Genomic DNA, 560,059 nt, shown 5'->3' with positions numbered 1-560,059 from the left:
GGGTAAGTGGATGCCATTGTGGCCATCAAAGTCTTTGCCTTCATATCTATGGAATATTTGAGCCAGATGAGGCAGAGAAGGAAGAAGACTTAGGATGACACGTTCAATGAGATCCTGCAAGCCCATGCTGCATCGGACTGTGAGCACAAGCCTGCAGAATGAACACTGTGGAGAGCCTCAGAAGGAAAGAGGGGAGGGGAGAAAGGTACAGGAGTCCCAGCAGGAAAAGGAGAGGGAGATGTACCAGGACATAATGGGGCTTCTCCAGCAGCAAACAGAGATGCTGCAGACTCTGGTTGGCCTGCAGTTTCAACAATCTTGGGCTTGCCTCCCTCTGCAGCCCATTGAGAACTCAATATCAGGACCTTGCTATACTTTTCCTTAACATTCCAGCTTGTTTTAGGGATCACTGCACTATCCTACCAGTCCACACCCAGGGACATTAAGGACAACCACAGCTTTGCATACCTATAAAAGCCACAGTTGGTGTCTGTAGATAAAATGGACATAAATGTTCTTTCCCCTTCCTAAGTTCTGTTCGATAAATTTATTAAGTTTTAAATGTATTTGTTTTAAAATTGCATTTTTTGCACTCATTTTGTTACAGAATAAAATTCTCTTGTTTGGAACTTAATTCATCTTTATTTGTGCACAACATATGCTGTCAAATGCTCAGCAGTTCTGAAAGCAACAAATTACTTGTTACTGCACAGTGTCACACAACTCACAGGATCAGTCACAAACAAAATTAATAGGTGCATTGACAATGTTGTATTCCTACATGTTGTTGTCAACAATCCCTTGAGGTCAAGGATGATTTCTTTCACAGGTCTTATTTTTCATGGGCCCTTTGGTGACTGAGGAGTCCGATCCTTGAGCTACAGGCTCATTGGCAGACATTGCAGGTGGTTTGGAAAGATGGGGTTGGGCCGCAATTGCTGATTGATAGTTGTCTTTCCTTTCTTTTCTGGTGTTTTTTTGTGAGCAGGGCAAGGCGATTTTCCTCAAAAGTGGACATTCCCTCTCTGACAAGTCTTCGCCAGTTATGCCTATCCTGGGCTGCTGTCTCCCAGTGTGTGGTGTCGATGCCACATCTTTTTATGTTTATCTTGACGGTGTCTTTCAAGCATTTGTTTTGGCCTCCCCGTTTCCTTTCTCCTTTGGTGAATTGGGCATACAGCAGTTGTAAGCGTAATCAGGCATGCGCACACAGTGCCCATTCCACCTCAGCTGGTGCTGGATAATCAGGGCCTCAACACTGAAGATGTTGGCCTCTGTGAGGACACTGATATTAGTGAGATGATCCTCCCCCTTTATGTTGAGGATCTTCTAAAGAAAGTGCGGGTGCTGGCATTCCAGGTTTTTCAGGTGTTTTCTGTAGGTCACCCAATTCTCACAGCTGTAGAGGAGAGTTAGGATTACCACCGCTTTATAAACTAGCAGTCTAGTATGTGTTGTGATTGCTGAATATCCGGCGAGACAGTCTGACAAAGGCAAGGCTGGCACAGCGCATTCTGTGCTGAATCTTGACATCTATGTCTGTCCTCTGTGAGAGATGGCTGCCAAGATAGGCAAAGTATTCTACATTTTCCAGTTCTTCTTTGTCAATGTAGATCTTCCTTGTTGGGTCTGATGATTGACCGGGGACTGGCTGGTGGAGAACTTTTGTTTTGCTGATGTTCAGAGTTAGACCTAGGCTTTCGTAAGCTTCAGAGAAGCAATTAAGGGTTGTTTGAAGATCCTCCTTTGAGTGTGCAACTGCAGCACAATCATCTGTGTACTGGAGTTCAGTTATTGTTGCTGATATTACTTTAGTTCTGGCATGGAGACGAGAAAGGTTGAAGAGGTTGTCGTCAATCTGATATTGGACGCCAATGCCCTGTGATAGACGATCTCGGGTTAGTGTTTTCATAGCTGCTAAGAATATAGAGAAAAGGGTGGGTGCCAGTACACAACAGTACAGTTTGGATGACAAAGGGCTCAGAGGTAGAGGATCCACTGCACAGGATGGAGGCAGTCATCTGGTCGTAGAGGAGACTTACAATGGGGATACATTTGCTTAGGCAGCCAAACTTCACATGATTTTCCACAGAGCCTCACGGTTGACAGAGTCAAAGGCTTTGGTCAGATCACTAAAGACCATATACAGCTCCTGGTGTTGTTCTTGTCATTTTTCCTGGATCTGCCTGGCAGCAAAAATCATGTCAGTTGTGCCTCATGATGGTCTGAAGCAACACTCAGACTCTGAAAGTACTTCCTCTACAAGAGGGAGCAGGCGATTCAGTAAGATTCTAGCAAGAATCTTCCCAACGATGGAGAGGAGGGCAATGTCTCAATAGTTGCCACAGTCGGCCCTGTCTCCCTTTTTGAAAATGGTGACGATGGTAGCATTATATAAGTCAGCAGGGATATCTTCGGTGTGCCAGATTTTGAGGAGCAGCAAGTGAAGCTTGTTAGTCAGTGTTTTTCCCCCCCCACTTTCAGTACTTCAGCTGGTATGCCGTCAGGACCTGGTGCTTTATTGTTCTTAATTTGTTTTAATTGTTTTGCAGACCTCTTCAGGTGTTGGTGGGTTGGCAAGAGTTTCCCAGATTGGGTGCTGAGGGATCGAGTTGATGGTGTGGTCAGTCACAATCGGTTCTTGATTTAGAAGCTTTTGGTAGCGTTCCAGACAAAGTGCAGCCCAGCACAACACAACACAGCCCAACCTCAATGGCAGAACAGGCGGATGAAGTAGGATCACCTCTCAATGGTTGCAAGTGCGGACGAAGGCTGCAATGGAGGAGAAATCCCAGTCATCCTGGACCTCCTTGCCACCAGACACAGGTGCCTCTTCTGCCAAGATTTGTGTGGGTGCTGGTGCGCATCAGCTCCCCACATTAAATTACTCACGCACAGGCTTCTTTCACAGGATGATTCCTACGTGTACAGCAATCACCACAAAATTTCTACCAGGCCACGAAAGAGCAGGTCCAGGTAGAACACACGACAATAACACACTTTACTCTGACTCACTGTTAAAATGGTCTTTCAAAGCCTCCCTGAGCTTTATAACTCTGCATTGAGCTCTTCTAATAGCCCTTGTGTCTGGCTGTTCAAATTCAGCAGATAGCCACTCCACTTCTGCCCTCCACCCAGGCAGAAACTTTTCCCCCTTTCCTTCACAGATATGCAGGACACAGCAGGCAGCTATAACCACGAGGATATTTTTCTCACTGAGGTCCAATCTTGTGAGTAGACAACGCCAGTGACCTTTCAAATGACCAAAAGCACATTCAACTGTCATTCTGTACCTGCTGAGCTAGTAGTTGAATCATTCTTTGGTGCTGTCGAGGTGGCTAGTGTATGTCTTCACTCAGTGGCAAAGTGGTCTGGTGCCACAATAGGAATGTGTGCGCCATCTATTGCTCCACCAAAGTTTGGGAACTCCATAACTGCAAATACATGCCCTATGTCCTGCACATTGCTGAGAGTCAAGCCCTGCGTAATAGGAGGCAATTAATGGCCCTGCACACTTGTATGACAGTGGCCCCACACAGTGGATTTCCCAACTCCAAATTGATTCCCAACAGACTGGTAGCAATCTGGCATTGGTAGTTTCTACAGTGTGATTACTACTTGCTTTTCCATTGTGAGTGCAGCTCTCATTTTGGTGTCCCTGGCTGGAAGGCCAGGGCAAGCTCAGCAAATAGATCTAGGAATGTGGCCTTGCACATCCGAAAGTTCTGCAGCCACTGCTTGTCATCCCAAATCTGCATTACAATGTGACCCCACCAGTCAGTGATTGTTTCTCAGGCCCAGAAGAAGCACTCCACCATCTGCGGCTGCTCTGTGAATGCCTCTCACAACCCTGAATTGGTTCTTGCTGTGTCCCACAGCAATCTGTCCTCCAAGGAATTGTCATGTTCCCCACTTATTCGGTTCTTCTTGCCACTCTAAATTCTCCATAATCATGTGCCCTGTGCTTGCAATGCTCATGATAACAATAGTGCAGAGCTGTAGAGGCACCATGCTTCTGTCAGAGAAGACGGATAGCGAGGAAGGCAGCACAAGTTTGTGGAATTTTGAAAAAAGGCATGAAAATTATGGGATACAGATACCATTATGGAATAGAGACAGTTGCAAGCTGGGAAGTTGACCCAATGCTCCCAGTCACCCATGTGTGACTTGGTTTGGGCCCAAAACTTCCCAAAAAATCAGTTCACCGAACAGTGGCAAGTTTCACAGTGGGATGCCTGCCCATGGTGCACTGCACTCTGCATCTATACAAACACTCCTAGTGAGTATGTGCACCACTGACATAAGGAGCCAAGTGTGCATACTCACAAGCAATGTACTAACTGTGGTGGCCGCATACTGACATAACTTGATTCAATGTTAAGTTTGTACTGTAGACAGGGCCCTATATGAGCAGTTTAGTTATGGCAACTTCTGTTTAAATACTTTACGCAGATAAGTCACCATCTCAAGGTGTGATCTAATTAGTTTAGGAATACTATGTGTTGATTGTCTCTTACAGCAGGTTACTTTAGGAACCACCTTAATTTAATTTATGAAAGCAATGGTTGCTAAGGCATGGCACTTGGTTACTAATGATCATACTGGTTTGTACATAGGGAAAATATGTAGGACAGGTACAGGAATGCAGATTAGGAAATTGGGTAGTGTCATGAATTAGGAAACATGACTGATTCTCCCAGGATGTTCATTTTCCAAATAAGTAAAACTCAAGAGTGGTGTTCTTACAAGGCACTATGGAGACCCTGGAATTTTTGTCTAACAGCTAAACAGAAGACATGGGGTATGTCTACATTACAGAGACAATACTAGCATAGCTCCATAGTGTAGCTACAGCCTACCCTGACAGGACCAACCTCCGTGAATGAAGTTAGCTATATCAGCAGATGCCCTCGTCTATCAACATAGCTGCATCTACAGTAGGGTTATGTTGGCAGAGCTATGTCGGTCAGGGGTGTGGTTTTTTCACTTTGAGTAATATAGCTATAACAATATAACTTTGCAGTATAGACCAGGCCTACAAGTGCTGATATATTCTGGGCATGGTTCTGTCATAATTTGTATTTAACTTAGTTTACCAATGTGTATAATGGGGATAATTATCTAGTGTAAGAATAAATAAATATTTTGAAAGGCCTTTGAGATCGTTAGGCAAGAGTATTATATAAGTACACAAAGATTGTTAAAGAAATTTAGAGTACATGCAGCTAAATAAATAAACTTTATTTTGCTGTTCCACAAAACCCTGTCTGGAAAGAAAATCCCCTTCAAAAGAATCCATTGACTAAAAAGAAAATTTTTCCTTTTTCAGTTGACCAGTTATTCAGAACCTGTAAAACTATATTTCAATTGACTAATGCCAACTTAATCAAAAACTTCTACACAACAGAATTAATAAAAGACAGAACTACATTTCCTCTGTCAGTATTAAATGTAAAAGAAAAAATATGCTACCCTATTACTGTGTTCCAAAGAAACAGAGACACCAAAACACTAATGAAGCCATTTATTTAAATATAAAATTTTAATTAAAAAGCCCTCCACAATTAGCAACTCAATTGTTTTTCACAAATAGGAATACATACAGGTAAAAGAACAGTAAATATGTAGGATGCTGAAATTAGAGTTCTCTTTATTCCGACAATATAAGTTATTTTCTTTTGGACTTATCAAGTCTCAAATGTTCTGTTCTTACAGATCTGTTCTGTTCTTACAATGTAGTTTGTCATCTAAATTGATCAATGGTGTTTCCTTTATACAAAAAAATCATGCATCAGACATCAGTTTGGGGGAACTGTACTCATCCTGAAATGGTGATATTTTTTAGTGCAGTAGTCTTTTTAGGCTTTGTTGACATCAGAAAGTTATGCCAGTATAAACAAAAGTATGAATTTAAAGCGGTATAGTTATTCCAGTATAACCCCCTGCCTGCATATTCTTATTCTGGTATAAGAATGGCTTGTTTCAGTTTAGAGCCAAATTTTTCATATATGCTACTTATTTTGGGTGCCTACCTTAGGGCTGATTTTCTGAAGTGCTGAGCAGCTCCAACACCTGTTGACTGAAACTAGGAAAATTAAACCTAAGTTTCTGAAGTTAAATACCAAAAAATCTGTAGCAATTTTTAAAAATTTTGGCCTGACATTTTCTATGGCAGGCTTCCGGGGGCAATACCTCATACCAGATGAACAAAGAATGAACTCAAGCTTAGCCTCCTCCCAAGACTTTGCACAGATGTTCAGGAAAAGGTCTACTAAGAAGGTAGGGTTTCAAAACCAGTGGTCATAGGACTGTTGAACACAAAGCTGAGTAGTTTTGCCTGTTTACTTATTGAATATTTTTTTTACTTCTTGTTATGAACCATAACACATGGGGGAAAAACCTTGGTGACTCTTTTCTACTGAGTCATTCCACCAATTGTCACATCTGTAAAAGCAAATGATAATCAAAATCAACTCTCCCATTGCTTCTGTCCTCAGAAAGTGTCAAAACTCATCTCTACTTCTCTCCCTAAAACCTTGTACGGATTTGTCTATAAAAAAGTTGCACCATTTATACATAAAATCAGTCTAATTAAAGTGGTGCATAGCGCTAATACAGATGCACTTAAACTGGTTTAACCCTTGTTTAATTCAATAATTTACCGATTTCAAAAATCCATAGGGTGAAAGGGAGCAGCCCAACTCTATGGAGCAGGAGCCCAGTGACAGGAGCCCAGCAAATCAGATGTTTGCATTTTGAATGTCTTCACAATCTGCTGCGAGAGGCATCTCAAGTGAATGGAGCTCATTTTGTGGTCAGAGCTTGGAAAAGTACTGCTGTCTGGGGGTTTTGTTGTTGTTGTTTTTTTCCTAGTTCAGCTCCTGGCTACAACCAACAAATTATTGCTAACCTGGTCCTGGCCTCACTTTGAGGAAGACTTCAGCAACAGCTAGTACACGTCCATATACCAGACTGGCACTGCTGTGAGCCCGCAGCTGTTTTGTCCCAGGGTTGCCAACCCTCCCAGTTTTGCTGGGAATCTCCTGGAATCAGGCTGTATCTCCCAGAGGCTACTGAAGCCAAATTGGGAGATTTTAGGCACTAAAAGTCCGGCTGCGTAGCAGGGCTAAGGCAGGCTCCCTGCCTGCCGTAGCTCTGCGCCGCTCCTGGAAGTGGCTGGCACGTCCCTGTGGCCCCTGGGTGGGGCGGAGGTCTCTGCGCACTGCCCCCGTCCCAAGCGCTGACTCCGCAGCTCCCATTGGCTGGGAACTGCGGCCAATGGGAGCTGCAGGGACCGTGCCTGCAGGCAGGGGCAGTGCATGCAGACCCTCTGGTCCCCCACCTAGAAGCAGCTGCCAGAGGGATGTGCCAGCCGCTTTTGAGAGCCTCCCGAGGTAAGCACTGCGCTACGCACCCCCTCCCATACCCCAATTCCCTGCCCCAGTTCTGAGTCTGCATCCCGCACCCAAACTCCCAGAGACTGCACCGCCTCCCACACCCAAACTCCCTCCCAGAGCCTGCAGCCCCTCCTGCACCCCAACCCCCTGCCCCAGGCTCAGTCTGGAGCCCCCTCCCACACTCCAAACCCCTCGGCCCCACCCTCCAGCTCAGAGCCTGCACTCCCTCCCGCACCCTAACCCCCTGCCCCAGCCCAGTGAAAGTGAGTGAGGATGCGGGAGAGCGAGCGATGGAGGAAGTGTTACGAATTATACCTGATAGGACACGCACACAACTGCTGCTAATTACACCTGGTAGGACACGCGCACAAATGCTACGAATTACACCTGGTAGGTCACGCACACAAATGCTGCGAATTATATCCGATAGGTCACGCACAGTTCGAATCTAGGCTGAGGCACATAAACAAAGTCCACAACTGCAGAGTTCCCAAAAAACACCAAGTTTATTACGCTCGAGAGTGGTGCCCCCCTGCTAGCCAAGAGGGGACCCCGAATACAGATTATACAAAGGTTATATACCTCTTAGCAAAGCATGTTGCCCTCGTGCATCAGAAACCTTAGCCAATAAACAAACCCTTTTCTTATCTACCACCTATCCCTGCTTGGTGCATTCCTCGTGCTAAACTAGTATGTTAATTACACAGCATGGTCCTAAAGCGATGCATCAGTAACTTTTATTATCAGGATGGGAGCCCTCACATCAAAGGCCAGGAGATAGGGACAGACAAAGAACAGATACCAGGAGTCAAGGCAGGCTGGAGACAAGGAGGAGGATTTTCACAGGAATGCAGTATCTAAGGAACACTCCTCCTGGTGCACGATGTGCTTGCTTTTAGACAATGGTGGGCCCCAAACCAAAATGGAGTCACATGTGCTAACTTTTCCTTACCAGAAGGGGGGCTGGAGTGAGCGGGGGCGGGGCCTCGGAGAAGGGCCAGGGCAGGGGCGGGCCAATGGTGTTTGGGTTTGTGCGATTAGACAGTTGGCAACCCTGTGTCCCACCTCTGTCAATTCCATTGGCCAGTCAGAGCTTCTCCACATGCTTGCTAAAAGACAGCTGGTCTCAACATGTGAACTGAGCAGCTAGTGCCTCCTCCCTTCTGGAAACACAGGGCTGGAACACCCAAGGTTGGGACCAGTGGCTCTAACTCCCTTCACTCCCCACCCACTCTCCCAATGTGGTTGTCCCCCTCAGGCCTGGGAGGTGGGTGAAGATTCCCTAATGTTGGTATGCCTACCCATGAGCTTGGGAAGGGGTACACATCAATTGTAGAAAAGGTCTGTGTGTGGGTTTTGAATCAATTATGAAGGGCTCTGTCATGTGGTCTTTCAGCTTTGGAAGGCCTTGTGGGCAGGGTCTTGTAATATACATGGAGGGTACATGGAGTCTATTATATATAGGGGGGAATTTGCATTAATTGTGTGTGTGGGGGGCTCTCTGTGTATATCGATAGTGGAAGATCTGCTATTGAGCAGGGAAGTTGTGCAGGGAGATCTTTATCGGTTGTCTGTATGGGAGGATCTCAATTCTTGGGGAGCAGAATTAAATGATCTGTGCTGTGGGAAGTGCCAGCATGAATTAGTATGGGGTGACACAATTGGTCTGTTTACCCCAGTGGGCAGAGCTTCAGTGGTGGGCAAGGCTTCGGGGATAGCACCACCATTTATTTTTTCTTTTCTGACCCCTGATGGAGAGGGCCTTAAATAAAAAGGATGGTATACTTACTTAAAAAACAAACCCTCCCCCACATTTTTTCTATACAATGCTGCTGCCTATTCTGGGGTGGACTGAGGTGAGGGAGATCAATGTGAAAAGACGTACTGCTTTCTATGCTCATGAATATTTAATTTTAACTATCAGCCTCTCCTGTTACTTACCCAAAATTGCCCAGTTTACAAAAAAGCCTTAAAAATCCCCAGGGATGGAAGGGTAGGGATATGAAAGCTTTCTTTTCCCCCAAGGATTTTTACTTCAGTCTAAACTTCTGAAAACCATGATAACCATACTCTAGAATGTTCACAATTATTTATCCTTCATAAATCTTCCACATAAAATGCTTGAAAGAAGCAGTCTGCCTGTTTGGCATTTTAAAGTTGCAGATAAACCACATTCATGGGGGAATAAATCTAATTTCAGAGAAATCAAAACAACCCTTCTCCCTTCTAATTGTACAGAATCTATATCCAAGTCTATAAAGTAAATCAGAGAATTTTTTAAAGTCTAAATAAAATGTCTGAAGTAATGAGGCAACTCCAGAAGAGAGTAGTTGTCAAATTATCACACCTTTTGTGCATGATACATTTTATTGGACATCATGACTTATAGCTTTGCAAGAATGTAATTATCTTCCTTTTGAAACTATTTTGCTTAACTATATAATGGTTTGCACAACCCATTTTACTATCTTTACAGCAGAGGCACTCTAAGCTTTGAGCAAAGTCCCCCTCTTGCTCCAAGGACTCATGCAAAAGGTTTACACCTCCCAGAAGTTACAACTAAGGGCTTGTCCACGATATAGCAGCACAACTGGGGTGCTGCAGCTGTGCCGCTGGAGCTATGTATAGGGTTGCCAGGTGTTCAGTTTTCAACCAGAACGCCCAGTTGAAAAGGGACCTTGGCGGCTCCAGCTGGCACTGACAACCAGGCTGTTAAAAATCCAGATGGTGGTGCAGTAGGGGCCCAGGGCAAAGGCAGGCTCCCTGCCTGCCCTGGCTCCACATGGCTCCTGGAAGCAGCCAAGTCCTTGCGGCCCCTAGGCACATGGGCAGCCAGGGAGATCCACGCGCTGCCCCTGCCCTGAGTGCTGGCTCCATAGCTCCCATTGGCCGGGAACCAATATGGGGGCAGCGCCTGTGGGTGCGAGGGCAGTGCGCAGAGCCACCCTGGCTGTCCATGCACCTAGGGGCTGCAGGGACCTAGCGGCCACTTCCTGGGAGCCATGGTAAGCACCACCAGGACCTTACACCCCAAAACCCCTTCAGTGCCCCAACCCCCTGCCACAGCCCTGAGCCCCCTCCCACACCCAAACTCCCTCCTGGAGCCCACACCCCACGCCCCCCAACACCATGCCCCAGCACTGAGCCCCCTCCTGCACCCCAAATGCCTCATCCCCAGCCCCACCCCCAAACCCACACACCCAGCTGGAGCCCCCATACCCTCCCGCACTCTGAACCCCTTGGCCCCATCCTGGAGCCCCTTCCAGCACCCCAAAACCCTCATCCCTGGCCCCACCCCAGAGCCTGCACCCCCTCCCCCCAGCTGGAGCCTCACCTCCCCCAGTGCCCCAACCTCCTGCCCCAGCCTGGAGCCCCTTCCAGCACTCCAAACCCCTCATCCCTGGCCCCACTCCCAAGCCCACACTCTCAGACAGAGCCCTCACCTCCCCCACCCTACCCCCCTGCCCTAGCCCAGAGCCCTCTCCTGCACCCTAAGCCCCTCATCCCTGGCCCCACTTCAGAGCTCCCACTCCCAGACGGATCCCTCACCCCCCCCCACCCCAAACCCCTGCCCCAGACTGGTGAAAGTGAGGGTGGGGAAGAGCAAGGGACGGAGAGAGTGGGGATGGAGCGAGCGGGGGGTAGGACCTCAGAGAAGGGGCATTTGGTTTTGTGTGATTAGAAAGTTGCCAACCCTAGCTATGTAGTGTAGACCCTTCCTATATCAACAGAGAAGGGGTTTTTCCATTAACGTAGTTAATCCATCTCTCCGAGAGGCAGTAGCTCGGTCAATGGAAAAAGTCTTCTGTCGACCTAGCCACATCTACATCAGGGGTTAGGCTAAGCTAACTGTGGCACTTGGGGGCTTGAACTTTATCATAGTCCTAAGCAAGATAGCTAGGGCAATCTAATTTTTAAATATAGACCAGGCATAGAACACAATACATTTCAGATGCATTCAGAAAGGCTGTCACTCATCCATCCCTTTATACCAGATCAAGTTTTTTACTCCACATCATTTATCCCTCTCCTCTTTCTTTACAATATTACTACACAAGAGGAAAGCAAGCAGTATCCATAGCACTGTGTAATCCTCATCAAGGACCTGATCCACTGAAGCCCATGCAAAAACTTATATTGATTTTAATAGATTGTAAATCAGATTCCAATTAGAGCTTTATTCTTTTAGGTTTTACTATGGCATATATACCCCATAAAGTAGGCAGACATCATGACAGTGCATAATAAATACTCTACAATCATCTGACAAATCGGTGATGCGGAGTCAGAATATTTTCATAGTGCCATTTGTTTATTTACAAGATGTACATAAGTCTTCTTTCCTTCAACAGAGATAGTTGGATAGCTTCACATAGGGAACCCTCCTTTTGCAGAAACCTCAGCTCAAGCACTGCTGCCTTACAACAAGAAACAGGTGTCTTGGGCCTCTCTCTCCCCAGGACTCTCATAAAACTCAAAAAGATTCAACTGCTTAAACACACTCTCTACCTATCCTTCTTCAACTTCTTCATTTTATTTTTGGGAAGCCTCCAGTCCAAGGTTTAAAGTGCATGCAAAGGACTCTGCAACAAAAGTCTGACAAAAGATTTGGCATAAAGTCTGTATAAAATAAACCACTAAAAAATCTGCCCATAAGGAAAACACAAACAGCTGTGGGAGAAGTGAGACAATTATTCACAATACTTTGGATAACCATTCAAGAGGCACAAAACACCAGGAAAATGAAAACTTCATAGAACATAATGAAATTAAAAGTGCTCTAAACTAGAGGATATAAATGTTGGCACAACACACCAAGAAACAGCTTTTCAGTAGTAATACAATATGAAAGGAATATAGAAATCCTAAGGTTAAAAAAAATCAAAACACAATTCCCACAAGTGATAGAATACAAAACAAGTACAGCTTGTGATTGAATTTTAAGGATAGTTAGTCACAGTAAAACATACTTCTCTCTAAGTAATCTGACAATTTTAATTGAAAATGGTGTGTAGAAGGGTTTAATGTCATAATGAGGTACTAATTTAACAGTATTACATATGTTGCTACATCAGCTATTGTCAAGTAATTGAATTAATTATATTCTAAATTTTAAACTAGATGAAATTCATTTATGACATCTGTTTTTTTTTCCTTTTTACTACAGTATTCCAATTTTACCATGTCTGAAGTGTCTCAGGTTTTGGCAGCTTGCTGTATTACAAATAGTTCATGAATACAATTAACCATCTCTGAGTACTAGTAGCCTGCAGCATCAAACCAACCATTCTCTGAATAGTCAGAAATATGATTATTCCTCAACTATAACACCAGAGAATTTTAAAGAGTGTGGGCCAGAGCTTCAGCTGGTGTCCATTGATTTCAGTGATTATGTGCCAGTTTATACCAGCTGGTGATTTGGCCACAGGTTTTAGAATACTATACCAATAGTCAGTCAGTATTTGTTAACATTTTCATATTAAAAAAATAAAATTCAACAGAAATGTTCTGTTTTTCTTAAGTAGCAGAATTTAAAATGTTATTAGTTTCATTTTGATGTATGCTCTACCAGAATGTTCTTAACATGATTCTTCTGTTGCGATCGTTAGCATTCTGAAGAGAAGATTGTTTGTATATTAATGTTTTATGGGCCTGGCACTTTGACATTCTGTCTTGGATAATCAAGAAGGCTTCCTTTTCTGTTTTTAGGGTGAAAAGTAAAAGTAGAGCTTGTTCACAGATAGTTTTTAAAATTAAATGCACATTTTTGAAAGCTGTGGCACTTAACTGACTCTGGATGTATGATTTATAGGCTGCACTAAACTTATGAGCCTGTCTGAGCTCTTATCTATAATTTTCTATCTGAATCAACTGTGCTGTTAGTGCTTATTCCCCATCCTTCCCTACATACTGTTGTTTACTGATAGACTTGGTAACTCAGACAGGAAAGAAATAAACATTTTAACATAGACTGGTCTCATACATGCTTGGTATCACTAAGGATGGATGATGGACATTAATGCAGGGATTTCTTAAAGAGAATGTTGTGTCAGTTGTAAGACAGAAGTTAACCAAAGTTGGTATTTGAAAAGGAGTGCAGACTCCTAACAAAGGAAGTTACCATTTGATCCAGTCTAAAACAGCATGCAATGATAAATAGTAACTGAGACCTAACAGTTGAATTTCCAAAACTATAGGATCTTCAGTTTCACTAAAAAGAAGCTTTTTAGACTGCAGTGTTGGCAGACAGAATTAAGTAGTGAAAAGACAAAGGATGGAGGTTATATTTCAGTATTTTCTAACCATTCTATTCTGTAGTAGTTATGTAGGTATATTTTTGTGCCTTTTCCTTTCTATTCCTGTAAAATTGCCAATAAATTAATCTTTAATTCCAACTGAATTGGATTTGGAGACCTTCATGGGCTCTGAAGATAGGACACTGGATCAGCCCCACTACAATGCTTTGACAGGGTGCAGCAGCATATGCTTGTCATCCCATGTTGGTCCAGCTCTGCTAATCAACATGAACAAGGAGAAGAGCTTCTGTACCTTTATATTTTCTTAAATTCACAGATTCTTCCCCTTTAAACTAGCTTTTAATGTCTTCCCTCTTTGGCCCCATTCAAATGATCAGACAAACTGCTTCAAGTATTTTACATGCAATGACCAAAGAACTACAATGCATTTCATTGAGCTGCAAATACTAATTAAGTCGCAGATATGCAGACATAAAAGAATCTGTCACTAATCCAGTAGAGCGCCACTTCTTGGCCACTCACCCCAGGCTTCTGTGAGGGGATCCAGCTGCTGGATCCCTGCGTATTTTAAGCCTCAGAGATCTGAACAGAGTCCAGGCACTGCTCCTGTCTTGGAGTCCTTAGATGGACACTCGGGGACAAGACCCTTTGTCTAGAAGCTCCCCACCAGGTACTTAGACTCCACAGCCAGAGGTGAAAGTAAGCCAGTACGGTCCGGCATACCAGCAAGAGCCGGTACACAGCCAACCGTACCAGCAGGGGGCAGTTTCCCCAGGCCGGCAATTTAAAAGGGCCCTGGGCTCCAGGCAGCAGCCAGAGCCCCTGGCCCTTTAAATCACCCCTAGAGCCCCACTGCTGGAGTGCTGAGGCAGCGGCGGCGGCTGGGAGCCCTGGGGCTCCAGCGGCGATTTAAAGGGCCGGGGCTCCCGGCCGCCGCTACTGCAGCCAAGCCTCAGGCCCTTTAAATTGCTGCCGGAGCCCCAGGGATAGTGGCAAGGATTTAAATACTTGCTCAGGATCCCGTTGCTGAGTACTGGTAAGTCCCTTAAGTTACTTTCACCCCTGCCCACAACCCAAATACCTGGGCCCTGGGCCCGGTTTCCCCTCTCCCTCCTCCCCTCATAGTTTAAATACACCCTTTTCTAGAACTCAACTCAAAGATGTGAGCCTCCAGGGGGGCATATAATAGCTCTAACACATGAAATGCACAGACTCTTTGCATGTGAGTCTAAAACTATTGCTTTTTCTTTAATAGCATGAAAATTACAGATGCATACAAAAATAATAAACCTTATACACATTTTTCTGTCTCAGTGTTCTCACAAGTCCAGAGCATTCTTTGGAGTGAGGTCAGAGCCATCTAAGGCCTGGTCTACACTAAAAATATAAAATTGACCTAGCTATGTTCCTCGGGGGTGTGAAAAATCCACGCCTCTGAGCGATGTAGTTACGCAGCACTAAGTTGATGGAAGAATTCTTCAGTCGATCTAGCTACTGCCTCTCAGGGAAGTGGATTAGATACATGGCTGGGAAAACTCCTCCTGTCCACATAGATATTGTCTGCACTGAAGCGCTGCATCTGTAGCGTTTCAAATGTAGACAAGCCCTGAGGCATCCACAGTTCTTCTGCTGCATCTCATGGCTGATGTTCTCAAACATGGAACCTTCCTCCCCCAAGTTTGCCTCTCTGACCTTGGCCAGTCTGTCCTTTTCCTTCTTCCTGCCCAACACTTCATGTGTATCTCAATGTCTCCTCCCTGTGAGTCCTTGTATACCTTTTATAACATCCTGCTTTGTCATCTTTGTCTGTTTGACCTGCTTGTGAAATTTCCACTCTCTCCACTTCCCTGTTCCCGTCAGAAAAGAGCTGCTCCCAGCTCCATCCAACCTCCTTTGCAAATCCATTGTCCCAAGGTGCTTCTCCCTGAATAAATGGTCACTGAGTTCTAGCAACCCACAATTGCCCTTGGTCTGGCAGAGACTTACAGAACCCTGCCATACCATGGTGGATACCGCTTATCAGAGTGGCATTCACGATCCAGCAATTTTCATAGCAACAACTTCATAATATCAACCAGAATTCATAAATCATACATAGATTCCCCAAATCATCACACGCTCAATCCCATGCAGTGGGCTATATCCCACTCCTGTTGAAGGCAATGGGAATAAGATGCACAGATTTCATGTAAGCAAGCTTGGGCCAGTGAAGAGGAAGGTCTGGGACATACAAATTTTGTACCAATTGAACTATGTCAATACACAGTGTGAATTTTTATTGAAGTACTTATATCGCTACAGCCCCTAGCATGGATGCAGTTATACCAATATTAAGGTGCATCATATTGGTATTGCTTATTTCCCTTCTCATACATGATAAACTATACTGGTATATGACACCTCTATACTGGTACAACTGCATCCGTTTAACTATACCGGTATACTTAGGGCATTACAACATTCTAGTGTAGACAAGACCGAAATCACAGAATTAAAAGCAGATTAAATAATTATCTTTACTTTCAAAAGGTTTAAGTCATGAAATGATGTTTGGAAAAATCTGAGTTTGCCCACAAAATGTGCGCAACAAGTACAACTAGTTGTATTTTAATATAATTTGTTACGTTAACAACCAGGTATTTCCTGTATTTTGACAGGTACTTCTTCTAATCTAAACCCCAGAGCCATTTAATTGGCTATCAAGAACTGTTGCAGGCATGCCTATGTAATTAACAAAATTATAGTACATATCATAACTTAGGTTTGGATTGCAGGTAATAAAATGTTGTCCATCCAGAACAGACATTTTGTATGCAATCAATTTACAAGATACAACAAGTCTCAAACATGCAAATGTTTACTTTCAGGCATAGCTTTTACAACTGTGAATAGTCCCACTGATTTCAAAGGGATTATGTCTGGTGGTAAGCATTCACAGGATCCAGGCCTTAATTAGCATGCTTAAATGTGCAACTTGGCTCTTTCTCCAAATGTTTGCACGGTGCTAAACTAGTTTCATGATGCTGTATATGAAGATAAGTACTTCCTTTGAAAATGCATTGAATGCCTAATTCATTTTGTACCAATTTAACAATGCACATGAACTGGCAAATGCCATTTTTATGTCACACAAAAGAAGTAAGACATTTTTAGCAGCTGACCATGATAACCCATGCCACTTTGGGTTAAAGTATCAGTACTTGCTGCCACGACAACGCTTTAACATTGCTAGTGAAGACATACCCTCAGGCTTTGTCTACACTGCCAATTGAATGACAAAAGTTTTGTCGTTCACAGGTGCTTAAATAAGCCCCTCCCCGAAAGACAAAAGTTTTGCAGCGGCAAGTGGCAGTGTATACGGCTCGTTGTTGGCAGGAGTGCTCTCCTGTCGACAACGCGAACCCCACTCGTTGGGGGTGGAAGTATTTTGTCAGCAAAAGTGCCGAAAAACAGCATTTACACTGCCCAACTTTCAGCGACATGGCTGTGTCGCTAAAATCTGTGTAGTGTAGACAAAGCCTTAGAGCCACAAAGAACACTTCTTCCGGTCTGGGAAAAGTACTCTGAAGGTATGTCTACACTACGACATTAGGTCGATATTATAGAAGTCGATTTTTAGAAATCGATTTTATACAGTCGCTTGCGTATGTCCACACTAAGTGCATTAAGTCAGTGCGTCCTCACTACTGTGACTAGCATCGACTTACAGAGAGGTGCACTGTGGTAGCTATCCCACAGTTTCCCGCAGTCTCCGCTGCCCATTGGAATTCTGGGTTAAGCTCCCAATGCCTGATGGGGCAAAAACATTGTCCCGGGTGGTTTTGGGTACATGTTGTCAGTTGCCCCTCCCTCCGTGAAAGCAATGGCAGACAATCATTTTGTGCCTTTTTTCCGTGCAGACGCCATACCACGGCAAGCGTGCAGCCCGCTCAGCTCACTGCCGCTGTTGTGTCCTGGGTGCTGCTGGCAACAGACGGTGCAGTAGGACTGCTAACCGTCGTCATACACCGCTTCCGTGGCAACTCTGCTCTGCTGCTATTGTCTCAATAGCGAATTTCTCCACATTGTCTGTCATGGCCTCCCGGGTATGTGTGTTCTTCCTCGGGAAATGTGTGCAGTGCTAACTGTCATCCTCCACTGCTTCCACTGCAACTCTGCTCTCCTGCTCTCTTGAATCTACCTCACAGGTCCTCTCGTCGTTCTCTATAAATATCTATTCTCGAGGCATCCGTCTTTAGCCACCGCTTCTGCTGCAACTCTGCTCTCCTGCAGATGCCATACGACGGCAAGCATGGAGCCCGCTCAGCTCACCGTGGCAGTTATGAGCATTGTAAACACCTCGCGCATTATCCTGCAGTATGTGCAGAACCAGAACCTGCAAAAGCAGGCGAGGAGGCGACGGCAGCGCGGTGACGAGAGTGATGAGGACATGGACACAGACTTCTTTCAAAGCACGGGCCCTGGCAATTTGGACATCCTGGTGGCAGTGGGGCAGGCTCATGCCATGGAACATCAATTCTGGGCCCGGGAAACAAGCACAGACCGGTGGAACCACATAGTGTTGCAGGTCTGGGATGATTCCCAGTGGCTGTGAAACTTTCGCATGCATAAGGGCACTTTCATGGAACTTTGTGACTTGCTTTTCCCTGCCCTGAAGCACAATACCAAGATGAGAGCAGCCCTCACAGTTGAGAAGCGAGTGGCAATAGCCCTGTGGAAGCTTGCAACGCCAGACAGCTACCGGTCAGTCGGGAATCAATTTGGAGTGGGCAAGTCTACTGTGGGGGCTGCTGTGATCCAAGTAGCCAACGCAATCACTGAGCTGCTGCTATCAAGGGTAGTGACTCTGGGAAATGTGCAGGTCATAGTGGATGGCTTTGCTGCAATGGGATTCCCTAACTGTGGTGGGGCGATAGATGGAACGCATATCCCTATCTTGGGACTGGACCACCTTGGCATCCAGTACATAAACTGCAAGGGGTACTTTTCAATGGTGCTGCAAGCACTGGTGGATCACAAGGGACATTTCACCGACATCAGCGTGGGATGGCCGGGAAAAGTACATGACGCTTGCATCTTCAGGAACTCTGGTCTGTTTGAACGGCTGCAGGAAGGGACTTACTTCCCAGACCAGAAAATAAACAGTGGGGATGTTGAAATGCCTATAGTTATCCTTGGGGACCCAGCCTACCCCTTAATGCCATGGCTCATGAAGCCATACACAGGCACCCTGGACAGTAGTAAGGAGCTGTTCAACTATAGGCTGAGCAAGTGCAGAATGGTGGTAGAATGTGCATTTGGATGTTTAAAAGTGCACTGGCGCATTTTACTGACTCAGTTAGACCTCAGCAAAACCAACATTCCCATTGTTATTGCTGCTTGCTGTGTGCTCCACAATATCTGTGAGAGTAAAGGGGAGATGTTTATGGTGGGGTGGGAGGTTGAGGCAAATCGCCTGGCCACTGATTACATGCAGCCAGACACCAGGGCGATTAGAAGAGCACAGTAGGGTGTGCTGCTCATCAGAGAAGCTTTGAAAACCAGTTTTGTGACTGGCCAAGCTACGGTGTGACAGTTCTGTTTGTTTCTCCTTGATGAAAACCCACCCCCTTGGTTCACTCTACTTCCCTGTAAGCCAACTGCCCTCCCCCCTTCGATCACCGCTTGCAGAAGTAATAAAGTCATTGTTGTTTCAAAATCATGCATTCTTTATTAATTCATTACACAAATAGGGGGATAACTGCCAAGGTAGCCCGGAAGGGGTGGTGCATGAGGGGAGGAGGGAAGGACAAGGCCACACTGCACTTCAAAACTTATTGAATGCCAGCCTTCTGTTGCTTGGGCAGTCCTCTGGGGTGGAGTGGTTGGGTGCCCAGAGTCCCCCCACCCCGCGTTCTTGGGCGTCTGGGTGAGGAGGCTATGGAACTTGGGGAGGAGGGCGGGCAGTTACACAGGGGCTGCAGCGGCGGTCTGTGCTCCAGCTGCCTTTCCTGTAGCTCCACCAGACGCCGGAGCATATCAGTTTGATCACCCAGTAGCCTCAGCATTGTATCCTGCCTCCTCTCATCATGCTGCTGCCACCTATCATCTTGATCCCGCCACCTCTCATCTTGCTCCCGCCACCTCTACTCTCGCGCATCCCTCCTGTCCTTGCGTTCATTTTGTGCTTTCCTGGACTCTGACATTGTTTGCCTCCACGCATTCTGCTGAGCTCTTTCAGTGTGGGAGGACTGCATGAGCTCAGAGAACATTTCATCGCAAATGCAGTTTTTTTGCCTTCTTATCTGCGCTAGCCTCTGGGAAGGAGATGATGGGGGAACGCTGAAACAGTTGCAGCTGTGGGAGGAAGAAAAGGGAGATTAGTATTTAAAAAGACACATTTTAGAGAACAATGGGTAGACTCTTTCATGGTGAAACAAGCTGTTAACATTACATAGCACATGTGCTTTTGGTACAAGGTCGCATTTTGCCTCTTATATTGAGGGCCTGCCGGTTTGGTGTGAGAGATCACACATGCAGGGCCGGGCAACAGAATTCGGCTTGCAGGCAGCCATGGTAAGCCACAGTCTTTTGGCTTCTTCAACCTTCATAACATGTGGGAATGGTTTCAAACAGCAGAGCCCTCCTTTCCCATACCAAGCATCCGTTGGGTTGGCCATTTAAAAGGAGGGGCTGTACTGGCCGTGAATGCATCCCAAGTCTTCAGGGCAAATTAATTATTAAACACACTTGCTTTTAAACCATGTATTATATTTACAAAGGTCCACTCACCAGAGGTGCTTTCTCCGGCTTCATGGTCCGGGACCCCACCTTGGGAGGGTATTGGCTCCAGGGTGATAAACAGTTCCTGGCTGTTGGGGAGAATGGTTTCTCCACTTGCCTGCTGTGCGCTATCCTCCTCCTCATCATCATCTTCCTCATCCCCAAAATCCTCATGCCTGTTGCATGAGACTCCTTCCTTGCAGGTGTCCACGGACGGGGTGGGGTAGTAGTAGGGGGACTCCCTAGAATTGCATGCAGCTCATCATAGAAGCAGCATGTCTGGGGCTCTGACCCAGAGGAGCCGTTTGCCTCTCTGGTTTTTTGGTAGGCTTGCCTGTGCTCCTTAATTTTCATGTGGCACCGCTGCAGGTCCCTGTTGTAGCCTCTGTCCATCAAGCCCTTGGAGATTTTGGCAAATATATTGGCATTTCGTCTTTTGGAATGGAGTTCTGACAGCACGGACTAGTCTCCCCATACAGCGATCAGATCCAGTACCTCCTGTTCGGTCCATGCTGGAGCTCCTTTGCGATTCTGGGACTGCATGGTCACCTGTGCTGATGAGCTTGCCATGCTGGCCAAACAGGAAATGAAATTCAAAAGTTCCCGGAGCTTTTCCTGTGTACCTGGCCGGTGTATCTGAGTTGAAAGTGCTGTCCAGAGCGGTCACAATGGAGCACTCTGGGATAGCTCCTGAAGGCCAATACCGTCAAATTGCATCCACACTACCCCAAATTCGACCTGGCAATGTCAATTTCAGCGCTAATCCCCTCATCGGGGGGGAGTACAGAAATAGATTTTAAGTGCCCTTTAAGTCGACAAAAATGGCTTTGTCGTGTGGACTGGTGCAGGGTTAAATTGGTCTTATGCTGCTAAATTTGACCGAAACTTGTAGTGTAGACCAGAGCTGAGAGTCACAGCTAAATGCAAGGTGGAACAGATTGTTTAGCATAAGTTAGCACACATTCTAAGGGACCTCTCAAGGTAGAGTGGCCCATTACACCTCTGCAGTCATAGGACAAAGACTGGGGAGAAGTGGATTACAGATTGTTGTAATAAAACATAAATCCAGTGTCTCTCAGAATCACAGAAGTGTAGGATAGAAAGGGGCCTCAATAGGTCATCTAATCCAGTCCCCTACACTCAAGGCAGGACTAACTCATAATTAGAGTATTCCTGACAAGAGTTTGTCTAACCTGTTCTTAAAAGCCTTCAAAGATGGAGACTCCACAACCTCCCTGGCAGCGATGAGCAGCCAAAATCTTAACAACCGGTTCCCTCCTCACCCCATGAGGGGGTCGTGGCCCACCCCCGCCCCCTGGGACTCCTGCCCCATCCAACACCCCTGCGTTCCTTGATGCCCCCCCGGAACTCCTGCCCCATCCACCCCCTCCCCTTTCCCCTGACTGCCCCCAGAACCGGGCAGGAGGGTCTCATGGGCCACCATAGTGGGTGCCCCACCCCGCCCCTAAGAGCCAGAGGGACCTGCCGGGGGGTGAGGTGGGGAGTCCTGGCGGTGCTTACCTGGGGCGGCTCCCAGGAAGCATCAGGCAGGTCCCTCTGGCTCCTAGGGGAGGGGGAGCATACCTACGGGGGGAGCAGGGGGAGCGGCCGCTCCCTCCACTGATCGCATCAAAAGTGGTGCATTAGGCACTGACTCCATGGGTGCTCCAGGGCTGGAGCACCCACAGGGAAAATTTGGTGAGTGCAGAGCACCCACTGGCAGGTCCGCGCCCCGCACCTGGCCCCAGCTCACCTCCGCTCCAGCCTCCGCCCCTGTACGCGCCGCCCTGCTCTGCTTCTCCGTCCCCTCCCCCGGCTTCCTGCGAATCAGCTGTTCACATGGGAAGCCTGGGAGGGCCGAGAAGCAGGCGGCAGCTTCACGCTCAGGCCCAGGGAAGCAGAGGTGAGCTGGGGTGGGGAGCGGTTCCCCGGCGTGGTTACCTGCTGCGGCGCGGGCGGCCCTCCTCGCGCCCCCCCACCCCCGGCCCAGCTCACCTCCGCCTCCGCCTCCTTGGGCCTGAGCGCGAAGCCGCCACTTGCTTCTCGGCCCTCCCAGGCTTCCTGCGCGAACAGCTGATTCGTGGGAAGCGGGAGGAGGAGGTGAGAAGCAGAGCGGGGCGGCGCGTAACTCAGGGGCGGAGGCGGAGCGGAGGGGAGCTGGGGCGGGGCAGGGAGGGGAGCTGCAGCAACCAAATTTTCCCCAGGGGTGCTCCAGCCTCGGAGCACCCATGGAGTTGGCGGCTAAGGTGCCACTTTTGGCCAGTTGTTAAATTTAGAAGCCCTTTTAGAACCGGTTGTCCCATGAATTAACAACTGGTTCCAGCGAACCGGCTCCAGCTCACCACTGCTCCCTGGGCAATTTGTTCCAGTGCTTAACCACCCTGACAGGAAGTTTTTCCTAATGCCCAGCCTAAACCTCCCATGCTGCAATTTAAGACCATTAAGAAGCAATCCTCAGAGATTGAGGAGAAAATTTTTTCACCCTGCTTATAACAACTTTTTATGTACTTGAAAACTGTTAAGGCCCTTCAATCTTATGTTCTCCAGATTAAACAAACCCAGTTTTTTCAATCTTTTCTCATAGGTCATGTTTTCTAGACCGTTAATCATTTTTGTTGCTCTTCTCCGATACTAAAATCATGGACTAAACAGAGAAACTGGAATTATGGTTTATTACAACATCAGTCACTCACTAACCCCCACTTTTTGTCCTATGCCTGCAGAGGTGTTAACAAGCCGCTCTACCTTGAATGGTCCCTTAGTATATGTGCTAACTACGATTTATTTCAATTGGAGTCAGGGGCCTAAATGCCTCTGAGGATCTGGGCCTAAAAGCCAAAACACTAGCCAAATGATGTGGTCTAGATCAGGGTTTCTCAACCTTTTCATACCTGGGGACTGCCTTGCTGCCTTCCTAAACCGTGTAAGGGAGATGTAAGGGACCGGCCCCGGTCCACGGACCAGTTGCTGAGAAACACTGGTTTAGATTCTATGGGTCATATTTACCACGGGAATGAACAGGCACTGTTCTACTGAAGTCAAGGGATGGTTCATAATGCAAATCTGTATTTGTCAAATACGTTAAATGCAAAAAAATTTTGTAGAAAATGGTCTTTTTTTAAAAAAAGGATTGTGAGGTTTTTATGGTTTTTTAATTTCCTTTGATTTTCTTCTATTCTATTTCACATCCTACTACTTCTCTTCTCTCTCCTTGTCTTCACTTTCACTATTTGCTCTTACTTACTCTGATGTGCTTAGTTATGTCTGTGGCAGTGTTAAGTCCAGGAAATGAGTTTTGTATCATGTTCCGAAGTCTGCAAGATTTGTGGGCACTCATCTCCTCCAGTAATCAGCTCCATAGCTGTGGCCCTTGTAGCTAAGAAAGCTTTGTCTCCTACTTTCATAAGCTTCCCCCTTGAGGAACTTAGTTCCAGGGGAACTTAGCTGTCAGGATGGTCATCTTTCTGAAGGGAAATAAATGTTCCTGGAGGTGTCTTGGGCCCCTTTCAAGGAGATCCTGGAATATTAACTTTGGGCTGCATGCACAGAAGAAATTAGGTATCTAAGTCTATGTTTTAAGCACTTAAATCCTGGTTTCGGGATCACTGGGATGCACAAAAACTCCCGACTAACTCTGTAAGCACCTAAACTGACTTAACGCCTTAGCCATTTTTAGGGTAAAAGTTCCCCAGGCACCTATCTTTCAGCCTGTGGCCATGTATACTGCTGCCTTCCTCTAGGTGTCGGTACACCTAAAGCTCACATGAGTTCCAGAGTGATTCACAGACCCCTGATCAGCAGAAAAATGCAGAGAGCAAAACCAACCATTGTACATCGCCTTTGTGGACCTAACCAAAGCATTCAACACAGTCAGCAGAGCATGTCTATTTGCAATACTAGAAAAGATAGGATGGCCACCAACCCTGTTAAGTCTTATATGTTCATTCCATGACAACATGAGAGCAACTGTCCAGTTTGACGGGTCCACTTTGGACAGCTTTGAGAAGAAAAGCGGAGTGAAGCAAGGATGTGTTCTTGCCCTTACACTCTTAGGAATCTTCTTCTCGGTATTCTTGAACTAAGCATTTAAGGACATGAAAGATGGAGTGTATCTCCACACAAGATTGGATGGGAAACTCTTCAACCTGTCATGACTTATGTCAAAGACCAAAGTCAGAGAGGTGCTAATCAGGGAACTTCTATTCGCTGATGATGTTGCCCTCATAGCCCTTGATGAAGATCTACTTCAAGAACTCCTGGACTGCCTTTCAAGTGCTTGTCAGGCATTTACTCTGACCATCAGCATTAAGAAAATGGTTGTATTAGGACAGGGTTCCCAATCACCTTAAATGCAAACCAGCTAGAAGTAGTCCAAGGGTTCAGATACTTAGGTTCTACAGTGACCACCAACTTCTCACTGGATGAAGACCTAAATGTTCACATTGGAAAGGCTGACACCATCTTTAGCAGACTAACTAAAAGAGCCTGGAACAACTCAAAGCTTACCAACAGGGTTCCCAATCACCTTAAATGCAAACCAGCTAGAAGTAGTCCAAAAGTTCAGCTACTTAGGTTCTACAGTGACCACCAACTTCTCACTGGATGAAGACCTAAATGTTCACATTGGAAAGGCTGACACCATCTTTAGCAGACTAACTAAAAGAGCCTGGAACAACTCAAAGCTTACCATCAAGACCAAAATGCTAGTGTACCAAGCTTGCATCCTCGGTACTCTCATGTATGGTGGGGAAACATGGACAACTTATGTTCATCAGGAGAAAAGGTGAAACAGTTTCCACTTATGCTGTTTACGCCGCATACTCAACACCAAATGGCAAGATAAAGTCACCAATTCAGAGGTTCTTCAAAGGGAAAATTTACCAAGTGTGACAGCCCTGCTCAAGCAAAGACGACTGCACCGGCTGAGCCATCTGAGTAGGTTGGAAGACGGACGCATACCCAAGGACATGCTATATGGGGAGCTATCAGAGGGAACAAGAACAACAGGACGTCCCAAGCTTGCAAGCGACACATGCAAGTGAGATATGAAGGAATTTGGAATTGATCCTGACCAATGGGAAATCTTGGCAAGTGATCATAACAAGTGGTGCCATCATCTCCATCAGGGTATCAAAGCCAATGACAGGAGCTGGCTCCTACCACTTGAAGAGAAAAGAGCCCGTAGGAAGCAAGCAGCTCCCAACCAAGACACACACATTTGCAATAACTGCCAAAGATCATGCAAATCTCGGATTGGACTATTCAGTCACATGAGACATTGCAAACCATCTACATCATAGGCTGCAACTCCCACCATCTCTCGTAGATGAAAGGATGCCAAGAACAACACAAAAGATTGGCATCTTCCATTGGCTAGCTTAGGTGGGAAGTCCCCTAGCATGCTGGATTTTATGAATCGCAGTCTAAGATGCGTATGTCTCCCCATTCATTATATAGGGAGCCTAGGCTCCTAACTCAGGCTTTGTGAACCACAGAGATTTTCTAGGCTCCTAAATGTTAGGTGCAGTGATGCTCAGTATCACAACACCTAACTTCTGGTGTGCACCCAGTCCTTCAAGGCATTTAATTTGAACGAGTACATTGGAAAATGTTGTTGCCAATCATTTAAAGTTATCCCAGGTCAATTGTAATATAATGAATGTTAGCACATAAAACTTTATCTTGACAATTATAATGGGCCCAATCTTGCTCCCAATAAAAAACAAAAAACCCACAATGGAAATATTGTCACCAACATATAATTAGCATTGCCATTGACATAAGTGAAAGGAAGAGAAGATCCAGTATTTACCAAAAGTTAATTAAGTTTATATATTATTTTGTAATGCTTCTTGGTGAAATTTACTATGGAAAACCTATTTACAGTACACATTTTGACAGAGCACAATATAGTGTAATCTTTGTAATTTTAACATGATTCAATTTTGTTACTTTTGTTTGTTTAACACAATACAACACAGAAATAAAGTTAAGAATAAATTCCAATCATTTGTATTTTGTAACTTGTTGGGTGACCTGTCTATACCTTTCTTAAGCTTTTGGCAGTCTGATAGAATCATAGAAATGTAGGGCTGGAAGGGCCCTCTAGAGATGAAACCTGTATCATTTATTTGTGTCTGTGTTTCAAGAGACTGACAGAGAATATTTGACCTTGAAAGATAATGGGGTGCAGTGAGTGGGGTAACAAGATTCTCTTTGCTTTAGATTGCAAAGCATTTTATGACAACCACCCTCATTGCCTTTAGTGCCCCCACTTGGGGAACCACCCACGGGTTGGGAAACACTGTTGATATCACATGAAATTGATATCACGTGGTCGGGGTGGTGTAATTTGTTTGTTTACACTATGCACATGTTCTTATCTTCACTATGTACGCAAGTCTTGTTACTCTCAAACTGAGATAGATCAAAATGCACACAGGCAACCGAGGAAACATCAGCTCAGGTCACCCTGAGCAGCTGCAAGGAACAGCTGAACTTGTCCCTCTAGGTCTCTGAATGCTATGGAACCTTCCTCTGACTGATCTATCCCCTCCAAGTAGGAGCCAGAAGAACAGTAGAAAGATTCACCCTTAGCAGATTCACCACTTTGCTTCTTCCGCTGATTTGTTACTGCTTTATTAATTTATTACAATGCTTTCCTCACGAACAAAGGAGATGGCAACAAACATATATTCACTTAAATTACACTTCATTAGAAACGTTTACACTCTTTAGACATAACAAGTTATTGTTAACATAGCAGTTTCCAATTTGTGTAACTGGGGATAGGGAATGAAGGTTTTCTTTGCCAAGAAATCTAAAAAAAAAAAAAAAAAAAAAAAAGCCAAAACACGTATTTGGTGCAATCTAGTCCATTTTAAATGGCAAACATATGCACTTGGGATGTAAAATACTAAACGGTGAAAAGGATAACTGGTAAGCATTAGTCTTACTGGTTAACTGTCCCTAACCATTAACCCCCAGCCCCGGGGCCAGCTAAAGCAGCCCCAGCCCCTCTACCTTTAATCAGTTAACCGATTAAATGACATACTTTTAATTGTTTAAATGATTGACTTTTTAAATGGATATTTACATCTCTAATATGCACCTCAAAAGTAGCTTTTTGAGACCCAGAACAAGTCATTCCTGAAGATGGTTTAGGTTAGAGGCAACAGGATGGACTAGTAGACAGGGCACTGCATTGGCAGTCAAGAGATTTTTGCTTCTAATCCCAGCTCTGTCGCTGGCCTGCTCTGTGACCTTGGGAGAGTCCTCTCTCCTTGCCTCTGTTTCCTATCTTGTGTCTGTCTTGTCCTTTTATATTTTAAGCTCTTTGGGGCTGTTTCCCTCTGTGTTTGTGGCATCTAGCACCAAGGGACCCTGATTTTTGTTGGAGTCTCTAGGCACTACTGTAATACAAAAATAAATTATTAATAATTTAGCCGTGCAGGGGTGAGCTTCCTCGTAAGCAGAATGTTCACAAGTAGCCCCTGGGAACTTCAAGAGCCTCCTCCAGCACATCATTCGATTCACAATGTGTTATACGTATACAGCAGAGAACTTTCCTTGGCTGGGATTACTGCAGCATAAACAGAGAGTTAGATTGGCAACAACAGCTGCCTGTAGTACAGGTTATGGTAAAGTATATCATATCTATGTCATCATTACATACCTTAGATTCCACGGTAAGCCTGAGGGCTGGGAGTGAAGAGAGCTCTACAGACCATAAATGTATTAACTTGGCTTGACAGATAAACAGACTTTGCAGTGCTGTCATTTGAATAGGAGAAATAAATACTTTATTCCATATGATCACTCACTGGGCAGCAAGAGAGTAAACGAGACATTTTCTTCCTGTACTACAGAAAACTTTGAGTCCTTACAGTAAAAGAAGAGTCCAGGATGCCACAGACATTACTAATGTTCTTAATCCACTCATAACACTTACAGAGTTGAGGTGTCAACACCAGATGTATGTTGAAATCTTGAACACAGTCCAATTTACCTAGTTCACTGGGGCGCTTAGATTTTGGAGTAAAATAAAATTGTTCATTAGCAACTCATCACCAAGCAGAGTGTTTGTAATTGTTGCTTAAAGCAGGTGGGGGGAGAATGGGCAGAGAGAAGAAAACCAGGATCTTGGGGAAATGGAGACCTATCGGTGATAGATGGAGACCCTGTGGGGGAAATGGCACAGAGGAATACGGAACTCTGGGAGAGAGGAAGATTGGTGCAATGCCTTAACAGGGATACAAAGAAAGAGAGAGAAGGTGATGTGACAAAGAACTTCATTTTCCAGTTCTCTCAGTCTTTCACAAGCACTAAATGCATGTCAGGAAAACACAAAATATGAAGTCAGGAGAAGCTCACCTGCTTGGAAATGGACCCAGAAGAATCTTTTTGATGAAGATTCAGTACCAAGATCCTGCTGATGATTTACAGTAATACTGTCTTGAAACTAATTGCACTTAGAACTACAAACAAGGAGCTAAGCAAGAACAGAGATAGTGCATTACCCTTCTTGATAAAGGAAATAGGACTGCACAGAGGTCTGTGATTGACACCATATAGGATCATGCACCATAGAACAAAGAAAGAAGAGAACAGGTTTAAATAGTTTTATTTGTGTTTATTTCCATTCACTGCACCCAACACTTGCAACTCTTCTGATGTCAATACCACTTAGGGTTGCCAATTTTGGTTGGACATATTCCTGGAGGTTTCCTCACATAACTTAATCTTTAATTCCTGGAGACTCCAGGACAATCCTGGAGCTTGGCAACCCTAATACCACTGGCTGCCAAGCCTTTGTGACACTAAGAGCCACACCAGCAGAAGAGTCTGTGGGTTTTACCTTGTACTGTACATAAATTTAATTTAAAAAAAGTTCATGTAATCAGAATATTTCCTTGTACTTGAATAGAATAGCTTGACCATCGCCCATTCCTACATTGGCCAGAGGAGTAGATCTGCAGAGCAATACAATAATCTCTCCCTCCATTCAGCATGCTGCTTCTGCATTGTTCCCAGTACCCGCTGATCCTAGATATAACAAATCAAACCCAGGTATCTTGCAGGGTGCTGCACGGCACTAAGCAAAGAGCCACTGAGAAGGCCTGGTACTGTAGCTTTTCACCCCTATTTACAGCTTTACAAACCATCCCAATTAAAGTAGTTGTAGATGGAAAATACCTATTTAGTTTGTAATTTTTCCTGATTAATAGGAGAGAATTTACCACCATGTGCAAAGTGTTTTGGAGAAAATGACAAGAGGTTTATAGGTTTAACCTGCATATTATCTGATCAGGGTAATCTCTGAAGGCTAATCACATTAGTTGAGTGAAAACCTCTGGCAGAGATTGTTTAAAAGGTCTATGCAGTGTTACTATAATTGGTGTGCTCTAAGTGGCTGTTATTGGAAAGTAATTTAACTTTATATTTAGGAGCCAAGTTTATATTTTAAAACCGGGATTATGAGTAGCAGAGGGAAACACTCTGCTGAGCTATGCATTTGTTTGGTTGCATTAAATGTGCTAAGTTAGACACTTTTCAAACAAGTATTTTATTGCGTTCCTCTTTAAATAAAATTAAAAATGTAACATAGCACAAGGAATTTTGGACTAATTTTTGTATAAGTGTTCATATTCATAGATTTTAAACACCTTAAAATAGCAAATTTTAATGAAAGAAGCTTCTTAACTTTTACTGTTGTAGTGATGCCCATTTGCGCTACTGTAGATATTCTCTCCAAGAATATTACTTGAATTTAGAAAAGGATGTTTTACTGAGTCACAACAAAGTCATTTTTTCCAGTTGGTTAAGCATCCAGGTCTCTCTTTCTCTCTCTCTCTTTTTAAATAAACAGTTGACTTTGGTACCCACTATAAAACATACCAAGTCATATCTGGCAGGGTCCTGAAAACTGTCCTCAATTTGACAACTGTGGCACTGATCCTGCTTTGAATCTGCTAGTATGGACCCCCAAATCTGCACAAGGATCTGTGCTAGCAGATTAGGGTTGCCAACCCTCCTGGATTGGCTGGGAGTCTACCAGAATCGGCATCAATCTCCCGGTAACTATTGAAAGTAATTCGAGAGACTTTAATAGGATATTTTAAGAAAATAAATTAACATAATGTGTGCACATAATTCATACAGAAGTTCATTCATTGTTAAAACATAACAGTGTCATCTGATTGCATTTTTCTTTTACATGGTAGCGTAATGACATAATACTTAATGTAAACCGGTAGTACTATCATAACTGATGTGTACATGGGCTCATGAACTTTGCCTGTTTTTTCACCGAATTTCCCAGCTGAGCGCTAGAAAAATTACATTAACTATTTAGCTAGCAGTTCAAAACAACCCACCCCCATACACAATAAAATGATGGCTTGATATTGTGAATGGGTTGAACAATACAATTAATAACATTACATCATGTTGGAGGGGAAAAAAATCTCCCGGAATAGCTTCAGTCAGAGTTGGCAACCCTATAAGATACTGATGCAGGATTTGGACCTACAGCAACAAAATGCTAACATATAGGTCTTCTCACCTTTACTTAAAAGTAATGTGAAGAATTAAATCTAGCTGGAACATATCAGATTCTTTGTAACATTGATAGATCTGGGTTGTTAAAGCTTCTGGGGGCAGGATGATCATGTGTCCCTGAAAACCTGAAATGCCCCTCTTTTTTAGGACATGTTCATATGTCCCTTTCAGGATTACAAAAACAGTATTTCGTCCTTTGTTATTATTAAAATTATTTTTATAAATCTCTACAGATTGGCTACTTCAAGAAACTGAAACTATTGGCCAATTGAGCTGGCAAGATTGACAACAGGCTGATTAAGCATACCTGTCCTTAATGACCAATGTTTGCCAGGCCAATCACATATTGCTACTTTGCCCTCCCTGCCCCAAGCAGTGAGGCCTTCCCCAGCAGTGAGCCTATTTGTATTATATGAGTCCTCAGACCAATTCTTCCTCTCACTGTCTATTATGAGAGTGTCATATAAGAATAAAACAGTCAACAGTTTATGCATTTTATGTGAAAATTACTTTTAAACAGTATTTTACCCTAAATATTTCCTTCTATTTTAGCTTCATTGTGAAGAATATGTTTTCAAATGATTAATGAACATTAACTCAAAATTGTTTCTACAAGTATGTAAAAACCTTTAATATGTAGTTGAGACTTTAGTCTGACCAGAACTGCAAAAAATTATGGAAACTTGGCTTATTTAGAACAGATAGAACTTCCATGATTTATTGTACTGTTACTTAAAACATAGTTGTTCATTTTGAAACTATGCGAGATTAGATGACATGACACATTAACCTACCTACAAAGAACAAAAACTTAGTGTTACAAGTACAAATACTGGATCATAATCTAGAATACAATTACCATTTCATCTATCTACAGAGATGAAAGGGGTAACTGTCAAGGAACCAGTGAATTCAAGGAATTCTGATTTTCTCTGCTCCACAATGATAAAGAATCACTGTATGTTGATTTTCTGGGTTGCTCATAACAATCAGGAAATTCTCAAAAAGAAAAGGAGTACTTGTGGCACCTTAGAGACTAACCAATTTATTTGAGCATGAGCTTTCGTGAGCTACAGCTCACTTCATCGGATGCAAGCTCATGCTCAAATAAATTGGTTAGTCTCTAAGGTGCCACAAGTACTCCTTTTCTTTTTGCGAATACAGACTAACACGGCTGTTACTCTGAAACAGGAAATTCTCAGTTTTTTCCCCTCAATTGTCTTTAGTAGTATGATTGGCCCTTATTATTGTCACAATCCTCCAGCACATTTGAATCGTAATCACTAGGTAATGGTAAAACAGATCTGTTACTGTAGTTCTGATTACTTCAGGTGGAATAGTTTATATTTAGGCAAAGTGCATTCTTTCTTGGTGTTACAAGACCTTTAATATTCTGGCTAAGATGCTGCCTTTCTTCCAATGACCTGTTGAGTTTCTGGACATCTTCCTGCTCAGCCTTTGGAATCGTTCCCAAAGATAATAGAATTGTTTTTAAAAATCAACTCAGAAAATAATTGCCTCTTTTTAATTGTTTCTTTCAAGACATCTACTTATTCCTGACAACAATTTGTGGCCTTAAGGCTTAGCTTCCTCTCTTGAAAGCATACAACTGAGCCAAGCAGATTTTATAAATTCATATTAGTCTTGTCTAAGTAAACATATCTAGTTACAGTCTCAAGGACACTAGCTGAGTTCATCGTTTTTTTAAAGAATCTCAGACCTCTTTGTAGGTAACTAGTAGACATTTATTCTAGTTATCACTTTATAGGCAAGGTAGTGGGCTAGATGGGTGACCACTAATGTGATGGGTTTTTTTTTTGTTAATGTATTGTAAGCAAAAGGGAGACTTAGAAAGGTGGTGACCTGTGCAATGGATTGGAGCATTGGCATTGTGATATTGCAGACTGCCTTAATACCTACTCCTGAGGGCATTCTGTGCCAAAAAATTAAAAATTCTGTGCACAATATTATAAAATTCTGCAAATTTTATTTGTCAAATAAATGAGGAGGCTCCAGCATAGCACTGGAGAGCACAGGCCACTGGCTACACAGAGGTGGGAGATCACTGTGCATCTCCCTCACCCCCACACCCCTGGGACACAGGCTCAGCGGTGAGGCTGCACCCAACCCTGACACAGCACAAGGACCGGGCCCACTCCAGAAACACCCCACAGGCCTTCCCCTCCGTGCCAGGTTCACCAGGTGTGGGAAGGCAGGCTCAACAAGGCAGGATCCAAGTGTGGAGGGGCTTAGTGTGGGGGATCCAGGTGTGGGTTGAGAGGGTTCTGTGTGGGCAATCTGGGTGCTGGTGGCTCAGTGGGGAATCTGGGTATGGGGGGGATCTGGATGCACAGGGGCTTGTTGGGGGGTTCTGGATGCAATGGTAATGGGACTTTGCAGGGGGGTCCAGGTGAAGATGGTTGGGGCTCAGCAGGGGGCGGGGTCTGGGGGATACAGCTTGACAGGGAGGTATGGGTATGGGGAGCTCAGTGCGGGGGTCAAGATGCTGGGGGAGTGGGGCTCAGTGAGGTAGTGATCCAGGTGCAGGTGGTTGGGGCTCAGTGGGGGGGATCCAGGTGTGGGTGGATCATTGGGGTGGTCCATGTGCAGGGAGAGTGGGGCTCATTGGGGGGGGGGGTTTCTGGGTGTGTGGGGGGGATGAGGCTTGGTGGGAGGTTTTGGTATGAGAGGGTCTGGATGCACAGGGGTTGGGTGGATGGTGGAGCAGCTCCCTGTACAGTGATCCCTCCCCCTGCAGCTGAAGAACAATGGGTGCAGAAAGCATGGGGGAGGGGAGGAGTTTGCAGAGCTTCCTGCAGCCAGGGGAGAAATCTAGGGGTGGGTCTGACATGGCCCCGGATGCCATGCAGGGAAAGAGGAAGTCCTGTCTTTCCCAGCCCAGCCGGGACTAGTAGCTGAGCCCAGTGCAGGGTAGGAGCCATCAATCAGGTCTTTCCCAGTCCTGCCCCCTGCCCCACAGTGATTTACCTCTCTGCTGGCTGCCCAGGGCATCTGAAACATACTGCTTGGGGAGGGTTGCATGACCGCTCTTATGGATTCCCTTTGTTTCCCTGTCAGAAAGTCATTTTTCTGCAGGGAAGCAAAGAAACCTGTAGGGGACATAAATTCTGCACATGCACAGTGGTGCAGAATTCCCCCAGAAGTAATATATCACACCCATCTATACATTAATAGGTCATTGGCTCCATTCAACCAAGGCATCACAAAAGGCTGGGTTCCTTCAACCACCTAAGAAGTGCACCAAGGCCCAGGTCTTTAAAGGTACTGAGACACAGCTCCACTCAGGACTGCAAGCCTCAAGTGATTTAGATAGCTAAGTCCCAGTTCCAAAAGCGAATTATGTACTTAGAAGCCTAACACCTGGTTTACACAAGTTAGGTCGACATTAGTCATCTTGCATTGACCTACGTATGCATGTGTCTACACTCAAAATTTGTCTCTGGCTGACAGAAGTGCCCTGTTATGGCAATGGAGTAAAACCAACTCCCCTAATGGCCTGTAGCCATGGTTGATCTACTGAAGCCAAACCAGTGCAAGTATAGAGGCAGCATGACCTGTGTTGACCCTAACTGTCCTCCAACTAATGTCCCACAATGCCCCAGTCAGTGAGCACTGTGCTCACAATTTGAAACTTTTCTGCCGTGGAGCCAAAGAGACCAGGAACTTCCTTCCCCCCTTTATAACTGCCACATGTTTTGAAATGCTCTTTCATGGTTGCCCACCTTGGCAAGCCCACCTAGCAGCTCATCTTTGTTGTTAGTGTCCAGCTGACCATGCTGGCTCCATGCACAAAGAAAGATAAGGTAAGGTTTCTATCTAGATTTCATATGGAATTTACACTGGATATTACTACATTTCTAAGCCGTAAACAAACAATCAATAATCAACATGACAGCTGAGAGAACAAGGTACCCGAAGAGCAGCTCCGTGTAAGCTCAAAAGCTTGTCTCTCTCACCAACAAAAGTTGGTCCAATAAAAAATATTACCTCACCCACCTTGTCTCTCTAATATCCTGGGATCAGCTACATCAAGACTGCATACAGCTGAGAGAACAGTTTAACAGAGATAAGCTCTCAATCTAAAACATTTCAGTACCACAATAGAGCAGGTAAAAAGCCCAGGTTTAGCAAGCACATATTTGCAATTGGGGAGGTCCTAAAACTTTCGCATTTGTTTGGAAAAATTGTAATAAATAAAATTATCATCCACACCCATTGTATAGACCCTTTACATTACTAGAGCAGTGCAATGGGGCCTGAAGGTTAATGAAAATGAGGCCTCAGCTACAAAGGGACCATGTGCAGAGTAAGATACCATTCACACAAGGGCCCAGTTGGCCCTTAATGTTTTTATTCAGTCATTTTTAATGACAAAATGTTACAATACATAATCCCTCCCAAGAGTTTGCTATGCATATACACACTCTTTTGAGTGACCCATAAAGTTCTCCCATAACTCCCCTCATTTATATCTCTGCTCATTATGCCCAAAGGCTCTGGGGTGGAATTTTCCAAAAGAGCTCAAGAGAGATAGGTGCCCAGATCCCATTTAATTTTAGTGGCAGTTGGGTGCCTAGATCCAAGCCCTGGTAAATTGAAGGGATTGGTGGTAGGATGCTTCCTTTGACAACCCACCTATCCAATGAAGGAAGGGGACCAGAGGCAGAGGGCAGTTTGAGCTGGAGAGAACTAGTGTGCCAGACACTGATGGGGTAGTTTGTCAGGGTGTCTGTCTGGAAGGAAGCATCACAATGTTATGGGCTGACTTGGCACTTGCCAATCCAGCTCCACCTGCTCCCTGCCCAGGCTTTTCTATTCCCTCCAAACAGAGTACTAAAAGGACAAAAGAAATCCACAGACATATATATATTCATATTCTTTAATAAAAAATCAGGGATTGTGGTGGCAGCAGACTTGAATTTTAGTACACCTGCTGTTAAAATGAAAGGCTCTTACAATTAAAAATCATTGATATGGTCCTGACTTTGGCCAGTTGCCTGCATGCAATGCTTGACAAGTTAAGTATACATTTAAAATGTGCCAGAAAGAGTTTTTGTTACCATTTGTCTTGCATCACCATATTTATGCAATTACTGAATCTCTTGGAATTTGCTTAGGTTTACTGCTCAATCAGTTCCCTTCCATGGTGTTGTCACGTTATTGACTTGAACTGGGACCATATAGAACATGGCTGCAACCAAGGTCCCGTAGTGGCACCAAATCTTGTACAAAGGTGGTCAAATAAGGTGTCTAAGACAAGGTTATGGTTTGCTGGTTATGATTATGTGATCTGTATGTATGTATCATTTTTGTGTTTAAAGTTATGAATATTGGCTCTATACTGTCTGTATTTCAAACGTATGCTATGCTTGTCTGGGTGACACCCCAGACAAGTTGGTGTCAGCTCTGCCTAGCCTGCTTGATGGCCCATTAAGGACCATCAGCTATACAACTGACCCATTGAGAGAAGGCAGACGCCTTGTAACTCAGCAAGGTATGTAGGGAAATGCCTGTGGACAGAACTCTGAGGTTTTTTCATGCCATGTGCTGGATAGCTTGTCTTTGAAACAAAGAAAGACCACATGGCAAGAGAATATAAAAAGCTGCTGGAGCTCCTCCATCTTGTTTTCATGCCTGCTTCTTACCTCTGGAGGAAGTTTGCTACACTGAAGCTTTGAACCAAGGACTGAAAGACCCATCCCAGCTGTGGATGTACTCCAGAGACTTGATTTGAACCTGCAGTTTATTCTATCACTGCTACAACCCTGAACCAAGAACTTTGCCATTACTGTAAGTAATTGATTCCATTTAACCAATTCTAGTTCTCATCTATATCTTTTTCCTTTTATGAATAAACCTTTAGATTCTAAAGATTGGCAACAGTGTGATTTGTGGGTAAGATCTGATTTGTATATTGACCTGGGTTTGGGGCTTGGTCCTTTGGGATTGGGAGAACCTTTTTTCTTTTACTGGGATATTGGTTTTCATAACCATCTGTCCCCATAATGAGTGGCACTGGCGGTGATACTGGGAAACTGGAGTGTCTAAGGGAATTGCTTGTGTGACTTGTGGTTAGCCAGTGGGGTAAAACCAAAGTCCTCTCTGTCTGGCTGGTTTGGTTTGCCTTAGAGGTGGAAATACTCCAGCTGTCAGGGTTCCTTCCCCACTCTGAACTCTTGGGTACAGACGTGGGGGGACACATGAAAGACCCCCTAAGCTTATTCTTACCAGCTTAGGTTAAAAACTTCCCCAAGGTACAAACTTGGCCTTGTCCTTGAACAGTATGCTGCCACCACCAAGTGTTTTAAACAAAGAACAGGGAAAGAGACCACTTGGAGATGTCTTCCCCCAAAATATACCCCCCAAGCCCTACACACCCCCTTTCCTGGGGAGGCTTGAGAATAATATCCTAACCAATTTGTTACAAAATCATCAAAGACCCAAACCCCTGGATCTTGGAACAATGGAAAAATCAGTCAGGTTCTTAAAAGAAGGATTTTATTTAAAAAAAAAAAAGGTAAAAATCATCTCTGTAAAATCAGGATGGAAAATACTTTACAGGGTATTCAGATTCAAAACACAGAGGATCCCCCTCTGGGCAAAACCTTAAAGTTACAGAAAACAGGAATAAACCTCCCTCTTAACGCAGGGAAAATTCACATAAAACAAAAGAAACTTATCCGCCTTGCCTGGCTTACCTATACTGGTTGCAATATTGGAGACTTGGATTAGGATGGTTTGGAGAAGATGGATTTCTGTCTGGCCTCTCTCAGTCCCAAGAGAGAACAAACAAACACAAAACAAAAGCCTTCCTTCCCCCTAGATTTGAAAGTACCTTGTCCCCTTATTGGTCCTTTGGGTCAGGTGCCAGCCAGGTTAGCTGACTTCTTAACCCTTCACAGGTAACAGGATGTTGTCTCTGGCCAGGAGGGATTTTATAGCACGGTATACAGAAAGGTGGTTACCCTTCCCTTTATATTTATGCCAGCCTTGGGCTGTAACTGCCCTACGTGAAGCAATTTGTCCTGAATTGGCACACTCAGTTGTGTCCCACCAGAATCAGCATCGTTACAGGTGTATTTTAAAAGAAACAGTGGTGATGACCTGGTCACAGAAATGACTGGGGGTGGGGGTTGGGGGTTGTGAGAGAAATGGAAGGTGTTTGTTACAAGAAACAGAGGAATTATGGATTCACCACTTGTCACGCTCACTGGAATGCACAAACAATGCTTTCCACTCTAGCTTTTGTTTTCAAAGAAACGTCTGGAAAGCAGACACAAAGCTATAATCAAATCACAGGGGACAAAGTAGATGCTGGTCATCCACCCATTCTTGTTAGCTTCATAGGAGTACTCGTAACCTTTCAGTTTAATGTGAGGAATGTTTTAATTTTTAAACCAGCAGAGAAGGGAATATATTTATCTTTTAAGGAAATGTATTGCTCATGGAAGTACTTGCTTGACAGCCCTGGCAATAGAAACCCTTTGTTACTCATAGAAAAAAAATACAGTAAAGTCATTTAGTTTACAAGCTCCTCGCTGCTCCATCAAAATGTGGAGTAATTCTGACCTATGCAGTATTTTATCATTAAATGGCACCAGATACCATGCATACGGGGATGAAATTATAAAACACAGACAGGGTTGAGTGGGTAATTTTATGTTCTACACATGCCTGACCTAGCTGTACCTGTGTTGAACTGTACAACATTAAATATATTTATTGGGGAAGTATGTTAACTTGGAAAGCCATCAAAACTTTGGAAAGTGATAATTAACATTTTTTTAAAGGGATTAACTGATCCTGGTGTGACTGCTCTGCAGTAAGTGGAGTCATACCAGGGGGCATTTAGACATTAATTTTTCTTATTTGCTATTAGTAGATTACCTTGTTTATTGAGCATTGTTATGAGCAGTTGCCTAGCAGGAATAATGAGAATGCAACACTTTACAATAGTATTTATTTACATATTTTTTATATATATATATATACACATATACATAAAAAGTAGTGATTTTTGTTCTGAGTCATTTTGTCAGTAGCATAGGCAGTTGAAGTTGCAGAGTTTTTTGTAACGAAGATGTACTGCCCATAAAGAATATGCCTCATATACTACACTCAGTCTCAGTTTTAGACACCCGGGAAAGAGTATTTCCAAATCACTGGATGCTATTGGCATAGGAGTAACATCTGGAGAGGCTGAGAGAGATATGTTCCCTCAGTGTTTTCTGTTCTTTTGATATGTGTGTCCGTGCAATAGCACTTGTCTCCTGAATTCTCACTCCTGTCCTGATTTCCCCCACCCCACATATTTTTCATTGGAGTTGCAGTTCTGCTGTGTGACTCAAGACCAGGTGTCTGTCTATGGAAATGCTTTTTTATTTTATTTTTTAAGTCTCAGTACACGGCTTCCAAACCAATGTGGTTGCTTCCAAAGCAGGTAGTTGGCCAGTGCTCTACTTCATGGCTCTAGAGAAAATATGCCTTAAAAAGACTCCTCTGTTTGTCCTTGTAAAAAAAATGCTGTAGGGCTTTAACTCCTACAGATTGAGAACAAGCATACTCAATTTGAACTCTTCATATGCCACACTCTACTAAAAGCACCAACATTCTTCCCCACTCCAGATTTCTCTTTCCCTTTACAGAATCACTCAACTGCTCACATCAGGGTCATTTCCCTCCCTTTACTCACTGCTATCAGCCCATTTACCTGATCTGGTCTACTGGTTTTGGTTCCTTTCCTGACACCAGCAACTAATCTGACTCAGCTCCATTAGTTTCCAGCTACAATGTTCGGTAACACTGACAAATGAAGGAGGTGGGTGTGACGAGATCCCCGGGGTGCATCCTGGAACTGGGGTACCACTGTGCCCCCTTAACTCTACAGCCTGGGCTGTCTCTCACAATGCTTTGCTAGTGACAAGCAGCAAACCCCTCCAGGGACTATTGTCCCACAGCACAACAGCATGTGGAGGCCCACACCCAGCTAAATTACATTAACGCTCCCTGAGCCACTCACAAATCACACAGATAAAGACACCAGCAAATCTCTCAAGCGCCCAGCCTTGCACCCCAGAACTGTACCATCTTGCCCTGGTCAGAACCTTGACCAGTATAAGTTTATTATCCAGTGCACCCCTCCCTCAATGTGGAGAGGACACACACTAGCCTTTGTAAACTGAACAGATTTCCTAAGTACTTCAACCAAAACACACTGTTTTAGGTAAAATATAAATCAGATTTATTAACTACAGAAAGATAGATTATAAGTGATTCACCTTTTGTGCCTACCACTTACAAATAGTTACCAAAGAAAACAAAATGTAAGTGCATAATCTAAATGTTAAACCTTTTAGATAGGCAGTATTTGGATCAAACAGTTCTCACCCCACAAGATGTTACTGTTCTTCATACACAGGCTTCCCCTTTTAGCCTGGGACCAGTCTCCTCAGTTCAAGTCTTTATCTTCCCAGAATTCTTGTTGCTTCCAGCATAGGTAGGGGAGGAGAAAGGTAAAAGCATAATTCCACTGTCCTCAGTCCATGTGCCTGGGAAACACTAGCCCAAACGTGTTCTGGTGGGCTTTGCTGACTCTTAGAGTTGAGCAATCCGTCATTGTGTGATGTTGTGCAACACTCTTACAGTATTGTAAATCCCTTGTTACAACTCCCTTGCTGATTAATGGTCGTTTAATACCCTCCAGGAAGTGGACCACCTCTTTTGTTGTTACTGGGGAACTAGCAGTAGAGACTCTCAAACTTAGAACATATTTCAATAACAACCATACAGCAAAAGCTCATAACTTCATACACACTAATAATATAAATATTTTGACAGAACAATGGGTTTCAGCAAATCTTGACCTTTCATATGATATCTTCCATGGCATGCTTTGTAAGAAATATACCATAATTATATGACGGGGTGAATAAGGGGGTTCCAGGGTGCTGCTTTGAGGTACAGTGCGCCACAGTGGTTAACACAGGGAACACATGAGGTTCTTCTGTCAGGGTGCTGTAGGTTTGGACTCACCCAACAGAGGAGTCTGGCTGTGTCTCCCTGAACTCTCACATGCATATGCTCTAACTTGTCCTCAAAAAACAAGAAGCAACCATTCCCCAGATGTCCTGGGGTGGGTTGTAGGGACATTGTGGTGAATCAGCCTTTGGTCTTGGTTAGGGTTCTTGGAGTACCGTGAGTCAGGCAAGAGCTGCAGATACTGCAGCTGCTGGGCCCCAAGACCCTAATCCCTGCTGGGTCCCAAATAGCACTCTGTCAACTGCTGCCATCTTTCTCCCTGGACACCCTGCCTCATGACCTACTCTCACATCAACCACCTGAGAGCCTTCCTTTCCTGCCTGACTTATCAAATCTCCAGTCAAGAGCCAGGAGAGCAACAGCAGATTTACCCACAGCAGATTCATCACACTACTCTCTGCTGGCTGATCACTTCCTCATCCAATTTATCGCATTGTTCACCTGGGTTAAAAATCTTGCCTTGCTCATTCATATTGTCTAGCAAGCAGTGTCTCTGAGACTTCCCTTCCCCTCACCTCTGAGTCCTATTTTGTAAAGGTCTAGGTGAATGGCACACATCATGGAGTAAGTGCCCTTGTTCATCCTTCAAAGACTGGTTCTGCCGTACTTGGTAGCATGATGTAACCATATCCTACTTAACTGGCCATTACAGAGTTATTGGACACTTTGATCACATATAGAATAGCCTCCTGCTGCAAGACAAGAATTCTCTTCCCTACATGTGGATATTCTAAGCTTATCATCTCATGCAGGAACCTCAGCTGCAAAGATCAAGTATGGGGCTACGATTGTTTTTTAGCTCACTCAAGTTGTACTTCCTTCTCTAAAATCAGGCAACAGCAGCTTCCTGTAGCCAGATAGAGCATATCTGAGGATTTTCTCAACTTCCTTTTCAACAAAGTGTCATCTGAGAATCTATAATCTAGGTGCTCTTTAAGGACAAGATTGTGACTGGCTGTTGCACAGGTTCTCGGGGTGTGCACGTGTGGCAAATAGTCTCATCCCACGTGTACCACTGCTTAAGGGTTAGTTGCACTGGTAGACCCTGTACTAAGGAGAGTACAAGAACTTCTTCCTTCTAGTCCCCATAGCATGGTAGGCATCCTAAAGAGAACAGGGTAGGGACATGAACATGCACACAAAAAGTAGCCATCCCATTTCAGAATTTGCCTGCAAGCTTCACTGTTCCTGCAGATCTAATTCCTGCTACCACAAACCTTACATGCAAAAAGAAAACTTCTTCCTTAGTGACCTTATGGCATAGCTCCCAAACCTCCTACTGAAGCAGAAGTGTCTAGCACTAGCTTTTAGTTGCTATAGTTTCCCTGCTCCTTTATCTCCTCAATGCAAATATACCTCACCGGCATTTTTTTCTGCCCCCAATTCTCCTGACTGCAGTTTCACTTGGAGCTGATGAATAGCACAAGGAAGAGACACTGCTCTGTTCCTCTCCCCTGACACAGGAGCACAGCTGATTACAAAATGAAGCCACCTAATATTTCCGCAGCTTCTCTTGCCCAAACTCATGCTGCTTATTAATCTTTACTGTTTGGCAATAAAACTATATATTTTAAAGGATTCTACCACTTGTCAATAGCTCTGCTGAGGACAGAAACACAGCAAGGTTAATGACATTCAGCTCAAGGGTTTAGATACTACAGTGATGGCACCCATAAGTAAGGCAGCTGAGGCACACTTTGCCCCACACCCTGAATCTACTATGCCTAGTTTCTAAAGGGAACCTACTAAGGAGGAAAGAATTGGATGTGTGCCTTTTTTCTTCCATTATGTTGGCATGAAAAGTGATTTAAAAATTTTGTATAGTTTAAAAAAGGTGTTAGAAATATGAAGAATGTCAAGTCTGGTCTCTTTGATTTTGCTAAAGGTCTCCTTGGCATAACCCGGTGAGTTGGGAATTTGTTTGCCCCTTTCTCTTGGCACTGAAGTTTGCCAGTACATGTAGGTTTGTAAAGAAGCTGGTTGCTTATTGATGGGTACCTTCTCTCCTCCATCCAAATGAGGTGGAGGGAAAGGACTGAGCCAGTGCAGGGGGCTATGTTACTCAGTTCAACATCCAGCTAGTAGATTATTCCATGATCTCTAGATTGCAAATTAAAGCCGGAGGCTACAGGTTTGAGAGAACATCAGAGGCCGCCTGTGAAGGGGAGCACCAGCCACCAGCTAGCTATAGGGAAAAGGCTGGGCCATAAAGTATCGGAGACGAGAACAGTTTTGACTTCAATGGACACAGGCAAAAAAACCAAAAACAAACAAAAATCACATCGTTAAAGAGGAGAATAAAGTAACTTCTTTGGGCCTTGTTTTGGGAGGTCCTCAGTGCTCAAAATGGGAATCTCTCTAGATAATTATTCCATATACCTATTCCTTCTGCTATCAGTCTGGAACTCAGGGGTGGGGGGAGAAGAGAGCAGGAAGTAAGAGTTGGAGTTAAAAAAGGTGAAGGGAAACATGAGAAAAAACTGGCGTCTCCCGTTACTTTTTAAGAGGCCATACTGTACAAAAAAGTTGGGGAATGGTGGGAAAGAAAGCAAAATATCCCCACTCTTTGTTAGGTGGGAGTAGAAAGCAGCAGATCAACCTTGAGGAATCTAGGTGGCCATGAAAGTATGATTACCAAAAGGGAAATTACCATTCCCCTCTTTAATTTTAATGTTCTGCTCTGAATATTAGAAGATACATTTGCAACAGATGTTTCACAGGGAGAAACCTCTTTAATCCCTTCCTTCAGGCTAAATAGCTTTACAAAATCCTCCCAAGGGCTTTGATAACCTAGTAAAAACAACAACTGAGCTACTGATAATCACTAATCTTGCAGAATGCATTAGATCACAAAATGGACCTCTAATAATTTCTCACATCAATCAGATTTTTGCTTGGTTATGATACTAATTGCACTCTTCATCTATTCTGATAAAAATTAAGGGCTTAGATTGACTAGATATTTCAGTTATCAAATGTACCACTTTGACTGAGAGTAAGGTGAAGTTGACTCAAATATGAAGTGTAGCAGATTAAAATAATTCAGGGTTAGATTCTGCCCTCAACTTGAATTAAGAGTAGCTGAATCTGACCTGATTAGGAAGAAAGCAGTTACTATACCTCAGATTCTATATTTAGAGAAATCTCAAAGACTCTATCACAGGATCCACTCACTACTAGTGCTGCCTCCTCCTGGCCATCCTGGGGATTAGCTCTGGCAGGCAGTTGTGCCTTCCTCCAGCTGCATCTCTCCTATTATCCTCTCACCCTGCATCCCCTCTCACTCCAAGAACTGCAGCCTCCTCTTCATGACTTAGCCCTCTGACTGGGTCATCCAACTTATTCCCCTTCCTGGGGTTGTGTAACAAAATCTTTCCAGGACAAACCATCTCAGGCCATCCACTGTCCTCTGCCTGATCCCCAGTGGCTGGTAGGGAACCAGGGCCCACCCTCTACTCCAAATTCCAGCTCAGGGGCCCTCTGATCAACAACCAAGGCCTGCACTGTCCTCCCTTGCTGCTTTCTCCCCAAGATTTTTCCTACCTTCACCAGCCTCTCAACTCCCTCCTCTCAGGGAGTAACTGTGGTTTACCCCATAGCCCCTAATACCCCTCCCTTCTCTCAGGGCATGACTGCAGCCTGCTTCCCTACAGCCCCCTTCTACTGTCTGCTCCCTGGCTTTATGGAAGTCCCACTTGTTCCTGCCCAGCTGAGCCTGTTCCCAATCAATCCTCTGCTCCCTGGCTCCTCCTCCAGGTGCAGCCTGTGGAGTTAATTGGCCCACCTGGCCACCTTTACCCCTTCCAGTCTTGTGTGGGGTAGACACCCCATCACCGAATCCTTGAAATCAATGGGAACAGAATTAAATCAACCCTGAGCACTTTTGAAAATCCCACTAAGTATATCTATTAAAACTCAACTGACAAAGTGTAATGATTATCATTGTTATTACTATTTGTTATTTGTCTTGCCATAGTGCCTAGAGGCCTCAGTCCCCCCATTGCACTAAGCATTCTGCACACACACCCCATCATAAGTTAGAAAAGAGTCTCTTAAATGAATAATGCTTCTTCCGTTTGGAAATTAATACACATTAAGAAATACTGGCTTCTGCAGGGCACTGCTTTGTGTGTCTGCTTCCTCACATCAAAGCCTACAAAAAGCTTTCAAAAATGGACCTTAGATGTGAAAATGACAGCAGCACAGGTGCTACCTAGCAGCCAGGTCCAGTTTAAGACATAGACTTAGGCTGCAAGCTCCTGGAGTCACAAGATTACCTCAGAATCTAAGTTTTCATTTAAAGAAAGTCCTTGTGATTCTGAAGCAAGACTTAAAAAAGTGACCCATGTATAACTGATGCAGTGGTGTCTGCCTGAGTCTGCAGACAGCCTGAAATAACAGCACTGCCTACTCAGCTCAAAGGATAGTAATTCCAAGATCTGCTGCTTTGAGGAGGGCTTACCAACACTGCCTCCCCAGGAGATGAATGTGGCAGGAGGGGAATATTGTAGCATCCCATCCACCCACCTAACGCACACACCACAGCTAATAAGATGCACACATCACAGCTAATAGGGTCGCCTCTTCCACTGGAGAGGCAGGGCTGACAGCCTGTTTGGTGGCGTGTGTGTCTGGCTCTGTGTGATTTTATGGGCTCCAACAAAAGGCAAACTGGTTGCAAAACTGGGTGCATCTCGGATTAGGAGATCAATTTATGAATGCATCTTTTTTCCTAGTGGAGCAGCTCATTTAGGAAGTCTGTGTCCTGCATTGAAGGGATGTGTCCAATACTTCCTTCATCATTCTGAATCCTTTCTTACAACCTAGAAATAAAACTATTTTTCTTTTGTTAATGCTGCTGCTTCAAATGAGTTGATTTCTTCTAGGGCTGTCCATTAATCGCGATTAACTCACGCGATTAACTCAAAAAAATTAATCGCAGTTTTATTGTTAAACAACAATAATGGAATACCAATTGAAATTTAAATATTTTTGGATATTTTTCTATATTTTCAAATATATTGATTTCAATTACAATGCAGAATACAAAGTGCACAGTGCTCACTATATATTTTTTTATTACACTGTATTTGCACTGTAAAAATGATAAACAAATAAATAGTATTTTTCAATTCACTTCATACAAGAACTGTAGTGCGCTCTCTTTATGTTTCCTGGTCTGTGTTTTACCCGCATTCTGCCATATATTTCATGTTATAGCAGTCTCGGATGATGACCCAGCACATGTCGTTCGTTTTAAGAACACTTTCATTGCAGATTTGACAAAATGCAAAGAAGGTACCAATGTGAGATTTCTAAGGACAGATACAGCATTCAAACCAAGATTTAAGAATATGATGTGCCTTCCAAAATCTGAGAGGGACAAGGTGCGGAACATGCTTTCAGAAGTCTTAAAAGAGCAAACACTCCGATGCGGAAACTACAGAACCTGAACCACCAAAAAAGAAAATCAACCATCTACTGGTGGCATCTGACTCAAGATGATGAAAATGAACATGCGTTGCTCTGCACTGCTTTTGGATTGTTGTTGAGCAGAACCCATTGTCAGCATGGACGCATGTCCTCTGGAATGGTGGTTGAAGCATGAAGGGAACATAGGAATCTTTAGTGCATCTGGCATGTAAATATCTTGCAACGCCAGCTACAACGTGCCATGCAAACACCTGTTCTCACTTTAAGGTGACATTGTAAACAAGAAATGGGCAGCATTACCACCTGCAAATGTAAACAAACTTGTTTGTCTGATTGATTGGCTGAACAAGTAGTAGGACTGAGTGGACCTGTAGGCTCTAAAGTTTTACATTGTTTTATTTTTGAATGCAGTTTTTTTTTGCACATAATTCTACATTGTAAGTTCAACTTTCATGATAAAGAGATTGCACCATAGTACTTGTATTAGGTGAATTGGAAAAATACTATTTATCTTGTTTTTTACAGGGCAAATATTTGTAATAAAAATAAATATAAAGTGAGCACTGTACACTTTGTATTCTGTTGTAATTGAAATCAATATATTTGAAAATGTAGAAAATATCCAAAAATATTTAAATAAATGGTATTCTATTATTGTTTAACAGAGTAATTAATCGAGATTAATTTTTAATCTGTGATTAATAGCGATTAATTTTTTAAATCGCTTGACGGCTCTAATTTCTTCCCTTCTTCTTCTTGTAAGCCCAATCAATATATTGTTCTCACTCAAGATCACTAGCTGATGACTTGCTTGCTTTCATTGTTAGCTATTAGTTTCTATTTCACTGCTATGTCCTATGTAAACAAAGGCGCTATATAAACACAGAACAAATGATGTCCTATAACAGAGCCTCTGTGATTCCTTTGGTGTATCACCATGGATCCTCTTGCACCAATTCATGCCGATGAATAGTTTTAAAACTGTTTGCTCTCTATTGGAATTGGGGGCCAATATGTTTTTCCTAATTGCTCTTATGACTGAAGCCCTGTTTACGCACACTACAAACTTCAGTCAACTCAAGTTACATTTCATACACCTTCTGAAGTTTATATTTTGCTTGGGTGCATAGATACTTGTCTGCTTTCTTTGGCACTATGCATACTCACCACGAGTGCTTGCATCGATATAAAGTGCATTGCACTACGGGTCAGTCCCAGTGTCCCATGCTCTGCTGCCAAGCACAATGTCTTTTGGGACATATTTGCAGCATTTTGTGGAATTGTAACAATTTGCCCAGAGATTTCTGGGACCTAGGGATGAAGTTCCCAGCATGCAACTTTCTCCATCACATAATACATTCCACATCCCATAGTTTCTACACTGTTTTTTTAAAAATTCCACATACCCATGGAGCACTTTTCAATCTCTGCCATCTCTGACGGAAGCTTGGAGCCCACAGAACTCAACACTATTCTCATGAATGTTGCAAATTCTCTGGTACTTGCAAACCTTCAGGAAGTACCACAACAACTGGGATCACAATGAGAAAGATGAGGCTATCTTCAAAGAGAATTTGTCAATGGATGTAGCAAAAAAATAAAAATAAAAATAAATTCCATGCTGCTGGCATTCAGGAAGCACCTACAGACCGTGGAGTAGCAAGAAATGAGCATTGGCTGATGGGATCACATCGCAATGCAGGTTTGGGATGATGAGCAGTGGCTGCAGAACTTTCAGATGCAAAAGGCCACATTCCAGGATCTGTGTGCTGAGCTCACTCCAGCCCTCCAGCACAGGGACCCCAAAATGAGAGCTGTATTGACAATGGAGAAGCTAGTGGAGATCATGCTCTGGAAACTTGCAATGCCAGATTACTTCTGGTCAGTGGAAAATCATTTTGGAGTTGGAAAATCAATTGTGGGGGCCGTTGTCCTCCAAATATATATGTCCATTAGTAATTTCCTGCTATGCAGGACTGTGACACTCAGCAACGTGCAGAAAATAGTCAATGGATTTGCACCAATGGTGTTCCCAAACCTGGGTGGGGCAGTAGACAGCACTCATATCCCTATTTTGGCTCCAGCTCACCTTGCTACTGAGTTCAATGGTGCTTTGTTCTGTTCTGTACTTGTTCTGTCTGTTATTACTTGAAACCACTTAAATCCTACTTTTTATACTCAATAAAATCACTTTTGTTTATTAATGAACCAAGAGTAAGTGATTAATACCTGGGGCAGCAAACAGCTGTGCATATCTCTCTATCAGTGTTATAGAGGGCAGACAATTTATGAGTTTACCCTGTATACGCTTTATACAGAGTAAAACGGATTTATTTGGGATTTGGATCCCGTTGGGAGCTGGGTGTCTGGTTGCTGGAGATAGGAATCCTGCTCAGCATTTTTGGGTTAAAGTCTGCAGCTTTGGGGGCGTGGACCAGACCTGGGTCTGTGTTGCAGCAGGCTAGCATGTCTGGCTCAAGAAGGCAGGGTTCTGGAGTCCCAAGCTGTCAGGGAAAACAGGCTCAGAGGTAATCTCAGCATGTCAGGTGACAGTCCGAAGGGGGTCTCTGTGACCAAAACCATCACACCCATCTTTAAAGAATTGTACAGAAAGATGCATGCAGGGAAATTCTTTCCTGAACAGCAGATTAGCATGGTTGATGTGAAAATGCCAGTAGTGATTCACTGGCCCTCTTGACAACACCAAGGAAAGATTCAGCTACCAGCTCAGTAGGTGCAGAATGGCTGTGGAATGTGTGCTGTTCATTGAAGGGTGGCTGGTGTTGTTTATTCCCTAGATTAGATCCCAGCACAAAAAACATCTCAATGGTTATATCTGCCTGTTATTTCCTGCCTAGTATCTATGAGGCAAAGAAGAAAAAGTTGCCACCAGGGGCTGTCTGCTGAATTTGAATAACCAGATACTATTACAAGAGCCCAACATAGAGCTATGCAGTTGAGAGAGGCTTTAAAGGTTCATGTTTCCAGTCAGACACACTGGTGTTCTGTCTTGAGATAAGGTCTGTCTTGTGTAATTTAAATCATGTATTTTTTGTTTTTTGCTGCTGGTATCTATTCTCTTTTGCCTGCTGCACATTGTAAATACTGCTGGGCCTGGGGCTTTGCTTCCTGCTACGAATCAGGTGGTGCTGACTGTACATTTATAAATTGGCTGGGTGTTTTCCTGAGGCTATTTATTCTGTGGTGCTTGGTGTGAATTTATAAAGTACTGTTTGATTTCTTGACTGTCTTTCTGAATTCTGTAATATGTGTTGTGATCTAATAAAGATACTTTGAGTGCAAAAATTCAGGGCACAAAATCGAAGTACAGACACACGTATACAATGTCATACAAACATCAAACATAATTTAATGGGGAAGCGGGGAGACTTAAAATTCCCATTGGAAAGCAAGTTAATATTTATGTCCATTTGTGTGAACAGAAAGGTAGTTCAGTGTATGCGTACACGTCTCTGTGGTTTTCACAGGCAGAGTATGTGAAGCTGTGGTTTTCCTTGCTGTCCTCTGGTGTTGAGTGGTAAGAATCAGGCCCATGCTGCCAAATGGTATGCTGGGGTGGGTGGGGAAGGGAGCAGTGACCCTGGAGTTCTTCAAGTTGTGCAAAGGCTGATGAGTCCAGGATATTTGGACCTGTGTATCTGCCAGGGCTTGCAGCATTTGGGTTTGCTGCCTTAGAAGACCCATTATGTCCTGGTGGATTTCCAGCTCTTTGTCGTGCTGGGGCTCCCAGGCCTTTTGCGGGTCCTCTGTTTTTCCTCCATGCTCTTGGTCAAAATGGGTCTCTAAGTCCTTTGTTCATGGTCTACTGCAGCACTGGCTTGCAAGATCTTGCAGAATGTGTCATCCCTAGTCCTCTTCATTCTCCTCCTCATCAGGGTGAAGTGTTCTGCAGGCATGGAGGGGCACCCCTCAAGGCCACCACGCCAGAAGCTGCTGACAAAAACAGACATGCACCATTAGATTTACTGTCACAACGGAAAGTGAAAAATAAGTTTCAGAACACCCTTCCCTTATTCCATAAACACTTTTAATAAGAAATGCTTTCCAACCCTTCAACTCTGGATCACCTCAGCACAGCACTGCTATCCACAATGACTACAGCCTGGCAGGAAGGGATGTGGATTTTCTGTTGCATGAAGCGATAAAGTTCTGGCCCCTATTCCATGGGTATGAGCATAGGGCATGGCAATGATTATCGGCACTCTTTTCCACAGGAAGTGGTGATTTTGGCTGATATCTCACTCCTGAGGGTCACAAAGAACCCAGCTGCTACTGGAGTCCTGAGGTTGCCTGTGCCTATATGCCATTAGCCTCTTTGTTGCAATGGTGCCAGCATAACTCATTGCAGAGTGGCATGGGAAGGTGTCCTATTTAGGGTGACCAGGTGTCCGGTTTTTGACTGGAACACCTGGTTGAAAAGGGACCCTGGCAGCTCCGGTCAGCACCGCCGAGCAGGCTGTTAAAAGTCCAGTGGGCAGTGCTGTGGTGCTAAGGCAGGCTAGTCCCTACCTGTCCTGGCTGGCACCACGCTGTGCCCCGGAAGTGGCCAGCAGGTCCAGCTCCTAGGCGGGGATGGGGGAAGGTGGACAACTGGGCTCCATGTGCTGCTCCCGCCCCAAGCACTGGCTCTGCCCGCCCATTGGCCAGTTCCCAGCTGGTGGGGGCATTGCCTGTGGGTGAGTGTCACACGGAGCCTCCTGGCCCCCCTACCTAGGATCCGGACCTGCTGACTGCTTCTGGAGCACGTGCAACGTGGTGCCAAGACAGGCCAGGAGCCTGCCCTAGCCCCCCCGCCGCTGTGCTGCTGACCGGGAGCCGCCCGAGATAAGCCCACACCCCAACCCTGAGCCCCAACCATCTGCCCCAGCCCTGAGACCCCTCCAAACCTGCAGCACCCTTCTGCACCCCAAACCCCTCATCCCCAGCCCCAAACCAGAGCCTGCACCCCCAGCTGGAACCCTCACCCCCCACTGCACCCCAACCCCCTACCCCAGCCCACAGCCTCCTCCCACACCCTGAACCCCTCATCCCTGGCCCCACCCCAGAGCCCTCACCCCCTCCTGCAACACGATCCCATGCCTCAACCCACAGCCCCCTCCCACACTCTGAATCCCTTAGCCCCACCCCCAAGCCTGGAGCCCCCTCCTGCACCCCAAATCCCTCATCCCCAGCCCCACCCCAGAGCCCGCACCCACAGCTGGAGCCCTCACCCTCTCCCACACCCCAACTCCCTGTCCCATCCTGCACCCTGAACCCCTCATTTCTGGCCCCACCTTGGAGCCCGAATCCCCAGTTACAACCCTCACCCCCAGCCCCACCCCAACCTCCTGCCCGAGCCCAGTTAAAGTGAGTGAGGGTGGGAGAGAACGAGCCACCGAGGGAGGGGGAATGTAGTGAGTGGGGGTGGAGCCTCAGGGAAGGGGCAGGGCTAGGGTGTTCCATTTTGTGTGACTAGAAGGTTGGCAACCCGAGTCCTACTGTGGTGGAAGAAATGAGGCAGCCGTCCCTAAAAACCTTTGGAAGAGGATTGTAGAACACCGCCATTGAAGTTTCATCAATATCTCTCAGGAGGAATAAAAGGACATCCCTGTTCACATAAACAAAGTGCTCTGCAACACTCCCCTCCCCCAGCCCCCTTGTCTAGGCCAAGCAGGGAATGAAAAGCAGATGCCAACTCTACTACCTCTGTTTATTCTACTTCTACACAAGCATAGGGCACCGAAATGATGTGGACTGCCATAGCACTGTTCAATAATTTGTGTTGAATTTACTTCCTAACTTCTTATTTTCTCACCTATACCAGTGAAGACAAGAGAAAAGCGCTATATCACCCGTGGGGGAACATTTTTCACAAAGTGACCATTCTACAGCTGACCTCCGAGTCCTCATTTTCAAAGGAAATCTGCACAACACCTTCAAAAGATGAGCCTGGAAGGCTTAAATTCATAACTTTGCTAGTGAGTAAAAATCATGGCCTGAATAGCCACACTGGATTTATGGCTTATTATAATAACCTATAACCAATTAACACCCCCCTCAGCTGCTTTTTCCCTCCCCTTCCTTCCTCCCTCCCACCCCCATGACTGGAGTGGGCCACTTCACCTTGAATGGTCTCTTGAAATATGTGTTACCTACTTATGCTAAACAGTCTGTTCCACCTTGTATTTAACTATGACACTCTGGGTACATTTCACAGATCTGAAGAAGTGCTCTGTGTAAACTTCAGTCTCTCACCAACAGAAGTTGGTCCAATAAAAGATATTACCTCACCCACCAACACACCAGTAAAGCAATGAAAAGTGAATACTTTGCCTTGTACGTTTGGGAACAGCCAGGGCGTTGGTGGGGTCTATGCCAAGTATAGCATGCAGTTTGTTGTAAATGCAGCAAGTCTGCAGTGCAGCACCAGATTTCCTGTTTCCCTCCCTTGCTATTCTTGGCAAAGTTCTTTCACTTTCACATAGCCTTGCTGCTGATCCTTGCATTTTATACTTCGTTGTGTCTGGGTCTTCTGCCAGATCAGATCTCACTCTGACACAGGGTTAATTAACAGACTCCAGATTTATTGTGGCTGCTTACAACATGGCTTCTTCAGCCTCATGACTTCTCAGACAGTTTCACAGGAGGTGTCACTTCCTAGCAGTTCCACCAGAAAACAGTATGTTGCCTGAAAATGTCTGCAAGTCCTTTCATATTGTTAGACCCTGTTAGCGCTTTGCCTGTGCAATCTGCTTGTAGATGTCCTCATTTCTATAGCTATTTCATAGCTGTCTTTGAACAGCCTCCTCTTCCCACAGGCCCAGGAGATCCAATACTTCTTGCCTGCTCCAGTCTAATACCTCTCAGTTCACATAGAGCAGGCACGGTTGGGTTGGATGCAAACAAAGGTGAGCTGCTAGGTGTGCTCACCAAGGTGGGAATCTAGGAAAGGGCATTTCAAAAACATTCAGGATTTTTAAAGTGGAGGGTTGCTTCCAGTCTCTGTAACCGCTGGGCAGTGGAGTTTAAAATTGTGAGCAGAGCAATCACTGTCATAGGGATCAGGGGATTGTGGGACAGTGGTTGGAGGGTTGTTAGGGTTGACACAGGCCATGCAGTGTCCACACGTGCACTGAGACCACCAAAATAGTTTGACTGTGGCTCTGCGCCATTTGGGGAAGTGGTTTTACTGTGTTGCTGTAACAGGCTGCTTACATCAGCCAAAGACAAATTTGAGTATAGACACATGCATAAATAGGTCAAAGCAAGGAGACCTATATCAATATAGATGTAAGCAGTGTCAGGATGAGCTCCACCCTGACATCTGGTGGTGAGGTGTGGCAAGTTGTGGAAAAGAACTTCAGGGGCTGATCTCATTTGCATAGGCACACCCACCCTGCCTAGAATGAGGCCATAGCTGCCCAAATGGTCACTTTGGCTGCTGTGGGATCCCCAGTGTCTCTGTTATTGGGGCAGGAAGAATAAATTGTTATTACCCTGATTATGGGAACTGTGCTTGGAACTGTACTTGGCCTTTTGTTATGATGGAGGGACTCACCATCAACTAAGTGGCACTCGCTAGGCAAGAGTCATGGGTTCCAAAACTGTGTGAATTGAGAGAGGCTGGGAATGAGTATTAATACTTGGTGGCATGGGCCCCTTGGTGAGGGCCTTACATGCTAATTGCACTTGCTCCTCTCTGTACTGTGGAATATCAGAGCTAATTTTGATTCCATTAGGAGTCTAGTTACAGGCTGCTGAGCTCACTTTGGGCTAACAGTGCACCAGCACTGAGGCAACCCTACTACAAGCTGAATTCACCTAAGAGCTGAAATCACTGAGCGTTGTGTTAAGTAGTGGGGGAGCCTGAAGATATATTGTGGAGCAGTTTGCGGGATGGCTGGAGTGCCTTGTAGACAGGCTGGTCGAGCAGTTCGTAGGATGGCGGGAGCTGCTGGTGGGACGCGGAGCAGTTTGTGGACCGGCTGGTGGAGCAGTTCGTGGGATGGCGGGAGCTGCTTGTGGGCCGCGGAGCGGAGTGGAGCTGAGCAAAGGAGTTTGTGGGGCGGCTGGCAGAGCGGAGCGGAGCGGAGCTGAGCAAAGGAGTTTGTGGGGCGGCTGGCAGAGCGGAGCGGAGCGAAGGCCTATGGAGCGGTCAGCTTCAGATCATGTAAAGTGCCTCTTACCCCCATCCCATCTCCACCCAGGTTGGGAGGTAAAGCTCCGCAGATAAACTTTCGAACTCTGGGGCTCCCCTGACCAGGGACATAGACTTTTGGGTCATTGGACTTTTGGTGATTTGGGGTTGCTGGACTCGAACCAAAGGGAAAGGGGCATGCCCCAATTTGCTTGGGGTGGGTTTTTTTTGCTCATGGGTTGTGTTATGAATCCTGTTGGTGGTGTTTCCCCAACATAATGCCACATTGTTTCTCTCTGTTATTAAAAGGCTTTTTACTACGCTCAGACTATGTGCTTGCGAGAGGGGAAGTATTGCCTCTTGGAGGCGCCCAGCGGGGGTGGTATATATTTGTCCCAGGTCACTGGGTGGGGGCTCGAGCCGGTTTGCATTGTGTTATTGGAATGGATCCCCTAGATATTGAACCCGGCCCTTGTTGCTGCCAACTCTGACGGGCAGAAGGGTTACATAACTTTGTAGCGTAGGCCAGGCCTGTGAGCATCTTTTTAGAAGATGTCTTCAAGAACTGTAATCCTCATGTCTACCAAGATCTATGTATTGTCTGATTGTCTATCCACATTCCTTCAGCTGCAGAGGTCTGTCTAGACAGAAGTCCACCCACTTTTGTCATCCTTAGTGTAAGTGACATTTAATACTGACAGACTAGATTACATTCTATTAGAAAACCAGATCTGTAGCCTTCCCACTTTTCTTCTTCTGGTCTCTTACAGAAGTAGGTAGCTATGACACTTCCAGGGGGGATCCAGGGTTATGAGGCACCTCACTACCACTTGCCCTTAGTGTGAGCAAGCCTTGTCTGTGCCCGCCGGGGGCCAGCTCCCCAACTCCACCAGCCACGGGCGACATAAGCTCTCGCCTCTAGGCATATGCAGGACCACCTGCTCTCCATAGGGTTAGCGACAGATATGCTCCCATGGCTTCTAAACATCCTGGAGTGTCCAGCCACTGTTCCTCTGGGCACTTGCAGTATTAACATTCATTGCTTCCAAAGAAGCCTACCAGCTCCATCTCAGCTCACCATTCTGCTAATTGGTTTTGAAGGAGCTGTTTTTGTGTCATTTTAATAAGCTGCCGTCACAAGTTCCTGGATGTAGAGGGCTTAAAGGTGCCAATGCACTTGGGCTTGTTATGTTAACATGGTTGTAAACATTGGGGCTGCAGCCCAGAGATCCAGCCTGCAAGTAGGATGGCATGATTCCACCCAGAAAAGAGGAAGGTAACAAAACCTGCCCCCAAAAGGGGTGCACTTAAGAGAGTCAAAAATGGGTCTAGAATATGGCTCACCTGGTAACTGCAACAAAAACCACACAAACATTATGAAAAGGGTGATTTTCCAGTGACTAAAACACCCTAAAGAATTCACAAACCCTTCAAAGAATACTTTCTACTTTATTGATAAAGCAATTCATTATTTTGATTCTAGAGAGATTTTAATGTCTTGTGAAAGACAAAAGCCTGAAGCATCCTTAACTCTGGAGTAACTAACAGTGCCATAATATGCACACACTTTGGCCCTGACCTTCAAATTAGTTCTAAGGGGCTGGACCCTGGTGCCATAGACTTTCCCTTAAACACTGAAATTCAGAAATTATAGTTCTAGATGGTTGACTGGCTAGTAAGTCAATATAGATTCATGTATTGAGTGCAGAATTATATTTATATTATATACTCACAAGATTTGATTGACTTTTGTATCCCCATTTCATCCATACAGTTTCTCTTTTTAAAGGCTGTGGCTATAAACCTATTGCTAGAGATGGATGGAAAATGTCTTTTTTTAACCCCATGAAAAATTTTTATGAAAACAACCACAACAACAATTTTAGTTGAATTTTTTTCCATCAGAAAATGCTGATTTTATTAAAAAACTGAAAACATTTTGGGTTTTGGCTGAAAAAGCAAAATTTTTTCACAGAAAGCAGATATTATCTGAAAGAAAAAAAAGTTTAGTAAACCCAATATTCTGTCAATAACAATAGACTGTCTTTCCCATTACCACTTAGAACTAGGTTAATGCCAGTGCTCAGTGCAATATTCTAGGCTCATGGGGCATTTTATGAGCACTTAACTGCCAACCCAAAGACTAAATTATTGTGTTTAGTTTATACTATTCTCTGGCATTCCACATCCAGAAGCCTAAGAATGTAAGAATTTACTTCTGGACTGGCGGTGTTAATATTATTACATGTAATGAAGACCCTTGACAACTTAACTTAAACGCCTACTTACATGGAGCAAAATAACCCTTATTACTTACTGTTTGATAAAAATGCTCCAGTTGGTGGCTTTGTTTGAATCAATAGGTAGACATCTTTTTTAGGGCTGTCAAGCAATTAAAAACATAGAATACCATTTAATTATTTTTGGATGTTTTCCACATTTTCAAATATACTGATTTGAATTACAACACAGAATACAAAGTGTACAGTGCTCACTTTATATTTATTTTTATTACAAATATTTGCACTTAAAATAAAAGAAATAGCATTTTTCAGTGCACTTAATACAAATGCTGTAGTGCAATCTCTATCATGAAAGTTGAACTTACAAATGTAGAATTATGTACAATAACTGTATTCAAAAATAAAATATAAAAATTTAGAGCCTACCAGTCCACTCAGTCCTACTTCTTGTTCAGCCAATCGCTCAGACAAACAAGTTTACATTTGCAGGAGATAACGCTGCCTGCTTCTTGTTTACAATGTCACCTGAAAGCAAGAACAGGCAATCTCATGGCACTGTTGTAACCGGCGTTGCAAGATATTTATGTGCCCGATGGACTAAAGACTCATATGTCCCTTCATTCTTTAGAGGACATGCATCCATGCTGATGATGGGTTCTGCTTGTTAATGATCCAAAACAGTGTGGACCGATGCATGTTCATTTTCACCATCTGAGTCAGATGCCAACAGCAGAAGGTTGATTTTCCTTTTTGGTGGTTCGGGTTCTTTTAAGACTTCATAGAATATCAGGGTTGGAAGGGACCTCAGGAGGTCATCTAGTCCAACCCCCTGCTCAAAGCAGGACCGATCCCCAATTAAATCATCCCAGCCAGGGCTTTGTCAAGCCTGATCTTAAAAACTTCTAAGGAAGGAGATTCCACCACCTCCCTAGGTAACGCATGCCAGTGTTTTACCACCCTCCTAATGAAAAAGTTTTTCCTAATATCCAGCCTAAATCTCCCCCACTGCAACTTGAGACCATTACTCCTTGTTCTGTCATCTGCTACCACTGAGAACAGTCTAGAGCCATCCTCTTTGGAACCCCCTTTCAGGTAGTTGAAAGCTATCAGATCCACCCCCATTCTTCTCTTCCGTAGACTAAACATCCCCAGTTCCCTCAGCCTCTCCTCATAAGTCATGTGTTCCAGTCCCCTAATCATTTTTGTTGCCCTCCGCTGGACTCTTTCCAATTTTTCCACATCCTTCTTGTAGTGTGGGGTCCAAAACTGGACACAGTACTCCAGATGAGGCCTCACCAGTGTCGAATAGATGGGGACGATCACGTCCCTCAATCTGCTGGCAATGCCCCTACTTATACATCCCAAAATGCCATTGGTCTTCTTGGCAACAAGGGCACACTGTTGACTCATATCCAGCTTCTTGTCCATTGTAACCCCTAGGTCCTTTTCTGCAGAATGGCTGCCTAGCCATTCGGTCCCTAGTCTGTAGCGGTGCATTGGATTCTTCCATCCTAAGTGCAGGACTCTGCATTTGTCCTTGTTGAACTTCATCAGATTTCTTTTGGCCCAATCCTCCAATTTGTCTAGGGCCCTCTGTATCCTATCCCTACCCTCCAGCGTATCTACCTCTGCTCCCAGTTTAGTGTCATCTGCAAACCTGTTGAGGGTGCAATCCACACCATTCTCCAGATCATTTATGAAGATATTGAACAAAACCGGCCCCAGGACCGACCCTTGGGGCACTCCGCTTGATACTGGCTGCCAACTAGACATGGAGCCATTGATCACTACCCGTTGAGCCCGACGATCTAGCCAGCTTTCTAACCACCTTATAGTCCATTCATCCAGCCCATACTTCTTCAACTTGCTGGCAAGAATACTGTGGGAGACCGTGTCAAAAGCTTTGCTAAAGTTAAGGAACAACATGTCCACCGCTTTCCCCTCATCCACAGAACCAGTTATCTCGTCATAGAAGGCAATTAGCTTAGTCAGGCATGACTTGCCCTTGGTGAATCCATGCTGACTGTTCCTGATCACTTTCCTCTCCTCTAAGTGCTTCAGAATTGATCCCTTGAGGACCTGCTCCATGATTTTTCCAGGGACTGAGGTGAGGCTGAATGGCCTGTAGTTCCCCGGATCCTCCTCCTTCCCTTTTTTAAAGATGGGCACTACATTAGCCTTTTTCCAGTCATCCGGGACTTCCCCCGATCGCCATGAGTTTTCAAAGATAATGGCCAATGGCTCTGCAATCACATCCGCCAACTCCTTTAGCACTCTCGGATGCAACACATCCGGCCCCATGGACTTGTGCACATCCAGCTTTTCTAAATAGCCTGAACCACTTCTTTCTCCACAGAGGGCTAGTCACCTCCTCCCCATGCTTCTGAAAGCATGCTCCACACTCCGTCCCTCTCAGATTTTGGAAGGCACTTCAGATTCTTAAATCTTGGGTCAAGTGCTGTAGCTATCTTTAGAAATCTCACATTGGTACCTTCTTTGCGTTTTGTCAAATCTGCAGTGAAAGTGTTCTTAAAACGAACAATATGTGCTGGGTCATCATCCGAGACTGCTATAATGTGAAATATATGGCAGAATGAGGGTAAAGAAACAGACCAGGAAATATACAATTCTCCCCCAAGTAGTTCAGTCACAAATTTAATTAATGCATTATTTTTAACGAGCATCATCAGTATGGAAGCATGTCATCTGGAATGGTGGCCAAAGCATGAAGGGGCATATAAATCTTTAGCATAGCTGGCATGTAAATACCTTGCAATGCTGGTTACAAAAGCGCCATGCGAATGTCTGTTCTCACTTTCAGGGGACATTGTAAACAAGAAGCGGGCAGCATTATCTCCTGCAAAGGTAAACAAACTTGTTTGTCTTAGCAATTGGCTGATCAAGAAGTAGGACTGAGTGGACTCGTAGGCTCTAAAGTTTTAGATTGTTTTGTTTTTGAGTGCAGTTATGTAACAAAAAAAAAATCTACATTTGTAAGTTGTGCTTTCATGAGAGAGAGATTGCACTACGGTACTTCTGAGGTGAATTGAAATTTCTTTTATCATTTTTACAGTGCACATACTTTATATTATTTTTATTACAAATAAGTACTGCACACTTTGTATTCTGTGTTGTAACTAAAACCAATATATTTGAAAATGTAGAAAAAATCCAAAATTTAATAAATTTCGATTGGTATTCTATTGTTTAACAGCGAGATTAAAACTGCGATCATGATTAATTTTTTTAATTACAATTAATTTTTTTAGTTAATTGCATGAGTTAGTGTGATTAATTGATAGCCCTACATATTTTGTTAATTAAATATAGAGCAATATTAGAAGTAATTCTGAAACTTGCCAAGTTGTAAATGGACAAATGAAAGTAATTGAGTCAAGATGTTTAATACCATGTAATTGCGGGTAGTTACAAGGCCTGAATATCTGTATACTTATTGTTTGCAAATGTTCCAAGGCCTTTGATCACTGCAGAGAGAGAGAGAGAGAGTGCGAGTGCATGCGCGCTAAGAAGTAACACTCATGTTTTGATGCCATTTTAAAGCAAGATATATCACTGTGCTTAAACATTCCTTTCCAAAGTGAAACACTGCTGAAGATAGAATACAGTTGTGATCTACATTGATCTGGGAGAAATAGTTCAAAGTAGCAGATGTATTTTTTTTTGTTCTTGAAAAATAAATACAACACTTAAGTCTACCATCAGGTACAAACCTACTGAAGCCAGTGGGGACTGACTACGTCATTTTGGTCACATCATTGTGACCAAAGGTCTTGTCTTCACAAGGAAAAAAGGCATGTTTTAATACATGCTAATACCCTAGTGCAGACAAGCCAAGTTGTAGTTTTAACATAGCATAGGGCTTACCTCAACCAGCTGACCTATGTCTTCACCGCCAAAAAGGGATTTATTGGTTTTGTTTTGCAGTGAGATGACCAATGTGATATTTATCTTGTTAAAATGCTAGTGGAGATAAGGGACTGTAGTTTTATTGCAAGGTAATTACATGAGGTTATTCACACATGGTGGGCATAGGGCTGACCATGCCTAGCTACCTTATGGTAAACACTACAGGAATCTTGTCTCCACTAGGATTTTCTCCACAGCAGGATAACTAATATGTGCTAGTAATCCAGTAGTATAGACACCTTTTTTTAAAGCAGTGAGCACAAAGGCCTAGAGGTGACCGACCAGCTACCCTGTTAAAATACGAATTGGCTTGTCTACATGAGGGTTTTAGTACTTATTGGAAAACACACCTTTTTTCCTAGTGAAGACAAGGCTTGAGAACAGGTTTAGGCCCCTTATATTGCATCAAATCAGAATGGTACATTTAAATAGGTGTAAGTTATGACACAAGGTAGAAAGCAATGCAAAAATCAAGCCCAAAATCTGTGTTTTCCTGCAGAGAATGAGACATGCTCCAAACAAAGTTGCTCTTGCACATAAAGCCTTGTTTTTTGTGATTTCTGATCTTGAAAAGGAGAATAGTTATAGGGGACTTAGCTGAAGTATTTAAGATCAATTTCTTTGTACACTACTCTATAATGTTAGAACAAAGGGACACTTGTTAAAATTAATGGTAGATTTAAAGCAAACAGAAGGAAATAATTTACACAGCATGTAATTAATTTGAAGAGTTTACTGCAATAGGAGGTAAAAGTAGTTGGATTATTTTAAAAGCCTAGATAATTTTATGAACATCTGTATTTACATGCTAAAATAAGGGTAATCAAATCTAATGTGTCAGGAAATAAACTGATCACTTTGGGGTCAAGCAGGAACTTTTTAGCCCTAGTCAACATTGTACAATTGTTTTTCAACTTTTGAAAGCATCACGTCCTGGCCACTGTGGGAAGCAGAATACCAGATTTGATACTGTGACATAAATCATGTTGCTTAATGCACTACCAAGGGTGTTTGAATACTACAGTGATGAGTGTGATATATGAATATATATATAAAATAGAACAGATAGTCTGTCTGACCCAGTATAACAAATCCTATGTTCCTAATCAAGTATTAAGGGAAACAACAAAAGAAAGAATGCACATAAGGTCTTTATGAGAATGAGCACATTGAGGCTTCCATTTGTAATATGCTGCCTCTCAAAATAGCAGGTTCCCCTGTAGACAGACCCTGAAGTTTAAAGGTGGAATACTCAGAAAACAAAATCATAACAGTTACTAAGGCTGCATCTACACTACAGCATTTATAGCGGCAATGATGCAGCTGTGCCGCAGTAGAGCTTGTGGTGGAGATGCTTTAAGTGGATGGGAGAGAGCTCTCCCATTGGCTTCATAACTTTTGCCTCCATGAGAGGTGGTAGCTATGTCAGCCAACATAGCACTGTCTACACTGGTGCTTGGGTCGGTATAACTTACATCACTCCAGGGTGTAGATTATTCACACCCCTGAGCAACGTAAATTTACCAAAGTAACCTGTAGTGTAGACAAGGTCATAGATACATACACAATAGGAGGGGAATTCTGCCTATGTTTATAGTTTGTGGAATAGAAGAAAAGAACTGATGTGACCAATACAGGGCCCCAGGAAACTTTTGATAGAAACACAACATTCTGTTGGGCAGAAACATGCCTCATACATGGGTATAGTGATAGTGGAGGGCGTGGGGCAGAAAGTCATTTATGAAGAAATCCAACTAAAGCACCTTCCCCATAGATGGGGCTAGGGAAGCCCTGTTGTGGAAGAGAGATTAAATCCACAAGTGAAACTGGCAAGGGATTGTGTGTGGGCTGCAAAGGCGAGTCACAGAAGCCCCAGAGTTATCTAGGAAAAAGCAACCACCACATCCATCACTGTAAAATGATCACTACACAGACATTTAAACGTGAGGTGCATGAACTAGCTCTTTGAAGCCTGAGGTCTCAGAAATAGCTCTCTCATTTTGGTTTTATTAACATTATGCTATTAAGAAACGGGTTGCTGGGGGTTAGATCTTCACCCAGCAGGATTATACTTCTGTAGACAGTGTCCCAAAGAAGAAAATAACCTGGTTTATCTTGTGTTTTTATTGCAGACCTCCTAGATTTACAGCAGCAATCAAGCCTTAAACAGAGCTTTGTTTTGTTTGACTGAGCCACGCAGCAAAATGGCCCACTAAAAAGGTAATTGGGCATAGCCCAAGCTTGGCTCACAAAAAACTGGAAGCAAACATGCTTACGCTCAGCTGCTGACATGTTCATTGTCTCTGGACTTTGAGCTTGAACAGCACAGCACTACAATGCTCATTGCACAGACAGGGTGCTCCACTGCAACTGACTACCAATTACCAGAAAAGGGGCCAAAACAGGAGTCTTCTGCTTCAGTTATAGGGGGCTGATCTTCCACTTCCCTTCTTGGGGACAGGAGAAAACTGTATTCACAAAACAAACTAGGTCCCCAGCCTCAGGTCCCCTTAGCCTAAAACAGAAAGGAAAGGGAAGGAGAAAATAGGTGAAGGAAGACAAAAAAGAATTGGGTGAGAAAAAGAAAAGGAAGCAAAACTAAAAACATAAGGCCAAATTCAGGTGGGGTGTACATGGCTGCAGCTCCCTTATTCCAGGTCTGATTTTGGCCTGAAGTACTAAATTTGCCTCATCTTCTCCTTTGAAGTAATTTTCTTCTGTATCTTCAGCCTGAAGAAATTAAATGTCCCTGAAGAGTCTGCTTGTGATTTCTCCTCCTCTTTAGAGAGCTTGTGCTGTTCCCTGGCAATACAAGTGCAGAGGTGCAGCTATGAGACTCACTCTGTGAAGCGCCCACTCGGGAATAGCAGGGCCTTACAGGGATAATACTTAATTCCTGCTAAAGCAGAAGAGATGACCTCCCATAACTGGGATTTGGAAGTGATGCTATGCTCAAGGTGTGGCTTCACTTCCAGCCCTGATCTCTTACTCTCAGCCAGTAGAGGCCAAGCTGTTTGGGAAGCAAAGGCAGCACTGTCTTGGGGCAAAGGGAAGGGAGGAATTTATTTCCTCACTCAAGACTGCCTACGCCTAAATGTGACACAGAAGAACAGTGCAGGGCACTTAGAATGATGTAGAAACAGTGTCTTTAGCGTATAACATTTTCTGTCACCTTTGTGACTCAGCATTTTGCATATTATTTACAATGACAAAAGTGAAATATTAATGAGTCTGTGGGGAACTAAGGTAGATCAGGGTCAACCCCGTTAACAAGGGATAATTGAGAAGTGCAATAGTGACACCTCCTTGCTGATTAAGGCATCAATAGACTCTAAAACAGTGGGTCTCAAACTTTTTTACTGGTGATCCCTCTCACATAGCAAGACTGAGTGCGACCCCCCTAATAAATTAAACACTTTTAAATATATTTAACACTATTATAAATGCTGGAGGCAAGCGGGGTTTGGGTGGAGGTTGAGAGCTCGCAACCTCCCATGTAATAACCTCATGACCTCCTGAGGGGTCCCGATCCCCAGTTTGAGAATCCCTGCTCTAAAAGCATTTTCATCTGATCCAATTTAGTCAGGATGGTAACTACATGTCAGTCACAGTAGGGGCCCTGAAATAAGGAACAATAGCAGGACCTTAACAGTTGCAATAAGGATCCAGGTGACTCTCTGAGAATTAAAGGAACAAGAAGGAAAGTTACTTTGTTACTGAAATGCTTCCAAAAGTCATATCTATCAAAAAGTGTGTAAGGTACGACCCCAGATTTAAACTATCTGCAAAATGAAGTCATTTTGCACAGCAAGGCTGAAACTATGCTGGCAGCAACTGCAAAAGCAACCTGGAGGTTATCAAGTGCTTGGCTCTCCTGGTGTTCAGTGGCCCTTACTGTGGTACTTCTGAAGAGGAATGTTGTAGTCATCTTGTGCTTCTGCCCAGGTGGATACCTAGTTATTTCTCTGCCTCCCTTTAGGAACCAGAGATATTTTGCTCTGTGTGTGTGCACCAGTCAGTTGCTGCCCTCAATTAACAATGCAGAGACCCCACTTCAGACTGTCTTAAAAAAAGAGAAAATGTTACTGGCAATTGCACCCAAATAGAAAGTTATAAAATAATGAAAAAAAAACAACCCACACTTTTAGGGATGCTATGGAAAGGGTCACTAGACAGACATTAAGCTTATTTACAGGCTATTCAATTATGTAGGCCTACAGCATATCGTTAGCTAGTTTCCTCTTTGAAGCTTGTCAGAGAGCTGTATGACATCCACCAAGAAATGAGGCTCTTAGAGAACAAGGGCTGGGTGCTTCTCAGACTTCAGACACTGGTTGCTAGCACAGCTCCAGCCCTAATGGAGGTGTGACCTCAGGTTTTTCATATTGGTGGAGGAGGAGCTGTGTTGAGTGGAAAAGGAAAATAGATGGTATAAGTCTAGGAAGGCAAGTGGAAACTTAGCCTGAAAGAGGATATTTAAGAAGGTAGTTACTAAATATTCTCCATAAATATTTTTTATCATTTTGCTTACAATAGTCCCTTGGAAGCACTGAAGCTGAAATCCTTACCAAAGATATTTTACTCTATTGGGTAAAACTTGTTTGTTAGTTTAGTCTTGCTGGAAATCTAACAACTTATTTTGTTTAGTAAACAGGGCAACCAAATAAAGCTCACCATAACTATAATTACTTGGTCTTGCAACACAGGCTTATGAAGAAGTTCAGTAGGTCATATCGGAGATCTACCAACCTTGACAATATCCCACTGAAGGTTTAAAACATCTACTGCAGCAGATAGGCAAAAGAGTAAAATTAAATTATTAGGATAATTAACTTCACTTCTAGTTGTAAGCTCTTTCAAAGAGTAGACAAGTAGTGAAATAAGCAGAAACATTTGGTTCATTGTCTAAAATAAAGACCATAAACTACTTTTCTTGACAAAACTATAGCTAAATAATGTCAGGTCTTTATTTTAGAGCTTTCCTACAACAGGACCCCTTCAAAAGAGAAGAAGTGGGAAGAAGGGCAAATCTTCAGAAGAAATAAGAGCCAGCCTAATCCCAGAACCAAACCCAATTTAAACATTTTATAGGGCATTGCAGGGTAACTATATCCCACCACAGGGCATCAATAGGGCAGCCCTCCAGTGATGGGCTGCACGAGTCAATAGAGTAGCCCTCCGGTGCCAGGCTACACAACCGAGTGGTCAGAGTCAATAGGGCAGGGCAGGCAGCCCTCATCATCACGAGCCCCAGAGCCCAGCAATAAGCTTGGGCCTTGCCGCCAGAAGGGAGCAGGCTGCCACCCAATAGTGGGGTTGACTGCCATGGGTACTCCACCAGGTCCCTGTCAGTGGCAAGTAGTCCCACCATTGGGTCAGGAGGGATCCCACCAAAACACACTGACTCTATATTCCCAGTACCACAACCGGTTCAATGTCTGGCTCCCCTGGGCTACTTCCTATCGTGTCTCCATGCTCTGTACTCTGCAGGTCCTCCATCTCCTTGGGAGTACTCAGAGGGCAAGACTTCCAGTAACTCCTACCCCTCTGTCATAAATATAAAGGGAAGGGTAAACCCCTTTAAAATCCCTCCTGGCCAGAGGAAATCTCCTCTCACCTGTAAAGGGTTAAGAAGCTAAAGGTAACCTCGCTGGCACCTGACCAAAATGACCAATGAGGAGACAAGATACTTTCAAAAGCTGGGAGGAGGGAGAGAAACAAAGGGTATGTGTGTCTGTCTATATTTTGTCTTTGCCGGGGATAGACCAGGAATGAAGCCTTAGAACTTTTAGTAAGTAATCTAGCTAGGTACGTGTTAGATTATGATTTCTTTAAATGGCTGAGAAAAGAACTGTGCTGAATAGAATAACTATTTCTGTCTGTGTATCTTTTTTGTAACTTAAGGTTTTGCCTAGAGGGGTTGGGTTCTCTATGTTTTGAATCTAATTACCCTGTAAGGTATTTACCATCCTGACTTTACAGGGGGGATTTTTTTTTATTTCTATTTACTTCTATTTCTATTAAAAGTCTTTTTGTAAGAAAACTGCATGCTTTTTCATTGTTCTCAGATCCAAGGGTTTGGGTCTGTGGTCACCTATGCAAATTGGTGAGGCTTTTTATCCAACATTTCCCTGGAAAGGGAGGGTGCAAGTGTTGGGAGGATTGTTCATTGTTCTTAAGATCCAAGGGTCTGGGTCTGTAGTCACCTAGGCAAATTGGTGAGGCTTTTTACCAAACCTTGCCCAGGAAGTGGGGTGCAAGGTTTTGGGAAGTATTTTGGGGGGGAAAGACGTGTCCAAACAGCTCTTCCCCAGTAACCAGTATTTGTTTGGTGGTGGTAGCGGCCAATCCAAGGACAAAAGGGTGGAATATTTTGTACCTTGGGGAAGTTTTGACCTAAGCTGGTAAAGATAAGCTTAGGAGGTTTTTCATGCAGGTCCCCACATCTGTACCCTAGAGTTCAGAGTGGGGGAGGAACCTTGACACCCTCATTGGCCTCAGTGGACAGCTGGGTGCTCTACAGGGCCTGGGGCTCCAGCAGCTTCTGCACAGAGACCTGCAACACACATGCATGCTCCTCTCCAATCAACCCAGACTGAGCTGGGCTGCCCTCTTTTATAGTCTGCCTCCTGTTGGAGCATGCCCAGTAAGGGCGAGGGGGTGTGGCCTCTTTGGCCTACAGGGTGTGGTTAACCCCTAAAGGGCCAGTGTGGGGTAAGTACACCCCATCCCACGGGGTGAAGTAAACTTCCCTCTACCTGATCAAAGTGATGTTCTGCTCCCTATTTGTGCAGCTACTTCACATATTCCCTGGTAGTGTCCTAGCAGGTCTGGTAATCTAATCTTAACACTCTGCTGCTTTGGCTATCACAGTCTCTGGGGCTTCTTCTGGGCAGGAAGCACAGAATGCATTCTGGTATAACTGTGGGTCCAAGTTGGGAGCTGATAGTACTGGGGAAGGCCCAGGGGTCAGGTGTATGGCGGGAGGTTAAAGTAACTTCATTGGAAACATTTTGGGGGTAAGAAGTACCTTGGGAAGGTAATTATATGGGGATGTGAGAATAGTATGTTAATTTTTCTTTATTCTTGGATCATTTCCTCTTTGGGCTCACTGAATGAGGAGCCATGAGTTGAATTTTCCATACTAAATTGAACTGAATATTTTGCACTGGGTTGCAGTTTTGCCCTATTACTTCCCCTTTCCCTGGTGTTGAGCATTCACATTTCCCAGTGACATGAGGCAGCTTTGTTGACTCTTCCCATATTACAGTGCAATGCCACAATGCTGAAAACACTTGTGTTTGTGTTTGATTTTACTACTGTGAGTAACCCCATTGAAATAATTGAATTACTCATGGTAATAAAGCTAAGTACATGCATAAGTGTTTGCAGGATGGGGACCCATGTCAGAATAAACAGTGTGCAGTAGTACTTAATTCATTTCAAAGCACATTTGAAGTGGCATGTAAAGGGATAGTTTGGATACTCTGCCATGGCTGTGAAAATATTGTAGCTTATCACAAGTCTGATAGTCTCTAGTAGATAGAGAACTAGTCTGGGACCTAGGAGACCTGGCTTCTATTCCCAACTCTGCCACTAGCCTGCTGGATGATGTTAGACAAGTCACTTTATCTGTCTGTACCTCACTTTTCCCAGCAGTAAAATGGGGATAATGATGCTTATCCTCCTTTCTAAAGCAATTTGAGATCTACTGATGAATACTTTAAGAGCTAGGTATTATTATTTAAACTGTTTTAAGTTCTTCCATTTTAAGGCTTTGGAAAAGGTTTATCTTTGTGCTGTTGTGGGCAGGGCTCATAAGACAAATCTCCTGGCTAAGGAGACGAGTGGTTTGTGTGTCAGCAATGTGTCCTGTGAAAGGTGAGTTGAAAATGGATGTCAATGAAGTTTAGAACCACACTACAGCACTCTTATGTAGTTCATTAATTGAGGCAGATATTTTAACCTAATGTCTGCCATTGGGCACCTAAATTCGGGCTGCTCCAGTTGGCTCAATAATGACACATTAAATTTTGAGCTTCTTGGGTAATAAAAAAGTTCCATTTAATGCCACTTATTGGTAAAAAGAAATTCATGATAACCACCAAATGCTACACTAAAACAAGGATAAAATACACTGAAATAAATTCAAGATAAATCAGTTGTATTTCAACAGCCACTATCTACTAGACTGCTGTAATTAATACATAATTTTCTATGTGTAATTTTGTTTTACCTATACTGGAGTAAGGACAATAGTGTTTTCTGGGTATGTGGATGTGTCAACAGGCTCCCCATGAAAGCGGTGTATAGTGTAGTAGGAAAGGATACAAGGATTTTATTGTACTAACAAGACATAAGAACCTGTGGGTAAGTCAACAGGAAGAGACATTTTAGTGTAAAACCTGAAAAGTATGGCTCAGACATCCTAAAAAGTTTGGAGCTGTCTAAGAAGGAGACAGGTCTGGAATCTGTGGATGGGTATGAATTTTGTACATTTTCATAATGCAGCAAAGCTTTCTTTGAGGAAATCAACCCCTTAGTTTAAAGCGGTTAACTGTTAATTCTACTTTAAGCGTGAGATTTGTTTGTGTGTTTGTTTTGTAGAGCTCTACAATACGTGGAGGCTTAACAAATTTATAGCCATGTAGGAACTTACCAATTATCTCAATGTTCTGCATTATGGTCACTTGCAGCTTCACATTGGTGGAAGGATAAAACTCAGTTCCTCCTGCTCTGAAAGAACAGGACTCTACTACTTGAGCTAAGTGAGAATTTTGATTTGTTCTTAGCAGTATAACACACAGTTGAGATGTGATTCCTTCCATTAGATGGCAGTGGAGCTGTGAGCGCTCTCTCCCAGCTCCCCGCTCAGTTCATGACAATAGTATTTCATTAGAATACGTGGGGAGGGATAGCTCAGTGGTTTGACATGGGCCTGCTAAACCCAGGGTTGTGAGTTCAATCCTTGAGGGGGCCATTTAGGGATTTGGGCCAAAAATTGGGGATTGGTCCTGCTTTGAGCAGGGGGTTGGACTAGATGACCCCCTGAGGTCCCTTCCAATCCTGAGATTCTATGAGTGATAGAAAAACAGCTTTAATGTATAATGCACACTAGGGGATCATTAATGTGCAGCAGCAAAGTCTACACAGACCACTTCATGTTCAATACGTTAGTGTGCTTTAGAAATCACCCACCCACCCCCATAGTGAGCATTGCTGCTAGGGTTGCCTTCTCAGACGTACAGAAAACCATGCCCCTGGCCTCTCTTCCCCACCTCATGCCAGCAGTGGTGCAGGTAGGGGGGTCTCTAACTTTCCCCACCTCCAACCGTACTGCAGGCCCCTGTGCCACAGGGGAGGAAGACAGCTCCACCTCCTGTCAAATCTACAAGCAGCCAGCCGGGAAGGCGGCCCCATAACAACAACCCCGCCCTGTCCCGCCCCAACCCCTTCCTCATCAAGATGGCAAGAGAGAATCCAGCTGGCCCTGGAGCTTGCTGGGAAGGAGTGGAAAACTCCAAGGGAGGCCTTTCTTTTAAAGGGAAGTCTCCGCTGAATATTTCTTCCCCTTTCACTCCTAGTGCTGGGTAGCAGGGAGAGAGCAAAAATAACCTGGCTCATCTTCACTGGCAACTGTCCAGGCAGAACAAAATCAGGCCAGGATGGTTAAAAACCCTAATTCCTTCACCATGTAGCCAAGCCCTAAGGTCGGTCTTGAAGGCAAAGTCAGCACTGCTTGAAGGGGAAGACGACGGCCAGGCAAAGGGAAGGATGTCAGACTTACAATGCAGCCAGAAAATAATTTTGTGTACCTACCCCTTTCTGCTCGTTTCCAAAGTTGATGCTTTGAGAGTTGCTATACAAATGTACATATCAAGCATTCAGCTTTTCTTCAGAACGGCTGTGGTTAGCACTGGTGTAATTAGTGCTGAAGTAGGATTTACTCAGGAAAGGTACACACTCAAGGACAGACAGTTCACCCTGTTAAAGCGCAGGCTTGGACTTATATGATTTGGGTCCTACTTCTGTGTCTGCCACTGACTTCCTGTGTGACCTTGGACCGGAGTTTCACAATAGTGCCTGGGCAAGTTTTTAGTTGCACTGTGCAGTCACAGCGATTCTACATACACAGTTCGGAAAATATGGCCCTAATCCCGCTGCACCTTAGTTTCCTCTTGTGTAAAATGGAGATAATACCTCACAGAAGAACTGAGAGGATAAATTCATTTTGTAACGTGCTTTGGATCCTCAGATGGAAGGACATTCAAAGTATTATTGTTCACCTGATACTTAGGCCTTGTTCAAATGAGAGAAGTTACACATGTTCTTTCCCACCCAATTGACTGAACAGCACTTTGGATCCATATACATAAGTCTTCGTCAATTGTTGGGGAGGCAACAGTCACAGTAATTTGGGTCTGGTCTACCCACAGTTTTTGTACCAATGCTATTATGCCATTCAGGGGGGTGGTTTTTTGTTTTTGTTTTTTCCATTTTTACTGACATATGTATACCATATCATCCCTAGTATGGATACATTTATACTGTCATAAAGGTGCCTTATACTGCTATAGCTTATTTCCCTTCCCAAATGGGAATAAGCTATCCTGGTAAAAGTACCTTTATACTGATATAACCACGTCCACATTAGGGAGGTTGTACCTCCTAGACCTTAACAATACTGATAGTGTTAAGGTGGTACATCTTGTGTGTGCAGATGAGCCCTTACCCTAAAATGTTGTAGGGGTAAGGCCTCAATAAATTGAGGCTCAGTGGATTATGGCACAACCAGTGCACCTCCAACAGCTGTTATCCTTAGGGGAGCTCTGGGATGAAATTCTCCATTAAGAATAAAATCAGAATTTTAAAAACAAAGGGGTGCAAACCACATTTTTTCCAGAGAGAGAGAGAGAGACCAATAAATATACGTAACGAGAATGCAAAACTAGCATTTTATTTGAAGGAGAAGAATCTTAACATGCAAGACAGGGAAGTAAACAGAGTATGATTAAACAGTATTTCAGTACATGGAGCAAATAAAGCGAGCAAAAACATTAGCATATGGAATACATCAAAAGACCAGCTTCTTATGAGCTGTTTTACATCATTTAGGTCCTTTCTGCTCAAAATATTTATGACAACAGCAAGTCATGGCTGCCACAAAGATGACAAATTCATTGAAGTCTACTTCAGAATCTCCATTTTCATCCAGACCCTTGAAGAGTTTGTCAACAGCTTCCTTATCTTTCACCGACTAAAAGAGAAAAGAAGCAGTCCATAGTGAGACATGGAATTTATTCTGAGGTCCTAAAAGCAGCAGCAAAATTGTAAGTTACTTGAACAATAGAAATGATGTGGTGTGGATCCAAACATCATAGTATCAGTGTCTGTAGGGTTTAGGGGCACTACCTGATCCCCGGTGAAGAAAGTGTTAACCTCAGCTCAGTTTCTTTGTACCTTTCCACAGGTGATTAAGGGACTAAATATAGATTCCTTGCTTGGGAGGCAGAGGGAGTAATATGTAGGGATGGGGGTGAAGAAAAGGGTTCCACCAACCAGATTGTTACAGAGCTGGGCTGAATCTAGAGCAGTGGTTCCCAAACTAGGGGCATTGCTTGTTCAGGGAAAGCCCCTGCTGGGCCGTGCCGGTTTGTTTACCTGCTGCATCTGCAGGTTTGGCCTATCGCAGCTCCCAGTGGCTGCGGTTCACCGTTCTTGGCCAATGGGGGCTGCGGAAAGCGGCGGCCAGCATGTCCCTTGGTCCGCGCCGCTTCCCACAGCCCCCATTTGTCTGGAGTGGGGAACTGCAGCCAGTGGGAGCCGCAATCGGCTGAACCTGCAGATGCGGCAGGTAAACAAACAGGCCCGGCCCGCCAGAGGCTTTCCCTGAACAAGCGGTGCCCCTAGTTTGGGAACCACTGATCTAGAGTCAACAGATTTCCTTTTCAGAGTAACAGCCGTGTTAGTCTGTATTCGCAAAAAGAAAAGGAGTACTTGTGGCACCTTAGAGACTAACCAATTTATTTGAGCATAAGCTTTCATGAGCTACAGCTCACTTCATCGGATGCTGTAGCTCACGAAAGCTTATGCTCAAATAAATTGGTTAGTCTCTAAGGTGCCACAAGTACTCCTTTTCTTTTAACAGATTTCCTGTTATTGTGTTTTGCTTCAGTTAACTTGTTTTGATTTCTGGTTAGGTTCCTTTAGGAAAAAAATCCTGGCTGACTTCCCCAGGGCTTTGTTTCTGCTGAATCATTCCACCAGCTCACAATAGGATATGCAGAACTTTGGAACTCCTGTTATGCTAATGCAGTGCTCTGTAATTTAATCAGGACAGTACTGTAACTTGTTGATCTTGTTGGAGAAAACAGAACAATACTTGGAAGACTATGGGGCCCAAATACTCCTCTCATTGAGGTCAATGCCAAAAGTTCCATTGGCTTCAAATGGAGCAGGTCCGTGGGTTCATAAAAGTTTTGTGTGTGTGCGTGCAAGCGCACGCACACTTAAAAGGTCTGTGACCCAAATCCTGTCATTAAATGTATACTTATATATATGGAATTAATAAATGCTGTAGCTATCAACAGATCTATAGGTGCATGAACTGTACCTGCTTTAAAAACATGTTTCATGGTCAAACTTGCATAATGCTAAAGATGCTAAACAAGATACTCCAACCCCAGCTAAAATCTTCACACCTGAATTTAAAAACATCCTTTTGCAGCCTGCTCTCCCCTGCCCTCGCCAAAAAAATCCTTAATAAAATACATGTGTTTGAACTATACTAGAAGGTCAACAAACAGGCTCCCAAGAGTGGGAGCATTAAAATAAGGCGTCTTCAGTGAGAACATCCTGTGTGCAGCCCCCACATGTGAATATTTTGGGATTGTCATCTTGAGTGTTCCAGCTGATCTAAGTGACTTGAACATGTTAGTCACGAGGAGCTGTGCACACACAAGGCAGACTCTGAAGCATTAGTAAAGTTAACTTTGCGTTATGGGATGAAAAAATAGTATCCTAGCCATGTCCTTTTGTTTTCAGCCTATCAGAATTTAAATTGACCAGCTTGTTTCAAACTGCCCACAACAATTCACCTCTGGCTGAGATTAAACATGACAATTTCCAGGCAAAAATAACTTATTTTGAGAGTGTTTTAAAGATTTTTTTGAAAAGGCTTACAACAGGTCTTGAAGCTTGAGTACAGCTGGGTGAATAATGGAGTTGGAGCCTTTGGTTCACTGGCCATTTCAAAAAGTCTCAAACAATGTGGTTAGGTTCAAACAAAATTGAAATGTTTTATTTTAATTTTGCCCATTTTAAAATGTTTTTGAATTTTTAAAATAAAATTCAAGAAAAAAATGTTTAGAAAAATGTTGAAATGAAATTTTTGATTTTTCAGATTTTTTAAAAATTAACAATGGAGCCAAATCAGCACAAATTCATGAAACATTTTGATTTTGAAAAATATGCATTTTTCACTTAAAAAAAAAAAAGTTTAGTTCTAATCTGAGCCCTGGCAATGATTTGTTACAATGAATTTAAGAGGATGCAGTTTTTATAATAAACAGAGGATGGCAATAGAGACCTATAAAATATAATTAACTAAAATAGTGTGGTTTTGTTGAAGCTAGATTTTATACATATATGAAATTATGTAAATATTGATCAGTTTTACTGTGAATTTTAAATACTTAGCTTCATTGAAATCTGAAGGGTTTGAAGAGTCAGAGTCTAATTAGTTCAATAGCCATTATTTTATTTTTCACTGATTTAATGTTAATTTTTTTTTTAATAAAATGAGGAATTATAACCTGAGATATGCCAAAAACTCAACCAGAAATTCAGGTTTGTGACTAGTCCTGGCTGAACAATATATGACACAAATTTTGTTCCTTTTTCTTTTTTCCAAATTATCCATAAACAGACTTAATTTTAAATTATTCAGTGAATTACTTGTGGACCCATGTCCATACCCAGGGTCCCCAGCGGGTTGTACTGGGGCAGCTAGCCTGCACTGAAGTCCATGCCACCTCATCCTCACTAGTATTATTACCCATGCTAGATTAAAGCTACCATGGATATGCCTACCTGTGCTACAGTTACACCTTAATTTGTTGTGTAGATGCACACAATAAAGCAGAGCTCTTGCAAATAACTGAAGCCCTGAGTGATGACTGAACATCACACATTGATCTTAGTGCTCTAAGAATGCATGCACAGTTATTTGGAAGTTCAGTGTTGGGTGTGCACAAAATGGAAGCCACTTTTTGAACATTTGGCCCTGGGCCGTGACAATTAATGGAAAAGAGTTTACATTTAGGCAAACAAATGTAACTCCTGTGAGGCACCAGAATGTGTGAAAGCAGAATTTGGCCCAACAGCTTTATGGAATTTTTAGTGATATAAAAGAAATGGAAACGATCAAGAATGAAAGTTATTATGACTTCGAACCAAGTAAAATTGTTATTGTACAAGTAAAGTGATGTGCAGTAAATAAGGAGAACCAATAATGGCAAGTGAAGTTAAACTTTTGCATTTACACCCTGGGAAGCTAACACACATTATGGGTTGTGATTTGAACATTTGTTAATTTGCAAGAAAGATTTTGTGAAATTTTTAAAATAAAAATATATTTTCTCTTCCAGAGTCTACCTCACTCATCTTTGCTGCTAAATATGAATCTTTCTTTTAAAAAAACCAAAACCAGTAAATCTGGAAAGTGAGTCTGAATACTGCAATAAGCAAGCCATAGTAGGGATTAAACTCAGCCCAGTTCAGCAAAACGTGCATTAGCCAACTTTATGCTACAGAGACTCGTGCAAGACTTCAACAGTCCCCAAATATGATATGACACTCGCCACAGCTACAGGCATGCAGTAGCTTGACCTAATGGGCCAAATTCTTCCCTTACATGTGCATGCCTTACTGTTTCAGCTCAGTGAGAACCAGGTGTCTAAATGTGAAGCCATGATTTCCCTTTACTGAATGAAGTTTGATAAAACAAGTCTGGATAATAGTCTAAAAATATATGAATGCAATTAAATGCAAGTCAAGTCACAAATTTTAGAAATGGATTATTGGTGGCGATGGCCAAGTTCAAACATATTATTTGGCGCTGCCTAGAAAATGATAGTACCGAGAGTGGAAATGTTTGTGTTTTCTGATTGAAAAGTCAAAAGACGTGAAATTTTTGGGAAGGGGAACTGAAGTGGAATTTTTCAGCTGCCAGGCTGGAAGGCTATTGTCAAGTTCAAAAAGTTGAAAAAAATGTGGCTACATTGGAACAAGAAGAGCCTTTCAGCCCAGCTGCTTGAGAACCAGAGAGCTGGGCCATTCAGCCTTTCTGGTCCTAGGGCAGGAGTGGGTGTGAGGGAGGTGGGGAGACAGAGTTTTCCAGCTCTCGGTCTCTCTGGACCCTAAACCAGGGGGGAGGTGGGGAGGCTGGGGGTCAGGGCTCTCTCTCTTTCCAGCCAGTGCTGGGACTGGGAGGCTGATAGCCGGAGGGCAGAGAGCCAGGGACCAGGTGCTCAGCCTCTGCAGCCCTTCTGAAAAGCATTTGTCAGACAGGAGCCTTCCAACAGGGAAGAAGGCAAGCTGTTATTTCGATTTTCCCAATGGAAAATTGAAATTTTTCATCAAAAGTGAAATTTTCCTCACAGGAAATTTCAGTTTTGTGGAAAAGGAGTTTTTAATTGGAAAATCATTCTGACAAAAATGTTCCAACCACCTCTAATGTTATCATTTTCTAGAAAATATCCTTTGAAACTTAATGTTTTTAAGAATGTCAAATATCTCATGATACCACATTGCAGAGCGTGCAATACTTGTCTACACTGGCACTTTACAGCGCTGCAACTTTCTTGCTCAGGGGTGTGAAACCCCTCCCCGCCGAGCGCTGCAAGTTTCAGCGCTGTAAAGCGCCAGTGTAGACATGCTACAGAGATAGATGAAAAATATTTAAGAGCACATTCTGATTATTTAACAATGCTGTTATCTGAAACATTTTCTTTAGTTCTTTCCCTTTATTTGTTATTAAGAAGGACACTTCACAGACAATTCTTCCAAGTTCATCTACTCTGTCCCACTGCTGCTTATATACCATACTTGTATACATGCTCAGATATCACAGTAAGAATTGTGGTATAAATGCCCAGACCAGGAGACTTCCCATTTGCTGTCATTATATTCAGTTGTTAGCATCACAATCCTTTTTCACAGCAGTTAATTGAGACATCATATGGGATTACGAATTCTGGTGGGGAATAAACAGCAGGAGCAGATGACTTCTGAAGAAGTAAATATTTTGTTTAAATGCCATTGCCCTGAAAACTAGAGAGTGAGGAATGAGAAATACAGAAAACCTGACAATTAGGATTTATTCTGACTACCACATTCAGTTCTGTGATCTGCCTTCACTTTCAAAGCCACATTGTCAGCATGATGCACAAGAAAAGGTCCCACACAACTTCTCTTAACAGTAATGATTTCTGTAGCCAATTCCCTGCACAAAGCACCAAAAATGTCTCTCTTCATATTGCTCTAAGTCTATTACAGAGAAACTATAGTGAACCATCACTTTACCGAGAGGAAGTTGGGTAGCTCTTTTTCCAGGAGGGTCTTTAGTTCTCCTTTGGTGAGGGTTTGCTTATTGCCTTCAGCCCTGGAATACTTGTCAAAGACAACAATGATCATTCCCATTGCAGTTTCCAGTTCAGACATCTTTGCTGCTGGCTTCTGGCTTCCTTCTTTGTGTGAATAGACTCTGCCCCTCCTTTAGAGAGTAGAGACTGAACAGGTTCTGGTGTGCTTTACATAGCTATCACATCTCATGATTACATCGGGAGTGGAGCCAGTTAGCAAATATCTACACCTTAAGCACCGCTTTTCATCATCTAGGTGCAGCTTGAAATCAAATTCCTTTGTAAAGAAATTCAGTTCAAAATTCAAGCTTTATCAGTAGGGCAGAGCTGGAACATTATACATTTATACATCACCATAAACCAGCCACTCCTTCAAGATTAAGTGTGAGTAAAAAGCTTAAATTGAATCTGTAAATGGCTAACAGCCCAACCCTTAAAAGAATGTATATTGGCCTGCAATGGTGAAAGAGCAGCAAATTACTTCCCATTCATTGCAATGGGTGGCTATAGAGACTCTGAGAGTTGCCATCTTTTTCAAACGACAACCAGCTGAGTTGCAGAGTTCTGATGTGTGCAAGGGCCTGGGCAGCAGGTTAATTGAACACAGACTGATATATTGCACTGATGATGCATAGACATCTGGGCCCTTGGACAGTGATGAGATTAATCTTTAAGTGTCATGAAACTGCTTAGTATTGGCTTACATCAGCATCAACAGAGAGTTTCTCTTTTGAACCTTACAGCAGCAGTATCACCCATTCTAAAAGACAAAATCACACCAAAACGTCATAGTCTTCAGTAAAAAGAAAAAGAGGACTTGTGGCACCTTAGAGACTAACACATTTATTTGAGCATAAGCTTTCATGAGCTACAGCTCACTTCATTGGATGCATGCAGTGGAAAATACAATAGGGAGATTTTATATACACAGAGAACATGAAACAATGGGTGTTACCATACACACTGTAACGAGAGTGATCAGGTAAGGTGAGCTATTACCAGCAGAAGAGAAAAAAAACAAAATAAAAACCTTTTGTAGTGATAATCAAGGTGGGCCATTTCCAGCAGTTGACAAGAACGTCTGAGGAACGGTAGGGGGGAAAAATAAACATGGGGAAATAGTTTTACTTTGTGTAATGACGCATCGACTCCCAGTCTTTATTCAAGCCTAATTTAATGGCGTCCAGTTTGCAAATTAATTCCAATTCAGCAGTTTCTCGCTGGAGTCTGTTTTTGAAGTTTTTTTGTTGTAATATTGCGACTTTTAGGTCTGTAATCGAGTGACCAGAGAGATTGAAGTGTTCTCCGACTGGTTTTTGAATGTTATAATTCTTGATGTCTTATTTGTGTCCATTTACACATTTGTGTCACAAACACCACCCTATACCGGAAACCTACTGACGGCTATACTTACCTACATGCCTCCAGCTTTCATCCAGACCACACCACACGATCCATTGTCTACAGCCAAGCTCTATGATACAACCGCATTTGCTCCAACCCCTCAGACAGAGACAAACACCTACAAGATCTCTATCAAGCGTTCTTACAACTACAATACCCACCTGCTGAAGTGAAGAAACAGATTGACAGAGCCAGAAGAGTACCCAGAAGTCACCTACTACAGGACAGGCCCAACAAAGAAAATAACAGAACGCCACTAGCCGTCACCTTCAGCCCCCAACTAAAACCTCTCCAACGCATCATCAAGGATCTACAACCTATCCTAAGGATGACCCATCACTCTCACAGATCTTGGGAGACAGGCCAATCCTTGCTTACAAACAGCCCCCCCAACCTGAAGCAAATACTCACCAGCAACCACACACCACACAACAGAACCACTAACCCAGGAACCTATCCTTGCAACAAAGCCCGTTGCCAACTGTGTCCACATATCTATTCAGGGGACACCATCATAGGGACTAATCACATCAGCCACACTATCAGAGGCTCGTTCACCTGCACATCTACCAATGTGATATATGCCATCATGTGCCAGCAATGCCCCTCTGCCATGTACATTGGTCAAACTGGACAGTCTCTATGTAAAAGAATAAATGGACACAAATCAGACGTCAAGTATTATAACATTCAAAAACCAGTTGGGGAACACTTCAATCTCTCTGGTCACTCGATTACAGACCTAAAAGTGGCAATTCTTCAACAAAAAAACTTCAAAAACAGACTCCAACGAGAGACTGCTGAATTGGAATTAATTTGCAAACTGGATACAATTAACTTAGGCTTGAATAAAGACTGGGAGTGGATGGGTCATTACACAAAGTACAACTATTTCCCCATGTTTATTCCCCTCCCTCCGCTGTTCCTCAGACATTCTTGTCAACTGCTGGAAATGGCCCACCTTGATTATCACTACAAAAGGTCCCCCCACCCCCACCCCTGCTCTCCTGCTGGTAATAGCTCATCTTAAGTGATCACTCTCGTTACAGTGTGTATGGTAACACCCATTGTTTCATGTTCTCTGTGTATATAAATCTCCCCACTGTATTTTCCACTGAATGCATCTGATGAAGTGAGCTGTAGCTCACGAATGCTTATGCTCAAATAAATTGGCTAGTCTCTAAGGTGCCACTAGTACTCCTTTTCTTTTTGTGAATACAGACTAACACGGCTGCTTCTCTGAAACCTGTCAAAGATAAGATAGATTTCCCAGTGCACTGGACTGTTTGCTGAAGTTATAGAATCTGTATGCATTGCTTATTAGAGGGTGAGGTTTATCTATATTTGCGTGTGAAAGACTCAATTCAGATCTGGTTAATGTCTAAAAGGTCATTCAGTTTCCATCGCCTGTGGTTAAATTCAGTTACCTCTTCTACTTAAATGCCAGCACCACCACGTGATTTTGTAACATGCAAACAGAAGTATTTAATTTAATGAAGTGAGCCTACTGAGGTACAGATAGAAAAACAGAGTTCTTAAGATCTTATTCTGATACTTGACAATGTACTTGTTCAGTTCCTATCAATTCTCTTCAGTGTTCCTCAAGTAAATGCTTATGCAATGACCTACTTACTGTTCTTCATTAACATTGGTTTCCAAAACTGGCTTAACCCAGGAAGGGAGGCAGGAAGGTTTGTGTTTTCCTTTTGTGTCAGTTTTTTTTTTCTTTGTGCTTGTCCTTTTCTTCATTTTTTTTGCTTCAAGACTTCGATCTAAATTCCACTGAAAAAGAGTCTTTCTGTCAACAGCAGGAAGGTATGGGTCATGCCCATAGTTATCAGTCTAATAAATGGCAAGCTGTTAAACCTTGTGGAGACCTGAGAAATTTCTGATTTTTTTTTAAATGGAAAAATAGGTCTGAGTCAGTTTCCGCTCACTTGTACTGTTACCCGCCAGGAGGAACAGGGTTAATTTCTTTCTTGCAACAACAAGTAATGAAATGACTATGGAGACATCACCTAAATCAAGAACAAACTATCAGGAATTAAAGCACTGGGGGATAATTATTGAAAATCCTTAGACAGGTAGCAAGTCTGCAGAAGTACTACTCCTTGGGGAAAAGTGCATATATTGGTTTTGTTCAAGACACCCTGCAAACAAAAAACTGAGATTAGTATGAAGTGGCCAGCCTGATATAGAGGGGGGGTCACTCTCACTGAATGCAAGCACTGATATGACACAGGGACCCAGAGGGACAGACCTTGCTGGAGGGGTTTGAAGGACCTTGAAACCTACTAGGGTCTCCATATGGAAAATGGGCGACACCTAGTAAGACAGGCCGGCATGTAAGCTATTTATTGTTTTCAAGATATGTTCTCTCTGTAATGCTTTTGTTCTAAATAAATACCTTGCTGGATGAAGGCAGGCTGGTCACTGGTATCTCTCTCATAGTTCCTGGGAGAGAGCAGGGTGCCAGGTGGTGAACTAAACTCAGGCTTGCTAAGGTGATCACAGTGAATTGCTGGAGGAAATTGCAGCCTGAATCCCTGATCTCTGGAGGGAGAGGAACAGAGGTTCCCACCCTGAGAAAGGTGGTGGTAAAAGCCTGATACCTGAGTGGGGTGCCCTCAAGGAGGCCATGAAGGGGTTAGAAGTACAGTTACTTTGGTAACTATGACAAACCTCAGGCAGTGGTGTTTCTCAGATTTAACAACATGCCTTAGCTGGTCCTGAATTTGGTCTTTGCCTGCATATCTGATTTCATTCCAAGTGATTCCTTGACACTGGAAGAGAGAAGGAAACTTCACCCAACAACTGAAACTTGACTCCTCGTCAGAGGTGAAATTCTGGCCCCGTGAAATCAATGGCAAAACTTCCATTGACTTCAGAGGGACCAGGATTTCATACCAGTCTTCCAGCCTGACCTCTGACAGACCAGTAACTCAGCTTGTACACGGAAAGTGCCACAGAGGTGGCCAGAAGCCAATTACCAGACCACAAAAAAAGAGCACCTTTTATTTCCCCTCTTTTCGTATGTTCTCTTGTCGGTAATGGGTTGGAAAAATAGATTTGACCAAGCTAACAGGTATGTGAGGAAGCTGACAATGTTTTGTTGTAACTCATTTCATAGACCAGCATTTTAAATTAAGTTTAAAATATCCAATTAGTTGTGAAAGTTACAATTTCACTTGAATGCTTAAGTTAATAAAGTAAAAGGTTTTCTCATTGCATGTGGCTTTTAAAAACATAAAGCCTCAAACCATAGGAAAAAACACATATGGTTAGCACTAGCATTGGGGTGTACAAATAACATCTAATTAACCCATAAACTAAGTGTCTGGAGAATAAGGTCCTTGTGTTCGATGACCTTCATTGCAAACAAATATTTGGTTTTCTAAAGATAATGTTATATTCAGACTTAATTTGTAATGAAAGAGATGCCGGGGCTCAAGCAATTAGGTGCTGAGGCTCAAGCAATTTTTTTACATTCACAACTGATGCAGCAAGTCCAGAGGTGCCGGGGCTATGAGCTGCCCAACTCAGATGTGCCAAGGCTCATCCCTGGCAAGCCCTGGCACAAATTAAGCCCTGGTTATATTATACGCTGTGGACATAATTTTTTTCTTCTTCCTTCCCTTCGTCCCCCCATCTGAGTCAGGCAAAAACCCGTCCAATAAATTATCTAGTAAAATAATTCTCAACTTACGAACCACTGGCTCCCTGTTGTTTGAAGAGCCCTTTTAGCTGGTCCCTAGAAAGAAATGTTTTGACAACCAAGCAGTGGAATACTAGGGTTTGAGCAGTGGAAATTGGTCCATGAATGGATATCTCCTACAGCAGAGGTGGGCAAATTATCTCCCGCGGGACCATCCCCCTGGCCCTTGAGCTCCCAGCCGGGGAGGCTAGCCCCTGGCCCCTCCCCTTCTCTCCCCCTCCAGTCCCTCCCCCTCAGCCTCAGCTTGCCGTGCTGCCAGTGCTCTGGGCGGCAGGGCTGCGAGCTCCTGCCGGGCAGAGTGGCTGGCTCCAGCCAGGCGGCGCGGCTGCCAGTCCTGCTGCTCTGAGTGGCATAGTAAGGGGGTGAGGAGTGGGGGGGGGGTGGATAAGGGGCAGGGAGTCCTGGGGGGCAGTCAGGGGACAGGGAGCAGGGGGGCGTTGGATGGGGCGGAGGTTCTGGGGAGGGGGCGGTAAGGGGACGGGGAATGGGGGGGGATTGGATAGGCGTGGGAATCCTGGGGGGCCTGTCAGAGGGCGGGCTTATGGATAGGGGTTGGGGCAATCAGGGGACAGGGAGCAGGGGGCTTGGATAGGAGGTGGGGTACTGGGGGGGTGGTTGGGGCGGGGAGGTCCCAGGATGGGGTGGTCAGGGGACAAGGAGTGGTGGGGGGGTTGGATGGGTTGGAGGTTCTGAGGGGGGCAGTAAAGGGGCGAGAAGTGAGAGGGGCAGATAGGGGGCCAGGCTGTTTGAGGAGGCACAGCCTTCCCTATCAGGCCCTCCATACAGTTTTGGGACCCTGATGTGGCCCTCAGGCCAAAAAGTTTGCCCATCCCTGTCCTACAGGGTAATCTGCAGAATGTGTTTAAGTACATTGTTGAATCAAGGCCTGGGAGAGTTGGAGAGCCATTGATCCAGTCCCCTTCCTTGATAGTATAAGATTATTTTCTGCATGTTATTCTCTAGTACTTTGTTGTAGTACAGTTCTAAGTGAACCAACAGGGAGACTACAAAGACTATTCCTGTTATTTACTTGCAATAAGCTTTCTGTGGAGAGAAACAGAAAAGAAGGCTACACCCAGAGAACTCACTTATGCAAAATAAAAGAGATAAAGACAAAGCTACCATACCTGCACATCTATAACTGGGGCAAGATAACAGAGTGGCTGATATGGGACTTGATTAATAAAGAATTAAAGCATGGGTAACATAATTCATGCCATTTGTGATGCTCTGTACCTCAGGGGAACACCCAGCACTCCCATGTTCATCCTTATAATATGATTGTGTGGTATCCAATGCAAAGTTTGTCATGTCGGTTGTCTTCGGAAGGCTCATGATGCACTGAGCATTGTTGTTATAGTGAAGTTATAGTAATTGTTGTTACAGTAATGTTATAGGTGGTAATTTCATGTATATAGCTATCAGGCTGAAAAGGTCCTTGCTGGCCTTGGAATTTATGAACTGAAGCTAGAAAACATGGTCATCAAATCTTATGCCTAGGTCACAAAAGCAGCCATTTAAACAAGCTACATGATATTTTAATGTCTGAGAATTTCTTAGCCAATTCTTCACAAGTAGTAAAAAGAAAGTACATGACCCAGTAATCAGTGAGGCTGACAATGGACAAAGTGAGGTACAATAAGATCTACTCAGAGGAGTTTCCAAACAGCCAGTGCTGGGAAAAAGCAGTGAGTGCTTTTAGTAATGAGATGGGCAGGCCCACTAAAGCTTCCAGGGAAATTACAAACACAATGGGGAATAGTTTGCTTCCCTTGGGCTCTCCCTAGGTAAATGATAATGTTTGTGTTCTGCTACACATCATCATTCTCTCGGGTGTCACATCACAGAGAAAACTGCCCACTGTCTGTGAGAGTGTGTGGGACCCAGAGGTGTCAAGCTAACATCTTTGCAAATATAATACAAAGACTTTTCTTTTGATTCAAAATATTCACTTATGAAGATGTTGAGGAAATGAGAAGTGTTTCAGCATTATCCGGTAACTTTCCATCTGTGAAAGTAGGTGTTTTCCATATGTGCCTCTTTCACCCTGTCTTTGTTCAGGTTATAGCTTGAGCAGATAAGAGCTCTCCAGAAGCAACATACATTTCACAGAGTAACAATTTCTCAGCTTGTTCATATGTAATCAGAGGGTGTAACATAACTGATAAGGACAGCTATTGCTTTTTCAGCCAGTAAATACTGACATTTTAATAACTGAAAAATTCAACCTACAGGTTAATAGAGGTACAATGTCTGAGCAAATCTGGAGTGTCTCCAGCAATAATGACAGGTTTCAGAGTAACAGCCGTGTTAGTCTGTATTCGCAAAAAGAAAAGGAGTCCTTGTGGCACCTTAGAGACTAACCAATTTATTTGAGCATAAGCTTTCGTGAGCTACAGCTCACTTCATCAGATGCATACTGTGGAAAGTGTAGAAGATCTTTTATACACACAAAGCATGAAAAAATAGCTCCCCCCACCCATTGTAAGGAGAGTGGTCACTTTAGATAAGCTATTACCAGCAGGAGAGTGGGTTTGTGTGGGGGGGTGGGGGTGTTGAGAAAACCTGGATTTGTGCTGGAAATGGCCCAACTTGATTATCATACACATTGTAGGGAGAGTGATCACTTTAGATAAGCTATTGCCAGCAGGAGAGTGGGGTGGGGGGAGGTATTTTTTCATGCTTTGTGTGTATAAAAGATCTTCTACACTTTCCACAGTATGCATCTGATGAAGTGAGCTGTAGCTCACGAAAGCTTATGCTCAAATAAATTGGTTAGTCTCTAAGGTGCCACAAGTACTCCTTTTCTTCCAGCAATAATGTCACTTGCTGAATGTGATAGCAGTAATTACTATCAGAAACAGAACATTAATTAAAAACATTTGTTTATTTTGCCACCTTAGGACAAAGGAGGAAAAGACTCAATAATCTAGGCCCTTGATGTTCAGCACTGGCTAAAAATTGAGACTAGAAAGGATCTATTTTCTTAGGTTTTAATACTGTGCTTACTTCTGTGGTATTATTATTAATTAATTATTACTATTATTATTTATATATAATTGCTAAACCTGCAGCAGATGTAGATAGCCATTAATTATCTATCATCTCTCTCTCAAATAATGTGCCTTTTCTTAACCGGACCCTAAATACACATGAAGAGGAATTATCTAACATTTAAGCACAACTTAAACTTATTTTAAGCTTCTAAGTTTGAGTTCTATTTTCCAGCTGAAATACCCCAATGATTTTAAAAATTAAATGCCACACATTGAAAACACATTACTTCTTTTATGATAGTAGTAACAACTTTCCACTTATATTTATAGTAAAATTCACTTGCTGGTTTTGATGCAGTAGCCCAGTGAGGGAGTGTGTGAGTTGTACACACTCATTTGTTTTAAAACAGTTGGAAGACATTTTTTTTCCCCATGGAAACAATTCTAGTGGTCTTAATATTTTCATTTCATTGGAGTTACTCCAGGGATGAATTTGGCCCAGTGTTATGACTATGGAAACACTATACCTATGTGGTTATTAGTGTATGAAGATGTTATGGTGGGTGTTTGTATAATGATTGTATAAGCCTGATTATAGTGGTTTCAACATTGTTTTTATGCTCTGGTTTGAAAACAGACGTTCTCAAGCAGATTAAAATAAAATGTCAAATACAATGTTCCTCCTTTTTGACCTGAGTGGCTAGTCAAAGTGCAGGGGCCCTACTCCAGGTGGGAGTAGAAATTGATGATTGAGTCTGGTATTTTCTATGATGAGTCTTGTTTATTTACAAGGAATGTACAAAGTCCTGAATGCAGAAGGAACCAAAGGCAAAAGGCAAGCTTAGCTTGCGTTGCATTTTGACATATCCATGTTCACTAATTTTATAACATAGTCATTGCACAATTATCGCAGACAGTCATAAATTTTACTCACCATTGTGTCTTCTATGTGTTTTCTAAGGGTTGTTTTTTGGATGGTCCATTTTTTTTGGATGTTATCTCCAAGCTTCTGACAAGCCATAATGTTTCTTTTCTATCTGTCATGAAGCTTGTATCCAGTGTGTGAATACAGAATCCATGTTCAGTTCATCATCGTTCTGAAAATTCTTATACAGCTGGCAAGTGTTCCCTTTCCGAAAAAAATCAATGGGCAGAAGCCAAGTATCCAAATATTCAGTGATTTTTTTTGTTTTTTTTACATTGTTGTTATTTAATTTAACTCAATTTTTCCATAACCAGATTCTTTTATACTATATAATTATGGAAGAGGGATTTTTTTCATACCAAATTTCTGCCTGCCACTCTTTCTGGAGATCTACTGTAATAACTAGCGTTCCTAGTACTACTAAAGGATCAGCTGATCAGGAATTTTCTTGCCTTGTAACCCTGTAATAAGCAATCCACTCCATTTACGACCCCCCAGAAAGGGTTTGCTTCAGGTTTGATTCTAAAAATAGGTGATTGTAAGTGTGGTAATGGGAGGGGAATCTTTAATCTATCTGAGCCAACTCCCACTAAAACACTTCTGCCATCACTATTCAATGTATTACAAACTCAAAAATATATCATGATTAGAGATGGTCTCAAGCTGTGGAGTTTGGAACCACATTCAGTCTGACTCTAATGAGGTGTACACCCTGCCAAGCCACTTCATGCGCAGAAACCGCACAGTTGTAGCGCTTTAAAAAAACCACCCCGACAAGAGGCGTACAGCTTTCTGTGCCCCGGCTACAGCGCTGCGGTGCCAGTGTGACACCATGGTGATTACAGCTCTGCGATTGGGCTCCAGGAGGTGTCCCACAATGCCTGTTCTCACCTCTCTGGTCATCAGTTTGAACTCTACTGCCCTGTCCTCAGGTGACCAACCATCATCCCCACCCCATAAATTCCTTTGGAAATTTGAAAGTCCCCTTCCTGTTTGCTTGGTGATGCGTGCAGTGGTCTCAGCACATCTTTCCAGGTGGCCATGCCTGCTCCATGCACCAGGCAATCCCCTGCTTGGAGCAATGCTGAGCTGCTGGACCTCATCAGCATTTGGGGAGAGGAGACTGTGCAGTCCCAGCTGTGCTTCAGCCATAGCAATTACGATACCTACGGACAGATTTCTCGATGCATGATAGAAAAGGGCCATGATTGGGACACACTGCGGTGCAGGGTCAAAGTGAAGGAGCTGCGGAACGCCTACCACAAGGTGTGGGAGGCAAACCGCCACTCCGGTGCTATGCCCACGAGCTGCCGGTTCTGCAAAGAGATGGACGTGATACTCAGTGGTGACCCCACCTCTACTGCGAAGGCCCCTGTGGATACTTCATTGGCTCGCGTGCCAGTCGAGAGTGGGCTGAGCCAAGAGGAGGAAATCTTGGAAGAGGATGTGGAGGGGAAGGGGGACCCAGAGGCAAAGATGCATGCAGCTAGGAGCTCTTTTCTACCCCGGAGGAGCCTAGCCAGTCACAGCAGTCAGATCTTGGCGAAGCACAAACAGGAGAGGAGGTCCCTGGTAAGTGGATCTGATTTTGGGAATTGCTGAAGCGAGTGGTTGGGGGCAGCAGGCTGGTCTCCCACCGCATGCCTAGTCTGAGCGGCAGAACAGGCTGTTGATTGACTCCCTCACTTCACAGGAATCTCCCTCGGAGATCTCCAGGAAACTCCCGTGGAGTGAAGGGCCAAAATCCATTTGCGGTGGATGTAAGATCTTAACTACCACAGTTTCTGCTAAGAACTTTTCATATAGGCCCAGATGAGGACTAGCTGACAAAGAACAATACGTGGCTAAGAGAAAGCTGCGGTAAACAGATAACCTTGTGTGTTTCTAGTCAGTGAGCAGAGTCAGCGTAACTCTGAATGTAACTGGGCATCCTTATCGTAAGTTATAGACACATGAAGTGCTGAGAAAGGCCTCATGGTTACTCCCTAATGCAGCGAGGAGATAGTGGTACAATACCCCTCAGATCCCAGACACAGTTCGGGCAGAGGCCTAATATGATTGACATGAGTTATGACACCCTCCCCTCACAGATGTATGCCAATCCTAGCCCACAAAAATGCAAAGGTAAACTTACAAACAATTGTTATTGTTAAATACTAATTACTGCTTTTTTGCTAACCAACTTAGAGCATAAGCTTTCGTGAGCTACAGCTCACTTCATCGGATGCTGTAGCTCACGAAAGCTTATGCTCAAATAAATTGGTTAGTCTCTAAGGTGCCACAAGTACTCCTTTTCTTTTTGCGAATACAGACTAACACGGCTGTTACTCTGAAACCTGCTTTTTTGCTTTAAATCTCCAGGAATGTACCTGTTGGTCAACCCGGAGAGCTGCTACCTCATTCCCCTGGACCCCAAAATTAGGATTTAACCTATATACTTTAATAGACATGGTTTGGGGGTAATTACCTGTGTGTCAGCAATATGTTAATTTGGGCGATGGGAGGAGCCATTACGTAATCTTTTAGACCATTGGCCTGTTGTGCTTGTCTTGTCTTGCTGCGAGAACCTATCCAGGGGTTTGGGAAAACCCATCCCTGTCGCTTCTCTCCACACAATGAGCACCCTATATAATCTATTGTAATTAATTGTTCTGCAGTGTCTCTGAGCCTGATAAGCACAGTGACTCCGCCAGCACCGTGTGTAATAAACTCCTGTGCTTTCCTCTACACAGTGTGGATTAATGTTCCTTCATTGAGATACTGGGCAATCCGCTGCCGCAGGTTCTTTGGCAGAGCTGCTTTGATTCTTGCCCCATTAATGGTAACTATCCCGCGCCACTGTCCCATCACGTGGGGGGCGGGAGGGGCCACTGCTGCACACAGGGGAGCTGTATAGAGGCCAGGGTGGAACCACAGGCTTGGAGAAGGCCCTCCTTTGATTCCATGCTCACCCTCAGCAGCGAGATATCTTCCATTATGATCACCTCCCGTGGAAAGTGTGGGGACAGGAATGATTATCAGGCCCCCCCTACAGTGCTGGCTCTCCCCAAGAGCCACATGCCCAGTGTACAGCAGGGTCCAGGAAGAGTGATTTACCCTGCCCCTGTGACTACTCACCATTTTGGGGGTCTTGTGGCTCATGTGTGCTTGCCTGGTTCAGCCAGTTAGTGACAGGTCTGTAAGTACTGGCTGTGTTTTAAAGCACTGAATCAGTCTTGTCTGTGTTGCAAACAATACTGCTTCTGTAAAATGTTGCATTTAAACTTAACAGAGATGACCTTGGGAGCACAGCCTCCCTTTTTGTTATCGGCGGCAGAACGGCTGCGCAGAATTAGAAAGCGGCCAAGAAGAATGAAGGAGGACTTTCTGCGCGACGTTATGATGCAGCCCACCGCCGAGAAACAGAAACTGAAGGAGTGGCGGGACAGCGAGAAGAGGGACCGAAAGGAGAATGCGGCACACCAGAAAGAAGCCATGGAGTGGATCTTAAATGTTATGGAGCGCCAAGGGGACACGCTCCAGGCGATACTAGCTCTTCAAACCGAGCAGCTCAGCGCCCACCCTCCCCTGCAGCTGCTGTGGCAAAACTCTTTCCCATGAGCCCCACAGACACCGCCAACACACTCTTATCAACCTCCTGGCTCCAGTCTCTACCCGCAGCTTTCCACTCCTCCCGCCTCACAGTCCAGCAGTGTGGACTCCCATTACCCACTGCACTCAACCCATCCCTCTGCAGTTTGGCCCTGCTGAAGTACAGTACCCACTGCATCGCACTCCAGAGGAGAAGGTTGGATATGATCCCTGGACATACACAAATCTTTAGCCGTCCCGGCTCCTCCTGGGACCTTCCCTTCCCCCATCCCCATCCCTGCTGATGTATTTTTTCATTTTACTCTCTCCTTCAGTTGTTGTCTTTTAATAAAAGAATTGTGTTGGTTTGAAAGCAATCTTTATTCTATTAAGTGAAAGCAAAAGGAGCACCGCAAAGCAACATACAATTATGTTAAACTCCCTTCTTGCATCATGTGCACCAATCACCTCCTAGCATTACAAGCACTGCAATCCGAGCATAGCAACAAATATTAGTGGCTTTCAGCTTCAAATTGCTGCCTCAAGGCATCCCTGATCCTTATGGCCCTGCGCAGTGCCCCTCTACTACCCCTGGTCTCTGAGTCTGGCTGTTCAAACTCAGCCTCCAGGCACTGAAACTCTGTGGTCCAGCCCTGAGTGAAGCTTTCACCCTTCCCTCCACAAATATTATGGAGCATACAACACGCGGCTATAAGCATAGGAATATTGTCATTGGCCAGATCCAGCTTCCCATACAGGCATTGCCAACAGGCTTTTAAACGGCCAAATGCACACTCAACGGGCATTCTGCACTTGCTCAGCCTGTTGTTGAACTGCTCCTTGCTGCTGTCAAGTTGCCCCATGTATGGCTTCATAAGCCATGGCATTAAGCGGTAGGCAGGGACTCCAAGGATCACAGTGGGCATTTCAACTTCCCCTACGGTGGTCTTCTGGTCCAGGAAGAAAGTCCCTGCTTGCAGCTTCCTGAACAGGCCAGCGTTCCGAAAGATGCGTTCATCATGCACCTTTCCGGACCAGCCTGTGTTAAGGTCTGTGAAACGCCCACAGTGATCCACAAGCGCTTTGAGAACCATTGAGAAATACCCCTTGCGATTAATGTACTCATTGGCTAGGTGGTCTGGTCCCAGAATTGGAATGTGCGTGCCATCTATTGCCCCTCCGCAGTTAGGGAAGCCATTTGTGCAAAGCCATCTACAATGTCATGCACGTTGCCCAGAGTCACCATCTTTTGGAGCAGTATGTGATTAATGGCCTGCACACTTTCATCAACACGAGTCCAATGGTGGACTTTCCCACTCCAAACTGGTTAGCGATGGATCAGTAGCAGTCTGGAATAGCCAGCTTCCACAGTGCAATTGCCACATGCTTCTCCGACGATAGGGCAGCTCTCATTCTCGTGTCCTTGCACCGCAGGGCTGGGGTGAGCTCATCAAAGAGTCTCATGAATGTGGCTTTCCTCATGCGAAAGGTCTGCAGCCACGGCTCATCATCCCAGATGTGCAGGACGATGTGATCCCACCACTCAGTGTTTGTTTCCCGAGTCCAAAAGCGGTGTTCCACTGTGGTCAGCACCTCTGTGAATGCCACAAGTAATCTCGTGTCATAGCTAGTACGTGTGGTGAGATCAACGTCGCACTCCTCTTGCCCTTGTAGTTTAAGGAATAACTCCCCTGCCACTCGTGACGTGTTAGTCAGAGTGAGCAGCATACTGGTCAGCAGTTCGGGATCCATTTCTGCAGCCCGAAGAGGCAGGGCGCACAGTACACAAACCGTTGAAAGATGGCGCCAAATGCGGACGGAAGCACAGGGATTGCTGGGATGTGAAGCAATGCATCATGGGGCATTGGGACAGGACCCAGGATGCTGCGCGACCCCATCCGCCTTCCCACAAGTCTTAGCGACAGAAGAGAAAGAGGTGCCCTGTGGGATAGCTGTCCAGAGTGCACCGCTCTGAATACCACTGCAAGTGCTGCAAGTGTGAACACGCTATTGTGCAGGCAGCTGACAGTGTGAACTCACAACAGCAGTTTCCCTTCAGCACTCTGAGAGGCGCTGTAACTGCCGGCGCTGTAACTTTGCCAGGGTAGACGTGCCCTAAATCAAAGACTAGTCAAATTCAGCAATCTGCTTCAGCTCATTATGCAGATAGGCCTATGCCATGAAGTTTGAATAAATATTTATATCCAAAATTCACCAAAGTTTGGAAGTGATTGGAGCTGGGGTTCTGATTCTGGACAATCCTTCTTAATGATATAGATTGCTTCAAACGCAACAATGAAACAACTTATTAGGATACAACTTGCCAAGGACACGGCTTTTAAATAACGTTACAGTTTTTTAGGGGGGAGGGATAGCTCAGTTGTGTGAGTATTGGCCTGCTTAAACCCAGGGTTGTGAGTTCAATCCTTGAGGGGGCCATTTAGGGCTCTGGGGCAAAAATTGGGGATTGGTCCTGCTTTGAGCAGAGGGTTGGACAAGATGGCCTCCTGAGGTCCCTTCCAACCCTGATATTCTAAGAACTTAGAGAACAAAGAATTCTTCAGTTCCAGATGAACATTCTACTTTCAGTTACACTCCATATTATGCATGGGTATAACTCTATTGTCATCAGAGGAGTATGTATAGAATGTGGTCTATAATCTCTTACAAACAATCTGCCTTTTTTAATGCTCCTCTTCACAGTGCTTTAGCCTCACTGTTCACTGCTCTAACAGCCTGCCCCACCACATCACAGCTCTCAAGGCAAGATAGGAAACCAGTTGCTCTTCTCTTTACCCAGAGGCGATCTTCTCATTTGGCCTGAAGAGTGTAGCCACTCTTTCCACTTCCTTTCTTTCTCAATATCAGCTGGTTGGTTTTAATCAGTATTTTCATGAAACTATAAAGAACAAAGTTTACCTAATGTAGTACAGGGGATAAACTGTCAACCCGAGAAGATACTACCTAATCTAATTAAAGCTAATGGCATTTAAAAAGTGCCTGTCACTACACTATCTAAAGCAGGGGTGGGCAAACTTTTTGCCACATCTGGGTATGGAAATTGTATGGCGGGTCATGAATGCTCACGAAATTGGGGGTTGGGGTGCAGGGGTGGTGGTGAGGGCTCCGGCTGGGGGTGTGAGCTCTGGGGTGGGGCTGGGGATGAGGGGTTGGAGGTGCAGGAGGGTGCTCCAGGCTGGGACTGAGGGGTTCAGGGGAATGGCTCAGGGGTGCAAGTTCTGGGCAGTGCTTACCTCAAGGTGCTCCCAGAAGCAGAGGCATGTTCCCCCTCTGGCTCCTACACAGAGGCGCGGCCAGGCAGCTCTGCACCCTGCCCTGTCCACAGGCACTGCTCCTGCAGCTCCCATAGGCTTTTGCTTTCAATAGCCAATAGGAGCTGCAGTGGTGAGCTTGGGGTGGGGGCAGCGTGCAGAGCCCCTTGGCTGCCCCTGCACATAGGAGCCAGAGGTGGGACATGCTGCTGCTTCCAGGAGCCGCGCAGAGCCATGGCACATGCAGAGTGGGGCAAGCCCCCAACCCTGCTCCCTGGCTGGAGCTCGAGGGCTGGATTAAAACATCTGAAGGGCCGGATGTGGCCCCCGGACCATAGTTTGCCCACACCTGATCTAAACACTCTCCCTTTTCTGCTGCATAGAGTCCATAAAGGAGACACATTCACTGTGTCTGTTTCCAGAACCAAAGAAGAGAAAAGGACACAATAGTTGTGTATGGGATTTTCATGAGCTGAAGCCACACAGTGAAGTATGGCTGGTGGGTCTAGACAACATGCTGCGGGTCTAACTGATCACCATATTTGGTGGCTGGGAAGGAATTTCCCTCCAGGTCAGCTTGGCAGAGATTCTGGCAGGGGTGTAGGGGGGGATTTCACCTGCCTCTACAGCATGGACTCGGGTCACTTGCTGGTTTAAACTAGAGTAAATAGTGGATTCTCTGTAACTTGACTTTTTAAAATCATGATTTGAGGGTTTCAGTAACTCAGCCAGAGGTTAGGGGCCTATTATAGGAGTGGGTGGGTGAGGTTCTTTGAGATGTGCATCTGACTAGATGATCATGATGGGCCCTTCTGGTCTTAAAGTCAATGAGTTTCATAGCAGATAAACACAACAGCTCACACTCCTCTTCCTTGTTTTCAAGGCCTTCCATTGCTCAATCCCACTTTCATATCTTTGACCTCACTTCCTGATGTGCCAATGATGCCAAATGTGCAATGATGCCCCCTTATTTCTTGTCCCGTTCCAGCCTCATGCCTTTGTCCATGCTGGGTCACCTGTGCGGAGTTTAAAACAACCAAACAACACTAATTTAAGGGAGCCCTCAAGATATGCCTTGTAGGTTACTGAGTAACCAAAGACCAAATCCAGAACCCACTGAAGTCAATGACCGACTTTCCAAGTCCCTTGGTGAGCTTATCAATGTAACCTTTGCTTTTCTCTCTGTTCCCCCGTTTTTTGTTTGTTTATGACTAAGGCCTTGTCTATCTTAGGGGTTTTTGCACCTATACAGCCACACTGATGTAGTGCAAACCCCTAACAGAGACACACTTCTCCAATGTAAAGAGTGCCTTGTACGTGGGCAGTTTACCCACTTTCCAGTTCTTCATAGAACGCTCACAGCCTATGCAGTGACAATTCAGGCTCCCTACTCTGCCCCAGGGACGTGTCTCACCCACCCCTCACTGCTTTTATTTATTCTGTAGCGTTTCTGCTGAAGCAGCCAAAAAGGGGTGCCAACGATGATGTGCATAGGGGACTTAGACCACTAATTTATTTATTTATTTTTTTTACACAAGTCACAGAATATCCATTGTATAAACACCACCTTTTAGATTGGCATTGAGCCCCATGGCATGCAGAGGAGAATCTTATTCCTTTTATGACTCATGTCCGCTTCCTCAGGAAACCTCAGCTCTCAGTAATAGTATATCTGTGAGATTTGCAGTGAAACTGTTAGCTTGCTGCACAGTCTTCTGTTGATTGCAGAAATAAATGCAGGGGCATTTGTCTTTTCTTTGCAAAACCAAGCTGGTACGTGTTCACTGAACGAAGGTTCAGGTTGGAGTCTGAAGTAAAGCCCTGCAAATCTGGGGGTATCCACTTTATATCCGTTGACCATTCTTGTGAATAGCAGCTCGGATGCCAGATACAAATTTTGTATCCGTGCAGGGCTCTGGAGCTGTAGCACAGACTCACCAAAGCAGGTGGAGGGACCCAGGTTCCCCAGGTGCTCTGCGACCCAGCTCCAGCTCCGGCTCCGGCTCGGAGGGCGGGCCTAGGAGTCCAGCCCAGCCATGATAAGAGCTAGGCAGGCAGCTGTGGGGAGCTGCAGTGGACCCTCCACCTGCCCTTGCCAGGGGAGCCCAAGCAGTCCCCGGCCCATGTCCCTACCTTCCAGACCCCCCACCCAGGACAGGTGGAGGGTCCATGCCACGGTTTCTCACAGCTGCCCGCCCAGCTCTTATGGTGGCTGGGCGGAGGCTTCGAGGCACCGCCCCCTCACCCATGCTGGAGCCAGGTCGGGGAGAGCCGCGCGGGCAGTTGGGACCTGGAGCAGAGTCACGGACCCTCCACCCGCCCTTGACCAGGCGGGAAGCCTGGGGGGCAGGGATATGGCTGGGGGCTGCTCTCAACTCCCCTCCCGCAGTGGGCAGGTGGAGGATCTGCTGCGGGTCCCCTGACTGCCCAGGCTCCCCGGCTGAGCTCCACGCTTGCCTGGTGGGGGCTTGGAGGGGAAGAAGAGGGAAAGGGGAAGGAGGCCGCCCCTGGGAAAAGCGGATAGGCGCCCCCCCGCCCCCATTCCGGCACCAGTGGCCAATGCTGTGCGGTGACCTGTGGAGCTGTTTAGAGCCCTGAAAATCCGCAGATATCCACATTGGCAGATGTGGACATCTGCAGACAACTTTTGCACATCGGATGCGGATACTGAAGTTCATTTTACAAATAGGAACTCACATGCAACCACCGCCCTGCTGGGCTGCCTGTATGAAATACACATAAACAAATGAAATATTACTAGGCCAAATTCAGAGCTGACATTAGTGGGCTCAACTTTTACTGAAGTCAATTGAGTAGCACTCACTTATTCCAGGCCCGTGTGTTTAAAACTATCATTTGTAGATACAAATTTTATATCCGCGCAGGGCTCTGGAGCTGTAGCACAGACTCACCAAAGCAGGTGGAGGGACCAATAAACAACTCTGCTCTGCTACAAAGCCAAGGAAATAATCATTGCCACATCCTATCTGCCAACAAAGTCCATTGGAGTATGGAGCCATGTCATAAATATAAAGGGAAGGGTAAACACCTTTAAAATCCCTCCTGGCCAGAGGAAAAACCCTTTCACCTGTAAAGGGTTAAGAAGCTAGGATAACCTCGCTGGCACCTGACCACAATGACCAATGAGGAGACAAGATACTTTCAAAGCTGGAGGGGGGGAAAAAAACAAAGGGTCTGTCTCTGTCTGGGTGATGCTTTTGCCGGGGACAGAACAGGAATGGAGTCTTAGAACTTAGTAAGTAATCTAGCTAGATATGCGTTGGATTATGATTTCTTTCAATGGCTGAGGAATTAAGCTGTGCTGAAAGGAATGGATATTCCTGTCTTTGTGTCTTTTTGTAACTTAAGGTTTTGCCTAGAGGGATTCTCTATGTTTTGAATCTAATTACCCTGTAAGGTACTTACCATCCTGATTTTACAGAGGTGATTATTTTTACTTCTATTAAAACTCTTCTTTTCAGAAACTGAATGCTTTTTCATTGTTCTTAAGATCCAAGGGTTTGGGTCTGTGGTCACCTATGCAAATTGGTGAAGATTTTTACCAAACCTTCCCCAGGAAGTGGGGTGGAAGGGTTGGGAGGATTTTGGGGGGAAAGACATTTCCAAACAACTCTTTCCCAGAAACCCGGTTAGACGTTTGGTGGTGGCAGCGAGAGTCCAAGGGCAAAGAGTAAAATAGTTTGTACCTTGGGGAAGTTTTAACCTAAGCTGGTAAAAGTAAGCTAAGGAGGTTTTCATGCAGGTCCCCACATCTGTACCCTAGATTTCAGAGTGGGGAAGGAACCTTGACAAGCCAGAATACAGTGGAGTCAGCCAATATCCCTTAAATTGGTTTATGGTGGATTTTTAAGGTTTTTAACACTTAATTTACTTGTTAATTTATTTCTCATCCTGGTTAGTGGGGACATTCAGCACATACTGGTGAAGTAAAATAGATTTGAAGCTCTTTACTTTGCAGTTCGCTTTTCACAGGCGATTGCTACGAGGCTTAATGAATTTCTTAAATCTTTAAAGACTGCCCCCCTCCCCCGCCTCTTGCTGTTATCAGCCCAGGGCACAGATGGGTACATAGAGTCATATCAGCTTCTTTGTTTCTCAATGACCGGTCCACGGACCAGTGCTGTTGCTGATCCCTGAGATCTCCCTGACACAGGTTAGTAAGGCAGGAAGCCTGTCCCTGGTATCAAAAAGGTTGAGAAACAGTGGTCTATAGTACCAGTCACCCCTGCCAATGCACCCAAACACCACAGAAGAAGGAAAATCTGCTTCAAACCTTCCTTCCACAAATGCCTTTGGAGAAAGGCCCCCCAGTGCTCATGTAGCTTTGGGTGAGGGGAGGGAGAACCCGCCTCCCCATGGAGGGTAAAAGATTTTTAAAAATTAGGAAAACAAATTTAAATGTGAGCCAAGGAGTATTGAAATCTGCAGTACTTAATTGCTGTGGCCAGTGCACCAACCCTCAGCAACAGCATCCTGTGGGTCCCATGACATCATAGCTGCCTTATTGTTTAATAAGGTTTTCACCTATGTGCAGAGAGGCGCTTTGAATCTAAAATCAAACCTTTTGAAATGTGGCTCTGGATACACCCTGCTCAGGAGGAAAGAGGCCAAAATGGTGGCTGAAATCAAATCTTCATAGGTTCTCTTGAAGTTTGAAATGTTTTACTATTAGGCATATGGGTTTGAATGATCACCAAATGGTCCAGGGGACTGTCTGACCAGCCAGTGTTAATATCATTCTGGGTGCCAGAATATGACATGAGATTTACTATAGCGTTCTGTCTGTTTTAAAACAAGTCCCTAGCGAACATGGCAGCAGTGGGAAAAATAAATCAACAAGCAAAATAAGCAGATGTGTGATTGTCGTGAGAAGTCCTCAACAGGGATTGCAAAGTCTTGTCTCATATAAGAACCCACAAGAGAAATGCAGCACATGTGTGAAATACTTCCTGACTGAGTAGGGCACAGGGAAAGGGTGTGAGCTCTGAAAATAAATCAGCTGGCTTCTAGCCAGTCAGCTCATGGATAAAAATAGGTCAGGACAACTGGGTGTAACCTTTAAGAGCCAGAACACAGAAATGCTGGTCATATACTGCAATACAGGCAGCTATTAGCAAGGGCAGATCCAGAAATCCTTACTGGGGAGGCCATCATGTAATTTAATATAGTACTTACTAATAATGTCCAGCAAAAACATGATTCACAGACATGCTTCTGACCTGCGGCTCAGAGCATGCCCCTTCGTTCTTAAGTATGTAGCCACATCTCCTCTTTGGCTTTCCTGGCTACAGTGCATCTCCTTGAAGTATTTTAAATGCAGGCCTAACCATTAGCAGATGGGAAAAACAGATTTGTTGCTAACCACTTATTACTTACCTCTGTTGCATTATTGAGAGCTTCTTGGATCAAGCGCTAAGACTTGCTATTAAAGTTACCTTCAGCTTTACCAATTGTATAAGTCTCCTAAATTCCTGTCCATCCAGGGACTGAGCCTGATATAAAACTTTCCTGGGGCCTTATGACTTCCAGACTACTGACACACTCACCCTGACTAGGCCAACAGGCATTTTCAACGATGATACTTCTCAAATACCGGTCAGGACATTTCAGCCCTGGAACTGCAGATCTGTGAGCAATGTAATTTCGTTTTACCCCTTCCCCTTTGTAAGGTATTGGTGCTCTTGCGCTCTCTCTCTCTCTGTGAGTGAGAGAGAGATTGATCATGGAAAGAATAAGAGATCTACCGTTACTAGCAGCTAAGGGAAATATATTTTAGCTCAACTGGTAGCGAACTGAAAAGGAGTACTTGTGGCACCCTAGAGACTAACAAATTTATTTTGTTAGCTTTTGGAGCTCATGAAATGTCAGATTTCTATTTCTAGCTCCCCAAATCTGTGTGATTTATGTAGCCAGTGTGTGTGTCATCAGCAATACACAGATGTGTTAAAATGTTCCTCCTTGCTCCCTTCTCTCCTCCTGCAACCTATGTACAATTTCCAGTGGATTCTGCAGCGTGACATTGTAAATACAGAGCTTCCACTAATCAGTTTTCCACAGCAAAGTAACAGTTATTTCAAACACTGAAAGAACACTGGAGAACAAAAAAATAAATATAAAATAATGAGCAAAAAAAAACAAAAGAGTGGCCTTTCCACTCATAGGACAAGCCCACAGAAATCTGTCCCACTCTGAAGCATCACCAGTCACAAAGATGCTTCATGGCACTTTTATGAGGGCTTTATCCTGCAGGGGAGGGAACAAGCCTGTAATAATTAATATCATGATGAGAGACACTGAGGCTTGTGGTTTAAATTATTTAAATTTAACAAAAAGAGAAGAGAAATAACTAAGAAAATCGGATTTTATTTACATATGAGTTAAATACAGATAATTTAGATTTACTGATAGACAGAGAGATGCTCTGTTGCCAGTTGACACTCTGTCTCTCACTCTACACATACAGCAACACACAGAAAATACTTGGAAACCATTCCATTTTCATTGAAAAGATACTGAATAACATTTAAAGTGTCAGAGTTGTTTCTGGGCAGTTTGGAAAAGCCAGTCTGTGTTTGCTGGCACCCTCCAGAACCGTCTGAATCAGCTCTCTCTTACATAATGATGAAGTCTACTTACCTGTGCCCACTGTTGGGAAAATAATCCACTGGCCACCTGTCCACAGAATGAATCTTAACAGCAGACAAAAAAGACTGCTACACAAACACACTGATGTTTCAGCTACTCTCTCTTTTTTTCAATAAGTCTAAAATACTAGCCACTGCATTTGTTTGCTGTTATGTTATCCCCCTACTGTTACTCACACCTTCTTTTCAACTTTCTGAAATGGGCCATCTTGATTATCACTACAAAAGTTTTTTTTCCTCCTGCTAATAGCTCATCTTAATTAATTAGCCTCTTAGAGTTGGTATGGCAACTTCCACCTTTTCATGTTCTCTGTATTTATATATATCTTCCTACTGAATGTTCCATTCTATGCATCTGATGAAGTGAGCTGTAGCCCACGAAAGCTTATGCTCAGATAAATTTGTTAGTCTCTAAGGTGCCAAAAGTATTCCTCGTTCTTTTTGTGGATACAGACTAACATGGCTGCTACTCTGAAACCTTTACTCAGAAAGGGTCTAGCTATCTTCTTTAATGCATTAACTGTCATATTCTATATAGGATGTAGTTAGTATGCAGGACAGCATACTGTCCTGCATACTAACTCATGCTAAGATAGGGTAATGAAATCTCATGCTTCAGTGCATCTGGTGATCCCCTCAGTGGTCAGGAAGGATTTCATTCTATGCACAGTATTGCTCAACTGTCTGGGTGATTATCAGTGTGGGTTTTTTCTCCATCTTCCTCTAAACCATCATGTAGTGTCCATTGCCTGAAGCAACACTTTTAATGGTTCGATGGTATTCAATTTGGCAAAAGCTCACAGTATGATTGCGCATTGTTATGTTTACTCCTGCACACTGGGAAGTGGGAACTGGGGGGAAGAGAAGCCACTGCATGACAATAAACCCCCAGGTAAATAGTGAGATATCAAACTTTTAAAACAGCAACAACAAAAGACTCCGGGAATTTTGCATGAAAGTCAATAACAAAAATACTTTTCTCCATTATTTTGAACCAACCTTACTTCTCGTACCATACTCGCTTCACTTTCACAATGGTGTTCCACGGACAGCAAACAGACTTCACTGCATTTCAGTTGCACACTGGGAGATCAAGAAGCAAATTACGCTATTGTACTCAGTGGCTTGCCAGTTTTATCTCTCTGTCTCATTAATTACATGAACTTTCAAATCTGGAATGTCAAAGTGGATGGAGGGTCCTTGCTGTTTTCCTCACATCTTCTAGATTTCCCAGCTGCTGCAGTTAGTCATGAGATTTACTAATCTTCTGCGCGTTTGATGCAAAAGCGACAGAGTGTTTGTTCTCCTGCTCTTTAACTTCATCTTGCTTCATTGCAAAATAATCAAGGGACTCATAAAGTGTGGAAATAGCCTTGAAAACCAAAGAAAACTCCCATCAAATTGACTTATACTATTCAAGTGTGTTTTAAGCTGAATAATTATCTAACACATCACCTAGAATAGGACCCAAGGAACCTGATTTGACCCATCTCAAAAGTCACAGAGTTCTACATTTAGAAATAAGCCCAAGCCACAATATTTGGATTCAAATGCAAAGTTTTCCCCATCTTTGGAACCAGGGGTTTCATTTATCCCATTATAGGAAGGGGCCAGATGCAAAGTTCTCATTTGGATCTAAATCCCACAAAATTTGCAGTGGTTGATCCTGACTTTAGTTCAGGTCCATTCCTATTTAAATGGCACCAGAACTGGGCTGGGTTTTCTACCACCATGACCTTTCAAGACCCGTAATGTCCCCACTATACATGGGTTTATGTACAAAACCATAGTGCTATTTCCTTTAGCTGCTATTTTCAATGTAATCTATCTAGCGTCCAATTGCTGTGCTACCTAGGTGCTATTCGGAGTCATACAAAATGACCCAATTTTCATTTCATGAGTATTTGTGGGTAAAATCTTTGCAGTCTTTAGATGAGATCTGCAGCAAAATCCTGGGGAGACCTAAACATCTCCCCGAAAACCCACATACATGTGCATGCACACAGCACAAGAGTCTGTTATGCCTGGGGTGTTTACCACAGAATCATCTCGTTAACTCTCCCAAAATCCTTAGCCTTGTGCAGTACACAATAGTGTGATAATGGACATCAAGAATTGGATGCTTTTTAATTTGTCCTCACAATAACTGTTTTGAGGAAAGTATTATCAGCCCCGTTTTTACAGAAGGGAAACTGAGGCCCAGATAGATGAAGTGGCTTGCAGCAGGAAATCTGTGACAGAGTCAATAATATGACCCAAGCCTGGATTCCCAGCCCTGTTCTTCAGCCACATGATCACCCTTTCTCCCCAAGAGGTAGAAAACAACGACAACTGCCTTGATACCTAAACAAGTAGAAACTGTGGTGCTCATAGCTACGTGGCATCCACTTTGTGAGAACGTAAATTAGAGATGGCAGATAGATTTGCACAGGATATAAGATGTGGATTCAGATATGAATAAACTTAGGTTGCAGCAGCATGACACTCGCTGTCTCCAGAAAAGGTACCTAATGCAACCCAGGCAAAAAATAGCAAAACCTCATTTAAAGCAAGCAAAAAACTTTCTAAACAATTGCTGCAAACTTTTGTGACACTTGTCGTCTGATCCAACTAACAACAAGGTAGTCTTGGAAATGAAAGATCACAATTCATATTAAAATGATCATATCTGTATTAGAATGTAAAAGGTACATGACAAGAGGGGACTGTGGCTAACAGCCATTTAGTTATAAAATAACAACAACAACAATAGATCTTTCATAATTATATTCACACATCTTCTGGATGACTCTCGTTGTCCATGGAAGTCCATTGCAGCTAATGGCTATCAGTGAACTGATTGCTTTGCACCCCAGCTTTGATGCTTGCCTTCTCATTCTCAACACAATTTTTCTCATGTCCTCATCAAATATTTACAAGTAACAGAGCTATCCACCATAATAAGAGGTCTACTTTTATATTTTAAATGAAATTAATAGATTTTTAAAAAAATATTTTGACTGAGGTAATATCTTTTACTGGGCCAACAGAAGTTGGTTCAGTGAAAACTCAGCCACCTTGTCTCACAAATATACTGGGATCAAGATGGCTACAACAGTGCAAAAATTATTTTGATATTTCCTGTAGTATTACAAAACAAACTCTTTAATCATCGAATCACCGAACTGGAAGGGACCTCGAGAGGTCAGGAAGGGACCCAGGGTGAATCAATGCATTCTGGTGAAGAAGCTCTCAATTATATATTTTTCCAAAAAAATTACTCTTGTCCTGACCATTTGTGCCCTCCACGGCAATTACCAGTGGATTTTCAGGAGTGGTAACAACAACGCTAATGTGAGACTGAGTATGAGGTGAGAAGCCAAGAACTTCTGTGTTTTAATATCAGCAGCTCTGTCTATAACAACCTCTGTGGCCTTTGGCACTTTGCCTAACCACTCTGGGCTTCATTTAGTGTAAGCCTGTGAAACTCCCACTGATTTCAATGGGAACTGTGTCTGCTAGGGTTGAATTTGGTCCTCTGTCTCTCAATATCCCGATCTGTTAACCTAGGTATTGTGAGAATTTATTATTTAAGGTTAAAACAGTGGTTTGATGATGTCAGGGGCTATATTTAAGGGCTAACCACCCCACACCCCCACCTGTTATCCTGCTACAGCTAGTGTGCTTAGGGTTTGGTGAATAACTTCCAAACAAATGGAAATCAGACACAGCTATGAATTTTTATGATGCCATGGACACCTTTACTGCTGATGGCAGTACAAAGACCCATAAAGATGGCTTAACCGGCTTCATGGGGTCTCCCCAGAACAGGGGAATCTGGAGGCAGGTGTAACTGGTTCTATGCCACCCCCAAGGTAGGGATGTCCTAGGCGTAGCCAGGGAAAAGGGGCATGGCTGAGAGCTACTGCATTCCAGTGATCTCCAGATGCTGGAATGGTACCTTGAGCTGAACCCGGACCAAAGGGAGGAGCAGAGAGACAGTGTAAAGCCAACTTTCCCAGTCCCTACCTACATTGCAGTGTTGCTCCAGCACCAGTGAGACGCTGAACCTCTTGAGTACAATATGGTATAGCCTCCTTACTCTTCTTGCTTACTTAATATATACATACTTGTGTTCTGTGCTTTCCCCACAATGTAAAGTACGCTGAAGCTGCTAACCATGGCTGCAGTAGCAATAGGGGACAATGCTGAGGCATGCTATAGCATTTCAGGGGGAAGAGTATGATACAGCCTTCCCAACATGCAGAGTTTTAAATAAAATTAAGCAAGTTTGCCTTGCTCTTATTGACAATGCATTTCATTTTATTTCACGGCTTTACATTGTGCAGTAGGATACTGTACTGTACTAAATAACAGCAACTTCCTGTTCTCCTGTTAAATTCTGTCTGCTCAATTGAACCTCCATGAGAACCTCACTTCGGAATCCACTTGTAGGCCGACCCCTGCTGTAAATCGCTTACCCATTCTGACGAGTTTGAAGAAGAAGAATTTATCTCATCTGCTTCATTTCTCTCATTTCCTTCCTCCAGTTCGGTAACCTGAAGTGTCTGTTCCTCATGGGTCCTTCTCTCTGGCACTGAAGGTGGATGGAACACATTTATGTGACATAAATACAAAGCAGAGCCATTATTTCATTTGTTACACATTTCAGGAGTCACACATCAATGCTTTGTGAGGGTAGATTGATGGGGACTGATCTTTCATTGGTCTCCATGGCATCCAAAGGGGAGTGTAGACCTACTGTGTGCTAGTGAAGGGTGCCCAGACACCAAACTTCTGCAGTCCCTTTTATACACCATACAGCTCACCTTTGCAGGGTCCATGTGTGGCAGCACATTGTAGAGACACATTTACTCTTTCCAGGACTGTGAGTAATCCAAGCAAGGGAGGGTGCATAGTGATTGCAGGTGCATAAGAAGGGTCCATGCAAACACACATGGACCATGCCTCATAATAAATGCCTGGAATGCCCCACCTACCGCTCATTGCTTGTAGTACCCATGAAGAGCCAGGACTGGAGGCACAATAGTTGTACCGTGCAATTCCCCTCCTAGTGCTTCTTTTTTAGGTGCACACATACTCTGAGACCAGCATTTGCTGGTAGGGACTATATGGAAAAATGCGGGGCCACTTACCAGTGTTTTTTGAGTTCTGCTGCTTTTTGTAACAGAGATAGAAACAGCCCCCTGATATTAGGAAAGGAAAGATGGCCAGAATTGCCATAAAATGATAGTTTTCCATTGATCCAGCTTCTGCAATCAAACATTTCAAATCAAGTTACTTATTACTTAAAAGCACAATATATAAGACCATGTTAGGTTTTTAGATATATGTGTGTCCTACTGCCTCAATGGCTAGGTTCAATCCTAGTAAATATTAGATCCCACAAGCACTTAAACATGTGTGTGATTTTGCTCATTTGAACAATCCCTTCAATAGGACAACTCATGTAAACAAAGTTACACACATGCTTAAGTGTTTGCAGGTTTGGGCCCTAAAATAAAAATGATTAATGTTTTGCAATTATACAATAAAATAATAAAATATTGCAGGTCTGTAGCATTTTTATCCTGTTTAAATCATTTGATGCCCACTGCAATGCTTGCCATAAGTGAATCAAAAATGCCTACTATTGTATCTCCTAATCTTGCTTGTTTTTATAAATTAATAAAACATAATAAATGATAAAAACTCTACCACTGGAGTGAGCTCATGACTAAACTGAGTAACGGTGTGACTTAGTGATGCAACCATTGCCTTTCCTCACTCTATCCCTCTCCCTAGCGTTTCTCATCCTCATTCACTGCCTCACATCTAAATTATAGACTGAAGCTCTTCCAGGCTTCACAGTGTCGTTCTATGTCTTCTTTGAAGCACGCAGAAGACCTAAGGGTGCTATAAATAATAATCTCATGAATCCTCTCAGCAATCATGTGATGTCAGTAAATGAGCATTTGACAGCTGAGGAAACTAAAGCAGAGAGGTTAAGTGAATTGCCCAAGGCAACAGAAGGAGTTAGTGTCAGAGCCAAAATAAGGACATGGGTGCTCCTAATGCCCTGGTTTTTTTTGTCAGATCATTGGCTTTATAACCCTTAAGGGAGAAAAAAGTAAGTAACACATTTCTGACTAAAAAATCTTCAGGGAGACAAATGAAGTGGCATCTCTATAGAACAATTCATGTCAACTGCTTGTTTACCTTGCTCTTCAACAATCAGAGTTGTTCCATTTCCCAGCCCTTTTTTCATGAAAGGTATTTCGGTAATTATCTCACAGAAGTAAGTTCCAGCGTCATTTCTTTTCACAACTTCGATCTTTAACACTGTCTTATCCTTGTGTGTGGCATTGGCTGTGTAGTAAAGTGTTGTTGATAGCTCTCTGCTGGTGCCCTCTTTAAAGGTGAGATGTTGTATTTTCCAGACTACTCTAAACCGCTCGACCATCTCATCGTTTTTCCAGGAACAGGTAATTTCAGCTGACATTCCAATGGATACCTTAATTTCTGATGGTGTCTGGCTGACTGTTAATTCATTGGTACCATTTGCTATTGACAAAAACCAAATAACTTTAAGTTTAGCGCAGGCATAATAAAACAGCACAATAATAATTTATGGCATTATGGAGCCTATTTTATGACAACACCCTCACTTTTTAAAAGTTAGTTACTCCTGTTTTCCCCTAAATAATTACAAACACCTTAATGTGACCTTAGAACACCTCAATGCCAACTGGCAAAGAGTTCACTGTTCTGTAACAGCAACCCTTGACAGGCCTGACAAACTCACTACACCCAACACACCGCTGTCATGGTAACCAAAGCCAAAAAGGGTCAAGTGAGGTATCTAAAAAAACCTTATTTTTGCAAGATGTAGGTATGGATGATATTTAAGGAATCGTGAATAGGTAATGAAAATATGTTTCTGAGTCTGTATCCCAGGCAGGGTTCACAAACAGGTTGTGTCAGACAAGGAGATATATCCTCACCTGTTTGCCTTGGTTCACATGTAAAATAAGCATTGTAAGCCAACATAGTAAAAGTCCATTTGTATAGGACAACAAGATGAGGCTGTGAAGACAATGTAGTGTCAGCACCCCAGGGAATAAACCACGGGCGGTCAGCCTGATTCTGGGGACCAACCGAAGAACTTTAGGGATATAAGAAGGCAAAAGGACAGTGCTTTTAGTATTCATGCAAGGTGGATCCGAGCCCTGTGGTTGATGACTCTGGGAGATTGCTCTAGGTGAGAAATACTTTAGACAAGGATTTTAGCCTGTAGAAGTTAAGTTTAGACTCTAAGAAGGGTGTTATACTTTTTGTTTTATATGTAACCATTTTGGTTTCCATTTGTTATCCTTAGTCACTATCTCTTAAATTTCAGCTTTTGATAATAAAGGTCTGATTGTTTTCACCATAACTATATGTCGGTGCTGTGATGTTATATTGGAGCTGACCTCTGTTGAACCAAAGATGTCTCATTCTGAGTGTGCCAGTGACAGGGTCTGGATAGGACAGGAGGTGTTTTCACAGGGGCTAGGGTGCATCTATTGTTAACCTGCCAGGCAAAGTAAGGGCTGGCCGAGCCCGGAGGAAATTGGTTGGGAGATTAACAGACTGATGGCGTCAGGGTGCTGACACCCAGTAAAGCAGCAGCAGCACCAGCTGAGGCAGGGAGGTAACAAAGTGGCTCATGGTCCTGGGCACCCCAAGAAGGATCACACTTTGATCATATTGAAACTAACTGTCCCTTTGAATGGTGACAGGTTTCAGAGTGGTAGCCGTGTTAGTCTGTATCACCAAAAACAACGAGGAGGACTTGTGGCACCTTAGAGACTAACAAATTTATTTGGGCATAAGCTTTCGTGGGCTAAAACCCACTTCATCAGATGCTTGGAGTGGAAAATACAAATAGGCAGGTAGTAGCAATGAGGCCAATGTAATCAGGGTGGACCATTTCAAAAAGTTGACAAGAAGGTGTGAGTAACAGTAGGGGGACAGTTGTTTTTTTTCACCATACTAATTTCCCCCTACTGTTACTCACACCTTCTTGTCAACTGTTTGAAATGGGCCACCCTGATTACATTGGCATCATTACTACTACAAAAGTGATTTTTCCTCCCTTGGTATTCTACTGTTGAGAATAGCCCACTTCCACTTTAATTGAATTGTCTCGTTACCACTGACCCCACGACTTGGTAAGGCAACTCCCATCTTTTCATGTACTGTGTATATATACCTGCCTATTGTATTTTCCACTCCAAGCATCTGATGAAGTGGGTTTTAGCCCACGAAAGCTTATGCCCAAATAAATTTGTTAGTCTCTAAGGTGCCACAAGTCCTCCTCGTTGTTTTTGGTCCTCTGAAGTTTACCTCCATTGCTGCTAATGGCGCAGTAATGGACCATTTCCAGAGTTTCATGCTCAATTTTCACTGAATTCTTAGGCCCTGTAAACCCTGTACAGCCACATCCCAAGTGAGGACACCAGGATTTGGCTCTATATTTCTCATAATCTTAAAGACATTGGTCAAGTTTTATCAGAGCTGTGCAATCCCTTTTGAAAGCATCAGCCTGGTTTTTCTTCTTCTTTTGAACTGATGAAGCTTTCTTCCCACATAGACAAGTTATAAGAAATCTTTCTCCTCCTTTCTTTTCACAATGTGGCTCACACGAGCTATTTATTTAATCCACCTTGATCATTTATAGTCCTACCGTGAAGGGTCCAATTCCAATCCTACCGAAATCAATGGCAACATTCCCATTTTTAATACAGTAACAGCAGTATCAGCCCCAAAAGTTGCAAAGTTCACTTGAAATTTTATTAAGATTTAAGAGCACACCCACAAGAAAACATTGATTTTTCCCCCCTTCCTACTTTACAATATATTCTTTTTCAGAAAAAGCAGCTCTTGCCTTTATTATTATTTAAAACTTGTACATCGTATCATTGGTTTGAATGGCACTTTAAATGCTGGGTAAAAATGCAGTATCCACCTGAAAGATATTAGAACTGAAATGCAGAATGACCAAGATAGAACATATTGCTGAATAAACATCAGAAAAAAGGGGGAGGGGAAAGAAAGGGAAGAATATTTAAATAGTAAGATTATTGGGTTGCTAAAGTGGCATGGTATATATCATATTAATTTCAAGGTTTTTGAGCTAATTCATTTTAGGGTTTTTTTAATATTATTTTTATTGTATTAGACACGTTTCCTGCATCCCCGCCTTATTGGTTTCCTCTCTCTTTGTTAAAAACACATCAGAAAACATCTTTTTTTCTCTTATCTAAATATCTTAATTTCTCTTTTCTTCTGCTTTACTATTTAGTGCTATTACTATAATATTTAACGCTGTTCAGCTTTTTGCAATACAGTTTGTATGAAAGCTGTGATACAAAAATCCAGCTGTATTGTATTTCACTAGCTATTTGTTCTGGAAGAAAGTCTTCACAATATTTTAAATTTTGCACTAAGAGTTAATCTCGATGAAGAACTTACTATAAAGATCTAATTTTAAATAAAGAAAATTGGTAATTATTAACCTGGTGACATCATTTTGGAATTAGTACAATGTAATTTTTTAATCTTTGGATTTCCTCTAAGACAAACATTTTTGGGCTAATGCTCTTTGAGCAACTTCTTCTAATCGCATGGTATTTTGCCAACAGTAGCTTGGATTCAGCACAAACAATAATTTTGCCTTCTGCACTATAAAAACCTGAGTAATGTTCTCCCAAACATGCACACATGGAAATCTATGTGAAGGACTTGCACAGCAGCTACATATGTTTTAATTGATCTATACATATTTGGGGCATTAGCTTTTAGGTTTTTAAAACCAAACTGATTTTTTTGATTAACCCTAGAGAATTACAGATATACCAACTGCACCAAATCCCATCCCCCTCAAAACTTCAAAGAACTTACCTAAGTAGCCAAAGCACTCTGTCAAAAGGATAAATTTCAGGATAATTGTGGTCATCACTCAGGATTATTAAAGCTCTCATCAGTGCCTCTCAATTGAAAGTCAGTAAGACAAGGAGTGAGAAAGAACGTGTCAGGATGTGAAGTTTAACTTCCTGTTCCCTCTGCTGTAGTTACTTCATAACATCTGAAAGCAAACAACTTTATTCTAACACATCTCTTGAATTACAATGACATTCTTCTCTTTCAAAACCCAGCCCAATCTGTCTGAATTGCTGAACATTGTTTTTTAAATTAAGCCGAACCGCTTGCTCCTTAATAATGAACATTATCAGTCTCTTGTTTTCTTCCTAGAGTATGAACACAGCGCTGAGTTTCCCCGCATATAAGTGTCCCATTTTCAAGTCAGTTTCTTGACTGTCACTCCTTTGGAAGCACTTGATAAAGATGAATTTCCCTCAGCTGCTTCGTCCCTCTCCTAGCACACTTCATCCATTTCATTAACCTTATGAATCTGTTTTTTCTAAAGAATTCTGTCTGAATCTGAGGATGAGATGAACATGCATATGGCTGACACTAACCATTCCCATTAATTTATCTACTACATATTCCAATGGCATCATACCGAACCAGTGCAGCTCCGCTGACAATAGCAACGGTGGACAGCCAGTATAAACAAAGAACCGTTTGTTTAAGAAACAATTAAGCAAAGTAAGCTGTCATGGGATAAGAGAGAAGATCCTTTTATGGACTGGTAACTGGTTAAAAGATAGGAAACACAGGGGAGGAATAAAAAGACAGTTACCTGTTCTGTAACTGGTGTTCTTTGAGATGTGTTGCTCATGTCTATTCCATGTGTGTGTTCACCACATGCACCGGTGCTGGCAGCTGTTCCTCAGTGGTATCCATAGGGGACTGGCTCTAGCACCCTCAGGAGTGGCGTGCACATGCCATGGTACAAGGGGCGCCCGCGGCTCCCTCAATTCTCAGTTCCTTCTTGCCGGAAACTCTGACAGTGGGGAAGGAGGGTGGGTTATGGAATGGACATGAGCAACATCTCTAAGAACACCAGTTATGAAAAAGGTAACTGTCTTTTCTTCTTTGAGTGCTTGCTCGTGTCTATTCCATGTTAGGTGACTCCCAAGCAGTACCAACGGAGGCAGGTAGGAGTTCATGGACGTGCAGATTGCAACACCGCTCTGCCGAACCCAGCGTCATCTCTGGCCTGCTGAGTGATGGTGTAATGCACTGTGAACGTGTCAACCGAAGACCACGTCGTGGCTCTGCAGATGTCCTGGATCATGGGAATGTGCACCAGGAAAGGAATCATGGGAATGTGCCGAGGACGCCTGGACTCTGGTCAAATGGACCCTCATGATTGGCGGCGGTGGGACCTGTGCCAGCTTGTAACAGGTCTGGATGCAGGTGATCCAGTTGGAAGTCCTCTGCAAGGACACTGGAAGGTCCTTCATCCTTTCTCTTAGCTCCGTCTCTAGCCAGGGGTGGTAGAGAAGGAGCTGAAGAAGAAATGCCTGTGCATGCTGTCTAACCTCATGGCTGGTGGGGAGCAGCAAATGCATGGGTGGGACAGACAGCTACTAAAGTTCTCCTATCAGCAGCACAGGGGCACAGACACACCTACAGTGGAGGACCCATAGGGACACTATTTGAAGAAGAGTAATTCTTCCACTCTGCTCAACATTTCATAAGGCCTCAACTGGAGTATTGTGTCCAGTTCTGGGCACCACATTTCAGGAAAGATGTGGGCAAATTGGAGAAAATCCGGAGGAGAGCAACAAAAATTATTAAAGGTCTAGAAAACATGACCTATGAGGGAAGATTGAAAAAATTGGGCTTGATTACTCTGGAGAAGAGAAGGCTGAGGGGGACATAAGTCTTCAAGTACATAAAAGGTTGTTGTAAAGACGAGGGTGATAAATGTTCTCCATAGCCACTGAGGACAGGACAAGAAATAATGGGTTTAAATTGCAATAAGGGAGTTTTAGGTTGGACATTAGGATAAACCTCCTAGCTGTCAGGGTAGTTAAGCACTGGAACAAATTACCTAGGAAAGTTGTAGAATCTCCATCATTGGAGGTTTTTATGAACAAATTAGGCAAACATCTGGCTGACTTCAGTTTCACTCAAGAAAGCAAATGGAGGAAGAGACTTTTGAATCATTTTTCACTAACCTAAAGACAAGAAATCTGGAAGTGTAATTTCCAGACTCTGTCTGAGTCAATGATAAGAGATCAAATTGTGATGGGTACAAAAGATCAGTGCGGAGGAGAGCAGGAAAGACTGTTAGAAGAGCCAGATCTAAATCTGGAAAAAGCAGTGAGAATTTGCCAATCTGCTGAACTTAATCGACAACTATTGTACATTTTAGAAAAAAAAACAACCCACAAAGATGTGAATATAGACTTAATAAGAAAAAGTGAAAAACAAGTCTATGAAGGGGAAACAGAGTGAAAGTATTAAAGTTAAAAAAATGAGCATATGAAAGAATGTTCCAGATGTGAAAGGAGGCACCAATCTAGACAAATGTCCAGCATATTGTCAAACCTGTCACATCTGCAAGAAACAGAATCATTTTGCAAAAGTTTGCAAACAGAGAAGTCTGGAAAAACTTAGAAATGCACACTGAGCTCAAAATTTGAAAGTCTCAAAGAAGATACCGAATAAGGATTACAGAGCTGACATTACACAGGAAGAAAATTTGTTTCTGGGTATTTTTCTAGTTGCATGAATAACTGGTTTCTTTGTTTCATTTAGCTCTATATTATACATTGTATCCAATTTACTAATGCCAGTGGATAACTTTGGAAATGGATGTGCTAATTCCAGAGCCAACATAATCAATTTATTGAAGATTTATCAGTAATTGAAGGAATTCTGTTTAAAGGTAATAGAATAGTAAATCCCTTAGGGTTAACAGCAGGCATGTTGAAATGCATACACAAGGGATATTTACACATAGAAAAATGTAAATGTAGAGCAAGAGAAGTTCTGTATTGGCCACAAATGAACTAAACATGGAGGATTATATAAAAGACTGTGACATATGTCAAAAATATAGAAATGCTGAGTTTAAACAACCTCTGACATTTATTCAAGAAAACAGAAGACCTTGGCCTAAAATAGGTTTAGAGCTATTTGAATATAAAGGACATGCATAATTTATAGTTACTGATTATTTTTGGCATTTTCCTGAAATATATAGACTAAAAAACAATGTGCTAAACAAGTAATTAATAAAATTACATCAATTTTTGCAAGGCATGGCATTCCCAATATAGTAATAACTGATAATGGGCCTTTATTTCAGTCAAGAGTTTAAAAGATTTGCCATAGTATATGATTTCAGATATATCACATCAAGTTCAGGTTACCCACAGTCTAATGGGCTAGTTGAAAATGGTGTTAAAATAGTAAAAAGATTACTAATAGAGGCTGAAGAAACAAATACTGATTTATATTTGGCATTATTAAATTATAGAACATTGCCATTACAACAAGTTTTATCCCCTGCACAATTGTTATTTACAGAAAGGTTAGAAACACATTACCTATGTTTTTTCAAGAAGGGTATAAGTATAAATATCAGTCAAGTTTGTAATCAAAAGAATTATTTTGATAGAAGATCACATAAACTACCTTATCTGAAACCAAATGAGAGAGTGTACATCTATAATGGTAGAAACTGGGCTCAGAAAGCCACTGTAACGAAAGAGGTAGTCCCTAAGTCTTAGGATGTCATGACTAATAGTGCTCAAGTGTATAGACAAAATTGGAGACCTTTGCAAATGTTACCTGCAAGATTAGATTTAGCTCACAGAAGAAATAATATAATACAGCAACAAGTACTGCAAGAAAATGAAAAGGACGTAATTCCTCTAAGTAATAAGAATAACGTCAATAATACAGGAGATGTGGTGTTACTGTGGCTTTAGGACGGGGGTGGGCAAACTTTTTGGCCTGAGGGCCACATCTGAATATGGAAATTGTATGGCGAGCCATGAATGCTCATGAAATTAACAATTCAGCGATATTCAAATAAAGATACATTTGAATGGAAATAAACATAAAACTTTGCTTACTATTATAAACATACCATCATAATTAAACCAAACTTACCCCCTTTCCACACCCTCTTTGATTAATGTGAACAATGCAGCTGGTCATCTTTCTTTACAATGGCATCAAAGTCCAGTGTCATTCTCATTGGGGAAATCCACATTCATTAAAAGTTTGTATATAGTAAGGGATGTTACTGAGGTGGGGTGGGAGGACTCATGGGGTGTGGCATGGGGGAGCTCTATAAGGGATGTTACCAAGGTGTGGGGAGGGGGTAGGGCTGTCCCTAGCTATTCTGGGCCCTATGCAGCCCCCCCACAGGGGTGGGGACTGGGGCACCAGGCCTCCATATGGGGGTGGGGCTGGCACCAGGCCTCCATGGGGGCGGGGGCTTGGGAGGCAGGAGGGAACCACCCCCCAGCACTCTCCGGTGGCGTGGCTGGGGCCTGGTTGCTGCACTTCGTGCTGCCGGTGAGTGCAGGCCTGGCCCTGCTGTGGTCCTCAGGGGCGGGAAGAGACGGGGCTGGGGCGGGGAAGGGGTGGAGTGGGGGAGGGGCTGGGGCGCAGCAGGGGTAGGGGTCATGGGGAAAAGGCAGGGCAGGGGCTGGAGCAGCACACAGCTTAATGTACACTTAAGCATGCGTACTTTGCGTATGGGTAAGGATGGATCTGGGAGCGGGACTCATGGAGTTTGGAGCGGTTGGCGGCGAGGGGGCTCTACAGGTATGGTACCGGGGACCCCAAGGGGCCTTGCCGGCAGTGACACCAAGGCAGCCATACCAGACACTGCCATGGGTGGAGGCACCCTAGCTGGGATGGATGCGGCCCCGGAGGGGTTTTGAGAGTCTCGAGGGTGGGTCCGCAGGAGAGCGGGAGGGTCCGGGCCGCAGTGATTGGCTGATGAGGAATGAAGCGAGTCTCTCGGAGGAGCGGTGCCTCAGGGATTAGTCGATCAAGGAGCTCACGGATCTAACTGGACTCGATTAGGGGCGGTATCCTGTGATGTGGCTGGCCTTGATCATTGGCTACTTTGTGCAGAGGTGGGAGATCACTCTGCAGCCCCCTTCCTCCCGCCTCCAGACACGGACTTGGCGGTGAGGCTGCACCCAACCCCGACACAGAGCAAGGGCCGAGCCTCCCCAGAAACATCCCAGGGTCCTGCCCATCCACACAATGCCCACCAAGAAAGCAAGCAAGAGGGACAGAGTCTCGCACACACGTCCAGCCTGGCCCCTGATCCAGGTGTAGACAGGAAGGCTCAGCCTGGCAGAATCCAAGTGTGGAGAGGCTTAGTGGTGGGGGGGTGGGGGAGGAGGGGATCCAGGTGTGGGGTGAGAGGGTTCTGTATGGGGCAATCTGGGTGCAGGCAGCTCAGTGGGGGTTCCGGGTGCATCGGGGATCTGGATGCAAAGGGTTTGTTGAGGGGTTCTGGGTGCAGGGGGAATGGGACTCTGCAGGGGGGTCCAGGTGAAGGTGGTTGTGGCTCTACAGGGGGAGGTCTGGGTGTGTGGGGCTCATTGGCGGTGTGTTAGGGTGCTGGGGGAGTGGGGCAGGAGTCCAGGTGCAGCTGGTTGCAGTTCAGTGGGGGGGGTCTGGGTACAGGGGGCTCCATTGGGGTGGTTCAGGTGCAGGCGGGAACCCACAGTGATTTTACCTCTCCACCAGCTGCTCGAGGTGCCCAAAATGACATGCCTTCACTGATGGGGAGGGGTATGTGACTGCTTTTGCGGCCTCCCTTTGCTTCCCTGTCAGAAGTCATTTTTCAGCGAGGAAGCAAAGAAATCTGCGGGGGACATGAATTCTACATGTGCGCAGTGGTGCAGAATTCCTCCAGGCGTAATTATACAGGAGGTCAGATTAGATGATCACAATGGTCCCTTCTGGCCTTAGAATCTATTAATCTATGAAAAATATAAAGTAAAATGCTATTTTCATTATTATCTAAGACCTCAGTGAGGTGTTACGTGAAAGCTAGCTGTGACTACTAGTACTATTAAGCAGAGGCAATACAAAGAAACTAAACATTCAACACAAACATTACTTTTGAAGCAATAGGCCACGTTAATCCATAGGTTTAAATGAAGTGGCCCCTATTTGCTCTATGTTCTTCTTTCCCTTTTTTCTCCCTCTAGGCAGGGAGACAGCACGCAATATTTTGCACCATGCTGCAGCAAGCAGAATTCACAGTTTCTGATGCAAATCAAAATAACTAAAAATGACAGACCTGTTTCTGATCTCAGTGTCATGGGTTTAAATTTGGAGTAACTCCATTTCATTCCGCTTATCTACACAGGTGTATATGACAGCACAATTAGGCACCAAAGCGCCACATTAATTAGAGTTGAGCAGAAAATAGGGAAACATATTTCATTTTGTTTTTAAAAAATCCAATTTTCTATAATGATGAGCATTTCTTTAGCTAATAAAGCACACCAGTGTGTGTTCTTTTAAAAAACAGGCTAACTTAAATAAATACAGTTCTTACTATTTGTAACTAACACTTCTATAACCCTAAATATAGTCCTTCACACGTAACTCCTTCCCAATCTAGTTATTAATGAACATTTCTCACAATCAGTGTACATGTTGTCTGAACTTGGCAGACAACTGTAGCTTTACATTCTTTATGAGAACAAGAGACTAAATAATCCAGGCTCTTTGTATTGTAATCTGTAGAGGCAAAGACCACCATTTAAAAATTTTAAAAATAGATAGAACTGAAATGGATTTAACAATGCAAAGAAATAGAGTCACAGCCTCCCAGTTTCATATCCTGGCTGATACATTTGTACTGCAGTATAGATCGGGTCCTAGCCAGTCAGATATTTTCCTCTTTTTTCTATTTTCAAGCTAAACATTTTTAATTTCTAGAAAAACATGTTTTAAATAGCTGACCTAAGAAAGTATGGGGTAATTTCCTTTAAAAAGAAGCAAATGAACCAGCAACTAATTCTGATGATTTAATCAAGTTTAACAGTTTATTACAGAATAATTATTCCTTCCATTTACCAGACTAGGAAAAAAGTTCTCAAAACAGTTGCTTCATTTCTTTAAAAAAAAAAAATACAGCCAGTTATTCAATAGTTGGCCCCGGAATAATCTGCAAACTTTCACTGATCTTGAAAGTATACAAAAAAGGTCCTAATTTCCTTTGGGTGAATAGTCACAGTAGAGTTTTCTGTGCTCTTCTTTCTATTACCGGAGAGGCCTATAAAACGCAAAAATGCAGGTGTTTATGATTTGTCATTTACTCTGAAAAGCGTTATTTCAGATCAACTGCACATAGTATTTTGCTGTCTCAACATTTTTGATCCACCTAGGTTTGAACAGATTTTCTTTTCTAATTTAAACAGCTGCACTTATAACTCTAAGGAACACACATTCATCATGTTAAAATATAAACTATCCACCTTTCACTCTGTGCCTCATGCTACTGATACTAGTCCTACCCTAATGATACACTCAGGCAGAAGAAAAGGTGCACATTTCCAGAGTGTCCATGGTAATGGAGAGAAAAATCCAACACTTAATATTCCAAAACTGCTGCTTTACTGAGGTGGCTCTGCAGAAAATTAAATCTGCTTCACTACGTCACTCAGAACTGTGAAAAATCCACATCCCTGAGTGGCCGACCTAATCCCCAGTGTAGACAGAACTAAATAGATGGAAGGATTCTTCTGTTGACCTAGCTACCACCTTTCTGGGAGATGGATTACCTATGCCAATAGGAGAATCCCTCCCGTCAGTCTAGGGAGAGTCTACACTGCACTACAGCAGCACAGCTGTGACATTGTCGTGTTTTAAGTGTAGATGAGCTCTTAGTATCTTACCTGTTTGCCTATGTTTCTCAAGGTCATGCAGTCAGTGGCTTGGCCAAGATTACAATTCAAGAAACTCTTTTTTTTATATTAACTTTCAATATTAACTACTGCAACTTCTGTGTATCTTAAAAATAACTCAAAACCCAGAACCATAAATAGAGTAAGATGCTTTTAAAAAGGAAAAACACGCAATAGGTGTCAGAAACAAAGTAAAATACCACCACCCCAGCCTCTGTGCAATACAACAAATACACAACCACAAATTGTTGGATCATATTAAAGAAGTTCTGTATTAAAATCACAAATGAGTTTGATTCCCCATAGTTTAAATTCCAGGGTATTACTAATTAAGAGGTCTCTTGGTTTTTGGTACTGTTTCTCTCCCTCTGTATGTGAAACTTGCAAGCTGCTAATTGCGTTAGTACATTCTAAGACAGAGTCTGTTCTCAAAGCAATTCACAGAGAGAGACTCAAAGCAATACTCTAACAACAGACACAGCACCCAGAGACTCCCCGCCCTTTTGTTGTATTAACAACTGTGATTAAAATAGAGATAGAGGATGGATGTGGATGGATGCTTGGTGTGGATAAGAACTGAATGATCAGGGAGGTGCCAGCCTAAGAATCCAGTGTCCATCGGCTGAAGAAGGCGTCAAGTGGAAATAACCAGAGGACCCCGGAGGGCAGACTGGAATCCACCCAACAGCCTCAAGAATGGGAGAACCAAAGAACAAGATAACATCTAGCAGCACGGAGCCGTCAGGAATGTGCTATCTGCTGATTGATTCAGCAACAGCATGATGAAGCAATTCCCATAGACTGGCATAGGAAGAAATTCCTATAAAAATAGACTCTAAAAAAGTGAGAACTTTGGGGTCTGATTCTGCAAACCAACTTCCAGGAGCATCAGATGAGCATCTGACAAGGCCCTGCTCCCTCCTCATGTCCAGGCCACCTGGCCAGTGGCTTGGCATGAGCAACTCTAAGGCTGGTAACTATGATAACAACCTTGCAGAACCTCTGTGTGTGTGTGTGTGTGTGATTAAATATGAGATTGAATGGAATGTTATAGCTGTAACTAACTGCTCACTATGATTCTTTCTGTATTCACAATAAATGTGGTATTTTGCCTTTTTCCCTTTAATAAGATCCTGCTGGTTTTTAATTTATTGGTACAACATTTTGGTGGAGAATTGCGAAAGGGGGAATATTGGTAAAAAAACCTCAGTTATTGTAAATATTGGTGTGCACACCGCCAGCTCTAGTGAGCTAGGCATTTCTATTAGGTTAACCAGACCTGCTGGCCTCCGAGAAGGTAGCAGGGGACCTGCTGGCCTCCGAGAAGGTAGCAGGAAAAACAGATTAAACCAGACCTGCTGGCCTCCGAGAAGGTAGCAGGGGACCTGTTGGCCTCCGAGAAGGTAACAGGAAAAACAGATTAAACCAGACCTGCTGGCCTCCGAGAAGGTAGCAGGGGACCTGCTGGCCTCCGAGAAGGTAGCAGGAAAAACAGATTAAACCAGACCTGCTGGCCTCCGAGAAGGTAGCAGGGAGAAACAGGTTAACCGGACCTGCTGGCCTCCGAGAAGGTAGCAGGGAGAAACAGGTTAACCAGACCTGCTGGCCTCCGAGAAGGTAGCAGGGAAGAAAAAGCATAGATTAAGCACTGAATAAAATCAGGAGTGATAGAAAAATTAAAAATTTGTTAGAATGTTAAAGAAAAAACAGGGTAAAGCAGGTATGGAGGGAGGAATGAAACCGGAGGGAGCTCCAGCCTCCGCTTTCATTAGAGAAATTACACCTTTCAAACAAGTCCTCCAAAGATATGGACATAATCCATGGACTGAACAAGTCCTTGTAGATGTCTGTACTATATCAGACCTAGAGGATAGATTGGCTCAATACATCCTCATATACAAACCCTTCTAGTGCTGCCAAAAGAGATGCAGCAGCAATTTGGTTGTTGTGGGAGGCATGTAAGGATTCTTCCCTCCACTTGTCTTCATGTAAAGAAGAAAAGGCACAAACGGAAAAGGGAGCAGACAATTGGAAGGTGCTGGCTACAAATACCCAAAGCCAGCTGAAAATAGTGAAAGAGGCACTCCAGGAATACAAAAAGAGTGAAAAAGTTAACTCTGCAGAGGCTGGAGGGAATTAAGCAGCTAAACTTTGTGAAAATGTTAAAAAGGAAAAGTGTTAGAGAAAGAGCATTCTTGGTTTCTTTGCAGCCATTCTGAAAGAAAAATGGGCCCTTTTCCAAAGGAATGTCTGTAAATTAGCCAGGCAAAAATAAACTATCTGATTAAAATCATTTGACTGGACAATTTAGTCAAATTTGCTAAAAGAACATAAGAGGATTCTATTGGAACTTAGCTGCCTCAAATGTATAAAGGGAATGTAAGATGTAAAAAAACCAGAGCAGTGTGGAAGGGATGTTAAAGAAAATGTGTATGTATCTATCTCTGTGTGTGTAAATATGTAAAGTTCTAAGGACCAGTTGGTTTTGTTTTTGTTTTAAATAATGCCACTAAAAATCCATTTGACTCTTTAATTCAAAGTTGCAAAACTGACAGACCTTTTTGCTAGACACAGGTAATTAGTGCTGTTTGGCTTTGGGATTTGGCATTCAACCCTTAAAAGGTAACTCAATGCTTTACAAAATTTAAAATGTTTTTAAGTTGTGGCTGCAGCTGGGCAGTCAAAATCAGGAGAATATAAAAAAAAAAAATTCTCGATTCTTTTTGTTTGTTTGTTTTTGTAACAAAATAACAGATGAGAGTTGTAGAAAAAAAATTAAAAAAACAGTGCCTCTCTGAAGCAACAGCAGGGGTGAGGTGCACAAAACAAAAAGAAGCAATGTGAGAAACACTGAGTCTTAAAATGGCTCTGAGTAATCAGACTGTCACTTTGATAAAGGTACATGAAACCTCTGCAAGCAAAAAAAAGGAATAGTGACACCTTATGTAAAAATGGATCTGGATAATGTTATAGAAGTTAAACTATGGAAGGAATGTGCATTTGCCCCAGAACATGTGCAGGGTATATTGTAGAAGGGGCAAAAGAAATGCAAACATACCATGCTACTTAATTAAAATGCTATTAGGGCTCCAAAGGGAGCCACAATAGGTTGGGTTTTCTTTTTCAGATTGCTGTGTGTTTTGGAAGCAGAAGTTCAAAGTAATCAAAACTCTGGTGAAAGCTGATTGTGTCCCTTTTAAGATAGAGTCTCTGAGCTGCTGATGGCTTTAAATCCAAAAGCAGGAAGCTTCTGTGAAAATGCAAATTACCTAAATGATAAAGGAAGGAAAGAACTAGCAGCACAAAGGAGCTGCAGATAAAGGACACACCTGGCCAGCAAACAAATTGTCTAAATAAAAGACATGGGATAACAAGATAATTTTAATAAATTTAATGATAATAAGTATCCCTGTAACAACATATAGTGTGTATGATTTTTGGAAAAACCCTTTAAGGTCGTATGGTAATGATGCTTCTCAGTTATTACCTGTAAATAAAACTTAAAGCTTAACACAGCAGGAAAAACATTATAAACTTGGTCTTCTGTATAAGAAGGAAAACTCAGGGATTTAATGACTAAACAGTGGGATAATTTCCCCATAACCCTTAAAAGATAAAAGCCATTGAAACCTGGCCTGCCTATAGAACAAAAACAGGAAAATACGGGGGCAATTCCTCTGTTTTGCCTGCAATCAGCAAGGGTATTTGTAAAAGAAATATTTTAAGCAATAATCTGCCACCCCAAAAAGGGGTAGAAACATGTTCTTTTTGTCTTTCAGAAAATCAGGAAAAGCTGATGCCAGCTGAAAAGCAACCCAATACCATGAATCTACTGTCACAATAGAAATTGTGTTTTGTGTTCTATGTTTTGTCTTGTTGCTAGCACTGTTGTGTGTTTAAAAAAAAAAAAAATACTAAAGACCTGCAGGTACTTAAAAATAAATTAAGCTCTCTGACCCAGCTACAGGACAGCCTGACACAAAAACAAGTACATGCCAATGTAGACTTGGTCCAAATTGGTCTGGGTAACCTAAAAGCCCGATGGAATCTTTGGCAATGGCTTAATACTACCACATGGCTTATGCATAAGAAAAAAAAAATATTAGAAATAGGAAACCACACAGCCATAGCTATGGGATGCACTGAAATGCAGATACTTGCACTAGCTACTTTGGAACACGAAATGTTCTGGGTCATATTGGGAAATATTAAGGGTTTGATGCATTTGTTAAAACAAAGAAAGAGATCATTGTTTGACACTTATCAATATGAATGGATGCAATATGTTTCCAGTATTGTAAAACCAGACTTGTTAATGGGAGAAATTGTTGTCAAAATTGCACACCAACAGTCCCTGGAGGCAAAGGTATTGAAGGTTAGCCCACTCCCCATATTACACGTGGGATCCTTCTGGCTACCCTGGACCTCGAGCCAGTGGGCTGGGGAGGGAGGGAAGCTATTGGACACTAGAGGTTGTACCGAATGGACTCCTCAAAAGTGGGTGTGCCTCACCTTGCCTGTTGCCCCAGAACCTTGTAGTAAAGATACATCACTAGGATCATGTATGTGGCATGAATTGGAATCACAAACTCAAATTGCCTCACAGTACCTTCTCTTGAATTGGCTACATAGAAAGTGACACTGACGATTATAAATCTTAGTGTCAAAAGGGGGATTATGTTGGATCATATTAAAGAAGTTCTGTATTAAAATCACAAATGAGTTTGATTCCCCATAGTTTAAATTCCAGGGTATTACTAATTAAGAGGTCTCTTGGTTTTTGGTACTGTTTCTCTCCCTCTGTATGTGAAACTTGCAAGCTGCTAATTGCGTTAGTACATTCTAAGACAGAGTCTGTTCTCAAAGCAATTCACAGAGAGAGACTCAAAGCAATACTCTAACAACAGACACAGCACCCAGAGACTCCCCGCCCTTTTGTTGTATTAACAACTGTGATTAAAATAGAGATAGAGGATGGATGTGGATGGATGCTTGGTGTGGATAAGAACTGAATGATCAGGGAGGTGCCAGCCTAAGAATCCAGTGTCCATCGGCTGAAGAAGGCGTCAAGTGGAAATAACCAGAGGACCCCGGAGGGCAGACTGGAATCCACCCAACAGCCTCAAGAATGGGAGAACCAAAGAACAAGATAACATCTAGCAGCACGGAGCCGTCAGGAATGTGCTATCTGCTGATTGATTCAGCAACAGCATGATGAAGCAATTCCCATAGACTGGCATAGGAAGAAATTCCTATAAAAATAGACTCTAAAAAAGTGAGAACTTTGGGGTCTGATTCTGCAAACCAACTTCCAGGAGCATCAGATGAGCATCTGACAAGGCCCTGCTCCCTCCTCATGTCCAGGCCACCTGGCCAGTGGCTTGGCATGAGCAACTCTAAGGCTGGTAACTATGATAACAACCTTGCAGAACCTCTGTGTGTGTGTGTGTGTGTGTGATTAAATATGAGATTGAATGGAATGTTATAGCTGTAACTAACTGCTCACTATGATTCTTTCTGTATTCACAATAAATGTGGTATTTTGCCTTTTTCCCTTTAATAAGATCCTGCTGGTTTTTAATTTATTGGTATAACAAAATGAACATGAAATTAGCCCAAACCACACAGTTTGGATAAGGAACTCAACTTCCGAACTTCTCAACTTGGAAAAACTTTTTCACTAGGAGGGTGGTGAAACACTGGAATGCGTTACCTAGGGAGGTGGTAGAATCTCCTTCCTTAGATGTTTTTAAGGTCAGGCTTGACAAAGCCCTGGCTGGGATGATTTAATTGGGGATTGGTCCTGCTTTGAGCAGGGGGTTGGACTAGATGACCTCCTGAGGTCCCTTCCAACCCTGATATTCTATGATTCTATGATTCCCCAAAGTCTGTGGATTTTCTGATCTGGGTTTCTAACCATCTCTTATATGAATTACAGTAAAAAGTAAATAAATGCACAAGCTAGGGTCTGAGCATTACTGTGATAGATGCCTCAGACACACTCCAATGAATATCCGGGGAAAGACATTCTAGAATCAAGGACACTCAGTGCAGAACACTGACAATCCAGTCCTCGGTCCAAGATTGCACCGACTGAGAGTCAGTACACAGAATGGACAGTGCTCACTCAATGAGCAACTACTCAATATTTTGTTTTATTTCCATTGTTCAGTATGTGGCTCCAGGCCTTATTTACTGCACTATACAAACCCTGCTCATTGGCTTTCCAATGTGGCACATCACTACAGTATCTAAGTGCTTCAAAAACATTAATTTATCTTCTCAACACCCCTTTGAGATAAGGGGGAGGGGTATTATCATCTCCATTTTACAGATGGGAAACTGAGAAACCCTGGGATTAAGGTCGAGTACCCCACGTTTGGATGCCTAATTTGAGACACCTGGACCTGATTTTTCAGAGCACTTAGCATTATATAGTATTTCTATGTTCAAAGTACAGCTCCAATTGACTTCAGCTACAGATGTAAATGCTTTACTTCTGGAAATCAGACCCCAGTCTCAAATCAGGCACCCGAAAAATGAGTAACATACCATTAGTGACTACTGCCGAGAAGTCTGATTTAAGTGACTTGTCTAGCATCACACAGGAACTCTGTGTCAGGGACTGAATCCAATTCTCTAGGGCAACATTCAACTGTCTTAATCATAAGACTATCCTTTCTCTTCCTGCAAGCCCCTGCCTCATTCACTACAAACCTTCCAACTCCTGCAACAAAGGAGGCAGGGGTCCTACAGAAAAGAGCCTTCTTTACTACAAAACCAAACTCACCCCAGAGCACACCCATCCTGTGCAACGAGTGAGGATGGGATCCTGTGGAAAAAAATAGTACGTGACCATGTAATTAAAGACTGTTTCATAATGCATCCTCATAGGGGGCTGAATTAGGATTCCATGGGCAACCTTATTTCCGCGTTTCCTAACTTTTGAATGCTTGACTTTGCAACCGTAATACTGATCTTTTAACATTTTTTTGGGGGGGGGGGCAGGTAAAATATCCTAGATTCTTAAAACAAACAAGTGAAAAAAAGAGAATTTCCTTCATGTGGTATCATATTGACACTGATATGGGTCACCACCACTACACAGACCTCTGCCACTTGAGCTAACAAAGTAGCTGACAGAAGTAGTAGGTTGTCATTTCCTCTATGGTGATCAACACTAGAGGGGGATGAGACACTTTGCCAGGGGGTTTCTCAGTCATCTGCTGACATCAGAGGAATGGTAAGACTCAAGAATCTTGAGTTCTATTCCAGGCTCTCAAGGGGGCTGTGCTCTTTTAGCCTTTCCCCAAAAAGTTTGATGCCTTCAGCACCATCTCTGTCCCAGTTCTGTCTCTTCCTCACCAGCTTCTTATCCCAATTCTAGTCTTGTGGGCTTCCAGTCTCCACAGGTTTCTCGTCCCAGTCTCCTTGCCCAACCATTTCCAGTTCCACTACAACTCCCCTAGCTCCTCCCGCCTCTTTTCCAGTTAGTCCCATTTCCCCCCCCCTCATTTCCTTGTCTGTACTATCTCTCCTGGCTTCCAGTCACTTGCCACCCTACCCACATTCCTTGTCCCCATTCGCTCCCAGCTTCCCTCCCAGGGCTCCTCCTCCAGTCTCAGCATCTGGCTTCCTTGGCTCCATGTCCCAGTCTCTTTGCCCAGCTAGTCCCAGTCCTTTTCCCACACCCTGGCTCCTCACACCCCATGGGCTCCCCACACCCCACTGGCTCCCTGTCACAGTTTCCTTGCCCAGCCAACCTCAATCTTGCCACTCTCCCATCCCGTAGTTTTCCTTTCCCTTACATCCTCCCCGGCCAGCCTCCAGTTCCAGTATCCCACCCCACCCTCAGAATCCTTGTCCCAATCTACTCCTCTATGCTTCCTCCAAGGTCTAGCTCTTGCCACCCTCTGCTTTTGAATCAGGCTGCTTCCTCCTCCTGGTGCCTGGGAGTCACTGAGAGCACAGGAGAGACAGTCTCGCTGCTCTCAGTACCAAAGCCTGGACCCAGCCTGGCTCACAGCAGCCCAGAGCCGCAATTGCAGAGAAAATCCTACTCCGCCCCAGAGAGGAGCATGCTCAGTACAGACAGAATGTATAGGAATTCAGCTGCCAAGTTTTGCATGTGCAATCTGCAATGTTTGGCCAAATTTGGGCAGAATTTCACAGGCATGGCAAAAAGGGATATTCCTTGCACAAAAGCCACCCATCTGTCAAATTTCAAGTTCCTGCTCTAAAGTAGGGGGCTGGTTGAACTTCTCAAAGAGGAGGTCACTAAAATTTTTTATTACATGTAAAACTACCTAGCCTCATTCTCAGAAATAGCTGAATCATTTTGACTGAAATTTATGAAGAACATTTAGCCTGAGGCAGACTCCCAATATATAAAGTTTCAGCACAGTGATAGTCTGGCAAAGTTTTAAGCAATGAAAACATGGTCTTATAATGGGAAGTGTTAGGCAAATTTAATAATAGGCTGTGTTACCAACCCCACCTATAACAACTCTTTTAGATCATTTGAATCTACTCAGTGAGACTGTTTCCTGAGCTGCAACATCCAATGAAAATACCATCAATACCCTGTCAACAGCCTGGGGCTTGAAAAAAGGAAACAAAATCTAATTTCCCACCCACCTTTGCTTAGATGTTGTGCTGATTTCCATTTCCATCGCTCCAAAGTGTTTATGTCCCAGGTTCCTGTGAGCGACCGCTCTTCCACCAACTCCACTGTTCCCAACCCTTTCAGCAGAGACTACATAAAAAGAAACCCGAAGATATCCAGTTAACGTTACTTAAGGAAATGCCTACTGCAGCTCTCATCTGCTCAGTAAGCAGCTGGGCAAGGGCAGAATTTTGATCTGTAATCTCAAAAGGTTTAACACTCTCAGCAATTACTATCAGAGCTGTGTATACTTTAAAACCACCATAGATGATTCAGCACAAATGGATCCCCTTTTTAAGTCACCAGAGCACTTATTAGCTACTGTGTTCTTGACCCAAAAGAGGAGCCCGCCCTCTTCAGTGTCAACTGCCACATTTGTAGTCAGCCAGGATGTGTGGTGTCACAATCACAATCTCCTATTTAAAAATAAAATAAAAAATATTGCTACCCAAACAATCAAAAGGGGAAACTGTCTCTACAAGAGATACAGTCAAAGTGATCAGACACATAGTGCTGTCAAATGCACAAAACACAACTGGGGAAAAAAAATAGAGAAAAAGTAATGTTTACCCTCTCTAAAGCTTTCACATTTCAGTAATCTCAGGTGCTACTTGCAGCAACATTTGATACAAAGAAATCACAGACCGGTATCTATAACATTTAAGTTATCACAGCAAATATTATATTAATATCTACACAATAGGCTCAATCCTACTGATGCTGGTGCACATTTTTCTACTGTCAATGCGCTGGCTGTTCAGCTAGGGTAAAAGCTAAGGCTGCGAATCATTCACGGACGTCACAGAAGTCATGGCTTCCGTGACTTTCTGTGACCTCTGTGAATTTTACAGCGCTAGTGCGGCTAACCCCAGGACCACCCCAGCGGCTGGGGAAGGCCAGGGCCAGCACACTGGCCGCTCCTCTGGCAGCCCCAGGCAGCTGGTCCCCGGTTCTGCCCTGGAGCGGTGGTGGGGCCCTGGGCCGCCTCCCACCCAGACCAGCGGTGGCCACGCCCAAATCAACAGCGGTGGGGCTACAGGCCACCCCCCACAGCCCAGACCAGCAGTGATGGTGGCGGCGGTGCCTCAGGCCGTCCCCCAGACCAGACCATTGGCACCTTGGGTTGCCCCCCCTGCCCGGACCGGTGGTGCCTTGGGCAGGGCACCCACCGCCCCAGACTGGCATCGGGGGGGCCATGGGCGGATCCCCCCCACTCAGAGCAGCAGCGTCAGTGGGGCCACAGGCCGCCCCCATCCCAGCAGTGGCAAGGGGCCCCAGGCCGACCCCGCTGCAGCAGGACCCTGGGTTGTTCCCCCACAGCAGAGGTGTCATCCCACACTGCCTCCCCGCCCCAGCAGCGGTTTTCAGGACCGCCCCCCTCCCAGCAGGTAAGATTTAGTCACAGGTATTTTAGTGAACAGGTCACAGGGCGGTGACTTTTTGTTTATTGCCCCTGACCTGTCCATGACTTTTACTAAAAATACCCGTGACTAAAACGTAGCCTTTGTAATGGCTATCGTGGTGAAGGGTAGGGGAAAAAATTAACTCTAACCTCAGCTAGAGGCAGAGTTTTGCCAGTAGTGTCAGTAGCAGCATTACTGGTCCATTTTTTGAGTAGTTTCCAATTAAAGGAAGAGGAAGGTTATGTTTTTGTAACAAGATTCCTCTTCAGCAGTCAAAGATAGGCTGAGGGCTTGTCTACAAGGTGGGGTAATGTGTTCTACAGAGGGTGATTTCTTAAGCATGCTAATGTGATGCACGCTATGGTCTGTGTATTAAAGGTTCCCTATTGCACTTTAACATAGCGTAGTTTGTAAAAGCTCTACTTTAAAGCACACTTTAGTGCATACCAGAAGGTTCTACATGGGCCAATTAATGCACAACACATTTGTGCATTTAGAAATCACACTTCTGTAGAGCGCATTACCCCACTGTTTAGACAACCCCTAAGCGGTGCTTTAGCAGGAGTGATTAATTTTACTTTCAGATTCACTGTTGCAGGCTGAGATAGCACAGGGTCCTCTCCCACTTCATACATATGCCTGATTCTTAGAAGTACACGCCTGAAGTCTGCCTCCTCTTGCTTTTGTATACCTAAAAAAACAAACCAAAACAGGTTTTATTATTTAATGCTAAAAACTCAACGTTTCTGTTGAAAGTTACTCACCTCATATGTCTTGTCTTAAAGTAAGATTTCAGGAAGAGATTTTCAAAGGTACAAAACACAGGGAAACTCCCATTGACTTATTTACATCAGTAGAATCTGAAGGCCTTAATCCAGCTGGAGCCCCATTGTGTAGGTGCTGCACAGACATCTAGTAAGAGACAGACTTTACCTCAAAGACCTCATGGGGGATATCTTCAAAGGGAGTTGGGTGCTTAAATGGCCCTTATACTCTTTGAGGCAGGGTCTGTCTTTATTATACGTCTGTGCAGCACAGAGTCCTCTGACCTAGTTCAGTGCTACTGTAATACAGATAATTAATAACGATAGTCACAAAATAAAGAAGGAAGAGAAAAACAGCCTTTGTAAGTGTTACACGCTGAGTAATCTCCATCTATAAATGACTTACTGCTAAAAGAGAACCTACCTTTGTAAATATTATGTAGCTGCTCAGTGTGGTTGGAGCTATATGTCCACCCAGGAATGCTTAGAGTCTGGAGATGCAGGTTAGCTGGGAGGGTTACAGGATCCCTCTGAACAGAATGAAGTTCTTGATGCAGCTTTGGTTTGTCTATATGTGAAATAAAAAACCAAAGCTATCATGTAAAACATGGTTATGTCAAGAAAGAGGACCCTGGCCAGTGGCACTGCACTGCCTTTGGAGGGGAAGAGTGTGCCCTCCCACTGTCTGAACTAGACCAGGAGTGGGTGAGGCACTCTCTCTTCAGACGTTCTGAGGCACTAAGCTGAAAGCAGCATGACTTGAACTGGCTGAAAAGTATATTAGTGCCCCAGTAAAGCATGCTTCATCAAGTCTTGCTACTGCTATTCTACTACATGTCTTTTTTATTTGAAAGATGTTTTAAACTTGGACTCAAAAGTTCTCTCAGTCAGCTACTGTGGACAAGTTTTTCAGCCAATGGATGCCTAGAGTTAGGCTCCTAAATCTATACAGCCAGGAATGTGAATAAGTAGCCCCATTTTCAAAGGTGCTGAGCATCCAGCACTTCCTCTTAAAAGGCAATGAGAAATCGTGGGCGCTTACCTTGGAAAAGGTGGGCCAGCTGTTTAGGTGCCTAAATATAGACTTAGGAGTCTGATTTTAGGCAAAACAAAGGAACAATTCTTAGTTTTAAAAAAGGTAAGTAGAACAGTTACCTGTTAGCTCTCCATACATAACAACTGGTCTGTGTTCTAAAGCCAGAGCACTTGTCTGATACAGACCATCAGCCACAGGCTTAGTTCCTAAGATGAGCCAGAACAGTGGACGAACCACTGAGGTGTCATTCAAAGTGAGATTGTAATTCAGGTCCCACTCAAGGTTATTCCACAGTCTCCTATGAAGCATCACCTGCATGATGAAGATAAATGCCGGAACAGTCATCAGCTATCATCCTTTATTCGGATCATCAGGAGCCATGAAATTACTGTTTTATTGTCAAATCATTTTCATTCATTACCTCCACTTGCCCATTTCCTTGACTTGAGACACCATGAGATCTTTCTGCAAGCAGCATCAGCCTCATGCTGTCATCCTCAAAGTAGGCAGTCTGGACCATAGGATAATAGTTCTGACGACACACAATAAATTAAACAACAAAAACATTAAGTTTGTGCAACGTAACAGAGCATGAACAGGATACACACTTGATTTTGGATTACAGTTTTATGCCTACCCGAGCCACTGTATTATTCACATAGGCCTTGTACTGTCTCTTCTGCATCTGATAGCCATTGTTGTCAGTGTAAAGTGTCTGCTTAGTGTTTAAATTTGTGCTTGTTCTGAGGATTGCCTCACGATTTAGTTCCAAAGGTCCAACTCTGTATTCTTGCTCTATCCTGTGACAAAGCAGCTTATCATCATAACCTCCTGGTATACTGTAGATTCTTGAATATGCCACATACATGTAATCCTGAGCGGTTATATTCCTACAAAACAAGAGGGTAAATAATGTAAAGTTTAGCAAGTTAAACTAATATTTGATTAGTTATGTCAGGTCACAGTTTGCATTATTAATGAACCTGCAGTATTTTGTCTGGATTTTACCTGCTTTGTGTAACTAGTGAAATGATTTTTAGTTTTTCAAATTTCAGAGATCCAATTTGTATAAATGGAAATTCTACAGTATTCCTTGGTGTCCCACATGTTGTGTGTGTGGGTGGATGGGTGGGTTTCATACATTTTACTACTTGTTCCTCTAATTTTGGATTGTTCAAAATTATAGCTATTTTTCTGTCATTTCTCCTTAATACACTCTTGAGTGGAAGGATATTATCTTGTTTTCACTCTCATAGTCATGTAAGTACAGACTACAGTAGACACTTCTATTACTATAGAGCAAAAAAAAAAAAAAAATCCTTACATACAAAATGAACATTATTCAAATGGAAAGTCTATCTAGAACATATTTACTTTCTAGTTGAATTGCTGCACAGACAAGTATTGAAAATAACAATGTAAACAACATGTTTACATTCAGGAAAAGATATAAATAAACCTGAGTTCAGTTTTCCCATCTAAAGAACATGAATTTTCATACACAAATTCCATTTTATATCTTCTATGTGTACAGTAATTCCTAATCTTTCTTGACACAATAACCGCCCTTGTGCATGGCAATTTCACTTAAAGTAACAGAAAACTTCAATAAAACAACCATCAGCTAATAAAAAAATTAAAAGGTAGTTGGCTGTAAATACTCTTAAACAGAGAAAAAGCAGCTAGCTCTTCAGAGTTCACAGGAAAGAGATCTGAATGCCTCATTGTCGGGGACTCAGTTCCCTCTTTTGTCTTTAATTAGCTCTTTTTCCAATACGCAGATTGCAGCCTGTACTCTAATTAGAGACTTGTCAAAATTCAACCAACATAGAAGATTCAGGATCTCAGCAGACTTGAATCTTGTTTTTGAATTGCACCATTACTCCATACGAAAAACAAACCAACTCACAACTGAACACACCACATTTCTAACTCTCCTCACCTCAACAGCAAAACCCACAGCTGCACCATTAAACTAGGTACTGAACCAGTGTCTTCTTCACCAGCCACATGTTAAACATAATCCACTAAGAGCTGTACAACACACACGTCACTGTTTAGAGATGACTGGACAGCAGTCCGATGAAGTGAGCTGTAGCTCATGAAAGCTTATGCTCAAATAAATTGGTTAGTCTCCTAGGTGCCACAAGTCCTCCTTTTCTTTGTACAGCAGTGGTCACCAACCGGTAGATTGCAATCAACTGGTCAATCCTAGAGGATCTCCCAGTCGATCGCGATCTCCGGTGGTGCAGCGGGGCTGCTGCTAAGGCAGACTCCCTGCCTACCCTGGCCCCACGTTGCTCCTGGAAGCGGCCAGAGCAGCTGCAGGTGGGCAGGTATCTCCATCCACGCGCTACTCCTGCCTGCAAGCACTGCCCCTGCAGCTCCCATTAGCCGGGAATGGGAAGCTGTGGCCCATGGGAACTGTGGGGGTGGTGCTTGCAGAGGGGGGTGGTGCGTGGAGCCACGTGCTCCCTCCCCCCTGGGGCCGCAGAGGCGTGTTGGCCCCTTCCGGGAGCGGTGTGGGGCCGGGGTAGGCAGAGAGCTGCCTTAGCCTTGCCGTGCCTGCCACCGACCGGGAGCCACCAGAGGTAAGTGCTGCTCGGCAGGAGGCCGCACCCCAGCCCCCTCCTGGAGCCAGAACCCCAAAACTCCTCCTGTACCCTGAACCCCCTCCTGCACCCCGAACCCCACCCTGAGCCCCCTTCCAGAGCCAGCACCCCAAACCCACTCCTACACCCCAACCCCCAGACCTGAGCGCCCTCCCGGACCTAGCACCCTATAGTCCCTTCTACACCCCAAACCCCTGCTCCAGGCCTGACCCCCATTCCAGAGCCAGCACCCTGTACCCCTTTCTGCACCCCAACACTCTGCCCCAGTCTGGAGCCCCCTCCTGCACCCAACTCCCTCCCAGAGCCCACACCCTGCCCCCCTCCTGCACCCCAATCCCCTGCCCCAGCCCGGAGACCCCTCCTGCACCCAAACTCCCGCCTAGAGCTTGCACCCCTCACTTCCTCTTGCACCCCAACCCCCTGCCCCAGGCTCAGCCCAGAGCCCCCTCCCACACTGTGAACCCCTCAGCCCCAGCCCAGAGCCTGAACCCCCTCCCAAACCCCAATGCACTACCTTAACCCAGTGAAACTGAGCGAGGGTGGGGGAGAGCGAGTGACGGAGAGAGGGGGGGGATGGAGTGAGCAGGGTAAGGCTTTTGGGAAGGGGCGGGGCCTCAGGGAAGGGACGGGGTAGATCCTGGGTTGCACTTAGATTCAAATAGTGATCTTGGGTGTAAAAAGGTTGGAGACCACTGCTGTACAGGATTACTCCCACATGTGTAAAGAGGATGAAAAATTCAAATGAGTATCTTTACCTGTAAAAATATTGCCTGATCTCTCTCATTAGGTTTCCAGAAACAACTTCCAGTCCCACTGCTTCTGATTCTTCAACAGCTGATCCATTTGGGGTAAATAAGTAGTTATCTGAAATGGGCCCCTTCCTCACATCTCCATTCACATGATATTCAAGAAACCCCTGAGTTACTTGGACAGTCCGGTTAGTCTTCCTGTAAATGTATAAAGGGGAAAATGTATTATATAGATATACATTGTGTAAGTATTATCTGCAACGCTTAATTGCAAGGGGAATGAGCATGGGAATCTTAGAAAATATCTGTTTCTTTAGCTAAAATGAATAATTAATTAAATAGGCAGCAGGAGATGAGGCCAGCAGGAAAAAATCATGGAGCAGATCCTCAAGGAATCAATTTTGAAGCACTTAGAGGAGAGGAAAGTGATCAGGAACAGTCAGCATGGATTCACCAAGGGCAAGTCATGCCTGACTAACTTCACTGCCTTCTATGACGAGATAACTGGCTCTGTGGATGAGGGGAAAGCAGTGGACGTGTTATTCCTTGACTTTAGCAAAGCTTTTGATATGGTCTCCCACAGTATTCTTGCCAGCAAGTTAAAGAAGTATGGGCTGGATGAATGGACGATAAGGTGGATAGAAAGCTGTCGGGCTCAACGGGTAGTGATCAATGGCTCCATGTCTTGTTGGCAGCCGGTATCAAGCAAAGTGCCCCAGGGATCAGTTCCTGGGGCTGGTTTTGTTCAATATCTTTATTAATGATCTGGATGATGGGTTGGATTGCACCCTCAGCAAGTTGGCAGATGACATGGAACTGGGGGAAGAGGTAGATATGCTAGAGGGTAGGGATAGGGTCCAGAGTGACCTAGACAAATTGGAGGATTGGGCCAAAAGAAATCTGATGAGGTTCAACAAGGACAAGTGCAGAGCCCTGCACTTAGGACGGAAGAATCCAATGCACCGCTACAGACTAGGGACCGAATGGCTCGGCAGCAGTTCTGCAGAAAAGGACCTAGGGGTTACAGTGGACGAGAAGCTGGATATGAGTCAACAGTGTGCCCTTGTTGCCAAGAAAGCCAATGGCATTTTGGGATGTATAAGTAGGGGCAAAGCCAGCAGACCGAGGGACGTGATCGTTCCCCTCTATTCGACATTGGTGAGGCCTCATCTGGAGTAGTGTGTCCAGTTTTGGGCCCCACACTACAAGAAGGATGTGGAAAAATTGGAAAGAGTCCAGTGGAGGGCAACAAAAATAATTAGGAGACTGGAACACATGACTTATGAGGAGAGGCTGGGGGAACTGGGATTATTTAGTCTGCAGAAGAGAAGAATGAGGGGGGATTTGATAGCTGCTTTCAACTTCCTGAAAGGGGGTTCCAAAGAGGATGGATCTAGACTGTTCTCAGTGGTAGCAGATGACAGAACAAGGAGTAATTGTCTCAAGTTGCAGTGCGGGAGGTTTAGGTTGGATATTAGGAAAAGCTTTTTCACTAGGAGGGTGGTGAAGCACTGGAATGGGTTACCTAGGGAGGTGGTGGAATCTCCTTCCTTTGAGGTTTTTAAGGTCAGGCCTGACAAAGCCCTGGCTGGGATGATTTAGTTGGGGATTGGTCCTGCTTTGAGCAGGGGGTTGGACTAGATGACATCCTGAGGTCCCTTCCAACCCTGATATTCTATGATTCTCAGGCAAGTGCCTCTTGCTAAATATTTGCCATCACAGAACCAACTGTAAATAATTATAAAATAGTCACTGGCCTCCCTAACAATTTCATGCAATTCCCAGTGTCGTTTTGTATTTTCAGCAAATCTAAATGTTGCTTAAGTTATTCCCATTAGCTCCATGATTTGAAGTCTTATAAGAGCAAGATTTGCTTATGAACCTGGGTTCAAAGGTTCTCTACTGAATAAAAATTTAGGTCAGATAATATAGGTCAAGCAGAATCTGGTCAGCTAAAGCAATTTTTATAGCTACATAAACTAACATAACCCAGGACCTGATACGCAGCCCTGGTAACAAAGGGGGTGGCCTTAGAGACCTGAGCACAGGATGTGGAATCAGGAACTCGCCAGTTTTAATACCAACTCTGCCTCTTCTTCTACTTGTGAAGTATGTAGAGATGTGCCACTTAGAGCTTGTACACACTACCACATATGTTGCTATACCTTATATCGCTCAGGGGTAACATCTCTAAGCAACCCCCTTGAGTGACCGAAGTTACACCAAGCTAAGCGCCTGTGTGGACAGTGCTATGTTGGTGGGAGAGCATCTCCCACTGACATAGCTACTGCCTCTCACTGAGGTGGTTTTATTGTGCTAACGGGAGAGCTCTCTCCTGTCAGCATAGAGCTTCTTCACCAGACACGCTACAGTTGTACAGCTGCGCTTCTTTAGCGCTTCTAGTGTAGACTAGCCCTTAGTCTTCCAACTTCCCTCCCACACTCACTTGCCGCTCCCTTGTAAAGCAGGGAAAATACTTATTGACAGCCTTTGCTGGGGAGTCATGAGGACTGAATTACTCAGTGATTATGAAGCTCTGTGTAAGTGTTAACATTATTAATGGGCCATTTGTGTGTAAAGCATTAATTTCCCACAAAACCATTAGCAGTTCTACCACAATCATTGACTCAGACACAGCAGGAATGAAGACTCCATGCAGTAAATTTGGTTCAACCGAAGGCTGGCACTTTATTGAATTTTTAAACCACCTCAAACACTAACTACCTGCCAGTGTGGACATCCAGCTAAATACCATGGGGGTTGGGGGGGGAGATGCGGGGTCAGGCAGGGCCACAGGGGATGACTACTTTTCCCCACCATTTCAAAACAAGCTTTAGGGTGTTCAAAACCCTTGCTGATACCCCCACCACCCTTCCCTCGTATGAGGGTTTATACAGGGATGGCGTGCCCCATCAGACACAAACTACCATACATCAGCAGGGGGTGGAGAAAAGTTATAGAGAGGGAAAGGGGAGAAGAAGAGCCTTCAGATATAGTGTTTATTTATGTATTCCTCAAGCTTTTCCCATACCAAGGGACCTGCCAAAACTTCAACAGTAAACTGTAACATTTCAATATCACACACCACAATAACAGGCCTGAGCCACACAAATGCAGATCTGGATTCACAGTTTCTATCCTCCAAATTTCTAAGGTTGGTGTTTGAATCCAGATTTGTAATTTATCTCCATTCTAGAGAGAGGGCCCAATTTTAAAATGTGGACATGGAATCTGATCTTTCTCAATGTTCAAATCCAGGGCTTTGGTTCAGGCCCATCTCTAATAATAATGCTTATCGCTTTCCATCTTCAAAGTACTGTACAAACATTAACTAGTAACTAGTTAATCCTCCAAATACCCCTGTGAGGGAGATGATTCTAAGCAAAAACACCTCTGTGAATGAGATCCAAGATCATTAGTAAGATGCATGTGCCAACTTGAAAACTATGGTCTGGATCCGTCTGCCGTTGTAAATCAGCATAACTCCACTGAAGTCAAAGGAGCTACGGCAATTTACACCATATGAGGATCTGGACCTGTAAACCGACAGATGTATTCAGTTAGCTTGCACTCTTGGTCAGTTTTTTGGTTTTATTTCCTTTTATTTAATATAAATAAATAAAAGGAACATCAAGTTCTCTTTAAGAAGTTCTCTATGTTTGCATCCTAGAGCTAGCAGTTTTAGAGAACACAGTAGGAATTACTGATGGGGAGGAGAGCACTTGGCTATCGTTACATCATGTGAGATCATATAAATTCACTGTAGATTTGTATTGTATCTGTAACAGGATGTACTAGTGTAAGAGGAAAGAGGGCCAGAGGACCCAATTTCTGGGGTAGTGGAATAAACAAAGACCGAGAAAATGGCCTGGTAGAACAAGTGAGGAAGCAGGACTGGGGTACTGGGAGTTGGATGAGGGGAGAAAAACCCCAGGACACTGTTCCTTTAAGGGCCCAGGATCAGGAGCCCTGTAGTGTGGGGTGGGGCAGGTTTCCCCTCTCTCCTAGCAATCAGGAGGACCATTCTGGAGGACAGCAGTATATAGACTGCCTTCTCTCCCAGAACAGGGAGACACTGAAGAAGGAGGAAGCCAGGGCCAGAGGGCTGAGCTCCAGACAGAAAGGGTTGGCACTGATGGCTTTGGGTGGTGCAGACTGGAAGAGGAAGAGCTCTCGGCGTGGCAGAAGAACTGGAGCTAAGTATGAACTGTTGAATTGTGATGATGGACTTTATGTTGGAGGCTCACTGGGAATTATTTTGTAATTAAGGACTCTGAGGACTGCGTGAACTTTATTTGATGTTAAACCAGCCCTGGGAAGGGGTGCTGTGAACCACATCAGAGACTGTGTGGAGTGTTTAAGGGCCCATCAGAGGGGGCTCATGAGCAGGGTGCCTGCAAAGCCACAAGGGGGCACTTGGGCACCCTGTTATAGTATCTATTTTAAATATACTTGATCTCCTAAAGTTAGCACATTATAAAATCTAAGTTAGTTAACCATAATATTTTGGGGAAGTTCTATGGCCTGTGCTATACAGGAGGTCAGACTAGATGATCACAGTGATACCTTCTGGCCTTGGAATTATGAATCAAATGAATATTTCACTGACTACACAGATTCAATACCACAGGGGAAAAAAGTAGTGTAGGAATAAGACCATTCATTAGCTCACTTCACAAAATGAGCAGAAGGGAGAAGTTTTCAAGTCCTTTGATTGTAAAGCACTCTTGTTAGTCGTTAATCCTCAGAGGATAATATGTGATCAAGTATCTGGATTTCCTTTTTAAAAAGAGTTTTGCTTATCATCAAAGGCTGTTTGACTAAAATGAAAAATGCTGGTAGCCTCACCTGTCAGTAATGCTGTGCATTAGATTAGTATTTTGGTCCAACATCACTGTGTAGCAATCGTTAAGCACAGGAATCAGCCGTCTACTCTGATGATCAGCATGCTTTATGACTTTTCGTCCATATTTAACTGATCTTGCAATGAATGCACTTTCCTTGTCAGCTGATAACTTAACGCTGTATCTTCGGTAACTGAGACCACTTAATGTGACAAGAATATACAGATCATAGGTAGAGGGGGATTCTGCTGAGTTTTGGATCTGCAAGTTAAGAGAGAGAATGATGTTGTATTTCAGACAGAGCTAATTGGTATATGTCTAACATGTGCATATTTGAAAAGTTTCACCTGGTATCTTCACATGAGAATTTCCAAGCATGTTCACCTTTAAAATTTAGAATTATGATGTTCTTTTTTTCTGTTTTGATAAGGGGGGAGTTATTTAGCAACCTCAATTTAAGATTCACAGTTTTGTTTGGGATTAAATATTAGTGTCAAACTATGAGATTATTTAATATTTTAACGAACTCCTTGCCAACATGAAATCAAAGCTGTCGATTTAAATGAGTGCAACAGTGCCTTCAAATCCATCTTAAAATACCAGTGTAATTGAAAAAACAAAAACAAAAGGAAACCTCGCTTGAAACTAACAAAAAAGATGTTTGACAGAAAAATGATTGGAACATCTCGGGGGTTCCTCGGAGGCTGCCTACACACTTCAAAATTGTGTTTTAAATGACTGTTTCCCAAACAGTGGATCCCAACCTACCAATGATCATGGAAAGGTTCTGGATCGGTCGCCACATCCAGGACTGGATTAACCCATCACTGGGCCCTGGCCTAGACAAACACAATTCTTCCAGTCTGGCGAGGATGGGGTGGGTGAAGAGCAAGCCTGTCGCACACCCATTCTCCAGTAGTGGTTCCTGTCCTGCAGGTCTGGACCTGCTCTCCTGCTCTGAGTATTGGGACCTGACACCCAGGGTTGCAGTGCCAAGGTTTGCAGGTTTAGCCCAAATGCTCCTCCACCATGGCGGAGGGGAGGCAGGGACAAACCTGACTGGTGCTGTGAACCCGCGTGCCAGGTTGCAACGCCACTCACTGAAATTTGATCTGGACGCCCCTCCAAACCTGAGTGATGTTGCAATCTTGTTCAGCAAGTCGACATGCCTGGAGGAGGGAGCTGGGCCCAGCCCCGCAGGACAGAAACTGCAACTGTGGGAGAGCGGGCCCGCCCTGCACTCATCCAATTCCACACACTCCTCCCTTGGGGCCTCTTTTGTTTCCTTAACGTGCCAAATAATTTCAAATCCTTGTAAAATATACAGGATCCTCCCCTTTGTCCTTAACATTATACATTTTGGTGATACTTTCTGTTTTGGGAAAGTAAATTGGACTGAATAACTGAGATTTATAGGCAGGGTGCTTAATTACATGAGCAACTGGGGAAAAAACAATATAATCATGTTGTTGTTTCTAATTTACAGGAGAAGCTATCATGTCTTGCTAAGATGGGAAAGAAAAAAAGGGAATTGGAAAAGAGTGTACTATAATGAAAGAGTCAGTTACAAAGAGAAAGGGAGTACTAGTGGCACCTTAGAGACTAACCAATTTATTTGAGCATAAGCTTTCGTGAGCTACGGCTCACTTCATTGGATGCATTCAGTGGAAAATACAGTGAGGAGATTTATATACACAGAGAACATGAAACAATGGGTGTTACCATACACACTGTAAGGAGAGCGATCACTTAAGATGAGCTATTACCAGCAGGAGAGCGGGGGTGGGGGGGGGTAGGGGGGAAGAAAACCTTTTGTAGTGATAATCAAGGTGGGCCATTTCCAGTTACAAAGAGAAATGCAATATATACATTAACATAACCACACAGTACCTGTGCTGGTACAGGATGTCCCAATTCATCATACACACTGACTGCTGAGTAGCTCATAGCAACAACGACAAAGGTAGTGATGTTCCACGCCAGGGGATTATAGACAATAATGTATTGTTCAACACTCCTTGTACCTTTTCACACACACAAAGTAAAAATACAGCTTTAAAATAAGAAACAGTAATGCACAGTCATTTTTCTTTTAAGGAACATACAGTACTACCCAGGTAGAATACGATCACTATCTTTCAGGTTTCAATCTAAAAAATATCCCTCAAAGAGTGTATCATGGTTACACATTCAGATCTACATTTATAATACTGCATAAAGCCAATGCCCCTTTGGTATATTATTCTTCTGTTTGAACCACACAAAGGCCCAGAATTCAAAGAAACACATTTGCCATTAATATTAATTACAACAGGCTAGCCACTAAGTCATGACAATAAAAAGTTCTCCTCTATTTACAATCATACAGCCTAAATACAGTAGTGTTATGCAGGAGATTCTATAGGGAAACCTAATTTCAGTATCCCATAAACAATGCAAAAGCTGCTGCCCAAAGCACGGTTTCCATTCAACAATAATAGAAGTCTCCAAAACAAACCAGCTTTTTTTAAAGGAATTCCATAATCTTCCTGGAATAAACAGATTCCTAGAACACAATAATAAATTCTTGCATATCCTGGAAGTAAATCATAAGGAAAATCTTCCATAAAGTTGACTACTGTATATCCTAGACTCCTTCCTCCAGTTAGGAAGACTAGTTAAGGAACTGTCTTCGTCATGCCAAATTCTCCTTTGGACACATGTCTGAAGGCAGAATTTGGGGTCCAGTCCTGAAGTCTTTATTCACACAAAGCTCTGGGTCCCTACTGTATGATCTTTGGTTTTGGGTGCCTGAGACTTGGTGGCTCAGCTGCCTTGCTTGAGGCTTGGTGGGTATCCTTGGTACTTGGCCTCTTCAAAATGATGGCTTACAATTAGAGCTGGGCATTCAGTTCCAGGTTTTAGAGTTCTTTAGAATTTTCAGTTAACTGGAGAAAAAAAAAATCAGTTTGGCATCTGTTCTACACAGGGTCTTCCAGGTCAAACCTGGGTCTTCCACATCCCAGATGAGCGTCCTAACTATTGGGCTAAAGGTTGGGTTGGGGGGGAGGGGGAGAGAGAACGGGACAGCAGCACTGGTGGCAGTGTCACCACCAGCTCCTCCTCTGGCCATTTTGCGAATGGTTCAAATTATTTTTGTCGAACAGTTGCAAATATTTTAATAGATTCATAGATTCCAAGGCCACAAGGGATGATTATGATCATTGAGTCTGATCTCCTATGTAACACAGACCACAGAGCTTCCCCAAAAATAATTCCTAGAGCATATCATTTAGAAAAACATCCAATCTTGATTTAAAAAATTGGCAGTGATGGAATTAAGTTGTCGGTCTCTGGATTAAGTTTAGAAGTGTGAGAAACAAGGGTGATGTTGCGGTGGGAGTCTGCTATAGACCACCAAACCAGGGGGATGAGGTGGACGAGGCTTTCTTCCGGCAACTAACGGAAGTTACTAGATTACAGGCCCCGATTCTCCTGGGAGACTTCAATCACACTGATATCTGCTGGGAGAGCAATACAGCAGTGCACAGACAATCCAGGAAGTTTTTGGAAAGTGTAGGGGACAATTTCCTGGTTCAAGTGCTAGAGGAACCAACTAGGGGCAGAGCTCTTCTTGACCTGTTGCTCACAAACCGGGAAGAATTAGTAGGGGAAGCAAAAGTGGATGGGAACCTGGGAGGCAGTGACCATGAGATGGTTGAGTTCAGGATCCTGACACAAGGAAGAAAGGAGAGCAACAGAATACGGACCCTGGACTTCAGAAAAGCAGACTTTGACTCTCTCAGGGAACTGATGGGCAGGATCCCCTGGGAGAATAACATGAGGGGGAAAGGAGTCCAAGGGAGCTGGCTGTATTTTAAAGAATCCTTATTGAGGTTACAGGGACAAACCATCCCGATGTGTCGAAAGAATACTAAATATGGCAGGCAACCAGCTTGGCTTAACAGTGAAAACCTTGCTGATCTTGAACACAAAAAAGAAGCTTACAAGAAGTGGAAGATTGGACAAATGACCAGGGAGGAGTATAAAAATATTGCTCAGGCATGCAGGAGTGAAATCAGGAAGGCCAAATCAGACCTGGAGTTGCAGCTAGCAAGAGATGTTAAGAGTAACAAGAAGGGTTTCTTCAGGTATGTTGGCAACAAGAAGAAAGTCAAGGGAAGTGTGGGCCCCTTACTGAATGAAGGAGGCAACCGAGTGACAGAGGATATGGAAAAAGCTAATGTACTCAATACTTTTTTTGCCTCTGTCTTCATGAACAAGATCAGCTCCCAGACTACTGCACTGGGCAGCACAGTATGGGGAGAAGTTGACCAACCCTCTGTGGAGAAAGAAGTGGTTCAGGACTATTTAGAAAAGCTGGACAAGCACAAGTCCATGGGGCCAGATGCGCTGCATCCGAGGGTGCTAAAGGAGTTGGTGGATGTGATTGCAGAGCCATTGGCCATTATCTTTGAAAACTCATGGCAATCCAGGAAGGTCCCGGACGACTGGGAAAAGGCTAATGCAGTGCCCATCTTTAAAAAAGGGAAGAAGGAGGATCCGGGGAACTACAGGCCAGTCAGCCTCACCTCAGTCCCTGGAAAAATCATGGAGCAGGTCCTCAAGGAATCAATTCTGAAGCACTTAGAGGAGAGGAAAGTGATCAGGAACAGTCAGCATGGATTCACCAAGGGCAAGTCATGCCTGACTAATCTAATTGCCTTCTATGAGAAGATAACTGGCTCTGTGGATGAGGGGAAAGCAGTGGACGTGTTATTCCTTGACTTTAGCAAAACTTTTGATACGGTCTCCCACAGTATTCTTGCCAGCAAGTTAAAAAAGTATGGGCTGGCTGAATGGACGATAAGGTGGATAGAAAGCTGGCTAGATTGTCGGGCTCAACGGGTAGTGATCAATGGCTCCATGTCTAGCTGGCAGCTGGTATCAAGCGGAGTGCCCCAAGGGTAAGTCCTGGGGCCAGTTTTGTTCAATATCTTCATTGATGATCTGGAGGATGGCGTGGACTGCACCCTCCGCAAGTTTGCAGATGACACCAAACTGGGAGGAGTGGTAGATATGCTGGTGGGTAGGGATAGGATACAGAGGGACCTAGACAAATTAGAGGATTGGGCCAAAAGAAATCTGATGAGGTTCAACAAGGAGAAGTGCAGAGACCTTCAGTTAGGAAGGAAGAATCCCATGCACTGCTACTGACTAGGGACCGAATGGCTAGACAGCAGTTCTGCAGAAAAGGACCTAGGGGTTACAGTCGATGAGAAGCTGGATATGAGTCAACAGTGTGCCCTTGTTGCCAAGAAGGCTAACAGCATTTTGGGCTGTATAAGTAGGGGCACTGCCAGCAGATCGAGGGACGTGATCGTTCCCCTCTATTCAACATTGGTGAGGCCTCATCTGGAGTAGTGTGTCCAGTTTTGGGCCCCACACTACAAGAAGGATGTGGAAAAACTGGAAAGAGTCCAGCGGAGGGCAACAAAAATGATTAGGGGACTGCAACACATGACTTACGAGGAGAGGCTGAGGGAACTGGGATTATTTAGTCTGCAGAAGAGAAGAATGAGGAGGGATTTGATAGCTGCTTTCAACTTCCTGAAAGGGGGTTCCAAAAGAGGATGGATCTAGACTGTTCTCAGTGGTAGCAGATGACAGAACAAGGAGTAATGGCCCCTAGTTGCAGTGGGGGAGGTTTGATATTAGGAAAAACTTTTTCACTAGGAGGGTGGTGAAGCACTGGAATGCATTACCTAGGGAGGTGGTGGAAACTCCTTCCTTTGAGGTTTTTAAGGTCCAGCTTGACAAAGCCCTGGCTGGGATTATTTAGTTGGGGATTGGTCCTGCTTTGAGCAGGGTGTTTGACTAGATGACCTCCTGAGGTCCCTACCAACCCTGGTATTCTATGATTCTCTTTGTTAAACTAAAAAGATTGAGCTCCTTGAGTCTATCACAGTAAGGCATGTTTTCTAATCCATTAATCAAGGATTTGGGTTGACCAAAACTGCATTTTTTGTTTCATAAACTATTTGTCCGAAAGCCTTTGCCCAGCTCTACTCACAATGATAACACTTTGGCCATTTAATTTGAGCAGGAGAATATGCTTCATACACCAATCTAGAAAAACAAAAAGAATTTAAGACATTACCTCGTTTTCCTGTGTCTTTATTGTAAACATAAGAATAGAGTTTTCCATTCTTCTTGGCATTGTCTGTGTCTAAGATTATGGATGCCATCAGTTTCTTCACATTAACTATTCCATCCACCAAGTGATTCATATACATGTCCTTCACCTTGGGGGATTCTGTCCCTGTTATACCATCATGGTGCTGAACCTTATATTTAAAAGAGATTTAAAAGTTACAATTCACTTGAATCCCAAATTTGGGTCTGCACAATTGAATTACAGTACTATGAATAAATCATCCCCACATGTGAGATAATTTAATGTACTGCTTCCCTACAACTGTAGTCCCAAATTTGTATTTTGATTATTCCTAAAGAGTAATAAATGAAGCAAGATAGTCAAAGACAAGACACACAAAGATTTCCATCTACCTTTTCCTTTCAGTGTGAGACTATTATGAATGCCTGCCTACATAATCAGCGATTGGGTCACAAAAAGTGAAATACATAAGGACAGATATTTTTTTTCTGGGTCTCAATTTAGCCTTTAATTTTACAGCACAATATTACCTCCACAGTTGATTGCACCCTGTGACTAGGTGCTGCAGCATATAAAGGGTTAACAGGTCCCAACAGGCTACATGGCTGCTGTGGTCAGAGTGTAAGAGGAAGGGGAAGCTGGGTCAAAAAGAGGAAGTGTGTGTCTCTTCTCTCGGGGTTGGTTGAAGTGGGGAAAGCCTCTGAGGCTATTACCCACTGTTTTCGCACTATGTTTGCTTTGTTTTATGACCATTTTGTGGATAATAAAACAAGTCCTGAGGAAAGGGCCTTAAAAGGGCTGAGGCTTGGAGCTTTATTTGACTTTCTAAGCTGGTGACGCCTACCACTAGCTCTCTCTCTCACACACACACTTAGATGCATAAGTGACAATACATAACCAAACAACTTGATTTGTGGGCACAATGACTGACTGACTCCTATTAGTTGTGCCCACCAACTAACCGCAGATGCAAATTATGGCACAATACTTGCACAACAATTATAATTTGTGAATTCGTCTTCAAAACTCGCAGAAGCTACTAGATTGCACACCCTGGTTTTCATGGGAGACTTCAATCACCCTGTATTGCTGGGAGAGCAATACAGCGGTGCACAGATAATCCAGGAAGTTTTTGGAAAGTGTAGGGGACAATTTCCTGGTGCAAGTGCTGGAGGAACCAACTAGGGGCAGAGCTCTTCTTGACCTGCTGCTCACAAACCGGGAAGAATTAGTAGGGGAAGCTAAAGTGGATGGGAACCTGGGAGGCAGTGACCATGAGATGGTCAAGTTCAGGACCCTGACACAAGGAGGAAAGGAAAGCAGCAGAATACAGACCCTGGACTTCAGAAAAGCAGACTTTGACTCTCTCAGGGAACTGATGGGCAAGATCCCCTGGGAGAATAACATGAGGGGGAAAGGAGTCCAGGAGAGCTGGCTTTATTTTAAAGAATCCTTATTGAGGTTACAGGGACAAACCATCCTGATGTGTAGAAAGAATAGTAAATATGGCAGGCGACCAGCTTGGCTTAACAGTGAAATCCTTGCTGATCTTCAACACAAAAAAGAAGCTTACAAGAAGTGGAAGATTGGACAAATGACCAGGGAGGAGTATAAAAATATTGCTCAGGCATGCAGGAGTGAAATCAGGAAGGCCAAATCAGACCTGGAGCTGCAGCTAGCAAGAGATGTTAAGAGTAACAAGAAGGGTTTCTTCAGGTATATTGGCAACAAGAAGAAAGTCAAGGAAAGTGTGGGCCCCTTACTGAATGAGGGAGGCAACCGAGTGACAGAGGATATGGAAAAAGCTAATGTACTCAATACTTTTTTTGCCTCTGTCTTCACGAACTAGATCAGCTCCCAGACTACTGCACTGGGCAGCACAGCATGGGGAGGAGGTGACCAGCACCCTGTGGAGAAAGAAGTGGTTAGGGACTATTTAGAAAAGCTGGACGTGAACAAGTCCATGGGGCTGGATGCGTTGCATCCGAGAGTGCTAAAGGAGTTGGTGGATGTGATTGCGGAGCCATTGTCCATTATCTTTGAAAACTCATGGCGATCCGGGGAAGTCCCGGACGACTGGGAAAAGGCTAATGTAGTGCCCATCTTTAAAAAAGGGAAGACGGAGGATCTGGGGAACTACAGGCCAGTCAGCCTCACCTCAGTCCCCGGAAAAATCATGGAGCAGGTCCTCAAGGAATCAATTCTGAAGCACTTAGAGGAGAGGAAAGTGATCAGGAACAGTCAGCATGGATTCACCAAGGGCAAGTCATGCCTGACTAACTTCATTGCCTTCTATGATGAGATAACTGGTTCTGTGGATGAAGGGAAAGAAGTGGACTTGTTGTTCCTTGACTTTAGCAAAGCTTTTGACACTGTCTCCCACAGTATTCTTGTCAGCAAGTTAAAGAAGTATGGGCTGGATGAATGCACTATAAGGTGGGTAGAAAGTTGGATAGATTGTCGGGCTCAACGGGTAGTGATCAATGGCTCCATGTCTAGTTGGCAGCCAGTAGCAAGCGGAGTGCCCCAAGGGTGAGTCCTGGGGCCGGTTTTGTTCAGTATCTTCATGAATGATCTGGAGGATGGTGTGGATTGCACCCTCAGCAAGTTTGCAGAGGACACTAAACTGGGAGGAGTGGTAAATACGCTGGTGGGTAGGGATAGGATACAGAAGGACCTAGACAAATTAGAGGATTGGGCCAAAAGAAATCTGATGAGGTTCAACAAGGAGAAGTGCAGAGTCCTGCACTTAGGATGGAAGAATCCAATGCACTGCTACAGACTAGGGACCGAATGGCTAGACAAGCAGTTCTGCAGAAAAGGACCTAGGGGTTACAGTGGATGAGAAGCTGGATATGAGTCAACAGTGTGCCCTTGTTGCCAAGAAGGCCAATGGCATTTTGGGATGTATAAGTAGGGGCATTGCCAGCAGACCGAGGGACGTGATCGTTCCCCTCTATTCGACATTGGTGAGGCCTCATCTGGAGTACTGTGTCCAGTTTTGGGCCCCACACTACAAGAAGGATGTGGAAACATTGGAGAGAGTCCAGCGGAGGGCAACAAAATTGATTAGGGGACTGGAACACATGACTTATGAGGAGAGGCTGAGGGAACTGGGATTGTTTAGTCTACAGAACAGAAGAATGAAGGGGGATTTGATAGCTGCTTTCAACTACCTGAAGGGGGGTTCCAAAGAGGATGGATCTAGACTATTCTCAGTGGTAGCGGATGACAGGACAAGGAGTAATGGTCTCAAGTTGCAGTGGGGGAGATTTAGGTTGGATATTAGGAAAAGCTTTTTCACTAGGAGGGTGGTGAAACACTGGAATGCGTTACCTAGGGAGGTGGTGGAATCTCCTTCCTTAGAAGTTTTTAAGGTCAGGCTTGACAAAGCCCTGGCTGGGATGATTTAATTGGGGATCGGTCCTGCTTTGAGCAGGGGGTTGGACTAGATGACCTCCTGAGGTCCCTTCCAACCCTGATATTCTGTGATTCTATGATTCTATGAAAAGTGACGTTTGGGTAACAGTGTATATAATTTTCCTAATCAAAAATGTGTAAGTTTACCTCAGAGACTGCCCATCGAAGACTACGGAGCTGCTGTAAGGCCCAGAATTTACAAAGAGAACCTGCTGGGTATTTCTGAACATACTGTGTGAAAAACGACTCTCCAGCGTAGAGAAGTGAACTTGCTCTCCGTGCAATTCCTTTTAAAACACTGCGGGAAGTATAAAACCCAGTCCACGCTTGAAATGGTTCTATGAAGAATTTGAGAGACACGACATACAGTAAAGTGCTGTACCTTGCTTACTCCATTTTTGACTACTTACACTCCTTGACTGTGCAACTTCTTATCTATAAAAAGCAACAGCTGCTGAGGGGAAAATAATGCTAAGCGTTACAAGTCACAGCACTCTCTCCCCACCCATTCACCGCGGAGCATTAAATAGACATGACCAGGAAGCTACAGTACTTTGTACTACAAACCTAGTAATCTGATTGCTGATTTGAGGCAATTATCTGTGAAAATAAGCCTCTTCTTACTGAAATTAAGTTCCCATGACTTGTACAAGACAAATTCAGTAGTGTCATTGGAGCACATTTATTTTTAATCAATAAAAGAAGGGCTTTATGATTGATAGTTATCATTTGTTATGAACCCTCCATATGCCTGACTAAAAGGAGGAGGGAAAACAGAATGAGCTTTAATTTCATTTCCTTGGCTGGAGTAGAATGGGTGATATGGCAACACGCATTCAGGACTACAGTGAGATTGCAAAATGTATCAACAGATGCCCTCAAGTGGTCAAAGAGGAGAATTTCAATTATTTATTTGTGAGGCTAAAAACAGAATATGTGGCCTTACAAAGCACACAAACATCTAAATATATACTGCAATAACGAGGCAGGGTAAACCGTTTGGGGACACTGTAATGGGGACTACAAACCCCCTATTGAGCATAGACAGAAGTGGGAGTAAAGCCTCTCCTGTCTACAGGCAAGCAGTTTGACAACACCTCCACGCAGTTGCCAGAGCTGCCAGTCACAGAGGCAGGCACCCACAGCTGCAGCCAATAGATGCTGCTATAAAGAAGAGAGTGCAGAGAAGGAAGGGAAGGCAGAAAGGTCTGGGACGGCACAGGGACAACACCCCTGCATCTGGCTGCTTCCACGAACACAGCCAAAAGTCTGAAGCAGACTGCTAGACTTAATTAGAGGTGAGGGTCCATGAACTGCCCTGACCAAGGGGAAACTAAGGAGGACAGTCAGGAGCACCAGAAACCGCTCAAAAGATCACACCAGGAGCTGGTGACAGGCACAAATTGCATGGAGATCTCCTAGCACATTGAGGGTGCTACCATAACACAAATAAGTAATGACAACCAACTGCAGCATGTAAAGTACATTGAACATACAGGCAGGTAAAACACACAAGAGGCGGGATTGTGGTGGTCTGCTCATGGCAATACTGATAGTACATTTATCAGTGCATTACCTGAAATGATGCGATCCCTAGATGGAGGTGCATGAGTCAGGGGATCATTCTGAAAAATTATCAGGGGAAGCAAAGATCCCTTTTCATCATTAATTAAAAAAATACGTTAACAGCAGAAGAGCCACAGAATATTGGGCAAGCAAATTAAATATAGTCCAGAATACTCATGTGTCTATCCAGAGTGCAAAGGAAAATGATGAAACAGCCATGGATCCACTTACATCAGAGACAGAAACAAAAAACGGTTACTGCCATATGTGAATGAAATTTGGCTAGCTTGACCCTTATCCATCGGTAGCCATATCTGCCTCTGAGTTGGAAGAATACTTTCATGGGGAACATTTTGTAGGCACCCTGAAGCAAATTCCCAGTATTAGGAACTGAGATGTCAGCCTAACTTCAATACCTTGAAAGATACGGCAACAAATTAAGCAATCAATTTGTAAGCACCCAGAAAATAATTAGGTTATAAAGAATAGCCAACATGAATTTATCAAAGCCAAATCATGTCAAACCACCCTAATTTCCTTCTTTGACAGGGTTACTGGCCCAGTGGATAGGGGAGAAACAACAGATGTGATATCTCTTGATTTTAGTAAGGCTTTTGACACAGTCCCACATGACCGTCTCATAAGCAAACTAGGGGAAAAGCAAACTCAATGACATCACTATAACTAGGCTTGCAAGGATCAGATTTTTATCGGTAAATATCAGTCTCACTGTACACTCACAAACCGACAAAAAAAAAGTTTCCCTCAATAATAACTGAAATTTACAGATAAGCAAAGTAAGAAAAATGCTACTTGAAAACTTATCAGACTTTGATCTAAGGATATTTACTTTGTACATTTTGACATGTGATGTTGAAAATGTGTTTTAACAGTTATAAAGCTTTATTTTAAAGGTAGTTAAGCACTGGAATAGACTTCCCAGGGAGATTGTGGAATCTCTGTCATTGGAGATTTTTAAGAACAGGTTGGCCAAACACCTGTCATGGATGGTCTAGGTTTACTTGGACTTGCCTTTGTGCAAGAGGCTGGACTAGATGACCTCTCAAGGTCCCTTCCAAGCCTATATTTCTATGATTCTATGATGCCTTCTCTGGTATAAATATTGCACTTTTGTACGTAAATTGTCCAGAATCACATGTATACTTTGAGCTCCCAGCAGCGCTGTGACAACCTGAGGGGCACCACATGGTGCAGCAAGTGCTGAGCAACTCAAATTAATGAAGATAATTTTAACAGGCTTCCCAGATTATCAAGCGCTCCAGAGGTATAGGAGGACAAAAGGATTATTTTCTCAGGCATTTAAACAAAATAGAATCTAACGCATATCTAACTAGATTGCTTACTGATTTTTTACAGGAGTTCCGACCTGCATTCCTGCTCTGGTCCCGGCAAAAGCAACACAGACAGAGAGAACCCTTTGTTTCCCCGCCTCCAGCTTTGAAAGTATCTTGTCTCCTGGTCATTTTGGTCAGGTGCCACTGAGGTTGTCTTAGCTTCTTAACCCTTTACAGGTGAAAGGGTTTTTCCTCTGGCCAGGAGGGATTTAAAGGTGTTTACCCTTCCCTTTATATTTATGACAGCTCCTTACACTCCTGTTACAATAAACTAACCCCAATGCCAGCTACTGATATCCATCGGTATATGCAGTGTATAAAAAACATATTGTTAAGTACCTGTTGAATATGGAAGAAAGTCTTGATAATTCTGAATATCCCATGTGAGGTTTCTGTTATACAATGCCTGGAAGTAATCACTGACGGTGGAATACTGGACGGTCACTCCAAATTGATCAGCATGCTTGTTAATATAATCTAATAATGGGTCCATGTTGGAGTACTGAACTGATGCATTGAAGAACTGTTTGTCACAGCCCTGCAATTTAGAAAATAACACATCTATATGAGTTAGTGTAAGTTATAGTTACAGTCAGAGTCCAAGAGCTGAAGGCCTGAAGGGTCCATCAGATCATCTAGTCTGATCTCTTTGTATATCACAGGCTACTAACTACCCTCCAGTCAACCCTTACACCAAGCCCAAGAATCAGAATTAGACCAAAATATTACAGACCTCAGGAGACTGAATCATTGTGTGCCACAGGGAAAGAACAGGAGGCGCTGAGGTGTACCAGTGCCTAAAACCCTTATAATGGCTGGGAATTGATTAAGCGGGACATCCCCGGAGGATCCTAGCAAGTGACCCACAGGTTATTAACTTCTATGATGAGGTAGTTTAACGATGTTCTTATATTACAATTCTTATCCACTGTAAAACATCCTTCTTCCTCCTGAGCTCATCTGCATAAACCAGTCAAAAGTTCAGGGCCTAAGTAGCAAGAATGGGTTTGGTTATTCAAATAGGACAACTGACAAGTCCAATAAAAATTATTACCTCACCCACCTTGCCTCTCTAATATCCTGGGACCAACATGGCTACAGCAACACTGACCAACTGCCATGATCGACAGGAATTAAGTTAGGCTACATTGCACAACTCACAAGAGCATGCATTTCCTTGGTAGGGAGGTTGCCCAGTGTGTCTATCTGATGTCTGGCAAGGGCAGTTTTCAGTCAATTCTCTCATTCCTTTGCTTGCTCTTGACAAAAAGAGAAGGAGTTTGTATGTATTTTTGTGAGCCGAGAATAAACAATCTTACGTCAGTGCTGAGTAAGTGGTGGAGAGGAAAGGAACAACAAAACACACTAACAATCTGGACAGAATAACCACATACGTTACACAATTTATTGACAACCTCCCGCCTAGAATATGATAAGCCCTAGTCTAATAAGTGGATAAATGAATAATTAAATGGGATAATGAATCCACAAAATATAGGCAGCCTGATTATCAAAAATGCATGTGCATAACTACACACTTAATTTGGATGCCCACTTGAACTGATTGCATCTGCATACTGAGCATCTGTGTGTACACACGTGTCTAATACAAAGCATAGCTATTTATTATTATTGTGTGTTCAATCATAGCAAATGCACAGGAAAATTAGGCACACAATTAAAATTACTCAGCCAGTGTATTATGAGTACACTCTTAAAATCAGTCTCATGATAGATTTGTATGATGCACAATGATATATTCTTGGAAATCTTCCTCTTGTGCAGAAAATCTTCTTTGAACACACTGCCTTTCAACAATGACCTCTGCAAGATTCCCACACCAGCCCCACCTCACATCTTCACATGATGTGTGAACCACAACATCTGTGTATGCATCATGGGGAATAAAGAGCGCCTTCATAAATGTTAGTATACAACGCCAAGTTCAGTCTGCACTCATAATACTACAGGGTTGGGTGGACAGTTTGCACAGAAACATGAACTCACCCCCAAATCAGGTTGAATTCAGGATTATTTTTTGGTCTGCAAAAGTCAGCTTAGCTTTGGAAAGGGCCCCAAAGTGGCCTGATGATGAACACATAGCCCCAGCTTTCACTCTAGCTCTTCTCTGAAGAACCTTCCTGCAGCTGACCCCAAACAGGCAATCCTCTGACAAAAACAAGAGGTATCCTGATCTCGAGGGAATACCATTTACTAGCACAGTTTGTCTGATCATAGAATCAAAGGACTGGAAGGGACCTCGAGAGGTCATCTAGTCCACTCTCCTGTAGTCATAGCAGGACTAAGTATTATGTAGACCAGTGGTTCCCAGACTTGTTCCGCCGCTTGTGCAGGGAAAGCCCCTGGCGGGCCGGGCTGGTTTGTTTACCTAGCGCGTCTGCACGTTCGGCCGATCGTGGCTCCCAGTGGCTGCGGTTCGCTGCTCCAGGCCAATGGGAGCTGCTGGAAGCGGCGCGGGCGGAGGGACGTACTGGCCGCTGCTTCCAGCGGCTCCCATTGGCCTGGAGCAGCGAACCGTGGCCACTGGGAGCCGCAATCGGCCTAACCTGCGGATGCGGCAGGTAAACAAACCAGCCTGGCCTGGAAACACTGATGTAGACCATTCCTGACAGGAGTTTGTCTAACCTGCTCTTAAAAATCGCCAATGATGGAGATTTCACAACCTCCCTAGGCAATTTATTCCAGTGCTTAACCACCCTGACACTTAAGAAGTTTTTCCTAATGTCCAAACTAAACCTCCCTTGCTGCAATTTAAGCCCATTGCTTCTTGTCCTATCCTTAGAGGTTAAGAACAATTCTTCTCCCTCCTCCTTGTAACAACCTTTTATGTACTTGAAAACGGTTATGTCCCCTCTCAGTCTTCTCTTTTCCACACTAAACAAACCCGATTTTTTTCAATCTTCCCTCATAGGTCATGTTTTCTACATCTTTAATCATTTTTGTTGCTCTTATCTGGACTCTCTCCAATTTGTCCACATCCTTCCTGAAATGTGGTGCCCAGATCTGGACACAATACTCCCGTTGAGGCCTAATCAGTGCAGAGTAGAGCGGAAGAATTACTTCTTGTGTCTTGCTCCCAACATCCCTGCTAATACATCCCAGAATTATGTTTGCCTTTTTTGCAACGGTATTGCACTGTTGACTCATACTTAGCTTGTGGATGTGTCGTTAAGTTCTAAAGTGATACACTTACCCATGGCCATAGGACATCAGTAGTTCGGAACCAGGCTGCCCTCTTTTTAATGTTTGCCACCATGGTCTGTGCATAAAGATGAATGGTGGCATCAGTAACAGGGACACTCATGTTGGGGTAAACACCATCTTTTGGTGGATCTGGGAAAACTGCAATTCCATTCCAATAGAACCCGGACCTAAGTGGAAAGAGAAAGCAACATACTACAAAAAGGACTTTTACAGCAAGTTGGGGAAAAAAATGGATGAAATCATGCAGGGGTACAAATCCAGTTTGGCACATAAGGATTCAGTAGCACAATTCTGGTTTACACTGGTTCTCAGTGTTTAGTTTCTATTACATCCATGTGACTTTATGGGCCCCCAATAGTGGCTAGTATAAACACGCTGAAAACTTAAGCTGTAGGAGAAGGTATATAGGTCTGATAAAAGAAGTATTTGGTTTGAGTTAAAATAGCCTGGAAATCTTCCTGCCCAGCCCCTACTTTTCCTTACAGAAATATAATTTGCTGGCTACGACAGAGTATCAAACAGACTGTAAGTTTAAGTCTACTAAGGTTTTGTTTTAATGCAAGAGTTCTTAAACATTTCCATAGCATGGTCCCCATAAGGCAGACTGTAAGCCACATCTATCAAGGTCCATTTCTTGATAAATGTGGCTTACAATGTATCATAGGGTTTTAGACTGCCACCATCACTGTGGGTACCTTCCACATAAAATCATTAGCAATAGCGAAATACCTGTCCGACTTCCTGGAGTCTCTAGCTCCTTCTACATTGCATTCTATGCTGAAGAGGATAAAAACAAAAACAAACCTCTGTCTGGGGTATTTTCTGTTTATGTTGGTTGATTTGTTCATTTTGGGTCATTTAGTTAGTCGTATTTCTTTTTTAATATTTTGGGTGGGAGGTGTCACAATAGATAGAGCTATAAGCGTTGTGCGTGTCACTATTGCTATGGTGGAAAGGCTTTTTTAAAGCCAATCCATTCTAACACTAACTTTTAAGATCAGGAATGGAGAATAAAGATTCAGTCCTGAGAGTTGCTGAGCACCCTCACCTCTCACTGAAGCCAGTGGTAGCTGAGGGTTCTTAACATCTTACAGAATTGAGTCTTAAGAGTCCAGACACCTTTTAAGCCTAATAGAAGCCTCTGACAAAAGAGAAAATGCAAAGTTCTCTTAAACAGAATAAGCTCAGCAGCCAGTCAGTCATTCTATACTTTGCCTAAAATTCTAAGGGCTCATCTTCACGTGCAGCACTGCACCTGTGCCACTGTAGTGCTTAAGTGAAGACGCTTCTCCTGTCAGTGTAGTTAATTCACTTCCCCGAGAGAAGCTCTCCTGTCGACATAGTGAAGGGTTAGGTCAGTACAACTACATTGCTCAGGGGTATAGATTTTTCACACCCCCGAGCAACGTAGTTATACCGGTATAGGTCTGTAGTGTAGACCTGGCCTAAGATTTGATACTACTGAAGTGACCAATATTTCTGCAGGGTTTGGAAGCATTCAAACCTGTCTGAAAAGGGTATTTGCGATGGGGTGCAGTAGCTGTACTGATCCATAACGTGAGTGAAGATCTCATGGTTTTCAGATAAAGAGGGAGAGCCCCTCCACACAAACTGAAGCTTCTAAAAAAAACAAAAAGAAATACTGCAGAAAAAGAAATCACCATAAGAAACCAAACCTGCAGATAACAGAGTATCATGATTAATAACACCTTGGGACTCAATTTTGAACTCCTTTACATGAACACAACTCCCACTGGCTTCAATGGAAGCTGTGTACATGTAACAGATTTGGGCTCGCAGGGTCCAATCCAACTCCCCCTGTAGTTAAGGAGAGTCTTCCATTGAGGAGGCACAAGGGGTAAAATCCTGGCCTACTGAAGTCAATGGGCATTTTGCCATTACCTTCAGTGAAGCCAGGATTTCACCCAAGGTTCATATAATCTCTGCCTAACGCCCAGCTTATTGGGCGAGATTCTTCCTTCAGTACACATGTACAACCCCCTATCTTCATTGGGGTTCATCATGTACAGCTGAGGGTAGACTATGGGCCATCATAATAAACAACAGATTTGGTATGCCTGGGAGATTTTGCTCAAGAACAGAACTGGAACAGATGGGTTTAATTCTGAGAGATATCTACTCACTTCCCACTCATATTTTGTCACAACTTTTGTCCATAATAACTATCCAACAGTTTTACAAGCATAAATAAATTTCACTGGGTTTAAAAAAAAATCTTTGTATCAGTATTCACTTAAATACAGAATCTAAAAAAAGGGAGCAAAAGAAAGATTTCTTGACTTGAAGCTTGAATTGCCATCTATGTTAACAGCATTATCTTACTTGCTATGTATTTAAGACCATTGTTCCAATCTCAAGGAGACTGTTCTCCTGTGACTTGCCCTATTGCCCACTATTTATTGTGTATGTTTTTAAGATTAGAATAAATTCCTTTGTCTTTGACAAGAGGTCATGACGAAGTTATCAACAGAGCAGAATCTGACAAATATTGTTTCACAAACAGTCTCACAAACATGTCACAAACAGTGCATTTTCTTCACATGAGAAAAATCTATACTTTTGTCTTGCTAAGCTCGGAGACATGCTTCTCTTGAAGTCAGAGTTTACATACATCAGGAAAAAGCTGCAAAAGGGAGCTTGCATGCCAAACATTGGTTCCATTCTCTTGTGTAGTTTTACCTTGGTTTTCTGCATGTCATCCTTCAGATCATAGTCAATGCGAGAGATAAGGTGGGCATTAAATCCAGCCAGAGCATAAAGAGTAGGTGTAGTAGCAGAAGCTCCAAAGGGATCTACATGCCAAGAAAATCGAGGCCTCATCCCAAAGGTTTCATACAAAAATCCATGACCCTCTGTAAAGTAAAATTTGTTTTTACTAGTAACACATTTGTTCATCTTACAAGTTGCATTGGCATATGGTACTACAGTGAAGATTTATTTTTATTTTCAAATACACCTGAAGGTTTGAGGAATTTAACAAAGTCAAAGAATTCACAGCAGCAAGGTGCACATTGGTGATATTTGCTTTGCTATCCCAAGTATAACTGCAGTAAAAAGTTAATGAAAAGAAATTATGACTAGATATAGACCAGGGAGACAAGTGGTGTGAGCCAGATTAAATTTAGGTTAAATCTCACACTGATGTCCAAATCAAGATGACAAGCTGAGTTTGGGGTAGACTCTGCTGAAATTATGCAAGCTGTTCTCATGAAATTTCAGCCACAGATCAGTGAGAAAATAAATCACATCTGGTTTTGGATCCACACATTAAATGTCTCCCTCCATCCCCCAACACAAATAAAAATACCCAAATTATTTCCACTGGAATTAAATTAATTTTAAAAACCCATAGTCATTTCTATTAGTTTTAGGTTTAGTACTTTCCTTTCCATTTATTAAAACATAAAAGCTAAATTATGGACTACATTCAAACTGAGTGCAACCCTTTAAATGGAGTACAAAAATAGCCAAGAAGTGAGTATAAAAAAAAAGTACAGTGCTTGGGACCTTCAGTGCTATAGAAATGCAAAATTGTCATTTTATAGTTTCCAAGTTTGGAAATGCTTTTAGAAATATTTGAAGATATAATAATTTCTGTTTTATTGTGGATAGAATCTTATTCTGGGCCTTCAGATCATGGCTAATTTAATTATGAAATTTAGGGACATCATTTTTTTATTTCATCTCTCCCAAGCCTTATGACTCTTACCATGTAAACAGTATTAGTAAAGGCTTTCATTTTCATTCTCTGACTGAAACACATTTCAGAGTGTAGTCTGTTTTCTCTTTAACAGGTGTTACCGAAGGGAATAGTGTATATAGTGTGAACAAGGTTGTTGTGATCCAATTAACTATACAGACAGGAGAGCATTTGGAACAGGCTCCAAGAGCCCAAGCACTACCTAATTCCAAGACGAACTCAGCAGACAGTAACACAGGAATGCACGTGTGATTCAGGTTTAGTCACATGGACAAAGACTGAACAGGCAACACTGAGGATCTGGGAGGGGAACATGTGATGCTAATCTCTTTTAGAAATCAAAATCTGTTAGTTTCATTTGCTCCCGTTAAATTAGCTACCAAATCTGCATTTCCCTTTAAAAAAAAAATTATATGCATTCACCTATGCACAGAATAAAATATGGATTTTAGAAACTTTTTAACCCCTCCCCCCAAAAAAGAAGTGGTGACTGAATATCTAGCACATCTTTATCTCAAGGCTGTTCTTGGGAACCAAGGACTGTGTAATCAGTAAAACTGCACCTGTTCTAAGAGAGTATATAATGGTGAGCAATTAAATTACAAGCCAATTTACAATGATTTTCCTGTATACTGCAGTTTGTTGGTTGGAGTTTTTTGTATTTTTTTTTAAGCAAAGAACTGTATGGTAAGTTTGCACTATACAGTAGATATTCATCTTCACAGACATTGAAGTCAGTTCTTAAAGATCTAGGAAATAAAAATGAATTCAGAAAAAAAACAAACAAACAATGAAAACTAAGAGTTAAACACCAAAGAAACATGCCTGTTAACTGTAAAATTTGGTCATCAATATGTGTCACAGCTTCATCATGCATCACCTGACCTCCAATTATGAATTCTAGTCGCCCTTCTTGAAGTAACTGATGTACCTACGATACAGAATATACAGAAGGCAAATGATAACACCATTACAATTTCAATCTTTACCACTAAGGCTATAAATACAGTCCAGGCCTTAACATGTTATCTAAGTGTGACATTTGTCAAATGTGGACCTACCTTGCATCCAGAGCGTATAGGGTGGTGGGGATATAAATAGAGAATTAAAATTGTTTCAGATCATCTTGGATAACAACCATTAATGGACCTATCCCTCCATGAACTTACCTAATTCTTTTCTGAACCCAGTTATACCTTTGGCCTTCACAGCATCCCCTAGTAATGAGTTCCACAGATTGACTGTGCATTGTGTGAAGAAGTACTTCCTTAGGTTTGTTTTAAGCTTGCTGCCTACTAATTTCATTGGGTGACTCCTAGTTCTTGTGTTATGTGAACGGGTAAACAACACTTCCTTATTAACTTTCTTCACACTATTGATGATTTTATAGACGTCTATCATATCCTCCCATTGTCGTCTCTTTTCTAAGATGAACAGTGCCAGTCGTTCTAATCACTTTTCAAATGGAAGCTGTTCCATACCCATAATCATTTTTGTAGAGTTTCTCTGTACCCTTTCCAATTCTCTCATATCTTTTTTGATCTGGGGCAACCTGAACTGCATGCAGTATTCAAGGTGTGGGCGTACCATAGATTTGTAATGGCATTGTAGTGGCATTGTAATATTTTCTGTCTGATTATCTATCCCTTTCCAAATGTTTTCTAACATTTTGTTAGTTTTTTTGGCTGCCGCTGAACATTAAGGGGATGTTTTCAGAGAACTATCGAAAAGACCCAAAGATCTCTTTCTTTAGTGACAACAGCTAATTCAGACCTGATCATTTTGTATTAATAGTTGGGATTACATTTTCCAATGTGCATTACTTTGCAGTTATCAACACTGAATTTCATCTATCATTTTGTTGCCCAGTCACCCAATTTTGTGAGAACTCTTTGTAATTCTTCTCAGGCTACTTTAGACTTAACTATCTTGGGTAATTTTGTATTATCTGCAAACTTTATCACCTGTTTACCCCTTTTTCCAGATTGTTTATGAATATGTTGAACAGCATTGGTCCCAGTACAGATCCCTGGGGGACATCACAATGTACTTCTCTCCACTGTGAAAACTGAGCATTTAGTCCTACCCTTTGTTTCCTATCTTTTAACCAGTTACTGATCCATGAGAGGACCTTCCCTTTGATCCCATGACTGCTTACTGGATCCCCCTGGCCTGCATGCTTGTTGACCCCCTCAGAGAATTCTAATAGATTGGTGAGGCATGATTTTCATTGACAAAAGCTGTACTAATTCTTCCCCAATATATCATGTTTATCTATGCTACTGCTAGCTCTTCCTCTGCTGCCACTTGTGGGAGCATCCTGTGGTCAGACATCCTGACCCTGGAGGCTTCTGCCCAGAGTCCTGTACTTGACTTGCTGGGAATGTGGCTTGCATGTCTTACAGATGAAAGCCAGGCTAGAGGAAATACCCAGTGTGAGAGGTGTTTGTTGGTGGAGACCCTAGGAAGCAGGTAAGACAGCTGCAGGGGGAGGTGGCTAATCTGTGTAGCATCTGGGAGCACGAAGACTTCATCAACAGGATGCATAGGGAGACACCTGGGATGGGGGATGCTAGCCAACTACAGAGGGACCAGAGGAGAAAGGACAAGCGGCTGCTCCGTGGGGAGGAGACTGGCTACTGGCCACCTAGGGCAGCAGACAGTGCTCCACCCCTACTAGCCAGGTCCCAGATCCATTGACGTCAAAAAACAGTATGCTGTACAGGGATCAGAAGGAGAGGAGCTGACCCCAATGGCTGAGGAGGAATCACCTTCCCCCAAGGCTAGGAGACTCACGACCACCAAATCTAATAGAAGGAGATGAGTGTGTGGGGGTGGTGGTGGTGGTGGTTGGGCCTCCTGTCTGAGGGGGACAGAGACATCCATCTGCCGACCTGACACCATGTCCTGAAGGCGTGCTGCCTGGCTGGAGCCCACATCTGAGACATTATGGAAAGGTTGCTGAGGCTCCTCTGTCCCCGTGACTACTACCCTATGCTTCTCATCCATGTGGGCACTAATGATACTACCAGGTATGATCCTAAGCAGATCAGCAGTGAATACATGGCTCTGGGAGCAAGGGTGAAGGAATCAGGGGCGCAGGTGGTATTCTTGTCCATTCTTCCGGTTGAGTGTAAGAGCCCAGACAGGGACACACACATTCTGGAGATGAATGCATGACTGCAGAGATGGTGTTGATAGGAAGGCTTTGGTTTCCTCGATCATAGGAAGCTGTTCCAGGAAGCAGGACTGCTGGGAAGAGATGGGGTCCATATGACCCAGAAGGGAAAGGGCATCTTTGGATATTGACTCACCAACCTATGGAGGAGGGCTTTAAACTAGGTTCAAAGAAGGCAAATGACAAAACCCACGGATAGATATAAAAAGGGTGATCTTAACAAAGGTCTACGTGTTGGGTGGTGGGAAATAAAAAATTACAGTAGGGTCATAGGAGCAAAGAAGAGAAGAAGAGGGGGAGTCCACTCAACATCTTAGAGGTCTATACACAAATTCAAGGAGTATAGGCAGGAAGAAACATGTTAATTATGACATAACTGGCATCACTGAGATCTGGTGGGATAAACAGCTTGCTCAGGAAGGACATGCAGAGAAAAAAGGAAGTTAGGGTTGCATTATATATCAAGACTATTTACACTTGTTCTGAGGTCTAGAAGGAGGTGAGAGGCAGACCAAATGAAAGTCGCTGGGTGAAGATAAAAGTGGAAAAAACAGGGGTGAAGTCATGGTACGGGTCTAATACAGATCACCAGATGAGAAGGAGGAGGTTGTTGAGGCATTTCTAGAACAAATAACAGAAATGTCGAAAACACAAGACTTGGTACTAATGGGGAACTTCAACCACCTAGACAAAAGTAATATGGCAAAACACAAAATGCCCAATAATTTCTTGGAATATATTGGGGATAACTTCTTGTTTCAGAAGGTGGAGGAAGTAATGAAGGGGGACAGCCATTTTAGACTTGATGCTGACTAATAGGGAGGTACTGGTTGTGAATCTGAAAGTTGAAGGCAATTTGGTGAAAGTGACCATGAAATAATAGATTTCCTTAGAAAGGAAGGAGCGCTGCAGAATGAGGACAATGGACTTCAAAGAAGCTGACTAACAAATTCAGAGAACGGGTAGGTAAGGTCCCATGGGAAGAAAATGTAAAGAGAAAAAGGTATTCAGGAAAGCTGGCAGTTTCTCAAGGAGACAATATTAAAGGCGCAACAGCAAACTATCCCTATGTGAAGGAATGATAGGAAGAACAGTGAGAGGCCAATATGGCTCCATCTGGAGCTCTTTAATGACCTGACAACCAAAAAAGAATTCTACAAAAAGTGGAAACGTGGACTAATTGCTAAGGAGAAGTACAAAAGAGTAGCACAAGCATATAGGGACAAAATCAGAAAAGTTAAGGCACAAAATGAGCTATACCTACCAAGGGACATAAAAGTCAATAAGAAGAGGTTCTATACATTAAGAGAAAGAAAAAGTTAAAGGCAAGTGTAGGTTACTTAGTGGGGGGGAAGAAGAGCCAATAACCGATGACATAGAGAAGGCTGAGGTGCGTAATGCCTATTTTGCTTCATTCTTCACTAAAAAGTTAAATTGTGACCAGATACCCAACATAATTAATACTAACAACAAGGATGAATGAACATAAGCCAAAATAGGGAAAAAACTGGTTAAAGAATATTCAGATAACTTAAATATGTTCAAGTCAGAAGGGCCAGATGAAATTCATCCAAAGATACTTAAGGTAGCTGGGGCAATCTTAGTATTGTTAGTGATTATTTTCCACAACTCATGCAGGATGAGTGAGATGCCAGAGGACTGGAGAAGGACAAATATAGTACCTATCTTTAAAAAGGGAACAAGGAGGATCCTGGGGAATTATAGACTTGGCTTAACTTCACCACTGGGAAAGATACTAAAACAAATTATTCAACAATCAGTTTGTAAACACAATAGGATTATAAGGAACAGCCAACATGGATTTGTCAAGAATAATGCCAAACAAACCTAATTTTCTTCCTTGGGGAGGTCCTTGGATGGGGGCAAGCAATAGATATGACATATCTTGATTTTAATGAGGCTTTTGACACTGTCCCACATAATACTCTCAGAAGCAAACTAGGGAAATAAGTATGCTTATAAAATATGTAGATGACTCCAAGCTCAGAAGGATTGCAAGCACATTGGAGGACAGGATGAGATTTCACAATGAGTTGACAAATTGGAGAATAGGTCTGAAATCAGCAAGATAAAATTTAATAAAGAGAAGTGCAAAGTACTATACTTAGGAAGGACAAATCAAATGTACAACTACAAAATAGGGAATAACTGGCTAGGTGATAGTACTGCTGATAAGGATATGGGGGTTAGAGTGGATCACAAATTGTATATGAGTCAACAATGTGATGCAGTTGTGGAAAAAGCTAATATATTTCTGGGGTGTATTAACAGGAGTGTTGTATGTAAGACAAGGGAGGTAATTGTCCTGCTCTACTCAGCACTGAGGAGTTCTCAGCTGGAATACTGTATCCAATGTTGAGCACCACTCTTTAGGAAAAGTGCGGACAAAGTGGAGAGAGTCTAGAGGAAAGCAACGGAAGTAGTAAAAGGCTGAGAAAACCTGACTTATGAGGAAAGGTTAAAAAAACCTGGGCACGTTTAGACTTCAGAAAAATGACAGAGAGGACCTCATAATAGTCTTCAAATACGTTAAGGGCTGTTATAAAGAGGACAGTGATCGATTATTCTCCATGACCACTGAAGATAGGACAAGACATGATCAGCTTAATTTGTAGCAAGGGAGATTTGGGTTACATATCAGGAAAAAACTAACTATAAGGATAGTTAGGCAGTGGAACAGGTTTTCAAGAGAAGTTGTGGAACCCCCATGATTGGAGGTTTTTAAGAACCAGTTAGACAAACACCTGTCAGGGATGATCTTGGTATACTTGATCCTGCCATCCCACAGGGGAATGGATTAAATGACCTTTCAAGGCCCCTTCCAACCCTACCTTTCTATGATTCTAACTCAGTTTTTGCATACTTTCCAACTTTTTGCTGCTTTTATTGAAGTGTCAGATATCAGCTTTGTCATGAAGATAAAAATAATAATGCAACATTGTTGAATCTTAATCCATGTTCCCTTTTGTTTCCTACACAATTACTATTCATCCTTTCTATAGCCCTGTAGATTTATATTCCCAAAGTACCACACAGATCTGATACAGTTTTCATAGGAGAGTAATTAGGTTTTTTTGGGTTTTTTAAAGATCTGACATACATATGGAGTTATTCCACATGTAGCAGTTTTGGATATCTTATCAGAAACAGAGGTGTTCCCTAATCTTTTTTCTCAAAATTCTAGTTTAAAAGTATATTTTAACACCTCCCCCAGAAAAATACATGTAAAAAGAATTCTATTGCTACTGGAAATTGGAAGCATCTGCCCCTTTAGTGAACCACAACTTGATTACAAATTTTAGCAAATGTGTTAGCTATGGAAAAAACCTGATAATAATCCTGTTCCATTCTACCAAAGGTAACGCCATAAGGCTGTTGTTATCTGCTTTTTTAGTAGTTTTCTGAAACATTACATTAGCTTTGAAGTCTCAAGTATTATCAAACACTGTCTGTCTGAACATATATTCTGCTATCAATTAATTTTAAAAATCTGGCATGTAGTATTCCAGTTCCACAGCCATGATGCTACTTTCCCCAGGATCTTTGAGTGAATGCCCCATCACTGTTCAGATATGACGCCAGATTGTCGATTTTGGTTATAATCATCCCTTCATTCATGATGTTGTAAAAGTGTTTTAGGGCTGGAGCATTCACAAATTAGTTCCAGCTGAATGTGGGAAACCAGATAACCGATATCTGGTGTAGGCACAGAACTGCCTCCTGATCTGCATGAAAAGCTTCTGAAGCTATTATTGCTCTTCTGGAGGGCATGTCCTGGAGAGAAACTTTTGACCCAGACTTCTGGGCTTGGAAGCCTTTTTTATTTAAGTTTTGTGGAACTACTCAGAGGTTGAAAATATTTTTTAAAATGTTATTAAGTTAAACGACAGACACTCCCCCCCCCCCCCCACCAAACCTGGGGACAAAGCCTGTACTGACGAACATTTTTTTCGTTGTGGGGGGAGGGGAGAAGACAGAAGCAAGGAGGGAAAGCTTTGAGTCCAGTTCTAAATCCAACATATACTTCTGAGCAATTTGGTTCACCTACTCCCCTTTGCTTATCTCCAGTTACAACCAGGCAAGAGTTGTTTTCTTCATCCCAAATGATTGCTGCATACTGGCCAGGATCAGTCACAAGGAGGTGGCCCCATGTCTCCCTCACCCCCACACTATAATGCACAGACTCAAACCTTGGAAGTATAGGCATGGTTCAGGTGTGAATGTGTAGTGTGGAAATTTGCACACAATGTGAGTTAAGAGGGTCTGTCTCTGAGTCCAATTGCTGTGGTACACATCATCCCATGTGCTCCTCCTTCCACACTGCAGGATCAGCTCCAATTATCTTGCTTTTATATATGTGTGTATATATATAAAAATTACACTCCAGTCAGAAGCAAATATTTCACAAATGGCTGGAGCTAGATTAATACTTTATATCATTTGAAAGTTGGGATTTAAGCCTTCAAATAATATAACTCTATTACTGTAGCAATTTTGTTATAGTAGCCACTAATGTTAGAATTCAAGTGAAAAAAGGAGGCCAGTAATTGGACTGATGTGATTTCAAAGTCCAATACCTGGCAACTTGGTAGTGTTAATAACAAATGTTATAATCACTGGAAAGTTAGTATCATAGCTCTCCAATGGTATATAATTAATTTAGTTTTAATAATATCTGTAACACTTAAAGATTAAAACTACATTTGTTTCTAACTGTGATGGCTATAAGATAACCAATCACAAAACTATCACTGCGTTTTTTAAATCAGCAGTACATTTTTTGGCACTGCTCTAAAAGTGAATCAAGCACATTCTGGGCTTTGGACCAGGATGATATTGTATTGAAATGGACTGGAAAATAGAATGAGAATATAAGGCTACTAAAAAGCAGCAGCTGTTCTGAGAAGCGAGGACACGACGTTTAATTTTTCTACTGATTTTGCACTATGGAGATCAGAACTGGTAAATGGAAGCTTTTCTTACTGCTTGGTTCTGTAAAATGCAGAGAGAGAAGCACAATTTCAGCTTCCCTGAAGGTACTGCACATGAATATTAAAAAGAGAAGCCTCTTCCTTGCAGTGTAGGTTAAAGGGACACCATAAACAATTTTAATTAGAAGTTCAAAACATTTTCAAACACTACACATGGAGGAGTACCCAGGCCAGTTTTTGTGGATTTGCAGTAACATTTTCTGATTTAGAAACAATTCTCTCTTTTCTGTTGAGGTGCAAAAGACCCACACAAACAACAGGAGAAGCAAAGAGAAGCTAACTGACTATCTACAGAATGCTGTCAAATGCACAAGACAAACTATTTTTTTCTACAATCTTTCTATTATAGAAATCTTAGGTGCAAATGGACAGAATAGTAGGTAAAAAAAAAAATTCAGACAAGAGGTGTAATTTTAAATTGACAATGTCCCTCAATTAAAATAAACAAAACTGAGATTTCCCCCCGCCCCCCGGACAATGGATCATATTCTACTGTTACATGGAACTTCACAATGAAACAAAGGGGGATCTCTGGCATATGTGGAATATATGGCATAATACAGCCCTTTGTTATCTTTGCAGCTCACCCAGTTTTCTGATGCCAGACTTAAACTTGGATCACATGTATCGCAGCACAATGTGTTGCCACTAGCCTAGCCACCCAAACTTTGAGACCAAATAACTGAACTAAAATCATAGTCACCGAGATATAAGAAACATGGAAACTCCACAATGCCATCACTACAGAATCACTTTTCTGAGTAGAACCACACTTTAAAGATCAACAGAGACGAGTCACTGTTCACAAACACAAGAAGTACACAAATGTATCATTGCTGATCCTTACATTTTCTTGTTACTACATCAACAGCAATAGCAATAAGTGTGTAATGCCAGAGTAAAAAGATAAGCGATTTTTCATTGCTATTGATGTTTTGGCTGCAGTTCAGAAATGTCAGATAATTAACAGATATTAATCCAGTATCTTCTAATACAGTTCAACTCCCCTAGCACAATCTGACCCTAAAACTGGTGCATCCTGCCCTAAAAAAATCACTCTGAAGAAATAAGTTCTTATGATACTTCCTCTATCTGTTGCTAACAAAGCAGGGGAAAGGGGTCGTGGCTGAGATGCTCCTAAATCACCCTGATTCCCAGTTGCGGTTGCACCCTCTTGGAGCTGTTAGCAGCTCGTGTACATTAGAGAAGCCCTCTGAGAAAGGGATCAGAGTTGCACATAGTGTCAGCAGGATCAGGGCAGTAGCATGGTCAGTTTTCAGCTGCCTTATGCCCCCCCGCCCGCCCCGCAACCCCACCCCTGCCCTCTGCAGTGTATGTACTTAGGCAAGAGCAGAGGGTCTGACTCTCAGCGTTAAAACAGTAACTATAGTTGCATTACCTGCTGTTTATGTATATCCGTGGCTGTGGTGTCCCACCAGAGGCGAAAGAATTCCTGCTCCACAGCAATAAATTTGCGTTGCTTTTCTTTCACTAGTTCTTCTACAACAGAAGTATAAACGTTGGCTGCATAGGCATGCATGCTTTCCTGCAAGGCAATTGAAAAAAAGATAATGTTGCACTTTTTAAAAGACATATTTCATGCCTATTGAATTAATCTGCCTGTTTAAAATACATTTGGCTATGCCAGCTAGAAGGCAATGTTGGTCCAGTGGTTAGAATGCTCATTTGGGATTTGGAAGATCTGAATTCAATTTTCTGCTCTGTCATAAGCTTCCCATGTGACCTTGGGTAAGTTAGTCTTAGGGCATGTCTACACAGCGCCAGCAAAGCCCACTATAGGGACGTGATTTAGCGAGCAACACGCTAGAACGCTTTACAATTACCCTATATAGAGCCTACTGGCGCGCTCTAAAAGGTACCTAGTTCGCTTTGATGTAGTCCCATCTCAAACAGGATGGCGTTAACATGAGTTAGGTCTCTTTAGAGTGTGGCCAGCAGGATCTCTATGGGGCAGTAAGAGTGCAACATGTTAGAATGCACTACATATCACACCCCTCTAGCGTTCTTTGCCGGTGCCATGTAGAAAATCTCTTTGTTTCTCTCTGCTTCAGATCCCCATCTGTCAAATGGGGATAACAGTGCTCACCCTGTATGTCTGTTGACTCTCATCTTATACGTAGATTGTAAGTTTTTCAGGGCAGGAACCATCTTTTTACTGTGTGTCTGTACAGCAGAGGTGGGAAAACTATGGCCCACGGGCCACATCTGGCCCATGGGACTGTCCTGCCCAGCTGCTGAGCTCCCGGCCGGGGAGGCTAGCCCCCGGCCCGGGAGGCTAGCCCCCGGCCCGGGAGGCTAGCCCCCGGCCCCTCTCCTGTCTACCCTCCCCCACAGCCTCAGTTCACCACACCCCCAGCGCTCTGGCCTGCCACTCCTGCCAGGCAGCGCAGCGATGTGGCTGGCTCCAGCCAGACAGCGTGGCTGCCTCTCCTGCCGCTCCGAGCAGCATGATAAGAGGGCGGGGATTGGGGCGGGGGGGTTGGATAAGGGGCAGAGGGTCCTGGGGGGCAGTCAGGGACGAGGGGGTGTTGGATGGGGCGCAGGTTCTGGGGGCAGGGCGATCACAGGACAGGGGGGTTGGATAGGTGTGGGAGTCCCGGGGGGCCTGTCAGGGGGCAGGGGTGTGGATAGGTGTTGGGGCAGTCAGGGGACAGGGAGCAGGGGGAGTTGATAGGGGATGGGGTCCCGGAGGGCGGTCAGAGGCGGGGGTCCTGGGAGGGAGTGGTCAGGGGTCAAGAAGCAGGGGGCGGTTGGATGGGTCGGGAGTTCTGAGGGGGGGCAGTCAGGGGGTGGGAAGTGGGAGGGGGCCAGGCTATTTGGGGAGGCACCGCTTTCCCTACCTGGCCCTCCATACAGCTGCGCAACTCCGATGTGGACCTCACGCCAAAAAGTTTGCCCACCTCTGCCTTAATGCTACACACACATACATATGCCCCACCCACATGCTCATATTAACCTTTCTTCATATCAGTGTGCATTTACTAAATAAGGAGCCAAGATTTGCTGTCCTTATTCAAGCAAAATTCTCACTGAAATCAAAGAGAATTTTGTGTGAATAAGGACTGCAGGATTGGATCCAAATGAGAAGTCTACACTCCAATAAAAATGCATATTTTCATTAGAGATCTATTGTAGTATTTTAACAATTAACTGAATAAAGGAAACATATCTGACCGTAGAAAAGGTGGCCCAAAACATTTTTTAGCACTTGCCTAAATAATTACTTGCTCATATGGTGATTTTTGAGAGTTCTCAACTTTTTACAAAGATTATGAATGGATGTTTTAATACCTGTTTACACAAATGAAATTCTAACTATACTAATATTCCTTAAAAAAACCCCTACTACCTAAATTTTAAAAGCTGAACAATGATCATTTCTAAAGAGGCTGTCACAGCCAGAGTTCTTACCTGCAAAATGCTTTGTTGGCTAAGAGACTATATGAGATGTTTAAGAACTTTAGGATCTAAGAGAATGTCTAGGATTGTCTTAATAATAAAAATCGGCCAAAGTAATCTTGGATTTAACAAAGATCTTGCCAGGGTGAAACCAGAAGCTAATCTACAACTTGATCCTGTTTCAGAGTAGCAGCCGTGTTAGTCTGTATTCGCAAAAAGAAAAGGAGTACTAGTGGCACCTTAGAAACTAACCAATTTATTTGAGCATAAGCTTTCGTGAGCTACAGCTCACTTCATCGGATGCATTCAGTGGAAAATACAGTGAGGAGATTTATATACACATACAGAACATGAAAAAATGGGTGTTATCAATGCACCTTGTAAGGAGAGTGATCACTAAAGATGAGTTATTACCAGCAGGAGAGCGGAGGGAGGGTGGGGGAGAAAACTTTTTGTAGTGATAATCAAAGGTGGGCCATTGCCAGCAGTTAACAGGAACGTCTGAGGAGCGGTGGGGGATGGGGGGGAAATAAACATGGGGAAATAGTTTTACTTTGTGTAATGACACATCCACTCCCAGTCTCTATTCAAGCCTAAGTTAATTGTATCCAGTTTGCAAATTAATTCCAATTCAGCAGTCTCTCGTTGGAGTCTGTTTTTGAAGTCTTTTTGTTGTAATATTGCGACCTTTAGGTCTGTAATCAAGTAAGATTGAAGTGTTCTCCGACTGGTTTATGAATGTTATAATTCTTGATGTCTGATTTGTGTCCATTTATTCTTTTACGTAGCGACTGTCCAGTTTGACCAATGTACATGGCAGAGGGGCATTGCTGGCACATGATGGCATATATCACATTGGTAGATGTGCAGGTGAACGAGCCTCTGATAGTGTGGCTGATGTGATTAGGCCCTATGACGGTGTCCCCTGAATAGATATGTGGACACAGTTGGCAACGGGCTTTGTTACAAGGATACGTTCCTGGGTTAGTGGTTCTGTTGTGTGGTGTGTGGTTGCTGGTGAGTATTTGCTTCAGGTTGGGGGGCTGTCTGTAGGCAAGGACTGGCCTGTCTCCCAAGATTTGTGAGAGTGATGCGTCGTCCTTCAGGATAGGTTGTAGATCCTTGATGATGCGTTGGAGAGGTTTTAGTTGGGGGCTGAAGGTGATGGCTAGTGGCTTTCTGTTATTATCTTTGTTGGGCCTGTCCTGTAGTAGGTGACTTCTGGGTACTCTTCTGGCTCTGTCAATTTGTTACTTCACTTCAGCAGGCGGGTATTGTAGTTGTAAGAATGCTTGATAGAGATCTTGTAGGTGTCTGTCTCTGTCTGAGGGGTTGGAGCAAATGCGGTTGTATCGTAGAGCTTGGCTGTAGATGATGGATCGTGTGGTGTGGTCTGGGTGAAAGCTGGAGGCATGTAGGTAGGAATAGCGGTCAGTAGGTTTCCAGTATAGGGTGGTGTTTACGTGACCATCGCTTATTAGCACCGTAGTGTCCAGCAAGTGGATCTCTTGTGTGGACTGGTGCAGGCTAAGGTTGATGGTGGGATGGAAACTGTTGAAACCATGGTGGAATTCCTCAAGGGCTTCTTTCCATGGATCCAGATGATGAAGATGTCATCAATATAGCGCAAGTAGAGTAGGGGCATTACGGGACGAGAGCTGAGGAAGCGTTGTTCTAAGTCAGCCATAAAAAGGTTGGCATACTGTGGGGCCATGCGGGTACCCATAGCAGTGCCGCTGATTTGAAGGTATACATTGTCCCCAAATGTGAAATAGTTATGGGTGAGGACAAAGTCACAAAGTTCAGCCACCAGGTTTGCCGTGACATTATCGGGGATACTGTTCCTGACGGCTTGTAGTCCATCTTTGTGTGGAATGTTGGTGTAAAGGGTTTCTACATCCATAGTGGCCAGGATGGTGTTTTCAGGAAGATCACCGATGGATTGTAGTTTCCGCAGGAAGTCAGTGGTGTCTCGAAGATAGCTGGGAGTGCTGGTAGCATAGGACCTGAGGAAGGAGTCTACACAGCCAGACAATCCTGCTGTCAGGGTGCCAATGCCTGAGATGATGGGGCGTCCAGGATTTCCAGGTTTATGGATCTTGGGTAGCAGATAGAACGCCCCAGGTCGGGGTTCCAGGGGTGTGTCTGTGCGGATTTGTTCTTGTGCTTTTTCAGGGAGTTTCTTGAGCAAATGCTGTAGTTTCTTTTGGTAACCCTCAGTGGGATCAGAGGGTAATGGCTTGTAGGAAGTGGTGTTGGAGAGCTGCCTAGCAGCCTCTTGTTCATATTCCGACCTATTCATGATGACAACAGCACCTCCTTTGTCAGCCTTTTTGATTATGATGTCAGAGTTGTTTCTGAGGCTGTGGATGGCATTGTGTTCTGCACGGCTGAGGTTATGGGGCAAGCGATGCTGCTTTTCCACAATTTCAGCCCGTGCACGTCGGTGGAAGCACTCTATGTAGAAGTCCAGTCTGTTGTTTTGACCCTCAGGAGGAGTCCACCTAGAAAACTCCCATTGTCTTCAAGAGGAATGGAAAGCAGTCGGTGTAACAGGATGTGAAACATACAAGTGATAAGAGAGTTGATTCTAATTCCTAACCTCAGTAAATTAACATAGGTCAGGGTTACAGAGATTAACTCCCCTGCCAAAAGACAGAGGTCAGTGTGCACTGACTTCAGTAGTTACTGTCACATATTGCATCTCTCAGGATCAGGCCCACGGAGACTGAAGATGAGAGATGGTCATTTCTGAGTGCCAGAAGTCACTCTGCTGAATTCTGGAACTAGGGTGACCAGACAGCAAGTGTGAAAAATCGGGACGGGGGTGGAGGGTAATAGGTGCCTATATAAGACAAAGCCCCAAATATCGGGACTGTCCCTATCAAATCGGGACATCTGGTCACCCTATCTGGAACAAATGAGTTTCTTCATGAAGCTAGAACAGATTACCAATCTTATTTAATCTTTTTATTACTGACCTTGGCACAAAAAGTGGGAATGTGCTAATAAAGTTTGTGGATGACACAAAGCTGGGAGGTATTGCCAATACAGAGAAGGACCGGGATATGATACAGGAAGATCTGGATGATCTTGTAAACTGGAATAATAGTAATAGGATGAAATTTAATAGTGAAAAGTGCAAGGTCATGCATTTAGGGATTAACAACAAGCATTTTTGTTATAAACTGGGGACGCATCAGTTGGAAGTAACAGAGGAGGAGGAGGACCTTGGAGTATTGGTTGATCACAGGATGATTATGAGCCGCCAATGTGTTGTGGCCGTGAAGAAAGCTAATGCGGTCTTGGGATGCATCAGGAGAGGTATTTCCAGTCGAGAAAAGGAGGTGTTAGTACCGTTATACAAGGCACTGGTGAGACCTCACCCGGAATATTGTGTGCAGTTCTGGTCTCCCGTGTTTAAGAAGGATGAATTCAAACTGGAACAGGTTCAGAGAAGGGCTACGAGGATGATCTGAGGAATGGAAAACCTGTCTTATGAAAGGAGACTCAAAGAGCTTGGCTTGTTTAGCCTAACCAAAAGAAGGCTGAGGGGAGATATGATTGCTCTCTATAAATATATCAGAGGGATAAATACCAGGGAGGGAGAGGAATTATTTAAGCTCAGTACCAATGTGGACACAAGAACAAATGGATATAAACTGGCCATCAGGAAGTTTAGACTTGAAATTAGACGAAGATTTCTAACTATCAGAGGAGTGAAGTTCTGGAACAGCCTTCCAAGGGGAGCAGTGGGGGCAAAAGAATATCTGACTTCAAGACTAAACTTGATAAGTTTATGGAGGGGATGGTATGATGGGATAGCCTAATTTTGGCAATTAATTGATCTTTGACTATTAGCGGTAAACATGCCCAATGGTCTGTGATGGGATATTAGATGGGGTGGGATCTGAGTTACCCAGGAAAGAATTCTCTGTAGTGTCTGGCTGGTGAGTCTCGCCCACATGCTCGGGGTGATTGCCATATTTGGGATTGGGAAGGAATTGTCCTCCAGGGCAGATTCACAGAGGCCCTGGGGGTTTTTCGCCTTCCTCTGCAGCGTGGGGCACGGGTCACTTGCTGGAGGATTCTCTGCACCCTGAAATCTTTAAACCATGATTTGAGGACTTCAATAGCTCAGACTTAGATTAGGAGTTTGTTACAGGAGTGGGTGGATGAGATTTTGTGGCCTGCGTTGTTCAGGAGGTCAGACTAGACGATTCTAATGGCCCCTTCTGACCTTAAAGTCTATGATTCTATGACCTTGAACATGTGAATATTTTTTCAGTATAAATTATATCCCAGGATGTAGACACCTTTACAGCAATTAAAAAAACCCTAGTTATCTTGACTTTGTTTTAAAGTATAACATATAGACTGCATGCAACTACAATTATGGAGTTTATTTAAAGACCTTAAATAGCTCAATGACAGGGATGGTATAAATACCTAGTCCTATATAGATAGCGTCAGTTGTGAAAAAGACTACTGTAAAATATTGTAAGGGGGTTGCTGTATACTACTGAAATCACACAGAGACATGGAACTCTATTCTGCACACTATATTTTCGCAAAACTCCCATAGTCTTCAATGTTGCTGTAAGGTGTACAGGACATAATCCATAATGTTATATTACGTAGACTGTGGATCAAATGCTATCCTCAGATAGACAGGCGTAATTCCCCTTAAAGTCAACTGCGATCTATGGGTGTATCCAAGGTCAGAATTCAGCATCAACGGCAAAATTTTCAGCACACAAAAAAGCTTCCTATTTTCATACAATAAATTATGTTGTTTTTCATGCTGTGAATGTGAACAATGAAAGGTCCAAAAGATATTGTTAATCAGAAGTGATATGTAATAACAAAGCAAACTTTGAAGAAAAAATACACAGAATTTAGGACATCGGTGTCCTACAGAGACTTACGTTTAGGTTTCACTTTATTAGAGAAGCACTTGAAAGGATCTACAGATATTCTTGGTGGTTTTTGACCAAAGGAATCATTGATGCTCATGATTTAATAATAGAGGAGCTGAAGCCTCAAGCAATTTTGTCTTCTTAGAAATTGATATTTAAAGTTTCATTTCTTTTGGAAGAATCGTCACCCATTGACAGATCCAAAATACAAAGTGCTTCTGTGTTCTTCCATGCGTTGTGATACTAAGGGAATAATTCAGTAACCCTGTTTAAAAAATAAAATAAAAGAACAGCAATGATTCCCTGTCATACTATCAGAAGAAAAGCTCCCAGAAAAAATTCTGATCCTTTGCCTATCTAGTATGTAAAGTGTCAGAAACATCATCCATATAACTAAAGGGATCTCTACAACTAACTGAGATAGTATTTAGAAACGAAGACATGAAAGCTATTAAGGAACTGTTTGATTTTGCTTAGTATCTCACTTATTTAGCTGAAACTATTTTGTTAACATCCTTCTACAATGCTAGGCTCCAACACCTCCTCAACCAAAATGTTAATTTTTTTGTTTTAAAATGTCTCTTTCTAGTATGCTTCTCCCATCCCACTTATAACGCCTCTAAAAGAATCCTACAAGAATATTAAAATAATAATAATCACAATTTCTCAGCAGACTGACCCATCAACAACAATTCTAGCACATGGAATCATTGAACGATGAAAGTGTAGCTCCAGATATACTCCAGAAGTGCTTTCTTCTTCTTAAAAATTGCATCAGGAGTGTCTTCTCAAATAAACAAACAAACAAAATCAAAGAGACACGTACACACATTTCTAAATTAACCATGTCCTCTCCATAACTTTCCTGACTCAAATATAATGTGAATGATCAAAGTGAATCAATATGAGCAGGGATTCATTATGGTTTTTGCAAATTACTTCTTGCACGTCTAGCTTGCAGGATGGAAAACCAACCAAACTCCAGAAAAAAAACAAACAAAACAACCACCCCTGTAAACATTATTTAAATCCTTGGCTTCACTCTGTAGGCCCTGAAACCTAAGCTTTACCTAAGGCCCTTTGTTTTCAGTTTTTACAGATAAAAAAATAAATAAATCCAGGGTTTTACAAAAGCTATTATTCATTATTTTTTACCCATTTCACCCCAATTTTAGATCATGAAAATATGATTATGTTAAGAAAATCCAATACATTAGATATATGTTTTTATGTTAATAAATTAGTCTCAGTGTTTATGTGAAGCTATCTTAAAATAAGGCAATGTAGTGGAAGATTGTACACAACATGTACATATGTGTACATACTGGTAATGTACAGTTCATTACATAAATCACCGCTGTTACATTCAACTCTTCCTTTTCTCTGTTGCATTTTTTCTGTCCTCCCATCTCCCAATATTAACTCTGATATTTACCCAAAAATGTTAATTTAGTCCACCTATTTTCACTCATTTTTAATTTCCTGGGAAATTTTAATTTAAACAAAATAAAAAATGAAAATGAAGGGCCTTGACTATACCCATTGTGAAATAACTTCCAAATGCTGTTATCATTAGGGTGTGTCTACAGACAGAAGTTGCTCCAATTTAACTGAAGGTTACTGAATGGAGATACTATAGTTGTTTAAACCCGACTAAATGGAAAATGTGGCCTTCCCCCGCTTCCCCCCTGAGCCTTATCTACTCTAGAGTTCCCACCGTTGCTATCACTGGTGGAAGTGCACAGCCACACTGCCATCATCTGGCTGGACCTGGAGCATTTACCCAAAGTGTGCTCTTTCCCTATACAAATCTCAGTCTACACAACAAGACGGAACTATTGTTGAAGCATGTGAAGGCATAAGGGGAGAATACTGTATCTCAGCTAAACTTCTGTTACATGGTTTGTTTTGTTCTGCAGACAGGACCTTAGAGAATGTAGAGCAGTGGTTCTCAAATTTTTATTCTCACGACCCCTTTCACATAGCAAGCCTCTGAGTGCGCCCCCCGGCCCTTATAAATTAAAACCACTTTTAAATATATTTAACACCATTATAAATGCTGGAAGCAAAGGGGGGTTTCGGGTGGCAGCTGACAGCTTATGACCCCCCATGTAATAACCTCATGAATCCCTGAGGGGTTCCAACCCCCAGTTTGAGAACCCCTGAATAGAGTTATGCTAGGGCCTAATTCTATGTCCACTGAGCACCCCAAATGCTCACTGAGGAAAAGATCAGGCCTGTAGCTTACAGCAGTGGGGAAAAAAGCAGAAGCGAAAGCCTGCCATCTGAGCCAGTTACAGAACTGATCTGCCTCAGGGTCACTGCCCTGCGTTGGAAACTACTTTGCCACTGGTGGGGAAGGCATGGGGAGAGGAAACACACCTCACATAAAATTAGTAAACGGATGGATGAGTGAATAAGCACACAGAGAGCCAGGACGGAAACCTCACGGGGCTCATGCAAACACGGGGGCACCAACCGGAGACTTATCTCCGGGTGGTTGGTCTGACCCCCCTGGGTTCCCGGCAGGCACTCCAGTACCTGCTGGGAGAAGCAGAAGAGGGGACCCAAAGCACAGACAATACTGGAGGGAGCTACCTGCACGGTGTAAACCCAGCCAACGTCCATGTGGCTGTGAGCGACCACAAAAGCCTTCAGCTCCCCCAGGCAAGCCGCCCGCGGGATCAGGCTGAGGAACGCCAGCAGGAGGCACATTGTGCGCCAGCACAGCCGGTGCAACGCCCAGCCGGGAACCGCTTGCAACATTGCTGCAGCCCGACTTCCCCCCTTCACTTCCGCACCCACCCTGCGCCGCAGCCCTACGGCCAGCTGCACGAGGCCACGTCCTCTGCTCCTCCCGCCCCCAACACGCCACCACGTCTCCTCCATGGTGCCGTGGTGGGGGGGCTCGTAAAAGCAAACCACGCAGGGGTGAGAAGAGTCAGGAGCTGGGTGGGGATCGCACCATTCAGAGCTGGACAATACCTACCCGCTCAGAAATATCAAGGAGATTTAAAAGAATGACGCAGATTTTTACGTGTTTCCCCGAAATACAGCAAGAGACTTTATCACCAGAGAGAGAGAGATGCTGTTTAAAAAGTGCCTTAAAATTAAACGAAAACAAGGCAGCCGCCTCCCTCCAAATGAGGAGGGTTTTGGCAAGTCTAGTAATATTTACGAGCGAGACAATGATGTCCCATATTTTGCATTGCGTGTACTTCTAGAGCTCCCTCCCTATGCCCTGCACATTGCAGACATGGAGTTTTGCAAGTATTAAACAATTTTCTAAATTGCAGGTCTGTGCAAGAAACTGCCCATCCAAAACTGCATGATTGAGTAGGTCTTATTATATATTGTTGGCAATATATTATATATTATATATTGTATGATATTAATTTTCAGAGACTTAAATATTCAGACAAACGTACTTTAATATTCTCAAACAATTTAAAAACTTTTCTTTTAAAAAACCTTTTTTGTGAAATTTCTTTGTGAATGGGCTGATGGTTCAAAAATGTTAAAGGGCTCTAAAGTCCAGACTCCATGAAGACTTGAAATTTTCTACATTTCCAATCAAAATTAAGTTTTATTTTACACTATGGACCTGTTCCTTTTCCATTAAAAACAATACTAGTTTTATATAAGCAAGATCACATTCTATGGTCCTAGGTTTGTGTTGTGAATCACATAGGCAGAGTCCTGATTCTGTGTGGTGCCCCACTGACACCAATGGGAAAGGTAGAGAACATCATCCAGAGATGCTGCATGGGAGTCACAGTATTATACCAGTTTTAAAGAAGCAGTGTGATACCAGTTTGGGGTGTGATATCATAAGCCCCTGATTAATCAATATACAGACAGAGCATTGAGGACCAAAATAATGCCCTATTTCTGATGAGGCTTCTGGTGATCAAAAAGCATAGGAGTGTTCCTGAGTATCCTGGTCAAATTCTGCTTTGGGCAAATTATGTCTACCTAAAATTCACCTTATAATTTCCGATGGACAAGCTAAAACATTTCAGACTGAATTCTCATCTCATTTATACCAATGCAAAAACTGAAATAACAGTTGAAATTGGTGCTTATATACCAAAGTCATAGGTACGTTATATGTACCTGCAAAAAGAAAAGGAGTACTTGTGGCACCTTAGAGACTAACCAATTTATTTGAGCATAAGCTTTCGTGAGCTACAGCTCACTTCTGAGCTGTAGCTCACGAAAGCTTATGCTCAAATAAATTGGTTAGTCTCTAAGGTGCCACAAGTACTCCTTTTCTTTTTGCAAATACAGACTAACACGGCTGTTACTCTGAAACCTGTCATTATATGTGCCTGAGGTCTTGTTTACATACAGTTTGCACACCCATTTAACAAAACTGGATTAGAAACCGATTTAGTTACATCAGTGCTATCATATGTTAGCCAAGCCCACCACCAAGAGGCCACACTGCAGAGCTGCATGCACACCATATCCAGTGTATCCGTGTCCATGCTGGCACTGCAGTTATATGTGTTTCATGCTAGCATTTCTAGGCGTGTATCCTTAGTGCCTCACTACCTGGAGCAGCTCTAGGAATTGGTTTGTGGTATATTGTGGGAGAACTTGTCTATCTTCCCCAGACCCCCGTAGGTCAAATGTTAATATAATGTAATATAATTACACGTCTTTTTAATGAGTTTGGTTAAAATCCTTTCCCTGAGAAACTGAGATATGTGAACTATTCCAAGTAATTTGTGTTTATATAGCATGTTCTGCACCAAACAGTCCCAAAGTGCTTTCAGACTATACCTATACACATATACCCACACAGAGAATTGCTCCAAAATAACAAAAGGCATGAATTAAAATTGAATTGTTATTTTGGTGGATGTTCATATGTAGATCAGCCTTAATCCAAGACATCTGTATGGACAGATTTACTCCACCACAACTGACATCAGGTTCTGTCCCTTCTTAAAAAAGAGAAAAAAAATTGTGCAGTGTAAAACCCCCGATGAAAAGCCAGTAAGTTATGTGTATACAGAGAGTTTGTAAAGTAGTTTGATGTCCTGAATGAAAAGCACCTATCAATGTTAGGCAATTTTATTGAGTTACACAGAGTGAGACTAATTTCTGCCGCATATCTGCTTAAATCCACTTTCGGATAAGTTCTCTCAGAGTAGGGCCATTAATTTGCCAGCTAATGTGGTGGACTGTGAAATGACTTCTCCCAAAACACTATGAGAAGATAAAACTGCTGAAGTGCCAAGGTTGATTTTATTGGCTGGAATATTTTGCATGAAGTACAATCAGGATCCACAGGTATTTTGTGGATGGAGTCAATAGTACTGAAAGTAGCTGGATGAAGTTTAGGCTTGAAAAAGCTGCAAAAAAGTTCTCTCTCCTCTTAATCATCAACATATCTTTCTTCATTAACCTTTTCAATTCCCAGAAAACAAGTGAATATCCAGCAAATGAGGCCCAGGGACATATACTGTCTAAATGCATTAATATTGCTGACTATACTTAAGAAGGCATTATAACCCTGGGTGATTTGGGTTAATGTCGCAGGAGGGGTTAAACACAGACATTTTGATTTATTTCTAAAAGTAGCTGAGGATTTCTGGAAAATACATTGCTTTCAGATGAAACCTACTACACATATTTATTTCTGAATGACTAAGTCCTTTCCCAACGTTTTCACAAGGGCTCAAATATTCCATTACCTTGTGTGGAACAGAAAAAGTGGGGAGAGAAATTTGACTGGAAAATAATTTGAGTGGGACAAGGGAATTAATCAAATTATGCAGTGGTCAGTGCAAGTGCACAAAAACCTCTACGTGCCAGAAGACCACGTAAAATGTGGATAGGAAAATGGGCATGGCTAGCTGGGTGAGACTAAGCATGTCAAGCAGAAAATGTACAGAAGAAAATGTTTATTCCAAACCACATAAACTGCTGCACAACTGGCAAAAACTAGAGGCGAGCCCAGTGTGATTATGCCACAACCAGGCAAGATTGATACTTTTTTCTGTGGCTGGCCTTCAGTTCCCCAGTATGGGCTGGTAATATTCTCTCTGTACTATATGTTGTGACTTTTATCATTTGCCCATGCAAGGAACTCTGGTCTCACCATACTTCCATACAAAATGAGGGCCTCTGACATAAGGTCACCTAGAAAGGTGAGTACTTCAGCAAGATGCTGCTGCCATCTGTACACTAAGAACTCAGAATCTTAGTACTAAATCATATGCCAAAACACCTCCTGGTGAACAGAACATTTTATGTACTTTTAATTTTTCCCCAGAAGTGTTTTTAGTGTATGTGTATGCAGGAATATAGAAATTTACAGTGTGTGGTTTACTGTAATCTGACAATGGTCTCAGTGTACAAAAACATTCCCATGCAACCAGCATGTGTGCATACATATATATGACAGTGACACATAACATAGAGAGGTCCCCATTATAACCTGACAATTACTGTGGTATTTGCGGCACTTACTCATCATATTTGCTGAATGGTCCAAGACTAGGAATACTTTGAATGCTGCAGTAAAGTCAATTTTACCTGCAAATGGTAATGGTCTTGTTTTTCATAGTGATCATACATCATGCATTCATGAAGCCAGATATGGGCTTGACCTGAAATCCCACATCCCTTCTCCTTGATACTTAAGGGAGGCCCAGATTCAAATCTGAACCTCACAGCTCAGGATTTTCTCTATGAAAACTGACAAGGTGGGCAGGGTAATATCTTTTAATTGGATTAACTTCTTCTGATGGAAGGGATATGTTTTTGAGCTTCACAGATAGATCTCTTCCTCAAGTCTGGGGAAGGTAACCAGAGTGCCCAAGCAAAATCCAAGGTGGGACAGTTTGCGAGCATCAGGGGTTCACATGTTGTAGGAGACCATTGAGAATGAAATGGGCAATTATCACCTCTGCAATCCTAGGACACAGGAAGGTAGCAGGCAGCAGGGTGTGAATGTAAGTTCCTAGGCTCCTCTTGTGCAGGTGTTGTGTGTCTATGAAAATTGCCTTGCCTACACTCATAGGCTGGAACTAGTGGTGCTATCGCACCCCCTGGCTTGAAGTGGTTCCCATCATATTCAGGGTTTACCATTTGGTTCAATAGCTCTCACTATACAAATTGTTCCAGAACCCCTGTCTACACTAGAGTAATTTGATTTGACTGGTCACCAGTTAACTCTAGATAGGTAACCCTTCTGCACCTGGTAGTCTGGATGCTTCTCAAGCCTTTGTGCTTTTTACCTGAGGGGTCCTAGGGCAGATGTTTGTGGCGTGCCCAGAATAACATATTACTTGGCAATCAATTACCTTCAATTAAAAAAACCCCTTAGTGAGGCCATACCCAGAAACGGGCTTGAGGTAACTCAGGATGTTGGCTTCATGCCTGGGGCTGACCCCCGGTAGCCTGGTGGATGCTCCGCGCTCTGACACGCCCACGTCCACACACCTTGACACGGCCCCGCCTCCCCCCAGTACATTCCTGCAGCCCCCTGGCCAGCATGCAGCCTCCACCCCCGGGTTCGGCCGCTCTGAGGTGCAGCCCCGTGCCCGGGCCAATCCCCCTTCCGGGCCCGGACTCCACTCACACCCGTTGGGGCTGCTTTCCAGCCTCTCCGTGCCCAGTGCCGTGGGGAGGCTGCGCCGGCGCCACCGCCTTCTCCGGGAGCTCCGGGCGGAGCCTCTTCTGGGCGCCCCAAGTCAGCCTGCGCTGGCGGCAAGCGCCACCCGCTCCGCCGGGAGAAGGAGGAGGTGCCCCGAGCGCTTGGCAGCGAGAGCAAAGCAAAGAGCAGTTCCGGGCGTCTCTCGGAGGGAGGGCAACACACATGTCCCAAAAGCAGGGTATTTAGAAACGTTCTCCCTTCCCTTAGGCACCTCTCAGCCATCTCTCCTCTTCCCCTCTCCCTCCTTCCTCCCCTCTCCTTGCTCTGCCCCACCTGCTCCCCTTTCTCTGTTCCCTCCCCCGCTTCACTCCTCTTTCCCTTTTCTTCTGGCCTCCTCCCCAGCCTTCCTCCCTCTTTCCTCTCCTCGGCCTGCTGTAGGGAGCACTAACGTGTGAGCTGCACAGTTATTGACTGTGGCTTTGCTTGTTTGACTAGTTGGCTGCCCCCCTGGGGAGGATGCAGTTGATTGGTGCCTGTATCAGCTCAATGGAACAGCACAGTTTGAGGTCTCCGAAGGTAAGCGATGCTTGAACAGATGATGTTTGGTCTCTGCAGAAGCCATGCCCTACAACAACAGAGCTCTTTGGGCATGTGTATCCTATCTAACTGACTTAAACTCAGCCATGTCTAGATGAGGGGAACCCTGCTGTAATGATAGAGAAAGAGGCAACCTAAGAGCTGTGGACTGGTTTGGAAAGATGTGAAGTATACATTTCTGAATGTGTCACACACAGAGATGGAGAAATGTTACTGTTTTTTGTTAGCCGTGGGTGGATTCTAACATTTTGCATCGTTGGAATACACAGAGGCCTTGGAAAATGTTTCAACTCTTTTTTTGTTTTGTTAGGGAGCATCTGGTTTGGTAACTAAGGGCCCAGCTTGTCATCCTTTGCTGACTGGATTAACCCTTGAAATCAATAGACTACTGATTTGAGTGAGGCCTTGTAATATCTGGTTGTAACATTTTAATTTTTCTTTTCAACACTGAAAGAGGAATGGGAGGTAATCTGGAATGTATGTGTTTATGGTATGAGAGACCAAATACAAAATAGCCTCTCTTTGTGTGTAAGAAGAAATAATTTTATTACATATGATTTTGAATATGCAACAGTGTAAAAAAACCCAAAACAAATGTCAGCCTGCATGCTACAAAGTGTTTTTAAATATGCTACCAAGGAGTATGTTTCAGTGGCGGCACTGATTTTTCAGTGGAATGTGAATAATATGGAATAAGGGCCTTAACATGATGATTTGTGGCATGGATTTCTTAGGATTCTGCATTTGCTGTCTGCATGACCGATCAGGAGTGGTTTTTGCCCTGTATTCTGCCATTTGGATTTGCAAAGTGGATATGCTTCCAGGTGGGATTTAGATTCAGCATTTTAGTAGTGAATAAAAAATTGGTAATGGCTGTGGGCTATGTGTACTTTTCTCTGCTAAACTTATACCACCATAGCTTAAGTTCCACGGTGTATTTTACAAGTTGGTTTTAGGTTTTTGTTTTTTCCTATCTCTTCTGCTAGAGGTTGGTTAATCAGAAGATGTTGTTGTTGTTCACAATATAGATAGAGGTTTTTTGTGAACAGCTCAGCAGCCCAGATCTGATGAAAATATTTGGAGATGGAAATGGTTGCTGGGAGAGAATGTGAACATAAGAGTGGACATATTGGGTCAGACAAATGGTCCATCTAGTCCAGTATCTTGTTTTCTGACAGTGATCAGTGCAGATCAAGCAGAGGGAAAGAATAGAACAGGACAATTATCAAGTGATCCATCCCCTGTCATCAAGTCCCAGCTTCTTGCAGTCAGAAGTTCAGGGACACTCAGAGCATGGGTTGCATCCTGACCATTTTCTCAGTAGCAATTGATGGACCTATCCTCCATTAACTTATCTAATTCTTTTTTAAACCCAGTGATACTTTTGGCATTCACAGTGTCCCCTGGCAATGAGTTCCACAATGACTGTGCATTGTCTATAGAAGTACCCTACTTCCTTTTGTTTTTTTTTTTGTTTGCAGCCTATTAATTTCATTAGGTGACCCTAGTTCTTGCCTTATGGAATGGGATAAATAACACTTCCTTATTCATTTTCTCCACACCATTCATGATTTTATAGGCCTCGATTATGTCCCCCCCTTAGTTGTCTCTTTTCTAAGCTGAACAGTCCCAGTCTTTCTAATCGCTTATTGTATGGAAGCTGTTCCATACTCCATAATCGTTTTTGTTGCCCTTCCATGTGCATTTTCCAATTTTAATGTATCTTTTTTTGAGATGGGGTGATCAGAACTGCATGCGGTATTTGATGTGTGTTGTGTACCATGGATTTATATAGAGGCATTAAGATATTTTTTGTCTTATTATCTATTTGTTTGATTCGGCCCCTACCAAATTCACGGCCATGAAAAATGTGTCGCAGACCACAAAATCTGGTCTTTTGTGTGCTTTTACCCTATACTATACTATACAGATTTCATGGGGGAGACCAGTGTATCTCAAATTGGGGGTCCTGATGCTAAAGTGAGTTGCAGGGGGGTTGCAAGGTTATTTTAGGGGGGGTCGCGGTATTGCCATTCTTTCTTCTGCACTGCCTTCAGAGCTGTGCAGCTGGGGAGTGGCATATGTTGGCTGGGCACTCAGCTCTGAAGGCAGCACCTTTCCAGCAGCAGCGCAGAAGTAAGGGTGGCAATGCCATACCATGCCAGCCTTACTTCTGCCCTGCTGCTGGCGGCGGCTCTGCCTTCAGTGCTGGGCTCCCGGCCAGCAGCCGCCATTCTCCAGCTGCCCGGCTCTGAAAGTAGTGCTGCCGCCAGCAGCGGCGCAGAAGTAAGGGTAGCTGTACCGCAGCTCCTCCTCCAGTAACCTGGCGACCCTCTCCACAACTCCTTTTTGGGTCAGGACCCCTAGAATACAACCCTGTGAAATTTCAGATTTAAACAGGTGAAATCATGAAATTGACTATTTTAAAAATCCTATGACCATGATATTGACCAAAATGGACCGGGAATTTGGTAGGGCCCTACTAATGATTCCTAACACTGTTAGATTTTTGACTGCCACTGCACATTGACCAGATGTTTTCAGAGAACTATCCACTATGACTCCAAGGTCTTTCCTGAGTGGTAACAGGTAATTTAGATCCCATCATTTTGTATATCCAGTTGGATTTTTTTTCCAATGTGCATGACTTTGCACTTACCAACACTGAATTTCATGAGCCATTTTGTCTTCCAGTCACCCAGTTTTGTGAGATCCCTTTATAACTCTTTGCAGTTAGTTAAATCCAAAGCTATCCTGAGTAATATAGTATCATCTGCAAATTTGGTTACCTTATTGTTTATTCCTTTTTCTAGATTATTTATGAATATGTTGAACAACACAGGTCCCAGAACAGATCCTTAGGGGATCCTACAGTTTACCCCTCTCCATTCTGAAAATGGACCATTTATTCTTATCTTTTGCTTCCTATCTTTAAACCAGTTACTGATCCATGAGAGGATCTTCCCTCTTCTTCCATGACTGCTTAGTTTTCTTAAGAGACTTTGATGTAGGAATTTGTCAAAGGCTTTCTGAAGGTCCAGGTATTCTATATCAACTGGATCACCCTTGTCCACTTGCTTGTTAACTCACTCAAATAATTCTAATACACTGGTGAGGTATGATTTCCCTTTACAAAAGCTGTGTTAACTCTTCCCCAACGAATCATCATGTTACTCTGTGTGTCTACTGATTTGCCTGGTCCTGAAGTTAGGTTTATCCTGGCAGTTATAGGCTGGTATCTTCTGAAGCTTTTTTTAAAAAAAAATTGGTTTCCATTAGTTATCCTCCAGTCATCTGGTACAGAGGCTGATTTAAGCCATAGGTTACATACCACAGTTAGTAGTTCTGCAATTTCATATTTGAGTTACTTCAGAACTCTTGAGTGAATACCATCTGCTCTTGATGACTTATTACTGTTTAATTTTTTAATTTGTTCCAAAACCTCTTCTATTGACACCTCAGTCTGGGACAGTTCCTTGGATTCGTCACCTAAAAAGAATGGCTGAAGTGTGGGAATCTCCCTCACATCCTCTGCAGTGAAGATGGATGCAAAGAATTCATTTAGTTTCTACCCAATGCTTTGTCCTCTTTGAGTGCTCGTTTAGCTCCTTGATTGTCCAGTGGCCCCACTGATTGTTTGGAAGCCTTTCTACTTCTGATGTACTTAAAAAAAAAAAAAAAAAAAAAGTTTTTTGCTAGTTGCTCTTCAGATTATTTTTTGGCCTATCTAATTATATTTTTACACTTGTCAGAGTTTATGCTCCTTTCTATTTTCCACGTCAAGATTTGACTTGCAGTTTTTAAAGGATGTCTTTTTGTCTCTAACCACCGCTTTAACTCTGTGGTTTAGCCATGGTGACATATTGTTGGTCCTTTTACTGTTTTTTTTTTTTAAATTTTTATTTATATGGGGTATGTATGTTGTTTTTTAAATAGTTTCCATGCAGCTTGCAGGCATTTCAGTCTTGTGACTGTTCCCTTTAACTTCAGTTTAATTGGTTTTCTCAACTTTTGTGTAGTTCCCCCTTTTTTTTTTTTTAAGCTAAATGCTACTGTGGTGGGTTTCTTTGATATTTTCTCCCCTACAAGAGTGGAAAATACCAAAGAAACCCACTACAATATTGTATGTGATTGAAAGCATTTATCATAATTCCTAGGCAGCATGTAACGTTGGAGACTTGTCATAACTTAGCATTTCCTTGATTAAAAAAAAAAAGTTTGGATGAGTAAGAACTGTATAAAGCAATCTTACGGGCCTGAAAATGAAGGTTTTGCATATTGTGTATCCATGTGTATCAAACCTACTTAGATTAATGTAATTCTGATTAGTGGGTTATCATACGCTGTACAGGACAGAACGAAATGTATGTTCAGTGCTGTGTATCAGGGGGTAGCCGTGTTAGTCTGTATCCACAAAAACAACAAGGAGTCTGGTGGCACTTTAAAGACTGACAGATTTATTTGGGCATAAGCTTTCATGGGTAAAACACCACTTCTTCAGATATCGTTCAGTGCTATTTTTTTCAATTAACTTGCTAACAAGGCCTATCTTGAGCTCAGTGTTAAAGAAAACATTTAAATTACCCAAAAGTAAATATTAAATAAATTAGATTCAAACAAGGCCAATTCACTGACCGGGAACTAGAACCAGACTTACTCATTCCTTAAGAATAAGAAGATCATAAATATTCAATATAGGAACAAAGAATCCCATGCTGCCATCAGTGATGATATCGTAAGTCCAGTTTTGACCAATGACTTAAAATGAAAGCTCTCTCGTACATCTTTCTGTGGTTCTTACTCATCATGGAGGCTAGATGAACTTCAGAGAGATGACTTGCTAGGACAAGAGCAGGAAACCAAGGAATACAAGTTTAATTTGACCAAACAAATTATACTTATAGGGCCAAATTAACACCTAGCATTGTAAATCTGTTCACTTCAGTGGGTTTACTTTTGAGATGAATTTGGCACATACTCTTTTCCATTTTTTAGATTACGTTTTTTCCACTAAACGGTACTCATATCTAGGGACACATACAGTAATCTAATCTGTATTCTTTGCAGAGGTGCATACAATCCTTACAAGGAGGCATCACTGTAACAGGTGGGATTCTATCCTTGATACAAGCAAAGTATAAGAACTCTGAATAAAGACCAAACTTTTCCCTTTCCTGAAGTGTGCCATGAATCGGAATTTAAATAACAACAACAACAGCAACAACAACCACAATATAAGCTTCTAGGCTGCTCCTAGAATTTTTCCTGCAGGACCTCACTGTTCCGATCCCTACTTCTTTCTGCCTCAGAGGGAGGCTGAAACACTTCTTATACTCATAGGTTGGAAATTCCTGCTTGAAACTGCACTGGTGGACATAGTGGCTTATCTGTGTGTACTAGGGTTTGCATCAATGTATCTACACCAGCTGATGATGATTTAGGCCTTATCTACAATACTAGACACCACAGTAAATGCACACGTATCTATCTCTATATTTATATTCTATCAATCAATGTGGTTTCTAGACACTACTTGCTTCAGGTACTTTTGAATGCATGCAAATTTCTTGTGGTGCTCCATCAATTAGATTCCAGAATTGTGTACAGTGACATTTCTTTTAGATTAGGGATGAAAATTATTCTTTACCAAAAATAGATGTAAATGAGATGAAAAACATTCATTTGCATAACAGAAAACAGAAGCGAATATTTAAAATACAGAGCACAGTAAGTTAAACATAACAATCAAAGCAAAGATAATCATGTTTGATTTAGTCTTGCTGTGTTGAAACAAAAATCCTATTTCAGATATTATTTCTACCTAGCATGAATAAAATGTATTTCACACTTACATTCTGTTTTTCTTCCAAGGATCCCAAAGCATTTTATGCATATTAAATTAATTTAATTTAAAGCCTCAAAAAGCTGTGTGGGGAGAGGTATGGTTATATCCTATTTACAAATGGATGAACTGAGACACAGAGATAAAGGGCCTGATTTTCAGAGGTGCTAAGCACCCCCAATTATTATTGACATAGTTGTAAGTACTCGGCACTTTCTGAAAATCAGGCTCTAAATCAGGGGTTCTCAACCTTTTTCTTTCTGAGGCCCCCCCAACATGCTATAAAAACTCCACGGCCCACCTGTGGCACAACAACTGGTATTCTGCATATAAAAGCCAGGGTCAACGTTAGGGGGTAGCAAGCAGGGCAATTGCCTGGGGCCCCATACCACAGGCGCTCCCATGAAGCTAAGTTGCTCAGGCTTTGGCTTCAGCCCCGGGTGGTGGGGCTCAGGACCCCAGGGTTCAGGCTCATGAGGTGGGGCTTCGGCTTTCTGACCTGGACCCCAGCGAGTCTAATGCCAGTCCTGCTTGGTGGACCCCCTGAAACCTGCTTGTGGACCCTTAGGGGGGCCCCGGATTCCTGGTTGAGAACCACTGCTCTAAATCACCTTCCCAAGATCACATAAGTTATTAGCAGAGTCAGGAACAGAACCTAGGACTCTACTCCAGTCTCTTGCTGTAAATTCTAGACCACCCTACCTCCATATAAAAATATAAGCTTTGCTTTATAATATTTCTAAACAATGAACTCTTAGTCTTTGATTTACAGTAAACTGTTAGCTTTCATATAAGTTGCATATGGCTTTAAATTCAATGTAGTAGTAATTTGCTTAAAGGAACTGTTAACTAAAATGTGTTTTTTTTGAAGTCATCAACATTAAAGTGAACACCTTAGGCACCTAGAACTTGAAATCTGCTTACAATGTGAATCTTCTGCTCCCCAGTTTTGAAACTTTATTTATTTAAGTAATTGGAAGCAGCACTATTGACATTGGTGCCACTTGATTTATAGACTAACTAGCATGTTAACTTCATGCATGCTCTTACAGCCTTTCCACTCCATCAATAAATAGTACTTGATAGACTAGAGTACTTTTCTATATTGTGAAATGTGCTACTATGTAGAATTTGGTTATAAGAATGTGTGTGGGAAATATGCCATCTGAGGGGATTAGAAGACATGAGGGAGTTAATTAACTTGAATTTCATCACCTTCAAGTATAGTTGCAAGACCCATTTCTTTGCCATAGCTTTCTCTCAAAAACAACAAAACAAGACTTAAATTAAATAACCTTGGGCTTGATTCACCACTCTAGTTTTATATCAGTGTCATTCCATGGAAATCAATGGAGTTCTATCAGCATAAAACTGCAGTAAAGCAGGGGTAAATCAAGCCCTGAATAACCAACATGAAAATAAATCAGAAATCTCTTCCCCATGTAGGTACTTTTAGACTCGTAATCTTCTCTTGAATAAACTAAATAGGTAGAGCATCTTTAGTCTCTCAGTATACTACATGTATTCCAGACCATAAATCATACTTGCATCTCATTTCTGAATCCTTTCCAATTTTTTAAACATAGTTTTTTGAAGTGTGGACATCAGAATTGGACACGGTATTCCAGTAATAGTCTCATTAATGCCATGCACAGAAGTAATATTACCTCCCCATACTCCTACTTCATATTTTCCAGCTTATACACACAAGGATCATGTTCACCCTCTTAGCTAAAGCATCACCCGGGCTTATCATCATCATGTTTAATTGGTTAACTACTGTGACCCCTATGGTCTTTTCAAGGTCATTGCTTTCCAGGATACAGGGCCCCCTTTCTTCCCTTTCCTAGATATGTGACCTTCCATTTGGCTGTGTTAGACCAGGGCCTTATATCTTTTTTTACATGATGACTTTGGATAATTGAATATATTCCTATTCGTTCTGTAGTATCAAATCTGAGGTTAATTTAAATATAGTTTGTTTTAATGTAACAGGCATAGTTTTATGATCTGAACTAAGTTATATTTAGTTTATAGTTATAGGATAGCTTTCTTAAATGATATGTCTATTAGGGCTGTATGGAACCATTTTTCTCAGTAAGAAAAGATTACTAGTTGGTTGTGTTTATATGTTGATGGGTTTTGAAAGAACTTTCATTTAAATCTTTATGGATTATGTGTGGTTGTATGAAAGACCAGAACTTTTACAATGTTTGTATGAATAAAAGTACGGTATTAAATAGTTTATATACCAGTCATGAGAGAAAGCTTAAGGATTAATGGATTATTTTGGCTTATTTACACTTGTAGTTATTGTGTTTTCTTGGAGTGAAAGAGTTAAGATTGTTTGGATGCTGATTGTTGAGAACTGTTAAGCTTAATGGTGGGTGCGCACGTGCGCAGGAATTGGGTGCTATGATTGGTATCAGAATGGTTTATAGAACCTTTTTTCTCAGTTTCTAACGGCAATTATTTAATGGATGAGTTTCATTATATATTTTCCTCTAAAATGGCACTTAAAATACTTTAAGTTACAATTGCTATTTTGTGATTTTCTTTTTGTTTTGTAAATCTCTGATTAAACATGTTGGGCTCTTGCTGCTTGACATAAAAAGCACTGTGCACTGTTCAGACAAGCTTGAGCAAACTTTTACCAGGCATGCAAAGAATTCCTGCCTCCCTGCCCAAGTAGCTATGGTTGTTTAGCTAGCTTCCAGGCTCTTGGACTACCCAAGTCCCCCAGCTTCTTGGGTTCTAGATGTGGTTCCTCAACTAGTCATTGCTTCTTGGCTCCAGCCTCTAGCTAGTCTTTGTTCCCTAGGCTCTGGCAGTACCATTCCATGGTTCAGTACCGGAAGTGTGGTTGTGGTTACCCAACCAGCCTCATTTCCAGGCTTCAGACTTAGGGCAGTGCCAACTCCCCAGCTCCAGCCTGCCCACTTCTTGCCTCTCCCAGTCAACTCTCTTCACTCTGCTAAGGTCTGCAGATCCTTACTCTGTTGATTCTTACAAGGTCTGCCAGAGTGGGACTTCCATCCCCATCTGCAGCAGGTGCCTGCACAGCAGTGCTTGGATCTTTCCCCCTCTCTCCTCCCTCCAGGTGTCCAAGGCTCAATGCTCCACGTGATCTACTCAGCTCTGCCCCCACAACTCCTGGGGGTTATGCTTTTATCTGTGCTTGGATAGTAAAACTTTCCTTGCATGCTCTTCCAGCTGCATCCTGCGGAGAAGCATCCTGCTGTAACTTTTCTGAAAATTGTGGGTCTGATTCTATGTATATTATTTGCAGTTTTGTAGCTGTGTTGGTCCCAAAATATTAGGGTGACAAGGTGAGTGAGGTAATATCTTTTATTGGAACAACTTCTGTTGGTGAAGGAGGCAAGCTTTTGAGCTACACAGTGCTGCTCTTTAGGTCCTGACAAAAAGCTCCACGTAACTTGAAAGCTTGCCTCTTTCACCAACAGAATTTGGTCCCATACAAGATATAACCTCACCCGCCTTGTTTCTCTAATATACATATATTAGTCAGCCAAAATCACAGCTTTTTGAGGCTTGCAAACTTTTGAATATCTAGCCCACAGTTTAATAGGGAGATCTGCTTCTGTGTGTATACATGTGTTATAACTAGCTACAAACACTGCTTTTGTTATAAGTAATACATTAATAAAATGAGAAATCAGTGACTTCAGTGGGGCCAAGTTTTAGTCCCATATGTTTAATGTAATCTTATTTAATCTTATTTTACTTCCCCTGAAGATAAATACTGGGAGCAGGAAAATTCCACGTCCTAGGAATAGGCACTCCGCCTGAGGATCGAGTTCTGTACTAATGAATCTTCCTCGTGGGCCATCGAGAGGCTGTGGGAGCTACTCCATGGCCACTAGAGCAAATATGAGGCCTGTACTCTTATCTAGGTGAGGGCTGTGGCCTGTGGATGCACCAACTGTAGCAGCAGAATCACCAACACTTGCCCAACCCCTCCCATCTCACGGTCCAACCGAAAGCCAGGTCTATGTAATCATCTAGGGCTCCCCAGGAGCTGGGGTCTGTATAGGGCAAGTGCACATTTGTTGTCCCCTCCAAATTCTGTTTTTTATGTGCTGAAAAATTGCCTGGAATCTGCTGCCTGAGACCCCCTCTGCATTGCTGAGAAGGGGATCAGAATTTTCCTCAGAGTGCGGTATCCCAGGATATCCTTTAAATGTGTGAGTATTGAATGAACTAACACAACTGAAAGGACCAGAGCATGTAGTACAGTTCTGCACTTCAGGACTTTAAATTTCCATTGAGTAATTCTGTAAATGGGAACTCAAGAAATCACAAGTTTAATGCAGTTTATATGGGTACAAATGGTAAAGCCACCTTCATATCTATTTATCAGTTGTTTTCTGGGGAGCAAATTGCACAGGGATTTAAAGCAGTTGTGATACTCCTGCTGTTTTTCAATATTTATACTGTATTATGAAAAAAACTCTTTCTGCAGTGGGAGTGAGTTATGCATGAGAGTCAAGCAGCTTCATCTTGTCTGTCTTAGTGTGCTACTCAGATATATTATACTTAAATCCCTTACATGAAATAATGATGAGCAGCTCTTATAATCCCAGTATGAGCACTTGATAGTACCTGACCAGAAATGGAGGAAAGATGTTACTTTCTATTTCAGCTCTGCATATTATATAATTCAAGTAACTGTGGTGTTCACCAAGTCATTAAATAATAAGCCAGAAGAGGGAGCTACCTTATAAATTACTAGCAATCTGAGCAAGAAGGTCATTTTCTAAACCCTTTCATGAGTTTATCTTCAGAGACTTATTCCTTTATTTGGGTGTTTTTGGTATCAATGTTCATCTTCCAATGGCAAATATATAAAGTCTTGGTCTGGTCTAGTGGCTGCTGTCCCTTGTGTTCATGCCATTGTAAACATGGATCTTGAGGACGAATGGGAACTTGGCCACATCCAGGCCAGCCTATATAGGAGTGATGTCAAGACCCTTTCTGTAGCATGCAGGGCATGTTTTGTGACATCTGATACTCATCCATGGAATCCAAATATGGGGCATAAGTGGCTTATTTAGCCTCGTGCTGGCTCCCCCCTCCCCTTGACATGCATAGAATTTTGTGGGTTGTTCCTTGCACCTGGGGTATATTTCACCTTAAGTAAACAAGGATAATGTATCTCACTGTGTACTTTATTCATCTGACAATTGTAGTTTAACTTTTTTTATTATAACTCTTCATAATATATTAGTAAAGGTGTTGCAAATATAGTAAAATTAAGGAAATCTTAATAGTAGGAAACCTCACTACAGCATCTGCTATTAAATCTTTGTCTAGTGGTGGAGAGAGACCAACAATTCTTATTCAGATTTCAAAAATTGTGGATAAGTTATGTTCTTGTGTATTTTGTTTACCTGAGTGCATGCTGTTTCTTAGTGAGATTATTATTATTATTATTATTTATTATTTATTAACCTATTGATCGAGAGCTGAATGCTATAGTGATAAATCCTATCAAAGTATTAGTACCTACCAGTGGGTTCTTCATTGTCAGACTTATCTTATTAACAGTTGATGCAGCAGTATGGCTGATCAGTTAATCTTTATAAAGTAATTACAGTCCTCACAAATCAGGTGGGTTTTGTTTCGTTTCTTTTCTTTTCTTTTTTTTTTTTTTGGTCTGGCAGAATGCTTTGTTTTCTGGAGCTTTCTTTTTATGGATATAAGTACAGGATAGTGTAAGTACTTGAATTGCAGCAGTACCATTAAAATGTGGGAATAAAATATTACAGTAGCTATCAACATTGACTGAGTACCACCGCATGTGGTAGATTCCTGCTGTTGAGTTACTTCAGATTTCCAATTAGTAAATCTCCAAGTAAGATTTTGCCTTTGTGGGGTGTACCAGTGGATTCTATTTCATGCCTGCATGTGATATCTTTATGTGGCCTCAAGGCATATCTTCAATCTGCCAGGCTGTTGTAAAGCTTTTCAATGTAAAATTTTTTAAGGTTAATTCACTTGCAACACTTCCCAGTTCCAATGTACCAAAGTGAAGAATTGTGTGTCTTATTTTTAATTACACACTCTAGCATTCTTTCATTTGAAAATTGTGTGTGTATCATACACGCTTGTGTACTTATGCTTGTCGGATTTTTCATTAAAGAAACTAAAATTAGATCATTTTCATAGAAATGTAGCACTGAAAGGGACCTCGAGAAATCATCAAGTCCAGCCCCCTGCGCTGGGGCAGGACCAAGTAAATCTAGACCATCCCTGACAGGTGTTTGTCCAGCTTGTTCTTAAAAACCTCCAGTGATGCAGTTTCCACTATTCAGGAGCTTAACTACCCTTATAGTTAAAAAACTTTTCCTAATATCTAACCTAAATTTTCTTTGCTGCAGATTAATCGGATTTACTTCTTGTCCTATCTTCAGTGGGCATGGAGAACCATTGATCAGTCTTCTTTATAACAGCCCTTAACATCTTTGAAGACTATTGGGTCCCTTCTGTTGTCTTTTCTCAAAATTTAAACCTGCCTAGTTATTTTAACCTTTCCTCATAGGTCAGGTTTTCTCAGTCTTTTATCATTTTTGTTGCTCTCCTCTGGACTCCTTCCAATTTGTCCACATTTTTCCCAAAGTGTGGTGCCTACTGCCCAGAATTCTCCAGCTGAGGCCTTGCCTGTGTTGAGTAGAGTGGGACAATGCCCATCCAAGTCTTATATTTAACACTCTGGTTATTACATCCCTGAATATTAGCCTTTTTCACAGCTGCATGACATTGTTGACTCTCATTCAGTCTGTGATCCACTGTCACCCCTTCCCCCCCAGATCCTTTTCAGCAGCATTACCACCTAGCCAGTTATTCCCCATTTTGTAGTTGTGCATTTGATTTTTCCTTCCTAAGTGAAGTATTTTGCATTTGTCTTTATTAAATTTTATCTTGTTGAATTCAGATCAGTTCTTCAATTTGTGAAGATCATTTTGAATTCTAATCATGTCCTTCAAAATGCTTGCTATCCCTCCCAGCTTGGAGTCATTCCCAGATTTGTTAAGCATATTCTTCACTCCACTGTCCACATCATTAATAAAAAATATTGAATAGTACCAGACCCAGGACTGTCCCCTGGGGGACCACACTAGATATGCCCTCCCAATTTCACAGCATACCATTGATGATTATTCTCTTAGTACAGTCTTTCAACCTCACCTTATAGTAACTTCATCTATCGCATTTCTCTGGTTTGCTTATGACAATGTCATGTAGGACTGCGTCAAAAGCCTTACTAAAATCAAGATAGTAACATATGTTTGATTATTTCTTCCTCCAGGAAGCCTATGTGTATCAGCATATGAAATAAAACGAGATCCTAGTTGGTGTGTGTACGTGCACACGCTAATTAGGATCTTGTTTGAGATATCTATTTAATGTATGTTTTAAATAGGCAAACCCGACACAAGATCTGTAAAGGCAATTTATATTTGAGGATCTCTTTATATGTTCTTGATTCTTCAGTTTAATACAATTTCTTTTCAGAATGCAATAAAATTATATCCAGCTATTTATTTTAGAATTTATGTGCAAGCACATTTTATATTGGCTCACATCACAGTGAACAGAAGTGACCATCGGAATGATTGCAGCAGATACTAACACCCTCAATGTTTCTCATTCTATTTCGTTTGTAACTTTCACAAGAATTTTTGGGAGTGTTATGTAAGACATTGTGCCACTACCTCAGTTGAAACCATGTTGGTGTTGCAGTTAAAGATGATCTATTCAGTTTGGAGGCCATTACATCTAGAGGCTAAAGGGGAATCAGTGATTTGAAGTTTTATTCCTATGGTGGGCACAAGTTTTTCAAAAGGGAGTTGTAAAAACTGTTTTTAGCATAATTGTGTTGTTAGTGAGGTGCTTTTTCCATTTCAAACAGCCATAACGAATTACCATATATTAATGCTATCTTCTAGAACACTTAGAGCTAAAATAATCCAAAATTCATTTGGGAGGTGTGAGGCATATTCAACTTCCTTCACTTAAAATTGAGAGTAATTTCTTCTGGAATGAGTGGGCTCAAATGACTCCTTGAAAGCAAGAAGAAAATTCTAATTACCTGAAACTCTACTGGCTGGAGTGTCATTCTGTTTGCTTGAAGGTTTCTTATTAAATATGGATGACTGAGTGACCTTCTGGATTTTTGTAAATTTTAATTTGGAGGCCAGGAGCATGGGGGAAGTTCCAGATTTGCTGCCCAGATGGCTCTGTTCAATTCCCAGGGTGCCCCAGCACATGTACCATTTGTTCAGACATTAGAAACCTCCCATTTGAAAACAGATTTTTGCTTTAAAAATACCATGTGATTGTTTTATCTGCAAGAAGCACTAGGCTGGATTCACTCATAATACTATGCAGAGAAGACACTGTAATCCATTTAAAATCCAAAGCCATCTCCAGTTTGAGCTAAATTTCCATTTTCATGTGCTTGTGTAACACCGACAGATCCCGGTCGGGATCAAACCTGGGACCTTTGGAAGCTAAATGCATGAGCCCCTACCACATGAGCTAAAAGCCAACTGTTTGTTAGCTAAGGCTGAAGAGCAGACTCATAATTTTCTCTAAGTGGTCTCAGTGCTACTAGATGGGACAGAACACAACACCCAGGAGATGTGTGGGTTACACTTACAGTTTGACACATTAAAAACTTGAACTCCTTTCTTTTTACATGATTCATAAAGAAAACTAATTGTTTTAAACTTTGAAATCTGGATTGCTTTCAACACGCAGGCTTAGTATCCGTGAGTTATGCTCCTAAGGTGTGTTTTCCTTTGTTCTTAATTTAAAAGCAACAGACATAAATCTGACTATGAGCTTCTTCCTGAGTTGCTGTTACTAAGGATTTTCTCTGCAAAACTTCTCTGCAAGATAGAAAGCTGGCTAGATTGTCGGGCTCAACGGGTAGTGATCAATGGCTCCATGTCTAGTTGGCAGCCGGTATCAAGTGGAGTGCCCCAAGGGTCGGTCCTCGGGCCGGTTTTGTCCAATGTCTTCATTAATGATCTGGAGGATGATGTGGATTGCACCCTCAGCAAGTTTGCTGATGACACTAAACTGGGAGGAGAGGTAGATACGCTGGAGGGTAGGGATAGGATACAGAGGGCCCTAGACAAATTAGAGGATTGGGCCAAAAGAAATCTGATGAGGTTCAACAAGGACAAGTGCAGAATCCTGCACTTACAAAGGAAGAATCCCATGCACCGCTACAGACTAGGGACCGAATGGCTAGACAGCAGTTCTGCAGAAACGGACCTAGGGGTTACAGTGGACGAGAAGCTGGATATGAATCAGCAGTGTGCCCTTGTTGCCAAGAAGGCCAACGGCATTTTGGGATGTATATGTAGGGGCATTGCCAGCAGATCGAGGGACGTGATCATTCCCTCCTATTTGACATTGGTGAGGCCTCATCTGGAGTACTGTGTCTAGTTTTGGGCCCCACACTACAAGAAGGATGTGGAGAAACTGGAGAGAGTCCAGCGAAGGGCAACAAAAGTGATTAGGGGACTGGAACACATGACTTATGAGGAGAGGCTGAGGGAATTGGGATTGTTTAGTCTGCGGAAGAGAAGAATGAGGAGGGATTTGATAGCTGCTTTCAACTACCTGAAAGGGGGTTCCAAAGAGGATGGATTTAGACTGTTCTTAGTGGTAGTGGATGACAGAACGAGGAGTAATGGTCTCAAGTTGCAGTGAGGGAGGTTTAGGTTGGATATTAGGAAAAACTTTTTCACTAGGAGGGTGGTGAAACACTGGAATGCGTTACCTAGGGAGGTGGAGGAATCTCCTTCCTTAGAAGTTTTTAAGGTCAGGCTTGACTAAGCCCTGGCTGGGATGATTTAGTTGGGGATTGGCCCTGCTTTGATCAGGGGGTTGGACTAGATGACCTCCTGAGGTCCCTTCCAACCCTGATATTCTATGATTCCTGTCTTGTCTGATTTAGCTTCTCTTGCCATAGAGTCTCTCCAACTTTTATCCTCTATTGGAGAATATGAGACCTTCCTGATCAGACCGTCAGGTATGTTGACAGAATAGTTCTGCATCTCCATGCAGGGTACTGGAATCTGACATTATGTCTCAGTAACGTTGCAGACCTGTGATTTGTTCAGATATAGAATGAAAATAATACTTTAAAAATGTGGTGCATAGATTGACAATTCTAGAGTCACCCACTTGTGTATCAAAACAATGCATTTTATTGTGTTTTAAATAGACTGTACTAATGGAGTTGGCATGTACAATGTTATCCGCTGATCCTCTCAGCATAATAGGTATGTAAGTGGTAAATCCAAAATATGCAGTTATCTGTATGCTGTGTGGTTAACATATGGTCAGAGGAACTCCCCTTTGACAAAAAACCATACAAGTTTGCAATGGAGTAACATATTGCCAAAAGCAATATGTTGGGATAGGGGACTGGAAACTGGCCCCAGAGGTTACCTTGGTCCTTGAGTCCACCATGAGGAAGGCCACCTCCCACCAGAGAAGATCCCCAGTAAAAGCATGAGCCCCCTCTTACTTAGATGAGGCTCCAGATTATCCCGTAACCTTCATTTATACTGAAGATTTCTGTTTTCTGTAGTCATTGGGGTATGTCTTCCTAGGTGTTCATATAGTGCAGAATCCTGAGACTGACTGGGGCCCTTTGGCTGTACTATGATACATATAAATAAGAATTATTAAAGAGTGTGTGTAACACAAACATACCCTCACATACAGAACACTAAAGAACAATTGGGAATAGAACGCTGAGGTTACAAAGCTGAACACTCAAAAGTCAGGAGGTGCCAAAGTTTAAGGTTGTCCATGTAATCTTACTTTTGCTGTATGCACATATGCCTGATATAGTTTTTGAATATATAATCTCCTGCTGTAATTTCTAGGGGACCCTGGACTCTTTCAGAGCACAGGTTATACAGGTCCTTGATTCTTCTCTCTCTTGCTTGTGTGCGTAGAAGAGAGTATTTGGAGCCCTGTATTCTGAAAGCCACAGTTTTAATTCAAGGGCTACATAGTTAAATAACTGCTTATAACCAGAAACATGCCAAGTCTTTCTTTTCCTTATTTTTTTCATAAAGAAGAGCTGCAAGCGCACACGCGTGCGCGTACACACACACACAACTATATTCATGTGACATTTCAGTTGAGATCTTAACACAAAAGTAAAAAATTCAAAGATTTGGTTCCCACAGCAACCATAATTCAGCTACATTTCTGTCATCTGTGAAAGCATAAAAGCTCATATCCAACACAGTTATACAAAATGTTTCATGTGCACCAGGGTGTGAGGTACCGTTGCTGGGAGAACCATAAATTGTAATTTCTAGAGTTGTGTGCATTTACATCTCATATCATATTTACTTTTTATGGATACAGTATACTGAAGAAGACTGCTTAATCCGAGTGGCCTTTCCCCAATCTCCTTGTAAATGGGAGAGATCCCCGCTCTGCTCTCATATTGTGCACAGCCACTAGGTTACAGATAAAATTCAGCCCCTTCCTAGAGTTTGCCTGGCATGTTCCTGTATCAGATATGAACTGGCTGCCAAACTTGCTTATACACATCAGATGTGTTCATCATAAGATCCTTTAATCTGCCAGCTATGGATGTTGTAAGTTTTTAAATAAGGTATTTTAACACGGTGCCTCCTAGTGGCCAAATGGTATAATACAGTTTAGCATTCCACTACATCTCCCCCTTTAAGTTCTACATTCCTACCATTTACAATATTTTCACTATCACACAGTTTTTGAAGTTCATTATGTATCAGTCTATTAAGTGTCTCTGAATCATGCTGGCTTTCTAATTACATGACCCGAGCGTATAACAACTTGGTCATCTGGTGGTCTGTTAGTTCCAATGACTAGCTGTGGTTGGTATGGAATCCTTAGTCACCATCTTGTTCTTCATCTGCCATCTGTTTGTTTTTTCTGAAGAACAAACTGCAGATGTTGATGGTTTCTGCTGAACTCTCCACTGTTAGTCTCGATCTATGATCTGGGTACTGAATTCCTTTTCTTTATGACAGCTGGAGTTATCCATTTTTCTCCATCCATTTTGACATGAGCACAGTCACCAGGTTCTAGAGCTGGCAGTTCTCTAACTGTGTGACATCTGCTGTAAGAGTGTTTTTGTAAGGTCTTAAAGCCTTTCTATCTGATTTTACTTCTCTCCTCAGGTCTGGCTACTTTAGAGATACAACTATTGTTCCAACTTTGGAAAAGAATCTGAGTTGTTTTCCCATCAGGAGTTGTGCTGGACTACATTTTTGTCTTTGCTGGTGCCCAACCAACACTCTGGCTGGTTGGACCATTCGTAGCATTTAGTTAATCCTTGATGTCCTTCGTGGATGAGGTTTAGGATTTCTTCTCTCATTTCATTTGGAATTATGATGCAATTGCCTTTAATCATGGGTCCATTTGACTCACTTAATTGTTTGTGCACTGCAACATCATGTCCCACAAATTTGTTTTGAGGTAGGCAGAAAATGCATTTTTCCTCATTTAGCTCCAGACTGACTGATAAGGCTTAGGACTTTGAGGGTTTTGTTGTGTTCTTCCATCAAAGATCCATATATCAGAATATCATCCATGAAAACTACACCTCCATTTGTGTTTAACAATTCTGCCATCTTTCTTTGGATAATTTTAGGTGCATTGGAAATCCCAAAAGGTAATTTACAAAAGCAAAATCTCCCAAAGCGTGTGATAAATGTAGTCATGTTAGCACCTCCTTTTGGCAAAAGGAATTTGCCAGAATCCACTCAAGGCATCCAGCTTGGAGAATACGTAGCTCCTTTCACTTTGGGGAGGAAGTCATGCAGTGTTGGGAGGATATATGTTTCTCTCACAACTGCCTCATTTAAGTCTTTTAAGATCCACACAGATTTGTATTTTTCCATTTTTCTTTATAACTGGTACTACTGGGGCACACCATGCTGTTGGCTCAGAGCTTTTTTTGATTATGCCATTCCACTCCATTCACTTTAATTCAGTGTCTACTTTATGAAGTAATGGGATAGGAATCCTGTGAGGTGCATGGACACTATATATGATTCAGTATTGTCTCTTAAGGTTACTTGTCCTGGATCTCCTTTCAAAAGTCCAGTATCACCAAATATTCCATTGACGACTTCCACCTTTCTCACTCGGCCCATCATGGCTGTCACACTGCAGCTGAAAGGGCTGTTGATCTGTGGTTCTTGGATCACTTACAGTCTGAATGCATAGCTTTTGTCTTTGTAAGTTGTTTCTGTGATGAACTGGCCCAGGCAGTTCAGAATACCTCCAGGGTTTGTCAGAGCTATGTCAGGTGACTTCAGCTTTGGGAGGGCTTAAAGGTGATCGTAAGCAGTGCCGGCCCTAGGGGTGAGTAGTGTGGGGGACTGCCCAGGCACTGTGGTCAGGGGGGCGCGATCTGAGTGCCACAAGCTGGTGGGCTGGGGCTGCCGGAATGGGAGTGAGTGCGGGAAGTGCTTAATTTGTAATGAAAGAGGTTCTGGGGCTCAAGCTGGAGAGCAGTGGCTGCTTGCCAGGCACCCAGCTCTGAAGGCAGTGCCACTGCCATCAGAAGCAAGGGTTGCGTGGAATGGTGTGTTGCCACCCTTACTTCTGGCGCTGCTTTCAGAGCTGGGTGGCCATAGAGTGGTGGCTGCTGGTCAGGAGCCCAGAGGTGCTGGGGTTATGAACTGCCAAGCCACTGAGTGCAGGCGAGCCCGGAGCTGGAGCCCCTGGCCAGCTGGGCAGGGAGTGGGTGATGCCACCTGGAGCTGCTAGCCTGGCGGGGAAGTGAAGGCAGCCTGGCTTGCCCCTAAGGAGCCAGCGGGCTAGTCCCTGAGTACCCCCCTTCCTGCAGGCATGGGAGGTAGCTGCCCACCCACTCTCCTTCTGCTCGGTGGTCAGGAGTGTATGGGCGGAGGAGCCCATGGGCTCAGAAACTCCTCCCTGTGCTGCTCAGCCAGGCTCCAAGGCCAGGAGCTGGTCCTTGAGCCCTGCACCCCAGGCTGCTGTTCTCGGACTCAAAGGGTACCAAAATACAAGTTTGCCCAGGGTGCCATTTTCCCTAAGGCCGGACCTGATTGTAAGTCCCCTCTAAAATGACTCTGACATCAGCTCCTGAGTCATTTTTAAAGCCAATAGTCTTGCCATGAATATTCAATTTCACTCTCCAGGCAGGCTCTGTATTATCGAAAGTGATAGATCCCAGAAACAATGCCTCTGGATTGTCTGTCTGTAATATGAATCAATTCCCTGACTGCTTTGGAGTGGCAAACAGCTGCAAAAGTCCATATTTCATGCATTTATTACACTGTTTGCTTCTGGCTGGATGTGTATCCTATCTTGGGATATGACTTTTTCCATACCCTTATGCATGTAGGCTGGAATTTGTCCCTCTTCACCTGAGCGTGTTCTCTTTCTCGCTCTCCCTTTTTTTTTTTTTTTTTGGCCTCGGGTTCAACGTAATGACTTTTAGCACTCATGCTGCATCTGTTAACAACTACTAAGCTAGTGTCTTGTCTTTCAAGTTTGGCAACTTGCTGTTGGTGTTGGTGTCTCACCAGCTCAGACTGCTTTGTTTTTTGAATAGCTCTTCAGTTGCAGCAGCTGTGACAGGGTTTTATCCGTTAACCCAATAAGCAGTGTGTATCTGATGTTTTCATAGTTTGCATTTCCCAAATGACAATTTTCAGCCAATGTACACAGAGCGAATTTAAAATATTCAACATTGCCTCTGGTTCTTGAATTCTCTGGTGAAAATATAAATCACATTTCTCTGAGTATGTATCAAACATATCCAGAACCCTTTCATAGTAATCTTTATGACTGTCTTCAGTCAAGTCAAAAGATTTGAAGATATGCTCTGGCTGATTTCCCCATAGCATATATTAAAGAAGCTATCTGTATATCTCCAGGTTTTGTGGAGTTTGTTCGCAATTTGAAATCTTGCAAAATATTGTTTCCAATCTGTTCTGAAGGTTTGTCAATGCTGAAGTTTTCTGGGGCACTGAAGAGTAGCATGTTGATGAGATCTTGTAACTTTTGTTGTTTTGTTCCTTCAGTCCACAAGCTTTGTTGCAGTTTTCCTTCTGTTTCTGTTCTTAGTTTACTCCTGACACCATGTCACGCTTCTGTTCCAGATATGGACTGACTACAGAGCTTGCTTATACACACGAGCTGTGTTCATCATAAGATTCTTTAATGCTCTGCAAGGTATGGCTGTTATGAACTTTTAAATAATGTATGTGACACATAATGCCACCAATGGCTGAACAGTATAATACAGTTTAGCATTCCAGTACATTGTCTTTTTTTCTTAACTGATCTAACACAGCCCTGAAGCAGGTCCGTACTCGAAAACCATAAACCTTAGCCTGTCTTTCTTGGATTTCTCCTGACTCTTTCTCTAGAAATCTTCTGCCTCAGAGACTCACTTTTTTTCTGCTCCTCAGTTGGAGCCAATGAGACCCATTTGGTCTGGCCATCTGGGTAAAGGAGCTAAACAGCTCTGCAGCTCCACATAGGATCTTAAACCCTAATAGACAGCCATGCTAATGCCTTAGGAACCCCAAAGTAACACTAAACATATAGGGTATGTTGCTGCTCTGTGCCTATTAGAAGGTTGATTAACAGATGACCGAGTTTACCAGTCCCTTTAATGGTTGGTGAAGGCAGGTTTTGCTGTCGATGCAGTAGGTGAAGAGGTGGAACTTGCTATGTTAGCCGTGTAAGTATTTCATATACGCCATTTGGCACAGAAAAAATATTAATTTTTCACTGGCTTTCCAGAACTCAGCCAGGTGGAATATACTTTTATAGTGGGATTTACTTTAAGCCTTCCAATCCAGAGGCTTTAAATTTGTCTATTACAGATCCTTCAGGAAAAATAAAGATTTATGCATTCCAGCCTGCTCGCATAGTTCTTATGATATCTGTAGCTTGTATTGGGGTGAATAGTCATGATTCACTATTGGATTGGGGCATATACTTCAGAGTTTATTTAAAAAAAAAAGTCCCAGTACAACAATATCCCACCAATATATTTTTTTTTTTTTTAAATGAGCAGTCAGCATTGTAAAAGTAAAGGTGAGTGGTGAAGGTTGTTCCTGTCTGATGGCTTTGGTGGCCTGCATGAAATGAGTTTGGTCTTAGACTAGTTTCTAGCAGACTGTTTTCACACCACTAAACCACTCCCACCACAGCTGGCTTTGTTGTTAGTAGTCTTAGCAGAGTCCAAAGACGACTGACTGTGGAAATGCCTTCCACTTGGATCCTTAAGTGCTCACCTTCCCAGACAGGGTTGAGGTACACTGGCAGGCTGCTGTAGGAAACTTCTCCTGCCTGTGCTATACTATTTCTGGCTGATAGGGAATTTTTTTCTGCAACCACTGCAAAATTGAGCCATCTCTGAAAAAGCAGATTACTTTAATGTTCAGGGCTTTCATATAAAGCACTAAGTTCACCTAAGTATTTAATTACAAATTATAGGTTAGAAGGGACCGCAAGGGTCATCTAGTCTAACCCCCTGCCAAGATGCAGGATTTGTTGTCTATACCATCCAAGACTGATGGCTATCCAGCCTCCTTTTGAAAACCTCCCAGGGAAGAAGCTTCCACAACTTCTCAAGATAGTCCATTACATTGTCCTACTATTCTTACAGTTAGGAAGTTTTTCCTGAGATTTAAGCTAAATCTGCTATGCTGTAGTTTTGAACCCATTGCCTCTTGTCCAGCCCTTTGTGGCAAAAGAGAACAACTTTTCTCCATCTTTCTTTTTTATGACAGCCTTTCAAGTATCTGAAGACTATGATATCCCCCTTAATCTCCTCTTTTCCAAACTAAACATACTCAGTTCCGTTAGTGTTTGCTCATGTGGCATGCATTTCACCCCTTTGATCATATTTGTCGCTCACCTCTTTATCCTTTCCAGTTTCTCTACATCCTTTTTATACACTGATGGCCAGAATTGGACACACGACTCCAGCTGAGGCCTAACCAGTGCCGAGTAGAGTGGTACTCTCTCCTCCTGTGACTTGCATGGTATGCCTCTGTTAAAGCAATCTAAAATTGCTTTTTCTTTTTCTTGCAATAGCATCGCATTGCTGACTCATGTTGAGTCTGTGATCCATCCCAATTCTCAGATCCTTCTTAGTAGTGCTATTGCAAAGCCAGTTTCCCCCCGTTCTGCATTTGTGCATTTGGTTTTTCTTCCCCAAGTGTAGCACCTTACATTTTGTCTTTGTTGAATTTCATTTTGTTGTCTATAGCCCAGTTCTTCAATTTATCAAGATCCACCTGAATGTTAGCTCCATCCTCTAAAGTATTGGCACCGTCCCACCCCAGGTTTGTGTCATCTGCCAACTTGATCAGTGTGCTCTCTACACCTACATCCAGGTCATTAATAAAGATGTTGAACAATGTTGGACCCAGAACAGATCCATATGGAACCCCACTTGAGACCTCCTTCCAATCGGACATCATTCCATTAAGTTACTCTTTTTGTTTGGTGGTTGTTTAACCAGTTATGTATCCACTTAATGGTAGTTGTGTCAAGCCCACATTTCTCCAGCTTACTTATCAGAATGTCATGTGGAACTGTGTCAAAAGCCTTGCTGATGTCCAGGTATTTTATAGAATCGTGGGATTGGAAGGGACCCTGAGAGGTTGTCCAGTCCTCTGCACTCATGGCAGGACTAAGTGTTATTTAGACCAGTGGCTCTCAACCTTTCTAGACTACTGTGCTCCTTTCAGGAGTTTGATTTTTCTTGTGCACCTCCAAGTTTCACCTCACTTAAAAACTACCTGCTTATAAAATCAGACCTAAAATACAAAAGTGTCAGAGAACACTGGTACTGCCATACAATTTCCATAACCAGATGTGGCCCTCAGGCAAAAAAGTTTGTCCACCTCTGCTCTAGTAGCTTCCCAGGTATCAAAGTCAGGCTGATTGGTATATAGTTTCCTGCCTCCTCCTTTTTCCCCCTTTTAAAAGATGGGCACTATTACCTCTCCTGTCATCCATGAGTTTGTAAATAATATTGCCAGTAGCTCTGAGATTTCTTCAGCTAATTCCTTTGGTACCCCCTGGTGAATAGCATCAGGCCCCGCTGATTTGAATTAATTCAAATTGGTCAGAAGATCTCTAATGTGTTCTTTACTTATCACAATCTGAATCCCTTCCTCTGTATTGTCTATGGTAATTTTGCTAGTTAGCCGATCACATGTTTTTTGGGAGAAGACTGAAGCAAAGTAGCAAAGCTCTGCCTTACTATCCTCTTCCATTACCAGCTCACCTTCTCCATTGAGCAACGGATTCACACCGTCCTTGATCTTTGACCTTTGCGGATGACTTAGTGCACTTACAGAATGGTATAGCCAAATCACGCCCTCTGGTTTTAGGTACAGGGGAGAAGAAATGCATGTTATGTGCTGGCCAGAATTATCTGCAGCCTTTGCCCCACTTCCACCAAACGCATAGGAGTTTGTCTGCCTCAACAGGGCAACAGCTTCTCTGTGCACTGGCAGAAATTCCTGATACTAAGAGTATTGGTGCAATAAAATCTACTGCTAGTGTGGGGATGGGTGGGTGGAGAGTAGGCTTGGATAGGAGTTCCATAGGTGCTGCCAGGGGAGAGGGAAAGCCAGTGGGATAGCAGGGATACATACTTTCTCCAAGCTAATACCCTGCTTTTGTGCAGATGGCCTAAGAGGTGCAGATTTCCCAGTGGAATTTAGGACATCCGTGGAGTTGGATGGTTAGATCACCTAAACCTTTCTCTGGACATGAAAATACAACTTAATGAGGTGAAAACTGAATCGTATACTTCATTTCAGCCCCTTCCTGAGTTGTTATGAATGAGGCAGGATTTGGCTTATACAGTAGTTAATCATCATCAATGCATATAATTTTTGTGTGCAGGATATTCTGGGATTTGTTTCATTTCTGTTTATTTGAATAACTTTTAGTTCTGTCAATTGTAGCTAATTAGAAAATCTAGATGAAAACTTTTTTGTATCGGTGTTTCAGTTTGAGCTTCCAGAAGTCAGTAGATTTTATTTCTTCCTGAGTTAGAGCTACATTAGTGAGGCTTGATTCTAGAATGAGTCAACTTAATAGCTTTGCAGCTCCCTACAGCGTCCTAAAGTCTATCATCCCAATCAGTTACCAAAACAGATGCTGAGTTTGAATTTTGCTTGTTGACCTTGATACAAGTATTGCAGTATTTAATATACAATTGCCTATTGTTAGCTTGCCTGATGCTGTAAGACCTTCTTTTCAGTTGCATGCATCTTTGCCAAACTTTAACCCTTCAGGCTGAAATTTTACATGCCAAGTGTCTGCCTCAGGTTGACGTTGGGGCCGGAGAAGGGGAAATACCTTGTTTTGCTCATGTTAAAAAAAACTTCTAGTGACCTTTCCTTTTGAGAAGAGCACACCCCATGCTTTGGAGCAGGAACTTAAAATTTAGCAGGGTGATAACCTTTGTGTCAAGGGTGTGCCTTTTGCCATCCCCATGAAAATCTATCCAGCTTTGGCCATGTGATGATAAGCCTTTGTGAAAATGCAGATTGCACATGCTCAGTAGAGACTTGCTAGAGCTCTGCAGCTAGATTCCCCGAAGATTTCACCAGCACTAAGCATGGTCCAGCTCAAGGCTGAGCAGGAATTTCCCTGCAGTTGCAGCTGTGGGCTTCCTTGGATCTTGTCCTGGCACCAGAACTGAAAGTAGGAAGACTTTGTTTGTTTGTTTGTTTCATCTGTGCTCTCAGTCTTGTAGCAGGTTATCGTTAAAGCAGTGGTCCCCAAACTTTTTACCTCATGCCCCCCCCCTTACCTCTGTGCATGCCTCCCCCCCATCCCTGCCGGGACCATGGACAAGAATAAGGGGTCAGAGACTGAGGCCACAGCTGTGGGAGGAGCCAGCAGCCAGGGCCCTGGGTGAGAGGCCAGGAGCAGAGCTGGGTGGCGCTCCCTCCCTGCCCGCTGTGGGGGCTGACCAGGACCCCAGCCGCACCCCTCCTAAACCGCACAGTTTGGGGACCTCTGAGTTAGAGGTTATAAACTTATAACAGTACATAAAAATAAGGCATTAATTAAAAAAAATCGTGGCTTGGGTCCATTTCTGGTTGAACGAGTCAAAGAGTTGAAATGAGATAAACACCTTGGAAGTTTAATCTCTTTTGATTTTACTGTAAAATAGAATCCTGCTAGTTAGCGCATGCCCTACCTCTCAAATCTCTCCTGAGGAACAGGAAGATTTTATGTTCAGCAAATATAGGACTGGGGTCTCGGATTCTTGGGACTTCATTATTTTTACAGAATACATTATAGTACATTTACTAATACTTAATGAAGTGGTATAAATAATTTAAACTAAACTTGTTAAATATGCCTTGCCTTTTCAGTGTTTGTTCACTTGCTTGCAAATTTACAGAACTGTCATTTTCCATAGATTTCCTACTCATTAGTGAGAGTATAGCAAGGCTCTACTGTAATCAGTTGTAATCAGCTTATGATAATGAACATTTTGAAAAAATGATAATACACACAGTTATTTTGGTAAAAGGTAAAGTTCTTTCAAAATTACATTCTAGTATATGGGGCCCAATCCTTCGTCTAGTGAAGGCTATAGTAAAACTTCCACAGACATCAGTGGGAGCAGCATCAGGCTTTTCGTGTCAGTACTTGCTGACAAGACAATAGCTGTTTTTCTATAGGAAGTAATTGTAAAGTAAAGCTCCAAATGGTCAAACTGCCACTGTTTCCCTATTTGATGTGGAATTATGGGAAATAAAACACAGCTGCATCTCTTTCTGGATGTCCTGAAATGCCTGTTAAATCAGAGCTTTTCAAAGCACCCAGAGGAGATGTTTACAGCTGGGGTATAGGACAAGTCATAAAATAAGAGAGGTTATTTGTTGCATTTTTTTGGTCAAGTCTGTCAGATCATATTTTCTGACCTGTCACTGGGTAGTCAGCATTGCCTGGAGTCACAAAGGTCAACATTTGAGCATTGTAGAATGATTGTTTATGATACCAGAGGTGCCTTAGGTCACATTTTGATGTTTTACATTTCCATGCGAGAATCGTGACTTGCTGCAGCAGAGCTAAAGCGTAGCCTGCAGGATAAATGCCGCACAGAGAGTTCAGTGGGGTACAAGGGTCACCGTCATCTTTAATATGTCAGAGTGGTTTGAAAGAAGTTGCAGGGAGGTCCCAGCATGATGATCCATCTTCATGCAAATAGCCAGCTGATGGGAGATGAAATCTTTTCCTTTATGGCTCCTGGAAAATTACCATTGTGTCCATTATTTAGCCAAAGTTTGGGTGCTACTAGATGAGAAAGCATGTAATGTCAGAAGGATTTATTTGAGCCGTGTATGCATATTACTTAACAATTTTAGATATGGGCATATTTTTACCTAATATGCTTAAGACAATAACAGATGTGCATGAGTTAAACCAATCCTTATTCTTGCATTATAAATATACACTGACTATTAAAATGTTCCATGTACAGCATCTTGACTGTCTCCTTCAATCACTTATGAAGAACTTTTCTTAATAGCTTAACTTTGCCTTCCTTGGCGGCTTGTTTTTACTGTCATCTTCTGAGACTCAGGTTATTTCCTTTCTTCATTTATGTTAAAATGTGGGTAACTAGAGTGTGTTCATCTCTTTTTTTAACTACATTAGTCTGCATGTTCAGTTTTTCCTCATATGTCTTAGTTTCCTCACTTTGTATCATTCTCCTTTGTGTTATCTAGTTTCTCTATACCATAGAACCTCAGAGTTAAGAGCATCAGAGTTACGAACTGACCGGTCAACCACACATTTCATTTGGAACCGGAAGTACGCAATCAGGCAGCAGCGCACACACACACACACACACACACACACACACACACACGCAAATACAGTACAGTACTGTTAAACGTAAACTACTAAAAAATAAAGAGGAAGTTTTAAAAATGTTTGACATGGTAGGGAAACGATTTTGCTTGTTTCATTTAAATTAAGATGGTTAAAAGCAGCATTTTTCTTTTGCATAGTAAAGTTTCAAAGCTGTATTAAGTCAATGTTCAGTTGTAAACTTTTGAAAGAACAACCATAATGTTTTTGTTCAGAATTACAAACAGCCTTCATTCCCTAGGTGTTCGTAACTCTGAGGTTCTACTGTATCTTTCCTAAGTGGTGAGGATAAGAACTGCATGCAGTTACTTTAGGTGAGGTTACATGAGGGAGATACTGAGGAGATAATACCATAATGACTTGATGTAGCCCTAGGCAGATTTGGTTTATCTCTCTGATGTACGCTTTGGGTGTTATGCCTAGTTTCCACCAGTCAGCTATTGCGCTCTTTATAGGTGAACTTTTTACTGCTCCTAGATCTAGTAGTACTACATGGCCGTCTATCCTTTAGAAACTGGCATAATTGCTTAAAATTAGTCAGCTCTAATATGGCTCATGTAATAACTTCTTTGTATTGTTTAGACAGAGGTACGAAACAAAGGCCTAGTTCTGAACAACTCCAAACTTTGGATCTTGATGAAAATGTTCTGGCTAGCCCATTTCTGTATAGTGAGTCAAAACAAAATCCTAAATCTGAATGCCCTCAGTCTTTGTTACATAGCCCTTTATCCTTTGGATACATCTGAGTGTCTCCCACTGACTTTCAATAAAAATTGTAGTTGCATATTCAATGATGTAATTTGGCCCTTTCACTTTAACTTTTGTGAACTTTAGTATTCATAAAAATCAGACAGTAGGGCGCATTAAAACCATGTGTAATGCACAGAGACCACTGTACAAAACTGTCTAGCTCTATCAAGGCCTCTTAGTCTCAGCGTGCAATCCCAGGTTTGTATCTCTTTAGCAGTCAGTGACAACTGTGCCAAATTGTCTGGGCTTTGTGCATGTAGGCCTCCAGAGGTGAGAAAACGTTGCTGAGTGCCCCCCCCCCACGCCATCGGTGGCGCTTTAATGTCTCTGCCCCTTTTGCCTCCCCTGTCAGCGGCCCTGCCGGTATGGACCTTGCCAGCAGGGCCGCCGACGGGGGGAAGGGGCAGTGACGTTAAAGCGCTGCCGCAGCAAAGGGCTGCTCTTAAAGTGCTGCCGTGGCAGCGCTTTAACATTGCTGCCCTCTCCCCAGCCTGTCGGTGGCCCTGCCGGTATGGACCCTACCAGCAGGGGAGGCAAAAGGGGCAACGCTTTAATGTGGGCTGGGTATGGGCTGGTGCCGGTTCTTACCGGTACGCCGTACTGGCCTATACTGGCTCCCTTTCACCCCTGACTCCATCCCCCCTCCCCCTGTCGCTCGCTCTCCCCCACCCTTGCTCACTCGCTCAGTTTCACCAGGCTGGGGCAGGGGCTTGGGGTGCAGGAGGAGGGTCTGGCCTGGGGCCAAGGGGTTCAGAGTGCAGAAGGGGGCTCAGGCCTGGGGCAGGGGGTTAGGATGTGGGAGGAGGTTCAGGCTCTGGGCTGGGAGTGCAGGCTCTGGGGCGGGGTTTGGGGTGCACGAGGGGGCTCTGGGCTGGGGCCAAGGGGCTTAGGGTGTAGGAGGTGGCTCTGGGCTGAGGCAAGGGGTTGGGGCATGGGAGGGGATTTGGGGTGCGGGAGGGGGTTTGGGGTGCAGGCTCCGGGAGGCGCTTACCTCAGGTGGCTCCCAGGAAGCTGCCGGCATCTCCCGCTGTCTCCTAGGTGGAGGCGCGGCCAGGCAGCTCTGCGCACTGCCCCCGCAGGCAGGTGCCACCCCCGCAGCTCCCATTGGCCCTGGTTCTGTGGCCACCCATATGGCTAAGAGCCAGAGGGAGATGTCGGCAGCTTTCTGGGAGTTGCGCGGAGCCAGGCAGGCACCGTGCCTGTCCTGCTGTGGGCGACCAACCGGACTTTTAACGGCCTGGTCAGCCGTGCTGACTGGAGTCCCCAGGGTCCCTTTTCAACTGGATGCCTGGCATCCCTATCTAGATACCAATGATAGGCTGGATGCTTTGAAGAATGTGGCAGTGATATCTTGAATATACTTAATCTCATCTAATGTTACTGTTTTAGGAAGTCCTAGCCACACATTAAATTGCAGTTGTCAGGGAATCTTCCTTCCTCCAACTCCAAAGAAATTCCTGAATACGAGTAGGGATTTAAACAGGCATACTTCTCAAAATCGTATGAATGATTTTGAGAATGCAAGGGCCTATGTTCTTGGTCTTCATAAGAAGCACCAAATAGCCGTATTTGGCACAGAGGCCTGGTAAGGTCTTGGAATGGAGAGTTTTAAGCGAAGAGCAATCTTTGGAACAAATGTATTTTGTTTTTATTTGCACCAGACTTGTATGTTAACTTGGGTGGGATTATTACTGACAGCAGCAGCAGAGTCTTTACTTTAGTAGTTAGTCTTTCTGCTTTTTTAAGCAGTCTCTGCTTGGATGGTTCTCTCTCAGAAATAAGGAGTATTCATTTGATTAAATAAAAACAAAACAAAAAAAATCTAATACAACCATTTCATTTTGACCATTCTCTTTGAAAGCAAAAAATATGAACATATAGCAGATAATCATTATTCTGTGTTCAAAATATTCAATTTTGAATTTTAGAAAACCACAAAACAATTGCATAAATGATGGACATACAAGTCAACATAAGAATGGCCATACTGGATCAGACCAAGGGTCCTTCTAGCCCCGTATCCTGTCTTCTGACAGTGGCTGGTGCCAGTGACAGATGCTTCCGTGAGAATGAACAGAACAGAGCAAATATCCTTCCCCTGTCATCCAGTCCCTGTTTTTGGCAGTCAGAGGTTTAGGGACACCCAGAGCTTGGGCTTTGGCAGTCAGAGGTTTAGGGACACCCAGAGCCAGAGATGGTCTCTCTGATCATCTTGGCTAATAGCCATTGATGGACCTATCCTCCATGAACTTATCTAATTCTTTTTTTGCACCCAGTTATATTTTTGCCCTTCTTAGCATCTCCTGGCAATGAGTTCCACAGGTTGACTGTGTGTTGTGTGAAGAAGTACTTCCTTTTGTTTGTTTAAACTTGCTGCCTATTAATTTAATTGGCTGACCCCTTGTCCTTGTCTCATGTGAAGGGGAAAATAATACTTCCCCATTCACTTTCTTCACACCATTCATGATTTTATAAGCTTTTATCATATTTCCCCCTTAGTTGTCCCTTTTGTAAGGTGAACATTCCCGGTCTTTTTAAGCTCTCATAGTATGGATGCTGTTCTGTACCTATAATAATTTTTTGTTTGCCCTTTTCTGTACTTTTTCCAATTCTAACTTTTTTTTTTATATAGGGTGACTAGAACTCGCACAGTATTCAAGGTATGGGTGTACCATGGATTTATATAGTGGCATTATGATATTTTCTGTCTTATTATCTATTCCTTTCCTAATGGTTCCTAATTTGTAACTTTTTTCACTGCTGCTGCACACTGAACAGATGTTTCCCAAGAACTATCCGCAATGACTTCAAAATCTTTTAGTGGTAACAGCTAATTTAGTTGTAACTTAGTGGTAACAGCTAATCGTATTGTATGTACAGTTGAGGTGTTTTTTCCAATGTGCATTACTTAGCATTTATCAACTTTGAATTTCATCTGCCATTTTGTTGCCCAGTCACCCAGTTTTGTGAGATCCCTTTGTAACTCTCTGCAGTGAGCTCTGGACTGAACTATCTTAAGCAATTTAGTATCATCCACAAACTTTGCCACCTCACAGTTCACACCTTTTTCTAGATCATTTATAAATTTTCAGTCTTCATGCTCATTCAGTCTTTGGCCTTTCTGCTGTTACTGCTACGAGGGGAACTGGCTGTTGTGATGTTTGCGGGATGTGAAAATCAGTTAAACAAATAATTGGGTTGAGACTACAAATTCGTTTCACTTAGGTTACCAAACAGCTTTCAGCTTTCACTTACTATTGATTTGGGATGAAGTCAGACTACAATCTACCGGAGAATGTCCTCATTTCACATTACCAATTTCCCAAGCTATCCAATCCCAGATTCTCTGTATTTAAGCTAAATTTTGTACTTGCTTTAATTCTATGGTTTTTTTTCAATTTTTTCTTTATTTCAAAATAAAACTTACTGTAACTCAACAGGTTTTCAATGAGCAGTACTTGAGTCCTTGGTTTTAGCAGCTTGAAGCTGATCATTTTGCCAGATTACATTTCAAATGTTTGAATGTGCTAGATGTTATCAGAAACTGATTAGGATTTTGCTTTGCAATGTCTGACAAATAATAAATGTTAATTTTTCTGCTGGAAGAAGAGGTTTGTCATTGGTTATTTTTAATTTGTAAGTATTAAAATGCAATTACCCAAAATGCGCTCATGGTTTTTCTGCTGGATCAGAATAATGATTCTTATTAAGGCTAGGCTGACATGCCTGAAAAGATGAATTGCCCAGTAATTTTGCTCTATAATTTGGGTACATAGAAATAGCACAACCAGTTAAGATGCTGGGAGTACTTACTAGAGTGAAATCTATTTCAGGGACATAAATTCCCCTTCTCTTTTTGCATAATTAATTTTGTACTCCTTGAGATATCTATATTTTCCTTTTACTTGTTTTCAAACAACAGAGATCTTTGATATGTGTCTATTATAGGTCATCTGTTCTATTATAAGCATTGCCCCAAGATCCCTAATGCTGATGTAAATGACATTTAACATATTTTCATGAGTTTACAAAATACAGTAGAACCTCAGAGTTATGAACACCTCTGGAATGGAAGTTGTTCATAACTCTGAAATGTTTGTAACTCTGAACAAAATGTTATGGTTGTTCTTTCAAAAGTTGATAACTGAACAGTGACAATACAGCTTTGAAATTGCTTTCCCCTTATTCTTGTAGTAGTTTACATTTAACACAGTACTGTACTGTATTCGCGCGTGTGGTGTGTGCTTTTTGTTGGGTTTTTTTTTTTGGGGGAGGTCTTCACTGTTGCCTGATTGCATACTTCCAGTTCCAAATGAGGTATGTGGTTGACTGGTCAGTTCGTAACTCTGGTGTTCGTAACTTTGAGGTGCTATAGTATAGTCAATTCACATATCATTCTGAGGCAAACATTTGAAATGCAACACTGAACTGGTTAGGCAAGAGAAGTAACTGAGAAAATAAACTGGGATGGGGATGAGTTCAAGAGTGGGGGAATCAGTTTAACTTTTAGGGGAAAATATCCTAGTTGGGTTTTTGTGCAGGAAGTGACCATTTGGCAGCTAGAGCCTTGAGTATTGAGAGGAGATAGGCCTTTGGCAGCTAGAGTGCTGAGAGGGGAGAACAGGACACATGACTGTTTTACAGCTCTGAGGCCTCATCCTACTCCCATTAGATAGGGTATTTTCCATTAACTTCAACTGGAGTTGGCTCAGTCCTCTTATGTGTGCTTGTATCTCTTCCTGTAACTAGGGAGTCTGGGACCTACTTTCTAGATATAGGCTTTCCTTTATGAGCTCCTGTTGAACAAATCCTTGCAATTATTAGCTAGCTTTACGCCCCTGCTATCCAAGCATTAAGAAAACTAAACATTAAGAATATGGTGTTAACTTCTTGCTTGCCAGACTCTGTTGGCACAGAGTCTAAATTTTCTATCATGAATATGTACTACTAAATGTATTTCAAAATCACACCTCCTCGTTGAAAAGCACAAGAGTTTTAGAAATCATAAGATAGGAGTGTTTAATATTAGAATGTAATCATTTGCGTCCTCAGCTATTTCAACTTTATTTTGGTGTACATAATAGGGCTGTCATGTGCCTTTCTTTCTAATTAGTGTACCTCATAGAGGAAGGTGAACATTTGGAGGAGGAAGTTGCGAGCGCCACCAAAAGCCTGCAAGATGAAGTGATTCCAGCTGACCCTGGAATTTTTGAGTTTAGCTGTACACCAGTACTAATTTACCAACTGTACGTGAGATGCAGACCTGGAGAAATCCATGGAACAAATGCATATTTGTGATCTTCATCCACTGCTGGTAGTTGATAGTTGGTCTAATCTATGCCTATTCTGTTCTACGCAGGTTATCATTGTAGTAGCTGAGCACCTTCCATTAGTGCATTAAGCGATGTGACAATTATTGTCATGTATTTGTTCTCTCATCTCCTCTCCATGAGGAGAAGTGCAGGGCAGTGTTTTGTTTAGGATTTTTTTTACAAATACATGTTTATATTAGAAAAGGCAAGATCAAAGAAATAAGGCTTGCACTTAGAACAGAAGGTGGTGATTTTTGTGGTGGTCCTTAGCTCCTACAGGAGTTTATTCCACAGACTTGAGCTAGCCCCCAAGACAGCTTGTGCGTAAATCTTTGCTGGATCAGGGCTGTAGATTATGTGCCGCTCATAAAGCTCCATTTTTAAGGTAATGTGACTACAGAGAGTTGCTCTGGGCTGGCACCTGACATCTAACTTTTTAGTCTGGTAACAAAAGTTAAATCTCTTGAGTAAGTTGGGTGACAATTTCTTAACATTAAAAAATAATTTGAGTATTGTAGTTGTAGACATATAAAAACTAGTTTACTGTTCTCTGATTTTTGAGATTGTGTCAAAAATTTTCAAATATAGGTGTGTGAAGTCAACCACCAAAATAAGTGGTCTGATAGAACACTTGCAGCTGATAACAGCACTTGTGTATGAAAATGTTGAACTTTGTTTTCCTTCATCTAAAAAGGTTATTTCGTTTCTTAAAAAAAGAATGTTGTACTGTTCTAATCCCTGTGCACTGTGTGCAAAAGAAGAATTTTTGCTGCAGATGAAGAGTAACTTTTCAATGTGTACTTAACTGATGTTGTACTTGGTACTGGTAGTCATAATACAGCTATGTCGTAGAAGAGGCCAGTTGATGAACAGATGTTGCAACACCATACAAACGCTGAAAAGAGACCATCCCTAAGGACAGGGGTGGGCAAACTACAGCCCCTGGGCTGCGTCCGGCCACTCAGACCTTTTAAATCTGGCCCTCAAGCTCCATGCCCTGCTGCGGTGCTCTGGTCGGAGAGTGGGGTGGGGGCTTGCCCCGCTGTGGCGCTCCTGCATGTTCAGGACCCGTCTGATGGGCGTGAGGGCATGTTACTCCAGTTGTGCAACCCAGACACGCTTCACGTGCCATCAGAGCCTGGAACGTGCAAGCCCATGTGCCTGCTACTTGTTGGCTTGGGTGACTCTGATGTTTTAGTAGCGTTAATTTTCCATTGTTAATTTCGTGAGCATTCATGGCCCGCCATACAATTTCCCTGCCCAGATGTGGCCTAGAGGCCAAAAAGTTTGCCCACCCTTGCCTTAGGATTTATAATCTAAGAGTACATCTACTGTGCACCCTCCTCATGGTGTGTAGAATACATACACTATATGGCCCCCTAGCACAGCTGTAAATAGCAGGGTAGATGGTGATGCACTGGTTAGATGAGTAAAGGCGTGCCTAAACTCTGTGGCTATGTACCCTACTTGGCTCTATATACGCCCAAGCAATGCCTCCCTTGCCTACACTGCTATTTTTAGCAGTGTAGCGTCCCGCTGCAGAACCTTCCCGCAATTCAGGGAGCTGCCAGAGCCTTTCCCCACCACTGGCAAAGACTCTCTGGCAGGGGAGAGGCAGGGAGGAAAGGCTACAGGTGCTCCCTGCTGTGGAGCCCCCTGCCGCAGGGAACTGCTGGAGCTGTTCGCCACTGCCTCCCTCTTAGAGCCAGAGCCTTTCACTGATGTGTAGCTACATCCCTTAGTGTGGATGCAGCCTGCTTTTCACTGCAGCAGGTAACTACCTATTCCCTTTATGCTGCCACCAGTGGTGTACAGTGTAAATGGTTAGTAAGGATATGTCTTCACAGCACAGTCAGCCCAAGTTATAGTACAAATGTTATCCCTAACTCCCCTCCATCCACACACATAAATATCTAGCTCGAGTTAAATGGTGCTTTAAGCTCGGGCCAGCTGGCCCATAGGGGCGATGAGTTGAAGCTCAAGTGTTGCTATTAATGCAGTAGGAATGCAGCAGCTATTTCCAATCACTTTGCTGATCCAGTCACTCTGTGCTGTTAATCAAATCACTCGGTGTAACTTTAGTGTTGCTCTGAAGTGTAGTTGCTCTCACTCAAGCTAAGCTAGCTCATGTACTTAACTCAAGCTTACTGTTGCAGAGAAGACAAGTGCTAAAAGACACAGATAAAGAATAGGTGATGGAAATATAACATACAAGCAAATGTGTGTGCTGAAGAATTGGCACAGCTCTGTTACATTTGTTTAAATTGGGACTAGAGGTAAACGGTAATTTTAATATTTATAAATAAAGGAAGTTTAGAGCTCTGTCTTCAGTTCTGCAGCATGTGTATGTAAGATGCTCAAATATCGTGTGTTCCTTCACACCATACTAAACATATTATAATAAGAGGGGAAATGGTGTGTGTTGAGAATGCGGTTGTAGGCTTAAATATGGTCTTCTTTGGCTTATTGGTTTAAGTCAGTGTAACGGGGTTGGATTTGCCTCTCGCGAGTGCCCCTTGGCCGAATGTGAGTGCCTGCACACACTCACACTCTCTCTCTCTCTCCCTGTTTGTGGTGGGTCTTTGCTGATTCAGCCCTCCGGCCAAGTCATACACAGTCTGTCTGTGAGATATAAGCAACACAACCCCCTTTCAGGGTACAAGTCCAACTGGGGTCTGAGTGCCCCCTGTAATGTCTCCCACAAGTTGTCCCTGTTCTGGGATAGAGCAGTGCCCCAGGGCTCCCTCCCTGGTGACAGCCTTTACCCTCTTAGGGCCATTCCAGCCACAACTCTCCAGCTGGGTTGCTGCAGTTCAGTTCCCCGCTCTGAGGGTGCTTCAATGTCCAGGCCACTTCCCTGTGGCTGGTGGGGAGGGACCTCCCCTCTACTCCAACCCTCTAGATAGCAGCAATTCACAATGTCCCTTTAAATAAACTGCATTCCCTGGGCCACTTCCCCATTGCTCACGCACATTCTTCACCCTTACCTCAGGGCCTTGTCCTCATGGAGTCCCAGTTGCCAGCCTGGAGCACCATCTACTCTCCTCCAGCTCTAGCCAGGAACTGATCTCAGTGGCCCTGCAGCTCTTCTTATACTAGCCTGCTGGGCCCTGACTGGTTGTTTAGAGCGGCTATGTGGGAAGCAGCTTGGAGGATCTCTCTACTGCCCTTTTCTGGAGCGGGGTGTGGCAGGGCCACAAGACCTCCTGCGGGGGGCCTCAGGGTCTAGTCCACCCTGTCACAGTCAGTCATAGCATTTCTTTACCCTTTTTTACTATATTTTTGTGAGCATAAATTACTAGTTCACTGCTTAAAAAGACCATGTGGTTAAGGCCAACAGCAGGTTCTTAAGGGATGATGTGACCACCCACCTATGTACCACTGCTTTAATAACATTGAAGTGATGGTATATTAGTCTGTTTGTATTTCTGAGCAGATATACTGAAAACCCCTTTCCCTCCAGTATATTGGTTTATTTCCTCAACCTGTATTCATTTTTGCCACTTGTACAGCTACTATTGATTTCTGAGTGACATTTCCCATTTCTTTTTTCAATTATTGTGCCCTGACTATTGAGTCTTAGCTACAGTAATAACTCATCTATTTTCTTTATCCATTAAATGTACTAATTACATGTACTGATTATTTCTTACACTATAAAAAAGAGAACTGGAGCTGGAGCATTGACTGCTTTTTACTGTATTAAGTAATATACGGTATTTTCTATATTAATCCTGTTGCATCTTAAATATATATATCGTTTCCTGGGAGCCTGATTAAAGTTTATTAGAAGTTCAATACCCATTAAACTATAGATCAGCTCCACACTGAATGATATTAAGGTGGGAACTTCACATATTGCAAGAATTGCAATTCACAAATTGCATAGACCCAGGTGTGCGTGTGTGGTTTGTTTGTTTGTTTGTTTGTTTGCTTTAGTATTAAAGACTCTCTGCTAATTGAGGGTTTATTTTTCCTGACGCATCCTCATAATTTCTACATTTTTCTCTAATTTCATTTTATTGATTAAACAAAAGAAAGATATATTTTAATGAGAGAGAAAACCAAGGTTCTGACCCTGTGATCAGTAAATTTCACAATACCAGGGAACATCTACCTAGACCAGTGTTGTTTTTTTTCCCAACCTGTGATCTGCAGACCACTGGGGGTCGGCAAACTATGTCTAAGATTTCGAAAGGGATCCGCATTGCCATTTAATTTTTTTTTTAGGGATCTGCAAATGAAAAAAAGGTTGAAAGCCACTGACCTAGACCACATTTCAATACATGGCTAATTTAATTCCATTTACCTAACTATTCTGTCACTTCAAAATGCCATTCCCTAAAATGTTTAGTTTTGCTGGTGCTGTTAAAATGGTTGCTGTTTCTCACCCAGAGTTGTCTGCATTTTGATGATGAAAGGACTGATTCCTACATGGATATGATTTGTAGTTTTTTTGAAGAGGTATGAAGCTTACAAAAGGCATTTTATAGATCAGTTGTTAATAGTATTGATTCAATGTCCTGTTCAATCAGTCACAGAAGAAACAAGTGCCTACCTGCCCCCTTTGTCTTCATTTATGTTATATCTTTATTTATTTAGATTCTGCATCCTTGTTAATAATGAATCACTGAAATCAATGGAGTTATATGTAGAATAATGTACTATTCAATGTAATGGTCAGACAATCTGGCCTATAGATTGTGAATTCTTTCTAAACACCAACCTGAAACTAATGGACAGTCACTGCAGCTCCCTTGAACGGTAGTGCTCAGGTCAGGAAAGAAAAATAACTTTTAGTTCTCATATTCATTGTTGTCTAACTTTTTGCTTCAGGTAAAATTCTCTCTGTACAGAAATCGGAAAAGGCCATAATCATGGTTACTCTTGTTTCTGTTCTACTGTAAAGATTGCTAGTGGGATGTCTAAACACCTGCTCAATACATATGTTGAGTTGTCCGCAAGATATAAGTTTTCCTCTTGTGTTGGACTTTTTTTTTCTATAAAGGGAATAACCTCCAAGTCTTTCTTACTAGGAGACATTTTCAGAACTCTCACATTTCCACTGTTTGTTTATTAAGCCTCCTTTGAATAGTGGCTTATTATCTTTGAATCAAATACAGTCAACCATTCCTGATTACTCACGGTTATCTTCAATTGATGTGGCTGCTTTAAAAAAAAAAAAAAAAAAAAAGCTTCATGTCAACTTTTTTCCTCTTGATAACTTGATAATGTTCACTCACTGCTAATATATTAAACTAGATTTCAAAGCTAGAAAGGCTAGATCTGAGTGCGTATATTCTTATGAAGGGATTCAAGATGAATCCTGTTTTCTTCATAGGTGGTAATATGAAGCCTGTGTACTTGAAGCAGTGGATTATTTTGCAGGTCCGTGTTGATTTCTGTTGGCTTGTCTTTCACAGACCTTCCAATAGTTCTGAGCACTTTGACTGTAGTATAACTTTTAGAATTTGCTTTCCATTTTCTATTATAAGTGGTACAGAAACTCAGTAGTAGATCTCTTCTTTTGATAGGGGCAACCATTCTCCGTTTATATGGAGTTTTAGGTCGGAACGGACCATTAGATCATCTAGTGTGGTTAGTTCTCATATTGTCTTTTGGACTGCGTAGAGGTCACTGAATGCTTTATGCACCTCCATGATATTCAGTGCAGAGCCAAATCTAACCGGCTATGGGGTAGAATGCCAGTGAGAGACAGGTGTCTGATGCCGTCCAGCAATCATGTTTTAAGTCTTTGGAGACATCTGTTCCATTTTACTTTCATTGGATCTAAGTCAAAGATGATTTTTGTAGGGAAGTTGATAGCATTCAGAGCCGATGACTGTATCACCTGAGAGAGTATTGGGTGATGGTTTGAGAGAGAAGGACCTATTTACTTAGAAAAATGGATCTCTTCATTCAACTTGAATTCATAGTATTTGATGTTTTTGATTTTGAGATACAATTAATGAATGGTGTCCAACTTTGTTTCAGTCTTGACAATGAGGGGCCATGTTTCAGTCCCATAGGTCACAATACTGCCCACTGAAGCATTATATATCCTCAGCTTTGTCTCTCTCTTCGTCAGGGTGTTTGGTTTGGGAAAAAGAAAAGGAGTACTTGTGGCACCTTAGAGACTAACCAATTTATTTGAGCATGAGCTTTCGTGAGCTACAGCTCACTTCATCGGATGCATACTGTGGAAAATGCAGAAGACATTATATACACAGAGACCAGTATGCATCCGATGAAGTGAGCTGTAGCTCACGAAAGCTCATGCTCAAATAAATTGGTTAGTCTCTAAGGTGCCACAAGTACTCCTTTTCTTTTTGCGAATACAGACTAACACGGCTGTTACTCTGAAACCTGGTTTGGGAAAGAGGTTCTTGATGAGGTGCTTCATTACTGACAACACTTTTCTGCAGTGTGGGATTAAAGTTCTTTCTTCAGTGCCACCCATGGTATCAACAACAGAGATGAGGTAGGTGAAATCACCAATAATCTGTACTGGGTGACTGCCCAATAAGATGTTAGAGCCCGCAGCATGTCCCAAATTGCCAATCAGAAGAATTTTGGTTTTATCGCAATTAATTTTCAGGCTGACTTTTGCTGCTGAGTTTTCCAGGGCTTTCAGTGATACAACTAGTACTTGTCTTTTAAGTGCTTCATCTAGCTTGACCTCCTGTCTCTACCTCTACCAGCTACCTCTATTACTAAGCCCAAAGACTTATACTAAAGCGTTTCAGTCTTCATGAGACTAATCTGTGTGCCACAGGCAGAGAACAGGGTAGACCAAGGTGCCAGTAATGCCCAAGGCATTCGGAATAGCAGGGAACTGATTAGGTGAGATATACTCTGAAGATCCCAATAGATGAACACAGCCCCATGCTGCAAAGGAAAGCAACCTTCACCCCCCCACACGGTGCCAGCCAAAGTGACAAGGGGAAGAATCTATTTCTGGTCCCAAATCTAGTGATCAGTAGGACCCTAAGCATGTGAACAAGACACACCAGCTAAGCATCTATAAAGAGGATTTTCTGTACCACCTCAGAATACTCCAGAGTATACCATGTCCCCTATTCTGCCTCCAGTTATGGACAATCTTTGATGCTTCAGAGGGACGAGGACCTCCCCCTTCCCCAACACAAAAGAATATACATGTAACCCAGTGGTTCTCAAACTGTGGGTCGGGACCCCAAAGTGGGTCAGGACCCCATTTTAATGGGGTCACCAGGGCTGACTTAGAATTGCTGGGCCCCAGGGCCGAAGCCAAAGCCAAAGCCCAAGGACTTCTGCTCTGGGCGGCCTGGGGCTGAAGCGCTTTGGCTGTGGCCCCCCTGCCCAGGCTTGTGGGACTTGGATGGGCTCAGCTTTGGTCCCCTCTCCTGAGGTCATGGGTACAATGAAGTTTGAGTACCCCAATTCTAACTAATTGTGCATTGGCGGGGGGGGAGGGGGGGAGGGAGCCTTCCTGACCCCTGCAGGCGACCAGCTGAAGCCTAGAATCATGATATTTCATTTTAATCATTAGTTTGGTGCAGAGCAGATTTTTGTCCCATATAATATTATTTTTCAATAATTTTTTTCCAATAAAAACTGCTAAAATCTTCTCTGAGAACCATATCATAAAATTATTTCATAGCAGGTAAGTATGTATACAGAAACGTGCACACAGATACTTACTTATACTGCTGCCTTTAAAATCCACTGAATGAAGATAACAAGGTCCGTTTTCAGCTCGGACCCCTATGCACAGCTTCCATCGTTGGAAACAGCTGGAAGATAATAGCAAAGGCTGTTTAAAGGCAAGTTCATTAGGTTACATTATATGCTGTGTTAAGGAAGACATCAGTAGCATTTGGTAGTTAATTATAAATAAAGACGTAACATTTTCCAACAACACAAGCTTCAGTTTTAAGTGTTTATTTTAGGGATTAAGCAGGGAAAGGTTTGGATGTAGGCCAATGTTAATGGTATGAATGTTTTATAACTTACTACAGCATCTAAGTTCGAAAGCCAAAAGGATCAGTATGAGCCTTCCAACATTTGTAGAGCAAATCCAAATGTTCTTAGAAGTTTTGGAGCTACCTAACTCTTCAGTTGTACACATTTTTCCATTATTCATTATTTTCATTGGACAAATGACATGAATATGTCCTCAGATTAGAGAGCCACATTTAAGAGTTCTAACTGCTTGTTTTAGTGTTGGGATTTATGTGAATTTTAGCACTATGCAACTCAATTTTTTTGGAAACTATATGTTATGACAAGAGGTTACCTCTTGGCTCTGCAAACCGGAGAGCAATGATCTGAAGTATTACATTTGTAAATGATACAACATGGTATGAGCTTTTGTTTAACATATTAAGATATGTTTTAATGATACATATGGATAGGGATAGCTCAGTGGTTTGAGCATTGGCCTGCTAAACCCAGGGTTGTGAGTTAAATCCTTGAGGGGGCCATTTAGGGATCTGGGGCAAAAATTGGGGATTGGTCCTGCTTTGAGCAGGGGGTTGGACTAGATGACCTCCTGAGGTCCCTTCCAACCCTGATATTCTATGATCCCTGCAGAGGAAACTTGATTACACAAGCAATGGTGTAGCAGAGCTAAATAATCCAATTTTTTTTTTAAAGTTGTAAATGTAAAAGAAGCTAACTGGAGTAATATTTTATGCAGCTAGACTTGAATTGCTGCACAGCATGTGTTAGTGTTTAAAATATTGTGTATCAAGCGTGTTTTATTTAGGCATCATTTTAAACTACGGGCTAGACATGCCATTTAATATTGTAAATTGTTCTTTTTATTTCAATACAGAATAAGTAATTAGCAGTTCATCTGTTCATATAACTAGCCAGTTTATATTTTATGTTGCCAGCTGGTTTGAGATATGTGGAAGCCACAGACAAAGGTATCTTGGGTATAATACATTAAAAATACAGATTTTTATCTACTTGCACATGAATTTAAACTGGTCAGAAAATGGAAGAGTCTAAATCATTTATGGAATTATACTCTGCAAACATCAGTAACATTTTTAAGTTGAAAAACAATTAAAATTAGAAAAACAAGAAGGGACAAAAGCACTTTGTTACATTTCAGCAAATGAGGTAGTTTTCAATATTAGAAATAGAACATTGTTATTTGTCCATGTGATTTTACCAAATCTCTTAACTGCATCTTCAAAGTCCTGTGTTGTTGTTGGTGCTTGTGTTTGGTGTCTGCTGTCTTCAATTTTATTTTTACTGTGTCAGCTTTTATTATCATTAACAACTAGGCTCACATATTCACTTGTGTCCCAGCAGGATTTCAGATTATTCTTCAAATTACAGCAATTTGTCATGGTGTCAGTGTTTTTAACCTATAACCCTAGGTAACCTAGAGCATTTGCACAGACTAGATTTCACATACTATAGAGTCAATATATATTGAATATAAACAGTTACGATAATATCGCAAATTCAAAGTTAAGGGTCAAAGTCTAGCCTTAACTTGCTGTGAATCCATCTCCAATTTGCTGTTGTGTTTAGAGACTGCAGTATTTCTAGGACACTGTAGCGTCATCTGCTGACAATAAAACATGGAGTGCTAAAGCATGGAGGAGTGAATTAAAGACAGAGAGGCAGTGAGTTAAGAGGGCTTCAATGATATCTGTACTTTTCCTTATTTTTAAAGGGTGTATTGTGGTACTATTAAATAAAAACAAATACGAATGAGTTCAAATAAAAGGAATCATATACTTACATACTGTGACAGACGGTACCTTTGTGTTCATGGCTTGCACACTATTATAATTATCTCTGTATAAAGTATGCCTTGTGAAGTATCATCTCTGTATAAAGTATGCCATAATTTGCTGGTCCATATTGTCCTAATAAAATGTGTGGCAACATGGTATGTAAAGTTATAGGATTCCATAGGCTTGCCCAAACAGAAGTTGGCAAAAAAGTCTGTCTCAAATAATAGAATGTGTGCTCTGCTTAATTTTCATTTAAGCCGTAAACAGTCGTCAGACAGGAAGGGGAACGAAGGAAGCTCAAATAGGTAATAGAACAACAGGAAACCTCCTTCCCCATAGACTTTGTCTCCTGAATCCCATCTGGAAATGTTTCTCAAAGGGGGCACAGAACAATAAAAGGAGGGGCGGACACCCCAAAAGGATTCCTCCCTTTCTCGCTGTCCACGGCATTCACGGGTTCATGGCTTCTGAAGGACAAAGGAAACAGGTTGGAGTAGGGGAGGGATCCTGATGGAAAGAAATTCAGTCGGGGCAAGGTCTAAGCTTAAAAAGCTGCAGGGGCACAGCTCCACCGATGCAGCTGTGCCCCTGTAGCCGTTCAGTGAAGATGCTACTTTTCCAACAGGAGATTTTCTCCCATCAGCATAGTTAATCCACATCTGCAAGAGGCAGTTGCTATGTCAATGGGAGAAGCCCTCCTATTGACATAGCGCTATCTGCATTGGGGGTTAGGCTGGTATAACTACATCGCTCAGGGAGGTGGATTTTTCACACCCCGAGTGATGTAGTTTGTAGCGTAGAGCTGGCCTCAGTAAGAATGCTGGAATGTGGCGAGAAAACCTTGCTTTGAATTTAACATGGTTTAAGTTAGGGATCAGTTGCGTTTTTATCCTTATTTTTCTGGTAACCATTTCTGACTTTTATACCTCATTAGTTGTATTCACTTAAAATCTCTCTCTTTGTAGTTAATAGACCTGTTTTATTGGCTTATCTAAACCAGTGTGTCTTTGGGGAAACTCCATTTGCGGTAACGTGATCTGTGCTTATTATTTCCACGGATGCATGCACCTATACAAAGTTGTATTGTCCAGGAGAGGGCTGGGCAGTAGAGGACATACATTTTTGGGGGGAGGGGGGGGAATCTGGGACCTGAGTGTGTTTTGGGGTCACCCTGCGGTGTAATTCAGGTCACTGAGAGCCAATGTGAAGCTGGGAGGCTTCAGCTCACAGCCAGGCATAGCTGGGAGCGACTTGCATGCTGGAGACTGCTAGTGAGCAATCCAGACTGGAGGCTACAGCAGCAAAGCAGTGTAAAGGGCAGCCCAGGTAAGAGGGCTGGGGTGACACCGCTATTCATCCATCTAGATTGTATCCTGGGTATGTCATACTCGTTGTTTTGGGGGTAGTGAGGGACAAATGTTTCCAGATATGTACCACTCCCATTGAAGTTCTAGGGCAAGCGTTGTTCTGAAGGGCCTCGTCCTCTCAGGTGCTGTATGTCCATCACTCCATTGATTTCAGTGTAACTTGAGGGCTCTCACCACCTCACAGGTTCGGGTTTTCACACTCGAACTCTGTGAGAGGGTTGCGATGACATCATGGACCATATTAGTAAGTGAAGCTTGAGTGGTTTGCTGGTGTAATCAGAGTTCACAGATTGTAGACCCTCAAATGTATGTATATTTTAAGGGATCTTATGAATATAAGATATAGAGGGGGGAAAAATGTGATCACAATTAATGCCCAGGAATTTGCTAAAAAACTGTCAACTCTCATAACAATTTAGGTCTGCTGAACGGCTTTACTGCTGGACGGTTTGACTGTGGAAAACCACTAGATGCACTTGTTTTCCATGAGGTTTAGAACTTTCTCAGATGTCTTTTTTTTTTAAAAAACTGTGTACCCTTGAGGGACTTATTACCTGATTGTCTATACACTTAGTGGTGGTTCTTTTATATATATTATATATTTTAAGTATTGATAGTATTTATAATCAGTGGCGGCAGACAATTATTGACAGGGGTTGAAATGACTTTAATTTATTTAGAGGGCTGAGATTTAGGAATTCATGCCGTTACCCAAGTTGTGTGCTAACTGTAGTACTGCTAATAATTAGTAATCCCCCACCTTCTTCCATGCTTCCCTCTGTCTTGTGTCCAATCAGTCTTGCTTACTTTGTCCTTCCTCCATGCTACTGCTCATTTACCATCTTTCCCCCCCTCACTCCTCTTCTTGGCTCCTTTTCCTTATTTCCCCCTTGCATTGTTACCCCATTTGTGTTTCCTGGCTACATTCTCATCTCCATTCCTAATATCTGGAGCAATGAATGGACTCCCTCACAATGTCTCCTCCGTTCCTGCATCAGGTATAGGATCCTTCTCATTGTCCTTCACTCCTCAGTTGTTGTAGTCACATGGGAGAGAGAAGCTGTCAAAAAGCTGATTGGTGACTGGCCACTTAGGTCTTGTCTACACTACGGAGTTAGGTCAATGCAAGGCAGCTTCCATCGACCTAACTCTGTGAGCATCGACCCTAAAATGTCACTCCTGCTGATGTAACTCACTCACTACGATGACTTAATAATTTCACCTCTGCGAGAGGCATAGCACTTAGGTCAATGTAGTTAGGTCTGTAGCGATGTGAGTTACTGGTGTGGCGCCTCCTGCTGGTTGTCCTGGGAATTAGCTCAATTCCAGCTCTGAGCACCCTCTGTTGGCTTGTGGCTCACCTGCCTTAGGTCCCCGTGTTCCTCCCAGACCCCAGTGCCCTTTTACCTCAGGGTTCTGCCCCAGCAGTACCCCCACACTCTAGGTCTCCCCTCCCAGAGGAACCCCCAACCCTCTATCCCCACCTTGCCTAAGTGGCTACTGCCAGTCATCTAGCCCCCGCTCACTGGGGCAGACTGCAGTCTGTAAACCACTCATCACTGGCAAGGGGGTTTGGCCCAGCTGCCTCTGCCTAACCCCAGATTGTACCTCTGCAGCCCCAGTACCTACTTTAGGCCTTGTACAAGGCCTGCAGCCTGGGGAGTTGCCAGCTGGAGCTCCCCAGCTCCTCTTGCCTTTCCCCAGCACTACTCTACCTCACGTACCCTTTGCTTCTTCAGACAGCTATGTCCATCTCTCTCCAAAGCTAGGTTTCAGAGTAACAGCCGTGTTAGTCTGTATTTGCAAAAAGAAAAGGAGTACTTGTGGCACCTTAGAGACTAACCAATTTATTTGAGCATAAGCTTTCGTGAGCTACTGCATCCGATGAAGTGAGCTGTAGCTCACGAAAGCTTATGCTCAAATAAATTGGTTAGTCTCTAAGGTGCCACAAGTACTCCTTTTCTTTTCTCCAAAGCTAGAGAGAGACTGACCCAGCTCCTGGCTCACAGCCCTTTTATAGGGCCAGCTGTCTCCTAATTGGGCCCTGATTGAGCTGGCCGCAGCTGTGGCTGCTTCCCCAGTCAGCCTAGCTTGACTGCTTTTCCCATGTTCTGCAGGAGTGGGGCAGCTACCCCACTACAAGGTCAATGCATCATCAGTGTAGCTACTGCATTAGTTATGTCAACTTTAGTGGCCTCCAGGAGCTGTCCCACAATGCCCCATCATGGCCCCTCTGGTTACCGGTTTGAACTCTGCTGCCTGGAAGCCAGGTACACCGGTACGCTTCCCTCCCCTTTAAAAGCCCTGCGAATTTTTGAAATTCCATTTCCTGTTTGGTTGGGGTGGAGAGCTCACAGAGCACCTGTCCAGCTGACCATGTTGGCTGCATGCAGCAAACACACTCCTGTCTGGAGTACACAGGAGGTGGTGGATCTCTTGGGTCTGTGGAAAGAAGAGCCTGTGTAGGCAGCACTCTGAACCAGCTGTAGAAAAGTTGACATATACAGGTAGATTGCTCGGGGCATGGGGGAAAAGGGCTACAACGGCGACATGCTGCAATGCCATGTGAAAATCAATGAGCTGCGGCAGACGTACCAGCAGGCAAGGGAGGCAAACAGGTGGTGTGATGCAGAGCTGCACACATGCTGCTTCTACAAGGTGTTTCATGCCATCCTTGGAGGAGACCCCACCACCACCACTTCCAAGAGCCCTGAAGAGACTTCAGGGGAGCTGAAGTCGCAAGCCCCTGCAGTGCACAGTGAGGACGTGTTGTTGGATGAGGAGGAGTATGGGGGATAGGTGACCGGGGGGATCCAGTGGCGTGGTAAGCCAGAACCACTTTCTGATGCTGGAACAGTTGAGCCAGTCCCAGCCATCCAACACCGGCGAGCCTGATGCAGGGGAAGGAACCTCCAGTAAGTATGCCGTTTGCAATCTTCTGCCGAAGGCTTCTGGGGAGAGCTGCCCTATTTCTTCCACCATGGTAGGACACTTTCCCATGCCAGTCAGCAATTACTCCAGCAGGCACCATTGCAGCACACAGGCTAGCAGCATATGGAGCTGGTTTGCAGCCAGACGCGTGCAGGAGCTGTTCCCTTTCAGCCTCTGTTACCTCAGGAATGAGATATCAGCTAAAATCACCACCCCCTGTGGAAAACTTTGCCAGTATTCAGTTCAAATGCCCTATCCACATATACTGGTGGCCATGTGTTCTCCACCTTGTTGTCCTAAATCTTCCACTTTACCCTGGGCCATACTTACCAGGGCTGGGGCTGCCGCCGCCGCCATGCTCCATGAATCCCAAGGGGAAGTGAGAATGTAGTGCTTGTAACTTGTGTACATCAAGGGGAGTGAAAATATTCAATAGTAGCTCTGTGCATTGTGTCTTCTGCAGCTGGAAATGTGGCCTTGTGGGTTCCTCTCGTAGAGCGGCTCAGACAGATAAGCAAGAGAAGAAAGAAGATGGAGAATGACTTGTTCCAAGAGATCCAAGAGATCCACCCCACTTTCCAAATATGTTCCAGGGCCACTGCAATATCCCTACCTCCCCACCCCGAGAGAGAGTACACACAATCACAGCCACACATACACTGACCTGTGAGTGACACGGTTGGTTTATGTGTTTTTGAAATGAGAATGACTGTTCTTTCCCTTTCAAAGGTTGTTTTCCCTGTATTCGTGAGGAGGGAGGGGAAGGAAATACACTTGTATTCTGGATTATTTCTTGGCTGAGAAATTTTGCTTTTATGGAAAATTTTTATGAGGGTGCCCAGTTTCACTGAAAAATATGGAAATAGATTATTTTTTGCATGTTTCAATGTGAAAATTGACTTTTGTACAAACACAATTTTGAATTTCAAAATGGTGAAAATGTTGAGATTTTTTTTACCCTATAAAAAAAAAGAGAGAGAGAGACCATTTGAGTGGAAATCTGTTTCATGCAAAAACAGCATTTTTTTATATGTGAAAATGGTCTGTTTCATGATAAACCTTTGAAACTAGCTTTGGGAAGTTACATTCAGTAAAGAGAAGTTATAGTAAATAGAAAAGGTAGACTGAGATTCTTGGTGATATTAGTAAAAAATCTAAGTTGTTTTGGTCTAGAGGGTGCAGAAAACTGTGAATTGAATCCAAAGAATATATCATTCAATGGAACTGTTCTCTTGCGGACAGTAGGAATCCTTTCTTTTAATTCAGTTTATTATCAGTAAAATCTTATCTTAATAAATTAGGTGTTTCAGATAAAATTACAGAATGAATGTGGCTGATACTTGAAGTTACTATGTTTGGATTAAAAAGCAGTTTCCATGAGCTGTAGAATTCCAGCATATTCTGTTGATTTATAACTGTTGCTAAGTAACTAGGTTCCCTGTAGCTTAGTATTTTGTTTTGTTTTCTTTTTGAAAAAAGACCCTGTAGCTTTTAAAGATAAAACCACAATATTTTAATTGCTTGCAAAGATGAAGAGGATTTTGTAGCTTTGTGGGGTTTTTTTGTTTTGTAAACCAAGTACGGAGGAGAGGGAACCACCTCTCCCCAAATCTCCTGTATTACCTGTTCCACTGACAGTGTTCTCAGATATAAGCTACTGAATGGTACCCATATAGTTATTAATTTGAGCAAGCTTGATTGGGAATGAGTGAACTGAATGAATAATCAGATTTTAGCTATGTCAGCAAAGACCTTGAATTTAGTTTTCAAGTTAAACTGTCTGCGGCAATTGCTACTTTATTTACCAATATATTGTTAGTTACGACTGCTTTGTGTGAAAACTGTAATGAATTGAATTAAATGACTGGTTTAATACACTGGCTGGGCTTTTATTAGACTTGAAATGCCTGTTTTCATTAATTACGTTGGCCCAACCGAATGTTAAACATCTTGTTTTATTATACATACAAGGGAAGTGTTACAGAACATTTGGTAATTAGCACCTGGAGAAATCATAGGAGTTAAAGATATAAGACCTGCTATTAAAGGATTGTTTAGACAGTACTCTGTCTAGTGCAGTTTTAAATGACTCAAGCAAAGGGGTTTATTCAACTTCCTTTTTGCTGGCTATTCCACACTGTAATAGACTTTGGCTATAATTTTCAAAAGTGCTAAGTGACTTTTGAAAATGGGACATAGGTGCTTAAGTCACTTAGCACTTTTGAAAATTATACCCTTCATTGTTAGTAAATTTCTCAATATGCAACCGAACATTTTCCATTGTTTAGTTTCTTCCTGTTAATTTCTAGTTATTCCTTTTTTAACCGCTCTAAACAATTAATCACTCCTTGATGTTTACTAGTACATTCCTTTTAAATACTCATGGAAGGTTAAATGAGTCATCATTTGCCCAAGCTATACATATTTTGTTCTTTTGTTCTTGTCTTATAAATCATTCCTTCCAACTCTTAATCATTTTTGTTGCGTTTTTGAAATCCGAGTGCTCTTTTTGGTACTGAGGTGGCCAGAAACGAACACAGTATTTAGGTAGATTCCATTTTATTGCTGCAGAATTGGACGCTTCCCCATGTGAATTCTGACATTTTTTTGAGACTTCTTATCTTGCACACTCTCATATAGGTTACTGCCCTCTCTAATGCTAGTTTGTCAGCATTTCTGCTTCCCAAGCACTGTATTTTCCACCCACTGAACGTGGATTATTTTCTGCCAGGTTTTAATTGCTTTTATCTGCTTGTATTTAATTAAATTTAATTTTTAGCTTGCATTCTACCAGATGAATTTAATCTTTTAGATTATAAACTCTTTGGGGGCAGGAACTGTCATTTCTACGTGTTTGAATAGTGCCTAACACAAAGGGACCCAATCTGGTTTAGGCCTTTAGACACTAGTGTAACATAAATATTTAATATTAATAATTTTGATGATCAAGATAGTTTGGGGGATAAATTCACTTATTAAATCCCTGTTTATGGCTATATGGTTTGAGGTGTTTCACCTTGACAGATTTGCCTCCTCCCCCATGCCACTTGTGAGCCATAGAGGTACTTGACTGAGTTGGTTCGCCCTCAATGTAAAAGAGAAGGAGCGGGCACTAGACCATATTCTGGAACGGTCCTTTGTCTCTGGAACAGGCTTTTCTCTCTGGTCCAGAATAGCTAGATTGTGTTGCCATTTAGGGCATACTGTATATGCGAGAACTGAGATGTAGGGCGGGGTTTCATGGAGGTTGATCTGTGTATGAGAGAGGGGAGTTTTGTGTTCTGCTGACTGTTTAATTTTATTTCTGTTTTGCACACTTATGGCTCGGACATCTGGAGCATGGCATAGGTACCTCTTTTTATTTTTATATACAAATCTAAGGAAATAATAAATGTATTTTTTCCTTCAGCTTGATATGGAAGGGAGAAGTATTTAATTGTTCTCAGTGATATAAATTAGTACCAGAGAACAAATAACTTACAGTTTTACCTATCTGAATTAATTTAATATATTGAGTAAGGGAAGGAATTAGGATAGCTGTCCTGTCAAAGTCCCCATGAGGATAAATAAATTATTTCCCTGCAGTCCTAAGAAAAGTTAGATCCCTTAGTTTCCTTTAAAGTTGTTTTTCTTTGCATGGCTGTGAGAGGAATGGAAAGAAAACAACATAGTATCCTGTTTATTGATTTTGCTAAATAGAGCTGGTGCTTGCTAGAAATTTCCCTGAAATATCTGGAGTTCTAAATTAGTAAAACATGTCTGAGATTACTTTTTAATGTGGACACTAAAATAATCTGCTAATTTAAATTTTCCAAATTAAAATTTCCTAAATTTAAAAAAACCTTGCTATTATTATATAGTTTATCTTGTCAATATCGAAGAAACTCTCCAGCAGTTTTGGATATTTTACTATGCTGGTGTTGCATTATTTGAAGGGGTTTCCCCTATTTTCCTTGCTTGCTCTGATATGATCATTCTTGTAGAAAGCATTTTACTTCTGCTGGTATATCTTCAAAATCTGATCCTTTCCCTTTGACTCTAAAGTCCCCACTTCTCACCAGCTTAGTCCTTCTAAAATGCTATAGCTAAAATAACTTTCCTATCCCAGTGCTCTGCTCATGTCACTCCCCCACATCCTTGCTCTCTGAGGCCCTGATTCAGGATACCACTTAAACCTGTGTTTAAGTCCATCCCTATTCAGAAAAGTACTTAAGCTTGTGCTTTCCTGAAGAGGGACCTGAATCCTTTTCAGGGGCTTTCCCTCTCTCTCTCCCTCTCTTTCCATATAGAGTTCAAAGGAGCTGCACAGCTATGCCATTGCCTACATCTCTGTTCTCATTGCCTCCTTCATGCCACCGCTGACCTATGCTTCACTCAGTCTCCTCTTCTGAGGATTCACTTTGTCTGTCTCCAGCTACTCACAACTTCGTAGTTTTGTCACACTATGTGTATACGTGGAAAAGGCTCCCTGTTTCCATTAACCAAACAAACTTTGAATCCTTTCTTAAAATTCTGTTCTATCACCTAGCCTTCTAAAGCCAGTCTTCTCTCCAGCCACGTCTTCTCCCAAGATCACACGTGATCATTAATCATTTGCCTCCTCTCTGCCTAAATTCAGTAGCAAGCTACTTTGGGCAGGGATCTTGTCTTTTTACTGGAGGTAGTTGTTTTTGTACTTGCCCTCTCACAGGGGTTTTGAATGACTGGTGCACCACCAGTCTTTGTCCGGAAACAGTCCCTGGTAGCGTGCCAGAGATACCACAGCTGAGAGGCAAGCGCTATAGACAATTCAGCTGCTAAGGCTCTGTTGGCCCTTCTACCTCCTGCCAACCGTTTTCCACACCACACTCCATCCTGCTACTTCTCCTAAATTGCCACAGAATTTCCTGTCTTGGTGACCTACTACTAAACTGATTAGTCAGTTTTAAGTGTCCATGTAGAGCTTTGGTGTTGTGTAAATGGTTAACAGGACTATAATGGTGACATTGCTTTTGAAAAATGCTCACATCTTACAATCTTAGGGTTGCCCTCAAAGGCTTAAACTTCAGCCTTCGTGACACAGTGGAGGCCAGCTGCAGTAGAACATGGTGGTGAAGCACCGACATTCTAAGTGGAATTCAAATGGGATGCCATCTCAGTTGTCACCTCAAAGAGGAGGCATCCGATACGTCAGGCAGTGCTGTGCAGATATATTCGGCCTGATGTGCCATGTATATGAGGCAGCACCTAAGTGCTTGATGAAATATTCATTGAATGGCAGTATGAAGAATCAGAAGTAATGGAAGCTGAATTAAATTTGCAGACCAAAATGGGAATTTCCTTTTGAACACTCAGAGGGACAAGAACAAATAATGACTTCTCCCTTTTCCCTCCTTGGTGGATTTATTTCTGTTAGAAAAATTGCTAGGTGATTAAGAGCTTTGGTTGATGAAGGTAAAAGGTAGTGGTGTGGACCAACCCACGGGGCTGAAATACTACTAAAACCTTTTGCCAGAGCAGCTGGAGTAATCAATCCCCATATCTCAGCTATGTACTGACAATGAGGGTAGTATCAGTAAGTAATGGCTCTGCATAACCCCTTGAAATTTGTCTTTTAACTAACATGGAGCTGCACAAAACCTGGCAGCCATGCTTCATGTGTGAGATTTCTTGATGGTGAGAAATGGACACTGATTTGTCCCTCGGAGGCCTACAGAGCAGTCATAGTAGCAGCACGTATGGGTGTGGTGGGAAGAGACAGGAATGTATTCCCCATATTTCTCAGAAACAGGGAGAGTGTGTGTGGGATGGAAGGAAAGGGTCAGGGCATCAGGGAAACCAGTAGGGAACAAGACATTGAGGGGAGGCAGGGTCTGCCATGGGATGGGTGATGCTAGGGAGATAGTTTGGAGTCTACAAGAGGGATTGTTTGGGATGAGCGTGTGGAAGGGATGAGCCTGTTGGAGCAAGTCCTCTAATGAATTATTTATCAAGCTTATTCGTTTTGTCCCATCAATGTGCCATAATCGTGAATTCAGCTCTGTGGATTATACCTTCAGTGACAAAACTTTACCTTTGAAGGAGAACTTTATTCTTTGAATTCTAAGCTTTCTTGGGAGCTTCTTGCAGGCTGAATCTTCCTCCTTCCTCTTTTCATCAAAGCAGCACATGTTGCTCATAGGCTCCTGCCAAAGCCCACTTTAGGTGCTCCCACCCTATTTTTAGAGGGACAGCTCTTATTTCTGACTAAACCACCTTATTCCAGATTCATTCTGGGCGGTAAAGGACTCACCAACTCTTGGAGCTGCTAATCATGACCCTGGGAGTCCCTCAATGCCAGTTGCCAGAGGGCACCCCATACTGTAACTCACATCAGGCCTGACCTGCTCATTGCCCCAACACACCATTGTCATAATATGTATCTGAAAGGTACATAAGATATCATGTGTAAACTGGTGAGACGTTGGTCGTGAAAATCACTGTGTGATGTATGTATGGGTTATACAAAATGAATGAGTGAGTTTTATAGATGTGTACTGGAAATATGTTCTTAAATGTGTTGGGGAGTCAGAGTATAAAACCAGCCGGCTCTAGACAAAGGAATATATATTTACCTATCTGACCAGCTTGGTGACAGGCAGAGAACAATGAAAGTACATTTATACATGGTAAACAAAGCCATCAAGCTAAACGAGTCGGGGAGAAGACCATTCAACAACCATTCTGGCGGGGCTTCCTGGCTCTTGAGGCAAAGACAATGGACTTTGAATAACAGAAGGGGAGCAAAAAAGACATTTGAATTATTCATCAGTTGGGGACATGAGGATAGCACCCTTTGATACTACGAAAGCTGGACCCTCTTGGTCCGAAAGGCAAGAGGAAGCTTGGTTTCCTGCTCGAAACTTGATGCAAGTCAGAAACCTACTTAGACAAAGATTTGTAAAATTAAGGTATAGTCACTAGATAGCATGTTTTGTTCTGTTTGTAACCACACCTGTCTCATCGATTCTTGCTTAGTATCATTTAAATATCTGTTCTTTATTCATAAATTCTTGTTGTATTAAAAAAAATCTCAGTGCTCTGTATTAGCAGTGGAGGGTGAGTGCTCAGCTAACCTAACAGGGTGGGGTGTACACTGTCTCTTTGGAGGCAGCAAACTTAATCACTTCTGTGGGTGTCTAGTGAGAGGGACTGGACACCACAGAGAGACGTCTCCGGGGAGCTCAGGAATTGGGGTTTACTGATTGCTACCTGCAAGGCAAGGTTTAGACAGGCAGAGTCTTGAAGAGCTTGCTGGCTAGGCTGACAAGCTGGTGTGTCAGTTCCCTGACACGCAGAGTAGCAGCAGCAAAGTTCACTCCTGCTGAAGCAGAGCGGTAACACAGTAGCTCACAGTTCTGGGCAGTTCTGCTCAGTCCTGAGCAGATATCACACTCACACTCCATCGTTAAGGCTGTCATCCTCTCCATAACTCCTGTTTTTGATGTGAATTGTCTTTTTCCTGTAGAGCAGCATGTGATTTTTGAAAAAGCATTTTATTAACCCAATAAGCTGTTGCAATTCCTGGCAACCTTAGAGAAAGGTACAGTAGTTGTCCCTATCCTCCAATAGTCAGGAGCCCCTGCATGGGCTGAGGGAAAGAGAAAATTCCTTCTGTCCTCCAGTGGCCCGAGGGAGGCAGGGGGTAGTATTGCACCAGCTAGTTAGAGATTGATATGGAAGATGGAACTTTGAGCAGGCTCCAGGGACAGCAGCTTGGGAGGAGCTCCAGGACTCTTCCCCCTTACTTAGTAGAAAGGGGTAGGGAGAGAGAGTTGTCTTACCAGGACTTTGCCTCGGCACCTGGCTCCTTATTTTTCATATCTACCTTTGGCTATCATTGTTGCAATTATTATCACTGTCATTTATGTGTTTATATTTCAGTAGGATGCAGAGGCCCCAACTTGGATCAGGGCCTCCTTGCACTAGATGCTTTACTGGCTCCACCCGTTTTTTCTCCTTTATTTCTTTCCATCAGCTTCAAAAGCTTTGTATTGCATCTCTCCAGGTGAAGGGTGGATATGGGTCCTGCTGGATACTACCAAAGCCATTCTGAGAATTGCCCAGTGGGGCTTACTTGTGAATATGTAGCGTGCCCTCTTTTTTGGTGCCGAGCATGTTCTCTTCGTACTCCTGCTAGTCCAGGGAGCAAAAAAATGAGCTTGGAGTCTGAACTCTGATCCCTTGTGTTCCACTACTGCTAGATTGCTGGGTTGGCACTAGCTGTGGATTTTGACCAGTAGGGGTAGGTGAAGAGACAACCATAGTACAATGTAGTGCACTAAGAATCCTTATGAAATGTTTCGTGGGAAAAAATATAGTGAGGATGCTGAGGAAAACTTGTTTCCACAGTCTAAATTACTTGATAATGTTTAATTGTTTGCTTTCTGAAATCCCCAGCGGCTGAGAGGAATTAGTTTTGTTACCATTTCTTTCTCTGGAGTATCTGGGCTAAGTGTAGATTATTGTGATTTTCTATTTGTCATTAATGTAAATGTGATTAATAATTTGTTGATAGCATTTTTCAGGTTGAAGCCATGTTGATAGCATGAGAAGAAAATCTTTAATTTTTCTGTGAGGATTTCCAACTGTACCTGTTAAGTTTCCCCAGCTTGTTGGGCTCTACAGCAATGTCTTTTGTTTTAGACATTCCTGATACTCCAACTGAATGAAGCAGCAAAAGCAGGATGTATAATGAAGCATGACAAAGTCTGGAGTTTGCAGTTGCTAATTAGAAACACCATGGAGAAATAATACTGACAGACAAATTATCATTTTCTCCATTTCAGGGTCATAGTCAACTTATTGCTGACCTCCTTTTTTTTTTTATGGTCCCCAAGTCATTTATACTTGGACACATTTTGAGCAGTCATTAATTGTTTTTCTTTTAAGGCTAACCTATTAAAGAAAAAAAAAGGAGAAATGGCATGGCAGTACTGTATGTTATAAGGATGGCTATAATTTTTACCACCAGTATCTGCACACCAAAGGCAATTCCACAAGAAAATAAAGAACCATTTGCAAGTATGTGATACTTTGTGGTGTTCTTAATTTATAATAATGCTGTTTTAGGCATTTGTGACACATCCATCATAGTACCAAAACTATTAGGTCAATTCTTCTCCCAGATACAGACCATCTAATGCAAAGTTCTTGAGGACTTCAGAATAAGTGATACAAGAGAGAAGCATTTATTATCACTTTTGCTTCAATTACCTTTATGATAAATTCAGATATAGGAGTAAAATGAGCATAGGGATTTCCACAGCAAGACCCTGAAGAAGTCTGTTCTACAAAAAGTTGAGTGAGACTGGAGGCAAAATTGGAGAGTAGCTGTTTCTCACAGTATAATCCCCTGCTGCTTTACCCATTTAAATCAGAGATGCAGTCACTGAACTCCAGAAGATCTGAATAGGGCAATATGTGACTGTACAGTACAATATAATTTATCTGAATTTATTCAGGACAAAAAAAAGTCTGAATAAATAAAATAAATTCAGGACAAAATAAAAATCTGTTGGCCTAATTGGGGGAGTTATCTGGTAAGCAATTTACATCCCACTACATAAGCTAGATGTGGATAAAGGGAAAGAGTATCTTGTTCTTAAATATCCTAGTTAAATCTGGAATAAGTATAAATTAAAAGGATTTGGGTAAATATTTTTTACTGTGTTTTTGTAACTGGCTCTAATTGTATATTTTGCCCTACTTTGTTACAAGGTGTGAAGAAAAACTGGTGCATTGACTCTGATGCATTTTACAATTGTTTAGTATATTAGTAAAGGGCTACTGTGATGAACACAGTATAAAATCCTATAGGGATGGATAAATATTTGACGAATTAAGATACTTAGAAATGTTCTGCTTTTGTTATAATTTGCATAGCTTCCAGATAAATATTTTTATTCAACAAGTTGCTTTGCACAACTCATTCTTCGTAACATGTTGATGAACAGATGTGTGGCTAAATCCCATTGAACTTTGAAAATTTGAAGGGAACTTTATGCCTATGTCTTGTAAATTTAACCAATGTGTTCAAAAAGAAGAAATGATTTGTATGTCTGTGAAAAGATTGTCAGCCCAAAGAGACTATTTAGGATCCAGATGCTCTTTCCTTTGGCTGAAATCAAAGTTTAATTGCTCTAACGATGATCAGATTGGGAAATTTGGAGTCATCTAGTGAAATGGAACTTGGGGAACAGATGATGCATTATTTCAAATGTTTGGAGTTTAAGACTTTCAGAGCCATATCCTGAGATCAGTTTCTAACAAAACTCCTGTTCACTTCCATGGGTCTTCTATGTATGTGGCTTTGTAGTAATATATGGCCCTCAGTAAACAATAGTACATTAGAAAATCTCTACAAGAAAGAGCCTGTGTATATTCAGGGCCATACTTGAACCCTCAGCCTGGCTCTCTCCCAATCTTTGCTTCCTTCATTCTTGCTCTCACACTGCTGGGCATCTCTGGTAGAAATCCCATGATGAGGCTGACTTCCTGCACTACAAATTCATTCTCCCCTTCTTCAGTTCTTTCCTCTTCCTAGCTAAACACTTTACTTCTGCAACCCAATTGAATCCTATATTCTCAGTCCCTGCTGCCTTTGCAGCATGTTTGACTCACCCCTCAAGCTCCCCCCATCTCTCTGCACAGGATCTTGCTGATTTGTTCCAAGAGAAAATTGACAAAATACAACATGACCTTGACCCTCCACCCAGCTTGCCTTCCCTTCTCTTCCAACAGCTTTCTCCTCCTCCTGCCCTGTCATAGTTGCAGAGGTTTCTCCTTTGTTCCCCTTCTCTGTATCCTTCACTTGCCCCAGTGATCCCATTCCATCCAACAAAATCTAGGGGTTGGAAGTTGAAGCTAAACAAATTCAGCCTGGAAATAAGGTGTATATTTTTAACAGTGAGGGTAATTAACTACTGGAACAATTTACCAAGGACTGTGGTGGATTCTCCATCACTGGCAATATCTAAATCGAGGCTAGATGTTTTTCTAAAAGATATGCTCTAGTTCAAACAACAGTTGTTTTGGGGGAAGTTCTGTGGTCTGTTTATTCAGGATGTTAGACTAGTCACACTAGTTTCTTATTGCCTTGGAATCTGTGAATGAATCTATTGCATCAAACACAAGTTACCTGCATTCACCTTCTAGGCTGTGAGGAGCCTATCTCCATCCTACTTGTCATCTATCATTCTCTATCAAGATGGTTGATTCCTGCCTCAGTTGGACCATGATGCCATCCTCTATCACCCATTTATTATATTTTCAAACAAGCACTTCATGTTTTCTCCTATGTTGTCCCTCACATTTGGGAAGAGCTCCTCATAAACATCCACAAAGCTATCTCAGTATCGTCCTTAGAACCCTCCTTTGCCTACAAAACAACTTGACAACAATTAGGATGCTGGTATGCTGAGATGACTGCCTTTCATACTGACCAATATTGTCTCACTGTTTCCTTGTGTTCCCCACCTGTCTGTCTAGTGTAGCTTTTTTTAGATTGGAAGCTTTTTGGGGAAGGGACCATCGTTTTTGTTTTGTGTTTATACAGTGCCTAGCACAATGAGGTTCTGGTCATGACTAGGGCTTTTTGGAAAAGTCCATGCAAGGTGCTACAAATAGTAATAATATGCATACCTTTTTTTATTCATGCCTGCCCACCAGAAATTGTTTGTTTGTCAAATATTTTATGTCCAGTTCAAATACAGACTATCAGTGGGCTTTTGTCTCATTTTAAATTGTTCAGCTGTTTAGCAGCAAACTTCTGTTGTATCACACATTTGACAGGGACTACAAATTTAGGCCAGAATTCTGCTGTTTCCTCACATGAATGGACTCTCTGAAGTCAATGGGAGTACTCACGTTTGTAAGGTAAAAAGGATCTGGCTCATAATCTTGAGGAAAATAGGTGTGATACTATTTTATAGGACCAAGGTACAGTTCTGTGACAAATTGAGATGTTTTATGTTACACCATTGTTCCTTATGAGACTGGTAGCTAAAAACTGTGAAAAATGGGTTAAGCTTTAACTGACCAAGATATAATGCCTCAGGATGTTGCCTGCGCACCACTCAAATTCCAGCGGTGAGGAGAAAAATAAGTTATTTCAGGACCAGAGCCATTATCAATATAGGTTACAGACACAAATCCCAAAGAATGGAAAGACCTTTAATCTAATTGAAATACATCTGGTGCACAAAGGCAGAAACCCGCTCTGATATGCTAATGTGGAAATTTTAAAACCCGCCTACGGGTGCCAGATGAGAGTGGTAGTCAACTCTCACCTGAGAGGACAGGCAGAAAAAGGTTTAAATGGAACAGCACTTGCTCTTCTCTCTCAAGCTGTAGAAGCCAGGACCACCTGAGTTACAGAAGACCAGAGGTAGATATGAAGACAATGGTCTGTGAGCTTTTTAATAAGAATTTTTATCCATTTGTTATGACTAAAATTATTTTTGAAATGTGAAAAATAAATAGCTAGTTTTCAGTAATGCATTTTCTTTATAATTCACATGTATTTTCCATGTTTGTTTTCTGTATGTTCCTGGGCATAGTGGATATAAATCCTTTTGTCCTTTATTTCCTTTATGTCCTCAGGTGTCTATTTTGAGCAATGATTTGTTTGCTTCTGGTTAATTGGATAAACAGGAAAGCGTATGATATTATATATCTAGGGTAAAGTTCTAGCCCCATAAAAGTCAATGGCAAACATTTCATTGACTTCCACGTGCAAGAATTAGGAAGTGTCTAAAGATGGTGGTGAGAGGGTCCTCTTGGGTTAAGTTATACAAACTGTGGGAGTATGAATAATTTGAAGTATAACCTTCAATGTCCATTTAAAAATTTCTTATTGCACCATAAAAGCAATGAGATGGACATGAGTTCACAAGGTGAAATCCTGGCACCAATGAAGGTAAACTAATGTGGGGGAAATATTCCAGCTCCCTCAGATTGATTAGGAGTATTTTATACAAAACAAATGTCATTAGTTGCAGAGTCTACTTTCTTAATTTAATGGAATGCTAGGTATAATTTCCATTTTGTTATATTTATAGGATCTGACAGTACTCTATGAACTGTAGCTAATATTGTCATCAATATTTATGATATACTAGTTTCCTACAAATATAGAAAAATCAAAATTGCAACGTATACTGAAATTAGATGATATATTTCACAGTAATTGTGCTTCTCATTTTTAAAGTCTTGCAAAGAATAAACTAGCAACACACCTGTGGGAGTTGGGTAGAAAGCAGCACTATAATTTAATAGATGAAGAATATCATCAATATTTATGATATACTAGTTTCCTACAAATATAGAAAAATCAAAATTGCAACTTATACTGAAATTAGATGATATATTTCACAGTAATTGTGCTTCTCATTTTTAAAGTCTTGCAAAGAATAAACTAGCAACACACCTGTGGGAGTTGGGTAGAAAGCAGCACTATAATTTAATAGATGAAGAAATAAAGGAAGAGAGATGAAGTGACCTGACTCGAGTGACAGCAGGAGACAGTGTTAGAGCAGAGGTTCTCAAATTGGAAGTGGGGGTGGGTGGCCCTCCTAGGAGGTGGGTGCAGAATGTATTCGGCGGAGTGGGGTGCATGCAGTGTGCACACATTTAATTGTAAGCATTGACCACAGTCACAGTTTTGCTTTTACTCTTATTACAATAGATAATTGGCTCATTTGGGCAAGAGAAAAAAACACCACCTCAAGTGAAAAAACAAAGAAGCCAAAACTGATTCAAGTGAAGCACCACTGTCACTTATATCATTATATGTACGTACGTGTGTGGGTGTATGTGTGAGTAGGTGTAGGGGGGGCATAGGGTATAAATTACTACAGATACAAAGAAGGGGGGGGCGTGATCAAATAAGTTTTAGAACCACTGTATTAGAGGGATTAGAATTTGCTTGTTGTTACTTGTATTACTTGTATTGTTCTATCTTAGATAGTTGTATAGACCCCATTACTGTAATATCTGATCTCTCTTTAATGGGAAAGGGTAGGAAAGTACTATTATCTCCATTTTACAGATGGGCAACTGAGTCACTGAGAAACCAAGTGACTTGCCCAAGGTGAAACAGGGAGTCTGGCCGAGCAGGGAATCATTTCTCAAATCCTGGGTTAGAACCGTAACTGCTGGACTTTCCATCCTTGCTGATGTGCTAGGCACTGTACGAGAACCTAGCAGGAGACTCAGATCACTTAAGTTCCTGTCCAGTGCTTCAACTACAAGACGACCCTTTTCTGGGGCAGACAGAAAGGTGTCTATTTTATTTCTGTGCATTTTTGCAGTTCAAGGTAATTGCTAGAATGTCTGGAGACTAAATTAGAATTGTTGTCTTTGCAAGTTGGCAGTGCGGCCTGCATCATTTGTGATGTCATGCCTCAATGTGCTGTGTCAGAAGTCAGTATTTCTGTTAATGTCGTGGTTTTAAGTGACGTGTTAAATGCAGAAACAGCATTCCTGGAATGGCCTCTTTGAGGGTCAGTATGTGTGGTAAATACAGGAAAAACAGTCTTGTGATGGGGTAGTCTGCCATCGAGAGGTCAGCCCATCCTCTCCACATGGCTTGGCCCTTTTAAGGGTTTGGAAGGTCCTAATAGACACACATAGTGACCTAAGAGTCCTGTGAATGAATGGTGATTAGGGAAGGAGTCTGGAGACTGTGCCTTTAAGGGCCTGATACCTTGCAGAGGAGGCAGTGGAAGGCTCTCCTGTGACCAAACCAACTGGGAAAGAGTTGGGAGAAGGGGAGCGGCATAAAAGCTGCCTCCTACCTCACAGTAACTGGATACTGACAGGGGAAGGCAGGCTTGCTGAGCCCTCCAGATTGAAAGGCTAATTGGAGAGGGTGTTCAGTGGAAGGGAGTTGGCCACAACTGACTAAACTAAGGCAAGAGGCCTGAGATACCTCAGTCCCAGAGAGAGAGGGCTGAGGGGAACTGCTGTTTGAAGGAGAGAGATACTGACTGTCTTAAGGCAACAGGCAGAGAGCTGCTAACAGTATGATCCAGCTGCCATAGGGAAGAGCTGAGACTGGCTTTTAGAAAACGCTTCTGTAGTTGGTCCCAGGAGAAGCTGTGAGGAACTGCAAAGTCAGGGTGGGGGCAGCAGTCTGTAGATCTTGTGGAGATACCAATGAGCGAGGTAAAGGTAGGAGCAGCCCCGGGAAAATGCTGGAGGGATTGAAGGAATGGTGCTTAGCTGCCTAAACAGGGTCCCTGGGCTGGAACCCAGAGGGGAGGGTGAGCCTGGGTTCCCCTATCTTTCCCCCGGGCCAAAAAGAGAAACATGCATGTCAAGAGTAAAAGAAGCCAAGAACGGCAAGTGCCTGATAGAGGCCGGGTGATGGACTTGAAAGACATTAGATTTTGAGTTTCCTATTTCTGGACTTTTCTGTTATCCCTGGAGGGGAAATGGACTGAGCAGTGACTTGGCTGGGGGGGTAGGCCGAGCACCTTGACAGACCATTGTGGCACCAGAACAACTACATGGGGCACTAGACATGAAGAAGCCCTGCAACACTTCACCCAGGCATGCAGCAGTGCTATAAAGATAGGAGGCATGATGACAAGTCTATCCAGTCATTGGTGGTAACTTTAAAACACAAGCAGCAAATATCTCCATATCTACTTGAAGCACTGTTCTTCTACCTGAGATTTGAAGGCACAATGTTTGCTCTGCAATGCTGATTATAACATGAGGTTGTGCTGTACTTGTGTTTAATCAATGATAAGGTGAAGTATCTGTCTTCATTTCATTTACACAGTGCTGAAATCTTTAGAACCCTATGGTTAATATTATCTATCCTAGTGATTCTAAACAGTGGCTTATATAGCACTAATCTTTCTGCTTACTTATATGGCCCCTATCACAGTGTTGTCAGAGACCCTCAAAGACTCTTAATGAATTTATCCTGAACAACTATCCGGTTAGTTACAAAAGAAGAGCTGAGATGCAGAGACCTTACCATGATTTGCCCAAGGTCACACAGGAAGCCTGTAGCAGTTCTGAGAACTGAACTCAGATTTCTTTTGTTTTAAGTCCAATGGCTAAACCACAAGACTGTCTTTCTGCCGTAATAATACTTCAGGCTTTTGTGACTGGTATTCCCTCCTTCCTCTTTCTAAACTAGTAGTGGACCCTTAATCAGATCTGTATATTTCAACCCACAGTGGTGCTAGCACTGCTTCAAATATTAGTCTTTTAAAACAAGCAACTAGTTAATACATCTAAGATCTTGGTCTGGTTAACTGGTAAGATTGCCCAAAAGTTTGAGGAACACGGCTGGTCTACTCACTTAAGAGTTCAGTAACATGAATCTCTGTAACTGCACTTGTTTAAAAGGCTTTGGCAAAAGGATGTTTATTTTACATTGCAAATGAATGATATTTCAGTGACATTTCTCTTCCTTCTGAAGAGGCTCATTCCCGTCATTCCTTTCTCTGGGTGAGGGAAAAATACAGTGAGTGCGAACAGAAGCACTAAGGAACTCCCTCCATATGTGTAATCTGCAAGCATTGCCTGTATCTACCTCCCCCTACCTGTACTATTAAGTTGCTAAGAAACCTGAGATTGTTTTCTGTTCCTTTTTGCTTTTTATTGTTTCATACATTATAATTTGCCTTTTAGTATAGAACTGTGGCACGTAAACTCTGTATTGGGTTTATTTCACCTCGTATTTTCCTTAGATTTCCTAATCTTTTAACAATTAATTTTTCATAGGCAGCTTTTGGCAGTTCATTGGTGTTTATACACACTGACACTGAATGATGGTTGCTTTTGCTGATTATGATAGTATTGACCAGTACCAAATTGTACCTTCATGCTAGCGTGGAATATGTGTCAATGCAAACCTATTTAAACAGCCTGAAGTTCCCTTCCCCCCTATTTAAATTTTTCATTGCCCATTCACCAGCAGAAGAGCTAAAATAATTACCTGCAGTCTCATTTTTCACTTTACTACATGCAGATGTTGTGTGGTTGGGTAGTGAGAAGCTGACTGGGAGGGGCCTGCTCTGATGCAGCATAGGCATATGACAGCAGTAGCAGCAACAGCAATCACAGAGCTTCACCGGGCAGCCTTTGCTGCAGTACGCTGATTACCACTTTCCTAGCATCCGGCAAGATTCCACAGCAGCAAGCACTTGGAGCAGACTCTGCATGGGAGCTTGTTTAAGGAGTACGTGACTAAAGAATTGGGTTATTCTGTCGCTGCAGGAGAAGTGTCTGTAGTTTCTTCACACAGACCCCCTCCTGGGTTTTTTGCATTCTTAATTTATTGAAGCTTTTGTCCCCCTTTCTTTTTTGCTATTATTATTATTTATTATTATTATTATTTATTACTTATTTATTTATTCATCCCCCAAATCTGTGCTGCATCACTGGCTCTCATTATGCTGTGCTCAGTAGCCCAGTCTGTTCTCCGCCTCTGCTAGGCAGTGGCAGCATGGATGGTGCTCTTGTGACGACCTCTGCTGATTCTATCAGTCCACTGCGGATAGGCATGCTGAGTAATCCTGCTGTAAATGGGCGAGGACACGGACACACGAAAAATTAACCACAGCTTTCTTCGAGACCACAACTATGTGACTGAAGGTAACATAAATGTTGTCATGATTCTCTTCGTCTGCTCTTGACTGTCTGTGTTTTCCAAGCAAAGAATGCACTGCATGCTTGGATATGTGTTTTAAAAAATTCTGTGGAGTAGATGCTACAGAATCAGTTTGGATTTGTGAAACCCAAAGGGTATTCTGTCATGCTAGCACAATATACTGAACTACATGGATTAGAGAGGATGTTACGCTATGATCAATCTGCGCTAGTGAAGTATGCAGTACCTAGCATTGCATGCCTAGTAGATGCACTGGAAAAGATCAGAGACAAGTGATTGTTTAAAAAAAAAACAAAAAAAAAACTTGTTAGCTCAAAACTCAAAAATAATCTGTAATATTAACTGTATTGGTGATTTATTGAAGGATGTGCATCTGATTTTGACAGTTGTATCAGAACATCACAGAAATTGCTGTGTTGTTTGTTTCCTTGAGAACAGTATAAATCTAGAAGCAATTATGTATACATCATCTTCGGAATACTAGTGGCTTCCTCCCAGCCTCTATGTACGTGCAAAGGATTAGAGGAAAAGAGAGAACTGCAGTTTGAGTCTTTCAATGGCTGGTAGCTTGTTACATAAAAGAGGATGCACCTGCAGGTGACAGATATTTTACACTGAGAGCCAACTTACCTTCCAGCCAGGTACATAGCTTGGGTCATGGTACTGCACAGCTTCATATTTCACTGCTGAAAAGTTGGTTGTAAAAATAGGCCATCGTGAGATTGCTTGAACAGAGGAAATGTATGGTTATTTGTAATCATGGACTTCTAAATATGTATTTGTGTGTGTAGTTTTCACAGTGTTTTGCAGCAAATAACAGCAGTATTGTAAGTGCAGTCTTGTGTAATAGGAGTATATTTAACATCATGTTCAATCAATACCACTTGAGACTGAATCTCCAGGTTGTGTCGTCATTTGATCAGTGTTCAGTCATCTAATGCTGTCGTGTTGCATCCTGAAATGTGATCAGCTGAGAATAGCTTGATTATTTGTGATTTGCATTTTTTTTTCAGGATGCAGAGCACAGCAGGATTATTTATCTGCACTAGAAATACAAAGCAGATTTTCAAAGAGAAAATAACAAAACGCTGTGCTTGTTCTCTCTAAGCAGTACCATTGGCCAGTATAATCATTTGGTAATCTTGCCTGTAGGGTATTTCTTGCTTTTTGGTTCATGTTTTTTTTTTTTTTAATTCTTCCTTGCTTTTTTGGATCATGTTTTGTTGTTTGTAAGGTGCTTTATGATTACTTTTTTTTTAAACTCTTGAGCTGTGATTAGTTAAAATAACATTTGACAAAACTTTCTCTCTTAAATGTATACTAGAATTACAAAGATGTACAGCATGACTTCTGCAGTGAATTACATGTTGAGGCTTTAATGCATGTTTGGTGCAATTGTGGGCCTTTGTTGGGATGAAGACTGCAAGAAGACAGGGTACATTTTGATATGTTTAATAGTTTTGGTGACTTTAGGGAAACAATCCCTTTTGGATTTTGTAAATAACGTTTTGTAAAATATGTTTGTGTGTTGCAATATGTGGATTTTTAAAAACAAATTATCATATTTAGTCAGCATTGCTGTGTACAATAAGGCTGTGGCTCGCTTTTTAGCTTCAGTTGATATTCAGAGCAGAAGGTAGTAATACTCTTCCATGATTTACGTGTGGACTGACCTGCCTGAATCAGATCAGAACAACCCTCGAACAGGAATGTCAGCTGTAGCTATATTGTCTTTATGACCAGAAATCCGGATGATACATTTGGTGGATTGAACATGAGGAGTGGTGGCAGAGGAAATCTTGCGTTAGGGAAGTGTTGCTTCAGCAGCTCCATCTAGTGTAACACATCTCAGGGAAAAAGGCTGAATTAGAAAAAACTGACATACAACTCTTCTCTCCTCCATTATCTTGTAAACTTCACACCTCGGAGATCACAACACACATTAAAAGACCACACTGATCAGTAGCAGGAAGTAAGGAATAAGCCTTTCTTCTCTGAAATCCACCATGCTCTTGAGGATACCTTCAGTTTTAAAGTCCCATAAAAAGAACCACCAGCAATTCTAATCTTTCACTAATCTAACTTTTGTTAGAACATATACTGGGGTATTAAGAAGTATTTGTTTCTTTATTCAAAGATTTTGGTCATTGAAATAGCCTCCCAAGATAACATTTCTCCTTCATAAAAGTCCTAGGGGAACAGCAATCACCGCACATTATCCTATCACACTTCAGTATTATGCATAAATTAATTAACACAGAACATTCAGGCACAGAAATAGAATTAGCATTGATTATATTTTGGCATACAATTTTGTTTTGGCGTAAAACAACTCTTGGGTTTTCTTTGATAGGGTGTAAATACAAATTTCCTGTTACCCACCTTCCTCTGCCATGAAACTAGATCAAAGCAGAGGTTTTTTTGATCCGGTTGATTTAAAATAAACAATTCTTGCTTTTTATTCAGAACATTTTTTAAAATTACCATTGTTTTGATATATCTGAGTCCACATGTAACTTAATTATTTTCTCCTGTACTCAGACATTTAAAACTGCTGTAAGAGACTCCCTCAATCTTCACTTCTATGCCTGCCACCCCATACAGCAAACTAAATTCACTTCCAGAAATAAGGCATTTCTGACCTTTTATTTACTTTTCCCTCTCCTTTCCTTAGGGAAAATAAATCAACAATCAAGAGGACATCTGAAGTTAATTATGGCGTTGTTTCACTTCTCCCCCCCTCCCCCTCCAGCCCCCCACTTCAGTGGATGGATAACAGTACTGATATAAAGTTAAATGACCAAGTGACATCCAAATTCATACCTTATATGAAAACTGTGTGCCAAATCTGGCTCATTCTACTCATGCCAGTGAACCAGTTGTTTTCAGTAGTACTATTTGCATGAGTAAAGCACGCAGGATTTGAGCATATACTTTTGCTACTTTTAATGCCAAGGTTGCTCTTCCAAGCAGCATTGTTTATACTTCATTTATTTACATTGGGGTTATCTGGGCTAATTATGATTTACCTTAATTTTTAGAATTTAGGTTATTTTAAAAACTTCTTGTTTGGCTTGTGAAGGTTCTTCTGGGAAGTAGGTTTTAGCATAACTGTGTCTTGTTTGGACTTGATCCTGCTGTTGTGTTTGCAGATTTCCACTTAAGTTAATGGCATTACGAAATCATTAATTTGGGCCATTTTCTCATCTTAGCTCCTAAAAATGTTTTACATTTAAGTGAGTTTTAAAAAAAAAAAGAAAAACTCAAATGTCCAGTTGAAACAAAAAATGTATTTTGCAGTTTTCATGTGCAAGAGATAGGTTTTAAAAAAAAATCTAAAGGTGAATTTCACTGCTGTGTTATATTTTATCAGTACTGTTTCTGCTCTTGCATCCAAACTCCTGTGGGAATCATAGGGATGTCATCTGAAGCAGAGAACAGTTTTCCAGTGCTGGGAAAATATGTTGTAAAGATCATGTACGACCTCTACAGCTATAGAATGTTGTTAAAGAGTAGGGAAACAAGGAGAAGAGACAGGTTAACATAGGACAGAACAAGGAGGTGAAGAATAGAGGATTAGGTCTATTGTGACACAGACTAAAACAGGGAAGGCAGAAGATGCTGTTTTTCAAGTAAAGAAATGGAGAAATACCAGAAGAGAAGAATGGAAGGAGAATAAATTACATTTGGAAGCTTTTTGGGGAAGAGAAGGTTCTTAACATGGAACCTCAACCATGCCTGGGACCTCTAAGTATAACTGTAATACAAATAATAAATAGTAATAATAAACTATCAGGAAATGACCCATAGAAATGAGAAGTAGAAGAGAATATGGCAGGAGTTCTCAACCTTTTTCTTTCTGAGACCCCCGAATACGCTATTAAAAACTCCACGGCCCACCTGTGCCACAACAACTGGTTTTCTGTTTATAAAAGTCAGGGCTGGCATTAGGGAAATTGCCTGGGGCCCCATGCCACAGGGCCCCCCGTAAAGCTAAGTTGCTCAGGCTTTGGCTTTAGCCCTGGGTGGCAGGGCTCAGGGCCCAAGGCTTTAGCCCCATGCAGTGGGGCTTTGGCTGTCTGCCCTGAGTCCCAGCAAGTCTAATGCTGGTCCTGCTTGGAGGACCCCCTGAAACCTGCTTGCGGCTCCCCAGGGGGCCCCGGATCCCCAGTTGAGAACCACTTGAATATGGTATAGTGCTGTCTAGAATGGATCAGAGAAGAATAGAGAGAACAGGAAAAGAATAAGCCTTATTGGGACTTTTCACATGCTTAAAGTTAGTTTGCTTAATAGTCCTAGTAAGGTGAATTCACATTCATAAAGTTAGAGCACCTTTCTGAATTGGGACCTAGATGAGGGCGGGGGGAAACAATCTCTTTTTTGTTTTCCTGGCAGAGAGGATATTTTGGGGGCAAGGGATGAGATGGCTCTCTAGAGCATGTGCACTATATTTCTGGCTGTCCTGTGTTCAGTAGATTAGTACTTGGCAGAAACAGAGAGAAAATTAACAAAAATTCACCATAATGCCTACAAAACTCTATGGTGGGAGAGTGGGGGAGAGAATTCAGGGGAAACAACATCTCCGAGACCCAAGTTTACCAAGAGAATTGATCCTCAGAAAACTTTTCAGAAAGTTGGTGGAATTGCCAACCCCAAGAGTTTTAAATCCATGTGTCATATCCCCCAAAATCCTGAGATTGGCCTAAAAACCATGATATTTTAAAAAATAAGTTTGGGATTCTTTTAATTTGCCTTCTGGTATTGTTTAACTTTCAGTTTTCACATTTTCAAGCTTTTTCTCTGAAAACACCAGAAAAGTCACTTTCTGCAAACAGGACCTAACAGTGGAGTGTGTGGTCTGCACATTTGTTTATCTGTGCCCCTAATTCAACAGTGGCACTTTCACATTCCACTGTTTCTGTTGGAGATCATTCCTGTTCCTGGCAGAAAGGGTCTACATGGAAAGGTTGGCTGTACTGCATTGTTTGCAGAAATGGAGCAGCACTCTTTCCTTAGTTATGGCCCTACAAGTCCAGTTAAAGTCAGCATAGCTGCATGGAAATAACTGAGAGGAGAATCTGACCTTTACTATGCACCCATTTATATAACCAAATAATACAGTTCTAGAATTTGTTTCCATTGTTTAGATTTTATTAAAAGGTGGTAGCCATGTTAGTGATGTATTAACCTCTTTAAATGCTGTATCTGAAATATGTGAATTATTAATAATGAAGCATAGAATATAGTGGTGAACCATATTTATAACCATTTAAAACAAATGTTCGTTGTGTGGTGTGAAAATGCCATTTTTATGTAAAATGTTGTATATGTTGGAAACATTGCAATGGTTTCATGAATATTTTTGGAAGAAAATCAAAGCATGACGTACAAAAAACAGGATGTCTGTCTTGTCTAGCCCTTACTTTTAAATAATCAGTATCTATTCCTGTTTAAACCAAGATGGAGGAAATTATCCATCTTCATCTGCCAGGAAGGAATTTATATGTAAGCTTGTTATTAATAACTATCTTCAAACATAAAAGAACTTCCTTATTTGATGAAGGGATGGCGTCCTAGAGAGTCTTCTGCTCATATATGTATTGCAGAGTATTGTCAGTTGGCTTGTGTGTGTGCTCATTGTACACTGTACCTGCCCTGCAGATAGCTGGCTCAGCAGACCTTGATAGTACTACACAGAAAGACCACAGACTCGGTTCATTGGCGAAGGTGCTCGGCCAGGTTTATTGCTGACGAAGCACGGTGCTAGTATGCTACTACATGTATGCCCATGACAATGGACTCAGCTCAGTCAGCAGTGGGACTTTCTGCTGGCCCCTTGGCTGGACAAAGGTGCCCCTCCTATGATCTCTTGTATACATTGATATAAACAAGTTAGTTATTACGCTCCTGATGTGGTTAGTTACCGTCCCTTATACCCACTGGTTTGAGCAAAACACCTCCATCCATCATTCTGTTCTCCTATTCTTGTCTTTACATGGGGTTGGTGTGTTCCTGAATCATCTCTCAGGACTGTGTTTATGGCATTAGTCTATGTTGGGATTACCTGTACTAGTCTTGTAGAATGTGTTTACGTGAATACCCTGTACCTACTACTACTTAGGAGTGCCTGTGTTTTAACAACGCTAGCTCTACTTTTGCCAAGTTCATGTACTGGACAGTGAATTTGTAAACAAGAGTCTGCTTTATGACAGGGCCTGACTTATGGTCATAGCATGGACTGACTTTGCTGACTATGGTTCAGGCCTCAGCTCTTACATGAGGTCCAGTGCTACAGGCTCTCTCCTTCTACTACACAGAGGAGTGTAGGAATTGCTGTACTGGAATCAGAAGCTGTGGTCTATCTTGTCCATTATCCTGCCTTTGAGAGTGGCTAGTACCAATTTCATCAAAGAAAGATACAAAGGATAGGATAACCTGTCCACAGGGAAAGTTTCCTTGTAACCATCAATGATTAGGGATTGTTTTATGCCCTGAAGATTGAGGGTTTATAGACCTTTTTTAAAAAATAAGTTTTGTATTATAACTCTGGATGTTCTTACTAATTCTCATTCATCACTTGTACTCTGTTTTCTCTCACATCAGAAATGAATAGGGGTGAACCCTGATCAACCTTGCCTTATCCCAGAACTTCTGGTTATGTTCTTAGATGGTGCTGTGTGCAGTGGATCCAATCAATCTTTCATCCAGAATTCCAATCAAGTGAATATTTTGGACGGCCCTGAAATATTTTGGGTAGACAGGGTTTATTCCATCCAAGTGGTAGGCTCAGTCCTGTAACCCTTATTCATAGGATTTGAGGAATGTGGGCATTGGATGCAGGATCTGGCCCAAAGTGAATTGCAGTGTAATAATATTTGTTGCTTATACTGTAGAGTTTACATATTCAAAAAAACTGTTAACCTAATTTTCATACCATTTCTGGGAGACACTGAAAAGTGTTGTCAACTCCATTGTTCAGTGGCCTGCCCAAGCCTACAGGGCGAGTTAGCAGCAGAGCCAAGGCTAGATTTCCTGACTCTGGATTGGAATTTAGATTTTCCTGACTCCCATTCCATTGCCTTTACTCTAGACCAGAATCCGCAAGATCCCTCAGCATGCATTTGCTGTTGGTTGCTTGAAAGATGGCCTGTTTAACTAAGAACTAGTTTAGCAACTGGCCACTTGATATACACAAGAGAGCATTTTAAAATTCACTGTGTTGTGAAATGTTTGAGGGCTTGGATTGTATTTCTGGAGAAAGTAGTGTCCCTACATATTAATACTAGAGTGTGTGGGGCGGGTGATTCTTCAGTGCTTTCTATCTTCTGTTTTCATTCACACCTGTGAAACATGGGTTTCAAATGCTATTAAATTAGAATGCTGCTACACTTTTTACTTTCATTTTGCAAAGGTGTAACTGACTACACAGGGTGCACAACATTGAAGAATTGGACTCTTTACATTTAAATTGGACACAGGGTTACATAGTCCATGTCAGACCAATTGTACACATTTTTTTAGGAAGTGGTAAATGTTCTTCTGTGTACATGAATATGAACTCGTTAGTCTCTCACCCAAATGTGTCCCACAAAGAACAATATGAACGTGACACGCTAGAATGACCAAGTTATACCAGTTCCACAATTATGAACCCTACAAAAATGCAAGTGAGGAGCACAAATTCCCAGTTGCCAGAACTGCCAACAGGTGCCTCAGTGAAAAAAAGATCCCTTGTTTGTTTCAGTAATTTAACCCCCCCCCCCAATATTTGTCATGAATTCTGAAGTTCAAGAGGTCAACATTGCATGTATAAAATGCATATATAAAATATTGATCTATGCAAGCTTTGTAGATTTTCTTCTAATTGAAACTGACAGTTCAAAAGCACTGAATAATGTAAAACTAAAGAACATAGTGCACGTAGAGCAGTTGTCATCGTTCACTGCAGGAGCAGTTTATTCAGCACATGCATCATTATGAAAAGGAAGGCATATCTTGCATTATATTTTATTTTCCATACAGACCTTAAGTCTTAATATAGTTCACTAATGTATTATATACATAAATGGTGAATTTAGAGTAGAATAGCTATGGTCCCTACATGAATTTAAGATGAGAAACATGATAAAATAACACTGAATATTTTATAGTAGAAAAAAAACTGAGTATCTTTACTGCAGTCATAAAAAGATGATAAATCATTACTGCTTACATTGCATTACTGCGTCATTAATGGTTTCTGGATCCTTGATTTCTCTGCCTCTGCTTAATTCATCCGCTTTAATAAGGATTTGAATAGAGAATTTATTCTAAGCCAAGATCTTATTTACTGATTGATATCAGAGTTGTTTTTAGGCAGGGAATTGATAGTGCAGTAGGTGATTCAGCTGTCTCGGGTAATCTGAAAATTACAGTGGAGTTGGTTGCAGAGCCTTCTATTTTTAAATAAGAAAATAGTTTTGGCTGAAGTGCATTGTAACGTCTGGCTGTGTTTAATATTTTCCATGATCCAGAATTTGTACTTGGTGGGGATTTGGGTGTGCTTAGGAAATGCCATGATTCTAAATATCTTTACATTAGTGGACATTTTCTCTATAGTGTTTATCCCATGTTAGTTGTGTAATTCTTGTACATAGTGAAGAGCAGGCAAGCCACCTTATGGTATATGTTAAAATAGTGAGAGAATTTTGTTTGGCGGGGTTATTTCTGCTGATAGACTATTTCCTAGGTTATTTTCTGGATCTGAGATGCAAATAATAAGATGCCATTTTTGGCTACTTTAACTACAGCAAATTCAGTTAATAAAAATGTACATCCAGGGACTGGATACCTTAATGAAATCCTTCAGCACAACACATGTGTCATGCAGTTCAGTGGCTTTTGTGAATTATTTATACAACAGAGGTTTTGGATCTGTATTAGGGTTGCCAGGTGTCCGGTTTTCGACCGGAACAACCCAGTCTAAAAGGGACCACGGCTCCATTAAAAGTCAGGTCAGCGGTACACACTCCCTGCCTGCCCTAGCTCCGTGCGGCTCCCGGAAGCAGCAGAGTCCTGCACTTAGGATGGAAGAATCCCATGCACTGCTGCAGGTTGGGGACCGATTGGCTATGTGGCAGTTCTGCAGAAAAGGACCTGGAGATTACAGTGGATGAGAAGCTGGATATGAGTCGTCAGTGTGCCCTTGTTGCCAAGAAGGCTAAAGGCATATTGGACTGGATTAGTAGAAGCATTGCCAGCAGATCGAGGGAAGTGATTATTCCCCTCTATTTGGCACTGGTGAGGCCACGTCTGGAGTATTGGGTCCAGTTTTGGGCCCCCCACTACATAAAGGATGTGGACAAATTGGAATCCAGAGGAGGGCAACGGAAATGATTAGGGGGCTGGAGCACATGACTTATGAGGTGAGGTTGAGGGAACTGGGCTTATTTAGTCTGCAGAAGAGAAGAGTGGGGGGGATTTGACAGCAGCCTTCAACTACCTGAAAGGGGGGGGGCAGTTCCAAAGAGGATGGAGCTAGGCTGTTCTCAGTGGTGGCAGATGACAGAACAAGGAACAATGGTCTCAAATTGCAGTGGGGGAGGTCTAGGTTGGATATTAGGAAAAACTATTTCACTAGGAGGGTGGTGCAGCACTGGAATGGGTTACCTAAAAAGGTGGTGGAATCTTCATCCTTAGAGGTTTTTAAGGCCTGGCTTGACAAAGCCCTGGCTGGGATGATTTAGTTGGGGTTGGTCCTCCTTTGAGCAGGGTGTTGGACTAGATGACCTCCTAAGATCTCTTCCAATTCTAATCTTCTATGATTCTATGACATGTCCCTGTGGCCCCTAAGCCCTGCCTGCTGCCCCCACCCTGAGTGCTAGCTCTGCTGCTCCCATTGGCCAGGAACAGTGGCCAATGGGAGCTGTGGGGGTGGCACCTGTGGGTGAGGGTAGCATGGGCCACGGAGCCTCCCTGGCTGCCCTTGTGGCTAGGAGCCAGAGGGAGATACCAGCTGCGTCTGGGAGCTGCTTAAGGTAAGCGCCACCTGGAGCCCTCACCTTCTCCCGCGCCCCAACCCACTGCCCCAATCTTGAGCCCCATCCCACACTCAAACTTCCCCCCCAGAGCCCACACCCCAACTCCCTGCCCCAGCCCTGAGCCCCCTCCTGCACCCAAACTCCCTCCCAGAGCCAGCACCCCCTCCTGCACCCCAAACCCCTCATCCCTGGCCCCACCCCAGAGCCCACACCCCCAGCCAGAGCCCTCCCCCTGAAATCCAACCCCCTGCCCGAGCCTAGTGAAAATGAGCGAGGGAGTGAGGGCGGGCGAGAGCAAGGGAGGGAGGGAGTGGGATTGGAGTGGTTGGGGCCTCGGAGAAGAGATGGGGCCTTAGGGAAGGGGCAGGACAAGGATGTTCAATTTTCTGCAATCAGAAGGTTGGCAACCTAATCTGTACTGCCTTCTCTTTCCCACACTCACATTTATTTGTAGCCACAGTAAGGACAGAAACATCTGTCTCTAATATGGTACTACATTTGGATGACTTTTAATTATCAACATGGATGCTAAAGAAAGCAAAGCACAGAAACGTCAGTTACTTTTAATATCCTCTAGTTTCAATTTACCTCAAACCTGAATAGACCTTAACTGATGTCTCAATTCCTTCCATTGCTTTTGCTGCTTTCTTGACATAGCCATTAAAAGTAGTTTGATTGTGCACACTGACACTATATTTACACAAATCCCAAGATTAATACTATCCTACAATTATGCTATTTGCATTATTGACAGTCACAGTTTATTCTGAGTGCTGTGGTAGGTACTAGTTTAAAATAAAGTTAATCAGGGTTAATTTTTTAAAAAATTGATTGCTTTTCTCTCTGCCTAATAAATCCCTCAGTTGTTAATCATTAATCGAAGGGTTTAAAGGCATACTATGTCAAGTAAATAAAGAAATAATTCTGACTATAAACTGGTCTCTAATGTGCAGTATTTTGCTTTTAAACCATGATCCAGTCAACATGACTTCAGGCCAGTGCTCAATTTGTAATGAAAGAAGGGCCGGGGGTCAAGCAATTTTTTTACTTTTATAAACTGATGCAGTAAGCCCAGAGGTGCTAGGGCTCAGCCTTGGCAAGCTCGGGCACAAATTAAGCGCTGCCTCAGGCCCTGTTGAGTAGCAAAGGATTTGGGTTATTGTAAAAGTTGGCATTTTCCAAAGATCTCTACTAAACCTTTCTTGAGTTTTAAGAGAATTTATGACTATAACGTTGTTGTATATTGTGATGTAATAGAAAAACAGATCACTTTGATGTCTGGCCACATGCTGCCCTCCAGTGTGCGATGCAGTGCAAATGGGAGAAGAACAGGGAAGGAAATGTAGTAAAAGGTGGGGAGCAGTGTCTCTGCTGTGTACCATTTTCTTCCATGGGAGCCTATGGAAGCCCATCCATGCTGTACTGCTAGGGCTAGATGAGTTGAGAGGTGGGGTCGGGGTAGAAATGGACCTGTGAAGCATCTACTTAATATAGCACACTTCCCTCAACCCTGATGGATTTCAGGGTGGAAATTCATGTGGTAGCTAATGTTCCTTCAGAGAGGTAGGAAAGAGACTGTGGCAGCCAGGTGTCCTCAGACCCAGGCTCTCAGGGGTATTGGGGACCTTGAAGCAGCATGGTGGGGTTGATTTTTTTTTTCCTCCTCCTCCTCCACGTAGATGCCTTGGGAACTGCAGGGATTGGATCCAGATTTCCCCATATATTTCAGACTCTGCATGACTTTTAGGCTGTGCCCTTTCCCTTGCATGTGTTACCCACTCTAGGGTTACCAACTTTCTAATGGCAGAAAACTGAACACCCCTGCCCCACCCCTTCTCCGAGGCCCTGCTCCCACTCCATCCCCCTCTCTCTATTGCTCACTCTCCTCCATCCTCACTCACTTTCACTAGGCAGGGGGTTGCGGTGCGGGAGGGGGTGAGGGCTCTGGCTGGGAGTGTGGGCTCTGGGGTAGGGCCAGAAATGAGGCATTTGGGGTGTGATGGGGGCTCAGGGCTAAGCCGGGGGTGGGGGTGCAGGCTCCAGGAGGGTGTTTGGGTGAGGGAGAGGGCTTAGGGCTGGGGCAGAGGGTGGTGGTGCGGGCTCTGGGAAGGAGTTAAGGCGCAGGAGGGGGTTCCGACCTGGGGCAGGGGGTTGGGGAGCAGGCTCCAGCTGGGCAGCGCTTACCTCATGCGACTCTCAGTTGGCAGAATAGCAGGGCTAAGACAGGCTTCCTCCGGAAGCGGCTGGAATGTCTGGCTCCTAATCATAGGCCCCCACAGCTCTCATTGGCCATGGTTCCTGGCCAATGGGAGCTGCGGAGCTGGCACTGGAGGGCGAGGGCAGCAGCGCAGAGCTTCTCTGATTGCCCCTCCGCCTAGGGGCCGTGGGGACATGCTGGCTGCTTCTGGGAGCTTTGCGGAGCCAGGGCAGGGAGCCTGCCTTAGCGCTGCTGCACCGCCAACTGTACTTTTAATGGCCCGGTCAGCGGTGCTGACTGGAGCTGCCAGGATCCCTTTTCGACCGGGCGTTCTGGTCGAAAACTGCCTGGCCACCCGAGTGCACTTCTAAAGTAATTATGCAGGGTGAACTTAGCTGCATGTGCCGAGTGCTGATGGCCCTTTCCTGGGGGGGTTGCTCTGGGAGGATAGGATTTAGGTCAAGCATTTACAGGTTCCCTTACATTTCTGAAGTGCCTGAAAACAAAATTAATGTACAAAGAACTTGATCCTTCTTTGAATTATATGGCCAAACATGATCATGAATCTTGCAAAGATGACTAGAGCACATCCTACCCAGAAGCTATATGAATTGCAGCAGCTGACAGTAAAAAATATTCACTGTTGCTGAGGTCTGTGTATTTTGATCAGAATCAAACCATAAAAACAGAGCAAGAAATATAACTTTCTAATCTAATTTCAAAAGCGCAAGCATGAAACCTCTGTCTTCTAGCCCAGGATTAGGCATTTACAATTTCTGTTTAATCACTGTCGAGTGCATGATTTCCAGGGATAAGAATACCGTTGTCAAGGTTCCTCCCCCACTCTGAACTCTAGGGTACAGATGTGGGGACCTGCATGAAAACCTCCTAAGCTTATCTTTACCAGCTTAGGTCAAAACTTCCCCAAGGTACAAAATATTCCACCCTTTGTCCTTGGATTGGCCGCTACCACCACCAAACAAATACTGGTTACTGGGGAAGAGCTGTTTGGACACGTCTTTCCCCCCAAAATACTTCCCAAAACCTTGCACCCCACTTTCTGGACAAGGTTTGGTAAAAAGCCTCACCAATTTGCCTAGGTGACTACAGACCCAGACCCTTGGATCCTAAGAACAATGAACAATCCTCCCAACACTTGCACCCCCCCTTTCCTGGGAAATGTTGGATAAAAAGCCTCACCAATTTGCATAGGTGACCACAGACCCAAACCCTTGGATCTGAGAACAATGAAAAAGCATTCAGTTTTCTTACAAGAAGACTTTTAATAAAAATAGAAGTAATTAGAAATAAAGAAATCCCCCCTGTAAAATCAGGATGGTAGATACCTTACAGGGTAATTAGATTCAACACATAGAGAACCCCTCTAGGCAAAACCTTAAGTTACAAAAAGATACACAGACAGAAATAGTTATTCTATTCAGCACAATTCTTTTCTCAGCCATTTAAAGAAATCATAATCTAACACGTACCTAGCTAGATTACTTACTAAAAGTTCTAAGGCTTCATTCCTGGTCTATCCCCGGCAAAGACAGAATATAGACAGACACACAGACCCTTTGTTTCTCTCCCTCCTCCCAGCTTTTGAAAGTATCTTGTCTCCTCATTGGTCATTTTGGTCAGGTGCCAGCGAGGTTACCTTTAGCTTCTTAACCCTTTACAGGTGAGAGGAGATTTCCTCTGGCCAGGAGGGATTTTAAAGGGGTTTACCCTTCCCTTTATATTTATGACAACCGTGTACTTCTAACTCTGCAGCCTTTAATCAGGCAAAAGTCCACATTGCCTTGGGAAGGACTAAGTTAAAACATGAGCCACAAATTTGACATTCTGTAAATGGCCAAGAAGTGTGGTTATGGTTGGAAAAGCAACTATGTAGAAATGGCATGTTAATCCACAGATCTGTTCCCTGCCTCTATTCGGAGTTTCATAGTCATATTAAAAGAGTTTGTATTACTCTCAGTAGCTCTGGGAGAGTGTGACTGGAGTACATATACTCCAACCTGGGCTGATACGGGAAGGGGTTGAATACCTTTGTGAGGCCCAGGGATAAAAGCCCAGCATGTAGAAGGGACTGCCTGACTAGTTAAACTTAAGAGAGCAGCTGACAGCGGTGGCCTGTTATGCAGACAGAAAGGAGTGCCAAGAGCTGGGCCTTGTGATGGAAGCTATTTGGAAAAAAAGCTTAGGCTTCCTGTGGAAGGAAGTGGTGCTGTTGTGAAAATGGAGTAGTTCATCCTCCCAAAAAGAGTTGAGAAGCATGAGGAAGGAACCAGAGCCCTCCCTTATCTCCAGGGGCAGTAGGTTTGTATAATTTTTGGTGGTGCCCAGAAAAGGTCTAAGTCCAGTCCCCTGAGCGCGCACACACAGCTGCCTAAGGCTCTGGGAGAGAGTTTGGGTGCGGCGGGGTGCAGGCTTGGGGAGGGAATTTGGGTGCAGAGGGGTGTGGGCTCTAGGCTGGGGCAGGGGGTTTGGGTGTGGCGCTTACCTCAAGCAGCTCCTGAAAGCGATCTTCACACCTCTCTGGCAGCAGCTCCTAGGCCGGGGCTGAGGTGGGGCAGGGGTTATCCACATGCTGCTGCCCACAGGCACCACCCCCGCAGCTCCCATTGGCTGCAGTGCCAATGGCATTGTCAGCTCTCAGGAAGGGGGCGGTGCGAGACACCCTCCAGGGGCCAGCAGGAATGTGCTGGCCGCTTCTAGGAGTGGTGCACCGTGCGGCGCGAAGGTGGGCAGGAAGCAACTTTAGCCCTGCTGCACTGCTGGTGGTGGCAGCGGGGGCTCCTGGGCCCTTTTAAATCACCCGGGGGCAGAGGGCGGGGCTGGGAGACGCTCCAGAGCAAGTGTGCGGGGGGCGGCAGGTGGGGCTGGGGGAGAGACCCGGCCCCGAACATTGGTGAAGCTGGGCCCCCTGCTCTGAATATTCCTGGAGCACGGGCACCACAGGCCCGTATAACTCACCCCCTGGCTTATCTCACCTCTATTGCTACTTGTAAGAGGGCTTCTGCCTATCCTTTACGGTTGGGGACACCAGACCCTTTATGCCAGAGTGGAAAACCTAATCGAAACACACATCCCTTCTCCACAACAGCTCTTTAGGCTGGTTTTCTCCTGTGGAGGAGATTAGTCTTAGTTCCCTTTTCTCCATGTCTTTACTATGAGCAAACAAATGATAAAGCTTCCTTTTGCCATGGTTGCTGTAGAACTGTAGTCCTCCCCTGTGTTGAAAGGGAGTCAACAGGTTACTTATGTAAGTTGCCTAAATGTGGATTTAACTATCCAACTTCAGGACACCCAGGTTTTTAATTTGTGGATTTACAATCTCTGTCTCTGGTGACCCATCAGTAAATTGGGTCTAATAGCTACCTACCACACAGGGCTTTTGCTACATTTTGTTTGTAAAGTGCTCTGCGATCTCAGGCTGAAAAGTGGTAGACAAGTGCAAATTATATTATTAACGACACTGACAAATTCACTGAATACAGGTATTTCATAGCAACTTTGTTTGCTGACCCCATTATGGCAACTGCATATGCTGGTTTTCAGCAACTTAATCTTTAAGGATCCTAAGACTACAGAAAGCAACGCAAGATACTGTTAATACGGTAAGTGATTGTTGTATCCGTGTTTCTAATATTCTATTCAGTTTATGAGCCAGTTTATTTTTTCCTTGCATTAAATATTGGGCTCGTTTGATTCTGCTGATGGAATCCAGAGTGCAGCTCCCAGCAGCAGTTAAACCACCCCATTGGGAAAGGAGCATCCCCACTCTGCTGCTATCCTTACTGTGCCAGGCGCTTGGAGCCAGCTGACCTAACCCACAAAGTAGTAGATGGGGGCCAGCTGAGAGGAGATGCTGGTTTAACACATTCAGAGGGTGGCTTCTACAGCCTCTCTGGTCTTGACCAGAGTTTAAAGCTGCGCTTGCGTACCAGAGGTGGTAATACCCCAATCTATCTTCTTTTGGGAGTAAATGCTCACACTGGTAGGGCTTCCCCCACAGGTGTAAAATTGTCATCTCCTTTGCTCAGCCACAATTCTGCATCAACACCTCCTTTTAAAGGGTTTATTATTCACTTACTATGTGTATGTACGTGTGCAATAAATGAGCTACATCTACTATTGGAAGTATATTGGTAGTGGTTATTCTGGGTGTATGTGGTTAATGGTTAGAACTGTTAAAATTGGAAATGATTTCAAAAGACTTTTATACCTCTGATTCATTCACAAATACTAACAAAGATAGCTACCAGGGAAAAATTGTTTGCTCAGGGATTTATTTCTGATTGTTTAGTATGAATTTGTATATGCAGAAAATGAATTTTTGCCCACTGAAAACTGAGAAATGTGTGCATACTGGGTGGGGAATTAGCAGTTCAAGCTCCAAAAGGTAAACAGCAATTTTAGTGTTAAAATTAAATGTTAATTTAAGAACATAAAAATGGCCATTCTGGGTCACATCAATGGTCCATTTAGCCCAGTATTCGGACAGTGGCTGATGCCAAATGCTTCAGAGGGAATGAACAGAATGGGACAATTTATTGAGTAATCATGCAGTCCTAGCTTCTGGCAATCAGAGGCTTAGGGACAGCCAGAGCACGGTGTTGCATCCTTGACCATCTTGGCTAATCGCCATTGATGGACCTATCCTCCATGAAATTATCTAATTCTTTTTTTAATCCAGTTACACTTTTGGACATCATAACATCCCCTGCCAACGAGTTCCACAGGTTGACTGTGCATTGTGTGAAGAAGTACTTCCTTATGTTTGCTTTAAACCTGCTACTATTAACTTCATTGGGTGACTCCTGGTTCAGTAGTTATGTAAAGAGGTTAACAACATCTCCTTATTCACTTTCTCCACATCTTTAATGCTTAAGAGCCTTTGGTGAGTTCTTTCTGAAAGTCCAAGTACACTCTATCTATCAACTGGATAACCTTTGTCCATGTGTGTGTTGACACCCTCAGAGAATTCTGATAGATTGGTGAGGCATGATTTCCCTTTGCAAAAGCTGCTTTGATTCATCGCCAACATATTGTGTTTATCTATGTGACCAATAAATCTGTTCTTTACTATAGTTTCAACCAATTTATCTGGTAGTGAAGTTAGGTTAACCAGCCTGTAAACCTCCACAATCCCCTCTGGAGTCTCTCTCTTTTTTTTTTTTTTTTTTTAAACCAGCATTACTTTAGCCATCTGTCAGTCATCTGTACAGAGGCTGATTTAAGGTTATATATCAGAGTTCTGCAATTTCGTACCTGAGTTTCTTGAGAACTCTTGGGTGAATACCATCTGGTCCTGGTGACTTATTACTGTTTAATTTGTCATTTTGTTCCAAATTCTCCTCTACTGACACTTCGATCTAGGACAGTTCCTCAGATTTGTCGCTTAAAAAGAATGGCTTGGGTGTGGGAATCTCCTTTACATCCTTTGCAGTCAAGTCTGATGCATAGAATTAATTTAGCTTGTCCACAATGGTCTTATTTCCCTTGAATGCTCCTTTAGCACCTTGATTGCCCAGTGGGCCCACTCACTGTTTGACAGTCTTCTTGCTTCTGATGTATTTAAAAATAACTTTGGTGTTAATTTTTGTGTCTTTTTGCTAGTTGCTCTTCAAATAATTTTTTGGGGGGCTGCCCAATTATATTTTTACACTGATTTATGCTCCTTTCTATTTTGCTTAGTACTGCTTGACTTCCAATTTTTAAAGGATTTTATTTTATTTTTGCCTCTAACAGTCTTTTACTCTGTTTAGCCTTGGTGGCATATTTTTGGTACTCTTATTGTTTGTTTTTTTAAATTTCTTTTTATTTGCGGTATGCGTTTAATTTGAGTTATGGTGTTTTTAAAAAAGCTTCCATGCGGCTTGCAGGCATTTCACTCTTGTGACTGTTCCTTTTAATTTCAGTTTAATTAGCTTTCTCATGGTTGCTGTTAATGAGTGGTTCAGCTATAGTCACCTCTTGGACCAGATCCTGTGCACTACTTAGGACTAATTCAAGAATTGCGTCTCCCCTTGTGGGTTCCAAGACTAGCTCATCCTGGTGCCCAGGGCCCTAACAGTGGCAGAGTGGTCTGCCACTGGGTTAGGGGGAAATCAACCCACAACACTCTGACCGTGTTTCCGGTGGCATCACAGCCAGACGGTAGTCTGGTTCCCCTGGGCTCCTTCCTACTCTCCCCCTTGGGTGTACTTGCATCCAGGGGTCGTCCTCTGTCTCCGCGGGATATACCGCCAAGGGTAACGGTAGCAGCTCCTCAGCATCAGGAGGGGCAGGGGTCTCTAGAAACTTGGCCAGTCCTCGGGGCAGCAGGGGTTCTCCTTGGCGTCCTGCTCCGGTAGCGCAGAAGAAGCATCTGTCTTCCTCAGCAGCTCCCTCCCAACTGAGCTGCTGAGCCAGTTTTTTATACTTCCTCTTCCTGTCCCGCCCCGCTGCTTCCGCCGTGTGGGGCATGGCCCTCCTGGTTCCGCCTGCCAGGTGGCTTGCGGCGTTCCCTCTGCGTCCGCCTCTGAGGGAGGCCAGGCCTCCTCGCTACAATCAATATCCTCATTTAATACCAGGAACTCAAGTTCATCCATATTAGTATTGAGACGTAATATTTGAATAAAAGCACTTATAAAATGTGTCAATATGTAGTTGTCTGCCTTCACATGATGTAATTGAATGAGACTTTTTCTATGACCGTTTCTCTTCAGTTCCTACCTGTACTTTATCAACTTCTTTTTACTAGGATATTGAGAATCCATTTAATAAATCCTTCCCTGAAGGATGTCTTTGTCTGAACTGTGTGCTCCTCCACACTTCTGTACCTTCTTCCCCCAGCCCTTAGTTTAAAAACTCCTCTATCACCTTTTCTATTGTACATGCCATTATAGAGGTGTCATTAGTGATTCCGTAGTTCAGGTTGCATTGAGATTTGCCCATATAACAGGACTAAAATTCCTGCATTTCACACTTTAATGATTGAATTCTTTCTCCAGAGTGGCACACTAACTCTTCAGAGGACAATGGAGTGTATGTGATTTTCTTTAGTAAAATAAGTACTGCATGGGTGACAGTTAAAAATGTTCCCTTTTGAAATATTGCAAAAAAATTTCCAAATTTTTCTTTGAATCCTGTAGCTTAAAAACGACTGTTTGCCACAAACTCCAAAGTACACACTCACGTGCACACAGACACAATCTGATAACATGTAGGGCATAGGGCACTTTTGAACGTTTTAAATGAGACACACAACCTGAGTTTTGCCAAGGTTAGCCATTTTCAGAGTTCAATACTGTAATTTCTTCATAAAAATTACCACCAACTTCAGAACAGTCACAAATAGCATAGATTATCCTTTTAACATTATGTTTTTCAAAGCATTCAGAAAAACATCATTCAGCTACCATTTGTGAACTGCACCATTCTATGCAATCTGATGCCTGACTAATTTTACACTCCAATACAAAACACTGTACAGGGCAACTATGAAAACCACACCAATTCTGTATTAATCATTAACCAATTAACAGAGGCAGAAGTCAAGGCAGACTCTTTGTTGTTCAGGATGAGGGTGAAGATATGTGAGTAATGGAATGCAGGTAGCTGAGACAGAGAGGAACAAGGGAACTGATCAGTGCAGCATGGTTGGAGAGCTGAATGACATACCTGTTTCTTTCCTTGCCACTTAGGGTTTGTGTTGATTTGCTATGCAGTCTAGCAACCATCACTCAGAGTTACAAAGCCTTCTGTGTTTGAATTTGTCTAGAAACCCCACAGAAGCCTGCAAACCAGCATCCTTGTAGCTGACGGTAGTGTGTCTCTCTGAAAGTGTTCGAAAGGGAGTTGAGTAGTGTTCAGCTACATGCTCTTTTTAGTGAGAACCAGCAATGTCTGGCCATTTTCACAAACAGCTGCCATCAAGGGTCACCACTGAAGACAACCGATGGCCTTCGTTGCAAAAATGAATGAGCCTTTTTCCTTTGAACTAGAGGAGTAACTCCTCTAGCTGGTAGCTATAGGAGACCCATATCCTGTGAACCAGCCACTAGAGGGAGAGGTGTAATTCCCACACAAAGCTGTCTGTGGTGGTTCTGATGAAATTCTGTATAGGGAGCCATTGTTGACCTGATTTGCTGTGTACTGTGGGCCAATTCCTGCCTTAGTTGAAGACAACTCAAATTAGATACACATGCTCTTTCACATAATTACTAGAGGATAATAGAGGATATTACATATTTTATTTCACTTATTCAGATTTTACACCATTAAAGATCCACTCATTGAAAACTTTGAACAAACATTCTGTAGAGCATAGCACATTTTTGCTGTATTTTTGTTGCTATTTCAGTTTAAAAACAAACCCCAAACAAGCATGGTTTTTACTGAGGAAAGGATGTATGGAGTTTGATTTACACAGTGAAATAGACAGTCGCAAAAAGAGAGAAACTCAAAGATAAACAATATACCTGTCATCCTAATATTTCTTCACAACCAGTAATCCAACAACCCTCCTGAGCTCTTTAATCAACTCATAATCCCGAGACCACCTGTCTTCCACATTTGATCTCCCCAGATCACAGGAAACGGTAGCCTGTATTTATTGACTGCAAGAAAAAAGAATCTTCATTTTTAATGTTTCATTGGTTTCCTCTGTTTGTACCTTACTCAAAGTAATTATCTGTGTCACATAATTAATTGCTCTGGGCCTAGTTTTCCCTTAAGTTGCATGAGTGTGATTCTCGTCAAAGTTGCATGTAGTCCCAAGCTATGTATCATGAGCCTGAGTTCCTCTTCTGCATAAAAAAGCCATGGAAGGAGAAAAATGTATTCACTTATTTCAGAGGCTTTGTTAGGTTTGCTACTCTTCTGCTTAGAGAAGTGAGACTAGCAGTGCTGTGAAGGGGTCAGGAAGTCAGCTAATACTCAAAGAGAAAAGCATAGTAGATACAATAGATCTTTGGCTGACCATGGAGATTCCATCTGCCTCTGTGCTCCCTCCCCTGTTCTCTAGTCCCACTGGCAGCATGTCGCTTTGGTGGATACCTCCAGCTTGGTGCTGCTGCAAATTCTACGCAGGGCAGGAAGGGAATTTATTGCTGCTCAGGCCAGCTGGAACTTACAATGTGTCTTGCTTTGCCAGCTATGCTGCCCTGAAAGGTGAACAGTTTATTTAATGGCTGTTACATCAACTCCTCTTCCCTTCTACATGGAGCTGAACTCCTGAGTTGCTGTCACATGTAGTGATAGTGTGTGTGGGGGTGGGGGAAGGAAATACCAGCATGTATCCACCTTTTTCTTATGAGTCGATCTCCATCAGCCCACCATTCCTGCATGTTTGCTGCCTTCTATATCACATAGCAGAGAAGAACATTTGATTCAATTAAACCAACCAATTTATAAGATTCAGGCACTTGTAGAGGCTGGGTCTTTGTTGCTTGGCGATTATACTTTTCAGATGAGAATCATAGTTAGGCTGTATCTTTGTTAAAGAAAAGGCAGACAGTTGTCATGCAAAATCTTCATTTGCCAGTAGGTGTTCCTATGTATCAGCGGCACTTTTTATGTAAAAATCCAGTGGTCTATGTGTGCATATTTATCCTTCCATACATATAATAGAGATTGTTAATGGATTTTATTATTGCCCAAAGTGCCTTCCTGGTTAAATAAATCTCTCTGCAGAATTTACTGTCACAATGTTCCAGCTCTGTTCCTACCTCTATTTCTATTTCTTGCACTTGCAACAAAACCACTGATAATCTGTGAGCAGGTACATCTGTAGTACCTGTGTAGTAGGAAAGGGATTTAACCCCCCCCCCCCCCCGCCCCAAGAAGGGTAAGCCAACACTGGAGCAGTCATAAATGCCTCTCTCACTCTGCCAGCACCAGATTACAATCTGACCATTCAAAGGGGTTACGTTTGCACTTTACTAGTTACTAGTAGTTTTTCTGTATTGTTGAGCCTAAAAATGAATTTTAGGCAATAGATTTTTCACTCAATAATTCCTGCATCAAGGCCAATACCTTCTTTTTGTGGTAGGAGCAGTGCATTAGAAAGCGCTATGCATCTGTAATTGTTCAGGAAGTTGGCCAGACTTTGACTGTTTCAGTTGTGATTTGTCAGTGCAAATTTCTTCTGTGCAGATTGTATGACATGTAGGCTATCTGCTTCTGAAATAGCTCACATTGCTTTGTGTTCAATTTCACTTCAGTATTCCTGAGCTTATCACAGAACATTAGTTCCCATTCAGAAGATTTAGCATGAACCACAATGTCACCCAGGGGTAGCAAAGAAGCTATCAGGAGAATGCCTCGCAGTACTTGTTTTTATGAGCTGTTAGAAGATTGTAGATGCAAGGTATGATTTTTAAATCAGCCTTACATAACTCCCATAATAACACCAGTCCAAATATTAAATCTGCTCACACACTCTGACCATGACAGTGATGAAAAGCTATTAATGTTTCACCATCTTTCAAAAAAGATTTTCATGCAGCTATCTTAGCAGCTTTCAATTACCAAAGCGCTTGGTCCTTCGTGCTGCTGTTGTCTTTTGTCTTCTGGATCCACTTCTTCTCGCTGACATCCACTTTTCAGATCCATTGTGAAAAACCAGCTATTGCATCCAATCAATCAGTCAATCATCTGTTCATGGCAAATAAATCCTTTAAACTCTTAGGTGACTCTGCGTACACACAGTGACTGGGACTCCCCCACTGACTTCAACTGGAGCAGTGTTAGGCCAACACAGAGTGCTTTTGACACTCCCACCCACCATGTTTTTTTTCTTTAACTAGAATTATGGATGAGCCCAAGGGACTGCGTGAAGGTTCAACGTCAGATTCATTTTGCTAGTAGAGCCCCTTATCTCTGTGATTGACAAACAAGGCACCTCTTGGTGAAGCTGGCATCCTGTACTATCAATGTTGTGTTGCGCCAATGTAATGCAACCTATTTCTTAGTTGGATTAGAAGAAGAAATCCTGATTTTCTTTTGTTTCTGTCCTTTTTGTTGCTCCACCTTTGAAGTGTACTGAACAGCACTGGAGAAACTCTGCATGCTCACCTTGCCTGTACCCCCGGAGAATTATACTTATTAAATCTTCCACCATATCTTCCTTCTAAAGCCACGTGCTGCCATTAGTTTCCATGTGTGTGTAATCACTTTGATTCAATATTTGAACCTCTTCTTCCCAGTATTTTTAGGTGGTCTGGATCTAATGTATCTCATATTTGTACCAATATTGACCTGAGGTCCCTTCCAACCCTGATATTCTATGATTCTACATCTATGTAATTCCTCTGAATTCCACATTTAATTCCAACATTTAATGTTGACATTCAACTAAAGATGTCCCTGAATCAGAACTTCAAATTCAATAATCCTCTGAGGTTGGGGAAGGGAGTTAAATTCAATTTCCTGGATTCAAGTCCACTCCTATAGTTCTTAGTCTGGGCTGGATCCAAAATATTTCTATTTCAGCTGTGACAAGGATGGTGAAAATCATATAAAACTGACTCTTTTGAAATTCCTGTCATTTGGGGCCAAAGTCTCACAAGAACATATTCGAGTTAGCCGTGGCTTGTTTAACCTTGTACCCAAACTGCAGGTTTGTGCCTAACCTAATGTGGATCTCTGCCTTGAAGTCCTCTTTTGTGTGTTGCTGATTCCTCGTTTCATGCTGCTAAAGCTGCTTTGATCTCTTTTTGGCCAGTTTCCAGGCAGTCTCTTAATTCCTCTTATGAAATTTGCATACCAGCTTTAATTTCTGCTAGTAGGCAGCTATATTTTCATCTCATTTTCAAGTAAGAACCTCAAAACTTTACCAATTTAAATTTCTCCTGCTGGAAATATTTGTCCAGTTTGACACCAATTGTCATGGCTTCTGAGTACTCGGGAGTATTTGGACATCGGTAGCACATTTATTTCTTTGCTGAGAGAGAAATGAATGGACACAGACTTGGGATAGCCTGTCCTTGACTATATTTATTTGCTGTGTACACATATCCCTGTTATTGCTCTGAGCAGGTGCAATGACTATTTTATAGCAGAAGAATAAACAGCAAAGTTTGCAGCTTGCAGAATTCTAGAAACCAGCTGTATTTTAAACACAAAACAAAAAAAAAAAGTCACTTGCCCACCTGGTTCGCAAATGCCATTCCTTCTGCTGTCTGTGTGTTTACATCCGTTAAATCCTGTAAGAGCATGAGCCTGGGCTGTCATCCAAAGCCATACTCCTCCTCTGATTACATGATGAAGGTGACAGGCAAAACTGCCTTGGAACTGGAAGGGCTGATGAGTCCGCATTTGTGCTCTAGATCACGGGTTCTCAACCTTTATCTTTCTGAGGCCCCCAAATGCTGTAAAAGCTCCACGGCCACCTGTCCCACAACAACTGTTTTGTACATATAAAAGCCAGGGATGGCGTTAAGGGGTAGCAAGCAGGGCAATTGCCCAGGGCCCCATGCCACAGGGAGCCCTAGGAAGCTAAAATACTCAGGCTTATGCTTCAGCCGCAGGTGGCAGGCTCAGGGCCCCGGGCTTCAGCCCTGCTCAGCAGGGCTTAGGCTTTCTGCCCTGGGCCCCAGCGAGTCAAACACTGGTCCTGCTTGGCGAACCCCTGAAACCTGCTCATGGCCCCTCTGGGAGCCCTGGACCCCTGGTTGAGAACCACTACTTTAGATGGAAGGGAGCCCTTTTCAGCTCAGCGGGTCTCCCATTCTGTGTTCTTCTATTGAAAAGAAATTTCTGATTTAGGGGCAAAATGTCTTGAAGTCTCCACGGGTATAATCCTGACCCCGCTGAAGTGAGAGGCAAAAATCCCCCCCCATTGAAAAATGGAGCCAGGATTTCACCCCATATATCTGGTGAGACGAGGTGGTAAGGTTGACTAGACTTCCCCACTTGAGTGATTCTACAAACATATGCCATTAAGTCAACTTGTTAGTGCCCAGGGAGCCCTGGAATAGCTTTTACTCTTTCCTGTGGGGTTAAGGGAGCCTCTCAGATATAACCTCTGTCATTGAATGCATCATTTTTATCACAAAATCATTAAAATAAACTGGTAGAATGAGGAAATAATGAAAATGATATTTTAATATCTGTTTTAAAGTAATTTGTTTCTCATACAAATAATAGGCTTCTGAAATAAAACAGTGGAGCTGTTTTTTATGTAATCACTTTGTATGAAATTTGTGTATTTTCTCAAACATAGTCTATTACTTATTCCTTCTTTGAAGACCACACAGGATATTACACACTGTATATTGCCCCAGTTGTATGCCCAGTGAGGTTAATAGCTTTGCGGGGTTTGGGTCAGGCCCTCTATCCTTGCTGTACACTAGTAAACATACAGTATATGTATGTATGCACACACACCTTTGTTCTTATTTTGGAAACACGTTTGTTGTTTAATCATGGTTTGACATTTTTAATCCAGTTATTTTTGTTTTCAGTAACACATTCTATGTACACGTTGAAACTCCAAGAACGTTTGGACCATTTTACCACGGTCAGTGGGAGAGCAGATAGAATAACTGCTTAGAAAATAGTGTCTCGGCATAAATCTCAACATGAACAAAAATCATGAGGTTAATGAGTAGAACCGTGTATATCTCCAAGCCTGGACTAGTTCCACTGTGTTGAGATAATTTAGGAATATCAGCATACCCTATATTTCTTCCCCCCCCCCCCCCCAATAAAATACTCAGCTGTGCCTGTGAACAAAGTTGCTATAACAATTAGAATACTTATCTTCCTTTTTCTTTGTTTCTGCAGTGGTTTTAAGAAATCTATTTAGAAACACTAATATATAATATTGTCCTGTTTCAATTTAGTATGCCATCAGAATTATTTTCTTAATGTCCCTGTTTCTAAGTAGTTAAGTCTTCTTACAATTTCAGTGTGTGCATGTTTGCATTAGAGACAGGGGCAAACCAAAACACGGGATCCCAACACCCCTGAGCTTTGGGGAAAAACATATCTGGTTTGGCACTTCATGGTATGGGCCCACCCCTTATTTATGGCTATATGAGCAGATCATTTGCACCATTCTAGAATATAGATCTTATTGTCTTTATTTTCTTTTCTGGGCCTTTGACATAACTACCAGGGTACAATTGAAATTTATTATTATTTATAGGAATATATGAAGTGTTGGGCAGACATATTGCTCAATTTGTGTACAACACATCCCTTTCTCCATCTTATAGTACTTCCATGCCTTGAATATTCATATGTAATTTTACTACTCACTACTTATTGTTTTCTTTTTAAAATATTTTGCATCTCTGCTTGAAGCAAAACTGCTGTCCAGACTTTCTCTCCAAGAATATTGAAGAAACTGGCACATGAAATTGCAAGCCCAATAGCAAGGATTTTTAGTGAATCTGTAAACTCGGGGGTCATACCCTATGACTGGAGAGTTGCTAATATAGTTCCTATTTTTAAGAAGGGGGTAGGGGAGAGAAAGTGATCCGGGAAACTACAGGCCTGTTAGTTTGACCTCAGTTGTGTGCAAGGCCTTGGAACAAAATTTTAAAGAGAAAGTAGTTAAGGATATAGAGGTAAACAGTAATTGGGATAAAATACAACATGGTTTTACAAAAGGTAGATCATGCCAAACCAACCTGATCTCCTTCTTTGAGAGCTGTTTTTTTTAGACAAAAGAAATGCAGTAGAGCTAATTTACCTGGATTTCAGTAAGGAATTTGATATAGTTCCACATGGGAAATTGTTAGTTACATTGGAGAAGATTTGGTGAGCAGTAAGGTGCTATTCAACATGAGTAATATAGCATCAGAATCTGACATTTATTGGATCAGGATCAGAAACGTTGTGAATCTGTTGTTCTCCATTTGTTTTATCTTTCATTCTGTGCTCTGGAGAAATTATGCTAAAAACAAAAAATGAAATTTTAGTCTACTGAATGCCTCACATAGCAAAGGTAAGAGGTACATTCAGTGTGCAACAGATTATAAACTAATCTTTATTGTTTTTATTTTCTTTAGGGTGTAAAACAATCAGAGATGTTTAGTGAAGCTATGGCATACTGTATAATGGAACCCCTATCACACCTGATGCTCTAGAGATTGGCTCCTTGCTCCATCCGTGGTCTGATATTACTAGCATTCACTCTGAATGCTAAAACATCACTGTGGGACAGGAGCTCGCTGACATGACTCTGTGGAACTGTGATGGACTTGAACGAACTGTCAGGCATGTTGAATGTTTCGGGGTGACCCAGGTAGGAGCGAAGCCCACAACCTCGCTTTCGCTGTCAGGTTTACAGGGAACTATTCCAGAGGCATTAAGTAGATGGGGAATGAATGATATCCAAGATTCCTTCCATCTGTCTAAGATACTTCTATGGCCCCTGTTACTGTAGTATCTCGCCACTTCACAATATTTAATTTATTTATCTTCTCTACCCCTCAGGGATGTTGCTAGGTAGTAGTATCCTCTTTTTCCAGATGGGGAAATAAGGTGTAGAAAGGTTAAGTGACTTGCCACACGAAAGGCTGTGATGGAGCTGGTAATTAAACCCAGGTCTCTCAAGCCGTAGGCTAGCATCCTCAGCACAGGACCATCTTTCTGTACACAACAGGGTCAAGCTGGCATGCATAAAAAGTGAGAGAAAAGCAGTGGCCACTGGTGAAGTGGGAGAAAATCCAAATTCATCCTGAGAATAGTATATGTTATAATGTTTATACCTTGGAAAGAAGACTTTCATTTTGGGTTGGGATCCCAGGAATGGGAGAACTTTATTTTTGATCTTTTAAATTTTTTTATCATCAGAAATAGGAAAGGACTTCTCTTGTGTCTTGTTCTGTGCGCTACTCACTGCTGGCAAAAGAGATTCCTTCCCAACGTTCCCCCATGTAAGAGTAACCTAATATAATAAAAGTTCAAAATCTGTAATAATAATAATAATATAATAATGACAGCAAAGTGCCCACCCTCCCAAGACCTGGGGAGATGCTTGGGACCCTGAACAACCATTTAAAATACAATACAATGAAAAAATCGTAAGATAACATAATGCAAGGTTTAAAAAATCATGTGACATTGTGAAAAACTGGAGTGGAAGGATCCTGCCAGGCTGACGGCCCTTTTAGCTATTTGGGGCCTTCATCTCATAAAGGGAAGTTAGCTCATTTATACAACAAATACAGGTCACCTTCAAAGAGTGAAACTCTCCGTACTCAATGCCTCAAAAGATTACCAGAATAAAAACCAAAGCTGAAACTGTTCCCAATGGCTGTTGTGGAGCTTTCACTGTGTCCTGTTTATCGGCTTGCCTTTTTTGTGGTTGGGGAATTTCCAAGTTCCCGTTACTTTTAAGTCTTTTCAGGAATTATTAAAAATAAAAACCCTACATTTCAAAGTATTCTTTTTGGGTTTGTCTCCTATATCTCACCCTTCTTATCCTCTCAAGGTCAAATCCTGCCCTTCTGAAGAAAAAACATCTAGGTGGAAATACCTAGAGTATCTCTCTGTGTTGTTAGAGCAAAGGGATTTGTAATCTATCATCAATCCTCTTTGGTTGGATTTTCAGTTGTTGTGGGAAGGGTTCTATATGCATCATGGTGTCACTCATCCAAACTACAGTTAATCAGAATTCCCAATCACGTTTGCCTCTCTCTGGTGCCCCCTTATGTATTTGCTGTTTAAAACAAACCAACAGATAACTTTAAAAAAAAACAACACCCAGAATTGATGTCTCATTTGTCACCACACCAAAATAAGTAGTTTTGGGACAAAGCACATGTTTGGCCCATTCTTTGTCTTTCTGGTGCAGTTACTAGTCTGGTCCAGGGTTTGACGGCAATTTATTAGGACTGTAGTACTGCATCCAGTATCTCCAGAATTTTGTGAGAGCTTCAGACAGCTTTGCCCTTAAGAATGACCTTGAGCGGATCACTGTGGACTACATGGCTCTGGGAAGAAGGATAAAGGAGTTTGAGGCGCAAGTGGTGTTCTCGTCCATCCTCCCCGTGGAAGGAAAAGGCTGGGGTAGGGACCGTCGAGTCATGGAAGTCAACGAATGGCTACGCAGGTGGTATCGGAGAGAAGGCTTTGGATTCTTTGAGCATGGGATGGTGTTCCATGAAGGAGGAGTGCTGGGCAGAGACAGGCTCCACCTAACGAAGAGAGGGAAGAGCATCTTTGCGAGCAGGCTGGCTAACCTAGTGAGGAGGGCTTTAAACTAGGTTCACCGGGGGAAGGAGACCAAAGCCCTGAGGTAAGTGGGCAAGCAGGATACTGGGAGGAAGCACAGGTCTATGTGGGGAGGGCTCCTACCTCATACTGAGAATGAGGGGCGATAAGCAGGTTATCTCAAGTGCCTATATACAAATGCACAAAACCTTGGAAACAAGCAGGGAGAACTGGAGGTCCTGGTGAAGGCAAGGAATTATGACGTGATTGGAATAACAGAGACTTGGTGGGATAACTCACATGACTGGAGTACTGTCATGGATGGTTATAAACTGTTCAGGAAGGACAGGCAGGGCAGAAAAGGTCGGGGAGTAGCACTGTATGTAAGGGAGCAGTATGACTGCTCAGAGCTCTGGTATGAACCTGCAGAAAAACCTGAGTGTCTCTGGATTAAGTTTAGAAGTGTGAGCAACAAAAGTGATGTAGTGGTGGGAGTCTGCTATAGACCACCGGACCAGGGGGATGAGGTGGATGAGGCTTTCTTCCGGCAACTCGCAGAAGCTACTAGATCGCACGCCCTGGTTCTCATGGGCGACTTTAATCATCCTGATATCTGCTGGGAGAGCACTACAGCGGTGCACAGACAATCCAGGAAGTTTCTGGAAAATGTAGGGGACAATTTCCTGGTGCAAGTGCTGGAGGAGCCAACTGGGGGAGAGCTTTTCTTGACCTGCTGCTCACAAACTGGGAAGAATTAGTAGGGGAAGCAAAAGTGGATGGGAATCTGGGAGGCAGTGACCATAAGTTGGTCGAGTTCAGGATTCTGACACAGGGAAGAAAGGTAAGCAGCAGAATACAGACCCTGGACTTCAGGAAAGCAGACTTCGACTCCCTCAGGGAACTGATGGGTAGGATCCTCTGGGGGAATAACATGAGGGGGAAAGGAGTCCAGGAGAGCTGGCTGTATTTTAAAGCATCTTTATTGAGGTTACAGGGACAAACCATCCCGATGTGTCGAAAGAATAGTAAATATGGCAGGCGACCAGCTTGGCTTAACAGTGACATCCTTGCAGATCTTAAACATAAAAAAAAGCTTACAAGAAGTGGAAGATTGGACAAATGACAAGGGAAGAGTATAAAAATGTTGCTCGGGCATGTAGGAATGAAATCAGGAGGGCCAAATCGCACCCGGAGCTGCAGATAGCAAAAGATGTTAAGAGTAACAAGAAGAGTTTCTTCAGGTATGTTGGCAAAAAGAAGAAAGTCAAGGGAAGTGTGGGCCCCTTACTGAATGAGGGAGGCAACCTAGTGACAGAGGATGTGGAAAAAGCTAATGTACTCAATGCTTTTTTTGCCTCTGTCTTCATGAGCAAGGTCAGCTCCCAGACTGCTGCGCTGGGCAACACAGCATGGGGAGTAGGTGGCCAGCCCTCTGTGGAGAAAGAAGTGGTTAGGGACTATTCAGAAAAGTTGGATGTGCACAAGTCCATGGGGCCGAATGCATTGCATCCGAGAGTGCTAAAGGAGTTGGCGGCTGTGATTGCAGAGCCATTGGCCATTATCTTTGAAAACTCATGGCGATCGGGGGAAGTCCCGGACAACTGGAAAAAGGCTAATGTAGTGCCCATCTTTAAAAAAGGGAAGGAGGAGGATCCTGGGAACTACAGGCCAGTCAGCCTCACCTCAGTCCCTGGAAAAATCATGGAGCAGGTCCTCAAGGAATCAATCCTGAAGCACTTACGCGAGAGGAAAGTGATCAGGAACAGTCAGCATGGATTCACCAAGGGAAGGTCATGCCTGACTAATCTAATCACCTTCTGTGATGAGATTGCTGGTTCTGTGGATGAAGGGAAAGCAGTGGATGTATTGTTTCTTGACTTTAGCAAAGCTTTTGACACGGTCTCCCACAGTATTCTTGTCAGCAAGTTAAAGAAGTATGGGTTGGATGAATGCACTATAAGGTGGGTAGAAAGTTGGCTAGATTGTCGGGCTCAATGGGTAATGATTAATGGCTCCATGTCTAGATGGCAGCCGGTATCAAGTGGAGTGCCCCAAGGGTCGGTACTGGGGCCAGTTTTGTTCAATATCTTCATAAATGATCTGGAGGATGGTGTGGATTGCACTCTCAGCAAATTTGCGGATGATACTAAACTAGGAGGAGTGGTAGATACGCTGGAGGGTAGGGATAGGATACAGAGGGACCTAGACAAATTGGAGGTTCAACAAGGATAAGTGCAGGTACTGAATGTACCTGCACTTAGGATGGAAGAATCCAATGGACCGCTATAGACTGGGGACCGAATGGCTGGGCAGCAGTTCTGCGGACAAGGACCTAGGGGTGACAGTGGACAAGAAGCTGGATATGAGTCAACAGTGTGCCCTTGTTGCCAAGAAGGCCAATGGCATTTTGGGATGTATAAGTAAGGGCATAGCCAGCAGATCGAGGGACGTGATCGTTCCCCTCTATTCGACATTGGTGAGGCCTCATCTGGAGTAGTGTGTCCAGTTTTGGGCCCCACACTACAAGAAGGATGTGGAAAAATTGGAGAGAGTCCAGCGAAGGGCAACAAAAATGATTAGGGGTCTGGAACACATGACTTATGAGGAGAGGCTGAGGGACCTGGGATTGTTTAGTCTGCAGAAGAGAAGAATGAGGGGGGATTTGATAGCTGCTTTCAACTACCTGAGAGGTGGTTCCAAAGAGGATGGCTCTAGACTGTTCTCAGTGGTAGCTGATGACAGGACAAGGAGTAATGGTCTCAAGTTGCAGTGGGGGAGGTTTAGGTTGGATATTAGGAAAAACTTTTTCACTAGGAGGGTGGTGAAACACTGGAATGCGTTACCTAGGGAGGTGGTAGAATCTCCTTCCTTAGAAGTTTTTAAGGTCAGGCTTGACAAAGCCCTGTCTGGGATGATTTAATTGGGGATTAAACCTTAAGACCCCTTTCTCCAGAAGTGAAAGTAAAAGCTAGTGTGGACAGTCTCTTTGCTTTTTCTCCATGGAAGCTAAGGCGTGAGGGTGGGGATTTCTCCTTTCCTCTACTTTGCACATGGGCAAGAATAAAGAAAATGTTTACGCTGGTGGGTAGGTGGAAAGGTGACTAGCCAGGTCTTTCAGTCAGTGTAAAGTGCACACTGATCAGCACTTCGCTAGTTCTGCTGGGTTTAACCTCAGATCCAGTAGTGCTAACTGCACAGGAATCAAGGACTCAGCTCAGAGCTGTTGTTGTCAGTGGAGGACTAGTGACCCAAATCCATTATACTGTATATCAGCCCGTTGGTATTTGGTGTGGTTGGATGACTGAATATCCGATTTTGCTTCATATGTATGATTTACTGAGCCTAGTATACAGTTCATGTTTGTTTAAGGGATATAAGAGTTCTTCGCTCTTGTGCTACAATTTTTAATTGAAATAACTGCACTAGATTAAAAGGAAATTGTCCAGATTGCAATAAATAGTCCCTTTTAAAAAAAAACATTAAAATGTGGGTAAGATACCCATTGATTTAGACAAAATCTTCAATTCTGAGAGTTCACAATATCCATTTGCGAACCTGCATCTGCCTCAGTGTCTTTGCATCTCAGAGGTAGATTGCACTTGTATATTTTCACTTCTTTTCAAACAGCAAAATCAAGTCTTGTAAGACCAACATAAATGAGCAGAGTAAAAGCTAAATCTTCCCTGAGGTATTTTTAATGTATGTATTGGTCTTTTTTTCGGTGGGGAGGAAGACATTTTTCTAAGTTTTGCCTTTTTTTTTTCTTTTTCCCCAAATATGCATTATTCTTCTTTATGTCCAAGCCTGTTTTTATCCTATTGCCTCCTGCCCTGTTTTTCATTGTACATTCCTCATGTGTTAATAGGGTTGGCATTCTTGGAACAATGGGTTTAATGAACTGAGCAAAGTGCTTGCTTTTTCTTTTTAAGTCAGTTATGTAATTATTCCAAATGGATTCCTATGGAAACCTGTACAAAAGATGGTTGATCATATGTTCATAAACTAAGCCCTTAAAGCTGTATTCAACTAACATACTGTATAATAGAGAGTGAATGCTGTGTAGAGGCATTAATTAGTTATTGTTTATAATGTAGTGCTAAGAGGCATAGTTTAAATGTAGTATTTAGGGAGACTGTTTTCCAAAGTAGGAACCTTAGTTTCTCAGTTCCCAAACTGTAAATATTGAAACTAATTGTACCTCCTAAAACACTAATTTCATTAATTCATCTAAATCCAATGTTTGTTGAAATTCTCAACACTAGTAGATTTTTATCAGATGTCTATATTCTTGAGGTCCAGTTTTCAAACATGGTACATGTTTAGGGGGAGGGATAGCTCAGTGGTTTGAGCATCGGCCTGCTAAACCCAGGGTTGTGAGTTCAATCCTTGAGGGGGCCATTGAGGGATCTGGGGCAAAATTGGGGATTGGTCCTGCTTTGAGCACGGGGTTGGACTAGATGACCTCCTGAGGTCCCTTCCAACCCTGATATTCTATGACATTTAACAGAATCTCCGTGTAACAGGATTTGGACAACTTCTTAAGGTGCCAACATTTGAAACTTAATCCTGAAATATTTTCCAATATAACCGGAAGTCAAAGTAATGATGCCCTTTCTTTTTCGCCACTTGTACCTCATAAAATGAGAGTACAAATGTCTTAAATATTAGGTGAGTCTGGATTATAATAAAAGTCTCAAGGTATTCTTAAACACTTTCAAGTGCCTTTCCTATGCTGATAAGTGTCTATGAAATATGGCACCTTGTTATTACTTAATATATTTTTCTCCTCTTCATAGTTAAAGCCATATTTGCTGACTTTATTATTCATATTGGTGCAAGTCAGGATTGCTGGGGACTGTACAAACACATGGGAACGTAAGGTCTCTGGCCCCAAACTGCTTTACTTTTTACTTTGAGCCCTAGAGAATTAATTCAGTTTCTCTGGAGGGGGAGTAAGCAGCATTCTGTTCTGGCTCACACTTCACAACTTAGTTTAACATTAGATATGTTAACTAAGTTGTGAAAATGCGTAAGTTGGAAAGAGCACATCTTCCTTTTCAGATTCCAGGTCAAGTTTTTAGGACTGGCAGCCAATGTTCCCTCTAATTTTTTACATCCATGTGCAGAATGAATTTTGTTATGTGCGCCAATATGGAGGTGATGTGTGGTGGGGGTGGGGCCGAGGGGTTTGGCGTGTGGGAGTGGGCTCAGGGCTGGGGCAGATAATTGGGGTGCAGGGGGGTGAGGGTTCTGTCTGGATGCGTAGGCTCTGGGGTGGGGCCAGGGATGAGGGTTTGGGGTGTGAGAGGGGGCTCAGGGCTAGGGTAGATGGTTGGAGTGCAGGGGTGTGAGGGCTCTGGGGTGGGGCCGGGGTTGAGGGGTTTGAGTTGCAGGAGGAGGCTCAGGGCTGGGGCAGAGGATTAGGATGAGGGGGGTGAAGGCTCTGGCTGGGGGTGAGGGCTCTGGGGTGGGGCCAGGGATGGGTTGGGGTGCAGGTTGCCCCAGGACTGCGGCGGGGAGGGAGGACACCCCCAGACCTTTCTCCCTGCAGCAGCCCAGGACAGGGGGAAAGCGTCTCTTCCCACCTGCGGCAGCTCCGGAACTGGAGCCAGGGGAGAGGTGCTTCTCCGCACCTGCATGTTCCTTGATAGCCTGTTGCATGGCCACACAGCTTAGAGGGAAGTTAGCTGGCAGTTTAATTAAACATTTTTACTTGTACCTTTCATATGGAATTGAAGAATGATAATAAGCAACCCTCTCCCTCTCTTGTCCCCATATCATCAGTTTAAAAAAACCTCAAAAAAAACCCTTTTGTTTTTTGGAGTAAGACTGAACTTTAAAGTAAAATTGCAGTGTAATTCTATATTTTTCTGAACATGACCTCTGATTGCAACAAAAGCCATATAGCATTAAGGGCCTTAAAATTAATTAAAATAAGAATCAGCAATCAAAGGGGAAGCTTACATCTTGACAATCTAACAATACAGAGAAGGACTAAGAGGAGAGATGAATATATAAATAGAAAAGTAACAAACTTGGTTTAAATTAAACTAACCAACAATTATGAAGAGTGAACATGGCTCCCTGAATTGTCTAAAAGTCACTGCTTTCTTTTACTATTGAATGGGAACTACAATCTCTGAGACCTTCTCAAAATTGCTGGACTGGCACTCTTGAGAGAAGTACCATACATCTGTTTTTTCTGAGAGATAGTTAAAGTATATTTCCAAAAGCTTTCTTAAAACCTCATTTTTTATATATTCTTCACCAGAAAATATATATTTGGCTTACCAAGGCTTGATGCTTATTGCTGTGTGTGTGGGCAGAAGACAGCAAAAGTGGACATCTCAGGGAAGAGGACACAGAAATGGGGGACTGGTAGCTCCTCTGCATATTTCCCCATCCCTACAACCCCATGGAAGCCCAACTGCACTCACTCAACAGAGTGGAGGAGCAGTCACTCTCCATGGGTTGCTCACTTTGTGACTGTGCAAACTTAATGTTGCAGTTAGTGCTAGAAATAACATCAATTCATCCTCCACCCCTGCCAGCCAGGGTAGCATGCTTTCCTCCAGAGCCAACCTACTGTGTAGGGGAAAAGGGCACCCTGTAATCAACATGGAGGATCCCTGGATTGTGTGGTTGGCCTCAGATGTTCTCTTGCATCCTAGGTATCCATTGTGTTTGCATGCTTCCTCCTCCCCAGACTCTGTGACTCTCTATTTCCCTTCTTCTTCTCCTTCTTCTTCTTCTTCTTCTTCTTCTTCTTCAAAAGAGAGGTGTGTAGAAAACTCCCCAAGGACAACCCTTCCTCTACCATGAATTTTTTTCACAGGAGGTAATCATCTGGACTTAAGATATGATAATGTAATAAAACTATACATTAAAAAATTCCTAATCAGCCAGGACTGGAATAACTTTCCTTTTTTCCCTTATGTGCATTCTGCTCTGAGTAAGCTAAAATTTTAAATTCATTTTCAAGGTCCTGAATATCTGGAAAAGCCAGCCTGTTTTATTTTTATCCTAAGGCTAGCTTGAAGGCCATGAGACTGTCTCATGTATATATGTATTCAATGCAAAATGCATCTCTTACCAACCATGTATGTGCATGTGATGGTGTTGCTACGGTATTTCCTAAAGTGTCCAGTTTTTATATAACTTACGCTAAACTGCATGTTTTTTTTCATTGGTGTTGATGGTACATTTAATGTTGGAATATTTTGTAGCTCTCTCTTTTGTCTAGGTTCTTACAGTGTGTTCATCACTATAACATATTCCCCCACTCTAGTAACTGCTTTTGATTTCTAAGTTTTACATTTAGATAGCACCTTTCATTCAGTAGGATCCCAAGTATATTTACCAAAGTTTTTAAAAACATTTTGGCCAACCTTTCATACCTCATTGAGGTACAAAATGGGAGTGAAGCGAATGAGAGTTTTGCACAATTAAGGTCTGTGGAATCAGACTTTATACACAGGAATTACTACTGAGGAGTGGACCCACTTCTGGGGTGAAATACAGAAACTGTTCAACAGCATACAGCAACAGAGCACAACAGTTTGAAGGGGATTTGAGGGACACTTACCAAATTGAAACTGCAGGTGGAATCTTAGGCAGGCAAAGTGTAATTATCCACATTTAGAAGTTTGCCAGAACAACAACTCTGTTGTCCCCTGCTTTGGAGAAATTCCATGAGAATTTGAGTTTGTATTAGAGATCTCTCCTCCTGTTACTGACCCCAGCCTGACTTTGCTTAGTTTTTTAAATTTGACATTATTGCCCACAGTAGTATGAATTCAGGAAGACTAGTTGTGCTGTTGCTCTGTAGTGCTTGCTGTGTAAGAGGCTGGAAGAGCAGAGATGTGGAAAGTCTGATTTTAAGACACAAGATTTAATATGTGTTGATATTTTAAAATAAGTCCCTTTTTCTAATGGGGAGAAATTGTTTGTCACAGTCTTTATACAGTTGTTACCGATCCTTTTTGGCTAAACCTATTTGCTTTTAACCAGCTCTGGATCACATATGTACATTCACTTTATGGGCAATATCCTAGCTCTTGATCCAGTTGCAAAATTCACATTGCTGTTAGATGAAGTTCTGTAATATCAATGGCTCTAAATAGTTCTTGTAAACAGGCCTTCCCTAGATACTTTGGCATGTACTGCAAACTCCTAGTAAAACAAAACAGTTGAGCTGCAACCTGCCTATCTTGTGTATCTAAATCTAGCACCAGTGCATTCCCCTGACAAAAAAAAGATGTGATGCCTCTGAACGTTACAAAGAGATTGCTCTTGGAAGCAGACAAACATGCATTAGTAAAGTTTAGGAAAGTTGTTTTTGATCCAGTAAAACATTAGATTCATCACGACGCTGAAAAGAATAATTTATTTATGTATTTCAAATAGGTTTCTCTCTCTTTCTCTCTTTAATGGCTTATACTCTGATATATACAAATCATTTGTTTGGGTGTCAAACTAAAACCTGCTGGGTGGAAAAATGGTTTTCCCCACTGGAAGCAGCAAGAAGTAATGGAAGATATTTTTTGTTTTTAAACTTGGCTTTCTGACTGTGTAATTGCTTCATGAGGATAAACACATTTGAATCACCGCAGTAATAAAACAAAATGCAGCTATGGAATGTGCAGGGTGGGACAAGAATGAAAAAGGACTACTCTTGTATTAGAATAATCTGTGCGCAGATGCTTTCCTCAAAGCAGTCAGGAAGGGCAGGCAAAGGCACTTTCTGTCTTAAAATGGGGGCAGGGAGAGACAGCGAGAGAGAGAGAGAAATTTGCTTTGAAATACACACCAGAGTGTGAGACTATCCAGAGTGAAGACCGCATCGTTGTACGTTCTGAACATCTATGAATTTTTGCAAGGCTAAGATATTGGAGCTTGGTGAGTGCTTGTCCACTTTGGGGTTGAGAGATTATTTTCCACAGAATTTAATTTCCATTTGTACTGCATATTCTAGTTCTTTAGTTGTTAAATTTGCTAAGTTTGTTAAATATTCAGCAGATGCAGCAAGAGCAGCAGAAATTCACAAAACAAGGACCCAACTCATTGCTGGGATAAGTAAATGAAACTCCATTGAAGACATGAAATTGGCCACATTCGTTATAAAGAAGGGGGGCTTTTTATAGTACCCAATAACTGTCAAGTGGGCATTGAGACTATTCTTTTTTCCTACACTTGTAATGTGAAAGGTGCTGGACTGACAGCCCTGGAAATTGAAGTCCTCTATTTCTCCACAGGACAGGTATAGCATGGGCGGCAGCAATGCAGGCTTCCCCACACTGTTCTGCCAGTGTGTCTCAACCCTGTTCTGAAGAGATCTCTTCTGGAGGTGAGTGGGTAGCTTAGTCTCTATGTCCCTTCCCGCCTCTGATGGTTGCCAACAAGGCTTCCAAGTGGTTTTTATTAAGTGGACACTTGTCCACTACAAAGTGGACTGAGACTACTGTTTGTCTTACGTAAGTCTTCAGTGGGTAGTAACTTTCTCTTACTACCTATGTGAGCTGGATTCATACTGATCTGCAGTACTTTAGGAGACTGCAGTCAAATTTCCTGTGTAGTTAAATGGCAGACACAAAATTTTGTCCTACCTTTGTGTTTTTGTTTGAAGAGCCCATGAAAATGTGATATTAACACACATCCACATGCATGCAGATAGCTTAATGCACTTTCTTCCTAAACTTAATGAGCAAAACCAGCTAGTGCAAGCAGCCCAACTCTCTTAGAGAATCCTGCCGTAATAAACTGGGGTGAAGCAAAAAATTGTTAAAGAAATTAATCTCTATTTCTTTCTTCTAAAGGGAGTGTTTGTATTTGTTTTTAATATAAAACTGTATATTGACACATTCCTTTTTCGTGTCTACAATGTAAATTAATATTAACATATATTAGGAAAATTAATGTCCTTACTTTGAAGTAAGTGAAAGTGATAATCTGCAGCATCCAGAACTGCTATGAAATGATAGTCAGTGCAACCAGATAAGCATTTGAATTCTAGTAGGCAGCTGTCCTTTAATGCAGAAGCCATAAGATAGAACACTTGAAAGACACTGATGATGGCATTGATAAGCCGGCAGTGTAAAGACAATGACAGCTCACTTGTGTGGCAGATAAATATGTTACAGCTGTTCATCTTCTTGGATTTGCTAACCTAAAATACTGGTACTCTGAACAAGCAAGGTGAATGCTACTTTTCCCAGAATCCTGAATCTTTTAGAAAAATGCATGCACTTAAAATTTGGAAGCTCTTACAAGGTCACTAAAGCCATTGAAAATCTATTTTTGCAGCTTTTGATGCGTTGTCCAAGATATTACATTGCAGCAACCTGTTTTTTTTTCTCTTGATAGTGCAGGGGACGGGATATAGTTCTGCGTCTACTTGACTCTATTTATGTGACTGTTTATAGCCGTATATGGATACTAAGAAAATATAACACTATTTAATCCAGTTCTTATTCTTGTAAACTCATTGTTTTGGATCTTCATTAAACTTGAAGAAATACGAAAAATCATATACTTACCATAACATGCACAAATACCTAGAAATAAAACTATCTGTAGTGATTTATTGCAGAATTTGTCTTTCTTTTAAAAGATATATGTTTGAAATTTGTGTGTATATTTAATATACAACAACAAAATCAGTGATATCCCTAAGGGGCCCAATTCTGCCTTTCTTGTACATCCAAAACAGTTACTGACTTTAGTGGAATTTGGGTGCACAAAGGTTGGAGGATTGGACCCCTATTTTATAATAATCCAAGAATTTTTCATTGATATTTAAGATAGACTCATAGACTTTAAGGTCAGAAGGGACCATTATGATCATCTAGTCTGACCTCCTGCACAATGCAGGCCACAGTGCCTTGTATAATGGTACTGACACCTCCTTATCTCTACTGGAAATACCTCGCCTGATGCATCCCAAGACCGCATTAGCTTTTTTCACGGCCATATCACATTGGCAGCTCATAGTCATCCTGTGATCAACCAATACTTTGAGGTCCTTCTCCTCCTCTGTTACTTCCAACTGATGCATCCCCAGTTTATAACAAAAATTCTTGTTGTTAATCCCTAAATGCATGACCTTGCACTTTCCGCTATTAAATTTCATCCTATTACTATTACTCCAGTTTACAAGGTCATCCAGATCTTCCTGTATGATATCCCAATCCCTCTCTGTATTGGCAATACCTCCCAGCTTCGTGTCATCCGCAAACTTTATTAGTGCATTCCCACTTTTTGTGCCAAGGTCAGTAATAAAAAGATTAAATAAGATTGGTCCCAAAACCGATCCCTGAGGAACTCCACTAGTAACCTCCTTCCAGCCTGACAGTTCACCTTTCAGTATGACCAGTTGTAGTCTCCCCTTTAACCAGTTCCTTATCCACCTTTCAATTTTCATATTGATCACCATCTTTTCCAATTTAGCTAATAATTCCCCATGTGGAACTGTATCAAATGCGTTACTGAAATCGAGGTAAATTAGATCCACTGCGTTTCTTTTGTCTAAAAAATTTGGTTACCTTCTCAAAGAAGGAGATCAGGTTTGTTTGGCATGATCTACCTTTTGTAAAACCATGTTGTATTTTGTCCCAATTACCATTGACCTCAATGTCCTTAACTACTTTCTCCTTCAAAACTTTTTCCAAGACCTCGCATACTACAGATGTCAAACTAATAGGCCGGATCACTTCTTCTTTTTCCTTTCTTGAAAATAGGAACTATGTTAGCAATTCTCCAGTCATACGGTTCAACCTTCGAGTTTACAGATTCATTAAAAATTCTTGCTAATGGGCTTGCAATTTCATGTGCCAGTTCCTTTAATATTCTTGGATGAAGATTATCTGGGCCCCCCGATTTAGTCCCATTAAGCTGTTCGAGTTTGGTTTCTACCTCAGATGTGGTAATATCTACCTCCATATTCTCATTCCCATTTGTCATCCTACCATTATCCCTAAGCTCCTCATTAGCCTCATTAAAGACTGAGGCAAAATATTTATTTGTTTAGGTATTGGGCCATGCCTAAATCATCCTTAACCTCCACTCCATCCTCAGTGTTTAGCGGTCCCACTTCTTCTTTCTTTGTTTTCTTCTTATTTATATGGCTATAGAACCTTTTACTATTGGTTTTAATTCCCTTTGCAAGGTCCAACTCTACATGGTTTTTGTCCTTTCTCACTTTATCCCTACATGTTCTGACCTCAGTAAGGTAGCTTTCCTTGCCGATCCCTCCCATCTTCCACTCCTTGTAGGCTTTCTGCTTTTTCTTAATCACCTCTTTGAGATGCTTGCTCATCCAGCTTGGTCTACAACTCCTGCCTATGAGTTTTTTCCCCTTTCTTGGGATGCAGGCTTCTGATAATTTCTGCAACCTTGGCTTGAAGTAATTCCAGGCCTCCTCTGCCTTTAGATCCACAAGTTCTTCAGTCCAATCCACTTCCCTAACTAATTTCCTTAATTTTTTAAAGTTAGCCCTTTTTAAAAACCCTAGTCACAGATCTGTTTTTGTTTATCCTTCCATTTAGTTTGAACTGAATTAGCTCATGATTGCGCGAACCAAGGTTGTCCCCTACAACCATTTCTTCTATGAGGTCCTCACTACTCACCAAAACCAAATCTAGAATGGCATCCCCTCTTGTTGGTTCAGCAACTGCTTGGTGAAGGAATCCATCAGCTATCGCATGCATCCAGGAAAATCTGAGCCCTATTATTATTACTAGCACTTGTCCTCCAGTCTATATCTGGAAGTTAAAGTCTTCCATGATCACACAATTCCCATTAGTATTTATTTAATTGAAAACATTAAAGAGGTCTCTATCCTTATCCAAATTGGATCCCGGTGGTCTATAGCACACCCCAAGCACTATCCCAGGGGAGGCTCTAGTAGCTTTCTTCCCCAATGTGATTTTTGCCCAGACAGACTCTCTTATCCATTCCATCACTTCTTATTTCTTTACAGTCTACCTCATCATTGATATACAATGCTACTCCACCACCTTTGCCTTTATTTCTGTCTTTCCCAAATAGCACATACCCTTGAATACCTGTACTCCAGTCATGACTACTATTCCACCATGTTTCTGTTATCCCTATAATATCTGGTTTCACTTCCTGCACCAGTAGCTCTAGTTCCTCCATTTTGTTACCTAGGCTCCTCACATTAGTGTACAAACATCTTAATTTTTGCTGTTTGGCTTCTCTCACATTCTTTACCCGATTAGGCACAGACATTCTACTGCCAGTATCCCCTATTAGACTGGTATCTACACTACCCTTCCTCCTTATGTCCATTCTCCTACCCAGGGCTGTATCCTTTCTTTCTTCGCTTTCTTCCCTCTCAATACTTCGTTTTCTTCCCTCTCAATTTAATTTTATATGATAAATTATTACCATGTGTAGAACACCGGATCAGTGTTTGTTCAAAGGTGTTTGAACATCTACATGGTTTTTTCTTAAATTTTGAAGTAAATATCTGTTTGAGAGTCTGTCATAGATGGTAGGGTGGCCTTAGGAATTGTATTATTAGAAGTATTCAACTTACATAACTAATAAGTCACCTTAAATGAAGTTTGCACAAGACTGCCAAAACACTGTGAAATTGATTTTCAGCTCTTGTGAATGCATCACAGATCAGAAGTCTGTCATTTTTTTTGTTTAAAGGTAGGCTTGAACTGCAGTCTTCAGATCCAGAGCTGAATTTCCCCAAATTTGTGGGGGTTTGAATCCAGACTTTAGCTTTAAGCCCATCTCTAGTTTACATGAACCTTTAAAAATAATTGCATAACTTACCTCAAATAGAGTAGTATTGCAGTGTAATCCATTTTCAACTTAAATACCAAAATATAGTTAGATTAACAATAGTATAATACAATGGTGATATACTTCAGTCTGCTCATATTGTATTTATACCATTTTCGTTTTTCTAATTCTTTGTATATTGTCCTTGAATTCTACTTCATAAAGAGCCATATCCTGCCACCATTACTCACATTGAATGGTACCTTACCCCACAAATAGTTCCATTGATTTCAATAAGAGTGTTTGCAAATCAAGGTATTAGTCCATGCACGTAAGTGTGGCAGAATGATCATGTAGCCTTGCTCACATGACTAGTTCAAATGACTAAATTGGAACTTGTCCCCTGAATCAGGGCTGAAGGATTAGGTTTATGTTGTAGTTAGAATTGTGCAATGGTTTTAGTATCACTTCTTTACCAGTAGTTTTATATTAGTGTTTTTAATAGGTTTCTTGATGATGTGCAGAGGTTGGATGTAATTGAAAGTTAAACTAACCTGTGACATTTATACATAGTCTCTGAGTTAGAGTGAGTTAGTTTGATGTCCATTTAAAATCATCCAGATAAATAAAGATAAAAACCATGAGACTTTTCAGAAACGTGGTGATCCAAGGATGATGATCATTAACCCTCACTCTACTTGAGGTGCCTAAAAGTATCCTCCGTAACACATTAATTGCTGGAATGGGGCATTCAAAGAGTTAACACTTGTAGTGCTCTAGAAAGAAGTGTTAACGTGGCATTTTCAAAAGCAAGCGTTTTATTTGATGCGCTTGAAAATGTTTCACATGTCACCAATAGTCTGCTAAATATAAGTGACTGACATGCAGCAGAGGGAAGATGTTTATAAGCAAAGCATATGTCCCCACAATCTGCAGGGAAATAATTGTGCTTCCTATATCATTTGGATCTTTAAACTAAATACTCAATGATCAGGATATAAAAGGATAGTTTTAATGACTTATCATGTAACTACCATTAACTACCAGAATGTTTCCACAAATAATGTGTGGTCATTGGAATTAATTTGTTACCTCTCTCTTTCCAAGTTTTGCAGATGTTTAAGTTTTTGCTCTTTATTGATCTCTGTGTCACAAGTTTAAATTCAGCCCAGGTCATTAATGACTGAAAATCTTTATCAACTGGTGGCTGTTTGGTGGCCTACATGAAACTTGTTTGTATGTTTTATTTATACAGCACTTAATAAATTTGGCCCTGATATTGCAATGCCCTCCATATGGGAGCAGGTGTCTGCCTGCATGGAACTCATTGCAGGATCAGATTCTAACTTGGTAAGCTCTTTAGGGCAAGGAACACACTTTCCTTTGTGTTTGTACAGTACGTGGCAAACAGAGGCCCTGATCCTGGCTGTGACCTTCAGGCACTACCATTGTACAAATAATAAACAGTGTGTTCATGCATTTTACAGGCACATAAAGAAAGACAATGTCCTGACTCACAGACCTTAGAACTTGAAATTGATTGTCTCAGGCCAGTGCCTGGAGGGGGTAGCTGCAGACACAGCACACACAAAGAATCGCAATTGGCGCTAACTTGCTCCCTTGCTAGCATGCTCAGCAAAGGCCTAGGACTGAACTATCATCATTTCCCTGTAGTTCATTCCTTTATGCACCCTACTAGGGCTGATGGGAAATCTTCTATTGATATTTCCCATCTGTCTTGTAATTTTCTTACTCCATAAGTTGTTTGCAGTGTTGTTGTAGCCGTGTTGGTCCCAGGATATTAGAGACACAGGGTGGGTGAGGTAATATCTTTATTGAACCAACTTATTTTGAAAAGAGAGACAAGCTTTTGAGCTTACACAGAGCTCTTCTTCGCGTCTGGGAAATCTACTCAGTGTCCAAGCTAAATACAAGGTGGAATAGATTATTTAGAATCAGTAGTTAACACATATTTCAAGGGGCCATTCAAGGTGAAGTGGCCCTCTATAGTCATGGGGGAGGGGGAAAGGAAGAAGGAAAAAAAAGCTGGCAGAGGTGTGTATGTGTGATTAAGTGGGTTATAGATTGTTTTAGTAAGCCGTAAATCCGGTGTCTCTATTCGATCCATGATTTTAAGCATCCTAGCAAAGTTCTGAATTAACTTCCCAGGCTCGTCTTTGAAGGTATTGTGCAGGTTTTCTTTGAGAATGGGATTGAGAGGTCAGATATGGAGTGATCACTTTGTGCAAAGTGTTCACTCATGGGTGATATGGTGTTTTTGTCTTCTATCATTTTTCTGCGAGAGTTCATTTGAGAGCATAGGGACTGTCTGGTTTTATCCACATAGTTGTTGGGGCATTTAGTGCACTGGATGAGGTACACTCCATCTTGTCAGAGGCATGTGTAGGACCCATGGATCTTGAAAGGTGTATTGTGGGGTGGTGTTGACATTAGAGATATGACTACAGGTTTTGCATCTGTTATTTTGACAGGGTCTGATGCTGCTTTGAGTTGGTGTGTCCTGATCTGTGGGGAGCTTGCTTCTGATGATGAGCTTGGAGAGGCTGGGAGTTGTTTGAAGGCCAGAAGAGAGGGTTCAGGAAAGATTTGTTTCAGGGGATAGTCCCCATTGAGTATGTCTTGTAATTTTTTGCTGGGTACCCCATGTGGGGCTATTCAAATGTATATCCCAGCCTTTCTCCTCTGAACGTATTCTGTGGTATCTGAGTATCTGACTGTAGATAATCGATTGCTTGGTGTGTTTAAGGTGTTTACTGTATCTGAGGATATATCATAAAATCCTTCCCCAAACAACTCCAAGAGACATTCTACAACCTCATCCACCACGAACTCACACCAGGGGCCTTCTACATGCTTCCCAAGATACACAAACAAGGGAACCCAGACAGACCCATCATAGCCCACCCTTTCTGAAGGAATATCTGGACTCGCAAAAACCACCCTCAAACCACTCACCAAACAAAGAGCCAGGTTCCTCAGAACACAACCAACTTCCTTCGGAAACTCAACAACATTAACAGCCCGTGTCAGAACACTATCCTTGCTACCATGTTTTTCACCTCCCTTTACACCAACATCCCTCAAAATGACAGCATTGTGCATGCCTCAAATATCAAGAAGACACAACCTTCAGATATCCACCCTAAATATATCACCAAATTCATCCATTTCATCCTCAACCATAACAATTTTACATTCAGCAACAAACATTTTGTCCCAACTCTGGGAACAGCCATGGGTACTAGGATGGCTCCCCAATATGCCAGTTTCTTCATGGCTCACTTTGAGGAGGAATTTCTGAACAATTGCACCACGAAACCATTGATGTACATCAATGACATTTTCATCTGCTGGGCAGATGACCTAAACTCCCTCAGAGATTTCCATCACCACTTAAACAACCACCCCCCATCCATCAAACTCTTTCTAGAACATTCCCACACTAGCATTAACTTCATGCACTCCATGATCAGCTTCAACAGTGGAACCCTACAGACAAATATATACAAGAAGCCCCTGGATCACCACATGGTCACAGGTTCAGTAACCACCCCAAACACACCAAGAAATCTGTTATCTACAGTTAGGTACTCTGCTATCACAGAATATGCTCAGAGGAGAAAGTCTGGGATATACACCTTACACACTTAACTGCCTTCCCCAAACAAGGATACTCCACCAGAGAAGTAGATCACATCATGGAATGAGTCACTCATATACCCTGAGAGAACCTGCTTCAATACAGATATAGCCCCTGCCGACTGCACACCTCTAGTTGTCACCTACCACCCCATATGTGGTATCAGCAAACAATTACAAGCTGACATGGCCAGCCGCAGGTATTTAATTGAAGTGTAGACATACCCTCTGAGTACATTTCCCAGACCTGAAGAAGAGCTTTATGTAAGCTTGAAAACCTCTCTCTCTCTCTCTCTCTCTCTCTCTCACCAATAGAAGTTGGTCCAATAAAAGATATTACCTCACTCACCTTGTTTCTCTAATACTCCATAAGTGTAAAACCATCACCTTGTTGACCACTTAGTACATTACAAAAGCAACAGTAATTACCTTCCTTCATTGTGCGCGCGCGCGCACACACAAGGCATCCGATGAAGTGAGCTGTAGCTCACGAAAGCTTATGCTCAAATAAATTTGTTAGTCTCTAAGGTGCCACAAGTAATCCTTTTCTTTTTACACGTTCTTCTGTGTCTGAAGCTATCCAGGCCCACAGAGATGTTGAAACAGGAATTCTCTTATATACAGAATGCCTAGCAATCTTTCCACTCTTCTATTTAATTTTATGATGGGAGAGATTTTTCAAAAGCACCGAGGAGATTTCTGAGCACAAGTCCCATTGTGCTCCTAAATCTTTTAAGACACTTTTGAAAGTCTCTCTCCCTGAATCTTTTTGCAAAATGTTTTTAACATCCAAATACAAAAATATTTAGAGACAAAACGCTACAACCCCCAGGGTAATATATTCAGACAAAAAAAGCAAAAGATTATACAGAGTCTGATTCTTCTTCCCATGGTCATATTAAAATGCCATGTTATCCACATTATGCCAGTGATATGTGTATCAGCGTAAAAGGGTCCATCAGAAATTGGCATTGAATTTTTCCAAAAGAGAAGCTATTGAAATCTGCCACAAAATGAAATGAGTTTTCCAAACTTCCTCTCTTGACAGTAGTAATGATGAGTTTTAGAGTATTGAGAAGGATTGACTATACATTTGGAAGGGGGAATGTTCTTTTCAGATGAGGTGTGCAGAGCAAATTTAGCGTTAATCTAACAGAAAGCAGAGAGATCCAGGCCCTAAAGTCTCTAGAGTGGGTGTAAAAAAACGGATGTATTCATTCTTGAGTGCTGTCCTCAATTGCTACCTTAGGGCCAATACGGTGCCCTCTGAAGTTGATGGAAAGATTCTCACTGACTTCAGTGGGTATTGGCCCATGCAGTTCTGACATTTTATAGATTGGCTATAGCATAGTCAAGTCCAATATGTGCTTCCACAGAAAAAAGGTAAACCAAGGCTTTTGTTTGCTTATGAAATGTAGGAAAATGTTCTTTAGACAAATTGTTTTTGTAAAAGAGTGCACAGTTTAATCAAAATATTAAGGAGTCAATGAAAAGTTTATCTTTAGTGACAGAAAAGAGATTAAGTTCCTATGAAATTGAACTGATTTAGGCTTCAAGAAAAAAAATTAGACCAGATTTATGGGGATAGCTTGGATTTACATGGACAGGGCAAGTTGAGATTGAATAACTTGAGCACTGAACTCAAAGGGTGACCAGATGTCCTTATTTTATAGAGACAGTCTCAATATTCGGGGCTTTGTCTTATATAGGCACCTATTACCCACCACCGCCCTCCCGATTTTTCACACTTGCTATCTGGTCACCCTAGTTATCAACCAGATCCTGTCTTTGGATATTTGCATGAAATCCTCATTGATTTAGTGGCAAATCTGAAGGCAAATTTTGGCCCTTGGTTTGCAGATGAAGATGAATCCATCTTCATTTTTCTTATCAAGAGTAGGAGACTGTTACAGGGTATACTCACCCTTTAAGGCCAAAGAAGGAAGTCACTGGGGCCAGGTTGCCCTTTTCCACAAGGCCTGGGGCAGACAGAGGTTGAAGGAGCACCAGAGATGAATGCTCAGAGAGAGGGGCTAGCTTGTGTCCCTAGTAGCATCAGTGGCACTTCCCAAAGGCATCTTCCCTGGAGAGAACAGAGGAAGGCAAAACGCTTCATGGGTGCTGAGGAGTGGCTGCTGCTGCTTTTTTGGAAATGCATTGTGCACTCCCCAGCACAGCTTTCTGAACCACCGGCCTGTGCAGAAAGGAGGTGAGGCTGTTCCTCTCACATTGTCCCCTTTTGGGGTCCACACTGCTGGCTGTGTTTTGACTGTCCAGGTGCTTGCACTAAGGGCTCCTATGAATAGTAATGATGCGGGAATTGGGCTGCCCTGGCAAGGATGCCCAAGTGTACGTGTATGTGAGGACTCCCTTCACTGTCCTCACTCCATCCCTTCAGGCACATGAACAAGAGGAAGCAGAATCTGGCCTTATGGGTCTCTTGCCAAACAAACTGTAAGCATAAGTGTGCAAGTAATTCTTGTTTGGAACAATCTCAGTTGCTTTCAGTGGCAGGTGTATGCATTTTCTTATGTGTTGCAGAGGAACCTGATGAGTTCAAAATAGATCTACTACTGTCTCTGAGCCTAACACTTCTGAGGGGCACAGAGAAAGAAAAGTATGAACATAAATTGAATTGTGCTTTTGCCTGTGGTAACAATATTTTTCAGTCCACAGTGTTCTTGATTTCACACTGATACAGATCATTGTTTGCAGCATTTCCCTCCCAACGATATTTCTCTTCTACAATATTTATATTTGTCTTGTGCTAAATGCCAGCTGGATTATGCAGGGTTAGTGTTTTTAAAATGTGCTTATAGACTAGACTGAGATGTGGAAATCTGTTCTCACTCCTTCTAAGTCATTGACCTATTTTCTTGAGGAAAAAATGGTAAATGAATAAAATGTTAATGCTGTAATATTAACTAAAAATGATGAGTTCTCCACTCAAGGGATCAGTTTTATAACATAAATTAATTGAATGTATCCAAGTTAATTTTAAAATGCCTTGCAAAAGAAACAGCTGAGCAGCTATTTTAGATGATTTAGGCACAGAACAATGTTGGAATGATGCTGAAGGTCTGATTAGCGTCAACAAAATCCAGGCCATTCAAGTCTCATCCATCCTGAAAACTTGATAAACAGTGCCAGCTAACAGGGATATCTTCCTCCTGTGGTTGCAGGTTTGGCATTTAGATTAGAATACCAGTCCACGTTGTGCTTAAGTAATGCAAGACAAATGGTGAATCTAGCTCTACTCAAGACATGCAGATGTCTGTACTATTTCTCATCTGGGATACTGGTCATATGATACTCATTACCAGCCATCAGTTCAAAGTTAGAAAACCTAAAATCCAAACCAGGCATGTAATAATAAGGATCACTGTTTTGTGTTTGATAGTGTTCAAAGGCATATTAATGTTTTGGCAGAAGGCAAAGAAGGAGATGGTGTGAAATCTTAGCCCCTTTGAAATCGATATGAGTTTTGCTATTGACTTCAGTGGGGCTAGGATTTCACCCTTGGTCTATGCCCCAGAGAGTTTACAATCTAAATGTTAGATGTGACATCAGGAATGAGAGCGATGAACAGTAGGGTGAGGAGAGGGAAGGAGGATGAGGGTTATAGCAGTAGAATTATATGGGTTACTCATTTAGGTCTCAGTGTTGATCACCTTACTCCATATGCACTGCCAGTACAGTTAGAGGGGCACACATATAGTAAGGTGCTATTCAGTGTAAAAATATCAGTCTGCATGCACCTAAGGGCCACCATATACTTTCAGTGTGAATGACAAAACAAGGAAAAAACAAACACCCTAAAGTCGCCAAGATACAATGCGGCGTATGTCCTTACTGCAATGTGCTGCCTTTGCTGGGCCTCCCCCCTGAAAGGGCATCAAATTGTCTCTTTAAAAATGGTTTCAGAGTAACAGCCGTGTTAGTCTGTATTCGCAAAAAGAAAAGGAGTACTAAATTGGTTAGTCTCTAAGGTGCCACAAGTACTCCTTTTCTCTTTAAAAATGTAATGCTGCAGTACATATAGAAACCTACTCAGTTGAATGGATACATATACCACAGAGTAAATTAGAGATAGAGCAGCCTTAACTCTACATCGCCTTGCTTTTGATGAATTAAAGTAAGATCACTCATTTTATTTTAAATATTTTTTCTGTTTGATTTCTCTTTTCAAATCAGGTCAAGGGAAGCACCCATTCCATTACTGATCCTTAAACTGCTCTGCTATGCTTCCTTAGCTGTCATTCTTTCAGGATGCTTACAGGGGTTACCAGGACAATAGAATAATCAAACAGACTCTTCATAGTCATTATAAAGAAATAGGAGCAGTGTGAATGCATCTGTTGCGAGTCACTGACACTTTATGATTGCAAGGTTTGTGATTTGCATCTTTTATTTATCCTTTCAGTCTGTTGCATTATGAATAAGCTAACCCCTCGATCCTCAATGCAGTGTGATAATCTGCATATAATCCTGAATGCATAGTAAAATATTTGGGATTAGCTTCTCTGATCTACTCTGCTCCCTTTGTGCTGCCTGAGTGGGGAAAAAAAGAGAGGTGGAGACTGCCTGTAACTCTTCTGCTGGAATACCCCTGGTGTGGAGGAGTCCCCCAGCTGGTATAGAATTACCATGGACAGCTCCTACACCTCCCTCCTTGCAGCCTCCAGTGCATGGGGCACATAAGGTCTGGCGAGGGGTAAGAAAGAGGGGAGTGGCCATAGGGTGATAGTCCCTCAGGGACTATTGCCAGATGGTGCAAGTCAGAGTAGGCTCAAGCTGGGACTGGGGCCCTAAGTGAGTCTGTGGCAGCCCTCCCTCTCTGCTGAGCCCAGTAGGAGCGGAGCACTGGAGAGCCTGGCCTATCATTTAAAAAATTACTAGTCCACATTCGTCTCTGAATAATCCTAGTGGGGTTCGCTGTAGAAAAGCAAAAGAGGGGTATTTGGCCCATTCTGTGCACTGTCAAATATTGGGTGTGGCGGGGGAAATCTGGTTCCAAACACTTCAAAATATAAAGTAAATGCCTGGAAAACCTTGCTTTTCAGAAAACCTGAAGCTTTCCTGAAACCACAAAGGTGCCTTTTAAAATCATATCTTTAATGTCAAGTTTCTGCTGAAAGCCAACCTTCCTGTTGTGACATAAACTCCCTCAAAGGGGTTTTGTCAGCAGGAAAAGTGATCATAAAACCATTAACTGTGATGCTACAGCCTCTCTAGGCAGTACTATAATAAATTGCATATTTAAGCTTAATTTAATCAACCCCTGAATTTTACCTGACCCAAAATATTGGAGTGTTATTTTACCAATAGCTCTCCTTCCTGCTTACCTACAGGCCAGAGTCCATGTGAGTTTGAATTCTTTTCATTTTGTTCCCAGTCCTTCATCCACCACTTCTCTCTTTATCTGACCTCTATTACCCTGTCTTTAAGGAATTGTGCAACTCCAGATGGTTGATTTTCTGTGACTGGAGGATGCTTATTGAAAAGCAAAGGGATTTAAATAAGACACTAACCGAGTAAGTTAAAAATAAAAAAAGTAAAAAATAATCATCTAGCTTTGTAGTAGTCCTTGGGAATATAAATGCAGTTTCAGCCTTCCACAAGCTTTAGGACTGAATTGGACTGGCCCCTTTTAAAGACTCCCCACAACCTTGCAGCTAGGCTTGTCCTCTCTGATACCAAGGGTTTGCAGGTGACCAAAAAAAAAAGTCTTTAAAGAGTCTGGTTAGACCAGCGATTATCCAGGACTGGCCGGTTCCTTTTTACTATACTAATTGCACAGTAGCGTTTTTGAGTTGTGCACACGCAGGCTCGTGTGTCAGTGGTCGTAGGTGACTAGTACAAAAAGGACATACTGAGGATCAAGTCCCTAGCTCAGTGGTTCTCAACCTGTGGTCGGACTATGCCTAAGATTTCCAAAGGGGTCCACACCTCTGTTTGAAATTTTTTAGGGGTCTGCAAATGAGTAAAGGTTGAAAACACTGCCTGAGCTGGTCATATGGACCAAAGAAGGTTGGTTGGGGGTTGGTCCTGCTTTGAGCAGGGGGTTGGACTAGATGACCTCCTAAGGTTCCTGCCAACCCTGATATTCTATGATTCTAAGGTCTTTTTAAAAATTGTTTAATCAATATCTTCCAGGCTGGAGGCTCTGTTTGAGGGGAGAGACACTTGACAGAGAGAAACATCAGTCCAAGCAGAAAAAGTAGGTGAATTTGTGATATTGGTTATGAGTGAAAATAGAAGCCTCCTTTGTGAAGAACAGGATATACCATCAAAGAAGACAATTGCAGTGATGATATAATGAGTGAAATCTTGGCCGTGCTGAAGTCAACTGCAGAACTCCCATTGACTTTAATGGTGCCAGGATTTCATTCAATTTGTTGCCTGGCTGAACAAGTAATTAGTTATGCTCAGTTATATATTATTAGTAGCAGTATTACAGTGGCACCAAGGGTCCACAAACAGGGCCCAGTGTGAGCGCATAACAGAGATGGTCCCTGCCCCAAAAAGCTTACAATCTAAGTATAAGACAAGGGACAACATTTGGGTACAATAGATAGGCGGAGCACAAGGTAATGGTGACAACACTGATCAGCTTGATACACAGTGGTTCCAACACACCAGCTGCCTAACCACATACGAAGTCCCCTTTTCATTATAACCCAGTATAGTTACAGTGCCCGGATGAGTGTAGCTTGTGGTGGATTTTGATGGGCACATTAGACCAAGTGGACTCTAAAGAGAGTTGTATTGTCGAAATATTCTGCTAGTATGGGCCAGCATTTTATTGTATTGTATTGTATTGTAAGGCTTTTTATACTTATGTACTGTTCTTACTAACTGCTGGCCAGAGAGCCCAGACTTAAACCAATAGCTGAGTCTTCTATCCAGTGGCTAAATTTGTTGTGTGTATTCTGGATGTTACTGCATCCAAGACTTGAACCAGGATCCAATACACCAAGTTGCACCATGAGGGTCCAAAACCTATCGTATCTGAAGTACTTTTTAAGTTGACTATCACCATTGTATCTGAGCACTGCATCTAGCTAATCAGGTGAGAACTGTATTCAGTTTGTCTCAGCTACGAGTTCTTTCAAGGGTACATCTATAATGCAATAAAAAACCCTTGGCCCGAGTCTGCACCTGGGTCAACTGACTTGGGCTTGCAGGGTTCAGGCTACATGGCTAAAAATTGCAGTGTAGACTTTAGGGGTTGGACTCCAGCCTGGGTTCTGAGACCTACTGCCCTCATTGGGTTTCAGAGCCTAGGCTCAAATGTCTACACTGCAATTTTTAGCCCCTCAGCCTGAGCCCCACGAGCCTAAGCTGGCTGTGGCCGTGCTGCAGGTCTTTTACTGAAGTGTAGATGTAACCAAGATGTCTAGTAAGCAGAGGTCACTTGTTGTTATAATTGTTTTTACCACTGAGTCTTTCTCTTATTCAGTCTTGCCAAAGTCCTTACTTTTTTCTCAAGCTTGATTGACTTGTTTGAAGTGCTTTGTGTAAGGGATACAAACAAATCAAACTGCAGGTATTCAAAATATTTCCATCTTTGTTCCTGGGGAAATACTAAAAAATAAATAGATGGATGAAAATTGCCTGTAGAATGCAGTAAAATACTATTTTTAAATCATGATTTACTTTTTTACTTTTCAATCCATTTTTCATTTAATTGATTAAATGTAAAAAAAAAAAAAAAAAGTCTTTCAAACAGTGCCATAAATCAATATGTGTCACAAATCATTGTACAGAAGGGCTCCCCCCTGTAGTTACAATAAATCAATAGCTTTTTCTTTTGAGGACAGATTAAAGCAGTTAGCCCTATATCAGCATAAAAGACTATCAGTGAGTGCACTTCTTTATGCCACCAATTTTGCATCTTAAATTATTTTCTAATGGTTATTGGCTATGATCAGCTGTATATTGCCATGTAAACATGACATGCTTCTTAAGGAAAAAATTGTTACACTTAGAGATTCAAATCTATAAACACAGGCCTTGATCTTGCAACCAGGACCATAGTTTCTACTGATTTAAAAGGGAGTTGGGTGTGTTTGTTTAGGGGCTTTTTTCAGAGACTATGCAAAGGAGGTTTTGTTTGTCAAAAAATAACAGCAGATAAAATCAGCTGTGGCATAGTAGATGTAGGCAAGGGGTGTTATCTAATGGTTAGCACACAGGACTGGGAGTCAGGAGATGTGTTAGGGTTATATTTGTGGCTCTACAACTGACTCACTGTCTGACCTTAAGCAAGTTACTTGCTGTTCCTCTGTTTCCACATTTTTGAAATGGGAATGCTAATATTTACCCACCTTGTGAAGAGGCCTAATTAACATATGTTTGTAAAGCTCTTTGAGATCATCTCATGAAAGGTGCTTTATAAATACAAACAATTATTATTACCTGCGAGACTCAGGTTTTCAAAGACTTCTCTGGGTTCTTGGGCCCCACACAGACAGGAGCTGGGTCCATTACCAGGTTAAAACTCCCAGGCTGTACTCACACTATGAAAAGACCTATGATTGACCATTTTATTCTGGTGAAATCGGATTTCCTCAGCTCCATCTCAACCAGTGTTGGCTGGGCTGCTGGTGAAGACGGGGTCAGACAGTGCTTAGCACCCATTGCTGGGGAATGTTAGAAAACTTGTTCCCTTAGTGGTTCAACCCATTGTGTGAGTGATCACTGCCAGATTTTAACTATCTCCTTTATTTCTAGAGTTCAGATTTTGAAACTACATATTGGGTTAGGTCCCAGCCCATGCTAAGCCCTCTTTGCACCATTTCCACAAAAATTCCCCCCCTTAGCCTGCAGTAAACCCGTGTACTGGGGGCAGGAGGCTCATGTGCTCATGTAGAAGAGTGCAGAATGATTGGGAATCTTAATACGTTCTCCCGTGTGAACAAAAGCATTTTCTTATAACCTAGGAAAGTGGCAGCACCACTGGACAAAGCAACTAACATTAAATGTACTTTTCTGGAAATATTTGTAATTTGTTCCTGAAAAGTATACTGCAATGATTGATGATGACATGGTTGAGGGTAGTTTGAACACGAAATTTCATGTTCAGATTGTTTGGGTAAATTGAAATTGGTGGGAGTGTGGTAGGCCTAGGTGTAGGGTTTTCTTCACTGGCATTTTATTTTAAACTACTTGACATTTGGCTCAGTCTGATGCATCCCAAAAGCAAAAATTTTGCTCTCCAGCAGTGTTTATATGAGCCTAAGTGAACAGTATCCAGAGAGCGGATGAGATTTGCTACGGACAGGGAAATAGCTCCAACTCACCCTTCAGTTTGGTGGGGGAATTTTCCCAAGGGTTTCAGAGAGCGAATAAATTGTCTCTCTACTTAGTTGCATACTGTCATCCATCACCGTAATAGCTAAGCACTTTTTCATGTAAAATCAGTAGCAAAGCCCCCAAGTCGACTTTGGGGAAGTTCTGGTTCTCCGGAGTAGTGTGGCCTACTGGATAAAGCACTGGACTGGGAGTCAGGAGACGTGCATTCTGTTCCTGGCTCTGCCACTGGCCTACTGGGTGACTTTGGGCAAATCACTTCACCTCTGTGCCTGTGAAATGAGAATACTGGAAATTGATTTGAGATGTACTGGCAAAAAGAAGTAAGCATTATTATTCTTTTCAGAGTCAAAACTTTGCTTCAGGTAGAGGTTTTTTATTTTGTTAATTTAATTTTATTATTTCCTCGGTTGGTTGGTTGGTGGGGGCTTAAGGCTAGAAGTGTCGAAGTGCTGATGTGTCGAAAGAATAGTAAATATGGCAGGCGACCAGCTTGGCTTAACAGTGAAATCCTTGCTGATCTTAAATACAAAAAAGAAGCTTACAAGAAGTGGAAGATTGGACAAATGACCAGGGATGAGTATAAAAATATTGCTCGGCCATGCAGGAGTGATATCAGGAAGGCCAAATCACACCTGGAGTTGCAGCTAGCAAGAGATGTTAAAAGTAACAAGAAGGGTTTCTTTTCAGGTATGTTAGCAACAAGAAGAAAGTCAAGGGAAGTGTGGGCCCCTTACTGAATGAGGGAGGCAACCTAGTGACAGAGGATGTGGAAAAAGCTAATGTACTCAATGCTTTTTTTGCCTCTGTCTTCACGAACAAGGTCAGCTCCCAGACTACTGCACTGGGCAGCACAGCATGGGGAAGAGGTGACCAGCCCTCTGTAGAGAAAGAAGTGGTTGGGGACTATTTAGAAAAGCTGGACGAGCACAAGTCCATGGGGCCGGATGCGTTGCATCCGAGAGTGCTAAAGGAGTTGGCGGATGTGATTGCAGAGCCATTGGCCATTATCTTTGAAAACTCAAGGCGATTGGGGGAAGTCCCGGATGACTGGAAAAAGGCTAATGTAGTGCCCATCTTTAAAAAAAGGGAAGAAGGAGGATCCGGGGAACTACAGGCCAGTCAGCCTCACCTCAGTCCCTGGAAAAATCATGGAGCAGGTCCTCAAGGAATCAATTCTGAATCACTTAGAGGAGAGGAAAGTGATCAGGAACAGTCAGCATGGATTCACCAAGGGCAAGTCATGCCTGACTAATCTAATTGCCTTCTATGACGAGATAACTGGTTCTGTGGATGAAGGGAAAGCAGTGGACATGTTGTTCCTTGACTTTAGCAAAGCTTTTGACATGGTCTCCCACAGTATTCTTGTCAGCAAGTTAAAGAAGTATGGGCTGGATGAATGCACTATAAGGTGGATAGAAAGTTGGCTAGATTGTCGGGCTCAGGGGATAGTGATCAATGGCTCCATGTCTAGTTGGCAGCTGGTATCAAGCAAAGTGCCCCAGGGATCAGTCCTGGGGCTGGTTTTGTTCAATATCTTTATTAATGATCTGGATGATGGGTTGATTTGCACCCTCAGCAAGTTGGCAGATGACATGGAACTGGGGGAAGAGGTAGATATGCTGGAGGGTAGGGATAGGGTCCAAATTGGAGGATTGGGCCAAAAGAAATCTGATGAGGTTCAACAAGGACAAGTGCAGAGTCCTGCACTTAGGACGGAAGAATCCAATGCACCGCTACAGATTAGGGACCGAATGGCTCGGCAGCAGTTCTGCAGAAAAGGACCTAGGGGTTACAGTGGACGAGAAGCTGGATATGAGTCAACAGTGTGCCCTTGTTGCCAAGAAGACCAATGGCATTTTGGGATGTATAAGTAGGGGCATTGCCAGCAGATTGAGGGACGTGATCGTTCCCCTCTATTTGACATTGGTGAGGCCTCATCTGGAGTACTGTGTCTAGTTTTGGGCCCCACACTACAAGAAGGATGTGGAAAAATTGGAAAGAGTCCAGCGGAGGGCAACAAAAATGATTAGGGGACTGGAACACATGACTTATGAGGAGAGGCTGAGGGAACTGGGATTGTTTAGTCTACAGAAGAGAAGAATGAGGGGGGATTTGATAGCTGCTTTCAACTACCTGAAAGGGGGTTCCAAAGAGGATGGCTCTAGACTGTTCTCAGTGGTAGCTGATGACAGAACAAGGAGTAATGGTCTCAAGTTGCAGTGGGGGAGATTTAGGTTGGATATTAGGAAAAACTTCTTCACTAGGAGGGTGGTGAAACACTGGAATGCGTTACCTAGGGAGGTGGTGGAATCTCCTTCCTTAGAAGTTTTTAAGGTCAAGCTTGACAAAGCCCTGGCTGGGATGATTTAATTGGGGATTGGTCCTGCTTTGAGCAGGGGGTTGGACTAGATGACCTCCTGAGGTCCCTTCCAACCCTGATATTCTATGATTCTATGAAGTGGACATCAGTGATTGTGACTGTAATTCTTATAGTGATAAGGCAGGCTTTTTTCAAAAAGGAAGGTTTGGGTTGTAGCATTTTCTGAAGACAGTCCATCAGCACATTGCTGATTTGGAGTCAGATCCAGTATTGTCTGAGGTGCCCTCTTCCATTAATTTAAGGGCTCTCAATCTGGGAGTCATGTTCAACCTATCCTTCCCTTATTGCTAAAGGAGAGGGCAGTTCTTGCTAGATCCTGGTGTCATGAATGGGGCTCCTGGTAGGGTCCCAATAAGGAAAAAGTTAAGAATGACTAAGAAAATGTATTAAACAGGATCTTCTCTCCCCCGCTAGCGCCGCCCCCCCCCCCCCCGGTATAGTGGATAACCAGATGATAGTAGGATAGTTTTGTATTGTGGTAGCACATGTAGATGCTAAAGATTCCTTCATTTCATATTAGATTACCTCATATGACATGAGGTTAAAAATAGAGGAAAACATCACCATCTGCATTTTTGGATACCCACTGTGCAAACTGGTAGTAGCATGTCGTCCACAAATAAGTGTGAGCTAGTGTCACTTTTGAGTCCCAGTGTAACAGAGAGGAGATAATTAGTAAAAGGGAAATTGAAAGGCTGAAAATAGCACTATTTCATACTAGCTAATTTAAAAAATATGCAGTTGCTAGAATGGAATCTGAAGGGAAAAAATCTCTCAGGGTATCCTATTGTCATTGTGTACGTTCAGTCAGATATACCATAAAAAGATGTGTGGGGTTTAAATGTTTATATTTGTTTTTTAAAAATTAAAAGGGTACAATAAATAATAAAATATAACTGTACGGCCTGTATCTTTCAGCCTTTATTGAAGTGAGTAGTACTACTGAAGTCAAGCGTTATTCACATGAGTAAGGGTTGTTTTTAATCCCATATTTTTGGTTTAACAATACAGTTAGAGAAATAAATAATAGCAGAAGGAGAGAAATTGGGAGATACAGATTAGACCACGGAGAAAAGATGAAGTGGTGCATATGTACAAATAGGTTGCAAATAAGGGTAGATTAACACACGAGCCTGGACTTTTTTCCCCTCTTTATTCACACACAAAACAGCCAGCAATTTGATGATGAAACTCTAATGAGAATTAGAAAAGGACTTCTGCATTTGTTAGCACAAAGGAAAACAGACCTCCTTCAGAGTGTCTGTATTTCAAAGCACTTGCGTGTATTAAAATGCCATGCAGGCTACAAGGAATCCTTCTCAAAAGATGAAACATTGTCATTTGAAAAGAAAATAGATACTTGTGACTTTTCACCACCTGGGTATTAATGCAGCCAATTACTGTGTCCTGCCTTTCAAATATTATTACATTAGGGCAAGAAAGGAGCCCATATTGTATTTTACATGACCTTTCTGGTGCTATATATACACACACATAGATTTGTGTTATTTGTCTCTTTGATTCGCCAAATGTTTCTTATTTGTGGCTCAAGGCATTTATTTATTGCAAGGCTTCAAGCTGTGGTAAGCAAGGTCATAGATTAAGAATTGATTTCCACAGTTGTTCTAGCATACAAACTAAATTTCACTTGGTTGGTTTTAAAAGCTGCAGCTGGACATAAATTCAGCTTTCCATCATTATCAGAGTCCTAATGTTAAAGAAAATGAGAAAATATTCTGTGTACATTATATGTTTAATTTAGCCTGTCAGCTAAGACTGCCGATGAAAAGCAAAGTGCTCATGCTCTGCAGGCTTCTAAATGTAACCATATTGTTACTGATCTGAGGTTTATTTTATTTCATCTGTATTCTTATTCCATTCTTAATGTATCTTTATTTGGCCATTAAATATTATTCAGATTTTGGTAAATTATGTTTTGAGCAATTTTTGTATGCTTTCTTTATTGTTTTTACTATATGCTTCCAGATTGTTAATTTCTGTGTTTAAATGTGGCTAATAGGAATGTAGATTTCAAAACGGAATACAAGCCCCTTCACCTAGAAATAGATATCCTGTTGCTACGTTACCTTACTGTAACTTAGAGCACAATAATATAGTCAGACTTAAAATATGATTAGACTGTACATTGAATCTCTCTGCTAATGAAATGAATAGCCACCAGGGCAAAGGGTTTCCTCAAGATAAGGCTTTGTTATTGATGATCGCAATAGTAGAATTTTATACTAGATATTATTCTGTGCGTTAATTAATCTGTATAATTTTTAAGTATGGATGTATAACTTTTCTTCCTAGGGATGTTGCATGTGATATGAACTAACTGGGTAGTGTGTTGTAGAAAGGACATCCGAACTAACCATCCACCCATCCTTTTGTCCATGAACTTCTGTTGATGATGCTTTTGAATAAAGATTTTTGATATGGCACTATGCATTCCATTTTTGATACCATAAATTAACAGAACAAGTCTTAATATGTAATGCGCAATGTATAGTCCTAATTAATATTTAACATCTTCACGGTGCTTTACAAATATTAACTATCCCTATAACACCCCTGTGAATGCTAGCACTTATCCATCTGCATTTCCACTTAGAGAGAAACTGAGGCACAGAGAGTAAATGATCAGTCCAAGGTAACAGAGAGTGAATCATGCCAGTTTAGAATTCCTGACTCACAGCCTAGGGTTCATGCCACACCTTTATAAAGTATTCTGTTGCGGAGAGGCAACTTGACCTAATAGTAGTGTATATAATCATGGGAAATGACCAGGAGAATTGCATCCATACAATCACTCACTGCTGCTCCTCCTGTCTCCATTCTGTGGTTTCGTTGATGCTGTACAGGCTTCAGGAATGGGGCAGTGGGACATTCTGGTGTCTTACTATATTCAAACGAGGCTATTCAGTCTCAGTCCCGCCCTGCCAAAAAAAAAAGAATGGCTTAGAAAAAACAAACAGAGCCACTCCGCGCCCCCCCACTGCACAGTGAACACTCCCAGTTGCTCAGTAGCACTACATTCCAGAGAGAAAATAATGTAAGTGGTGTGCTGTACTCTCTTTTTTTTGTTGTTGTTACAGTGCAGTGAGATTGAATGGTGACCACAAGGGGAACTCAGACATTTAATGCACTAAATGGTTTTCTTTGTAGTGGCTGCAATATGTATTGAAAGAAAAACAGGCAGAAAGAGGTTTTATGGCTGATGCTGGAGGAAAACAGTTTGGCATATATAGCGAGATTGTTCAGGGATAGGTCAACTTATGAAAATAAAAACAGTTTTACGTTAAAATTCCTTATTTCAATAATCTTTAAAATAACCTTTTGGAGAAGGGAATCTGTACAGCTAGTTTGTAAACTAGTTTTCTCCCCTTTCTGGGCCAAATTTTGCCTTAACTCAAGCACATGCACTGATTTTAATGGGAACCATGAACAAGCTATTCAAAGTTTGCATCTGCCCCTTTAGCTTCATTTTAGTATATGGCTACACTGCAGTTACACAGTGTGATTGCCCCTGGTGTAGACATAAATCTAGCTAGCTCAGATGCCAGAGCAGTGAAGCTTCAGCAGTGCACAAGAGAGGTTCTGCATGGGCTTGTACAGCCCGCACTGAGGCACACGCTGCCACAGCTGTACCGCTACTGATGGATACCCAAGCTAGTTAGATTAGTTTGCAAACTCTTTGGGGTTTTGGTGTGTGTTGTAAATACATTAATTTTAATTAATACATTAAATTAAATTAACATTGTCAATGTTAATGAATGAATAACTAAATAAAGAAGGTCTATATATAGAGAGAAGAATTCCCCCATTACTTTGGCACCTAATTATAGTGCTATCTGGGGGGAAAAAACAGTATCATGATAGTCGAATAGGGTCAACCCACTAAATAGTCATGCTTCTGCAAGTGATGGTGCAGCATCACTGTAAGCCCTGCTAAGAGGGATTGCTGTTACCAAGCCTTGGGGTCAGGAGGGCATGTGTTATGAGTTAATTATTTCAAACATGGTCAGGACGACTTGTGCAACTGGTCAAAAGATTTCCAACGATGTTCAACATATGAAGGCTTTTTATGGAAGGACAAAGTCAAAAGTTATGTCAAGAGTCTCAAGACTGATCCATTCCTTTGAACAAATCCCCTCAGCAAGTGGGGAAATGAAGTGGTATAAACACCTAGGTAGACAGGTCAGGCTTCCTTGTATGTAGGTGATGTCTACCCAAGGGCAAGACCAATACATTAGCTCTTGGTGATGCATACCAGAACTGAATGATGTTCTGCTAAAGGGCATAGGCTTTATTAACAGACCTGACATTTCTCAACTAAATATTCATTCAGGAGGAATGCAAAATACTCCTTTCAGATTCACCCACATGAATTTTCCTCAAGTCAAAGTGAATTGATGAAGGAACCTAAAAAACAGGTGCCTTCTGGTTCAGTGATGAGGTTGGTACAAGAACATGAATAGAATAGAATTCTCTGTACCCAAGAGTATTGCCCTAACAGCAGGTATCATCCTCAGTTCCCTCAGTCACCCTATTCACCTGTCACATAATCTCTCCCCAAGAGGAGACATTTTCCATTCATACAAAGGCCCGTACCCCCAAAAACAAACATTTCACAAAAAAAGACAAATGGAAAGGGAGAAGGAAACTGATTTTTCCTTATTCCCCGGATACTTGTCCACACCCTGTACAGTGCATTCCAAAGAGACAAAAAGAAGATGGAGTGGGTAAAGAGTGTCAGGCTCTGTTCATATAGGCGGAAAGAGCGGGCCCTGCAGTGTCCATAGAAAGGAGTTGGCAGTGTGTTTCAGTGAAAGTTCTGCCCACACTGGGAATGGAAGGTTGAGCCCTGTTTTAGTAGAGTATTTGTATTTGAAAATAAAATCCATTAGTCAATATAATTATGTTTACATTGCTTTTTGTGATACTTCTTGCTGCAGAAGAGGTGTATGTATTGGTTGGTCACTGTGGGAAATATCCACATTTGGGCTTCTCTTCATATCACACTTATGGCATGGATGTCAGCTTAGGGCTTGATGCAAAGCCCATTGAAATCAGTGGACGTCTTTCTGATTTCCAGGGGTAATGTTTGCAAAGTGCTTTGGCAATGGAAAGTGCTAATAAATGCTAAGTATTTTTTCCATGTCCTGATTTCTGCACGTTTCTAAATCATGTCAGAAAGCACTTCACTGTTTTTAAATGTTTGCTTGTTTGTTTGTATTTTAAAATGTAGGTGTAAGGCAGTATTAGTACTTTACCAAGCGTTAATGTTTGAGTTCTTCTGTGTCCAACCTTTCCAGCCAGAGAGCCGAACGTGTTATTTCAGAAAGGTCGAGGGCCTCTATCAGTACTTTAGAACATATTTTCTGGGGCGCAGGCAGCACATAGGGAGCAGAGATGACCTGCACATGTCTGGCTGTCAGAGATGAACATAACTCTTGGGGGGGGGCACGTGACTGCCGCACACGTCTCCTCTGGGTTGAGAAGCAGCAGCAGAGCCAGAAGCACCAGGGCAGTGGCAAGCGAGTGCCTCGGGGAGCATTGTGTGGCAGCCGGATTCTGCAGGCAGGGGGCATCGCCGGCTGGTGCCAGGCTCCTTTGGGGGAGAGGCAAGAGCATGCCAGGGGTGCATCTTGGAGCTGTGCCACCTGCCTTGCCTGGGGAGCACCCAGCCGTACAAAGACATCCCTGTTCAGGGAGCAGGGCAGGGAGGGCTGCTGGGCAGCCAGCCAGTGCCTTGGCTCCCACAGCCCGGAGAGCTAGGGGCCCAGGCGGCTCCCACCAGCTTCCGATCTGCCGGCTCCTGGTAGGAAGTGACGGTTTTCAAATGGTGGGGGTCCCTAGGTGGGTGTGCCCCACAGTTTGAAAACCTCTGTGCTAAATGGAAGGCAGAAATCCTGGGGGGGAGAGGGGGATGGGGACGTGACCCTGCATTCCCCCCTGCCCACCCCACACTTCGCCTCTGCATGGCTGGGGATTCCCCCAGTTCATGGGAGTCTCCAGTGAGTGTAAAACTAGCATCTACAGCTTCTACATCTCCCTCTCTGCAGACCCTGGCACCAGGAATATGTTCCGGGGGTTGGAAAAGGCGTTGTGGGAGCATGTTGTACTCTGCCTGTCCTTAGCTGCCACATATATCCTTGGGAACATAGCTAGTTGGCACAAGTTTAGAGCAACAACAAGACTGTTCTAATCTGGTCTGGATCAGAGAATCAGAGATTTATAACCAGTTGCTGGTTCTCAGCTTTGCCTTTTTTCCCCTGTCCTGGGCAGCTGGGGAGGCTGCCCGAGGTTTAGGAAGGGCCTAGTGAGCTCCCATGCTCTCCCGGGGGCTCCCTCAGCCTGTCAGGCTCCTACCTTTGTCCCTGCTGCCTCCTCCCCATAGCAACAGTGCTGATCCAGACAATTCAGTTTGCTCTCCCTTTCAGATCATAATCAAATACACATTTTCTTAATACAGTACTCTGGAAGGTAACAGTGTAGCACCTCAAAGGAAACAAGTGTGCCCAGGTCACAGGTTACACACCATTGCTCTACCTCCTGGAACTTGGCATTGAAATGTGCCCATTATGTGGTGTTAAGGAGGGGCATGCAGTAGGTTGAAAAAGGAGCATTATACTGTTTAAAAATGAGACAACACAACCAAAGGGAATAATTTGTACTGTAGATGTTTTGACCCTCACAAATTTGGAATGTGTGGAACCCATCAGGGCATCATTTGTGTTCTGTACTAACTCCATTCATGACTCATACTTTAGCCTTCTAGCCAAGAAGAAAAAACAAACAGGAGCAGCAAACTTCTTAAATTCCAAATTCATGCGTCTCAGACAGAAAGCAAAGCTAATCCCCAACACAGCCAAGTGTGAAGCAATTCTGCTCTAAAAATTCCACCTCTGTGCTTTTACCCCGCTGCTGTGATTACATCTGAGCAGCTGTAAGTTTTCAGTACTGCGGCAGCAGTTTGGTTTCAGTTTTTAATAAAAAAAATTCTCATAACTAGGGAACTGAACAATAGAGTATTTTGTCCCCTAGATAAAAAATGGTTCAACTATGGGTGAAGTGCTGTTAATAGCAACCGTTGTGCAGCTGGAACATGGAGAGATTCAGCAAGCATGAAATAAAGAAAAGTGTGTTAGAAAAGGAACAAATGTAAATAATACATGATTAAAAAAGTAGTTTTACCGTTTTCCTTTTTTCTTCACCTCACTCATTTCCCAGAATAGGCCTAGTGATAATTTTTTAACTAGAGGGAGATGAGTTCTCTGGGAATTAATTTCTCTGTACACAGTTAGAAATTCACTGTTTGGGAAGTACCTGAACTGTAATATAATACCAGTACCTAATTTTAATAACCAACAGTCATACATTTAATACTTTAGAATCCCTATAATTTACTCCTCTGCACATATGTTTTCATAAAGGGATATAAACTTGATTTATTTTAGTACCACACTGTAAAGTGAGCTACATTAAGGAGGTTTTGACAAAGGCACACAGTTATACAGTATTTAGACACAGATAAACAAATATATTAAGCTGCATAATACCTGTATCATATATATTGAACATTTTCCATCAGACCTCTTTCCTTTGACTGATAGCACAATAGAACAAAATGAATTAGATGTTAATAGCTCTAAGTAGTGCAGATTGAAGAGAATATTCTGTCTGGCAGCATACACCTTATGTTCTTTGGTACATTTGGGGAATAGAAAAAACTACTGTAGATCAAAAGTGAGAATAGTTATATCTTTGCTATTTGGATAAAAAAGAGATCTCAGACCTCTGTGATCTAGTCTACGGGAGAGCAAGCCATGCTCAAGTCATTGTCATTTTAGCACTAGACATGAAAGTATGTGTCTGAATTAGGTACATTTCAGTGGGTAAAGGTAACTTTTTTTGTTTCTAGACACTGTGCTATACCATCTGGCCACCAGCCACTTTATACAAATCTCACAACAATATCTATCACTTTATAGAAGGACTAATCTGTCCAGCCAATGTTTACAATCAGATGATCTGAATGGAACCAGGAAACATTTCCACAATGAGAACTCACAAGTACTTTTAGTTGAAAATTCAAATTATGAGAATTTGCACTGCAGACTTTCTAAAAACCTTTAGCTAAAAATTCATTTAGTTGTACAGAAACAATACTAAATCCTAGAAAAATCAAACAGATTTTTTCAAGCCATGGGATTCATAGTTGATGGCACCGTAGTTTATAAACAGGGACCGTCATTTTTAACATTCTTGCAAAATACCCTAGATCTACATATGGCATCTAAACATTTCAGATGTGAACACTTACCCAGATGTTGATATTATGGCCACTGAACTCCAGTTGTTTGGTAAGTATGTTAAAATATTTTTTTTTATTAAATGGAACCTATTTATTCTTTACCAAACGAAGAGTTTTGGTAATGAATACTTCATCACTGAAAATCAGTGTTACTATATGGACCCTTTCTCAATCCTTAAACCCAAGCCAATGGTAGATATAATCGTTCTGATAAACTTGAGCCTTGATTTGAAATACCTTTTCTGGAACATTAAAATGAGGTTGAGAAGCCAGAACATTACAAGAAGCGTGCACCACAACTGTCGCTCCATGGACCATCTGCTGAGTGTTTTGCAGTGCCTTGCATGCAGTATAACATGGCTCACTGAAAGAGCTGGCTCAACCAGAGGGAAGTGGACAAAAACATGCAGAAGCTGAGTGGGAAGCTTGAAGCAATTGAAGATGTAGAGGTCATCTGATGTAAAACACTTAGGTATGCACTTCTTTTACCAACAAAATGACATAGCACTTGAACTGTTTTCTAATATATGTATACACACTGATTTGTTGATGTGACCCTGCTAATTTGTTGTTAAGTTGAAGAAAGGAAACTGAAAACAACAAAACATATATGGGCCCAACTCACTTGTCATTGTGAAAATTTTCTGTCCCCTTCTCAGCCCTCTCTGTAAAAGGCTGTTGGATAGAGCATTTTGGCTGGAGTCCTAATGATGTAGGAAAGCAAAAGAGAAGGACCTTCATTATTTACTCACTCATGTGAAACTGACAAAGTCTGAAGATTACCAATGCACTGGTCTGTAACCTGTAGTACCTGACCTTTGTTCTGTAGGCCAGATCATTATGTATTTGATCCAAGCCATCGTTCTTGGATCTTGTGTTGTGTTCTTGTCCTGTCCCAGTTCACTCATCTAAGACATGGGTCTGCCAGTGTGTTCTTAATGCTGTATTTCATTTTCCATTTTCTTCTCTAAGTCTAACGGGTTTGCAGAATTCATACCCAGAGAAGAAGAGTGGTTTTGGTCTCACCTCTCATATTTATATAAACCATGAGCATCTGAGAATGGTGTTCGAAGGTTGGGAATAGTTCTCCACCTCTTCCATCAAAAACTACTCTAGTAACTCCTCCCTGCTCTACTGCTGTTGGTTTCTTCCATTCAGAGACATGGACATGTCCTGATTCATCAGTATAATTTCCCATCCATGTGCGATTTTTGTTTTAAAAAGAAAGATGTGGAAATTACATTGACTATGAGACACAAACATAGATTGGAAGTGGGTAATGGAAAGAGGTAGATACTTAGGTCCAATCTGGGAAAAGGAGTGAGGCTTTCCTGCTGTCTGTTTCCCTTTAGCTTTAGCTACATGAGGGGTTTTGTTTGTGCTTTTTCTGTGCACGCCAATCTTTACACCTATCTACAGATGGAATGTCCAGTGGATGAATTGGAATGTTTTCTCTGCTTAAACCTCACTTTCTTAGAGCTGTCCAGTGGTATTCTGTGGCCCAAGATGAGGATCTCTGCCATCAGAACTGGTTGATACAGAAGATCCTATAATTTTGGGGGGCAAGGAAAAAAAGCAAACTCTAAAATGTTTAGCGGAAATAATCCAATGGCTTTATTTTTACATTTTTGTTTGAAAGATACTACTTGCTGGCTGCAGAGTGTGTGGATTCATCTTCCTTCTGGAGCCTGAAACAGGTCACCACTAGAAAACCTTACATTCAACCTGGCCTTGCAGAGAACATGGAAGGGGAGAGCATCTACGAGGTTGATTCTGAAGATGGGGTTGGAGGTAAGGGTGCCATCACTTGTTTTGTTTCCCCCCGCTGGCTGATTGATTACAGGGAGTCCTTCCAGTGACCTGACTGCAGACGCCACAGAAGATGAACAAGTGTTAAGGTTGTCTTCAGTTTATCAAGTGTATTGTCACCTTATAATACATGCAATGAATAAAGGTATTTTTTGAAAGCAGTTGCTTCCTAGAAGAAGTGACCTATTCAGAGTCTGCAAGTGTTTTATTGTAATTGTGAGTTGTTAGCTGGAGCCTGAAGTTTCTTTATAGGTGACATAAATTCCAAATATTTATAAATAAAGGTAGATGAGACTTTCACTTTTCTCCTTCTTAGTCACTTCTCAGGAGCTCCACTCTTTTCTGCTTGCCATCTTCTGTCAACAGTTTTCTTTGCTGAGTGTAGAAAACGGCAGGAAACAGCTGCTTCTGTTACTTGTGGAACATGAGTACTTAGGGAGCATTGTTTCCCAGCTCACGCTGGTTATGTGAGAGTTCTGGAACAATTCACCTAACTTCTCTGTGCTGTGATTTGCTCATCTGGAGAATGGGATTAACACCCCTCTCATACTTCATTGGGTATAACAAGGCCTAATTATTTGTGAAGTGCTCTGGAAACCTTTGACAGATATTACAGAATGGCAAAAACAGTGCATGCTGCTGCTTCACTCCCAACTCTTAATATAACCCAACCTCTGCTCACAGTAACTTCTGCAAACATCATTATCCAACACAGAACTGTATATTGAACTGCCTGTTCCACTGTACTACATGAATGTCATGAACTGCTAAAGCTCAGAACCTTCAGGAACATGCATATCCAAGTATTATGGGAAAGAGCTCCGCTCCAAGTCTGTGTGTCAGCAACATAATCATATTGTAGTTACTGAACTACATTGGAAACCTGTCAGGGTATTCTGCATCTTTGTTTACTTGATCCCTTTCAGTGATCCATATATTAGTTTCCAGTGTATGGTGACCACCTGCACCAGCAGTTCCGCACATGCTAGGCGGTAGAATGGCTTCGCTTACTTAAATGATATTGATTCATTAGTTTCCTTCTGATTGCAACAAGGAGCTTGCAGGAATATGCTTTTTCAGTTATGCTTATTATGAACACTCAGAATATACTGACTAATTTTTAATTAGTAAAACCAAGTAAGATAACTACTAATGGTCACGTCAAATTACTAATTTTTGTTGAAAATTGCTTGGTAACTTTCAGTTACTAACAGATAGTAAAGTAAACATTTACTTGTGTAAGAGACTTATCCAATTATATAACAAAAATTGTACAGACATTTATCCATGCAAAAGATAGGCCAGTTAGGTGAGTGAAGAGTATTTAAATACCCCTGGAGAAAGGGTGGTTACTGTCTCCTTGCAATTGTTCTCCATTCCCCAGAATACTATGGAGCCCTTGCTACAGGTTCAATGCTGGTACTGGGCTCTGTGCATTTTTGTTGGAGGGACAGGGTAGAGCCAGAAGCACTCTGTAGTGCACGGTCTTCTGTTGGCATTGAGGATATCCAAGCAGTTTTCATGTGAGTTCATTCAAGAGTGTAGTGATTGGCGTGGTTTCACCCACATAGCTGTTGGTGGGATATTTGATGCACTGGTTTAGGTACAGCTACGTGAAATGAGATAAAAACTATGCTTTCAACTGAATTCACGCAGAAAAATAAAACAAAAACGCCCTATCACCCATGCGTGAACGCTTTCACAAAGCGATCATTCCATATGGGATCTCTGTCCTTGTCCTCAAAGGAAACCTGAAAAGCACCTTCAAAAGACAAGCCTGTGAACTTAAATTCATAACTCTGCTAGACCCCAAAAATCATAAAACCAGACACACTGGTTTTATGGCTCACTACAGCAATTTGTAACCTACTAACCCTCGTTTGTGCTATGACTGCAGAGGTGTTAATTCCCCACTTCACTTTAACTGGTCTCCTGCAACGTGTTTACACCTTGTGCTTAACAATCTGTCCCACCTTGTATTTAGCTGTGACACTCTGATTACTTTTTCCAGACCTGAAGTAGAGCTCTGTGTAGCTCGAAAGCTTGTCTCTTCTACTAACAGAAGTTGGTCCAATAAGATATTACCTCACCCATGTCTCCCAACATGGCTACAACAACTCTGCAACTCACATGTTTAATGGAGATTTCAGAGTAGCAGCCCTGTTAGTCGCTATTCGGAAAAAGAAAAGGAGTACTTGTGGCACCTTAGAGACTAAAATTTATTTGAGCATAAGCTTTTGTGAGCTACAGCTCACTTCATTGGATGAGCTCACGAAAGCTTATGCTCAAACAAATTTGTTGGTCTCTAAGGTGCCACAAGAACTCCTTTGTTTAATGGAGTTACTCTGGTGAGAACAGAATCTGGACCAACACATCCAGGGCTTTTTATTTTGTTACTGATTTCAGCAAAATGACAGCATTTTTACCATAAAGGTCTGTAATGATTCCTTGAGCTAAAAAGAGACTCACTTCAACAGGATTCAGGGCTTGCCTACACTTGAAATGCTGTGCTGCTGTAGTGCTTCAGGAGAGATGCTCTCTATGTTGACGGGAGGGGTTCTCCCTTTGGTGCAGGTAATCCACTTCCCCAAGAGTCAGTAGTTAGGTCAATGAAAGAATTCTTCCGTTGACCTAGTGCTGTTTACACCAGGGGTTATGTCGACTTAAATATGTTGCGTATGGCTGTGGATTTTTCACACTCTTTAGTGTAGACCAGGCCTCAGTTTCAAAATAATTTGTCACAGTCTGTTGCTTATGCTTTTCTTCTAGTACAAGATTGGAATGTGTGTGGGAAACAAAACAATTTCCATTCTGAAAACATCTCCTCCTATGGGCAAATGCTCCTTGGGGAAGGACCTGCCTTTTTGTTCTGTGTTTGTGCAGCACCTAGCACCGTGGGGGTCCTGGTCCATGACTGGGGTTCCTAGGCACTACGGTAATATAAAAAATAATAAAAGCCAACCTGCTGTGGCTCCAAGGCCTACCAAGTACTGTTTGAGATTTGGAGAGGAAGAATGATTTTGTGAATAAAATGTAAGAGAGCTGGGATCTATTCTTTGCTCTTCCACAGACCTTGAATGTGGCTTTGGGTAAGTCCCTTGAACACTCTGCCTTGGTTTTCTCATTGATACTTATATATCAAAATTATAAGTGTTGACAGTTTTTCAATCAAATAACTAAAGAGGGAATTCTAAATAATTTTACCAAACACACTGCAGTTCTGCACTCAATAAAAAGAGCTTAAAAGTGAAGTGTCAACGCTTATTTTCCATAACATGTATGGGGTTTGGTTTGGTTTTTTACTAAGGAATGTGTGTACTTTATATGAGAAGGGTTCGTGACTCCCATTTGAGACTTATGAGAATTACATATGTTTATAGCTAGAAGCACAGATTCCATATCAGAATGACATTGACGGATGACATTTCAGTGATTGGTGGCAAAACCAGATATATGCCACTTTTCAGCTACATCATTAGAATGAGTCAAAGGAAATTAACAGCTCCAAATAATGAAATGTCATTTGGGTTTCACTGATTCTAGATACACGAGTTTTTGTTGCAAGCGTGTTATTTAAGGCTGAATTTATTTTAATGCATAACGGGCCTGATTCTCAGAGGTTTTGAACACCCACTGACATCAGCTGAAGTTTCAGGGACTCTGCAGCCTCTCCAGATCAGATCCAAAGTGTGGAAAAAAAGTGACTCTCTAGTGCAATATTTTATCCATCGTATGGGAATTCAGGCCAAACTTTTCAAATTTGGGAGCCTAAAGCAAAGTGCCTGAATCCATATTTAGGCTCCCAAATAAATGCCTGATTTTCAGAGGTACTCAGCACCTCTGATCTCTAATTCACTCTAATGGAAGCTATGAATGCTCAGAATCTCTGCAAATGAAGCCACTTATTTGGGAGCCTAGATACAGATGTAGGTGCTTAACTTTATGCTGTTAAGTTTTAAAAATTTTGGTGTTCGCCTTTAATGTTAGTGCAGTTCTGAAGGATGGATTGGATGCATTGTGACATTTTTAACTTGATGAGTCATTTCCCCATTTGGTGGCAGATTTTTCATTGGCCTTTAAATGGATCCAAGTGGGGCAGGGTTCCCTATTTCTCCCCGGCCCATGCAGGAGCCAACCACAATTACAACCCTTGTGCCTTCCTTCGTCCTAGGAGCCCTGGAAGGCATTATCATCCTGAGGCGTTGTGACTCCTTATGTCCTTCCAGGGCAGTGTGGCTCTACCCCACAGTCACTGTGGGCCTGTGCCAGGTGGGCACAATTTAGCTCTCAAATTTTATTTTCAGTAGGTGATTGTCCCCATTTCTGATGTCTCAGCCCTCTCATCCTGCTTGTAACAGGAAATAACCATTTGAATAATCATGTGGATTTTCAGGATTATTTTCAGATGTTCCCTAGAGGCTTTTAATCCTTTTTGTTATATTCTGATACCTATGACTAGATTATCAGTCACTTATTCAGCCAGTCCCATTCGTTGTCAAACTGGGAGGCATATCAAATGGGGCCCTGGGCCGCCTGGGTTTGGTGCTAGTCAACATTTTCATTAATGATTGTATAATGCAGTGGAAAGTATGCTTATAAAATTTGCGGATTACACCCAGCTGAGAAGGGTTGCTAGCATTTTGGAGGACAGGATTAGAATTCAAAACAGCCTTGGCAAATTGGAGAATTGGTTTGAATTCAACAAGATTAAATTTAATAAAGGTAAGTGCAAAGTGCTACACTTAAGAAGGAAAATCAAATGCACAGCTACAAAAGGAAAATAACTTGCTTAACAGTAGTATTGCTGAAAAGGATCTGGGGGCTTTTATGGTGGATCACAAATTGAATATGTGTCAACAACGTGATACAGTTGCAAAAAAGGCAAATATCATTCTGGGGGTGTAATAACAGCAGTGCTGTATGTAAGACATGTGAGATAACTGTCCCACTCTTCTTGGCACTGGTGAGGCCTCAGCTGGAGTACTGAGTCCAGTTCTGGACACCACACTTTAAGAAAGATGTGGACAAATTGGAGATAGTTCAGAGAAGAGCAACAAAAATGCTAAAAAGTTTGCAAAACTTGACCTATGAGGAAAGGTTAAAAAACGTGTGTGTGTGTGTGTGTGTGTGTGTGTGTGTGTGTGTGTGTGTGTGTGTGTGTGTGTGTGTGTGTGTGTGTGTGTGTGTGTGTGTGTGTGTGTGTGTGTGTGTGTGGTCTTGAGAAAAGAAGACAGAAGGGACCTGATACATCTTCCTATATGTTAAGGGCCGTTATAAAGAGGACAGTGATCAATTGTTCTCCATGTCCACTGAAGGTAGGACAAGAAATAATCATCCTAATCTGCAGCAAGGGAGATTTAGGTTAGAGATTAGAAAAAGCTTTCTAACTGTAAGGGTAGGCTTCCAAGGACTGGAATCCCTGTCACTGGAAGCTTTAAAGAACAGTCTAGAGGAACACCTGTCATGGATTGTCATGACCTCTTGAGATTCTTTCCAGACCTATAGTTCTATGATTATTAGGGATTTTTTTAATACACAATCCTATTTGTTTTTGCAGAGTCTGATGGTGAATATAAAAATGCAGAATCAATACCAGGGAATAAACATTTCCTTGCTGCCTGTATACTGTACTTTACTGACATTCTGCAATTTAATAAATATTTGAGGATTTGGTTCTGCATCCCAGCACCAAGCGTACCAAGAAAAAAGGTATAAATAAAACCATTTCTTACAGAGAGTAGGCCATATCAATCCCTGGTGTAACTCAACTGGCATCAGGGCTGTTACACCAGGCCCAGATTTGGCTTGTTATCTTCACTTGTGGCTCTGATTCAAGCAAAGAAATACCCATTGCATATTAGCTAGGTCACAAGTTAGTTGCTATGGTAGTCAGCATTTTTTTAACCAATCAGCTCTCTTTCAGGATGATTCAGCCCAGAGTAACAAATCAGTCACACTGCACCAGAGCTGTAATCAAAGCAGCAGCGATTGTTGGTTTTAAAATCTACAAAGACTTTGCGAACACAAATATTTGTGTTAGAAGAAGATATATACAGTACTGTATCACTGCAATATATTCTGTAATACACTGAATTTAAACAAGTTGGGGTATTCTGATCAATAGTAAATTGTTTAAAAAAAATTCAGTAAGTGGGGTAAATTATGTCCACAATTTGGCCAAATATGTGTATACTACAGCAGTACACAAATGATACTTTAGTTTCAGCCTTTCATCACAATACTGTGCATACCAGTCTCTCTTCTTTCAAGCTACTAAATGAAAGTAAATTATTGCCGCTAATGGAAGACTCCCAGACTGTGCTGTCTGTTTGCTTCCTTATTATACTGTTATCTGGCTAATTGAAAATGCTGCAAGACTTCTCCAGTAATGTAAAAACATTTTTTAAAGTTATGGCTGTATAATGGATAAGCTTTCTTAGTTTGTATAATTTCAGAAATGTAGTAAGCTGTAGACGATAGCAGATATTAAGGGTTATGATTTCAAACGGCCTAAAAATGTGCATAGCCATTAGCATGGGCAAAAAACTGCATTTGCACATGGAAGCAGGCAGCTAAACAGAAGTCCACGGACAGGGAACATCCAAACTGGCATTGCTGGAGCACTCCACAGCATTTGATAGGATTGGCTGTGGAATCCCTCTGTCACAACTTATAGGTGCAATAGCAGTAACAGGATCACACTGAGACACCTTCACCTGTTGCTCTTGGGCTATGCTTAGAGAGTTGTGATGGGCACTTGCATCTCCACTTCCAGAGCTCCCACCTGTTGAGTCCTGTGGGGAACCATCCTTTCCCCAATCTTGTTCTTCATCTCTATGAAGCCATGAGGGGAGTGAGTTTGTGACCCATCATGAACTAAAATGCTAGTAATATGCAAATGGCATCTAGCTTTACACCATTTCCCATCACAATTTAAACAGCATCATCTTCCAGCAATCCAAGGGTTTGACTGAGATCAGCAACTGAATGACAAGTGACTGCCCGATGCTGAGTCCCGAGAAGACAGAGGTGATGCTAGTGGGGAGTGGGAAGCACTTTGAAGAACTTGCCACTTCTGTAATATCACTCTGCACTGATAGCATCTTCTTTCAGATTGTTAAAGTCCACAGTTTCATTGTGCATGTGGATTCCTCACAGCGTCTGGATACCCAAATAGTGATGGTCACGAGAAGCTCCCTTTTCCATATAGAATCATAGAATATACAGCTGGCAAGATGAGCATGTGCTTTCCTGTCAGATTCAGTCTTAGCCACAGTGATCAATGCATTCGTGACCTCCAGACTTGATTACTGTAATTCTCTGTGTCTGCTTATGAAATTGCTGACTTTAAAAAAGCTACATCTGGTTCAGTACACAGTAAATCCTTTGCTTAACCAGAAAGGCTGCCGAGAACACTCGCCCCAATGTCTGCTGTGCTCTCTTCATTGGCTCCTCATGAAATACTGGGTCCAACTGAAGGTCTGGATCCTCATTTGCAAAGCCCTCCATGGTACTGGCCCCAGATACCCGAGAAGCCGCCTTACACTGTGTGACCATGGCCACCTTTGATGGCGACATTGCACTAAAACAATGGAACTGTCAACCTCAAGAGTGTAACACGTGTGCGGGAGACAGACTTTTCTCAGTGCTTTGTCCGTGAATTTGGAACTCATTCCTGGAAGGGATCAGGATGACCACGAACCTCAGTTAATTTCAAACAAAATGCAAAATCTGCTTATTAGCCTTCCCACAATAATACTAACAAAAAAGAAAAGAAAAAAAAAAAGTCCAGGTCCCGCAGATTGGAAGGAGGGAGGGAGAGAGTGTGTGTTATATATTTATAAACTGATCCCATCTACAGCACTGGTAAACTGCAAACCTTAATTATCTGCTCTAGAGTGCAGATAAGTTTAAAAATAAATTGTACCTGGACTGCTCCCAATTGACTACACAGGTTTGTTTGCTTAAATTGTTCTGCTTCTGGTCAACTGCAGTTTATATTAATTCCAGATCCATGCATTTCAGACAGAAGAACACAGTTCTTTTGACTAACTACTTTTAGTAAATCCGTGCCTACCCACTGATATAGCCCATAGAAGATGTGTATTTGGTGATGCATGGTTTTTGGAGAATGGAAGAATTTAGATGGACCAACGGTTCATTGTGGAGGCTGCTGGTCTAACACCTATGTTCTTTAACATTTTGAATCATCACTGGAGGCTAAGGACACAACTGAGCCATTAGACTGTGAAAAAACAAAACAAAATTCCCAAACAAACAAACGAAACCAGATCCTGGTATGCTAGGTATATTTTCCAAAAGGGGCTGATATTTTTATAGTACTTTGTGCTTAGGTGGGTCAGTGGTTAGAACAGTTTACTGGTGGTTTATTTTTTGGTATTTGGATACAAGGTTTTTATTCGTCGTTCCTTTTATTTTCATGAACCAGTGGTCTATCCTGTGCTCCAAGAGAGGCAAGCTAAATTACACAATGTGTGGTAAAGACAAATTGTGCAGTGTAGCATGGAAGATACTTGATTGTGTGGTGACATGAACTGTGAGATGCTTTATATCAGCCATCCCTTTCTTTTGGAGCTGAATTTGCAGAGATGGGACGAAGAGGGAAATGACTAATTCTTACTGGGTATACTGTATCTGTGAGTTGCACTCAAATTTATACAGGCACAGTAATGGAAAATATTACTGGTTTGTAAACATTAAATAGATCGTAAACTTCATGGAACATTTCCTGATGGTGATTATTAAATTTAAGAATTTGTCTGTTCTATCAGCATTTTATTAATATTCTATTAAGGCAAACTTTTCTTAATAACCATTGAAATTGTCTTGTTTCATCATACTGCTGTTGTTAAATTGCTGTGCATTCTGCATGAGTGTGGGCCTCCCAAAATTTGTTTTGTATTGTATTCTCCTTGAAAAAATAGTGGTGAAATCCTGGAGTTTTGTCATTGACTTCAGTGGGGCTAGAATTTCACCCTCTGACTGTACACTATATTCCATACTGATTATATATTTGTACACCCAAACACTGTTGTCATAAACATACAGCTAAGGGTATCATAAAATCCCTCCTTCCCTGTAAAGGGTTAAGAAGCTCAGGTAGCCTGGTTGGCACCTGACCAAAAGGAACAATAAGGGGAGAAGATACTTTCAAATCTGTGGGGGGAGGTTTTTGCTTTGTTTTTTTTGTTGGTTCTCTCCGGGTCAGTGAGGAATCAGGACTGGGAAAATACATCTCCCAAAGCCCTACTTGAACTAAGCGTCTAGATTACAAAAATTGTAAGTAAAGCAAGGAAATGCGTTAGTTTCTTTTGTTTTAGCTTGTGAATTTTCCCTGTGCTAGAGGGAGGTTTATCCCTGGTTTTTGTAACTTTTAAGTTTTGCCTAGAAATCCTCTATGTTTTGAATCTGATTGTCCTGTAAAATTACCTTCCATCCTGATTTTACAGAGGTGCTTCTTTTACTTTTTTTTTTTCTGGACGTCATGTTCTGTCATCCTAGCCTTTCTGCACTTAGCCTAGCTTAACCCGAGAGCTAGAAAGAAAAAAACAAAAACAAAACCACTTGTGAATTCCCCTGCAGGAGGTTAACTACCCTGCCCTCAGGCAGAGAAAAAAAACTTCGGCTGCTCTCAGCTTAAAACCTCCCTGCAGCAAAGGGGAAAAAAATTATTTAATATCCTGAGGTTTGTGCTTCTGGTTCAGAATGATCCCACCACTCTGCCACCATGTTAGGGTTCCCTCCCCACTCTGAACTCTATGGTACAGATGTGGGGACCCGCATGAAAGACCCCCTAAGCTTATTTCTACGAGCTTAGGTTAAAAACTTCCCCAAGGCCCAAATCTCTATTTGTCCTTGGACTGAGGTGTGCTGCCACCACCAAGTGATTTAGACAAAGAATCAGGGAAAGGACCACTTGGAGTTCCTATTCCCACAAAATATCCCCCCCAAGCCTACACCCCCTTTCCTGGGGAGGCTTGAAAAATAAACAAGGTGAGCACAAACCAGACCCTTGGGTTTGTAGGACACTAAAAACCCAATCAGATTCTTAAAAAACAGAACTTTATTATAAAGAAAAAAAAAGTAAAAGAAGCAGCTCTGTAAAATCAGGATGGAAGGTAATTTTACAGGACAATCAGATTCAAAACATAGAGTAAAATAGCCAGTCACCAGAGCTCATTTAGCCTGTTATAGCAGTGTACACCGTATAGTTGCCGTTTATACATCCTACATATTCTTGCAGCCAGTACTCGAGCTGTGAATGTCATGTTCCTTAAGCAGCTGCCGTATGCATTGAAATAAGAGTCTCCATCTAGCTGAAGGACCTGCGCTAAATTTGACTCAGTTTTAAGTTACTTCTTGCATATTTCCCATATATTAGTCTCCTGACAATTAAAACAAAAATAGAATCATAGAATATCAGGGTTGGAAGGGACCTCAGGAGGTCATCTAGTCCAACCCCCTGCTCAAAGCAGGACCAATCCCCAACTAAATCATCCCAGCCAAGGCTTTGTTAAGCCTGACCTTAAAAATATCTGAGGAAGGAGATTCCACCTAGGTAACACATTTCAGTGTTTCACCACCCTCCTAGTGAAAAAGTTTTTTCCTAATATCCAACCTCAACCTCCCCCACTGCAACTTGAGACCATTACTCCTTGTTCTGTCGGATTCAGATATAGGATTCAGATACAGTTTCAGATCCAAGCAGGCAAGAAAGGTTTGGGTTTCTGGAGTGGGTCTGTTGGGAGAGAAAGGAATGGATGCAAACTCTAGATAGTTTTACTTTATCTGCTTTTATATTTATTTACAGATATGAACATAGTTCATATTAGTGGTTTGATCAAGGATGAGCAAAAGCAGCAACAAAACTTAGGATATCAGGTGAAATGGATATTGCAGTGAAAAATATTATAGAAATAGTAGCACTATAAAGCTCTGTCTTCATGCCCCATCAGACTGCTCTTATACAAAGCTATTCATAACTGCTGTTAGATCTAATTTGGCTCCAGACAAATTAAAGTTCCTCTCTAAGAACGTGTGCTTGGATTATCACTCCAGACGCATTTATACCGAAAGACAACCAGCTGCCAAGTTGTTTGGGTGTTGACTGACTTAATAAAAAAATTACTTATTACATGAATGTCTGCTTTTGAACAGTGCACTGAGTGAAACAATTTAGTAATGATTGTTTTTATTCCCTACTCAAGTCCCATAGCCATAGAGGGCATCATTTCAAGGTGCTGAGCACCCACAACTCCCTCTGAAGTCAGGCAATGCTTTGGTAAATCCAACCAATTCAGATACTGGGATTGTCTTCTGCAGTTGCCCTTGCATTTTAACTTGTCTGCTGGAAGCTCCATACCAGATATTAATTTCAATAAAGATTATTGGTTTAATATGTTAATAGCTTTTTGCTGCCTTTCATTAATAATCATCCTTGCTTACTGGCCACACTCCTATAATGTAAGCCACAAGAGAAAGTGATTACATTTTAATAGAGCTGCATCTTCTAAACAAAGTTATATTGAATAAGGTTGAAAAAATTCTTCAGTTTGGTTATATGCAGAATATTCTATGTCCCAATATTTTATTCACGGGGGTGTCCAGCTAAAGGCTCATAATTTACCTTTTACGTATACCACTCTTACAGTATGGTGCTTACGCATTTATTTTTACTTACTATATTGGGGCAAATTCTCAGCTAGTGGAAATGGTCTTCGCTCCGTTAAAGTCCAGTGGAGCTAGAAAAATTTACCCCAGCTGATGACCTGCCTCATTGCCTATGAAAGAATATCTTTAACTGGATCCACTCTCACCTTTAACCAAAGTGCTACTTCTAATATTGCAAATGTAAGTACAAAGAACCCTCCTCTCCCCCCGTCAGTAGGCTGCACGCAAGCACACATCTGACTAACTTGAATGGATTGCTGCTGTTATGTACCAGGACTAGTCATACTTTTCCTACAAAATGATAAATGTCTTTATAAAAAGAAGCACTTTGATACAGTACTTTATCTTGCTGATTTTTCAAAGCATTGCAAATTTAGACATAAACATTTGTAACTAAGCATTGAAACCATCCTGGTATGTACAGTAATATTTCTCCATATTCAGTACGTTTATTTGCTTTCCAATTTAGCTACCAGTACTAAAAAAAAAAAAAAAAAAAAAAGTTTGAAAAAAAGTGAAACTGCAAATTAAAATGGAGAAAGTATTTCCTCATGGTTATTTTCTGTCATGCTCCCGGTCAGCTACTATATGAGCTGTTGCAGTGAGTAAGATGATGTGGGTTGCTGTTCCTCCTCTATGCAGATGACACCCACACTAAAAAAAAGTAAAAAATTAATCAAGTACACTTATTTGCATTCTGAATATTTCTCTAAGACAGTTTGTTTCTTTGGAATACAGTATTTTACTTGCTTGGTTGTGTGATTAATTTATTTTTTCTTTTAGTTTTTTTTTTAATGCTTCTATCTCATACTTTTTATCATTGCATTCCCTGAGCTATTACAAAAGGAAAGAAGGAGCATAATCTATGTGCTATAGATTGCTATCCTGAGGGCTCTGTATTGCATTTCACTGACTGACTTCTAAAGATTTGTTGAAATCCTATGCTCTTACTGTGCAAGAAGAGAAGAGGGTTTTCTTCATTATCCACCACATATCTATCAGCTGAACTGTTCTGGGTGGAGAATAGATCGGTTAATGTGGGCTTTCCTCAGTAACAGAACAAGGATCTTACACTGAGGGTTTTTTGAACTTCACGATAGCTCAGATCAGGACTGTAATAACAACAGAAATAAGCTTTGGAGTTGATGGGGGGGGGCAAACAAGGAGATATCTTCTTGAATCTGATCCAGTTACATTCATGGAGATTAATATCATCATGCCATAGAGCTTTTGGCTACAGCCTGTGAATTAGAACCATGTGTTGCTTGGTTGAGGAAGTCTACCCTGGAAATTATTTCTCTATTATTGGAAGTGATTGTCAATGCAAGATGCCAGCATTGCTTGGAGAAGCAATTGTTCAGCCCTTGTTAAAGAAACCTTCCTAGGAGGTGGAAAATGTTCACCATTTTTTGCCTTGTCTTGAATCTCACTTTTGAAAGAAGGGCTATCGAGGGCTGTGTGCAAGGAAACTCTCGTGACACATTGATGCAGATCAAGGAAATCCAAGGACTCTGGGTTTAGCCCTAAATACAATATGCAGGGTGCATTGCTTGGGGTTATAGTAATCCTTGGTTGCCTCTGGATACCTTTGCTCCTCCCGTAGTGTCGCTCTGCGACCCTAGCAGGGGTAGACAAAGTTGTTCTTGAGTGGCTCTGTTCCCTTTTTTCCCCAAGGTCTCAGGGAATGGTACTGGGTGCCTAATTTCCAACTGCAGCAGGAGCACTCTCATACAAAGTTCTACAAGGTTATTTTCTGTCATACTTCCTTTCAACCTTTATGTGAGCTGTTGGGGAGATAGTGAGAGGTGTTAGGCTAGTCCTCCTCTGTAAAGATGACATCTTGCTCCGTATCTCCATTTGTTTGGGTCATGGTGACTTACCCAGTGTCTAGCTGAGATTGATGCTTGGCAGAGGGTCAGTTGGCTGAGACTCAATCTAGAGAAGACCGAGCTAATGCTAGTAGGCAGTATGTGGCAAAAATTCTTGAATTGTACAAGAGACGTGGAGGGATGTCTTTTGGGAGTGAGGGTGGTTCAGTTGCTGAAACACTTCCCTCTGAGTTTAGGTTTAAACGCTGCAGCACTTTTTGTGATAATACGTGAAAGTAAAGCAGACTAGTGAGTTTTCATTGTCTTAGCTGTCTATGGCCTGGGTTGAGTATCACTCCTCTAGATGTGCTTTCCATTGATCAGCAAAGGTGTTTTTTATTCTAATGTAATCCCTGCTTGCTCATGGTTGCTGATGCGCCACCACTTGTAACGTTGACTCGCACAGGGGCATCGGCAGCAGGCTAAGGTTATAGCAGGCTCATCGGTCTCTAGCTGGCCTAGCCACCGCTGGGGCACAGAGTGCTACTCCCAGCAAGCAAGGGTTACAATAAGAATGAGATTCTTTTCACGATTGTAATTTTGGGCTGTGAATGGTTATTCCTTCTGACATGACTCTTTAACAATATACATATTTTGTTGAGAAGTTAATGCATATAATGCTATAATTTTCTTGTCTAATGAGTGCAACACAATTAATTGAACAGCTATTCCCTTTCAGTAGGTAGGAACAGGTCACAGCTCTGACATTTGGATAATTGGTAATTTTATGTGTGTTTATTAGTGGAACATGAAGATGATCATATCTTTGGTTGCTTAATTATGACGCTAAATATGACATGATTCAAGTTGCCGATTGTGGTCTGTGTGCTTCTAAACACTGGACTCATTTATCAGAAAGTTTAGCATTCTCAGATAGAAAAATCCTAAGCTAATTAATTTGCAAATGTATTTCTTGGATTGAAGGTTACCTTGTGAAAATTTTATAATTGGGCTTTATTTCAAGATCACTGAAGTCAGATCCTGTATGTTGTTCCTGTGCATCTTCAGATGGCTTATGTGATATAAAGGGAGAACTATATGATAATACTTGTTACAGGTAAAGGTAGAAGTGATCTCTATACTTAGGTTGCTTAATACGTAAGAAAAGGTTGCAAGATTCCCCCTCCCCCCTTTAAAGGAAGTTCTAACGCCTCTATTATTTCAAATTTGGCAGGGACAAAGCCTCGTTGCTAGGGAAATGTATTTGTCCTAGGAAATTCCATTCATATTTAGCGGTGTTACAGATTTCTAAAAATTGCCATTTCCCTCTCTTGCTTGCATTTCTCGAGAAAACTTGGACAGCATGTCAAAATAACAATGGAACATGAACATTCTAAAGAGCAGCAGCCTACACTGCACTGGAAATGTCTGGGAACTGTCAGAGTAGCTATAACAGCAAGAGTAAGGGAGGGAGATGGAGTGGGTTGGGCTCACCCATCTTGACCATACCTCTGGGCCTGGCATATGTCTCCAGCACCCCATCCTCATTCTGGGAGCACCACATATGGGTGAACTCCAACATTATTCAGGACACAGAATGAATGCACAGTGGGGCTATAATAAGGTTGCATGGACAACGTGAAATCTGGCATTTCCTAACTGTTGAGCGTTTGACTTTGAAACCTAAATAACTTTCTTTTCACATTTAATGTGTAATGTAATATATTATAGTAACACTCCGCGTCCCCAGCCAGATGCTAGCTAGAGTTAGAATGTGATGGTGTAGAGGTAGGTTGTCTTACCTCCAATTCAAGAGTATAGAGGACTGAACGTACCTCTGAAGAAAGAGCAAGAGGAGGAGGTCCTTAAGGGAGGAATTCTAAGACCCAGGTCCAGATGGAGCTTATTGTGCTGGATGTGGTATAAACACATTAAAATGCACAGTGCCTGCTTCAATGATGTTACAGTCTAAGATGACAAATTACAGGCCAAGGGTTTGGGGGAGTTGTGCATTAAAATGTATGCAATTTAATATACATATAAAAAGTAACTGACAGCTGGTCCCCTTTTGGTTCTCAACCTCATTTATTAACTGGTTGATTTCTCATAGGCATTTCAGCTGAGGAAGTCTTGAGGAATGATTTGAAGGAGGAAAGAGTAGTGTACTTGATCCATTCAGAGATGACATTCAGTGCATAAAGGGCAGTGCTGAAGAAGGCAGGGAGAGCGCTGGATGAGAAGCTGACAAACAGGCATGAGAAGTCAGCATGGGTAGTGGAATGGAAGATAGGGAGGCAATGTGATAAGAGACCACAGTGACTTTAAGTAGTTCTTCATCCCCTCATTGACAAATTGAGCTGTTTCACAAGCTCCGTCCTCTCAAGAGGTCCTGACAGGAGGAACCTTCCTCCTGCTCTTGCATTGGAGATACTATCAGCCTTTTATGCCCTTGAGTTGGAATTAATGAGACTGACCTCACCTCTGCACTGTCACATGGAGTCCTAAAGCCTAATAGTCCATGTCAGTGTCCTGAATTAATTTGCTTATTGTAAAATTGCCATCTCTTCGTCCAAAAAAAAAAATGTTATTTGCATTGTTGTTGTGTTGGGCCTAGGATACTGGGGAGACAAGCTGGGTGAGGTAATATCTTTTATTGGGGTAACTACTGTTGGTGAAAGAGACATGCTTTCAAGCTTACACAGAATGAAGAAGAGCTGTATAAATGCAAAAGCTTGTCTCTTTCACCACCAAAAGTTCATCCAATAAAAGATATTACCTCGCCCACCTTGTCTCTCCAAAAGTAAATAAATAAATACCTTTTCATAACCCAACTCCTGTTGCTCTAGGCTCTTTGCTGTCACGTTTAACAACTTAAGAGTGAAATCCTGGCCGCATTCAAGTCAATGGGAGTTTTGATATTGGTTAAAGCAGGAACAGGATTTTGCCCTATATCTTTATTACTTATTTGGCTTTCCTGTATTCTGTTTTGTCTTTAAGCTTTTGTGTATTGAAGCCATAAAACTGGTTTTCATTAGGGCATCACAAATGGTTTCTTGGATCTCAGGCTGCAGTGAGGTGCAGCTGTATACTAGAAATGAATAAAGATTGATAAGATTGGAAGCATTTTTAAATTTTTTTTTAAATTTTTTCCCTGAACTAATGTGCAGTGGTCACCAATGAAAAGTCAACATTACCAACAGCAACTGTACAGTGCTGTTCGAGATACTGCTGACATTCCATATTTTAAGTGCAAGTGAAAAACTGTTTTCTCCAGTACTGCCACGTGGTGACTATCGACAAACACTGAAATTTTAATGTCCACTGTTGTAGCATATATTTGCAAATGTAAATATGCTGAATATATCTTTACAAATTGCATACAGAGTCACTCTGTAAAGTGTGTGTGTGTGTGTGTGTGTGTGTGTGTACACACCTCACACACTGTCCTAGACCTGTTCTAGTTCAGGCTAGCATTTGAAAAGATGAGATGGGTATTATTTTATTAGTTTAAGTAATTGTTATTAAAACATATATAATTACATTTTTAAATTACTGATAGTTGTAATCTGTTTTTGCCAGTACTGTACAATTTAAACGGCTCGCTTTAATTATCTGACTAGTAAACTGCTGTTGCCTCATTGCTGGGCTACTGGGATTCATTTCTTTCATAATTAATATAATGAATCAATGTAAAGAATCAAAACAATAGAAATAAAATACAACAAAGATAATTAAATGAAGAAACAGCAAAAGTAAAACAAAAATGCTGGTTCCTTTGCAGCCCAGTTATTTTTGGTTTCGCTTATGGACAATGGCATTCTTCTGCTATATTACCCAATCAGTACTTCCTAATACTATCACATAGATTATTATGTGAAAGAAAAAGAAGGAATACCCTTAAGGGATGTTGAAGGAAATCTGCATTCTCTTTGGCAAATTTAATTAGGGATTTAGAATATGTTTATCCAGGTTTTACCCATTATACTTTGACTGATAAAATTGAAACCAAGCATTCACAGCTATAAAGTAACTGCTTTTGATACCAGATTGCTTAATAAATAGGTAATTATGTTTAAGGCATTAGCATGTGTATGTATTTATTTTTTCCTGTTTGTTCAGTGAAAATGCCAGGAAACCTTCAACTTAAATAAATTACCATGTAAGCCCACGATATCCAGTTATGTTTTTATGTTCAACTTATATTTTAAATAATTTTTAATGCTGCGCCTGCTATAATAAAAGTAAATTAGGATGTTGTCATGTTACTTGGTTTAAATAAAAGAGCGCTGGGGGGCACAGAAGTACAAATTGGAAGAGTTAACTCAATTCATATTGTTTTGTGTAGCAATTAATTAGAACTAGAATATAAAAGTCATTAACAAAACTTGCCTTTTAATTATAAAATAACAGAATTCCAGGTTTAATAAGTCTCTGTTCATTCAGTTTTTGAAGCCACAGCATATTCTGTACTCTTGTTTGTTTTCTCTTCACAAGGAATCTGATTTCAAAATACAGTACTGTCCCTAGACAATAATGGATCCTACAGCTGAGTCTCTTTGCAGCATCCCCTACTGGTTTATTTATGGTACAGCTTTGACACTGGTATCAGCTGACCTCTGAGTGCTCTAAGGGCTTTCTGGTTACAGTCAACCTGTTGCCTCATCTCGTACCAGCATGGGGAAGAACACACAGAGAAGGCAAAAACTGTGAGGTGTGAGGAAATAAGGTTATAACCATACTGAGCAATGTCTGCCCTGCTTAGGGTGACCAGATGTCCCATTTTTAAAGGGACAGTCCCATATTTAAGCCGTCCTACAGGTGTCCCAACTTTTTCTTAAAAACGGGCAAATTGTCCTGTGTTTTCTGTCTCTCCCCCCCCTGCCATCAGTACTGGTGGGTCCTGCTGCTGGCTGGATCTAACTGATGATGGGGGTGGGTGTGCAAGGCTGGTGGTGGGGCAAAGATGCAGCACGCAGGGCCAGGCGCTCTGCCGCTTCTGGTCCGCCAGCGCAGTCCCCACCGTGTGCCGGCTCTCGGCCAGCAGGGCCCCATCCCATTTCTGGCTGGCACTGGTTGTGCGCTACCACGGCAGATGAGTGTGGGCAGGTGCCAGGCAGCAGCTGGTTATGTGTCTCCTCTGCTGCCCCATCCAGAGCCGCCCAGAGGATTCAGGGGGCCTGGGGTCTTTGGCAGCGGGGTCCTTCTGTTCCAGGTCTTCAGGGCACTTTGCCGAAGACATGGAGCGAAAGGACCCCTGCCGCCGAAGTGCTGCCAAAGACCCGGAGCAGAAGAAGCGACAGCGGATTCTTCACTCCGGGTGTGTTCGGCGGCACTGAAGGACATGCCTCCGAAAACTCTCCTGGGGGCCCTGAAAACTCTCGTGGGGGCCCCTGTGGGGCCTGGGGCAAATTTCCCCACTTGCCCCCCCCCCCACCCATCGGCCCTTTACGTGCTCCCCCTCTCTGTCCTTCCTCTGCTTTACCCCTTCCCCCCTCAGCTCCGCTGCTCCTCCATATCCCCCCCCAGCTGAGCATGTCCCGCTCCCAGTGCTGTACAGAGAGCTAGCCCCTGGTCAGAGCGCTCAGCTCACCAACAGCCTGACCAGCAGGCTCGCTCCTTCCTTCCCCCACTGCCTCTGGCTGGGCCAGCACCCTGGGAAAGCCGAAGATCCTCCAGTCCTGGGCGCTGGCCAGGAGGAGCCGAGCCCTGCATGTACCAAAACCCCACACAGCACTGGCATGGGGAAGCCTCTCCGCCCTGCACGAAGCTCTGGACTGGCCGGAGGTTGGGTGGAGAGGAAGCAATTTCCAGAGGGTTCATGCCCTGAACCTGCAGGCTCCACAGCAGCCCCTAGGGCAGGGGATTAGTACCCTCTTCACCTGCCCCACCCTGCCTGCAGGGAGCCTTGGGCTGCTCTGTCCCCTAGGCACTCTCCCCCGCTAAGCTACCCTTCTGGCCAGGTTCACTGAAGCCCCTGTAGTCAGGTTCCTTGGCCCCTGGTGCACTATGCATCCTTAGGGCCTTAACCCCTTCCTGCCCATGCTGTTGGGAGCGGGGGAGAAGAGATGAGCTCTGCAAAGACACGGACCAGGTCATCCCTACCCCACCTCTTCCCCCACTGTGGCTGGAAGCAGCTCCTGTCCCTTTCCTCCCACACAGTGCCACAAGGCTGCTGCTGGCCACGTTCTGGTGTGAACCCTGGCAGAAATCTGGGGAAGGGGGCATGTGACCCTGCATGTGTCCCCCCACCTGTTGCCTTGGGAAGATGTGGTGCCAGGTACCAGGAGAGGCGGCTCTGTCCCGGGGGCCCAGCCAGGCATGGAGGGTGGAGAGTGCCGGGCAGGGAGGGGAGGGTCGGTCAGTCATTCTCCCCCCCAGCCTCCCCGTGTGAGAGGGTGTACGGGAGTGTGTGTGTGTGTCACCTCTCCCTGTGTGTATGTCATTCTTCCCTGTGTGAACCCTAAAGCCTTAAAGATAAGAAGGAAAATAAAATAATCCAACTATGCAGTATTTCTTTTTAACAGGGGCTCACTCAACTTAATGTTAATTTGAATGTTTGTACTACATAGTTCTGATTGATTGCCATTGAACTCGCTTGAATACGAGTAATTTTACCAGGTGTCCTGAATTCAGCATAGGGAAATATGGTCATCCTACCTGCTGCCTTGTTTGTATTACTTTTGCAGAGCAAGAGAAAGCTTAATGCAGTTGTCTATTTCTCTTTTGTGCTGCAGTTTTACCTGCCTTTCTTGACGGTTAATTTAATTTTTTAATTCTCCATAATAAAATGATTGAATATTCAGTTGTCCATTGAAAAACATTTTTCTTACTAAAACAATCTGGTTTCACCATGTGCCAATAAAAAGTTCACAATATGCAGATATCACAAGTGGCTTTGTTTGTTTTTTTTACAGATTGTTCAATTAGTGACCCGTTGGTGTGACTAAAAGTTTATCAATTTATTTGAGCATGAGCTTTCGTGAGCTACAGCTCACTTCATTTGCGAATACAGACTAACACGGCTGTTACTCTAAAAGTTTATATGGCTTTGAATCCAGCGTTATAGAAATAAATTTGGTAAACTTTTTTTTTTTAATCTGGAAATCCGATTACCTGTTAAATGTATGGGCTACCAGTTTTTGGTAGCTTGAGGTCTGCTATGTTGTGAACTGTTTTTATCAACTCTTTAGTAGGAATGGAGCTTTTAAGGAATGATACTTTAGTGCAGGGAAAGAGAGACTGCTGCAAACCCAGTGAGTAAAATGTTCTGGTAAAGAATCTTTAATTGTTTTAAAGAGAGCCACAAGTGAGGTCTTTTATCCAGTACTGATAAGAAACTCGGAAGTTCTTCATACTGCATTCGCATGTGCTATGTGAGGTGAATTAGTTATTGGCTAAGTCTCCTAGGGGCATTTGCACCATAAATAGCTTTTCCAAGTCTCTTGCTTCTGTCCTTTTCTGCAGTGTATTGTAAACCTGCAGACCTACACACAAATGTTTATAATCAGTAGAATGATAAACCTAGTGTGGGCACGGCCATTCCAGATGAAGGTCTCTCTTGAAATATATACGTGGCTTCTGTGGCACACAAGCCTATGGAATGCACCCTACTTGCCCCCCTTACTTGCCCAGAAAAAAAAATCTGCTGTTTGTATCTTCTGTAACTTTCAGACATTGGTTGCTCTAAAGGGAAATCCAGGCCTGTTTGCGGAATATAATCCAAAAACGGCAAAAGAGACCTTTAGAAAGGAGGAAGGGGAAAAATGTTTTAGAGCTGTAATGAGCCTGAAACCAGCCAGAACCTGAGTTGGGCAAACCAGGCACATGTTCTAAACAAATGCAGGTTAGTTCACAGCCTTGTGGTTTATCCAAACTGGATTAAAATATGGTGGTCTCTATATGGTAAATTGTTCATTTGGGATTTTGTTTTGCAAGGAGAGATGGAGACTTCCATGCTAATGGCTAACAATCCACTGTGCTCTAAACACAGATGCACCTATCATCCTGTTCAGAGTACATCAGCAAGCATTTGCGCTCCTCACAAGTACTATGACTGACTACCACTAGATGGTATTCAGACTGTTATAAGCACAGTGGGCTTAATTCTCAATGGTAAAGCTCCCACAGACTTTAGTAGTGCAGGATCAGGCTCCATGTTACTACTTCACAGTTTCAAACCAGAAACTTAAAGTTCTGTGATCCCCAGAAACCAAAGCCACAAACTGTGGACCTTGATGGTGTTAATGCAAATAAGCTTCCAGTTTGGGTAGCAAGGCTGAAAATAATATTTTGAGCAGAACACTTTGGTTTATCACCACTTTTTCACCCCCATCCTTGTCATTTCTATTAGGACTGTCGATTAATCGCAGTTGACTCACGCGATTAACTCAAAAAACAATTCATTGTGATTAAAAAAAATTAATCATGATTAATCACAGTTTTAATCACACTGTTAAACAATAGAATTCCAATTGAAATTTATTAAATATCTTGGATGGTTTTCTACATTTTCAAAGATTATTGATTTCAATTACAACACAGAATACCAAGTGTACAGTACTCACTTTCTTATTTTTATTACAAATATTTGCACTGTAAAATGATAAACAAAAGAAATATTATTTTTCACCTTATACAAGTACCATAGTGCAATCTCTTTATCATGAAAGCGCAACTTACAAATGTAGATTTTTTTTGTTACATAACTGCACTCAAAAACAAAACAATGTAAAACTTTAGAGCCTACAAGTCCCTTCAGTCCTACTTTTTGTTCAATCACTCAGACAAACAAGTTTATTTATATTTGCAGGAGATAATGCTGCCCGCTTCTTATTTACAATGTCTTCTGAAAGTGAGAACAGACATTCACATGGCACTTTTGTAGCCAGCATAGCAAGGTATTTACGTGCCAGATATGATACACATTTATATGCCCCTTCAGGCTTTGGCCACCATTCCAGAGGACAGGATTCATGCTGATGACACTCTTTAAAAAAATAATTTTTTAATGAACTCCTCGGGGGAAAATTGTATGTCTCCTGTTCTGTGTTTTACCCACATTCTGCCATATATTTCATATTATAGCAGTCTCAGATCTTGAACCAGCATGTTGTTCATTTTAAGAACACTTTCACTGCAGATCTGACAAAACTCAAAGAAGGTACCATTGTGAGATTAGCTACAGCACTTGACCCAAGGTTTAAGTATCTGAAGTGCCTTCCAAAATCTGAGAGGGATGGTGTGTGGAGCATGCTTTCAGAAGTCTTAAAAGAGCAACACTCTGATGCAGAAACTACAGAACCTAAACCACCAAAAAGGAAAATCAGCCTTCTACTGGTGGCACCTGACTCAGATGATGAAAATGAACATACGTTGGTCTGCACGGCTTTGGATTGTTATCGAGCAGAACCCAACATCAGCATGGACCCATGTCCTCTGGAATGGTGGTTGAAGCATGAAGGGGCATATGAATCTGGCACATAAATATTTTGCAATGCTGCCTACAACAGTGCCATGCGAACGCCTGTTCTCACTTTCAGGTGAACATGTAAACAAGAAGCGGGCAGTATTATCTCCTGCAAATGTAAACAAACTTGTTTGTCTGAGTGATTGGCTGAACAAGACGTAGGACTGAGTGGACTTGTAGGCTCTAAAGTTTTACATTGTTTGTTTTATTTTTGAATGCAGTTTTTTTATACATAATTCTACGTTTGTAAGTTCAACTTTCATGATAAAGAGATTGTACTACAGTACTTGTATTAAGTGAATTGAAAAATACTATTTAATTTTTCAGTGCAAATATTTATAATAAAAAATATAAACTGATCACTGTACACTTTGTATTCTGTGTTGTAATTGCAATCAACACATTTGAAAATGTGGAAAAATCCAAAAACATTTATATAAATGGTATTCTATTATTAACAGTGTGATTAATTTTTTTAATCGCTTGACAGCCCCAGTTTCTATACAGGTTTGGGTGTATTTCGGGCCTTGTAGATCTGTGCGTAAACCTCACTTACGTTTATAGGGGTTACGGTGATGTAGGACATTGATGTATTATGCCTAGAGCAAAATATTGCCAAAGTGTTTCTAGTATATTTTGCATTAGATAGCAAAACTATATATAAATCCAGTAAGGCCTGTACCTTATCTATCTCTCCCCATTTCTGTCCCCATACTCTAGAGACAAAAGCCCAGATTTGCTGATTTGGGGCTGATTACATACAAACACTGATTCAGATCCTTGTATATGGTGTGGCTTCACTGCTGGTGTAATTTGACCAGAGACCCATTTTAAATGCCCCACAGAGACTCACACCAGTGTAAGGTTGATGCTGCAGTGACACAGAGCCACTGTAAGGGCCTCGGACTCTCCTGGCTGTTGGTATTGTGAGAGAGAGCACGGCTGGGATACCTCTAAACCAGGGGTGGGCAAACTAAGGCCCCGCGGGATTGCCACCCGCATGCCGCTGCGGGCCCCATGCCGTTCCCGAAAGCGGCCGGCACCATGTCCCTGTAGCCCCTGGAGGAGGAGGGGCAGAGAGCTCCGTATGCTGCCCTCGCCTGCAGGTACTGCCCCCCGCAGCTCCCATTGGCTGGGAACAGGAAACTGCGGCCAATGGGAGCTTCGGGGGAGGTACCCACAGGAAAGGGCAGTGCACGGAGCCCTCTGCCCCCTCTCCCTCAGTGGCTGCAGGGACGTGGTGCCGTCCGCTTCTGGGAGCGGTGCGGGGCCAGGGCAGGGAGGCAGGGAGCCTGCCCTGGCCCCACTGTGCACGGCTGCCACTCCAGAGCCGCACCAGGTAAGTGGTGCTGGGCAGGAGCCCACACCCCAAATCCCTCCTGCACTCCCAACCCCCTGCCCTAAGCCCCTGCCACACCCTGCACCCCAACCCCCTGCCACACCCCTCCTGCACTCCCAACCCCCTTCCCTGAGCCCCCTCGTACACCCTGCACCCCTTCTCTGCCTCAACCCCTTGCCCTTAGCCTTTTCCTGCACACCGCACCCCCCCATGCACCCTATACTTCCTCCTGCACCCCAATCTCCTGCCCCAGCCCTAAATTCATGGCCCTGCATGCAATTTCCCCACCCAGATGTGGCCCGTGGGCCAAAAAGTTTGCTCACTCTTGCTCTAAATCATGCCAATCCTGGATTGTGTTTCCTGCTCCTGTGGCTATTAGTGAGTTAGAGAAGCCCATGGAATAGCTGCTTACAGATCTGGGCCAGGTTCAGGGTGGTGCAAAGCCACAGAAGATTAAGGCCCAGGTCCACAAAAGTACTTAGGAGTCTAAGTCCCAGTTTTAGGCTCCACTGAAATCCAGAGAACTCCTGCTTGGCTACCCCCTAACCCTGTCAGCAGCACTAATGTTTTTGCAGTAAAAGTCCCATGGGTGCCTATGTTTCTGCCTCTGAGCTTGGCACTGCTGCCTTACTGTCGACATCTGCACACCTAAGCCCCAGCGCAATGCACAACCCGGGGGAAGGTGGACAGGTGAATTCCTATCTTGCCTATGAGACTCCGTCTGCAAGGCCCACCTTGTAACTTTTAGCCCAGGGGTTAGAGCACTCACCTGGGGTGCTGGAGACCAAGCTTTAATTCCCTCCTCCGCCTGAGGGGGAGAAAGGATTTGAAGAGGGGTCTCCCACCTCTTAGGAGATCTATGTGGGGCTCCCTCAGTCTCTTCTGTGGAAGCTATTCCACTTTGTATAAAATAATTAAATAGTCATAGCCTACCTTGTAGGTTTTGGGTCAGATTCCTGGGTCTGGCCAAAAGTGGCAGTAGACAGGGGTGGGCAAACTTTTTGGCCAGAGGGCCACATCGGGGTTGCGCAACAGTATGGAGGGCCAGGTAGGGAAGGCTGTGCCTCCCCAAACAGCCTGGCTCCTGCCCCCTCCTACTTCCCGCCTCCCTGACTGCCCCCCTCAGAACCTCTGATCCATCCAACACCCCCTGCTCCTTGACCCCTGACCGCCCCCTCCCAGGACTCCCCTCCCCAACTGCCTCCCGGGACCCCACCCCTATCCAATCTCCCCTGTCCCCTGACTGCCCTACCCCCTATTCACACCCCTGTCTCCTGACTGCCCCCTGGGACTCTTTGCCCCTTATCCAACCCCCCTGCTCCCCGCCCCCTTACCATGCTACTTAGAGCAGCAGGAACTCGCAGCCCCAGTGGAGCCAGCCACCCCGCCCACGCTGCCCGGCAGGAGCGGTGGGCCAGAGCACTGGCGGCGTGGCGAGGTGAGGCTGCGGGGGAGGGGGGACAGCAAGGGAGGGGCTGGGGGCTAGCCTCCCCAGCCGGGAGCTCAAGGGCTGGGCAGGATGGTCCCATGGGCCGGATGTGGCCCGCAGCCTGTAGTTTGCCCACCTCTGCAGTAGAGGGAAGTCTGCAAACATGTTTAATATATATATATATCTAAGCAGCAAACTAACGTGTAAGGCCGTTTTTTCCACTTATATAAATAAAATTGCATGAAACAAAATGCTACATGAGTTTACATGAGCACTGTCGCTTTTAACAATGAAAATAAAAAGTGGTATAATCAACCTGGCTATGTGTGTTTATAGAAATTTAAATATTTTCATATTAAATGTATTTAACTTGCTTGTATGACCTTGTACCTGGTGCCTTACAAGGGGGTGCATTATCACCACAACTGTTGTTAATATTTTCTATACCACAGTGATTTGATTCTCAGTTTAGAGCCTCAATTGTTGTAAATCAACATAGTTCCCTGACATCAAAAGAGCCATCTGAAGAGCTGGCCCATTCTATTTATGCTGTCAAGGTTGGCTGAGTACTCAATTCACTCAAATCCTCTGTTACAGTCTCTTTCTCACATAGGGCTTTCCTCCCAGTATTTCTCCTGTAATACAGAATGTAACCAGAAATGATACTCTCTTATAAGCATCAATCAATGCTGCTTCATATACTGTGCAGTGAGGTGTTATAATAACTTGCTTTTATTTACAACCTGCATCTTTAGAGGTGGACTGCAAAACATAGTGGATTTTATTTCAAATCGCAAATTCTTTGCTCCTGAGTCAGCATTTTCTTTTTGCTGGAAAACTTTCCCATTTATCCCTCAGCCAACTTTCATCCAGTCCACTGGCTCTCATTCGACATCATGCTAACTTGGTAGATTAGTCTTTTATGAGAAATACTACTAAAATGTTTTGGAAATTCACAAATTATCTCTGGGGCTTTCCCTTGCTGTGTTATGTTAAGAGCTTGCTTAGATTTCTCAAGCACAGACTGCTCCACACTGAGTGCTTTCCTCAGTGATTAATTTCCTATTTAAAGTATGTCAGAAACTAAAATAAAGCAAGGGACCCTGAGTCTCCTCTGCCCTGCACTTCATCTACCCATTTCTACCTGTGTAAATGTGAATTCAAGGGCCAGACTGAGTGTTGAGAAAGGACATGGGCGCAGACTGCCTGAAGGAGGCATCATTCCTCAGAAACAACATTCAAAAACCAGTCGGAGAACACTTCAATCTCTCTGGTCACTCGATTACAGACCTAAAAGTGGCAATTCTTCATGAAAAAACTTCAAAAACAGACTCCAACAAGAGACTGCTGAATTGGAATTAATTTGCAAACTGGATACAATTAACTTAGGCTTGAATAAAGACTGGGAGTGGATGGGTCATTACACAAAGTACAACTATTTCCCCATGTTTATTCCCCTCCCCCCGCTGTTCCTCAGACTTTCTTGTCAACTGCTGGAAATGGCCCACCTTGATTATCACTACAAAAGGTTTTTGTTTTGTTTTTTTTCTCTCCTGCTGGTAATAGCTCACCTTACCCGATCACTCTCCTTACAATGTGTATGGTAACACCCATTGTTTTGTGTTCTCTGTGTATATAAATCTCCCCACTGTATTTTCCACTGAATGCATCTGATGAAGTGAGCTGTAGCTCACGAAAGCTTATGCTCAAATAAATTTGTTAGTCTCTAAGGTGCCACAAGTCCTCCTTTCCTAACCTTCAGAGAGACACAATTCTCTTCCTGCTTTCTCTAGCTGCAGACAGGTAGTAACTTGCTGCTGACAAATTATGAGACCTTTCCCCTTCACCCCGCGCACATGTTAGCAGTAAGGTGGGGACAGTGGAGTCAAGGTTTTGTGTGGTCCTTGCTTCTCCCCATTCACTTCTTTTCCCACCTTATCCAGGAAAGGGGGAAACAAGGAGGGACACGGTGCCTACTTGACTACTCCTGTGTTCCCAGAACCAAGTTCCAGATAGGTTGAGCAGAGCTGTAAGGTAGGGGTGAGTGTGTGTGTGGTTTTTACTGCTTTGTGCAGGCATGTCATCCAAGGTATAGCCTAGCCCAGAGTGAATGTAAAATGCTAGCCAGTCAGGATGACAGCATTTTACATACACTTCACATGGGTGAAATCCTGACCTCATTGACAGTGTGTTAGTGAAGAATCAGGCTCAAAGTCTGCTTTTAAAACATCAAGACTAGACAATGCAGAGTAAAGGGATGAAATTCTTCTCTCAGATACACGGCTATAAATGCAGAAGAAAAGGAGTATTTGTGGCACCTTAGAGACTAACAAATTTATTTGAGCATAAGCTTTCGTGAGCTACAGCTCACTTCATCGGATGCATTCCTCAAATAAATTTGTTAGTCTCTAAGGTATCACAAGTACTCCTTTTCTTTTGCGAATACAGACTAATACAGCTGCTACTCTGAAACCTATAAATGCAGAGTAACTCCACTGAAACTTTTACATTAGATCTTAAGTATCCTTTAAATTCTTACAACAGATGAAAGCAACTTAATTTTACCACTTCTGTCTCTTTTGGTTTTTAAGAAGCTACTTCTACAAACCCATGTAACATGTCTGTCTGTGTCTCTGTCTATCTCTATCTCCTGAGTGTCTTCCACATAAAATCAATAGCAATAGCAAAATCCCCCAAAGTCTTAAATCAGTCTGTCCTAGGACCTCATCCTGCTTCTGTTGACATCAGTTAAAGTTTTATCGCTGTCAAAGTCTTGTTCCTGCCCTGACTTAAATCCATGGGAAAATTATAAAGGATTATGTCCCAAACGTGAATGATCTGATAATGGGCCAAATTTACAATGGGAATTTTCATCATGTAAGAACCACTGAATTTGCTCCACTGTTATTGAGTAGACAAGGTGAAAAAAGCAATAACACAAAACATTATTTTTAGTAAAGTAATTCCAATGCACTCTCGTGTATTTAGGAATTTTTCAACAATTATGATTGGTGGCTAGTGCATGCACAGGTATAAGGGTTAATTAAATCAAGTGGTGAAGTTTGTAGAACAGGGAATGCTTCATTAAGCCCTGTGTGAATTAACATGTACAATCTGTTCACAATACCCTGAGTGCCATTCATTGAGACAATGTAATTACTGCTTACACACACTTTCATTAGTTTTGTGTTTCTTCCACTGTGGTTGACATATATGTTGTCTTCACTAAAAGACAGGAATAGAGGAGGGACTGCTCACTGGTGGGCATCTAAGCATATTGACAGTTAGCAATTCATTTTTCCTTTGACTTCTGAGACGTACTATCCCAGATGTAATTAAGCTTGTAATCAGTCCAACTAACACATTTTTCTAAAAATCCATATCCAGTTGGTGACTCTTCTGAAAAGCCGTTTCTTTTCGGTTTCAGTGTTTTAAACAGCTGTGAGCTCGACACTTCAATTTCCCTGCCTCGGACTGCTAACAACTCACGTTTTTTGTTTCTCGTTGAATGTTCTTTAGACTTTTTTTTTTTTCTTCAGGACAGGATGCTCTCACTGTTTAAGGTTGCATAGCAAGGGACCTATATCTTGAGGGGTGAATAACCATCTCTCTCTAATGAGCATAGTGTCTAGGCAGCTGTGTAATTGAGGCAGTGGAGCCTGAGTATAAATTTGACCCCTAGACTCCCAAGAGTCTCAGAGAATTATAAGTGGACTGGGGAAGAAGAGTATAGCATGCTGTCGTGGGGGCAGACCTACCTGCATCAAGTTTTACTTGCCCAGTGTGCTGCTAAGGTTGCTGCCCTGGGAGGGTATGTTACTGCTCAGCTACGATAATTAGAGTAAAAGATACTTACTTTTCAAATAAGGTGTCAGTCCTGCAAAGATTTACACACATGCTTGGCTTTAATCATATGAACAGTTCTGTTGACTTCATTGGTACTATTCAAATGAGAAAAATTAAACACGTGTAAGTACTTGGAGGATCAGGGCCATTGAGTATAAAACAAACAGTAGTGCAGCGTATTAGTTTGGATGGTGAAGGAGGGGTGAGGGCGGTAGGAAAGACTAAATAAATTAGCCTTACATAAGCTTTTCTAATCTGTACATTACTCTTTATTAAAAAAAATCCTATTTGAATTGAGTGCTCATAAAAGAGCAATAGAACTGATGGAACAGCGCATGAGAGCACATTCAGCACCAGGCCAACCTTACTTTGCCTTCCTCACTATCCTCTCAATAGTCTAAACTCTGACCTGAAAGGAACAACTTTGCAGGGTGACAGAAGAACTTAATATCCACGGACACAGACATGAACTCTGCCAACACGAGTGCCAGCAATGGTGGTGTGTTTCGCCATGTGGACATCTGTCCACTGGGCCCAAGCCTGAGACCAGCAAACATCTTCACTGAGGCCTAGGCCTCTTCTAGGGCCTACTCCAAAACCCATTCATGTCAATGAAAAGACTCCCATTGAATTCAGTGGGCTTTGGATCCAACCCCTGTTCTCTATTAGGTTTTCTAATTTTATTATATGGAAAAATAATGGTGCAAACAGTAGAGGGCAGGCAAAACTGCCAATTATATTTTCTCAAACTAGGAATTGCTGCATTCTATTTCCAGAGGAAGGCTGAAATTAACAATCCATGTCTTTTAGGTTTTTTATATATAATACCTCTCACTATGGTATTTAAGACATGATAACTGGTAATAATATAATACACTTTATTTACATAGCATCTGTCTACAAAAATTTCCCAGGTTTGTGGTAATTCAAATACAGATTAATAACATAGAAGAAAACAGATCATATCAGTATATAAAATATAGCATTAAAATCAATGTGCTGTGCTAGAGGCCTTCTGAAATATGAAAGGTTTTTATTTTATTTATTTGGTACAGTGCCATAGGTGTGCATGATGCCATACAGACAATTAAAATGATCCTGCCACAAGGATCTTATAAGTTAGGCAGAGCACAGCGAGAGATGACAAACAAAAGGCAGACGAGTATGGGGAGAATGAGGGTTACAAAGGCAAAGACTTATGAAAATGCTTTCACATACACATAAAAAGCTTTTACTTCTGCTTTTACATATGTTGTCCCCCTCCAGCAAACACACACATTGTCTACACATCTTGCTGGTTATTAGATTTTTGTGGGTTTTTTTACTGTATTCAACGTACAGACTGTGGCCCTGATCTTGCTCCCCATGAAGCCAGGGAGAAACTCCCATTGATTTTAATGGTGCCAGATCATAGAATCATAGAATATCAGGGTTGGAAGGGACCTCAGGAGGTCATCTAGTCCAACCCCCTGCTCAAAGCAGGACCAATCCACGACTAAATCATCCCAGCCAGGGCTTTGTCAAGCCTGAGCTTAAAAACTTCTAGGAAAGGAGATTCCACCACCTCCCTAGGTAACGCATTCCAGTGTTTCACCACCCTCCTAATGAAAAAGTTTTTCCTAATATCCAACCTAAATCTCCCCCACTGCAACTTGAGACCATTACTCCTTGTTCTGTCATCTGCTACCACTGAGAACAGTCTAGAGCCATCCTCTTTGGAACCCCCTTTCAGGTAGTTGAAAGCAGCTATCAAATCCCCCCTCATTCTTCTCTTCTGAAGACTAAACATCCCCAGTTCCCTCAGCCTCTCCTCATAAGTCATGTGTTCCAGTCCCCTAATCATTTTTGTTGCCCTCCGCTGGACTCTTTCCAATTTTTCCACATCCTTCTTGTAGTGTGGGGCCCAAAACTGGATACAGTACTCCAGATGAGGCCTCACCAATGTCGAATAAAGGGGAACGATCACGTCCCTCGATCTGCTGGCAATGCCCCTGCTTATACATCCCAAAATGCCATTGGCCTTCTTGGCAACAAGGGCACACTGTTGACTCATATCCAACTTCTCGTCCACTGTAACCCCTAGGTCCTTTTCTGCAGAACTGCTGCCGAGCCATTCGGTCCCTAGTCTGTAGCGGTGCATTGGATTCTTCTGTCCTAAGTGCAGGACTCTGCACTTGTCCTTGTTGAACCTCATCAGATTTCTTTTGGCCCAATCCTCCAATTTGTCTAGGGCCCTCTGTATCCTATCCCTACCCTCCAGCGTATCTACCACTCCTCCCAGTTTAGTGTCATCTGCAAACTTGCTGAGGGAGCAATCCACACCATCCTCCAGATCATTTATGAAGATATTGAACAAAACCGGCCCCAGGACTGACCTCTGGGGCACTCCACTTGATACCGGCTGCCAACTAGACATGGAGCCATCAGGCTCTGAGAGGGCAAAATCTGTCAGGAGGCTGGGTGTGATGGTGAAGAGATTAGAATTGTAACCCTTTTTTAAAAGGGAATAATTCTCTATTCATTAATTCTCAGGTCCAAGGGGAGAACACTCCATAGTTTCAGCACCCAGAGACAAATATATAGACAGTGCTCCTTGATTCTAAAAGTCCCTCACTTTAATAACCCTTTCCCATGTACCTAATTGTTCTTCATATTATAGTAGCACTCAAAATGTGCCAGGCTCTGTACAATCCCTGGAAAACACAGTGTTCTGAAGAGCACACAGTCCAAAAAGACAAAGTTGGGAGGAAACATACAAGTGGTGATGATATCTGCTCACCTTGTTAGTTCCATTTCAATATGTTTTAATATATTCCAAAAATAATAAAAATAGTTTCAAAAGTAAAGTTGCTGAGTTACATTGTTCTTATTTATCACACCAACTACAAAGCCCAAGCACTCTGTAAGTAAAGAAAGCAATAAAAAGGACATCATAAATATTACACTGCCCATGTAGCAAATACAATATTATATATAAAAATAATGCATATTTCATCACAACAATCTTCACTCTGACCCAAAATGGATACTATTCTTCCATCATTAATTTGTGTGTCTTTAATCCAAACATATATAAATTGTTTATATTTCTTTTTCAAAAGGATTTTGTGTTGTGTTTATATCTTGAGATTTACTGATATCCGGAAGCTGCGGGTGGGGGTTGGGTTGATACCTTCTATGCTCTTTTTGTACTAACTAGAATAACTGCAGATATTCTTATTTTAGATGTATAAATGTCTAAAGCTTGTTTGAATCCTACCAACCTCCTTGCCTCAGTAATCTTCTGTGGCACTGAGTCTTCACAGGTAAATGATGCATTAGCATAATAATTATTATAATCATTATTAGCATAATTAACATCAGTTTTTAAAATCTGGTGCCTTTTAACTTCATTAGGTCCCACTTGTTCCTGTACCATGAAAAAAAAGCAAACCAAAATACCCAGATGACTTTCTCCATGCCAGTCATTATTTTATATACCTTTGTCAGTCACTTCTCATTGGTCTCCTATCTAATTTAATCATTTTTCTTGTGCACTTGACCTTTTTGATTTCTGATGCTTACTCTTGCAATTTCCTTGCAAGTTTCATGATATTTGGTGATTTTCTTAAAGCCCCAGCTGCTGGAAGAGATGGCATGAAAATCTCAGCTTTCATTTAAAAAAAGAACAAGTTTCTAGTCCCTCACGGTAATGGAGAAAAGCTGGAAAATGTGACGCAAGAGCACCCTAAAGATGCAGAAATAGAAGGCAAATAAAAATAGCCTAACATTTGTAAATTTTTTTAAGAGGTATGATTTTTTTAAGCTAGTCTCCTGATATTTGCAGGCCTGATTCATGACTTTTGAATGCTTGAGGCTGGGCAATACCATTTCAGGGATAGGGTGATCAGAAATGAATACAGTATTCAAGATGAGGGACACTGCATATTTATTTAATAGTTTGTTTGTTTATCCTTTTGTTAATGCAACTAAACATAGGCAATATGAAGTTTTACTTCCCAGTTCACAGCAATACCAATTGGTACAGAAATATTATTGAATACATCACTTCATTTTTGTGATAGCTGTGACTCTAGTGAAAAGTACTTTGTAATGTGCTTTGCGATCTAAATGATGTTGCTTAGGGCTGGTCTACACTCTAATGTTATGTTGGCTTAACTATGTAACTCAGCTTTGTGAAAAATTCCACACCCTGTGTGATGTAATTAAGCCAATCTTAACCCTGATGTAGACACTGCTAGGTTAACAGAAGCTTCTGCCCCTTGGCAAGTTGGATTTAGTTCAGTGACTGAAGAACCCCTTCTATCACTGTAGTAAGTGTCCACCGTTACAGTGGCACAGAAGCAGCATTGCAGCTGTCGCGTTGACATACCCTTCTTTATTTATTCTAGGTAATTTTCACAGAATTAGGGCCTAATCTTGCAGACACTTATGTCTGTGAATAGCCCTTCCTCATACAGATAATCACACTGGATGTCAATGGGTAAAGATTGCTTGTGTGAGATTTCAATATAAGGCCCTCAACCAGGTGTCAGTACACTATCTCATTATTAAACAGACTTTGTCAAGCTGAACTCGAGTCAATTAGAAAATGGTTAATAATCGTTTGTTACTACACCTGCCTCTGAGTCCTCCTGCCAATACTTGTGGATTTACAACTGCATTTATCTCATTCTCACAGTGTTGTTGTTTTTTCCTGCTGTTGCTGTGTGAAAGAATCCAGATAAAGAACAGGGGAAAGTGAGCATAGTAAAACAGTGGAACTGATTATGCAGAAACTGCTGTCAAATGCACAGAGTAAGCCACAGGGGAAAGTGGACTGTACATAAGGTGCTGTCAAAAAAACAGAATGAAAACTGAATTCACTGAGATTCATGTGTGAGCATCAGAGGACAGAATCTGCCCCATAATGTTTGCATTTTGACGCAGGCTTAAGTTAACAACCTTAAATCCAAGATAACCATACAAGGGAAAGAGAGAAGTAATCTCCTATTACACAAAGATATCAGTATTTCCTGTTAAAATGAACTTAGGTTTTAAAGGTATTTAGGCACCTAAAGATGCAGATAAGGATTTTCAAAAGTACCTAAATTCCTAACTCCCATTGAAATACCTTTAAAAATCTGGTCCTTTGTCTGTGTATAAACACACACACACACACAGTGTTTAGATTGGGGTCGGCAACCGATGGCACGCGTGTCGATTTTTAATGGCATGCTGCTGCCTGCCGGGTCCCAGCCGCTGGCCATGCTCAGCCGGCTGCCGAACCCAGGCCGGCAGCAGGCTGAGCGGGGCCGGGGCCAGGACCCCGGCAGGCAGCAACATGCCATTAAAAATCCTGCCGACCCTGGCCCGCTCTTCTCTGACACCCCCCCCCCCCCCGAGGGGGCAGGGTGAATAAGCTTGGTTCTGCTGGCTGCTGCTGCAGGGCAGGCAAGTTCCCCCCTCCACCGCTGGTGTGCTGGGTTCCTGCCCCTCCTCGTCTTCCTCCCTGCCACCGATCAGCTGATGGCCCTTTCGAGGGAGGGGGGAAAGCGGAGCCGCAGCGCGCTCGCTGCTCCGGGGAGGAGGTGGAGACGAGGTGGGAACTGGGCCTTAGGGAAGGGGGTTGGAATCAGGGCATATCGACTCCAGCCCCCTCCGTGAGCCGCTCTAGGCAGGGGGCTGAGAGCACCCCCACAACCCTAGCCCACACCCCCAGCCCTCTGCCCTGACCCCTACACCCCCTCCACATACCCAGCCCCCCCACGATCCCAGCCCTGACTCCAGCACCCCCTCCACATACCCAGCCCCCCACACCCCATGCCCTGACTCCTGCACCCTCCTCACACACCCCCAGCCCCCTGCCCTGACTTCTGTACCCCCACACATACTCAGCCCTCTGCCCTGACTCCTGCACCCCCCACACATACCCAGCCCCCCCACACCGCAAGCCCTGATTCTTGCATCCCCCTTACATGCCCCCAGCCCTCTGCCCTGACTTCTGCACTCCCCACACACACTCAGCCCTCTGCTTGACTCCTGCACCCCACACACATACCCAGCCCCCCCAAACCCCATGCCCTGACTCTTGCACCCCCCACATTCCCACCCCCACCCTGAGCACCAAACGGGAGCTCCTGCACCCCTCACACCAAATGGGAGCTGCCCAGGTAAGGACTCCACACCCAAACCTCCTGCCCCAACCCTGAGCCCCCTCCCTCATTCTAGCTCCTGGCCAGACCCTGCACCCCTACCCCCAGCCTGTTTCTTCACCCCCAGCCCTGTGCTCAGTGCACTCCCACCCTCAGCTCAGTGCAGAGAGAGAGGAAGAGAATGGGCTAGAACCAGGAAGAAGGTAGATACCCACTCTGTGTGGGCAGGGCCAGAATCCCAGACTGGCAGCGAGCTAAGTGGAGCCGGCAGCCAGGACCCTGACTGGCAGGAGCCAGCTGATGGAACCCCAGACTGTCAGCGGGCTGAGTGGCAGCAAGCTGAGCTGCTCAGCCCACTGCAGGTCTGGGGTCCCGGCTGCCGGCCCCGCTCAGCCCACTGCCGGTCAGGGGTCCTGGCTGCCGGCCCCGCTCAGCCCACTGCCAGTCTGGGGTCCCGGCTGCCGGCCCTGCTCAGCCTGCTGCCAGTCTGGGGTTCTGGCTGCCGGCCCCTTGCCAGTCGGGGTCCCGGCCACCAGCCCTGCGCAGCCTGCTGCCGGCCTAGATGAACAGAACCCCAGGCTGGCAGCGGGCTGAGCGGGCCGGAGGTGTAAGATCAGCATTTTAATTTAATTCTAAATGAAGCTTCTTAAACATTTTGAAAACCTTGTTTACTTTACATACGACAATAGTTTAGTTATATAATATATAGACTTATAGAGAGAGACCTTCTAAAAAACGTTAAAATGTATTACTGGCACGCAAAACCTTAAATTAAAGTGAATAAATGAAGATTCAGCACACCACTTCTGAAACGTTGCCTAACCCCTGCTTTAGACACTGTTCTAATTAAAGAGTGATACCAGTGTTAATTTTATTGATAACACTTGTCTGAGATGTGCTGAACAATACAGAAACATTCTGTGTGTCAAATGGAAACAGATTATTAGGAAAATCTCATAACATTCTTCACCTGTTTATATGCGTGCTACGTGTGTCTTACATACATGGCTGTATTTATCAAGCCGCTTGTTGTGTTACTACATAATAGAATACATTTTTAATAAGACTGGATAGGAAGAGCTATTCCCATGAATATGGCATTTAGTCTATTTACACCTACCCACATAGGTTAAAAAGTCAAAAACATGTATTTGTATAGCCTCTGTTGCTCAATTCTTTTTTTTTTTTGTCATTATTTTCCACAGCTCATTTTATATGCATATCTTCCTTTTATATTATCATCATGATGGTATTAATTTGGATGTGTAAATTAGCTTTTCATGATGTTGTCATGTCAGCATCTGGATTCAAGATGTGCTGTTTCATAAGCCTCACATCCTACTGTGTTTCATGAGAACTCCCCCTTTCCTAATCCAATTATTCACAAGGAACCTTGGGGATTGTGCTAATGGGTATCTGAAGCTATAAACAGTAATGAAAGCAGTTGTGTTACTACTATGCAGTTAAGTGTGTATGGATTACCATTCATATAGTTAAATTCAGAATCCTTGTCACTGTTTTTTGCCCTGTTCAGTGTATGAAGTATTTCAAGAGCTTTTCACTAGAGCTGCAGTGAAATCTCAAGTTGATTTTAACATTTCTCTTTTTAAAGGCTGGGCTTTCAGCAAACAAACATGTAGCCTGATGAACATGTAGCCTGAAATCATTTTTATGACCTATTTCGTATTACACTTCGTGGGGAAGGTTTTCTGTCCGAGGCATCCAGTCTCTAAAAGGTACTAGATTTCCCTGGAGGTTACCACAGGGTTACTCTCAGTTTTCCCTTTACGATAATGGCCATCAGACTGATAGGAGGCAATGCCCGTGTTATGCTGATGATGATGGTAACGTGTGTCAGCAGACACTCTAATTTGTAAATTCAGCATGACCTTTGGACTGGGATCAGTTCTCTGTCTATGTTCATTTGGAGCATGGTGTTTTGATGAATGAAGATAAAGTATTTGAATCAACTAGTCCATATGGTTTATGCTCATAATTCTGTGTTAACAATTGCTGATGGTTAATACCTAATGGCCTGATCACATTCCCATTGAAATCAGTGGGAGTCTTGCTCTATTTAGTTCAACGAGAGCAGGAATGAGTCTTACGCCAACAGAAAATTATTTATAATATTCTCTACTGATCTGTCACTAATAGGAATTAGAACAAGAGTTTTACAGTGATGTCAGGCAGAATAATTGTCTTCTTTTTTTTCATTAAGCAGATCTATCTATAGCAGTAGTAGTCCCCAGGTAACCTGTTAGAGGCATTCCAAGCGTTGTTATCCTGAGTAATGGGCAGCATGGTCACCTGCTGGTTTGACTTAAATCAGTTGTTGCAGCTGAATATAGCTTCTTGGACTACTGTCCCAAGGAAGTACCGCACCAGACTTCCTGCATCAGGCAGCTGCAAAGGCTGCTCTTGATCTTTGGGGAAAATCCTCTCTCTCTCTCTCTCGCTCTTCTGGTTTTTGTTTTGTTTTTGTTTTTTTGCCATGGAGCACATGGTATTAAGCATATTGTGCTGTTCCCTGGTCCAGAACCTTAGTGATATCAGCCTCACAGCTGGGCTTTGACATCCCATTGCAAAGCAGAAGGCTATGGGTGTGAATCTATCCTCTGTATTTTATTTATTTTTATTTATAAATGACCAGGAAACTCCCATGCTATGTGCTGGGCACCTTCCCATAACTTAGTCAACAATTTACAGCAGCAAACAATAGACTGTTCTATCCCCCCACCCACCCCTGTGTGCACACACAATATAATTAAGAAATGACCATCTATACACACAGTGGAAAAAACACTAATTTCTAAACATCTCATAGTAACCCTGCCAGCAGATCCCTCTGACAGTTCTCGCTCCAACTGCCCTAAGAGGAAAGTTGGGTTTAAAGTATGGCTAGAAGGATAACAAGGGTTGACTTTGGTGGACCTAGTGGGCAGCATGTCCTATAGGTGCGGGAAATTCACAGACAGACCAGCAGCTTCTTCTTTTTGATAATGGGGGAATTCCAGCTGGAGAACCTTCTCTGATCGCAACGGAGTAAGGATGGTGTAGAGAGGGAATTAGCCTCTCAGCCTGATTCCCAAACCACTTAGGGCTTGAAAGGTCGCCCTGGATTCCTCCCTCCCCAGGCAGTCACAGACAGTTCCTTGCAGTTCCTGAGTGCCATGTGCTCTTGGCATGAAACTCCACTCACCAAGAAAGCTATTGTGATCTGCACCAATTTCAGTTTCTGAGTGCTATAGAGGTGTAGCCATGTGCATGTAGCACATTAATCTATGCTTACGGTGACAAAGATTAAGTAAAACAAAGTCAGCATCTAAAAGAAATGGTTGCACTCACCTCACCATATGTATGGAAAGAGACTCTTGGTCACGACTGCTACCTTCAAACAGCAAACTACAGTACAGACCCGTTTACGCACGAATCCGTTTAACGTGCGGTAGTGCCATGCCTCCCAGTGCTACCTATTTAACATGCGAGACTTGTTAACACGTGGTACAGGAACTTGCTATGTAGCGCTACAGATTTGCTCACTAACTCACTGACACAGAAATCGACAGGAAGTGCGGAGTGGAAACACGTTGTACATCTTTACCGATATTGGTAAAGACGTATCACGCACGCTTAGTTATTGTCACGCTAGAGAGATATATAATATATAGTAGTTATATAGTAATATATATATATTACATTAGAAAATTTTAACCGTAGGCCTAATATAATGGCAGAGGGCAACCATCAGCATTTCTACACTGTAGAAGAAAAGCTAGCTGCAATAGATCTAGTAAATAGCGGAGAAACCCAGGCCAAAGTTTCAAAAGATATTGGGATTGCCAAATCTACTCTCCAAGGATGGCTAAAAAATGAATCTAAACTGAATGGCTTTGAACAAAACATCGATTCTGCCACGGGGCTTAAGTGAAAACTTTTGTGCTATTCAGCAAAACCCACAGTAGACAAAGTCATGTGCACAGGGTTTGCTCAGGAAAGGCTGAAGGCCAATTCTTCAAGCCCAAGCGACAAAATATGGAAATTTAACGGGGGATGAATTATTCCAAGCCAGCAAGGGGTTTATAAGTCATTTTAAAAAGCGTCATGGCATAGCGCAGGTATCGATTTCTGGAGAAAGCCGATCAGCTGATGAATCGGCCCCGAACGCGTTTCATCTGCGGCAAATGAGAGGCTTCACAAGAAAGAAAAAAAATGCGAGCCAGAAAGAGCAGAAAATGACGGCGGTTTTTTCTAAGTGAATCATAGACACTTTTTTCAGCATGGCCCTTTTAACCCGCAGTCCGTTAACACGTGGTTGTGACGGCTTGACTCCCGACATCTGCGCGTAAATGGGTCTGTACTGTAATGCCAGTTGCACTCTCTCATGTAATGCCTGATGTAATGCATATCACATCTTCTAGTTGCTTCACCATACTTACCAGAATTACCTCTGTCTGACTTGGACTGAACCTTAGCCTTTCCGCAGTCCCATTATAAAGACACTGTTACCCATGTCCCATTATAAATATCCTGCATTATGAAGATCGAACACTAAAACTTTCTACTAAGATCAACTACTGAGTGGAAAAAAACATTTATATTCCAGTCCTGTTTTCATAATAGTGAGGTTTATTGTATTGTACTAATATGGTATTGTAATGTATATGTTTTCCTTTAATTTCAGGGAATAATGATCAATATATTTAATTCATCAATTGATGGAATTCTCATCGATATAATTCTTAATGGCAGATATGTTAAATGTCGATGATTGATATGATGCCGTTAATTACTGAATGACTTGTACATCTGCCATCACTCTTGTATATATGTATTAATGTTAAGGCATTAATTTTTTTATTTCAATAAGAAAATAATAAAATGTAAGAACAATTAAGGCCCTGATTCTACAAACACACTCAAGGACATGTGTAACCCATGTGAATAATTTCACGGCTTCAATGGGAAATGTTTTTAGGATTCTCCTCTGGCCTAAAATTTTTAAAAAATAAATACATTTTCAACTTGACTCCAATTCATGACTTTAGTGGATCTGTTTTGTTTGGCATGATTTCTTATAACACTCTTTTGTATTTTATATGCATTTTATAAATAAATTGTCATTAAAATGATATTTAAGCTTATTTTTGTGCCTATTTTTCATTGTTAAATCAGTTTGTCTCTTTTTTTAAGGCAATTTCCAACAACTCCCTTAGATGAACAATATGCTCATTTACAGAGATTATAATTGATTTTTGGCCCTGTTTTTAATACTTTGCACTGTAAACGGCATCCCAGTGGATAATAATCATTATACAGATGTTTGAGAGCTCCTTCCTGCAGAGTATGATAATTGAAGTCTATAAAGTGTCATGAAACTGCACATTGTTTCTAATTAGTACAAAGCAGTTCCTCTTATGTTCAGCATCATTTTACTGGCCGTCTTGCCTTCATTATTTTACCAGCTGGCTTCTAGATCATGTTAGTTATTCAAGAGACATATAGAAAAATGTGAGATTTTCAGTGTGGTTTGTAATGTCTTGTTTTCCTTTACTAAATATTGCCAGTTTAAAAAACCATGTGTTTTGGTGCTGAATCTCTGTAACTGTCAGGTTCCAACTCACCAGGCACTGTGGCATACTTCAAAGGGACTGTTGTGTGAACTCAATGTTAGTATAATACATTTCTTTTTCACGTGATAGGTTTCTACTTTAATGATTCTCATTCATCTGCTCTCTGAAAAAAAATGACCTTTTTAGGAACTCCTTGGAGTCGGATTTTTATGACAGAGCAATCCCCAGCTGGAAATGCGGTGCACCTGGAACCAGCAGGAGGATGAGTTTCAAACAGTGAGCAGGTGAAAATGTGCTGTCCATTGGAATAGGCTCAGATCTCTGTGCAAATTAAACAGGAGGAGCCCAGTTTTATTGTCTTCTTCAGCTTCATTGTGTGAAGCATGTGCAGTTAGAACCTCAGACTTTGGCCTATTTCTCAGAGCCTGACTGTGCCCCCAAAATCTTACTTCTTCCATGCAGCATGGGCAGACCAGCCAAGTGCACAGCAATGTGTTCCCACCTTCCAGAGCTCTTCAGGGATCGAGAGACCTGCTGTTGTGGAGGAGTTTGGAAGTGGGCAGGATGGTGGAGGACTGCAGGGCCTGCATGGTCTCCAAAGCAAATACCAGAGGAAAGTGACCTGAAGAAGAGCTGTGTGTGAGCTCAAAAGCTTGACTCTGTCACCAACAGAAGTTGGTCCAATAAAAGATATTACCTCACCCACCTTGTCTCTCTCAAATCCTGGCTCCAACATGGCTCCAACAACACTGTACAGAGGAAAGTAAAGGTAGATAGTCTCTCTGCAGGGACCCTGAAGACAGATATGGGCTGACTTTGAGAAAGAGAGAACATGTGTTTCCCTGCCCTGCACCTAGCCTTTGGGTGAGTCTCAGTGCAGTGCATTCACAGTTTGGAATCAAGGTGTTGATTTACTTATCCCTCTGCTTACACCTGACCAGGATTTTTCATTGATTCTCTAAGGGCAGGATTACCTCCCTGGGGCAGTTAAAATGCAGGAGCTTCTGCCTTCCTAGGACAATGGAAGCAGCTACAGTTTTCTCTGTTGGGAAGGTTACTGCCTTAATGAAGAAGGAGGCTATATTCTAAACCAGTGATTCTCTTTTTAGAGATTCCAGAGTCAGCTTTTTTAAAAAATAGATAACGTGTTTCAGAAGTTCTGATGACGCTATATCATGCTATTGGTTTTAAGTGATTGTTACAAAGAGGAAGGGTAGTCTTGTGGTTAAAAGGATTTAGGAAATCTGGGTTCAATTCCTGCCTCTGCTGCAGAATTCCTGTGTGATTTTTGAGCAAATAATCTCTGTGTGCCTCAGTTCCCCATCTGTATATCATTTCTTCCATCATTTTTTGGTCTTGTCTCTTTGAGTCATGGACTATCTATTACTGTGTTTGTACAATAGAATCCGGGGGGGGGTCTTTAGAATTCTAGATCTACTGTAATGTAAATAGTGAGTCCCTCCCCTCACTGGTTTTAGTGGGGAGTTGCATTTAAGAATCAGTGACCTATTACTGATGGGATGGGAAGAGGGCAAGATGATCCTTGAAGGTGCAACCTCCAGCAAAGGAGAAACCCTCGTTCTTCTCACCTGCATCAGCTGCCAGCCTCTTTCCATTACACGCTGGGTTTGGGATACAATCCAAACGTCAGGTACATACCAAACTAGATATCAGAAATTTAGGTTGTATAATAGAGTTAGTGCTCAAACTAGTCTCTAGCACTGTAGTATTTTAGACCAGTGGTTCTCAAAGCCGGTCCACCGCTTGTTCAGGGAAAGCCCCTGGCGGGCTGGGCCGGTTTGTTTACTTGCCGCGTCTGCAAGTTCGGCCGATCGCGGCTCCCACGGGCCACAGTTCGCTGCTCCAGGCCAATGGGGGCTGTGGGAAGGGCGACCAGCACGTCCCTCGGCCCGCGCCGCTTTCTGCAGCCCCATTGGCCTGGAGCGGCGAACCGTGACCAGTGGGAGCTGCGATCGGCCGAACCTGCGGATGTGGCAGGTAAACAAACCAGCCTGGCCCGCTAGGGGCTTTCCCAGAACAAGCGGCAGACTGGCTTTGAAAACCACTGTTTTAGACCACTCAAGTTACAATGTTGCAACAACGCTACTCTGTACTGTGGGGAATGCAGTAGTCGTTATGGGACAAGTTTTTTAAAACCCAGTATTGATTGCAGGTCAAATCATTGAGGATGCATAAAAGAGCACGTGTACGTCTAACTACCTGATTGCGCATACAGATCAGGGGTTACATGTCTAAATGTTATTGGTGTGGCTTGCAATTATGTGTGCCTGCAACTAATTGCAGCCTTCAGAAGCAGCTCTCCAAGCACATAGCTCCAGTATTTGTGGACCTGGGGATGGTGCAGGACCTGCAGGTTTGGGAGGCCATCACCATGACCCTAGAAGCCCCTCCTACCTGAAGGGATGTCTCTGAGAAAATTCTGAGGTGATTCTCAGGCAGGTTTTTCTATAGGAAACAGATCTGGACAATTTGCATTTTCTGACTTGCTTTTAACTTTCCATCCTTAATGTTGCAGTAATGGAGGTTTTTGCATTTAATTTCTTTTCAAATATTGTTAGTATTTAAATGGTATGAGGCTCTGAAATTCACATCTCCTAACTGAATGTGGAAGGGAACAGATGAGTTCCCACCTTTGATGCTGCTATTGTTTGGCTGGAAACAGTCTTCTGCAAGGCTGCGTTAACAGGGCAGTAGCATACCTGTATACTGCTAGATTCTAGTACAGGAGGCCAGGTGAAATCACAACCTGCCCCACCAGCCAACAATGCTGCTGCTGTTTTAGACTGTGTCATGCATTGTACTGTTTGCATTTGCATTGTGTTCTGATTTAGTAACACTAGATGATTGCTTTCAGAGTAACAGCCGTGTTAGTCTGTATTCGCAAAAAGAAAAGGAGTACTTGTGGCACCTTAGAGACTAACCAATTTATTTGAGCATAAGCTTTCGTGAGCTACAGGTCACTTCATCGGCTGTCCATTGAGACTAATACAAAATGTGATGTGTATTTCTGAGGCTATATATAGTTTTTGACGTTTCATTATAAAACACAGGCTAGGATTGATGCATTGTATTTGAATTAGCATGTTCTTTGAATTGTTATTTATCACTAATTAAAGGAACATAATGTATTCAGATACAATGAGCCAGGTTCATCATTGTACCTGGTACAGGGCTCAATCCACCAAGGTGCTGAGCTGTCTACCCTTGATGCAGCAAAGCACTTAAGCAGATGTTTAATATTAAGCATGAGTGGTCCCTTCAAGGTCAATTGGGTGACTTACATGCTTGAAGTTAAGCAAAAGCTTAAGCAGTTTGTTGGATTAGCTCACAGTGCTCTAAGCACCTTGTAGGATTGAGCTAATACACTAGTGTAAAGTGGATGTAAGTCACCACCAAATTATTATTTTTGTGCTATATGCACTCACTGGCACTTTGTTTACATTAGTGTAAATAACTACAGGGCAATGATGTATCAGGCCAATGCATCAATTCTATAAACAGTCTATCTGTGTTTGGTAATGACACTTTGAAAAACACAAGCACTGTTCATTCTAATATCAGCCTATTTACTGAAACAGACTTCCTTGCCTCTTAGTATTCTACTGATATTCATGCCCTGTTAGGAGGTCCTCAGGTCATATTACGTAAACTGGATCAACATGAAGGCAGTTTGATTTAAGCAATGGGAGTTAATTAGTTATCTTTATTTATATATACAAATAATGCTTTTGTTTTTAATTTTCTCAAAACAGCTACCCACACCACCTGGATTATTCTGAAAGATCACGACTATTGATTTCAAAAGCTGTTAAGGAAGGATGTAATGTCTTTTGATATGTAGGATACTCATCAAAGTAGTATCAGGCACTGCCCAAAGTCCAACAGCCATATAATCTTGTGACAGACCCAGAGGCAAATTCAGAGCTGTCAGCTCAGCTGCCTTTGGAGCTTGCCAAGCAAACAGATGCTAACACTAGATGAGTGTCTAACACAGCTTGGCATCAAGCTCCTGTGACAGGCAACAAGCCCCATGTTATGACCTTAGCTGCTGACCCGCTGCTGGAAATCACAGAGGAGAAAATAGGGAAGGATGAATTGTTCTAATTGTTATTTAAAATAGAAAAATCGATTACTTGCCAATTTATCCATCTGGAAGCCTGGGATATATATGTTGCGGGGGGGGGGGGGGAGAATATACACCATTTTATATGATAATTTACTTTAAATTAAATTTTTAAAAAACCAATAATAAAATGGCATCTGAAGGTTATATGCAGATGGCTCTCTAAGATTAATATTTGATTTAAAAAAAACCCCATCAAGTACTTCTTGCTGTTTGCAATAGCCAGTATTCCACCCTCTGTTTCATAAAGAACAAAAATGTGCTTTTTACTTGGACCAGAAAATTAGTAATGACATGTATGTTTTGACTGCCTTTCCCAAACTATTTATTTTCCATGGCACTTATCGTCATGTGCTTGGATGTGTAGAGATGAAAGGACGGTAAAAGAATACTTCAGATTCTGTTCATGTTCCTGCTAATCATGTTGGGCCAGATCCAGTGCTCATTGAAGTAAGGGACCATCTTTCCATTAGTTTCAATGGGTTTTGGATCAGTTAACTCAGCTTGGATTTTGTTTTTAGATAATAGAGATAAAATACAGCTGGTTTTGGCCACTTCACTTCTTCTAAATACAGGGTCTGATTCTTATCTCACTTGTACTAGTGCAAATCATGAGCAAATCCACTGTTTTAAAACTGTTGAGAGTTTGGAATCAGGCCTAGGAGTGTTTGGGAGCCTCCTCAAAATGTGAGCGGCATGATGGGGTGGAGTAAGGTTTGTTTGTGAAAAGAGGAAAAATTGCACACCCTCTGTGCTAGAAATGAAAAATGTGCTAAACTGTTGATATTTGACCAGATGTCCCATTTTTATAGGGACAGTCCCTTTTGGGGGGACTTTTTCTTATATAGGCACCTATTACCCCCCACCCCCTGTCCCGTTTTTTCACAGTTGCTATCTGGTCACTGTATTTGTGCGTAAAGTAAGTGTTCTGAACAAAGGCTCCAGTATTCAGTCTCACGTACAATATCCCCTCCGGTTTACATGGCGTCATCAGGGCTGAAGGCCAAAGCAATGCATTGTTTCTGCTGTGCTTGAAGCACAGGCTGCAGCAAACCCACACAATTGTACTCCCCACCTTCTGCACGCCGAGGAAGAAAACTCCAGCCAGAGTCCCCACAGCAGAGCACAGAGTTGGAAATTTGGCAAACCAAGGCTGTGTCCAGTTGGTCCATGCACAGCAATGATCCATGGCTCACATTCAATATAGCAGACTGTGTCTGATGCTTCCCCCATCACCACTCCATATTGAGCTGGAGCTGCTCAGTTGTCCTGGCCCTTCTATTTTGGGGCTTATGATCCTATCGCGTAGATCCATCCCGAATAAGTACAAACCATTTGCATGGGCTGTGTTTGCCCTTTTTCTGCATAGGGTCTGTCATGTTATTAATGTGCCCTGTTCATTGGGGGTCCCAAATCAGCAAAACATTCGAACATGAGCTTGAACTGAAATTAATGAGGCTTAAACATATGCTTAATGTAAAGCACATGCTTAAATGCTTTGCTGAATAGAGCTGGTTTGCTGAGCCATGGTCTGTACTGTTTGTCTTTCAGTGTTTGTATAATCGAGACTCAGTGTGTAGCCTTGCACAAATCACTTGACCTGTCAGTTCATTTCCCCCATGTGTAATATGGAAATAGTAACACAGGGTGTTGGGAAGATTAATACAGTATTGTGTGTATAAAAAAACCCAAAAAACCTTGAACATGAAAACTGGTTAGTGCTAAATATGATTGTTTTGTGTTACTTGTAAAAACAATGTGTCTGTCTGAAATGTTTACATGATTACTTCTCCTGCGCCCCTGGCTTGTAATTGCTCAGTTTAAAAACATTTTTTTTTTTAGTTCAGAACTAGCTGACAGTCAAATCCTGTTAATGTTTATGTTTCATACATAGGAAATATCCATTCTGAACATTTTTGTTTGGTATAGGATTTTAAATTTTAGATGACTTTTCAGTGCTCCTTGTATATATTTAAAATGAAAAAGTTCCCTTTAAGGTCCTAATAATCTTTTTCTTTTTATGTTTGAATTGCAATAGCCCTTTTCACAAAATTGATGCTTGCTGAACGCAGACTGTCACTGTATTTGTTCTGGGAAGCTAAGAAGAAAACGATAAGACTAGTCTATTCTGAAGGATGGATTTTAATAGATTAAGTCCTTTCAGGTTTTGGCGTTTGTTTGCCCTGAAATGAGAGGGTACCTGAAAGGGCTCTCCATGATCCCATTCAGGCATTGTTCCCTAGCATTTTTTAACACATGGCAGCATCACTTTTAATCAGTCTGCTACTGGCTGCCAGGCTCTGTGGCTCCTCAGTGTGAAATTAATAGGGAGGGGTTGAAAGCTCACAGCACAGGCAGGGTTTATCCAATGAGCATCAGTTTATACCCTGTGCAGGAAGCCGTAAATACATGATGTGATGCCCATGGCAAGTTTTGCCTTCTTGCACCTTATGGTTACTTGGTAATGGGAAAGGACTGACACGGTTTTGAAATTTCCGTAGCATTTGAGCAGGGTGTTTTAAGCCTGTTGTTGAATCCTGATCTTTCACAATTAAAGATGGTCTTTTGCCAACAAACACTGAGAAATAAATGTCCAGCTGTATATTTCATACATCAGCAAGGAATAATTTGCATAGCATATGTTGTACAATATTTATTATACAGAATTTTTTGTGTGTGTTCAGTACCGATATTTCTGTTGATAGTTTCAGACTAAAATATTTATGAAACTTGGAGATTGTATTTCTGGGTCTTAAAGATTAAATATCTAGAATAACCATCAAGTAATATTATTGAACAGTTTAAAATCACATGAGATGAAGGGCTTTCTAGCAAATCAGCTAATCCATTTCCATCAATGATAATGAAGTAGTTCAGGGGTTCTCAAACTTAATTCCACCGTGACTCCCTTCTGACAACAAAAATTACTGTACAACCCCAGGAGGGGGGACCGAAGCCTGAACCCATGCTGGGCAGGGGGTGGGGGGACAAAACCAAAGGGCTTCAGCCCCAGGTAGGGGACCTATAACCTGATCCCTGACACCCAGGGCTGACGCCCACGGGTTTTGGCTTCAGTCTTGGGTGGGGGGCTCCAGCCCTAGGCCCCAGCAAGTATAACACCAGCCCTGGTGACCCCCATCAAAATGGGGTCACAGCCCACTTTAGGGTCCTGACCCACAGTTTGAGAACTGCTGAAGTAGTTAATGAAAAAGGTAAAGGAAAAGGGAATGTAGCATATTCTTTACCAATTCAGATAGTATTTTATACACAAAGGTCAGAGCTTCATAGGATCAAGTAATAAAGAGATACTGGGTTCAGTAAGACCAATAGTTAAGAGTCATGCATGCAAGGATCTCAAGGTGCTTTAAACATTAACAAATTAAGCCTTAAAAAACCCTACTGAGCTAAGGAAACTATTTTATAGGCGAGGAAAGTGAGGCACTTATGGAAAAAATTTTAAGACGTGGCCACTAATTTTGGGGTCTGAACTTTTGGGTATTCAACTTGAAACAATAGTGGCCTGAACCTGCACTGTTAAAGTTAGTTGAAGCTTTTCCATTAACTTCAATGGGCACAGGATCGAGCCCCTACAGTTTCATTTTTAGAGGTTTGGGATCCCCACAACTCTCAGTATTACAGACACTGGTTAGTTGCTCAGCACCTCTGAAATCAGGCCATTCGTGTTTTAAACTGGACATGAAAATCAGTGCAACTTTAAAAAATGTAGACCGTATCAACTTGTTTTCACATTGGAAGCCTTTCCCAGTGCTCAGAATAGAATCCAGATCTCCTGATTTGTAGGCCTGTGCGTTAGCTGAAAGACCATCTTTCCCCCATTGACTTTGCTCCAAGACTTGTTCTAGTTGCTTAATTCTATCTGTCAAATAGTCCCTACATTATGGTTAGTTTGTAGATTTTAAATTTGTTCAATGTTGTAAATATTCTTTAAAAAATCACAACGCAAAGAGATACTTATAGTTACGTTATGGGTTTTGCACAGTAAATCAGGTAGGAACAATTTATTTTAAAAAATCTAATAATTGTGGCCATTAATGACAGCCTTTAACCCCCTGTTTAGGATAGGATCCCTATTTGGGTGAGCACATGAGCATTTGTTTAAGTGTTGTCTGGTATAGACCTGGGATTAAGCACACGCTGAAGTGTTTTCCTGTACTGGCCTTGGACACTTAATGACATGTTTGTGCAGCCAGGAGCAGGGTTGACTAGAATGAGCAGCACCCAGCATCATACACTAGTCCAAGCTGTGTCATGGGTTGAAACCTTATAGTGTTCCTTGCTCTGGGCAAGCTCAGCAGCTCTTCTCCCAGCTCCCAGCTAATCAAGTGGGAGCTGGCATTGCTCCTGCTGAGCAGCTGCAAAGTGCATAGCGCAACCAAAGCCCCAATCGGGATGTATGCAGTGTAGCTGCAGCTGTGTTGATCCAGTAAAAGATATTACCTCACCCACCTTATTTCCCCAGGTAGGATTGTCAGGGGAAGAAACCCTGAGCAGCGCTGATGGACAGAGCTTACTTTTCCAGAGTGCTGTTCAGCATTTAAGGCCAAGTAGACCAGATTTCACCTCAGGAGTTTGTTACATTTAGGTAACAAAGAACCATTTAGACTCAGAAACCACCTTGTCCTTGGATGAGAAAAAAAGTGCTGGATGGGACTGAATTAGACTGTTTAGATTTTGCCATGAATATATTTGCTCATGCTAGCAATGGAGCCAGTCACAATATTAGTTAGGAACACAACCCCATCAAAGGGAGTGGATGCACTGACTCTTATCTAATGTGGATTCCATCCTCTTGTTGGTTGATGAGCCTGTTTCACCAATCCCTGAAACACTTAGGGTCATAGAATGCTACTGGTATTTGTATGGCAGTAGCAACCAGAGGCCCCAACTGAGATTGGGCCCTGTTGTGTTATGCACTGTACAAACACAATGAAAGACAGTCTCTGCCCCAAAGAGCTTACACTCCTAAAGCACAAGACTGACAGACGTTTGGAGGGAAAACAGAGGCATGGAGAGGTGAAGCGACTTCCTCAGTGGTGAGGTGTGAACACAGTCCAGATCTCCTGGGTCCCATGTACTCCCTGTCGATAAGAGTACACAGCCACAACAGTTTCAAGGGGGGAAATTCTGCCATTGTTAAAGAATGACCCTTCAGTTATTTAAAAAAATGAAGATTCACTTCAGCTTCAAACATTTGGTTTTTAAAATAATCTTTTCTAGAGTTTCTCAGAAACTTTTGAACTTTTAGTGAAAAACAGAAAAAAATAGCAACATTTTCTTTTTGCAAAAAATAACCAATTTATTTGAGCATAAGCTTTCGTGAGCTACAGCTCACTTCATCGGCTGCATACTGTGGAAAGTACAGAAGATCTTTTTATACACACAAACCATGAAAAAATGGGTGTTTACCACTACAAAAGGTTTTCTCTCCCCCCACCCCACTCTCCTGCTGGTAATAGCTTATCTAAAGTGATCACTCTCCTTACAATGTGTATGATAATCAAGGTTTCAGAGTAACAGCCATGTTAGTCTGTATTCGCAAAAAGAAAAGGAGTACTTGTGGCACCTTAGAGACTAACCAATTTATTTGAGCATAAGCTTTCGTAAGCTACAGCTCACTTCATCGGATGCATCTGATGAAGTGAGCTGTAGCTCACGAAAGCTTATGCTCAAATAAATTGGTTAGTCTCTAAGGTGCCACAAGTACTCTTTTTCTTTTTATGATAATCAAATTGGGCCATTTCCAGCACAAATCCAGGTTTTCTCCCCCCCCCCCAAACCCACTCTCCTGTTGGTAATAGCTTATCTAAAGTGATCACTCTCCTTACAATGTGTATGATAATCAAGGTGGGCCATTTCCAGCACAAATCCAGGGTTTAACGAGAATGTTGGAGGGGGGGGGCTAGGAAGAAACAAGGGGAAATAGGTTATAAATAGGCATAATGACTTAGCCACTCGCAGTCTCTATTCAATCCTAAGTTAATTGTATCCAATTTGCAAATGAATTCCAATTCAACAGTCTCTCGCTGGTGTCTGGTTTTGAAGTTTTTCTGTTGTAATATCACAATTTTCATGTCTGTAATCGCGTGACCAGAGAGATTGAAGTGTTCTCCGACTGGTTTATGAATGTTATAATTCTTGACATCTGATTTCTGTCCATTTATTCTTTTACGTAGAGACTGTCCAGTTTGACCAATGTACATGGCAGAGCGGCATTGCTGGCACATGATGGCATATATCACATTGGTGGATGTGCAGGTGAACGAGCCTCTGATAGTGTGGCTGATGTTATTAGGCCCTGTGATGGTGTCCCCTGAATAGATATGTGGGCAAAGTTGGCAACGGGCTTTGTTGCAAGGATAGGTTCCTGGGTTAGTGGTTCTGTTGTGTGGTATGTGGTTGCTGGTGAGTATTTGCTTCAGGTTGGGGGGCTGTCTGTAGGCAAGGACTGGCCTGTCTCCCAGGTTGTGTCATGATCTTATTAGGTCTCACAAGCCAAGTTTACACCAGGTCAATACTTGGATCAAAGACATCCTAGGAGCTCCTTGCTGCTACAGAAAATGAAGTTGGTGATTCAGTAGATGACACTCTTGCCCTCTGAGTCAGCACTGAATCAATACCTTAGTATATTGTTAGGGACAGTGTAATGCTGAAAGTGCTGTCTTTTGGATGAGGCATGAGTCAGAGGTATCCTGACTTGTTCTGATAAATACAGATCCCACAGCATTTTTTGTAATATTAGTGATATTAATTCTAGTATTCTGGCCCACTCCAAATCCAGTAATTGACCATCCAGATTTCCCCTGCAATTTCAACTGGATATAATATTTATTTCCATTCTCTTCCCTAAACTGTTGCATGATATTGGGGTTTGCTCTTAAAAAAGCTGCCACGTTTCATCCAAGAGGTTGCATTTTCAGAGTGGGTGAAGTGATTCTAAAATGTTCCTTACTTGCCTTGTGTTCTAAGGAACAGTTAAAATTTGAAAATGTTTCAGTGTTACCATAGAGATGGAAAATATCCTGAGGTTTTTAGTCAAAGTTACGGGGAGTTTGTCTGACAAAGGTAAGAGCTGAATAAAAATGAGTAAGGCCATTAGGATTTGGACCACAGAATGGATGACATGGGGACAATAATATTCATCTAAGGTATAATAATCAAAATGTTATGGAGGTACATGATGTGTAGATTAATATTGTGTATAAACTACGTATTTTGATCTGTGTCTTTTCTGTATTACTTAAATCAAGAAACCTGAAAAGGTGTGAAACCAAACTAGCCCTAGAGAGAGACACTGGACAGTAAATTATGAATGTGGATAAAAGGCCAATGTGATTTTGATCTGCATGTGCAGAGATGCCATCACAGAACACTGAGGTTATAGTCACTCCCACGACAGATCTCGTGAGACTGCTCCTGGAACACTGCAATTATTTCTGCTTACATGAATATTGGAAAGGTTCTAACAAACCGGAGGGAGCACAGAGAAGAGCAATGCAATGAGAGATCTGTCTGGCATTGATTTAAAAAAAACACCGAAAGAACTGGAGTACTTGTGGCAAATTTGTTAGGCTCTAAGCTGCCACAAGTACTCCTTTTCTTTTTGCGAATACAGACTAACACGGCTGCTACTCTGAAACCATTGAAAGAACTGAATATGTATAGCTAAGCAGCAGCTGTGGGGTAATGGCAGAATGGACTACAAGTTTTGAAACGATGTAAACACCAAAGTTGGAGAGGGATTAATTAGAGAGGTGCAAAAGGGCATATGTAACTAGCAGTATTGGGATGAATTTAAGAAAGGGATACTTTAGGCTGGATCAGGAAAAACTTCTGACAGGGATTAGGCTGCAGCATAGTCTCCCAAGGAGTCCCCATTCACTTGATCATTCAATATTAGACAGAAGAAAGCACTAGATAATATCCAGTATTGAATGAAACAATCCTGCCAAATTTGGCAAGGCGTGGAGTAGATGACCAAATATGGCTCTTCATCTCTAGTTTCGATTATTCTGTGCAGATTTAATTTAAAAACAACAGTATTTTGAGCCAAAATACCCTTGTTTTTTAATCAAGTGAAGATATTCAGCTCTGCCACTTCAAAATATTTCTTCATGTGCCATTTCATATAGATTTTACAAAGCTGAGCTGGGGTTTACAGTCTGGTCAGAAGCATTTGCCCATTGGCTATTGAGGCCACAGTCACTGTTCACTACTTCGTGAATTCTCTCTGTGTCTGATCCTGGTGTGTTAGGGGAAAGCTTGGCACTGCCAGGTGTGATATGAAAGATATGTATTTGAAGAAGGATGCAGGGTGGCCGCGAACCATCTATTTTATGAAGCCCACTGTACATGTAGGGTTACCTCCTGGCTGGGATTTGACCAGCCTGGCCGGGTTTTTTATGGATTTGCCAGTTTCCAGAAAAATAATTTAATCTGCCGGATTTTTTTAATATGGATCTAAAAATTTGCATTAGTATCACAATACACTGGCATATCTAATGTTAAACGTTTCTGTGTCTAGCTAACGATGCTGCAGTGTTTCTACTTCCACAGTTTAAGTAAAAATAGATCAAAACTGTTGAAAATACAGCAGCTGTCTGCCCACCAACATGCAAGCGCACCGCATGTGTGTGTGAGAGGGTTTGAGTCATGTGAGAGTGAGGAGATTTGTAATGTTCTCAATCTTATCTGTATGTGTTATCTCTCTAGATACTATAAGTGGCTATTGTGGGGGGGTGCTTTGGAGTTGCTTTGTGGTTGGAGGTTAAGGATGTGTCAGGTTTGCCTCGTGGGTGGGCTGGATGCTGGGGTTTTTTGCATTTCAAAGGTGGTACCCCATGTACATGTGAGTGAATCAACTCTTCCAGCATGGAACATTTACATATTCTGAAGGGGGAATGTGGCAGTTAACCACACTGTGCACTGCAATAATAGTTCTCCAGTGCAGGAGTCCACATAGGATGTTACTGCAGTGTCTGGAGTTCCCAAAGCACAGATGGATGTGCAGGGGAAATGTTCCAAGAGGAATTATCTGGAAGTGTATAAAAGGCTTTTCTAATTGATCCTACTCCCTCCCTTGGAAAGAGCCAAGCTGGCTAATCTTCATGAAAGCAGCATGACTAATGTTTACCTGCTGGACAGATATATTGCATAGGGTTTTTTTTGTGTGTGTGACGATTGTCTTCATCTCTTACTTACTGGATCAATAAAGGTAATTTTCTAATGCAAGGCAAATTTTTTACTAACGTGCTCCATAGAATACAATGAAGATGTATTTGCTCTGCTCTTTACCAGAACATCTTAATTGTCTTAAATATATTTAGAATTTCTAGTTCAGAATTACCATCTTAGTATTACTAGGGGGAAAGGCATTAACCAAAGCACCTGTGAGATTCAGAGGCCCCATCTTTGCTACGGGCTCTACAGCGGCATAGTTATGGCAAGGTAGCTACGCTGATGTAAGTAACCCCACAGTGTAGACACCAACTATAGTGATCAGAGGGCTTTTTTCTGTCACTGTAAGAACTCCACTACCCCGAGCAAAGTTGCTAGGTCAAAGGAAGCATTTTCTGTTGACCTAGCTGCATCTACAGTGGGGCTTAGGTCGGCATAGCTATGGCACTCGAGGAGGTGGATTTTTACACTCCTCACTATGTCAGCCAAAGTTTTAAGTGTAGATCAGGCCTGAGTTTTACCTCCAAATGCCATCATTAGCGATCGTACTTCATGGACACTTGTTGCTAATCTTTTTTAAACTGCTACAGTTTTAAAGCTTTGCTCCAGAAATTGACACCTAACCTATGCACAATATTATAATCATACCAACATGTCATTGTCTCCTGACCCAATTTTTATTGACATTAGCAGAAAGACTTCCCATTGATTTCAGCGGGCATTGGCTTAGGCCCTGTGCATATTATAGTGTGTTATTGTGAGACTCTCTGTATCATGCAAACGATTCAAGGAAACACTCTGTAAATGAGCCATTAGCAAGTACACTTAACTGTGTGGTTGAATCTTCCTGCCATTAATCTGTTTTAATTCAGTCCTTTCTCAGGACCAGTGCCCAGAATGAGTTACTGTTACTCAGTTGTTACTCAGGGCATCAGTAATTGGCCCATCCTAAAAAAGCACCTTGTTTTTATTTTTTGTCCATCTCTTTCTCTCTCTGCCCCAAAGTGTGGTTTGATTGTCATGTTTTACTCAGTGCACTTAAGCCAGGGGTCCCCATCTTGAAACTGCTCCACTCTTAATTTCAACGACAGTTCTGCCCGTGTGGTGGGGCTAGGACAGGGTCCCACGTGGATGAGCCCGTGCGTATAGCACCTTACCAGGAAAAGGCTGCTGCTGTTAAAGTCAGTAGGAATTTCACAGGATCAGGAGAAAAGAATTAATAAATATTTCTTTACAAAAGAGGATATTAGACACCAAAAGAGCTGGTCAGAAAACTTCCACACACAAAAACTGACAAGCAAGTAAAAAGTAAATCCTCCACCAGGAATAAAAATTTGCCCCCAAACCTCCCACCCCTCTGCTTGGGCAGTGAAACCTCCCTCCCAGTGCTGCAGTGAGACTCATGCTTTTAGGACAGTTACTAACAAAGGGCCTGATCCGAAGCCCATTGAAGTCCACATAAAAGTCAAATGCCATTGGCTTTCATGGGCTTTGGATTGGGCCCAAATACGGTAGGTCCATTGCTCTGTTATATTAAAGTTCAGATCAGCATGCAAAATTCAAGGATCAGGTAAACACAACATTTACATTCCCACATCATCTTTTATAATTTGCATCAACGTTTTTATTAGCTGGGGCAAAAACCAGAGTTTGTCATCCTGGATGCAGAGGAAATGCTGTGTGTCCCAATATATGCTCATGCAGTGCGGAAAGTGGTCAGACAAAAGTGTGTGTGTGGTTGTGGGCAGCGGCGTATTAACGCCTAGGCCGACAAGGCCTAGGCCTAGGGCGGCAAATTTGCAGGGATGGCAAACTTATAATAGGTTTCAGAGTAGCAGCCGTGTCAGTCTGTATTCGCAAAAAGAAAACGAGTACTTGTGGCACCTTAGAGACTAACCAATTTATTTGAGCATAAGCTTTTGTGAACTACAGCTCACTTCATCGGCTGCATTCAGTGCTCACTTCATCGGATGCATTCAGTGGCACTGTAGCTCACGAAAGCTTATGCTCAAATAAATTGGTTAGTCTCTAAGGTGCCACAAGTCCTCCTTTTCTTTTTGTGAAACTTATAATAGCAGCCAGAGGCTGCTTCCCCCGGTGCCGGATCGCACCCTCTGCCCCCAGCCCTGCCCCAGCTGCACCCCTTCCCCGCCCCTATTGGACCCCTTCCCCAAATCCCCTCCCCAGCCCCGCCTTCTCTCCTGAGTGCGCTACATTCCCCCCTTCCTTTGTGAACCTGTTTCGCGCACAAGCACTGGCAGGAAGCGGGGAGAAGCAGGACCCGGCAGCGCGCTCATGGGAGGAGGCGGAGTCGGAGCGAAGGTGAGCTGGGGCGGGGAGCTGGGGGCAGGGGCAGCAATTATTTCAGGGCCTAGGAGCGGCAAAATCATTAATCTGCCACTGGTTGTGGGGAGGGTTTATCATTGTCTGCAGAAATGAAAGTGACATCACATTTGCCTATCCCCAGCCCTTATCAATTCTGCCCCCTTCTCTGTTCTGTCCTCCCAACCCCCCCCCCCCATAAATTAATTGTGACCCCGCCCCCTCAGCCTCACCTCTGTTCCTTCTGCCTATCCTCTCCCAGGCCTGTGGGGGAGGCTGTAACAGGGTCCCCTCCCACCGTACAGACTGGGCGGAGTAACTCCAGGGATTCTTCATTCCTCCTCCCCTCTTCCCAAGGAGTTGCTGGAGGGGGAGAGAAGCAAAGGAGTTGACATGTTGCTCACAGAAGAGGGTGAGGAGGAGGAAGTGGAGCCGCTCTGATCTGCTGGGCTCTTGTTGCTCTCCGTCCTCTCTCATGAGAACAGATTTGGCTCCTGAGGTGTGGAGGGGGAGAGCTCTGCCTGCTTCCTGGAGCAGACTTGATGGCTGCTATGGCCCAGGAGGTAAGCGAATGCACTCTCAGTGACCTGGCTTGAATCATAGAAGATTAGGGTTGGAAGAGACCTCAGGAGGTCATCTAGTCCAATCCCCTGTTCAGAGCAGGACCAACACCAACTAAATCATCCCAGCCAGGGCTTTGTCAAGCTGGGCCTTAAAAACCTCTAGGATGGAGATTCCACTACCTCCTAGGTAACCCATTCCGTGCTTCACCATCCTCCTAGTGAAATAGTTTTTCCTAATATCCAACCTAGACCTCCCCCACTTCAACTTGAGACCATTGCTGCTACTTCTGTCATCTGCCACAACTGAAAACAGCCTAGCTCTATCCTCTTTGGAACCCCCCCTTCAGGTAGTTGAAGGCTGCTGTCAAATCCCCTCTCACTCTTCTCTTCTGTAGACTAAATAAGCCCAGTTCCCTCAGCCTCTCCTCATAAGCCATGTGCTCCAGCCCCCTAATCATTTTTGTTGTCCTCCGCTGGACTCTCTCCAATTTGTCCACATCCTTTCTGTAGTGGGGGGGGCAGAGAATTGGACACAATACTCCAGATGTGGCCTCACCAGTGCTGAATAGAAGGGAATAATCACTTCCCTTGATCTGCTGGCAGTGCTCCTACTAATGCAGCCCAATATGCCGTTAGCCTTCTTGGCAACAAGGGCACACTGTGGACTCATAAGGGCACATTGTTGACTCATGTACAGCTTGAGTTGTACAGATTTTATTTCCTGGGTCTACAATCTATTGCAGCCTGGCGCACTTTCAGCACTGTGCAGAGGACATAAGGCGTCCAACAGAAGCAGTGGATTCTGCTGAGCCCTTTCATTTCCCAGACAGATTCTTACATTGAAAATGTTCCAGCATTGGCGGCATTTTGCCCATAGTTTTAGGAAGCACATTAGACACACTTAGAGTTCTCTACTTCTTGGCCTAAGGATATTTTTCCTACACAGATGCCCATATGAACGGAATACAATTAATTCCCTGCCCTTTCGACTCCTCCCAGGATTAGTGAGTAGCCACACATTTTATACAACTGAAGATAAGTGACACACTTGTGGTCCCATCCTGAAGTCTATGAAATACTGACACATACATACATACATCCACTCAAGTGGAAAGATCATATTAGAGCCTATCATATATCCTGTTTTCAAAAATCCTATATTTAAGTGTTTATTTTTAAATAAACTTTCTGTTTCTCAGTAATAGGACAAGGTTTTCTTTTTACATTAGTAATGGTATACCTCCCCTGACCTTCCCCGGCTTTTGATAGCTCACAGGGAAAGCTACTGGCAGTAGAGGCTTTCTGAAATTCGGGGCTGGATTAGTAAAAGAATAATGGGAACAGAGGTTTTTAATTCATAAAGTGCATCAAATAAATGTAACTTCTACTTCTCATTTAGATACTTTTGAATTTTAGTGAATACCTTTAAGGTCAGATTTTCAAAAGAGCTGGTTACATATCCTAGTTACAGAGTAGCAAACGTGTTAGTCTGTATCCGCAAAAAGAACAGGAGTACTTGTGGCACCTTGGAGACTAACAAATTTATTTGAGCAAAAGCTTTTGTGGGCTACAGCTCACTTCATTGGATGCATGCAGTGGAAAATACGGTAGGACAATTTTATATACACAGAGAACATGAAACAATCGGTGTTACCATACACACTATAACGAGAGCGATCAGTTAAGGTGAGCTATTACCAGCAGGAGAGAAAAAAAACTTTTTGTAATGATAATCAAGATGGGCCATTTCCAGCAGTTGACAAGAACGTGTGAGGAACAGTGGGGGGGGGGGGAAATAAACATGGGGAAATAGTTTTACTTTGTGTAATGACACATCCATGGGGCCGGATGCGTTGCATCCGAGAGTGCTAAAGGAGTTGGCGGATGTGATTGCAGAGCCATTAGCCATTATCTTTGAAAACTCATGGCGATCGGGGGAAGGTCCCAGATGACTGGAAAAAGGCTAATGTAGTGCCCATCTTTAAAAAAGGGAAGAAGGAGGATCCTGGGAACTACAGGCCAGTCAGCCTCACCTCAGCCCCTGGAAAAATCATGGAGCAGGTCCTCAAGGAATCAATTCTGAAGCACTTAGAGGAGAGGAAAGTGATCAGGAACAGTCAGCATGGATTTACCAAGGGCAAGTCATGCCTGACTAATCTAATTGCCTTCTATGACGAGATAACTGGTTCTGTGGATGAGGGGAAAGCGGTGGACATGTTGTTCCTTAACTTTAGCAAAGCTTTTGACACGGTCTCCCACAGTATTCTTGCCAGCAAGTTAAAGAAGTATGGGCTGGATGAATGGACTATAAGGTGGATAGAAAGCTGGCTAGATTGTCGGGCTCAACGGGTAGTGATCAATGGCTCCATGTCTAGTTGGCAGCCGGTATCAAGTGGAGTGCCCCAAGGGTCAGTCCTCGGGCCGGTTTTGTTCAATATCTTCATAAATGATGTGGAGGATAGTGTGGATTGTACCCTCAGCAAGTTTGCAGATGACACTAAACTGGGAGGAGTGGTAGATACGCTGGAGGGTAGGGATAGGGTACAGAGGGCCCTAGACAAATTGGAGGATTGGGCCAAAAGAAATCTGATAAGGTTCAACAAGGACAAGTGCAGAGTCCTGCACTTCGGACAGAAGAATCCCATGCACCGCTACAGACTAGGGCCCGAATGGCTCGGCAGCAGTTCTGCAGAAAAGGACCTAGGGGTTACAGTGGACGAGAAGCTGGATATGAGTCAACAGTGTGCCCTTGTTGCCAAGAAGGCCAATGGCATTTTGGGATGTATAAGTAGGGGCATAGCCAGCAGATCGAGGGACGTGATCGTTCCCCTCTATTTGACATTGGTGAGGCCTCATCTGGAGTACTGTGTCCAGTTTTGGGCCCCACACTACAAGAAGGATGTGGAAAAATTGGAAAGAGTCCAGCAGAGGGCAACAAAAACGATTAGGGGACTGAAACACATGACTTATGAGGAGCGGCTGAGGGAACTGGGGATGTTTAGTCTTCAGAAGAGAAGAATGAGGGGGGATTTGATAGCTGCTTTCAACTACCTGAAAGGGGGTTCCAAAGAGGATGGATCTAGACTGTTCTCAGTGATAGCAGATGACAGGACAAGGAGTAATGGTCTCAAGTTGCAGTGGGGGAGATTTAGGTTGGATATTAGGAAAAACTTTTTCACTAGGAGGGTGGTGAAACACTGGAATGCGTTACCTAGGGAGGTGGTGGAATCTCCTTCCATAGAAGGTTTTAAGGTCAGGCTTGACAAAGCCCTGGCTGGGATGATTTAGTCGCGGATCGGGCCTTATTGGAGCAGGGGGTTGGACTAGATGACCTCCTGAGTTCCCTTCCAACCCTGATATTCTATGATTCTATGATCGACTCCCAGTCTTTATTCAAGCCTAAGTTAATGGAGTACAGTTTGCAAATTAATTCCAATTCAGCAGTCTCTCATTGGAGTCTGTTTTTGAAGTTTTTTTGTTGTTATATTGCGACTTTTAGGTCTGTAATCAAGTGACCAGAGAGATTGAAGTGTTCTCCGACTGGTTTTTGAATGTTATAATTCTTGACGTCTGATTTGTGTCCATTTATTCTTTTACGTAGAGACTGTCCGGTTTGGCCAAAGTACATGGCAGAGGGGCATTGCTGGCACATGATGGCATATATCATATTGGTAGATGTGCAGGTGAATGAGCCTCTGATATTGTGGTTGATGTGATTAGGCCCTATGATGGTGTCCCCTGAATAGATATGTGGACACAGTTGGCAACAGGCTATGTTGCAAGGATAGGTTCCTGGGTTAGTGTTTTTGTTGTGTGGTGTGTGGTTGCTGGTGAGTATTTGCTTCAGGTTGGGGGGCTGTTTAGGGGGGCAGATTTTCAATAGGGCTCAGCTGTCACTAACTCCCACTGTTCTCAATGTGAGCTGATGGATGCTGAGCTGATTTGAAAATCTGGCTATTCCTTTAGGTGCCTAAATGGGAGCTGGTGAGTGCTAAGCACTTCTTAAAAATCTGTCCCATATCACTGAGGGTTGCTAATTATAGTAAACCGAAACGTGTATGTGGGTAATATCCTATATGTTTGACTATAACTTGGATATAGGATGGATCCCTAATTTACCATCACACTAGGCATTTTAATTTAAATTATGCTAATAGTGAGGATTAACTGCAGCTTATGATTCTAACATTTATTTTCATGCAAGTGAAATAATTTGTTCTTCCTGCCTTCTAGCTCTTTTTCTCCCCTTTTATTTCAGCTCTACAGTGTTTTGTAAAATAGGCTGGCCTGCAGTTTTGATGACATTCACGTCACCTCAGAAAATTGTTCTTGGGGTTCTATATTTAAAAAAAGAAACCAAAACGGCTGTTTTAAACATTTCTCATGATATGTTTTTATGGTGTTGAAATGATCTTCCAAAAACTCTGGCCTGGAACAGACCATGTCTTGTAATGCACAGCATGCAAAGGACATAAGGAGACTCGGTGCTGAATTTGTGCCTCTGTGGAGGGACTAGGCACTTGCATTCCTTGCACATGAGGACAGGGGGATTCCAGTGCTTCCAGGAGTGCTAAAAGCCTCATAGAGGGTGAGGAATATAATTTGTGACACAGAGCTGAGTCTGTAGCAAGAGACTCTATGTGCTACCTCTGCATTGCTAGCGACATTGTGCTCTTCCTGGTGCATAACCCCTCTACTCTCAAAATGCAGGCAGTGCCTTAAATCATGATCTCGCCTCTAGAAGTCTACAGTTGTTTCAGTTGTCAGATTTTAATGCAGGCTGACTTTTAAATGGGTAGTTTGCTATTGCATTCCTCTATATATCTTTTGAGTCCCTAATTTCCTGTATTTTTATGGAGCCTTTGACATTTCTAATGGTTTGCCTTTTCTCACTTTTTCCTTACAGCTGATATTATTTCTACAGTTGAGTTCAATCACACTGGAGAACTACTGGCTACTGGGGACAAGGGAGGTCGGGTTGTTATATTCCAAAGGGAACCTGAGGTATGTTTGTTACTGCTTCCCATCGTAATTGCTTGCTAAGCTTTTTTTTACACTGCTGAGATCTAATAGATTTTTTGAATGCTATCAAGAATAACAAAAATGGAATGTTACTTATTTTGAGAAGGGTGGGAGGTAAGTGTCACTCCATGGAGCATTCTGTTAATTGCTCTATTGTGGAGATCACAGATCTTGGCTGAGAAAACGGGGTGAAATCCTTGCCCTGTTGAAGTCAAGGGCAAACCTCCATTGACTTCAGTGGGACCAGAATGTCATCACCCAAGGTGTTTTGCCATAGGGATTGTGTGACAAAGGGGCCTCAGAAAAGAGTCTCATTCAAAAGTATGTTATTCTTTCAGCCTGTAATATTTAGGTTCAATTAGGTGAATATAGGAAGATAAGAGTCTTAATTCTGAATTTCCCTGCTATTCCTAGTTGCTATCCAAGGCCAACAATTGAAGCACAGAAATTCTAAGTTAAGGAAAAGCTGTTTTTGTTTTTTGTCTCTTGTTTAGTCTGAAATTCAGTTAAGGTTCCATGAACAATCTTAGCTCTGCATTTAGTAGCAACCACACCACACAGTCTATAACATCCCTCCTATGGTATCTTTTGCTCTTCCTTTTCAAATTCTGTTCACCTTCCCTTGTATCATAACTATTGAATAAGTAGTGTCATACCCTGCCCGGTTTTATTCTGGAGAATGATGTACACTGTCATCTCAACCAGTATTTGGCCAGTGGAGGGGGTTAGCCAGAAGACTTGGTTATATATGAGTACTTCAGTCTCAGATGCACACTGAGGGGGAGAATTGCAGTCTGTGTACTCTGTAGAGACAGGATGGATTGGACAGATTTGTATTTGGTGGCTTTGCTTGGTGGCTTATTAGGTAGATAGTGAAAGTTGGCTGGTGAATCTTGGCGTGATTCTCACCTATTTACACCCACTTTACAGTCCCCTTACACTGCCAGAGAGTGTTCATGAGAATCAGACCTTCTGTGTTGCGGAAGGACTGTGAAGGTGTTGTGACTGTCCTGTAATGGGGACCTGCGAGGGGAGAGGACAGCTCTTTCTTTGGTTTGTACAGGAACGATGAGAAGTAAGGAGTGTACAGTAGGCTGATAAAAGGAGGATGGATTGGAGGAGGGTCTGTAGCTCCTCGTTGGAAGAATGTAGTTTGTACATTAGTATGGGGAAGTATGGATATTATCCTGGGGCATGTAGAAATGGAATGCAGATAAATTATGGGGTGTGGCTAAACATTTCCAGGAATGCAGGGAATGATCAGAGTTAAGGCTGCTTGTGAAAATTAAATTCTGAATTCCCAGATTGTCACATGCAATTTTTTAATAACCACAACATTTTACTAAGATTTTTACTGAAGTAATTCCTCTTTTGCATTCCTAATGATCTTAACAAAGGCTTTTGTCTGGGTATTGAACCTCATTTTAATGCCCATGAAAAACTATTGTATTTGTCACAGTAAAGCAATCTGTCAACAGCATGTTTTAAACTTAAAATAAAATATTTTCTAGGATTGTTATATTTATAATGGCTACTAGCTTTTACCTCAGTCAGCTCAGAAGCTGGAGATAAAATACTGACATCATCAGACACTTTTTTTTTCTCCATGTTCTTCACAGAGTAAAAATGAGCCTTACAATCAGGGGGAGTACAATGTTTACAGCACGTTCCAGAGCCATGAGCCTGAATTTGATTATTTGAAGAGTTTGGAGATAGAGGAAAAAATTAACAAAATCAAGTGGCTACCACAGCAGAATGCAGCCCACTCCCTTCTGTCAACCAATGGTAAGATAGAAGAACCAGTACAGGAAGTATCAACATTCTGCTCTGGCCCATTCCAACCCTGCTAGTCTCTCTTGCCCACTATTTCCCAATCTCATTTAAAATTAAATTTGCATTTCAGTAGTTTCCAGTTTCAGAGTCTACTAAGAAAAATTGTTACATGGATTTTGATATTTACTATTTGTAAGTTTTATTCATGTTCACAGATGAGGATTCCTATCTGAGTGTTCATGAGGCATTTAGGGATGGAGAACCGTGAAATTTTTCGGTGACCAAACAGAAAAATCATTTGTTCAGCTCCACTTAAGGAGCCATCTACTTTTGCTAGTAATATGCAGTTCTGTTTGGAAAAGCAACTATGCGAAAATGAGACCTTCGTACTCAATAACTATGCTATGTATGTGTATGCAGAACTATATCTGCTGACTTAAGTTAAAAAAAAGGGGGGGGGGTTAATGCTTTTTACTCCTGTTAGCCCTTCAGAACCAATTCAGCTGAGAGAAAGATGGATTACATTTCCTTCTAATGCATTATCAACAGAATTGTTTACTAAGTTCCAAACAGTTACACTTGGGTTTGCACAATAGAGACCTAGTGATACTGATCCTTCTTTGCAAAATATTTAGAACTCTTCAGATGAAAAGTGGCATATAAGAACTAACTAAGGGATTTTAAAGGTGTCATTGTGGGAATAATCTGAAAGCATAGAGTTGCACGAGGGTCATTGAGGAGATAATTTGACTTCCTGGCCCTTCATTACCATTGATGATGCATGACATGGGTAAAAGCCAGCTTGATTCTCAGATGCCAGGTTGAGTTGACAGCACTCTGATGTAAAAAATGTTTTACTTGTAAAACTGAGCAAATTTAGAAATCACTGACAGATAATAAACATGGAATACCATAATGCCATCTTAGACAATTGCTTTTCAGAACAGAACTGCTCTTTAAGGCAAGGTCATTAATTCTACTCAAGGTTTACAACAATAAAACAATATTCACAAATTAGAACATTAATGTCTAATAATTGATCAGTGGTTCTCAGTCTTCTTGCCTTGGGACTGGGTTTTTAATACATAAACCTTTTTTGTGTACCCTGACATAATACACAATTCTTGGTATTATATTAATTATTAAGGGCCAATGGGAGCTGCATTGATGCATCCAAAAGCAGAATATACCGTAGAATCATATAATGTCAGGGTTGGAAGGGACCTCAGGAGGTCATCTAGTCCAACCCCCTGCTCAAAGCAGGACCAATCCCCAATTTTTGCCCCAGATCCCTAAATGGCCCCCTCAAGGATTGAACTCACAACCCTGGGTTTAGCAGGCCAATGCTCAAACCACTGAGCTATCCCTCCCCATAGCAAGTGTGAAAAATTGGGACTTTTTTTTTTTTTTTTTTTTTTTTTTTTTTTTGCAGGGAGGTATAATTGTGTATATAAGACAAAGTCCCTAATATCGGGATGGTCCTGATTATATCAGGACATCTGGTCACCCTAAATGTGTCACATCTCTTTATGCATGTGGAATGGTTTTACTATCTCTTTTCCTTTTGGCAGCTGACATGAAACAGATCTTTAAAAGCTAGCTACAGTAACGGCTAAATTTATCATTCACAAAAGAAACATGTCATTTGAAAGTTCATTTCTGTACATCTCCCTAGTCTCAAATATCGTTCCTTATTCAAACAAGTTTAACAAAAGAATCCTATTTTAATATAGGCAGAAGTTGATTCTCTGTTTTGGAAAGCAAACCCTGTTACTTCCATTCTGAAATATTTTTTTAGAAACCTCGGGAAATACATGGGGCTCAGTCCTCGGCTCTACCGAGTTTAAACTTAGTACAAACTCTAAGTCACCTTCCTGCTTCCCCGATCGTGGGCTTGCTGGTGGGTTTTGAAATGAGCTGTCTCAGGGCTGCCCTAAGTTACCCTGGTTGCAGCCAGACACTCAGCCAGCCAAAGATTCGGCAAAATATTATGTGCTCTGCTCTGCCCCTTCCCAGCTCAGGCACAACCCTGACATGCCTCCTGTGAAGAGGAGAGTGGGGGGAATACAGGTGGCATAGTCCTGAATATGCGTGGTTTGGACACTCAAAGATACCTCTGTATTGGGGGAATCCTTCGCTGCCCCTTTAGGGCAGTTTCTCATTGCTTGGCACTGGCGTCACTGAGGACTGAGCCCATGGTATTTGTAGAGGATGGTTTAGTCGGTAGGGCAGCAGCCTAGAATTCAGGAGACCTGGCTTCAGTTCCCTACTCTGCCACTCCTGTGTGACTTTGACCGTGTTATTCCCTACCTCACAGAAGAGTTGCGAAGATACATTTATGATTCTGAGGTGTTCGAGTACTTCAGAAGTGGGGGACATGTAAATACCTTAGACCAACAGCAATTGGTTATTGTTCAGACATTTTTTTCTGAATCCAGTACTTGGATGCAAAATTAAAATAAAGCAGATCTAGAAAATAATGTTTAGAATCTAAAGCATGGTCAGAAAAGTGAGTGTGTAAAAATAGCATCTAATTATGCAGCAGATCTTCTCCCACAGAGCAAATTCTACCCACAGATACAGATGTGTAGCTCCCACTGAATTAAATGGAAGACACACCCATGGATCTGAGGTCTGAATTTGGTCCCACATGTCTTCACATCATATTTGCTTCTAACAGAAACCAATTTTCAGTACAGCAAACCCTTCAGGGGCTACACAGCTATGGGAGAGGGAGTTGGATTCTTTCCAGTTCACATATCACAGCAAAATCATCAGCTAAGTTCTGATTGCAGCATCTTTATTAATGGAGACAGAAGGACCCCACTGTGACTTTCAGTCCCAGTGTGGGCTAGCGGTGCTTGCAGTCAGCAAAATTGAAGTTTGACTTGTAAACTGAGCTAATTAGATATTATAATAACAAATCATTGTGTTTCATTGATCATTCTTTGCACTATGGGGGCCAATTTCTGACTGAGTTACATCAAATAGCTCAGAATTTGGCCTATACAAAGCCTTTCATCTGAGGATTTCAAATTGCTTTCCAGACACTAATTAATTTAAACTTCACAACACTCCTGAGACTGAATGAATATGGAACCTCACAATGCCATTTCTACAGTCCCTTTTCAAAGCATGTTGACTCTTTGAATATTTAAGGATGTTGCGAGTCCAGAGGGCATACACATGGAGAAGACAATAAGCAAATATGATCTATTTAACCATTAAACAAGCAAGTTTTCCTGCAAAAATTGATGTGCTAATCAATAGAGGTCAAATCCTACCATGAAAGAGATGCATCTAATGTTGTTTCTTCTAATGGTGTGTATTGGCTTTAATAGTGAAAAGTGAAAGTTGGATTGATTGCATCATTACATTTTTAAAAACTTATGAATAGCATGGTAGATAGGAATTTTCATTGAACTGTACACACTTCATAAGAAATCTGACTACAAGCCACAAAGAAAACTAACTTGCCAAAAGGAAACACAAAGTGTTGCAATTGTAACATATATTTGATGTTAACTAGGTACAGCTGCTCAAATATAGGTTGATATAACTAAAGTCATAGACTGTAACTGTTCAATGTTAGGATTTTTGTTGCATGAGGGTTAATGGGTGAATCAAAACTTTTATGTAAGCTACATCATAGCTATAATGCAGTTCGTTTTCTTTTCTGGGAGAGGTAGGTTAATTGATTTTAAAGCAAAGTTAAACACACTACAGAAATGAAATGTGACCACTTTTTTTCCTATCAGATTGTATTCTTTTTAGGGATTGTGTGTAACAATGGTGCAGTCTACATGAGTGGGCAATGCCCTTTAAAGTCTGTCTTGTTGTTGTTGATTTTGCCTCTTTTTAACACTGCCATACTCGTCCTGGCATGTTTTGTCACGCCAGCAGTACTCTTTGGAGGGGTGCAATGAATTTGGGCACTGCAACAGACACTATTACTATTAGATCACACACATTGGAAGCTCAGATCAGAGCCATGATCCCCCAGCTTCAAAAAAAAAGTACAGGCCTTTACCACTTGAACTGAAGGGATTGTTCCTCAGCTGACATAAGTGGTAGGTCCCATAGCCTATGTAGGAGCCAGCCACTAGAGAACAGCATAAGTCATGCACACCCAGCCAGTGCATTCGGAGGAAGGGTTTGAAATGGTTATCAACTCCCAGAACATTAGTGTCCTTTTTCCTCCCCACTCCTCTGCCTCATACCCATCCCAGTGTGATACCTCTCCTTTAGAATTTTCTCTCTGTATCTCCCTGCTGCTGTTCTTCTGTCCGTGCCCCCTCTTGGAGAGGGGGAACTCCCAAATATAGCCTCTGTCCTTCCCTGGTCTTTTCTCTGCATGAGCCTGTGAGGTTAATAAGGTTAATAATAATAAGTTTCTGCCTATTCTTGCAGCAGGCCGTTCATCAGCTAGACAACCCATCCACCGAATACTCCTATGGCATTGCTTCTGAATATCCCAGCAAACTGGACCAAGCTGCACGGCTGTGTACATTTCATGGGGGAGGGACATAGGTTCTCAAGTGTGTGCATTCCACAGTGAGCAGTTTAGGTCCACTCCCCCTATTAAGTGTGGAGCAGAGCTATGAGAGCAGTTTCTGCTCACTTTGTTAGCAGGCAAAAACAGGATAAGTCACTTGTAGATTCAGTAAACCTTTCATGAGTCAGCAGTTTTGCAGTTAGAAAAGTGGGTCTGAGTTGCGAAATTGAGTTTAGGTAAGTGCTCTGTTTTGGTAATGTTTCTTATCTTAAAGGTGAGTAACAGAGTTCAAAGTCTCCTGGCTAATAGCAACTCTGGTTTCTTTTTTTAAAAGATAAAACTATCAAATTATGGAAAGTTACTGAACGAGATAAGAGACCAGAGGGATACAACTTAAAAGATGAAGAAGGGAAACTTAAAGATCTGTCTACTGTAACATCACTACAGGTGAGCTACTGGGCTCTGTGAGAATTCTTTGTCCAATGTCCAGTTGATTCTCTCACTGATAAAGTATATGCTCTTGGGCCCTACTTCTGCAAAAGATTTAAGCACATGCATAACTTCACTCATGTGAGTAGTCCTATTTGCTGGATTGGAGCTTTAGGTCCTAAAATATTGTCTTGAATCCCTGATTTCTCTCAGCAGTAAATATTTTATAGTGTAGTAACCTCCATGAAAAACGTGTAAAAAAAATTACCATCAATTTATTCTAGCTAGTCAAATTGTAAACTCTTTGAGGCAGGGACCATCTTTGTTCTGTGTTTGTACAGGGCCTAGCACAGTGGGTTTCTGGTCCATGATTAGGCTGCTGGGTGCTATGATAATACAAATAAAAATGATAATAATATATGTAAGCAGGTCTATGCATATCTAGCATTTGTTTTCAAAGACTTAATTTATTATGGATCAGAAAAATTATAGCCTTTTTGTCACTTGACAGTTCTTGATGAGGCATAAAGCAGTGAAAGAAATACAGTAAATTATTAAAAATGGGGTTATATTTCATTCCCTGCACTATGCTGAGTTCTCAACATATACACAAAAATTACTTTAAAAATTAATATTTAATATTTTTGTAGGTGCCTGTATTGAAACCTATGGATTTGATGGTAGAAGTCACCCCCAGAAGAATCTTTGCTAATGGTCACACCTATCATGTCAACTCAATTTCTGTCAACAGCGACTGTGAGACATACATGTCAGCTGATGATCTCAGGATTAATCTCTGGCACCTAGCAATCACGGACCGGAGTTTCAGTATCCTTTATTATGATTGTTTGTTCCACTGTTATTCACACTCAGAGGGCTTTTTAAAAATCTATTTTAAAATGAAATGCATATTTTAACATTCATTTTTATTTTAAAAATGCATCCCCCATCACAGTCTCTGGGAGTATTTGTAACAGATAAATACATAATTTTACATTATTTTAGGCGGTAAAGTTGGTTACCAGTTCAAATCACCAGGGTATTTTGATAGATAATTACCAACCTCCAAGTTGATTAGTGTCTAGTTACTGACAGTCTGAATGATCACTCATCATCTGACTAGGCTACCTTATTCCCCCATCTCCCACAGACTTTTTATTCTGAGTTGCTCCTTAGTGGGTGAAAAGGGTTTTCAGAATTGACAGTCTTTACTTCTGCATGCTGACCCCTATGAGAAACACTGAATGAGAGATGGTCATACCAGGTCTCTCTGTGACATGCCTGGCCTGCCTGTGTCACAGACCCCTTCCTCCCAGTTTTCACCAGCAGCTGCATCTATCTATAGTGCTGGCACAGTGCTGTGCATTATGGGGTATTCTAACCATTTGACACGGCACCACCTGCAGTGCAGCAGAGTGGGAAGGGGAAATCAGCCTGGAGGAAGATGATGTAGAGAGGAAAGGTTGACATTTTCCTGGAGAGGGAAATGTAGCCCAGACTAAAGTGTCTGTATTGTGTGGACTGTAAAAGGACCATTAAGGGGAGGCACAAACTACTTTGAGGTCAGGACAGAATGCTGGGTCAGCCTGTCCTGCATTACTGCATTCTTATAATTAAGAACATAAGAATGGCCATACTGGGTCAGACCAAAGGGCCATCCAGCCCAGTATCCTGTCTACCAACAGTGGCCAATGCCAGGTGTCCCAGAGGGAGTGAACCTAACAGGTAATGATCAGTGATCTCTTTCCTGCCATCCGTCTCCACCCTCTGACAAACAGAGGCTAGGGACACCATTCCTTACCCATCCTGGCTAATAGCCATTAATGGACTTAGCCTCCATGAGTTTATCCAGTTCTCTTTTAAACCCTGTTATAGTCCTAGCCTTCACAACCTCCTCAGCCAAGGAGTTCCCCAGGTTCACTGTGCACTGTGTGAAGAAGAACTTCCTTTTATTTGTTTTAAACCTGATGCCCATTAATTTAATCTGGTGGACTCTAGTTCTTATATTATGGGAACAAGTAAATAACTTTTCCTTATTCACTTTCTCCACACCACTCATGTTTTTATATACCTCTATCATATCCTCCCTTAGTGTCCTCTTTTCCAAGCTGAAAAGTCCTAGCCTCTTTAATCTCTCCTCATGTGGGACCCGTTCCAAACCCCTAATCATTTTAGTTGCCCTTTGCAGAACCTTTTCTAATGCCAGTATATCTTTTTTGAGATGAGGGGACCACATCTGTACACAGTATTCAAGATGTGGGCGTACCATGGATTTATATAAGGGCAATAAGATATTCTCCGTCTTATTCTCTATCCCTTTTTAAATGATTCCTAACATCCCATTTGCTTTTTTGAGTGCTGCTGCACACTGCATGGACGTCTTCAGCGAACTATCCACGATGACTCCAAGATCTCTTTCCTGATTAGCTGTAGCTAAATTAGCCCCCATCATATTTTATGTATAGTTGGCGTTATTTTTTCCAATGTGCATTGCTTTGCATTTATCCACATTAAATTTCATTTGCCATTTTGTTGCCCAGTCACTTAGTTTTGTGAGATCTTTTTGAAGTTCTTCACAGTCTGCTTTGGTCTTAACTATCTTGAGCAGTTGAGTATCGTCTGCAAACTTTGCCACCTCACTTTCTCCAGATCATTTATGAATAAGTTGAATAGGATTGGTTCTAGGACTGACCCTTGGGGAACACCACTAGTTACCCCTCTCCATTCTGAGAATTTACCATTTATTCCTACCCTTTGATCCCTGTCTTTTAACCAGTTCTCAATCCATGAAAGGATCTTCCCTTTTATCCCATGACAATTTACATAAGAGCTTTTGGTGAGGAACCTTGTCAAAGGCTTTCTGGAAATCTAAGTACACTATGTCTACTGGATCCCCCTTGTCCACATGTTTGTTGACCCCCTCAAAGAACTCAAATAGATTAGTAAGAAATGATCTCCCTTTACAGAAACCATGTTGACTTTTGCCCAACAATTTATGTTCTTCTATGTGTCTGACAATTTTGTTCTTTACTATTTTTTCAACTAATTTGCCCGGTACTGACGTTCGACTTACCAGTCTGTAATTCCCAGGATCACCTCTATAGTCTTTTTAAAATATTGGCATTACATTAGCAATTTTTTACAATTTTTTAAAGTATTAATGCAGGTGAAATGCTATTTCTGTGGGTGTTTATATAAGTCTGTGAGAATTGGAAGTGAAGGCAGTGATCTGTCAGCAGAGGATCTCTGTGAGGAGTTACATATCTACCAACAAAGGGAAGTTTGGGATGATTTCCTTGTTCTTTGATGGAGTTACACCCTCTCTCTTCATACTAAATCATCTGTGGGGCCTAATCTAAAGTCAGTGGGTAGACTCCCATTAGCTTCAGTGTGCTTTAGAGAAGGTCCTTATTTTTTGGTTTGTTTTTGTTTTGGAATGGACCAGATTGCACCAAATGGCAGGTGCAATATAAAATGCCCCCAGAGAAGATATCTCCAACTCCCATTTAGGCCTTCATCCCCCAGACCCTCTTCAGATTAGGCACGCTGAATTGTATCCTGAAAAACCAACCTACTCAAAGACTGTGTTGCAGGAAAAATATAAGCAAAGCGCAGCTCCATCCGAATTTGATTTCCAAGCACTGCCACCTCCCTCTTTGATTATGGTTATGAGAGTACATTTTTGTTTAAATGGAAAAAATAATTCCCCTGTCCACCGGCCCTCCTCTATGCAATACGTGCACCTCTACTGCATTTTGTTTATTACAAGCAAAAAGGGAAAATGTTGATGGAAAGCCCTTGCTGAAGTGTTGGCATCGCATCACAAAATTATAATGCAGTCTGTTATTACAAATCCCCAATAAAAGAATAGGGAGCCCATGCATCCCATCCCCTGCAATAATTGTGTTTGAATACAAAAACAGGGTTAAATATCATTAAGGCTGTGACACTAGATGACAGAAGCCAGGATATAGAATCCAATGGAATTATCTGGCATCTGTCAGTTTCTGTCACAGCTTCTCTATTATTCAAACATTTTTCATTCAATTTTCTTTTTAAAGTCTTTTCTATTGTTCTCTGGTTGGGAGGTTAATTTCCATCGCTCGGGAGAATGAGAGACTGATTGCACTGCCTGGAGCCTAGCATTGTGTTGACAATTTCTCTGCATACTTCCCCACATGACTCTGCCTCCATGCATCAATCCAGAGATAGTCAAATTGTGCCAGATAGTCTGGCGTCTTTATTATATGGTTATATGTTTACTAAGGGTTTAATTCATATACCATTAAAATCAATTAACATATTTACAACCGCTTTAATGAGAGTTAGCTCAGGCCCAGTAGAACTAGGGAGAGAGGCCCATTTCAGTGGAAGGTAGAAGCCTAAATACCTTTGAGGATCTGAGCCAAAATTTCCAGACTTGGTTACTTAAAATAAGGCATCTAAATCCATATTTAGGCACTTAAATAAAAGGGGCCTGATTGTTCAGAGTTGCTGAGCATGTAACATTTCTCTTTGAAGGTATTGTGGTTACATCATGGATGAATTTGGTCCTTACTTTCTACCAGACAAATAGGAGTGACTAGAAAGTACTGGATATAAACCTAAGCCAGCCCAGCACCAGGCCCCTCCAATCTTTCCCTCAAGTTTGGGAAAATTTGAGCTTTGCCACTAGCCCCTCTGCCTTCCTCTCATGGCTGTACTTGTGAGAGGACAAAGGAGCAGGAACTTCCTGGAAATAGTCCTCTAGAGGGGACAAGAGTTTGGGGCACTGAATCCCAGGGACTTATCAGGGGTTTCCTTCTCCTCCTGCCTCCTTCAGGACCTAGACTGCCATTAGCTGTGTCCCTGTGTGGCTACTCCTAGCTCTATTAACTCGATCCTGAGTTCCATTTGGAAATGGGGGCTCTGCAGAGGACATTGCCACAGAGCATAGCTGGGTCCCCTGCTGCATGCCCTCTTCCCATTAAAACCCTGTGGAGGCCCTTTCGTGAGGACCCCCACTGGAGAGGCATCTGCAGGAGAGCTGTCCTCTGCTCCCCCTTATTCTAACCCCTGGTTATTCCATAATTGCCAGTTATGTGGTTTCTTCTTTCCACCTTCCTTTGAAGTATCTGTTTCTGGCCACTGTTAGAGGCAGGATCCAGGGTTATGGAGCACTGGTCTGATCCAGTATAGCGGTATTGGTGTTCTTATGTAGAGTATTCAGGACAGTTACTCTGCATAATCAAAAATATGTAGGAAAGACATTAACTGCATTGCTAATGGCAATCCTTTGTGTTACATCAAGTCTGGTGTAAAGGATACAGAATTCCAACACAAATGTCTTGGTTAACTTTTAAAATAACCTAAACGTTAATTATATTTAAATATGTCCAGATTGATTTTTTTTAGGCGATTTCCCATGCTAAAAGCGTGAAGACTAAATATCAGCCCCGAGTGAATTTCTAAATCCAAGATATCTGTAAATCCCTGAAAATAGAAGCGTTACAATGAAAGTAGTGATATAATCAGAACTTACATGGTCCGAGTATGGTCCCGGATAATATTTCACATGTATGTACAGCTTTATCTACAGATCCTTTATACATATTAATTCATCCTCACAACAGCCTAAGAGAAAGGAAAAAAGTATTTTACCCCCTTTTTAGAGATGGGTTAAGTGAGGCAGAAATGTTAAGTGAATTGCCTAAGAGAGACCACCTTATTTTAGATTTCAGCATCATTAAATCTCAGTACAGCTGCCCTCATTATAAAAAACAACTTGGTTTCAGTTTTCAAAAATGCTTGGCCCTCCAAAGATACATCATAAAATCCATGGGGTGTGTGTGTGTGTATTTGTGAGGGTGCCTGAATGGTCAGAAAAAGCTGAAAGACAGACTGTTCTTATGACATAACTTCCTGCATGTCTCAGAGACAGAACAGTTTGAAAGCAAGGCTGTTTGAGATTTAATACCATCATTCAGGAGTTTAGCATTGCTATTCCTCTGTATTCACTTACTGCTGTGAGAGCTGTGTTACATGCATCCACAAACCCTCACAGCAAAATATTTACAGATAATTGATGATGTTCTTAGAGTTTTTAGTTGAACCATTGATTTAATCCTTACAACACGAAACGATTCCCTGATAGAGCCTCCAGTTTCCAGGTGTACTCGGTTAGTGGGGTGGGGGGAACCGAGTACATTTCTAAGAAGTAGTTGGGGTATGGAAAAGTTCCTGCATGTGGGAGGCAGGATGGCTTGGGACTGTTGTTTGTATGGATTGCAGTGGGAGGGGTCTTGCAACTTGGAGACAGGCTGGCATGAGTACAGGTAGTGAGAGACATTAGGCAATGGTTGGGCTTGGAATAGATTAAAGGGACTGAAGAGACTCTGGCAAATGGAAAGGGGAAGAAGCTGAAGTGTACAGTCCCAGCAGATAGTGGATTGACTCCTGCAGCTGGACAGTGGCTGGATGGGAATATTCATTAAGGGGAGCTGGTTGGTTCAGCCTCGGAGCGGGGCTGCTCTGAAGTACCTTTTAGGGTAGGAGTTGCATAATGAAGTTGAATTAGCTGTAGATGACCCCCATCATGGTGGTAAAAGAAGGATAAGACAACTGGAAGAGGTGGTCTTAGATCTGCGTCAGTCTGTAGAGAGAATATTTTTTGTCCATACAGTTACCCAGCCTGCATATGCATTTGTGCAGGTGCACCTGTCTCCATGAGATTTCGGTCTGGCACATTAAGGAGTAAGGAACCAATAACTAGATGTCATTCTGCCTGCCTTTCCATTCTGCAGAAAACAGTCATCTCTGATATAAAACTGTCTGGTTTTTTAGGTGGATTGTGTCTTGGTAAAGCATGAGGTGTTGCATGATGCAGTTAGGACCAGGCACATTAAGAGAAGAAATTCTGCCAAGCATAAAGTTTAAATTATAAATTAATACCACTGATTAATTAATAAATTAATAAATGATTTGGCAGCGATACATCTTTGGCCTGGTCTACACTATGAGTTTATGTCGGATTTAGCAGTGTTAAATCCGAATTAACCCTGCACCCGTCCACACAACGAAGCCATTTTTTCGATATAAAGGGCTCTTAAAACCGATTTCTGTACTCCTTTCCAATGAGGGGATTAGCACCAAAATCGACATCGCCGTTTGGAATTAGGGTTAGTGTGGACGCAATTTGAAGGTATTGGCGTCTGGGAGCTATCCCACCGTGCACCATTGTGACCACTCTGCACAGCACTCTGAACTCGGATGCACTGACCAATGTACAGGAAAAGCCCCGGGAACTTTTGAATCTCATTTCCTGTTTGGCCAGGTGAGCTCATCAGCACAGGTGACCATGCAGTCCCAGAATCAAAAAAGAGCTCCAGCATGAACCAAATGGGAGGTAGTGGATCTGATCACTGGATGGGGAGAGGAATCCGTGCTATCAAAACTACGTTCCAAAAGACGAAATGCCAAAACATTTCAAAAAATCTCAGAGGCCATGAGGGACAGAGGCTACATCAGGGACGCAACACAGTGCCGCGTGAAACTTAAGGAGCTCAGACAAGTGTACTAGAAAACCAAAGACTCAAACGGACACTCTGGGACAGAGCCCCAGACATGCTGCTTCTACACTCAGCTGCATGCAATTCTAGGGGGGGCTGCCACCACTCCCCACCCCTGTCCGTGGACTCCGATGATGGGGTATTCTCCGCCATGCCTGATGACTTTGCAGATGGGGAAGATGAGGAGGAGGAGGACGAGCTTGGGGAGAGCACACAGTTCTTCCCGACAGCCAGGATCTTTTTATCACCCTGATTGAAATACCCTCCCAAACCATCGAAGCCGGAGAAGGGACCTCTGGTGAGTGTACCTTTTTAAATATAATACATGTTATAAAAGCAAGTGTTTTTTAATGATTAAGTAGCCCTGAGGACTTGGGATACATTCGTGCCAGTATTGCTATTGGAAAAGTCTGTTAGCGTGTCTGGGGATGGAGCGGAAATCCTCCAGTGACATCTCCAAAGGTCTCTGGGAAGAGCAGCCTTATTCCGTCCTCCATGGTAGGACACTTTACCACACCATGCTAGTAGCAAGTAATCTGGTATCATTGCATGACAAAGCCTGGCAGTGTATGGTCCCGGTGTTTGCTGGCATTCAAGCAACATCTGTTCTTTATCTCTCTGTGTTATCCTGAGGAGAGTGATATCGTTCATGGTAACCTGGTTGAAATAGGGGAATTTAATTAAGGGGACATTCAGAGGTGTCCGTTCCTAGTGGGCTGTTTGCCTGTGGCTGAAAAGAAATCCTCCCTGCAGTTAGCCACGTGGAGGGGGGGCATTGGCGCTGGGCTGTTCACGTTTGGCTAGCAGGGATCTTCCCTGATACCAGCCAGGTGGTTGGGGGAGGAGTAAAGCGATCATCCCAGATAACTGGATGGGGGAAGGGGGTTAGTTTGGTTTCTGCTGCTGCACGTTAACAGGAAAACCGCAGCACTAAATGGCCAACTCAACGGGCTTTGCTTGGTATGGGAGAGGAGGGCGCTGCTGTTATGAAGGTTGCAGAAGCCGAAAGACTATGGCTTACCATGGCCGACTGCAAGCCAAATTCTGTTGCCTGGCACTGTGTGTGTGATCTCTAACACCAAAGCCGCAGACACTCAATATAAGATGCAAAATGCGACCAAAATCACATGTGCTATGTAATGTGAATAGTGGTGTTCACCATGAAAGAGTATAGCCATTGTTCTGTAAAATGTATCTTTTTAAATACTCCACTTCCTTTTTTTTCCTCCAGCAGCTGCAAATGTTTCAAGCCTCCCTCCTCCATCCCAAAGACTATCTCAGATAAGGCGGCGGAAAAAACGCATGCGCGATGACATGTTCTCTGAGCTCATGCAGTCGTCCAGCACCTACAGAGCTCAGCAGAATGTGTGGAGGGACACAATAGCAGAGTACAGGAAAGTGGCCGATGAACATGAGGAGAGGTGGCGGCAGGAAGATCAGAGGAGGCATGAGGCAACATTGGGGCTATTGCGGGATCAAACGGACATGCTCCGGTGTCTGGTGGAGGCTCATGAACGGCAGCAGGATCACAGACTGCCACTGCAGCCCCTGCTTAACCACCCTCCCTCCTCCCCAAGTTCCATAGCCTCCTCACCCAGACGCCCAAGAACGCGGGGGTGGGGAGGCTCTGGGCACCCAACCACTCCACCCCAGAGGACCGCCCAAGCAACAGAAGGCTGTCATTCAACAAGTTTTAAAGTGGCCTTTTCCTTTCCTCCTCCCCTCCTCCCACACCCCACCCGGGCTACCTTGTGAGTTCTCTCCCTATTTTTATAATCAATTAATAAAGAATACATGTTTTTTAAATGATAGTGACTTTATTTCCTTTGCAAGCAAGCTGTGATCAAAGGGGGGAGGGCGGGTGGCTTACAGGGAATGAGGCAACCAAGGAGGTGGGTTTTCATCAAGGAGAAACAAACAGAAGTGTCACATAATACCCTGGCCTAGAGGCAACCAAGGGGGTGGGTTTTCATCAAGGAGAAACAAACAGAAGTGTCCTGGCCAGTCATGAAACTGGTTTTCAAAGCTTCTCTGATGTGGAGCGCTTCCTGCTCTGCTCTTCTAACTGCCCTGGTGTCTGGCTGCACGTATTCAGCGGCCAGGCAATTTGCATCAACCTCCCACCCCACCATAAACGTCTCCCCCTTACTCTCACAGAGATTGTGGAGCACACAGCAAGCAGCAATAACAATGGGAATATTGGTTTCGCTGAGGTCTAAGCGAGTCAGTAAACTGCACCAGTGACCCTTTAAACATCCAAATGCACACTCTACCACCATTCTGCACTTGCTCAGCCTATAGTTGAACAGCTCCTTACTACTGCCCAGGATGCCTGTGTATGGCTTCATGAGCATTAAGGGGTAGGCTGGGTCCCCAAGGATAACTATAGGCATTTCAACATTCCCAAGAGTTATTTTCTGGTCTGGGAAGTAAATCCCTTCCTGCAGCCATTTAAACAGACCAGAGTTCCTGAAGACGCGAGTATCATGTACCTTTCCCGGCCATCCCAGGTTGATGTTGGTGAAACATCCCTTGTGATCCACCAGTGCTTGCAGCACCATTGAAAAGTAGCCCTTGCAGTTTATGTACTGGCTGCCCTGATGGTCCGGTTCGAAGATAGGTGTTCCGTCCATAGCCCCACCACAGTTAGGGAATCCCATTGCAGCAAAGCCATCCACTATGACCTGCACATTTCCCAGAGTCACTACCTTTGATAGCAGCAGCTCAATGATTGCGTTGGCTACTTGCATCACAGCAACCCCCACAGTAGATTTGCCCACTCCAGATTGATTACCGACTGACCGGTAGCTGTCTGGCATTGCAAGCTTCCACAGGGCTATTGCCACTTGCTTGTGAACTGTGAGGGCTGCTCTCATCTTGGTATTCTTGTGCTTTAGAGCAGGAGAAAGCAAGTCACAATGTTCCATGAAAGTGCCCTTCCACATGCGAAAGTTTTGGAGCCACTGGGAATCATCCCAGACCTGCAACACTATGCCATCCCACCACTCTGTGCTTGTTTCCCCGGGCCCAGAATCGGCGTTCCACGGCATGAGCATACCCCATTAACACCATGATCTCCAAATTGTGGGGGAACGCGGTTTTAGAGAAAAGTGTGTTCATGTCCTCATCACAGTGCTTCCGTCGCCTCCTCGTCTGGTTTTTCAGGTGCTGGTTCTGCATAAACTGCACGATAACGAGCAAGGTGTTTACAATGGTCATAACTGCTGTGGTGAGCTGAACGGGCTCCATGCTTGCTGTGCTATGGCGTCTGCTCCTGCTCGGGCAATCCAGGGAAAAGGACGCGAAACGATTGTTTGCCATTGCTCTGACGGAGGGAGGGGTGACCGACAACATGGTTTACAGGGAATTAAAATCAACAAAGGGAGTGGCTTTGTGAGAAACAGAATGGCCCCCTCAAGGATAGAACTCAAAACTGGGTTTAGCAGGCCGTTGATTTCACGGAGGGAGGGAGGAAGGGAGGAGAAAATGAATACAAAACAAATCTGGTCTATTGCTTGTTTTGATCCACTTCATCTATCGTTATACATCTTGCTGGCAGCAGACTGTGCAGTACGACTGCTAGCCATCATCATCTCCTGGGTGCTCGGCAGAAGACGGTGCAGTATGACTGCTGGCCATCGTCGTCTCCTGGCTGCTCATTAAAAGACAGTGCAGTAGGACTGCCGGCAGGACTGAATCGTCATGAGACAAAACTTAAAAGGGTAAAAGGGTAATGACCTGGCTGAGTCACTCCCATGTTTGCTCAGGTACCCCTGACCTCATCAAAGTCGGTAAAAAGAGCACCCTGGACTACATCGACGATGGCTACCAGTCATACTGCACTGTCTGCTGCCAAAAGGCAATGAGCTGCTGCTGTGTAGCAATGCAGTACCGCGTCTGCCAGCACCCAGGAGACATACGGTGACCGTTAGCTGAGCGGGCTCCATGCTTGCCGTGGTATGGCGTCTGCACAGGTAACCCAAGAAAAAAGGCGCAAAACGATTGTCTGCCCTTGCTTTCATGGAAGGAGGGAGGGAGGGAAGGGGGACCTGACGATATGTACCCAGAACCACCCGCGACAATGTTTTAGCCCCATCAGGCACTGGGATTTCTACCCAGAATTCAAATGGGTGGCAGAGACTGCGGGAACTGTGGGATAGCTACCCACAGTGCAATGCTCCGGAAGTCGACGGTTGCCTCGGTACTGTGGACGCACTCCGCCGACTACATGCACTTAGAGCATTTGTGTGGGGACACACACAATCGACTGTATAAAAACGCTTTCTACAAAACCAACTTCTATAAATTCGACCTAATTTTGTAGTGTAGACAAGGCCTATGTCTTACTCTTTCCCTCTGATGCAGCTCTGCTACATATAATGAACTACATTCTGTTTGCCCAAGAGGCTGGATGGGACAATGACACAAACAACAAATATAACAGAAGAGTTTCTGGACACTCGCACTCATCTGAACATCTTTATGGGCTGCATAAAAGAGCAGGAGAAGCAGTGGTATTCCATCAAGGCTATCAGCATAGCACCGATATGAGTTTTTTAAAAAGAAAGTAGGAAGGTTTGATTTGTAGAATTTTATTTGAAATTAAAATAAAATGGTTTGCCGCCATTATTTCAGGAGCTTTACAAATCAGTGAGAATTATTCATTTCTGTGAAAATAGAATCATAAGCCAATGTAGATCTTAGGCTTGTTTTCATTTTGGAAAATACTTTAAACCAATCTTGCAAAATTCAACGTGGATGCTTGCCTGAGACAAGTAATTTTTTGACAAGTAAGTAAAATATAATTGTTTTCATTAGCGTTATTTTCATTTTGGTGAAAGGCAGACAATTAAGTTCTGAGTAAGTTTTGCGTTTTGGCTGATACATTTCCATAAAATAATTGCAAGGCATCTTTAAACCTTTCTCTCTCTTTGCAAACCATACCTGGGTGCGGGCAGAATAAGTCATGCCTCAGAGGAATTTAGAATATCTTCTTCTTTCTTTGCTAAGAGGTTTAACATGTTTGTTTGCATGAGAGAGAGAGAGAGAGAGAGAGACTGCATCCTTAATTATACATATTCTGTACTGAGAAAGTACTGAGGCAGAGATTGCTACGTTTGTTAATGTTCTGTCTGAAATGGCTTAGCAGTATTGCCTATAGCTTGAACCTTTAGATAAATTATTTTGGATATGGTGAACAAGAAAATAGAACTGCTGGAAGCATACTGATAAGGCTTACTTTACTTCAGTAGCAATCTCTGGATGATCTAACCATACTAAATATTCTTTATGAGCATGTATTTGGATTGCTCACACAACTATGCAGATCATAGCACTTGAACTCCTTTCATTTCCTGGTAGCATGCTATTTCACTCCAGAGGCTGCCGTGGCATTGCTATGGTAACAACAGCCCCAGTTCCTATATGTACTTATCTTGACTAAAATACTCATTTCTCAGTCAGGTCAATATAGTCCAGGGTTATCCTGTTTTAATAAAAAAATTCCTTCTTTAATGTCCCAAAAGGGGTAAGTTAATTAGCAAATCACCATAGGCCCTTCTTATAATCTAATGTATTCCAGCATTTGAAGCATATCATGGATGGTCACATCATTAGGCTCTGTATCTTGTGGGAATTAATTTACTTTGGAAATATACAAAAAAAGCACAAAAATAGTTAGCCCCAAATAGCACTGCACACAAATGCATGATCTACTTTGTGGTAGGTACAATTGCATCTGAAAACTTCATTAACACAGTACACATACATACACATTGTTCTGTAATGGAGCCCCGAGGCTGAGGAATACCCACTCTTATAATACTGCCAGGCTTGTTTCCTTCAGTGCAGTGCTTTTGGATGCCTTTGGATGCAAGCTAATACACAGCATTCTCTTGACATTTTTGTGGTGCGGTGTGCTGACAAATTTGTGTCCTTGGAATGAGATAAGGTAGTTTCTATAAAAGTCTCCAAACGTGATGACTGTGCACAGACTATTTGCAGTGCATTTCTATTCCCATGGACAAATGCATTGTCATAAAGCCCCGCTTTCCTCACATGATCATTTATCTCATACAAATACTTTTAAGTTTGGGAATTATTATATAAAAATAATTTCTCATCTGCTGTTGGAAAGTACATAAAATCCATTTTTAATGCTTCCTTTAGTGCTGTAATCAAGGGCAGGCTGTGCCACTCTATCATGCATTTAAAGACATACTATAGCATGGGATATTCAGCCAGAAAAGCTGCTGCTGGCTGAATCTTGAGCCTTAATTTTGATTTTTATTTGTTCTGTTTCTCCCTTTCACTCTCTCACAATGTCTCTCTCATACACTCTCTTTCTGTCAAAGCATAAGTAAGTATCAGTCGGCAAGGCAAAAATCAAGGCTATAATTAGGAAGTAAAGAACTTGAGGCCCCACCAGCCACCTTATTCCCTAGGGTCTGGCACACATCCAAAATTGGAGCACCCTTAGTAGAATTTGAGTTGAAAAACTTCAATTAATTCAGCTGGACAACTAGGTTTTGGAACAGTGTAAGGCATCTATTGGTCTATTGCTTTCTGAGGTTACTGATCCTCCAAATGAAAATAAGAGTTGCCAATAGAAACCAGCAGAGACGAGGGGCCTGATCCAATGCCCATGGCTGTCAGTTGGAGGATTTCCAGATTCTAATAATAATTTCTACTAGAGCCTGTGACGCTTCCCTTCCGCCTACCAATAGTGATAGTGGGTACGTTTTGGGGGAGAAAGAACAAAACAAAAAACCAAGCCAAATTTTAAAAAGTGGAAATAGAAAGTAAATACCAGCCATCACGGCTCACTTAATCACTGAGAGACATACTTTTCCTCATTTTTTGTAGAAACTGTAACCTCTTTGGGGCAGAGGCTTTTTCTCCTTAAATATTTGCTAAGTGCCTTCGAGCTGTACGTACACATATGACAGCAAAAGGTATTCAAGTTCCCAATTTATGCATATGTACAGCAGGTTCATCATTCTCATAGATTTTGAAGCCAGAAGGGACCATTAGATCATCTTCTCTGGCCTCCTGTATAACACAAGACATAGAATTTCACCCAGTTACCCCTGTATTGAACCCACATCTGAAAGTCCAATGAGAACAAGTATTCCTTCAATTCCTTCCACATGCAGAAGATGCAAAATGGGAAGAAGTTGTGAAAACCATTCAGGACAGAGATATCGTACAAAGGAATCTAGGGAGATAAGGAAACTGCAGAGATGTTAGAAAAACTACAATTCATCTTGGGAAAAAGCAAGCCAATACAGCTCTAGGAAAATAATAACTGAGTGTCATGATGTGCTGGGAATAATATTTCATTATTTGTCTGCTTCTGGGCCAACAATGGATATATTGTCAGGGATTTGTGTTTTTACTACAAGCAGAAGGAACTTGTGGTGTTGTTTTCTATGCAGTGGTGCAAGTATGGTGGTCTGGTCCGGTCCACCGTACCAGTAAGAGATTTATAGCTGGTACTCCATACTGGAAAGACACAGGAGGAGCAGAACTTGGGGCCGCTGGGCGACCCCACACCAGCAGCTCCTCCGGCACGGCTGTACCGCCCCCAGTCCCGCCCCCCAGCCTGTCCACGCAGCCGCATCTCCTGTCTGGGGTCTGTACAGCAGCCCCGCCAGAGGACAGGGCTGGGCATGGTACAGCCACACTGGAGGAGCTGCTGACATGGTCACCCAGTGGCCCCACATTCTGCTACTTTAGCCGCTGCGGTTCCAGAGAGCCCTGCGGTTCAGAATGTCGTCCTCCTGCTGTGCCGGAGATGAGCCCTCCCCCCAAAAGCGGGATGGATCATGGGGAGGGGACGGGGAGAGAATGGGGGCCCAAGGCTGGGGGGGAGGCATGGAGGAGTCACATGGGGGTCCCATGGGGAGGTCATGTCCCCCCCTTTAGCTGGTGCCCCTTTTTGTGTACTTCCCATGAGTGCAGCGTACCAGTAAGAAATGAATTCTACTTGCCCCATTGTTACTGTGTGACTACTGCAAGCCTTTAAATGGAGTAAAGTAGCAAATGTCTTGTTGCTGATCAAGATAAGTGGCTACATTGCTGATGCTTAGCATTGCATTGGAATGCCATGCTGCGTTCATGGACCAACAGCTCCCTAAACATCTTTATCTCACTTGAGGGCTGTCTTCTTCAGTTATTGTCTCCTGTACCCCCATAGTCCTAATTTCTTTACCCTGGCCACATGAAAAGCCGCCTTTCCAAAATGATCTGGGAGTTTGTTTAGCATTATATTTATTTTTTATGGATAATTTTCAATGAGAAAGTGGCTTAATTTTCAAAGATGCTGCAAATTCCCAGGTTACATTGATTTCATTAGGACTTGCAGGAGTCAGCACCTTTTGAAATTCAGGCTATGTTTTTAAAAAGGTTTTGAAATTACCAATACAATTGCTGACTTTCACGCATTCAGTAGTTTAGGGACCAAAATGCATTTGATAAAAGGTTACCAGTTGGTTTTCCTGAAATCTAGTTAATGTAGCAGGTTAGCAACATTTATGAATCCTTCCTGCTGTGTCACCTAGGAACATCTGTATGTAGGAGCAGTTATACTGCAGGAGATCACTAGTGCATCTAATCTAGTATCCTGCCTCTGGCTGTGGCCTATGCCTCAGAGATAGGTGAAAACCCCCACCATGGGGCATGGAGCCAATTGTGCAATACTGTGTATTGGATAGGGAGAGAGTTCTTTCCCAAATCCATCTGGCTGTTGACATAAGGCCTGAAGCAGAAGGAAACTCAGGAGAATTCTATAAGTGCTGCAAAGCAGTTTAACTTCTGGAAGAAGCCTTTTTATCATTCATCCTTGGGAACTAGTCTCTTGTCAGTATATTCTTTATCTGATGCCCCAGAAACTGAGGCTGTTGTTCTGTAAGGTTAAATGAAGTGTTTGCTGCTATCCGTCATATTGCATTCTGTTTTTTTTTAATGACTAGTTCCCTATTGTATTGGTAATTGGAAGCTTCACAAATATGGCCAAGATTTTAAAGTTTGGCTCCTCAATTCATATTTAGGCACCTAAATAAGTAGCTAGCCTGTATTTCAAAAGTGCTGAGCTCCTCCCAGCTCCCACTGAAGATTTTAAAATCTTGGTCTGTGGTTTTTATCCCCAAGGTTTACAGGTTTTTTCTATGAATGTCATGGACATGGACAAAATGGTTGTATTAATTATTCAGATTATGGTGATTATGGAGCAAGATAAAGCCCTGTATTTGTGTTTTTCCTCATACCACATCGTAAGCAACATACATACAAACTCTACTTTTATTCTGCTCTTGTCAGCTATTTAGAATGAAATCCGAGATTCCAGGAAAGTAAAACCAATTCTTGTTTTCATTAGTTGTTGGGAAAGGGACCTTTGAATTTCTTACTGTACTGAGAAGTTCCCAGCTGATTGTATCAGTAATAAATCCCAGTGGAAATCAAGGCAGTATAGATTTGTGACCTGATGGGCAGGATAGCCTTGGTCTCTAACTACTGTAAGTTTGTGCATTTCTCTAGCAGGTAGAAGGACCACAGAGGTAATTGAAGTCTTGGTTAGCTGATTTAATAGTTACTGAGAGTAAATTCAACAGTGGATCTTTAAATAGAAAAGATGGAACAACAATATATAGTGCCCCCTGGTCTTGTCATACATCTTCATGAAACAGTTTGTATTTACTTTACAGAGTACTATTTGTAACATTAAAATAAGCCCCCAAACAATGGTAGCTTCAACAAAATGTATTAATCACTAGACTTTATTTTATTTATGCAGCAAATTGTTACTACATACAGAACTTTACCTACAGGTTCAACAAATCTGCCCAGACGCAAAATAAAATGATGCATGCTTTTCTTTTTTGCATTAAATTGAAGAAAAACACTTCTAACTTGGAGAGAATGAAATCCTATATTTTTTTTAATGGAGCCTTTAAGCAAGGAGTATTAGAAATCCTTTATTGCATACAGCCTGATTTTTCTTTAAATTATTTTAGATGCTACATGGGGCCCAAACTAATTGGCTATGTAACACTGGATAAACAATAATTAAGAAGAATATAAAAGGAATAAAGAATTCTCCTGATTGATGGCCCTGGGACCATTCTGGTTCCATGGGTGTGCAATTAAATAACCTATAAGACATACCTGTTCTTTGTAACCACTGTGCAGTCAATTCATGGAGTAAAAGAATTCTGAGCTTGAAACAGAGTATCTCATGCTGTTACCAGAGTAAGGATTTTTTAAATAAAGTTGCAGAAAGATACCCTGATGGATAGTTTGTTACTGCCTGTTTGGAAAGAATCCGGCAAGGTTCGTTCTCTCTCTCTCTTTTTAAAATGGAAATAACATGAAAATGTTAACAGCATCAGCCAAAGAATGAAATAAGTAATTTATTAAAGATATTTAACTACCTGGCTTCTCACAATTGTAACAAATTTGTAAACAAAACCTTTCACAAATACTAGTAGACATTTGCAAGAAATGTTCGATCTTATTTTTGCAAAGTGCAAAAGGGGAATAAGCCCTATTGCATTTCTAGAATTATATAAAGGGTTTGATCCTGCAAACACGTACATAAGTAGCCCATATTTATGCAACATTCTCATTAAAAGGGGCTAATGTATGTGGTTAATTTATGAGGAAAGATTAGGGTATCAATTCTACTCCTATTGAAGTTATTGTCAAAACTCAAATTTGTTCTGTAAATTTAGGACTGGGCCCTCAATCCACCTGAGGAGGCATTTATACCATGTTCACTTTGCTTTGAGTGCCTTAACTGAATACTTATGCCTAGATTGTAAACTCTTCAAGGCAGGGGCTATCCTCTTGTTATGTGTGTGTATTACAGTTTACTAATATTCAAGGTTTTTACTCAAGAGTTTGGTTTGGTGATTTTTTTTAATCTATCCCTGTCAGAATCAGCAGGTTCTCTACCTTCTCCATTACTTTAAACTCCAATCTGTCCTAAAAACTTGCTTCATGGCTACCATACAGCCAAGTAGTGGATAAGAGAGACCTATATGGTGGATCAGGGGATTGAGAGGTCTGGTGCAGAATTCTAGCACTGGGCCCCTGACTAAGATCATCCTCTGAGTAATTTAAAACAAGTTTTGTATCAGAAGCAGGTGGCATGATGCTGCAGTAATGGATGGCCATGTATGGGGGATGTCGGATAGAGTTATAACATTCAACCTCTAGCTCTCTAAAAAAATAAATTGGAAGGGTTGGGCCTGGCTGGGAATAATTATAACTGAAGCCTAACTAATTTTTGGCAAAGAACAGGGTTTGCCTTTGAATGAGTTAATTTAAGATGGTTTTATTATAGCTGTGGCCTTAGGATAAGAAGTGCAGTGCAGATTTGTTTAATAAAAAAAATTGTTAATCAAAATACCAATTTTCTTACTTATCACTCCTGTCCATGCACAATTAAGTAGTATGTGATTAAGTTATCCTTTTAATGGATTTCCGCTTTATCTATCACTCATTCATGTAGACTTTTCTGTAATGTAGTTGCCTCCAAATAGACACACATACCATTCGTTAAGTTGTTGTGGTGGTGAGACAAGTGTAAGCATAGGCATTAATATTCACTTGGATTTTAGAACTGTGCAATGAATTTGACAAAGGAGTATCTTTATGATTTTTAAACTGTATTTGTTAAGCACAGACAGTGGGGTCGGAGCAAACAAAGAGCTCACTCCTGCAAACGCTTACTATTGGTCTTAATTTTTAGTAAAGAGAATAGTCCTGTTGATGCTGCCTAGTAATGTGTGCAGGATTGGGCCCTTTGTTTTATTCCCTCCCCTGAGAAACTGGCAGATCCTCAAGACATATGTGGCTTGTGGGCCAGGCTTCCAGTTTCTTCCACAGGCCAGAAAGCAGGTGAGAAAACCCCATACTCCTTCCCCACTTTCACCTGGTAAATGTAGGAAACTCTGCAAAGAGCCTCAAGGAGTTTCCTGGCCCCTGTATGTGTTTTTCCATAGTGGCAGGAGCTGGCCTTTAAGCCTTATCACCATTATGCTTTGATAACAGTTTAGGGGGAAAGGGAACTGACTGGGGCAGAAGAAAAAGAATAGAGTGAAATTAAAATGTAATCTTTTAGCCTGCCACAAAGAAACACATAGTATAAACTTCCATACTTATAAGGTAAAGCTAATTGACTTCAATGGGGCCAGGATTTCACCGAATTTCTTGTATGTTTGTAGTACTTGTTCCAGGTGGTGTTGTGTGTTCTATGTAATAGGGTTAACATTTTACAATAAGTCATTTGGTAAAGATTGCTTGGAATGAATTATTTTCCATTTTGTGTAGGGACCATGTAGTTGGTCCACTCCATTTAGCATGAGTGAATGGCTCCATTATACATGAGAATACTTCTTAATACTGGAATAGCACAGACTTCTTCATGTCTTTACCACTGGAATGAGTGAGCAGAGGGTAGCACCAAAAATCATGGTCACACTACTGGTCCAGTGGTTTGTTCCATTGGAATCTTCAGTGCCCTTTCAGACTCTGAAATCCTTCAACCAGAGAGACTTGAGAAATATAGCACCAGATAATAGCCTACAGTGAACGAGATCAGAGAGATCTTATCACACGAATAGTTCTTACACTGGAGAGCACTGCTATTGGAGTCAGTGGAATTACTTGTGTGGGAAAGGGTTGCAGGATTGGGTCCATGGTCTTACTGGTTTTATTTCTGCAGCTGATGAGTGTTTGCCAATTAGGTGTACCTGTGTGAGGCTTTTACTTTTTATGTTTTGATTCCCCTCTGTATTCATTTCTCATTGCGCTGATTTAAAAATGTACTAATCACTAATGTTGCAGGTGCAGGAGATGTGTCCATGTAGAAAAAACATGTATTGTTAATTTACTGTAAGTTAGACAAAAAAGCCATTTAGATGGTTCTAGGTACAATTATATGAAAAGATAATGTATAAATAATTCAATCAGCTTTGCCAGAGGGAGGAATTCTTAAATGAATCTAATTATTCTCATTCCCATGTGATTTTGGACTTGAAATTAACCTTGCAAAATGTGATCTTTTGCAGAGTATTATCTTTAGCCAACCATAAAGCAGCACAAAATGTAACTTGCAGTGCTCATAAGTAAAAATCTATCTAATTTAAAGGATATGGAGTGCAAGGGGTAAAATGTCTGATGTAATCAAATTGTTCAATATAGATTTGGTCATCTGAGTATATAAATGGAGTGCCATGCAGCTTCATGTATGTGCATCCCTTTCTTTCAAAGTGACATTAAAAACTGAGGTCCTAGCCGCCTTTCTTCATATTAAGGTTCCCATGGCACTTCTGGTCAGAGTAAAAAGAAAAGGAGTACTTGTGGCACCTTAGAGACTAACAAATTTATTTGAGCATAAGCTTTTGTGAGCTACAGCTCACTTCATCAGATACATGCAGTAGAAAATAGAGTGGGGAGATTTTATATACACAGAGAACATGAAACAATGGGTGTTACCATACACACTGTAACGAGAGTGATCGGGTAAGGTGAGCTATTACCAGCAGGAGAGGAAAAAAACCTTTTTATAGTGATAATCAAGGTGGGCCATTTCCAGCAGTTGACAAGAACGTGTGAGGAACAGTAGTGGGGGGAAATAAACATGGGGAAATAGTTTTACTTTGTGTAATGACACATTCACTCCCAGTCTCTATTCAAGCCTAAGTTAATGGTGTCCAGTTTGCAAATTAATTCCAATTCAGCAGTTTCTTGTTGGAGTCTGTTTTTGAAGTTTTTTTGTTGAAGAATTGCCACTTTTAGGTCTGTAATCAAGTGACCAAAGAGATTGAAGTGTTCTCCGACTGGTTTTTGAATGTTATAATTCTTGACGTCTGATTTGTGTCCATTTATTCTTTTACGTAGAGACTGTCCAGTTTGACTAATGTACATGGCAGAGGGGAATTGCTGGCACATGATGGCATATATCACATTTGTAGATGTGCAGATGAATAAACCTCTGATAGTGTGGCTGATGTGATTAGGCCCTATGGTGGTGTCCCCTGAATAGATATGTGGACACAGTTGGCAACGGGCTGTGTTGCAAGGATAGGTTCCTGGGATAGTGGTTCTGTTGTGTGGTGTGTGTTGCTGGTGAGTATTTGCTTCAGGTTGGGGGGCTGTCTGTAAGCAAGGACTGGCCTGTCTCCCAAGATCTGTGAGAGTGATGGGTCATCCTTCAGGGTAGGTTGTAGATCCTTGATGATGCGTTGGAGAGGTTTTAGTTGGGGGCTGAAGGTGATGGCTAGTGGCGTTCTGTTATTTTCTTTGTTGGGCCTGTCCTGTAGTAGGTAACTTCTGGGTACGCTTCTGGCTCTGTCAATCTGTTTCTTCACTTCAGCAGGTGGGTATTGTAGTTGTAAGAACGCTTGATAGAGATCTTGTAGGTGTTTGTTTCTGTCTCAGGGGTTGGAGCAAATGCAGTTGTATCATAGAGCTTGGCTGTAGACAATGGGTCGTGTGGTGTGGTCTGGATGAAAGCTGGAGGCATGTAGGTAAGCATAGTGCTCAGTAGGTTTCCAGTATAGGGTAGTGTTTATGTGACCATCGCTTATTAGCACCGTAGTGTCCAGGAAGTGGATCTCCTGTGTGGACTGGTTCAGGCTGAGGTTGATGGTGGGATGGAAATTGCTGAAATCATGGTGGAATTCCTCAAGGGCTTCTTTTCCATGGGTCCAGATGATGAAGATGTCATCAATGTAGCGCAAGTAGAGTAGGGGCATTAGGGGACGAGAGCTTAGGAAGCGTTGTTCTAAGTCAGCCATAAAAATGTTGGCATACTACGGGGCCATGCGGGTACCCATAGCAGTGCCGCTGATTTGAAGGTATACATTTTCCCCAAATGTCAAATAGTTATGGGTGAGGACAAAGTCACAAAGTTCAGCCACCAGGTTTGCCGTGACATTATCGGGGATACTGTTCCTGATGGCTTGTGGTCCATCTTGGTGTGGAATGTTGGTGTAGAGGGCAAATACTCACCAGCAACCATACACCACACAACAAAAACACTAGACCTAATAGTGGCAATTCTTCAACAAAAAGACTTCAAAAACAGAGTCCAACGATAGTCTGCTGAATTGGAATTAATTTGCAAACTGGACACCATTAACTTAGGCTTGAATAAAGACTGGGAGTGGATGTGTCATTACACAAAGTAAAACTATTTCCCCATATTTATTTCCCCCCACTACTGTTCCTCACACGTTCTTGTCAACTGCTGGAAATGGCCCACCTTGATTATCACTACAAAAGGTTTTTTTTCTCTCCTGCTGGTAATAGCTCACCTTACCCGATCACTCTCGTTACAGTGTGTATGGTAACACCCATTGTTTCATGTTCTCTGTGTATATAAAATCTCCCCACTCTATTTTCTACTGCATGTATCTGATGAAGTGAGCTGTAGCTCACAAAAGCTTATGCTCAAATTAATTTGTTAGTCTCTAAGGTGCCACAAGTACTCCTTTTCTTTTTGCGGATACAGACTAACACAGCTGCCGCTCTGAAAACTGGTGAGAGTAGACATTTACCCCACTCTCCATGGCCAACAGTTCCTCTCTTTCTCCCAAGCTTGTTGTGCAGTGCTTGCTGCCACCCGCCAATCTATTCAGGTACTTAATGTATGGGAGTTGCAGTTGCTTTGGGATCCTTTTGGGATGAAAAGTGCTCTATAAATGTAGGGTAGATTACCAGTAGGGTTGTTATTTGTAATGTAATGCTGCCATTCTTATACTGAATATAAACTGCAGTCTTGCCCAGAATTAGTACTCTTAAAATAAAACCAGCACCCCCCATAGCTTTGGGCTACCTGAGAAAACAAATGATCCTTGTGCTCCATAACTGTGTAGTTCTTAGATACTGTGATGGTAGATATTTTTAGAAATACCACCCACAGTGGCTAAGTGATTTAGGAGAATGAGCCTTATTGAGATTCAATGGGATGAATTCTCCAAAGTCACTTAAGTGCTTTTTAAAAAAAATTTCGCCTTACATAGATACCTAAAAATAGACATCTAGTTCCATTGCATTGTTCATTTTCGACTGCTTTCTGATGCAGCAATGCAGTTACCCTCTGTATGAAAAAATCCTATATAAAAAAGCCAAATCTAGAATAGGCTTTGTTCTACTAATTAAAAACAATCACCTATTTTATAGAATTATCTACGTTCACATGTATGGGTCCATCACTGACTTACCTGAGCACTTAGAATAGGAGAAAATAGGTTTACACGCCTACAACTTTGTTTCTAACTAGATTACACAAAACATGCATCAAAGTTCTTCATGCAAAACATGTAAGCGGATTTGAGAAGGAAAGGCTCCTCCTTGCCGCCCCATGGATGAGGGGCCCTGCATTCCCCTATGTAGGAAATATAGACCTGTAGATCTGTCTAGTGGCAGATCCACTGGGAATTCCACTGCCTCATCTTAGACATCAGGAAAAGTTTCCTGACAATGAAATCTTATAGGTTGTAGGACAGTCCTAAGAGCCAAATTCTGCTTGTTTTACTCATCTGAAACATCCTGTTGATTTCATCTGGAGTACTATACTTTTTCTGTTCTTTATTATACTGTTATTCCCATTCCTTGAAAACCTTACAACTAGATTGTACAGAGTGCTAGAAGACAGAGTACAGACTAAAACTGCCTAAGAGGAGCTGGACTAGATTATTTAATAGGTCTTTTCCATTTCTAATTTATATGATCCTATGAATGTTCAGTTATCAGAGGGCTAGGAAATGGAGAACAAAGCAATCCCGAGTGATTTGAGACAATCATAATTACACAAGCAAATGGATCAAAAATATATGACCATGCAACCTGATGATTAAATACTGTATGTTGAAAAATGAGGTCAGACATTTCAGCCCACAAGTACACTCCCACAGAACCAGTTGTGTGCAGTTGTGGCCCAAGAGACAGAGTTACACTGGTGTAAAGGAGATCAGAATCAGAGACCTGGACTCTTATGGGGAACTTTAATTGAAGATGAGTATTTAGAGGACCGAAGAGTCTTCCAGTATAATGAAGAAATTAACTGAGAGTATTCTAGTGCACTTAAACTATGTAGACTGGTGGACAGAGCAGTAGCCTGGGACTCTGGAGATCTGAGTTCTAGTCTTAGTTCTACCACTGGCTTGTTGGGTGACCTTTGGCAAGTGTGTTTGCATCTCTATGCCTCAATTGTCCCCATTTATAAAATGGGTATCATATCATGACCTTCTTGTAAAGTGCTTTGAGATAGAAGGATGAAAAGTGCTGTATAAGAGCTAGGTAGTATTATCATCATTGAGTGTCCCCAACTCTCAATTAAGTCCCTGAGAAAGGATGGTCCAGTGGTTAGGGTGCAATCCTCAGACTTTGGAGATGTGCATTCAAGTCCCTGCTCTGCCACAAACTTCCTGTGTGATCCTGGGCAAGTCCCTTAGCTTCTCTATGCTTCAGTTCACCTCTGTAAAATGGGGATGATAGCACTTGCCTGCCTCACAGGCATGGTGTGAGGATAAATATATTAAAGGTTTTGAGGTGGTCAGATTCTACGGTAATGGGGACCATATAAGTACCATCGATACATGGCAATTGGCAGGAAACACTTAGCACTTCACAGAATTAGGCCTTCTGAGATTTAAATTTCCAGCAAAGAGTCCAGGCAGTATGACTTGGCACCAAAGTTCCCAAGTCTGATGTGACATCAAAAAAATCATTGAATTAAAGAAGTGAATTGCATTGACCTTGTACCATTAAGTCATTTTAAAGCACTAAATCAATCACTAGCATTAGCAGATATTAGGTACAAGAAAGCTTGAAGGAGCATCAGTTATGCTGCCGTCAATGTTGCTGTGGCTCAGAAGAGCTGAATGGTGCAGATGATGTAATTGGAACTCTAGGTTTAAAAATAATCCCATATGCTACATGCTTTTAGCAGAATGCTGGAAGAAAGCTGTGTACTGATAGAAAAGGACTGCCACTGTGGCTATTAGGAGTAGTTAGAATATAAATACTGGGTCATCTCTCTGCCTGAGGAAAGACATTGCAATTAGGAGAAAAGGCCAGATACATTAACCTATTGATGATCCATTCCATAAAGCTATGACTCGAGAACAGGTTTGAAAGATACAGATTCAGAAGAGAGGACTGCCTGATAAGACAATGAAAACACATAGTATTCCTTAAATAAGAAAGAAAGTGTTTATATATATAATTCCATGTTAAAAAGTCTGATAATTAGTTTACTACTTTTAAAAAAAATTAAATTGACACTGTGTCACTGAACATACTGAGGGTTGATTCTGGCTTCCGACTGTATGTGGTGCTCCCACAGTGCCCAGACATGATAAAGAAACCACTAGAGGCTGTGGGAGAATTCCCTCAGCACAGGAGTAGCATAGGATTGGCATAACTGGTGTAGGGGCATGCATGGTGGTATGGCTCTGTTTCTGGAATCATTGCACAGAATCTTCCCCACTCTCTTCTTTTAATGAAAATATTGTGGTCAAATGATTAATTAAGGAAACAACTCTCAGAAATACCAAAATGAAAACAGTACAAACTTTAGCAAGTCTACACTTGGTTTCGGATGGGAGCTCCATTTGCTGGCTGACTCCCTTGTTTCTAAAAATTCCCATTACCCGAATTTAGGTTCTTGTCTGAAATGTGCATCACTTTTATGGAAAACTCACCATTCCAAACCCCCTGTTTATACAAAGTACATGTCCTTGTGCTTCTTGGACAAATGGGGGTCCACTGCATTTTGCTCTGAGGGCCAAATCCTCCAGCCCTGACTCATATTTGCTCTGGCAAAATCCCTGTTGAAGCCAGGGAAGATCTTGCCAGACTTGGAGGATTCAGTCCTGTACATGGGATCGCTCAGGGGTGGGCAAACTTTTTGGCTCGAGGGCCACATCTTTGTGGGGAAATTCCATGCAGGGCCATGAATGTAGGGCTGGGGCAGGGGGTTGGGGTGCAGGAGGGAGTGCAGAGTGTGGGAGGGGGCTCAGGGCAGGGGGTTGGGGTGCAGGAGGGAGTGCAGAGTGTGGCAGGAGGGGTGCAGAGTGCGAGAGGGGGCTCAGGGCAGTGGGTTGGGGTGCAGGAGGGGGTTGGGGTGCAGGGTGCAGCAGGGGGCTCAGGGCAGGGGGTTTGGGGCTCAGAGCAGGGGGTTGGGGTGCAGGAGGAGTGCAGCAGGGGGCTCAGGGCACGGAGTTGGGGTGTGGGGTGCAGGAGGGGTTCGGGGTGTTGGCTCCGGCCTGGCGCTGCTTACCTGGAGTGGCTCCGGGGTGGCAGCGGTGCACAGCGGGGCTAAGGCAGGATCCCTGGCTACCCTAGCCCCGAAGTGGCTGGCACCACGTCCCTGCGGCCCTGGGTGGGGGGTCGTGGGGGCAGAGGGCTCCATACGCTGCCCTCTCCTGTGAGTAGTTCCCCCAAAGCTCCCATTGGCCGCAGTTTCCCATTCCTGGCCAATGGGACCTGTGGAGGGAGGTACCCACAGGTGAGGGCAGCGTGCGGAGCCCTCTGCTCCCCCAGGGGCCGCAGGGACATGGTGCCGGCTGCTTCTGGGAGCGACACAGGACCCGCAGTGCCATGGGGGTGGCAATCCCGTGGAACAGATCCAAAGCCCTGAAGGGCCGGATCTGGCCTGCAGGCCATAGTTTGCCCACCCTTGGTATAGCTTGATTTGTGCATTTAATTCAATTACAAGTTTTCTGCCAAACCCAGTTCCTTGTACGAATCCCTGGTGGTATCTGCTGGAGAAATAGCTAGGTTTTTTTAATACATACTCTGCGGTTCAAAAGAGATAATCTATTTTCAGGAAACTGTGCAATGTTCCCATTATCATAAAAGGAAACATCCTGGAACTCTTTTCATTCAGCAGGAGCCCTGCTTATTTTCCACATTCTCATTATACATGTTCTGGCACAAGCATAAAGTGGACCCACTAATTTATATTCTAGCTGATCAAGTGAGGGAGTCTCATTAATGCAAATTTTGGATTGGGGGCAGGTCATCTTCACAACCTGCAATAAAAAGAAACTTTACTGAATACTTTCTCCCAGAAGGGGATGTTCCTGTTGGATGCAGTGGCTGAAAGGCAGTGGAACAAATCTCCTGTCATGTTGTCCTCATTTTAATATCATCTGCACAACAGCTGTTGGCACAAATCCTGTTAGTCCCCGTCCTGTACTGTGAATAATGCCGAGGCTCGCTTTAGAACCTATCCATTCCCACTGAAGCCAATGGCAAAACTTCCACTGACTTCACTCAGATCAGCAAGGAGCCTTTTAGTAACCAGAGACCCAATCCTTCCTTCCCCCATCTTAAATACTCCTTTTTCCTGCTACTTAGGATGTTGCTGGTAGAGGGTACATAGGGGTTGAATACATCCTGCTTCATGGAGTCCTGCCAGTGGAGTAGCTGTGTATTCCATCACATAGCCTACAAAGGGACTAAAAGTAATGAGCAAGTGACTTGCTCCTGGAGGCACTCAAAGCCTCAAGTTAGTGCTGTAAGAGACTGAGCACTAACTTCACAGGTCTTGGTGTGCTTTCTCTGCTCTTGTAATAATACTCCCTCCACTACTAACTCCTTCCAGCTCTGCAGATCCAGCTGTGAGAACTCACCCTCCACCATAGTCTGCAGGCATGTTAAATCTTTCATGTCCATCTTTCCCTGGAGAACTGCTAGAAAATCCATCAGCTCCCTAGTAGCCTCATCCCATATCACTGAGCCAGGCACTGGAGAAGCAGCCCTGTATGGAGCAAGATAGTGTTGAAATGAGTTAGGAGGGGCTGAGACACTATTTCCTTGGTGAGTTTAAATTCTTTGTTTTAATATTATGTTCATGTGAATCAATGTTCTGCTTGTGCATGCCAGGCCAATGGGGAAAGCCTGGCCTGAAGGGGAGTGTAGCAGAAGCACATGGTGTCTGGAGCATGCATAGTTTTCAAAGCGGGTGGCAATGAAGGCACTTTGAGGATTTGCTGATTCAGTCCTCCCCCCTCCCATCCTTGGCCTCTGCCATAAATTAAAATTCATCTCCCTTGTCAGGCCCCCGGGGAGACAGTAGCCATGTAAACACCACTTGCCTTTTCCCCAGGGTGAATCTCTCCCACTTAAGCGCAGCAACCTCCGCTTGTTCAGGGAAGTGTGAATTGCAGCCCTTTGAACTACCGAGGGTGAATCAGTCTGTATGGCTTTTCCATCTCTCTAAAGCGTGCGTGCCTAGATTCTCTCCTGCATCGAGATCCACTTGGTGCAAGAGGAAGGTGGGGATATTAGAGCATCATACTCAGTGTAAGCACTTCTCTCATTTATACCAGATAGCTATCATCCTTAAGGGCCCATATGCCAGCTGTGAACTGTTGTGGCACAGTTGTGCTCTACACAAGACATCCCTCCCTGCCTCCAGTACACCCCATACACTGGTATTGGGGGGTGGCAGTTAATGTAGGAGCTGCTTGCATCAGCTTTGTGACATAATAGAGTCCTGTCCCCACCTTCCGCAGAGGAATTTTTCATTTGGCTTGCTACTACCAGCTTCCATCTTCTTTTGAGCTGCTCAGGTTGCACAAAGGGGGCTGGATCTAGAACAGAGAACCTGGCCCAATTGTTCTGTATTTCTCTGCTATAGAATACCAGGTAAAACCCAGCATAAGGGGGTAATGGGAAAATAAAAATGCAAAGTGTCTCATGGGAGATGCTTCTGCTCTGTGTGCCCTTCTCTTGTCATACTAGTTTAAATACAATGCCCACACATCACCTGTCGAGCCATACTTGATAGTTGTCAGATGGATGGCAAAAATTAAAAGATGAGAAAAATGTTCTTTTGTGTGACATAATCTGCTTTTGATACATTGGGTTATGTAGCTCTCAAAGTACTGGGCTGTTCCTACACATATTACAAACTTATGAGGGGTAAATCTCTTCAACAGTTTGTGTTTCTTTTGTTCATTTTACTTTAGTATAGGGGTTATACACTTGTTTTATTTTTGCTTCAATCTGATGAAATTTTGGGTTTTGTTCATACATTTAATGTATGATCCATGAAAGGCAGTGAAGTCTATGTTGTCCCAATGGAAATGTAGATCGCATCTGGAAATGCCTTCTGTTCCAAGTGTTTTATGTATTTCAGCTGGGGAAATGGAATATTTAATTTCATTATTCAGCATGGTGTTATTCATTTTGTACAATGAAGGGAAATTCATCAATAGCATCTTCAGCTTCCAGAAAAATGATACTTGGTGTGACTGTTTCACACACTCTATTTATATTTAATATCTTTCTCATCACTCAGCAATTATTCATCTTCTCCACTAACAGGTGAAATTCTTGCACCGAGTTACCGTAATTCCTCTGATCTCCTGAAAGCAATTCAATCACTGAAAGCAATTGCTTTTACTAACAGATTTCTTCAGACAGATTTACCAAATGCAAACCACCAAATAAAGGATATTTCTGCCAGTTAGAATTTTAAGAACATTTAGGCATACTTCATAATAGGTGGTAAATCAGTGTTACCACATCTTGGTATTCATTGTACTAACATTAATGATGATGGATTCCTGGAGATGGATGCAAATGTGATACTGTAAGTAATTTCTTAGGAATGCCATTGAAATGCAACATTAATTCATGTCCTCTTGTTATGAAATGTCACCAGCTACTCCCATTCTTCACTGCCGTTTTTCGTTTTAAAACCAATTCAGCGTAATATATGATATGGTCACTGTGAAGCCAAGCAAATTTATGATAATTTTATCTACACTTGCATATTGTTACTTTTAAATTTTAATTTCATTTTAGTGCTTCTGAAATCTACAGGCTCAGGAAAGATCAAAGAGTAGTTGTAATTTCTGTGATGGGCCTGACCCTGCTCCCACTGAAATCAATTAAAGTTTTTCTGTCTGCTTCAACAAGCACAGGGACTGGCTTAGTAAGACAACATGCGACTTTTCTGGCCATTAATAAAACAACATTTTCCTATTATCTCATTCTCCAGGAATGTTCAAATTATCTCTTATGCCAGTTGATTCAAATTTTATGTTCTGGGAAGCATGACAGCTGGGAAGGAGGGTCTTGTGTTTAAGGCCCCAAATCTGGGATTCAATAGATTTATGTTCACATCACAGCTCTATCGTGGATTTTCAGTGTGACTTTGGGCAAGCCATGTATTCTCTCTGCCCCGGTTCCTTATCTGAAAGATAGAATAGTAATAAGAAAAGGAGTACTTGTGGCACCTTAGAGACTAACCAATTTATTTGAGCATAAGCTTTTGTGAGCTACAGCTTCCTCTTCCACAGGGGTATTGTGAAGATAAATTCATTAGTGTTTGGAAGGTTTGCAGACCCTACAAGGATGAGGATCATATGAGAAAATAGTCTTACTCAGATACTCTGCCATACCGTTACTCTTTGTTTTCACTGTATGCCTGTAATGGTGTTCACTCACCACAAGAGCACCTCCTCCTCCTGGGCAGACATGGCATAGCAGTTCTTCCTGCATGGCACCCCCTGCCAAGTGGTCATTTCATCACTACAGTGGTCTCTCTTCCTGTAATTCACAGTGCTCCCTACTCACAACTCATCCCTCTGGCTAGGTCACTATATACGCCCACCCACCCCTTCTGGGGTATCAAAGTTTTGCTGGACTAACTGTCCAGACTGCACCTCAAACAGTCCAGCACCACTTCCCAGTGGCTGGTAGGGGAATCCAGGCCTTACCTCTATCCTGGATTCCAGTCCAGCAACCCCATAACCAGCAGCTAAGGTCTACACAGTCTCCCTCCTTGCTGCTGTTTCTCTGAGCTTCTTCCTACCCTGCCTTTTCAGGCATTCTTTCTCCACAACTCCTCTGGGGTTGACCCTTCTTCCAGGGGCAGGATCCTAGAACTTATTCTCCCTGCTAGGTTTCCTGCTCCCAGGGAATGACTATAGACTCTCTCCCTGCAGCCTCCTAGTACTACAAACTTCCCCTCTTTATAATCCTTTGCCAGCTGGGCATCATCAGCAATTAGTATTTATCAATCCCTGGGCCTCCCATCAGGTACAACTGTGAAGGTTAATTGGTCCCTTCTGGGCCACCGTCACCCCTTCAGAGCTGGTGTGGGGATGAACACTCCATCACAATGCCTCTTCAACTATTGTTTTCTTAAAATCTTCTTCTTCTAGGAAATATCTCTTCATCCTTTTGCTCACCAGAAATCTCTCTTCTCACTTTCCCTTTCCTGAGCTGTTGTCCTATATCTTCTCTTGTGGTTTTTTCACTTGTCTTTCCCAGAGCATAAGATCACCAAATGGCTGTGACTGAGGAGTACCATGTAAGTTAAGCATCGTATCAATAATTTTTAATAATAGTGATTGGATTGGCTGATGTGTACATGGGTTACTTAATTGGTGTGATATATATTTCAGATATGAACAATTAAAGAGCTCAGAGCTACAGTCCTTTTTTCACAGAAATTTACATTGATTTCAGTAATAAGCATTATCTTCATGGGGAATTTTCCACAATGGATGCCACTGCTGGAACTTCAATTTGTAGTGAAGCTAACAGTATATTCTATGTTTATGATTTTTTCTTACCAAATGGGCAAATTTTCAGAGGTCCTTTACTCAGCACCTGAAATTGTCTACATATTTTCACATCTATAATTTGGCACACAGAACTCTGATTTGTGCTTTCTAAATGCATTTGCCCATGTGGATAGATTAGTTAGGCATCTACACAATTTGTATTCACAACTGCAGGACCCAAACCTGCTCCTATTATAGTCAATGACAAAATTCCCATTGACTTCAATGGGAGCAAGATTGGACTCATTTTGAAAAATTCTATTTGGAAAAGGTGAGACATGAAAAATTGGAGGCACCAGTTTTTTTATGCCATTTTTTTAAATGTAGCCCTCAGTGCAATTTTCAAAAGCGGCACACAACTGTGCAGTCTTGTGCATGCACAGACCTTGATTTTTGCGTTGAGACTGGTACATATTCACACTCATCAGTTTGCATACGGGCATCTGAGTTTGTGTACAATTTGCATGTGCAGAAGAAATGCACATACCTTTTTAAAAATCCTCCCTAAGTTGCATAATGATGTAAGACAGTGATTCCCATAACTTTAGGGCAACCATACAAATTGTCTAGACTACAGGCTTGATTCTGATCTTCCATACCAGTGTAAATCAAGATTAACTTATCAAACACAGTGGAGTTACACTGATGTATCTGCTGTAAATGAGACCAGAATCTAGCTGAAAGTCTTTTAGCTATACTAGTCAGTGACCTTGATATCCTTTACCAGTAGGCAGACTTTCTTGACACTGGCACTGATGGAGATAAGGGGGGGAAAAAACCTGTTAGGTCTTCCAGTCTATCTAGCTTCTGTGATCTACTAATATATGTCAGTTATAACCAATTATTCCCCCTCCTTAGCATTAGCATCTTTTAGCTCTGAAATATCCTGGTGGCTCACATTCATCTACCATTTTGTTATAGTCCATGATACTTCTGAATGTCTGTTTAAGGTTCTAATGCCATTTGGTGTTCCAGCATAGAGCCTATATCATCCCACAGTTTTCCATCTGCTTGGCCTGAGATTCTAAGAACATGCAGTACAAACAATATAAAACCAACATCCAACCTCTAGGTCAGGGGTTTTCACAAGAAAAGCCTCTGGTGGCCGCATGCCATTTGAGAAACGCTGCTCTAGGTTATCTAACCACCCAGTGTTGTATATAGCATAGAATTAGGTTGAGAGGAAAGGAATGTATTGTAAGGAGGAATTCCAAGCACAGGGAGGGCCATGAGTAAAGGTATAAAGCTGGGAATGGGAGAAGCAGACTCAAGGGAGGAGCTAGGAGAGAGGATTTAGAGGAGAGGAGGGAATGAGGGGAGAGAGAAAGAGGAAATAAGAGCAGGCTGGGGCAAACTGTGAAGCACTGAAGCGGAGGAAAAGGGCCTTGACATTGATACAGCAAAGGACAAGAAGCCAGTGAAGGAGGGGATGATGAGGTCAAAAGAGAGGGAGAGGAAAGTTATTTTAGCAGCAATATTTTAAATAGACTGGATGGAGGGAAAGTTGAGATGTACAGTCACTGCTATCTATACATCAGTATTATCTGAACTACAGCAGTAATTGCCATTGCAGTTATGGGGAAATACTGATGATTGTGATTTGCCAAGCAGTGCAGGGTGTTTAGCTATTGATTCTCCTTTAGTTTAAATGAAAGATAGGTGATCAAATCCCTGAACGGATCTGAAAACCTCAACTGCCATATCTCCATCACCAACATTTTACTGCAAATGTAGGCATATTAATGACATCCACAGTAAGGTCCTAAATTAATTTTGTTATGAAAATTTAATTGTCTCTGTGGTGCAACCATCAAATAAGAAAAGCTACTGCCAAATAGAATAATGCTGAATGTCTCTTCTCAAACAAATGAGAATGCTTTATTCAAAACTAATTTATTTGTCTGTAAATGTGTGGAAAATGTCTATACAACCATGCGGCCTTCAAACAGGTGGCAAGATTCATAACTTACTTGTAAACAATTTAATTTTCCTTAATAAAACCTCCATTCAGACATTGTAGATATAAAGCCAGCCAACATGGAGGATCTGACAGAAGTGATTACTGCATCCGAGTTTCATCCCCACCATTGCAATCTCTTTGTCTACAGCAGCAGCAAAGGATCCTTGAGACTCTGTGACATGAGGGCATCAGCCCTCTGTGACAAACATTCCAAACGTAAGTTCCTAAACTACGTTTTGCTGCAAATGCTTGCTAATGTTCATCATTTGTAGATAGTGCACCTCTGTGTATGTACTGGAGTGCAAGATATTACAAAATGTGCTAGCTTGTCAGTTACAAACATGCTAAAAAAAACAAAACAGTGACAAAAACTGAGCAAATCATTGAATCTATACAAGAGTTGTTTAGGGACTTGATTGGAAGCACTTCTCTAACTCCTCCTCCTTGCAGTTCATACTACAAACACAGCTGAGTGAAAAGCCCACAACCTGCTATCAATAGACAGATGGTTCTGAACAATTTAGATAGTCTCTTTGTGAAGAGTCTAGGAAAGTACTGTTTAGTATGGATACACACCTGCTATTCTGAAGTGCAAATCTGAGTTTTGGGGCAAGCATATTTTGTCAATCCAAACTTGATACAAAAAAAAAAATCAAGAGAAGCATTTTCAGGGTGCATGAATGTTAAGGTATCACTTGAAGTTTTGGCCCCAAATTTTTCAGATAAATGTAATTTCTAAGCATTGTTTTTGCTCAACTAAACCAATGAAGTAACTAATAATATATAAGCCATGAAATATGGGAAAGGAGATTATTTCAAAATTGAACAATAAAAGGAATAAAATGTTGTGGTACTATAAAAAGTATTCAGTCGTTGGCCTAATGTGGATGTATATAGCTTGTGAGATTCATATCAAGAAGTTGTAGCTATTTCATCTGATGACCAAATGAGGAATGTGGAATCTGCAAATGGAAAAAGGGAGTTATCTTAAATTCATGATAGCACCAGAATATAAATTACCATGAGGCTGTGTTTTTTCATGAAGAGTCTATGAAGTGAGGTATGGAATACATTACATTATGAAATAATCTGGCTATCAGCTCTTTAGAGTCCAAATAGGAGAGCATAGACATATGGAGTCCTTTGAAACCCAGCTGGAGAATGGCTTAAGTGTGATAGGTTTAAAGATATCAAGGTCATATGATGGAGAGGGCATTTGCCATGGAGAAGCTTTTTAAATGGACTGAGGTTAATACATAATGAAAGAGAAAACTAAACCAATAAATGGCTCTCACGTTACCTGGTTCTGGTATGTTTTCTTGCCTGGGGCAAGGGTAAAATATTGAACCTAAAGATAAATGGTTAAATTATAGCTCTGACTGCCAGTGGGAAAACCTGTGGAGAAGCTTAGCAGTTCTAATGCCCAAGTGGTGGTGAAGGGAGGCATAATGGGACATTCAGGGAGCAGCACTTACTATACTTGTACAAAAAGTGTACTGTGTGCTTTCTCCAACTGCTGCCCACCTGATACTAGTTGAGACACTGGGAGGATGGGGCCCGGCCACGTCTCTAATTAGGTTCACCAGGGGAAGGAGACCAAAGCCCTGAGGTAAGTGGGGAAGTGGGATACCGGGAGGAAGCATGAGCAGGAGCATGCGAGAGGGCAGGGCTCCTGCCTCATACTGAGAAAGAGGGACGATCAGCAAGTTACCTCAAGTGTCTATACACAAATGCAAGAAGCCTGGGAAACAAGCAGGGAGAACTGGAAGTCCTGGCACAGTCAAGGAATTATGATGTGATTGGAATAACAGAGACTTGGTGGGATAACTCACATGACTGGAGTACTGTCATGGATGGATATAAACTGTTCAGGAAGGACAGGCAGGGCAGAAAAGGTGAGGGAGTTGCACTGTATGTAAGGGAGCAGTATGACTGCTCAGAGCTCAAGTATGAACCTGCAGAAAAACCTGAGTGTCTCTGGATTAAGTTTAGAAGTATGAGCAATAAGGGTGATGTCGTGGTGGGAGTCTGCTATAGACCACCGGACCGGGGGATGAGGTGGACGAGGCTTTCTTCCGGCAACTCACGGAAGTTACTAGATCACAGGCCCTGGTTCTCATGGGAGACTTCAATCACCCTGATATCTGCTGGGAAAGCAATACAGCAGTGCACAGACAATCCAGGAAGTTTTTGGAAAATGTAGGGGACAATTTCCTGGTGCAAGTGCTGGAGGAACCAACTAGGGGCAGAGCTCTTCTTGACCTGTTGCTCACAAACCGGGAAGAATTAGTAGGGGAAGCTAAAGTGGATGGGAACCTGGGAGGCAGTGACCATGAGATGGTCGAGTTCAGGATCCTGACACAGGGAAGAAAGGAAAGCAGCAGAATACGGACACTGGACTTCAGAAAAGCAGACTTTGACTCCCTCAGGGAACTGATGGGCAGGATCCCCTGGGAGAATAACATGAGGGGGAAAGGAGTCCAGGAGAGCTGGCTGTATTTTAAAGACTCCTTATTGAGATTACAGGGACAAACCATCCCGATGTGTCGAAAGAATAGTAAATATGGCAGGCGACCAGCTTGGCTTAACAGTGAAATCCTTGCTGATCTTAAACACAAAAAAGAAGCTTACAAGAAGTGGAAGTTTGGACAAATGACCAGGGATGAGTATAAAAATATTGCTCAGGCATGCAGGAGTGAAATGAGGAAGGCCAAATCACACCTGGAGTTGCAGCTAGCAAGAGATGTTAAGAGTAACAAGAAGGGTTTCTTCAGGTATGTTGGCAACAAGAAGAAAGTCAAGGAAAGTGTGGGCCCCTTACTGAATGAGGGAGACAACCTAGTGACAGAGGATGTGGAAAAAGCTAATGTACTCAATGCTTTTTTTGCCTCTGTCTTCACGAACAAGGTCAGCTCCCAGACTGCTGCACTGGGCAGTCCTCTGTGGAGAAAGAAGTGGTTGGGGACTATTTAGAAAACCTGGACGAGCACAAGTCCATGGGGCCGGATACGCTGCATCCGAGAGTGCTAAAGGAGTTGGCGGCTGTGATTGCAGAGCCATTGGCCATTATCTTTGAAAACTCATGGCGATCGGGGGAAGTCCTGGACGACTGGAAAAAGGCTAATGTAGTGCCCATCTTTAAAAAAGGGAAGACTGAGGATCCTGGGAACTACAGACCAGACAGCCTCACCTCAGTCCCTGGAAAAATCATGGAGCAGGTCCTCAAGGAATCAATTCTGAAGCACTTAGAGGAGAGGAAAGTGATCAGGAACAGTCGGCATGGATTCACCAAGGGCAAGTCATGCCTGACTAATCTAATTGCCTTCTATGACAAGATAACTGGCTCTGAGGATGAGGGGAAAGCGGTGGACATGTTGTTCCTTGACTTTAGCAAAGCTTTTGACACGGTCTCCCACAGTATTCTTGACAGCAAGTTAAAGAAGTATGGGCTGGATGAATGGACTATAAGGTGGTTAGAAAGTTGGCTAGATTGTCAGGCTCAACGGGTAGTGATCAATGGCTCCATGTCTAGTTGGCAGCCGGTATCAAGTGGAGTGCCCCAAGGGTTGGTCCTCGGGCCGGTTTTGTTCAATATCTTCATAAATGATCTGGAAGATGGTGTGGATTGCACCCTCAGCAAGTTTGCAGATGACACTAAACTGGGAGGATAGGTAGATAAGCTGGAGGGTAGGGATAGGATACAGAGGGCCCTAGACAAATTAGAGGAATGGGCCAAAAGAAATCTGATGAGGTTCAACAAGGACAAGTGCAGAGTCCTGCACTTAGGATGGAAGAATCCCATGCACCGCTACAGACTAGGGCCCGAATGGCTCGGCAGCAGTTCTACAGAAAAGGACCAAGGGGTTACAGTGGACGATAAGCTGGATATGAGTCAACAGTGTGTCCTTGTTGCCAAGAAGGCTAACAGCATTTTGGGATGTATATGTAGCGCATTGCCAGCAGATCGAGGGACTTGATCATTCCCCTCTATTCGACATTGGTGAGGCCTCATCTGGAGTACTGTGTCCAGTTTTGGGCCCCACACTACAAGAAGGATGTGGAAAAATTGGAAAGAATCCAGCGGAGGGCAACAAAAATGATTAGGGGACTGGAACACATGACTTATGAGGAGAGGCTGAGGGAACTGGGATTGTTTAGTCTGCAGAAGAGAAGAATGAGGAGGGATTTGATAGCTGCTTTCAACTACCTGAAAGGGCGTTCCAAAGAGGATGGATCTAGACTGTTCTCAGTGGTAGCTGAGGACAGAACAAGGAGTAATGGTCTCAAGTTGCAGTGGGGGAGGTTTAGGTTGGATATTAGGAAAAACTTTTTCACTAGGAGGGTGGTGAAACACTGGAATGCGTTACCTAGGGAGGTGGTGGAATCTCCTTCCTTAGATATTTTTAAGGTCAGGCTTGACAAAGCCCTGGCTGGGATAATTTAGTTGGGGATTGGTCCTGCTTTGAGCAGGGGGTTGGACTAGATGACCTCCTGAGGTCCCTTCCAACCCTGATATTCTATGATTCTATGATGATCTGCCCTACGCAGTTCTATCAATTCTAGTGCTTTTGCAGGCCTTTTGTTCAGAGAGTGTACACAGACAAACCATGGTGACCCCCAGAGGGGTGAACCGGGGAAAAGGGTTTCCCTGCATCACTTTCCCCATTGGACCTGTCTGGGGTCAGCATTGATATTGGCAATAACATGTACATAAAGAAGAAGGTGAACCGTGGACTGTGAGTACCATACATTGGGTGTTAAGAATAAAACAGGTGCAAAAAAAATTAATGGTATAAGACTCTCTGCACCTCAAATATTTATCTAACTAGGACTCTGAATTCCGCTGGAGCCACTAAAAAGTAGAAGTTAAAGAATATCTTTAATTATTTGTTTATAATTAAGTCAGTGTGAACGGGTGTGTAACAGCATGGCATGCACCTCTTGCGAGCGCTCCCTTCTGGTCAGGTGTGTCTGCACTTATGAGTTTATGGTGTCCCCCTTCTGGCAATTTCTCTAACAGTTTCTAGTGACTCAGCCCTCTGGCCAAGTCACTCACAGTCTGTACAGAACACAACTCAAACAGATCTCTTCTTGGTTATTAGTCCAACAACGTCTTTAAGCACTCCTAGCCCTGGTAGAGACCATGCCCCCAGGGCTTCCACCCTGGAGATTCTTTGCCCACTCTGGTCTGTTCTGGCCCCAGCTCTCCAGCTGGGCCTCTTAACAGTTCAGATCACCTTCTGGGGCTTTATTGCTGTCTAATTGTAAGCCACTTCCCCGGTGACCTATGGTGGGGACTCAGGCCGGCACACTACTCCAGGTTCTAGCACAGGGACCACCATGTCTCTTTAACAAACCTGCTTTCGGTTCCCTGGGCCACTTCCCTGCAGCCCGAGGTTTCACAGTGCTTCAGGGGTCTTCTATGTTCAGGCCCAGCAGCTAGCCAGGAGCTCTTTCTCTCTCCCAGTCCCTGCCAGCACTGAGCTGTCCATGGTGCTACAGTGCTGACACTGGTCTGCACTGTAGCTCCTTTTATACTAGCCTGCAACCCTCTAATTGGCTAACCCCTTATAGCCTCCTCCTGTTTGGCTGCTTTCCTGCACCGTTGCTCTAGGCTGCTTGGAGGACTTAACTCCACAACTCCTTTCCTGGGAAGGGTGTGCAGGACCCTGAGGTCTCCGACAGGGGGCTTTAGGGCCTAGACCATCCAGTCATAGGGTGCATAAAAATGAAATCCAGTCTGCATTTCATACAGTGCATGAGCTGAAATAATTACTACTGTAGCAAAGGGAACATGTGCTTTGTGGGATCACACCAGCCTGTGAAGTTTTTTCCTTCCTGCCTTTCACAAAATACTTGAATACATATAGAACTATTATATTTATCTAGACCCAAGTTCCCATTTTTTTGATTCTCTTCCTGTTTCAGTAGCAATTGCCATGTGTATGTGTTTGAAACCATAGCTATCTGCCCTGAAAATGATGGATTTGGATATTGTCCAAATATAAAAAATTCCACACACATCAGTGTTCAGATAAGCCCACTACTGATGTAGGGCCTGATCACTGTCCCATGGAAGTCATTTCAGAATCCCCATTGGCTTGACTAGGAAGAAGACTGGGCACATTATTGTATTATTCCATTCCTCCATATTAGTGGAGATGCCTAGTATCTTCATGGTGTTCTGGCTATTGAGATACATAGAGCACAAAATTCAATGTAAATGAGAGTGCTGCAGCAGACATGTGTATTGTGACTGGGCCAGAGGAAAAGTGGCCCAAAACATCATGTGGAGGAGGAGCAGAATGGGGAGCTCCTCCTCCTAATAATGTAACAGCTGTTGAGTTGCTGTGTGCCTGTTGCTGCAGGTTGGCACAGGAACATTTTCTTGAGCTCACAACCTGTTTTCTCACAGTCTGCTGAGATCTGACCTACTGTCATGTGGCCAGTTCCTATGAGAAGCTAAGAACTTGATGAATACCTGTTAACTCTCATGGAGCCAAATCCTGGGATTGAGCCTTTCTGGGGCACTCTGTGCTTCACAGAATCAGGCCTTCAATGTCTACTTGACATTGTTGAAGTCAATGGGAGGTTTACTGAGTAACTGGAAATCTTTTTAGTGTAGAGGGAACACAAAAAGCATATGCACCACTCAGTTCCCACTGAAGTCTTTTGAGGCAGACAGGTCTTATTAATAGGAAATATGCATTTGAGGGTGTAAATGCACTGTATGTGGTGCATAGGTCTCTGCACAGGGGTGAATTTCTTCAGGAGTAGACACCCAGTGGCGTAGCCAGGTGGAGAAAACAGGAGGAGCGGAGATAAAAAAGGCACCACCCACTTGTACTCACTCGGCGGCACACCAGGTCTTCGGTGGTGGGTCAGGTGGCGCTCCGGGTCTTCAGCAGCACTTCGGTGGGTCCTTCACTCACTCCGGTCTTCGGCGGCACTGAAGGACACCCCACCCCCCCGCCACCAAAGGCTGGTTTAAAAAAAAATTAAAAAGGCGCCAAAAAATTAAAAAGGCACCACTTCTGCTCGGTGGGAGAGCCTCGCTCCCCCCCACCTATGCTACTAGACACTGAGTAAAACCGCCATGATTGAGCCCATCAGATGCAAGGAAAAAAGCAAGTGCTTAGAATTGGTTAGGATGTGGTCTCTGTTTATTGCTTATTCTTAGAAAATAACATTCCACAATAATTTTCGGCAGTATTTTGCCTTTGTTAGCTGTATACCTTTGTGCTTTGAGGGGAAATCAAATATTGTGAGGAAAGAAGAGAGCATGACAGAATTTGGGTCTTTGTTGTGAGTTTTCCTGTCCTACTTAAATTGTTTTCTTCCGTAATACTTTCATTTCTTCCTATTAATAGGGCCTGTATGCCTCTGTAACACAGTGCCAAATGCCCATCATAACGTGTCATAAATATAAAGGGAAGGGTAACCACCTTTCTCTATACAGTGCTATAAAATCCCTCCTGGCCAGAGGCAAAATCCTTTCACCTGTAAAGGGTTAAGAAGCTAAGGTAGCCTTGCTGGCACCTGACCCAAAATAACCAATGAGGGGACAAGATACTTTCAGATCTGAAGGGGGGAAAAAGGCTTTTGTCTGTCTGTGTATACCTTTGCCGGGAACAGATCAAGGATGCAAGCCTTCAACTCCTGTAAAGTTAGTAAGTAATCTAACTAAAAAATGCGTTAGGTTTTTTTTTTGTTTTGGCTTGTAAATTTGCTGTGCTGGAGGGAATGTGTATTCCTGTTTTTGTGTCTTTTTGTAACTTAAGGTTTTGCCTGAAGGGATTCTCTATGTTTTAAATCTAACTGCCTGTGAGATTATCTTCCATTCTGATCTTACAAAGTTGTTCTTTTATCTTTTTTTGTTCTTCTAATAAAGTTCTGTTTTTTAAGAATCTGATTTGTTTTTTGGGTTTTAAAAATCCGAGGCAGGTTTGTGCTCATCTTGTTTATTCTCAAGCCTCCCCAGAAAAGGGGGTGTAAGGGCTTGGGGGGGATATTTTAGGGAAATAGGAACTCCAAATGGTCCTTTTCCTGTTCTTTGTTTAAATCACTTGGTGGTGGCAGCATACTGTTCAAGGACAAGGCAAAGTTTGTACCTTGGAAAAGTTTTTAACCTAAGCTGGTAAAAATAAGCTTAGGGGGGCTTTCATGCAGGTCCCCACATCTGTACCCTAAAGTTCAGAGTGGGGAGGGAACCTTGACATAACCTATTAAAACAATAATACAGGAACCTTGAATGAAAAGAAGGCATTTTATGCCAGAAGGGAGAGCAAGGTCTAATGGTCATTGATTAAACCCTATTTTCCAGATCTGTGAGTTAGAAAATAGCCCTTTAATGTAGCATTGCTGCACTAAACTGGAGTCAGGCTCATTGAGAAACTGAGTATGGAGTATGTACAAGAGAAAAATTGATAAGGTTAATGATAGAACTTTCAAAGCTTTAACAAGGAAGAGTACTGAGTACTGCTGATTGGCTTGGTTTGATTATCGCTCACCCTGACATGCAACACTAGTTCCGTAAACTCTATAACAGTCTAAAGCGTTCATCTTAAAATAAATCAGCCAGGCTTTCAGATGTTAGCAGGACAATCTCTTTGATATCTGCACCATGAATTTTATACCAGTCAGTATACACCTGTTTTACAGATGATTTCTGTATATTCCCAATACCCTCCCCAGGCCAACTCAGCTTGCCCTTATGCAACCTTTCCCCATAAGTTACTCCACCCCCCCCGTATTTAGAACAGTCTTTTTGATCTTGGGCATGACTCTCTTACTTCAAATCTCTTCTCAAAATTCACTTCTTCTAGTCAGTTTTCAGTCACTGACCTTCTCCAGAGCCCCTCTTCCAGACACTGTCCACAGATTAAAATATATTGCAGTATTATTAGAAATAAACAAAATCCAATGAGTAAATTTTATAAGATCATAGGCTTATTACTCATATCTCATGAACTATTACTGTTTTACACTCCTTTCTCTTATGCTTTCTCCCCCACCTTTTAATTTTAATCCTTTCCTGTGTTGTTGAATGTAGATTTCAAGCTTTTTGAGGCAGGGACATTTCATTTGTAGATATTTATAAAGCACCATGCACATATAGTACTGTATAAATATGTACTTAGTATGGGTTACACTAAGTACATTAACTCAGTACAGTAAAAAATCTTGAAGGCTGCTACATTGCTAGACAGAGAGTTCAAAGTCCTCGGTATATTCATTGACTAGAAACCAGCATGGGCAGTAGCAGCACTGCAAAGTTTTCCCCCAACAATGTGTCCCAACCCTGACCTGAAGGAAGCAAATCTGGGGACAAGAGGGTTTCATGCCCATTCAAATAGTGTTGCCCCTGCCAGGACTACTAATAGGCTGCCAATTAGCAGTTAGTTGTGATGTGGACACCTGTGTCCTAGGCACGGGTCCCAGACCAGCAGATCTATTTACATAGCTCACTGAAAGATCATCAAATACTGACATTTGATAAACAAGTTTGAAATGTTGATTAAAGTGTGTCCGTATTGGAGCCATGTCAATGTTCACCTACATTTGCTAATGGACCACATGAATCTGGCTCTGATCATGGCTTCTCTTTATACATGACCTACTTTGGTAGGCCTACATTTTCAATGTAAAGCTTTAATTTAGAAGCAAGTGCAATATCAATACTCAAGCTATTTTAACTACTAGTCTGAGTTCAATACATATTTCTAAATGTACAGTTGTTTTACTTCGGTTTGGGCAAGACCACTGCTCCTTTAACAGGCGTTTGAATGTTAGAATGAAGAATTGGGCTGACAGCTAGAGACAAAAGATAGGGAAAGAATATGCCACAGTGAATAAATAATGAGAGTCACTGGAGACTTGGCACAGTTTATGCACTTTTGAAAATTCAGCCCTATAGGATGTAATCTGTTTAAACTACATATTTTGTTTAAAGTCGAATTTTCTTTTACCTCTGGATATTCCTATAGACTATAAAATATATACTTCTTCCATGGTGTGTTTTAAATCAGCTAACTCAGCTGATTTAAGATTCTTCTAGAGATCCATTGCCAACATGCAAAGTTTGCTATATGAGGGAGGAATGTGTTGAAGTGATTGAAGCAAGGAAGATGGAATCTGTTTAGTTATAAGCGATACCAGTGTGTCCTATGAAGTTTTTAGAAGTTACAAAGTCCCCTAGCACATAACTCTCGTGGCTTATACATTTCCATTAGAGTTCAGGCTTTCAACTCTAAAACATTTCACATGGTTGAGAACCAAGGACCTCAAGCAGGAACCACTTAAAAACACCCATTTGGTCCCCATGCATGGCCTGGTGTATCAAGAACAGAGGAAGATCTTAAAATGAGAAAGCAAACCTGAAATCACCCACCACATGGAGGCCTGGGAAATGTTCCACTTGGAAATGTTTGCAATTTTTTATGAAAAATGATGAAAACATTGCTTATTTTAATCAATTTTAAAACTAAATACATATGCAGCATTTTATGTAAGTTATAGATGACAGGACAATCCTGGCCCAAAGGTAAAAACATCTAACAGTTATGTCCTCTTCCTTAAAGGAAGTGTGAGCATAGAATTGAGGAGGCCCTAGCACCCTCTATCACCTCTATTCAACTATTTGGATAGTAAGTCATCCTTAAATGGTCTTCCAAAACCAGTGGAAAAATGAGTTTCCTATGAGATCATAGTTCAGAGATTCTGTAATTTATCATCTTTCCTTTGACTGTTCTCCTCACTTTTTGTGCCCCAGTCATCAAAGAAATGCCATCATGACAGTGGTAATTACCATTGACCTTCCTGTGAGGGAAGGCAAGAGAAAATTCTGCCACTCTGTCACAATTTCTGGTGTTGCTGCAGGTGTTTGCATGCTATCAATATACAAGTGGTCCAGATTTTCACAATTGTGTCACAACTGAGCAATTTTAGAGAAGATCAATGCTGACTGTTATTTTGTTCAGTCTTTATGTATATGAATCTGAGTGAGAACCTGAGAGACCTTAACAGCCTGTGGTTTAGATTCCTCACATTTATCCAATATCTCTTCAAACCTCTCCGAAAGAGAAATCCTGATTTCTTTGTAGTTCAGGACTCCTAATGGGCCTTTAATGTTCAAATTGTAGTTTCCCAGATTTTTACCCAACTAACTTTTAAATTATAGAGCTGTCTCATTTTTGACCTCTGATGATTTATACTTTCCAAAGCAGTGAATTAATTGCTCAATCATCTGTAGACTTACGGCTCTCTTAATGCTGCTATTTTGGAATCTGTTTCTTTAACCTGGGCCCACAAACCATCCATTTTACTTCCCTAAATGCCCTGCCTATTCTTCCTAGGCATGAAACAACTTCACCATTTTAGGTACTAATGATGAGTATTATTAGGTACTAATTGGACTGGCTCCAATAATTTTCCTTTAGAGGTTTCTCTTCTGTATTGTAGCTATTGTAAGAGCCATCATTTACAAGGAGACTTGTGCAGAACAGCCTGGGAAGGATGGTACTAAGCAAGAGATGTCAGTCCAATGATGCTGTTTTCTCTGCTGCCACAGCATTCACTTAATTAATGTTAAATTATAACGAAACACTGAAGTTCCCATTTTTTGGTGTTGCTGCAGGTGTTTGCATGTTATCAGTATACAAGTGGTCCAGATTTTCATGTTATGCAGATACAGTGGTACAGATTTTCAGAACTTTGACTATGAAGAATGAGCGGCATATTGCTTGTCTAATTTATATACACAATTACATTAATTTTGCATGCAGGTCATCACTTGGACATCTGACAGACCATCTGGACACATCACCAGCCATTCTGAAAATCTAGACCGGGGTGGGCAAACTTTTTGGCTGAGGCCACATAGGGGTTCCAAAACTGTATGGAGGTCTGGGTAGGGAAGGCTGTGCCTCCCCAGACAGCCTGGCCCCTGCCCCCTCCCACTTCCTGCCCCCTGACTGCCCTCCCCGGGACCCCACCCCTATCCACCACCTGCCCTGCTCCCTGCCCACTGACTGCCCCGACCCCTATCCACACCCCCGCCCTCTGACAGGCCCCCTGGGACTCCCATGCCTATCCAACCGCCCTCTGCTCCCTGACTGCCCCCCGGGACCCTCTGCCCCTTATCCAACCCCACCACACACACTCCCTGTCCCCTTACTATGCCACTCAGAGCACCAGGACTGGCAGCTGCGCTGCCCAGCTGGAGCCAGCTGCACAGTCTAGAGTACTGGGGCAGGCTGATGGCTCTCACAGCTGCGCTCCCTGGCAGGAGCTCGCCACCCAGAGCGCTGGCGGCACAGCGAGCTGAGGCTGCGGGGGTGGGGGGACAGCAGGGGAGGGGCTGGGAGCTAGCCTCCCCGGCTGGAGCTCAAGGGCTGGGCAGGAGGGTCCTGCGGGCCGGATGTGGCCTGCGGACCGCAGTTTGCCCACCTCTGATCTAGACCATAATCAACAGTACAAAGTTCAGTAAGATTGATGCACTTTCAGTAAATTTCATGCACTTTCCTCTTTACAATGATCAGTACATCTCCTGAACTTCAGCCAGTTACTCCCAGTCTGGCAATTAGAAGAATCACATACCTTCTCTTTTGTTGGCAGAATCTAGAGATATTAAACTCAAGAAAGCTAAAGCAGCCACCAAACCACAGAATGTACTGGATGAATGTACTATAAGGTGGGTAGAAAGTTGGCTAGATTGTCAGGCTCAACGGGTAGTGATCAATGGCTCCATGTCTAGTTGGCAGCCGGTGTCAAGTGGAGTGCCCCAGGGGTCGGTCCTGGGGCCGGTTTTGTTCAATATCTTCATAAATGATCTGGAGGATGGTGTGGATTGCACTCTTAGCAAATTTGCGGATGATACTAAACTGGGAGGAGTGGTAGATACGTTGGAGGGCAGAGATAGGATACAGAGGGACCTGGACAAATTGGAGGATTGGGCCAAAAGAAACCTGATGAGGTTCAATAAGGATAAATGCAGGGTCCTGCACTTAGGACGGAAGAACCCAATGCACAGCTACAGACTAGGGACCGAATGGTTAGGCAGCAGTTCTGCGGAAAAGGACCTAGGGGTTACAGTGGACGAGAAGCTGGATATGAGTCAGCAGTGTGCTCTTGTTGCCAAGAAGGCCAATGGCATTTTGGGATGTATAAGTAGGGGCATAGTGAGCAGATCGAGGGACGTGATCGTTCCCCTCTATTCGACATTGGTGAGGCCTCATCTGGAGTACTGTGTCCAGTTTTGGGCCCCACACTACAAGAAGGATGTGGATAAATTGGAGAGAGTCCAGCAAAGGGCAACAAAAATGATTAGGGGTCTGGAACACATGACTTATGAGGAGAGGCTGAGGGAACTGGGATTGTTTAGTCTGCAGAAGAGAAGAATGAGGGGGGATTTGATAGCTGCTTTCAACTACCTGAGAGGTGGTTCCAAAGAGGATGGTTCTAGACTATTCTCAGTGGTAGAAGATGACAGGACAAGGAGTAATGGTCTCAAGTTGCAGTGGGGGAGATTTAGGTTGGATATTAGGAAAAACTTTTTCACTAGCAGGGTGGTGAAACACTGGAATGCGTTACCTAGGGAGGTGGTGGAATCTCCTTCCTTAGAAGTTTTTAAGGTCAGGCTTGACAAAGCCTTGGCTGGGATGATTTAATTGGGGATTGGTCCTGCTTTGAGCAGGGGGTTGGACTAGATGACCTCCTGAGGTCCCTTCCAACCCTGATATTCTATGATTCTATGATTCTATGAATCAGACAAAGAAACCAGAAAATAAAAGGTACACGCTGATTTTTAAAATCAAACTAACATCCTTTGAAAGGACACTGGGATTACTTAGTAGTGACAGTTTTCTGACCTCTAACTGAATATAGATTATCCTTCATTTGAAACAAAGAACAACCAGATACACACACCTACAAATCCTGACAGAATGTCCCTGCTGGATTTGCTAATTAATATTGACCGTTCCAAATGAATGATGCTTGTTGTAGGACTGGAAAAGAGGGAACTTGTGTTCCTTTTGTGTGAGCTTTACATTTAAGAAATTATCTTCAGATTACTGCTTCTGTCCTCATGCACGTCTGTCATCTGAGACGGGTGTGGGTGAGTGGGGAGGGAATGTTCGCATTATGTGTGTTCAGAGGCAGCTGTAAAAGTAGGTCTACTCCAGGTGAGAACTGTGAGGTCATGTGACATTGTACAAAAAACAGTTCAACTTAATCTGAGCTCTCATAACACTTCACTCACATGTGTTAATAAAGGTTTGTTTTCCCTATTGAAGGTCTGGACTTGGGCTTTAAGAATGTGTTGCTAATGCATGTATCCATTATTCCATCATATCCCCCATTTTATGAAACTTAGATATAAAAATGTGCCCACATCTTGGTAATTTTACTTCTCATAAATTTCCTAATTACAGTTGTCACTACAGATCTATCACTCCAATTTCACACATAGCGGACCCAATCCTATAAAGGGTCCTTCTTTGTGCAGAAATCTCCCTGGATTCAGTAAGAGATATCCTGTGGGCCATCTGCAGGATTGGGCCTCATCAATGTAAGATTGTCTTTGATGTAGAGCACTTCTGTGATGATAATAATTTAAAATAGATAATGAAAATTAGGAACTGCTACTGCAGAAAGACAGTTATTAGTTATGCATCTTTCCCCTTGATTATGCAAATATATTAAAATTAAATAAAAGTAAAAAGAAAATCATCTGATTTATGTACTTGCAGCCATCAAATAGTAAGAAACAATATAGTACTGAAGCAGGCATAAATGATTTATCATTAAAAAAGCATTTCATTAACCTCCCAAAACACACAAACCCAGTCAGAGCAAATAATTACTGTAAGATTTCTTTAATTATTCAGTTAAAACTGCTGTCTTGTTTTTTGTTGCAATTTAATATATTTAAATAAACATCTTCCATTGTCTTTCCAGATTTCCATTTTTTGTTCAAGATGCCATTTCAACGGGGGGGGGGGGGATTGTTTCTCCCAGTCTTAGGCCCCAATCTCTAAGATTTATACATGTGCTTAACTGTACGTACCTGGTAGTCTCATGTCCCATTAACTTCAGTGGGACTACTCAAAGTTAAACATGTTTATAAATCTTTGCAAGATTGCAGTTTAATGATGCTCTGCCTTTAAGATTACCCCATCCCTTCCCCCATTTCCTTGCATGGGATTCTTTAGCACCACTCTTTATTAACAAACTCCCTAGTGAAGCAACATTTAATATAAGCATCTCTCCAGTGAAGCTCTCCCCCATTGATCTTTATGTATTGACCTAGTTCAGCCCTCTTGCACTGTCCCTTGCATCTTGTGACAAGTTACAGCAACTCACTGTAGAATACCAGATAGTAAAACAGATTCTTAGATATTGATTTGATGGTTTACATTTAAAATTCATACTGTCTAGCTGTATTGATGAGAAATCTTGCTTTTAATGATGGGTCACTGGCCAGAGGTGTGCTAGTTTGGTGGTTGGTATTTGCAATCTAAAGGGGGGCGGAATTATTTTTTGAGAAATTTTACCTTTTATCACATAAGGACAGATAATGACAGGAAAGTGAAATGGACATGCAGCCCTCAAAACTAATTTTTGATGTTTATGCATTTCACTAAAGTATTTGATTTAAAACAGGATAGGCAATCTGAGAAGATTAGGGTTAATATAGCATAAAACACATTGGTTAAATAGTTGTCATTAATTAATTATGAAATCATTGAATTTCATGTTTCTTAGCTAAAGTAGACTCAAGAATACCTATAAATGTATATATTTTATTAATAAATATTTACTTGAAAGATGAACAGGAAATTACTAAAAATACAAAACAAAGCTGAATGTATGAGAGGATTTACAAAGTAAGAATAAGAAGTGAATATAAGAAGTTAAAATGTAAAGAACTAAAGTACATAAATATTAGTAATCAAAATCTTATCACAAATTGTTAAAGCAATGCCAAGTGCCGGAGACTTTCCCCATTGGTATTGATTTTATGTGGAAGGCACTCAGACATTATGATGATGGGCATCAGTGTAACATCCTAAAATAATTCTGTGTGATTCTGGGGAGAGGATTTTGGTACCAGTATGGAAATTATGGCTAGTTCGTGAAGGACCTTGCATATTTGCCCATCAAGTTTTATTTCAATAAAAATTTATTGAACTGTCAGTGACAGCTCAACCAAAAGTTATTCCAAAGTTAGAAACTTGAACCATGACTTACTTAATACAGTAGAGAGACACAAGGTAGGTGAGGTAATATCTTTTATTGGGCCAACTTCTGTTGGTGAGAGAGACAAGCTTTCGAGCTTACACAGAGCTCTTCTTTCTTCTTTAGGTCTGGGGAACGAAGCATCTGCTTCCAACTCCAGACCTGAAGAAGAAAGAAAGCTTGTACCTTCCACCAATAGAAGTTGGCCCAATAAAAGATATTACTTCACCCACCTTGTCTATCTCGTATCCTGGGATCAACTCAGCTACAATAACACTGCTAACAAATAACACAGTTTCATTTCAGTTCTAAATTACCACACCTAGGTAAGAATAATTAATAACTAAGCTTTTGTCAGTCTCTCTCTCTCTCTCACACACACACACACAAACACACACACACACATGCACACCCAAATACCACATGTTTCACCCAAGTATGCACTTAATGATTCAAAAATACTTCTAGTTTCTTCTAAAATTCACAAGAAGGTACAATTACAGGTGATCTGTAACTGTAATCTTGGTCTACAATAACCCCTTACAATACTTTAACCAAATGTTAAAACAATAGTAAAATCCTCAGCCAGATTCTCAATTAGATTCTCTAAATTGGCATAGTTCCATTGCAATGAAAGGAGCTGTACTGATTCACATAATTTGAGGATCTGGCCCCTTTTCTTTAAAACCATACATTAATTAGTTGAAACTTCTCTATCTTTGTCTGGAAAAGTTGTCAATTTAATTTGACACAACTGAAGATGCACTGTCCCTAAGCTCTAGTTTCACTGCACCTAAGCACAGTTAAAGTAAGTACCATGCTGAACTAATGTAATGAATGTTCTGTGCTCAAGACTCTTCATTAACCACATATTAAATCAAAATATTATCTGTAGACCTATAGAATGAATCTTATTAGTGAAAGAGAAGTAAATACACATTATGGGTCAGATCCTCACCTGTTATAAATCAGCATACGGAATATGCAGATTTATATTAGCTGATGATCTGGCCTGCATACATTTAAGTCATTTATATTGCTTTTAAACTCAAGGTCATACTTTCGGAGGGGCATTTAACTTAGAAAAACCAATTAATCAGCTGAAAATAAAATGATGTATAAAAATCTTTATTACCTATCAAGTGGAATGAATGTACATAAATTCTCCAGCTCTGTTTGAAAACTTGCAATGGCTGGTCTCTCAAAATTCCATTAATGTCAAGGTACCATTATTTCAAGTAGTAGTGTATGCCTTACTCTGAGATCACTGAGGTCTTCCCTTAAGGATTTAAAAGAAGGAATGAGTTAATTTAGATTGTAAGCTCCTTGTAAACTCCAAGACTATCTGTCTTGTGTTTGTATAGCAGCTAGCATAACGGGATCCGTTATGTCCATGACTGGGTCTCCTAGACGCTTCTCCAATATAAATAATTAAATTTAATAATACGGTGCTTATCTGGGGCACATCTTGAGTTGCTCCCAGAAGAAGTGCCATCAGTGGCCAGCTAAGGATCCAGTTCTTAGTTTTTCATCCTGTTTTTTGGGCTAGTGAAAAGCCAGATGTTTTCAGCTAGGGAAGCAAATAGCTTAAGTCATCCTAGCTGAATCAGAAGAACCACCATACTTATGACATGACTTTCCATAAGTCCAGTCAGAGGAGATTGCATTTGCATGTTCTGTGGAACATCCTTTTATGTCATTTATGAATTCATCTTTTACACAGTAGAATCTCATGTCATCTATATGGAGTCTCCATCATCTTACAGGACTACTTTTGTTTTTTATATTTTTCTGATAACTACATGTTATAGAATGTATGTAGGCATGATTCAGCTTTACCCTGAATCCATTCCACTTTGAAATAGCAGAAACGTGTTTTTGTCTATAATCCTGCTCTTGGTCTTCAGTAACACAAGTTCCAAGGCTCACCTCTCTGTTGTTTAGAATTATGTGACATTATCATCAACCTTACTGTTTGCTTGTTTTAGTTTACTGGTATTTCAACTGTAGAAAAGCCTGGCAGTTACCACAGAGTTCCTGGGTCTTGATAACAGCTCTTTTCAGAGAACGTGCTGTCTAGGTCTCTCCTTTTTAGTTCTATGAAAGACTAGTTTAACTGTAAAAAGAACAGGAGTACTTGTGGCACCTTAGTGACTAACAAATTTATTAGAGCATAAGCTTTCGTGGGCTACAGCCCACTTCATCAGATGCATAGAATGGAAGATATATATATATATCTTCTTACTATATGTTCCATTCTATGCATCTGATGAAGTGGGCTGTAGCCCACGAAAGCTTATGCTCAAATAAATGTATTAGTCTCTAAGGTGCCACAAGTACTCCCGTTCTTTTTGTGGATACAGACTAACACGGCTGCTACTCTGAAACCTAGTTTAACTGTGTTCAGTTGACATTTCTTTTATCCTACCAATATACTATTTCTTTTGTATGAATTTATAACTGTGTAGCATAGCTTCAGATAATAGATGGTTGTTCTAACACCATCACCCATTGTATCTTAAGGGGTTGTTATTGTTTTAACTTTAAAACAGATCACTCGGCTCTTTGAGTAGCATTATTAATATTTCTGTTTTGAAACTGTCTGTCCTATAGCAATGCCTTGATGAGCCTGTGCTTTATGTCAATCAACTCAGAAGTATCGAGGACAGAAACTCTCTATCTTGGGGGAGAAAGTAATTGTTTTCAGAAAGTTTGAAGTTTTACACCAAGTCTTTTTATGAGATATAAAGTATCATGGAGGTTTTTTTCAGCTGTTTGTTAGGATACATGGTTGTTTGTGCTGTGTTGCATTGAAGCAATACTGCATCCTTATACTGTGAACTGTGTGTGTGTGTGTGTGTTAAGAATCATGAACAGATAGGCTAAAATTTTGACACTTGAATGATTAACATTAAGCAACCAAACAAAAGTGGGCTGATTTTCTGTGGTGCAGAATACCCATTGCTTCCACTGAGTCTAGTAAAAATTGTGTGTGCCCATTGGCTCAGAAAATCAGTCCAGCCAAACAAAGGAAAACATTCTGCAGGAATGTAACCTTTTTAAGTATACTTTCATCAGGTGTAAATTATGTTTTGGCTGCTCTTGGGAAAGAGGACACATGACTTCTAAAATATCCACTTAGTTCCAATCTGTTTTACACAGCAGAACAGGGACTCTCAAATATTTTTTCCATAGTGGAGAGTGCATAATACCAGTGTTGTGTTGTAGGACAACCTCCCTTTTATTCCCAATCGCTTCATATCCCTGTTACATCTACAGCAATTGCCTATGTGGAAAATAATATTGGGAAACAAAGTATTTTAGCTGTATTTTACTGTAATTTAGCATCTGGGAATAAGGAGGAAGAATTGGTGCCAGAGATGACTGGCCATCTCTCCACACACCAACAGCATCTGTGGATCACTTGTGGGCCACATCACAGACTGAAAACTTCTGCACTAGTACTCCCTGGCACCTAAAATATATGTATATTGAATATAAGGTGGAATATGTTACGAATTACACCTGGTAGGACACGCACACAAGTGCTACGAATTACACCTGATAGGACACGCACACAAGTGCTACGAATTACACCTGATAGGTCACGCACAGTTCGAATCTAGGCTGAGGCACAGAAATAAAGTCCACAACTGCAGAGTTCCCAAAAGACACTAAGTTTATTACGCTCGAGCGTGGTGCCCCCCTGCTAGCCAGGAGGGGACCCTGACTGCAAATTATACAAAGGTTATATACTTTTTAGCAAAGCATGTTGCCCTCGTGCATCGGAAACCTTAGCCAATAAACAAACCCTTGTCTTATCTACCACCTATCCCTGCTTGGTGCATTCCTCGTGCTATACCAGTATGTTAATTACACAGCATGGTCCTAAAGCCATGCATCAGTAACTTTTATTATCAGGATGGGAGGCCTCACATCAAGGCCAAGAGACAGGGAGTTAGAGACTGACAAAAACCAGATACTGCAAATCAAGGCAGGCTGGAGACAAGGAGGAGGATTTTCACATGGATTCAGTATCTAAGGATTACTCCTCCTGGTGTATGATATGCTGGCATTTAAACAATGGTGGGTCCCAAACCAAAATGGAGTCACATGTGCTAACTTTTCCTTAACAAATAAGCAAGTCCAATTTGCATATTATCATCTATTTTTGGCAATTAATATAAAATAAAAACATGTTTACGGCAAACACACAAATGGGAAGAGTTAAAGTTGTATATTCAACATTGGCTTCTGTAACTCATTAACTTTTTAATGGTTGATTTCTCATCAGAGTTACATGAATATTAGATTTTTTTTCATTGAATACACATGATGTAATTATAGGGGAGATTTTCAAAGGCACAAAGGACTGTTAGGTGCTGAACTCTGGTTGAAAATCCGTGGGACTTGGGCACCTAACTCCAGCTTGTGCCTTTGAAAATCTTCCCCTACACATCCCTCTATATCTTTACATAATATATAATTCCACATAGAACAATATGTTGAAGAAACACTAAGGTTGCAGTTAAGGACTTTTAAGTCAGGAAATTCCCAAGGTCAATATTTCACATGGAACCTGAGCTCTGCTCCATTGTACTTCAGTGTATGCCACACAAAGAGTCTGTACAAATTACTTATATACAGCACTAGTGTCTCGTTCACTATGTACTTTAGATGATGCGTCTTACAAGGATGTAGGGAAAAAAACTTGTCATGTATTATATAGTTTAAGAAATAGTATGTGATCATGTAACTAATGATGATTGTATTTAAAATGGTCTTGATACAGTAAATTAGTGTTATCAACATAGCAGTGATATTGCATTCAAAATGAGGATCCGTCTGACTGAATGACCATGCGTATTGTTGACAAAACTGCTGCCTCTATAGGGTTTGATCCTGCAAACGCTACCAGCACAGGCTGTCCCTGTTCATATGAGTAAGCCCACTGACATGTGAGTAAGGAGTTGCTAAATCAGGCCCAAGATAAAATGGTGGAAGGGCAAGCTACAGCAGCATTATGTTACACACACTGACCTATACTGTCTCCTCCTCTCCTACATTAAGAAACATATGTAAAGGCAAAGAAATTTGGATTTCAACTCATGGAGTTTCCTTCAGATTTTTCTTAGGAGGAAGCAATATGATTTTAGGCTGCCAATTGTTTACAGGCTTTAGGGGAGCAATATCATGGAGCACATCCATCAACCCAATCTTCTCCTTTCCGCACTCAGACATTTTTCTGTGAAAATAGGTACTAGTTTTAAATCTGTAGCAAGAAGCCAGTGGGATCGGAGGGGCGCTGGAAGAAGTTCAAGGCAGAAGTTCTGCAGTGAAGCAAAATTTAAGAGCTAATGCTCTTTGTTTATTCTAATAAAGTCCTTGGGCAGTGTTAGAAGAAAATAACTGTCTCTGTCATTCTTTATCATTTTCACATAACAGTTCCCTTACAAGCTGCAGAGCTTGACAGATGGGAGATTATTCCACAGACCCACTGCTCTCCCTTGTACATGCTGTTTTCCCTACTTGTTCCTGCACATGGTCCTCTTCACTGTGTCAGGCAGTGAGATGAGTAGGGTGGAAACAAAAGAAAGCAGTGGGAAATTATTGAGTTTAAACCTACAGAGTCACAAAGATAGGAAATCAAACTTCTGTAAAATATTTGTTTCACACAAGTTACAGCAAATCCATATAACTGCATCAGATAAAGTCATAGCTAATGATAGCACTGCCTCTACCATCAAGACCATATTTAAATCTAGGTTCTGTTAAATGAAAATTCAAATGACACACGATTACTGATGATTGTGTTCATCAGCTTGTGCAATGGTTTGCAATTGGACAATTAGCTTTAGCATTTTGATATACCGGTAACTAACGTTGAGAAGGGACAATTGCATTTGGAGTATGAAATCCATTTTTTCATAACTGAAGGTAGACAGTTAGACGTTATCAAAGTTATTTAGTAATTGCTAGAGAATTATAACTTATTTTTTAAGCAGCTTTCAGCAAAACTCTGGTTCCAAATCCCAGTCGAATGAGACTTCTCTTGCTATATAAAATTAAAGCAGCTTTGCACTCTCTTGATCCTGGGCTACTGCATGCTATACTGGTCTCCCAGTGTGAATTAGTGAAGACCAAAGGCTGCTTTACCTTACACTGATGCTAATGACTCCAGCAAACTATTATAGCAGGCAGAGATGCCCAGGGTGATGGGATGCCCTAGCTACTCCCCTTTTCCCTAGCATGTCTCTTATGTCTGCTGCACACAGGGGTGTTATAGAGGTCATAAAACCACCCAAAGATGCTCCCTACACTGAGGCGATCTTCCTGGGGCTAGCTACTCTGCTTAAAGGAGTTGCTTACAGCAGGGCTACTAAATTCCATTTTCTCTCACATAAAGAAAGAAAATACCTTTTAAAAAAGGTAGTGAACCTTGACTTTAATACCTAAATTAATATTTGAATATAAATAACCTCATGATTTATAGTATTCAAGGTATTTACTGTAGTAAATATAGGAAAACAACAGGGAATACTGCAGATGATGAGAGAACCCTATCTATTTCCCTTAAATAAGGGCCACTATTGTACATGACCATTATGACTATGTAATGAAATAGAGAGCACACCAGTTCTGATCTAACTCCTGTTGAAATCATTGGCAGAACTCAACCAGAACTGTAGAGCTTTTAAGCTGAGAAACACAGAGAAAACTCATCACTGCCATAAATGAAAGAGCATTTTAGTGGCTTTTTTCTTTCCTGGTTTTAATAACAACTTTACATCATAATTAGGAGGATGAAATTCCTGTCATTCACAATACATGGTTTGGACAGATTAAAGGGAAGAGGTGTGAGAGATGATAATTGCTTTGTGCTCATCAGACTTCTATTGAAAACTTGACAGGATAATTACAAAATATCTACCTTACTGAATGTCTCCGCACATTTTCAGAGAGCTGTTTAAAGGTGTTCGTTTACTCTCAGGCTGAAAAGTTTTTTCTTTCTTTCTTTTGATGTAGTTAATTATCATTTAGATTTGTTGTATGTGTTTAAATACAGAGTCTATTCTCGTGTGCAAGCATGGCTGCGTTTCATGCACCACCCGCAAAGAAAGTTGCCCATCATTTTCTGAGTTAACCCGCATATAATCAACTCTCTTATTTTTCAGCATAACATTATTTTGATTCTCTGAAGCTGTAACTTAGATACTTTGAATTTTAGTGAGACGTAAATTCTTGGTGGACTACAAAAAGTAATCACGCACAGATGCATTTTATGTATTTTGCTTTAAGGGTGTGGTGGGGGAGAAAGCCACTTTACCTATCTAAATACTTAGTAAACTCTTTTCCTCAGTTACTTGCAGACATTTCACCTCAGATTGTGAACTTAACATGCAGAAAAAGTATGGTTAAGTGGTTAGCAAAGGGGGCTGGGAGTCAAGAGTCCCAGTGTCTCTTTCTGACCCTGATGGGTGCTTGGGCTATTAGTTCTCCTTGTACTGATTAACGTTTATGTCACTCAATCACTATAACAACTTGTGGTTGGCACATTGCTGACTCACTATGTTTGCAAAAATCTCCACAGTATTCTAACCGGCTTTAACTGGTACTTTACAATATGTTTCCTAAATATCAGCAGTTTAGGAACACTTGCTTAATGCAATATTCTACCTGATGACATCTTGTGATATAAGGTCATTGCTATCTTGTGACAACTTATGATCTAGGGTCACTTACTGGTTAGTTGCTCCTGTCAAGTCTCTAGGCCTTAGGCCTCAGTTTAGCTAAGCTATTGTCTTATAGACCTGAGGCCTGTAGGCCCTGTGTTAGAATATTAATTAATACTAATATTTCATGTTGATATCTGAAATATACCTGATATCTTTTATTGTTAGCTACAGGTCTTCAGTTTTTGCATCTGTGAAATAGGGATGATAATTCTCCTTTTGAAAAATAATGTTGAGCTCTTCAGATTAAAGGACTGAGTGCATTATTATTGTTGTTGTTGTATACTGTAGCGTATACTATATTTCACTAATTTTAACTCTTCATTTTAGGTCAGAATTTTTCAGAGAGGCCATTTTCATAGGTGTTGAGTACCTACTTCCTTTAGGCTCCTTTGAAAATCTAAACCATAATTAATGTTTTATTATATTGTGCAGCACCCCAAATGCCTTGGCAGAGGATGCAGAGGGCTTTTTTCTTAAGAAAAAAAAATCATTAATAATAAATACATCCCCCAGAGTAATCAGGGTTGCAGCTGGTCAGTAATGGGATGGAAGCTCTTCCAGGACAAATAAGGTGCAAGAATAGCGATGGGGATTCACTAACTGTGCCACTACTGAACCAGCTGATCTCGTCACGTCATGCGGGATCTCTGCTTCTAGAGATATTACATAAAATGAAGTTCTTCACTAGAGCTGGGCAATGTTTTATGGATAAACCTCTTTTTGGCCAAAATGCAGATTTGGGTCAACCAAAACATTTTGCCAAAGTTTGTCAAGTTTACAAGATTGTTTCAGTCAAAAAAAAATTTGTTTTGTCATTTTTGAAATGAAACATTTCCATTTTTTATTTGAAATAACTTAGTTTTGAAACTTGCTTCAATTTAAAAAAAAGTTAATATTGGCCAAATGAAATAAAACATTTTGTTTCATTTGATTTGACCCAAAACATTTTTATTTATTTTTTTTACTTTTCGGTTCGCCAAAAAATTAAAAATCATTTTGGGTTGACCCAAAACAGTTCAGTTTTAGTTTTTGGCTTGGCCAGTGAACTGAAAAGTCAGTTATTTGCACAACTCTGTTCTTGACTTTCTTGTGGACATGAACGATCCCTTGTCGTGTTTTGCAGGATTGTGACTAATTTCCATTTAATACATACCTTCCCTCACCAGTTTTAAATGGAAATTTTTTTTCATTTCCTGTCCTCAACTTTTTCATAGGGCTGTACAAACACAGAACAAAAAGATAGTCTTTTCCCCAAAGAGTTTCAATAGCTGCTGTCTTTAAACACAGGGGTGGTTGTACTTCATTGGTGGATGAAATGATTCTTATGTGTATAGTTTTGTAAAGCAGTCTGGAATCATGCTGAATGAAAGGTAACACACATGCTTAATCACATTATAAGCTCTTTAGGACCGGGACTGTCTTTTTTGTTGTTTGTTTGTACAGCAGCTAGAACAATGGGGTCCTGGTCCATGACTGGGGCTCCTAAGCTCTAGTGTAATACAAATAATAAATGATAATTCTAAGCTATCATTGTTACTCAATTCTAAACTGACATCATCTGTAGTCAATTTAACTGAGCCAACATGTTTGCTTCCTCCAAAACTGTCAAAGCCCATGTTCTAAAATGTGAATCTTTTAGAATGTGAATCTTGTATTCTTATCATGAAGAAATTAACAGCCAGACCATTCATTTTATATGGTATGGATTTGTACCCTGAACCATATTATTTCAAAAGAGAAGCACATAATAAAGAATTGTATAAAGAAACATTTTTATGATATTCTAATTTCTTTTTCTCTCTTTTTTTTTTTTAAACCAGTTTTTGAAGAACCAGAAGACCCCAGTAACAGATCGTTTTTTTCAGAAATTATCTCTTCAGTGTCGGATGTTAAATTCAGTCACAGTGGCCGATATATGCTAACAAGGGATTACCTCACTGTCAAAGTCTGGGATCTGAACATGGAAACGAAGCCTATAGAAACATATCAGGTAGATGTTTGCTATGTCTTAAAGTGCAATGCTGCAAAAACATCTCCATATTCCAAACACATTCATAGTGCACTGTAGATCCGCAGTGCTTGTTCTGAGATCACTGTTATACAAGAGTCACTTTAAAATAAATAGTAGATATGATTCACTTGAGCACGGGTGAGAGAGCATTATCTCTTCTGGAGTCAATGGAGCTATACCAAAGTTGAATTTGGCCCTTAAAACAACTGCTGTCTATATCAAGGGGAATCATCTCTTCGGTTCTGCATCAATATGTTCATTATGCAACTCCACAATTTAATGGTTGTAATAAAGACGTAGGTTCGAGTTTTCAAGAGTGCTCAGCATTGGCCTAACTCTGGTCCCATTGAAATCAATGAGAGCTGCACCATTAGTTAGGGGGAGCAGAATTAGGCCAGTGCTGAGTGCTTTTGAAAATCCCACATGTAGATTTCTTCCTAGAGTTCTGAACTGGCCTAATCACAAAAGAAACCCTTGTTAAATCAAAATATTGTCATCACTGTGGGAGTTTGGCTAATGCCAGTCAAACTCACACAAGGTGACAAATTCAGTGTTGGAGCATGCAATTCTGCTGACTTCAGCCAATAGTGAATTTGGGCCCTGGAGTCTGTGCCATCTGGTAAGAACAATCTGAGTTTAAAATATTCTAAGATCACTCAAAGTGGGACAAGTGTGCCCCCAGAACGTCCTTGTTGCAAAAATACAATGGGAAAAAGCTGTTGAAAACTATGTTCTGCATAAGTATATGTAAAATGACAATCTTTAAAAGTACAGTTGGGCTGGTCAGTAATGCCTAGCTATAGACAGCCCTGCAGGAGATCAGGAGTTGAAAATGAATATTCTGCTGTATATATCTCACATTCTAGGTCCGTGGAGGTAAAGCTCAGTGTTCCCTGCTGTGGGAATAGGGTTGTGGGGTTTGGGTGGTTTTTTTTTTTTTAATTATTTTCCTGAACTCCTGGTAACATTTACTAAGAACTCAGGAGTCTGGTTTATCAGGCCAAATCCCACCATAACAGTATTTAGGGTCTTCTTTTTCTTTTCTCTTTAACTGTACAAGCAGCCAGTACAGACTCAGGTTTCAGGGACACATCCCATTAGTTTCAGTAGGAGCTGTGTAGCTAAATCCCATATTAGCCTTTGAAAATGTCAATTTACATTCCTGTAAAGCCACAAACTGACTTTCTTCAGTAACTTAACTGCCCTGATAGTGATAAATGTGTTAGAGCTTTTGGTTCTTATGCAAAACATGATGAGAAGTGAGGGAAATAAAACAGTATTTGGTATGTTACATCCATGTCTAAGATTTTGGGACCTCTGGCAATGTGTTATTTTGCATATATGTTAATGTGGTAAGCAGTCTTCTCCCTAGAGGGAAAGAGATGGTCAGGCCAACCTGTTTGTCTTGAGTCTGACATCTGCTTTTATTTCCTCATGTACGAATCTTTGAAATAAGCCGGCGACCTTTAAATCAACCTGACACCTAGCAGTGGGGCCAATTAAAAAGTTATATTTCTCCATGCAGAGATGTGGGAAATGAGTAAAATGTAAATTTTTCACTACTGACTGCAATAATCAGAAGCTTATAAAAAGATGAAAAGTCTAAAACTAGGTCTTGCTGCCTTCCATGAAACTATAGATTCTCTTTGCTTTTCAAACACTTACCCACTGTAGAGAGGATAGTGATGCCATTGATATAAATAAATCCTTTGCAGATGACAAATCAAGGAAGATCACGAGTGATTTATGAGAAGATGCCTCATAGGACAGTATAACATCAGTGATTAGGATTCAACAAATTCAGGCTATTTTCTGCAGCCTTTTGTCCTCTTCTCTTTGGAAAAGATGGTTCTGGGTTTTATAGAAAAGAGAAAATGTTCAAAAATTATACTTTTTAAAATATATTTTTCTCATGCAAATATTATGTCAACCAGGCCACAGACACACGAATGTCTGGATAGCAAATGCAAATTAATAAAGAAATATTATTATACACCTTGACATGTACTCAGAAGGCAGCAATTAAGGCCCAGATTTTCAGAACTGTGCATTTTTGAATATACTGATATTTGCACATGTAATTGCTACAACTGCACATGTAAGCACAATAACTGTGGGTGCAAATTGGACATGTATTTGCTCATACACAGTTCTGAAAATCTGGGCTTGGTGGACTGTATCTACAGGTTATGCCTTTCCAGCTGCAAACAAACAAATAACAAAGAAAAGCCTCCATACAAAAAAGGGAAGTGAAACATAAGATGATAAACAAAATAAATAAGAATATTTGAGCTACATCATTTCATCTAATGCCTCATAACCCGTGTAGCAATTATTTACTGTAGGGTAAAAAGAGTTCTTATCTATAACATTAATATTGCTTTAAAATGTGGTGGATCATCATGTACTCAGGATATAAGATACTCGTTAAGAGGCTCGCTTTGTCATCTACTGCAGGGGTTCTCAACCTTTTCCTTTCTGAGGGCCCTCCCCCCCCCCACAACATGCTATAAAAACTCCACAGCCCACCTGTGCTGCAATAACCGGTTTTCTCATGTAAAAGCCAGGGCGGCTTTAGGGGGTAGCAAGCAGGGAAGATGCCTGGGGCCTCATGCCACAGGGGCCCCCATGAAACTACATTGCCCAGGCTTCAGCTTCAACCCTTGGTGGCAGGACTCAGGAACCTGGGCTTCAGCCACATGCAGTGGGACTTTGGCTTTCTGCCCCGGGCCACAGCAAGTCTAATGCTGGCCCAACTTGGAGGCTCCCCTGAAACCTGGGGGCCTCGAACCCCTGGTTGAGAACTACTGAAAAACTGTATCAGTCTCCCCATGTTGCTACTATTTTGTGTCTAAATTTTCTCCTGTTTTACACTAGGTAGTGCTATGGACAACCATTGTAAAAATGTGTTCTTCATAACAAGAACTTATGTACATTAAGTAACTGAAGGTCGGGGCAATTTTTATCCTCACATCCCATCAATAATATTCATTACTCAGTCCCAATATTCTATTGTATTTTGAACTAATCTTCTTAATGTATCTCAGACTACCACTACTTACTTTAACAAATGCCATGTTCTCATAAGGCACAACTATAAAGACATGCAGACTTCCAGTACATCCTGTGCAGGACTCTGAACTGCATTATCTCGAGCCTATTGCCACTAAATAAAGTTAGAGAAAAATGATATCCCTCTGATGTGCTCTGAACTGCACCCTATTCTCTTCTCTTCTCTATTCTCTTCTCTGTTTCCCCTTTAATTGCTAGAAGGAATCCACATAACATGATTCCATTTCATGCTCAGCACCCAGCCGCCTGCCCCCTCAAGGGGGTGGCCAACAAAAAGCCTCAGGTGTCTGGAATCAAATGGCACTTGCATTAGCAGCAAGGGGGAAGCCCTCACTGCTTCCCATAGTCAGCCCAGTTAACTAATATTAAAACTCTCTCATATTGACTTTGCTCTGTTGTGGCAGCTTATCACATCCTGCCCTCGCTGTGTTCCCCCACCACATTCTCCTTTTTACAGAACCATCCTTCTGCCTTTCTTTTGCTGCCGGTGCCCTTTTCCACTCCATCCACCTTCCCTTCCTCTCTGTTGCTCTGATGGGTTCACCATTTCACCTGCCTTCCTCCTATTCCTTATGTCACTCATATATGACTTGCTCTCAGAGAACTGTTAAGCATATTCCTAACTGAAACAACAACATGGTATATTATTGCAACCCTTGGCCTTTTTAATCCACTGTGCCTGGTCCTCCCTTGTTGTAGTCATCATTGTACATTACTGGATGTCTAAATTTAGACTGCTGTGAAGTGCCATGTGCACATATGGAATGTATATATTTTGAAAGCTAGATGAGATTGCTTCCATGAAGGGTCACGATAGGAGATTTTCCGTAGGGGTCAAGAAGAGACAAGTTTTATAACTGCTCCACTGACAGAATTTAGTTTCTTGGACATCTTCTAAACAAGATCTCTATGTAATTCTCTAAGGCCTCATCACCTTGAGGTCAGAATAATACAGAACTCGGTTATCAATAACCAAACGTGACCATGTTTGTGGTTAGTATCAGTGTGATCTCAAAGTGGGCAAGGCCAAATGACAATAATTCAGACTAATGTGCCTTTTGTCATGACAATCCTTGCCTGAAATAATTTGTTCCATCAAAATAGCTCCCCAGTGTTTCCCCAGAGTGTAGAATGTCTGGATAATTCTGTCAAGGGCTTACATAACTGAGGAACATGGTTCCAGAAAGGAAAATTCTGGTGGCAATTCATTAAGAACAGTTTTTATGGAAATTGGAACACTTTTCATAGATGGCGAGATAGCACATATGAGCAATACTTGGACAATAAAATCCAGTTTTATCATCAAACCACGATAGTGTGGACTTTACTTCCAGAATTCATTAAGCAGTGGATGAAATTTATCATAATTAATAATAATAATTATTATTATTAATAATAATAATAACAAAAAACCTAAGTGTACAAACTAAAGTACTTTTATTGCTTGTGGTATTAGACTTTTATAAAAAAAAATGTGTTTTCGTGCAATGCCACTGACCACAGATTATCCCATTGAAACCATGTTTCTAAATGGTCAGTCACATCAATCCATTGCATCGAGGGTAGGAGAGAGGGCAAAACTGTAGCACTGAGCCACTATGGAAGTGATGTGGAGCTTCCAAGAGTTCCCAGAGAAAGCCACTCCTGTGCCAGTCTTAGAGGTAGAAATGTGTGCTCCCTTCCACAGCCGCTCTGCTGACTGGTGCAGGAAGGGATGAAATCAACATCTGGAATCATCCACACAACTGCTGTGCCACCTTTGCAGAGGCCAACACAGCAGTGATCTTGGTAATGTTGGTGCACGGTTGCCTCTAGTCATTGTTTAATTTACTGATGCAATGGAAGCTGATTTGATAACCTCATCTTTATGATGGTTCAACATTCCATGAGTGGGAGGTTTCAATGGAAAAACAGGGCAGATGTTCAAATTTTTAACCGTGAAGATTCTCACAGTTATCCTGGAGGGTATCAGTGTGAGCAAGAGTGAAAAGAAAGGTCAGAATGAAGAGCCGACAAATGAGCTCTGGCATTTGTGAAAGCCTGTGGACAGAGCATCAACACCTTGATAACGAAGAGTTAGGAGCTTCTGAAATTCAGAAGGAAGAATGAAAGTGGAGGAAACACAAAGCACTGCATAGCTGATTAAAAGTTGTAGAGCTTTTCCAAGGGAGCATTAGTCACAGTGGTCATGTGGCACATGGAACAGATAGCAGAAAAAAGAGCATGAGGAGATGAAAATGGCTAGGCAGGTGGAGATCTGAGACCACTGAATACGATGTATATCATTTTACTGCTGCTTCATCCTCTCATCCTGCCCCGTCCTTTTTTGTCAGTTTCTTCCATGTGTTGATTTTTGTGCTAGGCAATCAGGATACTGATGAAAGGGCCCCACTCCTATAACATAAATTAACACAATAAACACTATTAACACACATAATCTCAATCCTGTAATACAATTAAAAATATTAACAAATGAGACAATGATCGTCGCCTCGGAGATGAGTGACAATTAGGGAACCTAGCCAATTTCTGCTGAAAAAATCTGGTGCCCATCAATAAGGGAAGATGGAATGTTCTCATTATGAAGGTTACATGAAGCATCCACCATGAACGTGCACCACAAAGTGCAACGTTCAGTAAATGCATTTAACTGGGAAACTTTCAACCCACATCTCCCACATGTTTATTAGCTATTAAGTAAATAGCGTGTTCAGCTGACAAACTTTAACTGATCATATATAGGATAGGATGCTCACTAATCTAATTCTGAAAATTGATCCATGACCGAAATTTATAGCCCATAAAAAATTGAGTTAATTTGCAAGTTTGTTCACTGTACAGTACAGTGCAGCTGTTGCAAACAGTTCTAGTTTTAATAATGCTTGAGTGAACTAGCTAGACAGAGCAGTGAAACTGGTATTAAAGTATCTTGTTGGAGAAGATTCTAGGCCTTTGACCAGTGGAGGATGCTGAAAACGCCACAGTCAAGAGAGCCAAATTTATCTCTGACATAAACAGACATAGTTTCCATGAACTTCAGTGGAAGGGGTACCTTCTTATGCCAGGACTAAATTTGGTCCTTATGCTACATTGCATGGATATAGTACTTCCTCAGAAGTCATCTATACAACATTCATATCGGATGGCGGTGTTGGATTATTAGGCGTTGTGCAGGCAGGAATTCTCTGGCTTCTTATTTCAATGTGGGGGTGAAGAATATCATACAGAAGAAAAAAATTTAATTAATTAAAGGACTGATGCAATGCACATGAGTTATGTCCTCTATGATAAACTCACACTCCATAGAGGTATGCAGACTAAAACAAGGTCTTCTGTGAATCTCACTTTCAAACCATGCAAGATAAGAACTCAGGTTTGTTTTTAGATCTCAGACATCATCACTGATATGAAGTAGCTATGAGTGGGAGAGAATTCTGGGTACTAGTCTATGTAAATAAGACACCACTATACTATACTTTATTTCTGAATTGCTGTATAATGTAATACCACAGATTATAGCTTTTATAAATGGAGCAAGGACCTCTCTCTGAACCCTATATTGTAAGTGAAAGTCTATATAGATCTTGGATTATTATTATTTATTATTTAAGTTAGACGATTCATTCTCTCATTAGCACATCTGCTGTATCAACGGGGAAGATCCATTCTGGAATCAGGCTAGAGTTCAGAAATTCACACTAACAGGAATCAACCATGTTTGAGAAAGGTAATCTACAGTATGCTCAAAAGAGCATGGTCTAGCCAAAGCTTTCCTGCTCCATTAGTTCTATAGCACTCTTTTAATTGAACTACAGAAGAGCACAGATCTCTTGTTTAAGAGATAGAAGTACTCTCTATCTTTGTAAAATCTACCAACCTGTAAGAGCAATAGTAAAGAACATTTCTAAAATAATGATTTGTAAAAACTGCACTGTCTTTTTCTGTTAAACAGGTCCATGATTACCTTAGGAGCAAGCTGTGTTCCCTTTATGAAAATGACTGCATCTTTGACAAGTTTGAATGTGCATGGAATGGATCAGACAGGTAACCAACCCATCCTTATGTTCATCACTATTTTAATTTCACCAAGGGGCTGCCAAAGGATGGAGTATAATCAATAAATCATCTGTGACTTGGGGTTATTGTACATATCAAGTTACATTTCTCCATATCAGTGTCCAGTCTGTTATTACTGTTGCACCTTTTCACCCCCTCAGCCAGAATTTAAGAATCCGCAAAAAGAAAAGGAGGACTTGTGGCACCTTAGAGACTAACAAATTTATTTGAGCATAAGCTTTCATGAGCTACAGCTCACTTCATTGGATGCATTCAGTCTAAATGAATGCATCCGATGAAGTGAGCTGTAGCTCACGGAAGCTTATGCTCAATGCATCTGATGAAGTGAGCTGTAGCTCACGGAAGCCTATGCTCAGATAAATTTGTTAATCTCAAAGGTGCCACAAGTCCTCCTTTTCTTTTGAGGATACAGACTAACACAGCTGCTACTCTGAAATTTAAGAATCATTATTCTCTGCACACAGCCACTGGGAGAAAATCAAATTCCACTCATTTCCACCAAAAGCACCAAAATGGACTGAAAGAATCAAAAGAAAACTGTTTTCACAAACACCTTCATGGGAGGGGGGGGGTTTGCTAAGGAAACTCATGCTCGGGCAAGTTAACAAAGTAGCTTCCTTCTAAATCCAATCTAGCAGCTAAAAATAAGGAGGGAGGAAGAGCCAGTGCCATGTGACCAGTCACAGCTTTGCAGACCACTGGTCACCGTTTGTGAAACATTCTTCTAATGTCATGTAATTTTTTTGTGTGGAGGAACTATAGACGTGGGACCAAATTCTATTCATTTGTTTCTTAGGCTTTAGCTTCATTCTGGTAGAACAGAGCAGGATTTGTCCATAATGTTATAACTTATCTCTATATTATGATATACCAAGTTAATATAATTAATACCACTGCCTCCTTCATAAAAACAAGGATAAGATTACCTTTTCTAAGAACCAACTAGCTGTCAGATACTGCCCTCACTCCTTGCACAGCATTCCCATTGACATGAATGGAGGGTCCTTGTGAGGACTGTGTAGAGTATGTGACCCATAATATTCACCACCCATATAAGCGAAATCCATCCCCTCATACATCTAAAAATGGGTCCGATTTTCTATCTCATACACACATAGAGATACAAAATAATGCTTTATAAAGTTGTTAGATACATTCTTTTCTTTGGACTATAGTTGCCTTTGCTCAGTTCCTATTTTACTCCAGGGAGAGAGGCTCTCTCTTTACTGAGGTGCTACAACCTTCCACCATATTCTTCATCCAGAGAAACTATATTCCCCTGTAATCTCTGACCTGGAACTGCCCTACTGAGTTGATGGTTCCTTCTCTAGCTATAAAGTACCTTTCTTTAGCCCAATAGGTGCGCAGATGTTCCACAATTCCACAGATATACCGACCCACAATTCATAGAATTCCCCAGAGTATCATGGAAATTAGAAACAGGAAAGATTTACTGGGTCATCCTGTTAATGTAAAAACATTCCCTATAGCATATTCCCAAGTACTTCATCCAGCCTAGTTTTAAGTTACTCGGTCAACTGAAGTTGCAAGACCATTGCCTTTGGGATATTCTACCTGAGCTTAATTTATTTTATCCTGGGAATTGGCTCTGTTTCAGCATTGCATAAATTCTTCTATTTTATGGACTACCAGCCAGTGACCACATTGGGGTAAAATCGTCCACAGTGTCTTGTGACACCCTGGGAGTAGGCTCTCTTGTGCCAGGGCTAACCAGTCCTAGAGAAGACTGCTGGTGGTGGGCATGACTCAAGATGTTTGAAAATTAGGATTGGCTCAGCTTTGGATAAGCATCCAGAGTTTTGGGTGCTTCTCTGAACCTCTTGAACCTGCAGAGAGTAGATAGAAACATCAGAACAAGAGGCTTTCTCATGAGAGTCCCAGTACTACTTGCTTCCAGTCAGGGGATGGAAAGATCACCTGAATAGCCTTTTGTGGGGAATATTGACACTTATCCCAGCCAGAACCTGGGAGTGCAGAACTGCAAAAAAGTGTGGGTATGGGCAGGAGAGGGGAGTTAATCAGACATTTCAAAACCATCACAAAGCTTCAGGAGTTTCCTAACATCTTCAAAACCATTTCATCCATCCTTAAATGGGAGCTCTAAGACATTATGTTTGTAGGCAGCCATGCATTTGCACTCTCAGGTACTTCCTTCAGTAGATGCTCTCATCCTCAAAGTATCTGGATAGCTACATGTTAATAATACAAGAATTATTCAATATTGGGTTTAAAATGAGAGTAATTGTTTCAGTCTAATCCTCACTTGACAGATCAGAAAGATCAACATAGCATGAAATCAACTGATCCTCATTAAGTGGGAGCATTCCATTTTTAAAGGCTTAATTTATCACACTGTTTATATGTGGGAGGATAGTTAATCTTGCACAATTCTGAATCCATCACTAAACACTGCTTATTAAAATGGATGGGATACCCGGCATGATCTTAAGAAACCAGCGAGCACAACTTTTGGTCAGACATTTGACAAAAGACAACATTCATTTTATTTTATTTAGTTTAGTTTTTCTTTTCTAAACTTAGAACACTTCCTCTTAACAGTCTGAACGAGAATTAAATACATCACTGCCAATTTTCATCATTAGTGTGACACTTGCATTGACACTCCTGAACAAGGAGATGTGATCTTGCTCATATAAGTGGCAATTATTTTGTTGTTTCAGTGCACAAATATGGATTCTGTACTAGTGTTTTTTAAGGAAGAGTTCCTATCTTTCTAAAAAATACACATTAAGATAGATTGTCTGATAAGTTAAAATATATATTTTAAATACAGCTTTTTGCAGAAGGTAAGACAGGCCTATTAGCACTTGGGAATTTTATGGGGAGTCCCATAACGATATTTGTGTTAATAAAAATAATTACAAACATAAGGATGGCATTTTCTTTAAAAATGCTAATCTAGTTTTAGGGTATTCAGCAGGTTAAGTGGCACATTAGAAACATACATGGTTGCATTTAAAAATTAAAACCATGATTATATATGAAAGTTGTCATCTTTTTAGTTAGTTTTTGTTGCCATTAAGGACTTAATTCAGGATCACAATGAGTCCCATTGTTGAGGCTGTTTACAAAAAAATCAATGTACACAAGCTCTGATTAAAACGTGATTGATGCTCAGTAACTCCAATGAACAGGAACTAATACAATCAGACAAATCCAATCGCATTTGCCGAAGAACACATTAATCATTATATACTTGGGCAAGAACAGCAGTTGCAGGAGGTAAAGAGGGGGTCTTAAAAATAATGCAACCAGCCGAGCACATATTATGTTAGTTGACTGTGTTAGAATAAACACATGCCACGTATAGTGTATATATATATATGTATGCTTACATGACTTCAGAACATGCAAGCTTTACTGTATATAGCTGTTTTATTTAAAGATTTGAGAGTGCAAGTGAATAGAAGAATTAACTAATAACATGTAAAACAGTGTCCCCTTTCCATCGCCAACCTTGGAATGCAAATATGCACACATTGTTATTTCAGGTTTTATCTCAAATGTCCTGGAATTAACAGCAGTTGAACAGGTTATCTGTGAATTACAGTGTTGAATTTCTGTTTCACCTGACCTCCTCCTGTACATTCTAGATGATATTAAGAACTACGTACATTAATACCATTTAAAAAAAATTAAAAAGTAATTGCTTGGAGGGAAGCCTTCAAAGGAGTATTTCCACTACCATGGTGGTGAGGGCCATACAAGTAGATAAATAAAATCACATACAACTATCAAAGAGTCCTATGTCTTCATCCAGTTAGCTTCTTGAGTCTACTCTAAATCTGCGTAAGTGGCAAGTTCCAGTGAACTAAACCACTAATTTACTTATGACAGCTTTAATAAAGATTTGGTTTTGTACACTTGTCTACCCCAGTCTTGTATGATGCAGTGGTGGGTTGATAGCAAAATCCGCATTTAAAATGTAGAAGACATCATTCAGCAGATCAAGACAAAAGTTGGCATCTCAAATTTTACTTCTGAGGAGATTGGGAGTCCCTTGTTTCTCATTCCCAGTCCCATCCAGACCAGTTATATGTGTGTCCCATAGCTCCTGAGCCTATTATCCAAGCTTGTCCATCAGCAAAGGTGCTAAGATTCCCTACCGATGCACCATCTGCTTTATAGTCATGAAACCTTCTGTCTCAAGCCAGTCAGTTCCCGACCACCGCTGAACCATGTTGTATGGTTCCCAGATGAAGACTGGCTGCCCTGAGAAATACGCATAATTGCGTGTATGGGGATTGGGAAACTCAGTGCAGTAGATCTTCTCCCTCCTTTTCCCTAAGAAACTCCATAATTTGCTCCCAAGCAACAGAAAGTCACTGGCCTTTCCTTTGAAAAGACCAGCTTGCCATGATGGCAGCATCCATACCCTCTTCTTGCTGAGCACCTGAAAAGTCTAGATTGCCATTTCCCATGGTAAAATCTGCAGGAGCAGCCATGGAGGAAGAAAATCTGTAAGAATCCCCTCACCTCCACACTGGCTTGGACCCCAGTAACAGAATCCATTGGCTGAAGGTTGAAGCTAGACAAATTCAGACTGGAAGTACGGCACAGATTTTTAACTGTGAGGGTAATTAAACATTGGTCAATATGTCAAGAGTTGTGGTAGAGTCTGACCATTATCAAGACTGGTTGTTTTTCTAAAAAGATGTACTCTAGGAATTATGTGAGAGTTCTATGGAAGATGTTATACAGGAGCTCAGACTAGATGATCATAATGGTCCCTTCTGGCCTTGGAATCTACGCATCTCCTCCGCAATCACATACTAGGGTGATGAGGTGGTCTGGCAACAGTGAGCACCAGGGTGGGCACTGCAGAAAAGATAATATAGAACCAAGGTGTATCTTTTGTGGCTGCAGTCCAGAGGAGAGGAGAGGGTAATCCAGCCATCCCAGCACTATTCCCCTAACTCTGCCTAGTCTTTGCCCTTTCCCATGGTGCAGATGCTTCCAGGTGGTCCAGATTTGTGTGAGAGGAGAAAAACAGTGCCATGGAGGGGGAATCATCCAACACACCATACACCATACACAGGAAATAGGAAAGCCATATCTGGAAAGCACCCTCCATGTGTGAATTTAGGGGCAGGCATGTGAGTGACGGGGATGTGGGCAGTTGTGCCAATGGTTAGAGCACGTATCACAGGAGTCAGAGCTGATGATCAGAACTGGATTATCTGGAGTGAGGCAATGCAGGAGCAGGGATGGATCCAAGGCAGGCGTGGTGTTGGATCTGATGCTGGATACAAGCAGGTGGAGTAGCTATCACAGCCATGGGTGCCTGCTTTGAACAGCTGCTGAGCAACTGCTGCTGGGCTCAAAGGATGGTCTGCTGACTCTTCCACCCAATCAGGCAGCCCACTACAGGCTGGCTGTGCTTGTTAGGTTGCCTGGCTTCCAGACTGGCTCCGTTGCAGGCCCTGATTTTTGAAAGTAAGGCCTGGTGTCTCAAGATACATTTAATGGAGTGTTCACAATAAGTCTAGGACATGAATGATCTCTACCAGTTCCCAAGACTGCTCACCTCAACCACAGCCTTCCCAGTTCCCCAGGTACTGGAGCCTTCCCAACTCAGTGAGAGTTGAGGCATCAATGTACCAAGTATTCCTCCTGTCCATGTTATGTTATGGGAGGGGACAGTGAGTTGGCGTGATTTGGGTATGGGTTCTTGGTGCAGGGTGTTCAGAGTTGGATGTGAATGATGAGGTAGCTCTTCAGAGACTTATGCAGCTGTAAACTGAGGCTAGTGGCTTTACCCATTCTGTAATGGCCAGGCATTGGTTGTCTAGTTGGGTGGCTGGGCAGCTCAATTTAAGGTTCTGGGCAGAGAGCCACACCTTTTCCCTTATGGCCAGATTTGAGGTAACCTGATGGTCTGGGTCTGCATAGTGCTTATAGGCCTGTTTGGCAGACTGCAAGTGTTCCTTGATCTCCCAGTGTACCTGGTGTAGGTGGGAGGGTAAATCCAGGGGGGCCAGTACTGGGGAACTCACATGCAAAGCTGGGTGGAAGCAGGGGGTAAAGGCATAGTTTGCAAAGAATGGGCTATGTTGGATTGAGGCATGGATTGTGTTGTCATATGCAAATTTGGCATAGCACAGAAGGCATAGCACATCCTTGTGGTAGCTCAAAAAGCAGCACAGATACTGCTCCAAGAGTTGATTTACTCTCTCTGTTGCCCATTAGTCTACGAAGAGGTGAGGGACTCGACACCAAGGAGGCTGAGAAATTCCCACCAGAACTGGGAGATGAACTGGAACCCTGGTCTGATACAATGCCTGATGGTAACTTGTGATAGTGGAAGGCATTTTCCAAGAAGATCTGAGCCATCTTCTAAGCAGTAGGAATAATATGGCATGGGATGAAGTGTTGGCATCTTTCTTAGGAGGTCAACAACAACCACAATTACCAAGTATCCGGGGGATGTGGCATTTCTACAATGAAGTCCACTGTGATAGTAGACCAAGGCTGAGGAGTCGTGTGCAGAGGCCTATATTCATGCCAATTCATAAGCACAGAAACTAGGTCTCTATGTAAGATAAGAGAGGAAGTCTGCCAATCAGTTATTTTATTCAGCAGCAATTAGATTCAGACCGAAGGGAAAGGAGAGAAAGGAAATTAGAAACATTTGAGAGGAAAGGGGAGGGAAAAAAGGAAACTCCTAGTGGAAGAGGCAGTGCCAGGACTTGCCAGGCCTGAGCCCCGGCACCTCTAGGCTTGGCAGTTCATAGCCCGGGCACTTCTGGGCTTGCTGCATCAGTGAATGAATGTAAAAAAAATTGCTTGAGCCCCGGCCCTTCTTCCATTACAAATTAAGCATTGGGAAAAGGCAAGAGGCAGGCTGTGAGAGCAGGTAAGGACTTCATGGGCAGATGGTAAGCGAGAGTGGCCAGAAAACTGAAGGGGAAGAAGGGGAGACCCAAGATGGAGGAACAGGGCAGGGCAGAAAAGGGACATGAGGGGAAAGCAGTTGAGAAGCAATAACAGAACATGGCGGGGAAAGGAGGGACATTAGGCAATAGCAAACAACAGGAAAGAGTACAAAGAAAGAGAGGGAAAGGAAGGGTAAAAAGGGGCAGTTATTTTAATAGAGAATGAAGCAGGGGGAAAAAGAGAAAAACAATGAAAAAAAGAAGGAACAAAACCTAACTGGAAATAGGGACAAAGAATGAAAGTGGGAGATTGGGGGTTGGGGGAAGAGATGGAAATAGAGAATAGAATGGGGGCAAGAAAAGAAGGAAGCAGGAAAACAAAAGGAGGAAAACAAACACAAGTACACATTGTAGATAATTCACTTGAGTTCCTACATTGTATTATATTTTCCTTCTTGGAAAGGGACGCTAAAGAGGGAAGATCTGGCTGACAGCATTCCAAAAGTGGAGGAACCTTCTGACCCTGGGAAGGGCAAAGTATCAGTGTTTTAATGTTTCCAGTTTGGGCAGGAGGAGAGACAAGGTAGCTGAATGGGTTTGTCTCCCTTTAGTTTCTAGAATGTTCTATGTTGCAGTGCTAATACAGACTAAGAAATGCCTGGCTTTGTCTACAGTAGTTGATCATTGTGCCATGCATAGAGAACACAGTATTTCAGTAACACTGGTAATGCAGCACTTAAACAGAGTAAACCAGGTGGAACAATTAACCACAGTTTTTGCTCAGAGCACACACATATGAAAAATTAACTATCATGAACACTAATTGCAAGAATGTTGTCAATATGCTGGTTATAGCACTGCTGTGCAGAACAAAACTGTTTAAAACTATGAATATATGACCTGAGGAAGAGCTGTGTAGCTTGAAAGCTTGTCTCACCAGCAGAAGGTGGTCCAATAAAAGATGTTACCTCATCCACCTTGTCTCTCTAAGAATATAGAGGACACTTTTGTAAAGTGAGCTATATAGATAGATACACACACACACGCACGCACGTGTTTCCCCTCTCACCTTATATGGCTGCCAGGTATAATATGCAAAAAGAAAAGGAGTACTAGTGGCACCTTAGAGACTAACCAATTTATTCGAGCATAAGCTTTCGTGAGCTAGAGCTCACTTCATCGGATGCATGCAGTGGAAAATATAGTGGGGAGATTTTATATACACAGAGAACATGAAACAATGGGTGTTAACATACACACTGTAACGAGAGTGATCAGGTAAGGTGAGCTATTACCAGCAGGAGAGAAAAAAAACCTTTTGTAGTGATAATCAAGGTGGGCTATTTCCAGCAGTTGACAAGAACGTGTGAGGAAATTGGTTAGTCTCTAAGGTGCCACAAGTACACCTTTTCTTTTTGCGGATACAGACTAACACGGCTGCTAGTCTGAAACCTGTCATTATGCAAGGTATAATATGGAATCTATTTCACCTCCCTATCACATACACACTATTTCATCATGTTGTCATCATATGATATAGAATTGTGTTTCTGAACAAGAATAATAGAAACATTAAGGTCGGCTCCCTCTTTTCATATTATTGTAAACAGCAGGTAAGGTTATAATTCATCTCTGTCTGTGACCTTCAACAAGAATGGCCACTTTTCAGTACATAATGCTATTTTTACAATGCCATTAAATGGCAGAAATGAGGGCCAGCATGAACAGTAATCATCTACATACAAAGCAATATGGATGCTTATATTAAAAAATGGCACTATCTCTCTAAATGAGCCAGCCAAAGAAAATAGACTTTTTTAACATGTGAAAGTTCAAGAAATAACAAATCAAATGGACTGCAGAGGCAGCTTTGTGGCATACTAAACATTATTGGAAAACAAGAGGATTTTTGACCATGACTGAGAGCAGTTCAGCTGGCACATTGCCTGTGTGAAAACTGCTCCCCATGCTATTTTTGGATTCATCTGGAGGGAGAGTTTTTATTCCCGAGGGAAATGTGTTCCAGCCATGTACAGCTCTGCAGTCCATGATGCCCCATCATTACAAACCAGTTTCAAAATTTTGCTCAGGGGAAGAAGCCACAGTTAGCGCATAAGACCGTTAGAATGAAAGACTGTGTGTTAGCACAGAGATATGAAATACCCTTTTTTATTTCATGTTGTGACTAGCCATTACAGCAGGAGTCTTAATGACAAGACATGGTGATTTGGAAAGAGCGCAATGTCAGATTTACTGCTGTTGATTCACTTTCTGAAACAAACCTAATCTTGATCAATAGGCTTATGGGGCTCCTTGGATACAGTTTATAAAGCTATTCACACGAGCATCTTTTATTTTACTGTTAGTTTATTGCATAAAGGTGAGATTGTGCCTGGCCCTTACATGGGTGAGAGTGGGGAGGTGCAGGAGGTGAGAAGAACCCTGGCCCCATATGGCAGTTGGCTACAGCTGCTGTTCCTGCACGCTCTTGAGTTTAGAGACTCTTTCCTGTAAGGGTGGCTGTAGGTGAGAAAGGGAAGAGCATTGCCCCCCCCCCCCCGCCTTAGACAGCAGAACTGGATGGCTCTGGAAGGGGAGTGCATGTTGCACCCTCTGAAGGGTGGAGCAAGTCACACTCCCAGTTCATGTCTGGGAACTCTAGGAAGCACCGTGACAACCCATCCAAATCTGTATGCAAGTTATTGCTGAGTACAGTGGTTACTGTGTCCTATACAGTCCCTACACTACCAATATCTGACTCATTGCTGCTTTCTTCAGCAAATCAGGATATCTACTCTATGAAAAGGGCTACATAAAATAAAATCCTATTGTGTCAAATTCTAGGCTATCATCAGCTACATTGAATGAGGACATAGCTGGCAATATTGCTAATGATTCCTGATGCAGAATATAGCTTGCCTGAGTTTCTGCAGCTTCTCTGTATTATTTCTGAAGTGAAGATGGTGAGCTAGGCAACTATGACTCAGTAGACATGATGCAAAGTCATTTAGTTGCACAGTTCCTATTAATTTTTTAGTGTATTATTTGTATTACATAGCAACTAATGGCCCCAATGGAGATAAAGGCCACATTGTACTAGGCACTGTATGTATAGTAAGACACTGTCCCTTCATCAAAGAGCTTATAATTGATGTGGCCAATACAGAGAAAGAAAACAAAGAGGTGAAGTGACTTACATACAGTCACTTGCCCTGCAGGTCTGGGGCAGAGCTGGGAATAGGACCTAAGACTCCTGATTCCCAGTCCAATAGACTATGGTGTATCCCCAAAAACAAAATGCAACAGAAAAATAGTGTAACCAACTGTACATAGTGACACAATGCTAAAACACAATAACTTTTATTCATTTTCTGGAATGGGGCACATGAAATATACTCTGCTGGATTGCATTAAAAAGACTTGGAGTTGTTTACTGAGCGCCAAAAATGAGCTTGGAACTGTACAGGCAGGAGACATAGGGTATAGGACTAACAAGAAGGAAATGGGGGTGAGGGGAATCTGTTCAACATGTTTGTTGTCTATACACAAATGTAAGGAGTATGGGGAATAAATAGGACGAACAGCAAGTATTAGTTCATAAATTAAATTATGACTTAATTGATATCACGGAGATTTTGTGGGAGAAGTCTTATGACTGGAATATTGATATAGAGGGGTACAGCATGTTCAGGAAGGAGAAGCGGGATAAAAAGGGAGGAAGTGTTGCATTATACATAAAGAATATATACACTTATTCTGAGGTCCAGAAGGAGGTGAGAAGCAGAGCAGTTGAAAGTCTCTGGGTAAAAATAAAAGGAGGAAAAATTGGGGTGATGTTGTGGTAGGAGGTCTACTATAGACTATCAAATCAGGAAGAGGAGGTGCAGGATGAGGCATTTCTAGAACAAAAAACAGAAATATCCAAAACACAAGACATGGTAATACTTGTGGATTTTAATTACCCAAACATCTATTGGAAAAGAAATACAGCATAACACAATATTGTGTCGGACAACTTTTTGTTTCAGAAAGTAGATTAAGTAACCCGGCGAACAGTAATTTTAGACTTGATGCTGACCAACAGGGAGGAATTGGTTGTGAATCTGAAGATGGAAGACAATTTGGGTGAAAGTGATCATTAAATGATCAATTTCATGATTCTAAGGAAAAGAAGGAGTGAGAGCAGCAGCAGAAAAATAGGCTTCAAAAAAGCAGACTTTAATAAACTCAGAGAACTGCTAGGTAAGGTTCCATGAAAAGAAAATCAAAGAGAAAAAGTAATTCAGGAGAGCTGGCAGTATCTGAAGGAGACATTAGTAAAGGCAAAACTTCAGACTATCCCCATATGAAGGAAAGATAAGACTAATCGAAAGAGGCAAGTATGGCTCCACCAGGAACTCTTCAAAATGTGGAAACATGGACGAATTGCGAAGGAGGAGTACAAAAGAATAGCATAAGCTTGTAGGGACAAAATTAGAAAGGCCAAGGCACAAAATGAGTTACACCTAATGAGGGACATAAAAGGTAATAAGAAGAGGTTCTTTAATACATGAGGAGCAAGAGAAAGGCAACGGAAAATGTAGGTCCTTTATTTAGCAGGGAAGAAGAGATAATAACTGATGGTATCAAGAAGGCTGCTTCAGTCATCACTAAAAAGGTTAATGGAGACCAGATACTCAAAACAAACAAAAAGGGAGAAGGAATGCAAGCTAAAATAGGGGAAGAACAGGTTAAAGGCTATTTAGATAAGTTGGAATGTCATCATAAGGTACTTGCTGAAGCAATCTTGGACCCATTAGCTGTTATCTTTGAGAACTCATGGAGGATGGATGAGGTCCTTGCGGACTGGAGAAGGCCAAACATACTACCTGTCTTCAAAAAGGGGAACAAGGAGGATACCAAGGGATTATTGACCAGTCAGCTTAACTTCAATACCTAGAAAGATAGTGGAACAAATTATTAAACCATCGATTTGTAAGCACTTAGAGGATCATAGAATTATAAGGAATAGTCAGCATGGATTTGGCAAGAACAAGTCATGCTAAACCCCCTAATTTCCTTCTTTGACAGTATTACCGGCCTGTTGTATTGTGGGAGAGCAGTAGATGTAATATAGCTTGATTATAGTAAGGCTTTTGACACAGTCCCACATGACATTCTCAGAAGCAATTAGAGAAATGTGGGTTAGATTCAATCAGTTGTGCACCCACAATTTAAAGACCATACTCAAAGAGTAGTTATCAATGGTTTGCTGTCAAACTGGAAGGATGTATTTCATGACATCCTGTAGGGGGTCAGTCCTGGGTCCGGTACTATTCAATATTTTCATTTGTGATGTGGATAATAGAGTGGTGCGCATCCTTATAAAATTTGCAAATGATACCAAGCTGGGCGGTGTAGCAAGCACTTTGGAGGCCAGGAATAGAATTCAAAAATGCCGTCAAGTCATTGTCTGAATTCAACAAGATGAAATTCAATAAAGCAAAGCGCAAAGTATTTCACTTAGGTAGGAAAAGTCAAATGCCCAACTACAAAATGGGGAATAACTGGGTAGGTGTTAGTACTGCTGAAAAGGATGTGGGGTTATAGTGAATCACAAATTGTGTATGAGTCACCAATGTGATGCAGTTGTGAAACAGGCAGATATTCTGGGATGTATTAACAGGAGTGTTGTATATAACACAAGGGAGGTAATTGTCCCGCCCTACTTGGCATTGGTCAGGCCTCAGCTGGAGTCCAGTTTTGTGCAACACACTTTAGGAAAGATGTGGACAAATGGAAGAGAGGCAACGGAGTCCACAGAAGAGCAGCAAAACTGAAAAAAAGTTTTAGAAAACCTGACCTATGAGGCCAGATTAAAAAAAACTGGGCACGGTCAGTCTTGCGAAAGGAAGACCATGATGGGGAATGTGACGTGTGGTTGTTCACGTCCACTGAAGGTAGGACAAGAAGTAATGGGCTTAATCTGCAGCATGGGAGATTTAGGTTAGATATTAGGAAAAACTTTCCAACCAGAAGGACAGTTAAGTTCTGGAATAGGCTCCCAACAGAGGTTGTGTAGTCTTCATCATTGGCAGTTTTTAAGAACAGGCTGGACAAACACCTGTCAGGGATGGTCTAGGTTTACTTGGTCCCGCCTCAATGCAGGGGGCTAGACTTGATGACTTCTCAAGCTCCCGTCCAGCCCTACATTTCTATGATTCTATAGCTCCTCCTTTAAAAACCATATGAGCTTTGGGTGACATTTTTCCCTAGTGCAGAGAGCCAATGGGATGCTCTCCACACCACTGAAACCCTACATTGGGGCTGCAATGTGGCACGGCGGGGGGAGTATAACTGTTGAGCTTTGCAGCAAGATCTCCACACCCTGGCCACTGCTTGGGAGTGTCTGCATTGGCCCGCAATAGGTCAGTGTTAGTGGGGGGTTATAGGCAAGGCCATAGGATCCATGACCATGTGGATCTAGTGACCCAAAGACCCACTGACTTCAGTGGAGCCAGACTATCACCCCTTGCGATGGAGGATTTTGGAGCAGGACACAATCACTGTTTCAGACTATGGGCTGGATTAGGGGTCTGCTTGTGTTTGGGGAAAAGATAAATCCCATCCCTCTTTCTCCAGCCCCTGCAGATAGTCTTGCAAAAAAGCATGACTACTTAGGCTTTGTGCAGAGGGATGGAAGGACTGAGAGGGTACATGTCTCCTTTTGTGATTGTGTAGTAGATCAAATACAGTCACATCAAGTTTATTGGTAAACATCTTTTTATTAAAGTATTTGGGGATAAATGTTCTCATAGCGCTTGTTTCTCTAAACTTATTAACAGTGTCCAAAGCAGGGACTGCTGCCCTGGAGGTGGGGATGGGTAAAATAGGACCTAACCAGGGTCACCCCTTCTCCCCTTTCACACCTTCGCTGGATTTAGAATGTGGAGGGGGGACCCCACACACACTGTGGGGACACTAGGGACCCAATTGTTGCCTCCCCTCAACCACCCTACGTGAGCTGCAGAGAGGAGCCAGCCAGAGACTCCACCTGGTAGAAGCAGGAGCAGACCAAGCAGGCACCTTTGGCCATCTAGTCAAAGCTCTGGAATGTTCTCTGACTTCCCTCTGCCCTGCACTGATTCGCTGTTTCCCTTCTCACAGCCTCTTCACCTCAGGTTCACACCTGACTACCCTCTCCTCTCCTGCCCTGTTCCTCTCACCCCTCTCTCCTTTTCTTTCCATTTAGCTGATCCTGTCCTAAGTAAATCCACCCCCACCCCCCAAAAATTGTGGCACTAACCTGACGTTTGCTACCATCGCATTGTTCACCCTGTACAGTGTTTTTCTACCCCTTCCACCAGCCTGTTCCTGGCTTGTCTATTTAAACAATATTGTATCATTGTTTTCTTGTACTCCCCCGTTTATCTGTTCATCTATTTTCTCTCATCTTATACTTAGATTGTAAGCTCTTTGGGGCAGAGCCTGTCTTTTTGTTCTGTGTTTGTACAGTGCCTAGCACAATGGGCCCTGGTCCATGACCGGGGCTTGTAGGTGCTATGATGATACAAATAATAAATAATAATAATAATTTAAGGCTGTAAGGAAATGAATTTCACGTACAGAATTCACAGATGCAATGAATTTGACCTGATCCTAGTAACTCCTCAAACTTCTTTCTTGGCAACATTCATTTAAAGAAATGTGAAAGTATACAGTGCTGTCAACTCTTGCTATTCTATAGCAAGTCATGCAATATCTGCTGTTTTTCTTAAAGACACAGCTCTTGGAGTCATGAGCTTACATTTCATTCAAATAAAAGTTTCATAATTATGAAGAAAACTTGAAAATTTGAACCTTAAAGGCCCAAGAATTAGAATGCAAATAAAAAGAAACCAAGAATTATTATTTTAAAATCTCATTTTTAATCAAGCTAATGATTTTGGGGTTCTGACTCATGATTTTTGAACACTTGGGATTAACAATACTGAAGCAACCTTACAGTCTATTAAATGCCATGAGATAATGAGAGACCATGTAAACTCAAAAGTCCATATATATTAAACTGCACAGTATCACAAGTTTCTGAACTCCATAGAGTTCAATTACATGGCAGGGAAAAGTAATTGTACTGTACCGATCCACTCCTGTTCGTGGTAGAGTTAGTGCATTCTGCTATTTATTCTTGCTTTTGTTTTCTCTTTCTTCAGTGTTATTATGACAGGTGCATATAACAACTTCTTTCGAATGTTTGACCGAAACACCAAGCGGGATGTTACCTTGGAGGCATCCCGGGAGAGCAGTAAGCCACGAGCCATTCTAAAACCTCGCCGAGTCTGCGTAGGGGGCAAGCGAAGGAAGGATGATATCAGTGTCGACAGTTTGGACTTTACTAAGAAGATCTTGCACACAGCCTGGCACCCAACTGAGAACATAATTGCTATAGCAGCGACAAACAATCTGTACATATTTCAGGATAAAGTGAACTCAGAAATGCACTAGACCTATCAATATCTTTCTGTATTTATAAACCAGCCTTTTGAGAGTTGTAGAAGGACATGATCTTCACAAAAGCATGGTCATTGTGGTGGAATTTGTAGATTCCCTCCCTTCACCCCTCAGTCTGTATCATGGTTGGTGGCAACCAACTGTTTTAAATCACTGCAACTGTATAATTGTCTAAGTAAAAAGGCACTACTGTGAAGTCAGTACTGTGGTCTATGTCCGTTTTTTAAACAATCAGGGGTATTCATTTCAGGACTGATCCTGTGAGGTGCTGAGTACCCTAAGCTCCAGTTGACTCTTGAAGGGACAATGCTTCACAGGACCAGCATCCTGCTGTGCAGCATTCTTTCACAGGCTGCAGTGTTTACCACATTATTAGAGCTTTTCACATTGGTCCCTTGATTTTTTGCAGGAATGCTTTCCGGGCTTTCAAAGACAAGTAGACTTATTTATGAGTATAGGACTAGCTGTGTCCCCCATACATTGCTGCATACAGAAGGAAGGCCCTAGACAGTTAGTAAGATGGAAGCAAAAGAAATTCTTCTGTTTATTAACAAGTGACAAGTTGTCCCTATTTCCCTTATGACATTCCCCGTCCCTAGCATTGAGCCCTCATTATGGAGTTCCACAAACACGTTTACAATTTTTTACTTCTGCTATAAATCCTGACTTTGTATTTCAACTTTCTGAGTCAAAAAATGAAGAGTTCTGTCGATAATCTCAGCTACCTTAGTTTAAAAAGGCAATTTGTTCTGCAGGTACATTTCCAATCACACTGTGGAATGTGACAATACAAATTACAGTGGGTGCCATTTAAAAACTCAGGATTTGCCACTCCAAGGTGACTATTCAATATATATAAAGATACACTGGTTAATGCATATACACATGTGCTATTACAATTTTGAGATGGGATTTTTCAGAAACCCTCAAGTGTTGGCCTAACTCTGCTTCACTGAAGTCAAACATTGAGTTAAGTCAGTGCTAATCCCTTTTGAAAATCCCACAGATGATGTTTACTGCATCACACTTATTACTCTAAACTTGGTATTTGCAGAATCCCCAGGAAATACAAGTTTAACTACTATGAATGGTAACTCAAGAGTTTAGCATGGCTCAGTGAATTTTAAAATGACTGTAAAATGACAGGATGACTCCTGGTTGAAACGGAAAACTAAAATTCTACTTAAATTGGTTTATACCGTTCTTTCTTCAATTGAACTTCAATGTAAACGGAAGATATTTCCTTTAGGAAGTGTATAGAAATGGTGTACCATTTTGGAAATGCTTTTTAATCTAGGAAATCTTTCCGCATGACTAATAAAATCTATGGAAAATTATTACCCCAAATGATTTCTTCTCAACTCATGAGTAAAGGAGTGTAACTGACTCAGATGCCTTGGCTGATCTGCTATTGTTAAAAATCCCTCACTTTGAAAAGGTTCTTTAACAACCTTACCCCATTCTTCACTGACTTTTTGGAGAATGAACTAATAAATGAACCTGCATGCTTTTATATTATGATTTTGGGGGGAAAATCTACTTCCAAGGTTTACAAAAAAAGGTAACAACTTTTTATATGAAGTCTTGACATGACACATGAACTATGTATGTTTAAAATTTTTTAGATTGATACTGTCTATTCCGTGTGTAGAAGCACAAACACATGTGCATCAGTTTCCAGCCATAACTATACACACACAGTATGAAATATGTAGGTTAATTTTAAAGGGAATGAGGAATGTTTGTTTATAAAATACTGTACACCCTAGAAGACATGGGCAGTATTATATGTACATATTTATTCTAATTAAAGTTAACAATCAAATTTTTTCTTGTAAAAAGGTTTAAGAATGTGGTAAATTGTATAGAAATCTTGTTAATGCCAAACTACTGCTTCAAGGGTGTCATACACTTTCTTTGACTTTTGGCCGCCTCCATTAACCTTTGTAGCCCAAAAATGCTAACAGCTCATACTGGCATTTACTGCTAGAAGTACTGTACCACATATTTAGCTTCTCACATCCTCAAGTAAGAGTCAATATGTAACTTATTATAAAGCAGATCTTAATACCACAGTTATACTATTTTTATTTCAAGTACCGTATTCTGTTTCAGGTTTGGGTACCAAAAAGATCTTTTTAAAATAACTAACTAATAAAATACATTTTTTGGAGCTTTACAAAATTATTGATTTCCAGACCAAAATGATGTGATGTGATTACTGAGGAAAATATGGAAATTCTTTTAAAGACCAGTATCACATTCATGACTCTGACGTCACTGCTATGATTCAGTTTCCTGGTCTTCTTGACTGTAAGAAAGTTGACATCGTCATTGTGAAACTTTTAAAACTTTTTTTCGTTTTGGTTTGAGCTTTCAGTGGTGTAGAGTAAATGATGGTAAAGTTGGTAAATCAGATTGTTTGGAAAGCTGTTGTTCATGGCTGCATCCTTTGTGTTGCACAAATTAGCTAACTGTTGTTGAATAAAAATATAAATATGTTAATACCAGCTTTTTCAATAAAATGACTGTAAAAACTGCATAAACAAATGACTCTGAGCTGTGCCTTATTTTTAAGCTAGGTGTTAGGCATGTAGGTGCTTTGGAAAATCCCACTGGGTACCTAGCCACACCTTTCAAGTGCTTAAACACGTTTAAAAATCAGGCCTTTAAGAGCCTAAATCCTAAATGAGACTAAGGATATGTTGACACAGCAACAAAAACAACAACAAAAATGCAGCAGAGCGTCTCAGAGCCCAGGTCTACACACACAGGCTCATCGGGCTCACAATACAGCACTAAAAATGGCAGCGTAGATATTCCGTCTGGGGCTGGAGCGCAGGCTACGAAAGCTAGGGAGGCCTTTTTTGTTGTTTTTGCAGTGTAGACAAAACGGCCTAAGTCACTTTTGAAAATGGTACTTAGACTCCTAAATTCCATAGGTGGTTTTAAAATCACCCCATATCAGAAAGAAACAAAGAAAAAAAATTATGATAGATAAATGCGAACAAAGAAGAAAACATTTTAAATCTATGCAGCTTGCATACAGACAAAGCTCCCACTGACGTCAATAGAACTCTGCCACTATAAAGAGGGCAGGATACAGCAGATAATTTAAGTTTAGAAAAACATGTTAAAATATTAACAGAATATTGTAATTCCTAAATGTTACATTCATCCGAGGAGGAGCCTGAGTTCTGTCAGAAGAGGGAACGTGTGTGTGTCTGTCAACACATTTTTAATTCTTTTAACACCTGACAGAAGAACTGTGTGGGTTTATAAAATGAGAAGGGGGAGCCCTGGCCATCAGAAAAGAGGCACAAATATTTAGTTTTCTCATTTTTTTAAAAAAACAGCAGCTAACATCAAATATAAGGAAGCAGAAATTCTGTTAGAGCTACCCAGCAAGAAAAGATTCATGGTTAAACAGTGGCACTGAGCCATTCCAGGGGAGACTTAATACTTAATTGGGAAACAAGTCACTTGTCAAGATGAAAACAACAAGATGGCCGGACAAATCCCTCGAAGAAGCAGTATTATTACGTGGTGGTGATACAAATTAAACCTGCAGTGCCAAATCCTACAGTGAGGCAAAATGCCCACTGAAGAAAATGAGTTCATCTAGGTCAGACTGATTTGACCCACAGAGCGACTTCCGCACTCAGCAACGCCAGGAGAGCAAAAGAATTTAGCATGAAGCTTCTTCAGATACACAGCTAGATTGTACCTATCTGTATGTTTATGTGTAAAGGGCGGGAGGAGAGACCAGCATGGTCTTATACACCTCTCCCTTAGTTTACCTCTCCTTTCTTGTTTCCCCTCACCTGGCACATTTCCAGTCCTTGAACTACCTAGTCTCACTTAGCTTATCAAATATGAGTAGATAGTGGTGGGATAACACTCAGTTGCAAATAAACACGTCAAGCAATAGGCCCATTTCCCTTTGCAGTTTCTCTCTTCATCCCTAGTGCCCAGCAGGATAAACATAAACCAGATGACAACCTCCATTGCTCTAGAAAGTTCAGCAAACATATTTATTAACAGCACATGATAACCTGTTTTAATGCTATTGATTAGTGAAAAACAATGGCAACAGGAGCTGCTTCTCTTGGTGCAATGCCACCTACTATTGCTATTTGCAGTCAGTGCAGCCACTTTGCTCCAATTTTCAGTTCGAGGCTAGTTCCCCTATCTAGTGAGATTAAGATGACATTTCTAACCTTTCAACACCAATGTTAGGATGAAATTCACCTCCGCGGAGAAGGACAGCACAAGAGCTATGCCCACTTTATTCCTAGTTTCAGCCTATGTTATTGATTCCTTCATCCTCCTGATTCCATAATCACATCCCCTGTCCATTTGCATTCTTCTCACTAATTGTGTCATATCTAAAATTAGAGTCTGATCCTGCACACACTTACATAGGCCCTCAGAAGGCAACAGGACTACTACTGCAAGGAAAAGTTTGTAGGACTGCACAGACCACAATGAGAGATTATGCCATACACTATCAAAGAAACTGAGGAACCACCTGATCAGCATCCGATACAGCAAACAGGAAAACATCAAAAAGGAGCTCTCCAACCTGGAGACTCTCATAAATAACCAACCTTCCATACAAACGGACTTTACTAAAATAAGACAGGAGATCTACATTACACACTTCACCTCTCTACAAAGGAAAAAGGACTGTGAGCTGTCTAAAATCCTACCTGCCACATGGGGCCACAACAGTGGTACCCCTAACTCACCCAGCAATATCATCAATCTATTCAGCTACACACTCAGCCCGGCAGAAGAGTCTGTCCTATCTCGGGGACTCTCTTTCTGCTCCGCCATCCCCACAAACATGATTCAGTTATGCGGTGATCTGGAAGCCTACTTTCGCCATCTCCAACTCAAAGAATACTTTCAAGATAACACTGAACAGCGCACTGATACACAGATACCCTCCCACCAACAGCACAAGAAGAAGAACTCCACATGGACTCCTCCTGAGGGTTGAAATGACAGTCTGGACCTATACATAGAAGGCGTCCACCGACATGCACAGGCAGAAATTGTGGAAAACCAACATCGCTTGCCTCATAACCTAAGTCGTGCAGAACGCAATGCCATCCACAGCCTCAGAAACAACCCTGACATTATATTAAAAGTGATTGATAAAGGAGGTGCTGGTGTCATCATGAACAGGTCTGACTACCAAAAGGAGGCTGCCAGACAACTCTCCAATACCAAATTCTACAGGCCACTTTCCTCAGATCCCACTGAGGAATACAATAAGAAACTGCACCATCTACTCAGGACGCTTTCAACACTAACACCGGAACAAATTAACATACCCTTAGAGCCCCGACTGGGGTTATTCTATCTACTACCCAAGAGCCACAACCCAGAAACCCTGGATGCCCCATCATCTCGGGCATTGGTACTCTCACTGAAGGACTGTCCGGATATTTGGACTCTCTACTCAGACCCTATGCCACCAGCACTCCCAGCTATCTCCGTGATACCACTGATTTCCTGAGAAAACTACAATGCATTGGTGATCTTCCAGAAAACACCATCCTAGCCACCATGGATGTAGAGGCTCTCTACACAAACATCCCACACACAGACGGACTACAAGCTGTCAGGAACAGTATCCCTGATGATGCCGCAGCACAACTGGTTACTGAGCGCTGTAACTTTATCCTCACGCACAATTATTTCAAATTTGATGACAATATAGACCTCCAGACCAGTGGCACCGCTATGGGCACCTGCAATCCCCCACAATATGCCAACATTTTTATGGCTGACCTGGAACAACGCTTCCTCAGCTCTCGTCCACTCACGCCCCTTCTCTGCCTATGTTACATTGATGACATCTTCATCATCTGGACCCCTGGGAAGGAAACCCTGGAAGAATTCCACCATGACTTCAACAGCTTCCACCCCACCATCAACCTCAGCCTGGACCAATCGACACGGGAGGTCCACTTCCTAGACACCACCGTGCAAATAAGTGACGGTCAAGTTAACACTACCCTATACCGAAAACCCACCAACCGCTATGCCTACCTTCATGCCTCCAACTTCCACCCTGGACACGATCCATTGTCTAAAGCCAAGCGCTGAGGTACAACTGCATTTGCTGAAACCCCTCAGACAGAGACCAGCACCTACAAGATCTTCACCAAGCATTCTCAAAACTACGATACCCACATGAGGAAATAAGGAAACAGATCAACAGAGCCAGACGTGTACCCAGAAGCCTCCTGCTGCAAGACAAGCCCAAGAAAGAAACCAACAGAACTCCACTGGTCATCACATACAGTCCTCAGCTAAAACCTCTCCAGTGCATCATCACTGATTTACAACCCATCCTGGACAACAATTCCTCACTTTCACAGGCCTTGGGAGGCAGGCCAGTCCTCACGCACAGACAACCTGCCAACCTGAAGCATATTCTCACCAGCAACTATACACCGCACCATAGTAACTCTAACTCAGGAACCAATCCATGCAACAAACCTCGATGCCAACTCTGCCCACATATCTACACCAGCGACACCATCACAGGACCTAACCAGAACAGCCATACCATCACCGGTTCATTCACCTGCACGTCCACCAATGTAATATACGCCATCACGTGCCAGCAATGCCCCTCTGCTATGTACATCGGCCAAACTGGACAGTCCCTACGTAAAAGGATAAATGGACAAAAAGCAGATATTAGGAATGGCAACATACAAAAATCTGTAGGAGAACACTTCAACCTCTCTGAACACACAATAGCAGATGTAAAGGTAGCCATCCTGCAGCAAAAAAACTTTAGGACCAGACTTCAAAGAGAAACTGCTGAGCTTCAGTTCATTTGCAAATTTGACACCAGCAGCTCAGGATTAAACAAAGACTGTGTTTGGCTAGCCAGCTACAAAAGCAGTTTCTCCTCCCTTGGTGTTCACACCTCAACTGCTAGAAGAGGGCCTCATCCTCCCTGATTGAACTAACCTCGTTATCCCTAGCCTGATTCTTGCTTGCATATTTATACCTGCCTCTGGAAATTTCTACTACATGCATCCGGTGAAGTGGGTATTCATCCACGAAAGCTCATGCTCCAATACGTCTGTTAGTCTATAAGGTGCCACAGGACTCTTTGCTGCTTTTACAGATCCAGACTAACCCGGCTACCCCTCTGAAGCTTTGTAGGACTGGTCTCCTTGGGGTAGGGTAGATGTTGTCTTTGTACTTCAAAACTCATACAATGCTTTGGGTGCTGTACAAATGACAATGAATAATAAGTGCTGGAAATACTTTCCTCAGGGCTGTAATGCAGAAAAACCTTATTCCTTTGTATTCTTGTCTCGGTCCCAGCTGCTGGGCCAGAAAGTCATTGTGGGTGAGCATTCTTTACGCACTTATCCACTGTAAAGACGTACTCCACATTGTGGCCCAATGTGAGGACCCTTTCAGGCCAGGTATCACTGACCTCAGCAGACTGACTTGGGTTCTGAGATCTATAAGTGTTACCATGGTTACAGATTAAGCAGTCACAATATTGATAATGACTCGTCCTGTCATTTGCTAAGTGCAGCCAATCAATAGAAGGTACAAGGCACGTAACTGATCACATTTCCATTAAATAATTGTTTTAATTACAACAGTGACCATATATTTTATTTTCATGTAGCATTACTGCTCGTGAGAATAATAGGACCTAAGTAAATAAAAGAATGTATCTTTTTTATATATAAGGTACTCTTTTTTAGCACTTTTGTGAAAAGCCATCACATTTGTTAAAAATAACTAATATCTGGAAAGAGGAGAGAGCACTGGTTTCATACCAAGTAGAATGTGAATTTCTAACACAGCAATAAATAGCAGCCCTATCTGAAAAGACCTTGTCAGAACCAAATGTTTCTTCAACCCAAAGACAGATTAGCTCCAACTGCAGGGACAAATGCCTCAAGCTGGTGTAAACTGACACAATGCCAATGAGGTATTTCAGCTGAGGGTTGGGCCCATAGTATCCTTAAAAAAATAAATCTCTCATAACCTTCTATAGATCAATGGATTCAACTACTGGAAGAAGGAGCTGTTCTGGAAAAAGTCAATGTAAATAACAAACAAAAAGAATAATTTAACCTGGAATCAGGGGCCAAATTGAGGGGGGGAGGAAGGTTGGTACTCTTCCAAGCGCTACCCACAAAATAAGCACGTCACCCAAATGAAACACCACTCACAGCAGATTGGGCAGCTACTTTAGAGATGATCATGTGTCTTGCTGAGCCTCAACCTGGAATTTGGCTCAACCTTGGTGGGGCTTGAATAGGGTTGCCAACTGTTGAATCACACAAATGCAAACACCCTTGCCCCACCCTTTCCCCGAGGCCCCGCCCTTGCCCCATCCCTTCTCCGAGGCCCCGCCCCACTCACACTGTTCCCCCCTCCCTCTGTCACTTGCTCTCCCCCACCCTCACTCACTTTCACTGGGTTGGGGTGCGGGCTCTGGGCTGGGGCCAAGGGGTTCGGAGTGTGGGACCGGGCTCTGGGCTGAGCCTGGGGTGCAGGAAAGGGTGCAGGGTGCAAGCTCTGGGAGGGAGTTTGGGTGCAGAAGGGGGGTGGGGTCAGGGCTGGGGTATGAGAGGGGGTGAGAGATGCGGACTCCAGCTGGGCTGCACTTACCTCAGGCGGCTCCCGATGGGCAGCGCAGCAGGCCCCCCCCCCGCCAGGGTTTACCTAGAGTGGCTCCGGCCGGCCCAGTGTACACCGGGGGCATGGCAGGCTCCCCGCCTGCCTGCCCTGCTCCCGCGCCGCTCCGGGAAGCGGCCGGGACATGGGGGATGGGGGGGCAGAGGGGGTCTGTGTGTTGCCCTGGCTGCGCCTCCAGGTACCTCCCCCAAAGATTCCATTGGCTGCAGTTCCCCATTCCCAGCCAATGGGAACTGCGGGGAGTGGTGCCTGGAGGCACAGCCAAGGCAACACACAGACCCCTGTGCCCGCCCCCCAGGTCCCAGCTACTTCCCAGAGTGGTGCGGGGCAGGGCAGACAGGCGGGGAGCCTGCCCTGCTCCCGGTGTGTGCCGAGCCGTAGCCCACCTCCCGAACCCTTCCTGCAGCCGAACCCCCTGCCCCACCCCTCCCGCACCCCGACCCCCTGCCCTGAGCCCTCTGCTGCACCCCTCCCACACCCCAACCCCCTGCCCTAAGCCCCTTGCCTTACCCCACACCCCTCCTGCAGCCCCTGGGGGCAGGGAGGAGACGGAGTTGGGGTGGGGATTTCAGGGAAGGGGTTAGAATGGGGGCTGGGAAGAGGTGGGGCAGGGCCTCATGGAAGGGGTGGAGTGGGAGTGGGGGGGAGTCAGTGATGTGGCCCTCGGGCCAATCTACTAGTCCTCATGTGGCCCTCGTGGTCATTTGAGTTTGAGACCCCTGGGCTAGGAGGCTCTGCGCACTACCCCTGCCTGCAGGCAGTGCCCCCGCAGCTCCCATTGGCTGCCGTTCCCAGCCAATGGGAACTGCAGAGTCGGCGCTCGGGATGGGGTCAGTGAGCAGAGACACGCTGCCCCCTCCCCAGAGGCCACAGGGACATGCTGGCTGCTTCCGGGAGAGGCATGGGGCCAGTGCAGGCAGGGAGCCGGCCTCAGCCCCACTGCGCTGCCGGACTTTTAGCGGCCTAAAATCTCCCAGTTTGGCTTCAGTAGCCTCCCAGTAGGAGCAATATGAGATAGTGGGCACTTTTAGTAATGGGAAAAATAATGAGAAAGCCCAGGCTCTCACTTTATATCATGAGTGGCATTTCTTGGGTGTAAGTTTCACAAACTTTGGCAGAAATTTCACAAAGGCTAGTGATCTACACTACCAGCCTAGATGGCAGTCCACAAGGATCACAGATTGGATATCTGAATTCTGAAGACATGTCAAACTTCAGACCACCTCACCTAGTTGAAAAAAATCTTTACAATAAAATATGCAGTATTTTGTGTTCAGGGGTCTGGGCCCCATTTAGTCTTCAGTTGGTAACCCTGACGGTGTCTACCCGCCTGCCTGCTGCCGCCCATAATGCGGAAAAGGGATATCTAAAATCTGGAGGCCACCTGAGACTGAGTTAATACAGCAAGTCAGCAGTAGATACAGGAACAGAACACCAAACTCTTGACTTCTGGGTCTGTGCTCTCACCCTAGATACCACCATCCTGCAAATTCTTTGGTTCATCAAACTTAAAAGCAATAGAAAAATTGGCCAACTGAGGACAAAGTTTAAATAAAAAGAGATTTCAAAGGCTAAACATCAAAAGCAAATAAATTAATCAGCAATAGTAAGTGAATAGGTAAGTAAATGTATTGCTCTCTGTTTGGCCCAACATTAGCCAACATTTAAGGCCTTACATGTTTGTTTCCATTTGGAGGAGGAATAGTTGATGTGAGTCAGGTACATTCTTTCGTGTAATCTTGTTTATTTATAAACAATGTACACAGAGTCCTGTTTTCCTGAGCAGGAACAACAACATGCAGTTGCCTTTCTCAGAAATCTCCAGGTGTGCAACTCTACTGAGTGAGTTCTGTCTCTCTGCTTCCTCTCAGAGTCACACTCACATCTGCTTCTCCAGGTTTTCAGGCCCTAAGGTTGTGTCTATACTGCAGAGTTAACCTGGGTGACTGGCATCTGGATTAGCCTTACTCAGGTGTGAGTGTCCTCACCGCAAAGCCCTACTCATGTTACTGCATCCTCACAGCTTCTGCCCTTGCCCACGTGTAGGGGCATAGCCTTTGTGCTGGGACACGCTAGGAATCTTTCCTGGTCAATTGTGTCCATTGCAGGAGAACTTGTCTGTCTCGCTGGGGAAACAGTGAGAAAGGCATTGGAGGAGCATTGGCACTCAAGTGATGTACCCTGCATCCTCACTGCAAGGTGAGCGGGTTCCAGCCTGAGTTCAAGTGGAGCCAGGGTTCTAACCCACACCCCCAGCTGGGTAAATCCCAGCCTGTGCCTAAAGCACCTCTAAACCCAGGTTACTAACTGATACCCTAACTCCCGTGTTTGCAGTCAGGGAAATCCCTCACCCAACACATTTAGCTCTGACTGTCCATTGTTTGCAGGTGTTGCTTCCTCTATAAAGTGACTTAATTCCTCCTTATGTTGAATCTGAAAGAATGCTTGGCACACCCATTGACTTTAACGGGGTCTGTTAGGGTGTATCTACACAGAGAGCGGCAGCAAATCTCAGAGCCTGGGTCGACAGACTCGGGCTCATGGTACGAGGCTAAAAACAGCTGTGCAGATGTTCGGGCTCCCCTCCCTTGGCTTCAGAACCTGCACTCCAGCTGAACCTGAATCTCTACACAGCTGCTTTTAACACCGTAGCGTGAGCCCGAGTCTATTGACCCGGGCTCTGAGCCTCGCTGCTGTGAACTGCCGGCTGTGTGGATGCGCCCTTATGGTCTTTGGATCACAGACTCACCCGATAACAACCAAAAGCACCTTGCAACATCACTGTACTGAATATATGTAATGTAAACAAATATGCCTGGTTCTAATTCATTATGCTTTTCTATCCAAAAGGAGGCTAAACGGGTGAGCATCTCTATAGTCCATTTCTGAAAGTTATACTTCTTTCCTGTGCTGCCAGCACTGAAAGGCCAATTTTGCCAGAATATTTTCTAAGTAGAAGATTTACAGGATTTGAGTGACTGTATCTTAGCAACCACAGATGCTTATAAACCCAGTTCGACTGTTTCAATTTTTAATTTAAATCTACCACAGACAGGCAGCCTTCATGTACCATGCACAATTATACAGAAACACAATTGTCTTATACAAATGCAGTCTCAAAAATGAGTCTGAACAATGGAATCTATTCTCTTTCCCCATAGGCCCTAACTATGAATTTCACATAATTTCTGTTGGACAAGCTATTCATAGCTATCTGAGTCATGCTGTCTAGAAACAGGCTGGGGAGGCAGGGGACATAAGAGTCAGTGCAGAGGTACAAGCTCTCCACAGAGATTGTACTGGCTTCCTGCACAGACCCTAGGTATTTGGGGATGAAGTGTCAACCCTAATCCCCCAAGGAGATCTTGAGACAAATTCCACAAGAAGAACCTTGCAAAATTCTCCTCATCCCAGAAACCAGTCCCACAGATTTTTCCTTAGGAAGGCATGACCTGTTCCTGTGATATTTACCCATTCCCAAACCCTGTGTAGCAAGGAGCAAACCCTGAATCCAGAATACAATTGAGTCACATTTTGCATAGCCTCTGAGATAATAACAATCAGTATTTATATAGCTCGTTTTCATCCCCAGATTTCAAAGTGCTTCAGAAAGATATTTTAACATAAGCATCTCAGCTGGAATCAGAAGATCAGTTATCCCAGGATAAAGAGTTTTCAGAATAAAGGACTGAAATATTTCCACTGAGACTCCCCATTTAACGTAGCACAAGTAAGGATCACTTGAGCAATTATCAGAAGTAGCTTTAGGAGAGATTTATGAATCAGACATTTATAAATACAGGAAAGGATTTTTCGCAAGGAGAAGGCTGAAGAATCAATTTACTGCAAATCTGACTATGAATCATCATCATCATCTGCCCACTATTTGTCCCAATTAAGTGCTATAGATGCACGTCAACATACAGATGTGTTATATATTAACTGCATTCACAAGACCATGCAAAGTTAGTACATTTTGGAAAATCTCTCTTTTCCCCAAAAATACTCACAATATCATTTTGCACGATTTTGTGACCTCAACATGTCATGAAATGTCAGTGTTTGTACTGAACTATCAAGGTTTTGAAATTGCATATGTTTTGAAATTTAAAAAAATCTTTACTGGAAGGAAATTACAAATTTCAAACCCTGAAATTTTTAAAATTGAGGGTTTTGCTCAAAAATTTGTGGTACCATTCTTAAGAGAAAAAAAAACAACCATGAAATCTGTAGAGTTTTCCAAAATTGGTCCAAATCCATATTTCAAGATACGCAAATTTCACTGAATATTCTACACAGCCCTGATTTGATTTTTGTATCTTTTCCCTTTTATTAACCTACAATCATAAGCACACTGTGTATGCAGCATATTAGAATAACTGATAAGAAACTTAAGTCACCTTTGCAACTTTGTCCCTGCCACAAATGGCAATTTGTCGACAAACACAGAATAATTATGCTCTGCACTTCAGCAGCATGTCACTTGGCAAAGGTTAATTTCTGACTTTTCTATGATAGCTCTAAGTAAAATGTCCTGACATTACTTGCAAGGGAAGCTGTATTGATTCTTTTGTCACTTTACTGTCCAAGGTTAATCTGAATGGTTGCTCTTGTAGACAGACATGGCCATTTTTATCAGACTAGGGAATAGAGCAGATCTTAACATCAGAACTCAAGAGTCAAGTTACCTTTGTCCACTACAACCTCTTTATAGCTCTTTGAAGAGGCAGGATTCCTGAGAGTGGAACATACCATACAAGTTATCAGAACTCACTCTTGTGATGAAAAAGATTACACAAGGGAAAAAAACAAAACCAAACCCACACAGTCCAAGCTAAAGTGGAGCGCTAATCTCAGGCATCTACCTCTTTAAAGCATTTGTAAACTACTTCTCACCTTATTACTGGGATCATTTCACAAACAAAGCTGGGACTACATTTGAGTCAGATTCTGTCTCCGACCTGAGTTTGGGGGCTACATCCTTAAGTGGCTAAACCCTCTTAAAACAATATTTCCATTATCTAAACAATTCGTCATTTGAAGCTTTATTTTAGTAATTATTTATTGAAGTTATAATTCTTCGCCTGAGGAAACATAATGGATTGTTGTCATGGAAACATCTCTGCTGTCACAAGCATGGGATCCTTTTGAAAAGTGAGGGAGGAAGTGAAGCGGGATCTAAAGAAAAAATGCTTTGTTGCAATGTTTCTCTTTTTAAAGCAAAGAAAGCATCTAAAAGACAGAGAGCTAGATCTGGATTTTGGTTCCAACCCACCCAAAGTTCAAGGGTATTAGGAGCCAGGATTTTGGTTCAGGGCTCTCTATAATGTAAAGTGACACTAAGCTACTGCTGCCAAGAACTGGCATCTCCCATAGTTAGCAGCATCTGCAAGGCACTTTGTGTTGCTGAATTTGCTATTATTGTCAGAAAATTCTGCCTACCATCTTCAAACTAAGCCAAAAGACTAGTAACAAACTGCTGTTATAAAACACCTGCTACAGTATCTCCATTTGATTTGCAATCTGTTTGACAGAATGCTGACTCTGAACTCGTCACCATATGGGGCCTTTTGCTTGAGCTACCGTCTTGTCAAACAAAATGCCAATCGATTTATGTTGCACAGGGAGGCTTTGGAGAATTTGACATAGATCTAAAGTAAGAGAGGCTGTCAATGTCCCATAAAAAAAAAGATAGCCTTTATACTTCATTCCTAAATTAATTGCAACCATTGTAAGCTGGCCTCTGTACATAGCTTTATTGTTCAGGTATTATAGAGTCAAGTTTTATTAATTATCTTTTAAGTGTTGATGGTGTGCTAGATGCAAAACAAGGCCCAGAAGAAAATATGGTTCCTGCCTGGAGTGACATCAGGACTGAGCTGTACAGCAGTGAAAGTTACAACAGCACCAAAAACAAATTAAACTCTAAAACCTACATTAAAACAATGTTAATGAGGTGTGTAAGCCCCTCAAAAAGTAGCTAGTCTGCAAATTGTCTGGATAGCATGTTTAATACAGCCTCACTGTGTATAGCTGCATTACGTACTCCGTGGTTCTTATATGTGCCTTCATCACAGGGTTCCACAAACTGGAGCAAATACTTATCTCACTGCTGTGGCCTCAATGTGGGAACAACCATAGGCATAACTAGTCTGCTCATCACTCTCACTGTAGAGTTATCCAGGACAAAAACAGGGAACATGGTTACATGTTCTTTCTAAGGGAGATTTTTATATTACATTTTCATTTCTCTCTCAGAAGTAGTAAAAGCAGTGTCTCCTTTTAGTGTTTCCCTCTTGAGAAAACATTAAAAGGAAAGAGAATACAGTGCAGGCTTTGAGTGCCATCTGATGGCATGGATGAAAACCAACCAGTTATTTTATTATTATTCTGAAGCAGACAATGAATAACTTTAAATTCTAATTTCTAAGAAACTGTCACTGGTAATTGACCAAATAAATGATTGGCCTCACAAGAGAAAATATATGCCTAATTGCATTATGTTTCTGCAAAATTTGCTGAGCTACTAGTAAAAACAAAAGATGATCTAGATCTGTATATGTACCAGATGGCAGCTACTGGAATATGTACAGTTTATGGACAAATCCTCAAATGAACATAAATCCGTACAAAAGTGGCAGGTTCTTACCTTGGATTCTCTTTTCTGCTTTTTTACAAGCATATATTGAAGGAACACATCATCTCCTTCTCTTAGGTGTGATTTGGATACGGTAAAATTATTGATTTGCTACAATGCTAAATAGTAGATGTGGGGCGGGATGGTGCAGGTAATTAACAGCTGGATACAAACTTTTTAATGCATATGGTACATTACTGGTTCAAAGTCCTGGTCAGGTGGTGTCAGTACTGTCAGTACCCCAAGTGTTCAAAAACCATGAATCCGTCCCCCACTCCCATCATGAAATTGGCTTAAAAATCATGAGACTCTACCTAATAATAAATCTGGGGTTCTCTTTGTTTGTCTTCTGGGTTTTGAGCCTCTAGCTTATGCTCAGATCATGTTTTCAAACTTTTATCTGTGACCATAATGTGCAGAAACTCACATTTTTAAATGAAAGCTGAGAGTGTCATGTAACTCCATGACTCCAGGGGTTGAGGCTCTAAGGAAGACAGTAGATATTACAAGACTCTCAATAAAATCATCAGAGTTGGCAACACTTTGGTAGTGAAAATGAGAAGGCTTGATTGATGCAGCTGTGTAGGCCCCTAGGAGAAGATACAGTCTGCAAGAGCCATAGAGCTTGTTTTACCAGCTCTGTGCCCCCTCCACGTAATGCGCTGGTGTAGGGGATGTTCTGGGGCAGACCATGAGGTGCATCCAGGGAATTCTTTTCTCCCAGCGATTCTGGAACCATTGTAGCAAGGGTGCAATTTAGGGTCCCAGCGCGTACCAAGGGAAAGCACTGCCCAGCAGCTCCTGAAGAGGTGCAGTAGCCTTCTCCTGCTGTCCCTGCTTCGGTGTTATTCCCTGATTATTGCCTAATGACTGATGTGAAACGAACAGGTGGTTTCATTCCTGTCCTAGCCTGATAGGAGCCCCAATCACAAAAACCCCGCACACACTAGATGGATATTAGCTGTCACCACGTTCTGCTGTCCCAGGTAAACTGAATGGGCTGCAGAGACTGGACTAAGCTTTTGTATCATAACAGGGCAATCACGCTGCTCTAGTTAAGGTCCAAGACAGGTTTCAAATCAAAGCTCAGTTCTTCTAAGTGCTCTAAGTCTATGTGGTGACTCAGAGTGCCTTGAAATCTGGTGGACCTCAAGGGGTGGGTGGGTGAGTGAGGTTCTGTTACTGATCCAAATCTGGGGCCATTTGACAAAGGAGTTCCTGAGTTACAGCTCCCACCCTCCAAAAAAAAAAAAAAAAAAAGTTTTTTTTTTTTTTAAAAACAATAGGCTTCTTAGCATATGCGTAATGTGCCCCAGGTGGCACATGACCAGGATTCATCACCGAATTTGGTCCGCTGGTGGATCATTAATAGCTTCCCTGGCCTGGGCTGGATACTGACAGGGAGTGTGAAGCGAACGCTGATCCCTACCCTCCTTCTGACAACTGACTTTTGCTCACAGACACAGAGCAAACAAGAGCTCAGATCATCCTATCAGCATGTCCAGTGCTTGAGGATTACCCCCAACAGCGAGCCTGGTATTCACCAGCCCTTCAGGGGAAATCAAATTAAAACTTTATTTGAAAAAGATGTTGCTACTTCATTTTACAAAAAGAAAAGGAGTACTTGTGGCACCTTAGAGGCTAACAAATTATTTTAGTGTCTCAAAAGCCTCTCAAATTGAAGTGCCAGAGGAATTATAGGAGGCATGCAGGGGCAGAAGAATTAACAGGATTGTTTGCTTTCACAATTTCACTCTAGCTGGATAGCTCAAGCAGATAAGCAGGAGTGTTTGGATTCTAAACACACCCAGCCAGGGTCACTGCGAGGCCGCACCTTGAAAATACAACATAGGTGAAGTAATCTCTTTTATTGGACCAGCTTCAGTTGGTGAGAATCAAGCTTCTGAACTTACACCCAGGTCTCCTCTCTGCGTAAGCTCGAAAGCTTGTCTCTCACCAGCAGAAGCTGGTCCAATAAAAGATATTAACTAACCTACCTTCTCTCCCCCCTACTCTGGGACCAGTACGGCTACCACAACATTGCATACCACCTGGAGCAGAAATTTGGAAAAGATTAGATAGCAGGGTGATGGGTTTTTTTGTTTTGTTATTTTTGGGGAATACCATCAAAGTATTTTTGTAAAACAAAATTAGATGTGTCAGTGTTGCTGGCAGGGGAGGGGCAATTTAGGTGGTGAAGAAGTGTGTGTGTGGGGGAAATGGGATGAGAGGGATTTGGGGCTGCACCAAGGGAAGGGGTAGAAATTGAGATGGGTAGTAGGGTAGGTGAGGGAGGGAGGGACATAGGGTGAGTGGCAGTGGGAGAATAAGGGCAGTGTGCCTGTTAGCCTAACATTGTCCCCTTTTATGTGCACACCAGGATCTGGGGCATCCAAGCCCCTCTCCCTTCACCCATGTGAGCTGGGATCTGGGCATCTCTGATCCCCACCCCTGCTCCCCATATACATGCCAGGATCTGGGGGGGGGCCTTAGCTAGCCTTGGGGGCCTGACACCCTCCTTGCTCCCCTTCATAGACGCCTGCTTCTGGAGGCACCTTGCCTTTCTGGGAGGTGTCTGAGTCCCTCTTCCTACCACCACATTAGCTGAGATGTGGGATGTCTAACCCCTCCTCCCTTTCGCCATGTGTGCGCCAGGAGCTGGGGAGACCCTGCCCATGTATAGGAGTCTGCCCTAACCTCCATCCATGAGAACCAGGTTCTGGGGAGTTGTTATTGGATGTATCTGAGTGCTGCCCCCGCATCTGTGCACCGGGGGCCCCTAACCATCCATGATGATCTGATGTCCCCACCCCCATGTAAGCCAGATGGGGGGGGCACTTCCGTTTCTGGGAGTGTTTGAGCCCTTTCCCCTGCCTAGGTGAATGCATACCAGGAGCTAGAGGGCCCTCTGTCTATCGATGGTGGTCTGACCTCCCTTGCAAGACATGTGCGGAGAGGGGGACTGGACCAGACCTTTCTCCCTACCCCTTCATTTGATTTGGGGCTCTCTGTCCCATCAGTGGTGTCTGAGAGCCCCTCTTTCTCACCCCCTCCCCCCCAAACCAGGATCATAGAAGCCCTGTTATTTTTAGGTGGGAAGCTAACAACAGGCATGGTAGGAGCATGCCCTAAAAACACACACAGCTGACACTAGGGGGAGGAGCCTCTCACAACAGGTGTGTTCAACTTGTATCAGACACTCCAGCCATGGGGATGGGCAAAGGAAACATCCACAGACATGAATGGAGTGGTTTGCACATCTCAGAGCAATTGGTTCAGGCTGTACTTAGCACCATTGAGTATTTGCTTTCAGCTGAGACTATTTCATGAAAATGAATGGACCAGTGGACTTCCTGAAAATCTGAACTTTGAAATCCAGCTGGGGCAGAAACCTGAAAACCAACCTTAAACATGGGGGAGGGGGGGGATCTGCCTCTCTCAAGGTTATTTATTTAGGAGATATAATCTGAATACAACAGAATATTCAGAATGAGCTGAAACTCTTGGAAAAGAAAATAAATTACACTCACGGGGAGGGGAGGGGGAATAAATTGGAATGGGTGGTATGGGAAAGAAGGGATGTGGGAGAAGACGGGAGGGATTGGAGAATAAGAACAGTAGCAGAGGAGCTGGAGAATGGAAGTGGCAGGGTTATCAGCCCTGAATTCTCCCCTTCTGCCCATGTGCTGGGATATAGGGGAGTACTATCCCTCTGCAGAGGTCTGAGCCCCTCTTCCTGCCAGCTGTGTGTTCTGGGATCCAGTAAGTGACTAAATCACTTGCCCAGCATCACACAGCATTATTGCCAGAATCAGGAATAGAACCACCTTTAACTCCTGTTGCCATGCTCTGTACATCTGTCTGTGGTCTATTAAATAGCTTTCCTTAGATACAGCCCAGATGAATCATTAGCCTGACTTCTGTTACTCAGGCAAAACTTCCAGTGAAGGGGATAGATTTGCCTGAGTAAAAGCTAAAAACAGCAGGCTCTTTAACATTGAATAGTGAGAATACAAATTTTCTTGATTCAAACATTTGAAAAGAACCTAGACATTCAAATGTGTATGATTTGAAAAAAAAGCAAGTACTTAACTTCAAAGTGTGGACATTTTAAAAGAGTGTGAACATGGTTTGACCTTCCCTCTCTCCTGCAGAGGGGCTGAACGAACACACACACGCGCACGCGCGCACACACACACACACAAACACACACACAGAGCACCACCAGGACAGGTAAACTGACCAGTTTCAAAATCAAGGCTCATCGTGCCTCATGCCAGATTTTTTCATATAGGAACCTTGTGATGTTTTGTAGTCTCTCTGGCAGCATCCCTCCCCATCACCTTTTATTTGGTAGAAGATGATTCTGCTCCTAAGCCAGAGCCACCACACAGAAGCCCTGTGCCACCAGCTCTCCTTTGTGGCTCTCCTCTAGCTCCTGTAACAGTTCCAGTGAAAGTGAACTGCCAGGGCCTTTGCCCATTGGCTCGCAACAGGACACACAGGAATTAGGACAGGGACAAGAGCCGTGTTGCGAACTTTTGTGATTTTAAAAAACAAGCAAACCTGCCACAGTCAAGGTAAACTCTCACATGATCTTCGAATCCTGGCTTCCAAACTCATGAGGTTTCCCTATTCAAAATGGCCACAAGGGAGTGAACGCAAAACTGCCTCCCAGCCAAGACAGCCACATTCACTTTGGACTTTGCATGTGGAAGTGAGATTACCCAGTGAAGATGGATGCCACCTCTGCCTCCAGTTTCCTCGCTAGCCCAACATCTGTAAGGAGACAGGCTGAAGCAGGACATAGCCTGAAAGGAAGAAGGAAGAGATCGGGTCTTGGAGAATATGGCATGGCAGAAAGGAAATATCTAAGGGGGGGGGTGGTTGGAGAAAGGGAGATAATGGGGGAGCATGAAGGGAAAATGTGAGTACGGGAGGAGTCTGAGTATGTTAAAGAGGAAGATAGAGAGGGGAAGGAGACAGAACAGCGATAAGGGCAGGGGAGAGGGCATGCAGAGGGACAGAGTGGCAGTTCCTCTGCTCCACGGGTTAGGAGAGGATAAAAGGATATCAGCAGAGAGGCCTGCATTTTTGCATGTGCCTTTTTGGTTGAACTTTGCCTCACACGCACTTTGAGGCAGATGGCTTCCCACAGCTCAAAATAACAAATGCAACAACCCGCACCCACCCCCTCCAAGTATTTTCCAGTCTCATGACATTTTAAGACTGATTTTGGATGACCTCACTCATGGATTGTTGAATATACAGGAACTATAGTAACCACATCAAAGAACAGGACTGCGGGGGTGGGAAGGAAGATAGAGAGAGAGAAGGGGGTCCAACTACACCAAAACAATGGCAAAGTTTTTGGTTGTTTTTTTTGTTATGTGACATTAATTTTACTGAATTATGGATCAAAGTCATTAGTTCCATTACTATTTGTACAGCCTCAGCAATAAGGCTTTAAAAACAGGTATGAAGACAATGTTTTTGCCTGGAACAACTTAGAGTCTAGATAGGTAGTGCTCTGAAGAGAAGGACTGGGTTAATAGGCCTTGCAAGCAGTAGATGTTTAAAAGAAGGGAAGGATAGAGGAATGAAAGACTGGGTCAAGAAGAGGGCTTTCTGAGAGTCAAATACTGCAATATGTTCTTGAAATAATCATGCTATATAATCTGAACTGTACAAATTAGAATAAAGTGGAGAAAAAGGAAAGTGTATTATTCAGATCATGTAGCTAAAAGAAGTTCACAGCTTGCAATATTCTGATTTTACTGCTGTATCTTGAAATAATATTAATTATGATTTCTAGCACTCCAAAACTGGAATTGTGTTTTAAACCAAATACTAAAATGTAATATGGTTTATAATTTAAAGCTGTTACCATTGGATTGGAAGTAACTACTCACAATGTCAAAGCATAAGCAATGAGTGTAGAATCCCATTTTAATTCAAGTTTGTATTTACATATATTTGCACAATACATATTATTAACCAGACATTTTATTTCATCTCCATTGTAGATTTTTTTATACAGTGCTTTTCAATTGATTTGGCTTGCCTATTACTTGTACCACCACAATTACTAACTGGTGCCCATCATTCACATGCTATCATGGATTATAACTGATAGTCTCATACGTAGCTATCATAGCCAGTTACAGTGAACAGCATGTTCATTTTAAGAAGAATACTTAATCAAACTGAAATGGAAACTAGAGCTCTTGTCGCAACCTTGCTGGTGTGTGCAGTGGTGTCCGCCACCAAAAGACCTGTTCAAATCAAATCTAATAAATAGCAAAGAAGTTCAGTTCTATACACACCAATCACACGGCACCAGATTCAACCTAGTTGTACACTTAATACTTCTCTAGAAACCACTGAATAAATACAAGAAACATTACATCTTAGGTTATCTACAAGATATCCATTCTACATGTGAAAGTACATAAGGGCAATGCCGTGAATATTTCACAAGTAAAGTGCTTTTAACATCAAGCAGATGAATATACCCTAGTGTTGTACCACAGAAAAAGAGTTCGTTTTGGATAAAAAACAGTTCATGCATCTACTCTGCAGCAATTCTGTGCATTCATGTATAGTAATACTTAAATAGAATTTATAATCTCAATCCTATGGGATACAAGGACTGGGTACAGTGTTTACACCTACAGAAAAACTCAACCAATACTCTGGAATAGCATACATTTTGAACATCGTCACAGCAGGTTTTGTTAAGAAGCCAAACCTTTGGTAGTGTTAATGCAGTACACACTGAAGATACCATTGAACCAGTATAGGAGCTCAATATGCAACTGACAGGAATGGAGAAAAGAAAAAATCAAAAGCAAATTTAATGGCTTTTTGCACTGTGCTTCTCCAGTCATGCTCTATTTTCACATGCCTTCCTGCGGGTGTAAGTTTAGACATGCAATTTAAGCAAGTGATTGCTTTCAGTTCAAAGACAGGCCACTTACTGCCAAGACGACCCTCCAGAATTGTGCTGAATTCAATTATACTTCCTTGCCTCAAGTTCAACAACACTTTCTTAAACTCGTTGCTTGCCTTCAGCACAATATCTTTCGTTATATCCTCCTCCTCTACAGCTTTAGTTCCATTTTTGCCATTGAAAGGCATGCCCACAGTTATTTCGAATTTGTATCGATCAAACTTTTTCATGTGACAGTCATGCTTTGTCAGATACTTGAGACGACACAGTTCCTCCTCCTCCATGGTAACATTTTTTGGGTCACACACAGGGTAGGTTTCACCATACAAACATCTAATCCAATCACCAATAAAAAGCGGAAGCATGTTTATTGCAGATTCTGCACTATTGTCAATTTCTGTAACCCTGACATATTTGAACCGCCCAGTCCATGTAACTCTGTGTCCCTCCAGATGACTACATATAATTTGGGTGCGTGCCATGTTAGTCTCCTTCCATGACCGGGGTCCGCAGAGGAAGCCATACTGATTCCATGTCAAGGTAGAGTTGTAGACTTTCATTCCCTCTGATCGGTACACATAGAACCAACAGAACAACACTACAGCTGTAATCCACACCAAAATGAGTTTCACAATAGAACTTCTGGTTAGGGATCTCATCATTTCAACCATCAAGAAGTTAGTTTTTGTCCACCATCGTAAAAACAAAGGAATACCACACAACACAAGAGTCACCACAATCTTCATGAGCTCCAAAGATATGAACCACTTTATGAAATGCACAAGACACATGAGTGCAATGCCTACCATTAGAACTGGGAGTGCAAAGAGAAACAGAAAATAGCCAACTGATGCACGAATGAGACCAATACAGGATGACTCTTGCAGAATAACCACTGAGAATTCACACCACATGAAACACACCATGTAGGGAATCAGGTAACAGTAGGTGCCTTTAAAATTCCGCAGTCGTGCCATTCTAAAGAAGAGATAGAACAAGTACAGGAAGAGAAGGCATGGGATGCTCACATTTAGTATGAAGAAATGGCCTATAGGAAGGGTAAAGAAGGTTTTACCTAAGAATTTCAAATAGCCCAAATTTATAGGTAGTATCTGCAATAGGGAGAGGGAGCCAGCAGCCACCTCAGTCATTAAAGCTCTTCGTGTGTAGGGTTCTGCACAAGTGCTTAAACTCATATAACTTGTCACTGTGAAGAAAACAGAGATGGTAGCCATCTCTGAGCATGGTATGAAGTCTTTGCTTGCTATAGGGAAGGAAAAAATGACAAAGAAAACTGAGAGAAAAAAGTAAACATATGGCTCTAAATGATTCCACCCAAAGTTCACTTCTGCTTGCTCAACATCTAGATTTGGCTCGAAACGAAGCAATAAGTCAGTCAGGGTACGGAAGTTTTCCCAGGCCTTACTGTCTTGAAAGACTTTCAGTGTGCAAATCACCATGGAAATGAAGGACAGATAGAAGATGACTAATGGGATAAAGAAGGCAAAAAAATCGATTGTCAGATTACTGATGATGAAGAAGAAGATGAGGGCATTGATGTGGTGTGTTGGAATAATAGTAGACAGCCAGTGCATTCCTGCCTTAGATGCAATATCTATAAGGTACTCTTTAATTTCCATAATGGCATGAAGTGGATATTTTACAACCTGAAAAGAAAGGAAAACAGTTTATTTAACAACACTTTTGTACGTGTACAGTATATATATTCATGTTAAAGCAGTAGCCATAAGTCAAACCTAGCTTGCTTTGAAATACTTCTATTTCAAGAGGTGTTGCACGACAAAATAGGATTTTCTCTGTGACCATTTTTTAATATTAACTTCATCAGATGAGGCACAGATTACATTACCTCCCCATTTTGATATCTAAAAAGTTTTCGGAAAGGAACACAAACCTCATCATCAATAGGTTATATCATTTTTTATTAAAAAGCTTCCTAATCTAGCATTCTGCTCAATTAGGTTCCTACTGAAGTGCCCATTGGTATTATAAAGATGAACTACAGGGCTGCAATTTTGTACTATCGTGTGCAATTCCTTCAGCTGTAACTGTCAGCTTCTCCAGTGATTCTGTCACACACCGTGCATTGTTATACAGATTTACCGTAAGCAATTGTCCATGTGACAAGTTACTATAAGGCAAGCCAGGGTATGACTCTGTGGCATGCTGGCTTGCCGCACAGTACTGTCCCACTTGGACATTGTTACAGCCCAGTGAAAGCATGCTAAACTGTACACAAAGCCACATTCCAGAACGTTCACAATGCTGTAGCAGTGTTCTCACAGGAAATTAAGCTGGTGCTTGCCAAGCAGTAGATTCACACTGTGGCTTGCTATGCAGTAACTTGCCATGTGGACAAGCCATAAGTCTTTACAGGTAGTTTGCATTTTTCCAAAATTTTCCTTCCCAAGTATGTAAGCAAGCAGCTATCAAAAACTATTAATCCTTTTCAATCTCTTTATTATTATAAGCAGCTAGTACTATTTCATCTCCCTCCCTATGCACAGATCTAGGATTATTCCTTTAACCCACTATCAATTATATTAAAGAGCCTTTAATATTCCACTTATCCTGCAGGGGATGACCTGCCCAGCAGGGTGACTTGTCAAACAACACTGGAGTTATTGTAAGAAAAGACACTGCCTTTCTGCAGGACAGATGGAAAGGACCATCTAGAAAGAGACCACATCTCAAGCAAATGTTGAACTAAAAATGCTGGCAAGTGTAGCTTCACAGCCTAAAAACACCACAAAAAAATTCAGTTTCCATGGTGTGCCAAACGTATGCCTTTATATCAAGTACTTCAAGGGAAAGGCCAAGAAGCTTTCAACAGAGATTTATACTTCATACTAACTGGGGCAGAAAGCCCAGGAAGTTAAGAGTAAGGCTTTTCACTGGTGAAGTGTCCCTTCCAAGTACATCATCTTCAGAACATTAGGTCAGTTACCTGGAAGCACTAGAGGAGATATAGTCCTTTTCTTGTCCCTTAACATTTGACATAATGCCCAAGGAGGACAAGTAAAGAACTGATTTGCTGATGGCAGCATGATGCTCCCTAACTGCTGCCACTTTGAAATTTAGATCCATGTACGCATGTGTGTCTCAGTTCTCCTGTTTAGATTTTGTTTGTACTGTTTAACAGTGAAGCATTGGTTTGCGTAAACCACTGCCAGCCAGCCAGTTTCATCCTTTAATTCCCTCACAACAAAAGTGAGCTGTCTTACACATCTAGTCCATTGCTATGTTTTCCCATTTGTATATGCAAGTTTACAGACTTCATTCATTTATTTACTGGTCTCTGTAATTAATAAATGCAGATATACATCTAAATACAAAATATGGCAAAAGAGAGGCATGTTGTCCTCTGCAAGGTGAGTATGAAGATGTATTATCATCTTCCAAGAACAATTTGTATGTTTTCAGTACGTCTTCCTTCTAAATTTATGCCATATGTACAAAAACATCACACAGTGTATGTGTATATATACACAACTATACACTCACACAAGTTGCATCAATGATACTGTTTGGTGACTAGATACAAGTTTTGAAGGTAGATCACTCGAAGGTAGGCTATTTTGGCCATAAATAGATTAACTAAGAGTCCTTCAATACATATATCACACAACAGGTGCTTAACTAGTTTTCACCTTTAGTCGCAGTGGTAGTTCCTCGGGACTCTTTCCAGCCAATTCATCATCATCATCATCCTCCTGCACAAACAGGTTAGTTGGGATGATTCCCTTTGCATACTTCTTGGTTATTTCAACAAAATCATCCAAAGCAATATAGTTCTTAGCTGCAAGTTATAATGAAGATAACAAAAAAGCTCAAAAATTACAGTACTAGCATCCCCTTAATTACAAAGCATGGACCAGCCTTTCTAGGACTGATGTGGAAATTATTTTCAAATAAACTTTGTGGCTGTATTAAGGAGAAATTAAACTCTTGTTAACAGGTGTTTATTTTGTCACCTGTTCAGAGGTAGCAAATTAATTTTGGTGGTAATAAGTGGTCACAATACATCTTTATTTGAGCATAAGCTTTCGTGGGTAAAAACCGCACTTCTTCAGATGCATGGAGTGAAAATTACAGATGCAGACATAAATATACTGACACATGAAGAGAAGGGAGTTACCGCACAAGTGGAGATCCAGTGCTGACAGGGCCAATTCGATCAGGGTGGATGTGCATGCCACTCCCAATAATAGATGAGGTGGTGTCAAATCCAGGAGAGGCAAAGCTGCTTTTGTAAGGAGCCAGCCACTCCCAGTCCCTATTCAAGCCCAAATCAATGGTGTTAAATTTGCAAATGAATTTTAGTTCCGCTGTTTCTCTTTGAAGTCTGTTTCTGAAGTTTTTTTTGTTCAATTATAGCTACTTTCAAATCTGTTATAGATAGCAGCTTTGCCTCTCCTGGAATGGACACCTCCTCATCTATTATTGGGAGTGGACTACATCCACCTTGATCAAATTGGTCCTGTCAACACTGGTTCTCCACTTGCGAGGTAACTCCCTTCTCTTCATGTGTCAGTATATTTTTGTCTGCATCTGTAATTTTCACTCCATGCATCTGAAGAAGTGGGGTTTTTACCCACGAAAGCTTATGCTCAAATAAATCTTTTAGCCTTTAAGGTGCCACCGGACTCCTTGTTGTTTTTGTGGATACAGACTAACACAGCTACCCCCAACACAATACATCTTGTAAGTGTAGTGGGTCATATTTAGACCAGTATTTATTACTATAATATACAAATTATAAGAAAGAAGAAATAAAGTGAATGAACATGTTCATCTGAGAACAGTATGAAATACATTATATTGCATTTGATTAGACTGCATCTATTTCATATTTTGTGTCCAAGTTTCATCAGGATTAAAGCTACAGTAAAGATATTTTCACCTGTCAAAGATATTTGTATGCTTATTCTAGTGCCCTGCAATTTTATCAGGTTTCAGATCACATTATTATTTATCTGAAACAACTATGACCTTCCCCTCCCTTTTAACATTTTGGGGGTAAAAATAATTACATTTTCAGTAGCTCTGCTGTGTTAAAAAAAGACACAAAGAGCCACAGGAAAAGAACTCCTCAGAGTCTAACTGAAAGTCTGCACTGAGTCAGAAGTCAGTTCTCTGGTGAATACACTGCGTAAATTCCTATAATATCTAGGAAACCTCATTAACTCAGTAAAATGAGCAATGCCTCATAATTCACACACACACACACACACACACACACACACACGACCCCATATAATCTCCCTCTATCTAATAATTTTGATATGATGTGAGGCTGGATATTATATACTTTTTTCCAAATATACTGAAGTATATTTATCAGCATGTTATGAACCATCATTAGAAGTGATCTAAACTGAATGGACACCAAATTGACCATTGCTCATTTACATAGTGTAGTAGCAGGATTTTCTCATCTTGTCTGTTTGCTTATTTGCTAATTCTCCAAATACAGATGAGCACAAATTAATTATTTAAATACACTACATATGCCACTACTTAAATTTAGGCACGTTGGGGACAAAGTGGCACAAGACTGACGCTGTATACAATAGTGGGGAGAAGGATTTTGGCTAAGGACCCTGAGAAACAAATCCCTTACTACTCTTTCAAGAAGTGTCCACCCAAAGTACACCAGACACTTTAGGCATGTTCCCTGCTATGAAGAGCTTTGAATCTCAGATAGCACTAAAAGAAAGAGAAGACAAGAGTAACATAATTGCATCACCATGAGTTATCTTTTTTTGAAACGAGAGAGCGCGAGCGCGCATGCGGGTGTGAGCCTGTAAAGTGAGAGAGTGGGTCTGAGAAATGGTGGGGAGGGAAATGAGTTTCTAGAAAAGGAAAGCTGAAAAGGATGGAGGAAGAGAGTTATCATGGGAGGGGCAGGAGGAAGAGGAACACTGAGGGTAGAGCACGTGTGAGGCCCTGGCTGCAGGGTGGGATAGTGTGTGATTGGAGGCCAGAATAACCAGTAATATAAAGTACAAAAATTCATATTTTTAACTCAGGAATTTGCTATAACGTTATGCTCCTTACAACTTCCTGAAGCCCTGCTGCAGGGGAGCTCAATGAGTGGGGGCTGCCATGGGCTGCCACTTGACTCCTTCTACACCAAGAGGGCAAGGAGACTCCCCTCCAGCCCTGTGAATGGAATGGAGGTTGGAGGGCCTCGATTAACCCCTGTGAACCTCCTGAGGAGTACTGGGATACAAGATCATGTACACAATTGTCTCAATCGCCTCCTACAGCTTGTCCCAGTCACTGTAGATTAGCCAGTTTCCATGGTAAACAAGTTTGATGTCAATTATAAGGAAGAATTAATGCCAACTTTCCCCACACACTGAAGCACCTGATATTGCTTCAAATATGAAAGACTTTTGAATGACAAAAACCTACAACAAGCCTCCCACACAGTAAGTTTAGAGAGTCAGCTGACAAAGATACGAACGCTCGCCTGCTTAATTCTTATCTGAGCACAAGTTACACACAGGAAATTGAAACAATTGACTGAGTTTTAAAGGACAGGATTTAATGTATTGATTTGTGGTCTTACTGTAATTTTAAAACATTCCTACATAAAATCCTACTAGCAGCATTCTGGGCACTCTAGGTGTAAAGAGAAGGTACAGGAACGTAACAAAAAAGCAGCATCATATACTTTAATCTTCAGTCTCACAAGGATATATGTTGATTTGTTTGCATATTTTAAGTGTATATTTTAAAGTAATTAATCTTGCACCACACTGTGCATGCCAAGGAACCATCAAGAAATGTGTTAAGTTTTATTCCTTACTCCTCTTCATCCCTATTCTTAGATCACCTTTTTCTTGCCACTCACTTACAGATTTAGGGTCTGATCCAAAGCCCACAAAAATCAACGGGAGTCTTTCTACTGACTTCCATAAGGTCAACGACCATTGAACAGACAGCTTGTTCTGTCAGGACATACATGGAGACATTTATAAAATAGTCTCTTCTCAGTTGTAGAATTAGAAACAGAAAGGACAATGGAAAAAATTTCCTAGGGAAGTCCTGCAATCTCCTTCTCTGGAAGCTTTCAAGAAGAGGAGAGGGTTGGAATAGAGAAAAATTCTTTGACAGCACTTCTGGGATGTGCTGATGGGGAGAGTTTAGTTTATAATACATGGCTGGCATGTTAAATCGAATGCAATGACATTTACATTCTCAGGCATTGTGACCACTGTCCACAGACAGACAATGTCACCTATAATTGTCTATGTGTCGTCCTACTGAGTTCACCCCATCTCAAATCTTTGCTAACAGGCTTAAATCAGGCTTCCAAGTGTTGGCAATGCATTAAATCAGAAGAAAACTTGCCTCTGGCAAAATGCACAGCATAAATGAAACTGATTGGGTCAGGGAAGTGAATATTAGCTAGTAATAGCTGCTTCTGCTCAAGCATGGACAGCCAACTCCATCTCTGGAGAGGAGAGAACAGCCCACCTCCTACTTTAAGTGTTTGATGAAAACTTCTCATTTCTAAACGCCATTAGTAACTTGACACCCAAGTTTCTCTTCAATTGATGTTAAAAGCATATGTTGTAGGTTCCACTTTATTATTCAGATTTTTCTTCAGTTTGGTTATGACAAATTCCCTGCCTCCCCCATTTGCAGTAAAAAAAGAAATGTGCACATCAATTTCTGCCTACACTTACATGTAGGTTCATTTACCCTCCTATTATTTCATCTGCCATTTAAGCCTTCAGAAAATTACTGACCCCCTTACCCCCCCCCCCCCAACACTATGAGCTGCTGAAGGATTCAGAACAAAATGGCTTGTTTTGCATTTATTTGCTATCAGAATGAAGGAGAAGCACCGATTCAGAAGATAGCAGCTAAGGGACGGAATGTTCAATAGCATCATCCAATATGTGCCAAAGCAGAAGATTCTCCAGTGAACTCAGACCACAGAACGCTTTCCAGTGGAGAGAGAGAGAAAAAAAATGGGGCAGTCTTGGCCCTAAACATTTTTTCAAGAAGCGGAAATTGGGTCACACTAAGCGCTGTGTGGCTCAAGTCTATATGAAAAGTCTGTCAAGGCTGGAATAAAATTCAGGCCTGACTCCCATCCCTTTGCCTTAACCAGAGTATTGTCCTTTAAGAAGTTAATGTAAAACCAGCAAAGCGCCCCAGTTCGTCTTGAGAACATTACTTTCAGTGCAGTCTCACATACATCTGATGAGCCACAGGCTACATGGAAGGAGAGGACGACAGTGACCCTGACTGAATCTCAACCTGAATTTTCGGGAAGTTTTACTATTATATAGAACTAGTTTTTGAACTGCAGGACATCTAAAACAGCCCTAAAGAAGAGTGGGACTGACTTTATATGAATTTTTACATTTTATATAGTAGTATGAAAACGGAATTAGAATTGTTCTGTACATGGCCTTAACTGAAGTTTAGGTTTAACTACACTGCTCTCCGTACAATATGCATTGTTTGTCACTATGTTCCTTCGCCATCTTAGTTTTCAGTCTTTAAATCCTCCTATCGTTTCTTCATGTTTTCCTTTTTAAAAAAAAAAGGTGATATATATGAAGATTAGCAGCTGCAGATCAATGGTTGGAATACAGGATTGCCATGCTGGATCAATACCAATACTCCATGTAGTCTGGTATCCTCTTTGACAGTCCCCATATCAGAAGCTTCAGAGGAAGAGGTAAACCACATAATTCATAATTATGTATTAACATACCTACATACCCTGAAGGGGAATGAAGGGAGGGGATTATCTTTTTAACATCAAGCAATGGACTGTTGACTTGCATCCTGAAGGAGGAAGGTTGATATCCCTTATAAATGTGTTTTGTTTTTAAATCCTAGCTAGTGGAATTTTTATTTCCCATCTGAAATGTTTAATCCTTTTTTCAATCCTATGATGCCCCATCCTCAATAATCATGTGGTGGCAAGTATCACAGCTTACTGCTTTGTGGGGATAAATGGATGAGAGTGAGGAGGGTATTTCCTTTCATCAGTTTTAAAATTTGCTGCTCACAGTCAGGTATCTCTTTGTTCCTGTACTGCATGGAAGGTAAACAGAGCACCTCTCTCTACATCAATCATTTTTATCTACCTTTCTATCTCACCTACTAAGCAAGTAGTAGTCCTGATTTTGAGAACTAGTTAGGAGTCCAGTCCTTCCCTCTTCCTTCCGAACAATTTGGAATCTTCATGCCCCAGATCAGAATTTTAAAGCTTAAGCTTATCTTTATATTAAAACCTGTTAGTTTTCTTGTACAGGTGTCATAAGAGCCGAGACAGAACTTTTTAACCTATAGAAGATACAGCTTCCTTTCAGCAGTAGCATTTTTACCAGTTAAAAAGTGAATGAGGCTCTCCCTCCTCAGCAAGGGCCAAGATAGTAATAATTTTGATGCGTCTTTAGTAGCTGCTCCTCCCTTTTCAGAGCCGAATAGCACTGTGACCTCTCTTGGCTGGGGAGGGCTGGATGGCGTGCCCTTTAGATGCCAGGAAAACTGTATCTTACTTGGCCATAAGAAGAGACGTCTCTTCCTTAAATTTAAGCCTGGGTCTCTTGAGTGATAGGTGAAGACAGCTAATCACAAGGACAGCTTTTAGGGGGCTTGTGGGATACGGAAGGTCTGCTTAAATCAAGTATTTATGTGGGAGACAAATATTAGAGAGAAATCCACAGTGAGGGGGTGTGGTTTAACAGTTACAGCAAGGTAACAGAGGCTAAAGAGCTGTGCACATTAGATGTTAAGCTTAAATGCTGTGTAATCAGAAGATAAAAACGTATTAGGTTAACACACTGTAGTTGAGAAAAAACTTACAGCTGGTGCAAAATTATTTAGCAAAACAAAGCAAAATTAAATCATGGTCATTACATTTCAAACAGGATGCGTGCACTTACATTCACTGCTTACTAATCGTTCCAGCATTCTTCTTTGCTTCTGTACAGACTTTGGAACTGGGCCAGGTTGTTTTTCACCATCTGCTCAATAACAGAAGTTCACAAAGTAGTCATTAAGTGAACAAACAACAACAAATGTCATTAGCTAAAGTAGCAAAAATATAGAAGACAACAGCACCTCAAACCAATGAGATAAAAGTTTACACAAGGGCATATGCTACCAAGTCCTACTGTGGCAGAAATCCTCTAAGAAGGCTCTACTTAGGGACAAGCAAAGCTGCCTCCAGAGCAGCTGTGATCCTTAGGGTCTACCACCCATTTGCAACAACAGGACACTGAGTGAGAATCTGCTGAATTCCTTGAAAGAACTGCATAGATTGAGTGGCAACACAAAGCTTATGCTAAAAACAGAACTCATTTCATCATGTACTTTTTGAAAGTAGAGAAAGTGGCCGTAATTGTACATTTTGATTTTCAGCTACAGTGTTAAAAAGAGGAATAATGTTTAGATCAGGGGTTCTCAAACTGGGAGTCGGGACCCCTCAGGGGGTCGCAAGGTTAACACATGGGGGGTTGTGAGCTGTCAGCCTCTGCCCCAAGCCCCGCTTTGCCTCCAGCATTTATAATGGTGTTAAATATATAAAAAAAGTGGTTTTACTTTATTGGAGGGAGGCGCACTCAGAGGCTTGCTGTGTGAAAGGGGTCACCAGTACAGAAGTTTGAGAACCACTGGTTTAGATCATTAGTATATGCTTACTTTGTGATGCATTTTTAAGTTAGTAACTTCAAATATCTGGCAAGATACTCAGAGTGCTTTGTTACTGATAAAATTAAAGTAAATAAGAGCATATTTTTCAAAAACACTGAGTTTTGATTAAAAAGTTAGTCATTTCTAATCTTTGGTGGTTCTCATTGGTACTTAAGTGAGTCACCATGCATAAGCAAAACTCCTGACAGCATATGAATCAGCTTTAAAGAGTCAGAGTGAGCAGCTGATAAAGGTCATTATCACAACTATTTTTCCATGAATGGGTTACACACTTATTTATTTTATTTTTATATATAGTCATTTAGGTTTTAAAGTTGTGTTCTGCTTTTAATTTTGTGTTTTAGATAGGATCAGTTTCTTTTCTGGGGTACTAGATACCTACCTTCATTGTTAACTTGCCCAACATTCTCCAGCAGTTCAGAAACTGCTAACTGCTTCTTCTTCTTTGGATTTAATTTCCAATACATAACTAAGGCAGCTTTTCTCACAGCTCTCTCCAGATCAGTCTCAGATGATAATTTCTTCACTTCTTGCTCATTCTCAGAAGTGATGCCTCAAGAAAAGAAAGCGTATTAGATATTATCATCCCACATTTCAGGAAGAAGTGATGGACCACAATTTGTTATTTTTTTCACTTTAGTTCTAAGTTTTTGGACAAGTTGATTCACACGTCATCTTCTCAAGTTAACTAATTTTTTCCTACATTGTTCTGTGTCCAGGGCTTACCAACAAATATTATACGTATCTTAAAATGTACAGTGCACTTTACGGATTGCATAAGATATGTTCCCTGCCACAAAGAGTTTGTAATCTTGCCTGGAGACAAGACACAAGGACAACAGTACAGGTAAAAGATGACATGGATAGAGCACTGGTGATGAGGAAGTATTATGTAAAGAAGTGGGTTTCAAGAAGAGATCAGATACTTGGCAGACACGAGGAAGACTATTCCAAGCGTAGGAAGTGGGATGAAGGAAGGCGTGAATCTTGAAATGGGAGAATATGGTACAGGGAACCAATTAGGCAAGAGGATTGAGAAAGAATAAAGGGAGAATGAGAGGGACAGGAGAAGAGAAAAACAGCAGATATGTAGGTGGGGTGTGAAATTAACCTTAAAGGCAAGGATAAAGAGTTTCAATGAGTTTTGGTAAGAAATAAGAATCTAATGAAGGAATTCAAGTACATGATTGACACAGATACTTCTATATGAAAAGTCATATGTTGTCCTTTTAATTAAACTACTCTAACATTCGATCAGCAGCTGTTCAAATAATTTTGCTCCAAATATACCCAGATTTTAAAGTATATTTTAACCTGTCTCTCCAATATTTTAATGGAGGATTATTTGTAGCTAAAATAGACTAAAAATATAAGAGTTAAAGCTCCTAAAGAACCCATACCTCTTCTGTCTGTTAAGCATCTCCGCAACAGCTTGACAGCTTCCCTTCGACCCTGCTTAGCAGCAAGAATCAGCCAGTCAACAGCACTACAGTTGTTGAGTTCTTCATCCTGGTCTTCTGCTAATTTCAGGTAGTGTTTTCCCATCTAGAAAGAATGGCGAACAAACAAAATTTCTTAGCTATTTAAATACCTTCTGTTCTCTTTATCTCAGCGAGTGAAGGATATATCTGTGAAGAAAAAGGTCAAATAAGCTGACTCCAACACTGAGGCACACAGTTGTAAGTTGTCCTCAGCAAACTGGCTGGAGATCAACTTCCAGAACAAGATCAACTTCCAGAACAAGATGCAAGCAGAAGCAATGACTGATTTCTGGCACATTTGATGAAGTCAACAAAGGAGTTAACATTAGGTAGTATATGACTAAATGCAGCAGTGAATGCTAGTAATGCTAGACAGAAAGAGCAGATGCTAAGCGAATTCATTTTTATACAGGTTTCAGAGTAGCAGCCGTGTTAGTCTGTATTCGTAAAAAGAAAAGGAGTACTTGTGGCACCTTAGAGACTAACAAATTTATTTGAGCATAAGCCTTCGTGAGCTACAGCTCACTTCATCGGATGCATGAAGTGATCCGATGAAGTGAGCTGTAGCTCACGAAAGCTTACGCTCAAATAAATTTGTTAGTCTCTAAGGTGCCACAAGTACTCATTTTTATACAGTACTGCTAGATCAACTTTAAAAATGCAAAATGAAGTGCCATAGCAAGGTATCAGTGATGGACAGGAATTTAGATGAAGTAATCTCTGTAGAGGGCCTTGATATGGTGGTTCTCAACCTTTTCGGAGTCAGGACGCATTTGAAAATATTTACAGCCTGTCGTGATCCAGTACATAATTTGGGCGTGAAGGCTCTGGGGCGGTTTCGGTCAGGTCCTCATAGTGGCAGCTCCTATGCTGTGTGGCTGGCTGGGCTTGGCTCTCCAGTCTGGGCATTGCAACCTCCGGGGTTGCACCGCATGTCCGCCCCGCTGACTGGACTTTGTGTGAGCGGAGTTGTGACCTGGCTTATGTGGTTGCAGTGCCACTTGCTCAAATTTGGCCTACCCACCATCATGACAGCTGAGTGCATGGGGAGATCATCATGCTGATGATTACACATGAAAGGAAAATAATGCGACCCCCTAGAGTATCATACCATTATGAACCCCAAAATAGTGAATCTATGCTGTAGAACTGAATTGTTAATTATCCTTTTGAATGATTCTGCAGCACTAAACATCCCCACCTTATAAAAAACCTGAACTTCTCTTGGAAGGTTAGCAGGTCTGACTTGGGCCCCAATTCTCAGGTTGGACGCACACAGGTGGATTCTTACATGACCAATCCACACAAATCCAGTTGCAGGATCAGGGCCTTTGGGATTAAATGTACACTTCATAGAATTGAAGCTACCAGAAAAAAATGCAAATAGGCAAGAGAACTCAGACCAAGTAAACCAAACTGACAGTGTACAATTACTACCATGGCATACCTCAACTCAATGAAATGGAAAAGCACATTGATGCAGGAACAGATGAAAGAAGAGAGTAAATGGCAGAAAGTCAAGAACATAGCTTAGGTACAAGTACCATCACTGGCAATTTGTCATCACCGCAGACATAGCGTTAGCAAGATTTATATGGAAGTTATTGCTTTGAACAAATTATGTGGCAATAAAACCTGTGCCAAGAACAGCTATTCCTACAGTGTGTTTATAGTTATAGCCACCACGTTTTTGACTAAACCCCAAAACAGCAACACTTAATACAGCTCTTCTACACATATCCCATAGTCCCAGAAACTGATATCTGCCAACACAAATCATGGAATCAGCCATAAGAATGACTATTGCACAAGGAACCACAGCCCAAGACTTGGGTTTTGTGACAGAGCTTTCTGTGTAAGGTACAGTAGCAGCATCTGTAAGTAGCTACCTTTTGAAGAGAACATTTTATCCTTATTTTGGTTCTAAAGATATATAAACACTCTTGGAATTAGTGGGTTTTTTTTAATTAGTAGAAAACCAGAGCAACCTATACCTAGCCTTTCCATGAAACTGCACTGATAGATGCAGTATGCTAGGCTGTGATCTGCCCTTTCTGAATGAGTATTGTGCAACAGTGGCTTTAAAATGAGATTTGTGATAAAACTTTTGCACAAATGTTTTCATTTTAAAGTTACCAAAATGTAAAATGGCTAGAACCCTTTTGACTTGAGGTGATTATAAAATATCCATTCCTGCTCATTCCAGCTTGTCAGGTAGTTTTAATGTTAACTTGAGGATGCTCTTTGTTTAGATCGTGAGCTAAAACTGGGAGGCAGAAAGAGGTACTTAGAACCAAATTAACAGTGTACATCTTCAGGCTACTCCTCTAACATGAGCACACACTCCCTCATACTGCTGTGCTCTGCTAACTAAAACAGAGTGGTCACAACCAGTCAAGAGTGCAGAGACCCTGTACAGTAACAGACACATCACTGCCTCTTCTCCATTATGCAGTTCGGATTGTGGGTGTCTCATCTGCATAATTACTGTACAGTTATTTTTCCATAAAAGTACTGTACGCAAATTCCTGGAACAGAGTCTGAGAGAGACAGAGTGCAGGATTATTTCAGTATAATACTTACAGTGATTTGTCCAAGTTCATGAATTTTGAGTGATTTTTTTTCTAGTCAATTTTTTAGGCTGTAAGCAAGCTACAAATATCACTACCTCAGCTTTTCACTCACTTCTGCTGAAGATGCACACTCCCCACCCTGCCCCACCCTCACAATGGACACACTCTTGGCTATCAAACTGCCAAGAGAAAATCTATTTAAGTATTTTAAACAAGATTTTTTTTTTAAATCTTGTTTTCCTCCTTCCTCTTGTCCCTCTCCACAGGACAGTAGGGCTCCAGGTTCTTAACTGATTTTTTGTTCATTTTGAGATGAACACAATTAAACCTGAAAACATACTGTGATCTTTAAGACAAGAGCCTTATTGACACGTAGGCATCAGAGGAGGGGGTATGAGGGTGGAGTGAACCAGGAAGGGTAGAGAGATGTCAGGTTTGGGGTTTTTTTAAACCAATTATCTTCTCCGTGTTTTGACAGCCCATTTTGCTTGTTATTGCTCAACTTTCATTTAAAAATGTTTAAAGCTGCAGTGCAACAGTAAAGTCTTCCTGACAAGAATGCAAAGACCATATTCTAGGTTAATAAACTCCTCAGATAATAGCCAGTTTATTAGTGCAGAATATCATTAACCGGGACTGTGGCTTACTGTTATTTAAACAGGTTTTGATTTTATAGAAGAAAACAGAGAAGGACTTTCCAGCAGTAACCCAGGGGTTCTGTTTATATATTTCTTACACTTCACGATCTCTTTTCCCATTTACACAGGGTCAGCAGTGCCCATGACTCTGTCACTCCTTCCAAACCCGCATGTCCTGTCTTGGAGTTCCAGTCTTCTCCCTTCAAATTTCCCTTAAAGTCTCTCCAAAGTCAGTCTATTATATCCTTTCTTGCTGTCCTCCTCCTCCCACGCTTTCTTTAATGTTTGTTCTTCTCCCATTCTTATAACATGTCCAGCCTATTAGTAGGAGTCCCAAGTTTATCTTGCCTCTAATTTCTTCCATGTGCACTGTCTACCCTCTGCTTGCCTGCCATTCTCCTCAATATATTACTTTCTACTACTGGTGTCTTCTTTTTTCCCCCATCTCCATAAGACCTACTGTTTCCAAACCAAACAGCAGGCAGAGATAAACACACACAAGATACAATTTTGCCTTCAGTTTGTTACTTAATTGCTGGTCCTACAGTACTCTTACCACCTTTTTCACTGTCACCCCTGGACATTGGGTTCTTTTCAGTTTTCAAGATCCCTTCGGGATGGCACTGTGTAGTTCTCAAGTACACAAATTCTTCTGATTCAGCTTCTCTCCTAAAACTTCAGTCAACAGCGTCTCTTCTTCCATCTTGCCTACATGCATAATTTCAGTTTTCTTTGGGTTCACCTTCAAATCATAATCTTCAAACCAATGTCTACTCTGATACCATATTTACCAATTCCTCTTTGCTATCAGCCAAAATGGACAAATCATCAACACACGTTAGTTTTCTCTGTGTCTCCACAAGCTTTGTTCTACCATTTTAGCTTACATATTTCTTAATCAACTAGAAATTACAGGTTTTTGTTCTTTGCTGGAATTGGAGCCAAATTGAGGGTTCTGGTGGCAAGGATCCTCCAAATTCAAAATACCATTACCCACAAAGGTGTTTGGCTGTTTTAAAGGCCAGGAACTCTTCAGACTGCTCCCTTCTTGAGGCTGCCCTCAAATACCAGGGCTGAAGAACATGGGTGAAGTGTGCAGGGTGTTTGCACCAGTTCTAGAGATTATTTATTACTATTATTATTATTTTTTACTATTCTGTTGGGATATCTCCCACAGTGCAGCCGCACTCAGATATTCTCACTCCTGACCCCCATCTCCAATTTTCTCAAATGTCATTGCTTCTCAGCTTAGAAGGGCCATTTGTGAGGGTGAGATGACAGTACAGTCTCAGTGTCGTTCAGGCCTTGTCTATACTAAATTAGCACATCTGTTTGACCATATATATGTTTCTACTGATTTAATTAAAGTCAGTAATTTAACAAGTTTAGCTGAAGTGATTTAAAGTGAGGATTAAACTAGTTTAAGTGCAACTCCATTAGGTGCTTGTACTGGTTTAGTTAGAATTTTAACCTGATCTAATGAAACCAATGTATTTTTTTTAGTATAGAAAAGCCCTAAAACTGCTAACAAATATCTTCAGGGACAGAATTAAGATCAACTCAATTCTCGTAGGCCACTGAACAGCCAAATGGTAGCTAGTACCTAGAGGGTTTTTTAAATGCATTTATTCAGCATAGATGAGGAAAGTTATAGAAAGATCTCAACCCTGTGTATATGAATGCCCTTACTAATCCACCATACCAGGAAACATACTTTGTACATTTTCAAATGACCCAAGGTTGGTGCTGTTGAGTCATTTGCAAACCTTGAAACAACTCAGAGTTACATTACTCTAGTATTATTCATTATTTGTATAGTCGTAGTGCCTAGGAGCCTTAGTGCTGAATGAGGTTTGCATTTTGTTCCAATGTAACAAATTAAAATCAAAACAGTATCCAACAGTCACTATATGGACACTTCCCTCTTCTCTCATTGTATTAGACACTAGACAAAAAACAAATGACATTCCCGGCCCCAAGATGCTTACAATCTATAATTAGCTTTCACATCTACCCCAAAGGCTGGTACTGGACTGGAACCTGCGAAATCTGATATCCTTCCTAAGTAAGGAACATTCGTCCAGGCCAAGAAGCTATTTGGCATCTCTCACTTTGAACAACTTAAAATTCTAACAAAGGATGTGGTTCAACTGAACAGTTTTTGGAAGAGATAATAACCCCACAAGAGTTGGAAGTGTGTAGTAACGTTTTCTGAATTTAAACCACAACAATGCTCGAAGTTTCGCCAGTGTTCAGAGATGTTCAAAGCTCTTTCCAGTGCTCTCTACAGATATGATTTCAGAAAGAGCTAACATTTATTTTATCTATTCATAGTCAATAAATGGCCTCTAAAGAGTATAAAAAAAAGTAGTGACAATGTATAAAATTACCTCCGTCTGGGCTTTTGGTTCTCCAGCTTTGGCCTTTTCAAGCAGATCCTCAAAAAGTACTTCAGGTTCCTCTTTCATGGCTTCTACAAAGCAACCCAAGAAGAAAACTGATTTATTAGCAATATTCAATGATTTTCATGAGTCCTCAGTGCATTTGGCTAGAGAATTCAAGGAGCACATCTAAATATAGAGCATGATGTTTTATAGAAACAGCAATGCAGTTCTAGCAAGTTATTACATTTATAGCTGCAATTACTTAAACCTTAATAATTTTCACTGGAATGCTACCCAAGATGCAAAATTTTCATTTAAAAAATCCTTTAAGATAATATGAAATTCAATTATTATGTTAACCAAGAAGTGTCTCAGAAAATAAGTGTTATTTGGCATCCCTTACAAATATTAACCCATATTTGTAACACTATCCCAACTACTTATATAGGATAAAATTGTCAATTAGAAAAGTTTTCATTATATATGATAAGCATCTGCATTTGTATTTAATACTACTATGGCTTGTCACTGTTCAAACCCAGTAAGAAAAAAAATAAATAAATAAATAAAAAAGAGTTCCTGAGCCCTTAGGAAATTTGTTGTTCTGGGCAGAAACAGGGCCTTTTAGAGTGTTATGAATCTGAGGAATGAGAAGCTACTCTTCAAAAACACATTCAGTGCATTTGAAAGGTCAGTTTTTTAATCCTTGGACTAAATGAAACACCAGTATCAATATCTTTTTCTTTTTAAAGAACTCATTGTTTTGTATCCTGTCCCACATTTCTGTTTGCCTCCCCATTCTTTTCCATATTTACCAGATCAAAGTGATTTTAGCTTTCATTCCTAAAAAGAAAAACAGTGCTGCCCACGTACCCAGCCAAAAACAAGGTAATCAGGTTTCTGCATGATCTTAACTTATTTTGTGTTTATTAGGAATCCCATGACCTGATTTATCTTGTGAATGATGAGCTACAGTCTTCTAGTTTCTTGGAAAAGTTGAAACTTGGTAGAACTGCGAAAGCTCTGTGAGGATGCATCTTAAAAATTCTCACTAATTTGATTTCAAATATCAAGCGTCAAAAAGTAGACACTCAATATGCATGTGAGTGAGAGATTAGGGTGGGGAGGGGAGAAAGGGTTGGGAAAATTACCACTAATTCAAAGGAAGTAAAGCACCTTTACTAGCCAGCCCAGAACTGTAGCCTAGAACTGGGTGGGAAGAGTTTCCAAAAAAATTTCTAGTTACTCAGTGGGAGTCATGACAAATGAAAGAGACCTTCCCACCCCTCCCCCCAAGAACAGCCAATAGCCCAGTGATTAGGGTACTCACCTGGGATGTGGGACATCAAGGATCAAGTCCTTGCTTTACCTAACTTGTATCAGGGACTTGAACCTGGGTTATCTCCCATAACCCAGGTGAGTGCCCTAGCCACTAGGCTATTGGCTATTCTGGGGGCTCTCTCACCACCTGACCCAAGCAGCCTTCCTGTTGAAAGTTTTGTAGAAATTCGTTCACAGATTTCAAGGCCAGAAGGGACCACTGCACTCACAGGACACAGAGCTTCCCCAAAATAATTCCTAGAGCATATCTTTTAGAAAAAAACATTCCATCTTGAATTAAAAATCGTCAGCAATGAAGAATCTACCAAAACTCTTCGCAAACTGTTCCAATGGTTAATTACCCTCACTCTTAAAAATCTACATCTTATTTCCAGCCCGAATTTGTTTAGCTCCAACTAGCAACCATTGGATTGCGTTATACCTTTCCTTGCTAGCTTGAAGAGCCCATTATCAAATATTTGTTCCCCATGTAGATACTTATAGATTGTAATCAAGTCACCTCTTACCATATTTTGTTAAGCTAAATACACAGACTCTAGGACCTCAATCTAAGGGCTTGTCTATACTGTACGCTAAATCAGCGCCACTGCGATCGATGCAGCAGCGTTGATTTATCGCGTCTGGTGAAGATGTGATGAATCGATGGGAGAGCACTCTCCCATCGACTTCAGTCGTCCACCTCCCCAAGAGGCAGAAGGTAAGATAGCGGGAGAGCGTCTCCCACCAATACAGCACGGTGTAGAAACCGCGTTAGGTCGATGTAAGCTATGTCGCTCAGGGGGGTGATTTTTTTCACCCCCGAGTGATGTAACTTACATTGATTTAAGCGGCAGCGTAGACCAGGCCTAAGACAAGTTTTCTAATCCTTTAATAGTCCTTGTGGCTCTTCTCTGAACCCTCTCCAATTTATCAACATCATTCTTGAATTGCGTGCACCAGAACTAGACAGTATTCCAGCAGCAGTCACACCAGTTTCAAAATAACCTCTACTTCTACTCAAGATTCCCATTTATGCATCCCTAGATTGCATTAGCTTTTTTTGGCCAGAATCATGCTGGGAAGCTCATGGTCAGTTGATTATCCGCCATTACTGCCAAATCTCTTTCAGAGTCATTGCTTCTCAGGATATAGGATGGGGGACTCTAAGTATGACCTACATTCTTTGTTCCTAGATGCAGCTAAATGTAAAATGAATCCATTAAAATGCATATTGTTCACTTGCGCCCAGTTTACCAAATGATCCAGTTTGCTCTGAATCAGTGAACTGTTCTCTTCATTATTTACCACTCTCCCAACTTGTGTGTCATTTGCAAATTTTATAGTTTCTTCCAAGTCATTGTTAAAACTGAAATAGTGTAGGGCCAAGAACTGATCCCAGCGGGACCTCACTGGAAATACACCCACACAATGACGATTTCCCATTTACAATTACTTTTTGAGATCTGCTAGCCAAATTTTAATCCATTTAATGTCTGCCATGTTATTTTTATATCATTCTTGTTTTTTTAAGCAAAACGTTGTGTGATACCAAGTCAAATATTTGGAGAAGGATAAATATATAGATTCATAGATATTTAGGTCAGAAGGGACCATTATGATTATCGAGTCTGACCTCCTGCACAACGCAGGCCACAGAATTTCACCCACCACTCCTACAAAAAAACCTCACACCTATATCTGTGCTATTGAAGTCCTCAAATCGTAGTTTAAAGACTTCAAGGAGCAGAGAATCCTCCAGCAAGTGACCCGTGCCCCATGCTACAGAGGAAGGCGAAAAACCTCCAGGACCTCTTCCAATCTGCCCTGGAGGAAAATTCCTTCCCGACCCCAAATATGGCGATCAGCTAACCCCTGAGCATATGGGCAAGATTCATCAGCCAGATACTACAGAAAATAGCATGATAACACTGTTAGCTATATCAACCAAACTTGTAATCTTATTTAAAAAACAAAAAACCCCCCACAAAATCAAGTTAGTTTGGCAGGATCTATTTTCCATAATTTGCATTAGTTAATTACCCTCCTTTAATTCTTTATTAATTGAGTCCTAAAATCAGCCACTCTATTAGCTTGCCAGGGATCAGTGTTCGACTGACAGGCCTATAATTCCCCAGGTCAGCCCATTTACCCTTTTTAAAAATTGGCACAACACTGGCTTTCTTACAGTCTTCTGAAAGTTCCTCAGTTCTCCACAACTTATTAAAAATCAACATTAATGGTGGAGCAAGCTCCTCCACCAGCTCTTTTAAAACTCCTGGATGCAGTGGACTTGCTGATTTTAAAATGTTTAACTTCAGTAGCTGCTGTTTAACATCCTGCAGAGATACTAGTGGAATAGAAAGTGCAATCACCATATGATTAGATTATATAATCTGTTTTTTCCCCCTCAAATACAGAACAGACGTGTTTATTGAACACTTCTGTCTTTTCAGTATTATCATCAAAAATTCTACCACCATTTTCATCTAGTAATAGACCAATACCACTGCTGGATTCTTTTTGTTCCTAACATATTTTAAAAACTCCTTATTGTTCTTAACTCTGCTGGCCATAGATTTCTCTTTATGTCTCTTGGCTTCCCTTACCAATTTTCTAAAATTCCTAACTCCTGATATATACTCATAGCTATTAACTTCCCCTTTGTTATATATTTTTCCATAGCTGCCTTCACTGTCTCTCTAAATCAGGCCAATTTTTTTAACCAACATGGCCCTCCTTTCTCAATTGTGGGATTGTAGCTTTTTGGGTATTTAGTAAGGTTCTTAAATGATTCCAATTATCATTCAAATTTTTCTGATTAAGTTATTCCTCCTAGATGATTTGACTCTCAATTGTTTTTAGCTCTGTACAATTGGCCCTATTCAAGCACCACATATTATTGCTCTGGACTTTATTCTGCTTGTTTATTATAAATGCAATCAAGTCACGATCACTTGTACCTAACCTACTGTTGAGAGCAAAGGCATATTTTGGCTTATAGAAGACTGCTGTGAATGTTAAAACTGTTCTGATAACATTTAACAGAGTAAACATAGGTAAAACTGCACATGTAAGAAATTGCAGAGTAATCATGTCTGAATTAAAAATAAATAAAGTCGTTAGAAAGCTAAAAAAGATGGGTTTGAAAAGATGGGTTTGAAATAATGCTAAACCTGTACTGACGGGGAAAAATGTTAACATGGAAATGAGACACTAATACAGATGTATAAGAAAAGATAACAAAAAAAAGTTATAAATTTTGTGTAACAAAAGGGAGGTTGAAGCTATATTGTCCAGTGCTGGAAGTTACTGAGGAGATCATCCTGATGAGCCTTCCACTTGTAAGTAACTGATTACCACTTCCTGAAAGGTTTGCCTTAATAAAGATTTGTTAAACTCATCTGCTGAGTTTTGTTTAACAAATCTTTATTAGCAGATGAGTTTAACTCATCTGGGAGTCTCAAGCTAACATCCCAGCGAACCAGGCAGTTTGCAGATTGGCCTAACAGCCAGTATCCAAGGAACCACAACCTAAGGCAATTGATGGGGTTTAAGCAACGATGGAATCGCTGGGGAGATATGTAAATGAATATCTGGCCAGACACGGTAGGGGTCCCCTTAAGGAGGTGGACATTCTCACAAGCCAGAATCTGTTTGAAATGGTGGCTCACGTGCTCGAAAGCAATTTTTCTGGCAACCAAACGGTTGCCAAGAAAAGGATAGAAGCTGCAATTGTTCAGGGTTGGGTAATGACAGCCAGAGCTTTTGTGAAGCAAAATGAAACACTGACACTAGAAGGTAGAAAGAAATAAAACGCAAGTTAAAGAAATGCAGAAGGGTGAGACACAAGAACTGAGAGACAAGGCCACTGAGCTATGGGGTGCTACAGTGTATAAGCTGAGGCTTTGATTGAGGAAGGTGAGGAACATGAGAAGCAGAACAGGATTCTGCAAGTACTACTGGAAACAGTGCCACTGGAGAATACAGAACTGACAGGAACTCAATCAGCGAGACTTTTGGAAGGAGAAATCATTAATGTGGACAGTGCTGTACTATCTAGGGCTCCACCACCTCCTTATGTTACACTTTTTCCTTCCTTAAGCAATCTGTACTCTAAAGCTGTCCCTATGGCACTTATAATTCACATCCACAGTCCAAACAATTGGGGTTGTACATGTACAGAGATGAAGGTTAAAAATTTTCATCAGAGGAGATATCAGACTGACTGAACGTACTGGAGTAAAAATGCCTCCTGCTCCGGAATCGAAGCAAGATGATTACCTATGGCCAGAAACAGAACTTAACAATGGACTAATGATAAATAGTGAACATTAGATTATGTATAATAATGTTCAGTACCAAAGGATACCTGTAGTATTGAATTTAACCAACTTTAACATTACCACAGCAGCTCGGTCTTATTCAGGGGAAGATAGAAGAGATATAAGAACAGTACTAGGAGCTGGGGCATAGGGAACATCAGCATGGAATCACATGAGTACCACAGCATTGTGGGAAGAAAATCAGAAAATGAAAGTTCAAATTACAAAACCTGTTACAGTTAAACAAAGCAATAAGTATACAGGGAAGTATTTAAAGCATGTTCAGGAAGCTAGTATAACAGGACATCTGATTAAGGAAGTAGAAACAGCTAGCAATGAAATAGTGTGGGGGGGAGGGGATCACAAATCATCCTAATATATCAAAGACATGTTTCATAATACAGGAACTATAGGTAGACTAAAGGAACTTCAAGGTGGGGAAATGCCTGGGTTCATAACAAATAAGATGTAGGAACAATGGACCAAAAAAAAAAAAAAAAAGAAAAAAGAAAAAAGGAGTAGATTGGTGCCAGATTAGGCGCTAATCAAGAGTCTATTATGCATAGAAAAGATGCAAGTTAGACGAACCATGGATCATTCCTATGGTACTAGCAGCACCAAGTGAGGCATTAAGCGTGTATAGTGTTCAGATCATAGATATATTGGAACCTATCATATGTCTCACCCTCAGATACTGTTAAGGATGGGCTAGGGGAGTTGGGAAAGCCCCAGATTCCTCATGTTGTTCCAAGAGGTGTGGTACATCTGGTTATGTCGTGATGTACTGCAGAGTGCATTCCAGCACATAGGTTCACCTAGGATGAAGAAACCTGAAATTGCATAATATGGCTGAGGCAATAGGGAACAAGGTCCAGCAAAGGCTGGAGAAGCCAAATATTGGATAACCTAGTGGGTCAGATACTTCTAATATGGGACACAAACATGTTGTTGTGACTGGCCACTGTTCCGCTTAGTTCCAAGAAAGATTACCAGAATAGTGGGTAAGGTAATTTTTCCAGTTCCCCAGCATGAAATCCACAATGTATCAGCTGAAGCTGATGCTGCCCTAGACTCTGTGGTACAGCTAAGCAGAGACATCCCACCATTGCATTTAAATGTGCAGTCCTTAATGAGCAGACATCCAGAACATTAATTAACCTTAAGATAGGAGAGTTGAAATATTCAAAAAGTGACATAAATACACTGCGAGATGCGTTAGCATACAATACTGAGGGAACATACGTGGATATAAATGATATCAATGGGCTTTGTAATTGTGCAAGCCATACTAATAGTGGTGTTCAATGCATTGATTTGAAAGTATAGGAGGTTGGTTAGGCAGTTGGAAAAAAATAAAAGATGTATATGAAATACAGGCTTTGCTGAAAACAGAAAGGAGTCTATGGCTTCATGGTGGGAAGTATGGGGAGGGGAGGCATATTTAGGCCCGATAGAAGTCTGCTGAGAATGTTAAGAGTTTCTTCTGATAACATTAAAGAGCATACGCATAAGAACAACTGTGCATATATAACAAATTGTAGAGTAATCATGGTTGTGAGAAAAAGAAAAGATAAAGTAACTAAAAAGCTAGGTAATACCAGTTTGAACTAACATTAAATCAGTACTGACAGGGGAGGAAAGTTAACATGGAAATGAGACACTAATACCGATGTACAAGAAAACATAACAAAAGACTTATTTATAAGTTTGTATAACAAAGAAAGGTTGAAGCTGTATTGTCCAGCACAGGAGATGACTATGAGATCATCCTTGCAAGTCCCACTTGCAAGTAACTGATCACCACTTACTGAATGTTTTGCCATAATAAATTAGACCCGTCCGCTGAGTAAGTGAATCCAAATCCAACATTAATTTTTAGTTCTGTGATCATTCCTCTTTATTAGACCTTGTCCTAACAGAAAGAAGTCACCTGGGTTGGCTGTAACACTTTTTGAGTTAGGAAACTGCCATCTATAGAATTTAGAAATTACAAGGATTTTTTAGTATAGGCAGCAAGAGATCTCCAGCAAATGTCACTCAGATTGAAATCCCCCATGATTGCACAGCATTTCCCCCCTACACATTATACATAGTCTCCTTATGCCCCTCTCATACTGTTCCCTAGCATGATTGGGTGGTCTGTAGCAGATACCAACTAATACTCCATGATATGCTCCCGCTAAAAGTTCTGCCAAAACCCTGTTTTGTCAAAAGATTCCCAACCAGCTCTACCGTAGCCACATGGGAGCTGCACATTCAAAAGCTCATTCCAAAACCTCACCTGCACCACACAATCTTGCAAGGTCAGCAGGCACTGCACTATACTGGGTAAGGTTCATATTTAAGGCATAAGCAGAATGAGAAGATAGGGTTAGTAACTGTTTCATAATCATAGGAAGTGATTTAGAGAGACATGCTGGCATCTACTCAAAGAAACTGACTTCAGCCTCTGTCTAACAGGGTTCAGCAAGCATGCCATCTAAATGAGGCACTGTATCATGTCAGCTATTTTCAAAGAAGGGGGAGATAAGAGGATAACACACAATTTCAAATTAGCTAAATAAAAATCACACCAAATAGCATTTCAGAACCTCTAAATCTCACTGGTACAATTAAGATCTGGAAGGAAGTCAATTGTTTCATTTAACTGGCTATATTTTAACATGAGCACACCATGAAATAAGTACTCTCCTCCACCATGTCACAGTTTTGTCTACCAAGCTCTACTTGGTAGAATTCTAATATTTTATAGTATGTCATCTGGCTAGATGGCACACCTAATCATCAATCACTATCATCATCCAGTTCTTTATCTTTTCAGATCACGATACGTACATTAGTGCAAAACAAGTCAACATCATCCCACTTAAATGAACTGCTAAGTATCCTTTATTTTAGATATAACCTAGAGAGCTGTACTCTGAAGTGGATGGCTTTCCAGATGGCAGTGTTCAGCCACTACACTTCACTCATGGGCTCAACTTATAAACAAAGAAATTACTGAAAACAAACAGCATAATGTTTAAAGAAACTGGAATTTACCTCACACTACGTAACTCAGTCATAAAAGCTGGGTAAAAATTACGCCTTTCCCTTTCTGATTTTTATTTTTTAAATAAAGCCTGCTTTAGTTTAATCATAATTTGCAGCTACACTGGTCCTAGTTCCCACCTGCAACTTTTTTCTATTCCTCTTTACACTTCTTGGATAAAGTGAAAATACTGTAGCAGTGTTACTTAGTTATGTAAAGCAAAATTGGGAAGTTTTTAAAGGGAAAACCACTATAACTGGTTTGGGAGCACAATCTGAACAGCGTTTAGATTATCTCAACACACTTTACAAAGTTAGGTGATTTTTTGTTTTGTTTTTAAACACAACACAAAATGAGGCACAGAAGGTGATTTACCAAAAGTCATGCAATAGGCCAGATTCAAAGATGGGACTATAATTCAGATCTGATTTTCAGCATCCTGTTCTAACTCAATAGGCCACTCTGAACTCACTTCATACAAAAATATCGCAAAATATCTCATTTCCACATATGTTCTATAAACATCAATAGAGGGGAACAATGGTGGGTATAATACACAATTAAGATTACCTCTCTAGCCTGTGGTCTGTAGTGATAGAACAGAGGTGAAAAGCCCACATCTGGCATGTTCTGGAGAGACTAACCAAGCAAGGCTTAAAATATTAGCAAGACACACCAGCAGAACATTAGCCTTATTGAGATATGAAAGCAGAAACAATATTTTTCCTTTGTCTACTGGCAGGCCTGACACAAAAGGTTGAATGAAGGGATAAAGTGTAACATTCAAGATGGGTGGCTGCCAATTTAGGTCAACCACTGAAGTTAAAAGCACCAAGAAACATTTGAGAACTAGGATGGATGATGCAAACAACAAATTTTCAAACACTGGGAGGACAAACACCACACAAGAGCAACTATGCCAATCTTAAAAAGGTTAAGTGACAGTTTGTAATCTATGATCCTTGTTCCTTAACATGCATTTCATTAGAAAACCTCTTGATGTGTATTACTCCCACACACAAGTGTTACAATGGGAATGCTGTCAGTAAAAGCTTTTAGTTTCCAGCTTCACTAAAAACATTGAATTTTTTTAAATGCCAAATTTCACTCCATCTTGAATATAAACATTTTCCTGAAAAAATTAATGCTCCATGCATAAAATTTCATGCATCTTTTCTGATAACACACACAGATTCTCCGGCTGTTTGGTATCAGTAGAGACATCTATCAGTTACTGCTCTAAGTAACAGCAATGGCCTGAGGGATGATCATTCATGTGACAGGATGCAAATGAAGACAACTGGGCAGGTGTTACTCATAGCCTACCTATAAGATAAAGCGGGGAGAAAGGACAGTTTTCAGTAGTTAGGGCACTCGCCTGGAAAGGGAGAGATCCTGGTTCGATTTGAGAGCTCCAGGTGCAATGCCCAGCTCTGCCATGGACTCCTCCCTCTGCATGACCTTGAACAAATCACTTCATTTCTCTGTGCCTCAGCTTCCCAGCTATAAAATGGGGATAACAGCACTTCTCTCTTCTGAGATAAATATATTAAAGATTAGGTGGTGTTCAGGTGCTATTGGGATGGGGGCCATAGAAATACCTTAGATAGAGAATTCCTTTCGAAATTTAATGTGATTGCATAACAGGTGCTTTAACAAATCAACCATAAAGCTCAGTACAGTTCTCAGGCAGAACATTTTTTGTGAAGCATTTTTTTGCTTTTCTTCGCTCGCCACTGCAATGGAACACAATAAATGGCAGTCACTAACCTAGATGACCACCATTTTTTCTGCAGGCTGCTACAGAAAGCTATCAGGTCATATCTACCCTTTTGGTCTATAGAAGGACAGCATCTGTCACAGTAATTTGTCAAATGGTAAATCCACATTATACTAAGTAAATATTTACTTACAATATTCTGCTCCCATTTAGAACCCAGTTTTATTTCATGAACTCCCCTAAGCTGTATACAAACGTCAAAAGACTTCCTCAGAAAATTATTTCAAATATTGCACAATCCAAGTGGAAACAAACACCCCGAAGGATCTAAAGAACTGGGTCCAAAATACAGGCTACTAGTTTTTCACCTCATTTGTGCACTAAAGAAGTGTGTAGAAGTTGAGGCAAATACAAATGATTTCTGAAGTGCATGGGAGTGAGCAGATGCATATTTTCCACTCTGCTGCTTTTATGCCCTCATGTTACTAAAAGATATTTTGATCCCTGGATGGCTGCTGAAGTATTTACTGTAGGCATTTAAGTGTTTCATTTAAAGGTTAAAGCTGTCACATCAAATATGCTTCAGGAAGAGGATTCAGTTATTTAATCAGAAATGCACTGTTAACTGCTACTGAAAGACCCCCATAATGAAACCTATCAGAGATTGTATATTTCACAATATCAGGAATTTTGTGTACAATTTTTTTAACTCTTCCAAGTTTCATAAAACTATCTGAAATCAGATGTTAAGCTATCATTGAGATATGGCTATCAAACCAATTTCTGTCAAATGGTAAATACATGTTTATATAAATCCTCATAAAAGACTTTCAAAATACAAGCTAAATGTAAATATAGTTTTTGATATAACAGAATAAGTAGAGCAAAGCTACAAGACCATTAACCTTATTTGGTTTTTAGAATTTTATACAGTACTTCACATACGGTATTTACTTGAAAAAAATAATACAAGACCTGTTGGTGAAAACAGAGCCATAAATTACATTTACAATACAACTATGTAAAAATATATTTGTTAAATATCCATTAACTATAACCTGCCTTAATAAGATTAACGCGGAGTGGCACTCTGATATGTTACAATCAATTCTATGAAAGTTATCCTTAACTTCAGTGGAAGCAGGCACTTATTTTTACTGTATCTATCCCCCAGCCGTCCCATTCCACTTATCTGCAAAATTTAATAGAGAATGCAGTAGTAAAGTCTTAGGTATTAAAAACAATACTACACTGCATTTACTAGTAAATACTAAGGATAATTAAACTACATTGGCGAAAATGAAAAGCACATTATTATTAGGCTTGGCAGAATTTGATTTGTTATAATTTTGATAGATAATTATCTGTGTTTATTTTTAAGCATATTTTTCAGATGTTTTTTTAAATTTTCATAATTGCAGGAAATTATGGGGCAAAGACCATTATTATTTAATATGAGTAGACAGAGATTCAAAAAGTTCAAGCTTTATAGCCATTAAAACACAAATTGTCAACATCACTTGTCCAAACATGCAGAGTAAATAACCTTAAATCAAACTCTAATAAATTCTCAAGCAGCATTTCTCTTATTTTGCCTATCAGTCAATTTCAATTATTATCAATAGAAATATTTTGTCATGGGTTTGTGGGTGTTGGGTGAAATTGACATTTACCAACATTTACAAAAAAATCTAATCCTTCCAAGCCTAATTATGATAAATATGATCTCTTCCCCCCCCATATTTGTTCATTTATTTGCTAATTTACAGAAGTCAGAAGTCTATGTGTCTCCTAGTCAGATTGAGCTTGTGATGTTTTACTGCATAACATCCAAGTAAAAAATATGGAGAGAAAACTTTGATTAAGCACTGTGTATGAACACCATCTTTGGGAGACAGCAAGATAATCCTCTTCGGCATTAACAGTGTCAGAGTTTAAGGCCAGACAGGACAGGACCACCAGATCATCTACTGTGACTTCCTGTATAGCACAGACCACTGAACACCTTCACACGATACCCAACCACCACAATTAGACCAAAGTATTACAGCACTCGGGAGATTAAATTATATAAATGTTCAAAAAAAAAAAAAAAAAAAAACCTTATACTTCTGGAAGGAGCAAGCCTTTCTGATGCAAGAGTCTAAGATATAAAAGATTCCCAAGGTTCACCAAAACTAAAAAGGGCAGAAATACCTACGATTATAGGTTATACAATCTCCTGTCCAATATCACAGTGCAAGTCAATGGCAGCGGAATTCCAGATTTGCCCATCCCCACTTGTAGGGCAAGATGAAAGTGTAAGTCAGTCACAGTAACTAAACTGACTCTAGTCACATACATCAATTTAAACAGAACAGCAGAAAGTATATTACAAAGACAGACATATTAACATATACTTCAGAACAAACTACCATTGTTCTTCTTGAATGCATGTTGCATTTTATATGACAGGTATTTTATATGTTGCCCTCCACTGTAGCATGTGAGTCCCTTCCATTTGTGAATTTTAAAGTGCTTTACAAAAGGTTAGGTATTAATATTCCTCTTCTACAGGTAAGGAAACAGATAGAGATTAAGTGATGTGCCTAAAGTCACAATAATAAATCAGTGGCAGTCAGAAATAACTCCAACAACTGCCTCCAATCCCAGTTCTAACCACTAGACAACCCTTTCTCCCCAGGACAAGAAAAAAAGCTTTCCAGGTCATTTTTAAAATTAAATTTATTTAACATACATAGAAAGATAATGTCATACACAGAACAAAGGAAAGAGAAATAAGAATGTTTATGGGGTACCTACTTACCAGCCATAGCAGCCTACACATGGGGTGGAGGGGTTTCTAGGAGTGGGAGGGGTGTAAAACCCACAACCTTCGAAATCAAAAGTCATAAGCCTTTACCATTTGAGCTAAAGAACTTTTTGTTTGGCTGTGAGAACATGATCACCTGTAGAGTCAGAGTCATGCTTTCACACATACTAGGCAAGTGTATTACACAAACACAGGTCAAGGACCTCAAGTCCTTTTGGACTGGAAACTTCAATAAATAATTAGATGACATGAGCACCAACTTGTGCACTAAAGAAGCTTCCGAAACAGGAAGCAATAAGGGAGGCAAAATATTCATTTGCAGTATTTTATATATAACTGAAAAGAAAGTATAGGTTTTACAAGTGAACGTTAAAACTGCATGGAAAATACTATTGAACAAAAGATCTTAATGCATTAGGTGACACCCACACTAAGTGTATGAGGGAAACCTGTTTGGCATACCCATTTTTCATGATCACGACTACAAGCATCGTATGTGGGCTCAGGGGAGAAAGTGACAAGGCTTGTAGAAGGAGGAGGAAGAAATCAGTGTTTGGAAAAATTTTAGATGGCCAAATATGAAATTTTTTATACTAGATTCGCATTTTAACATCACAGCAGATACTTCAGAAACGCTCTCTAGTAGTCAGAGAGAGCCAAGAAATCAACTGCACCTGTGTGTGTAAATATGCAAGTTAAGTTCACACTTGCCCAATAGTAACTAGCTTCTAGTCTATTTAATACATAGCTAGAAAAAATGTAAATATGAATGTTTTTGCATCATGTACAAAGATGCTTGCCACAAATCTGGCACTTGCCCTGATAAAACGCGCAAGCAAGAGGGTCAAATAAGAAAGAGTTGTACAGGATGCATTAACTCTTAATGTGTAGCTGTTAACTCACATCAGAAAGAAATCTTGGAGTCACCATGGCTAGTTCTCTGAAAACTTCAGCTCAATGTGCAGCAGCGGTCAAAAAAAGGCTAACAGAATGTTAAGAGCTATTAGGAAAGGGAAAGAAAATAAGAAAAAAATAGCATCATGTCACTATATAAATCCATGGTATGCCCACACCTGGAATACTGTGTACATTTCTGGTCAACCCTTGACAAAAAGGATATAGTGGCACTAGAAAAGGTTCAGAGAAGGGCAACCAAGGTGATCAAACGTACAGAATGGCTTCAAACAAGGAGAGACTAAAAGGATTGGAGCTGGTCAGCTTAGAAAATAGACGTCTAAGGTGGATATGACAGAGGTCTGTAAAGTCATGAATGGTGTGGAAAAGGTGAATAGAAAAGTGTTTTTTGCCCTTTCTGACTCAATACAAAAAACCAGGAGTCACCCGACGAAATACAAATAGGACCAAGTACTTTCCCACACAATGCATAATTAACCTGTGGAACGCATTGCCTTGAGATGTTGTGATGGCCAAAAATATAACTGAGTTCCAAAAAGATGTTCATGTAGGATAGATCCACCAATGGCTATTAGCCAAGAGCATCAGGGATGCAACCCAATGCTCAGGGCAACCTAAACCGCTGCCTGCCAGAAAATAGGAGGGAAAGACGGGGTGGATCACTCGATAAATCGCCCTGTTCTGTTTGTTCCCTATGAATCTCTGGCTTTGGCCACTGCTGGAGACAGAATACAGGACGAGACAGACAACTGATCAGACCCAGTATGGCTGTTCTTATGTTCGTCCTCCTCCACCCCTACCACCTGCTGTGACAGCTTCCAAGTGTTACTAGTACAGCGTCTGCTGCTGTTGCTTTAAGGATAGCATCAGCACAGCTTAGAAGGTTTGTGTTCAGTTATTATGGCAGGCAGCCAGGAGTTTCCTGAAGAACGTAAGCAAGAGAAGGAAATGGGAATTGTTTAACACTTTCTCGGTCAGCAAAAGCTGAATGTAATTTAATGGGACAAGAAAAGGTACTTTTGTTTCCTAGGAGTTCCCTTTGCCAAACATCAAAGGCCTGCTGCAAACAATGGAGGGCTAAGAGCTTCTCAAAGAAAAGGTCACAAGAATATTTTATAATGGAAAGCGCTAGGCAGTCTAAGTATAGGTAAGGCTATGAGTCAGTCACGGATTCTGTGACTTCACAAGACCTCCATGACTTCCTGAAAATTCCATTAATTCAGCCCTGTGGCGGAAGGACTCTGGCTCCAATAAATCTGTGATTTACTGTTTATTTTGCCCATGTCCTATCCGTGACCTTTAACAAAAATACCCATGCCAAATCGTAGCCTTAAGTATAGGGTCACTATCAGCTACCCCTCATAATAATATTGAGCAGAGACGGCAACCTCTCTCATCCCACACTTTGAGAATTCAAAAACAAAAATAGCGTGTGTTTGTTTGGGATGGGAAGTAGTAGTACTCAGGAGGAGAAAGAGAGAATTACAAAGTGATGCTGCATCACACTCTATCCAGTAACAGTCTGTGGTTCTTTAATCGGGATGGCTTGAGCAATGAAATAAGCTACTTTTAAACTCCCATCCGGATTCTAGATGCAGATAAAAACATATGACAAAATAAAAGATTTACTTTACAAACAGGTGCTTTGGAAAACGTAGCTACAAAATATATGTAAAAGTAAGGAGTTTGGCATATATTCCCTTAGGAGGGCAAGATTGCTAGAAGTATGATTTAAAATGGTTCTCTCTTGAACCATCTCTTGCACTTTTTGAACAGTAATCTGTACATTTTGTAACAAAAATTGGTGTTCTAATAGCTTTTAAGTGTCATCAGATCATACTATTAAGCATTCAGAAGAGCCAGTTTCAGCCTCCCTGGAGAAATACTCCTACTCACATTCCACAAGTTCCAAAAAGTTCTCTACTGTTCTGCATTGTGCCTATATAGGAATAAAGTATTTAAAAGCAGACCTTAAGCATTACGCTTTATAGAACAAGGAAAGCATGCACATAGACACAGGCCCTGACTGAAGATGCTCACAACTTATTTTTGCAAAACATTACTGCTGTTCTTCAGTTATCTCTAGCCTTGAACTCACTAGCTCAGGGCCGGGCAAACTTTTTGGCCTGAGGGCCGCATTGGGTTTCTGAAATTGTATGGAGGGCCGGCTGGGGAGGCTGTGCCTCCCCAAACAGCCAGGCATAGCTCGGCCCCCGCCCCTATCAGACCCCCTCACTTCTCGCCCCCCCCCGACAGCCCTCCTGGGACCCCTGCCCATCCACCCCCGCTCTCGGCCCCCCGACTGCCCCCGGACCCCCCGCCCCATCCAACCCCCCCCCCGGCCCCACCTTCCTGACTGCCCCTCCAGGACCCCTGCCCCATCCAACCCCCCCCCCCGGCCCCACCTTCCTGACTGCCCCTCCAGGACCCCTGCCCCATCCAACCCCCCCCCCCGGCCCCACCTTCCTGACTGCCCCTCCAGGACCCCTGCCCCATCCAACCCCCCCCCCCCGGCCCCACCTTCCTGACTGCCCCTCCAGGACCCCTGCCCCATCCAACCACCCCTTCTCCCTGACCACCCCTGGACCCTTTGCCCCTAACTGCCCCCCACCACCCCATTGAACCCCCCCTCCTTCCTGACTGCCCCCCCGGGACCCCCACCCCATCCACCCCCCCGCCCCCTGACCACCCCCCCATCCACCCCCTCCTCTCCTTCCTGACTGCTCCCCCGGGACCCCTGCCCCCATTCAACCCCCGTTCCCCGCCCTCTGACTGCCCCAAACCCTCTCCACACCCCTGCCCACCCCGAACTCCCCTGACCTCTATCCAACCCGCCCCCCTCCCCCTGCGTCCTTATCGTGCTGCCTGGACCACCAGTGGCTGGCGGCACAGCTGCACCAGGACAGGCAGCAGCGCCACGCAGCACAGAGCACCGGGTCAGGCCGGGCTCTGCAGCCTCGCTGCCCAGAGCATTGCGCCGCGCGGCGGCGGCATGGCTGTGGGGGACGGGGGACAGCCTCCCAGGCCAGGAGCTCAGGGGCGGGGAGGACGGTCCCGCGGGCCATAGTTTGCTCACCTCTGCACTAGCTGCTCATTCATGAGGGTAGACTCTTGAACCCACCCATGCAAAAAAAAAGTATTGGTTTCAACTGAGCTCTGTGCAGGCACGGGTCTGTCAGTGCAGATCTCATTGCAATATCAAGGCCATATATAAAGGTGCACTATCCTATTGCAATTCCACAAATTCAGCTTCCATGTTACGTGATCTTAGGGTACGTCTACACTGCAAACGGAGGGTAGCGTACGTCCACACTGCAGTTGGAGGGTGTAACTGCAGCACATGTAGGATACGTTTTGTAGCTTGATTCTTTAGTGGTAATAATTATTCTTGATTGCTGATTAATACTGATTTAATGAGCTTGGGGTAGTATGGTTCTAGTCCCGGAAACAGACACAACAGAATTAAAATTAACAAATTCAATATTTGGTGGGGAGCCCCATCGTGTACAGCAACGACACTCACACTGAGGGCAAAGCCAAGCCCAATCAGCACAATTAGTGAAGACAAGAAAGCTCCAAACCATATAAACAAATAGCAGTAATACAGAATTAGTGATATCTTTGATATCATTCCTGGCATATGCTCATATACCTATATACTCACATGCTTCCTTGGGGATATGGTAGTGAGAGAGGAAAGACCCGCTCTGTCCCTGGCATGCCAATCAAGTCCAATGGTCCAGATCCAGAATGACCTACCTGATAACCAAAGATCGACTCCCTCTACATGGTGGCCTGGTCTATTATAGAGCCTATAGATGATTGTCATGAATATTCATGCAGATGCCCAGCCTCCCATCTCCACATCCAACTTCCTCACTCTAATAATGTTGGGGCGCCTTTATCTTATAGGTTAGCATATTAATGGCTTTCCCTTATTACCACAGATGTCAATTAATCACTAAAGCAAATTTGTGGTGGGCATCTGCCAACAATTTTATCCTAAAATATCCAAGCCTGGTATCAGTTTAATGTTTCTGCTGTTGCCTGGTATCATTATGTACAAACTTCCCCCTTAAACACTCTATTCCCAGTTCCCCAAAACCTTGGGGCAACCGTTTGGCTATCTATCTATGCTGAAGCTCATAGGTCTCAAGCCTTATGCTAACTTGCTTAAACCAATGTCTTACAGGAAACGGGCCTGTTGGTTTCTTGCATTACTGCTAAGTAAAATAAAATGCGAAAGCTAGTTCTATGGGCTACAGTTTACACTAAACCGATAGCACTGAGTCTCAGAAGCCAGGTCAAAGCATAAGGAAAGCAGCTGAACAGACAATACTAACCATACCGGTAAATAAAATGTAATATAAAGCCTTTTAATACCATAAAATGCACGGCTAGTGTAACCTTTCAAGCAGCATTTCAATTTGTTGGGCAAATGAAGCTTGGAATATTTTTTTAAAAATACTGTGAATAAAGTATTTTCATGATCAATGTTGTCAGACATTCCATTTTCAGTAACATGTAGGGGCACATTGACAGGGCTGTTAAAACTCTAGAAACTCAGTCCCGCTTTCTCCAGGAGCAGTAGTGTCTTTGTAGTTATGTTAAGAGTCTTAGTCACACCACAACTGCAAATCATCAGATCATATTAAGCTCCAAAGGGAGCAACTTCTTCATCCCCACAAAGTGAGGATAAATCATGGAGAGCAGTACAAAAGTGTGTAGGTGGAAAAATGAAAGCGGTGATATCATATAGTCTACATATTTTAAAAGTTATCAAAAAAAGCAAGATTCTAAAGGCATTACAAGAAAAATTTGCATTTCTTTCCAGTGGAGCTATTATTGTACAATGAACATTTAAGTCATTTAAAATAATTCACGCACACAACTATAATTATAAAAAACAGCTATGCCTTCTTTTTCTGCATAAGATTCTTTGTGCAGAAATATCCCTCACCAAACTCTTGATCTCTATATTCTAGGGTTGGGATAAGTCATTAATATAGCCCATAAAACAAAATATTTAAAACAAGGGACAATTTTTACTTAGCAATTTATTACAGAATTTAAGAAATCCAAAACACTTGAATAGTTAAGATCATAAATCTGACATCCCTCTCATACATTCATAGATTTTAAGGCCAGAAGAGACAACTATGATCCAGTTTGACCTCCTGCACAACACACAATTTCAGTAATTCCTGAAATGGAGGGAATTATTCTCTCTTATTACATAAGTGAATAGTACTGAATTACAGTTGAAATAGAGCATCTTTCTAAGACAGACACACAAACTCAGTTTAAAGATTCCACATGATGATCAATGTGGTAAGTTCCACCACTTAATTACCTTCATGGATAAAAGCTGTGTCACATCCAATTTGATTTTTCCAACTTCAAGCCACTGGAACTTATTACACCTTTGACCATTACATTAATGGTCAAATGATTAATGGTTAGATTACAACCTTAAAAGAATAGTACTGATTTGGGTCAGTTACCAGAAATCTCAGAATACACACACCACAAAAAACAAGACCTTGGAATTTCATTTCACTTTTGAGGAGTAGCCGATGCTGTTTTGGCAGCAGTGAAAGAAAGTATTCTCAGTCAGCTTCACTGGCAAATATTTGGATCCAGTTTTCAAATAGACAGTTCTTAAAACATTTGTACTATCCCTGTCTTGAAGGTGCTCCTTGCATCAGTCAATCTCAAAACCTCCCCATGTTTTAATTTTTGTGGTGTAATGAGAAGATTTTGTAGGGCAGATAGAGGAACACAAAGAAACACTAGAAACTTATTTCCCCCCGCACCCTTTGCAAAAAAACCCAACATTTTAAAGTCTTACTCTATACAATTACCTCCAGATGCTATAGTTGTCAAAGATACTTAACCCCACAAATGAAAAGCATAAGTATCTTTTGGGACGGGAATTACCAGAGGAATTAATATAAATTTTATAATTGAAAAATGGCTGCAACTAAATTTGGAGATGCTATCCTCCATATATATATATTAAGCCACTGACATTTACACTACCAGGTCTAAAATCCTGGTCCCAGAGGTGAAAGTAAGCCGGTACAGTCCAGTATAGCGTACCCATAAGAGCTGGTACACAGCCGACCATACCGGCCGGGCCACTGATGAGGGGGGCCAAAAGGGGCATCTTGCCCAGGGCCCGGCAATTTAAAAGGGCCCAGGGCTCCTGGCAGTGGCTGGAGCCCCGGCCCTTTAAATCACCACCAGAGCCCCAGAGCTCCCAGCCGCCACCGTGCTACTGCTACCACTGGGGTCCGGCAGTGATTTAAAGGGCCCAGGGCTCCCAGCCACTGCTATCGCAGCCGTAGCCCCTGGCCGTTTAAATTGCTGTCGGAGTTCCGGTGTAGCGGTAGCAGCAGCCGGGAGCCCCGGGGCTCCAGCAGTGATTTAAAGGGCCTGGGGCTCCAGCTTCCCAAGTGACCGTAGCTAGATTGACATAGCTGCATCTGCACCAGGGGTTATGTCGGCCATAGCTACAGCATTCAGGGGTGTGGATTTTTCACTCTGCCAAGTACTGTAGTTATGTTGTCCTAAGTTTTAAGTGTAGCCCAGGCCTCTGTCACAACAATTTATAAAGTTAACTCTTCTGTAAAATATACACAATAACTAGACTCCTCCACGGATGTGTAGAACCCCAAATATATGTACAAGCATTGTGTAAAAGATAACTCCCATTCACAGGGTTCTCAATTTGTACAAACACTCCCTAAGAATGTCATACTGGGTGAGACCAAAGGTCCATCTAGCCCAATATCTTGTCTTCCAACAGTGGCCAATGCCAGGTGCCCCAGAGGGAAGGAACAGAACAGGTAATCATCAAGTGATCCATCCCCTGTTGCCTATTCCCAGCTTCTGGCAAACAGAGGCTTAGGGACACCATCCCTGCCCATCCTGGTTAATAACCATTGATGTACCTATGCTCCGTGAACTTATCTAGTTCTTTTTTGAACCCTGTTATAGTCTTGACTTCATCTGACTGCTCAGGATTCCAGAACCCTATTTCTCTTCTCTAATAGACTTGTAATAAACAAAATGCCTGTAAGACCAAATACACGAATGAAGCATCACCTAATTCTTAAACCCTAAAGCCATAACGTCTTCAAAATCCTTTCAAACTCCCCAGAAAAACTGCTTTCTGATCCCCACCCCTTTGCCCACTAGACCCCTCAAACCCTGCTGAGCGGTGGAACACAATGGCCATGGCAGGTAAGTATTTCTGCTGTGTGCAAGGGAATATGCACAAAGACAGTCTGCTTCACTCCATTCTCTGGCTTTCTTCAAGCCCTATCATTAATGTCCTATCCCTATCATTAATGGGGAGGGAGCTTATCAGTCAACATCCTTTAGGAGAGACGGCTGCACTAACTGGTCAAAAGCGATTTATAAGCTACCACATAAAAGTTATCGTAAGTGGGATGGAGGGTCCAGACTGGTCTTTGTAGCCAATTCCCATGTTCTCCAAGGTATTGTGTACTTTTACCACCTCTTGCAATTCTGAGGAATGCCAGGACTGTTTTTGCTTTAAGCAGTTACTAGCTTTCCTGTATACTGCAGACATGTATACAGATGACTCATTGATTCCAAGCTCCAGAAGCCTTAATCAATCACGTACGCACATCATTCACTGACAAATTTCCTGTCAAGGCACATTTTTTGCTAAATCAATAGAAAGTTAACTACTCTCATTTTTATTTAGTATTCAGCCAGTACCATTTCTCCCACTCCTAATTTATACACAAACCTATTTCTGCAGGTGCTCTCCAGAAAGACTTTAACCATTCCTGACAGGGGGAGGTGGGAAGAGAAAGTTTACTCTATTGAAAACAGACTCTATGCTTTAGGTTTGCCGAGTCTCTGCCAGTTGCATGTTGAGGTTTACATTCAAATCAGTACTGATTTATATAAAGAAACCTCATGTTATCATTACCACCTACTGTGAAATCAACTATTTCAAAACCCTTCAAAAAGCAAACAGATTCCATAACAGCAGATTAATAGAGGAACTGAGAAATTGCATGACTTGTTGATGCAAAATCCCTCAACACAGGAGCTTGATCCAATGGGACTATTCGTATCCTCAAAGTTAAGTATGTGTTAAGTATTTGTTGGATTGGGGCAGAGTACTCAGCACCTTGCAGGAGTGTCCCCTAGATCAAGAGAAAGAGGTTACCCAGAACACACAAGTTCTCTTGACATCTCCATAAGGTTATTATACCTTTAAACATAGCATATACACATGAAGTTAGGGAAAATATATTACACAGATACATAGATTCCAAGGCCACTGTGATCATCTAATCCAATCACCTATATAATATGGGCTGCAGAATCTTTCCAAAATAATTCCAAGAGTTTATCTCTTAGGAAAAACATCCAATCCTGATTTCATAATTGTCAGTGATGGAGAATCCATCATGACCTCGGTAAATTGTTCCAAGGTTACTCACTCTCACTGTTAAAAATGGATGACTTATTTCCAGTCTCAAATTGTCTAGCTTCAACTTCCAGCCACCAGATAACGTTCTACCTTTCTCTGCTAGACTGAAGAGTCTATTATCAAATATTTGTTTCCCATGCAGACACTTATAGACTAATCAAGTCATCTCATAATCTTCTCTTTTTAAGCTAAATAGACGTGCTCTAAAATTTTACTGGCAAGCGTATGGAAGAGCTAGAGTCACAAGGGAGTTATGTAGGCCATCCCAGACAAGTGCAAATATGTTTATACCAAACTATCAAGGTATACAGAGCTTGAGATACTGTAACCATGTTTTAAGATAACATTCTTAAAAGAACCAGAGTATATAAATTCTCCCTCCTCAAAATAAGTCTTTAGGTAACTACCACTTATAGAAATTACTGCTTCTAAATCACTCCAACTACAAATTTAAGTCTGTAGAGTTGACAGAAATATGTAAAATATACGTAATGAGTCAGCTGAAAGTGGTCAATACCTTTAATATTTTGCAAATTCTAACTGTATTTCATTTGGAATTACAGTGACAATCCACTGAAATTATTAAAAGTTATCTACAATAAACAGCTCCACATATATTTCTGAATGACACTTTGGTGGACTTTTCCATTCTCCTCTACCTGTTCACAGTTTCAGTCACCACCAAAAAAGGTATTAATGACACACAGCAGCTGCTCCAAGTTACCGACTCCTTAATCCACTCAAGTAAAAAGTCAACTTTTGCCTTTCAAAAACAGAAAGAATATGTAATTCAACATTGCTACTTACAGCCTGGATTCCTCATTCTTCCTTGGCCCATCAGCAACATAGCAACTCTCCACTTAAAAACAACTTTAAGATATTCTGATTTCCATCATTCTCCACTGGGAATACCTTCTCTTTCAGTGCTACTACTTTGCAAAAAACATTAATGCATTTTGAGTAACCTATTCTTCTTTGTAACCAGAATCTCTTTAAAACTCTATCCATATCCCTATTTTATGTTTCAACTTGAATGTGTCAAGGTTGGGGCAGAAGAGGAACTTTATTGCCCTGTTTCAAATAAGGTTGGGTTTTGTTGTATGTTTGGTGGTACTTTTGGAGGAGGCGGGGGATTTTCCTTCCCCAAAATCCAAGGAATCAGTATTATGGTAGGTAGTATTCGTTGTAGAAAAATGCAGAGTCATGCATAGTGCATGAAATAATTTGACATACACAGCCACATTGCCTAAATTAAATGTAATCAATCATGCAGGAAAGAGACCCAGCCATCATGGTAGACAGTTCAATGGAAACAGATGCTTAATCTTCAGCAATGTTTAAAATATTGGGGTAAGTTATGAAAGGGATAAAGAAACATACCGAAACTACTACTGTATAAATTGATGGTTTGCCCATACCCTCAATACTGTATTCAGTTTTACTCATATCTCAAGAATCGTAAAAGAAAGAGGAAAAAAAGGGTGACTAAAGTGATTAGAAGCATTGAAAAAGACTTCCAAAATGAGGAGAGTTAAAAGGATTAACATACATAATTTAGAAAAGAAACATTATTATACAGGTTATTCAGATGCTTTTGTTTATCCTCATAATACAAGAACAAGGGCACATTCAATAAAATGGAGAAGCAACATATTTAAAATAAAAGTAAATGCTTTTTTTAAATTAACAGAATGTACTGTCAACATACTGAGCGGCCTGCAAAGAGATGTAATTGAGACAAAGGGTTTAGTAGAATTTTAAAAAAGTAGACATTTATACAGAATCAGAAACTACCCAGATTGACTGGAAAGGGAGAATATCATACCTGCCAGCATCCTTTATACAGAGTACCAGTAGATTGATAGCAGGTATATATTTTCATAATTTTGCATAATTCATGAATAGAAGCCATGCGTTTCTCTTTTAAAATGATACTATAACAAAGCATGATACATTTCAATGCCACATTTCTCACATTGTTGCTATTCTCTTCTTCGTGTTGAAGAGTACTAAGAAACTGGGGGATGAGAGAGAGGGGAAACAAGTATCTGCTAGCTCTAATCCTAACTTAATAATCATGTAATTAACGTCAAAAGTGTCAATTCTTCAACAGCTCTGTACTACTTTATTAGTGGGCGAGATTAGAAAGCTGATAATGATATATTAAGGATGCAATTAGAAAGTCAGGAATTCAACAAATCATTTTTTCCCCCAAAATTTGCTCATTGGCTCAAGGGAACTGCCTTAATTCCAGAGTTGCCCCTCCCTAATTAGGTGAAAACTGTAAATCTGAAAACTATTGACATAAAACCAAAGATATATTTGTTTAAAATTATGTTTTGTGGCACTCTGGGGAACCAATAATTTAAATTATTAGAAGTTAGGGAAGCAAAAGGTTAGTTACTTAGATTGTAAACTCTTACATGGATCACAGATTCTTTGGTCTTTTTTGTTATTGTGTGTACAGTACCTAGCACGATGGGTCCCTGTTTTCTGATTAAGGCCTCTAGGAACTTCTATATGATAAATTCAAGACTATTTTAGAGCTGGGATTATTAATACACTTAAATCACTCCAATTTCACATGGAATTCTATCCTAAATTCAGAACAAGAAAGAGCAGCAGTTTGTAGGACTGAGGCCCTACCGGGAAACCCAATCATACACACATATAGGTGCTTAGATTTATGCTTATGAATAATCTCAGAGACTTCAATAGGACTACTCACTTCGTAAAGGTAAGCAAGTATGTAAGTATTTGTAGGACGGGGGCCCAGATTTAAAATTTTTATTAAAGCTAATGTTAAAAAAAAATTATGTAATACATAGGTGAGAAAGGAGTGTCTGTACATCTGGGTATAATCACTCTTTTCTCAATCTATGTATTAGGAGTGACTATACCCGGATGTACAGACACTCCTTTCTCAACCTATGTATTACGTTGTTTTTTTTTTTTTTAACATTAGCTTTAATAAAAATTTTAAATCTGGGCCCAAGTCCTACAAATACTTAAAAGAGCTTAAAAAAACCACAGTGGACTGGTTAAGTCTGGAACACAGAGGTGTGGTATGCAGGTGTGAGATCCCAGACTAAGTTTAAAATCTGACTTCAGGGGTCCAGAATACTGCAAATGGACACATGTCTCATTCCAGGAACTATGGGGAGAGCACCTTCACTTTCCATTACTTTTAATAAATTAAGACTCTCTCCATGCAACTTGAAAGCACCATCTTGATTTTAAAAATTTATCAATGAATTCTGATCAGAACTCCTACATACCTACTAACCCATCCACATTTTCCCATGTGAATTCATTCAAGAGCATAGGGGCACACACAAATGCCTATCACAACATGTGATGTACCTCATTCTAGTGCACTTAATGCCCCAACAACAACTAAGTGGGTGAAGCGAGGCAATCACTATACTCCCAGATGAACCCATACAGAAAAATAAGAGACAAAACCACCATATTGCCCATGGGTGAACACTTTTCACAGAGCAATCACTGCATATCGGACCTCTCAAAACTCATCCTCAACCGAAACCTGCACAACACCTTAAGAAGATGAGCCTGAGAGCCTAAGTTCATAACTTTGCTAGACACTAAAAATCGTGGACTCAAAGACATTGCATTTGTGGCTTATTACAACAATCTGTAACCCACTAACTCTCCTTTGTCCTACAAAGGCAGAGTTGTTAACTGCCCACCTCACCTTGAATGGTTTCTTGCAACATGTGTTAACCCCTTACACTTAACAATCTTGTATATAGCTGTGACATCGGAGTACCCTTCCCAGACCTGAAAAAGAGCTCTGTGTAAGCGCGAAATCTTGTCTCTTTCACTTGGCTCCTTGGAGCTAAGATAAAGCGTAAGTAGCCTCTCAGGCTATTAAAGGCTATGATCAAGTGTCTTGATGTGTTTGGTCTTTTGGCCCCGAGATGAAAACCAACAGAAATTGATCCAATACAAGATATTGTCTCACCCTCATTGTCTCTCTAATGTGTAATCTAGTTAATTTTAAGAAGTCAGTTAAAAGCAGTTTCTGGTATTGTATTGCCTTTGTGCTTGAATCCCCTTATTAGTTTTTGTGGTTAAAAACCTCCCTCTCTTTCTTGTTGCTGTGTGAACAGAAAGAGAAAATACATAGGGGAAACAGACAATTATACACAAAACAAAGAAAAAATGTCTCTCTCATCTTCCATCTTATAATACATAAAAAAATTCACACAGGAATGTGTTTTTCAAATTGAAGATGTCCCTTCAAGTATAGGAGTTTATTGCAACATTACCTCTAATGTCTTGATTTTAGAATATGCCAATCTTGCATAATTAGTATTTCAGACTCACCGCTTCTTTCAGCTCTCTCCCTGCTGTTAGAATGGCTGGTAGCTAATGGGGAAAAAGTTGCAGAGGACAATGAATCTCCTGAAGGTGAACCAGGTTTCTGATTACTCTCACTATGGCTCACAGTAGCAGCTGCATTTAGCTGAGACCTTACTTGCTGTGGCTGAGGGTGAGAAGGACTTGAAGAAGGATCAGGATCTGAATCCATTTCAGCTGCAGGCAAAAAAGTTAAATTTATAATTAAGAAAAAAAGCACACACTAATAATTAGGTGGCATGCATCTTATGTAAAACCAGAGTGCAAACCTCTTTAAGTCCAAATACATGTTATGTTTCTTGTTCTGATAATATGTACAAAAAGTCAGAATCAACATAAAAGCGTTGGCAAGCTTGCTAAGGCATCTTTTACGCATGGAATTATTCAGGAATAGCTAGTGCTTCTCTGCTGCCCCTAAATAGTTTAATGCAGATGGGACAGTTGGTTGAAATGCAGATCAGAGGATGGGACTACCAAATCCACTCTCTGACCTGTGTCAGTGTACAAATATCTATACAAAAAACAGCGGCTGCCCATCTGCACTTCGCATTCAAATCATGAAAGGGATGTGCTGCAGACCCTGAGGCATACCCGTGAGATGGCCGTGAAGAAAAATTCCAACTCCCCCACTCCAGTCCTTTAACCAAAGAACTCGGATTTACGTATACAGGGGTGACTTTCATCCAAAATGAGCAAACTCCTTTTGCCTCCCTGCCCATCCCCAAAATAAACACTGTTTCACAGAAAAACATTTGACAAAATCTTTAAGGGGTGGATTTTGAAAGGCATAAAGGGCAGTTAGGAACAAAACTCCCATTGAAAATCTCCCCCCATGAAGATCAAAAGGTCACTGCTATTTTGTAAAAGGTTCCTTAAATATGTAACCTTTACAAAAAAAAGTTACCTGAACTTTTTCTTTTACAGGACTGGAAGCAGAAGGATGTGTGTCTTCATACCAAGAAGTGTGATAAGTCATATCATGTCTGAAACTGACTTAGCTGAATTTGAAGCCTGAGCACAACAAACTTTGAAGAAGCTACTTTAACACAGTCAGCCTATTAAACGCCCTCTTCTAATCCTTGATTTTCCAAAAACATGCATACCCATGTGTAATAAAAATAAGCTATGAACACATAGCCCAAAAGTATTATAGTCTCAAAGATCAATACTGACTTCAATGATTTGGGCTGACAACTTGAATTCTGTTTGTAGAGTGATAACTAAAAATCCTAACTCATAAAGCAACAAATATGTATATGATTAATATTTACCTTGTAAGGTACTAAGTAATTTAAACAACTCACTTGCTGTGTTTTTTTTAAATCAAGAAAAAGATTACAATAAGGGTGACTACTTGCTTTCTGTATTATAACTTCTATTTCATATCACAAATAACTAAAACAGTTCTGCCTTAACAGTTGCACAAAAATGCAGAGATTAAAATGACCTTTCCCAATAAAGCAGCAGAATTACTTTTAATCATTATGATACGAAAGTTCTCTCTTAGTTGGATTCATACTTAACCCTGCTACTTTAAAAGGAAACATGGGTGGGGAAAATAAGGCAGAAGATAAGATCCCTGACAGTAAGGAGTAAGAAAGAATCCTCTTCCCTGGCCACAGTTAACTAAATTCTCCATAACTGATTCAGGGGCTTCCTCTCAGTTCTTTACTTCAACAGGTGAGAAAAGCATCTCCCCAGCATTTCCAACAGAGGATGAAAACGTAACTTACTATAAAAAAATAAAGAGACATTGCCATCTTCAATTAGGCCAAATATTAAAACTTTTTTTTACAAAGTTTTTATAAAATGCAAGTGTTTTTAAATTAAAAAGTGAAGACTTGTTTAAACAAGTAAACTTTCATCTGAAGTGATTAAAACCCAGTTATTGTAGCACCAAGAAACTGAATGTGAAACTGGGTATAAACAAAAGTTTAACTGACTTCATTGTCCAAGCTGAAAGAAATACAGAAAGTAAACAGAGCATATACAAAAGTGAACTGGATTTTTAAAACAAATCTTACTTTTATGACCTAAAGGGTTACGAGTAGCATAGGCAAATTTGTTTACATGTGATTTATAACATGAGCAGCCTTTAAAAATGCAAAACATAACAAGTATGTGTTCAGTGACCCAGTCTCTCATGTGCTCTCACTGTCTTTTCATGTTAAAAGTCCTCGGGAACAGACAACCCCAGTGACAATACCCATCCTGTGATTTGCCTGTGAAATCCTGAAAAGGGGATGGGTGGTTAGGGTCAAGTTTTAAAAAAGGTCCTAAGACAAGTAAAAAACCAGCATGTATAAAGCCTTGTATATGTTCAGAATACTTTCTGAATAAGCATTAATAAGTGATCCTGCAAAGGACAGGAAGGAGTGTAAAATACTGAACACAAATGCAAGGAACACAATTTGAGCCTGGATTGTTTGGGACTCCCTACCAAAAAAGGGTGTTTGGCACACTCTCTGATGAGCCAGCGCAACTATCTCAAAAGGGCGAGGAAGAGCAGATGCTGTACTTGCCCCAGTCAGAACAGTTTCTTGGATGCACACCCTGAAACAACACTGAGAGCCTCCGTCTGGCTCCCACAGCCTCCTCCTGGTGGGGGAGGCTAGAGAGTTAGGAGGCAGGTTTCCGCAGTGAGCAGCAGCCCCGGGAATGGATGAAGCTGGGAGGATCATGGATCTCTGCTCATAGAGAAGAAGCTGGACATGACAATGCAACTTACAGCACTGCCCCAGGCTGGGTCCAAGGTCCCAGCGGGCACTGCTCAGAAGGGGGGAAAGGGGGTGGCAGGCGGTGGGTCCCACTCCCGAGGGGGATGCGCACAGCTAGGGAGGGGTCCCTGCTCCCGAGGGGGGTTCAGAGCTAGGGGGACGCAGGCAGTGAGTCCTGCTCTCGAGAGGGGTGCACTGCTCGGGAAGGGGGGTGGGCAGGGCGGTGCGCACAGCTAGGGAGGCTACTGGGGGCCAGGCAGTAGGATCCCCCCCACAAGAGCTGCAGGGACGGAGAGACCCAACACCCGGAGCCATGCGGGCAGAGGGCTGTACCCAGCCCGCAGGGGTGGTCGTGCCCAGCGGAACGAGGGGTGGGAGGGTTCCCTGTTTGCCGGAGGCTCCGGCTGCTGCTCCAAACACTCACCAGAGCCCGGGAGGGCAGAGTCCCCAGCAAAGTTGGGCTCCGACTCTTCCCGCGGCTGCGCGCAGACTCAGCGCGCGGCGCCCGCGGCCCCGCAGCCCTAGCCGGGGAAGCTGCCGGCCCCGCCCACCGCTCCCCACCGCGGCCGCCGCCGCCGCAGCCAGCCGGCGCCTCGCGCAAGGGCAGCCTGCCTGCCACTCACCGCGCTGCCGCCCCAGCTCCCCGGGGAGCTGCTTTGCTCCGGCGCTGGCTGGGGAGCGGCGGCGTGCGTGGGACGTTGCAGAGCCGGTGCGGCGGGGCCCGGGCGTGGGGGGGGCAGAGTCGCGCTGCGTGTTTTCCTGCAGCGAGAGAGGGAGGCGGCCGGAGGTTACAGCACTTGCTGGGCCTTGAGAGCGGGCCTGGGAACCGCTGGGGGCAGGACAGATGGGACGGTGCAACGTGACCTGCCACGGGCAGCCCGAGGCACAACACGTCCTCACCCAGCCCTGGCCAAGTTTGGACCCTCCCACCTCCACGCCCACACGCTGGAATCAGAGGCGTTAGCCGCGTTTTTGCGCTGCAAGACTGTGGGAGCGAGCTCCGGCCCGTTGCCTCCAAAGGGGGACGGTGCAGTTTGCATCCGCCCGAAGTTGAGGCGCCAGAGATTCGCTGTGGCGCTGACATGCCTCCCTGCGAGAGGGCTGAAGAGCTCCCAAGAGAGCCCGGCTTTCCACAGCTCTCCAGTACTTAATAACTCCCATCAGTTGGGGCTCCTAGTGCCTGCCCAAATATTAATCAGTGCATCCTAGCATCGCTTTCCTGAGGGGGAACTGAAGCCACCCAGGAAGGCTGTGGTATGGGAACTGAAGCCCGCTCTCCAGTGTCCGTGAGCCATAGGGCTTGGTGGGACAGACAAATAAATACAATAAAGTGCAACATGTTTTTCCCAGGCTTGTCTGTTCAGAAACACAGGTGGGCAGGTACATGACTGGTACAAGTGAGTAGTTCATGGCTTCCCCTATAATAGCTTTATCTAGGTACGAACCTGGTCCCCACCAATATACAGTAGAACCTCAGCGTGGGGGGACTGGATCAGTATTCATGTCACGCTCCCCGTCAGTGCCTGACCCAGGCCAGGGAAGCTAATGATCTAAGCAGCAGCCCAAAGTTGGTGATGAATCGTGGGCACGTGCCAAGTGAGGCATGCTGCACATAATCTAACAAGACCTCACCCTTATGAAGACCTCAGGAATGGAGGTTGTTCATAACTCAGAAATGTTTATAACTCTGCATGAAATGTTATGGTTCTTTTAAAAGTTTACATCTGAATGTTGACTTAATACATCTTTGAAACTTTACTACACATAAGAAAGTGCTGCTTTAACTCTTAATTTAAATGAAACACGCACAGAAACAGTTTCCTTACCTTGTCAAATCTTTTTTTAAACTTCCTCTTTATTTTTTAGTAGTTTATGTTTAAACAGAGTATTATACTGTATTTGCTTTATTTTATTTTTTTTGTCTCTGTTGCTGTTTGATTGTGTACTTCCACATGAGGTGTGTCGTTGACTGGTCAGTTTGTAACTCTAAGGTTTTACTGTAGTATCTGAGTGCCACCCACATAGTTACAGATACCAATCTCCTTCTTCCTGCTGGGGAGGAGAAACATCTTGACTAGTTTAGGAGGCAGAGTTGTTTAAGTTTTGTGTGAGAGGCCTGGTTTGCACCTAAAACTTCAATTGACCTAATTGGCGCACGGGGACCTCAGAGACATACTTAAGCTACCCTAAGCCTCCTGTAGACACTGCTAGGTGACAGGAAGAATTTGTCTGTCAACCTGGCTTCCACTTCTTGCAGGGGAGGATTTACTACAGCAACGGAAGTAGCCCTACCGTTTGTGTTTATAATATGGCGCTACAGCACTGCAGAGCTTGCTGCCACTGTAGAGTTTGTAGTGGACACATACCCTGAGATCGGTGTTGCTTTCCTTGAAAAATGGGGTCGCCCTCATACTCTTGTTTTCTAATCCCCATCTCTCATTTTATGAGCTAAATTGTGCCTTCTGATATACAGCTGGATATTTCAGTGGCATCAGCACGTGTGTTATTCTCCCAGAAATGTTTTCTCCAAATAGAGGTGCAAACATACTCAAAAAGGTGAAATCCTAGCCGCATTCAGTTAATAACAAAACTCTGATTGGCTGCAGTGGGGCTAAGATTTCACCCTAAAATTTTTTTAAACCATAGTAGGAGCAGATCTTGAATATCAAAGATCATACAAGTTCTTTTAATTGCTTTTTCTTTCCTATGTTCGTTAACTACAGTTAATTTACTATCTTCCCCTGTCCTGGTTTCTTGCTTGCTGAGAGCCTGCCCCAGTATGCTCCATGAAGGTGATACCTCTGTACCTTCTGTTCAGCATTAAAGAATGGTGTCTGCATCTGCATATCTTACTCCCTTCGCTAAGGTTTTAGTGTATTTTTTCTTCTCTGGTTGAAGAAGGCAGCATACTATGAAGTGCTAATGTTCTGTGCTGGCATTTCTAAGCTGAAAAAAATCATTGAGTGGGAGAAAGTGTACAAAGTTAGAAAGTGAGTCAAATTCCACTTATGTACAGGAATAAGGCTTAATGGTATCATACAATGGGATTGCAAAGTACTCAATCTGCACAGAGCAGAAGGGTTTTTTTTTTTTAGCCTAACTTAAAACTTTGAGGCGCAGCCATGCGGCAAGTGGATGCAAACCAGAGCAAACTGGTGAAGTTACCTTACTGTCTAAGTGGCGAAAAAAATCAATCATAGACCCTAAGCTAGTGCAGAATATTTCATTGTTGACTTAGGCTAAAACACCCTTTTGTGCAAGACTCAAGAAGGGAAAAAAGCCCTGGAACCATTAAACAAGGATAGTAACATACACAGTGGAAATATTATACATTAACAGTGGAAACATAAGATGCCACAAGTACTCCTCAGTTTTTTTGCATGTACACAAGGGCTTTCTAAAAGTCCAGGTAAACTGTGAAAAAGTCCTATACCAAAGGCTCTTAAGCAAACTAAGCAGTCATTGGATAAGAGGGAATCCATGTCCTTTCATGAATAATTAACAGGTTAAAAGATAGGAATAGGGCAGGAATAAATGGTCAGTTTTCCACTATGGAGAGAGGTAAACTGCAGGGTTCCTCAAGGATCTGTACTGGGGCCTGTGCTGGTCAACATATTCATAAATGATCTGGATAAATGGGTGAACAGTGAGGTGGCAAAATTAGCAAATATTTAAATTACTCAGGATAGTAAAGTTACAAAGGGATCTCACTAGACTGGGTGACAAAATGGCAGATGAAATTCAATATTGATAAATGGAAAAAATACTCCCAACTGTACATGCAGTGGGATGTGTCTAAATGATCTCTTACCACTCAAGAAGAAAAAAAAATAGATCTTAGAGTCATTGTGGATAATTCTCTGAAAACATCTGCTCATTGGGCAGAGGCAGTAAAAATAAAATAAAATAAAAAGCAAACACTGTTAGGAACCATTAGGAAAGGGATATATAAGACAGATAATACCATTATGCCACTAGATAAATCCATAGTATACCCATATCTTGAATACTGCATGTAGTTCTGGTCACCTCATCTCAGAAAAGATATATTGGAATTGGAAAAGGTACAGAGAAGGCAATGAAAGTTAGGATATGGAACAGCTTCCAAATGAAGAGAGAGATTAAGACTGTCTCTTCAGTTAGAAAAAGGATGATTAAGGGGTGTTACAGGAGGACTATAAAAATCAGGAATGGTGTGGAGAGTGAATAGGGAATTGTTATATATCCCTTCACATACCATAAGAACGAGGGGTCACCCAATGAAGTTAATAGGCAGCAGGTTTAAAAAACATACATAAGACATTCACACAATGCCTGTCAACTTGTAGAACTCATTGCCATGGGATGCTGTGAAGGCCAAAAGTACAACTGGGGTTAAAAAAAAGTAGATAAGTTTATGGAGGATAGATCCATCAATGGCTATTAGCCAATATGTTGAGGGATGCAACCCCATGCTCTGGGTGTCCCTAAATCTGACTGCCAGAAGCTAGGACTGGACCACAGTGGAGGGATTACTTGATAATTGCCCTGTTATGTTCATTTCTTCTTAGGCAGTTTGCACTGGCCATTGTAACAAGACAGGCTATTGGGGTAGATGGACCATTGGTCTGACCCAGTGTGTCCATTCCTATGTTCTTATATGAATTGTTTTTTTTTAAACACATGAAGAGATGCAATAAATGTTAAATAAATGTCATCTAGTGAGAAGAAAATGTGATATATACTGAAAATGATATTCATAGTTATACATTTTGAAATATTAACATCTGTATATTTCCAAATGTACGGTTGTCATTTTCAGAAATAAAACAATTCACAGAAATGAAACTGTTCCTATCTCTGTGTAAATGATTTTTCATGATCTAATTTGATTAAATAATTTTAACTCAATGTAATGAACGTCCATACATATATTTTTACAATAGATTTTTCCTCTGTGTATATATCCCTGTTCTAATATTTTTTCTGGACTGTGCTTCAGATCCCTACATTTCTCTGTAAATTTATCACTTTGCTTGGTTACATTTGTGATATTTTAGACACTTTATTTCTGTTGGTCTATGGGAATGATTTTGCTTGAATTGCTCCTAACCAAATATTTCTGACATTCAGCCTATTTTTTTAGTGCAGTAGGAGGATTTAGTCCTTTTTTGGCACTGTTACTCACTTCTGACAGCAGCTATTAGGCAGAACTTGATAATAGGTGGGATAAGATAAGCAGACAGCATAGAGAAGTTCTCTAGAAACTGAAGCACTTATGAAGATCACAAACTCAATCCACTGTACCTGTGATTTTATTCTATGTATAGTGGAGGATCTGAAAAAGTATATATTACAATGATTCCCCTGTAGCATCTATCAGATTCCAAGGGGAATCATGGGAAGTCTGCATACACTAATATTGCTACTTTGTGCTTATATAGTAATATTTAATAAGTGGTGAATCACAAAAAAAGATCAGTTATTTCTACTTAATTGGGACTTTTACATGGGTTCGAAACTTGATATAAATTAGAGTTCATTTCAGGAGCAACTGGCACTACAGTCTGAACAAAAGTTTAGCTTTTTATTGAAGCAATTGAATCCGGATAAACAGATTAACCCATTTCAGTTTTTTCCTCCTCTTCAGAGGAAACTAAAGAATTCTCTCGAGACAGTTTGTGTGTTTTAATCTCATGCCCTTTGGGCATACTGTACTGAAGGGCTCTTGGGTAAAATTGCCACATTTTAAGAGCTCCTATGGGAATAGGGGAAAATATCACTAAATATCTCCTACCTGTGCATAGGATTTATGGTTAATAACATGGTGTCACACTAGCATGTAAAACTTCATGGAAACAGAAGACTATAGGGTTCAGAGTGTATTGAGAGGGGTGTCTCTAGTTGTGCTGTAGTGTTACTGCTATGTTGGTACTAAATTAAGTTTCACTGGAATAATACTTAGATTTATACAATCACTTTTCATCATCAAAGTGCTTTAAAAACAATAACTTTTTACACAGCCATGTGAATATTTGCCAAGATTTTCAGAAATAGGAGCTTAATTGAAAGCTCCTAAATCCATATTTACACAGCTAAAGTAGCCGCCTTATTTTCAAAATTTATGTGCACCCAGCAGGTCAATGAGAGCTATAATAAATATGCCTTGAATTTGGGAGCCTAATTTTTGTCTCCAATTTTTGAAAATCATGGCATTTATCTCCATTTTATAGATAGCCCTCCATGTGTTTTGCCCAGAGATAAAGGTATGGGCCCTGGATTCCAATTTTTCCTGACCACTTGGAAGCCTTGTGTCAAGGTTTATACAGTCAGGCCCACTCAAGGCTCACCTGGAACAAAGCACTCCCAATTCACACTTTTCAAACCACCAATCAAGCACACGGTCAAACTGTCCCCACAACAAACACTCAGATACTCACCAACACAGCCTCCTTAATGCAGCCCTTAGCGTACCTCCTCTCAGGCAGATCCCAGGCAAACTCCCTCTGTTAGCCGCTCTGCTGTTCGCTGGAGTGCCCCAAGGGTCGGTCCTCAGGCCGGTTTTGTTCAATATCTTCATAAATGATCTGGAGGATGGTAAGGATTGCACCCTCAGCAAGTTTGCAGATGACACTAAACTGGGAGGAGAGGTAGAAACGCTGGAGGGTGGGGATAGGATACAGAGGTCCCTAGACAAATTAGAGGATTGGGCCAAAAGAAATCTGATGAGGTTCAACAAGGACAAGTGCAGAGTCCTGCACTTAGGACGGAAGAATCCCATGCACCGCTACAGACTAGGGACCGAATGGCTAGGCAGCAGTTCTGCAGAAAAGGACCTAGGGGTTACAGTGGACGAGAAGCTGGATATGAGTCAACAGTGTGCCCTTGTTGCCAAGAAGGCCAATGGCATTTTGGGATGTATATGTAGGGGTATTGCCAGCAGATCGAGGGACATGATCATTCCCCTCTATTTGACATTGGTGAGGCCTCATCTGGAGTACTGTGTCCAGTTTTGGGCCCCACACTACAAGAAGGATGTGGAAAAATTGGAAACAGTCCAGCGGAGGGCAGGAAAAATGATTAGCGGACTGGAACACATGACTCATGAGGAGAGGCTGAGGGAACTGGGATTATTTAGTCTGCGGAAGAGAAGAACGAAGGGGGATTTCATAGCTGCTTTCAACTACCTGAAAGGGGGTTCCAAAGAGGATGGATCTAGACTGTTCTCAATGGTAGCTGAGGACAGAACAAGGAGTAATGGTCTCAAGTTGCAGTGGGGGAGGTTTAGGTTGGATATTAGGAAAAACTTTTTCACTAGGAGGGTGGTGAAACACTGGAATGCGTTACCTAGGGAGGTGGTGGAATCTCCTTCCATAGAAGGTTTTAAGGTCAGGCTTGACAAAGCCCTGGCTGGGATGATTTAGTTGGGGATTGGTCCTGCTTTGAGCAGGGGGTTGGACTAGATGACTTCCTGAGGTCCCTTCCAACCCTGATATTCTATGATTCTAAGGTTCCTTCCCAACTCTGAACTCTAGGGTACAGATGTGGGGACCTGCATGAAAGACCCCCTAAGCTTATTCTTACCAGCTTAGGTTAAAAACTTCCCCAAGGTACAAACTTTGCCTTGTCCTTGAACCGTATGCTGCCACCACCAAGCGTTTTAAACAAAGAACAGGGAAAGAGATCACTTGGAGACGTCTTCCCACAAAATATTCCCCCAAGCCCTACATCCCCTTTCCTGGGGAAGGCTTGATAAGAATCCTCACCACTTGGTACAGGTGAACACAGACCCAAACCCTTGGATCTTAAGAACAATGAAAAAGCAATCAGGTTCTCAAAAGAAGAATTTTAATTAAAGTAAAAGAATCACCTCTGTAAAATCAGGATGGTAAATACCTTACAGGGTAATCAGATTCAAAACAGAGAATCCCTCTAGGCAAAACCTTAAGTTACAAAAGGCACAAAAACAGGAATATACATTCCATCCAGCACAGCTTATTTTACCAGCCATTAAACAAAAGAAAAATCTAACGCATTGTCTAGCTAGAGTACTTATTACCTTTACAGGAGTTTTAAGGCTGCATTCCTGATCTGTTCCTGGCAAAAGCATCACACAGACAGACCAAACCCTTTGTTTCCGGCCTCCAGATTTGAAAGAATCTTGTCCCCTCATTGGCCATTTTGGGTCAGGTGCCAGTGGGGTTACTTTAGCTTCTTAACCCTTTACAGGTGAAAGCATTTTGCCTCTGGCTAGGAGGGATTTTATAGCACTGTATGCAGAAAGGTGGTTACCCTTCCCTTTATATTTATGACACCTTGTCAGTATTAATTCTTTCCTTACCTCAGAGGCAAATTGAAAAGTATACTGGATGTAACAGCCATGCAGTTAACATTCTAATTGCTTTGAATAAATGACATTTTAGAAAAACAAAGGTTGTTTTTAAGAAAGTGAGTTTTTGTAGTCTGAATCTAATATGGTTTTTATCAGGGACTTAAATATATGTATTGTGTTATTTGTTCAGTTGCTTCCTTAGGCTGGAAGTCTGGTTTTATTTAGATAGGACTCCTGCTACTGCAATTTGCTTCCCCCACCCACCAATTTATAGTGGCTTTAAGATTTAGTTCTATACAACTGATTTGGTATTCAGTGGGTGTGCATAACAAGTGTAACCTACATGCTGAAGTGAGGGTGGTAGCAGGAAAAACAACTAGCACAAAGGTGTAAAATGAAAATGAAGCCTTCCTCTGCTTCTTATGCTCATACTATTCCCAAGGTTTTATTCACCCATGGTATAAGTCACTCCCACTGACTTCAAGGCTGAATATGGTCTCGGTAGCATGCAATAACTCCCACTCATTGCACTAAACTATTCAGTGCAAAAGTTTGTGCAGTTGCCACTTATGACAAGATTACATCCAATATGTAAATTTAGATGTAGTTTACATCACTGCTGAATTTGGCTCACTAACTTCTACAGAAATAACCAGCTAAAATCCAATATAAACATGCTGAAAATATTCTTTGAAAATGAATCAAGTTCACTCATGGCATAAACGTCCATTGTCAACTCCAGTGGCTTCATTTTGGCCAATGAGTTTTATCACGCATGATTGGTTTGCAGTTGCCATTGTCAGATTTTGCAGTAGATTAGCTGCCAATCACCGCATCTGAAGAGAAAACAAAAGTCAGAGACTATTGTAAGAATTTTGATTACAAGCCCATTTTAGACATTTACTGTGCTTATACAAAATGCCATGGCAACAAGAACAAAGGATCCCATAATTGATCCCACCATGTCATTTTGTGCAGGAACAAAATAGTCACTTTCACAAATACTGTATAAAGTTAGAGTCAGTACTAGTTGCCTCTTGCCAATTCTTTTAAATGCTGTTCGCTCAAGACATGATAGACAGTAATACATGTTATTGCTTGACCATATATATCAGGTACTTGGCATACAGGCAGAAATAAATTACTGTCTTAGTATACATACAATATATCAATGAACTCTAGGAACTGAGAAGATAAATTAGGTGAATCTGTTAACCCCTACATTGGGGGCCTCTGCTCAACCTCACTTTGGATGTAAAGTGTGGTGCAGTCTTTGAAGTTCCGATTTTCTACTAGATTATCTATACTCCAAAGGGGACATCAGGTAACAGAGGTATGTTTTGCATACCATCACAAAGGTAATTTGGAATGAGAAAGGATCACAGTGAACAACTATAATACTTCACATTTATATAGATATTTAATTATTAAAATAATAAAAAAACCACTTCACAATTATCTACCTCCATCGCTGTTGAAATGTGGCCACCTCTGGGTCACATCACACCAGTGCAGATGAGAAAGTAACAACCCACAGTTCCTAGGAGGAAGAAATTCTTTGTGATAATTTCACCAGGTTAGTCAAGAGAACAGTATTTGGTCTAATCCTCTTCTACTCTATGCAAATACACCATACAATTTAAATAAAGATCTCTATCATCCCATATTACAATCAGAAATGGATTAGATTTTATTCATCTGGATATATAAAAGCCTTCTGTACTCTGACTGGTACTGTTTCTAGAAGCTGATAAGCAATTAAACATTCAGGCAGCATTAGTTAGAGGTCTGTTGCTGTGAAATTGGTAAGGATTCAGAAATCCATGGCAATGTGGCATCTGCACACTTGGTGTACACAATCAGGTATATTAAGAGAGGCAGTGCACCGTAAGAAGTAAATCTTGTAAAAGCTGAATGATCTCAAATTATCTGTACTCAAAGATAGAGGTTTTATATTTTGTCTCCCATTCAATCCAGAGGCTGGGCCTGACTGTCCACTCCATTAGACCAGTTTACACCAATAAAATTCTATTGACTTCATTGGCCTAAAACTGGTGTAGTGGGAAGAGGATCTAGTGTGTAGGCTCTAGCACACATCCTGAACAACTGAGGTTCTATATTATGGTAGTGACTAGGGACCAACCAAGAATGGGACCAAAATGGGGTGCACTCACCTCTCATGAGCAGCCCCGGTCAACTATGTGTGCGCCTGCACTCTCTCTCTGTAGCCCTTGTGGGGCTTAAGTCCTTAATTAGTCCCACAGCCTATAAATGGCTTGATACAAAAGCTGAGACCATACTCCAAGGCTTCCCCTAGAAGAAATGTCCTTGCCCTCTCGGGGCCTTTCAGGCCCCAACTCTCCTACTGGGCCATTAAAGAGTTCAGTTTCCCTTCCGGAGTGCAAAGTCTAGGCTACTTCCTGCAGTGGCTAATAGGGAGTGGAGGGTGTGAGGTGTCCCCTCCCCGGTGCAACCTGGAACTGGGGTACCACTGAGCCCTCTAACTCACCAATCGGGTTCCCTCTCACACTGTGCTGCTGTGACAAGCTGCAGACTACTCCCAGTCCTACAGTCCCACCAGCATCTACATGGGCAGGGACATACCCAGCTGCAGTTACATTCAGGCTCTGGCTAGTCACTGCATGAAACAATAGAAAGGCTGCAGCCAAAATACCCCCAACTCTGCAGCCTAGGACCCCAGAACTGTACTGTCCCACCCTGGTCAAAAACCTGACCAATATGAATTTATTACCCAGTTTGCCTCTCCCTCAATGTGCAAAAGAATATGCACACCAGCCCTTGCTAACTGAGCTAAGATTTTTCCAGACACTTCACTGGAAACAAGTTTATTACTACAGAAAGATACATTGTAAGTGATTATAAGTGATAGCAAACAGATCAAAAGTAGATTACCTAGCCAAAAAACAAAAACAAAACAAACCCAAGACCAAACTGCAAGCTACCCTAATATACTAGATAGTGGCCTGCTTGTATCATCACTCAGGGTGATAAATTACTAATTCAAATCCTAAATTTCCATACACAGGCTAGAAATCCCTTTAACCTGGGACTAGCACTTCCCCCAGTTCAGTCTTTGTTCCTCAGGTGTTTCCAGGAGTTCTCATGTGGGCAGAGAGGCCCAAAAACAGTGTCACTCTCCACCTTACATAGCTTTACCATGTAGTGGGAACCCTTTGTTCCTAACTCAGTTCCTAGTCCAGTTTGTGGAAAAATACAGGTACCAACATGGAGTTCAGCATCATGTAGTCTGGTCAGATGCCCTTGTGAGTCATAGCAGCCATTATTCATAGGCTCTCTGAAGTGCTCTCAGGAAGCCTCACCAGGTAGGGGGATAAGCTTCTCTTAAGACCTATTGTTTCTCCCAAAGGGCCAATTATCTTGAATAGGCCCTTCATAACCAGATGTCTAGACTAGAAGCATTTTTCCTAGTGGGTGTCACCCAGGTATAACCACATTTGAAATACAGATACATTGTGATGGGGTGGATCACAGAAACCCACCTGGAGCTGCCAACTGATGTGCCAAGACTACTTCTGCCCCTGCTTTCCTGCCCTGGCAGTTTCAGACTCCAGAGCCCTGCCCGGCTGTGCCAGACATGCTTGCCCGCCACAAACAGACCCAGGTCTGAACCACGTGCCCCAAAGCTGCAGGCTTAACTGATGAATCTTGCCCATATGCTCAGGGTTTAGCTGATCGCCATATTTGGGATCGGGAAGGAATTTTCCTCCAGGGCAGATTGGAAGAGGCCCTGGAGGTTTTTCGCCTTCCTCTGTAGCATGGGGCACAGGTCACTTGCTGGAGGATTCTCTGCTTCTTGAAGTCTTTAAACCACGATTTGAGGACTTCAATAGGACAGACATAGGCGAGAGGTTTATCGCAGGAGTGGGTCGGTGAAATTCTGTGGCCTGCGTTGTGCAGGAGGTCAGACTAGATGATCATAATGGTCCCTTCTGACCTTAGTATCTATGAAAGCAATTTAAGAAGTGTTCCTGTCCTTAACACTCAGATGCCCAACTCCCAATGGGGTCCAAACCCCAAATAAAATCCATTTTACCCTGTATAAAGTTTCTACAGGGTAAACCTCAAATTGTTTGCCCTCTAACACTGATAGATATGCACAGCTGTTTCCTCCCCTCCGCCAGTATTAATACATACTCTGGGTTAATTAATGAGTAAAAAGTGATTTTATTAAATACAGAAAGTAAGATTTAAGTGGTTCCAAGTAATAGACAGAACAAAGTGAATTACCAAGCAAAAGAAAATAACACACAAGTCTATGCCTAATACAGTAAGAAAACTGAATACAGATAAAACCTCACCCTCAGAAGTTTTCCAGTAAGCTTCCTTTTACAGACTAGGCTCCTTCTAGTCTGGGTCCAGCAATCACTCACACCCCCTGTAGTTACTGTCCTTTGTCCCAGTTTCTTTCAGATATCCTTTGGGGTGGAGTTGCTATCTTTTGAGCCAACTGAAGACAAAACGGAGGGGTCTCCCATGGGCTTAAATAGACTCTTGTGGAGACTACCTCCTCTCTTCTATGCAAAGTCCAGCTCTAAAATGGAGTTTTGGAGTCACATGGGCAAGTCACATGTCCATGCACAACTCAGTTTTTACAGGCAGCAGCCGTTGCCCAAATGCTATCTTGGCTGTCTCCAGGAAGACTTCTTATGTGAATTGGAGCCTTCCAAGTTCCATTGTTTGTTAAGTGTTTCTTGATTGGGCACTTAATTTGCCCATTCCTTTCTCAATAAGCTGACCAAATGCTTTACAAAGGCTTCTTAAAAATCAAGTAAGTACACAGCCAATATTCATAATTGAAAATACAAAAAGTGATACATGCATACAAATAGGATTAATAGATTCATTAGCTCATAACCTTTACAGAGATATGTTACATGGCATATGTAGCATAAAACATTCCAGTCATATATATAAAAAATACACACACATGAATATTGACTAACTTTAGATACAAAAAATGACACATGCACACAAATAGGATAATCATATTTAGCAAATCATAGCTTTTCCAATGACACCTCACAAGACATATCTTGTACCAGATGCATCATAGTTATATCACAGTCATACAACTATGAAGAATATGCAGTGCAGTGCCACAGGGGGACTCAGACCTACCCACTATCCCAGGTCCCAGCCCAACAACCCAGCAGATAGCAGCCATCTGCCATGTCCCTTTATCTAAACTGTATCACTGCTCTGATTCCCTAGGGCACTTCCCCATGGTCTTATACCATCTTCACCTTTAGCTCAGGGCCTTGCTGTGGTGGAGTCCCAGGAGCTTCCCCAAGAGCTCCTTCTTGCTCCTGCAATCTCTGCCAGCACTATTCTGTCCAAGGTCCTATACCTCCCTCAGTCAACCAAACACACCATCCACAGTCCTCTAACTACAACAAGGAACTGATTTCACACTAGTGTTGCAGCTCTTCTTATACTAGCCTGCTGAATATTGATTGGCTGTTCCTGGCAGCCCCTTTCTGATTGGCTGTGTCCCACACAGCCTCTCTAGGCAGCTTGGAGGACCCTCTCCACTGCCCTTTTCTGGGGTGAGGTGTGGCAGGGCCACGAGACCTCCAGTAGGATGCCTCAGAGGGTCTGGTATGCCCCATCACGGGAACTAGGATTGCCAATTTTCTAATTGCAGAAAATGGAACACCCTTGCCCTGCCCCTGCCCCATCCCTTCTCTGAGGCCCCCACTCCATCCCCCCTCCTTCCATTGCTCACTCTGTCCCACACTCGCTCATTTTCACCAGGCTGGGGCAGGACATTGGGGTGCGGGAGGGGGCGAGGGCTCTGGCAGGAGGTGCATGCTGAGGGGTGGGGCCAGGGATGAGGGTTCAGGAGGGGGTGAGGGCTCTGTTTGGGAGTGTGGGTTCTGGGATGGGGCTGGGGATGAGGGGTTTTGGTGCAAGAGGGGACTTAAGGCTGGGGCAGGAGGGTTGGGTGTGGAGGGGATATGGACTCTGGGCTGGGGGTGTGAGCTCTGGGGTGGGGCCAGAAATGTGGGGTTCAGGGTGTGGGAGGGGGTTCTGAGCTGTAGCTGAGTGGTTTGGAATGTGGGAGGAGGCTCCAGGCTGGGACAGGGGGTTTGGGTGTGGGAGGAGGTGTGGGGTGCTGGCTCCAGGTGGTGCTGACCTCAGGTGGACCCAGCATTTCCCAGGGATGGAGGAAGTACATGCGGCTCCCGGGAAGCGGCTGGCATATCCTGCTGGCTCTTAGGCAGTGGGATGGCTAGGGGGCTGTGTGCATGGCCTCCACCTGGAGGCACTGCCGTTGCAGCTCCCATTGGCAGCAGTTCCTGGCCAATGAGAGCTGCAGAGCCGGCGCTCGGGGAAGCGCCTGGAGGCGGGGGCAGCGCACAGAGCCCCCTGGCTGCCCCTCCACCTAGGAGCTGGAGGAACATGCTGGCTACTTTCCAGGAGTCGCATGGAGGCTGCCTGCCCTGCTGGCACTGCGGCCAACTGGACTTTTAGCACAGCTGACCAGAGCTGCCAGGGTCCCTTTTCGACCGGGTGTTCTGGTTGAAAACCAGATGCCTGGCAACCCTAACAGGAACCCATTGCAACAGGCACTGTACAATCACAGAGTGACAGAGAGTCCCTGGCCCAAAGAGCTTACAATCTAATTAGTGAAGACAGACACAAGCAGAGTGAACAATGTGATGGCAGCAAACAGCATGTTAGTGCCTCAGTTATTTTTATATTTCTTTATTTTTATTTTATTTGGTGGGGTTTAGTGTGGATGGGATAAGCTAAATGGATAAGAAGGGAAGGGAAAGATGACATGGAGGAGATGGGGGAAAGGACAGTGCAAGGGAGAAGGGTATGAAGGGCAGGTGAAATGAGTCTGAAGTGAGGGTATACACTGGGGAGTTCCTTGATGACTGGGGAATCCTCCTCCCAAATCTAAACAGCATCTAGCCATTACTTCAGATTCAAGGCTGGAATATCCTTGGCAGAGCCTGTGTCTCTGTACACAAGCAGAAATTGCTGGTGATGCCAAATTCTCCCCTACCAATTCCTCTCCTAGCCTAATGCTTGTCTCCACTGCCCTCGTCCCAGATCCTTATTGGCTGGCAGCACACAAGCAATACGCACCAGCTGCCTGGACCCCTGTTCCTCCCGGCAAATCAGCACTGTTTTTGCTGTGGGCCTTCACACCTGCAAAGAAAGGTGCAAGGTTTTCCTCTTTGTGAATACTGACCCAGTGGATCAGTTATGCAAGTCAGATGCCAAATTTTTTATTTGTCCCCATGGCTATTCTTTTTCAACAAGGGACATACAATATGAAGAATGTGAAGAATTTGTACCCCATATTTGATTAGTATTCAAAGGCCAGAAGTACTGCCATTATTCATATTGGCCAGTATTTATGCTTGATCAAATAGGGAGGAAAATAAAGATGAATACTCAGGCCCACATCCACAAAAAAGAGTTGTGATGACTCACTGTTGCAATGCCTAACTTTTAGGTGCTTAGACAATCACAGGAACACCACCAGGATCCATAAAGCCTGAGTTAGGGACCTATGCTCCCTAGACAATGAATGGGGAGAGATAGCTCCTTAGAATGAGATCCACAAAGCCAGCATGCTAGGCAGGGAGCTGCCTAAGGTAGCCAATGAGAGATACTGGCGAGAGGCATTTATGCTAAGCTCCTCTCTTGGAGTTTGTCACCTAAACCTGGGCTGCAGAAGGGTACCCCTCTCTGCTAGTGATCCACAAACTAGGGTATGGTAGGCACTCCTCTGGCTAAGCAAACTCCCTTCCATCATGCCTTTTTGGTATCAGAGGCAACTCCCTCACTCTATCAGATAGGCCCAGCACAGTAACACAGCTCTTCCTGCCTTCTTTCTCTGGTGACATCTCTGCTACTTCCAAGTGGCCCAGCTTCATTCCCACACTCCTCCCAACTACCAGACCTCTCCATTATATTCCTTCCTCCCATACTCTTTCAGTTCCACACACCCTCCTGCTTATAGATTCATAGAGTTTAAGGCCAGAAGGGACCATTAGACCATCAAGTCTGACTTTCTGTATATCACAGGCCATTAAATGTCACCCAATTACCCCTGTATTGAGCCAAATGTCTTGTGTCTGACTAAAGTCTAATTCTGTTTGACTGAAGCATATCTTCCAGAAAAGCATTCACTCTTGATCTGAAGACATCAAGAGACGGAGAAGCCACGAATACCTTGGTAGTTTGTTCCAATGGCTAATCACCCTCATTGTTCCTTATTTCTCATTTGAATTTTTCTGGCTTCAGCATGGTTCTTATTATGCCTTTTTCCACTTTATTAAAAACCCCATTAGTACCTGATATTTTCTCACCATAAATGTACTTATACACTGTAATCAAGTTACCACTCGTACTTCTTTCTGATACACTGAACAGACTGGACTCATTAAGTCTCTCACTGTAAGGCATTTTCTCCTGCATTCAAATAATTTTTGTGGCTCTTTTCTGCACTGTTGAATTTTTCAACATCCTTTTAAAAATATGGACACCAAAACTATACATAGTATTCCAGTATCTGTCTTAGCAATGCCATATATACAGCGGTAAAATCATCTCCCTATTCAACTCACAATGCCCCAGTTTATACAAAAAAGATCACATATCCCTTTTTCCACAGCATTGTAATGCGAGCTCATGTTAAGTTACATGTCCACTATGAGACCTAAATTCTTTTCAGAGTCACTGTTTTCCATTCCAGTCCCCCATTATGTAGGTATGGTCTATATTCCTTGTTCCTGGATGTATACATTTGAATTTGTCTGTATTAAAACACAATTTGTTTAATGGACGCAAGTTACCAAGTGATCCAGATTGCTCTGTATGACTGCTCTGTTCTCATCATTATTTACCACACCACCAAATTTTGTGTCATCTCCAAATTTTATCAGTGGTGATTTTATATTTACTTCCAGATCAAAATGTTGAATAGTATCAGACCTAGTACTGATCCCAGTGGAACCCCACTAGAAACACTCTTATTTGATGATGATTCCCCATTGACAACTACTTTTTGAGATCTGTCAGTTAGCCAGTTCATAACCCATGTAATCTGTGCTTTACTGATATTCTGTAGTGCTATTTTTTAATTAAAATGTTGTGCAGTATTAAGTAAAATGCCTTACAAAAGTCTAAGTATATAACATCTGTGCAATCACCTTTATCAAACTTGTAATCTCATCAAAGAATGAAATCAGGTTTGTCTGACGACCTATTTTCCATAAAGCCCTGTTGACTGACATTACTTATATTCCAATCCTTTAATTCTTTATCAGCTAAAACCTGATTAAGCCTTTCCATGATTTTGCCCAAGATTGATGACAGGGTAACTGACCTATAGTTTCCTGGGTAAGCCTGCAGCCATTTTAAAATATGGGGACAACTTTAGCACTCTCCTAGTCTTCTCAAATTTTCCTGGTATTTCAAGTGTGCGAGGCAGGGGCTCCATAGTCAAGCCCCTCCAGACACTACTGCCATTCATGTATACTGTCCTTCTCCCCACTTTGTAGCACACAAGGAGTTCTTGGAGTAAAACAGACAAAAGAAAGGTCCTCTCTTTCTCTTATGAGAGAGGGGAATCTGAGTGAAAATATAGAAAAACAAAGGTGGTCTGTCTCTCAAGCAGCTCTTTGAGCTTGGTCTATCAGTGTCTATTGTCCCTTAGTGGGGTCTACCTCTGGACCCTTTTCCTGAGGTGTACTGCTTTGCAGTTGGTCCATGCAGCTTAAGGAGTGGTGTGGCCTGTGACTGTCTCCTTCTCAGCTAACCTGTCTTCTGTCAGCAGTCTCTGAAGTGGAGCAGTCCTTCTGTTCACCACTCCTTCCTGTGGCAGGTTTTCCCTTTTTAAGCTCTCCCCCCACAACTCCAGGCAGAGCCAACCTTGAAGAGGCACCTTGTTAGTGTTGTACAGGCCCAGAAGAGTTTGTTAGTTTCCTTTCCACTAGAGGGAGGGTGTGTCCCTTCAGACCAAGAGTTATTAAATTTAACATCAGTGGGCCAGAGATCTCCATAGTCAACTCTTTTAAGACTCTTTGGTGCAAGTTATCTGGGCCTGCTCATTTAAAAATATTTATCCTCAGATGATAATGAACCTCATCCTGAGTTACAAATGGACTGTGAAATACTTCATGTGAGAGGATTACATTTTCCTTCCTTCCAAATATAGAACAGAAATATTTTTTGAACCTTTATGCCTTTTCTGCATCATTATTAACAATTTCATCATCTCCACCCCCAGTTGTTCTGTATTACTGCTAGGATTTCTTTTGTTCTTATGCTTAAATAAGTCCTTATTGTCCTTAGTCCTGCCAGCCATGGATTTTTCCCTGATATTTTTAGCTTCCCTTATCAATTTTCTACACTTCCATACCATCTATTTTATATTGATTGCTATTTCCTTTCCCCTCCCCGCTATTTGTTATATGTTGCTTCTTTTATTTGTAATTGCTGCTTTCACTTTGCCGCTGAACCAAGATGGGCTTTTAGCCAAAGTTGTCCTCTTTCTTGATTGTGGAATCATGGCTTTTTGGCAATCCAATAAACTATTCTTAATGAACTCCCAATTTTCATTCACATTTTTCTGTCTATTTTTTCCCTCCCAATGAAGTTCTCCCTAGAGGCGCAACTCCCTTTCATCCCACTCCTCACCAGTGAAGAATCATATTTTATATCCAATAAATACTAAAAAAATGGATGTGTCAAATCCCTATTAAAATATCTTTCCATTGTGCCCTGCTCAACGAACTTTTATGTATCCTAGAACATGTTACTTGTCTACTTATTTCATCATTGGGAGGAACTCAGATACCATGACGATGAACCAAGTATAAGCTTCTATACTCAATATACAGTATGTCTCATTTAATTTGGATAAGTAAATGGCCTCTGTGGCACCATTAAATAAATATGTTATATTTGAACTGTTTTGATGAATAAGATGGAGAAATACTGCATCTACTCCTCTAGCCAGAATTTTGGTTCTGTCTAACTGTAGAAACACACTGGAATTTTATAAGGGTGAAGGAGGTTTTTTTCCACATAACTTCACTATGAGCCAAATACTGCTTCTACTGATATTAACTTCAGTGGCATCAGCATTTGGTCCTATCAGAACTGCAGTGGCCTCTGCATCAAAATAGCTTTCATTCCACATGCTACCGTCTAAATAGATGGGCCCAAAAATCCAATCTTTCCCAAAGTACCTGGATACTTGGAGCAGAAACAATGGCTCAGATCATCATAAAAAAAGAGGCCATCAGTGACATTTGGATTTGGATCTGAAATTTCCTAAAGTCAGGCAATGTTAGTAGGGGTTTGGTTCTGGCTGAAATGAATGTGACACTCTTGAATATAAGATGTACAAGGCTGAGCCAACTTCCCTTATTTTAAAATGAAATAATCTGTGGCTTAATTGGGGCACATAAAAAATGTCATGTCTTCAGTCAATTGCTACATTTCATGCAGATGGGCCCCATTAACCTCTTGAATTGTGAAGTGTGTGACAAATTTTCTCCTGTAAACCAATAAAAGTAATTGATATGAAAAGGAAGACGTAATCATTTGCACATAGTGACCTCTAGTGGAAATGAATTCCATATCCATCAACAAATGATTCATCAAAGCTTAGAGTCTTCTATCCCTGGAGGTGGCTGCCAGCTTAAAAAGACACATATGCCACATGTTTTACACAATATATGCCTGACTGTCTTTTATGGATTACTAACTCTACCTCTCCTTAAAAAAAGTGAAAAACCCCAAACCAGTAAGAGGAAAATAGAACTTACAAATCTGCCAGGATTTCTAAAGAATTTGGTTTAGCTTTTCCTGTGCCCGTGAGATATTTTGGTGACTATGGGAATTTCCAACACCCTCCAAGAACCCCAGAATGTAAAATGTTTATTTCACCTTGTGAACTGATGTAGCTCTGTATCAGATTTATTGGCTTCTGAGCTACAGTTACTTGTGGCACCTTAGAGACTAACAAATTTATTTGAGCATACGCTTTTGTGGGCTAAAACCCACTTCATCGGATGCATGCAGTGGAAAATACAATAGGAAGATTTTATATACACAGAGAACATGAAACAATGGGTGTTACCATACACACTGTAATGAGAGTGATCAGTTAAGGTGAGCTATTACCAGCAGGAGAGAAAAAAAAACGTTTTGTAGCGATAATCAAGATGGGCCATTTCCAGCAGTTGACAAGAACATGTGAGGAACAGTGGTGGGTGGGGGGAATAAACATGCCCCCAACTGAAGCAAATACTCACCAGCAACCACACGCCACACAACAAAGACACTAACCAAGGAACCTATCCTTGCAACAAAGCCCATTGCCAACTGTGTCCACATATCTATTCAGGGGACACCATCATAGGGCCTAATCACATCAGCCACACTGTCAGAGGCTAGTTCACTTGCACATCTACAAATGTGATATATGCCATCATGTGCCAGCAATGCCCCTCTGCCATGTACATTGGCCAAACCGGACAGTCTCTACGTAAAAGAATAAATGGACACAAATCAGATGTCAAGAATTATAACGTTCAAAAACCAGTCGGAGAACACTTCAATCTCTCTGGTCAATCGATTACAGACCTAAAAGTCGCAATATTACAACAAAAAACTTCTAAAACAGACTCCAACGAGAGACTGCTGAATTGGAATTAATTTGCAAACTGGACTCCATTAAATTAGGCTTGAATAAAGACTGGGAGTGGATGTGTCATTACACTAAGTAAAACTGTTTCCCCATGTTTATTTTTCCCCCCTACCGTTCCTCACACATTCTTGTCAACTGCTGGAAATGGCCCATCTTGATTATCACTACAAAAGGTTTTTTTTCTCTCCTGCTGGTAACAGCTCACCTTACCTGATCACTCTCGTTATAATGTGTATGGTAACACCCATGGTTTCATGTTCTCTGTGTATATAAAATCTTCCTACTGTATTTTCCATTGCATGCATCCAATGAAGTGGGTTTTAGCCCATGAAAGCTTATGCTCAAATAAATTTGTTAGTCTCTAAGGTGCCACAAGTACTCCTGTTCTTTTTGCTGATACAGACTAACACGGCTGCCACTCTGAAACCTGAGCTACAGTTGTGACAATCATACAAAAGTCATCTACCAAGAGTGCTCTCAAATGCACAGACTCACCAAATAAATACATTTTAAAATGATTAACCCCAACAGAATAAAACTTTAGCTAAGCACAACCTCTTGTCCAGTTGCTCAGTTTCAGCCCACACTGGTCTGATTAAAGCATTTCTGTCTAGCTGCAGAGTGAAAAACTTTTCTGCTGAGGCTCCCATCTGTGCTCTCTAAACTGCACGACACAGGCAGAAGCTAACTACCCTCCTCATCCAAGAACACAAGCTGTTTTGCTTGGCTCCAAACCCTCACTTGGTACACGTCAGCAAACTTATCCCCGTATTTCTCGCTCTCTCTCTGTAAGGTCACGTATGCTCCCTGCATAGGAAGCTTAATCAGCATGTCTTAATTTTGAATACCTTTAACATAAAGGATGTTGTAAGAGATATTTTTAGGATACAATGAAGATTTTTTACAATGTGAAATTGCCATATTGTAAAATAAGCTTCTGACCTGACTATAAACCATAAGACAAAAAATATATTAGGTCACAGTCTATTCTCACTTAATTTATCACAGGGCAATTCCTGTAACTTGAATGGGGTTTTGCTAGTATAGAGGAGAGCAGAATTTGGCCCATTATTTAAAACCTTAAAAGCATTACATTAGCAATGAAACATTCAAACTGAAACTGAGTTGGCTACCTTCAAA

General features: G+C 42.2%; 5 protein-coding genes across 15 annotated transcripts; 1 reads left to right on the top strand and 4 right to left on the bottom strand.

Moving 5' to 3' along the window:
* Positions 1–71,882: 71,882 nt before the first annotated feature.
* On the bottom strand, positions 71,883–77,563 carry S100P (S100 calcium binding protein P). The gene is made up of 2 exons (XM_074950150.1): positions 77,360–77,563; positions 71,883–72,032 (listed from the first exon to the last, which is right to left on the bottom strand). The coding sequence occupies exons 1-2, from the start codon at positions 77,495–77,497 to the stop codon at positions 71,883–71,885; spliced, it is 288 nt and encodes a 95-aa protein (XP_074806251.1). The 5' UTR covers positions 77,498–77,563.
* A 22,372-nt stretch (positions 77,564–99,935) lies between these two features.
* On the bottom strand, positions 99,936–110,064 carry LOC141986795 (uncharacterized). The gene is made up of 5 exons (XM_074951726.1): positions 109,890–110,064; positions 106,164–106,508; positions 105,101–105,217; positions 104,426–104,541; positions 99,936–101,337 (listed from the first exon to the last, which is right to left on the bottom strand). Exons 1-5 carry the CDS (start codon positions 109,942–109,944, stop codon positions 101,209–101,211), a joined length of 762 nt encoding a protein of 253 aa, XP_074807827.1. The 5' UTR covers positions 109,945–110,064; the 3' UTR covers positions 99,936–101,208.
* A 6,911-nt stretch (positions 110,065–116,975) lies between these two features.
* On the bottom strand, positions 116,976–176,665 carry MAN2B2 (mannosidase alpha class 2B member 2). 3 transcript variants are annotated; one of them, XM_074951719.1, is made up of 21 exons: positions 176,447–176,665; positions 173,858–174,113; positions 166,909–167,055; positions 158,145–158,250; positions 156,299–156,471; positions 155,103–155,218; positions 153,588–153,765; positions 150,713–150,911; positions 147,600–147,790; positions 144,015–144,201; positions 139,766–139,899; positions 137,880–138,136; positions 133,038–133,229; positions 130,308–130,560; positions 130,092–130,202; positions 129,790–129,982; positions 129,059–129,202; positions 128,449–128,561; positions 126,440–126,557; positions 124,593–124,634; positions 116,976–117,171 (listed from the first exon to the last, which is right to left on the bottom strand). In XM_074951719.1, exons 3-21 carry the CDS (start codon positions 167,047–167,049, stop codon positions 117,074–117,076), a joined length of 2,946 nt encoding a protein of 981 aa, XP_074807820.1. In that variant the 5' UTR covers positions 167,050–167,055; positions 173,858–174,113; positions 176,447–176,665; the 3' UTR covers positions 116,976–117,073. The 3 variants fall into 3 exon arrangements, with proteins under 3 accessions (XP_074807820.1, XP_074807818.1, XP_074807819.1); XM_074951717.1 differs by lacking the exon at positions 173,858–174,113; XM_074951718.1 differs by lacking the exons at positions 124,593–124,634; positions 173,858–174,113.
* Positions 176,666–181,973: 5,308 nt separating this feature from the next.
* PPP2R2C (protein phosphatase 2 regulatory subunit Bgamma) lies at positions 181,974–470,129 on the top strand. Of its 6 annotated transcripts, XM_074951720.1 has the most exons (12): positions 247,255–247,596; positions 286,240–286,331; positions 300,557–300,620; positions 316,058–316,209; positions 378,644–378,741; positions 380,379–380,544; positions 385,362–385,474; positions 386,107–386,284; positions 419,617–419,781; positions 445,361–445,530; positions 452,576–452,667; positions 467,810–470,129. In XM_074951720.1, the coding sequence occupies exons 2-12, from the start codon at positions 286,265–286,267 to the stop codon at positions 468,099–468,101; spliced, it is 1,557 nt and encodes a 518-aa protein (XP_074807821.1). In that variant the 5' UTR covers positions 247,255–247,596; positions 286,240–286,264; the 3' UTR covers positions 468,102–470,129. The 6 variants fall into 6 exon arrangements, with proteins under 6 accessions (XP_074807826.1, XP_074807821.1, XP_074807823.1 ...); XM_074951725.1 differs by lacking the exons at positions 247,255–247,596; positions 286,240–286,331; positions 300,557–300,620 and adding an exon at positions 181,974–182,036; XM_074951722.1 differs by lacking the exons at positions 300,557–300,620; positions 316,058–316,209 and having other exon boundaries at positions 247,271–247,596.
* A 19,258-nt stretch (positions 470,130–489,387) lies between these two features.
* WFS1 (wolframin ER transmembrane glycoprotein) lies at positions 489,388–538,605 on the bottom strand. Of its 4 annotated transcripts, XM_074951716.1 has the most exons (9): positions 538,309–538,382; positions 535,286–535,344; positions 535,135–535,176; positions 508,192–508,274; positions 502,510–502,654; positions 501,492–501,662; positions 500,341–500,421; positions 494,068–494,216; positions 489,388–492,063 (listed from the first exon to the last, which is right to left on the bottom strand). In XM_074951716.1, exons 4-9 carry the CDS (start codon positions 508,267–508,269, stop codon positions 490,252–490,254), a joined length of 2,436 nt encoding a protein of 811 aa, XP_074807817.1. In that variant the 5' UTR covers positions 508,270–508,274; positions 535,135–535,176; positions 535,286–535,344; positions 538,309–538,382; the 3' UTR covers positions 489,388–490,251. The 4 variants fall into 4 exon arrangements, with proteins under 4 accessions (XP_074807817.1, XP_074807815.1, XP_074807814.1 ...); XM_074951714.1 differs by lacking the exon at positions 538,309–538,382 and adding an exon at positions 538,508–538,605 and having other exon boundaries at positions 535,135–535,344; XM_074951713.1 differs by having other exon boundaries at positions 535,135–535,344; positions 538,309–538,426.
* Between the last annotated feature and the right edge of the window lie 21,454 nt (positions 538,606–560,059).

This window comes from Natator depressus, chromosome 4, assembly GCF_965152275.1.
Source record: "Natator depressus isolate rNatDep1 chromosome 4, rNatDep2.hap1, whole genome shotgun sequence".
NCBI classification, from domain to species: Eukaryota; Metazoa; Chordata; order Testudines; family Cheloniidae; genus Natator; species Natator depressus.
Note: the sequence above shows the minus strand (reverse complement) of the source record. Positions and strands in the feature narration are given on the sequence as shown.

Bases quoted from the DNA above. Each gene is read 5' to 3' on its own strand.
- S100P (XM_074950150.1), bottom strand. From the start codon at position 77,497: ATGTCTGAACTGGAAACTGCAATGGGAATGATCATTGTTGTCTTTGAC. The intron at 72,033-77,359 runs GTAAAGTGATGG...TTTCTCTTTTAG, and splicing joins AGCTACCCAACTTCCTCTCG to TCGGTGAAAGATAAGGAAGC.
- LOC141986795 (XM_074951726.1), bottom strand. From the start codon at position 109,944: ATGACCACAATTATCCTGAAATTTATCCTTTTGACAGAGTGCTTTGGC. The intron at 104,542-105,100 runs GTAAGTGGCCCC...ATCCACCTTCAG, and splicing joins GCAGAACTCAAAAAACACTG to TGCCAGAGAGAAGGACCCAT. The intron at 101,338-104,425 runs GTAAGCGATTTA...TTGGTTTTCAAG, and splicing joins CTTCAAACTCGTCAGAATGG to GCTATTTCCACACTTTATGA.
- MAN2B2 (XM_074951717.1), bottom strand. From the start codon at position 176,614: ATGTTGCAAGCGGTTCCCGGCTGGGCGTTGCACCGGCTGTGCTGGCGC. The intron at 129,203-129,789 runs GTAACTGTTCTA...TTTCACATATAG, and splicing joins TATGTATGGAGAGCTAACAG to ACAAACCAAAGCTGCATCAA. The intron at 117,172-124,592 runs GTGAGTTTGGTT...TGCGTTTTATAG, and splicing joins CAGGATGGGTGTGCTCTGGG to GCCTCTCCGGTAATAGAAAG.
- PPP2R2C (XM_074951720.1), top strand. From the start codon at position 286,265: ATGCAGGCTTCCCCACACTGTTCTGCCAGTGTGTCTCAACCCTGTTCT. The intron at 386,285-419,616 runs GTATCCTTTATT...ACCTCCATTCAG, and splicing joins AATCACGGACCGGAGTTTCA to ACATTGTAGATATAAAGCCA. The intron at 419,782-445,360 runs GTAAGTTCCTAA...TTTTTAAACCAG, and splicing joins CTGTGACAAACATTCCAAAC to TTTTTGAAGAACCAGAAGAC.
- WFS1 (XM_074951714.1), bottom strand. From the start codon at position 535,339: ATGGATTCAGATCCTGATCCTTCTTCAAGTCCTTCTCACCCTCAGCCA. The intron at 508,275-535,134 runs GTGAGTCTGAAA...GTTGCTTTGTAG, and splicing joins GGAGAGAGCTGAAAGAAGCG to AAGCCATGAAAGAGGAACCT. The intron at 494,217-500,340 runs GTAAGTGCACGC...TATAACTTGCAG, and splicing joins ACGATTAGTAAGCAGTGAAT to CTAAGAACTATATTGCTTTG.